A 426,554-nucleotide genomic window follows, 5' to 3' on the forward strand; every position below is an offset into this window, starting at 1 on the left:
ATACAGTGGACCCAATCCAGCTTCCATCACTGATGGATGAAAAAGGAAAAGAAGCAACTAACCACAACTGCTGCCGGCCATGGTTATCTCAGATCTGTTGTTTATATTATTCTATCCTCTACATTCCTAAGGCGTCTTGGATTTAATCACCTCTGGAAAACTGGAAGGAGATTTCTAATTTGTTTTCAAAATACTGTGAAGCAGCATAGGGTTTAGATAAATCAGCCATGGTGTTCGAAAAAAGATAGGGGAGGCAGGAGCAGTTAAAATGGAGGGAGTAACCTTTATCAAGGTAGAAGACTTGGGGCTTCAGCAGGCAGGCATGAGCTTGCTTAGGCTAGTTGCACTTAGGAATAAGCTTGGTTTTAACTTCTCTGATTTGTGTTATGTCTCTTGTGTCCCTTATTCATCTGGTTAGGACCATTTTCACTGTGAACAGGAACCAGCAGTTATGTAGACCTTTGTGGCAGCAAAAGAAAAACCAGCCTTACACTACTTCCTCATTTCACCCAACTGTGAAAAAAATGGGGTGGACAGATACACCTGATTGCAAAGAGTCATGAAAGTGAGTTCAGGGGAAGAATGATTCTGATTCAGTGACCCTGTAAGATTTTGATTGAGTCCTTATTGGCCTATAGGATTATGTTTTTATTCTGACAGATATTTTTCTATCATCTATCTGTCTATCTATCATCTATCTATCTATCTATCTATCTATCATCTATCTATCTAATCTATCCATATATCTATCTATCTCCCTGTCTATCTAGTTATCTGAATATGTGTGCATGTATCAGAGAGAGACATGAAGATTTTGTTACTCGGTAGGTGTGCACAAGCCAGAGCAGAGTCCCATTCCTTGCATCCGCCACAGCACCAACACTGGCACAACCCATGGCACTGAGTTCTGGCCTGGGTGACCCAGCCTCACCAACAGTGGGGAACACGGATGACCAGAGACAGTCTCTTTGGTTCGCTTAGAGCCACACGCCAACACGTTCCTGTCTCCTGATCCCGGCTCTCGGGCTCTTTGCCCTCTGCTGGCCTTCCTCTACATCCTGCCTTTGTAGAAATGGGAAGGGAAATGAAAATGAAAATCTGAGAAAGCCAGGGAAGGGCATGAGGGAATGGAGCAGGAAGGCCTAGGAATGGAGTCTTTTAAAGGGGGAGAAACACTGGGGCAAACCTTTGAGTAACCGGAGGTGAAACAAGCAGGCAGCTGAAATTCACAATAAAAAAGCAGACGTCCTTGGGAGTGAGGTGGGGTGAGGAGAAGCAATAGGGAGGGGGCAAGGTGTGCGGGGCATCAGCAGCAGAGGAAAGGAGGGACCCAAGGAACAAGACGCTCATGGTACCAACTCCTCACAGGCAGGAAACCGCCTCTGATCACTTGAAGAATCCATTGCAGCTGCACACAGGCCTTCCCATATTTTTACTCCTCTTTGCACCCTCAAGGCAAGGCCAGGGCTGAGCCCCAGGAGTCCAGGCAGAATCCAAAGGATTTCCCTTTTAAGTCTGCAGAATGTGGGGACTGTCACGTTGAGGCTGTGTTGTTGTCTCCAGGCCAGCTGACCCGCCCAGACAGCCTGGATGGGGACATGTGCCATTTCAGGCTGCACGGCTTTGACTGAATGGGGCAGCATCCAGTCGGGATCTGACATCATCCCCGCAGCCAGCCAGGGGACTCTCAAGGCTGCCTTGTGCCAAGCTGCTCCATGCTCACACCGCGTTGCAACCCTGCCTGTGAAATTCACAGAAAAGGCTTTTCCCTCTTTCCTTGTGCTGCCAGTCACCTGAACAGTCACCCTCTAAAACTTGTGAAACCACCCACTGGGTGTCAGGAGCAGAAATTCCTAACCCTCCCATTAGGTTTGGCAGGACAGATTTCTGATCAGTCCACTGGAGCTCTAACTCTGTCCTGGCCTATCTGGATCCTGACTAAAAGTGAAGGATCCAACTGAGACGCATGAGCAGGAATGGCATATGGCCTTGGCTCTCACCCCTCAGGAAAGCCCCATGTTGCACAGCGTATCATAGAGATCACTTGAGTAGAGAGAGGAGCTGCCCACCCCTGGGACGAGATAGGAGGACAGGAGAGAAACCTAGGTGAGGACAGTGCTGTGACCCTAACCCTCAGAACCAGCACCACAGAAATAGGTGCTCTACTCAAAATGGCGTCCTGCCTCTGAAGCGTCCTAATTTGTATGGCACCAGCTTCCAATGACACAGACTCTGGGGTTATCTGTTGACTCCCAGACTAACTTGACTTCAGGTCATGGAGGTAGCAGCGTAGGAGAAAATGGAGAAAGGTTTGGAATAGAACATATTCTTCAGAAAAGTACACAAAACGTAAGTGTACCGGTCAGGGAACTTCACAAAAGGAACATATCTGAGTAGCCAGCCCTCAGATTAAGAAAGAGGACAGAGGCCCCCCAAGCCCCTCCTGTCACTACCTCCTCTCAGGTGCCCTGACTTCCAGCACCTGACATGGATGCACATTACCTGGTTTTGAATTTACATGAAAATGGCATTGGCTTGCACTTCATTTGGTTTCTTTGCCTCGATAGTATATTCATGGGATTCGTCCCTATTGTTGAGTGTAGCTGTGGCTCATTCGCTCTCATTGCTGGATAGGGTTTCATTCTGTGAATATACCACCATTTAGATGTCTGTTCTACTTAACACAGACATTGGATTGTTTCTAGTTTGGAGCCATTACAAATGGGCTGCCAGGAATATTCTTGTCCCTGCCAGATGTCTTTTTAGAAGCCTGATGCAGGACTCATCTCTCTCCAGGAAGATTGGCCACTCCAGTGACTCAGTCTTTCTGTTTGGTATCCTTTGGCACTCACTTCCTCTCAAAGGGGATGCATAGCATAGATTTAAAAAAAGAAATCAAATGACTTTGATTTGAGGACACGGCCATGCCTTTGGAGACACTGGCAGAGTTCCTGAGGCGCTTGGGCACTGGTTAGGAGCCACTGTTCTCACTTCCTGCAGCAACCTGGAGATGCTAGTTCCTGCTGCTCTGAGTCATGCTCCAGCGGCTCCCCATCTCCACTACAGATTCGATGGAAAATGTGTCTCTCCTCCCCGCTCTGGGCTTCTCACGAACATGCTGAGTTTTGTTATATGAAAGTGCAGGGGGGATGGCGCAGTCCCCGGCCTGAAACTGCTTTGAAACTTCCTTAGTTTCTTTGATTTATTGTCTTCAACTTGCCAAACCCCCAAAGCCTCCAAGTCCCAACTCTCAAAAATGTGAGAATGTTCATTTCTTTTTTCCTTTTAAATTTTTTTTTAGCATGAAAAGATAATATGAAGGATTCATTTAGACAAGTTATTGAAGAAAGTCTATTTTATGCATCCAGTTTTTTCATATGACAAGTGGGGATAAGAACACATCTATTTTGTACAGTATTTGGAGTAAATAAGAATAGGTTAACATCTTTCACATACTTACCATGTGCCAGACACTTCTAAACACTTCACACATCAAACCAACTTAGTCATCACAACAGTCCTATGAAGTAGGTGCTATTATCGTCCACCATCCCCCTGCCCTTTTTACAGATGAAGGAACTGAGTAATGGAGACATCATACTACCTCCTTGATACCACACAAATAGTAGATTTCAAACCCAGGAAATTCTGGCTCGGAGCCCTAATTTTTAACCACAAAGCTAACATACCTTGCTCTCTAAACTAGCACTGCATGTCGCATAGTAAAAACTAATGACTGCTCCCTAAAATTGGAGAACCACAGGTTTATAATAGACACAAAGGTTCATTGGGCAACCCTTTAATAAGCATGTCTTATGGACCAGGAAGCCCCATGCTAGGTGTGGTTAACGTGCTTCTGGATTTTATTGCCTCGTAGAGGAGAGATACGTTAAATAAATCAAACAAACCATACCTGAATACCTAAACAGTTACCACGGCAGTCAGTGCTCTGAAGATTAAGTCTGGGAGTTACAAGAGCATATAGCAGGGGACCAAATCTGGGCAAGAAGGTCAGGAGGCTCTTCCTGAAAATGGCATGTCAGCTGAGACCTCAAGAATGAGCATGAGTCAGGGAAGATGGTGAGGAGCAGCTCATGCAAGGGCCAGTCAGACAGGTCTGGGTTCAGATTGTGACCTTGATCCTGAGAAGGGTGGGAAATCATTAAAGATTTTACTAAGGGTATAGAATGATCAGGTTTGCATTTCAGAAAGACTATTTTTGGTCACTGTGCAAAGAATGAAGGAGGACAAGAGTGGGAGCAGATGAGCAGCTGTAAAAATCTAGGCTAAGTTCAATCCTGCCAATAGGGCCTATCAAGAGACATAGGTGGGCGTGTTGTAACCACCCAGTGGGTTCACTTTGCCTGCTGCCTAGACAGAGCCCATTTATCAAGACAGGGGAATTGCAGTGGAGAAAGAGTAATTCACACAGAGCTGGCTGTGAGGGAGACTGGAGATTTTTTATTACTCAAATCAGTCTTGCCAAGCATTTGGGGATTGGAGTTTTAAAAGATAATTTGGCGGGTAGGGGCTTGGGAAGTGGGGAGTGCTGATTGGTCAGGTTGGAGATGGAATCACAGGGGGTGGAAGTCAGGTTTTCTTGCTGTCTTCTGTTCCTGGGTGGGATGGCAGAACTGGTTGAGCCAGATTACCAGTCTAGGTGGTGTCAGCTGATCCACCCAGTGCAGGGTCTGCAAACTATCTCAAACACTGATCTTAGGTTGTACAACAGTGATGTTATCCCCAGAAGCAATTTGGGGAGGCTCAGTCTCTTGGAGCCAGAGGCTACATGACCCATAAACTGTAATTTCTAATCTTATAGCTAATTTGTTAGTCCTGCAAAGGTAGACTGGTCCCCAGGCAAGAAGGGGGTCTTTTCCAGAAAGGGCTATTTTCAATTTTGTTTCAGAGTCAAACCATGAACTGAATTCCTTCCCAAAGTTAGTTCAGCCTATGCCCAGGAATGAACAAGGACAGCTTAAAGGTTAGAAGCAAGACGGAGTCAATTAGGTCTGATTTCTTTCACTGTCGTAATTTCCTCAGTTATAATTTTTGCAAAGGCGGTTTCAATGTCAGTGCCTGGAGAGGTCATAGGACAACCAAGTTTGAGAGCTGTGCTCAGATGTTGTATGACAAGAGTCTATTGGAGAATTAATATAGGCAATGCCTGGCCTAAGAATAACTGGCTTATGAAAGCTTCCTACTTTCAAACAGCAACATCTACCATTGCCCTGCCATCCCCAATTTCCAGAGCCTCCAAAGCTGAGTGCCTACCCTCCTTTATTCCACCCCAGCCTCCTGTCTGTTTGCCTTGCCTTGCTGTCATTGTCCCATGTCTAAATTTCTCAATACTCACCCAACAGAGAGCTCCTTTTCCTTTAACACACACCCAGTGCTGTTACCAAAAAGCTAGTGGCATCCTCCAAGCTAGCCCAGGAGTGGTAAGTGGGAGGGATGGAGTAGAACTCAGTGTTTGAACTACTAGCATTGGGGAAAATGTACCCCAGGCGTTCCATGTAGAACCCAGGCTGAAATTTCTAAGAAAACTGTTACACTTTGTAGATTGCTGGTGTTATAACAGAGTTCCAGCACATATGGTTTTAAGAACTAGTCTGGGGATATAGGAAAGAAACTCTCAGTTTTTCCTGCTATGCTTTCACAACACAGAACACTTCTGACACCAGATGTATGAGAGTTTTCCCCACACACCTAGGAATCAACCAATTCTTCAGTAGACACCAGTAGGGTGTCCTAATTCAATTCAGTGTCCACACTATCTACCTAGAGACAGTATCAGATCCCACAAGTTGAGGATTCAGTCCTATGATACTTTCCTCCACTTCAGATGCCAATCAAAAGCCCCAGGTTGTTTCACCTGTACTTCTGACTAATCAGCTATAAATCAGTATGCCCATGACCCCCTCCTCAGGTTCAATTAATTTGCTAGAGTAGCTCACAGAACTCAGGTTACTTACATTTACTAGTTTATTATTAAGGATATTACAAAGGATACCAATGAACACCAGATGAAGAGTTGGATAGGGCAAAATATGGAAGAAGGAGGGCGAAACTTCCATGTCCTCTCTGGGCATGCCATCCAGAAGCTCTCAAACCCAGTCCTTTTGGGTTTTTATGAAAGTTTCATTATATTGGCATGATTGGGTAAGTCATTGGCCATTGATATCAATTTAACCTTCAGCCCCTCTCCCCTTCCTGGAGGTAGGGGGGTGAGGCTGAGAGTCCCAATTCTGTAATTACAACTTGGTCTTTCCTGTGACCAGCCCCCATTCTGAAGCTACCTTGGGCTGCCGGCCACCAGTCAACTCATTAGCATACCAAAAGACACATCATTTTGAAGATTCCAAGGATTTTAGGAGTTGTATGCCAGGAAATGAGGACCAAGGCCAAATATATATTTCACCATATCACAACTGGCTTGCGGACTTAACCACCAAGGAACATGCAGTCTGAGCTCCAAATATCTGGTATGAGCAAACAAACATTTTTAAGTTGGGGAATGGCTGTAGTCATACTACAAGTAAAACAAGTCCTCCTTGTTTACTCTTTTTTTTTTTTTTTTTTTTTTGAGACAGAGTCTCGCTCTGTTGCCCAGGCTGGAGTGCAATGGCACAATCTCAGCTCACTGCAACCTCTGCCTCCCAGGTTCAAGTGATCCTCCTGCCTCAGCCACCACTAGTAGCTGGGATTACAGGCACGTGCCACCATGCACAGCTAATTTTTGTGTTTTTAGTAGAGACAGGGTTTCATCATGTTGGCCAGGCTGGTCTCGAACTCCTGACCTCAGATAATCTGCCTGCCTCAGCCTCCCAAAGTGCTGGGATTACAGGCATGACCTTGTTTATTCTCTCTTGGATTGCTTGCTTTGGGGGTAAATTAGCAGCCATGTCATGAGGATACCCAGGTAACCCATGGAGAGATCCACATGGAGAGAAACGGAGGGCTCCTACTAACAGCCTTTTGAGTGCACTGTCAACTGTGGGTTTATTATTAGGCTAATCATTCTCCAGTATTCATTTCCGTAATTTAGTAAAGCTCACCTTTTCACAGTCTCCTCCAGAGAGGTTGTAAAGCCTTTTCCTCTGCTTGTAGGCTCTCTTCAAGCATTCTAAATGCTTATTTATGTGTCTGTGGCACACCAGGGACAGGAAATAACTTTATTTATTTTTATACATTAAATTAAATATGATTAGAGTTCCCCTCCTTGACAAAGTTGGCTAACAGTTCTATATCATTATTTTTAATGGATCCCACATGGATCCTTCCTTAGGTAGTCCCAGACCTAGGGCTCAGGCAGTTTCAGGAAGACAGCACCGAGCCTTTATCCACGCTGGGTCATTCATGGTCCTCTCAAGGGGGCTGGTTCCCCTGGTGACTCTACACACTCAGTGTCAAGTTCCACCACAAGAATGTCTGCCAAATCTATTTGACTATTGCCTCACGCCCAGATCGCCACAGTTGCCCCTGTCATCTCTACAGTCCTATGCAGGTGTAATGCAAGGTTGCTGCCACTCTAAGAAAACCCACAACGTGTCTCATTTCCCAATCTTCTGGGATTCAACTCACACCAGGGGTCAGGCTTCTTTCTTCAATTCCATTGCCATGTCTTCCAGTCTCATTAAATCTAGATCAGTATTTAGCTCTAAACTCAACTTTTTAAATCATCCAAGCAGGTAACACACATGTGTTAAATAAGTGTGCTATGTTTAATACAGAGGATTTGGTGGGGAGTATGGCAAATTAAAGAGTTTGTGTTCAATATAAAGTGTTTTGTGAGCACATAGGCCTAGTGTGACCATATTTTTTTTAAAAAGTAAGAAAAAAATCTGAATACTTATGTGGAATCTACAATTTAAAAATTTTAGAATTGGGCCAGACATGGTGGCTCAGGCTTGTAATCCCAACACTTTGGGCAGCCAAGACCATAGAATTGCTTGAGGCCAGGAGTTTGAAACCAGCCTGGTCAACATAGCAAGACCCGTCTCTACAGGAGAAAAATAAGAAAATTAATTTAATTTTTTTTTTTTGATGGAGTCTCACTCTGTCACCCAGGCTGGAGTGCAGTGGCCCAATCTTGGCTCACCGCAAGCTCCGCCTCCCAGGTTCACGCCATTCTCCTGCCTCAGCCTCCCCAGTAGCTGGGACTACAGCTGCCCACCGCCACACCCGGCAAATTTTTTGTATATTTTTAGTAGAGACGGGGTTTCACCATGTTAGCCAGGATGGTCTCGATCTCCTGACCTCATGATCCGCCTGCCTTGGCCTCCCAAAGTGCTGGGATTACAGGCATGAGCCACTGCGCCTGGCCAAAAAATAAGAAAATTAGCTGGGCAGAGTGGTGCACGCCTGTGGTCCCAGCTACTTGGGAGGCTGAGGTGAGAGGATTGCTTGAGCCTGGGAGGTCAAGGATGCAGTGAGCAGTGATAACCCCGCTGCACTCAAGCCTTGGCAACAGAGCAAGACCCTCTCAAAATAAAATAAAATAAAATAACTTAAGAAAAAAATAAATTATATGTGTGAAGGGGACCTAGTGTTAGGGTTTTAAAATACGTCCCCAAATTCTTTGATGTTCCTTTCTTTGAGAGATGACATCTAATTACCTATCCTTTCAGTGTGAGTTGGACATAAAAGCAGGATAAGGCAGAAGTGACAGTAAGGGACTTAGAAGACATAGTCACTGAAGGCATTGGGGTTCCCTCCTTTTTTACACTTTCTTGGATTGCTTGCTTTGGGGGGAAATTAGCAGCCATGTCATGAGGATACCCAAGTAATCTATGGAGAGGGCCACATGGAGAGAAACTGAGGCTCCCACTAACAGCCTTTTGAGTGCACTGTCTTGGCAATGGATCCAGCATCCAGCCCAGTCACACTTTTAGACCATGGCAGCCCCTGCCACACTGAATGCAACCTCATCAGAGATCCTCAGCCAAACCACTCAGATAAGCTGTTTCTGAATTCCTGCCCTATAGAAACTATAAGATAATAAACATTTATTTTAAAACCAGCAAGTGTTGGTATAATTTGTTATGTAACAAAAGATAAGTGATATACTCAGCAGCTGAGAGGCTGCTAGTTTACAATTTTGGCTCTAACTTTTCAAACCAAATATCCCAGGTGGGAATATTCACAGGTGGGTGGCTCTCAAAGTTTGACTCTGAAACTGACTAAGGCTGTTAACTGCTGCATCCACCTTCACCACACCACCAACCAAGGGGTCTGCTGTAAAATAGTCACGTATTTTTTCACCACCCTGTATCGTATATGAGATAACAAAAAAGTGAATGTATTAGTGTCCCTTTGTAGACTACAAGCCACAGGAGTTTAACTCACCAACTACGCCATCGACTTGTTTATTTCTTTCCCACATTTGTTAGTGAGTGGAGGTGATGCTGTCTAGGCAAGTTTTCTTTTTAGGTGTCTTTTCTTCATAGATTTTACATTACCATGGGTTAGAAGATAAGCAGCTAATTTGCTTTAGATGGTGACTATACCTAGTGTTGCAAGTCCTTAACGAATGCCAGTTAATACTCTGAAGGCTAGATGTTGAAAAGATGTTATTTTGTTTAAAGGAGAAAAAAAATCAACAGAACTCTTTCACCAAAAAATAATCCTCCTTGGAAACAAATTCAAACAACAGAATGTAAGCTTCATGGGAATCAGACTTTGCTGGGTCACTGCTGTATTCCGGTGTCTGGAAGACACTTGGCATGTGAAATTTGTTCAACAAGCAACTTTGAATGAATGAATATGTGAGTAAATGAGACCAAAGAGAAGAGGCTTCACTTGGAGGAGGAGGATGTTTCTGTCCATGGGGCATTCGCCTTGCCCCACCCCTTCACCCACCTCGCTCTCAAAATATCATCATCAATGAGACACATTTGAGGTAGGCTAAGACTTCTTAAGAAATCTGGTTTGAAATCCAAAGAGTGGGAAGAACACCTTCAGACTAGATAAGAATAGATCTGGCTTCTACCCCCGGTCCTGACCACAAGGCCCTGGAAGTAGGCCTCTGCCACACTTCTTCAGTCCTAATTTCTTCCTCTGCAAAACGAGATCGAAGCTTCCAGCCTTAACACCAGAGGTTTCATGAGTCTGTCCCAAGCTTCCCCTTTTTTTTAACACCCTCCCCGAAGGAGGCGGGTCGCTGCTTGTGAGATGCTTTGAAGCTAAAAAACCCAAGGCCTCAGAGCGATGTGACCAGAGGCGCACAGCTTGGCACATGACCTGATATGACTGATGTTCAAAGCAGCTGTCAGTGAATAGAGGCAGCACGCACAAAGGAGCCAGCCAAAAATAATGAGAGCGGTGAAAAGAAAAAAAAAAGAAAAGAAAAGAAAGAAACACAGCAGGGCAAGGCTCCAGGGTCACTTGTGTTTCCTCTGGTCTAACCTCCTCTCTCTCCTCCACCCAGTCCTCAAACAACCCCCTCCTGCCTCCTCCAGAAGAAAAGTTAAAAGCTTTCTTTTGGAAACAGAGTAGTTTGCTTAGACTGCTGCTGTTTACCTTTGGTAGGACAGCCATTGGCGGTGAGTTCAAACACAGGAAAAGGCCTGTGTTCCAGGAAGAGCTGCAGACGGGCTGAAAGACCGGCCATAATGTTGCTGGATTGCACTATTCCCCACTGGTGTTCAGCCTGGGATCACACCAGGCCCTTGCCTCAACCTCAGGCAACCAGCCTCCAGCTATTTCTTGGACTACTACCTTCCCTTGGGAATATTGCCCCTAAAACAAGATGGTGTGGGATGGAGGGATGAAGAAGTAAGGGAGGGGCAATAAAAAGAGAAAAAGAGGCTTACACTACAAACAAAAACACAATAGCCTTATTTCTAGTCTAGTATGAAAAACATAATTATAACAAGCAGCAAACTTTGGGTTTACATTTGGAGGTTTTGTTATTTATTTGTTTTCAATTATTAACATCATCCTCTATGAACTAAGAGGTCCACATTTGTCAAAACAAGGCCACACATTCCCCAAGGCAGCTACCTCCAGACATCTCTGATCTATTGGTGAAAAGGAAGGGAAAGAATCTACCTCCCTATGTTTCAAAGTGATCCACCCTGAATAGGGTTATGCTAAATTGTGGGAGAAAGGAGGGAAAGCATATGAGGAAATACATGCTGTAAGGATCAAAATCTTCTGGGCCTTCCCCATTCCCCCCAGATTTCTTTCTGCTAATTCCATTTCAAAAACTCCCTTGGCTCCAAGGCACTAGATTCTCTGGTTGGGTCATTCTCAAGATTACCATGAGGATCTCACTTCTCTTTCCCTGATTTTAGAGTTATTTATGTCAAAATCTTTCTGTCTTCCAGAGAGCTCACAGCATCCTGTCTCCTCCAGAAGCTCTTCCCCAGCTGAAATGGAAGTGAAAGACTGGTAGTCTCCTCCTCAACCACCCACCTCCTGGGGCCCTGACTGTGTGGATGAACTCCTCACACCCAGGATTTGTGTCTCCAGTGAAAAGCAGCAATTTATCCTACACTGAAAATTTCCTGAATAAAAACAGTTCATGAAACTCTGGATGTAGTATTTTATTTGGTGTAGAATGAGTCTACAATAAGATCCTTTGTGTTCTCTGGTTTTTAGCAGTTTGACTCTGATGTTCCTGTGTGTGTGTGGGCATGTGTAGGTGTGTGTTTAATCCTCTTCTGCTTGGGGATTGCTCTCCTTCCTAAATTTGTAACTTTATGCCTTTCTCTAAATTTGAATAATTTTCACCTTTTACTTTTTTTCAAATATTTTTTCTGACCAATTTTTTTCTCTTCTCCTTCTCAGACTCCAGTTACATACGTATTAGACCTATTGATATTGTCCACTGTTCCCAGAGGACCTGCCCATTGTTTTTCAATGTCTCTTCTCTCTGTTCTGCACATTGAATAACTTCTATTGAATGATTTTAAAGCTTACTAACTTTTCTGTTATTTCTATTTTACTGTTAAGGCCAATCAGTAAATTTTTTATTTTAGATACTGTAATTTTTAATTCTAGAATTTTTATTTGGTTCTTTTAAGAAAAAAATAGTTTTTAGTTCTTTATTGAGCTTTCTTATCTTTTCATTCATTAGGAATATGTTTTTCTTTATGTCCTTAAGTATAGCTACAATAACCACTTTAAAATCTAGTCTGCCAATTCTATCACCTGTATTATCTTCAAATTGTTCTTTTTTCTCTTCAGAATGGGTCTTTTTTTTTCTTCAAATGTTGAGCAATTTTGGAATGTATTCTGTCTATTATAAATGATATATTGAAGAGACTCTGTATTCTGTTATGCTGTTCTAAAGAATATTGTGCAGCTTTTTCTAGGCAGGCAGGTATCTTGGCTGAATTCAAATTGCAAATTCTGTATGCCCTGAAGTAGGCAGCAGCTCAAATCCAAGTTGTTTTCTTAGCCTCAGCTGAGAGGCCTGAGCTCTGTCCCACAAATGTGAGACATAGGGTTCAACCAGAAATTTCTAGGCAACATTTGGGTGTCCTCTCTTTCTCCCTCTCTCTCTCTCTTTCTCTCTCTTTCTTTCTCTCTGATTATCTCCTTCATGGAATTTCCCTCTTATTTTCAAGAAGCTGTGGCCACCTTGAACTCTGACATTTGGTTCTGCAAGCCAGGAAAACTGTGGGTTTCTATCTGAGTTTCAGTGACCCCCCATGTCGCACCAGCTATAGCCTGCTCTCAGGATAAAAGCTACAAAAAAGAAAAACATAAAACTTAACTCGTGGTATTTCCTTCTTCAAGTATAGACTCTTCTGTAATATCTGCCTGTTTTTATTTGCCCTCAGATATTTTTCTATTTTTCTGAAGTTTTAAATTATTATCTGCAGAAAAGTTGGGTAGGTAGGGGTTTATTACTATAAAAGGGAGTATAACTTTTATTCTTTTGCTTCTTGGACAAATAACTATTCAAATATTTTCTAAGACTTAGTCAATTTTGCTCTTTAGCAAATAGTTTCTGTCTCAGTTTTCTATTTATTTTCTCATGGTTCTATGGGTCAGCAGTTGGGGCTGGGATTGATGGGCAGCTCTTCTGCTGGTCTTGTTTATTGTTACCTAGGTGGTTGCATTCTTCCAGTGGCTTGACTGGGATTATATGGTCGAAGACATTCTCACTCACTGGCAATCGATGCAAGAAGTTGGCTGGGCCTCTCTTCTCATGTCGTCTCTCATTCTCAAGAAGGCTATCCCAGACTTTTTCACATAAATGTCTCAGGGTTCTAGGAGGGTAAGAGTGGATGCTACATAGGCTCTTGAAGCCTGCAATTAAAACATACAGTGTCATTTCCACCACAAAGCAGGTCATAAGGCTATCCAGATATAAGAGAATGAAGATTAGACTGTATTTGTGCATATATAGATAGGAGGAATTTGTGGTCATTTCTTACAATCCAGCACATTAATATAAAAAATGCTATTATGCAACAATAATGGTAACAATCTTATTAAAATTTAACCCCCTTTGTGATCTATCACCATACTCACTGTGAGGCATCCAGATGAAGAAGAGTTGGATGCTTTTCTTCATGCTGTTTTATACCTAGGGAAAATGAGGAATTGAGATGTTAAGTAGATTTACCAAGATTGCAGAGGCAGTGATAGATAGAGCCAGGATATATAATGTTTAGTATATAAGTATGTATGATGGAGAAAAGCGAAAAACAAGAAGAGATTAAGAAATGCAGGAATAGGGTGGGGGAGTTTGCAATTTTAAATAGGATATATAGGAAAGTCTTCATTGAGAAGATGAGGATAGAGAAAAGACCTGAAAGAGGCCAGGGAAGGGGAATACACTTTCATTCAGTGGGATGAATAAGCACACTTGGTGGGATATGATATTATGTATGTATGTTATATATAGATCACTGAATCTTCCATTATATTTTTATGAGTTGGTAAAGCACACATTTATCATACTGAATATCAAACACCTGAAGTAGTCACGACTTAAAATTATATTATAAACAATTTCATATCATACCGGATTGGGTCTTTAAAGGGACTTGATAAATGCTACATAACAATTTTGGTTCTGTAGGATATGTTTTATATATATATATATATATATATATATATATATATATATATATATATATATGTATTCTTGGTATATATAAAGTGCTTTATAGTGACTAACAATTTCATAAACATAAAGTAGAAATAGAAAGCTATGAAAGATATTTTTCCTGCTGATAAATACATAAACTGAAACTTCTACTCACAATAATTGATGATTAGAAAATTTGGACCAATCCTCCCACTAAGGAAACATAAAGAACTGAATGAAATATAAAAAAAACTTCTTAAAAGAATCAAAGTATTAACAATATATTGAGGAATTACAAAAAGAAAATCAAGAAGAGGAGAACCTAGAGAGTAAAACCAACATCTGAATCTGATTTTGCTCTAAGAACATTTGCTAAGCCTAAAGAAATTCATTTTTGGTAAATTCCTGGGGCCAGGAGGCAAAAGGCAAGACCTGTAATCCACCAGAAGTCAGGATTTTAATAAATCATGACCATTTTAAATTGGGATCCCAAAGGATCCAGGTAAGGTAAATCATGAGTAAGCTAATCCCTGCAAAGAATTTTGATTTGGCTTTATGTCATTCGGGTGGTCCAGGAAACTGCAAGCCTTGAACTTGGTTTAAGATAGACCCAGACTGGTAGCACCTCAAGTGTCTGGCAGAGGCAGAGGAAAATCCTCTTTGGAAGAAGATGATGTTACGCTAGGCCTCAAATTATTGTGAAAATTAGTACAAATAATCTTTAAAACACAATGTCCAACACATTGTCAAAAACAACCAGTCATACATGGAAACAGAGTTCACTGAACAACACCAGCAGAAACAACAGACAACACAAATAGACCCATAATGACTGGAAATAATGTCTGTTGGAATTATTAGTCACAAACTATAAAATAACTCTGCTGTGTTTGAAGAAGAAAACAGACAGAATAAACTAAAGGCAATGTTTTAAGATATGATAGCCAAGAATATTAAGGACTAATAGAAGACATCAATCAATAGATTCAAGAAGCCTAATAGAGCTTACACAATATAAATTTAAAGAACAGCACTGCCAGAAACTTTATAGTGAAACCATAGGAAACCAAAGAAACTGAACTGTAAGCCCACCATATACTAAAAGCAGCCATAAAGAAAAGGACATATTATCTTTAAAGAAATAAAATTAAATCGACAGCTGACTTTTAAAAGTTAATAATTGAAGTCAGAAGACAGTAAAATAGTATTGTCAACATGTTCACAGAAAATAATTGCTCACTTAGATTTCTATTCCCAGGAGATATTCTATTTATTAATATATTGTTATATTATATATCCATTTATATTATATATGGTAAAGATAAATACTTTTTTCTAAAAAACTGAGAGTTTGGAAAATTTTAAAGGATTATTTAAGGGATAAGTAAAATGATCCAGATGGAAAATCTGAGATTCAGGAAGTGAAGACCAAAAAACAATAAAAATATATTATAGAATTTTAAAATTACATAGGATTTTAAATTGTGACAAGCGCCAATTAATTGGGATGTAGATAGATGGGATTGAAGTGTTCTAAGCTTTCTGAATTGTATAGGCCAATGATAGAGATTAACATTTATATTATATTTGGATAAGTTAGCAATGAAAGGTTAAAAATAAAATAATAAATAGAAAACAATAATAATTTTTAGGCCAGCCACTAAAAGAATAGTTATTGCAAATCTTCCAAAATAGTAAAGGGGAAGACTAATGATTAAAATATCTTAGTTGATCCCAAAGAAGTCAAGAGATGAGAAAAAGAATCATAGAAGAGGTAGAACATATCAATCATGAAATAAGATGCTAGATTAAAACCCAAATTTATCAGTGATTCCATTAAATGTAAATGAGCTAGCCTTACTATTCCTAATAAATATTTCCTAATAAATGTGCATTAAAGGGCTGTGGGGAATATTGGAGAATGCCCTGAGCTGAGGATAGGAGGCCTGAATTCTAGTCCTTCTTTAGTCATCAGCTAACCATGGAATTCTGAGCAGTTCTCTGGACTTCAGCTCACACAGGAAATTAGGACATTAGGTTGGATAATGGATGAACTTCATTTAGTCCTTTTAGACTTAGAGATTATTCTCATGACCTCTTTGCTTAGGTTCCAGGTCTTAAGACAGCCTCTTGTTGAAGGAAGGGACGCCCTCTGCTGAGATAAAACTGAATTCTCTTAAGCTTCATTTATCTCACTTGGCAAGATATCTTAAGTGACATATGGAAATGTTACACATTAGAGGTGGCAAAGGTGTGATAAATACTTTTTTAAAATGACTATTCATATTGATGCCAGAATCTCCAATATTGATTAACTTGGATTCGCAACTGAAAAATCTTATTCACTGGTCTCTAAAGACAGGTTTGCAGAACTTCCAAAGTTATTTATATTCATCCTCCCCCATAAGCAATCTAGATTGATCAACATTTAGTATACATAATGGCACTGGTACTCTCACTTGGTCCATATATAAGCTGGTCATGGGTCACAAACAGAACTTGAGTTATCCTGAAGGAAAAGTGGGAATTCACACCGTGAAGAGGTTGACTGTTATACTACCGTTCTTTCACTGGTGTTTAGTGTATTGTGACACAATACAGTTTGTATGTTGTCAACTAACAATTTTTTAAAAGACTCCTGCCCTCTAAATTACAAACTAAATAGAATTACAAGTTAAATAGAATAATAAGTTAAATCAAATAATAGTGCAATTAATAATAATGCAGTTAATAATTCTGCAAAGAATAAGAAAATGGCAAAGCAGACATTTTTCCTACTCCTTCAATCATATTACAAAGTAAAAATAATGATAATTGAATCAGATCCACAAAGAAGCCTACACAGAGGCCAAAGTGTATTGAACTCCACCAAGAAGTTTATTTGAAGTATAGATTTAACCCATCAATTAATGGAAACCCCAACTAATACCAGCTCATGAAGAAGAGCCATTGCAATTGGCAGAAAACTTTAACGTATGGTTTATTACATGTTTTCTATCTTTTGAAAAGTTCTTTTGGGTATGTTTCATAATAAACTAATATGATAGCTTATATGTATAATTTATAAACAAACACAGATACACATTTTGGGGATGTATGCTCAAATTTGAGGAAGGGGTACATAAAGAAATCTGGAGACTCCAGACTTAGTTTAAAAAGCAGAGCTCTTGGGTGGACCTTCAGAGTGACATGAATTGTAGGGCTACAGGGGAACTGAGAGGCCTCAGGTCATTGGACAGGAGCGGCTGGGCACTGTGATGTGCTGACTGTGAAGTCAGACAAAGACTCCAGGTTGTCTGTGCTCTATCATTATAGGACCTTGGGCAGATGACATATCCTCTCTGTGTTTTTAAAAATACAGCCCTTAGACAATCTGCATCAGCACTGAGGCATTGACTAAAAATTTAAATTACTACCCTGTGGTCTGATCGTCACTGACCCTCTTCTTGGGCCAGAAAAGGGTATTTCACATTACTGAGCATTTTCTTTGTGTCAAGCCCTTTCTCATATTATTATTTTGTTTGATACACATAACAAATATTCCCATTTGTGAAATATTCCCATTTTATAGATTAGGACAGTGAGCGTGGTGGACAGACCTTAGGGTGACTGCCGGTAATTCCTGCTGTCTGCTGTTCAAGCCCTTTGTAATCCACTCCCTGTATGTGTGGATGAATCTGTGACTTGCTTCTACTCAACAGAATATGGCAAAAGTGATAGGCGATCACTCCCTTGCTTAGATTAGATTATACAACAAAGATGTCGGGCTGTCACCCCATAATTATGTTGTGATAGAAGTTTTAGCAGACTGAAGAAGCAAGACTTTCCTGCTGGCCTTGAAGAAGCAAGTTGCCATCACATCAACTGCATATGTTGAGAGTCACAAAGCAGGGAATTGTGGGAAGTCTCTAGGAAACTTCCAGCCTCAGTCCTGTAACCACAAGGAACTAACTCTTGCTCAACATCCCCCTAGGGTTAGAAGAGGACTCTGAGCTCCAGGAAGGAAGGAGACCTGGTCAATTCTTTGCAGACAATCTTGTGAGGCCCCAAGCAGAGGATCCAGTTAAGCAATGTCTAGATTCCTGACTTGCAGGAATGGTGACATCATAAATCTGTGTTGTTTTGAGCTGGTAAATTTAAAATATTTATTACACAGCAGTAGAAAATGAGTACAGTGGACATGCATGGTGGTTTACACTTGTAATCCCAGCACTTTGGGAAGCCAACACAGAAGGATTGCTTGAGTCCAGGAGTTTGAGACCAGCCTGGGCAACATAGTGAGACCCCTTCTCTACAAAAAAATTTAAAAATTAGCCAGGTGTGGTGGCAGGTGTAATCCCAGCTACTGGGGAGGCTGAGGCAGGAGAATTGTTCGAACCTGGGAGGAAGAGGTTGCAATGAGCCGAGATCACACCACTGCACTCCAGCCTGAGTGACAGAGCAAGGCCCTGTCTCGAAAAAGAAAAAGAAAGAAAAGGAATGCAGCAAGTGATTCGTCTTTTTTGTTTTTTGTTTGTTTTTTGTTTTTTGAGACAGGGTCTCATGCTGTTGTTCAGGCTGGAGTGCAGTGGTGCGATCTTGGCTCACTGCAGCCTCTGCCTTCTAGGTTCAAGCAATTCTCCTGCATCAGCCTCCCAAGTGGGGGCCCACCACCACGCCTGGCTAATTTTTGTATTTTTAATAGAGACAGGGTTTCACCATATTGGCCAGGCTGCTCTCAAACTGCTAACCTCAAGTGATCCTCGCACCTCGGCCTCCCAAAATGCTGAGATTGCAGGCGTGAGCTGCTGCGGCCAGCCCCCAAGTATTATTATGTATCAGAATCATCTTGCTTGAAGGTGGATAGTGTTCTCCAATCTAGACTTATCCATAATAAAGCTGATATTTGTATCTTCATTCTCTATCTTTTGTGGCTATTTCTCAGCTGGTTCCAAACTCAGAGTTGGGGGGAGATATGACTGATTATCAACTCTAACCCCAGCACATCGTAGCATTACCTGCTCTTCTCCACAGGGCACCTTCCCACCCATTGTTCATTTGAGCCTCAAAATAATTTCATAAAATCAAGACAACTTTTTAATTGTTTAATATCCATTTTAATTTTAGACCACTCTATCTAAATGTGAATTTTATTTTTATTTATTTTTGTCCTCCTAAGCATTCAGGATGATTTTTCAGTCTGAGGATTTTTATATTTTTTCAATTAAATTTTTTCTCTGTTATTATATTTTTAGGTAGTTTTTCTGCCCAATTTTTATTATTCATTCCTTCTGGAACTCCCATTGGATGTGTGGTCTGTGTTTCTCTGTCTATTTTTCTTTTACCTGAACTCTTTTATTCTATCTCCTCTTTCTAGGCTAGGTCTAGGCTAAGTTCTGTATGACCCCTCTCAGCGCAATCTTCCAATTCTTTTATTCTGCCTTCAAGTCTGCCCAGTCTCTTGTTTATGCTAAGTATTAAGGTTTACTTTTTGAGTGTGTTTTTTCCTAATTCAGGGAATAAAATTTAATTTTCAACAAGCTTATTTTATATCTTCTTGTTCTTGCCATATAACCTCCCATTTAATATCGAAAGAATGCTATTAATACATCCTTAATCTCTTTAAGAATTCTAAGCATGTTAAGTTTAAAGTTATTTGAAATTTATATGTCATTCCAGTTTCTTTGGGTATGAATTCTCACTCGTCGAATCTCATAATGGATTCGTGTTGCAATAATTTTTTGTGTGTGCTTTGTAGATTTTATTTGAGATTTCATCTTGCATGAAACTTTCCTGAATGCCTGTTCCTTCCCATGGTTGCCTTAGCCTGGCCTTCTAGACCTCACACTTCCAGGATAGTCTTACATGAAAGTTCCAATCATTCAGCTCAAGCAGGTAATGCATTACACCTGTGCCCTGTGCTAGCCTGGTTCTCTTTATTACATGGGCTCCTCTCTACACAAGTAGAATGTTTCTAGCCATAGCTATGTGGTCAAGCAGAAAAATTTCAGTCCCAGTTCCCTGGATGGAGGTGCTGTCCAGCCCCCTGCTTAATTCAAGGAACTTGGTCTCTCATAATAAATAGAGTTCTCTTGACCCTCATTTCCAAAGGAACTTTGACAGCACCTACTCCCTATGAGCCCCATAACTTCAACTTTCCAAACACTTGCTATTTTTTTATTTTTAAAAGAGATGTTCCCTTTTTCTCTAAGACATGTATTTTAAAAATATGTTATATTCCATTTCTATCACCATGCGTTATATGTTTGTATTAGAGAATAAGTGAAGAATTCATGTGATTATTTTGCCATATGGACTCATAATCTTTGGACATTCATGTTAAAGGTTAACCAGCAGAAGCACAGAAAGGTTAGCTGAGCTTTACAGGTGCCACAACAAATTAGTAGTCAAGGTGTTAGTAAAGCCAACTCTCTAGATTGTGGTATTTGGATACAGTGTTCTTTCCATTCTGCCACATGGAACTATGGGATTTTATTTGCTTTATTTGTCTATTTATATAAAGTTATTTGTTTGTTAAGCTACAATAGCCTATGAATACAAACACAATAACATCTCTTTTGTGTTTCAAACTAAATAAGCCCTGTCTCAGTAGCAGAATATGTAGTAGTCCTTGTGAGACCTGTGATGTTTCACTAAATTGTCCAAGAACATCAAGGGTTATTTGGTCCAAAATGTTCGTTCCTCCTATCATGGCCTTGGTTCTTTCCTCCCCAACAGACTTCTTACTCTAGATTACTCCAAGCCATTCAGGATCCGACGACTTTGCCAGTGAGTGGTTCAGCAAAACTATGTGACCCAATTATGGCTAATTAGACATCTAGAAAGATGTCTCCACTTCTAATAAGGGAGATAAGAAAAGGCAACACCACCCCCCCGCCACCTAGTTTTCTCTGGACATTAGATGGACGCTTGGGACTTCCATAGATACACATTGACCTCGCATGAGCCAGATGACAGCAAAGTGGGAAAGTGAGAAGCACTGGGTCTAATGATGCCAGCAAGCCATGGTGTTCGAAACACTGGTGCTCCCCAGCCTCGAACTGCTCTGAGATAATGTGTTTCTTTATTATTAATACCACTTTGAGTTGGGGTTGTTATTCCTTGAAACTAAGACATCCTAATGACACTACCTGTTTCCAAATGGCTCCAGCAGTGACAATGGGATCTTCTAGACCAGCACTGTCCAACAGGAATGCAATGCAAGCCGCAAATATGCACCACATATGTGATTTTTAATTATTTTTAATAACCCCATTAAGATGAAATTAAATCTAATAATATACCATATTTAACCCAATATATGCAAAATACTATTTTGGCAGGTAATCAACATAAAAATTGAGAAATTTTATAATCCTGTTTTACAGTAAGTCCTCAAAATCTAATGTGCATTTTACACTTAGAGCACATGTCTCCATTCAGAATAGCCACATTTTAGGGGCTCAAAAGCCATGTGTGGCTAGTGGCTGCCCATCCAGACAGTGCCCCAGCATGCGTGTTTGGGACTGCAGCTGCCCCTTCTCACTGCTGCATTCAGGGTTGTTAATGGACTGGGTGAGGCCCCCTGTTGGAGTTCCCAAGATAAGCATTTTGGCTCACACTCACCTTGTCCCTTTATTCCTGGGGAGTTGGGGATGTGTTCTGGTCTCAGACACATGATGAGCTGAACCAGCACTCCAAACGGGAACATCCAAGACTGCTAGTGAGCCCTGGTCAGGGGCCACAGCCCCTTCCCCACCTTCCCTTGCTGTGGGTTATCCTGATAGGGCCCTCAAGGCCTTGTCCTGCTGATATACTTCAGTCAAAACCATATTCAACTTCAAAAGAGGAGAGATCTTATCTCTCTCATTTCAGAAGCGTTCTTTACCTCCATCTCTATAAAATGTTTAAGTCTCTATGGGCCAATTCTGCATAAAAAGAGGTACTGCAACAAAAAGTAAAGTTTTTTTTTAAGTCATAAATGTCATTTAAACTTCCAGAGTATTAAGTGCCTGCTCACCTTATGTTTGTATAAGTAAGAGGGGATACTTAGATTACAGGCAGGTAAAGAAGTCAGGAGCAAGTTTTGAAAGGAAACTTTTCTAGCTCAAGTTTCATCTAACCAGCTAACAAAACAAAACAATTTTTTTCCTTTGAGTTAAGGACTTGCAAGAGTGAATAAAAACACACAGTGGGTACCTAGTGAAGTGTAGCTTTATTATTTTTATAATAGCCAAATAACTATTGCTGGCTGCTTCTGGCAGAGTGATCTTGGTAGCAGCAGACAGCACACGTACATCTGTCTTAACGAAATGGCATCATGTGGCAGGCACAGAAGCGATGGCAGGAGAAGATGAAGGGCCTGCTGGAGGAGTGAACACATCCCACATTTCTTTATCCATGATTAGAATCAGGACCGGCACTTGGTACTCAGTAAGCGCCAAGATTTTCTTGGACAAATTCAAGGTCAGAATGAGGGGGATTCCTAGAGAGGGAGGCGGGTTTTCTACGATTAGCATGTGGGGGGCACAGGGAGGAGACTCAAATGATTATTTCAAACACTAAAATGGAGTTTTAACTTTGTATGTACACATACCAATTACAGTAGATAAAAAAATACCATTTATGAACGGTCTGGCTTTATTGACATTAGTTTTTAACTGCAACTACCTTTCTGGCTCTCTTTTCTAGATGGAATGTGTGAAATAGTGATGGACTATGTCTTAGTCTATTCTGTGCTTCTATTGCAGAATACCACAGACTGGGTAATTTATAATAAACAGAAATTGATTGGCTCACAGTTCTGGAGGCAGGGAAGTCAAAGATCAAGGGGCTGGCGTCCAGTGAGGACCTTCTTCCTGTGTCATCCCATGGCAGAAGAGTAAAGAGAGGATGAGAGAGCACAAAGGATCAAACTTACTGTCTCAAGCCCTTTTATAATCAACATTAATCCATTCATGAGGGTGGAGTGCCCATGACCTAAACACCTTCCATGAGGCCCTGCCTCCTAGCGCTATTGCATTGAGGATTAAGTTCCCAACACATGCATTTTAGGGGACACATTCAAACCATAGCAGACTACGACAATGGTTCTCAAATTTTTCTGTATATTGGAATCACCTGAGAGCTTTTTAAAATCCCATCGCCCAGGCTGTGTCCCAAACCAATTAAACCAGAATCTCTGGAGGAAGCACCCTGGCATCAGCATTTTCTCAAACTCCCTAAATGATTGCTATATGAAGTCAGGTTTGAGAACAAGTTGACTATGATCCGTGTTGTCAATTATTAACAAATATTTTAAAACATATTAATATCCAAATAGGTTTACTAAAAATATTGAGGTGAAGTTGATATAATTGGCTATCTGCTCAACAATTTCTTCTCCCTTCCTCTTTTCCAATAGAGTCCCAAGTTTCTTCAGACTCCTCTGAGTGGCCATGTGTTTGAAGAGTGAATTATGATTGGCCTTTCCTTTGTGTTGGGAGTGGAAGGATTAGGGATAACATGTGAGGAAGGGAGGCCATCCCTCTGTGTACTTTCTGAGGCCGGACAATATTCTGGTAGCAGAGGCAGATGGAGAGGGTTGGGAGAGGAAAGTGTTACATTGTTCAGTGTGGGTGGAATGATGCCAAGAGGGCATACTGAGTGGGTTATTTCCAGTCTAATGACATTTTACGCAAGACCAGTTGTAAAGTTGCATGCAGGTTTCCAAGAAGAAAATGCTTTCCCAAAGACCGGCTCTGTTAGCTTTCTCTCTCTCTCTCTCTCTCTCTCTCTCTCTCTGTTTTTTTTTTTCCTTCTCTAATATCCAATATGTCTTTGAGCAGAACTATTTTGAATTCCTGCCACTTGAAGTGGGTTTGGATGCCTCTGCCACCAGGGTGAACTAATGACCAGGCAGTGAAACTCTCTATGCCTAGAGAGGCAGGTTTTCTGGGAAGCTGAGCAGCCACTAGAGAGTCCAGGCCAACATATAGAAGAGGCAGTTTCTGGGTCTGCTTTTGCCTCCAGGGAAATAGTTCTGAAGGACTTCTGCCCTGGAAGCCTGGTTCTGCTTGCCCAGCCCTAGCCTGTGGGAAGATTCTGTCACCATTCTCCTGCGTGTAGGCAAGGAGCCCTGGCAAATGGCCTCTGAGAGGAAATTAACTTGTTTAGATGTAAGACACTCTTTAAAAAATGACACAAAAGGCCGGGCGCGGTGGCTCACGCCTGTAATCCCAGCACTTTGGGAGCCCGAAGCGGGTGAATCATGAGGTCAGGAGATCGAGACCATCCTGGCTAATATGGTGAAACCCCGTCTCTACTAAAAAAATACAAAAAAAAAAAAATAGCCGGGTGTGGTGGCGGGTGCCTGTAGTCCCAGCTACTCGGGAGACTGAGGCAGGAGAATGGCGTGAACCCGGGAGGCAGAGCTTGCAGTGAGCCGAGATCGCGCCACTGCACTCCAGCCTGGGCGACAGAGTGAGACTCCGTCCAAAAAAAAAAAAAAAAAAAAAAAAAAAAGACACAAAAACCATTATAGGGTCACACTTACACACGAATTTTCATAAGTTGTCATATGATTTGCAAGAAAGCCTAAATTATGTCTCCACTCAGGTCTTCTCTCAATTGTGGTCGGAACTGGACATTCCCACGAGGACAGTTTCCACTTCCAGTAATGGCTGAGGAGGTCCTATTGCAAATAATAATGAGAAACTCTGGACCAAGTATTTTAGAACCACCACCTGAAAGTATTGGAGAGTAAGTAAGAGCAGGTAGGTACTAGAAAGGGTTTGAAATCTAGAAGAGACCAGTGACATTAGATGAGTTTCCTATTTTTTTCTTTTGTATTGTTTCACAGCTTTTAGCCTAAAGGCAGACCTGGTCCACACTCTGCAGGACATAGAAACCCATAATCTTATTGCTTAAAGAATTAGGAGACAGAGATCAAGACAATCATACCAGCTAGAAAGTGAGGGGTTCTCGGGTACGGTGGCTTATACCTGTAATCCCAGCACTTTGGGAGGCCAGGGAGGGCAGATCACTTGAGGTCAGGAGTTTGAGATCAGCCTGGCCAATATGATGAAACCCCATCTCTACTAAAAATAGAAAAATTAGCCATGTGTGGTGGTGCACAACTGTAGTCCCAGCTACTTGGGAGCCTGAGGTGGGAGAATCGCTTGCATCTGGGAGGCAGAGGTTGCGGTGAGCCGAGATCCTACCACTGCACTTCAGCCTGGCAGCCTGGGGGACAGGGTGAGACTCAGTCTCCAGAAAAAAAAAAAAAAGAAAGTGAGGGGAGAAATTCCAGAAAGAACAGAGTCAGAGAGGAAGAGTCCCCAAATCTGCTTATAAACCACTCACATTTCTGGCTGACTCTTGAATCATCATGTGTGGGGCAGACTCCAAGCAACCCAATTAAGGCTAAGCACTGAAATTATATTTAAGACTTTGGTTCTGCTTGCTTTAAAAACATCAATATTCTTTGAATGAACATATTAAATTGATGCAAAAGTAATTTAAAGTAATGGCAAAACTGCAATTATGTTTGCACCAACCTAATAACAGAATAGAGAATATCCTTAGTGTATTGCTCACAATGTCAAGGATACAATAAAAAATTGCTAGACATACAAAAAAAGAAAAGAAAAATGTGACTCATATTCAAGAGAAAAAGGCAATCAAGGGAGACCAACCCTGAAATAACACAGATGAATTTAGCAGGCAGGTACTTTAAAGCAGCTACTATAACTGTACTCAAAGACTTAATGGAAAAGATGTTCCCAAAAGGAGAAGCAACCAACTTTAGTAGTCCTATATGTACTAAACATTTATAGACTGGAAAATGTTTGAAGATGTTCAAAGTATACAAGAATTATAGGAAACTTCACAATTCCTATTTATAATCCTATTTGACCTGTTTTTACTTGTACTGAAAAATTTCATTCAAATCAAGGCAAGACAATTTGATCAGCTGATTTGATAAATCCATTTTGAGGGAGACATCAAAATATAAAACAACTGAACTGCATCAAATACAAAAAGGTATTTTTATTGATCAAGTATGTGCAACACATAGCACTGTTCTTCACCATATTCTTCACCTCATCCTTTCTAAAGAGGAGGAAGGGGAGGAAGGGATGTTGATCATTATTCATGCATTCAACTCAGTCTGCTTAACTGAGCTGGGATCTAGCTTTGGCTTTAGCTAGAATTTCCCAAATAAGGATTCTACAGGATGTTCCTGTGTAGGAAGCAAATAAAGAAGCCACAAAGAAAGGATTAGATTATCAAATACTTTTGAGAAATACTGAGTTAAATGGAATTTTTTTTTCCTGTAGGGGCTTTCAGAGCCTTCAACATGGGAATGTGCATTTTGAGTCACCCAGGGTGGCAGGTCAGGTGGCACAAAGCCTGGCAATCACATGTAGAGTAGGGGGTCAAGGCAGGGCAAGGACTCTGAAGTTCCCCAAGAAGGGGATGCTCATTTATTCGATCAGCAAATATTAACTGAGCATCTACTCTGTTCTAACCTAGGCACTTATAAATATGTGGTAGATAAAACTGCTCTCACTGAACTTACTGTTTAGCTAGAGAGATAGTCAAAATCAAGTAAAGAAACAAATAATAACAAAATTCCAAGTAGTATTGAGTGCTACAAAGGAAAGAAACAATAGAGTACAATGGGGTGGGGGTGGGAGCTACCTAGATAGAATGGTTAAAAAAGGCCTCGCAGGAAGTGATACACAAACCTGAGAGCTGATCAACAAGATAGAGGTGGCCTGTGAGGGGATACAGGAAGAGTGTCCCGGGCCGAGAAAGAAACTTGCATGGAGGCCATAAGGCAGGAACGATTTTGTGTGCTTAAGCCTCTGAGAGGGAGCAGGTGTCTGGAGCATAGATGGTCATCCAGAAGATGGTTAAAAGAAAGAAAATGACCATTACAGCAAGCAATAAAATGAGAGCTGAGGCTACTTACAGTATTTCCTCCTTACTTCTCACTTACAGTGTGAAGAAATACACTGCGTTTTCTGCTAGTGGTAATGTAAAATAGCACGACCGCTTCAGAAAATATTTTGGTGTTTTCTTACAAAGGTAAATGTACACCTGTTCTCTGATCCAGCCATTCTATTCCTTGATATTTACCAAAGAGAAATTAAAGCATATGTCCGCACACAAAATTGTTAAAAATGTTCATAGGAGCTTTATTTGTAATGCCTCAAAATTGAAAATAACCCAAATGTCAATTGACAAGTGAATGGTTTAAAAATCGGGGTATATTCATAAAATGAAATAATATTCAACAATAAAAAACAAACTAATACACACATATATAAAAAATGCATTTGCAGAAAACATAATTCTGTACATAGTAAATCCTAAGAAATCTACAAATTAAGAAGTGAATTTAACAAGTTTACATGATAAAAGTCCAAAATCATTTGTATTTACATATATTAAAATGAATAATTGAATAATAAAATTTTAACTTTCAATGTACAATAGCTTCTAAAACATGGAATACTATAATAGCTTCTAAAAACATGGAACACTGAGATAAATTTAACAAAATATGTACATGCCTGTATGGTGAAGTCTAGAAAATACTGCTGAGAAAAAATTTAAAAGACCTAAATAAATGGAATGTTATGCCGTACCCAAATTAGAAGATTCAATATTGTTAAGATGTGAATTATCCCCAAATTGATGTATAGATTCAATGCAATTCCAATCAAACTCCAAGTAGGCTTTTGTATGTGTGTGCAGTAAGAAATTCATGAGCTCATTATATATCTATATGGGAATGCAAAGTACCTAGATGAACCAAAACAACTTTGAAAAAGAAGAACACAGTTGAAGGATTTACACTGCCTTATTTCAAGACTTACTATAAAGCTGAAGAAACTGAGTCTGGTATCAGCAGAACAACAGGCATTTAGATTAATGGAGAGATCAGAAATAGGCCCACACATCAATGGTAAATAGACTTTTTAAAAAAGATGCCATGGCAATTCAATGAGAAAAGGATAACTTTCCAACAAATGGTGTTGAAATAATTGGATATTACTAGGCAAAAAAATGGACCTCAACCCTTACGTCACGTGATACACAAAAATTAACTCAAAATAGATCACACATTTAAATATAAGAAGTTAACCTATAAAACTAGGATAAAACACAAGAGTAAATACTTGCAATCTTGGAGGTGGCGAAGATTTCTTAGAATGCAAAAAAAAAAAAAGTTGTAAAAAAAACTTTGATAAATTAGATTTTTTCAAAATTAAAATTTTATGTTCCCTGAAAAATACCACTAAGAAAATAAAAAGAGAAATCATAGAATGGGAGAAAATATTTGTGATACATATGATGGTTAATACTGAGTGTCAACTTGATTGGATTGAAGGATACAAAGTATTGATCCTGGGTGTGTCTTCAAGGGTGTTGCCAAAGATTAACATTTGAGTCAGTGGGCTGGGAAAGGCAGACTCACGCTTAACCTGGGTGGGCACAATCTAATCAGCTGCCAGCACAGCTAGGATATAAAGTGGGCAGAAAAATGTGAAAGCAGAGACCGACCTAGCTTCCCAGCCTACATCTTTCTCCAATGCTGGGTGCTTTCTGCCCTCAAATATTGGACTCCAAGTTCTTCAGTTTTGGAACTCGGACTGGCTCTCCTTGCTCCTCAGCCTGCAGATGGCCTGTCGTGGGATCCTGTGATCATGTGAGTTAATAATTAATAAACTCCCCTTTATATATATATATATAACTATTCCATTAGTTCTGTCCCTCTAGAGAGCCCTGACTAATAAATACACATATTTAATGAAGAACCAGAATTTACAACTCAATAAGAAATCAGGCAATCAATTAAAAATTGGCAGATTTGAGCAGTCACTTCACAAAAATAGACATACGAATGGCAAATAAGCACATGAAAAGATACTCAGTATGACTGATCGTCAGGGAAATGCAAATTAAAACCACAGTGAGATACAGCTATATGCCCACTAAAATGGCAAAAATGAAGAAGACTGCAAATACTATGTATTGGTAAGAATATAGAGCAACTAAAACTCTGACACATTGCTGGTGGGTACATTTTATTATATGTAGAGTAGAATAAAAGTAAACTTAAAAATGTAAGAGTTAAACCAATGAAGTTTCAAAACAATGGCTATGATTTACAAGGCAGGGATAAAAAGGTCCAAAGATTACAAAGGAGTAATGGGATAATCGCTAGTATTTATGGAGGCACTATGCTAAATCCTTGCTATATAGTCTGGCCCAATCTTAACAAAGAGCCTAGAAGGTAAGTATACTTATCATCTCCGTTTTAGAGCTGAGCAAACTGAAGCTTACAGAGATTAAGTGGCGAAGCTGGGGCAGGCTGACTGCAGTACCTAAGCTCATAAGCATTAAGCGAAAGCACTTTACGGGGCATCTTTAAGGCTGGTCATAAAATTGGGTGAATACAATGCTCAGGAATAGATGGTAAATTTCCTCTGAGCCTAGTTCCAGTTTAATACACAGCACTATAGGTAGTAAGATCTTTATGGAATAAATTGATTTGAAAAGGCTTGGGCTCTGTTCCAGCTCCACAGTACACCAGCCTCATAACCATGTGCAAATCCCTTACCCTTGGTTTCTCAACTGTGAAATGGAGATCTAATCCCTGCCTTTTCTACCTCAAATGTCTACTGTGAGGATGAAATAAACATAACATTTAAAAGTGCTTTGTAAGCTATACAGCCTTAAACAGCTGCAAAATTGTTTGGATAAGCAAGATAGCCATGGTGGAGGTGCCATTCTATGTGCGATTTCCTAGTTTGAATTCTCAATTAAACTTAAAGGACCTGCAGATATTGTATTTATTGTCATACAGTGCAAGAGTGAACCAACTAGTCAGTATGTATTGATTCTTACTATGTGTTCAGTGCTATTTTATGGTAAATACAAAAAGATGCTTCAATTCCTGCCTTCAAGGGCTTACAGTTTAGCTGAAGGAAAAACTAGATTACACACGAAACAATTGGAGTGCAATTTACAGCTGATCATAGACTAGAAGATTCCCTTACGAAGTGTATTCTGGGGGTAATGAAATCCTCTTGGGTACAAACTGTTTTTAGAAAAGTCTGAAGGAAATAACAAAGAGGAAGAGAGCTAGATGAAGTTTCAGAAACTAGAGAGACAAGACAGATAAAAACTAATATGAAGAAAATAATCCTTTGACATGGTCCATAAAGAAATTCAATTACTTAAAACTGAAGTATGCCAGCAGAAGAAATTTGTGGTCAGATGAGAATCTTATACATGTCTGGGAACATGAGATGTGAGCTGAGACCGGTGTCTTCCTGGTCTCCAATGCTCTCATCCCAAGCCTTCCTGGAAATCTGGACATATAGGCTTCCTATGAAAGTGGCCATATCTTTAGCAGATAAAGATGCAACTTCTTTTCAAAAACATAAAATGCATTATCCACAGAAAACCTTGTTTGGAGTTCCATGGGCAAATACTTGTAATTAAGCAGGTAGATTTGAAAATTATTCAGCTTATATTATTGTTTACATCCATCTTTCCTATCCAGTCAGGCACCTAGAAGAAAAGAGAAAATGAAAACAATAATTTTTCGAAAACCAGGAATAATATGAAGAAAAACTACAGCAGACATGCATTTTAAGCTGGTGCTTAACATCAATGGGCAAAGTAAAACTTCTCTAACATAGAGTTTGTAGGAACAAGATAAGCAGTTGAGGAAGAGTCTTTTAATTAGTGGCTTCATTATTTTATTTGAAATCCTGAAAATTCTTAAGCCACCAGCTATTTTCATAAGCAAATGAGAATACCAAAGCATTTAAAAAACCCAACTAGGAAAATTATTTTTAATCATTTGAAATTTTGAGTTTATTGTACCAATATAGCCCACATTCAGTACAAATATTGCAACTGATGCCACATATGGAAAATATAATTTATTCATAAATATGTATAATTTCCGTTTGTTTTTCATTCTCTGACTATAGATCTATTTATACGTTTGTCTTAGTTTGGGCTCTCCTAGAAGCAGAATCAAAGGCAAGGATTAGAATGATAGCAGTTTATTTGGGAGGTAAGAAGTGGGCAAGTGGGATAAGAAAGTGAGACAGGGAAGATGATTAGAAGTGGATTATCAACCCAGCTATGACTATGGCAACTGAAGTGAATTTTCATTGAGGAAGTTCTTGGATCCAGGATAAAACACCTGCCACAGAGTCATCCTCCATGAGAGGTGAAAGAGCCAGGATATTTACATTCCTGTCAATTATTGGCACGAATTTCAAACAACACAGATACAGGGGAATGCAGTTGAGGCTTCAAGGGATTAAATAGGCAACTCCAAAAAGATAGAAGACAAGCTTTCTCTATGGATAGCCCCTCTTTGCTTAGTTTTGCATAAGCAGAAAAAAGGAAAAACCCTCCATTTGAAAGGCATAATTTTAAAACGACATAGAAAAAGAAAATAAGGCACAGAAAAACAAAGGATAAATTACAGCAATAGTTTCTTATCAAATTCAGTTACAATTTAAATCTCTTTATTACCAACTACCACGGAAATGAATGTATTGGGGCTAACCACTGCAGGGGGTTGAATTTCTTGCCCCAAGACAGCCAGCCAATCTTTCCTTTCTCACTTTGCCAACTTTATCTTTCAGGACCTAGTGCCATTCCTTCCATGAAACCTTTCCATGTGTTCTATGGTGGATTCCCTAATTGGACCTCATCTGACATCCATCTATTTGTACTTAGTTGAATCTGATTCACTCATTAACTCAAGATCCTCCTCCATCTCAGTTATATACCAGATATGCTCTAATGCTTTTGTGTCTTTGGTTCTAATTTCTCTCAAATGAGTAAGCTTTCAAAGGGAGGGATCATCTTATTCTTTTATAATAGTCATAGCACCAGCATAGTACCAGGAACAAAATGAAATTAAATGTGGTGAAAGAAGATGGCAGTGTTATGGTTTGATGAGGTCATGTGGAATTAGTGGCTTCAGTGTGTGGGTTACAACTCTGGCTTTGGCTCTATGGCTGCTCTGTATCCTCTTCAAGTTGCCTCATTAGTGAAAAGGGAATTAAATATCTCTTTAGAGAGTTATGATTAGAATCAAATAAAATAATATATGTAAAGTGCCTAGCACATAGCAGGTATTAAGATATATTTATGGCCGGGCGCGGTGGCTCACGCCTGTAATCCCAGCACTTTGGGAGGCCGAGGCGGGCGGATCACGAGGTCAGGAGATCGAGACCATCCTGGCTAACACGGTGAAACCCCGTCTCTACTAAAAATACAAAAAATTAGCCGGGCGTGGTAGCGGGCGCCTGTAGTCCCAGCTACTCGGGAGGCTGAGGCAGGAGAATGGCGTGAACCCGGGAGGCGGAGCTTGCAGTGAGCCGAGATCGCGCCACTGCACTCCAGCCTGGGCGACAGAGCGAGACTCCGTCTCAAAAAAAAAAAAAAAAAAAAGATATATTTATTTTCTTCTTCTTCTTAATAGAAAGCAACATATTTTATATTCTGACAGAAAGTTAATCCTTAGGTCATATTGCAGTCCTGAGTCCACAGTAAACTTGAGACTCTCTTTGACTTGGATTTTGAGTATTCACACAGATATTCCCATTTACATTTGCCCTTCTACTTTGAAACAAAATCCCAACTCTGTGTAAATTGTTTTGAAAGTGAGAAATATTTATCCTAATTAATTGATGTTGGAGGGTAACAGACCTATTCACATCATATAAGGATGTGGGTGCAAATATAAGCAGAATCTGGGTTTGGCTAATCAGAAAAATACTGTCCCTTTGAGCACAGAAGTTAGTGGCAGCCACAAGGCACCAAGTAGAGAGCAGGTCAAGTGGATTCTGCAAAAACCCACATGTAACCCAGTACTCTTCCCTAGTGCAATTCTATATCTAATTCTGCCAGACTCTGCTCTCTACATCTCTGAATCGCTTTGTCTTATCGTGTCTCTCTGGATCTAACTGCCATTCCCTTTGTCTGCCTTGAGGTAGGGACAGCAGACCACCTTCGCCACTATGAGGATCCAACAATTATGTGGACATCTGTGGCAGCAAAAGAAAATCAGCCTTGAATTAATGTCTTCATTTCACAAAATTTTGAAAAATAAAATGGGGTGTGGAGTTACACCTGATAGCAAGGAGCTGCTAAAGTGAGTCAAGGCTAAGAAACATTCTGATTCAGCCTCTAGGTAGGGGTGTGTGTGTGTGTGGGAGTGAGGTGGGGTGAGGAGAAGCAATAGGGAGGGGGTGAGGTGTTGGACACATCAGCAGCAGAGGAAAGGAGGGATCCAAGGAACAAGACGCTCAGGCTACCAACTTCTCACAGGCAGGAAACGGCCTCTGATCGTTGAAGAATCCATCGCAGCCACACACAGGCCTTCCCATATTTTTATTTCTCTTTGCAGCCCCAGGGCAAGGCCAGGGCTGAGCCCCAGGAGTCCAGGCAGAATCCAAGGGATTTCCCTTTTAAGTCTGCAGAATGTGGGGACTGTCACATTGAGGCCATGTTTTCTCCAGGCCAGCTGACCCGCGGGGACATGTGCCATTTCAGGCTGCACGGCTTTGACTGAATGGGGGCAGCATCCAGTTGGGATCTGATATCATCCCCGCAGCCAGCCAGGGGACTGTCAATGCTGCTCTGTGCCAAGCTGCTCCATGCTCACACCGCGTTGCAACCCTGCCTGCGAGATTCACAGAAAAGGCTTTTCCCTCTTTCCCTGAGCTGCCAATCACCTGAACAATCACCTTCTAAAACTTGTGAAACCACCCACTGGGTGTCAGGAGCTGAAACTCCCAACCCTCCCATTAAGCTAGGATGGAAAGATTTCTAATCAGGCCACTGGAGCTCTAGCTCTGTCCTGGCTTATCTGGATCCTGACTGAAAGTGAAGGGAATGGAAGTTTGTGCTGAGCCAACTGAGATGCATGAGCAGGAATGGGATATGGCCTTGGCTCAGACCCAGTAAATAAGTTTCAAATTGTGTGCCATTTCACAGCTTGAATGAGAGCCAGAGCTCTGACAGCTCTAGTGATGAGGTGGGGAGATGGAGGAGGACCATGGCCTGTGATTGATGAGGTAGAAGCAGCAGTAGCAGAACTCTGAATGGGCACAGCAAAATCCTAAACTCTATTCAACATGGCCTTCCACCTCTGAGGTGTCTTTATTCCTACTTCATGTACAGTTATCCAGAGCAACAGGATGATCCTTTCAACCCAGGACTAACTTAACATTGAACGCCATGAGATTTTGTTATTTTAAAAAAATGTTATTGATGTGTAACATATATACATAAAAAGACAAATCATAGTCAGCTCTATTAATTTTTTAAATTGAAAAATGTTTATTGATGCATAATAAATATACATAATTTGGGGGTACATGTGATAATTTAATGCATTCATATAGTTTGCAAAGATTAAATCAGTGTACTTGGAATATCCATCACCTTAAATATTTGCCTTTTCTTTTTGCTGGAATCAGTTGACTTCTTCTCTTCTAGCTATTTTGAAATATACAATAGATATTGTATTTCTTTATAGAAGTGTCTTTAAAAAAAGATATTGTAAAGTCTAATCAAGCTACTGATCTATGTAAAACTAGATCTTATTTATTCTATCAAACATACATTTGTACCCGTTATTCAACTTCTCTTGATCTCTCCCTCCTGCCTACCCTTCCCAGCCTCTGGTAACTACCAATCTACTCTCTTTCTTCATGAGATCCACCTTTTAGCTCCCACGTGACTGAGAATTATATTTGTTTCTGTGCTTGGCTTATTTTACTTAACATAATGACATCCAGTTCCATCCATGTTGCTGCAGATGACAGGATTTCATTCTTTTTCATGGGTGAATACTATTTCATTATGTATATATACCACATTTTCTTTATCCATTAGTCCACTGATGAACACTTAGGTTGATTCCATATTTTGGCTATCATGAATAGTGCTACAATACATATGGGAATGCAGATGTCTTTTTAATACATTGATTTCCTTTCTTTTGGGTATATACCAAGTAGTGAAATTGCTGGATTATATGGTGGTTCCATTTTTAGTTTTTTGAGGAACCTTCATACTGTTCTCCATCGTGGCTGTGCTAATTTACATTCCCACCAACAGTGCACAGGGTTCCCCTTTCTCTGCATCCTCACCAGCATCCATTATTGCCTACCTTTTTGATAATAGCCATTTTAACTGGAGTGAGATATCTCATTGTAGTTTTAATTTGCATTTTTCCAGTGATTAGCGATATTGAGCATTTTTTTGTATATCTCTTGGCCATTTGTATGTCTTCTTTTGAGAAATGTCTGTTCAGATCTTTTGCCCATTTTTAAATTGAATTATTTGTTTCTTTGCTATTGAGTTGTTTGTATCCCTTATGTACTCTGGTTTTTAATTTCTTGTTCCATGGATAGTTTGCCAATATTTTCTCCTACTCTGTGGGTTGTCACATCACTCTTTTGATTGTTTCATTTGCTGTGCAGCAGCTTTATAGCTTGACGTAACCGCATTCATCTATTTTTGCTTTGGCTGTCTGTGGTTTTGAGGTCTTGCACAAGAAAATATTTGTCCAGACCAATGTACCGGAGCATTTTCCCAATGTTTTCTTCTAGTACTTTCAGACTAGTTTCAGGTCTTAGATTTAAGTTTTTAAACCATTTTGATTTGATTTTTATATATGGTGAGAGATAGGGGCCTAGTCTCATTCTTCTGCATGTAGTTATCCTGTTTTCCCAGCACCATTTATTGAAGAGACTGTCTTTTCCCCATTATATGTTCATGGTGCCTTTGTTGAAGATGAACTGGATGTAAATGTATGGATTTATATCTGGGTTCTCTTCTGTTACTTGGTCTATGTGTCTGTTTTTGTACCAGTACCATTCTGATTTGGTTACTATAGCTTTGCATAAATTTTGAAGTCGGAGAGTGTGATGCCTCCAGCTTCGTTTTTTTGCTCAGGATTATTTTGGCTATTTGGGGCCTTTTGTGGTTCTATATTAATTTTAGGAATGTTTTTTCATTTTTGTGAAGAATGTCATTGGTATTTTGATAGGGATTGCATTGAATCTGTAAATTGCCTTGCGTAACATTGTCATTTTAACAAATTAATTCTTTTAATTTATGAGCATGGAATATCTATTATTTTGTATCCTCTTTTGTCTCTTTCATCACTATTTTTTTTTATTCTTTAAGTTCTAGGGTACATGTGCACAACGTGCAGGTTTGTTACATATGTATACGTGCACCATGTTGGTGTGCTGCACCCATTAACTCGTCATTTACATTAGGTATCTCTCCTAATGCTATCCCTCCCCCTTCCCCGAACCCCACAACAGGCCCCAGTGTCTGATGTTCCCCTTCCTGTGTCCAAGTGTTCTCATTGTTCAGTTCCCACCTATGAGTGAGACCATGCAGTGTTTGGTTTTTTGTCCTTACGATAGTTTGCTAAGAATGATGGTTTCCAGCTTCATCCATGTCCCTACAAAGGACATGAACTCATCATTTTTTATGGTTGCATAGTATTCCATGGTGTATATGTGCCACATTTTCTTAATCCAGTCTATCATTGATGGACATTTGGGTTGGTTCCAAGTCTTTAAGTCTTTGCCATTGTGAATAGTGCCGCAATAAACATATGTGTACATGTGTCTTTATAGCAGCTTTCATCACTAATTTATAGTTTTCCTTGTATAGATCTTTCACTTCTTTGTTAGATTGATTTCTAGGTATTTTGTATTCTTTTATTGTAAATGGGGTTGCTCTTTCTCTTTTTTTTTCTTTTGAGACGAGACAGAGTCTTGCTTAGTCCCCCAAGCTGGAGTGTGGTGGCGCTATCTCAGCTCACTGCAAGCTCTGCCTCTTGGATCCATGCCATTCTCTTGCCTCAGCCTCCTGAGCAGCTGGGACTACAGGCACCCACCACCACGCCTGGCTAATATTTTTGGGTTTTTAGTAGAGATGGGGTTTCACCGTGTTAGCCAGGATTGTCTTGATCTCCTGACTTTGTGATCTGCCTGCCTCAGCCTCCCAAAGTGCTGGGATTACAGGTGTGAGCCACTGCACCCAGCCTGGGGTTGCTCTCTTGATTTCTTTTTCAGATTATTTGCTTTCAGTGTGTTATAAATGCCACCAATTTCTGAATGTTGATTTTGTATCCTGAAACTTTACTGGATTCATTTATCAATTCTAACAGTTTTTGTAGAGTCTTTAGGTTTTCCTAAGTATGAGATCATGTAATCTCCAAACAAGGCTAATTTGACTTCTTCATTCCAGTTTGAATGCCCTTTATTTCTTTCTCTTGCCTAATTCCTGTGGCCAGGATTTACAGTATTATATTGAATAAAAGAGGTGAAAGTGGGCATCCTTGACTTGTTCCAGATTTTAAAGGAAGGAAAGGCCTTCCATTTTTCCCCTTTCCATACAATGTTGTTAGCTGTGAGTCTGTCATATATGGCCTTTATTAATTTGTTATATATTCCATCTATACCCAATTTGATGAGGGCTTTTAATACAGGAATGTTGAATTTTATCAAATGTTTTCTGGCATCTATTGAAGTAATCATGTGGCTTTTGTTCTTGGTTCTGTTAATGTGATGTATTATGCTTATTAATTTGCTTATATTGAACCATCCTTGCATCCCTGGGATGAATCCCTCTTGGTCATGGTGAGTGATATTTTTAATGTATGGTTAAATTCAGTTTGATAGTATTTTGTTGAGAATTTTTCCGTCTATGTTCAACACTGATATTGGCCTGTAGTTTTCTTTCTGTGTGTGTGTGTCCCTGCCTGGTTTTGGCATCAGAGTAATTCTGATCTTGTAGGGTGAGTTTGAAAGTATTTCTTCTTTATCAATTTTTTTGAAGAGTTTGAGTAGATTTGACATCAGTTCTTTAAATGCTTGGTAGAATTCAGCAGTGAAGCCAAAGAAAAGTCCTAGACTTTTCTTTGATGGGAGACTTTTAATTATGGCTTTGATCTCATTACCTATTATTTATTTATTGAGGTTTTCTATGTCTTCATGGTTCAATCTTGGTAGGTTGTATGTGATCAGGATTTTATCCATTTCTTCTAAGTTTTCCAATTTGTTAGCATATAGTTGTTCATGATAGTCTCTAGTGATTCTTTGTATTTCTGTGGTTTCCATTGTTATGTCTTCTTTTTCATTTCCGATGTTATCCATTTGGGTCTTCTCTCTTTTTTTCTTGAAAACCAAAGTCTAACCAAAGGTTTGTCAGCTTTGTTTATATTGTCCAAACAACAACTTTCATTTCATTTTTCTTCTGTATTGGTTTTTTTTTTTTTGGTCTTATTTTCATTTATTTCTATTCTCATCTTTATTATTTCTTTCATTCTACTAATTTGGAGTTTGGTTTGTTCTTGCTTTTATAGCTCCTTAAGGTGCATCATTAGATTGTTTATTTGAAGTCTTTCTACTTAATTGATATAAGCATTTATAGCTATAAACTTCCCTCAAAGCACAGCTTTTGCTGTATCCCATAGATTTTGGTATGTTGTATTTCTGTTTTTATTTGCCTCAAGAAATTATTTAATTTCCTTCTTAATTTCTTCATTGACCCATTTGTTGTCCAGGAGCATGTTGTTTAATTTCTATGTGTTTGTGAAGTCTTCAATGTTCCTCTTGTTATTGATTTGTAGTTTTATTCCATTGTGGCCAGAAAGATACTTGATATGATTTCTACCTTTTGGAATTTGTTGAGACTTGTTTTGTAGCGTGAGACATGGTCTATTCTGGAGAATGTTCCCTGTGCTGATGAAAAGAATGTGTATTCCACAGCAGTTGGGTGAAATGTCCAGTAAATGTTAGGCCTATTTGGTCTAGTGTATAGTTTAACTCTGATGTTTCTTTGTTGACTTTCTGTCTCAATGATCTGTCTATTATAGAAAGTGAGGTGTAGAAGTCTTCTACTATTATTGTATTGCAGTCTATCTCTCCCTTTAGTTCTATTTATATTTGTTTTATATACTCAGATGCTCCAGTGTTAGGTGCATAGATAGTTATAATTGTTATATCCTCTTGGTGAATTGACCTCTTTATCATCATATAATGACCTCCTTTGTCTCCTTTTACAGTCTTTAATTTGTAGTTTTTTACCTGATATAACTACTCTTGCTCTTTTTTTGTTTCCAGTTGCATGGAATATCATTTTCCACCCCTTTATTTTCAGTTTATGTGTGTCTTTATAGGTGAAATGGGCTTCTTGTAGGCAGCATATGGTTGGGTCTTGTTTCTTTATCCATTCAACCACTGTGTGCCTTTTAATGGGAGAATTGAGTTCACTTACATTCAGTGTTATTATTAATAAGTAAGGACTTACTACTGCTATTTTGTTGCTTCTTTTCTGGTTGCTTTTTAGCTCCTTTCTTCCTTTCTCACCATCTTCCTTTGTGGTTAAGTAATTGCTTCTGGTAGTATGTTTTAATGTATTGCTTTTTAATTTTAGTGAATCTATTATAGGTTTTTGCATTGTAGTTACTATGAGGCTTACAAAAACCATCTCATAGAAATAAGTTATTTTAAAGAGATGGCAACTGGTCTTAGATCACAAAGAAAAGAACAGATATATATATATGTACATTGAGACAACTCAAGAGATCTTCTTGCCTCAGTCTCCAGAGTAGCTAGGACTACAGGTGTACACCAGGATGCCTGGCTAATTTTTAATTTTTATAGAGATGTGGTTTCATTATGTTGACCAGGCTGGTCTCAAACACCTGGTCTCAAACAATCCTCCTATCTCAGCCTTCCAAAGTGTTGGGATTACAAGCATACACCACTGCACCCAGCCTCAATTTAATATTTTTATGTTACCTGTCTCTTAACACGTTTCTGTAGGTATTATTGTTTTTGATAGGTTGATGGGGGACTTCATACTACTGTTATGAGTGTATTATACACCAAAATTACAGTATTAGACTATTCTGGGTTTGTCTATGTACTTAATTTTACCAGTAGGTTTTGTATTTTTAAATGTTTGTGTTTTCTTTTTAATATTAGTGCTTTTTTCTTTCAGATAAAAGAACTTCCTTTAGTATTTCTCATAAGATGGGTCTGGTGGTGATGAATTCTCTGTTTTTGTTTGCCTGGGAAAGACTATATTTCCTTTATATTTTAAGGATAACTTTGCTGAATACAGTATTCTTAAATGACAGTTTTTTTTTCTTTCAGGATTCCCTCCTGGGCTGTACGGTTTCTGTTGAGAAGTCTGTTGCCAGATGAATTGACACTCCTTTATATGTTATTTACTTGTTTTCTCATGCTGCTTTTAGAATTTTCTATTTGTTCTTGACCTTTGAAAATTTGATTATTATATGCCCTGGGTTAGTCTTACTTGGATCAAATCTGTTTGGTGTTCTTTGACCTTCCTGTACCTGGATATGTATACCTTCCTCAAGTTTTGGGAATTTTTCTGTTATTATATCTCTAAAAAGCTTTCTACCCCTTGCTGTTGCTCAACTTCCTCTTGAACACCAATAGTTCTTAGATTTGACCTTTTGAGTTAATTTTCTATATTTTGTAGGTGACCTTTTATGTCGTTTTTGTTACTAAACATAACGTTTGTGAGATTCATCCATATTGTGCATAGTTGTAGTTTCTTGACATTTGGTCTCATTGTTCTACAATATTCTGTTGTTTAAATATGTGATTTTTCTATCCATTCTACTGAAGAGGACATTTGGGTTGGTTTGGTTTGTGACCATGTGCGTAGTGTTGCTGTGAACATTCTTGCACATGCCAGATCTTATTTTAAAAGTCTGATGCAGGGCTTCCCATCAGTGGTCTAGCCCTCTTTATGAGGAAGATGGTTCACTCCCAAGATTAACATTTTTGGAGTTATGATACCCCATTTTTATTTCATTAGAGCACCTACTCCTCCCAAAATGATGTATAGCATAAATCTTTCTTGATACAAATTAACCTAGTTTAAAGGCATGGCAATGTCATCAGCATCTACTCATCTCTGTGTGACCACAGCACCTTGTCCCGTGCTCTGCACAAAGAAAGCGTTTATAACACTTGCTTAGTTGAATTGTTTAAGAACAAGTCCCCACATCCCCACCACCTCCACAAGTCTTCATCTTCCCCAAGCAAAATACCATAGCTCTCTTAACCATTCTTTACAGCAGTGGTACTCAATTCTTTTGTTCTAGTATTTCCAGGGCAAAATAATTTTTTAAAACTCTACACCCATCCACATTTTTAAGCTGGCATCTTTATCATTCATTTAAATAAATGCAAAGAGTGAAATTTCTACCATCTTATAAATTGTTTAAATATTTTATTTTTAAAAAAACAATGAAACTGCATTGGCTCATACAATTTATAGAAAAGGTCCACCATATAACATAATTGGCAAAGCCGTTGTCATTGTCAAATTAATTAGCAAATCAGGCTTACTTTCATATAGACATGGCTTTCTATTATGTTTTCTAAATCATTTCAAATACACATGTTAGTACACATTCCTCAGCAAACATTACTTCTGAATTCTCATTCTAAGCTACATAGCTGGCTGGCTGGCTGGCTGGATGGATGGATGGATGGAGGCAAAGAAACTCACCATGACTTTGTCACCTGAATGAAACAGTGCCACATCTTTAATATTTCCTCCCAAACCTTCCTTTCCTTTACTTTCCTGTGACTCTCTCTCAGAAGGGATGCATGTCTAAATTCTTTATTTGGTACCCAGAAGTCTTTTACAGCTCAGGGTAATAGTGCTCCACAGGAAGATGCAGGATCGCAGGGAGAGCTGTTTGTCTTCTTTTCCAAACTGGGGCCAGAGAAAAGGGAGGTGGGAAGCTATGCTTGGAGTCAATTTGTCCCATGTTTTCTTTCTAAAAGCATATGGAGGGGAAAATGATTGGTGTTTTAAAGATGTTGGGTCACTTTACTTTCTCATGCTATTAGGCCAAGCTGTGACCCTTAGTTTCATCTCCAGATTATCAGACATAAAAGGCCCACAGGAATCCAGAAGCTAGACAGAGCATAGGTATTCCAATCTCTCAAGAAAATGGGCAGTAAGAGATTTACTAATAGTATGTTTGCTCACCTGGCATTTAGAAAGTTTAAAATTCTCCCTCTTAATTGTTCTATTTTGTTTGTTAATATTGTGTTCAGGTATTTTCTATATCATAGTAGAATCAGCACTATTATCAATTCTTAATTATCTAACAATATTTATTTTGTTCATTACCTGAGGTCGAATTTTAATTCGGGTTGACTTTTCCCTGAAATTTAGCACAACAAACATCTCAGCTCATTTACCCCCTACAGCTCAAATAGTTTAAGCTCATGGAAGGCAAACTAATTTTAAAATAAGCAAGGGACTTGAAAGGCAAGCCTTTGCTGCCAAAAAAAAAAAAAAAAGGAAAGAAAAGAAAAGAACATAATACATTATTAGCCAATTGGTATTTCTCTGACATCTGGTACCCCCTATTCTCCAAAACAGCTGCAAACTTGAAATAGCCCCCAAAGGCCTCTGGGAGTGAGCAGTGGTTCACTTTGGGAAGATCCAACCTTGAAGATTACAGAAGACGTGAGGCAACTGGTTCTTTTTCTAGACAACAGCACACACCTAAGAGAGCAGGACATCTGAAGGCTATAGAAGCCAGTCCACAATAATGTCAAAACCCAGAATCCCAGGAGACCTAGGACAGAAGGAACTGAAAAAGTGATGAAAAATGGCAACCAACTGGCCAAAACAGAGGAGCCAGAGCAAAGCCTAGAAATGTTGATGATTCGGGAAAATATAGACTTCCCAAGAGTGAAGACAGGGGACTTATGGGAACCCGGAAGACTACCAAGGACAAGTAGCCCCAGCCCAAAAAGAAGAGCAAACTGGAGACGCTCAGTGTTAGCTGCCCTGCCCTGAACACTTCAGGATGGCTGAACGCCTACACATGGTGCTAAAGGAATGAAGGAAGGGCCCTCATTCTAGCTAGATTCTTTTGGCTTTTAGGAACAGAGATCTCTGCATATCAGCTCCTTAGTCTTCCCTCAATTGACTTTATCTGCCTCACCACAGTGACTGCTTCCTCACAGCTTTGCTTATTTATAGTCCATCATGGACTCTTCAGCCCTGACTTTATGTCACAGAGGTTTTATTTAGGCTCGGCTTGCAAATCTTTACCTCTTTCCATATTTGGCTTAAATTACTGAGCATCCTATTTGTCCAACTCAACTTTTTAAGCCAGACTGTAGGTCAATCATCATTGGCCAGCTTGTAGACTGGCTACTTTTGAAACAGGTGCCCATTTTTATTCAATCAGTTGGGAGGAGAGTCACATGCTTCAAAGCATAGCTACCCTAGGCCTGCTCATCAGTGGAAATTGTGGCAAACAGATGTTACAAAATGTCTAGGGAGAACTTGAACCACCTAGGAGTATTTAGTTTAAAACTCTCTGTTTGATAAAAGCAGGAAAATCTGATACAACTTCCAATAAACATTTTACCACTTAAAGGAATAACTTTCAATTATGTAAAAAGTTCACTTATTCTCAATACCGTATAACTGAGAGGTTACTAGATATTCCCTTTCAGATGATATAGTAGATTGGTAAATATTTTTTCTTTAACCTGAGGAGTTAAAGTGGTAGTTGTAATGTTACGATCAGTCAGTCTTCTGCTGAGTACTGAGTATAGCTACCTTTTTTTTTTTTTTTTTTTTTTTGAGACAGAGTCTCGCTCTGTCACCCAGGCTGGAGTGCAGTGGCGCGATCTCGGCTCACTGCAAGCTCCGCCTCCCGGGTTCACGCCATTCTCCTGCCTCAGACTCCCGAGTAGCTGGGACTACAGGCGTCTGCCACCACACCTGGCTAATTTTTTTGCATGTTTTTAGTAGAGACGGGGTTTCACTGTGTTAGCCAGGATGGTCTCGATCTCCTGATCTTGTGATCTGCCCGCTGAGCCTCCCAAAGTGCTGGGATTACAGGCGTAGCTACCTTTTTTAACTGGAATGGTTGAGAGTATTCTTACCGATGCTCCTTATTCCATTTAACCCACAACTTCTCACAATTACAGGAAACATGACTCATACATTTCTTGGGCCTTTCATGGAATTAAGCTTTGGCATCATGTGCAAGTACTGACTTTAAAAATTTTCATATCACAGCTAACAAACGTATACATTTGTCCCTGCGTAAAATGGTAAACAGATGGCTCTTCATTCCTACGACAATGATATCATGCTCTTACTAAAAACAGGGCCATAGTCTGAAAGCCAATGAGAATGAAGTTGGTATAAACCATTACAACTGGACTGCCTTTCTCCTGCCCCTCTGCCAAACCACATCCACTTATCCTTCCAAGCCCAGCCAAATCCCACCTTGTCTGTGAAATTCCTGAGATAATAATGATTAAAAGAACAAGGACAGGGAAGGGCAAGATCCTGGGAAATAGCCTGTGTGACTAAGAGAGGTTTCTATAGCCAATAATAAAGAGGGAGTGTAGGGAGAAAGGCGTCAGGGAGGAGGCCTCAGCCAGTAGCTGGAACTGGCCACATGAGCAGCTTCAATGGTAGGGGCAGTCTTGGAAGCTCCAAAGAAGGAAGAAAGGCAAATCTCAGTTCCAGTACACTAAAACTGGTGGACACTGGGGACTGGGCAGAGACAGGAGATACTGGTCTAGAATACAAAATCAGAGTGGGAACAACAGAGGGAAGGATGGAATCCTGGCCAAGGAGCAAGGATGGGTAAATGCAGTGTTCGATGTTTGAAATGGGCTGGGCAGAACTAATGGCAGAGCTTATTTGAGCCTATCTTCCAAGTTTAGCAGAATAGAAGAGCAAAAAATTAAGATATCGACCGATCTCTCTCTTCTCTGAACTCTTGGGAATTCTTAATGCATAGAAACATACAATTTAATACTACCTTATTCTCACCTTGTCTCTTAATCTAATTGGGTTTTTTTTTTTTTTTTTTTTTTTGGATTGCAAGGGCCACAAACCTATTCAAACTAACTCAAGTTAAAAGGGATGTCAAATGGCAAGACTATAGCAAGGTCACAGAGAGATTCAGGAAATGCAAAACAATTAAGATCCAGGAAGGGAGAAAGCCAGGAATCTTGAAGACCAGCCACACTTCATTTCCCTCTCTCTTATGGACTGCCTATTTCTTTGCATAACTATTTCATCTAGATTTCCGCTTTTCTTTACCTGGTCCATCTGTACTTCTGTTTTCTCAAAACCCCAATGGTCCCATCATAGCTACCCAAACCTGACTTCATGACCTCTCATTTGAGCACCCATCACCAATTTGTTGAGTTTCTCTGTTTCCTAAGTGTAAATTCCTTGTTAGGGGAATATAATTGACATGACTTTTCTTTTCCATAAAGACTCCAAGGCGTGGGCAGCTATCTGTGGGTGGGGTGTTCACCTCAAGTGATCTGGGGGATAAGGCAAGTTGAACCCCTTGGTTCTAAACAATGATTTAGGGGAGGAGACCTCTGTGGATTATGAGTAAGGCATATGGGGACACATTTCTAGGACATATTCCCAATAAGTTGTGAGATTCTGGAGGGCTAGAATAGTGACATGTCTCAGGTACATATATAGTAGAAGCTCCCTTATTCAGCCTCCACTTGGCTGACTCTCCAAATTTACTTACGATCTCCATTTCCTCTAGAAAAGTTACTGCTCCATGCCCATGGCATAGAGAAGTCTCTCAGCTAGGAAGTCGCTCTGTGTCTACTTCTTCCCTTGAGTTACGAGCTTGCCAAGGATCAGCCATGTTTGTAGCCCTATGTCCTTACATCAGTAGTGCTTTCACTTAATAGATAAATTTAGAGCACGTGAATTAAAAAACTGTTTCTACAAAAACTGATTTGAATGCTGTGAAAAGACACATAAAATTGAACCACACATACACAAAAACTTCATTCTCAAATTAGGTGTGAGAAAGACAATTCAAATAACATAGGGGGAAATATACGAAAAATCTGTAAGTCATCCACAGTCAGCTTGCATGAAAACTGTCTTTATGTTGTTGAGTCACTTGAAAGAAACCAAAACTGGAAATAATAGATTATTCACTATGGATATGATGTATTCCAGAAAGATCATACGGAACTCTTATCAGCTGATCTAGAACCAAAGCACAGGTCTTAGCTTTCCATGAAAAACTGACAATTGAATTTATATGTATATGTATTTATATGAATTTATATGTTTACATATTAACTTCAGGTATATGTACAATTAAAATGTTTTAGGTAGTAGTTTTTTTATTTGTTTTTTTTTTTGTTTTTTTTTTTTTTGAGATGGAGTCTCACTCTGTCGCCCAGGCTGGAGTGCAATGGCACGATCTCGGCTCACTGCAACCTCTGCCTCTTGGGTTCACGCCATTCTCCTGCCTCAGCCTCCTGAGTAGCTGGGACTACAGGTGCCCACCACCATGCCCGGCTAATTTTTTGTATTTTTAGTAGAGATGGGGTTTCACTGTGTTAGCCAGGATGGTCTGGTAGTAGTCTTTTTTATTATTATTCTCTTTAGTAGCTGCCAGCCATCAGTGCAGTCAGATTAAGCAGGACTTCTGCTGCAATTTTAATCCTTCCTGCCCCTCCCCACTCAGTAACTTGCTTAAGCACCAAATGTATAATAGGCACTAACAAACCCCTATTCCTTGACAACCCCAAAGGAGGTAAGCAGCCGAACAACAACAAACACCCTGTGCCCAAATAAGCTTCATGGCCCAATATTCCTCCACTGAGCCAACTGTTAGTAATAATGAACTCTAGCCAGTTCACTGTTAATTCCAAGAAAGAAAATAATGTGATCTCTTGCTTTGAATTCATTGTCAAAATATTTGGCATGCTTTTAAATATCCCCCTAGACAGTAGGGAACCTGCCCTAAACATTGCCCTACCCCTGGAGATGGGGTAAGCGAAACAACAGAAAAAATGCAGAATAGTGATATTGCATTCTTTGCCCTGCCATCTAGTGTAATGGGTAAGAGCACAGATCCAGGGGCTGAGGCTCCTTGGCATTAACTTGCACAAGACCTTGACAGCTGCTTAATCTTTCTGAGTCTCAGTTTCCTCTTCTGTAAAATGGGTTGTTGTAAGAACTAAATGTAAATGAAGTCATGGATGAATGGCAAGATAAAGTTTTGTTTTCCCCTCACCCCCTTTTTTTCCTCCTCTAACCACCTGCCCATCAAGGAGATGGGGAGGGTGGAAAACACAGTAAAGAGAAGAAACTGTCCCTCTAACAATGCCTGGAGTATCTATAGAGCAGTCAACAATAACAAGAAACAGGTATGTGTTATGTTTGCTGCACTCTGAAGAAGAGGAAGGGCCTAAAACCTCCTCAGCATCTCATTGTAAGGCCCAGAGCAGGAGCGCCTTGAACCTCTTTACCAGAATGCAATCATTCATTCATTCGTGCAGTGAGTGCCATCTAGGTGCCAGGCATTGATTCTGACACAGCAGTGAACAAAATAAAGTCTCTACTCTCATGGAGCTTACATGACATTCTAGCTGAAGAAAAAACTAAAAGGTTACATGTGAAACCTATGCACGATACCTGTTACCTAGTAAGTACTCAATAAACACCAGCTATTTTAATTATTATTGTCATTATTATCAACCTGATTGCAAAATCTAATTCAGGATGGTTAAAATATGTCCCTTGACTAGTAGATAAATAGCTAGTTCCTACCCTAAACCTGGATCCATCTTCCATTAGCTTTCTCAGGAGTCAATCCGGGGATGCCAGTGCCTCTCCAAAGCACACAACTCCTCATTTTAGGGTTTTTTCCTCCCTTACCTTCCTACCTGTTTTCGGAAATCGGCACCATTTCGCAGCTCTCCAGAGGTTAGGAATGGAAGCAGGGGAAGTCAAAGCTGCAATGGTCTATTAAAGTGTGAATAACTGATGCCCCACCTCTCATCCTATTCAAGCAGTAAAAGACAGCCACCCTCTGCAAGGGTCTCCAGCTCTATGCACATGTATGAGCACAAGGAAGGGCCCGTGAGCTCATAGGCACAGCAGGCTAATCTGGGATTGCCTATTTCCTGCCAGCAGGTTTCCCCCTGGGGCCCACCCAGGCCACTCTCTTTAAAACTGGAATCCCCACACACTCATGCTGTTAGCTTGCTCTGTTTTTTAAAAATTACCTTCCAATATGTAATTCACTTATTTATTATGTTTGTTCTTTATTTTCTCTTTCCTCCATGATAATGTCAGTTCTTATGAGGGCAAAGATGTCTGTCAATTAGAACAATGTTTGTAACATATTAGGCACTTGGTAAATATTTGTTGAAGGAATGCATGAAAACCTCAGAGGAAAACGCTTTTTATCAATCCTGGTAGGGCTTTGTGGCACTTAACAAATGCTCCAAAAAGCCCTTCTCCCCGGCTGACGGGGCCGAGGCAGCAACCTGAGAGCAATGCCCCTTCTGCTTTCTGGGATTTGGGCTGTGTTGCCTGTTTGTCTTGTTTCTATTCTTTTAATCGCTCCCTTCCTGGGTTTTATATTGCACGCCCGGTCTTCCAGCGTCATGGTTACTGTAGTAAACAAACTGAAGGTCTGAATGCATCTTTTTCTCCCCCTGTAGCATGAAGAGCAGTTCGCGGTATCCGGTAGATAGGAAGCACAAATAGGTAATGAAACGGGGATTTGAAAGCGCCACCTTCAGTTGTAAGATCTAAGGGTGGACTGCGCGAGCTGAGGCCGGCAGAGCTGCGTGCAGGGCCGCTTTCCTGGGCCTCCTTCGCCTAGACAAGCAGGGCAGGGGTGAGGACAAAGGAGGGAAAAGGAGGGGAGCACGAGCTCTCTCCTTCCCTCCAGCCCCCACGTTAACTGGAAAAGGCAGCGTGTTCTGGGCCTTTCACGGCTAAAGCAGCAATAGGCGACCGACGAGGGAGGCGGGTGGAGAGGTGACTGGGAGCCTACAGTACGGAGCCAGGCGGAGGACAGAGCGAAGGGCGGCGGGGAGGGGCCCAGAGGGGCTGCTTCGGGCAGGGGCGGGCGCCTCCTCCTGGCCGCCCGCCAAGCATGCCCGGATCCCCTTAGCCGCGTCCCAACACATGGGCTTGCTTAACACTCTCTGAGAGAAGGAGGAGCCACCCCGCAGTGCTGTCTGGTCGCTTTTTCCCATTTTTGCTCCAGGATCCAGAGATTTGAGCAGGGGTGGGGTGAGGTGGGGTGGCAGGGTTCCTCCCCTTCCTTAGGCCCAGCCAGAGAGGGGCCCTGTCTCTCTGCTCCTTTCCTCGCCGTCGCCCTCTCTCTGCCAGGCTCTCCTGTTCGTCCTCCAGGGGCCCACGCTAGCCCCTCACCTCCCCTGAAGCCTTTTCTAACCGCTGCGGCCTCCGTGGTCCCCCACGCCTGTGTTCCTGTAGGACGTTTACAGTTCACACGATGTCTCATCTCTCGGTATATGTCTCCCAGGTAAATTGTGAAGCATAAAGAGCCATATGCTTTTTTTGCTTTAAGCAATTTTTTTTTCTGTAGTTTCTGTTGTAAGCAATAATCCTGCCCAGCCACTAATTGTGTGACCTCAGGAAAATCCTTTCTGAGTTTTCTCATATGCAAAATGAAATTTGTAAGGTCTCTTCCAGCTTTTAAATTCAGGGACTTTCCTGAACTAGAGAACTGGAAGTTGGATAGAGCTATTCTAGAACAGTGGTTTGGGGTCTAAATACATTGTTTCTGGGGGCCACGGGTAGGTGGCATCTGTGAGCTGCCCTCAGGAAGAGGGGCCAACAGTGACCCCGGGTTTCTTCTCTCCTGGACACTCACCACCTGCCTCAGTTCTTCTAAAACTGGGTCTCCGAGCCACACACGTATGACCACCCTGCCACTGGCTTAGACATGGGAAAAATCTCTTTTCCTGTAGTTCAATGCTGAAAGGAAGTCATTTTTCAGAGAGACACTTTGCTAGGAAATTATGAAGTACAAAAACACAAAACCGTAGAAGCATCCAATCAGAGCCCACATTCTTGTGAGGAACTTTAGTAAAAGGCAGACGCTAGCAGGCAAATTTTAGGCAACCTTGGGGCTCAGGTCATTTTTCTCAACTGAACCACGAAGACAAAGGAGGCCGCGCCAAAGACAGGCTCGCTGCTGCTACGCTGCGTATGTGGCCCCTTTCCTGGAGCCGGACAGAGAAGGAGCATGGGCTTCGGGATCATTCACGTGTGAATCTGACTCCAGTGTTGCCGTTTTCTGGCTGTCTGGCCTCGGACAAGCTTCTTAACTTCTCTGATTTTTGATTTCTTTTCTATTAAATAGGGATAATATCTTCTATCCCACTGGATTGAATGAATGTTAAATGAGAATGAATGTGTGTCATTCGGAGATATTAATTATAAACACAGAGCTTCTGTTGGTTTAAGCACAACAGCCGTTTATTAAGGGATGCTGAGGACCAGAATCCCTAGGAAGGCTGGGGAATCCAGCTTGGAAGCCATGAAGCCAGAAAGGCTTCTCAAATCCCATCACCAGATTCTCCTGCAGATTCTTCCTGCTGCAGCAGCTGGCATGGGCCTCACAGCTTGCACCACCTGTTCAGGCCTGCAAGGCATCTATTAGGGCTTCTGGCACTGCTGCTTCTGCTAACTGCGCTTTCTCAAGATACCATGTTCATTGCAGCATTGCCTTCCAAATCAAAGTCTTACACAACCTAATAGTTCTGACTGTTATTATTCCTGCAGGTCTGTCTCTGGTCCTGGGAAGGCCCACCCTCTTCAACCCATATTGTTTGATTCATTTGAGACAGCAATCCACCTGTTTTTAAGGCTGATTTTACCCTTGGGTGAAAGTCAGCTTTTTAAGGTCTTGTTCAGGAACAGAATGGTGTGACCTTGGCAGGAAGCACCAGTGTTCCCTGCAACCTCATCTCTTCTCCCCTACCCCTGATACAGCCTCAAGTTCACTAATTTGTCTTGTTTCCCCCTTCCTGCCCCCCGCCCGCCCCCGTGCTAAAGCCTATACTATCTTTAGGCCACCTAATAAATTCCCATTTCTTGCTTGAGTCAAGTTTGAGTTACCTGCTGAGCCACACCACCTGGCTGTTCTTTGATTCAATACACAAATGCCTCCAAGGCCTAGACCAGTGGTTCTCAGCTCTGGCTGTAAGTTAGAATCAAGGAGGAGTGAGGGGCTGGGCCTCAGGGACTCTCATTTAATAGATCTTGAGTGAGTCCAGATGTAGGTATTTTTGGCAGCTCCCTATTTAATTTGACCAGGGAAACTGTCTTCTAAAGTCCCATCACGGTTTTACTTACAGTGCCAGAAGCTTTAAGCAAGGAGTGAACATCAAAAGTACAATATCGAACAAGAGTGGAAGAGGGTAATATTCTCCCACTTTCTGATAACTATCTTTAAATACTAACTTTTGAATTAAGCATTTTGCAAGTAGAGGCTACAAATTAGCCTTTTCGGGTCATTTTAGTTTTTGGGCTTGAAAATCGTATAAATTCCTCCTAGGTCATTTTGTACCTGTTAATATTGAATTTATATAGAAAAGGGGGTTGGGCACAGTGACTCACACCTATAATCTCAGCACTTTGGGAGGCCAAGGTAGGAGAATTGCTTGAGCCCACGAGTTCAAGACCAACTTGGGCAATAACATGAGACTTTGTCTCTACCAAAAAAAAGAATTGTAATAAAATAAATTAGCCAGGGGTGGTGGCGCATGCCTGTAGTACCAACTACTCAGAAGGCTCACTTGAGCCCAGGACTTCCAGGCTGCATTGAGTTACGGTTGCACTACTGCACTCCAGCCTGGTGACAGAGTGACATGGGGCCGCAAAGATAAAGAAATAAATAGAAAAGGGGAGAGAGGAGAAGGGGTCTTTCAGGGAGTGACACAATGCCTCATTGTCCAGTCTCTAAGATAAATGAAGAATGGGAAATTCTAAATTCTGCTTATTTCAAACACGTGGTTCATTCATAACATGAATCATCTGATGATAAAGTGATTGAAGTAAAAATATCAACAGCTGTGAAACTACCAGGATGTTTATTACTCATTCTTGTTTCCACTTCTTGTCAATTTCCCCATCTATTCCCCATTCTGAACTGTCAGTTAAAATGATAAGAGCAGATGGAGGGAAAAAACAGGCCTTCAGTGATGAACTAGGTAAGAAGCTATGAACAATGGGAAAATGGGGAAGTAACATCTAAACATGGCTCCCTTCTGTATATGAATCGGCAACATTGAGAGGTTTTGCTGTGGATGACTATGGGAACAATTGATACTCTACTGCTGCTTCCGCTGTTGAAAACAAGACGACAGACCCCAAACTGCCATTTGGTATGCAACCAGGTAGGAATGCAGCAGCTAAGGAACACAAGGACCCACCAGTAGGGAGCAGTTGTCATTTTTTTCCCCCAATTAACAACTGAATCTCTGCCCTATGGTTGGGAATCACCCACCCCCCTGACAGAAGCTAAGAGCATCAGACACACACTTTGTATGCTGCCTTTGTAGCTAAAGCATGGGCATAGCTACTGACCAGAGTCCACCAAGCACAGACAATCCCCAGACTTAGAATCAAAAGCTCAGTGACCAGAAGTGACGCATGATGGCAGCTATTTTTAGTTGTCAGATGCAGCAGTGGCAGTGGTTCTAGCAGATGGGTCCAGTATCAAGGGCATTGGTGGGGGCAGGCTGCAACATTGGGGATGCAGTGCTGGCAGTGGAGAGGGCATTGCAGGACCAGTTCTATACTATGATGGAGCTGGTTTTAGACCTTGTAGATATATTTGATAAGCTACCCAATATCCTTTGAATAAAATATTTCTTTCTCTCTTTTTTTTTTTGAGACAGAGTTTCTTGTTGCCCAGGCTAGAGTGCAATGGCACAATCTCAGTTCACTGCAACCTCTGTCTTCCTGGTTCAAGCAATTCTTCTGCCTCAGCCTCCCAAGTAGGTGGGATTACAGGCATGCACCACCACGCCTGGCTAATTTTTTTTTTTTTTTTGTATTTTTAGTAGAGACAGGTTTACACCATATTGGTCAGGCTGGTCTTGAACTCCTGACTTCAGGTGATCCACCCACCTGCTGGGATTAGAGGAGTGAGCCACTGTGCCCGGCCTCTTTTCTTCTTAAATTACCCTGGATTATTGCAAGTCACGGAGTGGTCTCTCTACCTCGAGCCTTGCCATTTTTTGCAGGTGTTCTCAATGGAATAGTTAGAGTTCCTGTAACAATATCAATTATAGCATAACATTTCTCTATTCAGAACCCTCAAATGCATCCCATTCCACTCAGATTAAAAGCAATAGACTTTTACAGTGGCCTACAGGGCCCTATGCATCCCCATCCCCATTATCTCTCTGAGCACATAGCCTATCACAGTCCCCTTCACTCAGTCTGCAGCCTTTACTCAATCTGCAGCAGCCACTTAAAGGTATCTGCCTCAAGGACTATTTATGTGCTAAATTTTACCTGGCAAATTCTTCCCCGGAAATCCTCATGACTCACTCCCTCACCTCCTTCAAGCCTTTGCTGAAATATTCCTGTTGTGAAGGCTTCTCTAACAATGCTACATAAAACTGCATCACCCCCTTTCCCTGCTTCCCTGCAACCCTTATCCCCTTTCCCTGCTTTAGTTTCCTCCATAGAACTTATCACCAGCTAACATATGTTATACTCAACTTGTTTATGTCTGTCTTGCTCAGCTCCCATTAGAATGTAAGCTTCAAAAAGGCAGAGATCTTTGTTCACTGCTGCATCTATGGTGCCTGGAATAATGAGTGCCTGACACAGAATAGGTCTTCAATAAATATTTGCTGGATGAATGAGTGACTGAATGAAGAGGATGTCAATGATGGGTGAAAAGTGTAAGTTTCCCCGATAAAGGGAAGATAGTAGGAAGGAGACAGTGACTTTGCAGATTGGCAACTAGAGCTCAGCTGACGAAGCGGCATATCTTCCTGGAAGTCAGTTGGGAGAAAGAAGTTTGAACACAGGAATAGTCACAGACGTCTGAGGATTCTTTGTTTTTGCTTATTAAGGAGTAGGTTGATCTTTGTCAGTTCAATATGGCCAAGAGGAAACCAGCAATCAATATTGGTGGACAGAAATTCTAATTATGGAACAATTGCATAAATTCACTTAGGAAGAGTTGGGCAGTATAATCATGGTACTAGTGAGAGCAGCTACATCTATTGAGTGCTTACCAAATGCCAGGTGCTTTCCAGGCTATACATGGAGTATCCCATTTAATCCTTACAACAAACTCATGAGGTAGGCACTACTATTTTCATCTTATAAGTAAGAAAATGAGAGGCTAAGCAACTTGTCAAAGACCATATACCTGGAAAAATGTCATTTGTTCATTTGGTTATGTTTTGAGATGAGACAAGATCAAAAATTTTAGGTTGATCTCTGTAATCTAAAAATGAGCCTATAGAATTGCAGATAACAAACATGAAGTTGTGGAACATGAACAGGCAGATGAGGTTTGAACATCAGATTTGCAACTCTCTGTCTATATGACTTTAGGCAAGTTACTTATCTCTCTGAGTTTAGATTTATCCTCATTTGTAAAAGGTAAAAAATCATACAGTTCTTGTAGAGTTGTCAACATTAAATATAATCACACATGGAAACAGCTAAATGTCTAACCCAGAGAAGGCACTCAAGAAATAGCATTATTATCACTATTATTATTGTTGTTGTTGTTATTAGTATTATTATTTTTGAAGGAATTCAGAGTCTACTCTCTTGGCTCCATACTTGTGAGTGCCCACACAACCATGCTTCGCAAACAGTGTTTAGAAAGTGCAAACAGTGTTTAGAAAGTGCAAATACCTGAGTTCTACACCCAGAGATTCTAATTTGGAGATGATGGGAAATCTCACTCTCAAATGGAAAACTGGCATTCTCTTAACTCCGAAAAGAACTTCTTACTTTCTAATGTTGTGCTACCTAATGTGTGCTACCTAAAATACTCATATGAAACTAACTCATATGAAACTAACCCCTCCAAAGCAGTGTTGCCTAAGGTTAAGGGAATGCATTCTGGAACCTTGGGCAAGCACTTTGAGCTCTCTGGGCCTCATTGTCTTTATCTGTAAAATTGGGATAACAATAATTCCTACTTCATGCAGATGAGTCAGGGCTTAAAATAAACTTGTAAAATAATTAGAAAGAGCCTGGCATAAATTAGATAATCTAATAAAAATAATAACGACAACAATTATTATTATTTGATTCTATTTTTCATTCTTCGATCTCCTCCTGATGGAAGGATTTTTTTTAAGTGGAGATTATTTTCAGTCCCAAACTTTGCACACAGTATCCCGGCTTGCCTTCACCACTGAAAGAGGCAACACACTGAGCCCACTTCCTCTGGAGCCTGTGCTAAAGAAGGTGGGGCCTGCTGAGCAGTTCCAGACTGGCCTTAAGGAGACTTGACAATGCTTCATATATTCACATACATGTGAATATATGTGAGCTTAGGACATTCTTTTTGATAGCTAAACTTAATCTCACAGATAAAAATTTCATGTATTCTAGTGTGTAGAGAAGAGGATACTAGTGCATCCATCTTCCCAGCTGCTATGAAGATGCAGTAATTCCTTCCACTGGTCACTCTCACCCACCCAATCAGGTCTCCACTCTTGGTGTAGCTGCTTTCCTTAGCAAAGAGGCCTTCTCTGGCTACAAACTCAAAAGCAACCCACTCACCTTGCACCTCTCCTATATTAATCTGCTCTCACATTGCTATAAAGGAATGCCTAAGAGTGGGCAATTTATACAGAAAAAGAGGTGAAATTGGCTTAGGGCTCTGCAGACAGTACAGGAAGCATGATGCTGCCATCTGCTTGGCTTCTGGGGAAGCCTCAGGAAACTTACAATCATGGTGGAAGGTGAAGGAAAAGCAGGCATTATCACATGGCGAGGGCAGGATGTGGGGGGGAAGGAGGTGCCACACGTTTGTAAACCACCAGATTTCATAAGAACTCACTATTATAAGGACAGTACCAAGGGGATGGTGCTAGATCATTCATGAGAAATCCACCCCCATGGTCCAGTCACCTCCCACCAGGCCCCACCTCCAGCACTGGGGATTACAATTCAACCTGAGATTTGGGTGGGAAAACAGATCCAAGCCATAATCACCTCCCCACACCCAGATGGACACATCATTGCTCTGCCATTTCCTCTATCTCAGCCCTTTGTCTACTTTATAGCTCTTATCACAATACATAGTCTGATAATCATTTCACTTATTTTTCTGCTTTCCTGTTTCAAGGCCGTGCCATCTAAACACACACACACACACACACACACACACACACACACCATACACACACACAAATCCTTGTACATGTCAGGAACATGGGGATCCCATTTGTCTTGTTTTCTCCTTGCTCACTAGCGTCTATCTCAGTGCTAGCATTCAACACATAGCAGCTCTGAAGAAATATTGAATAAAGACTGAACTTTTTAGAGTTGTGACTGTAAAAAGGCATTTCCTCTGGACGATTCTATCTGGAAGAAAAAGCAAAGGGATGGATCTGAATAAACAGAAAAGGAACAAAAACACCAGTCACAGCTTCCATAGTTTCCTAGAGTGTGGCCATTGGTGGGGTCCATACCAACACTTTTAAGATCACTAAATGAAGATTTCCTGTCTTAAATGTGAAAACCAGTAGCTACACAAAGGCTGAAAAAGTATTAAAGTCATCACAAGGGATTACGAGTAACATAAATTACAATATGATTTTTTTTTGAGAGAGAGAGAGAAAAGAGAAAAAAAATTTAATGAGACCAGATCTAAAAGCTCTTGATCTTTCCAAGGGGAGAGAGATTAAGTCCTTTCTTCTCTTTACCATTTTTATCAGTTTGATTTTTAAGCTTGAATTATTCCCTCTGCTCCCAAATGAACACTGTCTATGCCCTGTCTGTCCCCACTTCCCACCCTCTTCCCACCTACATGAATGACTATTAGAGCTAGAGGGACTTTGAAAATAATCATGTCCAATCCTTCCTTTTGTTGAAGAAGAAAAAGAAGTCTGGGCCACACTGTGAGAGAGTCTCAGGACTCAGAAGGGGGCCTAGATCTCTTGACTCCCTAGCCAACCCTCCACGCCTCCAGGCTAGATTCAACTCACTTTGATTCATCTCCTTCTGATTTACCAGGGCCTGGTCCACTTTCCAGCCTCCGTGTAATAGTTCAGGAGGCAACTAGTCGATACCCTGTCTGTTTTGAGGCCAGGAACAACCCCGCAGATGTCAGCCAAGAGTGTTCTTTTCTGGCAGCACCAAGTGAGTCTTCCTTTGTCCAGTCAGCAATCCAGCCAGAATATGTTCAACCAGGGAAGTGTCCCATTCTTGAAGACAGTTCCTTCTCTCTTCAGTCAGTCTGTATTCACTCTGTAAGTCTGACATGCATTGGAAATAGGTATGGAGCTAAAGAAAGCCCCACAGTTTACATTCTAATTCTCAGAAAGCCCTGCCTTTCTCTCCCTGGGAATGCCAAAGCCACAAACTTCTCAATCCTCTTTTGCCCTATCCCCACCCGATAAGGAAGGAGCTCCCACAAATGCGTTGATGAGGTACGAAGTAGTGATAAGTCCTGACAGTCCACAGGGGCATTGAGAAAAGACCATGTCCTCATTCACAGCCAGTCTGGGGTGCTGCTCTGAACCCACACTGACCCCCAAAGTGTGGGAGGCAGAGCTGAGTCAGCTATTTCTGTCTTGTCCTCCTTTCTGTCCACCCCACCACAGAAGCTGAGATATGCTTGCAACGTCTTACTCTATGATCCTTTTCTCCCTAGAACCTTCATTCACTCAACGATAAAGCCTGTGAGCAGTTCATTTTTTTCATGTGGTTCCATATATGGCCTAGTCCCATTTTATTCTTGAATTTTTGTTTGTTGGTTTAGGGTTCTTGGCCAGCTGTGGGGGTGATGGCGAGTAGGATCTGATAATTTGAAGATAAAGTGACCCTCTCATTTCAGTCTCGAAAATTATCTTTATCTAAGCTCATTTTCCCTTCATCACTTTGACTCATTCACTCGTGAATACCCATATTTGGGTTGTTTATTGATTTTTATTGTTATTGTTGTTTATGGGTTTTATGGTTTGTTTTGGTTTTTTGGTGAGAGGGTTATTGATTTTAAGATAAGGAGTCCATCTTCATCTCCATCTCTCAAACTATGTGTGCCTGAAGCTTTATTCCCTGCAGTACTCTAGTTTTCAGATACCCTTAGTGATATTATTGTCTTCATGTTCTCTCAATCTGTGAACTAGGTTATTTTCAACTTTTTCCTCTTTTCTCCATTTGGTCACTCCCTCTTCTTAAAAGAGTTTCTCATAAGAACTTAATTTTGGTAATGTCTAGCTTTGTATTTGTTCTAAGTTTTAGAAATTATTGGCATGAATTCCAGACAAGATGGTATTGTGAATTCAAAAATTGAGGCTTTGTTTTGCTTCAAAGTCATTGATTGCCATGACCTATAAAAAAGAAAAAAAAAGAGGCCGGGCGTGATGGTTCACGCCTGTAATCCCAGCACTTTGGGAGACCAAGGCAGGCAGATCACCTGAAGTCAGGAGTTTGAGACCTGCCTAGACAACATGGTGAAACCCCGTCTCTACTAAAAATACAAAAAAGTAGCTGGGCATGGTGGCGGGCGCCTGTAATCCCCGCTACTTGGGAGGCTAAGGCAGGAGAATCACTTGAACCTGGGAGGCAGAGTTGCAGTGAGCTGAGATGGCACCATTATACTCCAGCCTAGCTGACAAGAGTGAAACTCTGTCTCAAAAACAAAAACAAAAAAAAAAAAAAAAGAAAGAAGAAAAAGGAAAATCAAAAGCCATGGCCATGCTAAAACAAGACAAGTATCTCTATGTACTAGAATCAGAAGAGAAACAACAGGTGGAATGTGAAACCATTGAGGTCTGAACCAGAAGTCAACAGAGGTGGCCCAGAGTTCTAGCTTCTGTGAGGTTATGGGAACCAAACTACCCCAGAGGTGGTGGTGGTGGTGGGGGAAAGCTCTTAGTTATCCATCCACAGCCCCTTCTGAAGGGACGGTATGGGGCAACCACATTTTGGACCACATTGCCCTGCCTCTCTCCCTCCAAAACTGATAATTGGACCAAGCCTGGGCACTTCCCCCAAAACATTGAAGCCATACCTGCTGTGAGAGGATCTCGAATGAAAAGTTCTACCAAATAAAAAAGAGCTGGCCCTATAAGATTCTTGTTCCAATGAAATTAAATTGGGAAATGTTGGAGGAAGTAAACAATTTTCAGTGGAAGCTGAAGCTGAAAGATCTTAAGTTTGAGAGGAGGCAAAAGGTTCATGATCAAGCCAAAGCCATGGGAAGCAGAAATTCTAAGATCAAAAACTTATTAGCTTCAGAGAAAAGCTTTAGGCTAGAGGATAAGTAAAGGATAACTTTAGACTGGAGGATAACTGCCTGATAGCTAAAAGAGGAAACCAGACCCAGAGAGAGATTTGGGGTCATCTTAATGTAGAAGAGAAAAAGCAAAACTCTACACCTCCCTCTGCTGAGATCCAGAGGAGTGCTTTGGATGCTGAGGGTCTTCCTGACCTCAGTCTCCATGAGACCCAGCTCCACAGTAATTCCTGCTCTTCTTGGGATGGGTTGTCTGGCTCCTCCTCAGCTACTGTAAAGCTCTGGGCTTGGACCCCTATTTCCTTGGTTTCGTGTATCTCTTTCTAACTGTCTTCCTCCCTTCACTCCAATCACTTGAGGTTCTTGAGTGAGACTGTTCAAGAAAACCTAACTGAAACATATGCTAGCTCATGTAATCCTCTCAATGGCCCTGTGAGGTAGGAGTACTATTTCCATCTTACAAGTGAGGAAACTGAGGCTACAGGACATTACGCAGCAGGATCATGGAACTGAAGGGATGGTTGTTTGCCTGTGTGACCTCACATCTATTTCCCCACCTTCCTCTGCTTTGCTGGCCGAGCAAAGTCTATTTTGTAGGCTCCCTTGCCAACTGGCTTCTGGTTCACCAAGAGGGTCACTGGAGGGAAATTTATGAGTAGAAAGAAGGGAGAAGCCAGGATATTTCTCCCTGTGTATTCTGGGCGGCATCTCTGGCAAGGGTTACACCTTCTTCGTGTCCCAGATCCCATGAGAGGGCCTTTCTTCCATGTTCCAGTCCCCTCCCACCAGGCCACCCCCAACCCCCCAGTCCTAAGAATGGTAGCACTTTCTGGCTTTTGCTAATCTTTGGGTGGCCTCCTGTCTCTTGTTTAGAGTTTTACTTCTTTCAAACCATTTGTGACTCGTTCTCCATGGTAAATCTCACCTATTACCTGGCATGGCTCTGTTTTCCTGAACGGACCTGACTGATGCAACAGTTAACCAGGAGGCAGAGTGAGGATGTGAAGTTCAGTCTGTGTGACTCCAGAACCCACACTCTGAAGACTGCATTATATTGACAGTTAAATCACAAAGAGATTTCTCAACTTTCACTACAAACTAGTGATGTTCCCCCAGAGCAAGCCCATAGCGAGGCCTTCCCATGACATGTTTTCACTGCTCATGGTTAAGAGTTAATTTTTTAGTACCCCAACCCAAAGATCAACATGGGACCAGAAGAGTTCATTTCTAATGGCTGCCCCTTGCACAACAACCCATTGCCCTTTTCTAACTCTGCTTCCTGAACCCCCAGGGCCAATCTAGTAGTACTGGATTTGCTGCCAGGTGAGGAACCAAGTGAGGAATTGCCATAGCACCAAACTGAATGTACACTATTGAGCCAGATTGAAATCTCAAGGTGCTCAATAGGCTTACCACTGCTTGGAAGCAGCAAACAGGAAATTTCAAGTTCTATAGAGTTATTTCAAGTTCTATACAGTTCTATAGAGTTATTTATAATATATAATATAATATACTTATAAATTTCAAGTTCTATAGAGTTATATTATTTAGGAAAACTGCAATAAACCTAGTGCTCTTGGTTTCTTATCCCTCTCCTAGCTTCAACCTTCAGAGATCCTATTTTCTTAGGATAATCCGTCCTATCGACACTCCCAGGTCTCAGTATTTTGTTTGTGTTCTCTCTCTCTCCTATCTCTTTCTCTTTTCCCACTAGATTTCTGGCCATCTGACCTCCAAAGCCAAGTGTCTACCATGCTAAATTGTGTATTAATAGTTCTGTGTTGGTCATTTATCAAGACCTACATCACCTCTGACAAGCCATCATCATGTGTTTTATGCTGTACTTAAGGTCTGGCTTACTGTACTGTATTGAATTTACAGGAACCTAGAAGCAAGTGAATGTTGGATTTTTCAAAAGTAGCTGCTCTGCCAGAGAGAGCAGAATGTTCATATCATCTTCCCTGAAAATCTAAAAAAAAAGTCAAATCAAATCAAGAAAAGAGGCTTCAACTTTATGGTCTTTAAATAAACGCACAATTGCTTCCCTAATTGTGAATGTCTCCTGCACCTGGTCTCAATCCTTTAAACACTAACTTTAGTCCATTCATGGGTAAAGGTGGATAATTTCAGCATCTAATTAACAAGTGTGTGGTGGGAAGTATGTTACACTCTTGAGGTTTGTACTACCCAATATACCATACTACTGACGAGTGACAGTCTGTATTTCACAGACCACAGTTGAACAATCTATACAATCATTTGTAAAAATAACCAAGTCTTGTTACAAAAATGGGTGTTATTTTTGGTATCTCTCTCCTCACTCCCTCCAGCTACCACCTCCCACATCCCAGCTGTCTCCTGATCCTGTGAGGGATTTTGTTTCTCTGAAAAGCTTTAGTAGCTTCTCTATTCTGTCCTTTTCTCTAAAGAAATCTCAATGTTAACAGAAACGAAAATGGACGGCCATATGTCACAAGAGAATGAAATCTTTGCTCCCAATCCCTGTCTTCAGAGCTGACCTAGAAGCCAGCCACTCCACTCAGACGTAAGTATGGACTGTGTGAGTGAGGAAGATTCCTCCCCCACCCCGTGTCCCCCAGCAGGCCCCTGGCTCCTACTCACCATTCAGGTCTCAGCAAAAGAGTGGAATCTTTGAGAAAATATTCTCTACCCCTAGCCTAAGTCACTGTCTTTTGTTACATGTTCTCACAGAACTGCCATCCCTTCCTCAAGAGTAATTAACTCAGTTTGTAGATATATCCTTACCTGTGTCCTCTGGATAATGACTGGCTAACTCTATTAGTCTGTAAGATCCATGAATATATGTGTCCCAAACTATATTTCATGAAAGTGGTGGTGGTAATGGTGGAGTCTTTTAGCAAATAAATTTGGGAAATACTGGATTAAATAAAATTAAGCAATTTTCTTTATCATATGACTTCTTGGAGCCTTTTAAATGCTAATGTGTGTAATGAATCACCAGCATTTCCCAAGCCACACTAATCATGGAACCTTTTCTCATAACAAACATTAACATCTGGAAGAATTATAATTCTTCCAGAATTATATATATATATAATTCCAGAATATAGTTTGAGAAAAGCCAATATAGAATGAATGACAATTTTTGCCTTTACTCCAACATTATAGCAGAGTGGTAATTACCATGAACACACAAATTTCAAATGACCTTGGAAGCTGCAGTAAAAAAAAAAAACTGTGACAAAACTTCAGAGTGAAATAATCACACAGGAAGAGATAGCAGGGTAAGGGTAAGTTTGAGGAAGACACAAAAAAGAAAGAAAGAAAAAAAGGAATGAGAAAGCAAGCTAACTTATCGAGAAGGCAAAGATGGAGTTCCAATTAAAGTAGAATCAATGCCAGGCAACAGAGTAAAAGGAGAATTGGTAAGATTCATCTAGATACTTGATGCTGAGAAGTAAGAATTAATATGGTGCCTGCTGCCGGTCCAAGACAGTGGGGGAAAGATTGATGACTTTGGGTTTTCTGGCTGGTTTTCAGATAGAACTGAACCATGTGATCAACTTGTTTATGATAATGTGAAGTCCAAAATGGCAAATTTCAAGTTTGATAGAGTTGTATTATTTAGGAAAACTGCAATATACCAAATAATAGTTGATTATTTAAAATACTATAAATATATATTTTTTAGATTTTGATAAAATTATTTAAATGTTTTTTAAATGAAGACATATCAGTACCACTGTGAACTATTTTTTTATTTGAGAGGTGAAAATAAATGCGTATTAATATTCAAAGGGGCTGCCTCAGACCTTTTTAAGAAATGGAGATATAGACTTAATAATTGAACATAGAAATAATCATTCCAAGTTTAGTGGCTAATAAAGTGAAGTCTAAGAAATTACTATGCTGTAGATTATCTTCTAGCATTAAGCCAGTGGGCATGGAGTTTCTTTTTAGTTCAACTTCACAACAAGGCATATGATCACATGTGAAAAATGGGAATTCAGAGTGGAAATCTTGTTTTGAAAATCAGCTAACATTTAGTTTTCCACTTCAGCCAATTCGGATCACTATGTTCGTGAGGACTTTAACAGCATCAGGTAAAATTTCCCTTTCTATATAATAATAGCAGAGAGAATGTAGAAGTTAGTTATCAGAGAGTTTGAAGGCTTCCAAATGTTTGCATTATTGCTGAAAACAATCTATAATTTAATGTAGACTAACTCTGGACTGTACATGAACACCAGCAATGAAGAGGAAGGAAACTTTGAAAAATGTTATACACTGGAGGATTGGCTTTACTGTGGCTATCTTTTATGTCAACCCTGAAATCTGTCTTTATTATTAAAAGAAGTTTAATTTCAAAGGATGGCTCCCCTTTAAAATGGTTCTTGGGTGTTGACACTGGATGCAGAAGCAGAACTTACACAGTCTGAACAAACGGGTGGTTAGAAAAGATTGTTTCAAGCCTCTGTGTTCCTAAGATCATGGCTAAATTTCCCAAATTCTGAATTGAGGTGAAAGGTCAGAGAAAGAGTTCATTTGGAATGGGATCTAGAGGTGTCCCTAAGGAAAGAAAGGTTGGCTGGATCTGGTGATTTAGGAGAAATCCAGTCTGCTCTCACCTGCTGCCATCTGCCATCTGCTTCTGCTCCATCTTCCCAGTCTCAGGGGATCCCCTCAGCTCTACCCTCTGGGTCCAGCCACCTCGGCCTCGGTGACCCCAGACCCTCTCTGTCTCCACCACTAACCCCACAGAAAGACTTAGTTTAAGTTTCCTCAAGAGGGGCTGAAAACATAAAGTCTCTTTACTTCCTCTTCCAGAGGGTTGTGTGTGGGCATGCATGTGTACACATGTATATGTGTGCACACATGCGTGTATGCAGTGGATGTGCATTTGAGTTCTTTTGGTGTAGGCTGTCATGTGAAGACTTCTCAGACTTTTAGAAACATGATACTTGCCTCTCTTTCCTGAGGTCAGGATAAAGAGACACTCAGACCTTTAAGGCTTTGTGCTTAATCCCTCGTCCTGCTGCGTGAGGAATAAGAGTTCACTGTGGGTTTGCTCACTGGTCTCTAACTGGACTCTCAGGAGCATCCAAAGCCCAGCCAGAGCCTCAGCCTGCTGCCTGGGCACCAGCCTCATCTGCCTGCTCATGCATGTCTGCTCTTGCTTCCTCTGACTTTTGGACATGTCCAGCTTGCTCCCACATGTGTCTCAGATCTGCTTGCTCTGCACTTGTCCACATGGACTTTTCTGGCTCCAGACTTAGCCTTGCAGCTCTCACAAAGTGTCAGAAAGATCTCTCAGCTCCAGGAGCCACGGCTGCCTTAGGGCATTCTAGTTCCTCCCATGAGGGGGAGATCAGATACCCTTCAAGATATAGCCCCCAGAACAAGAGACGTGTTTTGCCATTCTTCAAGGAAAGGAAATTTCTCTCTCTCTCTCTCTCTCTCTCTCTCTCTTCCTATCATGAAACAAGTGCATGAACAATTTGACTTCAAGCTTTGTGGTCCAGAGCATCCTAGGCACTCAGTATGGTCCCCAAACCATTGCTTTCTAACCCGCTGCAGGCCTTTTGGGAGAAAGTCAACTCTTTTCCTTTTCTTAGGCTCAGTCTGGTTATTCAACCCAGAAAGGGGAAGCTGGGGCTGGGGCCATAGTGTTTGGACTCAGCCTGAAATTCTCCTTCTGTGATGGTTAATATTGAGTGTCAACTTGATTGGAATGAAGGATGCAAAGTATTGTTCCTGGGTGTGTCTGTGAGGGTGTTGCCAAAGGAGATTAACATTTGAGTCAGTGGACTGGGAGAGGCACAGCCACCCTCAATTTGGGAGGGCACCATCTAATCAGCTGCCAGCATGGCTAGAATAAAAGCAGGCAGAAGAAATTGGAAAGAACAGACTTGCTAAGTCTTCCAGCATCCGTCTTTCTCCTGTGCTGGATGCTTCCTGCCCTCAAACATCAGACTCCAAGTTCTTCAGCTTCTGGGACTCTTGGACTTACACCAGTGGTCTGCCAGGGCCCCTCGAGCCTTTGACCACAGACTGAAGGCTGCACTGTCGATTTCCCTACTTTTGAGGTTTTGGTACCCAGAACAATCCACCAATGACTTCCTTGCTCCTCAACTTGCAGACAGCCTATCTTGGGACTTTACCTTGTGATCAAGTGAGTCAATTCTCCTTAATAAACTCCCTCTCATATATACATATATCCTATTAGTTTTGTCCCTCTAGAGAACCTTGACTAACACATCTTCCTCCTTTCTGTCTTTCTCACCCAAACGAGAAGGCTACCACCAGTTGTGATCACAATTGTCCCAGTGGTTTCCAATACTCCTTTCATAGTAATTTTAGACCTTTAGGTTTGACACCTCTTCTTGTAGAACACTCCAATATGGGCAGAGTCCCTTCAGCTCAGCTGACAATCAGTTTACACATACTGTACCCAAGCTGTCACTGAGGAAGAAACTGACATCTCAGCCAGCCCACCTTGAGACCAGAGAGGGGCCTGAGTAGCCTATCTGCCTCAGATACCAGAGATAGAGCAAGAAGCCCCATACTGCACAGACAGCCCTGTGGCATCCTGAAACTCCTTGTTATCTTCAGGGACTGTGTTTAGTTCCAGGTTAATTGAGGGGATTTTTGGTTCAAGGTTCAGTTCAGGAAAATTCTATATCTTTACAACTTATATTCTACTTCATTCAAAATGAGAATGTCTTCATTGATCCCCATGGGAATATGTATTCTTTCAACTCTATAATCATGAATAAGATAAAACCAATGAAAATTTGCCATGGCCTTTTAGGCACCAAATATTAATATTCACATGTTTCAGAAGCGGTGACATGGAGAGAATTTTCTGATCTTTCATCCTAAATGGGTCTGTGGGCACCATGGAAAAGACGGGCAGGCCGCTCTCCACCTGTGTGCACCATCGCTGGCATGTGCTGATGCTGAAGTAGGATCTAACTTGGTTCCCAGGCCCTTACTCAGGCCTTCTTCCCGCTTCTTCAAAACTCCAAACTCTAGGGCATTTTTGGGGTGACTTTGTGAATGAGGCGCAGGCTTCTGGAACATCTGGGCTTCAGGGAAGGTATCTTCTTCCCTCTGTTCTGTTTCCAGAGGATCCCTACTGTGCACAAAAGGAAGAGGCACAGTGAGTTAAATGGATAGACGAGTACTCCAGAGTGAAATTCCTAGAGGTTATCTCATTTTTCCATTTACTATAATCCTCATACTATCTTAATAAGTTTTCCAACATTTCAATTCATTTCATTTATCTTCTTAAGACAGGAAAAAAAGTTTTCAAAAATTACCTCAGGGTCCTTTGCATCAGTGAGATAAATGGAGAGGTCTGTGAGTGGCGCGTACCTTGCAGCAGTCTTTCTCTGGCATCCCATCAGGGCAGGTATGATCTGGTTCATATCAGTAGGATGGCCGTAGGTCTCCTGGAAGACGTTATCAACTAATTTCTGAATAAAGATAAAAGTCAGTGAAAGATGCTAAGGCTCCTTTCTAGTTAAATAATTCATTGAACGAATTATGTTAAAATTTAGTTTCCTCATGTAGAACAAGTGCTGTCAAATACCCCAGGGAGTCGGGACAGTGGGTGAAAAATGAATCTTTAGTGATCAAATTTGGTGATCATCTGCTCACAGAGAGTGCGTCAGCCACCTGGAGGGTTATTCAAAGCAGACCTTAATCATATTTTGGTCATGTTTTGGTCTCTTCCTTATCTATTCCACAAACCCTTTACAAAGAATCCACTCCAGCCCACACCAGAATAGTGGAAGGTTACCACTGCTTCCACTGTGGGCCAAGCTGTCCCTATCATTCTCAATGGACTCTTTAATGGAATCCCTCCTTCTGCTCTTGTCTCCCTACCATCTATTCTCAACATAGTAGCCAGAGTGATCCTGTTAAAATGTGAGTCAGACCATGGAAGTCCTCTGATCAAGACCCTCCAAGAATTCCCCATGCCACCCAACATAAAAGCCAGAAACTTTATGGTCTTCAGGGCCCTTCCTAATCCACTTTCTACCACTCAGCAATCTAACCTCACTCCTTCTACTCTCCCCAGCCACCCTTTCTCCTTGCTTGTTTCCTTACTTCACACAGATTTTTTTTTATGGGTCATCTCAATGAGACCTTCCCTCCCACCTTGATAAATATTGCACCTCTCCAATGTTCTCTGTTCCTCTTCCCTGCTTTATTTTTGAAACAGTTTTTAATAACAATGTGACATATGTATAGTTCGCATATTTATTTTGTTTATTTTGCATTTCCCCTCTAACTTCTGCACTCTCTACTCACTCACACACCCTACAACGTAAGCCCTAGAAAGGCAATCATTTTTGTTGGTTTTCTTCAGTGCCTTCTTCACAGGGCCTAGAACAGTGACTGACACATATTAGGCACTCACTAAATACTTGTTGGACCAAAGTCAATCCATCAGTCATCCATTTGGAAGCCGTCTGCAAGACAGCGAGCAGAGTGGAGCAGAGAAGAGAATATACATAGCGGGGCAGAGGGGAAGCAAGGCAAGGAGAGACTGTAAAGTCCTGAGAGACAGAAAGAGTAGCCATGATCCTCAACTTTCCAGTTCCCAATTCCAATTCCCATTAGGCCTCTGACATGTAATTTGTTTCCTGTCTTTGTATCATCCACATGTGTCCATGATATTTCCTGCTGTATCCTTACAACAACACTGTCTAACTTGAACTGGCTTGAAAAGGAGAATAGGAGACAATATTAGAAAAGGAATGGGTAAGCCAGATGACTTGCAAGCCATTGTAAATACCTGGATTCTTGCTCTGTTTGAAATGAGAGGCCAGGAGAACAGGGTTTTTTGTTTGTTTTTTATCAAGGAATTATGCACTGACTTTCATTTTAAGGAGCTCCCTCTGACTGCTATATGAAGAGAACTGCACTCCTGCCCGAGCAACAGAGCAAGACTGAAGAAGGAAGGAAGGAAGGAAGAAAGAAAGGAAGGAAGGAAGGAAGGGTTCTCCAGAGAAACAGAACTAATAGAAGAAATAACGTAAGAGAAAGAGAGAGAGAGATTTAAAGAATTGCCTCATACAACTGGGGGTGCTGGCAAGTCGAAAATCCCCAGAGCAAGCCAGCAGGCTTGAGATTCTGGTAAGAATTGATGTTGCTGTTTTGAGTTCAAAGGCTGGAAACTCAGGCAGAATTTCTCATTACACCCCGCTCTTCTCATTCTCTCTGAAGCCCCTCCAGTTAAGCTTTTGACCCCATCAGGTCCTCTTCCACAATGGCCATAGTTGAGGCCACCAGTCTTGTGACTTAATACCACATCTATATGCTGAAACTCCTACATTTGTATATGTGATAATCATATGTTGCAAGCTGGAGGTAGAATCCCTTCTTTTCCAGGAAACCTCAATGTTTACTCTTAAGATCTTCAACTCATTGGATGAGGCTCACCTAATAATTTAGATCTTCAACTCATTGGATGAGGCTTACCTACATAATGAAGGGTAATCTGCTTTATTCAGAGTCTACTGATTTAAATGTCTGTCACATCTAAAAAATATTTTCATAGCAACATCTAGACATATTTAACCAAACAACTGGGAACTATAGCCTAGCCAAGTTGACATGAAATTAACCATTACAGGGGCCAGAGTGAAAACAGGGAAGCCAGTAAGGAAACAATTAAGATACTCTAGATGGGCAGGAATGGTAGCATGAACCAGAGTGGTAAATAACAGAGGTGATGAGAATTGGTCAAATTTTAGATATATTTTGAAGGTGAAGCTGATAGAATTTGCTAATAAATTAGATGTGAGAGTGAAGAATCCAGGATGACTCCAAAGCTCTTGGCCTGAACAACTGGAAGAATAGAGTTTCCATCAACTAAAATGGGGAGGCTGCAAGGGGAGCAGTTGAGGGGAGAAGAAAGAAAATTCAGGGAGGGGGTGGAGCCAAGATGGCTGAATAGCAACAGCTCCAGTCTACAGCTCCCAGCATGAGCGACACAGAAGACGGCTGATTTCTGCATTTCCAACTGAGGTACCGGGTTCATCTCACTGGGGAGTGCCGGAAGGTGGGTGCAGGTCAGTGGGTGCAGCGCACCATGCGTGAGCCGAAGCAGGGTGAGCCATCGCCTCACCTGGGAAGAGCAAGGGGTCAGGGAATTCCCTTTCCTAGTCAAAGAAAGGGGTGACAGATGGCACCTGGAAAATTGGGTCACTCCCACCCTAATACTGCGCTTTACCAACGGGCTTAACAAACGGCACACCAGGAGATTATATCCTGCAACTGGCTCAAGGGTCTTACGCCCACGGAGCCTCGCTCATTGCTAGCACAGCAGTCTGAGATCAAACTGCAAGGCAGCAGCGAGGCTGGGGGAGGGGCCCCCGCCATTGCTCAGGCTTGAATAGGTAAACAAAGCAGCCAGGAAGCTCGAACTGGGTGGAGCCCACCACAGCTCAAGGAGGCCTGCCTGCCTCTGTAGGCTCCACTTCTGGGGGCAGGGCGCAGACAAAAGACAGCAATAACCTCTGCAGACTTAAATGTCCCTGTCTGACAGCTTTGAAGAGAGTAGCGGTTTTCCCAGCACGCAACTTGAGATCTGAGAATGGGCAGACTGCCTCCTCAAGTGGGTCCCTGACTCCTGAGTAGCCTAACTGGGAGGCACCCCCCAAGTAGGGGCGGACTGACACCTCACATGGCTGGGTACTCCTCTGAGACAAAACTTCCAGATGAACGATCAGGCAGCAGCATTTGTGGTTCACCAATATCCGCTGTTCTGCAGCCACTGCTGCTGATACCCAGGCAAACAAGGTCTGGAGTGGACCTCCAGCAAACTCCAACAGACCCGCAGCTGAGGGTCCCAACTGTTAGAAGGAAAACTAACAAACAGAAAGGACATCCACACCAAAAACCCATCTGTACATCACCATCATCAAAGACCAAAGGTAGATAAAACCACAAAGATGGGGAAAAAACAGAGCAGAAAAACAAGAAACTCTAAAAATCAGAGCACCTCTCCTCCTCCAAAGGAACACAGCTCCTCACCAGCAACGGAACAAAGCTGGACAGAGAATGACTTTGACGAGTTCAGAGAAGAAGCCTTCAGAAGATCAAACTACTCCGAGCTAAAGGAGGAAGTTCGAACCAAGGGCAAAGAAGTTAAAAACCTTGAAAAAAATTAGACGAATGGCTAACTAGAATAACCAATGCAGATAAGTCCTTAAAGGACCTGATGGAGTTGAAAACCACAGCACGAGAACTACGTCATGAATGCACAAGGCTCAGTAGTCGATGTGATCAACTGGAAGAAAGGGTATCAGCGATGGAAGACGAAATGAAAGAAATGAAGCAAGAAGAGAAGTTTAGAGAAAAAAGAATAAAAAGAAATGAACAAAGCCTCCAAGAAATATGGGACTATGTGAAAAGACCAAATCTACATCTGATTGGTGTATCTGAAAGTGACAGGGAGAATGGAACCAAGTTGGAAAACACTCTGCAGGATATTATCCAGGAGAACTTCCCCAATCTAGCAAGGCAGGCCAACATTCAAATTCAGGAAATACAGAAAACGCCACAAAGATACTCCTCGAGAAGAGCAACTCCAAGACACATAATTATCAGATTCACCAAAGTTGAAATGAAGGAAAAAATGTTAAGGGCAGCCAGAGAGAAAGGTCAGGTTACCCACAAAGGGAAGCCCATAAGACTAACAGCTTGATCTCTCAGCAGAAACTCTACATGAGAGTGGGGGCCAATATTCAACATTCTTAAAGAAAAGAATTTTCAACCCAGAATTTCATATCCAGCCAAACTAAGCTTCATAAGTGAAGGAGAAATAAAATCCTTTACAGACAAGCAAATGCTGCGAGATTTTGTCACCACCAGGCCTGCCCTACAAGAGCTCCTGAAGGAAGCACTAAACATGGAAAGGAACAACCGATACCAGCCACTGCAAAAACATGCCAAATTGTAAAGACCATCAAAGCTAGGAAGAAACTGCATCAACTAACAAGCAAAATAACCGGCTAACATCATAATGACAGGATCAAATTCACACATAACACATAACAATATTAAATGTAAATGGGCTAAGTGCTCCAATTAAAAGACACAGACTGGCAAACTGGATAAAGAGTCAAGACCCATCAGTGTGCTGTATTCAGGAAACCCATCTCACATGCAGAGACACACATAGGCTCAAAATAAAGGGATAGAGGAAGACCTACCAACCAAATGGAAAACAAAAAAAGGCAGGGGTTGCAATCCTAGTCTCAGATAAAACAGACCTTAAACCAACAAAGATCAAAAGAGACAAAGAAGGCCATTACATAATAGTAAAGGGATCAATTCAATAAGAAGAGCTAACTATCCTAAATATATATGCACCAAATACAGGAGCACCCAGATTCATAAAGCAAGTCCTTAGTGACCTACAAAGAGACTCAGACTCCCACACAATAATAATGGGAGACTTTAACACCCCACTGTCAACATTAGACAGATCAAAGAGACAGAAAGTCAACAAGGATATCCAGGAATCAAACTCACCTCTGCACCAAGCGGACCTAATAGACATCTACAGAACTCTCCGCCCCAAATCAACAGAATATACATTCTTTTCAGCACCACACCACACCTATTCCAAAATTGACCACATAGTTGGAAGTAAAGCACTCCTCAGCAAATGTAAAAGAACAGAAATTATAACAAACTGTCTCTCAGACCACAGTGCAATCAAACTAGAATTCAGGATTAAGAAACTCATTCAAAACCACTCAACTACATGGAAACTGAACAACCTGCTCCTGAATGACTACTGGGTACATAACGAAATGAAGGCAGAAATAAAGATGTTCTTTGAAACCAACGAGAACAAAGACACAACATACCAGAATCTCTGGGACACAGTCAAAGCAGTGTGTAGAGGGAAATTTATAGCACTAAATGCCCACAAGAGAAAGCAGGAAAGATCTAAAATTGACACCCTAACATCACAATTAAAAGAACTAGAGAAGCAAGAGCAAACACATTCAAAAGCTAGCAGAAGGCAAGAAATAACTAAGATCAGAGCAGAACTCAAGGAAATAGAGACACAAAAAACCCTTCAAAAAATTAATGAATCCAGGAGCTGGTTTTTTGAAAAGATCAACAAAATTGATAGACCACCAGCAAGACTAATAAAGAAGAAAAGAGAGAAGGATCAAATAGACGCAATAAAAAATGATAAAGGGGATATCACCACCGATCCCACAGAAATACAAACTACCATCAGAGAATACTATAAACACCTCTACGCAAATAAACCAGAAAATCTAGAAGAAGTGGATAAATTCCTTGACACATACACCCTCCCAAGACTAAACCAGGAAGAAGTTGAATCACTGAATAGACCAATAACAGGCTCTGAAATTGAGGCAATAATTAATAGCTTACCAATCAAAAAAAGTCAAGGACCAGATGGATTCACAGCCGAATTCTACCAGAGGTACAAGGAGGAACTGGTACCATTCCTTCTGAAACTATTCCAATCAGTAGAAAAAGAGGGAATCCTCCCTAACTCATTTTATGAGGCCAGCATCATCCTGTTACCAAAGCCTGGCAGAGACACAACAAAAAAAGAGAATTTTAGACTAATATCCTTGATGAACATTGATGCAAAAATCCTCAATAAAATACTGGCAAACCGAATCCAGCAGCACATCAAAAAGCTTATCCACCATGATCAAGTGGGCTTCATCCCTGGGATGCAAGGCTGGTTCAACATATGAAAATCAATAAATGTAATCCAGCATATAAACAGAACCAAAGACAAAAACCAGATGATTATCTCAATAGATGCAGAAAAGGCCTTTGACAAAATTCAACAGCCCTTCATGCTAAAAACTCTCAATAAATTAGGTACTGATGGGACGTACTTCAAAATAATAAGAGCTATCTATGACAAACCCACAGCCAATATCATACTGAATGGACAAAAACTGGAAGCACTCCCTTTGAAAACTGGCACAAGACAAGGATGCCCTCTCTCACCACTCCTATTCAACATAGTGTTGGAAGTTCTGGCCAGGGCAATCAGGCAGGAGAAGGAAATAAAGGGCATTCAATTAGGAAAAGGGGAAGTCAAATTGTCCCTGTTTGCAGATGACATGATTGTATATCTAGAAAACGCCATCATCGCAGCCCAAAATCTCCTTAAGCTGATAAGCAACTTCAGCAAAGTCTCAGGATACAAAATCAATGTACAAAAATCACAAGCATTCTTATACACCAATAACAGACAAACAGAGAGCCAAATCATAAGTGAATTCCCATTCACAATTGCTTCAAAGAGAATAAAATACCTAGGAATCCAACTTACAAGGGATGTGAAGGACCTCTTCAAGGAGAACTACAAACCACTGCTCAGTGAAATAAGAGGATACAAACAAATGGAAGAACATTCCATGCTCATGGATAGGAAGAATCAATATCGTGAAAATGGCCATACTGCCCAAAGTAATTTATAGATTCAATGTCATCCCCATCAAGCTACCAATGACTTTCTTCACAGAATTGGAAAAAATTACTTTAAAGTTCATATGGAGTCAAAAAAGAGCCCGCATCACCAAGTCAATCCTAAGCCAAAAGAACAAAGGTGGAGGCATTATGCTACCTGACTTCAAACTATACTACAAGGCTACAGTAACCAAAACAGCATGGTACTGGTACCAAAACAGAGATATAGACCAATGGAACAGAACAGAGCCCTCAGAAATAATGCCGCATATCTACAACTATCTGATCTTTGATGAACCTGACAAAAACAAGCAATGGGGAAAGGATTCCCTATTTAATAAATGGTGCTGCGAAAACTGGCTAGCCTTATGTAGAAAGCTGAAACTGGATCCCTTCCTTACACCTTATACAAAAATTAATGCAAGATGGATTAAAGACTTACATGTTAGACCTAAAACCATAAAAACCCTAGAAGAAAACCTAGGCAATACCATTCAGGACATAGGCATGGGCAAGGACTTCATGTCTAAAACACCAAAAGCAATGGCAACAAAAGCCAAAATTGACAAATGGGATCTAATTAAACTCAAGAGCTTCTGCACAGCAAAAGAAACCACCATCAGAGTGAACAGTCAACCTACAGAATGGGAGAAAATTTTTGCAACCTACTCATGTGACAAAGGGCTAATATCCAGAATCTGCAATGAACTCAACCAAATTTACAAGAAAAAAACAAACAACCCCATCAAAAAGTGGGCAAAGGATATGAACAGACACTTCTCAAAAGAAGACATTTATGCAGCCAAAAAACACATGAAAAAATGCTCTTCATCACTGGCCATCAGAGAAATGAAAATCAAAACCACAATGAGATACCATCTCATATCAGTTAGAATGGAGATCATTAAAAAGTCAGAAAACAACAGGTGCTGGAGAGGATGTGGAGAAATAGGAACACTTTTACACTGTTGGTGGGACTGTAAACTAGTTCAACCATTGTGGAAGTCAGTGTGGTGATTCCTCAGGGATCTAGAACTAGAAATACCTTTTGACCCAGCCATCCCATTACTGGGTATATACCCAAAGGATTATAAATCATGCTGCTATAAAGACACATGCACACGTATGTTTATTGCGGCACTATTCACAATAGCAAAGACTTGGAACCAACCCAAATGTCCAACAATGATAGACTGGATTAAGAAAATGTGGCACATATACACCATGGAATACTATGCAGCCATAAAAAATGATGAGTTCATGACCTTTGTAGGGACATGGATGAAGCTGGAAACCATCATTCTCAGCAAACTATCGCAAGGACAAAAAACCAAACACTGCATGTTCTCACTCATAGGTGGGAATTGAACAATGAGAACACATGGACACAGGAAGGGGAACATCACACACCAGGGACTGTTGTGGGATGGGGGGAGGGGGAGGAATAGCATTAGGAGATATACCTAATGCTAAATGATGAGTTAATGGGTGCAGCACACCAATGTGGCACATGTATACATATGTAACAAACCTGCATGTTGTGCACCTGTACCCTAAAACTTAAAGTATAATAATAATAAAAAAAAAGAAAAGAAAACTCACGGGTTCTGTTTTGGATCTGTTCCATCTGGAGACTCAACAAACATTCGAGTAAGATGCTGGAAGGGCAATTAGATATATGAGTCTGAAGTTTAAAGGAGGTGTCCAAATTACAGAAATGTAGGTATTTCAACATATAGATGTTGTATGAAGCCACAAGACTGGTGCCCTCAACTATAGCCAATGTTGAGGAGTGATAGGGTCAAAAACTTGATTGGAGAAGCTTCAAGAGAGAATGAGAAAAGAGGGATGGTAATAACGCAGTGCAACTAGGTAGAGGGGGCATTCATATACATACTTTACAGGTGAGGAAATCCAGGCTCAGAGAGTGAGTGTAACTTGCTAAAAGACACACAACTGGTAAGAAACAGAATCGGGCTACAATCCAGGTCGCCACAAATGAGTGTTTCACCCATTTCTCCAGGCCGACTGGACTGGGACTTCTCTGCTGTCCCTTCCTTCCTATACCCCTCTTGGGTTTTATTTTTTGGCAAAGGAGATATGGGGGGAAAGGGGAAAGAAAAACTACAATTGATACTCTAAATGAGATAATATATGTAAAGACCCTTGGAAAACTGTAAAGCCATATAGATGAAGGGAAGTATTACTATTAAGTTTGGTAAGGTTTATTTATAACATTATCACTTCCTGTGATGGCTAATCATTTTAATTTCCCTCAGAATTGACCTTTAAAATGAGGAAAATTGGACTTAAGTTAGACAAACTAATGCTATAATTAAAACATGGTCAAGAAAGATTTCAGGGATCTTCTGGCAAAGAGATTGGGGAAGAAGCCCATCTCTCTGGTTGACTTCCCCTGAAAGCAAAATAAGCCATGAAACAGATGGTGAAAGATACTGTTCATTTTGCCATGAAATAGATTGTGGAAGAAATATTGATCATTCAATGAGGAGCTATCAAAACTGGTTTTCCTTGAAGGCAACTCTGATTTTTTAATAACATGATCTGGATGGGAACACTACCCATCCAGCTAAGGAGCATTCATGGACGAAATCTATGAAAGCTTCAAGAAGAATCTATCTGCCCCATGAGTAAAAGACTGGCCTAATTTGAGGTCATGTGTGACAGAAAGAAAATAGCATTAACCCAAAATGAAAGTCTCTGAGTCAGAGAAACCCGTGTTTCTCACTTTCCCCTAGATTTCTCAGCCAGCCAGAAAAGGAAATAACATGATCCCATCTAAGGACTTTGTATTGAGAAACTAGGTCAATCATCATCTAACTAAGAGCCTCCTATTGAAGTAAATGAAGCGTGTTTAGGAGATTCAGACAGATGTGCTTGTAAGTGGTTATCTAAATGTGACCCCTAGTGTACAACTTGTGTGGCACTCACAGGGGAAAATCTAGGTGATTTGATGGACTGGAGACCACAGAATCATGGAATGCTCAAGCTGGAAAGAACTAGAGAGCATCTAATCCAGTTTTCTAGCTTTACAAATGAGTGGTTACTATCTTTCTATCACTAGGCAAGTGATTAAGTGACTTGCCTAGGGTGAGATAGTGGCAGAGCTGGAATGGAACTAGGTCTCCTAAGCCCCAATCTAGTCATTTCCTATCCATTTGAGAATGTTTTCCATAAAATGCCATTGTCTTTATGTAGTTTGATGTAGGACCTACCTACAGAAGAACGTGGGAATTAAGTGTTGATTTCACATTGGCTAATATGAAGAGGGTATTGACATCATTTATATGATCTGAAGCAGTGCTCATTAGTAATTGAATCTTAAAGTGCTCATGTTAAGAATTGCTAGAAAGATTGAAAACACTTTCCATATTTTCCACATTGCACATCACACATTTAAGTGGCAGATTATGCCACTTCTTCTCAGCCCAAGGTTCCTAGTGATCTTCAAAAGAAAGAAATTATATCATGGAACTAGAACATTCAGTCAGGGTAGAAACCTGCTGGACTGTCTCCCAAGGTTCCCAGCTATGGCCATTTGTGTAGGTAGCTATTATTTTTCATCCATGGTTCCAGTAGTAATAGAGGACATTGTGTCCTCCTGCATACTGGTTCTCCCAACCCAGATGCCCCTCACTGCCATCCAGTGAGTATTCGGGTCACTCACGCTGTAATTTCTTCCAATAGTTTGTTGCATATTCCATTGTTGGATCCATCCCCTTCTGGATCCCCTCAGTCTGTAGAATGACCTTGCCTTCCCCCAACTTTACTGAAAAAAATCAAGGCCATTCAACATGACCTAACAAAGCTTCCCTTTTCTTCACTCTACAATGTCTCTTTATCTTTTGTCCTTTCCAAAAAAGAAATATTCCTTTTCTTTTCAATGTCTAGTCCTTTTGTCCTTGTGAACCCTTCCTGGGACATTGCTTCATCAGTTATCAACATTCTCTTCTTCATTTCCATTTTCTCTTCTCTTTATGACTCCTCCCTTAGCTAGAAAAATGCCCACAAAACTTTTAAAAAAACTTTAAACTCAAACTTTAAAAAAACTTTAAACTTAAACTTTAAAAAAAAGAATCTGTTGGCCAATTCCTCTCAAGTTAAATCCATTTTCACCCTCCCTTTTACTTCCAAATTTGCTGAATGATCGAATTTGCCACCTTCTTTATGCCTTGCAATTTCAATTTTAATCCAAGAGTCTCCTGGAATTATTTTCCTAGAAAATTAAAATAATCAAAATTGAATCATTTGACCCAATGACCTATTCTTAGTTTTCAGACTTTCTTGACCTTTCCATGGAGTTTTGTCCACTCAGAAAATATTTACTAAAGATCTACTTTGGCAAGGCTCTGAACTAAGCCCTGTGGGGAATAAAGATGAGAAATGCCTTGCCAAGAGCTTAAAAACTAGTGGGAGAAACAAACAGAGAGATATACCAAGTGAGTGCTTTTTCCTTACAGCAATTTGGTTATATAAGTCAGCGATATTTTTCACATTATTTGTGTGTGTGTGTGTGTCTAATCATCCCAGTTAGAGTATAAGTTTCTTGAGAAAAAGAACCTGGTCTTCTGTCCCCAGTGTGCCCTGCATAGAGCCTTGGCCTTGGTAAATGTTTGTGATAATCAGCCTCTGAGATGGCCCCAGTGGTTCTTGCCTCCTGGTTTTCATGCCCTTGTGTGGTCTCTTTAAATATTGAATAGGTCTAGTTTATGCAACCAATAAGATTTTGAGGAAATGATGGTCTGTGACTTCTGAAGCTAAGTTACAAAAAAATTACACTTTTGTCTTGTAACTGAGAAAACTTTGCAGCTACATATACAGTCTACCTTTTATGGAAAAACAAATATGACTCGGGGGTAGAACCAAGAACTCAGAGCATGGAGCCAAGCACAATTAAGACTTATGCCGGGAAAGAGTAACACTGACTAGTGAGGCCTCTTGTGAACAGCCCGTGAAGAACTGAGGCAGGACTCCTGCCCGCAGCCATGTGAATGCACCATCTTAGAAGTGGCTTCTCCAGCCCCAGTCAAACCTTTAGATGACTGCAGCCCTGCCAAGATCTTGACTGCAACTAAATGGCCAAGCTAAATTGCTCCTTGATTCCTGACCCATAGACACTGTGTGAGATAATAGATGCTTTTTTTTGTTTTAAGCCACTAAGTTTTGGGGGGTAATTTTTTTATGTAGCAATAGATTACTAATACAGTGTTTAATAAATATTTGTCCAGGAAATAAATCATATCTCAAGAAGGAACATAACCAAATCCCAAGTATGCTTAGTAACTAAACTAAACAAAACAAAAAAACCTTTCAAACATATACTCCTAGGCCCTTGGCAGGGAGAAAAGTTGACTCTCAATCATAATATACCCTCTTTATGGGCCCAAAATACAAAAAGAAAGCAAGGAAAGATGTTGTGATTCACTTCACTGTTGACCAATGTAGACTGTATATTGTTGTCTTCTTCCTTGAATATGCAAGGAATGTCCAAAATGTATGTGGACTGGCAAGAAAAACAGGCAATGTGACCCAGGAGATAATAAGGGAGTTAAGGCTCTTCACTCACTGATTCTCTCTCCTTCCCTCTCTTTTAGGCCTGAATTAATAATCTTTGTTATCACTGCTTCATTTTCCAGGATTACAAGAAAAAACAAAGTATTGTAGGTAAAAACAATACAGCCAAGAAACGTCATCTTATGTTTATACATTTAGAAGCATCCTTTGGAGCAGGAAGAACTTAAATTCTAAATCTCAAGATAGCTAAAACAGATGCACTATTCCAAGGAGCCAGCAAGGAAAATACAATCCTGCTTCTCAAACACATCCCCTGGAATTGGTCGCAAGTTATCTTCAGAGAAGAGAATTGTCACCAGATTAAGAGAGTAAAGGACCCGATGACAAGCACGCCTGCATTGCATTCACAGGGCTGGCTTTCAGTTCTCCAAAAAATTCATGTCATTGCCTAAAAATTACTAATGGAAATTGGTACGCAGACAGATACAATACTGTTGTTGTTTTTGGTTGTGGTTTTACTTCTACTAAAGCCCACAGCACTGCTGAGGAATTATCCTCTGAACTGAAAAGTCCTAAAGTTAGGCTTGTATTTGACTTCAAACAATAAACCCCATGCTGAAAATGGCTTCAGCAGATACAGCTCTTCCCTCCAGTGAGCAGGCAGTGAGGAGCAGGCAACCCAGTCTCCTTCTGACTTCCTGTTTATGTTCCAAGCAGGAAGAAGGGAGAAAGACAAGAATGCAAAAGGCAGAATGGGCATCCAGTCTCATCTGTCCGTTTTAAAAGCTTTCCTAGAAGCTCTACCCAGCAACTCCCACGCCCATCTCATTGACGAGAACTGGGTCACATGACCACTACTCCTGGCGAAGGAGTCTAAGAGGTGAATGTTTTCATCTTCTTACTTCTCCATTAGAGGAAAGCAGGGAGAAAGGAGTTGTGTGTGCCAGTGGGGCCAGTTCACAATGTTTGCCACACTAGGGCTATAAGAGATCTTGGGTAATTCTGCAAATCTGTTTTTCTGCCCCACATAAGATTATTTCCCAAAGATAATGCTCTCCTTTAGAGTATGTGGTGAATGCTGCAATACAGAAAAGGATCTCTTGCCCCTCACCCCTTCACAGCAGAACAAAACAGCAAGACTTTCCTTTTAGAAAGCAGATGCCTTGGGAGCTACTTCACCTGGGGCCAAACGTATCCTCTCAGCAGCAGAGGTGATTATTTTTCTTAATTACTATTGCTTTGCATCTTGTTATGTGAGCTGTCAGCGTCTTAATTTAGCTGATGACTTTCTACAATCATTTTAGATTTATTTGGTACCTAATTTACTTAACATAGCTTTTGCTGTGAAAGTTAATCCGAGGCCCAAAAACTCTTAATAAGCTCAATATTTTACAGTGAACACTACCCTGAGGATTGCTTTATGAAAATGATGACAAGGCGCAGGGTCTGTAGCTTTCAGAATCAATAAGTCACTGACTAATGAATTAGAAAGGTCTTGAACTTCTACTTCAGTGCAGGCTTCATGTACCAGATGCACAAATGAGCATTAGTAAATGGAGCTGGTTCTTAGTAGAAAATTTCCATTAATCCAACACCGAGTGTAGAAGAATCTCTGTAGTCTTGTAAATAGACTTAAGAATAATTATTAAGAATTAAGAATTATTGTGATTAATTAATTAATTAAAATGATACTGGTTTTGCCACCATTTCTTCAGGTATTTCTCTTAAGATGAAACTGTTTTGTTTTTCTGTTTCTACCAGTCCTGACTTTTGATATCAATGGAAATCAGCTTAGCAAAAACAAACAAAACAAAACAAAACAAAACACCCCTTTGAGCTATCTCTCTCCATATACCACTTAGGGGTGAGTTCAAAATGCAGGGACCCCTTCTGTGTATTTTACAATCCAAGACTGAAAATACAAATGAAGAGGAACACAGAGCAATCATAAAACAGGCATACCACTTGACAATGCAGCTAGCTGCCCCACCGACTGGAGCACCTCACGTGTGTGCCTGCTACCTTCACTTCCAAATATCTAAATAGTGCCCTGCAAAAAACTAGAAACTTGGGGAACATTTGTGGAATAAATAAATGCTTTTGATAATGATGGAGAGTAAAAGTGGAGGAAGGAGGAGAACAGGCAGAAAACCCTCACAGGGGAGGCAGTCAGTATGTGCTTGCGGAGAAGGTGGGATTTTTCATTTCTCTCCCTGGGATTAAAAGGAGCAGGAGACAAAATTTGTCTTTACAGGTGGGTGGGAAGACAAATCCAAGCTTCTAGGTTCTAATCCAAAAGCACAGAGGATCTAGTAGGATCTGAAAAACAGACATAGGAGCCCAAGGAAGAAGAGAGAGAGGCTGGGGAGTTGGAAGGAGTTGGGAGGAGTCGAGAGAGGTACACTGTTTCTGGACTCTCAGCCTCAATTCCCTCGCCCCCAAATTAGGAACAAGAAGAGGACTAGCTCTGCCTATTTCAAAGGTGTTTTAAGTATTCAATGAAATGGGAAATGTGAAAGTGTTTTCAAAACTTCCAAACATTCTGTTAATACGATAGGTCCTTTCAAATCTAATTTTGGCCCTGGAACAAGTGAGCAGGTGGTTCTGCTCACCATGATGGTAAACTAGGCACAGAGGCAAGTCACGAAGGGGTTGTGGCCCTGGGATAAAAATGGTCAGGGTGCTTGAAAGCTTTGCCATGAGAGTCTCAGATTGCCTCTGTTTCTTAGAACACTCAACTTCCTGAAATATTTTTTACACTGAATGTTTTTATCACCAACAAGGCTTTATGAGAAATAAGGAGACTGAGACTCCAGAAATTAAGGGGCTTTTGTTGATCATTTTGTTGTTTCTTGTTGCACACACAACTGGTTAACAGCAGAGCTAGGAAGAGAGCTTATTCCTCTTGGCTCCTAGTCCAAAACTCTGCCCATCCTGGAAAACCCTCTAGCATGATTTAAACCTATTAGCGCTTTGTTTCAAGCCCATACAAGTTAATGAGCAAGAACTAGGAAAGATTATATGATTCCCCTGGACTTCTGATACCTTACCTTAGAGCAATTTGCATGAGGAAAGTCACAGACTCCAGGCTTTCTCTAAATTGATTCCCTTTTTGCAAAGCCAAGTCCATCTGTTTTTCTGGGAGGAAAACAGGGGTACTTGTGCTGTAGCCTCCCTGTGGAGTTCTGCACTGGGGGTTCACAAGAGAGCATCACAACAGGCCAGCCTGCCTGGGTTTCATAGTGGAAGAGCTAGACCTGTAGCTAGCTCTTGGTTGTGGAGGTCCCATCTGTTTGAGAGATCATCTGCTTTAAGCTAGATTTCTTTATTTTGAAGCCAGGCAACACATTTATTTAGGTGGTTATGCTAAAGCTATGTGTTATTTTTCTTCCTTCCCTTGCCCGTTTGACCTGCTGTTGACTCTGTCTGATTTTTGTCCCTCTAAGGAGTGAAAGCAATGGCCCATTTTTGTATTTCAATTACAGAAACTATTTTTCTTCCTACTGAAAAGAGAACAGAATGAATATTCAATAAAATAAGCACTCTTGTGAAGTTAACTAATGAAGGTATGTTATCTGATAGAGGTGACTTCCTTCTGTCTTCATAATAAAAATAACTAGAGTTACCAAGGCAAATTGTATTATAAACTTTTTATCAGGGACTTTCACATACATAATTTATGTGCATATACAGTAATGCACTGCATAACAACGTTTCAGTCAACAATGGACTGCACGTATGCTGGTGGGCCCGTAAGATTATAATACCGTACTTTTATTGTACCTTTTCTGTTTAGATACACAAGTACTTACCATATTGTTGCAATTGCCTACAGTATTCAGTACAGTAACATGCTGTACAGGCGTAGCCCAGGAGCTAAAGGCTATACCATATGGCCTAGCTGTGTAGTAGGCTATACCATCTAGGTTTGGGCGAGTACACTCTATGATGTCCACACAATAACAAAGCCACCTAACGATGCATTTCTCAGAATATATCCCCGTCATTAAGCGATGCTTGACTGTACATGTTTGTGAACTTTTATAAACCTTGGAAAAGCAGCCTAAAGGTACACTTCATATTGCTTCTATAGACTATGCCACACAATGAAGCACTTAATTATGCAATATTTTTTCATGTTAATTTTGAAAGTCTTTAGAAGTTGAAGATTACATCTACTAAACTTCTTTATGTCCTCCGCAAGACCTAACACAATCCTAAGCATGTGGAAGGTGTTTAAAAAATATTTTTAACTGGTTGATTTTGAGAAATAAAATACTAATCCTTAGGTATTGACAAATACCTGGAGAGGTAAGGAGGGTCTGGTTGATGAAGAGCTATAAATACCATGTCAATGATGATAATGCCTGCAAGCTAGGAAGTGGCTTCAATGGTCTAGTAGAGGACAAAGGTAGAAGGGGGAAAGAAGTGGAGAGATGATGCTAGCAGAGAGATCTTTTGGAAGCTGTTGGAATGGTCTGAGTGGGAAAATGTCTAAATAATGGCATTGACAGGGGACATGCAGAAGATGACACAGATGCAAGAAATACATAATAAATACCATCAATGGGATCCCATTGGAGTGGGGGAAAAGGGAATCTGCAATAATTCCCAGGTTTCAGGTTTGGACAGTTGCATCATTATCCAAAACAGAAAACACAGCATGATGAAGAGGTTGGAGATGGGAAGAAATAAAGAGTTTCATATTGGACGTTGTCAATTTTGGGACTAGCAGGAAATCTAGATAAAAATGTTTAGTTAGAGGTTAGCAGTGTATGGGCCAGTCTCAAAGAGAGGAGGGAAGTTTGAGCTAGGGATTTAGACTTGGAGGTTGTCAGAGCGTGGATGCTAGTGGAAGGTGTGGGTGTCAGTGAGAACACCGAAGGACAGTATAGAGAAGGATGTTAGGATTTAAGGCAGTCCCATGACAGAACTAGAGAAAGAGCTATAGAGGGGCAGGAGGGAAACCGGGTGATTCCCTGAGGGCTTGTGGAGGCAAGAGCACAAGACTGGTGACTGCAGTCAACAGAACGAAAGGTATAAGGTCTCAAAGAGATGAAAAAGCTGAAAAAAGGGAATTCTCAAAGTGGGCAATTGATGGTCAGGTCTTAGAAAAAACTAATGTCAGATGCATGACAGTGCCCAAGATGTGGCCATGGGGGACACTTGAAGCTGAATCATGAAACTTCAGCTTCAGTGGACGAGGAGATTACTGCTCTCGCATGTAATCTCTCTATGAATTCCAAACATAGATTCTGTTGTTTGGTTTGAAATTGGGCTAGTGGGGCAGGACTTGTTGGAGAGAAAATGAGGCTATTTGGCCAAAATACAAAGCTAGGTCTCTGTAGACAGCAGATGTTGTAAGGTGCAGCTGTAGGCTGCATTGACCCAGCCTTTTGGTAAATGCTCAAATATGGTGCCATTTGCTGATGATAATTGATATTTGAGTGATTGTGAAGAAGATTAAAAGAAAATACTTTACTGGAGCATAGCAATTTTCATCTCCACAGTCAAAGTACAGAGGGCAGGCAGGGTGACGGTCCCAGGGGATTTGCACAGGTCACATCATGCATACGGATGAACACTTGACTATGAGTGCTATGAAGAACAGGTGATTAGTCTGGAAGCGAAAGATAGTAGGGGCCACAAATAAATGGCAAAGTATCTTAATATTGCTGCAGTTTAAAAATAATAACTGACATTTATTTAACCTACATCGGACACTGTGTTCTACAGAAGCTTTATGTGTATTCTCTCATCTAATACCTGAAACACCCTTAAGAGGTAAAATAACAACTAACACATGTATCACTTACTAAGTGCTTACAGCTACCCCATGTGTTAGTGCTATAGTGTTGTTTTGAAGATAAGGAAACAAAGGCACAGAGAGGTTATGGAAGCCCATTCTAAATCAAGCTAGTACACAGTGGAACCTGAAGTGGAACCAAGGCAGCTGGAAGTCAGAGTCCAGCTCTTAAGCACAATGCTTACCATAGGCATTTTACAGGTGAGGAAAACAAGGCACCAAAAAAAATAAGCCTCTGAACCACAGTGACACAGCTAGTAATGTTGAGGCAGGAATTTGAAGCATTGGAAAGCAGTGAGCCATTAGGAGGCAGATTATGGTACATTATAAAAAGGCTTGTCTAGGCCAGGCGTGAGCCACCACAGGCTCACGCCTGTAATCCCAGCACTTTGGGAGGCCAAGGTGGGCCTTATGAAGTCAGGAGTTCAAGACCAACTTGCCCAAGATGGTGAAACCCTGTCTCTACTAAAAATACAAAAATTAGCCAGGCATGATGGCAGGCACCTATAATCCCAGCTACTCGGGAGGCTGAGACAGAGAATTGCTTGAACCCAGGAGGCGGAAGTTGTGGTGAGCTGAGATTGTGCCACTGTACTCCAGCCTGGGTGACAGAGCAAGACTCCATTTCAAAATAAATAAATAAATAAATAAATAATTTAAAAAGGCTTGCCTAAATACCAAAGCTACATAACAGTGAGATAGGCTGTCCAGTGGGGTTCTGAGTCTTCTATGCCCAGATAAAGCCAGGAAATGAGGTGGTATCTTTAATTGGCATCACACGTTATCGTTTCTGAGGTGCTTTATGGGGAGACGCTCTTTTTTGGCTTTACATCTGACGAACTTGCTGGTTCTTCCCAGTCCACTCTGGTCAAGAACTTCAAACTGAAAACAGACCCATTGTTTTGGCATGCCCTCTACTAACTGCTGTCATTGGCACTTGAGTTGGTTTTTGCAAAGGTCCTAGATAATTTTTTCCTATTGAGTAGCATTTGCTGAACCATTACATTATATTTCTGTACTTGTGCTCCTCATTCATTCATGTGCTTATTCAACGAATGTTTACTGAGTATCAGAAATGCCAGGTGCTGTCTAGGTGTTAAGGATGCAGAGAGAAAGAAGGCATAGTTCCTGCCACAGAGGCTGTTCGTGCCCCACTTATATCCCCCTATCCTGAAGGTCCCCAGCATACAGGTTTTTGCAGGCCACAGGCATCCAGCCTCTCTCTGCCTGAGGGTGTTTTCTGGCCATGGCATGCTTAGCCCATGGACAGGAGTGTCCCTCAGCCCACAGGGGCAGGAGCTGTTGGGTAAATGCCCCGGCTTCCCTGCCCTTAAGTGGGACGATGTGAAGTGTGCTCCAGACTATCCAAGACTCCCCAGGAAAGCTAAGCCCCAGTTCTAGAATTCACATCAGGAATATCATTAACGCTCCCTTTATTGACTCTCCTCCATTCCCTTCCTCATTTCCTCACTCCCTCACTGTAATTCTTGAGATCATTTTCTAAACAAACTACTTGCACCCAAATCCTTGTTTCAAGGTCAACTTTTGGGGGAGCCTGCCCTCAGGGACTTCCAGCCTAGTGGCTGGGACATACGAAACCTTGGATTCATTCAAACAAACTACACTGAGAAAATGAGAGGCACCCTCCTTAGAAGGGAGAAACACATCACATGGCCGTCCCTTCCGGTGCCTTTCGGTCAGCTTCTAGCACGGAACAAAGACACCCAGGGGCGCCTGCAGAGCACAGTCAGGTCAGAGTACCAGTGCTGAGAAGTGATGCATCGGCACATGGGGATGAAGGTTCTCAGTGTTCTGCAGGCAACATCATCCATCACTTGTATAGAAGGGAGCAAAAAATACAGGAGAAAAAGAGAAAGCACGTTCAGGTGCCCTGTAAAGATTTTATTTAGCCACCCATTCCTTGTCTTCAATGGGGAGCACATACTCTGAACTCAGCAGGACTCTTTGCCCCTGGATCCCTTCTGCAGCATCTTGGGTTATTGGCTACTAGCCTGGTTGGGGTAAATTTTAAAAATCTGCAGTTCATGCTTGCAAAAGAGCAGCATCAGGGGAAAGGGGTATGAGCATCTGACAGGCAGTCTAAATCCCTTGGAACACAGATTTAAACAGAGTAGGATCACAGGCACAAGCTTCTTTGAGGCCACCTACCTACCGTCCCCTTGTCAGACATGGTTTGTGTCATGAGAACACAGTGTGAGTTGTAGGGTCTGTTCCCCCACTGAATTTTAAGATGAAGCATGTTTAGCAAACCACTGGAAATGCTTCTAGACCAGAGCTTCCATCATAAGCTAATTTGCATGAGGGCTTTTATTGTTATTAGGAGAAGGTTTTGCCCTCTGCTGTCAGGTGAAATGAAAGCAGACGTGAAGTATGCACCCCGGGCTAGGCCCCAGGGATCGGTCATTTCAGCCCTGTAGGGAGGACTTCAGGAAAGGTAGAAGGAGCACTGGTCCTCAAGCACTCTGTGACTCGTGGGGGCCCCAAGCAGCCCCACTTGATTTGGGGCCCATGTGTGAGCAGAGTGACAGGGTTCATGAGGGATGGTGCTCTGCCTTTCCACCTGTAGCACAGCAAGGTACTGAGGTTGGAGGAGATGTAGGGATCTGCAGGCTTGGGGGTCCATGGGAGAGGAGGCCAGCAGCCACACCCACTTGGTGGCTCACTGGACGTGTTCCAGCAGCCAGGCCCCCTCATTTAACTGAGAGCACAGACAACGATGAGGGGACTGGGAAGGAGACCATGAGAAGACACTGGGTGTTCCAATACAATACCCTCAGGATCCCACAAGTAATTGGCAGATATTTTTGATTGGGACAGAGAAAGAATTTTGCCTCCTTTACATGGAGGTGGGAGTGAGGAAGCAGGATTCAAGGAATCAGTGAAATCATCAAAGCTAATGTGACATATGGGAAAATGGGAGTTAAAAATGCAATTTAAAAAAAGGTTGGGAAAACTGGGCAAAACATTCGTTCTGGAGAGGCAGGCACAGTCAAGTTCTGCTTGCCAGCCTCTGGGAAACCACAGGCAGGTACAGGTGGTCTTCAAGGATCTCAAGCTAAAAATCAGATCCTATCCTGGTAGAGTGTACCACCTCTGGCCTTAGGCAATGAACTTCCAGCCAGTGAACCTAATGGTTTCCAAAGGCCAGATGTTCAAAATTTGTCTTTAAACAGGCCCAGCTCATCTTCATGGTTTTAACTGTTATTATAAACTTGTTTCAATTTTGCACCTTGATCCTTAGCCAGATTCTGTGCCTAGGTGCAAAAACAAGTTACACGTCTAGGATCTTTGTGGCTCTGAATAAGGATTGCCAGATTTAGTAGATCCAATACAGGACCTCCAGTTATATTTAATTTCAGATAAGCAATAAATAATTTTTAGTATAAAAATTAACATGCAATATTTGGGACATATTTATAGAAAAACTACTCATTATTTGTCTAAAATTTAAATTTATCTGGGTGCCCTATATTTTATCTGGCAACCTTACCCTGAATAGACATTTCCCAAGAAAGCAGAGCAACAAAACATCTGGCACAAAAGGAAAGTTCTATGATCCTTTTTCCTACTGAGTCAAACTGAAATAACTGACGGATGGATTTGTCTTTCTTAGCATGTGTATTCCCTTTTTACTTCCCAAATGACTGAAGTGGTAAAATAAAAAGCACAAACAATAAAACCATTAAAATGGAAATTTAAAAATCAAGTGAAATAGAAATGGATGGGGACATTTGAATTCCAGAAGCCTAGGCTGATATGGTTTGTTGACCTTGGCATTTGCTTCTGAACTCACTGACACTCTGAAGCCAAAGTAAAACATTATCTGATACAAGAAAGCAGGCAATGAAAGTGTTTTTTTCTGGTCTTTATTCTTAGAGGACTTTATTGTGTGATTCACTATACCAGCGCAGCACATTAGCCAATGTGGTACAAAGGGAGGGCAGGTTCTGGAGCACAGATACCCATGGCACTGGGCCTGAGCCCCACCTACACCATCACTTCACCTTTCTCATCTCATTTCACCATCTGTAATGTGACTTGTAACGTAATGAACACATTACAAATTTAAAATATCGTTACTAGCACTAGGACTGAGAGTATCAGCACCAGCAAATAATAATAATGTGTTCTGTGATGGTTGTATTGAAGACACATAAACATTCTTTAAATGTCTGTTATTATATTAACCCCTGATTTTAAAAGACTAGGATACAATATTAAAATGTGATTCAGTGACAGGCTTTCTTGCAAGGCAGGTCATAAACCCGTCAATCATCCTAGCTAACCACGTGCCTCCTTGGACTTTGTGGGTGAGAAGGAGCACAGGGCTTATTGTGGGGGCTGTCACAGAGCACAGGTATACCAATACATCTTTTCTTTACAACTGCCAATAATTTCCTCAGAGCCTGAAGCCTGAGGATAAATTGTCTTGACCTAAAAGCAAGCCGAAACCAGATGAAAGTATCCCTTCACACCCACGGCAGGGCTACAGGCAGTACTTATCTCAAGGAAATGGCAATGCTTGGCCTCAGTAACAGGAGAAGGAAAGATATGTGTCTGTGGATATCACTGGATTTGCAGACAGGCTAAGGAATGCAAGTGCTTAGTCATGGAGAAATGGCTGCCAGGGAGCTGATAGAATATCAGCGTGACTGTTGCTAGGTTTCTTATCTGTCATCCATGTTTCTATGATTCTCTTTCAAAGGGGAGAGTCAGAGGGTGCCCACCCTGCTCACAGAATCCCTGGAGAAAATATGCTTCATCTTAGAAATAACAATCTGAAAAATGATGATGACAGTGATGATAAAACAGCTAGCATTAGATATTGTGCTGTTTTATATGCCTGCCCTCATTAAATCCTGTGGAAGGTTCTGTTATTACTCCCACTTTACTATGAGAAAATAGATTTGAAAGTGATCCTTTCTTCCAGTAAGTAGCGGGATAAAGACCCCTGGGACTCAGGTGTATTAGTCTGTTCTCATGCTGCTATGAAGAAATACCTGAGACTGGGTAATTTATAAAGAAAACAGGTTTAATTGACTCACAGTTCCACATGACTGGGGAAGCCTCAGGAAACTTACAATCATGGTGGAAGGCACCTCTTCACAAGGTAGCAGGAGAGAGAATGAGTGCCAGTAGGGGAAATGCCATATGCTTATAAAACCATCAGATCTCATGAGAACTCACTCACTTTCATGAGAACAGCATGGGGGAAACCACCCCCATGATTCAGTTACCTCCCATGGGGTCCCTCCCATGACACGTGAGGATTATGGGGATTACAATTCAAGATGAGATTTGGGTGGGAACACAGCCAAACCATATCATCAGGAAAGAAGATTGTTCAGATTTCTGTTCTTATTTGCAAGGCTGGTTTATTTTTGTAGCAGGATGAGCTGTGGACAAAACCCCACAGACACTGAGGTAGTGAAGGAAGTGGCTTTAATCAGCTGGAAGCATCAGCAGACTAACGTCTCAAAATCCAAGCTTCTCGAGTGCACAATTTCTGTCCCTTCACAACACTAAAGATTTTACATGAAAGGGCTGTGATTGATTGAGCAATCTAGGGGGTATGTGACAGAGGCTTCATGTACTGGTAGTCAGAGTGAAACAGAACAGAACAGGAAGTTTCACAATGTCCTTCCATACAATGTCTGGAATCTATGGATAAGATTGGTTGCTAGGTCACGGGTTGAATTTTAACTATCAGGTAAAGTCAGGCAGGCCAAGGCCTGGTTTTGGGTCTGGTTTTGGGTCTGGTGCCTGGTGCCGGGCTGCCTGCTTTTGGTTTCACTTCCTTGTTTCTTCTTAAAACAGGTACTGAGTATAAAACAATATAGAACAATATGGGGGGGTCTCTTTCTCTCTTCTCTCATTTTAACTGATAGAGGTGCAAGATCTGAGGGCCAATTATTCACAAACTTAAATAACTATTAAGTACCTACTATTAGAATAGCATCGAGCTCATCAACACCAGGAATGCAAGGATGGCTGCCACCCACACATGTTTACGATCCAGTTCAGTCTACAAATAAACTGAGGTAGAATATAAATAGAAAAGTACCTACAGAATCTGGGGTCACACTACATCCCTTCTGATGAATGGCCTTTGAGTAGGTGGATTTGCCTATCAAAGGCAGCTAGAGGTATGTGATAGGGGACCTTGCTCCTGATACTTCCCACAAGAGAGGGAGGCTCTAGAGGCCAAGACCAACCCTCAGGACATCAGATATTTGGCTTGGCTGAGAGGTCATTCTGCTGGCTCCTTCGAAGGCATTCCCTGATTCTTCCAGAAGCATGGAGGCCTTCAAACTTTGGGATTCCCAGTTACATCATCCATTGGAGACATTGGCTCTCCTTATTTTCCACAAAAATAATTAGCATCAATTCTTGGACAGAGAACAGAGGAGGAGGTGTGAGGGTAGAGACTGTGACTCACTCTCTGGCCAGGAAGCTTTGCTAACTCACTTTAAAAATTGACAGCCCTGGTCAGTAAGGGTGAGGATGGCTGACTGCAGACGTGGGTGGCATGTCTGTCCTTAGGAAGGCTGTTCCTTAGTTGGAGGTCACAGCCAGGGACCACAACTGAAAGCCTCAGCTCTGAAGGGCAGAGAAGAAGGCCCCCAACAGGGCTTCTGAGCCCAGGTGCCAGATCCAGAGTCAGGGCAACCTGAGGCTTTCTCGGCAGGTACCTCTCCAGTTCTCATGGTTTTCAGAGCCAGTGGCCTGTACAATGGAGATTTCCTCCTTTGCTTTGTGTTCTTCTTGCATTTTTAAACAGCAGTTTCTCAGAACAGATGCTCTCTTCTCTCCTTCCCTATGCCCCTTCTGCACAAACAGCAGATTGCCTGCTTCTGTCATCTTTATAGAGGGAAGGAGAGAAACATGCTAATCATGTTCTTTTTCCGCTTCCTCCTGCTTGCAATTAGCTATGCGAGCCAAGGGCTCTCTCTCCTCTCTTACTCTCTTCCCTGAGGAACAAACCCTCCAAGGAGATTTTCCTGGGCACTTCCCACTAAGCCTGCTTCCCTTAACAGACACCTTGGGTTTTGGCTGTTGTTGTTTTGGATATTTACGTCCTTTGACCTCCTAAGAGCCAGATGTCATGCAGTCACATAACTTCTTGATTTCTAGTTCCCCTGTATATTAAAGACCCAAGAGCATATTGAAATGTATGGAAGCCACCAGCATCAAAATTATTCTCATGCCTCCTTCTCCCAGGGCTGCTGCATCACACAACCACAGGGGCATTAGTCACATAGGGCTGTGTGTCTATCCGATAGTCATGCAACACTGTGCACAGATGTCATGTAAAACAAGCACAACCCCAAGCCATAAAATAAGTTTGTTTTATGACAAAGCACAAGTCATAAAACTTGTGATGAAATGCAACAAAATTCTGTGGCATTTTTTTCTCATGACTGTGTTAATGCTAGTTTTGAAATATCAAACATAAGTTCCCCTCCAACGCTTTTTCGTTTGGTGCAATAAACTCCTGAGTAGCCCACCCATCCAAGTAATCCAGCACTGAGCAAACCCACTAGAAAGCTCCTTTGCAGCTCCCTATTTTGCAGATGCACCATGTAGCAGACAGCTAGAATGGGCCCTTTTAATCCTGAGAAGGAAAAGACTAGAACATTGAGACTTGCCCAAGCATGAGTCACCATAGAACAGTATCTGAGAGAATTTGAAATCAAACAGGCTGGATTCAAACACTTTCCAGACCTTGAGGAGTGGTTCAATGATGCCATGCATAATGATAATGGGGATTCTCTGCCTCCTATAGGTTCTTAATTTATATCGTTTATATATATTCAGACCTATATTTCAGGCTGCTGTGAGGAACAGTGGCCTGGCAGGACTCCTTCTCCTTCCTAGCAAGGTAGAAAGGTAGGGCTATGGCAGGGATCCGTGTCACAGTGGAGAGGCAGCAGTTGGAGTCTAAACAGGAAAATAGAAACTATACAAGTACAAAAGTAGAGAAGATTTAATGCAGGAAATAGATTACACAGATATTTCAGTTTGCATTCCCCAGGAGATCCAGAGAGAAGGATTCGAGTGCAAGTATTTTTGCAGGGAGGTGATGCAAAAATTTATAATAAATGTGCATACATATATATTGCATATTTTATTTTTTTCTTGGAGAACTGGTTGTTAAGCCTTTACCAGCACACATTTGGTGAAATGCATTAATTTAAAGATGATTCTTTCCTACAGGTTATACCATATCAGGACCCTGAAGATGTCATCTGATCCAGCTACCTTTACAATTAGGAAAGTATTGTCTATAGTCTGAGTTATATTGCAACATTTCTTTCCATTCAATTCATCACACGTTTAATGATCATTTACTGTGTATTAGAAAGGTGTCATTAAATCACCGAGTCTTAGAGCTTTAAGAAATCTTTGAGACATTTAAGTTTAAACTTCTCGTTTTCTTAATGGAGATAAAAGTCATATAACATAAAATTCACCATTTAACCATTTTAAAGTGTATTAATACAATTAAGTGGTTTTTAGTCTATTCATAATATTGTCAACCATCACTACTACCTAGCAGCTCCAGAACGTTTTATCACTCCCAAAAGAAACCCTGGGCCCATTTAGCAGGCACTTCCCATTTCTCTCTCCCCCACAGCCCCTGTCAAATGATAATCTATTTTTTGCTATGGATTTGCCTGTTCTAGACATTTCATATACATGGAATCCTGTAAGATGTGGCCTTTTGTGTCTGATTTCTTTCACTTCATTTTCAAGGTTTTCAAGGTTCACCCATGTTGTAACATGTGTTAGTATGTCTCCCTTTTTATGGATGAATACTATTCCATTGTATGGATATACCACTTTTAAAAATTCATTCATCAGTTGATGAACATTGGGTCATTTCCACTTCTTTGGCTACCATGAATAGAATTCATGAACGTTCATGTGTAAGCTTTTGTTTGAACATCTTTCTAGTTCCCTTGGGTGTGGAATTGCTGGATTATGTGATCATTCTGTTTAACTTTTGAGAAACTACCAGACTGTTTCCACAGAGGCTGCACCATTTTACATTCCCTCTAGCATGGTCTGAGGAAAACACCTCACTTTTGAAAGGAGGATTCTAAGGCCCAGGAAGGTTCAGTGACTTGCACAAAGCCATGACAGAACTGGGACCAAAATCCAACCTCCCAGCTTCCACTCTGCTCCTTTGTTAGCCCATGGCCCCACTCAAAGGCCAATGCAACATGTTCTTTCTGTTGTATAACTTAAGGCAGGAAAATAGTTACTGCAGGAAAAAAAATGTAATATTGGTGAAAACAAAAAGGATGAATTTTCCAATACTCTGAGTTCACCAGAAAATTCGATTAATCAGAACGCACCCCCTATCCCCATCTCAATCCCCATCCGTATTGACCCAACTTCACAAATGTCTGTTTACTAAAGCAAATGCTTCCAATAACACACTGGCCTTAGTATAAACACTCAAACAATAAGATCACTGTTTAGGCTGTTTTGAAGGCACTTTTCTAAGAGACAAGCATGGACTCTTTTCCCTTCCTCTTCTTCCTAGCTCTGCTTCAGGCCTCTGTCATTCTTTATGCAGGCTTTTAGGATCGCAGCTTCTCTGGCCTCCCTGGTTCCTGTTTTTCTCACTGCCCATCCCTCATTCCTCTGTCTCCAGCCAATTATCCAAACAAAGATCTTGTAACATCATCCCCCTGCTGTAAATAACATTAGTGATTTCTGAGAGTTCAAACTCTTTAGTGGAGCACTTAAGGCCCTTCCCAACTTAGGCTTTAGCTACCTTTGCAGTGTTTATCTGCATCCCCTCACTCATTTTGTGCTGAAACCAGATCAAAAGAACTGCACATCTCTCAACATGTGCAGCACCTTCATGCTTTCCATTTTTTTTCAAATTATAGTTCATTCAAAAAGCAATACTTAAAGCTTTCTATGTGCCATTCTGAGGATTCAAATCAACATATTTCCTGCCTTCAATAAATAGACTTACAACCACCATTGCAGATAAACCGCCCACTAAGCAAATAATAGAACCTGATCTATAAAGTAATAGATATGCAAAGTGCCGAAATAGACCAAAGTCGGAGATGATTAACTTTCTTTAGGAGTCATTCATGAAAGGCCTCACTGAGGATGTAATGCTAGAGCAGAGCTTTGAAGGATGAAGAGAAGTTCACCAAGTGAACGTGGAGGAAAAGCAGTCCAGGCAGAAGGAACAGCTGCTGAAAAGGTCAGGTGCCCAAACCAGAAAGGCATGTGAGGGAATTCATGGGCAGTTCTGGAGAACCAGAGCAGAAGGAGACAGGCTAGAGAATGGCAGGAGATAGCCCTAGAAAGCTCTATGTGTGCCAGGTGCAAAAGGCTTGTGCGCCAGCTAAGGAGTCTGCACTTTCCCCTGTAAGCAATTAAAAGTTTTAAGCAGAGGAGGGATTGGTTTGTATTGATCTAGATAATTCAGGGAACAATGAAGGGAGGATATTTGAGGAATCCCAAAGAGCAGGGGCAGAGACTCTCATCACAGTTCAGGCCTGACCGAAGGCCATAGGGAGATAGCAGTAAAGCAGGGAAACCTACTGTCCCTTCTTCACCTGGAAAACTATCACCTTCCAGAGTTCCTGTCACCCCAGTGAAGGCAACCACTGTCTCTTCTGTTACCTAACACGTGGTACAAACAGCTACCATAGCATGCCCCTCGTGGAAGGAGTTTTCTTTTAACACATTCCCAACCTTCATCGCAGCTCTGGGAAAGCAGAGGCCAGGATGCTTTATATCTCCAGCGTTCAGTACCCTGTTGCTTTCTAAAGTACTTCTCAAACTTGGATTAAAATGCAGACTTTGGTTCAGTAGGTTTGGGATAGAGGCGAGATTCTGCATTTCTAACAAGCATCCACGTGCATGCCACAGACAACTCTTTGGGTAGCAAGGACTTGGCATAGAGTCAACAAAAACTTGTTTGTTGAGAGCCGTGCTTCTCTCCAGTCAAAGACTTGTTGACTGGACAAGAACTGCTCCTGGGATGCAGGCTTACACAGCACAACCCCGTCCGCTTCCTGGTCCTCACAAAAGGACTCCACATCACGTGGCATTGGGTCCTCAGTTATGGGGAGAGACATTCTGGGGAAAATTCTCCTTAATGAAGCCTCTTATCTTTAATGGAAATGCACACAATTGTTCAGTAAGAATGGCAAGTGAGTCCATATCCTTCCGATGGACGCTGAGTAACCGAGCAAAGAGCCAATCAGCTTTTCACATATTAATGAATGTCCTTGGTAGGCAGAAGGCCCCTGAATAATTGATAAACGGGAATGTTCAATGTTTGCTGCAGTTCTGGCCAACGCTGCTCATTATAGGAGATGATTCACTCAGTTCTATGGAACAAATTGTTCCAAGGTCTAACTCCACTTCCCTTGTTATTTTTTTTAATAAAAAAGCATGCACCTGTGGAATTCATATGCATGCAATTGTGTCCAGAATAGAAATGAAAGAATTAATTTGTGTCCCACAGCCCATAATAGAGCAACCCCAGAGGCCCCTGCCAACGGGCTTAGCTTTGCAAATGACGTTTTTCCTGGAGAGGAGGAAAGATATAGATATATCAAGTCTCTGCTGGCTGCGAAGATTGCAAAAGCAGGATGAATTGCAATGAGACCATCTTCCCAATAATGCTTAATATTGCTAGGTTTGGCAAAGGGACAATTGGTATTCAAATTGTATGCCTATATTTTAGACTGTGCATCTGGGAGCTAATTTAGTGTGTCCAGTTCCTGTTAGCCATGTGTCTCTAAGTACTTAGGGCTGCCTTGTGAATTGGGTCCAGAGAATGGTTTAATTTTGCTCTCAAATCCTGATGGTTTAACAAGCATATGTCAAGCTGCTATGGCTTAGCTATATCCCTTCTGTGTCCCCCAAGTTTGGAAATTTTTGTTTCATTGCCCCAAATTATCGCTGGATGAAAAAAACGTTCATTTGTTTTGTAAAATCAAGTAAAACCAATAATTTCACTAGACACATTCCTGTAGTGGGTTGCACACGTGCAGATTCAGCCCTGAAGAAACCCTTCGTGAGAGGCGGAGAAGGTCCTGGCTCGAGCACAGAGGACTCTTCTTCACACTTTAAGAATGAGAGAGTAGGCGCGGTGGCTCACGCCTGTAATCCCAGCACTTTGGGAGGCCAAGGTGGGTGGATCACCTGAGTTCAGGTGTTCAAGACCAGCCTGACCAATATGGAGAAACCCTGTCTCTACTAAAAATACAAAATTAGCTGGGCATGGTGGCACATGCCTGTAATCCCAGCTATTCAGGAGGCTGAGGCAGGAGAATCACTTGAACCTGGGAGGCGGAAGTTGCAGTGAACCAAGATCGGGGCATTGCACTCCAGCCTGGGCAACAAGAGTGAAACTCCATCTCAAAAAAAAAAAAAAAAAAAGAATGAGAGAGACAGTTGGTCCACTAAAGCCTGATTGTGCTAAGGCCTGACTGTGAGCCCCAGAAAACATCATCCTTCACTTTCTAGTCCCAAGTCCTCCTCCAATTCTCAGATGCTTATAGAACTTGGCCCAGTTCCCAGAGTATAATCTGGATTAGGATGAGACCAAAAGCTGGATCCAGATGTGGCTCTCTTCTGGCTGTCTCTAGCAAGGCCTTGGACAGAACTGGGCTCTGGGCCCTCCATACAAGGGATTAGATTTCCCTGCCAGATTGAAACAAACCAGCCCTTGAGGAATCCCTAGGATCCAGAGTGACCAGCTTTGGTTCAGCTGAGCCACCAGAAAAGAGAGTAGCCTTCTTTATCCCAACTTTCTGACCACTTTCCTAGGACTTAATGGTAAGTGACCCTTTGAAGCTGGAAGAGAGGAAACAGGCTTTAGGATTTTTGTTTAACTACTTTCCTATTCGATTTTCAATAGTTGACTAAAAATGGCAGCTAGAAATGTTGGGGAAAGGCAAAGATCTTTAGTCTCTTCTCTCTTCTTCTTGGTTCCTCCTGTGTCTACTGCCTACTGTTGGAATCTGGCCTGACGGGCAGACTCTGTTACTGCTCTCCGTGATACTCGGAAGGAGCAGTGTCTGGACAGCATTCCTTTGTCTTCTGGTTGATTCTAGAGTAACTAAGGATATTGGTCCAGATTTTCACATCCATCCACTCTTCATTCCCACTTTATTGTTGATTTTAAGCCCAGAGTTGCCTTTAATGCAGGGAGGTGTCCTGTGTGCTACAAAAATGGCATGGACAAGAGAACACATGCTGAGTAAGGACACCAAGCCATACATTGCCGAGGGCCGCTCCTCCACAGTCCCCCTGTGGCTGTGGCAACAGCCAAGACTGCTGCTGCTGCTGCTGCTGTGAAGGAGCCCTTCTTTGGCCAAAGCTAGGGAAGGAATTTCAGGGGAACTTAGAAAAGTAGATCATACATGCCAGCGCTGAAGCAGAACTTAAGATCAGCAAGTCACCACCTGCCTGATTTTGAATCCTACCTATGCTATCTTTCACAAGCAGACATGCAAGCTGTGCTTGAATAGCCTGCATTAGACCGGATACTCTGAAAAACAGATGTCAAGGCAAAATTAAATGTGCAGAGATTTTGGCTGGGCACAATGGCTCACTTCTGTAATCCCAGCACTTTGGAAGGCCGAGGCGGGCGGATCACCTGAGGTCAGGAGTTTGAGACCAGCCTGGCCAACATGGTGAAACCCCGTCTCTACTAAAAATACAAAAATTAGCCAGGCATGGTGGCAGGTGCCTGTAATCCCAGCTACTCAGGAGGCTGAGGCAGGAGAATTACTTGAACCCGGGAGGCAGAAGTTGCAGTGAGCCAAGATCGTGCCACTGCACTCCAGCTTGGGTGACAGAACGAGACTCCATGTCAAAAAAAAAAAAAAAAAAAAAAAAAAAAAAACAAAAAAAAAAACCAAAAAAGGTGCAGAGATTTTATTAGTTGAAGTACCTGAATGAAAGAAATAGGAAGGGGGCCAGGAAAGGCTGGGAGAGCCATCACCAAGATGCAAGTCTGACCTCAGTGAATGATAGAGGCAGGGAAGATTGGGTGGAAGCTTCCTAGATTGCATGCAGGTCAAGACAGTTTCAGCGAAGCCTTTGGGGAGTCCTTGAGCCCAAAGTCAGCTAGCAGAGAGGCCCCATTTCCCTGGAAGTTATCTGCTCTGGTACCTCTGCCACATGGAACACTGGCAGGGAGCAGCCTCCAAGAGGTGGGCCCTCCACACAGAGGCAGCAGTGGTGTGTTTGTCCCTCCCTCTTACCTGTCTCCACAGTCTGCCCAGTGTCAGCCTACCTGCCTCCCAGAACAGGGAGAGAGGATAACAGACCACCTGAATGGAGCCAGACCAGAGTAGAGGCGAGAGGCCAAGCCTGGAAACCAGGACACAGCAGAAACTCACACCTGCCTCCCAGGGGGCCCTTGGGGCAGCCATTTGGCAGCACACAAGCTCCAAGGATCGCAGGAATCTGACCTAGTTGGTTTAAAGGAGAGGGGTGTATGCTGGGTCTATAGCAGTTCATTTAAACCCAAAAGTTAGCTCAGCTTATAATAAAAATCCAGTCAATGCGAGTGCCCAGAAATTCTTCCTTGAAATCCATCCCCAATGTTCACCTAGCCCCAACTGACACATTTAAATAAATGCTGATCAGAATTTAGGGATCAGTATTTTATCCCCAATGGGAACAGAAAATTTGAAATCCCCTCTTGTTCAAGATCCCATTGTTTCCCTCTCTCTTTGTAAAACCAAATATCATATGTTCTCACTTAAAAGTGGGAGCTAAGGTACGAGGACACAAAGGCATAAGAATGATATAATGGAATTTGGGGACTCAGGGAGAAGGTTGTGGGGGCTGAGGGATAAAGGACTACATATTGGGTAGAGTGTACACTGCTTGAGTGATGGGTGCACCAAAATCTCAGAAATCACCACTAAAGAATTTATGCATGTAACCAAAAACTACCTATACCCCAAAAACTATTGAAATAGAAATAAAAATTTAAAAAACAGCAATTCTAGGGCAGTTGGGATGGCTATTTTGGAAAATCTTGGGGCAATGACTAAAAATACCATGAAATTGTAAAGTGTTACAGAAATTCTTAGTGATGGCGCACGGCATCGCAGGGATCGGAGGCTTCAGTTTATCTGGGAAGCTCCTGCATTCAGCCACCAAGGCCTCTGCCTGGATATTGTGGCCTTTATCCCTAGCCTCTGATTTCTAATGTGGTCTTTATGATGAGCCTGGAGCGTTGCCATGGAAAGCACTCACAGCTGCTGAACCAAAGTCAGGCTGTTTTCAGATTTGAGTCTGGCTGCTGGCTGCTGCATACTATCTGTGGCCAGGCTTTCTGAATGATATTCAAAAATTACCAACACACACACACACACACACACACACACGCACGCACGCACACCAAGAAAAAGAAATCAACTGAGGAACAGCTTCCCATGATAGTCTATTATTTTTTTCTACTCATTTTGATAAAATGTGACATTTGAAATTTCAAAATAAATAATCATAAAATCTGCTTTCTTGTGCAGCCTATGTGCAGGGTGGCCAACATAATACATGGAGCAATTAGAAGAAGTAAATAAGAAAGAGGAGTTTGAAAGGAGGAAAACTGTTTTACAGTGCAGGTTCTATTCCAGTAATAGACCAAGGATCAATACAAGGACATAGATAATTGATTTACAGGTAAACACACGACTTTAAAATGGTGTTTTCTGCAACAACATGGATGAATTTTAAAAATATTAAGCTGAGCAAAAGAAATCACAAACAAAAGAGTATCTGCTCTGTAGAACCATTTATATGAAGTTCAAAACTAATTAACAGTGATAAAAGCCAGAATTGTGTTTGTCTATGGCAGGATAAGGGGTGAATTAACCAGAAAAAACCATGACAGAATATTGTGGAGTGATGAAAACCTTCTGTTTCTTGATTTGGGATATAGTTACATGATTTAACACCATCAGTAGTATGCTGAGTCTGTCTCTTACACTCCTGAGGGTAGAATTTTTGTAAGCCGATTGTTAAACCATCGCTAGCTTAAAATCAGCTATGGTGGGAGTATTTAAACCATGCAAACCAACAAATGCTACAAATCAAGTTTGGGTCTTTCTGCAGAGGGCCACTTTACCAGCATACCCTTGAATACATTTGTCCAGCTTCATCAAAGTATACACTTAAGATTTATGAATTTTAATGTGTATAAAATTACCTCAATAAGGCACTGGTAGCAAAGAAGAAAAAAAGGATAAAATAGTGTCTTCAGTTAGTGAACCAGTCTAGTTGTTCATTTGTGACTTTCATGTCCTTATGTGCCGTTTCAAGCCTTCATGAGTTCCATTTTCTAAAATTGAGGCTCACCACGATCGTAGTAAATAGCTGGCTTGACACTGCGTACTCTGTGAGCCGCTGAGCTACATTTGAATTAGGTATAGTGAATTTTAATATAATCTGTGTCCTAATTTTTACCACCTCTCTTAAAATATCCTTACATACGTAAAGTATAGGCCCATCCTTCTTTTTAAAAAAGTTTCATATGTTAAAGTCTTTATATGTCAAACACAGCAAATATTATATTACTGCATATAAACTTAGTTCACCATTCTTTTTAATTGAGTAAATCCCTATCACTTTTATGCTTTATTTTCATTATCTTTTGTTTTATGGGTTTTTTAATACCTGTAAAAAGAGCTATGGCTATGTTGAATTCAAATAACACAAAAGGCTAAAAAGTCTTTCCCTAGACTCTATCCCAAGTCCTACTGTTTAAAGAGAGCAACGGTTGGCTGGGCGCGGTGGCTCACACCTGTAATCCCAGCACTTTGGGAAGCCGAGGTGGGCGGATCACGAGGTCAAGAGATCAAGACCATCCTGGCCAACAGGGTGAAACCCCGTCTCTACTAAAAATACCAAAAAAAATTCCTGGGTGTGGTGGCACGCCCCTATAATCCCAGCTACTCGGGAGGCTGAGGCAGGAGAATCGCTTGAACCCGGGAGGCGGAGGTTGCAGTGAGCTGCTATCGTGCCACTGCACTCCAGTCTGGCAACAGAGCGAGACTCTGTCTTAAAAAAAAAGAGCAATGGTTAAACATTAGGATATAGCTGTCCAATCTTTTTCTACATTTATATTATACACAAATCAAAATACATATACACACATGCTACACTTTTAAAAAACAAAAATAGGATTATGTATAATGTTACACAACTCGGTCTGTTTATTTTATCTTCCATGCTCATCTTTCCATGTCAGTGTAGGTGAGCTCTACCTAAGAAAAGCTTCGTAGGTACCACTACTTATTTAATCAGTCTCCTCCTGCTGAACTCTTAGACTTTTTCTAAACTGTCATCATTACAAAATTCCTACAATGAACACCCTTGTGTTAAGTTGAATCATTTCAAATTGCTGTTTGTGTATATCAAAAAATGGTTGAATAGCAGTAATTTCAAATGGGTCATACTATACATTTGTATTTCTATAGGATACACTTCTTGAAGTGGGATTGGTGCATCAAAGAAGATGTGCATTTTTATTTTGATGACTACTACTACACTACCCACCTCATAGATATGCCAATTTATACTGTGCTCATTCCCCATGCCCTTGACAATAATAAAAGCTTTCAATCTTTTTAATTTTTGCTAGAAGATTATGCCTCCGTGTTTTGCTTTGCTTTCTTTCCTGATGATTGAGGAGGCTGAATATCTTTTCGTATGCATACTGCACCCAGGACACTTAAAACATCATTTGATTCTCCCACAATCCTCCAAACACACTCCTATTTACAAAAAGAAAATCAAACCTCTTTTTGAGAGAATTAAAGAACAGATGCCTATCGTTAAAAGGATTCCTTTTAGGAAGCTGGGACGGATTATTTTTCTGCCTTCAAATTTCTATTCGTTTCTGTTACTGGACACACAAACATGTATTGTTTTTGCCTAGAGCGAACTCCTTTGACCTCACTCTTCTGTTTTCTGAATTTGAATCACTTGGAAAATCCACTGGGCTTTGGATCTGAGAAGCCGACACTGGGCTCTGGGCAAAGCTGTGGGCTTTGCAGCCTGCCAGCAGGGGGCCTCTTCAGCTCTGAGAGGCCTCCTGGCCAGAGCTCCATTTCCTCCCTCCTAAACAAGCTTCTCCCCAGCGCAGAGAGGCAGTTGCTGGCTTCCACTTAGGCAGGATAATTTAGTGAATGAAAGTCGTTTGGCTTCCACCATAGTAATTAGTATGCAAATTACCAGTATATTACCTGCAGAGTCATAAATTACATTGACAGACTTAATATTCACAGATTCAACATTCCAGTGAGGGTAATTTTTCTATTTTTCAATAGTTGTAGACCAGGCCGATCCACCACCTTATTGAACTGTTATGCATTAAATCAACAGTTGAAAAATTAAGCATTTTCCAAAGCATTTTATTATGCATTTATTTCTTTCAGTAGGCAGTCAAGTGGAACATTAAATATGCAGTGTGTCTAAGAGTACTAAATGGCTGGTGAATACATTTAAGCCTAAAACAGTTTTTTTGTAACTTAAAAAAAGAGACACAACACAGGAAAATCTATATCATAATACAATCTATTGAATCTTTGCCAACACCATTAGAACCAAATATTTTCTAGCTCAGGTTCCCGTAAGTAAGAGGAATCATTAATCCCCAATAAGTGGTTCAAGCTAATGCTGCTCACAAATGGAAAATGGCTGGCCCATAGGAAAGGGGTGCAGTGAGTCCACGTAGGGGTGGACAGGGTCAAGTCTCATCATGTCAACATGATCTTTCCTTCTTCTATTCACCCAAGAGACCAACTGAGCCCGTATTCTGTGCCAGGTCAACAAGATGATTCCTGCCTCCAGGGGATTTAAGGACAGTTAGAGTCAAAGTCTCTTAGCTCAGCCCCTGCTGATGGACAGCATGGTGAGCACTAATCATTGAAGAGTCATGGGGAACACCCAGCACCTTTTCTACGTCCAGCCTCAAAAGCCACTGGAAAGTTAGTGAGACTCAATAATTCCTTCCTCCAGTTCCTCTCTGCACATTCCTACAAAATAAAATTACCTTTGCTTTAAGAGTCTAACATTACTATTGAGGCCATTGAAGGACATATTTATTGATGGTTTCAACAAGGAGATCTGAGAAAGGTGACTAGAGATGGTTAGCAGGAATGTACTGAGAGACACCCATTCACAGATGTGCAGATAACGCCAAATTGCAAATAAACCAGGTGGCTGATGTCTGACATTTGGTCCTTAACTTTAGAAAGTACTTAGCATTTAGAATACCATCCTTCAAACCAAACAAAAGAATTATCCTACGGAGATAGAAAAAGGCAGGGGAAGAAAACCACTTTGCTGCCACAGCTTGGGCCTGCAGTGGCTTCTGTGTCCCCACACTGTATTTGAGGATGGGCATCACCACTTCAAATTCTGGGGGAAGAGCCCCTTGGCCCTGGTTTTCTACTCTCTGTAACCAGCTCACACCTTTCTTTGTGGAGCTATGATCGGCTGAGGAAATGAATTGTTTTCAAAGAGTCTTTCTGAAGAGTGAGCCAAATGGAAGTAGGACAAGATATCTCAGTTAATGTGGGGGTCCGGTAAAGAATGTGCAATTCAAGCCTCCTACCCTGTAACATTTCTCAGGGTTGGAGGTTGCATGCTATGAAGGCTGGAAGAAGTCAGAACATAAGGCAGGAGTTGAAAACAAATGTGCATCGTGTACTTCTCCAAAAGCCACAAATATATAATATCATCTACAGGGAGGTTTACTGTAACATTAGCCTGTCTTGTGATCACTCATTCAGTAAGTATTTACTGAGTGCATATTATGTGCTGACACTGTCTTCTATCAAAATTTTTCTCTTAAATGTCAGCATAGAATCTCATACTTTATTTTATAATGCATTTTTAAAACTGCCAGATTATTAGTATGAACTTTAAGAGCAGAAAGTGCTTACTCACCAGAGAATAGGCCTTTTAAAAGTTGATTCATTTTTTAATTGAAAAATAAAAGTTGTACATATTTATCATGTACAACATGATGTTTTAAAATATATATATATTGTGGAATGGCTACATTGAGCTGATTAACATATGCAGTACCTCACACAGTTATCATTTTTGGGGGTAAGAACACTTAATACCTACCCTCTTAGCAATTTTCAAGACTATAATACATTGTTATTAACCATAGTCACCATGTTGTACAATAGATCTCTGGAACTTATTCTTACTATCTGAAACTGAAATTTTGTATCCTTGGAACAACTTCTCCTCAACCCTCTTCCCCCTCCACCACTCCAGCCCTGGTAACTATCATTCTACTCTGCTTCTCAGAATTCAACTTCTTTAGATTCCAAATATAAGTGAGAGCCTGCAGTATTTGTTTTTCTGGGCATGGCTGATCTCGCTTAACCTAACGTCCTGCAGGTTCATCTATGTTGTTGCAAATTACAGGATTTCCTTCTTTACTTAAGGTGGAGTAGTACTCCACTGTGTATATATACCACATTTTCTTTACCCATCCAACTATTGATGTACCTTAGGTTGATTCCATATCTTGCTTACTGTGATACTACTGTGTGAACATGAGAGTGCAGATATCTCTTTGACATACAGGTTTCAATTCCCTTGGCTATATACCCAGAAGTGGGATTGTTGGATCATATGGTGGATCTATTTTTAATTCTTTGAGGAACCTCCACACTGTTTTACATAATGGTTGTACTAATTTACATTCCTACCAACCATGTAGAAGGGTTCCCTTTTCTCCACATCCTCGCCAACACTTACCTTTCATCTTTTTGATAATAGTCATTCTAACAAGTGCCAGGTGATATCTCCTTGTGGTTTTATTTTGTGTTTCCTTGATGATTAGTGATGTTGAGCATTTTTTCGTATACCTGTTAGCCACTGTATGTCTTCTTTTGAGAAATATCTATTCAGATCTATTGCCCACTTTTTAATCAGGTTATTTGTTTTCTTGTTATTGAGTCAAGTTCCTTATGTATTTTGGATTTTAACTCCTGATAGATATATGATTTGTAAATATTTTCTCCTACTATGTAGGTTGTCTCTTCACTCTGCTGACTGTTTGCTGCACAGAAGCCTTTTAGTTTTTTCTTTTTTTCTTTTTCTTTCTTTTTTTTGGAAACAGTCTTGCTCTGTCTCCCAGGCTGGAGTGCAGTGACATGATCTCGGCTCACTGCAACTTCCGCCTCCCGCATTCAAGCGATTCTCCTGCCTCAGCCTCCCCAGTAGCTGAGATTACAGGTGCCTGCCACCATGCCTGGCTCATTTTTTGTATCTTTTTAGTAGAGATGGGGTTTCACCGTGTTAGTCAGGATGGTCTCGATCTCCTGATCCCATGATCCGCCCGCCTCAGCCTGCCGAAGTACTGGAATTACAGGAGTAATTCCAGCTTTTTACTTTTATGTAATCCCATCTTTCTAATTTCACTTTTGTTGCTTGTGCTTTTAGGGTCATATCCAAAAAAGTCCTTGCCCAGACCAACATCACGAAGCTTTTCCCCATGTGTTCTTCAAGTAAGTAGTTTGACAGTTTCAAAAACAGGTTCCCCTTACTCATTCATTGTATAAATAATATTTGAAGAGCTGCTAAATGTGACACATGGTTTTTAGGTGATGAATATGTGAGCAAGACACAAAGAAAACTCATAGTGACCCAGAGCACAAGCCTTGGAGTCAGTTAGCAGGGTTCAAATCTCAGCTATGCCACTATTTGTTGGGTGAACCTAACAAAGTGACTTAATTGTGCTTTATCTCAGTCACATGCCTATTGAATATGAAATGATACAAACCTCAGAGGGCTTCACAAAGATTACATGAGATAATACAAATACATGTAAAAAGAAAAATCTAATTAATATAAAAATCATTGAAGAGCAGTTGATGCAAGAAAGCCTTGATGAACTGAATTCCTAAAGACAAGCCTTTCATAGATAAACAGAAAGCTATGGCAGTTTCTTAGGGGTAAAAGCTAGATAAGAGTGAGGACAGCTGGGGAGAAAGGGCTGCCAAAGGCTAAGGGATTTTACTAGGTCAGAAAAATATTTGAAGAAATAATGCCAAAAACATTTCAAAATTAGATTTTAAGAAATCAATAAAGGCATAAGAAAAACAAATGAAAGGCATAAAAATAAAAAAGAAGAAAAAGTAAAACAGTCTTTGTTTTATTTTTAATTTAATTTATTTTTTGAGACAGAGTCTTGCTCTGTCACCCAGGCTGGAGTGCAGTGGTGTGATCATGGCTCACTGCAACCTCTGCTTCCTGGGCTCAAGCAATCCTCCCACCTCAGCCTCCTAAGTAGCTGGGATCACAGGCGCGTGCCACCATGTCTGGCTAATTTTTGTATTTTTTGTAGAGACAAGGTTGTGCCATGTTGCCCAGGATGGTCTCAAACTCCTAGGCTCAAGTGATCGACCTGCCTCGGCCTCCCAAAGTGCTGGGACTACAGGCATAAGCCACTGCACACAGCAGCAAGTCTTTATTCATGTACAACATGATTATGTACCTAGAATATACCAAGGAATCCTCAAAGAAGAAAAAAAAGGACTATGAGATTTAATAAACAAATTCAGCAAAGCCTCAAAACAAGGTCAATGTTTATGTACATGCACGTGTGTGTGTGTGTGTGTGTGTGTGTGTGTGTATACCCCATGTTTATGGGTTGGAAAACTCTATAGTGTAATATGTCAGTTGTCCCCAAATTGATCTATCTTATTATAAGTTCAATGTACTTCCATTAAAATCCCAAAGACTTTGTTGTAGAAATTTATAAGCTGAAACTAAAAGTTACATGGAAATGTAATGGAACTGGAGTAGACAACACAATCTTGAGGAAAAAATAAAGTTGAAGCATATAAACTACCAGATTTTAAAACTTACCATAAAGCTACAATAATTAACAAAGTATGGTATGAACATAAATATAGACAAATAGGTCGCTTGAATTCAATAGACAATTGAGAAACTCACAAATACTGTTAATTGATTTATGATAAAATGTGCCAATGCAATTTAATGAGGAAAAAGGAAAGACTTTTCAACAACTGATACTAGAAAAGTAGATATCTACACACAAAAAAATGAGCCTTGACACTTTTCTCATGCTATATAAAAGTTATTCAAGATGGAATGCAGGCTCCAATATAAAAGCTAAAACTAGGAAGTTCCTAGAGGAAAACATAAGAGAATGTCTTTTCAGCATCAAACAAGCACAGATTTGTTAGAGAATGCAAAAAAAAAAATCATCAAATAAAAATTGATAAACTTGACTTCTCTTCACCAAAAATTATCAGACCTGGGAGAAAATATTTGCAATATATATTCCACAAGAAATGAAAATGTGAGAAAACATACAAATCAAAAATAAAAAGACAGTCTAATTAAAAAAATAAAAAGTCTTGGATGGACACTTTACAAAAGAGAAAATGAAATGTCCAATAAGCACATAACAAGATGCTCAACCTCATTAGCCAGCAAGAAAATGCAAATTAAAACCACAGTGATATATCACCACACATTAATTGGAATGAAAAAATTTAAAAGACTGACCATACCAATGGTCACTACCCATGGGATTGAAAATGGTACAACCATGTTGAAAAACAGTTTGGGAGTTTCTTACAAAGTTAGACATACACCCGGCTTATGACCCAGTAATTTCACTCCTAGGTATTTACTCAAGAAAAATGAGAATAGATGTCCACAAAAAGACTTGTTTGAGAATGTTTACTGGCACTTTATTATATTGCAAAAAATTTAGAAACAATTCCAACATTCTCCCAATAGAAGAACAAATAAACAAATTGTGATAAATTTATACAATAGAATTCTACTAGCAACAAAAAGGAAAGAACTACTGATATATACAACAATATGGATAAATCTCAAAAACATTATGTTGAACAGAAGGAACTGTACACAAAGCGAGTACATGTGGTAAGAACAGGCAAAACTGATCTAGAGGATAGAATTCAGAGTACAGGAATTGACTAGGAAAGATGGCAGCAATATTCTAGGCCTTGCTTAGGGTGTTGGTGGTTACATACATTTGTCAAAACTCATCGAACTGCATAGTTAAGAACTGTGCATCTTAATGAATATAGTTGTACCTCACTAAAAATTTTAAAACAAAAATGAATGAGTGAGTGAGCAAGCAATGAACTAATAAACAAAATTTCACTGTGGGCTAGAATAGCCAAGCTAGACCTCATGAAGACATTCAACTGTACTGGTGAGACTTGACTGACAGGAAAGAAGTGGATAAGACCATCCTGTATGAGTGGGAAGAAGAGAGAGAGTGATATAACAAAAGGAAAAACCACAAAAACATGCCTCTAATGTTTTCCTCCTTTCCTTTATAAGCAATCAAAAACTACAGAGCATTGAGACAGACATAAAACAAATAGGCTTATACCAACAGTAAGTGTTAATGCCCCTGTGCATAGACTGGCAGCTGAGAGTATTTGGGTTGTTATCACCTCAAGTTCCACCAGCAGCTATGGTCCATGGCTGACCTTAACCAAAGGTGAGAGTGGAGAACTACCCTCTTTCCCAAGAGGAAAGGAGTATCTTTGCTACTTACATTGGCTCCTGAAATTTTTATCTCAGCCAGATGTAACCTGGGGTCATTATCAATGTTTAAACCTTTTTTGTTTTGTTTTGAGATGGGGTCTCACTCTGTCATCTAGCCTGCAGTGCAATAGCTGCAGATCATGGCTCACTGCAGCCTCAAACTCCTGGGCTCAAGTGATTCTCTGCCTCCTGAGCAGCTAGGACTACAGGCACTAGGTACACGCCACTACGCCTGGATAATTTTCTTATTTTTCTTTTGTAGAGACAGGGGCTTGCTGTGTTGCCCAGGCTGGCCTCGAAGTCCCAGCCTCAAGCAGGATCCTCCTGCTTTGGCCTCCCAAAGTGTTGGGATTACAGGTGTGGGCCATTGGGCCCAACTCAATGTTTAAACATTTACTTCATGGAAAAACAAGGTGTCCTTGCACCTCAGACTTCATTTTTTCAGGAGTTCAGGTCTATTGCCTAGTGCGCTGAGAGCTGGCTTCTGGTCTTGCCAGTTCTAAGATGAATTCAGATGTAGATGAGTTCTAAGATGGAGCACAGGGTGCCCTGCCCACTCTCAGCTCAAGGTAAAATTCCACCCTCCCAAGGATGTTCAGATGACAATCACTCAGACCCCAGATGACAATCACTCAGACCACTGGAAGGAAACAATTGTTCAACAGACCAAAAGTGATAGAGGCAAATGGTTGATAATGGTTGGAAATAATAGAAAAAGAAATCTCCTTTTTCTCTATCTTTACAGATAGATCAAGCACACATTTGAACAATTTAAATGAAAGAAATGGAGGATCTATGTTTTATAAAACAAAAATTCACAAAATACTAGGAACAATTTTTCCTTACATTTTGTGGAGACCACAATTTTATCATCTAAGAGTTTCTGTCCCTCGATCTCAGCCTTGCTTACCCTCTATGTCATTGATGGGAGGGACAGAACAGTGAGAGAAATATTTTCACTCTCGCTGCTTGGTCCAGGAGTTGGGTTACAGTCACGTGGCTCTAGAAGTGTGGAACCAGCGGATTTATATTTTTAGAAGCAACTGGCAAGGTATATATGGAAAAGAGGTCAAAAAGGATAGGGGCAAAGATTGGGCAATGTGTAGTCACTTCCTTTTCTAGTGTCATCTTACTTTTCATGTGTTAACCATGTGAGCATTTCTTGTTTCCCTTTAGATACAAGGAAAGAGGGCAGGCAGGAATTAAGTGAGTGGTGTAATCAGCCCAGCAAGTTTCTACCAATGGTTGATAATTCAGCCCTCCTAACTTCAGATCCCTTCTCCTGCCTTGAACCAGGGCCATTTCCTCTTTGATCAAATGCACCTTGTTAGGGTTTATGGAAGCAAACCTTCAGAATTCAAAAGGCGCTTCCCAAAAGTGCCATAGTCATTTACTAGAAATTTTTATGAAAGCAAGACTTTTTTTTGTCATCCAAAGAAAAGATGCTATAATTTCCTCTTTTCTGTCTAACAGTAATTATGGCTGCCTAAGTGAATGAAGATGATTCTTCAGAAATGGAGATGGAGAGAGCCTAAGTGCCCCACTCTTTGCCAGGTGCTTCATTAGAGAGGCCAGGGAAAGTCACAGCAAGGAAGAGCATGTATAGCTTATAACAACAAGCAGCAGGAGGGCAGCCTTGAAAGCCAGGCCACTCATTGCCTTGAGACAAAGCTATTCTAATTCTTCTGTCTTCCCCTTGGCCTCTCAACATCTGAACTTTGCGGACTCAGCTCAGAGAGAAAGAATTACTGCAGGGCAGAGGAGATAGGTACACTCACCACCATAGCTTAGCTGGAACGAGAAAGAAACAGGTCATAATTTTGGGGAAACCAAAGAAATGCCAGCTCTTTTTCCTGCCTTGGAGAAATTGGAAAGGGGACAGAGAAGTGAAAGAAGGCAGAGGGGCAAACAGTAAGACCTTTTCCTGACTACTCCTTCCTGAGGCTTGGCCTGCAGGAATGGGGATGACAGGTACAAGGAGGAGAGCATGAAAGGCAAGGGCATCTTCTTTCAGTTCCCACGTGGGATTCCAGGAGTAGAGGTCAAAACACATGGTCACACAGAAGGAGGCCTGATTGGTACTCAGGAGCTAACCCAGTTCCTGCATGGGATGAATATGGAATTGAAGGTCACTGGGGTGGACAAGCTGACCTCATAGCAAAGGATGAGTGAACCACTAGCCCAGGGCACTGCTGGAGAAGTCACAGAAATCCTAGGACCTGCCTCCTGTGAGATCTGAAAGGAAGTTGAGTCCTTAAGGGGGAGATGGCCCATCCTTCCAGGGAGCATATGCAAGCCAAAATAACAGATCACAAGTACTGGTCAAAAACAGCAACTGTGGAGGCCACTACAGCACCCAGAAACCCGAAAACCAAAGGCACCCAGGTCATTGCTTTAGAGGCCAATCAAGAATAAGCCAATACAAACAGAAAACCAGCATGAAGCTAAGCATCTCATCTTTGCACAATGCCATGAGAGTATATAAGGTCTCTCCCCAAACCCCCATATTGGATGACATCTTAGGGAAGAAGTAACCTTCCTGGAAGATGAAAGCAACCTCCAGAGACTGTTTTTATTCAAATGATGCATTGCCCACAGAGACCATTTAAGTTATTGTATCAGACTCAAGTTTAGTGGTGTAAGGGCGTGATAGAAAAATCAAATTAGCTATTAATATTATTTGTCAAGCCATTAAGTACAGAAAAATTGAAGAAGCTCTATTCTCTCCAATCATCTTATTTGTGCTGTATGTTAAAGTTTATAAATATCCAGTATAGTATGGGGTCTATCTCCTAATGTTTTTGTTTTTCTAGGATATTAGTAATGTGTCCCATGATTTTATCTCATTTTAAAAAATCACATCCGAGGGTGTCTACACACCTTGGAACACCAGTTTTTTTTTTTTGTTTTTTTTTTGAGACGGAGTCTCGCTCTGTCGCCCAGGCTGGAGTGCAGTGGCGGGATCTCGGCTCACTGCAAGCTCCGCCTCCCGGGTTCACGCCATTCTCCTGCCTCAGCCTCCCAAGTAGCTAGGACTACAGGCGCCCGCCACTACGCCCGGCTATTTTTTGTAGTTTTAGTAGAGACGGGGTTTCACCGTTTTAGCCGGGATGGTCTCGATCTCCTGACCTCGTGATCCGCCCGCCTCGGCCTCCCAAAGTGCTGGGATTACAGGCGTGAGCCACCGGGAACACCAGTTTTAAAAGCAGATCCAATACTGAGACATAATGATATAACACTTTACTGATAGAACAAAGGCATTTCAATAGTTTAAAGGGAAATGGAATAAAATGCAGATCATCAAGTGAAAGGCCCTACAGAATCACTTAACTTTCATTTTATTTTTGTCTTCTTTGTAAAATAAAATTGTTACTTAGCCTGGAAAAGTTTCAAAAGATATGGTAATTTCCTAAATATGTTCACATCTCCTTGCCAAGAAAAAAATACCTTTCAAGATACAAAAAGAACCTGTACAATGAAAGCATCCAACCACTGTCACTGATCTTTCAAGAATTTTGAAAAATGGGGAAAACTACAGAAAAAGTGAATATGGTCACATGTAGAACAGATGTTCAAAAAAGAAAGAAGGTTGATGCTGTAAACTAGAAGCTGGTGACCTTGATATCAGTCCTAGACCAGAGTCTAGAATGGAGAGTTGGGGCTGGTCCCTGCTCCCTTAGCACGGGGAATGATGATCAGTTAAAACCAACACAATTTCACTATGTGTTCGTAGTGTTCATTTGTTCAACTTTTGCCACACTGGCCCTTTTGCTCTCTGTGGCAATGGTGCTAGACTCATTAAAAGCATGCTTTAGAAATTTTGCTGTTGAATTTTAGCAAGGGATTTGGCAAGGTGATCTTGCTGATGGAAAAGAAGGAAAAATGTGACTGAGTCACAGTACAATGGGCTTGTAACTTGATCAGAATAGTGACCAAAGCCAAGCATGATGGTTGGTCTGGTGTGGGTTGGAGCTCTCTGTCCTTGGCTTGGTTCTATTTTTTGAGGTAATGACTTGAATAAAAAGAGCAATGGCAGCTGATGAAATCCATGGGCGGCATGAAGCTTTAAGGGAATGGCTAATATATTTGGGGGCAAGATCAGGATCCAACAAGATTCCAGTAGGCTAAAAGGATGAGCAGTTCCAACCCAATTTATATTTCATAGTCCTGCTTTTTGGTGGTGGGCCCTCTGTGTCCGTCTTCCAAGAAAGATCAGCAACAAAAACATCACATCAGTACAGAGGACAAAATAGCACCAAGCTCAAGATTATCTGCTCTGGAGTCAGACCCGTTTAGGCAAGTCTCTACTGGTGGGAGCCTCAGCCTAACCCAGTGTGGAGCTAAGGTTACTTACTACCTCATTGGGTTAATGAGAGGATTAAATGAGATGCAAAAGATTCAAAGCATTTAGCACATTGTTTTGCCTATAATAAGCACTCAACAGATAATAACTATATATAGGTACATACACACACGGTAGCTTAGCAGGAGCATGTGTGAAAAAGACTTGTAGTTTTAATTGACTCCAAGTTCAACATAAGCCAGTGATCTGATGTAGCCTCCAAAAATAACTGATCAGACTTCAGCTGTCTTTAAAGAGCCATGGTAGGCTGAATATGTGTAGTGAAAATTCTTGCCAGATTCCACATGGACAGACCACAATGGGAGCCCCATGCTCTGCTCCCAGTAATTCACCATTAACGCGGACCTCAGTAAACAGAAACCCATCCAGCTAGGATGACCTAAGACAACAAGGGCGCTTAAGACCTTGGCCTATGAAGAACTGGACTTGTTTAGCCTGGAAGGACGAATACTTAGGGCATCATGACAGCTGTTTCACATATTTTTAGGACAGTCACATGAAAGAGGAATTAGTGTTCAATGTGGAGCTAAACTGTTATACAAAATCTTTTTACATAGGAAATGCCAGGGGCTTGGAAATGGCACTGATTAAAAGTATAAACCTTAGTAATGAAACAAGAGGTTTCACTATGCCTTGAAAAAGTCTAGTTTAGCCTTAAGCCATTTTTTTACATTGTTAAGATTAGGAAACCTTCTCTCTGAAAAAGCTGTTTCCAGAGATTTTGATCAGCATTATGATTAGGTACACACCGTCACCATTCCATTTTTAGTGGGAAGAAAATTAAATAAGGGAAAGGCACTTCAGTAATTTTCCCAGGTCTGAGGGGATGACTAGAACCCACCACTCCATTTTTCTCACTCTTCACACCTGTCTGCTCAATTGATGGGCTATGATGCCTCTTATCTCAATTAGCAACCTCCTTGGAGTTGTGAATATGGTGATGGTTTGAGATAACATTCCTCCCCACCATCCTGACTGTTTAAGCTGTATTCCCATCAATACTCTTAAAGATCCAGCTCATTAGAGTAGTGTGATGAAAGCATTTTGGTGGAGAGGTATGCAGCTGGCTGCCATGCGTGGAACCCAGAGCAACACTTAGTGACTTCAGCTTGAGCACCATCTCAGATTCTCATTTTTACATTGCCTTAAGACTCTCGCAGTTTTAAAATAAGCTACATTTTTAAAAGAACCAGAATCAAGTAATTTGTATTCTGGTCACAATATAGGGCTTTGATGGAACAGGCTTAGATTCCTCTCACCTGATCACTGCATCTAAATGAGAAAAAACGGAATCCCATTCACAATGCAAATATTACAGAAAACCAGAAACCATTCTGCCTTATAATCAAAACGAGAAAGCTGTTATTGTAGCTCTGCACCATTTCCAGAGGCTATTAATTCACTGCAAAACCCTGTCCTAAAATGAAAGCCTCGGCAGCATGACATTGTCTCTCCTAAAGAACCACTTTGTCTTAGCAGCGTCGCTTCCAAAGTCATGGATGAAGTTGGCTGACAAGAACTGATTTGGGCACTTTGTTCTGGTCACATACTTTTCTAGAAATAAAATATTAATGTGAGCCAGAGTGAGGCAGAAATTAAGTAATTCAGACAATGACTGCCTGGTGACATTTATTAGAGATAGAAACTATTAGAGTGCTTTTCTGACTTAATAGTATATTTTCTAATCATGATGAACTTCTTGAGGTAAGTCTAACACCATTAACTGTTGATTCTGAATATTTAAAGCATTGTTTGAAGAATCTCCCCAAGGGTTTAAATTTTTTTTTCCTTTCTTCCGTAGGATATTATATGGCAGCAAACTTCAAAGGATCCAACAGCGATTTTCAATTATATGTATTATTAGCTCCATAATCAGCCAGCATATTAAAAAGAGCAAAGGCAGTAACTTTGAGCACTTGGGATTGGCATCAGGTTTCAAAGTTACATTTGGCTCTTGTGCAGGGTAACAGACTTGGTGAAGATTTTTATTCCAGTTCTTTATTATTTTGTTTTGTCTCATTTCAATTCTCTACCAATGGTTTTCAAAGTTTCAGACAGCATTGTTGCCTTCACCCCAAGGTAAAAATCAAACCAAAATGTTTTAGGTGTTTCTTTCTTTTTTTTAATGATTTTTGGGTTCTTATACCACCAGTCTGTTTCTCTTTGTTTTTTCTCTTGGATATTTTTTCTTGAATTTTGGCATTCATTTTAATACATTGAATTATTAGATCATTGCTAGATCATTTCTAAAAGTATATAAAATTACACTGTCATGAATTTTAATGATGCTGATTGCCACTGATATAGCAAAACACAAAAGAGTTCTGATCATTGTAGGGCAATGATACCACCCTGAATTGAGAGTCCTGAGGAAATAGGATCAGTGCATCTGGAGGTTTATTTTTCCTTTTGGGCGGGGGGTGGTTTAAATGATGATTTCTAAGCACCATCTCCAATTTAACTGGAGACAGCACTCTCCATCTCCAATCCTCGCACTTCAGTGTCATAGCTCTGCTATGAGTCAGTTTCCCAAAGAGGGGCTGGAAATTTATTCGGAGTAGAAGAGGATGTTGCTTATACAAACAGTCACATCAATCAAATGCTCTGGAATTCAAAACAACTATAATGACTTGATTCATGGAAGAATGTTATGTGCTTTAAAAACCAAGGCAGCATTGTTAGGTTGGGGGGACAGGGACAGGCACACTAAAAAGAAACAGAGAAGAGGATGGGGCCTGAGATTGGACTAGGGAGGAGAGGTCTGATGCCGGGGCTCCATCCAAAGCAGGGCATGTTCAACTATTGGTATCTACTTCTCTGCAGTTTCCAAGAAGAAAAAGAGCTTCAAGCAACCAGCCTTTTACAGACACTCGTTCACAACCTCCCAGTGATTTACAACCACAGCCAGGGTGGTTATGGCTGGACCAGGCCCAGCAACCACTCTCAAATTTGGCCGTGGGGCAGCAGCCAAATTTCACAGGCTGGTTACAAAATTCATGCAGCATGGTGATCATCCTCAGGCTTAGAGTGAGTTGGGCATATTGAAAAATAGAGCAATGCTTCAGCTTTCATTTGCCACAAGGCAAATGCTCGGAGATGGCCCCAAGGTCAAGAGCCCCTTCCTCCCAGATGGCTGTCTTGACCATGGTTTCACAGGCAACTTTTGCCTTCAATTCTGCAGAACTGTGCTGGGGGCATGTACTACAGATGGCTTGTTGGCTCCCATTTTTCCCCTGTCCCCTTTATAATTTAGAAAGAGGCTTAGCTCCTTATCTAATACTTGGAATGTGATACTCAATGTATATTAACTGCTGAACTGAGAACATTTTTAACATTCTCAATTGTAAGATAGTAGGGGCAAGGCCTTAGTCAGCAAATAGAGGCTAACATATTTTCACCTACTAAAATTGCAAGATATTATGAAGTGTGGTAACAGACAATTCATAGCACTTCATGAGACATACAGGTTACATATCCAAAGTGTACCTCTCCTGCTTTATTGTGTCATTACAGACAACAGTTATATTTACTACAGATATCTACAGGTTGAGTGAGGAAAGCACTGCCAAGTTAAAAATAAAGATGCAGAAACTCACCAAACCCCGTCTCTACTAAAAATACAAAAATTAGCCAGGTATGGTGGCGCATGCCTGTAATCCCAGCTACTCGGGAGGCAGAGGTGGGAGAATTGCTTGAACCTGGGAGGCGGAGGTTGCAGTGAGCCGAGATCACACCACTGCACTCCAGCCTGGGCAACAGAGCAAGACTCCGTCAAAAAAAAAAAAAAGATGCAGAAACTCAGGTTAGCCCAGAGCCAGTGATTTTCCAGTTACAAATCAAAGCCTGGCAGAACTACACAGAGAAACCAATCCCTTCTAGTCCTTTGCTTTCTTATTTCACTGATGTTGATGGAGAGGATCAAGAGCTTGGTTTACCATGAGAGCAAAGGAAGAGTAGTGAAAATTTTACTGGTTCAAGTAATTTAAGACAATACAGAAATGCACTTTGCAAAAAGACCATCAAGAGTTTAGATCAACAAAATAGAGGGTGTTGGGTGTGCCAACAGGCCCCTAGCCTCTGTTTCACCAAAAAACCTCACCATAACCTGCAAAAAGAAGAATCCTTTGAATCCAAGTCTGTCTTAACCAATAAACAGGTCCAATGGCCACACAGCCTCACCTCTCACCACTCCCACCTCTACTGAGATTCAAAAGCTGATAGAAAACTACTTGAAGTCTGTGGATAAAATGAATTTAAAGATATGAGGACTAAGAAAGTGGTGAGTGCTGAATATTTGTGGTTCACTGAGTTCTTTGGAGAAAAAGTGAAATATACCAGTATAAATTTACACTGTTATTACTAATTGTCCAAAATTCAGGTATTCTTCCTAGGAATACAGCTAGCAAGGGAGGTGAAAGAGCTCTACAAGGGGAACTACAAACCACTGCTCAAACAAATCAGAGATGACACAAACAAATGGAAAAACATTCCATGCTCATGGATAGGAAGAATCAATATCATTAAAATGGCCATATTGCCCAAAGCAATTTATAAATTCAATGTTATTCCCATTAAAATACCAGTGACTTTCTTCACAGAACTAGAGAAAACTATTTTAAAATTTGTATGGAACCAAAAAATAGCCCAAATGTCCAAGGCAATCCTAAGTAAAAAGAACAAAGCTGGAAACATCATGCTACCTGACTTCAAACTATACTACAGGGATACAGTAACCAAAACAGCTTGGTACTGGCACAAGAAAGACACATAGACCAGTGGAACAGAATAGAGAACTCAGAAATAAGACTGCACACCTACAGCTATCTGATCTTCGACAAATCTGACAAAAACAAGCAACGGGGAAAGGATTCTCTATTTAATAAATTGTGCTGGGATAACTGGCTGGACATATGCAGAAAATTGAAACTGAACCCCTTCCTTACACCATGCACAAAAATTAACTCAAGATGGATTAAAGACTTAAATGTAAAATTCAAAACTATAAAAACCCTGGAAGACAACCTAGGCAATACTGTTCTGGACACAGTCACGGGCAAAGATTTCATGACAAAGACACCAAAAGCAATCGCAACAAAAGCAAAACTTGACAAGTGGGATCTAATTAAACTAAAGAGCTTCTGCACAGCAAAAGAAACTATCATCAGAGTGAACAGACAACCAACAGAATGGGAGAAAATTTTTGAAAACTATATTTCTGACAAAGGTCTAATATCCAGCAAGTATAAGGAATTTAAACAAATTTACAAGAAAAAAACAAACAACCCCATTAAAAACTGGGCAAAGGACATGAACAGATACTTCTCAAAAGAAGACATACATGCAGCCAACAGGCATATGAAAAAAAGCTCAACATCACTGATCATTAGACAAATGCAAATAAAAACCACAATGAGATGCCATCTCACACCAGTCAGAATGGTTATTATTAAGAAAGTAAAAAAAAATAAATAAATAACAGATGCTGGTGATGTTGTGGAGAAAAAAGAATGCTTATACACTGTTGGTGGGAGTGTAAATTAGTTCAACCATTGTGGAAGACAGTGTGGTGATTCCTCACTGTGGCAATTTATATTCCTTTGGATATACACCCAGCAATCCCATTACTTGGTATATGTCCAAATGAATATTGATCATTCTTTTATAAAGACACATGCACTCGTATGTTCATTGCAGTATTATTCACAATAGCAAGGACTTGAAACCAACCTAAATGCCCATCAATGATAGACTGGATTAAGAAAATGTGGTACTTATATACCATGGAATATTATGCAGCCATAAAATACAATGAGATCATGTCCTTTGCAGGGATATGGTTGAAGCTGGAGGCCATTATCCTTAGCAAACTAATGCAGGAACAGAAAACTAAATACTGCATGTTCTCACTCATAAGTGGGAGCTAAATGATGAGAAAACATGGACACATGGAGGGGAACAACACATACTGGAGCCTATCAGAGGGTGGAGAGTGAGGGGAGGGAGGGGATCAGGAAAAATAACTAATGGGTACTAGGCTTAATAACTGGGTGTTGAAATAATCTGTACAACAAACCCCCATGACACAAGTTTACCTGTGTAACAAACCTGCATTTGTATCCCTGAACTTAAAAGTTAAGAAAAATTCTCACTCACTCACTCTCTCCCTCTCTCTCTTAAAAATGTTCTTAGGAAATATTTCTAAGCATTCACTGGTCTTGAACTTGACAAGAAAACCTGAGGATCCTTTTTTCATGGAAACACACACCTTGTCTTTACATTTGGCCTGTTGTTTAATTTCACCTGCTTTGGCTTCTAAGGTTAGCCATGCAATTTTAGGGCAGTGCCAATGGGAGGGTTATTCAGTACTTTGTCTGTTGCATCTGAAAGCCATACTAAGGGAACTTGGCCTAATACAGTGGTGTTGGAATCCAGTTCTTTCCTTGCAGTAGAGGGGAAAACAATCCTTTTTTTAAGTTGCATACAAAAGCATGTGCAACTAGTTCCACAGGTATTGCAGAATGCAGTTATCTTTCCCCATATAGACACTGTTCCTTTAATCCTAGAGGATTTTCCTGTAAAAATATCTATTTTAAAAAGAAAAAAAAAAAGGAAGATTTCTTTCTCCCTAAGAATCTCACCCCAAACCAAATCAAAACAAAACATTAAAGAGTTCTTAAATTAAACATTTTTTCAAGATCAGATAAGGGTCTTCCAGGCCAGAGAGATGCAATGGAAAATATTTTGGACCATAATTGGACTTTCTAGGAATGAAAAAAGCAATGTTGAGTTCCCAATGTTTACCTTTGACATTCTTCTCTTATAGCAGACTTTTGACTTGGAACCTTGTCACAGGTCCACCTGTCACTGCCCGAAGAATAATGTAGCCCCATCCCAGGACAGAGTCTAACCAAGGCATAATTTCTACAGTTGTAAACTTCCTGTCCACAGGCGAGTGCAGATTGGCTAATGCATCCACCCTGCCATGAACATCATAAATATCACAAGCAATCTCTCTTTCTTAACATGGTTCCCTCCAATTTACCCCATTAGCAAACAAAACTGAAAGTTAAAATGGAAAGCTTGAACATCAACAATATGTCAGCCTGGTATTCACTTACACATATTCACATGCATGCACTTGAGCAAGATGTGTCCAATTCTGGAAAAATTGTGCTTTATAGTTTGCAAAAAACTTTCATGCCCATCCTTACAACTGTGAAGTGTATGGGGCCAAGAGAAGGAGTGCTGGTGGAAGAGGCAGCTATAATTACCTGTATTATCTTCTTAGGTGAACCTAAGGCTTGCATAAGTAAAAGTGATTTTTTCCCATGGTGTCTGAGCTAATAAATGATACAGTGAGGAGTATAACTTGGGTTGTCAGATCCTTAGTCCAGTTACCTTAAACCCTACCACTCATTTTGCCTCCGTCTCTAATTTTGACTTTTTCTGCAGCCTATAATCCTGCTGGAGTTTTCCCCTTATAGAAATAATTGAGCAGACAGATTTGAAAAAGCCCAGGGATTATGCTCCTAGAATTTGAGAGAACTCGCACACACACACACACACACACACACACACACACACACACACCCCACCATGAAACAGAAAAGATTTTCTCCTTGTGCCTAACTCCATGGTAAGTCATAGAATTCTCTCTTCTCTCCAAATTTAGGTTAGCTGTGCCTCCTGTGGGTCACAAGCTCCCTTTTCTTCCTCCAAGATAAAAATTGAAGCAACTCTGCTGTATGCTGAAGAGCTTAAGGAAGGAATCTCTTAGCCACCAAATGGAAATGAAAGCTCCAACCCAACTCTAGTATGTTAATATATATCCAGTCCCCAGAAGTTCTTCAACCCATATGCTGAATTTCCTATATATAGGGCAGCATGACTCTTCCATACAAGGAATTTTTAGGATGAAGAGAATATTTAGGTACAAGAACACAACCACCTCTGAAAGAGTTAAGTTTGTTCCAAAAGCAGAGAACACCATGCTGGTCATGCAGTGGTGTGTCTGGCAGCAGCAAGCTCTTGCGTGAATTTCTGAGTGTGAGACTTAGCCGAGAGCTAGTTCTAACTCCTTCTTCAGTTTCAAATGCTACACATAGAAATAAGACTGTGGGAGCTATGCCCCCACTTCCCCTTCACCACCTGTTTCTTGATGCAGTGGCTTATTTTCAGAGCCTTCCCTGCCAGTAGGGCTCTCTGCATGGACTCCCTCTGTGGCAGAAGGCAGGGGCATTTTTCACACTGTGTTTTTCAAGCTGGCACTCCCAAGAGAAGATGAAAAATTGATTAGCTTTCCTAAGTATAGCTGGAAATGAGTGATGCCAAGGGGCCACAGTGTGGCACCTGCCGGCAAGTGACACTTTGCTGTGAGAATCTTTTGACCTGGTTATCATGACAGCCCCAGAAACCCAACTCCAATGTCAGTGCATCCCAAGTCAATGGCTTGAGAGCTTCTATGGGGCTCATTTGTCACATTCACCTCTTAGCTGACTTCCTTCTTAATAAGGAAAAGCAAGCCAGCATTGCTGTGCTGCCATGTGCGTTGGAAGGCAGTGGGAGCTGCAGAAGTCCCCTTAGGAGCTCCGTACTTGCCTATCATATAGAAGAACCACATTGAAAATTGAGTGTATAATTCATATTTAATGTATAAAATAATTTGACATTTATAAAAGCTGTTCACATTTCTAAGCACTTCTACAATCATTGTGCAATAACTAGAATAAGTTTGATAAAGTTACAAAATCAGACTCCCATCCCAGAGTTCTCTCCAAATTATACGTCACAATTTCTACCTAATCTCCTCACAGTCATGTTAGAACTGACCTGATTGTTAGAGGCTAGCGTGGCTTTTATTGTTGTTGTTACGTTTTTTTCATACTTGTTAACCTATAGTTAAAAATGTAGCAACCCGATAGTCAGACAACATCATTCAATTATAACTTCCCGTGCACCATAACAGTCTTTGAATTCAGTTGTGTGTGGCCCTCAGCACAGATGATTTGGTTGTCCAAAAACATTAGAACATTAGAACCTGAGAAATGCTATTGATTATGGTACCAGTTTATGATGTTTTGACCATGATTTAGGATATAGCTAGTTTTATGCAGAGTTATTTAGATTTTATAATTGAATATTTTACTTCTCTGTTAGGGAGAAAAATTCACAGCATATTAAGCTAATTACAAGGCAAATACAAATACCCTGACACTTAGGGTAGAGAATTCATGCAGGAAATGCACCATCAGTGAAGTTACGGGAAGGAAGGTGCACCCGATCGTGCTGCTGTAGACATGGGGTGGCCTGAAGACAGGACCCTCAGGAAGCAGGCAGAGAGGACTTTATTTTTTCCTACCTGAAGTACTTGCATATGTGGTAGAATTTCCTCTAAATTTACTATGCAGCATCATTTTCTCTATATTCCATTTATTCTGCCAAATCACTTATTCTTTGTATGGCTTTGTTTTGAAAGGCAGCTCCCAATTTCCAAAACAGTATGTACACACGAAGCAATATTCACAAACAGCCACAACCAGCTTTCCTCCATATTGGTTCTCACCTCCCAAGTTCATCCAGGAGAATTGCTGATAATAATCAAAGAAAAGGAGTTTTGTAGAATCTTCCATCTCAGGATGGAGAGAAAGGAAGATGCGTATTACAGATCAGGGTCCCAGGAAGCAGACTCTGAGGTGGAGATTGGGGTGCAATACATTTACGTGGGAGTGAGAAAGGCAGGACTGGGCAAAGGGATCAGCTGGGCTGTGATGCAGCCACAACAAAGGCCTCAGCCAAGCCCACAGTTGAGCTCTGGAGCTTGACTGGCCTTGCAGAGTTGTCCTCAGTTGGAGCAAAGGGGCCAGGGTTTTATATTGTGAATACCGCCGTATCAAGCAGTCATGGGATACAGGCTGCCTCAGGAAATTGAAACGTAGCCTTGGCTTAGGCACCCTCTTGAGTTTAGGCAGACCCTGGTACAGGGGCTCAGCTGTGAGCTATGGACAATCAACACTCCCAGCAGCTGCAGGAACAAGTGCTTCAGTCCTGAAGGGGCGGTGAGCAGCAGTGACTACTGGGAGCTGATTCCATTCGCCCTCTTTGGTCAAAGTCTCCCCCTTCTGCCTAGTTGGAAGTCCCCCTTGCTCTGTTGCTTAGCTAGGAATGTGACCAAGTAAAGTTGGGTTAGAAAATATTCTTTCTCTTTTTAAACTATGCAAGAATTTCTTAAGAGGACCACTTTAAAGGGCAGATGAGTTTTGCTTATGCAAAATATAACTTGACTTACCAAATGCAACTGCGTAAAGAGAACATTCCCAGAGACACCTCCATAACACAAGGCTGAATGCACACTTCCACGTACATGGACCGTGCACTTTGCATGATGGTTTTCTACAGAGGACTTTAGCTTCCAGTGAGATCAAAGCTCGCCCTTCTTCAGAGCAACTCATGGCCTGGCTCTTGAGCAGCTCTGGGATGGAAAATTACCATGCTCGACTGAACACAATATTCAGATTGATATACTTGAAAAGTCACCTTTTTAAAAAAGTAGTGTTGAAAAATCACACATTTTCTACCATAAGAAGTGAAAGCACATATACCTTTTAAAAAACTTCACAGGCTGAACATGGCTTTGGGGTCACAAACTCAGTTTCTAAACCTGGCTGTGCTATCTATGAGTTCTGTGTCCTCAAAACCAATCCCTTATCCTCTCTGGGTTCCAGTTTCCTTGCCTTGTTAGATGAATTGTAAAGATTGGGGGAATAGACGTGGAAATGGTATGTAAATTGTAACACACAATTAAAATGTCTCATTACACAATGTTAGCACTGGGAAGAAGCTTAGCAATCATCTTGGCAAGTCCTTCAGTGCCCAAATTATCAACAGAGTCCCATGGAGGTCAGAGGTCTTGCATATCTGGTCAGCGGCAGAGCGGGGCCAGCATCCAGCCCTCCTGACTCCCCAGCTAGTACTTTTCCACAACACAGTAAGTCTGCTTCTTATCCCTCCTCCCCACCTAGTTTCTCCTGCTGCAACATAAGGAGACTGTGTGTGCTGCTCACACCCATAGAACCATTGAGAGGATTACAAAATGGCATCATGTTTGCCAAAACTTGGAGCCTATAATCTGGAAGCAAGACAGTCTTCAGATCTGAAGAACTATTGTGCAAAAATTGTTACCAAAGTCATCATGCTGAAATGCATCTTAGGTCACAGTAAAGAGGAGAAAAGGAGTTCATCTTGTGTCAGTAATAGAATCTCTGAGCACGCACACCTATTTGTGTATGTGTAGGTAGTCACAGAGAGGGAGGCAGGGAAAGGAGTGAAACGGAGAGAGAAAGAGAACCTTTTGAAAAATCAACTTACTGTACCATATATTTTATATTATTTCCTGTCCTACTTATTTAATAAGTCTAAATTGAGACTTTTATAATTCCCTTGCATCGTGGATAAGCTCTCAGCATCTTGAAGTCCTGCAGGGCCTGCAATTTTTCTGCCTCTCTGTAGGTACTCATTTCCAAAATTTCATTACCATCCCACATGTGAGTCATCCACTCCCATGCATTTCATTTAAAACATCCAGCACAATCTGGGGGACAGAAGGAACAAGCTCAGAGAAGGCCAAGTTTATGCCTTTGGTATGTGGCGGAGTTGTCAAAGTAAAATAGGAGAGGAGGCCCAGCAGGGCTCCCTCCCAGGCAGCCAGCAGAAACTGTCAGCCTCTGATTCAGCACCCACCTCCCCTCCTCCTTTTCCCAGTAGCATGCCCTTTTCTTTTGCTGTATGCTTCATATGTGGGCAGTCTGGGGGCAATACAGTTGGTAAGAGAAAACAAAGATGAGAAAAACTCCTCTAGCAGAGAAATAAAAACTTAAGCTGAATAGTACTGAGAAACAATAACACAGGCTACTACTCATGGACGAGCGCCTCTGATCAGGAATCAGGAGACCCAGGTCTAGCCTTGGCTTTGCCATCAACTGCTCATGTGATCTGGCAAGTTATTTAGCCTCCTAGGGACCTCAGTGTCCTCAATTATCAAATGAGGTTGGGCATATTTGTCCACATCGTCTGAGGAATTCAAATAGAACTCAATTTTCAGAGCCAACTCAATTAGTGGTTGTACAAAAAGCATCAACATCCGCAGTTCCCCCTCTCCTTTCTACAGAAAGACTGGTAGCATGCCACCCAAAAATACACACAGTGCTACCATTAAAAGGCATGAGTGGGAAGGGAATGTAATGAATGATTTCTGTAAATCGCACTCACACCAGCCTTATCTTCTCTCTGAATGTGAATTTATGATTCCTGGCTGGCCTAATGTGATATACATCCACAGAGCAACTGCTTGCCTGTTGAATATCCAATTGAATGACTGGACTCTCCCAGAGAGCACTGACCACAGGACAGCAGGTTTGCTTGCCAATAAAAATGATGCAGTATGAGGGGACACAGGAAGAAGCACCAGTTAGGAGAAGCATTACAATTAGTACCAATCAGGAACCCAGCAGGAAGCAGAAGTGTGCTCATACGAGGATGATCTAAGGAGAGACTGTTTACAATAGTGCAGGCAGGGCATAGGGAAACTGTAAGGGAAGGTGCAGAATCCCAGGGATAGGAACAGTGGAGCTACCACCATCCCTAGAGCTGAAGGAAGGAGGGGAAAATATAGTGACTGGAATTCAAAATGAGAGAGTAGTGAAGAGAAGTATAATGGAAAATAAGTTGTGTTTTGTCCAGAGAAACAGCCAGCCTGAGGTTCCTCATAGGGAGGAAAGCAGGGAATCCCTACCCCAATCTTCATCTCCTCATCTCTGTAATCCTCTACTGGGACCCCTCCCTTGGCCATGACCAAATGGAGCCCATTTTTTGTGGTCCAAGCAGTCATCCTTCTGGCCAGAGAGCAGGGTAGAAAGAGAAATTCTGGAAGAACAAGATAAGATATATCCCACTCTATAAAAAGAGAAGCTGCCCAGGATGCAAGGCACCGAGATTTGAGTATTATCATCTTCTCCCTCCCTTTCTTTCCAATCTAAAATAAAATAAAATAAAAATATTATTTAAATAATAATAAAAACATGCTAAAAATAAAAACTTGCTGGATAAAATCAATCAAGAAAACGTTCCTGGAAGTAGATTTTAAACTACATGTTTAGAAAGAAGGGGACATGGCTAGGGGATTGTTGGTAAGGGATTACTGATGTTGCTGTCATCTTCCACATAGGGTTTTTTGTATTCAAAGGCTGGTGTCCAAAAGCAGGTGAGGCCAAAAGGAAAAGACAAGGTAGCCTACATGTCAGGGAGCTGCTATTCCTGTGCCCAGGATCATGGCTATATGGAGGCAATTTGTTGATTTGGGAAACAGAAGATGGGCAAATCCTGTTTCACCACCTGTGAGATCAAACATTTTCTGGAAGTAATGGCTCTGGACTTGCACAGGCCTAGCTGTCTCAGAGTCCTGGCTCTGCCACTTAATAGCTGTGTGACCTCAGGTCAAATTCCATAAGCCTTAGCTTTATTTGACAACTGGGGACACAATATTTTCCCCACCTCCCCCCACAACTCCACCAGTATTGTGGTGAAGATTAAAGAAATAATTTTCCCAACTATTTAATCTTTGACAAACCTGACAAAAACAAGAAATGGGGAAAGGATTCCCTATTTAATAAATGGTGCTGGGAAAACTGGCTAGTCATATGTAGAAAGCTGAAACTGGATCCCTTCCTTACACCTTATACAAAAATTAATTCAAGATGGATTAAAGACTTAAATGTTAGACCTAAAACCATAAAAACCCTAGAGGAAAACCTAGGCAATACCATTCAGGACATAGGCATGGACAAGGACTTCGTGTCTAAAACACCAAAAGCAATGGCAACAAAAGCCAAAATTGACAAATGGGATCTAATTAAAATAAAGAGCTTCTGCACAGCAAAAGAAATTGCCATCAGAGGCAACCTACAGAATGGGAGAAAATTTTTGCAATCTGCTAATCTGACAAAGGGCTAATATCCAGAATCTATAAAGAATACAAACAAATTTACAAGAAATAAACAAACAACCCCATCAAAAAGTGGGCAAAGGATATGAACAGACACTTCTCAAAAGAAGACATTTATGCAGCCAACAGACACATGAAAAAATGCTCTTCATCACTGGCCATCAGAGAAATGAAAATCAAAACCACAATGAGATACCATCTCACACCAGTTAGAATGGTGATCATTAAAAAGTCAGGAAACAACAGGTGCTGGAGAGGATGTAGAGAAATAGGAACGCTTTTACACTGTTGGTGGGACTGTAAATTAGTTCAACCATTGTGGAAGTCAGTGTGGTGATTCCTCAGGGATCTAGAACTAGAAATACCTTTTGACCCAGCCATCCCATTACTGGGTATATACCCATAGGATTATAAATCATGCTGCTATAAAGACACATGCACACATATGTTTATTGCAGCACTGTTCACAACAGCAAAGACTTGGAACCAACCCAAATGTCCAACAATGATAGACTGGATTAAGAAAATGTGGCACATATGCACCATGGAATACTATGCAGCCGTAAAAAAGGATGAGTTCATGTCCTTTGTAGGGACATGGATGAAGCTGGAAACCATAATTCTCAGCAAACTACCACAAGGACAAAAAACCAAACACCGCATGTTCTCACTCATAGGTGGGAATTGAACAATGAGACCACATGGACACAGGAAGGGGAACATCAGACACCAGGGCCTGCTGTGGGGTGGGGGGAGTGGGGAGGGATAGCATTAGGAGATATACCTAATGCTAAATGATGAGTTAATGGGTGCAGCACACCAGCATGGCACATGTATACATATGTAACAAACCTGCACGTTGTGCACATGTACCCTAAAACTTAAAGTATAATAAAAAAAAATTTCCTGTATGAATAAAAGGTATTTCATTGCAAGTAATAACATCTGATTCTGGCTAGCTTGGGGGGCAGGGGAAGAGAAGGAAGGGAAGGAAAGGATAAGGGAGAAAGGAGAGGGGAGGGAAAGGAAAGAGAGGGAGGGAGGGAGAAAGGGAAGAAAGAAGGGAGGAAGGGAGGAAGGAAGAGAGGGAGGGAGAGAAGGAGAGAGGGAGGGGGAAGGGAAATTATTGAAACACTGGGGTATCAATGTTTAAGAAAGATCTTAAGAAAGAGAGTGATGGAAGTGTTCTTATTGCATATAGACCTCAGTGCAGTTCTTAATGATTTTAAGCTTGGCAAATCTGAGAGAGCAGGATTTAGAACAACTCTGGATCCTGGCAGCAGCAGTTGTGCCCCTCTTTCTGGAACACACGGGCATGTGTGGCTTGGCTTCAGTGTTTACAGTCTCTAGCCTCTTCATTCCAAAGGCAAACTCCAGGGAGGGAGAATGTCATTGGCTCAGTTTGCATCAGGTCAATCAACCATGGTCAGGATGGGGAGTGGCCCCAGTGGTCATGTAGTGGACATGGCTGTTGCAAGTCCACCTTTGTGTATCTAGAGAGCAGTTCTGGGGGTGAGGAAATGGGGATGAGCCATGCAGCCCCACTACCCATAGAAAAGTCATAGCTCACAGAGCCCAACACAGAAGTCCTCTTGAGGATTGGCTATTACTATTTCAACAGTTGTGGCAGAGGTAACATTTACAATTTAAGTTTCTTTGCCTTGAAGGTCTTTGACAAACCATCAGCTACAACTGTTAAATTTTTTTTGTTTATTCTATTGCTCTCATTAAAATGATTATAACTCCATAAAGACAGGGACCATTGGATTTCCGTCTCTATTTAATACTTTGTAAATATCCTCATTATTTAATGCTTTGTAAACAGTGGGTGCTCAATAAATGTGGCCTATTCACTAAAACTCACTAATTTGTATTGAAACCAGAGCTACTGTCAGCAAAATGTGCCCCCATTTGCCTTTCCTCAAAACCTAGGACATAAAATCAGCATTTGTTCAACAAGCTGGAAGTTTATAATACACAAAGAGAATTCTTCCAACATGTCAACTTGAAGAAAAATAATTAATTTATCATATTCAGCCCCACCCAACATTTTAAAAATTGTTGAAAGTGGCTTAGAATAAATGTATGTCTGCTGCCAATTCTGATAAAGTTCTGGGAGCTGCCTGGCACTAGGTAGAAAGTTTTATGAGAAAGAGGCTGACATAGAGAAAATGCCACCATCAACTATTAATATCTGGGATGGACACAGGATTGAAGAGAGGTGGCGTATATAATACATAGTTGGTATTCCTGAACCATATTCAGAAATTGAAAGAAATATAAAGAATCAGAATTTACATGGATAAAACTAAGACCAGTTGGAAGTGGGAATGAGATACGTTATCATAGATGCTTTCTCAATTGAGAGATGATTTAGGGATTAATTTAAGATAGATTATGTTAGAGGAAGATGGATTTATATGAATATTGCCTTACTATTACATGTTAGCAACATCATTGTGATTATTTAAACAATAATAGGACAATAGGTGACTGTTAAGATTGCAGCTAAGCAATTTGCAGCTACCCATCCTTTAAAGCAGCAGTCCCCAACCTTTTTGGCACCAGGGACCGGTTTCGTGGAAGACAATTTTTCCACGGATGGAAGGGGAGGGGATGGTTTCGGGATGAAACTGTTCCTCCTCAGATCATCAGGCATTAAATTCTCACAAGGAGGGAACAACCTGGATCCCCCACATGAGCAGTTCACAATAGGGTTCACCCTCCTATGAGAATCTAACGCCGCTGCTGATCTGACAGGAAGCGGAGCTCAGGCGGTAATGCTTGTTCGCCCACTGCTCACTGCCCACCGCCTGCTGTGCGGCCTGGTTCCTAAAAAGCCACAGACCTATTAATAGTCTATGGCCCAGGGGTTCAGGACCCCTGCTTTAAAGTCATGAGTTTCCACATCTAGCACATAGGTGATGATCGTGTATGGTTACATTGTACATAAATTATGCCTAGGTTACACAGAGCAGAAAATTCAAAGGAAAGGAGCTTAAGCAAGATAGAGGTTTACTGTATTTTTTCTCCCACAGAAGTAACAAGATAGACAATGCAAGGCTGGCATGGAACTCCACAGTCCTCAGGAATGCTCTTCGTCTTCTGTCTTTGTGCTCCACCTTCCTTAGCCAAAGGCTTCTATCCTCAAAGCTACCTCATCGTCCAAGACAACTTCTGGAACTCCAACCATCGTGTCTACATTCTAATGAGGAAGAATAAGGAAGGAGAAAATGGCAAATGGATGTGTTTTCCAGCTGAATCAAACCCACTTTAAGTAGTTTTTCCAGAAGTCCCACTCAATGACCTTTTTTTTTTTTTTTTGGAGTTTCGCTCTTGTTGCCCAGGCTGGAGTGCAGTGGCGCAATTTTGGCTCACTGCAACCTCTGCCTCCTGGGTTCAAGTGATTCTCCTGTCTCAGCCTCCTGAGTAGCTGGGATTACAATAGGCATGCGCCACCACACCCAGCTAATTTTGTATTAGTAGAGACAGGGTTTCACCATGTTGGCGAGATTGGTCTTGAACTCATGACCTCAGGTGATCCGCCCACCTCGGCCTCTCAAAGTGCTGGGATTACAGGCGTGAGCCACCACAGCTGGCCGAACATGTCCTTTTTGAAAATTAAACCCAATATAACACTTCTAAAGGAGTCTTTTTAAAACCTAGGGCCTTAGATTTTTCTATTCCTCTTTTCTGGTTATAATTATCAGGGTTTTTTTTCCCCCTGGAGCACCACAAAGCTGCAAAGGACAGGAGTGTTTAGGATAGAACGTACTGGTTGTCTACCCAATCCAGAAGTCATGCAAAGCTGAGTGCAAACAATTCAGAAATATTAGAAGCCTGAATTGTTCTACTTAAGTTTGATGCCCCCATGGCCAAAGCACTGACTCTTGGCACTTTTGATTATCTGAACAACTCAAAATCCACTTGATTTTATTTTGTTAACAATTATTTGGCTAGTATTTCCTTTCCAATGATTGCTTTACAGATGTTTTACAAAGTTTTTGAAGTAGAAACAAATTTGGTTTATGTAGCGGAACATAACATCAGCCAACTGATTTAACTATGGGGCAGAAATTCAGATGGGAATGTTTAAAAGAAATTTCCATTGCCAATTAGTTTTTGAAAACAAATACAATTCAAAATGGTAAATATAAAGAGACACATAGTAAGCTTTGAAAGGATATTTTAGGACCAGCAATATGCAACTTAGTTCTTTTGTTTATTACCACTCCCTCCCCTGCCCCCTACCAAAAATCTTGCTATTAAAATATTTCAAAAATATTTTATTTTCTATTTATTTCCTAAATTAAATTATAACCTAAGGATTCATGTTATTAAAAAGTTACTAATAATTGAAAAAAGATCTAATATTGGAAATAGTAAAATATACTAGCCAAATAAAATAATAAAGGCAAGTAGAAAGCACATAAAATTCCCAGAATAGAATAATCTGTTTGCTTCTTAATGTTCCTAATTCAGTGATTCATAACCCATTTCTAGAATAGTGCTTGTATTTTCCATGAATTCATTACCAATTCATTTTGCATTGCTTTTAGTTTCTTTAGGACTGATGGATCATATGTTCAAATGTAATGTTAAAAGAAAAACCTGGCTAGGCACGGTGGCTCATGCCTGTAATTCCAGCACTTTGGGAGGCCAAGGCGGGCGGATCATGAGGTCAGGAGTTTGAGACCAGCCTGGTCAATATGGTAAAACCCTGTCTCTACTAAAAATACAAAAATTAGCCAGGCATGGTGGCATGCACCTGTAGTCCCAGCTACTTGAGAGGCTGAGGCAGAAGAATAGCTTGAACCCAGGAGGCAAAGGTTGCAGTGAGCTGATATCATGCCACTGCACTGCAGTCTGGGTGACAGAGCAAGATTCTGTCTCATAAAAAAAAAAAAGAAAGAAAAAGAAAAACCTTAAACAAACTAAATTTAACAGACCTTAATTCAGCAAAAAATGATGAATCAGGTAGCCTCCAAATAAGAACAGGTTCAGAGAGGCTCCAATGCTAACACATGGTCAAAGAAGATTTATGGACAGAAAAAAAGTGATGTACAGAAAACAGAGATGAGATACTGAAACAGCCACAGCTGGGTTGGTTACAACTAGGTGTTTGTCATATTTGAACATGGTTCAAACAGTTGGCCACCTTTGATTGGCCTAAACCTGGTAAAAGGTTATGGTCTATTTACACATCCAGGTAGGTTATAGTTCACTATGTACAGAGAAACCTTTACTGAATATAAAATATGTAAGGAGGCAGCTTTAGGCTAAACTGAATTTAACAGTTGCGATTCCTGGCTTCTGCCTTTGCAATTTAAGATGGCCATTATTTAGCCTCGTTTCCTCCAAAGAATCCTTGAAGACTTGAAAATATCATTTTCTCTACCTCATTAATTTTCTATTGAGCAAAGTATCATTCTAAATATACTGAGACTTCTGGGCACTTTTTTTGTCTAAGCATTGCCAGTTAGGCCTTGCCTTCCATTTGCCAATTCAGTTTCCAGGACACAAAAATTCAGGCAGACGTGGTCTGAGATGCCATTTTTAACATTCGTCACATCATGCAATCCATGCATTTTAGAGCTTGAGGGAAACTGAGAGGTTTGAAGATCCATTTGGTATTCTGAGATCTCTGGTCTGACTGTCTTTGAGGTTTCTCTAGGTTTCATTGAATACTTAATCCTTTCCATGGCCTGGACCATATCATCTCATAAACTTTTCAAATGAATAATCCCTGATCTACCTGATGTGACATTTCACTTCACCTTTTGATAGGTGGATTTACAAGAAAGAAATAGACACCATTTGAGAAAATTTTGTCAAAATTTCCCAGCACATTTTTAAGCACTTCAAGGATTTAGTTCAAATGTGACCAAATATCAAATACCTTTTTTTTTTCATAAAATCCTAGAAGCATTCAAAACTATATTGCTATATGAAAGAACTAGCTCCAACATTCATCCAGGGAACCAAACCTATACCATCGTAACTCCTAGGATGATAGAAAATGACATTTAAATCAACATAACTCTAAAGAACTTCTGCTCTCTTACTGCTTATGGACTTATTTTCAAAACATAGTTGTAAGCTATAAACCACTGTGAGCTCCCGCTGAAGGCACAGATACAATTTTCAGCAAATATATCACTTAGACTGAAAGCCAACTTTGTCACAATAGTGCTATTCTAATTCAAACCACAAATCCTTCTCTAAAATAAAATGCTCTCTCTCTTACCTGCAGGAAAAGAAAGTGCATTCTGAGAAGGTTTAAAAGCCATTGGTTTCTAAGCCTCTGCCAGCTCTATCCAAATACCTACCACAAACCCCAGCCCCTCCATGAGGGCCCTACCATCTCTGCTGCTGAGAGGCCCAACCTCATGGACACCAATCCAGAGATACCATACCACACAGCCCTCATAATCCAGTATAAAAGAAGAAAACTATCGTTGTGCATTCTTAGTTACCTACCTAACTTTTGTTCCATGAGATTTTATCTTGATTCTGTATGTAGCACAGAGCACATAGAGATACTGGATTTGTTTTACTTTCTTCATATCAGGTTCTGTGTTCCTTGCCAAGGACAGCAGTTCAAACTATTAAAGGACCTGAAGTGTTACTTTATGAAGTTTCTCACATGGAAGAATATTTAATAAAGTATTTGAATTCTCTCATTCTTTAATATGGGCAAATCAAAGCAAATTGATAAACATCCACAAATAACCACTGACTAGCTTACAACTACTTTGCCCTCCATAATTCTCTCGTTGAACTAAATATAACTGACAGGAGGAACAGGGCTCTTATTTAGTGGAAATGGCTGTTGCTTACAGATTATTTCAATAATCGGAGTGACCCAAGAGCAGAAGAATATTACACGCATGTTTCCCTGGAAGAATTTTGTTTCTTCGTTTTTTTACCAAGGAGTCTAGATGACTGTGTCTAATACCTGGTAAGGAACTCAGGTTCTGGGGTTTAAATACATAAATTCAGATTTCAGCTCCACCACTTCCATGAAGGATATTTCTCTTCTCTGACCTCAATTTTCTGATTGGTGAACTAGGTGCCATCATGATAATAATAGACCTCGTGTGGCTGCGGTTAGGATGAGATGAGAGAAGATGGCCCTGTGGGCAGGGGAGATAGGCAGAGACCTCCCTTCTTTGGCTTCTTCTTTTCAGGTTCTGGCCCCTGAGTGACTTTCTTTTTCCTAATGTTCTCTTAATTGAGGGACTAATTGCAAACATCACAGAGCAGAGAATTGCTTTGTCATAGCAGCATTTCTTCCATGTGTAGCCAGCGGGTCATACAGTGAGCTCATGTGATTTGGCGAGTCTCGCTTATTTCATTCGCAGCTTGAAAGTTCCTTTTCAAATGTGGATTTGCACACGGGCTAAGGTTTGCACTAAGGGAGGCCTTCCAAGGCTCCATTTTGGAGTCTTACCTACGTTCATATTTCTACCTCAAGGCCGTTTATCATATTTATTCCCAGACACCCAATAATTCTGGTTATCATTATTAAGGACCTACCATGTGCCAGACACTCTTCTTGTCCTTGCCTCACAAAATATTATGAGATATGTATTTTTTGTCTTCTTCGTTAAACTATTCTTTTTAACTTATGAGAGAACTAAAACTCAGGAACTTAAGTAATTTGCCCAAGACCACACAGCTAGGAATGGGCAAAGCTGGGCTCAAAGTTGGTTCTAAGTGCAAAGACCATACCTTTTCCATTATGCCAGAGAAGGCAGATAGATTTGAAGTTGCAGCCAATCTGATCAATTAGTGACAGGTGAGTGCTCGGCTAAGCACATTGAGGCTGGGCCTAGGCTCCAGGGAGAGAGTGCCGTTAACAACAATGAGTAACTTCGCCTTGAGCATTGGTTGGGGGAAGGACAAGGGCAATCAAGCTGCCTCCTCCATATCATGCAACCCTTATCCACCGAGTTTCTACTCACCGAGAGGAAGGGGTTAATTTGCCTCCTTGGAACACTTCTTTATACCTTCTAGTGCTTTTCTGTACCTTTTCATCAAAAGAAAGCATCCCCTTTTTTTATTATACTTTAAGTTCTAGGGTACATGTGCACAACGTGCAGGTTTGTTACATATGTATACATGTGCCATGTTGGTGTGCTGCACCCATTAACTCGTCCCCTTTTTAAAGCTTTCTGCTCCCACAGGATAGTCTTTTGTGCAGTTCTCTTTGCTCAGTGCTGATTTTTCTCCTCCTGAGCTGCAGGGAGACCAGAGCAGCTTGATTTCACATATCTCCTCTCAACCAGGGTAACTTCCCTTTCCTTGACCATTTTGTTGTCTAGTTTTTTTTACTTTGGAGCTTAGGTCAGTATTTGGTAACTTCATTTATAGCCTGGACAAATTGCTTAATCTCTCTGACTGTATTTTCCTAACCTATCTTCTTAAGAGAGAGAGAAAGAAGAGAAAGAGAGAGTATGGGTACAGGAGGTAGACAGAGTCTCAGCCATACCTGTACATCAGAGTCATCTGAGCAGCTTTATAACCATGCCCATGCCTAGGCCCCAGTCCAGATCAATTGAGTCAATCAGTCACTGGAGCTGGAGCCTCAGGGATCAGCTTATCAAAAGCTCCCACATGATTCTAACATGCATCCATATAGGGTGGAGAATCACTGGACTACCATTAAATATTAACATGTAAGTCGTTGATTAATATCATCTATTAAATTACCTAGCTGGCTTTGAATTCACTTTTGTGCCTCATATAAGGGTTAACTAGCCCCTTCAAACACTTACCTGCAAGTTTTTAAAAACACAGCTTTGAGACAGCTTTTTAGCTATGTTGGCTTTTTTCATGCAACTATTACATAGTTCTATTTGTGGATTTATTAATTTTCTTGCTTTTACAATGTGTAGTGTTCTGATTTGGCTTATAATTTACTGTATTTGCTATATCAAGTGTCTCTCCAAGTGTGGTCTGTGGACCATCTGCATCAGAACCACCTAATGTGATTCTTTAAGAAAAATGAAAGTTCTCAGACTCACCCATGGCCTACTAGATCTGATTTTCTGGAGGTGGTGCCAGGGAGTCCATGTTTTTAACACGCACCTGCTGCAATTTGTAAGCATGTTAAAGCATAAAGACGACTTGCTGTATTTAGACTGATTTGCATGACATTTGCCATAGCACACACTAGACATGCATTAGAGTTTAGTGAACAATATCTGATCATTGCCTTTGTAAAACATACAAAATACTGACTGTTGCATTTGCAGATAGACCTTACTTTCCTTTTTTACACAGCTTATTTTTACACTTTTATTTAATGGGTAAGAGAAAAACTCTACTTGAGGATAGCTGCTGAGTTTGTGGTTTTGTTTGGTTTTCGGGTACCTCTTTCTTTTTCATCATCTCTGCTGAATCTATAGTCCTTGAGGTCAGGATCAACGGGCTGTTCTCTGCTGAGCTTCTTAGTAAACAGGCTTAACCTAGACGACATTTTCCCTGCTGCATACACCAATTATCTAGGTGTTGGGTGCATAGATAATGTGGCCCTGAAGTCTAGATATAAAAACGGAGGTCTCAATTTGATGTTCCACTCTCTACTGATGTACTCACAGCTTAGCCCTGGTCCCTGGATTCTTTGGTGCTTATTTTTCTTAGAAAAAGCAGCTGGTACCTGGTTAATAAAGCCCAGTCATCTTTAATAGAACAATGGATAAAAAAACTTTTGAATATCTGATATCAAAGCCTCATTTAATATACAAAGCAACCTCTTATTACATTAGTACTTGAGTGACTTGTTTTGGCAAATCTAGAAATCTATTTTGCTGCTTTCTAACAAATAGATTTTGCTACAAAAGCATTCAGGAAATAAATGGGAATTCATCTGTGACTGACTGAAATGATGGCAAGGCTTAACTTTCATAAACCATGTTCCTTGCAAGCAGGAAAGTTTTCCTCCTTGAGCTTTATGACTTTTTTCTAAAATAGGGAGGGTTCGTAACGATGTCAAAGGCTGCCTTTCTCTAGAAGACATCTAGCCATCTCCAAGTACTCCATGAGGTCATATTTTCCTGTACCTAGTGATTCCTAGGATGATTTTGAGTCATTTTTATATTCTTGAACAAAAAAAATGATAATTTTTGAGAGGATTCTCACTTCTCCTTATGTGAAGCAATGAGGCTACATCTTTAACATTGTGATCCATGTATGCTTCCAAACACATTGCTGCTGGCCAGTACATTCCCCAATTCAGAGGCCCCTTGGTTTCAGCTCATGTGCACTCAAGACAAATAGAATCTGGTTTAGGACAAAATGAGCTCATTCTCCTGGACAGAGGGAAAACCCGGCTGGCCAATTCTGGTCCTAATCTCACCCTTATAAGTTTCTGGTTCTTCAGCACAACCATGAAAGCTTGATCTACTGTAGAGTTCAAGTGTCAACTCTGCAATATTATAAATATAATGATGAGTAATGATAATTTCATAAAGTCATCCTTGCTAGAAAAAGCTGACCATCATCTGTCATATAAACAACAGCAAACATTTTATGGTGCTATATATCAGGCATTTTGAAAGTGTATCATTGCATTATTTCATTTTATCTCGACAGCAAGTCCTAGAGGTAGTGCTCTGTATTGTCCCATTTTACAGAAGAAGAAATTGAGGCACACAGGGTATGCCACAGGTAGTCACAGTCAGAAGAGCAGTTTTACCAAGTCTGTCTGACTCCAGAGCCTATCCTCTTACCACTTAGGTTAGGCTGCTTTTATAATAATAAAATAATAACATCGTAACAACTAACACTTATTGAGTACCGGTTATGTGCCAAACAACTTGGACATACTTTACATGTAACAGTTCAACTCATCAGATGACTATTATTGTCACCACTTTGCAGATGAGGAAACTGAGGCTGAGAGAGGTTAAGTACCTTGCCCAAAGTCTCCCAACTAGGGGTGGCAGAACCAAGTCATAGGGTGGGCCTCTTTAATCTTTCAGTGTCCCATCTCCCAGGCTTTGGTGCTGACTTATGGCTGGAGAATGGCTGTCAAGAATAACAGAGTTGCAGAGACTCTGTGGCAGTGGCACAGAGCAAAGCCAGAGGGCCAGTGATGTCCAGACATCTCTCCTGAGCACATAGGAGCAGGGCTGTGACCTGGGTGAGCTCAGTGGACATGGGAGAGGAGCAAGGCTGATTGCCCCAAAGCTACAGGGAAGGGATCTGAGGAATCAGCAAAGGGCCAAATGTAGGGTCAACACAACAAAGATTGTGTAGACAATGGACAGACCCAAAGAGGCTGGGCAGAGAAGAACAACTGGATCCAACTCCAAAGAACTTCAATCAGGGCAAAAAGACAGAATGGACAGGCATGGGAAGACAGCCATAGGTGAGACTCTAGGGCCTGAGAGAATAGAAGCAGAATTCCCGTGTGATTTGGAGACAAGCTGGTCAGAAACCCAGTGAGATGAGGGGGAGGGAGGAACCCTAGCCACTGACCTCATCAGACTCCTGATTAACTGGGTTAACTGATCCCCAACTAAATAAAAATCACAATCATGCTGAACTTTATTTTTAATTATTGCCCCATAGAGACAGATGAAGAAGTCTATGGTCCTCCACCACAGAGCTTGCTAACATTCCCATTTGCCATTTACCCAATTTACTCTGTACCAGCCATCCACTGAATTCACTGAAGGTTTTTGTTGGAGAGCGTCTTGACTCTGGTTATCGTCTTCAATAAAACATGTCTCACTTTGTTCTCTATCAGTCTATCTCCCTGGACACCCACATAATCATCCTTTTGTAAACAAAGCAGGCTTTGAAGCCTCTAGGAGTCCTGCTAGGCTGAGAGAGATGAGAATGAGCTGCAGGCTTCCTGGTGTGAACTGGAGCCTGGAAATATTTTATAACCTGTATTGTTTTTCCTGATTATGAAAGTAGCAAGTGTTCATTGTAGAAAATACACCAAAGCCTCAAGAAAAAATGCTATTACCCAACAGAGATAAGAAACATAACATCTGGTTTAGAGCATTTTGGCATAGATAGATAGGTTGATTGATTGATTTTAAATTTATGGCATTAAATTATGTGCAGTTTTATTTCCTGTTTTTTTACTTGACATAGATCAAAAGTGTTTTTCCCATGTCAAATCAATATTCACTGTAAGATTTTTCATGACTACATATTCACCAATCCTATTGAATATGTTAGACTTGCATTTCAGGGTTTCATATTTGCCTTTATATCAGGCTGCTGCGTTTGTTCTGCAGCTACATACTCAAACCCTGCCTTCTCCATGGCCTCTCTGTGCTTTCTGAAATTTAACTCACAGGTGCCAGAAGACCCTGTTAAATAAGCACTGGAAAATAGTTATTCTGGGTTTTGTCTTGAGTTCTGCCAATTCCCTAAGCAGCTACAGCCAGTTCCCTCCTCTCTGTGTGTCATCTCCCGCATCTGTCAGGTTACACAGTCATGTCTAATTTAAAGCCAAGCAATTTGGTAAAGGAGAAGACTCTCCCTGGCCAGCCTCATCACTGAACTGCAGAGGCTGGCTGGGAGCCCAGAAGAGCTGGTGTTTCTTGCAGAAAAACCATCATGATTACCTGTGCCAGGCATGGAGCTAAGCATAATATACATCTTTTTTTTTTTTTTCAATCCTCCCAACATCCCAGTGAGGTAAGAACTATTATTATTCACATGTGGTGGAACAAGAAACTGAGGCTTGGGGAGATTAAATAACTTCACAGAGGCCTAGAAAAGTAACAGGATGGCTGAGCCAAACCCAGCCTGAGCTCATAGCCACTACTGATGAGTCCTGGAGATCACTGTCACTTTTTCTAGGGTGAAGTGCTTTTCCCAAAAGACTCAGAGCTCCATGGCCCTGTCTTGTGAGGGACCATTTGACCAGATGCTTTTCAAAGATGACACATCTGCACATTTCAGAACCCAGTGGAAGTCTGTTCATGAAGCAAGTTTTTTTAATGTTCAAATCAAGTAGGAAGGACTGAAAACAGGTGTGTGATGCATGAAAGAAAAATGGCTCTTCAGACAAAACTCTGGAAAATTGAGACAACTCTAAGATCTGATTTTAAAAAGAATCCCAGAGCCTGACATTTCCAATGGCTCTGGTCTTCATTCTCTTTCCTGAGTGTTTGAATCATAAAAGCGTGTAGCTCTTTCATCTCTCCCTCGTCCTGCTCCTCCCCTGCACAGACAAATGGTATTTTGAGTTTTGTTCCCACCCCAGAGTACAGATCTATTTTTGTGAATCCAGGCTCCTTCTTCCAAAGCCCCTCACTGTCCCATTCTCCACTGTGTCAGTCCCTCTTTCCTGCCCCCACACACCCGAGGGCCCGTGACGAGCCCTCAGAATAGAGAGAACCTCATCCTTCCCCTCCTCCCAGCCTCCCACAATGACTCACACATTGCACAGGGCAAGCAAGGCAGGAGAGGCCTCGTCACAAAACAAGCCAGTTGTCATGCTTTGTTCTGAGTCTACACAGCCACCACCACCGTTGAAGCTAAGCCTTTGCCAGACCTGGTACTATCTCTGCTCAGCATCCAAACGATACCCACAGTGCTCTGTAAGAGGAAGAAAATGAGGAAGAGATGGTGGGCAGCTTTGGTCTGCCAGGACTAAAGACGTACCATCCAATTCAGCAGCCACTAGCCCCACGTGTTTATTGGGCACCTGAAATGTGGTCAGTCCAAACTGAGATGTGCTGTGTTGTAAAATGCACAGCACATTTCAAAGGTTTTTATATGGGGAACAATGTGAAATGGCTCAGTCACAATGTATGTATGTATTACAGATGACGGACAGCTTTTTCTAGCAAGGATGACTTCATGAAATTATTATGACTTGTCATTGCCTTTATAATATTCCAGAGTTGACATTTGAATTCTAAAGTAAATCATGCTTTCATGTTTATGCTGAAGAATCATAACTGTGTGAGAGTGGGATTCGAAATGGAATATGTATTTATTTATTTATTTAAGTTCCAGGATACATGTGCAGAATGTGCAGATTTGTTACGTAGGTTTACATGTGCCATGGTGGTTTGCTGCACCTATTGACTTGTCCTGTAGGTTCCCTCCCCTCACCCCCTCACCCCCCAGCAGGCCCCAGTGTGTGATGTTCCCCTCCCTGTGTCCATGTGTCCTCATTGTATAACTCCCATTTATGAGTGAGAACATGTGGTGTTTGGTTTTCTGTTCCTGTGTTAGTTTGCTGAGGATGATGTCTTCTAGCTACATCCATGTAGACCTGGAATTTTTAAATTGAGTATGTGCTGAAATGATAATGTGTTGAGCATATTGGGTTAAATAAAATATGTTATTAAAATCAAGTTCACCTCTTTCTTTTTACTTTTATAATCTGGCTACTAGAAAATTTTAAGTTGCATATGTGGCTCACAGTACATCTTTATTATGTTTCTATCATGCTGCACTGAAGTTAGCATTTCTGCTGGCCAAGTAGGTGAGATAGGATGCAAGCTTGCTGCCCCTACTTCTGCAGCTGTAAAAGCAATCAGACCTCCTCTGAACCCAGCTCCTAGCTCAGCAGGTCAGTCCATAGGTACATCTGGATGTGTTTGAAAGGATCCCATCCTAGTATATAGCCATTCCAGGGCATTGGCCTTTTTCAGGCTTCTTAAAAATCCAGTCCCTCCCTACACTATTTCTACTTTCAGAAACTCATTATCCTTCCTGAAAGACAAATCACTTTCATCTGTTCCACACTAGCCCTGGGTCCTTAATTGCATTCTCTATCCCTTCTTCTTCCCAAATCAAAAATTCTCTTAGGGAAAGATATGCAGGGGTAAAGAGTCTTGTGTGGGGTACCCAAGCTGTCATATAACGTTCCTCAAAGAGGAACACCACACAAGCATCCTTTGGCCAAGTCCCATTGTCTTCTGGTAAACAGGAAGAGAGAGAGGAAAATATGGCTGCGTGTTTTTCTCTATGGCCATATTTCGCAGATCTTCAAAGAAGCCTGCCTCCAGGGCACACTGCTTCAAGGGCTTCAGCAGCAGCTTGAGAAATCTAATGATCACTGACGCAGTGTACCATGACGCAGTGTGCTCAGGCACTGGCAACATCAGCATTCTCAGAGATGCAAATTCATGGGCCCCTCCGCAGATTTTCTGAATTACAATCTTTAAGAATGATCCCCAAGAACCTATGTCTAACAAGATCCCGAGGTGACTCATGCACATTCAAGTTTCAGCCACGCTGCTAGAATTGACATCTACTGTTTTCGCCTGCTCAGCCTCCATAGCCACTACTCTTCTTCCAACAATGCTCCCTGATTTGTCTCAGGAACCCAGCCCTCCTCCCAGTCTCAGGGTGTTAGGGCTGGGGTGGGAGTACTAACATGTTCCCTTAATTCCACCATGGACGTGAGACCCAGCCGTGGCCAAGCAGAGCATGACATCACTGCAGCCATACTGATTGATTCATGATTTGTGTCTTGTGACACAAATCAGGCCAATCACAGCAAATAAGACATAATTCCAGGGCTTTGGTCAGTACAGTTGGAAGAAGCAGGCATGATCTTTTATACCGAGGTTGCTGAGAAAATGGGATATAAGCCTGAAACTGCTGTCAGCTGCCTTGTCACCATGAGGGAAGAGCCCACTTGAGAATGAACCCTATAGAAGGCATTTCTAAGAGATGGCAGGAGAGAGACATTAGAGAGAGGACAGAAATCTGGATGCAGCCTAAGCCCAGCTCTTCTCAGGGCTGGAATGTGCCATTCACCTCAAAGTCATTCTGGTTTGTTTATTTACTAAAAAGTTTTCTGGCAGATGGCCAGATAGTGCCTTCATGATGACACATTTAAATTTTCACAAAGGTGCCATTTGGGCTGCTGGTAGTCCAGGCTCAACTCTCCAAACTTTTCACTTCCTGTGTGAATAAATTCTCTTTTTGGCTTAAGCCAGTTTGAGTTACCCATCACTTAAAACTAAGAGAGACTTGATCCTTCTATATGTACTACACAAGCGTCTTGGGGATGGGGAGATAGGAAGATATATGATACTCAAGGAGCGGGTTGACTAGCCATCTCCTAAGGCACTGAACAAGACTAACATTTTCTGAGTTGGGCAAACTAAGGCTACCTCAGAGCTCCCCTAGAACCTAGGATTATCTGTATTTGTTTGGTTCTTCTAAGCACACCCTGAGACGAGAATTGGGTGCAATCCATTTATTTGGGAGATGATCTTAAAAAGCACCATGAAGGAGTGGAGAAGTGGGACAAGGATGGGAGGAAGGTCAACAAAAGAAGCAATACTGCAGGGGCGTGGCTGTGACAACGGAACTCTCTAGTGCTGGGCCTTTGAGAGACGGCAGAGCACACCTTGGGCTTGCTCAGCATGGGGGCAGGGACATGTTTATGCAGACGCTGCTGAAAACTGCTGCAGAAGACCCCTGGGTGAGTGAAGGGGATATGTGCAAGGCACCAACAGCATCTACTATGACTTCCCTGTAAAGTCTTGTATGGATAAAGACACATTTGGAAGTCACTGGTCTGGATGATGTTTAAGGTCTCCTCCAGCCCTGTCTGATGTCCAGTACCTCACAGGCTCCCTCCTGGATATGCCTCTGCAGAAAAGGCACACGCAGCAGGTGCTGCTGCAGAGGAGAGCATCATCATCTGAGCCAGGCAGGCAGCCCCTTCACACTCCTGTCCTTCGATGGAGAAGATCTCTGATGCAGGCAGATCAGAGCTCTGACCTGAGCTCTAAATGCCCTTAGAAACTGCAGGGTGAATCGGCAGCTAGCTTGTTCATAACCCTTTGCGTGATTGTTCATCCTAGTGCCCAGTCCTCAAAATACAGCCTTGAATAACATCAATGGGCTAATTGTGCAGCTTCAGGGTCTCACTTTATAAACAATATGAATCCCAGGGTCTCATGTGTTACTGAGTTGGCTCCCCAGGAGTCTCTCACCAGAGTTGGGATGTTTTGGAAGGAGGTGCTTCATAGTCAGTCCTCTGTGTGTGTGTGTGTCCCTCGTCTTAGAGCTTTGAACGAATAAGAGACTCTCAGCCTCAGTTTCTGTACCTGAAAACATGTAACTGTAGCTGACACTTGGGACTGTCGTGAAGATTAAAGATAATATATGGAACACTTTTGGAACATAGAAGACACTCAGGGATGAGCAATGGCTGAACAATTGCAGGGTCTGGGCTCTGTAACTTGGATAAAAAGGAGACAGGATATTTGCTCAACTCCAGAGACTAACTAAATGGAACCTGAGAATCTAGATTCTCTCTGTGAAGGGGGGCATTTTTTGAGAACTTAATTAATCACAAGGAGATTACAGAAAGAGACATCTCCTACATTGGCCAAAGCTATTTTCTACCTCCTGCATCCACTTGTTATTACCTGCCTGCATGGTATATGTCCTCATGATGTCATATTCCTTGATTAAAACTTGTGTTTATCACACTTGAGACAACTAGTAGGAGACGATATTAGTAACTTGACCCTTCAGGGAGGCCCTGCAGGGCAGAAGGAAGAAACTTTGGAGTCACACTGCTGGATCTGCTCTTTTTCACACTGTGTGGCCTGGAGCAAGTCATTTCACATTCCTGGCTTGATTAAAACTATAAAATGACCAGCTTGAACCAGATGATCTCCAGGGCCCCTTGCAGCTCTAACAGGATGCTAAGTGCAGACCTCTAAGGAGGGGCCGGTCTGCATTCCCAATGCTGCAGCCACAAGAAACTCTCACTGTGATCCAGAGTGCACAGGCTCTGGGAGGCACACATCTGGGACCAGCCATACCCTGTTCCCTTCCAGGCCTGTTTTCCACTTAGTTCATAGTGGAGCTGCCAGCCAGAAAAGTACTTAGTGCAGAGTGGGACAAATGACACCAAGGCCTCTCTTTTGGGCTTTCTGCACATAAATATTGTGCCCTGACTTGATTTCTACTGCCTTCTGCCCTCCCCTTTCTCCCTGGACCCAGCCACAGTCCGGCACTTGTCGCTGAAAGCCTTAGAAGAGATAGTCCCTCCCAGAGACACAAGGCATCCCTCCCTGTGCTGAGGGCCACCCTGCATCCCCCAGGACCAGGCCACTTTACAGGACATGGAGACCTCCCTATAAGGTTCATGGGGACCTTCGAGCAGCACTCCTCCTCTCTCCCCACAGAGGGAGGGGTACATATGGCTTCTGTGTAAAGGACATCTGCCATGCAGCCAGCCCTAAATAGCAAGGCTGCAGCAACTCACGCTTTCATACAGCTTCCCCTGAGAGCCCAGATGGTACAGGATTGGGCCCTGGTGACAGGCTGAGGCTTGCTTTCCACAGCTAAGGAGACAGGCTAGCTGAAGGTTGAGAAAAATCTTTCAAGGCTCTTGCCTCCTGTCTGGGCCTCTGGAGCAGAGCTGGGAGTCACTGGTCATTATGGCTTGGATTTAGGGCTTCCTATCTAGACTCCATCCTTTGTAAAAACAAATTCTGAATAATGCTCCAGCTGAATGCAGAACCTAAAGCAAGGGTGCAACAGGGATGTCAGATTGAAAAGATCAAGAGGGAGTTGGATATGGTGTCTCCAGATTCTTTTCTAGCCCCACTAAGATTGAGAGCTGTTGGACTCTTTGGGCTGAGCAATTGTCTTTGAAACTGCCTGCTAGGGCTGTGAGGTTTCGCTCCTCCTTTGTTGGGTTGTTACACTATCTTTATGGCTTCTTATGGAGTCCTCTGTGAGCATCTTGGAGTTTTCCATTTATTTATTTGTTTGCCATTTTCCTCCTCTTTTCCCTCTACGATGGCCACTGAACATAGAAAACGATGGTCTATTTACTCGAAAGAATGGAAAGCAGGATCTCGGAGAGACATTTGCACATCCATGTTTACAGCAGCATTAGTCATAATAGCTAGAAGGTGGGAGCTGCCCAAGTGTCCATCAGCAAATGAGTGGATAACCAAATGTGGCATATACAGACATACAATATATTACTCAGCCCTTAAAAGGAAGAGAATTCTGACATGTGCTACAACAAGGATGAAACTTGAAGGCATTATGCTAAGTGAAATCAGCCAGTCACACAAAGACAAATACTGAACCATTCCACTTCTGTGAAGTATGTGTCAAATTCATAGAAACAGAAAGTAGAATGGTGGTCACCACGGACTGGCGAATGGAGAACTGTTATTTAATAGGTACAGAGTTCACGTTTTTGCAAGATGAAAAAGTTCTGCAGATCATTTAGACAGCAATGTGAATGTACTTAACACTTCTGAACTTAAGAATGGTTACGATGGTAAATTTTGTTCTGTGTATTTTACCGCAATTAAAAATTAAAATAAGAAACCAGGGTGGCAGGAGATGAGCTACATGAGAAAGCACGGCAAGGCCACGGTGCAGCAGAGGTACTCGACACTCCAGTGTGTCTCTGGCTGAGCCCTTGCAGAGACGGCAGATGCCTCAGCTCCATAGCCTGTGGCCGCATTCAATGACCAGCAGAAGAATTCGGCCTGTTCACCCCTTAGCTTCCTTCTGGGTCACTGAAGACTCCTCTGCATAAGACACCTGAACCCACACCCAAAGGAACCATTGTCAGCACTCAGATAGGAATGCTCAGTGGTGTGTTACGTACTGAATGAAAGGGATTGGAAACAGCCCTGGCTTCCACTCTGACTAGGCCATACCCACAAGGAATGCCACCACCAAGGAAGCAGTGGATAGAAGCTCATCCTGACATTCAAGGTCATGATCATTGGAAAATGGTTTCTTTTTCTTTTTTTCCTTTTCTTTTTTATTTTTTTCATTTTTAAATTCCCTCCCTCCCTCCCCTCCAAGAAATAGCACAGCAGTAGCATTGTTCAAAAGGGTTGCTGAAGGTACAAGCCCTTAAGGAAGTCCACTGACTCTGAACTTTGGCTCTGTCTTTTATTAATTGTTTTGTTATGAATAAATTATTTAACCTTTCTATCATTCGTCTTTGAAACAGAAATAATGATAGAGGTGCTTGTTTAGGTTTTGGGAGAATTAAATGAGATTCTGTTTAGAAGCTCTTATCCCAGAGCCTGCACAGAGTACTTGATAAATAGGGACTGTTACTATTTCCTCCACCTAGCCAAATCCTACTCATGTTCTAAGAACCAGCTCAAGCCCCTTCTGCCTCATAGTCTCTAAGAGCCCACCACGAATCAGCAGCCCACCATGAATCAACAGCTTAGTACGAACTCTCCCATCACACAAGCCATTTGCATGCTTCAGCCCTGTGGCAACTCATCAGGGATCAGGCCTCATCAGACCCCTCCACACTGCAAAGGAGAAAGGTTAAGAGCTGTCACTCTTACAACTCCCAACTGTATAAGAATCACAAATGATGGCTCATGGGTTGCACTTAGTAACTGACAACCTAAGAACTCAAAACATGGCCTTGTTCATTCTTGCAGTTGGGACTAACCTTATTTGTATTCTGTGATTTGAAAGGTGCCAGAAAAGACTGCCACTCCACATCTCTGCACACTGTTGCAGCGGGCCTTCAGCGCCAGTCACTTGGTTTCATCTATCTCCCTGCTGCCTCTTCTTTTAAGTGTAAAACTTTCCTCCAAGGGATCTCGCACTCACCTGACCTAAGTGAGTTTTTTGATTTTCTGAGATCATCTTTTAAATTGTGAATTTACTATAAATTTACAGTTTGGGGCAAGGATTCAGAAAGCAAGGGATTCCAGAGAAAGCTGACCTACTTTACAATGAATCCATCTGTGCACTCTGCCTATTTGAACACTCATTTGGTGAACATTTCTTGAACATCCACCATGTGCCAGGCACTGTTTGCCCCAGCGGGGATGGCTCAGCTTGACAACCCTCTTCAAGCCTTTGAAAAGAAGATTATTCAGAATTTCCAATGCCCCTTTGGTATCTGGTGTATTGAGTATCTCTGCCTGGTGATATGGGGAATATAAAGCAATTCAGTTGAGCAACTTTAGTTCAAAGGCTGTGATTTATTATCCCTTATTCTGAGAACCTCATATGTTGCCTGGCATATGATAGCTTGGTAGGATGGATGAGCAGATAGATGGATGCATAGAGGGAGGCATGAATGGGTGCATGGATGCATGGATGGATGGATGAAAGCATGGATGCATGGATGAATGCATGGATGGATGGATGGATGGATGGATGGATGGATAGATGGATGGATGGAAGGATGAATGGATGGATGTTGTGGATAACATGAGTCTTAGTTTGGGTTACCCAGAAGCTGATCCTGAGACAAGGATTTGAGTGAAAGTCATTTATTTGAGATGTGAGATGGGTATGGGAAGGAAGCAAATAAATTATGTGTCATCAAGCAGGTTACCACTATGGGTGAGCAGGGCTCAATCCCACCAGGGATTTCTGGAGACTTTATAGAACATGGCTTAGAGTCATCCCACCCAAGGTGCAAGGAAGTGGGGTTTTGAACCTCTAAGTTTCATCTAGCATTGGCTAAGGACTACTCCAAGGAGCATTAACTCCCAGCTTGGAAGACTTTTGACTAAGAGGAAACCTTCAGGCAGAGAGGGGCAGTGCTTGCAATAGGACAGCTGAAGAGACATGGATGGAACACTAACAGTGTCTGGTACAACAGTCTCAGAATCAGCGTCAGCGCTCATTTCACTCACTCTACCTTCAGTGTGCAGGTTCCTTTCCTAAAAATAGAGGACAGTCACTCACTCAGTCTCTGAGGGGGCACTCTGAGGAATCTCCATCCCTTCCTCGTGTTCTCTCCCCAATGCCCCAACTGCAGTGAGAAACTTGTAAAGTGCCCTAACTCTGGGAGGATAATTGTGTCCCTCTGTCAGCTCTGTTAGGGTGATAAGCCTGTTTCTCAGCACCCTTGGTGTATTGCCTGGCTTAGCATCAAAACACTGACCTGGACACATCATACAATCTTGACGGGGTGTTAGGGAGGAACACTTACTCCCCAGTCTTCATGGCTTCATGTCTATTGAGGGGTGTCCATCAGAGTAGTGCTCCTGGCCTGACTAACCTGGTTGATGAACATGGAAGAATAATCTGCTGTGAACATTTGAGTCCTTCCCTCCTCTCTCTTGTTCCCTGGAGCCTACTAGCGTGTAGGTAGCACACATTACCTGCTCCTCCAAGGTGGGGAGGCCTGTGGTTTTCCAGCACAGCTGGGAGCTGGGTAAACAGGTCTGCCTACATCTGGGTAGAATATTAGAATTACTGAACCACCTAGGCCACATTCCTTACATAGCATTGGCAATAACAAATGTGATATATCTATCTGCATGCAACTGATCTAGATCTATCTCTCAGTGGATTCCAATCTGAGCGGCATTATTGACCTTCCTAAAACTCCAACAGGGACCTTATCCTAGTATCTGCGGCCATTAGAATGCAATATAGCATTCAGTGTGCTACACCAAAAATGGCTCCAAGATCCAGAAAAAAAGGGAAATGTTACATATTGTTCCCTCTTTTTGAATATTCACAATGCTCATTAGTGTATTAAAGGCTCTCAGAAACCCATCAGTTATAAATAAACAAACAAAAATCTTGCCAACCTTTTTAAATAAGTAATGTATTTGACCTTGAAACTCTTTTTTTTTTCAATAGCCTCTATAACATTTCAGGAGGCAAGCTTCCACAGAAAATACTTTAGAAAAGTTTGCATATGCTGTTCCTTCTCCCGGAACGCCCTCTCCTGCTCTCCTCCATGGATCTCTCATGTTCAGCTTGCTGGATACACCAAGAATGCAAGGCCCTGACAACTCTTTACTTGGGCCATTTCCCAAGATTGCATTTGCAGTGAGCAGCCTTGAGGGATGAGGTCATGTCTCCCTCCAGGACAAGAGGAGGCTCACTATAAAAGAGGTGTGATTCCTACAGCACTACTAGAGTCCAACATCACCTTACCCCAGGTTCCAAGGACCTTGTTCGAAGGTAAGACTCATGCCTAGTACCACACTATTATACCAGTTTTCATTCCAGGTTCACTCTCATTGGGATGATCTGTATCATTCAGAGAGATACTCCACTGCAAAAATATGAGACATGGCTTGGAGAAAGGAACTGCCCCTGCAGGACGCACCCAGAGAGGTAAATGCTCACAGCTGTCTTGTGGTGAAGCCAACAACAAAGTGACAGCAAAGCCACAGACAGACAGAGTTTCTCTCCTATTCTCCTTTTTGTTGTGTAGTGAGTGCTGTGGTGGGCCCTTTTGTTTCCTTCCACTGGGCCCCCCAGTACCTCTTCAAGACTGAAACAATCATTTGGCCAGCTGCTGGGAGTATTAGAAGCTCCCAGCTCCCAGCTGAGTCCTTCTACAGGAATTGCCCTTCTCTGAATCACAGGCTCCTGAGTAGAGGGAGGTGGACCCATATCCAAAGACTGGTCAATGGCCAGCCCTTTTGCTGCCAAGTGGCACAACCCTGAAGAGTCTCTCCGACTCCCAAGCTCCTACGGAATCAGCACCCACAAGGCAGTTCACCTCTTCCCTCTGCCCAGTCCCGCCGCCTTCGCTCCTGTAAGCTGCCTGCACACTGGTCTCCATCGCAGAGTCTGGTTCCTAGGGAACCCAACCTCACACACACTCTGGGAGTTTCGTTCTCTTCTACCAGAGTGAGGCAATGAAAATCAGCACAAAGAATTCTGGCCAGTACTGTGGGTGAGGAATCCATTTCAGGAGGAGCCACCAGAGCGCAAGCACCAGGTCACAGCAACAGAGTCCAAGGGATCCACAGGCCAGAGAGTGTAAACGCTTGTAACTGCTGACCAAAGGCTCAAGTATGTGGTCTAGTGTTATCACTTGTTACCTCTGAGGAGTACAGAGTTGTGGTTCTCAACCTTGGCTGCAAAATAGAATAACCAACGGTGTTGCTAAAATTAGTGATGCCTGGGCCTCATCTCAAACCAACTGAATCTGAGCCTCCTGAGCCTGAGCCTGGCCATCAGTATTTGGTAATCACTTGATTTCTCTGGGCCTTGCTTCTCTCATCTGTTAAAGAGGCAATAGTAGTTAGCTCCCTACAGGGCTGACGGGCAGGTGCTACCTGGTTATCATTCCGTTAAGTACCTGGTGACTTATCAGGCATTCAATACTGAATATCTTCCCCACCTTCCTACTTAACTGCATGGTTAGAAAAATGCAGATGTTCTAAATAAGGATGCCAAAGCACAAATATTGCATGTTATTGGTTGTCTTCAAATCAAGAGGCATCTATTTTACCATCCCTTAAGACAAAGGTCTTCCTAGACATTGGCCAAGATCGTGGACAGATTCAATGTGCCCTTGGGCATATTTACATAAAGTTTCTTGAAATATACCTTCTTTTTGACACATAGTCATATGAAAACTGTACAAGTTTTCTTTTTAAACAGTAAAATAATTTGTTCAAAGCCACTTACCTATTTTGCAACAGGATAGCTTGCTTTTAAGACTGTTTGACTTCATATCCCATCACTGCTTCTTAGCTGTGTGACTTTGGGCAGACCATTTAAACACCCTTTGCCTCAGTTTCCCCACCTACAAAATGGCAATAATAATAACACCTACCTCATAGGAGTGTTGAGCTGATTAAATGATATTTTGCTTGTTAAGTATTTATCAGAGAGGCTGGCAAAGAGTAAGTACTCAGTGAATGCCAGCTATTTTTATAATTTCTTGGAGTGAGTGAAAATATGTGCCAGGTGAATTTTAAAATTTTAATTCCATTAGCATTATTAAAAATACAACCATATTAGGGTTGCAGATTGAATAAAACCACATGGATTTCTCATAAAGGTTTTGAGAATTTGTGAGCACTCTACTAATAAAAAAAGATGAATTGGGCATATCATCTTAAGCCCAGAAAAAGCTGAAATAAAACACTTAATTGTGTGAATTTTATTCCATGGTGTCAAACCTTAGAGAAACCGGGATTTAAAGGTATTTCAAATTTACCTCTTTTACAGTAAGCATATGAGGAAAAGGCTAGTTTCATCAGCTTCCCTTGGTAGGTATTGAGAAAGATTAATGAATGTCTTGAGTTTGAACATTAAGTTCTTATGTGTTAGATTTCTATAGCCTTCACTTCTTGATGTTTAGGGAAAAACAATTAAATATGTCTCCGCATTTTGCTCCATACATATTAGATAAATCAACTGGAAATTGTATTCAGCTACTAGTAACAGAGACTTAAATATTGGCTTAAATAAAGCAAGGATTTTTTCCCCTTATAAAATAAGAGCAGTGCAGGTATGATGACTCCAAAGCACCATCAGGCACCTAGGCTCTTTCCAGCTCCAGGCTTCACCATCCCTAGGCTGTGGCCCTTGTCCTCAGGCTTATAGGATGACTGCTGGAGCTCAAGCTCTCACTTGAGTGTTCTAGGAACAGACAAGGGAGACACAAGGAAAGGCAGTGGGACCTGCTGACTGAGTCATCCTCCTTTAAAAAGCTTTCCCTGTAAGCCCCACTCAGTGACTTCCAGTTACATATTACTCTGCCCACCCACCGCCCTCATCCCATGACACATACACACCTCTGCAAAGAAGGCTGGGAAAAATAATGTTTCAGTGGACAGCTTGCCAAATCCTAGAATACAGGGATTCCGTACTAAAAAGGAAAGGAAGGATTATACTGGTTAGAGACCTAAAATTTTTGCAACCGTAAGTTCTTAATAAATTGTTGTTTACAAAAAAGAAGAAAAAAAGGAGGAGGAGGAAGAAAAGAAACGACCTGCTAATTTATTCATTATTGTGTCCCTAGGACCTAGCTCAGTACCTGGCACACAGTAAGAGCTGAGTAAATATTTATTTAATGATTGAACTAAAGAATGAGGTATGGATATAGAATAAAGGATTGATTTTACAGGCTCACATGAAAACCAGTCTCTTGAATCCAGATACTTAGCCTTTAAAGAATTATTCTAGCAACAATACAGGGTACTGTAATTATCCTCATTTGATACATGAGGCTAAAAGGGCTTAATAACATGCCCAGGGTGAGACATCCTCTTCCCACTGCCCTCCACAGACCCAGGCCAGCATAGCCAATGCCTCTGCCTTGATGAGCATGAGGGAATGGTCCTAGATGGATTATCTAATGTCCTTCCTTTTTTACAGATGAGAAAACTAGATGCCCACAGAAGTTAAGAATCTTGTCCAAAGTCACGTAGCTCAGAGAAGAAAGTGATTATTAGAATCAGGTATATCAACCCCCAGTCTGTGCTGCATGGGCCCCGAGTTCCCATTGGCACCAACCTCTCAAGAAATTGGTGTGATTGCCTGGAAACAGACTTTGATGAAATAACTGTGAGCTGCTCAAGATATTTTCCACCTTCCCTGGCCAACATATTCTACTCCCTTGGAAGCCACCCCAGCATTCATTGTTGAGGGTAGAGTGTCAGGTTGCAGGCTGCAGATTTTAGTAGCATTGGAGAGAGAGGCAGCATTAATTAAAAAGCAGAGGGAAAAGCCATCACCAAAATTGCCACCCACTCCAGGACAGTTGCCTCTAGGAGCAAACGCCTTAGCACCAGCCCTGGGATGGAAGTTGTGAGCAATAGTAGAGTGACTGACCATCCTGGTTTGCCCAAGACTGTCCTGGCTTTAGCACGGAAAAGTCCTGCATCCCAAGAAACCACTCAGAACCTGTCAAACAGGGCCAGTTGGTACCTCCAACATATTTCTGTTGTTGCTCTTGGGTTATACATTCAGAGACTTTCAATGGAACTTTGGAAAAGTGGGGAACAGCAAGGAACCACAAGAGGCAGGTCCAGCATGTTGGGTCCAACCCAGCACAGAGGCATTTGTTGAGTACCAAATTGATGAGAGGCAGAGAGCCAGGTCCTCCCTGGACATGGAGCCATCATTGCTAGTGTTTTCTGGGCACTCACCCAGTGCTGAGTGGAAGGGCTTCATGTGGATGAGTTCGTTGATCCTCACAACACCCCTAGAAGGCAGATCCTATTGTTCTCCCATTCACAGAAAGGAATCTGAAGCACGAGGAGGTGAAGGAATGCGCCCAAAGTTAAAAGCTGTCAGGCAGCAGAGGTCGGGTGCAGACTGGCCGACTCCAGGGTCTGCGTGCTCCCTTCTCATTGCACTGCCCCATACAGGAAGAGAAACATCACCTCTTCACTCAAGAAGTGTACAACATGGGAGACAGGGTGAGGTAAGTGCGCAGATCCCTTATGGAGTAATATCAATGCCACCGTGGCTGACATTCCCTGAGCAGTTGCTGTGGGCCAGGCCTCTGCTCAGCTTCTACGTAAAGTGTCCATTCTCATCCTCATTATGATGAGTGTGGTACTATTAGCATCTCCATTGTATGACAATCGGACTGTGGCTAAAAGAGGTGAAGCATTTTACCCAGCATCTCACAAGTGGTGAAGCTGGGATTCAAATCAAGAAGTCTAATCCCATGGCAGGGCAGAACTGTACCTTGCTTAGGAGCTCTGGGTGTTCTCCCAGGCAGGTTAGGTGAGGGCCAGGTGAGAGCTACTAACAGACTGCCCTAGAGATTTAGCCATTTCTGCCTTTTTGTTCATTTGCACTAAGTGTCATTCTCTAGTCTCAAGCCTTGGGCTGTGTTCTGCTAGCAGCCCCCGAGCTGGTGGTGGCCACCATCATTTTGCAAGCCAGTGAACCAAAAACCACTCCGAGAGCTCCACAACGCAACACAGAAGGCTGAATCCTGGGACAGACGCCACAGCACAGTGCTGTTTTGGAAGGCAGCTTTCTGCTCCCAGCCCCAGCCTACCTTTCCATTGCTGCTGTTTTCTTCCTGCTCCAGAGAAGGGCGAAAGCACATTATCTACCTACATAGAGGAACTATGGAAGCCCTGCCAGGCCCTGTCTCATCCCAGAGCTTGAAGACTTGGGTTATGATCACTGCAGAACCAAAAGGCATTATTAATATGGATGTATTCCAGAAGTGACCAGTTTAAAAATCATTCAAGAGAGCATATGCATGAGACCATGCGCTGCTGTTATGCCTGCAAAGCCCTCTTTGGTAACAACAGCTCTGAGAGCTCTGACCTCCCACCTAAGAACCAGTGGCCACAGAAAACCTTTCTGCAAGAATCCCTGCTCCTTTTCCAGCTTGTCTGGAGTGAGAGAGTAGCTGAGGCTCCTGGACAGCAAGTTGCCTCTAAGAGGGGCCACTGCATCCTGTCATAAAGAATGGATTAGGCTGGGAGGCCGGGTGCGGTGGCTCATGCCTGTAATCCCAGCACTTTGGAGGCTGAGGCGGGTGGATCACAAGGTCAGGAGATCGAGACCATCCTGGCTAACATGGTGAAACCCTGTCTCTACTAAAAATACAAAAAATTAGCCGGGCGTGGTGGCGGGTGCCTATAGTCCCAGCTATCCCAGCTACTCGGGAGACTGAGGCAGGAGAATGGCATGAACCCTGGAGGTGGAGCTTGCAGTGAGCCCAGATCGCGCCACTGCACTCCAGCTTGGGCGACAGAGCAAGACTCCATCTCAAAAAAAAAAAAAAAAAAAAAGAATGGACTAGGCTGGGGGGATAAGCTGGCTCTTTAGTAAACAGAATGAACCCTGCTGCTTCTCCCACAACCAAAGGGAAAAGTGAGCCCCAAAACAGAGCGGAACGTTACTTCTCTAAGCAAAAGACAAAGGCACCCTCCTGGGTGAGTATCAAAATATTTAAATCTGCTAAGACCACGAAGGGCCCTGACCTAGTGTGTATTGCAATGAGTTGGAGAATCTGGTAGAGAGTTAGTAATAACTGCACCAATCAGGCTGAGAACACTGAAGCTATATGATGGTGATTATTAAAAACAATAATTATTGTTTGCCACATACTGGACACTGATGTAATTTATTTATAGGTGCATCTAATATTTGTGACAGCCCTATGAGGTATCCCAGCTAGAAAGTGGCAGAGCTGGGATTTAAATCCAGGAGACAAAAGAAAAACTGTGTGAGTCCCAAATAGGTGAGGTAGCAGAGGGCAGCACCACAGACTTCTCAGAGAAGGCATCCTGTCCCTGAGTCTCTAGGGTCGAGGGGCTTTGGGTGGAACTCGGCCTGTTGCAGAACACGGGTTTGATTTTCTTTTCTTTCGACAAAGCTGCCTTCTGGGCACAGGGTGCCTACAGGCCCAAACAACTGCTCAGGGAAGAGAATTCCCCAGGTTTCTAGCTGGGATCTAAAGAAAAAAAGTGTGCCATGTCTGGCGCAAAAGCACCTGACATCAGGTTACCTCTAAACACATTATGTCGCCCTCCTTCATGAACAGGATCAAAAAATTCTCTTTTATCCCCCAAATCAAAGGTTTTCTCCATCTCTACAAAGGGGCCTGAGTCCCCTGCCTGGGCTGAGTGTGACGAGTCCTCACTCTGTGGGCCTCAAAAGGATTACACTTTTGTTTGTGTCTCCTGTAACCTTGTGCCTTCTCCTCACGGGCCACCTCCCAAGTCAGGCCCAAGAGCAATGCACTCCCGAGTGGACGAGGCACTTCAGACACCAGCTTGCTGTTTCCTGCAGTGGTCAGCCTGATTTACATCCACTGCTGAGTAAGAGGTTCATTTGGCCAGACGCAGTGGCTCACGCCTGTAATCCCAGCACTTTGGAAGGCCGAGGTGGGTGGATCACCTGAGGTCAGGAGTTCAAGACCAGCCTGGACAACACAGCAAAACCCCGCCTCTACTAAAAATACAAAAATTAGCTGGGCATGGTGGTGGGCGCCTGTAATCCCAGCTACTCAAGAGGCTGAGGCAGGAGAATTGCTTGAGCCTGGGAAACAGAGATTGCAGTGAGCCGAGATTGTGCCACTGCACTACAGCCTGGCCAACAGAACAGGACTCTGTCTCAAAATAACAAAGCAAAACAAAAAAGAGATTAATTTTCCTGAAGAAAGAACCCCAAAACCAGAAGCAGTGTTCATGACATAACTCTAAATTTGGAAACCAGGTTACAAAAGAGGATGTAAGCTATGATTGCATTGTGGGAGAAAAGAACAATAATAATAACAAGAGCTAGTGTTTGCTGAGTGCTTACTATGTGCCAGGCACTGGGCTACAGACCTTCATTAATCCTCAGAGAGACACAATGAGGTACGTATGGAATGGGGTAGGTAGGAGCACACAGAGACTTAAAAAGATTACATAAATCACCTACAGTGTTAGTGGAGCCAGGAATTAAACCCAGCCTGCCTCATGGCCAAGATTCTCCTCGATCAAACTCTAGCCAGGCCCTTTGGAGCACTCTTCTTGACTATGTCTTAACCTCGGCCTATGAAGATCTGAACGAAACACTAACATAGTTTCCAACAGTGCAAGGCTGCATCCCTAGGATGACCCTAGTGTCCTTAAAGTACCTGTGAGAAAACTCAAGGTTGCCAATTGAATTGACTGTTTATTCCAGCCAGTTCCTGAAGATGGGGCCCCTGTCTCCTAACCTCTGCGGGAGGGTAGGAGCCTAGCTCGATATGCGACAGTTAGCAATCCCAGATGGGTTTCACATGGACAAACCCTCTCCCCATCATCCTGCTTTTTGTAATTTTACATTTCCTTGACTCTACTGAGCAACCTCCCCACTCCCACCGACACTCCCTCATTCTCTCTTGAAACGCCATGGGTACCTCTGTGCAAATTAAAATTGAGTGCAGTACACTCGGGACCCTTTTCCCCATTGCAATCGTATATTACTGATAAAATCTGTACTTACCACTTTAACTAGGATTGGCTTTGTCTTTGACACTGACCACACCCTGTTCACAATACCATTCTACTATCCAGCCTCCAGATACACCAAGGTATGTATGTTACCGGGAGTGTGGAAGGGAGCTTCAGGTTACCAGATCCCAAATGCTAGGGTCATTTTTTTTTTATGTTTCTGTGTTTCCCAAATTTACATACTAAGCATGCATTATTTTTGCATTTAGGAGGGAAATGTTACCAAAAATAAAAAGTGGAAATAATATTTTTCATAAGAAAAAATACAAGACCCCCAAAGCAATTGATTACTGCAGCTTACAACCAGATAAATAGACCCTGGCTTCCCACCACCTACCAAGATCATTACGCAGCTATATGAAGTCTTTCCTTTCTTCCCGTTCCTGAGTGTCCTCCTTCTCACCACCAGAATGGCTTCCTGCCATTCCCCCACCCCTCACAAGCAGCATCCCCAATCTGACTGGAGAAGCAAGCCCATCTTTGCCTCCTTTCAACAAGATCTCAGCCAAGTCCTCCAGGACATGGATGGCTGAAAAGGCAGTAGCCAGAGCCAGAGTCAACAGATTTTCCAGGTGGCCATTTTTTGCCAAGGGTTCTGCTAGACACTGGACCAAAATACTAGAAAATAACATAGCCAAAAAATGCTAAAACCTCATTATCTTTAGCCCTGAAGAAACCCAAGACAGCTGCCTTCTGAGCTATAAAGAATAAGCAATCCTTAAATTCCTACACTGTTCTTAGCATTATCAATCAACTCTGTGCTCTGTTCTGTAAGAGATAAACAGGGTGAAACAGTGTGTCTATGTGTATGTGTGTGTGTATATATGTGTATATATATTTGTATATGTGTGTGTGTGTGTGTGTGTGTGTGTGTGTGTGTGTGTGTGTGTGTATAGTGTTTGGAATCTAACTGGAAATGCTAGACAAGCATCAGGTAAGTAGAAAGAAGCACACCTCTTTTAGCACTGCCCATGTAGTCCTGATATTAATTCATTATGATGCTAACTTGTTCACTTAATGTATAACTCTCACAGCCAAGGAGTCACTGCAGTGAAAAGCATGTTCTTTCATGTTCTCAGTTTTGGGAAACAATTGTCCATTGGTCTCTCATGTTTCTACATGTCTTATAAGCAAGGCGCTGACTTCCCTTGTTCTAGACTATCTTTGCAAGGATGTTTGTATAACAAAAAGTCTTGGAAGATAGAGTGGTTCCCAGAGCACTTTTCTTTCCTGAGCAAAAAGCAGGCTTGCTCACTGTCTATTATAAAAGATTTGGGTTTCCTGTGCTCACGGTTCCTCTCTGTAATGCAATCCAGTGCCTGCACAGGTGTCATCTGGCCCTATTAGCATCATACTATGAGAATTAGGGGTTAGAGAACCCACTCAAAATTGCTAGTACTCTAGCTGCCGCTATTGCTGTGAGGAATACTATTATTTCTCCAGGAGTCTCATGTCTTCTACCAGCATCCATGAAACTATGGGAGGCTAATTTGTTAGCTTGCAAGGAAGGTCAAATTTCAGATCCCTCACAGTTTGTGACACTTAACCAGTGAGTTCTAATATGATCTAGTCTACTTTTCTCCATTTAAGAAGCACTGTCTATTCCATTTACTCAGCAAAGCTCCCTTCTTGCCAGTATTTTCTTTCTTTTCTGATAATAATTTTGATGAATAATGCCTGAAAAAGGTATACAAGTAACTATGTTTGATCTGCCAAAAATAAGAAAAACATCCTACTGGCTGCAAATCACAAGAATAACGGGGGCTCAAAGTCGCATTCACAAAAATGGCTAGGAAATCAAGAGTACAAATCAACAGGAAATATAGGATTCTTTGGTGCTAAAAAACAAAAAACAAAAAGAAAAAGGAAACATTAAAACACCACCCATTAGAACCCAGCCAGGGAGGCTTAATCAACAGCTGCAGAAAGAGCTGAAGAGAATGGAACCACCATGCCATACCACTGAACATTCATCCTCTCTGGAGATGTGCCAGGAGGACCAAATAGCACCGATTTCACTCAGAGCTTCTATCCCCAGAACTGCATTTTCTAAATAAGATACACCTTATTACATCATATAGCACAGATTATAAGTATACCATAGAAATTTGTAAACAGGAGTCCATTCCTGATTCTAGCTCTTCAATAGGATAAAGGAGCATGTATAAATATGGCCATATTCGGGTGGATCATGAGGTCAGGAGATCGAGACCATCCTGGCTAACAAGGTGAAACCCCGTCTCTACTAAAAATACAAAAAATTAGCCGGGCGCGGTGGCGGGCGCCTGTAGTCCCAGCTACTCGGGAGGCTGAGGCAGGAGAATGGCGTGAACCCGGGAAGCGGAGCTTGCAGTGAGCCGAGATTGCGCCACTGCAGTCCGCAGTCCGGCCTGGGCGACAGAGTGAGACTCCGTCTCAAAAAAAAAAAAAAAAAAAAAAATGGCCATATTGAGAATTTTTCCTAAAATACAGCTGGAGAAAAAAAGTTATTATAAGGTTTAGTTAAAGACATTTTGCACAATTATTTCCCTTAATTTTGTTTTCAGCTATGGGAAGGCATGACCATGCCATAAATAAGCTCTGAAAATAGAGCATTCAAGGAAAGAGTTTAGTAATTAAAATGCATGAGGTGGCTGACAAGATGGCCAAATAGGAACAGCTCTGGTCTGCAGCTCCCAGCGAGATCAACGCAAAAGGCCAGCGATTCCTGCATTTCCAACTGAGGTAGCCGGCTCATGTCATCGGGACTAGTTAGACAGTGGGTGCAGCCCACGGAGGGCAAGCTGAAGCAGGGTGGGCTGTCTCATGACCATCGTGTTACCCAATACTAGAAAGAGTGGGTAAGGGTGCTAGAGGCTTGGGAAGGGAAAGTAGGGTGCCAGCAGAAATAAGATGGGAAAGCTGGGTGCAGCAGCTCATGCCTGTAATCCAAACACTTTGGAAGGTGGAGGTGGGAAGATCACTTGAGCCCAGGAGTTTGAGACCAGCCTGGGCAACAAGGCAAAAACCCCATCTCTACAAAAAATACCAAAAGTAGCCAGGCATGGTGGCATGCACCTGTAGTCCCAGCTACTCAGGAGGCTGAGGTGGGAGGATCACCTGAGCCTGGGAGGTCAAGGCTGTGGTGAGTGATCCTGCCACTGCACTCCAGCCTGGGTGATAGAGTGAGACCCTGTCTCAAAAGGAGGGAGGGAGGGAGGGAGGGAAAGAAAGGAGGGAGGGAGGAAGGGAGGGAGGGAGGGAGGGAGGGAGGAAGGAAGGAACGAAGGAAGGAAGGAAGGAAGGAAGGAAGGAAAGATTTGGTAAGGAACAGACTGGAGGACTCTTGCAGATATTCAGGCAGTTAGAGCAGCTGGTGAAGAAAACTTGCCTTATCTTAGTATCTGCCATATTATTACTAAACTAATATACTTTTCTTTGTATTAACTCACCAGCATTGCCACCTTCTTTAGCCTTGTCCTGAGAAATAATATTGGTTTCGATATCAGTGTTTTCAAATACACATTACAAAAAATGTATCATTACTGACATTTTAAAAGATGTCTATGTATGAATACAATCTTTGCAGAACCACCAGCAGTGAAAGCCCCATCCTTAGGAAATCATCCCTTTACTCTGTGAGCTTCTAGAGGGCAGAGATGATGTTCTCTACCTTGGCAGTTCCTTGTGATGTCCATTCTTCCTAGGATTGAGAAAATGTAAAGAAAAACCTGTTTTCCACATCAAGATGCACCGCTTGTCCACCTTCTAAGCGTGGCATAGCTCATCAGAGATTGAGAATCAGGAACAATTTGATCTCTAGATTATGCACAGACCTGGTTGCCACTGTAAAATGCAAATATGCTGCAAATTAAAAATTAATGCAATCTCCCTCAAGGATAAAATGACAATTAGTGCTCTACCCTTTATTTATTTTCTTTAAAAGCTCAGCCTTTAAGGAAGGGCATTCAAATTAACAGTGTATATAAGATTCCAAAGTGTATAAATTCAAGACATTTAAAGGAAGTTTTCTTGAAATGAAAGATGAGCAAATGTATTCTTTTTTGCAGATTTAAGTTCTGTTGTTGCTACAAAAGAATGTGTTCAGATGAATTTCAAATATGTCTTTATCAGTGATTATTCCTCCCCCAACATTTCTTAATAAGAGTCTCTAACCAAGCTGCCTATAAATGCAATAGTAAATTCATATCCCAGGGTTCCAGGAACATAATGCAATCATAGTTTGCAAACGCAAATTTAAAAAGACACTAGACTCAGTAAATAAAGATTTATGAGATACTTGGAAACCATGTATTGCACAAAAGAGGTGAAATGAAATCCTCTATAGCATTTTAAGCATCTAGCTCATAATGAGATATGTAAATGTTGCAAATCAGAGAATGTATAATGTTTTCATAGCAATAGGAAAGCTCAGTCCTGTTTATTATACATGTGGTTCAATTTGTTGTTTGAGTGCTGCACTCATGCCTGTCTCCATTTTGCAGGACATCAAATGGAAGCATAAATTGATGTTTTGTTTTGTTTTTTTCTGGTTCAATGTTTTCATCATCTCAACTGAGGAAAAATCCACAGGGAAAATGTGTACACTCTAGGCAGAGCAGAAGTCTGGTATTTTCATCAAAGTGCTAGATTCCTTCTGTTTGTATAGCCAAAAGAAAAAGAAAGTATCTCTGTGTACTATGTACTATAGACTCATTGGAGTGCAAAACCCAGAAGATCATGCTTTGTCTTCTTTGAAAGGATTTTGTTATGCTTTGCAATATGTATGTGTGGGTGAGCATGGTTTCAGAAAGCAAAATATCCCACCAGGGCCGATCTAGACCAATTGCTTAGAGAACAATGTAAATGCATGTAACATTCAACTTTTTACATTATTCTCCTTAGAATCATCATTACTACCTCAAGGACATTGGTGATTTCTTTGAAATACGCTTACCCTGAATCCTTCAGTGTATGTATGCCGAAACAAAAAAAAATTCTCATGTCTAGGGTTTCATTTGCCATTTCTCTCATGTCTTTCAGGAAAAGTCCTAACAAGTAGATTCTATCAGACCTTCAAAAATAGCTAACTCAACGTGGATAGACAATTCAGAGAAATTAAAGTTAAAACTAAAATTGTTATTTGTGTAATTATTTGTGTAGCAGAATAACTTGACTGAGAAATTACCCCAGGCTGTCTTTTCTCAGCAGTGGGCCCAAGAAGAAAGTCTGATTGGTGTTAAGCCCTCCCCTCACAAGGTGGTGAGAGGTTTCCTTTTCCCCAGGGCAGAACACAGAGACTTTAGATTTAGTCCACCATGTGTTAAATTCTACATCTCAAAACATGTAGAACTAGATCATCTGAAAAGGGAGCAACTGAAGGAGCAGGTGACAAAGAATAGAGGTGTGGTCAGTCCCAGGCGGGTCGGGGACAGATGCCTCATCCCACACAGCCTTTCCCAGATGGCACCATCTCCATTGGGGAGCCTACATGGCATTATGTCATGGGCATGATGCACTCTGGCCTTGTGGACCTCAATCAAGACATTATTGATGGGAGGAATAAGTTCAAGCGATGTATTGTACATCGTGGTGACTACAGTTAATAACAGTACATTGAATATTTGAAAATTGCTAACAGAGTAGATTTTAAGTATTCTCAGCACAAAAAGTGAAAGTATGCAAGGCAATGCATAAGTTAAATTGCTTGACTTAGGCATTCCACAATGTTTATATATATCAAAGCATCATGTTGTTCACCACAGACATTTACAATTTTTACCTGTCAATTTAAATAAATATATAAAACACTATTGGCCAAGCATATGAGAAAGAGATCTAGGCTAACTTGATCAGACTGTGACGGTCAGGGACCTTTTGGTGACTGTTAGGATTCTTCTAATGTTAGAAACTGTCAACAGGATCCTCTGTGAACTGGAGAAGGAAGGACTACCAGCTCAAATTATCAAGCTTGAGCTTTTAATATTTTATTCCTACCAGGGCTACAGCTCTTGCTACATCACTCCTAACCAAGAGATATCTTAAATACCACTAATATCACCTACCCAAAAATTATTTCTAACATCTCTTTTATTACTTAACCAACTTCAAGGTGTTGGTTCAGATTAACTTGTTTGTACTTACATCACACTCCTCGAACTGAAGTATTTCCAAGTGAATTACCATAAATCAATATAGCATGTGGCTCCAAGAGAGTGGGTGCCTGGAGCAGCAGAGTCTCTGACCTCCCAGTGGACACTGGAGGCTTGGACTGAGATCATTGCACAGCCAGTTGATGGCCTAAAGACCAGAGGCCTTTTCTCAAGTTTCCTGTATTTCTTAATTCCTTGGAGTTCATAAACTCCTGGATTTTGCAAACCCCAGGGAAGGGAAACAGGCTACCCAGAAACATATTTGTATCCCTTAGACTAAATAATTATCTGTGCAAGCTAAACTTAATTTGATTTTTTTAAAAAATGATGTGTCATTTCTTGTGCCAATATGTTATGACACAGATCTGCACATGTTATATTTGTTTAGTATCTGTCTCCCTCACTAGATTGTCAGCTTTTTAAAGACTAGGACCATATTTGTTTTGTTCACCACTGCATTCCACACCATATTGTAAATGGTCAATAAATATTTATTTGTGGAAAGAAGGGAATGAGGGAGAAAGTAGGCAAGCAGAAATCAGGGGAAGGAGAGAGAGTGAAAGGAAGAAAGGGAGAGGATTAAAACAGCAGTCCCCAAACCAAGCCTTCCCTTCTAATGTCACTATCGACTCTGAGGATTCAAACCCCAGGGTTCTACATAGGCTTTCTCCAAGATATCAGTCTCAGTGATATCTCCAAGGTGAGACAAGACTCTACTTGAGTAGAGTAGCTACACAAGAGTCCTATAAAACACTCAAGCTAAAATAAAATCTGTGTTTAAAAGTACTTAGGGCAAATTGTGTTCTAAACCATAAATCAAAAGCTGACAGCTGCAGGTGCCAGTTTCATGAAAGAATCTGTGCTCTTCAGCAAATGTCCAGGCTAGAAGAGGGCTCCAAGATCTCATGGGGGTGATGCAGTTCCTCATAAATGAAAAAACTGAGGTGCAGGCAAGTTAGTAAGTTTCAGCTGGTACAGCCAGGATGACAAGTGACAACTTTTGTTAAGTATAGTCATCCTACTCTACTATCAAGCATTGAATTTATTCCTTTTATTTTACTATATGTTTATACCCTACAACCCAGTTCTCTTCACCCTTCCCTCTCCCCAGCACCCACCCTTCCTAGTCTGATATCTATCTTTCCACTCTCTACCTGCATGTGATCACATTTTTTAGCTCCCACATGTAACCAGGAACGTGTGAGATTTATCTTTTTGTGCCTGGCTTATCTCACTTAACATAATAACCTCAAGTTCCATCCATGTTGCTGCAAAAATTACAGGATTTCATTCTTTTTTGTGGCTGGAAAGTATTCTATTGTGTATTTATACTACTTTTTTTTTTTCACTTTAAGTTCTGGGATACAAGTGCAGAACGTGCAGGTTTGTTACATAGGTATATGTGTGCCATGGTGGTTTGCTGAACCTATCAACCCATCATCTAGGTTTTAAGCCCTGCATGCATTAGCTATTTGGCCTAATGCTCTTCCTTCCCCCACCCAACCCCGCAACTGGCCCCAGTGTGCTGTTCTCCTTCCTGTGTCCATGTTTTCTCATTGTTCAACTCCCACATATGAGTGAGAACATGTGGTGTTTGGTTTTCTGTTCCCGTGTTGGTTTGCTGAGGATGATGGCTTCCAGCTTCATTCATGTCCCTGCAAAGGACATGATCTCATTCCTTTTTATGGCTGCATAGTATTCCATGGTATATATGTACCACATTTTCTTTACCCAGTCCATCATCGATGGGCGTATGGGTTGGTTCCATGTTTTTGCTATTGTAAATAGTGCTGCATTAAACATATGTGTGCATGTGTCTTTATAGTAGAATGATTTATATTTCTTTGGGTATGTACCTAGTAATGGGATTGCTGGGTCAAATGGTATTTCTGGTTCTAGATCCTTGAGGAATCGCCACATTGTCTTCCACAAAGGTTGAACCAATTTACATTCCAATCAACAGTGTAAAAGTGTTCCCATTTTCCCACAGCCTCTCCAGCATCTATTGTTTCTTGACTTTGTATTAATCACCATTCTGACTGGTATGAGATGGTATCTCATTGTGGTTTTGATTTGCATTTCTCTAATGATCAGTGATGTTTAGCTTTTTTTCATATATCTGTTGGCTGCATAAATGTCTTCTTTTGAGAAGTGTCTGTTCATATCCTTTGCCCACTTTTTGATAGTGTTGCTTTTTTCTTGTAAACATGTTTAAGTTCCTCGTAGATTCTGGATAGTAGACCTTTGTCAGATGGGTAGATTGCAAAAATTTTCTCCCATTCTGTAGGTTGCCTGTTCACTCTGATAATAGTTTCTTTTGCTGTGCAGAAGCTCTTGAGTTTAATTAGATATCATTTGTCAATTTTGGCTTTTGTTGCAATTGTTTTTGGCGTTTTCGTTATGAAGTCTTTGCCCATGCTTATGTCCTGAATGGTATTACCCGGTTTTCTTCTAGGGTTTTTGTGGTTTTGTGTTTTACGTCTAAGTCTTTAATCCATCTTGAGTTATTTTTTGTATAAGATGTGAGAAAGGGGTCCAGTTTCGGTTTTCTGCATATGGCTAGCCAGTTTTCCAAGCACCATTTATTAATAGGGAATCCTTTCCTCATTGATCGTTTTTCTCAGGTTTGTCGAAGATCAGATGGTTGTAAATCTGTGGTGTTATTTCTGAGGTCTCTGTTCTGTTCCATTGGTCTTATGTGTGTTTTGGTACCAGTACCATGCTTTTTTGGTTACTGTAGCCTTGTAGTATAGTTTGAAGTCAGGTAGCATAATCCCTCCAGCTTTGTTCTTTTTCTTAGGTTTGTCTTGGCTACATGGGCTCTTTTTTGGTTCCATATGAAATTTAAAGTAGTTTTTTTTAATTCTGTGAAGAATATCAATGGTAGTTTGATGGGAATAGCATTGAATCTATAAATTACTTTGGGCAGTATGGGCATTTTCATGATATTGATTCTTCCTATCCATGAAGGTGGAATTTTTTTTCCATTTGTTTGTGTCTTCTCTTATTTCCTTGAGCAGTGGTTTGTAATTCTCTTTGAAGAGGTCCTTCACATCCCTTGTTAGCTGTATTTCTAGGTATATTATTCTCTTTGTAGCAATTGTGAATGGGAGTTTATTCATGATTTGGCTCTCTGCTTGTCTATTGTTGATGTATAGGAATGCTTGTGATTTTTGCACATTGATTTTGTATCCTGAGACTTTGCTGAAGTTGCTTATCAGCTTAAGGAGTTTTTGGACTGAGATGATGGAGTTTTCTAAATACAGAATCATGTCGTTTGCAAACAGAGACAATTCGACTTCCTCTCTTCCTATTGGAATATGCTTTATTTCTTTCTCTTGCCTGATTGCCCTCGCCAGAACTTCCAGTACTATATTGAATAGGAGTGGTGAGAGAGAGCATCCTTGTCTTGTGCCAGTTTTCAAAGGGGATGCTTCCAGCTTTTGCCCATTCAGTATATGCCACTTTTTCTTTATCTATTGATTCATTGATAAACATTTAGGTTGATCACACATCTTTGCTATTGTGATTAGTGCTGCAATAAACACGTGAGTGCAGGTAGGTCTTCCTTTGATATATTGATTTCTTTTCCTTTGGGTAGCTATCCAATAGTAGGATTGCTAGATTGAATGGCTATTCTATTTTTAGGTGTTTTTTTTTTATCTTCATATTGTTTTCTATAGTGGCTGTACTAGCTTACATTCCCACCAACGGTGTAGAAGAGTTCCCTCATCTTTGCATCCTCACCAACATCTGTTATTTTTTGTCTTTTTTTTTTTTTTTTTTGAGACAGAGTCTCGCTCTGTCACCCAGGCTGGAGTGCAGTGGGGCAATCTTGGCTCACTGCAAGCTCTGCCTCCCGGGTTCACACCATTCTCCTGCTTCAGCCTCCCGAGTAGCTGGGACTACAGGTGCCCATCATCATGCCTGGCTAATTTTTTATATATTTTTTAGTAGAGACATGGTTTCACCATGTTGGCCAGGATGGTCTTTATCTCCTGACCTCGTGATCCACCCGCCTCCCCCTCTCAAAGTGCTGGGATTACAGGCATGAGTCACCATGCCTGGCCTATTTTTTGTATTTTTTGTAATAGCCATTCTGACTGGTAGAAGGTGATATCTCATTGTGGTTTTGATTTGCATTTCTCTTTTTTATTGTATTTTGAGAGGGAATCTCACTCTGTCGCCTGGACTGGAGTGCAGTGGCATGATCTCGGCTCACTGCAGCCTCCGCCTCCTGGGTTCGAGCAATTCTCCTGCCTCTGCCTCCCAAGTAGCTGGGATTACAGGTACCTGCCACCATGCCTGGCTAATTTTTGTATTTTAGTAGAGACAGGGTTTCACCATGTTGGCCAGGCTGGTCTTGAACTCCTGACCTCAAGTGATCTGCCTGTCTCGGCCTCCCAAAGTGCTGGGATTACAGGTGTGAACAACCACACCTAGACTGCATTTCTTTAATTAGAGATGTTGAGCATTTTTTCATAGAACTGTTGGCCATTTGAACATCTCCTTTTGAGAAATGTCTATTCATGTCCTTTGCCCACTTCTTAATGGGATTTTTTTCCCTGTTGAGTTGTTTGAGTTCCTTGCATATTCTGGATATTAGCACCCAGTCAGATGAATAGTTTACAATATTTTATCCCATTCAACAGGTTGTCTGTTCACTCTGTTGATTGTTTCCTTTGCCATTTGTCTATTTTTGTTTTTGTTGACTGTGTTTTTGAGGTCTTAGTTATAAATTCTTGTCTAAACCAATGTCCAGGAGAGTTTTCCCTATGTTTTGTTCTATCATTTTTATAGTTTGAGGTCTTACATTTAAGTCTTTAATCCACTTTGAGTGGATTTTTCGATACAGTGAGAGACAGGGATCTGGTTTCAGTCTTCTCTACATGGCTATCCAGTTTTCCCAGCACTATTTGTTGAAGAGGGTATCCTTTCACCAATTTACCCTCTTGTTGGCTTTGTCAAAGGTCAGTTGGCTGTAAATATATGGGTTTATTCCTGGGTTCTCTATTCTGTTCTATGAACCTATGTGTCTATTTTTATCTCAATACCATGCTGTTTTGGTTAGTATAGACTTGCAATATATTTTGAAATCAGATAATGTGATGCCTCCAGCTTTGTTCTTTTTCCTCAGGATTGCTTTTGTTATTGGAGTTCCTTTTGGCTTCCATATGGATTTTTGGATTGTTTTTTCTAATTATGTGAAAAATGGTGTTGACCTTTTTATAGGGATTGCACTGAATATGTGTATTGCTATAGGCAATATAGTCATTTTAACAATATTAATTCTTCCAATCCATCATCATGGAATGTTTTCTATTTGTTTGTGTCATCTTCTATTTCTTTAATCAATGTTTTGTAGTTTTCCTTGCAGAGATTTTTCATCTCCTTGGTTAAATTTATTCCTAGGTATTTGTTAGTAGCTGCTATAAATGAGATTGGTGTCCTGATTTTCTTTCCAAACTATATCATTATTGGTATACAGAAATGCTACCAATTTTTGTACATTGATTTTGTATCCTGCAACTTTACTGAATTTATTTATCAAATCTAAGAGTTTATTGATGGAGTCTTTGGGTCTTTCTAGATATAAGATCATATCATCAGCAAAGAGGGACAATTGGACTGCCTCTTTTCCAAATTGGATGCCTTTTATTTATTTCTCTTGCCTGGTTGTTCTGGCTAGGAGTGGTGAAAGTGCACATCCCAGTCTTGTTCCAGTCCTTAGAAAAAAAGGCTTTTAAGTTTTTCCCATTCAATATGTTGTTAGCTGTGGGTCTGTCATACATGCCTTTATTATTTTTAGGTATGTTCCTTCTCTGCCTCGTTTGGTGAGAGTTTTTATGAAGAAAGGATGTTGAATTTTATCAAATGTTTTTTCTGCATCTGTTGAGATAACCATAGGGTTTTTGTCCTTCATTCTTTTGATGTGATATGCATGTTTTTTTATTTGTAGGCATTAAACATCCTTGCATTCTGATATAAATCCTACTTGTTTGTGATTTATTATCCTTTTATTGTGCTATTGGATTTGGTTTACTAGTATTTTTATTGGGAATTTTTGTGTCTATGTTCATCAGGGAAATAAGCTTGTTGTTTTGTTTTGTTTGTTTTTGGTTGTGCCCTTGTCTGGTTTTGATATTAGGGTGATGTTTGCCTTGTAGAATGAGTTAGGGAAAATTCCCCCCTTTTATTTTTTGGAATAGTTTCAGGAAGATTAGTATTATTTCTTCTTTGTGTGTTTGGTAGACTTTGGCTGTGAATCCATCTGGTCCTGGGCTTTTCTTTTTTGGGAAACTTTTTATTACTAATTGAATCTCGTACTTACTATCTGTCTGTTCAGGTCATCTATTTCTTCCTCATTCCATCTTGGGAAGTTTCATGTTTCCAGAAATTTATCCACTTATTCCAGATTTTCCAGTTTGTCAGCATATTGTTGTTCATAATAGTCTCTGATAACTTTGGTATTTCTGTTGTATCAGTTATAATGTCTTCTTTTTCATTTTTAATTTTGTTTATTTGGTTCTTTTTTCTTTTCTTGGTCAGTTTAGCTGGAAGTTTATCAGTTTTGTTTATCTTCTTTTTTTTTTTGAGACAGAGTCTTGCTCTGTCACTCAGGCTAGAGGGCAGTGGCACCATCTCGGCTCACTGCAAGCTCCGCCTCCTGGGTTCATACCATTCTCCTGCCTCAGCCTCCCAAGTAGCTGGCACTACAGGCACCCGCCACCACGCCCAGCTAATTTTTTGTATTTTTAGTTGAGACAGGGTTCACTGTATTAGCCAGGTTGGTCTCAATCTCCTGACCTCGTGATCCGCCCACCTCAGCCTCCCAAAGTGCTGGGATTACAGACATGAGCCACTGTGTTTATCTTTTCAAATAACCAACTTTTCATGTCATTGATGCTTTGTAGTGTTTTGTTAGTCTATTTCATTTAGCTCTGCTCTGATCTTTATTATCCCTTTTCTTCTGCTAATTTGGGGTTTGATTTGTTCTTATTTTCCTAATTCCTTGAGGTACATTGTTAGATCGTTCATTTGTAATCTTTCCACTCTTTTAATGTAGGCATTTGTTGCTATAAACTTCCCTCTTAGCATTGCTTTTTTTATATCCCACAGGTTCTGGTAAATTGTATTTCCATTTTCATTTGTTTCAAGAAATGCTTTTATTTCCATCTTGATTGCTGCATTGATCCAATGGTCATTAGGGACATGTTGTTTAATTTCCATGTAATTATATAGTTTCCAAAGTTCCTCCTGGTATTGATTTCTATTTTTACTCCATCGTGGTCTAAAAGGATACATGATATGACTTCAAGTTTTAAAAATATTTTTAGATTTATTTTGCATCTTTACATATAGTCTAGCCTGGAGAATGTTCTATGTGTTGATTAAAAGAATGTATATTCTGCAGTTGTTGGATAGAATGTTCTGTAAATGTTAGGTTCATTTGGTCTAAAGTACAGTTCAAATCCAATGTTTTTTAATCTAGATTTTCTGTCTAGATGATCTGCCTAATGCTGAGAGTGGGGTGGTGAAGTCCCCCACTATTATTGTATTACAGTCTGTCTCTCTCTTTAGATCTAGTAATATTTGCTTTATGAATCTGGGTGCTCTAGTGTTGAGCACATATATATTTAGAATTGTGAAATCCTCTTGGTGGATTGATGCCTTTATTATTATGTAATGACTTTCTTTGCCTTTCTTTTTTTACTGTTGTTGATTTAAAGTGTGTTTTATCTGATATACATATAGCTACTCCTGCTTACTTTTGGTTTTTATTGCATGGTATATATTTTTCCGTCCCTTAACTTTCAGTCTTTATGTATTTACTGGTAAGATGACTTTCTTGTAAGCAGCATGCAGTTGGAAACACGGCTTTTAAAATTTATTCAGCCATTCTATGTTTTAAGTGGATAATTCTTGGGCTTCCAAGTGGCTTACTTACTTAGATGCTGATAGTGGCAGTGGTGAACTAGGAGAGTGGGTGGATTCTTGGTCCCCTGGGCAGCTAGTGTGGGATGGGCAATGACAGTAGCATTGGCAGGACAATTCTCTGTGTTCCAAGCAGTGTGTGTTGATATTGGCAGTGGCTGAAATAAGCTGGGTGGGCCAGTCTCCAGGCCTACAGGTGGCACTTGCGGGTAGGTGCCAACTAAGATGGCAGTGGTTGAGAGTTTAGGCCCAACCTCAGGCCCCCAGGAGGAGTGCCCTGATGCCCTATGTGGTGGGTTAGGTTGGGCAATTCCAGGACCCCAGGCCATGTGCTCTGCTGCAGGGGTGTAGGAGGGAAGTCAGGTTGGGTGGGCTTATATTCAGGCCCTGCAAGGGTAAAAGTTGGCAGCAGCCATGGTAGGCAAGGGTGGGGCATCCCTTGGACTCCTGGCAGAGTGCTTGGCTGAGGGGTGGTAGCAGCAGTGCTGAGGCTCTGCCACTGGAGAGGGTGCAGCCATACTCAGCGTCCAAGCCTGCGCCAGCAAGTAGAAAATGCATAGCCCTCTCATGTCCCAGTCCTGGTGGGGCTTGTCCTCCAGCCCTGGTAGCAGTAGCCTGGACCTAGTAATGTCCCCAACCAGGCTGCAGGACACCCCCACCCAGCTGGTGACCAAATCCCAGTGGCAACTCAAGCACCACTTGCCTTCTGGTCTTCATCTCAGCAGTGCTCACTTCCCAGCATTAGCAGCTGCACCCCACACCTCATTCATTTCTTGATCCCAACTGCAGGAGTGCTCCCAGCTCGCTCCCTAGTCCCAGCAACCACAGCCTGGGTTTCCATAACACCTCAGTCCCAGTGCCACTGTGCTCCAGGACAGTCTACAGTCTGTCAAAGCATGGGTTCGACAGTGGGGCCTTGCTATAGCTTCTTATGTCTTTGAAAAGGTATGGGACCCAGCACGAGCTCCCTCCCTGGTGTCATTTCATCCCATGGTCTCCTGGCAACTCCCCCATGTTGGTTTCAGGGGTTAGGAGGGTTGAGAGGTAATTTTGTGGCCAGCATTGCATGATTCATAGTGAGGACATGGGGCACTAGAAGGCTTTCACTCACTCTTTCCTCACATGAAGAACTTACTCACGGCTCTCAGCAAATCCTGGCCAGGGGTGCTGCCTCTCCACCTTTTCCTTCTCTACTTCTGGTGTTTCCTGTCACTTCTCTGTTGAATTCCAGTGTCTTCTCTTGGATAATATATTTGAAGTGGAACTGTTTATACACTATTTTGGTTCTTTTAAGTGGAAGGGGTGGGCATGAAATGCTTCTAGTCAGTCATCTTGAAGCCCACCCCTCAGGCACAGAGAATATTTAGGCCAATGAAACTATTCCATATAATGCTATAACAGTGGATATGTGTCATTAAACATTTGTCAAAACCTATATAATGTACATAAAAAGTTAATCTTAAACTATGGATTTTGGTTTATAATGAAGTATCAGTTTTGGTTCATTGATTGTAACAACCGGACCACACTGGTGTTGGATGTGCATGGTGGGGAGGCTGGAATGTGTGTAGCAAGAGTTTATGTGGGAACTCTATGTACTTTACATTCAGTTTTGCTGTGGACCTAAAACTGCTCTAAAAAATAAAGTCTATTAACTATATTTAAAGGAACATCATGGAAAAAAAAGCTTAATGGATGAATTAAACAGCAGATTAGAAATAGAAAGAATTAATGAATCAGAAAAAAGTTATACACAATGCAGCATAAAGAGACAAAAACTACACACACATACATACTTATACACACACTTCATATATAGCAATGAAGTTAAGAGGTACAGAGAAAAGAATGAGAAGGACCAACATACGTCTACTCAGAGCTTCAGAAACAGCAGAGATTACAAAAAGAATAAAGGAGGCCTGGAGCAGTGGCTCATGCCTGTTAATCCTAGCACTTTGGGAGGCCAAGGCAGGTGGATCACCTGAGGTAAGGAGTTCAAGACCAAACTGGCCAACATGGGAAAACCTCGTCTCTACTAAAAATACAAAAATTAGCTGGGCATGGTGGCACATGCCTGTAATCCCAGCTACTCCAGGGGCTAAGGCAGGAGAATCGCTTGAACCCAGGAGGTGGAGGTTACAGTGAGCTATGGGCGAAAGAGCAAGACCTCATCTCAAAAAAAAAAAAAAAGAAAGAAAGAATAAAGGAATGACAACACTTGAAGAGATTGTATAAATAATATTCCAGAATATTCCATGCATTTTTTAATCAAGAAGCACAATGAATTCCACACAGAATAAATAAATATAAAGACACACCTACACACATCATAGTAAGATAGAAGAATACTTAGAATACAGAGTCTATCTTAAGAGCAGCTGGAAACTATACAAATTACCTACAAAGAAGAGACAAATAGACTGACAGCTGACTTCAAAATCAACAGTGGAGGCCACATAAATAATTTCTTAAATGTGCTCAGTGAAAATAAATAATCATGAACCTCAAATTTTATACTCCAAAAACCTGCCATTCAAGAATGAATAAAAATATTTCAGAAGAACAAAACCTGAGATTCCCAGTAAAGAATTTCTAAAGGGTGTACACCAAGAGAAAGAAAAATTATTTTAGAAGAAAATCTGCAACACAAGAAATGACAATCATACCCAGTAGTCCCCCATTATCTACAGTTTTAGTTACCAGTGATCAACTGCAATCTGAAAATAGGTTAGTACAGACGATAAGATATTTTGAGAGAGAGAGAAAGAGAGTTTGACACGTATCCACCATTATTACAGTATCATATGGCACAGTTTCATTGCCCTAAAACTTCCCTGTACCTGGGGAGTGGGCTTCAAGATGACTGACCAGAAGCATTTTATGCCCACCCCTTCCACTTAGAAGAACCAAAATAGTGTATAAACAGTCACATTTCAAATACATTATCCAGAGAGGACACTGGAATTCAAAGGAGAAGTGACAGGAAACAGCAAAAGTGGAGAAGAAGGCAGAGAGGCATGGTGCCTGGCTGGGATTTGCCACATTCATAGAACTTTTATCACAGTACATTGTTACAATTGTTCTATTTTATTATCAGTTATTGTTGTTAATCTCTTACTGTGCCTAATTTATAAATTAGAATTTATTATACATATATGCGTATAGGAGAAAAACACAGTACTGTATGTATGTAGGGTTCAGTATACTGCTGTATAAACTCGGATGATCTTTCAGGAAGTCAATTCAGCTTACACATTCTACCACTCTGCCAAGCCCATTCCAAACACACATTATAGATATTACTTTTCAACCATGACTCTCTTTTCAGCTTAGAGCAGAGCTTCAGAATCTTTCTCAACACAACACTCAAGATAGTTAAAGCTAATTGCTCAAAATTAAACAAATCAATTTGCCACAGTGGGATAAAAATACAAAAAGAGTCTTAGCCAAAATTCTCCAGGATATAGAGTATGAGGCAAACATTTTTGCTCCAGTGCTTTTTTGGAGGTGCAATCCTAAGGAAACATGAATGAAGGAAGCAGAAATGTGAGGCAGGGAAGGAGGGAGAGCAAATTCATCATGATGCATTAAGTATCACAATGTTGCACAAACAAAACATCTCTAAAGAGGTGCCCATACCACTGCTTGTCAGAACAGTCCACTGGATGAAGGCAAGATGAATCCTTTTTCTGCTGGTCCCTTCCATCTTTTGTTTCTCACTGTCAAAGTCCCCCCACAGGGCAATAGCCCTCTCTCTCCCTCCTTCTCTGGGTTGTGTTGCCTGGCCTCTCCAAGCAGCCACTGGGAATGCTATGGCCTCTGTGGGTCCCATCCAGAGACACTCACGGTGTGTCTTGTTGGAGGTGGTGCCAATGGCAGGGGCAGGGGTGGTCACCAGGGCTACCTAGGGCAGCTCCATCAGACAAGCAAGGAGAAGCAGGACCAAACAACTTTGGGCTGTTGCATAAACCAGGTTTGGTACAAGTATGATCCCATTTTTACAAAACGTTTAAAAGGCTATGTATAACATAGATATTCACATGTATATATTTGCATGGTTAAGTCTGAAGGGCTATACCCAAAAATGTCTATAGGGGTTACATCTAAGTGATTTTTTTCTTTGTCTTGCTTGTCTATGCCTCTTAGGCTTGCTATAATAAATTCGTATTTCCTGTATAAAATAAAGAAGCAAGGCCAGGCGCGGTGACTCACACCTGTAATCCCAGCACTTTGGGAGGCCGAGGCTGGTGAATCACCTGAGGTCGGGAGTTTGAGACCAGCCTGACCAACATGGAGAAACCCCGTCTCTACTAAAAGAAAAATACAAAAAGTTAGCCGGGCATGGTGGCACATGCCTGTAATCCCAGCTACTCAGGAGGCTGACACAGGAGAATCGCTTGAACCTGGGAGGCGGAGGTTGTGATGAGCCGAGATCACGCCATTGCACACTAGCCTGGGCAACAAGAGCGAAACTCCATCTCAAAAATTAAATAAAAATAAAATAAAATAAAGAAGCAAAGATACACGCTGGTAATTAAAAATCATATTTTAAAGTATAATATTATCTAATAAATCACAATAAAATTTAAAAAGTGATACTCATAAACAAAATTATAAAGTAAAAATGACCTGCAAAAAAATTTAGTAGCATATGACAAAAAGTATATACGCCCAAGTAAGTCTCAAATGATAAATAACAAATAGAAAAATGGATAAACGGAATAAATAGGAAATGCATCCAAAATGTATATGTATGAAAAATTATTGCAATTAGAACCATGAAAGATGATTTTTTAGCCATAAAATTGACAAATATTTTTAAACAATACTGTGTTGACAAGGGTTCAGGGGAAAGCTCTTCATGCACCAATGGTAGACACATCAACTGTACATCCCAACTAAAGGACAGTTTGGAATACTGTCCTTAGAGCTGAATTGTTCCTCCCTCCTCCAGATTCATGTTTTGAAGTCCTAACCATCAAAATGACTATATTTGGAGATAGGGACTTTAAGTAGGTAATTAAGGTTACACGAGGTCATAAGGGTGAGTCCCTAATCCGATGGGACTGGTGTTCTTATAAGAAGAGAAAGAGAGGCCAGAGACCTCTCTCTCTCTGATGCACACACAGGAGAAGGGCCATGGGAGGACATAGTGGTAGCCTGCAAGTCAGGAAGAGAGCTCTTACCAGACACCAAACACTGCTGGAACCTTGCTGCCTCCAGAACAGTGAGAAAATTAATTTCTATTGTTGAAACCACAGTCTGTGGTATTTTGCTATGATGGTCCAAGCAGACTAATACACATAGCAAAATATTTTTAAATGTGTATGCCTAAATTTAGCCCAGCAATTTAATTTCTGGGAATTTAGCCTAAGGAAATAACAGATAATTTTCTGCAAAATTTAGCACTGTTTCCATTAGTGAAATTTGACAGTGAAGCTGCTCATACCAGAGTATAATGTATATAATAAAATTGAAATCATGGGGTAGAAAACATTAGTGAAAAATTTAATGATATATTTTTAAGTGAAAAAAGCAGATTACAAAATAATGTCATATGACCCCATATATACATGGTGCAGTAGTCAAGCACATGGGCTTTGAGGTGCCCCGGGGGTACAGCCCAATTCATACACACTAGATGGATGACTCTGGGCAAGTTCCCGATTGCCTAGTGCCTCAGCCTCTCCATCTATAAAAGGGGAATGCAAAGGTCTACCACCTATTGCTATGAAGATTCAGATAATGAGGCCATTATAATTAAGGGCTACTACAGATAGTGGCAGCCGAGTGGGTACTTTGGACTCAAAGAGTCAGAGGGCTTCAGACCTGGGTCCAGCCTGCCTCCACTAAGTATATGACCTCTGGCAAGTCACTCCACCTCTCCTGGCTTTAGGTTCTTCATCTTTAGAATGAGGACTCTGACTGGCTGATCTCTGAGGATCCTTGTGGCTCTAACCTCAAAGGATGAGACTCTGTGTCCCATTAATAATGGGAGCCATCATAGCTGTAAGCAACATAAAGAAGAGAACATCATCAGCTGCATATCGCAGCCCTACTCCTCTGGAAGTAAGCAGGGGTTCCCAGCCTTGCATGTAAGAGCAGAGTTTCACAGTAAACAATTCCGCCATTCCCCACGTGAGAGTGGCAGTAGTTTTCATAATCACTGGTTACAAAAATACATCATGGCAAAAAGCTATGTAGCATTGCTCTTAAATTAGTTTTTATTTTAATTAAGCCCAATAGCAACCTCATTTACTTGAAAAATCATAACACATATATGAGAGATGCTTCATTTATCTCAGCCACAGGCCACGCTTGGTGCCCTTATCTTCTTGCAGGCCCTTCATGACCACGCGAAGACCCACTGTTTGAGAACCACTCAGATAGGGACAATTTGGAAACAACTAACAAAAAGGAAGTCTCCTCAAGACCTCCCCGGGAAAGTAGGGGAGGAAGATCTTTCTTTCTCTGCCTGTCTCCAGTTTGAAACTGAGCCAAGGTGTGCAGTGTGCTTGTAGTCTCTGGGAATACTTCTGGTTAGAGTGCCAAACAGGGTCTAGACACCTCTGTAGCCCCTGGGTTTCCATGGGAACTGTGTGAGTTGAGCACTGTGCTGGAAGCAAAATGCACTCCCTCAGCAGAGCTGGAAGCATAAGAAGGTGATAGATTGGATTGTCTCCTCTTTAGATAACCTTCATCATCCAAGAAAGATATTAGCACCATCCCTGGAACTGAAATCTTATTGTTCATTATGATTGCTGAGTGTGCAAAGCTACAAATTGCTACAGAAAACACTGGAACCCATGATTGAAGCACATGGTTTCCAGTCACTAAATGTCTCTTAGTCTAAGTTCCCTCATCTAAAACATTGAAAGTGAAAAGAATGCTAAATTCAATGTGTTGTTAATAAGATAATTAGAAGCTCCTGATAAACTACAAAGCATGATGGAAAGGTTAATTATTATTATTACTAGTAGTATCATGGAATCTTTTCAAGTTAAAAAATACTTGTTTCTCTGTCTCTGCAGAAATCTGGCAACCCAGATAGAAAATCTTTTAATAGCATACAAGAATGACCAGTTTAATACCCAGCAAAACCCACGCATGTTTATTCATCTGTCAAAGGTGCCCTCTGTGCATAAGAATGATCTATAGAAGCCCAAAGGTTGATTATAAAATCTCAAGTGTCTGCTTGCCTCGAGTCATTTTAGATGAGCTATTCAAAATGCATCCTAGTAATCAGTTTGCTGTGATAGACTGGAATAACAAGGAGGAGGGCTTGATTTCCTCTGCTGGAGAGGAAGCACATCCATTGTTGCCTCCCTATCCGTGGGTTACATATCTAGCTCTTTGTGCTTAATAATATGACTCAAGACTTGAAATTTGTGTTCAAATGTATATGCTAGGAAAGAACATGTTACTTTATAAGAAACTGAAAAACTCACAGACAGAAATGAAATCAAACAGCTCACTTGGTATCCAGTATTTCCTAGAATTTGAGGGCCTCTTTATATTTTTTGGAAGGTATAATTCTTTCACATTGCATATGTGCCAGTAAGTTCTTAAAAGTGGGATCTTACTAAATACATTATCGAATATTTACTTTGGTCTTATCTGCTCTGTCATGCTGAGGAAACACTTCCAGTCCAAATTATTAATTAATATCCAATTAAAATCCCAATGCATCTTGTTAACTAGAGTTTAGGAGCACTGGGCATATCCTGGTGATCAGAAGACATCAAGATGCAGAGAATTCAGACCTAGACTGACAATGTGTAAGCAGTGTCTCTCCTCTTTTGTCAACTTGAGGATGTCTGTGTCACTTCTCTGATCCTCCATTTCCTTGTCTGTAAAATGAGTAAAAAATGCTTCCTAACAGAATAAAATGAGAAAATTGGGATAAAGTTGTAAATGTTAAATAAATGTTAATGATTGTTGCTGCTATTATTGGAAAGCTATTAGAGTAAGAACTGTTTGTCCAATTATTCTCAGTGGCCCAAATGCAATGATTGATAGCTGTCATTGTTATTTCCCTTACCACCTCAGTACAGTACGAACCCCCCCAAGGAAAAACATGTGTATATGCTGAAATATTTACAGATGAAATGATGTGATGCCTGGGATTTGTTTCAAAAATAAAAAAGCAAGTTGTAAAATAATACAAGCTATATGCTTCCTTGGAGATAGATATAGATATGGAAATGAAAATGGAAACAGATGCGGATACAGACACAGGCTGAGCAGCAGAGACATAGATGTAGATATAATGCCTAATACTACTAAAGTGATTATATCTGAGAGTAATAAAAAGAGAGCTTTCTTTCCCCTAAAATTTAGATGATTGCCTAAATTCATATCCTCAGAAATCTCCCAGCCAGCCTACCAAGTGATGCTCGTTGTGTTCCTTTATAGTGCCTAACACAATTCTATAAGTATATTTTCTTTTGTTGGCTTCCTTGTTTATTGGCCGCCTCATCCATGAGACTCTACATGTCAGGACACAGAGACTATGGCTGTTTTGTTTATCATTGTGTAGCCAGAGCCTAGCTTAGAGTCTGGCACATACATATATATTAAATGAATGAATGAATGAATGAATGAATGAACAAATGAACAAGGATCCATGCAGGAAAGCAAACGTCTCCACCCAGATAAGTGCATCAGGCTGTAAAGCTGAGGGCATGGGTTGAGTCAGTAGGCATCAAAGGACTGGCATAACAATAAATATCTGCCTGCTATATTGGAAATGAAAGGTGAAGCATTATTGAATGATCTCTGCTTAAATTCAAAGAAACTCCTCCAGGCAATACTTACTTAAGAATCCAGATCTTTAAAATCAAACCCCCTCCTGCAGATGGGGAAACTAAAACCAGAGAAATCACACAGTTGGTAGGTGGCAGAGCTGGAAGCCCAGGTCCTTGTCTGTCAGCCTAGCACTCTCTCAACTGGCCCTCACTGACCCCATTGTAACAGCAATATATCCCAGGCACTCACAGACTGATTGCTCCAGAGGTTCTTCTTGGCTTTTGTTGGCACTGGAGCCTGAAAGTAAATGAATAGACTTGCTTTTCCTATGGCCTTTTTATAGGTTGTTTATCACATAAAATACAGATTTATACCTAGTTTGACACCAACATTCCTTTTATTGCAGAACTATCTCAAATCCCAAACCAATATGAAACTCACTTTCTTCCTCTGACTTCCACAAAAACTTGCCCAGTGTCCCTCAGAGCCAGGTTTGCAGTTCATTGTCAACTTCGTTGGTGTTTTATAGTTATATTTAATTACATGTGATACACGTATTAAATGCATGTAATAGTAATTACATGTATTGAATGCTTACTGTATGCCAGGCACTATTCTACATGTGTCACATGTTGTGACCAATGTTCAAAACAACCCTATGGAAAAGTGATATTACGCCCATTTAAAACATGTGAACTGGGACACAGGTTTCAATAACTCACCTAATTAGCAAGCGGAGGAACTGGGATTGGACCCAAGCAGTCCAGAAACCACACTGATAACTAAAAGTGGTTGTGTTGTCATTTTGTTGTTGTTAAATAAGATAGGTGTTTATTTCTGTGTTGAACACTAGCACAGACGTACCTGGTCCAGGGCTGTGGGGGAGACTCCACCTTCCTCAACATGTCCCTCTTATCTCTAATCCAAGACTGTGGCTCTGCTAACCGCCGCTTCCCAGTCAGTGGGAAGGTGGAAAGAGGAATACTGGAGCAAACCGCTTCCCTTTCTCTTTCTTTAGCAACTTTTCATCTTGAAAAATTTCAACTCTATAGAAAAAAAAGGAAAGACAAAAAAATGGAACCAAGAGCTTTTCACCCAGATTGATTAATTGTGGACATTTTGCTACATTTACGCTATCTCTCCCAGCCCATTAGAAACATTATAAATGAAAATAGTTCACTTGATGAGGTAAAATATTGAGGATAACTTTTTTATTCCCTTTATGGTCAGAATGTTTGTCCCGCAAACACACAGCACACAAGAAAAAACTTTTTTAAAAACATAAACACATGAAAGCCACAACACAAATGTGGCCAGCCTAGTTTCTCCATACAACATAGAGATAGAGTAAACAGAGAGGCAACTGGGATAGAAACAGAATGAACTTTGGAGGCTGGATGCAAGCCGCAGCTCCACTACTTTCTGAGCTTTGTGATAATTGGGCAAATTACTTAGCCTCCCTGAGCTTCCATTTCCTCCTGGGTAAAATGTATAGGAATTATTAAAGATCTGTATTTCCAATGATTCTAATTTAGTAGGTCCAAGGAATCTGCCAAAAATCTGCCTTTTTAACAAGTTCAATGTAGGTGGTTCACAGAACACATTCTGAGAAACATTGAGTAGGAAGGAAGTTAGCTAAGGAATTTCTAAAATGGGGGAAAGAGACCTCAAGCCCTTTACAATGTCTCTTCGGCTCTTCCTTCCCCCACTATACCCGCTTCCCCTTCCCCTTCCCTTATCTTCTCCCGCCTTGGAGGCACCACAGTTTTACCTCTCTGGCTCCAGTTTGGTCTTCTCCAAGTGAAGTCCTCCTATATCATCTTCTTTACCCTACATCCCACCCCTAATTCATCCAAGTTTTCCCACCGGTCTCTAACATAAAGCTCATGCTTCAGACAGCCCTGTCTGCACCTACAACACCTCCCACTTGCCCTTACTCTCTGCCTCCTGTTCAGAGCCCATCTCGGGTCCTCCTCTTCCAAGAAACCCTCCCTCATTATTCCCACCACCCTGAGATCCCCACTCCTTAAACGGTTTAGCATTTAACTCTACTTTGCATTATTCTCCTGGCCCCCTTGTTTTATTCTGAGCACCTCTAAATAAGCTCTGAGCCCCTTGAGGAGCAGTGATCTCTCTTTCCTCATATTCTCTGTGACACTTAGCATACTACTAGACACATAGTAGGCACCAACTCAACCTAAACTGACTGGCCGATTACTTAACTGACTTATTGAGGACGTCTAGATGAGATCACAGAAAGCAGCTCTGAAAGGGTGAGAACAAGTGTGGAGCTTATAGGTTGATGAACCCACTTAGGGGCTCTTGAGTAGCGTTGACCAATCTTTGAGGCTGTTTTAAATAATGAGCTGTTAGTTAAGTGGCAAGATAAAAGTAGAGTTCACAATAAAATCTAAAATGAATGAAAAGCAATGGGGAAACAGCTGCTGTCTCATGCTCTGTTGTCTCTTTGATGAGTTTCAATTAAAAATAGCCTTAATACATAAAATTCCCTGGCGAGTTCCCTTTATTGTCCCTTTAATATGTTACTAAGGAGTTATTGGTATCATTTCATGGCTCCAGCACAAATGCCTCTAGGATTTATTGCTAGGTTCACATCTCTGCTCTTTTATAGATTTCTTCCAAGAAGGGCTTGAATACAGGGCTCCCATTATACGTCCCTTGTGGTAGTTTGGCTACAGCAAGCTGCATCAGCAAATGGCAATAAAGCTCACCAAGGCAACAACGATTACTCACCAGCAGAGTTTGATTTAGAGCAGAATGTTTCTAGAAAGATTCTGATGTAACCCTTTTACTTCCATCTCCCAAGAACATAGAAATGGAAAAATCAATTACAGCTCTCGGGTTTCATATGTTGCTGAGTTTTGCCATAGCAGGAGGCAGGATGGTAAAAAATACACACACACACACACACCCGCACACACACTTCTCTTTAGACAAAGCCATTTTGCAAATAACTAAAAAACAGAGTGCTTCCAAAAAAGGTGGTATGTTTAATTAAGACAAATTACAAAGAAGTACTATTAGAAAGACCTTATTTTTATTTTATTTAAGGGCTTAAAAAAGCTTAAATCACAAACTCTTAGTTATGTCAACAGGCTGTCAATAAAAATCAGTAGGCTGGGGTCACTAGAGTCACTAGCGCACTCATCAGTCCTGGGTCTTTAACCAGTGGTCATTGTCAAAGCTCATTAGCTCGCTCTATATCCAGAGTGGAGACACCATCTATCAGTTACTGTTACTTCGTGACAAACCATACGAAAGAGAGCTTTAAATCCACCTGTGCTTTAAGCCTGGGAAAGAGAGGATAAATGTCCTCGGATATCAGCTCCAACAGAGAAAGTGTCTGCAGAAGGCAACAGGATGATTGTGTATGGGTTGGGCTGGGTGGCTGTTTTGTTTAAATTAACCAATGATTGCTGACTTCATTCTACAGACCTGACTTGCCCTTTCTGGATGTTTCCTAATCTCACTCTCCATAGAAGACCGAAAAATGAGTGTTGTGAAATTAGCACACGTTTAGTGACATTATAATTAGATAACTTTCCCCCTCGAAAGTCCAACTCCTGAATCACTAAACAGATGTGATGTCTGTTCAATGTTTATCTGACTGTAAAAGCAGAGAACAGAAACAATACACTCCTAATTATGCAATAGGGCATGACTCCCCTGACACACAGCCATCAGACACTGCCTTTCTTCATTTTAATACCCTCGGGTATTACAATTCAATAACTTCAGGTATTATTGCCCTTTCTTCTTTTTACAAAAATTAACAGATCATTTGAGCAAACATTTTATTCCCACCTTAGCCAACTTGTACTTATCTAAATGACTGCCATTCAGAATTGTATGATGGACCCCCTCCACCTACCAGATGCTCGGCAAAAGTCTTAGTTCATTAGATTGTCTAATGACCAACAGCAGTGCTTCCCAAACTTTATTGCATTTTCAGATCACCCGAGGATCCTGTTAAATTGTAGCTTCTGATTCAGGAAGTCTGCCGTGGAGCCTGAGAGTCTCCAGCTCTAACAAGCTCCCAGGTGATGCTGATGCTGCTGATCTGAGATGCACACATTGAGCACAGATAACCTTGATAATCTTCTCTAAAATTTCCAACAGAAAATAGAAACACAGTTACGTAATTGCATCTGATTTGTTTCCTGAAAGATAACAATGATTATTTTTAAAGAGAGTGGATTTTAAACATGAATTTTAAAACACAGTAGTAATCTCCCTAAATGTTATCTCCATGGATAGACATCTTTTTAGATCTCAGAGAGGTCCTTTGAGGCCAATGAGTATTGACTTCAGGAAGTGATCCAAGGCAGAACACACACAGATTCATTTAAAGCAAAGCTTAAAGCCAATAGTTATCCACAGCTGCACTATTGATGACTGCTTGGCTCTTCCTTTGCAGTAAATGTACATAAACAAATCGAAATATGCTCTCTTTATTTTTGAAAACCTCTTCCTGAGAATAGGATTCAAGTTCATGTTCTCACCTATAGCATCTGCTGTGCAAAGTTTATTTAAGTGTGACGTACTTAAATAAGATTTCTGAAATTACTAAAATTAACTCCCTTAGAAATTTATTAGCCTAATATAGATTCAACTATGGACATAAATGTCAAAGATTCACAATATTCTAGTTCACATTTCATGATTTTATGATCCTGTACTTAATAGCAACTTTCTTCTGAGGAGCTCATAACACCTCATATTCATTCTCCCAATAAACTTTTCTGAGTTTGTTAAGACAATGGGTCACATTATAAATTTCTGGATTTGCAAGGTTAATATCTAAAGGCAATATAATTTTTCTATAATTCGGGTAAGTAGATACTAAATAGAACATCTAGGTTGAATATGATTCTCTTATTGAGTATAATTAAGCTTTCCAAAAGAGTGGTTAACACCATTAGACTCACAGATACTAGCATAATTTCCTATACACACAAGGAACATTGTAATAAAACAGCTGAATATATTCATTCCACAGATAACTAACATCTGGAATAATAATAATAATAACTATTGTTTATAATAAATCATGGACTATTCTAAACATTTTACATATAAGTTGTTATTCTTTAAAACAACTTTATATGATAGATGTTATTATTACACCCATTTCACAGATAAAGTGAAATGCTGAGAGGCTGAATAATCAACCCAAAGTTATAAAACTAGTAAGTACTAAAGCCAGAATCCAACCAAACCCAGGCAGCCTAACTTTTGTGCTCAAGCTCTACCATATGCCAGACACCATCCTAGGCAATGATGATGAAAATTAAAGGTGCTTATGGGAACGGCAATGTGTTGTATTCACAGCATCTCCACTGATGCACAACTCACTTCTCCCTATCATTAGTCATTATGTCCTTCTTTTCAGCTGAGCTCAAATTTGGCCTGACAGCCTTTCTCAACCCAGAGTTCCAAGGCAGCCATTATCAACTACAGATGGTACATGAATCAAAATTTATTTGCCATGCCTGATTGTGTGCACAGAGCACAATCATTTCCTAATCTTTAAATACTTGTATTTCAAATGCTTATTCGCAAGTTGGTATAGGTTGCACCAGGGAATTTTCACATCAAAATTCTTTACAAATGCCCTATACAGGCTTTAATATTTCTTTAGCCTAAGAATTTGGGAAGGACACTTACCTGCCTGAAATCCTATATTATTTTTTAAATCTACTATCTATAGGAAAAATTAAAATTAGAATCCTATATCCTAAAAATGGGAATGATAGACACTGGGGACTACTAGAGAGGAGGAGATAGAAAGTGGGGAAAGGGCTGAAAAACTACCTGTTGAGTACTGTGCTTACCACCTGGGTAATGATTTCAGTTTATCCAAACCTCAGCATTACACAATATACCTTTGTAACAAACCCGCACATGTACTCTGCTCTAAAATAGAAGTAGAAAAAGAAAAAAAAATTGAATCCTATGTCCTACAATATAAATACATTCAGATTTTTAAATTTTTGTTTAAAAAAACATACTGGAAAAAATATGAGATTACATTTTTACAATCTTGAGGGGAACAAACATTTCTCAAGCATGATGAAAGTCCACAAACAACATAGAAAGACAGATTTAACTACACAAAATTGCAAAACTTCTTTACAACCAGGATACTACAAGGAAAGTTAAAAAACAAATGACATCATTTCTGGATAGCTGAGATAATGGTGGCTACCTAAATCTGAATATCTCCACACATCCTCCCAAAAACAACATAGGTCAAAAAGAAGAAAAAAGATACATACACAAATTCCACACCTTCATCAAAACCAGTAACACTACAAACTTTAAATTATCTGTAATTAACAAAAAAAATGTATGTACAGACACACTATACTAAATCTTCCACTACAAACCTTAGCAGAGATTGATCAGGGGAAAGAGGATCTCCAGAAAATCTGGGAGGAAGAGAGAAGAGGGGATTAAGCTAAAATAGCTCCCAGAAAGAGAAAGCCCATCTTCAATGTCAAAATACTGAAAGAGAGTTTTTGTGGATAAGAATACAGACAACAAGGAAGAAACTGAAAAGTAACATGAGATTCAGGGAGGCAGTTCTGGAAAGGCTGGGGAAGAAAAAGATAAAGGAAAAGTTTTGGTGATCTTTGGAGACTGCGTAGAGAATGCAAAAAGAAACAAGAGGGAAAGATTTAGGAACCTGCAAGACAAAAGAATACAAAAATAATCAAAGGACACACAAAATTATTAGGGCTAAATAATTCTTTATTATGGGGGGGGTGTCTATCTTGTGCATTTGTAGGATATTTGGCAATATCCCTGGCCTCTACCTACTAGATGTCATTAGCACCCCACCCCTAGATATGACAACCAAAAATGTCTCCAGACATTGTCAAATTCCCCTGAGGGGCATAGTCACATCCCATTGAGAACCACTGACCTAGAGCAATGATTTGTGAATTTCTGATTGGTTTGTTTGTTGTTTGAAGTCTCTTCTTTAGATGTTTTGCCTTTTTGTAGTAAACTTTTAAGGGGAAAAAAATAATGAAAATTAAGGAAGGAAAAGACATTTCACTCCTTCGTTCATTTATTTCAAATTCAGTAAGAATTTGTTGAATGTATTGAAAGGTAACAGACATTGTGTAAAAGATGAATAAGTAAGGCAAGCACAACCCGAACTTTTATACTTTTCATATGACTTATTTAATTTAATATTATCATGGATTGATTAACATCTACATTTCTAAGAATTGCTACCACAATTATTTTTAATCTAGGATCTTAACACACAAGCAAAACACTATATATGTCGTTTTGCTACAAATGTTTAGAAAACTCACTGTGGATAACTATTTTTGGTGCTATCATTGAAATTCTCTTTGTACAGTATTGTTAGATATTGCTATGATAATGTTGTGTAACATATAACCATAAAATCTCAGTGGCATACCACGATAGGCATTTATTTAATTTGCACATCGCTGTGTGGGCCAGGGCCCAGCTGATCTAGCCTGGGCTCAGTTTGGGTGGCTCTGTTCCTTGTGCCCCTCACCCTCTTCCACCTATGGGCAGTTGAGAGGAGGCATATTCTTTCATGGTAATGGCAGAGGCACAAGAGAAACAGAATCACAAAAGAATTGGACTCAGAACTGTTATGCTGTTGCTTCTGTTCTATTCTCTTCAGCCAGCACAATATCACAGGGCAGAGAAAATATCCTCCACTCACAGGAGTGAAGGGAACTGTAAATTCACATAGCAAAGGACAGAGACACAGCAAGGGTTGAAGGATTAGGGCCAATGTTACCATTTACCACAGCAAGAAAAAAACCTTAATTTTGTTTTCCTATTTCAAAGTTAAGATTTCCAGGCTGGGCACAGTGGCTCACTCCTGTAATCCCAGCATTTTGGAAGGCCAAAGCAGTCAGATCGCTTGAACCCGGGAGTTCGAGACCAGCCTGAGCAACATGGTGAAACCCCATCTCTACAAAAATAGAAAAATTAGCCAGGTGTAGTGGTGCACGCCTGTAGTCCCAGCTACTTGGGAAACTGAGGTAGGAGGATTGCTTAAGCCCAGGAGGTTGAGACTGCAGTGAGCCTTGAGCGTGCCACTGAATTCCAGCCTGGGTGACAAAGCATTACCCTGTATGAAAAAAAGAAAAAAGAAAAAAAAAGATTTCTGAACACAGACTCTTAATTAATCCAATAGCAGAGTAACAGTTTTCAACAATGAAAAAAATGAAGTCATCAACTTCAGAGGGATTATGATTTCAGTATGCTTTTTTTAGAACAGCAGCAATACCAAATTTATTTTTTTACAGCAGTTCATTTCTAAAGACCAACATTTCAATGATAAATGCCAGCAAGTGACTTTTACTATCATCTATACTACACCTTTTAAAGGAATTTTAAGCAAGAAACTTTTTAGATGTCATTATTTGTATTCTTTATTTGTTCTTAAAAAGAATTTTTCTGAAACATAACACTTCTTAAAATCAAATATGAATCCCTCAGATTTAGATTTCCACATTCTTTATACTCCAGGGGAAAAAAATAATTGGATTGTGCTTTCTCATTCGTGACCATTTAAATATTCAGTTTCTTAGGTTACATTTTAGTGTGTTTTTATGTTTTATTCAGGACACAATGTTCCAGCAAATATCACAAACCCAAATCAATGGCTTATACCGACATTAAATATGTCATTAACATGCTTGTTTCCAGGAAAGTTCAATGAGAAGACGTCAACAAACCTGCAGAGAAAGGCTTACTGCATTCAAAATAAATGATAGAAGAGGCACCAGAAATAACTTAAAACATTTAGGATGATCAAGAGGAGAAAAAGAAATGTGAAAATATCTAGCTGTCTTGGCAGACAAAGATTATCCCGATTTCCATATACACAGAGCTAGCAACAAAACAAAGTGTATGTCATTTTCCACAGCAATCACGCTGTTCCTTTCATCTCTGGGACTTAGATGTTCACAATGTAATGTGACTAACACCTTAGGTCCCTGGTCTCTAATGTCCGTGTCACCACAAGCCACAGCAGGATCCCACAGTGCAGCATTTCCAGAAAACAGCACTGAAAGATCAGCAACTCAGATAGAGGCACCAAAAAGAAGATACCATATGTCAGGTTATAGAAGTTTTTCATCTCTTTTTCATTCATTCACTTACTGAACAGAGAACGTTTACTAGTCATGCCTTTGAAAGGTAACACATGTCCCACTGGCTGGGATTGACCTTGAAAATGAAGAGGGAGAGAAGGCTGGGGCTAGCCCAACGATGTTGAGCAAGTGAGAACTTCTTAGTATTCAGAAATAAGGGGGGATGGCATCTGCTGAGGTGGCCTGTAAACTTTAGTCTGTAGAAAGGTTTGGCAATACACCTTTGGCCTACGGTGCTTTAAAGAAAGTTTCAGATTAGAGGAGGATGTGCTGGTGGCAGGGGGTCATGAACACTGACAGCAGAGAGAGGGGCCTGAAGAACTTGAAGAACAGACCAAAATCCCAGGTATAAACTCAATCACTTATACTCATCTGAGTTCATTTTTGAGGCTGTCTCATAATAATTCATATTCACAATGATGACCCAGAGTCACTCAGAAGGTATTGAATTGTGTTCAATTCACTCTTTTTAAAAATGCAAAATAAGTAAAATTCTTTTTTAAAAGATTTTAATGAAAAGTTGTTACATATTTTTAAGAGCTGTATTGAGGCATAATTAATGAACAATATAATCCATATATGTAAAGTGTACATTATTGGAGGTTTTGATATATGAATATATCTGTAAAACCATCCCAAAAATTATGAAAATGAGCATACTTATTACCTCCAAAAGATTATTCACACCCCTTTGTAATGCCTTTTTCCTGCATATCTCCGCCCCATGAACAATCTCTGGGCAACTATTGATCTGCTGTCACTGTAGATTAGTTTTCATTTTCTATAATTTTGCATAAATGGAATCATACACTATCTAATCTTTTTGTTTGGCTTCTTCCAGTCAATGTGATTGTTTTGAAATCCATCCATATTGCTGTGTGTATCAATAGTTCATTTTTTTCAAATTGCTGAATAGAATTCCATTATGTGAGCATACTATAACTTGTTTACCCTTTTACCTGTTGATGGATATATTATAATTGTTTCCAGCTTGGGGCTATTAAAAATAAAGTTCTTGAAAACATTTATGTATAACTCTTGGTATGGAGATATGCTCGTTTCTCTTGGATTAATACCTTAGAAAGGAATGACTGGATTAGACAGTAGGTATATGTTTAACATTTTCAGAAATTATTTTTAGAAATTGTTTTCCAAACTGACTGTAGTATTTTCCATTTCTTCCAGCAGTAGATGAGAGTTCCAGTTACTCCACATCTATACCAACACATGGTAGAGAGTCAGTCATTTTCATTTTAGATATTCTAACAAGTCTGTAGTGGTATCTGAATGTAGTTTTAATTTGTATTTTCCTAGTAACGAATGAGGTTCAGCATATTTTCATGTGCTTATTTCCCATACATATATATTTTTTGGTAAAACTACTATCCAAATGTGTTGTCCATTTTTTAATTGCGTTGTTTGTTTTCTTATTATTAGTCTTTGAAAGTTCTTTATATATTATTTGTACATGTCCTTTATCAGATATATGATCTGCAAATATTTCCTCCCCATCTGTGGCTTGTCTTTTTATTCTCTTTTTTTTCTGTCTTTTTTTAAATTTTTTTTATTATACTTTAAGTTCTAGGGTACATGTGCACAACATGTTTGTCACATATGTATACATGCGCCATGTTGGTGTTCTGCACCCATTAACTCATCATTTAGCATTAGGTATCTCTCTAATGCTATCCCTCCCCCATCCCCCCACCACATGACAGGCCCCGGTGTGTGATGTTCCCCTTCCTGTGTCCAAGTGTTCTCATTTTTCAATTCCCAACTATGAGTGAGAACATGTGGTGTTTGTTTTTTTGTCCTTGTGATAGTTTGCTGAGAATTATGGTTTCCAGCTTCATCCATGTCCCTACAAAGGACATGAACTCATCATTTTTTATGGCTGCATGGTATTCCATGGTGTATATGTGCCACAATTTCTTAATCCAGTCTATCATTGATGGACATTTGGGTTGGTTCCAAGTCTTTGCTATTGTGAATAGTGCTGCAATAAACATACATGTGCATGTGTCTTTATAGCAGCATGATTTATAATCCTTTGGGTATGTACCCAGTGATGGGATGGCTGGGTCAAATGGTATTTCTAGTTCTAGATCCTTGAGGAATCGCCACACTGTCTTCCACAATGGTTGAACTAGTTTACAGTCCCACCAACAGTGTAAAAGCGTTCCTGTTTCTCCACATCCTCTCCAGCACCTGTTGTTTCCTGACTTTTTAATGATCACCATCTAACTGGTGTGAGATGGTATCTCATTGTGGTTTTGATTTGCATTTCTCTGATGGCCAGTGATGATGAATATTTTTTCATGTGTCTGTTGGCTGCATAAATGTCTTCTTTTGAGAAGTGTCTGTTCATATCCTTTGCCCACTTTTTGATGGGGTTGTTTGTTTATTTCTTGTAAATTTGTTTGAGTTCTTTGTAGATTCTGGATATTAGCCCTTTGTCAGATGAGTAGATTGCAAAAATTTTCTCCCCTTCTGTAGGTTGCCTCTGATGGCAGTTTCTTTTGCTGTGCAGAAGCTCTTTAGTTTAATGAGATCCCATTTGTCAATTTTGGCTTCTGTTGCCATTGCTTTTGGTGTTTTAGACATGAAGTCCTTTCCCATGCCTATGTCCTGAATGGTATTGCCTAGGTTTTCTTCTAGGGTTTTTATGGTTTTAGGTCTAAGATTTAAGTATTTAATCCATCTTGAATTAATTTTTGTATAAGGTGTAAGGTAGGGATCCAGTTTCAGCTTTCTATGTATGGCTAGCCAGTTTTCCCAGCACCATTTATTAAATAGGGAATCCTTTCCCCATTTCTTGTTTTTCTCTGGTTTGTCTAAGATCAGATGGTTGTAGATCTGTGGTATTATTCCTGAGGGCTCTGTTCTGTTCCATTGGTCTATATCTCTGTTTTGGTACTAGTATCATGCTGTTTTGGTTACTATAGCCTTGTAGTATAGTTTGAAGTCAGGTAGCGTGATGCCTCCAGCTTTGTTCTTTTGGCTTAGGATTGTCTTGGAAATGCGGGTGCTTTTTTGGTTCCATATGAACTTTAAATTAGTTTTTTCCAATTCTGTGAAGAAAGTCATTGGTAGCTTGATGGGGATGGCATTGAATCTATAAATTACCTTGGGCAGTATGGCCATTTTCACGATATTGATTCTTCCTATCCATGAGCATGGAATGTTCTTCCATTTGTTTGTGTCTTCTTTTATTTCGTTGAGCAGTGGTTTGTAGTTCTCCTTGAAGAGGTCCTTCACGTCCCTTGTAAGTTGGATTCCTAGGTATTTTATTCTCTTTGAAGCAATAGTGAATGGGAGTTCACTCATGATTTGGCTCTCTGTTTGTCTGTTATTGGTGTATAAGAATGCTTGTGATTTTTGCACATTGACTTTGTATCCTGAGACTTTGCTGAAGTTGCTTATCAGCTTAAGGAGATTTTGGGCTGAGACAATGGGGTTTTCTAAATATACAATGATGTCATCTGCAAACAGGGACAATTTGACTTCCTCTTTTCCTAATTGAATACCCTTTATTTCTTTCTCCTGCCTGATTGCCCTGGCCAGAACTTCCAACACTATGTTGAATAGGAGTGGTGAGAGAGGGCTTCCCTGTCTTGTGCCAGTTAAGGATCTTTTGAAAAGAAGAAGTTCTTAGTTTTAGTGAAGTTCAGTTTAATTTGTTTTTTTATATATCATGTTTTTGGTGTTTCATGAAGAAATATTTGCCTAATTTTGCTAGGTGCAGTGGCTCACGCCTGTAATCCTAGCTGTTTGGGAGGCCAAGGCAGGCGGATTGCTTGAGCTCAGGAGTTCAAGACCAACCTGGGCAAAATGAGGAAATCTTGTCTCTACTAAAAATACAAAAAATTAGCTGGACATGATGGTGTGCTCCTGTAATCCCAGCTACTTGGAGGGCTGAGGCAAGAGAATCTCTTGAACCTGGGAGATGGAGGTTGCAGTAAGCCAAGATCACACCACTGCACTCTAGTCTGGGTGACAGACTGAGACCTGTCTCAAAAAAAAGGGAAGGGAAAGGAAGGGAAGGGAGGGGAGGGGACGTGAGGGGAGGGACGGGGAGGGAAGGGGAGGGAAGGGAAGGGCCTAATTTAAGGCCAGAAAGAGTTTTCTCCCCATGTTTTCTTAATCACCAAATCAATCTGGTTCAACTTTTATGTAACAAAGCTGAGTTGTTTTTCAGTTGCCACAGACCGCCCCCAGGCTGAAGGTCATGTAACCTGAGCATACCCAGATGAACCAAGCATGCAGCGATGAGCAGAACATAAGTGCTTGGACCAAGAAACAGGGGCCAAATTAAGATGCAGAAGGCAAATGGCAGGATCAAGGATTCAATCAGATCAAGCCCTGGTGTCACCCCATTGTAGAAGCCAGTCAAATTAGACCTCCCAGCATCACCTCATTGCAAGATCCAATCACATCATGCCTCATTATCCTCTGACTATAAAATCTGCCCTGAACCCCAGCTCCAGATTTGAGTCAGGCACTGATCTCTTTGCTCAACAGCCTTGCCACAAACTTTTCTCTGTACAAAAACCTAGCGCTTCAGTGTTTGGCTTTCAATTGTGTACTGGCAAATGGACCCAGTTCAGTTCAGTGACAGTAAGAGTTTTTAGTTTCAGGTTTTACATTTAGGTCCGTGATCCCTTTTGAGTTAATTTTTGTGTATAATATCAGGGGTTCTTTCATATCCCATTGTAACACCACCATTTTTTGAAATGAGTATCTTTCCTCCTTGAATTGTCTCTGCTATTTAGTCAAAATCAGGTTGACCCCATATGTGTAGTTCTATTTCTGGACTCTATATTCTGTTCTGCTGATCTATTTGTCTATTTTTATGCCAGTACCATACTGACCTTGATTACTATAAGACTAAAATCTTATAAGGTAGTGTTAGCCTTCTACTTTCTCCTTTCTAAAGTTCTTTGGCTGTTTGCATTTTCATATAACTTTTAGAATCAGCTTATCAATTTCTACATAAAATTTTCTGGAATTTAGATTGATAGATTGCATTGAATCTATCAATCAATTTGGAGACAATTGAAATTTCTAAAATACTGAGTCTCTGATCCATGAAGACATTATCTCTCTCTGTTTGTTTAGGTCTTCTTTAATCCCTCTCACCAATATTTTATAGTTTTCAGCGCACAGGTCTTGCACATCTTTTGTCAGATTTATCCCTAAATATTTCATGATTTTCATGATTTTAATTCTATTATAAATAATATTATTTTAAAATTTTAATTCCACATTATTTGTTGCTAGTAAATATAAATGCAATTTTAATTGTATATTGATCTTGTATCCTGCAAACTTGCTAACTTACTTATTCATTCTAGTGACTTTTTTGTAGAGTCCATAAAATTGTCCACATAGATGATCTATGAATAAAAACTAATTTACTACTTCTGTTCTAATCTAGACGCTTTTTATTTTTTTTCTTGCTTTACTGAATGGACTACAACCTCCAGTTCAATAGAAGTATGATAACAGATAACCTTGTTTTGTTTCTATCTCAGGAAGAAAGCATTTTAAGTATGATGTTAGTTTTGTTTTTCATAAATGTCCTTAATCAAAATGAGGATGTTTCTCTTCTATTCCTAGTTTGCTAAGATTATTTTTTTAATCAGGAATGGTTATTAGACTTTGTCAAATGCTCTTTCTGCATCTTTTGAGATGATCATATGATTATTATTTTTAAATTTGTTTTAATATGGTGAATTATTTTCATTAATTTTCAAATGTTAAACCAATCTTGCATTCCTGGGATAAACCTCTCTTGGTAATGATACATATTCTTTTTATATATTGTAGGGTTTGATTTTCTATATTTCATGAAGAATATTGGTTTTGTCAAGAGTTGAACTGAGTTGGAGAGTGCTTAGCTTCTGGATGTCAGAGTAGCCATTAAGACAAACCAAGATGAAAATAACATTGAAGCCTTGAATCCAAGCTTGTCCAATCCATGGCCCACAGGCTGTGTGTGGCCCAGGATGGCTTTGAATATGGCCCAACAAAACTTGTAAACTTTCTTAAAACATGATGACATTTTCTTGCTTTTTTTTTTTTTTAGCTCATCAGCTGTCATTAGTGTCAGTGTATTTTATGTGTGGTCCAAGACAATTCTTCTTCCAATGTGGCCCAGGGAAGCCAAAAGATTAGACACCCCTAACTGAATCACTTACTGCAATAGTATAAGCCAGAGGCCAAACAGGAGAAAGTGCTGGTTCCCTCAATGTCCCCTTTTTGCCCTATAGAATGACATCCAGTTGGGGTCAGATGTCTCAGCATAGACTGAGGGACATTGTCTCACGGTCAAGGGCTCGCCATATAAAAGGCTCCTACCATTCTATGGGACCCAGAGGGTGGGGAGGGAGGGTAAAGGGGAAGGACCAGAGTAGAAAAGTACTGAGTACTGAGTCAGAGTGGAGAAAAGTGTCTTCAAATCCTCCCCAACTCCACTTTCCAATGAGGAGGGAGGTCTTGGCAGCGATGTCCCAACCAAAGGCCTCTCCAAGTGGCTAGCCAAGGGGCCTGAGTCCTGGACTGCAACTCCCTTCAGAAACTTCAGTGCAAGTCTGGTGTTGGCAGGGCAGCTTTCCCCATGAGACCTGCTAGATAAAACCTTTGTAATTACCTTGGTCAGGCCTAAAAGATCATACATAGAATTTTGGCCAGAGCCAGGCTCCAGATTTGTGATTTTTTTTTCCTTGTAATGTTTTTGTCAGGTTTTGGTATCAATGCAATTCTAGTTTCATGAAATGAGCTGGAAAGTACTTTCTCCTTTCCAATTTTCTGGAAGAGTTTGTGAAAATTCGTATTGTTTCTTTCTTAAATGTTTGGTAGGATTTACCATTGAAGTTATCTGGTACTGAATTTTTCTTTGCGGGATGTTTTTCACTACAAACTCAAACTTTGTAGATATAGGGATATTTAGGTTATCTATTTCTTCTTGAATGAGCTTTAGTAATTTGTATCTTTCAAGGAATTTGTCCATTTCATCTATATTGTTGAATTTATTGGCAAGAAGTTGTTCATGGTATTCCCTTATTATCCTTTTAATATCCCTGTAATCTGTAGTGACGCCACCTCTCAATCCTAATCAGTCTGGCTAGAGGTTTATCCATTTTATTGACCTTTCAATAAGCTTTTGGTTTCATTAACTTTTTTCTATTATTTTTGTCTTCTGTGTCATTCAATGGTGCTCTGATAATTATTGTTTCCTTATTCTGCCTATCTGTATTTTATTTGCTCTTCTTTTACAGCTTTCTTAAGGTGGAAGCTAAGGTCATTGATTTGAGAACTTTTTTCTGTTCTAACACAGTTATATAGCACTGTATTTTTTTCTCTAAGTCCTGCTTAAGCTGTATGCCACAAATTTTGATATGTTATATTTTCATTTCCTTCAGTTCAAAATACTTTCTAATTTCTCTATTAATTTCTTCTTGGACTCACAGTGTATTTAGAAATGTTTCTTTATCTTCCAAATGTTTGGGGATTTTACAGATATCTTTCAGTTGCTTTCTAATTTCAGTCACTTGTGGTCAAAGAGCATAATGTGTGTGACTTGAATTATTTTAAACGTATTGAGATTTGTTATGTGGTCTAAAATATGCCCTGCCTTGGTGAATGTTCTGTGTACACTTGAAAGAATGTGTATTTTGCTGTCATGAAGTGGAATGTTCTAGAAATATCAAAAAGGTCAAGTTGGTTGATAGTATTAGTTAAGTCTTCTATATTCTTACTGAATTTTAGTCTACTTATTCTAGCAATTTTTGAGATATGACTGTTGAACCTGTCAATTATAGTTTCTGCTGATATGCCTTCAAGTTTCCTAGTCTTTTCTTCTGTAATGTCTAATCTGCCACTAACACAATTTAGTGTGCTTTTGGTCTTATTGTTGCTTTAATCTCTAGAAGTTCAATTTGGGTCTTTTAAAAATATCTTTCATATCTCTACTTAACATGTTCAACCTTTCCTTTAGCTTCTTGAACAGATATAGTTATTGCTGTTTTAATGTCTTTGTCTAGCATTTCTAACATTTGTGTCAGTTTGGGGTCAGTTTCTACTGACAGATTTTTTTTTTCTTTTTACCTAATTGCAGGTTGTATTTCATATTTATCACAATCTGGGACATGGTTAAGTTACTTGGAAACTTCAAGTCTTGCTTTCAGGCTTTGTCAGGCAGGACCAGAGTAGCATTTAGGATACAGCTAATTTTGCTGTGCTACTGAGAGAAAATACTTCTTAATATTTCACTGGATACCCTGTGAATTATGACATTTTCCACCACCGCTGGTGGGAGCAGGCACTATTCCCTGTGCCATGTGAGCCCGAGAGGTTGCTCCCTCTAATCATTCTGAGTGGTTATTCCCAGAGCCCAGTTGGGTTTTACATATGCATGAGCTGATCAGTACTCAGCTGAATGCTTGAGGGGACCCTATGCATGTCTCTTGAGTTCTCTGTGCATCTCTCTTTCTCTGGTACTCTGTCCTTGAACTCTAACCACTTGGCTTAACTTACCTGGACTTCCAGCTCCAGCCCCTAGACTCAGGGAGGTTGCCAAGCTCTGTTCTGGATTTTCTCCCTGTCCCACAGCCTAGACACTGTCTCAAGACAGTAAGCTGGGGCAACTGTAGGGTTCGCCTTGCTTGTTTACCGTCTCTCAAAGGTCACTGTTGTGCCGATCTGATGTCCAATATCCTGAGAACCATTGTTTCATATACTTTGTCCTATTTTTTACTTATTTCAGGCAAGAGAGCAAATCTAATCATTATTACTTCATCATGACCAGAAGCAAAGGTCCAAAATTTGTCAAATATTTTAATGTCAGCAAAATAGTTTGTTTTTTTAGTATAAATGTATTTTTAAAATCTACACTGCACTCAAGTCTACTTATTTTTCAATTTTGGCAGATAAAACCAGGTTTTCATATAAGCTGTTGTTCATCATGAGACTGTCCAGCTGTAAATACTAGGAAATAATGGACTCTGAACTAAGAGTTGTATAGGTCTAGATACACATTTTCAAGGAGCAATAACAAGAGATCAATAAACAATTAACTTTTTTGAGGAGTCGACATTTTAGATGTTACCAAACTGTTGAACTTTGAATGTCTTCACTAGAGTGGCATCTAACAAAAACTAAGGAAACCTCTGCATGTGGGCACACACCCCTTTAGGGAGCCTTTCTTGGCTTAATTCATTGACTCAGTACAATTTATTGAGCTCCTATTGTCACAGGGTCCTTAGGGTGTCGCTTCACCAACTGGAAATCTCTGTGGCCAGCAGTGCCTCTACTTGGGTTTTGCTTGTGCCCGCTGGCTCATTCTGCCCACTCAGTCCAGCACCTGCACTCAGCTTGCGCTACTGGCCCAGATCCCATACCTGCCAAGGGGGAGCCAGCTGCAGAGCAGTGAGAGGTGTGTGAGTGAGTGAGTGCAGGGTCTGGCCACTGTGTACAGCCAGGTGTACCAGCTATAGCAGGGCAGGCAGCTCTAGCTGCCAGCACAGGTGCTGGCTCCATGTAAAGCTACAGCTGGACCAGACATACTGCAAGCAGCTTCCGCTGTGGGCACCAGCATCTGGACATGGAGAACGCAATGGTGCCAGAAAACTCAAAGACACCAGGAACTGCAGAGCCCCAAAGAGGGTGTTACAGCATGCCACGGCCCTGGCTTGGGGAGCTCCAAGTTCTAGGCTCCCAGAAAGGTGGCAGCTCTTCTCTCCTTCTCATCACCTGCAAGGTGGTGAATAGGGAGCATGTTTCAGCCCTGTTTGTGTTACAGCTCTTTCAATCTCACCTTTCAGTGGGTCCCAAGTTCTTGTCCCTCATCCAAGAAGAATGAGGTATACAGATAACTGGAGGGTGAGCAAGGCAGCGAGAACTTTACTGAGTAACAGAACAGCTTGCGGGAGACCTGAAGTGAGTGGCTCCTTTCTGCAGACAGGTTGTCCAGCTCTCAACGGAGAGGAGACCTGCAGTGGGTAGGTCCTTTCAGCAGGCAGGTAATCCCAATGAGTGTGCAAGTCTGACTGAGTCTGGGATTTTTATGGGCTCAGAAGGGAGGAAGTGCATATTGAATGGACCATAGGTGGCCATGGGCAGGCCTGGAAAATGCACCATAAGTTCTCGTCCTGGGTCACGGACCCCACCTGGAACTGGCAGCCTGGCCCCAAGGCTGCAGGTCATCCCTGGCTCGAAGGTGGATCTTCACCAGGGACCCACCCCTTCCCTCCTAGAAATCTGTCTGCCTCCTGCAACTATCAACATGCTCTCCATGGTGCCCAGACTGCTTGCACCAAGGGGCACCTACAGGCCTGCACCAAACTGCCCTCAGCAGCCCCCAGCCTCCCTCCCTGAGCTCACTGGTGCCCAAAGTTTCAGAGGGGGCTGAGGCAGTGTGAGGGCTGGTTGCAACAATGCCTGGGCTTGGCTTCAACTTTGCTCTGAAATTGGAGCGGGCACCAGGAGCAGGGAGAGGCCAGGGAGCAGGAGTGGGCACTTCTGAGCCTGTGGAGAAGGAGAGCTTCCTGGGCTCCCTAGAGTGCAGGGATGCCTGGATCTGGAGCCATGGCTGGGCAGCTGCAGCCCTGCCCAGGATCACAGGGCTCCCATCCCACCAACTCAGTAGGGGGCAAGGCTGCTGCCTGTTCCCAGGCCCTGCCAGCTCCATGGAGTGTACAGCCCCAACTATGCCTCCCCTGCTGCAGTTGGCATTCCCACAGCAGCTGCTCCAGATGGGCCACTGCCACCATCACTACTTACGTGTCAGTGACTATTCAAGGTCCTAGAGATAGAGCAGGAAATAAGACAAGGATCTCAATCTTCATGGAACTTTATTTTACCCACAATAAGAAAACATTCAACAGCTCTGTTAAGGAAAAATAGATCAGAGTAAAAGAGTAAAGAACGTCTGTAGATAATATTTTAAATGGAGCTATCATGGACAGCCTCTATAAGAAGGTTACATTGGATTTAAGAGAAATGAGAAAGGAAGCCATGCAAAATTCAGCGAAGAGTATTCGGCGAAAGGAAATAGAAAGTACAAATACCCTGTGGCAGAAATGAGTTGGGTTTATTTTAACATTCTTTTTTAATAAAAATGTAAATTCTTTCCAATGAGTACAAGCCAAGGTTTAATTTAATATTCTGATAGAAATATAATCTAAAATCAACAGTAACTACACTACTTAATGTTGTTTACCTACATGCATTCATTCATATTTTCATTCATATCATAAACTACATATTAAGCACCCTGCTGTGTATGGAAATGCAAAGATGTGTTGCCCCAAAAAAATCCTCACATTCGGTGGCAGTGAGCTGAGATCGCAGCTTTGCATTCCAGCCTGGGCAACAAGAGAGAAACTCTATCTCAAAAACAAAAACAAAAACAAAAAAAACCCTCACATCCACAACTTAGTAGGAGAGGTTTTAAGACATGTATAATAAGCAATGATTGTAACAGTGGGGATAATGGGTCTTCCAGTTTAAGACCCCAAAGGAAATATTAATTCTGACAGGTCAGACTGTCTTGCTCACATCTGAATGGCCCCCTGGGCCCTATGTAGGTGAAAGGTAAGAAAGTGTGCTTAGGCATGAAAGAGATGAGGGGGCAACATGATTTGTGTAAAGTTGAGAAGTAGCAGTTGAAAGAGAAGAGCAATTTTTCACAGATCAAAGAGCATGCCCTTCTGCCCTGCCCCTCTGTGTTCATGCCCAAGTTCTTAGGAAGAAGAGATACATAAAAAGGTAAAAAGGTATTTACTGCTGACATCTCTTTAAGAAACCAGAGCATCAGGCTGTGATTCTTGGAGAAGTAGTTTACACTGGGTCCTCCTTCACTGAAGTGACTACTGCCACTTTAACAGGGAATAGAAATGGGGAGAGAGATGAAGCAGCCAGAGCCACCATGAACAGAGACCCAGACCCACATCCACCAAGGCCAAGAGTCAGAGCAGACCCAATGTGCCACACACGGGAAAGGAGGAAAGGCTGTTGTTGCCAGGAGGGCTGTGCTTATTAGCACACAGGAACATCCCTGGGGACTCCCTAAATGAGTACCTGAATATGTCCTAATGCAAATACGTGACTCTGGAACTATATATCCGGTGGTTATGATCTTAGACCAGCTGCTCACTAGCTGTATTATCTCAGGAAATTATTAAACTTCTCTGAACCTTTTTATATATATATATATATTTTAAGTAGGGGTAACAATAACACTGTGAGGTGTTAGGATTTTTGTGAGGTTTAAAGAGCATGTGGTAAATGCTTAAACAATAATAGCTAATTTTAAATGCAATTACCATTATTAATGTTATTATTATGAAGGAATTTTAGGAGATCTGGAATTCCCAAAAGTTGGTGAATAGCAATAAAAGAAATACTGCTTAGAAAATGTTATTAGGATCCAATTCTACCCTGAAGCTGTTATGCCCTGGGAAGCATGGGGTAACATTAAAACTAAGTACGTGGCTTTGGACAATTTATTTAAGCTCCTTCAGCCTCAGTTTCTTCATCTGCACAACAGAGTCTTAGTGACATTTGCCCTTGTCCCTCACAGGGTTGTTACCAGGTTCTTTCCAACAATGGGCATGGAAGGAGCTTTGCAAAGAGCTGTTCCATATCACTGATGCCCAGCTGTCATTACTGTCACCAGCTCTGCCGTATGCAGCTCTGGGGTCTCAGAAATCTCATTTTGGGGCTATTTTTAGGTCTATAAGATGCAGCTGCTCAGAGTCAATTGCTATACTAGTAGAATATTCTATGAACCACCTGTTAAGGCTGCCCCATGCAGAAGCCCTGGGACTAATCATCCCCTAGCTCCTGACTCGTGCAGCTCAAGAGACCAAAGGTAAATGTCTTTTTCCCACTGTTTCACTGTATTTACTTCCTGTTGCCTGACTACCTGCCTCCAGCATCAGTAATAGCCTCTGAGCCCTTGAGTATATTTATTTTCCATCTGCTCCCTCCCTTCTTGCAATAACAGTAATACACCCCTAAAGATCCAGGTCCTGGAAATTATGGCCCAGAAAAGCATTCAAAACAGTGGAAGTATAATTTTTTCCCTCAAATTCTCACACACTGAATAATGTAGTGATAACGCTCAGAACACAGCAAAGCACAATTTAAACCGGTGGGCTCCCTTGTCTTGTATGTACGATGGTACATACATATGAGAGGTGACCATTGTCCATGTTTCTTCTGGTCCAGAGGTAAGAAATAATCTGAGACTCCCTTAAGAAGTATGTACCTCCCAATAACTGCCCCTAATGGGATGCACCAACTGCAGTGGGCACATGAAAGCATTTTCACTTCCTTCTCAGCCCATCTCTACAGATCTCCATGAAGCAGACTCCTCTCATCAAGCTTCAGCCCAAAGATATCTCTAGAGAGAGAGAAATGAAAATGCCTAAATACACTCTGAGGCTTGGAATGAAAGAGGCAATACTGATTCTAAGAAGGAATTTAAATCCAGCTAAGAGATAAAAAGATGTGGACCTTAAATAAAATTAAAATTTAGAGTTTATAAGAGAAGAGAAATTTGAAGAAGAATAAAAAATGCAAAAAGGGAGAATGTGAAACATTAGAGATTTGAAATATGGGAGGAGGCATGACAAGCCAAAAGAAATTTATGTTTATATAGTTTGAAGGAAACACTAAAAGTAATGGTGCAATTATCTGGGGGTAGAAAAAAAATACAAGAAGGAAAAAACAGGATGATAGCATTCATGGCCAGAGGTGCTGAGAACAGTAGAATTTGGAATGGAATATAGATGGACAGGGAGGGCAGATTCATAAGAAGTTCTTTTCAATCATTCATGATATTGAAAGAAACATGAGACAACCATTCCCCAAGAAAGGACAGGCTTAACTTTCAAGAGGAGGGATTTAGGATAGACATTAGAAAATAGCCTGGGTATAAGCATTGTGGGGAAAATGTGGAAATCCCATCTTTGAAGATATTAAGAAATAAGGGTAACTACTATCTTTTAGTAGTGGCTTAAGGGCAAACCTGGATACCTCGGATACCTGAGCTTTCACAAATGCATCCATCCATACGCAGCTATGATTCTGTGTTGAATTTTCTCGAATCCAATTCCCTCTTCACCACAGTATAATACACAGAGATTTTCTTAGAAGTCTTTGTTATTTACTGGGCTTACCTGTCCTGAATCAGCATCTTTAATGTATTGCATCTCCCTGATCAGTATCCCGAGATCCCCTTAAAAATGTTTTACTTAGCTTTTCAGGGGCATGATTCTGTCATTTCTCTAGTCAGCACTGTCTGGCACATAGATAGTACTTGATAAACTGTCCCTGGACTATTTTCCATTCTGAGAAGTGAAGAAAACCACTACAATAAAATAAAGCAAGGGTCAAGGAAGCCTCACCAATGTCAAAGAAAAACAGATTGTTTTCTGTCTCTTCCACAGAAAGCCGGTTGATAAGAGTCCTTGAGTTTCACCCATGTGACGGTTTTTATGTGTCAGTTTGACTGGGCTAAAGGATGCCCAGAAGACTGGTGAGACATTAGTTCTGGGTGTGTCTGTGAGGGTGTTTCCAAAAGAGATTAATGTTTGAATCCATGGGCTGAATAAAGAAGATCCACCCTCACCAATGCATGTAGGCACCATCCAATCTGTTGAGGGCCCAAATTGAACAAAAAGGAGGAGGAAGGGTGAATTCACTCCCTCTGTTTGAGCTGAACATCCATCTTCTCCTGTCCTTGGACATCAAAGCTCCTGATTCTAGGCTCTTCAGAGCTCAGAGCTTACACTAGCAGCTCCCTCCCTACCCACTTTCCCCTCTTCATCCCCTGCCCCCAATTCTCAGACCCTTGGACTCCCACTGGGAGTTATACCATCTGCTCCCCTAGTTCTCAGGCCTTTGGATCTGTACTAAGTTACAACACCAGCTCTCCTGGTTCTCCAGCTTGCAGACACCAGCTTACAGAACTTCCCAGCCTCCAAAATGGCATGAGCCAATTCCTATAACAAATCTCTCTTTTCCTTCCCCCCATCTCTCTCTATAGATAGATATATACAAATTTATAAAATAAATTTGTTCTCTGCCAATATTTAGAAGGGAGAACTGACATATTAGGGTACTGATTGTCTGACTCAGATTCAACTTTATTCCACTCTTGAACACTCCAATCTGGAGTGCCTAAAGTCACCCAGAGAAGATTCTTTGGGTCCTAGAAGGTGAGTGAGTGCTACTCAATAAAGATTGACACAGAGCTCCAGACCTCAGACCAGGCAGCACCCTGGTTTTCCAAATGCCAGTCAATCACATGTCATCTCCAAGATTTTGTCATATCTGCATATCATCCATTCATATCACCATTAATTACTTAATATTCGCCTCTACATTGTCTGTAAGTAAATCATCCTGGGTTTTTGTTTATACTTGTCCTAAGTCATAACATGTGAGAAATTATAACTTGAGGATGTGATGTTCACTTATACCTTAAATTAATAATACAACTTTAAAAATAAAAATATGTATGAATGAGCCACCTACTATTTCCCCAGTGATAGGAAACCCCAGTGATTCTGCCCAGGGTTACATTTCAAGTTACAGTCCAGCCATTCTCAATCTTTTTTTCTTTCCACCGAGACATACATAGATGGCATTGCCATGGCCAGCACAATCCCATGTGAGTGTCTGAACTTCTGGGCAACTTCTTGCGGAAAACCTGGAGCCCTACCCTATTTTTTTCTTATTCGAGGAAGTATATCAGAATACAAGTGAGTGAACATAATTATAGGGATAACCATGAAACCACTAATTTGTGGAAAATAATATCTTTCTCACATTGCTGCTGAGAGGCCAAAATGAAACAATGAAGCATTTAGCAGGGCGCTTAGCACATAGTAGGCACTCAATAATTTGTTCCTCTTTGTTTACATGAATTACTCAACAACTTCAGTGATTTTTGCTCAGTTAAAAAAAAATTGATGTGATCTCATTACCAAAGGTTACTGTGTCTGCAGACCATGGCCATTCCTTACACCAGCAGGAGCTGCTCCAAGAAGAAGGTGGTCATCTCCCCTAAGGAACACTTTCTCCTGGTCTCCAGGAAATTATTTTTCTATTAATTCAGGGCATCATGAGTCCATATTTATTTTTTATTTACTTCACAGCTAAGAAAATTGAGATCCGCATAATATCTTTTCCTTCCAGAACCTTATCTTATTACTCTAAGTAGAAGAATTACCTTGGTTCTAACAGGCTAGTGGATTCTATAGAAATCAACTATTTCGGAAAAATATGAGTTTATGTTGGCTACTTAGGAAAGATAAAAGAGTTATCCCGTTTTCCATAAGAAATAGGAAATAGAAATAAAAGAAATAAGAATAAGAAATAGGAAAAGGTAAATATACTGACAGGGATAACCATGAAACCACTAATTTAAGGGAAAAAATACCTTCCTCACATTGCTGATGAGGGCCAAAATGAAACAATGAAGCATTTAGCAAGGTGTAATATATGAAATAGGAAAATAAATAGGAAAAATACATGTTTATTGAAAAAATATTCTTTAAAAGGCACTGTGATAAGAGCAGTGGAGGAATACAAAAACATTCTTTTTATCAAGTCACTTACAGTCTAGTAGAAAAGACAAAACATGTATAATATGAAGCAAAATTAGGTAAATGTCATAACATTTAGCTTCTAACATTTTGTCATGAAAATACTTCCAGAGCTTTAGGTTGCTCATTCCTGTTCCCGGGTTTCTGAACCCATTTGGAATCTTTATTGACTACTCCAAAGTATGTATGGTTAAGTAATATTGGACCAGTTAAATTTTGTCATGGCACAAGACATCTTCAGACATAAAGCCGACACATCTCACATCTCATTGCTTCCTGTGGCAGATCTAACACCTGAGGATGTCTGAGGGTCTGGATGCACAGCAGACCCAGCTCAGCCATGGAGTCACTTCACCATGGAGGGGACTAACAATTACAAAAGGTGGAGGTTGCTTGCATGCTAGAGAATCAGTAATAACCTCAACTCTTGATTAAGTATTTTAAAAACTTCTGTAGTAAGAGCTATTCCACAAAAATATTTTTACAGTATTATAAACATTGCTAAATATAGCTCTCTTAAGTCATGTGACATCTTTTCTCTAAGTTTGCTCCTGATATTGTTATATTGGGTTTTAACTTCAGGAGCATTTTGTGAAATACTTACATCATAGGTGAGAAAGTAGACAAACAGCCAAGGGGAAAAAAGAAAACTTTGAACCGAGCCCAAGAGAAAACGTTTAAATATTTGAATATAGTGGTATTCAAGGTTCCTTCTGAAGGGGTGGAGGAGAGTGAAATAAAATAAGGTGACTTCTAGAGACAATACCTATGTCCTTTGGGAGTAGCTCAGTGTATCAGAAAACACAGGCTCCAAAGATGGGCAGAATGAACTTCCAATTCCAGTCCTATCACTGACTTATGATCTTGAGCACATTCCTTCACCTCTATCTGTGATCCTTTCTTCCCTCACTGGAGCACAGCGCTCATAAAACCTACTTCATGGAGCTATTACGAGGATTAAATGAGATTACACATATAAAGCACCTGCACAACAGCATTCACAAATACTTGTTCCCTGCAGTTCCCTGCAATGTGAAAGACTGAGATGTGGCCTGCCAACTGCTCTGGGAGGGCCCTATTCATTCATTCAGAATTACTTTTTGAACACCAGTAGGTATAAGTAATTGTGCTAGCACTAGGAATATAATAATGACTAAGACCCTCAGGAGCTCCCATTTCCTATCATTCTAGGAATTTTAGGCCCTGTCTTCCATTAGAGAATTTCCTAAAGATGGAGAAAGCACTGATAGAGAATGGGTATGCACAAAGACATGCAGCTTAAACTTCAGTGGCAGATCCAGAATTTGAGCTCCTCTCCATAATCTGTTTTTACCTCTCAGTGCATTAAAATCCTACTTAAGTGAAGAGAGAAAAGGTAGAGAAATGCAAGTGTTAAGTGAGTGATTTAGGTTGTTAGGAGTACGATCTGTAGTGGAGGTGAGGAGCCAGAGGAAAGGCCCACGCAGAAAAAAGAAGCCAATTTTGACTACTTCCACAGTCCTTTTTATAATAGTTTTTTCTCTTTTTGTTGAAATTGCAGTTGATTTGGATGGCAAGATGGTAGAACAAATCATGAAGTGACAGGTAGGAGAAGAAGAGCATTTTGGAAAAGAAATAGTTCATGAGTCTCTGAGACATGTAAGTCAGTATTTCCCTAAGTACTGGGGTGCACATCAAAGATTCTTACACGAATGAAGGACCTGCAGAACCCCAAAGAGACTCTCTAACAAATACTACTAAGTCCCCTGAAAACCACCAACTGCACTAAGGCTGCAGAGTTAGGTATGTGCTTTGATTCCAGCAGTACAATGCAGTGTAAAGAAACCTAGATCTGCTAATTTTGTATTTTTTGTAGAGACGGGGTTTCTCCATGTCGATCAGGTTGGTCTCGAACTCCTGACCTCAGGTGATCCCCCGCCCCACCTTGGCTTCCCAAAGTGCTAGGATTACAAGCGTGAGCCGAGAGTGGTGGCCCATGCCTGTAATCCCATCTACTCAGGAGGCTGAGGCAGGAGAATCACTTGAACCCAGGAAGCAGAGGTTGCGGTGAGCTGAGATCACACCATTGCACTCCAGCCTGGGCAACAAGAGCGAAACCCCGTCTCAAAAAAACAAAAACAAAAACAAAAAAACCTAGTTCTAGGCTCAGTTTAACATATTTCTGGGGTATGCATCTTTGAAGTAAGTAGCTTAATTTCTCTGAATTTCACCTGTAAAGCAGTAGGGCTAGCCTGCTCATATCAAAGGATTAGTAAGGAAATGGAAGGAAACTGTGTTTTAAAAATTCTTTGTTTTGTATGGCCTTGACTTCTTCAAGGTGATGAGATTCTCAATAGTGAAGATAAAATGCCCAGAAGCCAAGAGATTTCTTGAACCAGCTCTGTTGGAAGCACCATTCAGAGAAGAACCACAGTGTTATTTTAGAGTCCTCAATTATATCATAACTTGCCTTATCTGTATAGCTGGAAAAAAATAAGCACGTCTAAGGTGTTCTATTGGCCCAAGACTCTTGGTTACAATATTCTGTGGATCCTAGACAGATCCATGTAAGCAGATGTCCCCTAAACCCTTTCTTGTGAAAAAATAATACATTTTTATACAAGAGAGAGGAGATGGGGCCTCATCAGGGAAACTGACAAGGCCTACTCCAGGATATAGTATTATTCTTTCAGTTGATCAACTCTTGACATTTTGGAAGGCAGAAAGTACTCTGCAGATGTTAATCATAAATGATGATTTCGGGAAACAATAGACCAGAGAGATTATGTCCCCAGATGGCAGCCTCCAGCACACTCTGAAATGAATTGCCTCACTCAGTCTAGCATTCCTCTAAGAGGTCTCTAGCAGCACAGCCTTGCCCAGAGAGACTAGAGAGACTGGGAAACCAAGAGAAAGACTGTACTACATTGAAATAAAACTTATTTAAAATAAAACTCAGCAACAAGAACATTGGGAACTAGCCTTGGTATGAATGTCTTCAGACTGAGCTCCTTAGAGAATTCTTTTCTTTCATCCGGCCCTGGAGGGACAGTGGATCTAGGTCTTTAGATATCACCAAATTCAATACTGGATTTTGTTATTTGAGTATAACCAAGGCAGGACTTTATTATATCACTTAGACTGGAAAATATTCCTGTGCACTTAAAGAAAACACTTGGCAGCCCCTGGTTTCTAGTTGGCTATTTTGCAATGGACATAATTTTCTTATTATGCTTATTAGCCTCTAATTTTATGATGTGTAATATATTCATCTTTCTGGTTTCTTTATGTGTAAGCCAGCTTAAAAGGGCATTGCAGGACAACTGAAGAAGATACACGCTTTTAAAACCGTATTAGGATATTCTCTTAGTGTAGGCTCCCTTCCTTAAATCCTTTCTTCCCAATTTAGAATCAATCATCCTTTCCCCCTAGATAAAGGTGTCGCTTTCCTTCCGACTCATCTAGAATGTAAACCTACATGACGGCTCTCAGAATCTTCTCTTTTGCTGAGAAAAGAAATGATTCCCCCTTTATACAGACCACAGCCTCAGGAATTCTACTGAACATAAAATGAGAAAAGCATACTCCTGAAGTTGCTTAAAATCAGATTTTTCATCCTAAATCCTGAAATCATATCTTCTCCATTGCCCCCAGTGCACTATTTTGGTTCATGAATCTTTCTTTTTTCTTTTTCCCTTGTAGTCTCGAGCATGAAGTTTTGGCCAGGGCACTGGAGACAGAGTTAGAAGATCTGGGTTCAAGTCATGATTCTGACACTTATTTGTTGGCAACAGCTAATTTACAGCTGTGAGGCGGAAGTACTCCCTGCTTGCCTGGACGCCTGTGGAGATGAACGAGACACAATGGTTACGTGCAGGGTGTCTGAGAGTAAGGAGCATGGGGCCTGCAACCAAGGTGCTTGGCTCTGAATCCTGGCTCTGCTACTAGCTATGTGATCTGAGGCCCGCTTAGTTTCCTCACCTGGGAACAGGAGATGCTAATGATAGTACCTGTATAATAGGGTTGTTGTGAGAACCGACTGATACCTGGAAAGTATGTAGAACAGTGCCTGACACATCATCGGTGCTCAGTACATGTTAGCATTTTATTAGAGGCTTCTTTCTTTTTGGTCTAAGTAGTAAATCAATCATCACACCTCACCAATTCTTTCAGAGATGATTCCTCCTTTTCATTCCCATTACCTCCAGTCCAGGCCTCTATTTTGCCCCTCCCAAGCCACTGAGCAATAGCATTGCTGGACTCTCTAACCTCATTTCTTCTATTCCCTCCTGCACCTGGCTCCAAATCGATCATCTCAAAACATCACTTTAAGCCAATTACATTCATGCTTCCAATTCTTGGTGATTCTCAAATACCTATAGAAGAATTGTAATACCTTAGACTACAATTGAGACATTATAAACTGAGCCCACCATACCTTTTTTTTTTTTTTCTGGGAATGAGTCTCGCTCTGTCGCCCAGGCTGGGGTGCAGTAGCGCAATCTCGACTCACTGCAAGCTCCGCCTCCCGGGTTCACGCCATTCTCCCGCCTCAGACTCCTTAGTAGCTGGGGACTACAGGCGCGCGCCACCACGCCCAACTAATTGTGTGGTTTTTGTTTGTTTGTTTGTTTGTATTTTTAGTAGAGACGGAGTTTCACCCTGTTAGCCAGGATGGTCTCTATCTCCTGACCTCGTGATCCATCCGCCTCGGCCTCCCAAAGTGCTGGGATTACAGGCATGAGCCACCGCGCCCAGCCCGACCATACCTTTTGAACCATCTCTCTCTCACACGTAATCTCTCTACTCTTAGCAAAATAATTTCCCCTTAGTTCTTGAATGTAGCTTGTGATTTCATGCCTCACTGTTTTTATTTATTCTTTTCTTCCTGCTTAGAACATCCTCCCTTTCCGGGCAGTGAATGGGAGGGAGTGTAGTATAGTGATTAAGAGCCCCAGCTTAGATGTCTGACAGGCCTCGTTTACCTTCTGGCTCCATAACTTGGCAGGCATGTGATCTTGGGCAACTTCAATGCCAATTCCGTGTGCTGAACAAGGACACTCTTAGCATAGTAAGAGAAAAATCCACTTACAGTGATAAAAGTATTGATTCAGAGGGCTTTAATTGCTTTTTAGTTCATTATGTTTTACTACAATAAGTGAATGAGAACCCAAAACAAAATTAGAATTTTCTTCTCTCTGTTGTCCTAGTACATTTTCCGTTTTCTACTAAAGATCTTCGGACTTCTCAGGAAACTCATCCAGGATTTGACAACCTTCAACTTAATCTCAAGGCTAATTCCTTTATTATGACATTCTTACTCTGCACAAAGCTACTCTAATCCCTCTCTCTCTCTCTCTCTCTCTCTCTCTCTCTCTCTCTCTCTCTCGTCACCTGAGAACAATGACCCAGCTTTCAGATTAGCAGGACACAAGTGACTTGGGTGTGGGAGATCTCTGCACTGGTGAGGTCAGGAACATTAGCCTTAGGAATGCAGTGAAAGACAGGGAAGTCAAAGAGAAATTACCTAGGCCAGAAAATTGTCAACAAGTCAGGAAAGGGGAGCATGGAACATTGTTTGTTGTTTTATTTCCAAACATAGAAATATAAGACAGGCAAAAGCTAAACTGGTCTCCCCAGCAAAGAGGACACCAGCCTGGCTCCTCCCTCCTCAGCCTTTCTCAGTTCTTCTAGATCTCTTTCTTGTCAAACACTGAAGGAACTTTTCAGATTGTTTCAATCTATAATGCACAGAAACAAGTTTACATCAAAGTCTACTTCTCTTCATGTCTCAGTGCTAGGAGTCTCATGATCAGAGAACATGTGTCGCCCTCTGAGGCCATTTTTCCACTCATCTGCCCTCCCATCTGCTCACCTCCTATCCTTCTTCTTTTCCCTCCCTCTTAACCCTTTCCTCTGTGTTTGAGAAAAAAATTAAAAAGCTCCCCAACACTTTCAAATATTTTGCTCTGTCTTAGCTCATTGGTTCTCCTGGCCCCTGCAGAATCTGATTTAGTTAGCCTGGGTCTAGCCCTGGCGTGGATGTTCTGTTGTTTTGGTTTTGTTTGTTTAACATCCCTAGGTGTTTCCAGGGTGTACCCAGTCTAAAGAACTATTGCCTTAACTGGTACCTAGATTATCTCCTGGCAAACATGCTTCCTGCGCCTCTCTCTGGAGATTCCACATCCTCCCATACCAGAGTACTGCCAGACAAGATGGGACCGTCAATCTCAGGCCCCACATTGCCTCTTCCAGACCGTGGGTCTCCCATCCGCATGCACAAAGGAAAACATTTCCTGAAAGTACTTTATTTGCGTGCCCCACACACCTTCTCCCCACCACCACCAACCTTATCTGCCTGAATAACATCTGTGTCCTTCAAAATGCAACTAAAACAGTAACTCCCCCTCTTAGAAGACTGCCCTGAGAGGCCAAGTGATCTACAAACCACTGTCTCTCGCTCTCTCCTTGCTTACGCCCTATGGATGCCTGGCATAGCCTTTATCTCTCTGTTTATAATAATCAGCTATTTCCATGTCTGCCTACCTCAATAAACTGTGAGTTCTTTAAGAGTGGGAATTATATCTTCTTCATCTCTGTATCTGCACAGTGTAACTCATGCAGTGCCTGGCACATGGTTGGCATCAGATAAATACTTGTGAAAAAGAGCAAGCAGGAGAGAAGAGATGGAGAAGGGAATGTGAGAAGAAGAGAAGTAAGAAAGAAAAGAATAAATATCTTGCTGTAATCCCAGTAGTTTGGGCAGCCAAGGCAGGTGGATCACTTGAGGTCAGGAGTTCAAGACCAGCCTGGCCAACATAGTGAAACCCCAATTCTACTAAAAACACAAAAATTAGCCGGGCGTGGTGGCAGTTGCCTGTAATCCCAGCTACTCGGGAGGCTGAAGCAGGAGAATTGCTTGAACCATGGAGGCAGAGGTTGCAGTGAGCCGAGATTGCACCACTGCACTCCAGCCTGGGTGGCAGAGCAAGACTCCGTCTCAAATAAAAAAAAAAAGAAGAAGAAGAAATACCTCACCTCTACTGTCATCATCCTGCCTTCCAAGGGTAAAATGTTTTACTAAGCATATTTTTGGAACTATAATGTAGAGACACAGCACAGAAAGTAAAAATCCAAGGCAACTCTCTCTATTTTTTAGAAGAAAAATAAGCAAGTGACAAGAAAACCCATATATATAGAAAGTATTTTTTAGAATATATTTCTGGTCACCTACTAAGGACAGTATTTTTCATCTCTCACTACTTTACCATCAGTGACCCAGATCTTCTATGACAATCCCATTCTGTTGATGGTGGCTGTGGTGGGCAAAATAAATCCCCACCCCCACCCCCACTGCCAAAAACATCCATGTCTCAAACCCTGGAACCTATGAATATGTTCCATTGCATGGCAAAAGGGACTTTGCAGATGTGATTAAACTAAAGACCTTAAGATAGGGAGATTATCCTGGAGATTATCAGGGTGGGCCCAATGTGATCACAAGGGTCCTTCTAAGTAAAAGAGGGAGGCAGGAGAGTCAGGGTCAGGATGATGCAATGTGTGAAAGACTCCACCTGCCACTGCTGGCTTGGAAGACGGAGGAAAAGCTCAAGAACGCAAGTGGCCTCTAGAAGCTGGAAAAGGCAAGAAAGCAGAATCTCCGCTGGAGCCTCCAGAAAGGAAAGCAACCCTGACCACATCTTGATTTTAGCCCAGTGAGAGGCCAGAATTGTAAGACAGTAGATCTGTGTTGTTTCAAGCTGCTAGATTTGTGGTGATTTGTTAAAGCAATAGAAAACTAATACTGTGGGTATAAAAATGTTCCTAGAGTACACTCATACCTGTCAGTGCATGCTTCTGCTTTGAGTTAATGTCACCTCTGCCACAGTTATATTATTGTGAGATAATCACGGGTAGTCTTGTTGATGACCTTGAATCATTACAAGATCCTGAGTCATCAATGAAAGAAAAAGCCGCTATAACTCCAATCCTTTACCTACTCAATCATGGAAAGGAGGATACAATATAGTCCATGTCCTATATAGACATAATATGATGGAGCACAAAACAAGAGCCTGGAAAAATGCATGAAACAGTTCTTGACTTTGGACTCCAGCCTGCCTTTTGAATAGGTTGGAGACCGAGGACCTCTGGTATACTAGTCATCAGTCCTTTCAATCTATTGTGTCTCCTGCTGAAGGACACCAGGCTTCATTCTAAAGCTGGGATCTTGGGATGGAGGCAGAGAGGAAGGGGAGAAGAGACAGAGGTTCTTACACTGTCCATTCTCAGGGTGTGAGAGATGCAAAGTAAACAGACTTGCTGCACTGCCTGGATTAATCATATTGTGGGCATCTCCTGCAGGCCATTATGCAAAAAGGTGTTTATCCTTTGTCCCAGTCTGTCTGGAGGAGGAGGAAGTGAGAAGGAAAAAAAAAAAACAGCCTATCAGTGGTGAACTCATACATATTTTAGAATAATTCATTGAATTTTAGAAGGAAATTTGAGTTAACCCTAAGTTAGCCATAACTTTTACAGAACCAGTATTCCTCATTTTCTGGACTTTCTGGTCATTCAGTATCTTAGCGGACAGCTTATTGTTTGGGCTTTAAAAATGCTTTTCTTTTAGCTACTGTAATACTTTGCATCCTTCCTTCTCCTCACTGAAGCACAGAACCAATTGAGAGAGTCAAAGGAGCCAGAAAGGTGGAGAAGAAAACATCAGCTTTATTACTGGTAAGCTATTTGGAGAACAGTCTTTAGGTGTGGAGCAACAATAAGCTTCTAATATAGCACCAAATCATTAAGCAGAAGGACCTACTCAGTCACGAGCAGCTGGCAAATAGTGACCCTTTCCCAGTGACAGAGCTCCCCACAGTCATATCCCAGGGAGAATCCTGAAGGGGCTGAGACCCGCGTGGCTGTCCGGTCTTCACCTCCCCATCAGTAAGTCATTTGTTCCAGGGAAGAGTAAGTGATGCAGGAAGAGAGGCCAGGATCGTTAGGCTTGTGGAAGCTCTTTAACATTGATATATTGAAGAAGAGGGAATCAATGTTCTCCACCTGATAGTTACTTCTAAATGGCAGCAAATAAAACTATGCTATAATTAAGCTAACTAAGTAATTATATATAGAGAAATTTGAAAGCAAAATTAGCAAGAGCTGACTAAAGATCCATCACTCCCAAGCACCCCTGGAAGCAGCAGCCTCCCTCTTAGTGTAATGAACAGTCTGAGGTGTGTTACTTACGATATGGTATGGCTATTTTCAAACGATGTCTGTTGTCTTTAGAATTCAGAGCTTTTTCAAAGTATCCCTATAGTAACATTATTCTTACCTCATTTCAGATTTACTTTCTTGAGTGGGAGAGAAAGGGGAGAAACTACAGATAACATTCCAGAAATTACACATAAGCCAGTCTACCTTGTCTGTGAAGAAGCTCCTAGTGAAGGACATTTAGTGACAGCATTAAGAGTTGTGGCAATTGTGAATAATTGAAATGTTCATACACTGTTTTTTGTTTTTATTTCTGAGACAGGGTCTCACTGTATTGCCCAGGCTGGAGTGCAGTGGCACAATCACAGCTCACCACAGCCTTGACTTCCCGGGCTCGGGTGATGCTCCCTTCTCAGCCTCTCAAGTAGCTGGGACTACAGGTGTACACCACCACTCTCCACTAATTTTCATATATTTTGTAGAGATGTGGTTTTGCTATGGTGCCCAGGCTGGCCTTGAAATCCTGGGCTCAAGCAATCCACCCCACTTAGCCTCTCAAGGTGCTGGGATTACAGGTGTGAACCATGGCACCAAGCCTATTATTTTTATAGTTACTTGTATGTCTTTTTCTTTTACTTAAGGATAAATTTGATTAAGAAAGCAAGTGAAATATGTTTTAAAAGCACATCTTCGAGTGACCTTACAAACATCTTTTGGTTAATAACAGAACTATAATATCAAGTAGATGATCAGTAGCTGCACCACTAGAAAGATGGCGGAGCAAGAGCAAAGAAAAATCCCTTTGGTTCCAGAAAATCTCCTGAAAAAGAGGAAGGCTTATCAAGCCCTCAACGCCACCCAGTCAAAGCAGGCACTTTTGGCAAAGAAGGAGCAGAAGAAAGGAAAAGGGCTCAGGTTTAAGCGACTGGAATCATTCCTACATGATTCCTGGCGGCAGAAACGTGACGTTTCAGAAGACTAGAAGTGAAACCTCAAGCCTTGGAATTGCCAGATAAATATTCCTTGGCCTTTGTTGTACGCATCTAAAGGATTGATGGCGTGAGTTTACTGGTGCAAAGAATCATTGCAAGACTTCGCCTGAAGAAAATTTTTAGTGGTGTCTTTGTAAAAGTCACCCCCCAGAATCTAAAAATGCTGTGTATAGTGGAACCTTATGTGACCTGGGGATTTCCAAATCTGAAGTCTGTCCGAGAACTCATTTTGAAACGTGGACAAGCCAAGGTCAAGAATAAGACCATCCCTCTGACAGACAACACAGTGATTGAGGAGCACCTGGGGAAGTTTGGCATCATTTGCTTGGAAGACCTCATTCATGAAATTGCCTTCCCAGGGAAGCATTTACAGGAGATCTCGTGGTTCTTGCGCCCTTTCCACCTCTCAGTGGCCTGTCATGCTACCAAAAATAGAGTGGGCTTCCTCAAGGAGATGGGCACACCTGGCTATTGGGGTGAACGCATCAATCAGCTCATCCGCCAGCTGAACTAGACCCACGTGCCAAACTGTGGTAAATTTTTATCAATGAAGTGGAAGCATGTGTTTTGCTGTTTTAGGAATTTTTATCAAGTATCTTCAGAGAAGATTATTTCCTGCTTTATCTTCAAAAACTGGAAAGGAAGTGTCAAAGAAAAGACATTAGCTGGCCGGGCGTGGTGGCTCATGCTTGTAATCCCAACACTTTGGGAAGCTGAGGTGGGTGGATCACCTGAGGTTGGGAGTTCGAGACCAGCCTGACCAACATGGAGAAATGCCGTCTCTATTAAAAATACAAAAATTGACCGGGCATGGTGGTGCATGCCTGTAATCCCAGCTACTCGGGAGGCTGGGGCAGGAGAATCACTCAAACCTGGAAGGCGGAAGTTGCAGTGAGCCGAGATCACGCCATTGCAGTCCAGCCTGGGCAAGGAGCAAAACTCCATCTCAAAAAAAGAAAGGAAAAGACAGTAGCTTATGTTCATGGCAAGCACCTCTCATCACAGTCCAGTTCCAAGGAAAAATTCCGGCGTTTTCTACATTGGGTGCTGCATTGTCTGAAATCAGCACATTCCATGGAAGAAGGAGTCCCGCTTTGTTGCATCTATCCTAGGGTTTAATGTTGGTAAATGAGTCACTCTAGCATTTGTACAAGGCTCCCTAAGACTCCTGCAGCAGTAGACCAAGCCCAAGGACATAACTGAATCTGGAGAGTCCTGGGGCCCTGTTTTGAAAAATACTTGAAATACACATAGGAAGAAAGGCATAAAAATAAATGTTCACTTGTCTCTGCAAAAAAAAAAAACAAAAAACAAAAAACAAAAAATCAATATCAAGTAAATGCAGACCATGCAATGAAATCTGTGAAATTTGCAAGAATAATATTAATGTCATTATAAAAGGTTAAAAAATACAGTCCACATGTCACAATTTTAACAATAAAATAGGGGAGTTTTTGTTTTATTCTTCGGTTGTACATACTCATTCCTGCAGAGCATGAGTCTAGACAAAAACTTAAGCATTTTTAAAGTAATGGTCACAATTCTTAAAACCAGATTAGCCATACTTTTTTAAATAAAATAATCATTTTGAGACTTTAGTGGCTTATTTAATTATTCATTTGCTCATAAAATGAAATTATGAATGCTTTTATGAACAAAGTGGCCCTGAGAAAAGGCCTATGGCAACTTTCCTTCCCTTTCACTAACCCTCCCAGTTTGATGGGATTTTGCAAATCTGACGATACTGTATATTATGCTTGCAAATTGCTAAGAAACAAGTTGAAAGAATGAGTACTCCTCTTTTCTGCCCTGAAATCAGCCTCAATCCTCCTTCTTAGGAAAGCTTTAAGTTGGTCAAGAACAAGATTTGCCCTTAACAACAAATCAGTGCTATTGCTGGGTGATTCTGACATAGGTAAAGCAACCTCCAATCAGAGAGAAGCCTCTGAAGTCTGACTGTGACATGTCTCTATAAAGATGAGCACTCCCAGCAGGGAGGTTCCAAGATGGCTGAATAGGAACAGCTCCAGTCTGCAGCTCCCAGCATGAGCGATGCAGAAGACGTGTGTTTTCTGCATTTCCAACTGAGGTACTCGGTTCATCTCACTGGGGCTTGTCAGATAGTGGGTGCAGCACACAGAGCAGAGTGGGGCATCGCCTCACCCAGGAAGCACAAGGGGTCCCGGAATTCCCTTTCCTAGCAAAGGGAAGCCGTGACTGATGGTACCTGGAAAATCAGAACACTCCCACCCTAATACTGCGCTTTTCCAACAGCCTTAGCAAATGGCACACGAGGAGATTATATCCTGTGCCTGGCTCAGAGGATCCTACACCCACGGAGCCTCGCTCACTGCTAGCACAGCAATCTGAGATCAAACTGCAAGGTGGCAGCAAGGCTGGGGGAGGAGCATCCGCCATTGCTGAGGCTTGAGTAGGTAAACAAAGTGGCCTGGAAGCTCGAACTGGGTGGAGCCCACAACAGCTCAAGGAGGCCTGCCTGCCTATGTAGACTCCCCCTCTGGGGGCAGGGCATAGTCGAACAAAAGGCAGCAGAAACTTCTGCAGACTTAAACATCCCTGTCTGACACCTTTGAAGAGAATAGTGGTTCTCCCAGCACAGAGTTTGAGATCTGAGAATGGACAGACTGCCTCCTCAAGTGGGTCCCTGACCCCCGAGTAGCCTAACTGGGAGACACCTCCCAGTAGGGGCTGACTGACACCTCATACAGCTGGTTGCCCCTCTGAGACGAAGCTTCCAGAGGAAGGATCAGGCAGCAACATCTGCCGTTCTGCAATATTTGCTGTTCTGCAGCCTCCGCTGGTGATACCCAGGCAAACAGGGTCTGGAGTGGACCTCCAGCAAACTCTAACAGACCTGCAGCTGAGGGTCCTGACTGTTAGAAGGAAAACTAACAAACAGAAAGGACATCCGCACCAAAACCCCATCTGTCCATCACCATCATCAAAGACCAAAGATAGATAAAACCACAAAGATGGGGAGAAATCAGAGCAGAAAAGCTGAAAATTCTAAAAATCAGAGCACCTCTTCTCCTCCAAAGGAATGCAGCTCCTCACCAGCAATGGAACAAAGCTGGACAGAGAATGACTTTGACAAGCTGAGAGAAGGCTTCAGACGATCGGTAATAACAAACTTCTCCAAGCTAAAGGAGCATGTTCTAACCCATCACAAAGAAGCTAAAAACCTTGAAAAAAGATGAGAAGAATGGCTAACTACAATCAACAGTGTAGAGAAGTCCTTAAATGACCTGATGGAGCTGAAAACCATGGCACGAGAACTATGTGATGCATGCACAATCTTCAGTAGCCGGTTCAATCAACTGGAAGAAAGGATATCAGTGATTGAAAATCAAATGAATGAAATGAAGTGAGAATGGAAGTTTAGAGAAAAAAGAATAAAAAGAAATGGACAAAGCCTCCAAGAATTATGGGACTATGTGAAAAGACCAAATCTACATCTGATTGGTGTACCTGAAAGTGATGGGGAGAATGGAACCAAGTTGGAAAACACTCTGCAGGATATTATCCAGGAGAACTTCCCCAACCTAGCAAGTCAGGCCAACATTCAAATTCAGGAAATACAGAGAATGCCACAAAGATACTCCTTGAGAAGAGCAACTCCAAGACACATAATTGTCAGATTCACCAAAGTTGAAATGAAGGAAAAAAATGTTAAGGGCAGCCAGAGAGAAAGGTTGGGCTACCCACAAAGGGAAGCCCAACAGACTAACAGCAGATCTCTCAGCAGAAACTCTACAAGTCAGAAGAGAGTGGGAGCCAATATTCAACATTGTTAAAGAAAAGAATTTTCAACCCAGAATTTCATATCCAGCCAAACTAAGCTTCCTAAATGAAGGAGAAATAAAATCCTTTACAGACAAACAAATGCTGAGAGGTTTTGTCACCACCAGGCCTGCCTTACAAGAGCTCCTGAAGGAAGCACTAAACATGGAAAGGAACAACCAGTACCAGCCACTGCAAAACATGCCAAATTGTAAAGACCATCAAGGCTAGGAAGAAACTGCATCAACTATCGAGCAAAATAACCAGCTAACATCATAATGACAGGATCAAATTCACACATAACAATATTAACCTTAAATGTAAATGGGCTAAATGCTCCAATTAAAAGACACAGACTGGCAAATTGGATAAAGAGTCAAGACCCATCAGTGTGCTGTATTCAGGAGACCCATCTCACATGCAGAGACACACATAGACTCAAAATAAAGGAATGGAGGAAGATCTACCAAGCAAATGGAAAACAAAAAAAGCAGGGGTTGCAATCTTGTCTCTGATAAAACAGACTTTAAACCAACAAAGATGAAAAGAGACAAGGCCATTACTAATCGTAAAGGGATCAATTCAACAAGAAGAGCTAACTGTCCTAAATATATATGTACCCAATACAGGAGCACTCAGGTTCATAAAGCAAGTCCTTGGACACCTACAAACAGACTTAGACTCCCAAACAATAATAATGGGAGACTTTAACACCCCATTGTCAACATTAGACAGAGAAACGAGACAGAAAGTTAACAAGGATTTCCAGGAATTGAATTCAGCTCTGCACCAAGTGGACCTAATAGACATCTACAGAACTCTCCACCCCAAATCAACAGAATGTACATTTTTCTCAGCACCACATCACACTTATTCCAAAATTGACCACATAGTTGGAAGTAAAGCACTCCTCAGCAAATGTAAAAGAACAGAAATTACAACAAACTGTCTCTCAGACCACAGTGCAATCAAACTAGAACTCACGATTAAGAAACTCACTCAAAACCGCCCAACTACATGGAAACTGAACAACCTGCTCCTGAATGACTACTGGGTACATAAAGAAATGAAGGCAGAAATAAAGATGTTCTTTGAAACCAATGAGAACAAAGACACAACATACCAGAATCTCTGGGACACATTCAAAGCAGTGTGTAGAGGGAAATTTATAGCACTAAATGCCCACAAGAGAAAGCAGGAAAGATCTAAAATTGACACCCTAACATCACAATTAAAAGAACTAGAGAAGTAAGAGCAAACACATTCAAAAGCTAGCAGAAGGCAAGAAATAACTAAGATCAGAGCAGAACTGAAGGAGATAGAGACATAAAAAACCCTTCAAAAAATCCATGAATCCAGGAGCTGGTTTTTTTTAAAGATCAACAAAATTGATAGACTGCTAGCAAGACTAATAAAGAAGAAAAGATAGGAGAATCAAATAGGTGCAATAAAAAATGATAAAGGGGATATCACCACCCATCCCACAGAAATACAAACTACCATCAGAGAATATTATAAACACCTCTATGCAAATAAACTAGAAAATCTAGAAGAAATGGATAAATTCCTTGACACATACATCCTCCCAAGACTAAACAAGGAAGAAGTTGAATGCCTGAATAGACCAATAACAGGCTCTGAAATTGAGGCAATAATTAATGGCCTACCAATCAAAAAAAGTCCAGGACCAGACAGATTCACAGCCAAATTCTACCAGAGGTACAAAGAGGAGCTGGTACCATTCATTCTGAAACTATTCCAATCAATAGAAAAAGAGGGAATCCTCCCTAACTCATTTTATGAGGCCAACATCATCCTGTTACCAAAGCCTGGCAGAGACACAACAAAAAAGAATTTTAGACCAATATCCCTGATGAACATCGATGCAAAAATCCTCAATAAGATACTGGCAAACTGAATCCAGCAACACATCAAAAATCTTATCCACCACGATCGGGTTGGCTTCATCCCTGGGGTGCAAGGCTGGTTCAACATATGCAAATCAATAAATGTAATCCAGCATATAAACAGAACCAAAGACAAAAACCACATGATTATCTCAATAGATGCAGAAAAAGCCTTTGACAAAATTCAACAGCCCTTCATGCTAAAAACTCTCAATAAATTAGGTATTGATGGGACGTACCTCAAAATAATAAGAGCTATTTATGACAAACCCACAGCCAATATCATACTGAATGGGCAAAAACTGGAAGCATTCCCTTTGAAAACTGGCACAAGACAGGGATGCCCTCTCTCACCATTCCTATTCAACATAGTGTTGGAAGTTCCGGCCAGGGCAATCGGGCAGGAGAAAGAAATAAAGGGTATTCAATTAGGAAAAGAGGAAGTCAAATTGTCCCTGTTTGCAGATGACATCATTGTATATTTAGAAAACCCCATCGTCTCAGCCCAAAATCTCCTTAAGCTGATAAGCAACTTCAGCAAAGTCTCAGGATACAAAATCAATGTGCAAAAATCACAAGCATTCTTATACACCAATAACAGACAAACAGAGAGCCAAATCATGAGTGAACTCCCATTCACTATTGCTTCAAAGAGAATAAAATACCTAGGAATCCAACTTACAAGGGATGGGAAGGACCTCTTCAAGGAGAACTACAAACCACTGCTCAACGAAATAGAAGACACAAACAAATGGAAGAACATTCCACGCTCATGGATAGGAAGAATCAATATCGTGAAAATGGCCATACTGCCCAAGGTAATTTATAAATTCAATGCCATTCCCATCAAACTACCAATGACTTTCTTCACAGAATTGGAAAAAAAACTAATTTAAAGTTCATATGGAACCAGAAAAGAGCCCACATTGCCAAGACAATCCTAAGCCAAAAGAACAAAGCTGGAGGCATCACGCTATCTGACTTCAAACGATGCTACAAGGATACAGTAACTAAAACAGCATGGTACTGGTACCAAAACAGATATAGACCAATGGAACAGAATAGAGTCCTCAGAAATAATACCACAGATCTACAACCATCTGATCTTTGACAAACCTGACAAAAACAAGAAATGGGGAAAAGAGTCCCTATGTAATAAATGGTGCTGGGAAAACTGGCTAGCCATATGTAGAAAGCTGAAACTGGATCCCTACCTTACACCTTATACAAAAATTAATTCACGATGGATTAAAGACTTAAATGTTAGACCAAAAGCCATAAAAACCCTAGAAGAAAACCTAGGCAATACCATTCAGGACATAGGCATGGGAAAGGACTTCATGACTAAAACACCGAAAGCCATGGCAACAAAAGACAAAATTGACAAATGGGATCTCATTAAAATAAAGAGCTTCTGCACAGCAACAGAAACTACCATCAGAGTGAACAGGCAACCCACAGAATGGGAGAAAAGTTTTGCAATCTACGAATCTGACAAAGGGCTAATATCCAGAATCTACAAAGAACTTAAACAAATTTACAAGAAAAAAATCAAACAACCCCATCAAAAAGTGGGCAAAGGATATGAACAGATACTTCTCAAAAGAAGACATTTATGCAGCCAACAGACACATGAAAAAATATTCATCATCACTGGCCATCAGAGAAATGCAAATCAAAACCACAATGAGATACCATCTCACACCAGTTAGAATGGTGATCATTAAAAAGTCAGGAAACAACAGGTGCTGGAGAGGATGTGGAGAAATAGGAACGCTTTTACACTGCTGGTGGGACTGTAAACTAGTTCAACCACTGTGGAAGACAGTGTGGCGATTCCTCAAGAATCTAGAACTAGAAATACCTTTTGACCCAGCCATCCCATTACTGGGCATATACCCATAGGATTATAAATCATGCTGCTATAAAGACACATGCACATGTATGTTTATTGTGGCACTATTCACAATAGCAAAGACTTGGAACCAACCCAAATGTCCATCAATGATAGACTGGATTAAGAAATTGTGGCACATATACACCATGGAATACTATGTAGCCATAAAAAATGATGAGTTCATGTCCTTTGTAGGGACATGGATGAAGCTGGAAACCATCATTCTGAGCAAACTATCGCAAGGATAGAAAACCAAACACCACATGTTCTCACTCACAGTTCGGAATTGAACAATGAGAACAGTTGGACACAGGGTGGGGAACATCACACACCGGGGCCTGTCGTGGGGTGGGGGGACGGGGGAGGGATAGCATTAGGAGATATACCTAATGAAAATGATGAATTAATGGGTGCAGCACACCAACATGGCACATGTATACATATGTAACAAACCTGCACGTTGTGCACATGTACCCTAGAACTTAGAGTATAATAATAATAATAATAATAATAAAGATGAGCACTCCCACCTATTCTTGGGCCCTTCTCCTCTCCATTCATAACTGATCAGAGGAACAACATCCACAATGGCTAGGTCCAGCACCAAAAAGTATAAGTACTCCAAAAGACATCAAACCCCAACCTCCAGAAAGAAAGCAAAGAAAGCATATTCCAGCATTGATTTTGGCCATGGAAATTACTCATTCTTTGTAAACAAGGTCCTAAAGGAAGTGGTGCCCTGTAGAGGCATATCATCTCGCACTTTAGACCTCATGAACGCTCTGATTAACTTCTTATTTCAACACATTGCCATAAAAGCTTACAGGCTGATGTATTCTAGAAATCGCTGTACTCTCCCCCTGAAGATATCCTGAAGGCAGTGTATTTGCTGTTGCCTCAGAAAACAGCTAACTATGCAGCGGCTTTTGGAAGTGAAGTGGTCCACAGATATGTCCACTCCTAAACTGCATGTGCCAGCTTCATTGATCAAACTTATCATCCAAATGATCACCTCAACATTGAATTCATTCTTTTTTATTTATTTTTTCTTCCAACTTTTATTTTAGGATCAGGGTGTACATGTGCAGGTTTGTTACATGGATAAGTTGCATGTCACTGGGGTTTGGTGTACGAATGATTTCATCACTCACATAGTGAGCATAATACCCAGTAGGTAGCTTTTTATCCTCACCCTCCTCCCACCCTTCACCCTCAAGCGAGTCTTGGTGTCTATTGTTCCTGCCTTTGTGTCCATGTATACTCAATGTTTAACACCCACTTATGAGAACATGCAGTATTTGGTTTTCTGTTTCTGCATTAATTCACTTAGGATAATGGCCTCTAGCTGCATCATGTTGCTGCAAAGAACATGATTTCACTCTTTTATGGCTGCATAGCATTCCATGGTGTATATGTACCACATTTTCTTTATCCAGTCCACTGTTGATGGACATCTAGGTTGATTACATGTCTTTGCTATTGTGAAACGTGCTGCAATAAGCATGCACATGCATGTGTCTTTATGATAGAATAATTCATATTCCTCTGAGCATATATCCAGTAATGGGATTGCTGGGTCTAGTGGTAATTCTGTTTTAAGTTCTTTGAGAAATCACCAAACTGTTTTCCACAGTGGCTGAACTAATTTGCATTCCCACCAGGAGTGTATGAGTATTCTCTTTTCTTCACAACCTTGCCAACATCTATTATTTTTTGACTTTTTAATAATAGCCATTCTGACTGGCGTGAGATAGTATCTCATTGTAGTTTTGATTTGCATTTCTCTAATGATGAATGATCTTGAGCATTTATTCATATGCCTGTTGGTTACCTGTATGTCTTCTTTTGAGAAGCGTCTGTTTATGTTCTTTGCCCATTTTTTAATGAGGTGGTTTCTTTTTTGCTTGTTTAAGCTCCTTATAGATTCTGGATATTAAACCTTTTGTCAGATGTTTAGTTTGCAAAAATGTTCTCCCCTTCTGTAGACTATCGGTTTACCCTGTTGATAGTTTCTTTTGCTGTGTCCCAGCTCTTTAGTTTAATTAGGTCTCATTTATCAATTTCTTTGTTTTGTTGCATTTGTTTTTACAGCGTTTGTCATGAAATCTTTGCCGAGGTCTATGTCCAGAATAAATAGTATTTCCTAGGTTCTCCCCACTAGGGTCTTTATAGTTTTGGGTTCTATGTTTAAGTCTTTAACCCGTCTCAAGTTGATTTCTGTATATGGTGAAAGGTATGGGTCCAGTTTCAGTCTTTTGCATATGGCTAGCCAGTTATTCCAGCATCATTTATTGATAAGGGAATCCTTTCCCCATTGCTTATTATTGACTTTGTCAAAGATCAGATGATTGTAGGTGTGTGGCTTTATTTCCGGGTTGTTTAACATGCTTCATTGGTCTATGTGTCTGTTTTTATACCAGTAGCATGCTGTTTCAGTTACTGTAGCCTTGTAGTACAGTTGAAGTCAGATTGCCTCCAGCTTTGTTCTTTTTGCTTAGGATTGCTTTGACTATTAGGGTTCATTTTTGGTTCCATATGAATTTTAGAACGGTTTTTTTTTTCTATCAAGAATGTCATTGGTAGTTTGATAGGAATAGCATTGAGTGTATAAATTGCTTTGGGCAGTTATGGCTATTTTAACAATATTGATTCTTCCTATCCATTAGCATGGAATATTTTTCTATTTGCTTGTGTCGTCTCTGATTTCTTTCGGCAGTATTTTACTGTAATTCTTGTTGTAGAGATCTTTCGCCTCCCTGGTTAGCTGTATTTCTATGCATTTTATTCTTTTTGTGGTGATTATGAATAGGATTGCATTCTTGATTCAGCTCTCAGCTTGGACATTATTGGTATATAGAAATGCTACTGATTTTTGTACATTGATTTTGTATCCTGAAACTTTATTAAAGTTATCAGTTCTAGGAGCTTTTGTGCAGAGGCTATGGGGTTTCCTAGGTATAGAATCATATCATCCATGAAGAGAGATAGTTTGACTTCCTGTCCTCCTATTTAGATGCCTTTTATTCCCTTCTCTTGCCTAATTGCTTTGGCTAGGACTTCCAGTACTATGTTGAATAGGAGTAGTGAGAGTGAACATCTGTCTCTTCCATTTCTCAAGGGAAATGCTTCCAGCTTTTGCCCATTCACTATGATGTTGGCTATGGGTTTGTCATATATGGCCCTAATTATTTTGAGGCATGTTCCTTTGATGCCTAGTTTGTTGAAGGTTTTTAACATGAACAGGTGTTGAATTTTATCAAAAGCCTTTTCTGCATCTATTGAGATGATTATGTGGCTTTTGTTTTTAGTTCGTTTATGTGATGAATTGCATTAATTGATTTGCATATATTGAATCTACCTTGCCTCCTAGGGATAAAGCCTACTTGATCAAGGTGGATTAGCTTTTTGAAGTGCTGCTGAATTCGATTTGCTAGTATTTTGTTGAGGATTTTTGCATCTATGTTCATCAGGGATATTGGCCTAAAGTTTTCTTCTTCATTGAGTTTCTGCCAAGTTTTGCTATCAGAATGATGCTGGCCTCACTGAATGAGTTAAGGAAGAGTCCTTCCTCCTCAATTTTTTGAAATACTTTCAGTAGAATTGATACCAGCTCTTTTTTTTTTTTTTTTTTTGTGGTAGGGCCTCACTCTGTTGCCCAGGGTGGAGTGCAGTGGTGTGATCACAGCTCACTGCAGCCTTGATCTCCTGGGCTCAAGCGATCCTCCCACCTCAGCCCCCCAAGTAGCTGGAACTATAGGCATGCACCACCACATCTAGTGAATTTTGTACTTTTTGTAGAGACAGGGTCTCGCCATGTTTTCCAGGTCAGTCTTGAACCCCTGTCCTCAGATAATCCACCCACCTCAGCCTCCCAAAGTGCTAGGATGACAGGCATGAGCCGCTGTGCCTGGCCTACCAGGTCTTCTTTATATATCTGGTAGAATTTGGCTATGAATCCATCTGGTCCAAGGGCATTTTTCTGGTTGGTAGGTTTTTTATTAATGACTTAATTTTGGAACTCATTATTGGTCTATTCAGTTATTAAATTTCTTCTTGGTTCAATCTTGGAAGGCTGTAGACTTCCAGGATGTTACCATTTCTTCTAGGTTTTCTCATTTGTGTACATAGAGGTGCTCATAGTAGTCTCTGAGGGGTTTTCTTTTGTATTTCTGTGGGTTCAGTGGTAATGTCACCTTTGTCACTTCTAATGCTGTTTATTTGGATCTTCCTTTTTATTACTATCTTATTTATTCTTAAAAAAACCCACTTTTGGTTTCATTAATCTTTTGCATGGATTTTTGCATCTGAATTTTGTTCAGTTCAGCTCGAATTTGGGTTATTTCTTTTCTTCTGCTAGGTTTGGAGTTGGTTTGCTCTTAATTTTTCTAGCTCCTCTAGGTGGGATGTTAGGTTGTTAGAGATTTTTCTGATTTTTTGACATAGGTATTTGGCACTATAAACTTTCCTCAACACTGCTTTAGCTATATCCTGGAGATTTTGGTGTGTTGTATTTTTATTTTCATTAGTTTCAAAGAATTTCTTGATTCCTGCCTTTATCCAAAAGTCATTCGGGAGCAGATTGCTTAATTTCCATGTAATTGTATGGTTTTGAGAGATCTTCTTGGTATTGATGTCTATTTTTACTGCTCCATGGTCTGAGTGTGTGGTTGGCATGATTTCAGGTTTTTTTAATTTGTTGAGAATTGCCTTATGGCTGAGTCTGTGGTCAATCTCACAGTATGTGCCATGTGCAGATGAAAAGAATGTATATTCTGTTGTTTGGTGCAGTGTTCTATAGATGTCTGTTAGGTCCATTTGGTCAAGTGTCAAGTTTGGGTCCCAAATATCTGTTAGTTTTCTGCCTTGATGATCTATTTCTTGGTATTTTCCTGTTTCTCTTATCTCCAGAGATGAATACTTTCTTGCTATTTTGCCTTTTAGCTAGTTGGCCATTTAGGTTTACCTGACACCTGATTCCCACCCAGACTTCTGTCAAAACCTTGTTTTTCCTATGAATATGTAAAGCTCATTATATAAATTCGATGTCTATTGTACCATAAGTTTTTGTTAACTATGCACAGGATGATTTTATTCAGCTAAATATGACTATCAGATCATAATGACTTTGAATTTATTGAGACATATTAAGACAAACATCCTAATAAGTATACTAGCAGTGAAAAATTTCCATCAAAAAGTATTTCATAGAGCAAATTTCATTCAACCAATTTAGTTCCTGAATGAATTCTTGAAAGAGCATATTAACTATTAAAACTATTTGTTTTCCTTCTTATTTCCAGATTTTCCACTGCGCAGTTCACGTCTATGTAAATTTTCTTGAAGAAAATTTCTTAAAGATTTGGTTCATTAAGGTTAATTGTTCCACATTTAGAACACTCATGAACCTACCACCAAATTCATGAACTTAAGAACCTCACAAAGGTCTCTGAAGCTCTTTCCCAATCCCATCTGCCTCTTCACTATCTTGAGTTTTGTTTCTTTCCCATTTTTAATTTGTACTGTTGCTACCTATATGTGTGTCTCTAAAGAATAGGTTTAATTTTGCTTATGTTATAACATAGGGATACTACATGTGTTCTTCTGTGCCTGGACTTTTCTTTTAACACTATGTGTCCAAGATTTGTACCTATTAATATATGTGGCTCTAGTTCATTCTTTTTACTCCTATGCTATAAGATTCTATAGTATAAACATACTGCAATTTATTTACCCATGCTCTAGTAATAGAGGTTTAGCTTGTTTTCAGTTTTTTTACTATTATGAACAATGATGCTATAATCATGAGAGTTGTAATAATAGCTAAAAATATAGCATTTGGATTGTGCCCAGCACAATGTATGTATGTTAACTTATTATGTATGTATATTAACTTATTTAACCCCCATGACAACCTTGTAAGGATAAAATAATTGTTCTCACCCCACATGTCAGGAAAACGGGGCACAGAGAACTACGCAATTTATCCGAGGTCACACAGCTGTGTAAGGAGCAGAGCTGGGATTTGATCAGGTTAAAAGAGACTCTGTGGACCCTCTGCTACATGCTGTGAGTGTTATTATAAATGTCTTCTGGTACACATGTCCAATAATTTTTTAGGAAAACTATCTAAGCATGGAATTGCTGGATCACTAATATGCCCATATTCAACTTTATTAAATATTGCCAGGCTGTCTTCTGTTGTATCAATTTACATTTGTAATAGATGAAAGTAATTTAGGTTCTTCTGGTTACAAGGAACACATAAATTCCCTCAACAAAAAGTGGTTTATTATATGTATACTGTGGGATTGGAACTGAGCCTATTCTAGGGAATAACCACCCCCTCGTCTCTCACTTAGGACCCACTCTGTTCCTCCTGGGGTGGCTTACTTCTACATGCTTCCTTATCAGAGTTTCAGGAAATAAACCCAATGTGCTTCACTCATTCTATCTGAGTCAGGCCCAGAGAGGGGTTGCTGGCACTCTAAAGATTGGCTTACCTTTATCTCATGCCCACATCTACCTATTAACTGTGGCTTGGTGACAAAAGGGCTTCATGATCTTCCAGAGGTCAGCAAATTATAGCCTTTTACTTCAGGGCCCCACTAGCTAAGAAGAGTTTTTATATTTTTATAGGGATGTTTAAAAAAATTTTTTAAAGACTATTCAACAGGCCTAATGTGGTCCACAAAGCCTAGGATGTTTAATTACTATCTGGCTTTTTACAGAAAAAGTTAGCCAACTCTTGGTCTGTACAATGCTGCTATTTTTGCAGAATCTATAGTAATTCAGGTTTTCTAAGGCTTTTTTAGTTCAGTTCAGTTCACAGATATGAAAAGTTCATAGCTGGCTTTTCAAATCACTGGAATGAGAGGAATGAATACAAATGGCACTCAACAATTGGGGCAATGGTCTAATCATTCACAGAAAATATTTATTACAAATTGAAGTGTTAACATTAAGTAAAGGGAACTAGGAATTTTTCCATATGTTATTATCTCTGTTTTGTGTATGTTTTATAGCATTTTAAAAAAAATAACATTTCAAAATAAGATCAAGATTCTTGGGAAAAAAATTCTAGAAATGCCTTTAAGACTGATTTTATAAATGCATGTGTATAAAAATATAAAATATTTTTATATAAAATGGTAAAATATAAAATTTACATAAAATTTAGCATTTTAACCAATTTTAAGAGTATAGTTCAGTGGCATTAAATGTATTCATATTGTACAACTATCACCATCATCCATCTCTAGAACCCTTTCATCTTCCCAAAATGAAACCATACCCATTAAACAAAATATCTCCACTCCTCCTCCCCCGAGGCTCCGGCAACCGCCATTCTACTTTTTGTCTCTATGAATCTGACAATTGTAGATACCTCATATAAGTAGAATCAGACAGTACTTGTCCTCTAGTGACCGACTTATTTCACCTAACATAATGTCTATAAGGCTTATCTATATTGTAATATGCATCAGAATTCCCTTTCTTTTTAATGCTGAATAATATTTGATTATATGTAGACACAATATTTGTATTATCCATTCATCCACTGATAGACACTTGGATTGCTCCCACCTTTTGGCTATTGTGAATAATACTGTTATGAACATGAGTGTATAAATGTCCATTTGAGGCCCTGTTTTCAATTCTTTTGGGTATATACTCAAAAGTGAAATTCCTGGATCATAAGGTAATTTTATTTTTAACTTTTTGAGGAACCACTATACAGTTTTTTACCAAGGTCATAACATTTTACATTCTCAGCATCACTACACAAGGGTTCCAGTTTCTCCACATTCTTGCCAACCCTTATTTACTGATTTTTTAAAATAATACCTATTCTAATAGGTGAAAAGGGGTATCTCCTTGTGTTTTTTATTTGCATTTCTCTAGTGATTAGTGATGTTGAGCATCTTTTCATGTGCTTTTTGGCCATTTATATAGTTTCTTTAGAAAATGTCTACTCAAGTCCTTTGCCCATTTTTAAAATTGGATTGTATGGTTTTTTTGTTGTTGAGTTGGAGTTCTTCACATATTCTTGATATTTCTCCCTTCTCAGATATCTCAGGTATATCTTTCTTTTTTTTCTTTTTTTTTTTTTTTTTTTTCTGATACAGGGCCTGGCCATGTTGCCCAGGCTGGTCTCAAACTCCTGGTTTCAAGTGATCCTCCCACCTCAGCCTCCCAAAGTACTGGGATTACAGGCATGAGCCACTGCACCTGGCCACTGATACACAAAGCTTTTGATTTTGATGAAGTACAATTTGTCTACTTTGTCTTTTGTTGCCTGTGCCTTTGGTGTCATATGCCAGTTTATTTTCGTGTTGCTCCTTTATGAGAAACATTTTCTATAACAATATTAACATTTTTAAAAATATTTTGGAGTCAATTCATAAAATTAACATAGCTTCTAAAATTTATGTTAGTCTCATACTAGCTAACACCCTAATTTTGACCCTTTCTGAAGGATCAAATACATATTTTTTACATCAATAGGCCATTTTACCCCACTATTTTTTTAATCTTGGACCCAAGTAAGCTCAGACACTTAAATGGCAAAGACAAAGTAGCACAGACTGGTTGTAGTTATCTAATATACATTTATTCCTTCTCAGAAATAGAACCCACAATTTTCAGCTGAGCACATGGCCACCCAGGACAAAGACTGCATTCCCAAGACTTCCTTTTTGAGCTAGATGTGGCCCTGTGACCAAGTTCTGATAAATGGGAATGCATATGCAACTTACAGGGAGTGTCCTTAAATAGCAGCAGAGTGTTTTCCTTTTCCTGCTGGCTGGACTGATGATGTGAAGGCTGGAAAGGAACAGCTCTCTTAAACTAGGAGTTGAACCTGTGTATTAAGGATGGCAGAGCAGCATGCTGGAGAGAGCCTTGGTCTCTGATGATTGAACTGCCATTCTAGCTCAGGACTGCTTCTGTTTACATAAGATAAATAAGCTTTTAACTTGTTTAAGCCATTGTTATTTTGAGTTTCTATCATTCACAGTCAAACCTAATTCTAATATAGACATCCAGAAGACTATGGACTGCTACACAATGTGGTTAGTTTTATTAAATAAAACATATTAATCTAGAAATGGAGGAAGATGAACGTCTTATATATTTGCCAGACAATGTTGCTAGAAAATGAAATCTTGTGCCACTTAGCAGCCTTTTCTCAGGGAGATGGCAGGAGCTTGCTTGTTTTTAGTCTATTGCACACATGATATGATTATGAAACATTGTGTAAAATGCAAAAATATGTGAGAGATTCAAAGAAGATAGGAAACAGAATTTTCCCCTATGTCAACAACATGAACAATATGTGGATTTTGTCATAATTTGAAGCTAGTGGCACATGGTATCATAGAAGATGCCACACACCAACAAGAAAGAACAATGCTGACTTTTCAAAACAAATCACCCAAACAATAAAGTTCTATCAAATTTACAGATTATTCTTCTCTAACTTAAGAAACCTTGCTTTGGAAATAAATAATATACTATCTTATATAATATATATGCTATAATTTACTATAATTGTTTAAAGACTTGCTATGCACACTGCTAGCTTGTTCTTGTATGAGCTAAATGTGTCAGAAAGTACTGGGGAATAGGAAAGTATCACCAAGTAAAATAACACCTTACATATGGTGCTTATAGTTCATTTATGCATTCACAAAGTATTGAATGCCTTCTTTGCACTAGATGCTGAGAAAACAAAGACTAGTTCCATCCCTTTGAAAGTTTAGGATCTTATGAAACAGCAAACTGAAAAGAAAATAAATTACTGGGAACGGCTGACATGCATTGAGCGTCTGACTCTCATGTAGGCATAATTCTAAGGACTCCATGTTTGTCACCTCAATATAAAACCCAAAGCAACCACATGAGACAGATACTGTTATCACTTCACAGACAGGGAAACTGAGGAATGAAAAAAGCTAAAAAACTTGCAGAGGTCACACAGGTAGTCATTTTAAAAAACTGATTTATGGCCGGGCGCGGTGGCTCACACCTGTAATCCCAACACTTTGGGAGGCCGAGGCAGGCTGATCACCTGAGGTCAGGAGTTTGAGAGCAGCATGTGAACATGGGGAAACCCTGTCTCCACTAAAAATACAAAAATTAGCCGGGCATGGTGGCACAGGCCTGTAATCCCAGCTACTTGGGAGGCTGGGGCAGGAGAATCGCTTGAACCCAGGAGACAGAGGTGGCAGTGAGCCGAGATCACGCCACTGCACTCCAGCCTGGGTGAGAGAGCAACACTCTGTCAAAAAAAAAAAATTAAAAAGGGCGACTTACACTCACATACTGTGGCTTCAGAGCCCGCAACACAATGCAATACTGCATCTCATATGGAAGGAATCATGTAGAAGATGCTGTGGAACATGAGAGAAACATCCAACCCACACCAGAAAGCCATTTTAGAGGGGATGATGCCTGACCTAGGTCTTGAAGGATGAGTAGAAAATTCATGTAAGGCAGAAGCAACAATAACTGCTAATGCATAGGGCAATAAATAGCATAAACTTAAGGTAATTGCAGTTTAAGTGGCTGCAAATAAGCACAGAAGGGAGGTTGGTGAAAATGAGATTAGAGAGGTAGGCAAATATCTGTCAGCTAACTTATCGCTTGAATTTGATCCCAGTACCTATGAGAAGATTTATAGAAGGACTTAAAGGAGGAGAAATGTGATTTCATTTATATTTAGATTATTCTCACAGTAGTAACATGGAGGATGAATTAAAGCAAGGTGAGTCCAGTGTGCATACTATTGGAATTATCCAGGAAAGTCTTGATGAGGGCCTGAACCAAGCCAATGGCAGTGGAGATGAGGAGAAAGAGATAAATTTGAAAGGAATTTTGGAGGCAGAATCCACAGGAGATACATGCAATGTGTGCAATAACAGAGAAACCGCCGATTAGGGATTCCCAGAGCTCTGGCCCAAGAGACTGGATGGATCCAAGACATTAAGCACAGTTTACTTAGCAGTTCCATGTAAAATATCTAGACGGTATGCAAGGAAGTTGTAAATGGTGCCACATAAGAAGTATTACAAGAGCGTTCAAAGTACAGAGAATCTGGCAAAAGTCAAATGACCTTGGGCAGGTGACTAGCACTTGCTTAAAGCTTAGCTAGAAGAGGACAGCTTGAATTTTTAATACTCCAGATCATTTTTTAATCACAGCTCTGTGCTATGCCACACATCATGTGTTAACAGATTTTTCTCACCTCTGACAGCTGATTATTTCAGAAGACATTTGGCAGTATGGGGAATAACTAGCAGACTATGTAAATATACGGGAAGAAAATAGCAACCTATAAATATAAGTCAGGTTGGAAGGTTATTCAGCTGCATCCAAAATAAAGAATCTAGAATATAATTTGGGTTATTTGCAAAAGGAAAGAGTGACCACTGATTGATTCTAGCCTGAGTTTGGAAACAACAGAGATATTCCTAGAAGGAAAGAAAGCACATGTTGCTTTGAAATTGATCTTTAACTGTTTATTATTGAGGATGATGATTCTTCCAAAAAGCCTCTTTTTAAAACTAAAGAGCTTTTGATTGCTCAACAAATGAGAAAACTATTAGATGGAAAATCATCAAGGATATAGAATATTTGAAAAATATAATTAACCAACAGTACCCAATTGACATATAAAACATTCCACCCAAAAAAAACGGAATAGACACTTTTTTCCAGTGCCCATGGAACATTCATTCACCAAGGTAGACCATCTCCTGGGCCATAAAACCTCAACAAATGTTTTAAAATTAAAATCATACAGAGTGTTTTTCTAATCACAACAGAAACAAACCAGGAATCAGTAATAAGATAAAATTTTCTTAAAATACTTAGAAATTAAACAACACACTTTTAAATGACCCATGGGTCAAAGATGGAGTTCAAACAAAAATTTTTAAACACATAAAACTTCAATGCAATTAAAATTACAACATATCAAAATATGTGGGATGCAGTTAAAGCAATGCTGAGAAACTTACAGCACTTACATTTCTAATGCTTACATTAGAAAAGAGGAAAGATCTCAAATTAATAAACTAAGTTCCCACCTCAAGAAATTAGAAAAACAAGATCAAAGCAAACTCAAACCCAGCAGAAAAAAGGAAATAATAAGAGCAGAAATCAATGAAATAAAAAATAGGAAAATGATAGAGAAAGTCAACGAAATAAGAGGGTGGATTTAAAAAAATCAATAAAATTGATAATCCTCTAGCGATACTGGTAAAAAATAAAAAGAGAAGACAAAAGTTATCAATAGCAGGAATGAAATAAGATATCACTACAGATCCTGCAGCCAGTAAAAGGATGATAAGGAAATACTACATGTATTAGTCCATTTTCACAGTGCTATAAAGAACTGCCTGAGACTGGGTAATTTATAAAGGAAAGAGGTTTAATTGACTCACAGTTCAACATGGCTAGGGAGGCCTCATGAACTTACAGTTGTGGTGGAAGGTGAAGGGGAAGCAAGGCACCTTCTTCACAAGGCATCAGGAAGGAGAAATGCCAAGAGAAGGGAGAAGAGCCCCTTATAAAAACCATCAGAACTCATGAGAACTCACTCACTATCACAATAACATCATGGAGGAAACCATCCCCATGATTCAATTACTTCTACCTGGTCTCTCCCTTGACACATGGGGGTTATGAGGATTATGGGGATTACAATTCAAGATGAGGTTTGGGTGGGGACTACAAAGCCTAACCATATCACTACATAACAACCTCACGTTCATGTAGTCAACAACTTTGAAGAAATAGACCAATCAATTCCTTAAAAATAACAAACTACCAATACTCTGCCTAGATTACATTGATAACCAAATTACCCCTATAGCCATTAAATCAAATTTATAATTTAAAAGCTTCTGAATAAGAAATCTTGGACTCCCAATTTCTGGTCCAACATATAAGAAACTTTGACGTGGTCACTCTGCCCTAATCACAAGTAAAAAGCTGAATAACCTGAAAAATCAACAGCTCCTCTTAGGTCCATAAGAGAAGAGAGCTTGTAGGGCAAATTGCTGCCCCCCAAATTGGGAAGCAGGTAAATACAGAGAATCATAATTTACCAAAGCAGGAGCTCTTGAGCAGAAACCTATGTGGAACTGGTGACAGGGTGGGAGAATCTGAACTGTAATTGACAAATTGCTGGAGGCTCAGTGTGGACAAGTCTGGAAGATAAAAACTCCAGGGATACCCAGTCAAGGGGAATGGGGAAGATGGCACATTTTTGTGAGAGTAAATATCAGAGAAACATCCCTTAATGATTCCAGTAAAAGGAAAGAAAATGAGTAATTGTGAATGCTCCAGAGCATTCTGTTCTTCTTAACAAAGCCTGCCCTCAGAAGAAACAAATCACAGCCTAACCTGCTGGGGTTTTATCAGAGCCTAGCTGACCTGGGGGAAAGGAAATATCCAACCAGCTGGTTCAAGCCTTCTTAGTAACACAAGAAAAATACCCAACTCAAGCCTCCTCTAGCCATCCTGTCCCACCTAAAGGGGAAAAACTGAGAACCACTCCCTAAGTTTACAGTCCAGAGGCATGGGCTCACTAAAAGACTGAGACCTAACCACAGGGCTATGGAAGACTTCCCTCACCCCACATCTTACTACCACATTACGAAAGGCTTATTTACAAAGTTCTCTTTACCCAGTACACCATGTCAGGCTATCAAAAAAAAATTACATAGAAAGAAAAAAATGATTGCTATTTACAGATGGCTGATAAAGACCACAAATCTGTGACTAGCATCTTTTTATCATTTTTTTTTTTTTTTTGAGACAGGCTCTCACTCCATCTCACTGTGTCGCCCAGACTGGAGTGCCGTGTCACGATCTCGGCTCACTGCAACCTCCGCCTCCCAGGCTCAAGCAATTCTCTTGTCTCAGCCTCCAGAGTAGCTGGGATTACAGGCCCAGGCTCAAGCAATTCTCTTGTCTCAGCCTCCAGAGTAGCTGGGATTACAGGAGCACGCACTACTACTCAGCTAATTTTTGTATTTTTAATAGAGACAGGGTTTCACCATGTTGGCATGCCTGATCTTGAACTCCTGACCTCAAATGATACATCTGCCTCGGCCTCCCAAAGTGCTGGGATTACAGGCGTGAGCCACGGTGGCCAGCTTCAGCCTCAGTTTTAATGATGAAAGACTGAACACTGAATATTTTCCTCAGAAGATTGAGAACCAGATAAGAATGTTCACTTTTATTATTTCCTCTAAACATTGTTCTGGTGATGCCAGGAAAATTATGCAAGAAAAAAAAGACCTTCAGTTTGAAAAGTGAAAAATAAGTTATCTTTATTTCAGATGACATCAAAAAAGAAAAAACTACAAGGTATACTAAAAGGTGAAAAACATAATGTGAAAAAACAGAGTTAAGTATCAGAACCAGACCCAGATATAGCAGGGATGTTGGAATTACCAAATTGGGAATTTAAAACAACTATGATTAAGATGATAAGGGCTTTAATGTGTAAAGTAAACACTATGCATACAGATGGGCAATGTAAGCAGAGAGGTGAAATTCTAAGTAGAAACCCAAAAGAAATGCTAGAAATCGAAAACACAGAACTACAGAATAATGAGCTTATTGGCACATTGGACATGGCTGAGGAAGGAATCTCTGAACTTGAGGATATCTCAACAGAAACTGCTAAGACTGAAAAACAAAGAGAAAAAAAGACTGAAAACCCCCCAGAATATTCAAGAACTGTGGGACAACTATATAAAAGGTATAACACACATACAATGACAATACAAGAAAGAGACAAAAGGAAGGGAAGAAAAATATCTGAAATGATAATAACTGGGAACCTTACCAAATTAATGTCAGATGCCAAACCACAGATCTAGGAAGCTCAGAGAACACCAAGCAGGATAAATGTCAAAAAACTATGCCTCAGCATATTCAAACTACAGAAAACTAAAGATAAACCAAAAATCAGGAAAAAAGCCACAGGGGAAAAAAACACCTAACTTACAGAGAAGCAAAGATAAGAATTACATCCAGCTTCTCAGAAACCATGCAAGCTGGAAAAGAATGGAGTGAAACATTCAAAGTGTTGAGATAAAAAGAAAAAAAGCCAACCTAAAATTCTGCAAAATTATATTTCAAAACTGAAGGAGAAATAAAGACTTTCTCAGACAAATAAAAATGGATGGAATGGATTGCCAATAGATTTGCCTTGCAAGAAATGTTGTAAGTTCTTTAGAGAGAAGGGAAAATATATAAGTCAGAAACTCATATCTACATAAAGGAAGAACAAGAAAGAATGAATAAGTGAAGGTAAAATTAAAAGTTTTATTTGTTCTTATTTTAATTAATCCCACAGAGAAGAGTTTGTTCAAAAAAATAATAACAACAATGTACAATAGTTCCCATTTATCTGCAGTTCCGGTTTCTTTGGTTTCATTTACCTATGGTCAACCAAGGTCGAAAATATTACAGGGAGGCTAGGCGCGGTGGCTCACACCTGTAATCCCAGCATTTTGGGAGACCAAGACAGGTGGATTGCTTGAGGCCAGGAGTTTGAGGCCAGTCTGGCCAACGTGGCAAAACCTATCTCTACTAAAAACGCAAAAATTAGCTGGGCCTGGTGGCGCATGCCTGTAATCCCAGCTAAACTCGGGAGGCTGAGGCAGGAAAATCACTTGAACCCGGGAGGCGGAGGTTGCAGTGAGCCGAGATGGCGCCACCGCACTCCAGCCTGGGCAACAGAGTGAGAGACACTGTCTCAAAAAATAATTACAATACAATACAATACAATACAATACAATACAATACAATACAATACAATACAATACAATACAATACAATACCAGTACCAAATGGAAAATTCTAGAAATAAACAATTCGTAAGTTTTGAATTGTCCGCCGTTCTGAGCAATGTGATGAACTCATGCCATCCTGCCTGGGGCGTGAATCATCCCTTCATCCAGCGTATCTATGCTGTATACTAGCGGTCCCCAACTTTTTTGGCACCAGAGACCAGATTTGTGGAAGACAATTTTTCCACGGACGGCAGGGTGGTGAGGGGATGCTTTCTGGATGGAACTGTTCCACCTCAGAGCATCAGGCATTAGATTCTCATAAGGAACACTCAATCTAGATCCCTCGCATACCGGTTCACAATAGGATTAGAGCTCCTATGAGAATCTAATGCCGCTGCTGATCTGACAGGAGGTGGAGCTCAGGCGGTAATGCTTGCCGGGTGCTCACCTCCTGCTCTGCGGCCCGTTCCTAACAAGCTACAAACAGGTCCAGGTCCGCGACCGACGGGGGTGGGGGACCTCTGCTGTGTACCCTAACCACATGTCAGTCACTTAGCAGCCATTTTGGTAATCAAATCAGCTGCCTCAGTATCGCAGTCCTTGTGCTGGGCCCCAAAGCACAAGAGTAGTGATGGTGGCAGTTTGAATAGGCCAAAGGGAAGCCTTAAAGTGCTCCCTTTAAATGAAAAGGTGAGTTTTTTTACTTAATAGGGAAAGGGGAAAAAACCAAATGCTGAGGTTGCTAAATTCTACAATAAGAATGAATTTCAATCCATGAACTGTGCAGAAAGAAAAACAAATGCATGCTAGTTTTGCTGTCAGACCTCAGACTGCAAAAGTTACAGTCACAGTGCATGATAAGTGCTTTGTTAAGATGAAAAAGGCATTAAATTTGTGGGTGGAAGATGTGAACAGAAGTGTGTTCCACTTGATGCCAATCAGTGTCAGTACTATCTTTGATTTCAGGCATCAACTAGGGGTCTTGGAAGGTATCCACTGAAGATAAGGGGGGACTACTGTATTTGATTATGTATCCTTCTGTGTTAGTGAAATGAATGCAAGCAGTGATACACAGAGGATGGCAGGGAGGAATTGTGATTATTTTTTAATTATAAGGTACTTGCACTAATTGTGAAGCAGTATAGTGTTATTTGAACGTGGATTAGTTGTGAATATATATTGCAAACTCTAGGGCAGCCACTGAAAAAAAGGTAAAAAAAAAAAATACAACTGATATGTGAAGAAAGGAGAAAAAAGGAATCATAAAATATTCAATCAAAACCACAAAAGATAGAAAAAGAGTGGAAGACAAAAAGGGAATAAGAAAAAGGAGGAACAAATAGCAGTAATAAATATGCTAGATATTAATCCAAATATATTACTAATCACTTTAAATGTCAGTGGTGTAAGTGTACCAATGAAAAGACAGATTATCCAAATTGATCAAAAAACCACCCAACTCTACATTGTCTGCAAGAAACCCACTTTAAATATAAAGACACACATAGATTAAAAGTTAATGAATAAAGAAAGATATACTATGCTAACACTAACCAAAACAAAGCAGGACTAGCTATATTAATGTTAGAGCAAACTTCAGAGCAAGGAAATTTCTCAGGGATAGAGAGGAGCATTATTACATAATGATAAAAGGCCTAATTCTCCAAGAACACATAACAACCTGTCACCTGACAAGCACACATCAAAATAAAGTAGGCAAAAACTAATAGAACTGCAAAGAGAAAGAGATGAATCCACTACTGTAGTTAGAGGCTTCAATATCCCTCTGTCAGAAATGGACAGATCCATTAGGCAGAAAATCAATAAGGACATAGTTGAACTCAGTGACCCATCAATCAACTGGATATAATTGACAAAAACCTGCACACAGATGTTTATAGTAGCTTTATTCACAGTTACCAAAACTTGGAAAAAAACAAGATGTCCTTCAGTAGATGAATAGATAAAGTGTGGTATATCCAAACAATAGAATATTATTCAGCACTAAAAAGAAATGACTGTCAAGCCATAAAAAGACATAGAGGAAACCTAAATGCTTATTATTAAGTGAAAGAAGCCAACCTGAAAAAGCTACGTGCTGTGCGTAGCTATGTGCTGTGCTGTGTGTCACATACTACAGTATATGACATTCTGGAAAAAGCGAAACTACAGAGACAGTGAAAAGATGAGTGGTTGCCAGGGGAGAGAGGAATGAATAGGCTGAGGATTCGCAGGGCAGTGAAACAACTCTGTGCAGTACTATAATGGCGCATACATGTCATTATACATTTGTGTAAATCCATGGAAGGTATAACACCAAGAGTAGAGCCTAATGTAAACCACAGACTTTGGGTGATAATAATGTGTTAATGTGGGTTCATCAGTTGTAACAAATGCACCACTCTGGTGAAGGAAGTAGATAATGGGGAAGGGTACCCATGCGTGGGGACAAGAGAGCATGTGGAAAATATCTGTACCTTCTGCTCGATTTTGCTGTGAACCTAAAACTGCTCTAAAAAATAAAGTCTATTAAAAGAAAGGAAGGAAGAGAAAGACGAAGGAAGGGAGGAGGGAGGGAAGGAAAGAGGGAAGGAGAAGCCGATCAATTGTCAGATGGTTTCACTGTAGAATTCTACCAAAAATTTAACACCAATTTTACACAATCTCTTCCAGAAAACAGAAAACTACAGACTAGCATCTTTCATGAACTCAGCCACAAAATCCTCTAAGATATTAGGAAATCAAACCCCACAATGTGTAAAAAGAATTATACACCATGACCAAGAAGGATTTAGTCCAGCTATGCAAGAGCTTTTGATATGCAAGAAGTAGAGTTTTTGTTTTTGTTTTTTTGAAACAGGATCTCACCCTGTCACCAGGCTGGAGTGCAGTGGTGTGATCATGGCTCACTGAAGCACCGTGTCCGATTAATTTTTAATTTTTTTAGAGATGGGGGGTCTTGCTATGTTGTCAAGGTGGTCTCGAATTCCTGGGCTCAAGTGATCCTCCCTCCTCAGTCTCTCAGAGTGCTGGTATTACAGGCATGAGCCACCCTGCTAGCCTAAGAAGTAGAGATTTTGATAAGGCATTACAGAAGCCTCACTCTTTGTTCTAGGAAAGCCTACCAGAAAGGGTCTTTGGGTATGCAAGTCACAGGCCATAATGAAAAAAGAAATAGTTAAGAGAGTACCTCTCAAGGAAAAAAGAATGCTCAAGCTGAGATAAGAAAATGTTATCTATGTTATAGGACGAGCTGATTTTCTGCAAACACCATTTCCTTTGGAGGCATGTTTCCTTTTGGATTGTGGTTTTAGACTAACTGTGCCTAAACGCTACTATTGGTCCTTGCGCATTTTTGGTGGATAGTTAATCAAAGATATAAAGGACCTGTTTTCATGAAACACCTTGCGATGGTCTGGGCATAAGTGGTGCAGCTTCAGGGCCCTGGCAATGACGTAGGACCCAAAAGTTAGAGAAAGGGCTGATTTCCCTGTGAGAAATCAGCTGCACTGGATCCAGCATCCCTTTGGCTCCTAGGGGATTTGTAGCTTCAGGGAAAAAAGTATATTCCAGAAAAAATAAATGGAGGCTGCAGACATGGACTCAGGGAAGCTGGAACATGAGAGAGAACACAGCAGTCCCATGTGATGATTGCTCCTAACAGGCTGGACTGTGGGCATGCATGAAGCCAGGGGCCCTTTGAAGAATCACAGAACTTTCTGTGGGAATTTTGCCAGAAGTGTGAGCTACAGGAACTTTGAGTTACTAAAGTTAAAACTGCAAAAACTTAAGATTTTACCCCATCCCCGTGAGTCCTTCCAATGGGCATCTCGTTTTTTCCCTTCTCACTACCACTGGTGGCCTCTCCAGCAGAGGAGGAAGAAAAATCACTTACCATTAAATTAATCTCTGCAGAGATGCATGCTGATCTCCCATCAGGTCAGCCTTTGAGAATGTTATTATCAAACAAAATACCTCTCATCCCTGTCTGATAAGATTTGCATTTGGATTACTCCACAGTTAAAAGGCTTTCAAGAAAAATAACAGATATAATTTAATGTGGTAGCCAGCCTCCAGATGGCTCCCTAATGACTCTTGCCTCCTGGTGCTCATTACCTTCCTTGTATAGTTCCCTCCTACAGTGTATCAGGGTTGGTCTGTGCAACCAACAGAATCCAATGGAAGTGACAATGTGCGACTATCAAGGCTATGTCATTTAAAACATTCTACCCCCTCCTTGTTTTCTCTTTGATCATTCATGCTGGGGAAACCAGCTACCATGTCATGAGAATACCAAAACAGCCCCATGGAGATATCCAAGTGGTGAGGAACTGAGGCCTCCTCCAACTGCCAGCATCAACTTGGCTAACCCTATGAGTGAGCCCGTTTGGAAATGGATCTTCCCGCCCCAGTAAAGCCTTTTGAAGACTACAGCCCTGATCAACATCATAACTGCCAAGTGATGGATTAGCAAATCTCATGGCAGACCCTGAGCCAGAACTATGCAGCTAAGCTATTCCTGAGTTAATGACCCTCAGAAACTTTGTGAAAAATAAATTACTGTTCTTGTTGCAAGTTTTAGGATGATTTGCTAAGCAGCAATATTTAACCTATATACCTAATTTATATCTACATGAATAAGACAACAAAGTAATCCTCCCAAATGAAGAAAAAGACTTCCCCCACAACACATTTTATCTTCTACCTTTAGTCAACTAAAGCAAATTTCTGGCACTTTTCAAATTGAGTCACATTTTTGTCTCCACTTAGAGACAACTGTGTTCAAAAATATAAAGTCTGGGTCCAAAACACCCACTATAGTACCATACAGGCAGCTAGCTAGGCTGCAAGGACTGCTAAATTAATTTAACAAAGCAGAACAAAAATTAGTCTAAATAGTATCTATGGGTAAACAACATCATTATACTCAATTATCTGACTCAGAAGAATAGCCAAAAAATCTGACAGTAATTTGATTTTAAAAGAGAACTATGATAAAATGCTATTATTAAAGAAAAACTAAGTGGTATATTTTCTAAAGCAAAATATCCACAGAAACAAACACATTCAAAATATTTTATTGAAACTCCAAGGAAAATGCTGGCCTTCACATAAGGTGAAGAGCTTAAATAAATCTCAGAGGACTAACTGCAATGTTAGAGGCAAATTAGGATGTGATAAGTAGTGCAAAAAGAAATCACCAGAACCCGAGATAACTACCCAAGTTTTGGAGGATCTCAAAGATGAGATCATGTGTTGTCATCATGTGTGGTTTTGTATTGTACGCTTCATGTGTCTGTCTCTTAACCTAAATTGTAGCTTTTAGAAAGTACGGACTCAGTACCTAGCTGAATTTACTGCTCATAGTAAGTGCTCTAGTCTGAGTTCTCTAGAAAAAAAAAAAAATGAGTGTGAGGCCAGGCTTATGGACAAGTGTAATCCCAGGGCAGCAAGAGAAAAGGAAAAGAAAATTGAAGCAGCAGAATATGGGAAGCAAATGTAAGGTAATGCATTGATCACACTGGCTACTATTCCAAAACAAGCATTGCTTGACTCCCACTTGGCCATGCAGGACCTGTCTGGGCAGGCTATATGGAAAAATCATAACTCAGAACAGTCCACTACAGGGAGAAGTAGGGAGAGAATTTTTCTGCTAGCTCCATCCTGATTCCTATTTCCCCCTAATCAAAATTTGCTCTATGAAGAGTGGATTCCTCTGAACACCCAGGCGGTGGCCACTTCGGCAGCCACTAGCAGCTAGTCTTCTATGTAGAACTTCATAGAAATCTAGTAATGGTAAGATAGGCCAGAGATTCTGAGTGTTAGCCTCAGGTAAGAGAAATGCATGGGCCCACGTAGAGCTCTTCACCACAGTAGCTATGGCAAAGCCATAAAAACACAAGGCTTTAGAAGTCAAGTAAGACTGAAAGACTGCATTTGATATAGCCATTGTTGGTAGATATCTGTGGCTAGACCCTTCTTGTAGTCTGAACGACAAACAGGAAAATAACAGGTACCCAGTATAGCTTCAAATTTCAGTTTTATCCAACTTAATACATAAATCTAGCTTATCTAGTCAGCTTCAGCCAGCTTTTACCCCATACCAGCAGGGCATCATTGTCTTCGAGATACAGCTGAGAGACAAAAAAATGTATTGTCATATTGTCAGTCTTCTATCAAAATTGATCTTTCTAGGAACAACCATCAGGTTTTGGTCAAATTGCTCTTCTCAAATCTTCCCAATGTTTCAGGCTGGTTTCAGAATCCAAAAAATCCAGCCATATCCTGAGTAGCAGCCCAGGTTGATTCATTTTATGCAAATTTTTAGTACATGAATTGGAAATACTAGTAAAGGTATATTTTGTGCATAAAATTTGAAATAATTCAAATTCCCTATTTTTTAAAAGAAATTGCATAAGTTTGAAGCTTGTAAATGGTATTTATATTATTGCCATTTATTGGATCTACTTTAAATGGTAAACAAGCAAACCTACTGTCATTTTTCAGAATGAGTCATGAATTATGTGAGATACTTTAAAACATATACTCACAATGCATCTTCCTGGAATTTTGCTAGTGTTAATATCATTTTACAGATGAAGAAACTGAGTCATACGGTTGAATTTTGGGTCTCAAAGCCAAAGTGTTCAAACTCCAAGTCTTTTCCATTATGTTACATCCATGGTTCCATTCCTATCAACTTGGTGTTATGATCACATGTAATAAGCAAACTTGATCTTCACACATCACATTAATAAAAACATTGGCTGAGCCTGCAATATTCTACCCAATTTGTTCCTTTAAGTTGATTTTAAGCTAGTAATAGATATTCTTTTTATAGTATGGGTCAACTACACATCCATTTATCTACTCTAAATGTCAGCAAGACATTTATCTCCAAGTTCACCATTTATCTCCAAGAAAGTAATAATGGCAATAACCATAAGAATACTAATATTTTTCACTTTTTGAGTACCTGGTACTGCCTTGGAGTCTTCACATATATTATTTCATTTAATTCTCATAACAGCCATGTAAGGCTGTACTATCATCATTTTCATTTTATAGATAGGAAAGCTGAGGCTCAGAGACATTAAATAATTTGGCCCAAATCACATAGCTAGCAAGACTATACTTAGTTCTGGACTCAGATTTTTTACCATTGGCCCAAAGTACGTTATGTTTGCATAGTACATTATATTTGCAAAGTACGTTAGAACTAAAAACAAAAATGTTTGTACATGTGCATTAACTCATTTAATATTTATCACAACTCATTTTATCATTATCACAGCTCATTTTACAGATATGGAAACAGAGGGTCAAGGAGTTTAGATGTCTTTTCCAAGTCAAAAGATATATTTTCTTATAGCTAATGAATGTCAGAGATGGGAGTCAAAGCTCTAGACTCCTTGGTCAGGGTTCTTTGTATGCACTGTTTCTCATTAGAGACTATCAAATGCTTGGTTGAAATCAAGACTATCTGTATTCAACTCATTATTTGCTAATCTATCATCCTAGAAACATCATCTAAAAATTAGTATCCACAAATCCTATTAAATAAAATATCACTTACAACAGTTATGTTCACAAGTTCCTGCCCTCTGAATTAATGAGCAACTTCTACCTTCATGGTTGTAACTGTAGATTTATGCTGCGGCCCCAGGCAAATTTCAGAGAAAAGAGCGATATCTGAGAAAATGATAAGATCCTTACAGTAATACTGAAAACAGGAGTATGGCAATAAGGGTCCTCAAAATAGCTGACGTCTTCAAGGGAAACTAACAAGAGTGTTAGAGAAGGGAAGATAGGACCAGGAGGCTAGAGATGAACAAAAACAAAACACCACATAGTGAAGGCACCTTGACACACTGATAGAAATACAAAGAAAGTTCTCTTGAAAAGTTTCTGATACTTTATTAAAATAATGGTTTATTTAGTAGGATTGGGTTTGGCCATATATAACAGAAAGACCCGAAGTAACAGTGGAAATAAGATGAAAGTTTATACCTCTTTCACATAACAGAAGGCCAGAAATTGGTAGTTCAATGCTAGTGTTAAGGCTTCGTGGTGTTAGAGGCCCAGGATCTTTCTACATTATTGTTTGCCATTTATGGCTTCTATTCCTGATGTCACCTCATGTTCCAGAATAGCTGCTGGAGCTCCAGGCATTAGGTATACATTCCAGGCAATGGGAAAAAAGAAGGGGGAAAGAAGGGTCTACTCTCTCCTTTTAAAAGAGATTTTCCCAAAATAACTCACAACACTTGCATTTTTATCTTTTTGAGCAGATAATCCACCCACACCTAGTTGCAAGGAAGGCTTAAGTCCATTATTTGGGTGTATTGCCGCCATATAAATGCAAGATTCTGTTCGTAAGGAGGAGAGAGAATGGATATTTGAATGTCCAACCACCAGGCTCTGCCACAAATGGGTAAAGGGTAAATATAACAATAATGAGATATAATAATTTACTTGAGATACCTCCTCAAAGACATCCACATCAGGATATTCCAATACCATAAGTAGGTATCATAATACATTTTAGATTTATAAAATTTTTAATGTAAAATCAATTTAGGAACTTTTGTAGTAAGAATAATGGGAATAGATTGGCTGTGAAGCAAAAAATGAGAAAGCTAAGTTTTGTATACCAAAATCATAATATTCCTCTAATCTGGTGGTTGGCTTTTGTCCTCAGGCTGTGTAGCTGGACACACATGATAAGAAACCTTTTACATTTACTGTCATCTTCATTCCCAAATTGTTACACTACAGATTTCTTAAATTGAACTTGTAGCAGCCTGCTTTTCTACTTAACTATATTCATATTTCAAGCAAGCACAGCTCAAATTTCAAGGGAAAACTATCAAAAGTGACATTTAACTCCTATACATTCAAAATACTGCATAGAAACTAACCATTCACCTCTTTCTAAAATCATATGGAAATATGTGATTAAAGCGAAGGAAATTTTGAAAAATTAAGACATATGATGCATTCCTATGCAAAAATAATTGTTTTTCTAAATAAATATAACTTTTTTTTTTTTTTTGCAGAGATCCAGGGGTCTCACTATGTTGCCCAGGCTGGTCTTGAAATCCTGGCCTCAAGTGATCCTCCGGGCTTAAATGATAATAAAATAACTAACTTAATGATAACAAACAATTAACACTTATTAAATGATGATTATGTACCAAGAGGAGAGCTGAGTACTTTATTTATTCAATCATAAACTGTAACAGCTTCAGTGTATTGTCTTAAAATTTTATGCCTTAGGCTCTGTCTTTCATTTATCCTTTTCACAAACATTTGTCAAACACTTACTAAGGTGCCTAGCCCTATACTAAAAGATAAGGATGCAGATATAAAGGAAAGAGACTATTCTAAGAAAGCTCATAGTACTTAAAAAAAAAAACTGGAAAAGGGGAAAAATAAAATGAGTATATTCTAAATCCTGCATGTACTGGCTCTGGACTAGACCATCTTGGTTTAAAATCTGGCTCTATGAGTGTCCCTCTGTAGGACTTGAAGCAAATCACATAATTTCTCTAGGTTTCAGTGTCCTCTGCTGAAAAATAGAGATTACCAAATTACTGAATGAGATAATCCATGTAAAGCACTTAACTTAGTGTTTGGCACAATGTAAGTACTCAATAAGAGTCTGTTGTAATTATTATTTGCTTGTGTAAATGATAGCATCCGGGGACTAAAGGAACACTAGAAAAGACACTGAACTCAGACATGAAGCTGAGGAGACGTTAGAAGGAATGATAGCTAAGTGGAGTATTGAAGGATGTGCAAGTCAGCTATTCCCCCCAAGTTCTCCTGCTTTCCAAAGGCAACCTTCTCTTCAATGCCCAAATGACAATAGCCTGACCTACATCCCTGTAAAAGCAGAAAGTCACATCTTTCATTTGGTTACTTTCTCAAGTATAGCAGTGAAAACCTGAGGAATGATGGCAAGTTCTGCAAATTCTTGGGATCCCCCAGACAGATGCTGTTTCTGGATTATTGGGCTACTCCATGCACAGCATCTCCGCTCAGACCTAACCCCTGCCCTAGACTCTTTCTGCCTCCCCAGCATCATGTAGACCCCAAGCATGGACATAGATCCTTTCATTAATGCCCCCAAGGCACATCTAGGAAGGGGCTATCCCTTTAAATAAGGCTTCACTAAAAGATTTGAAAGAATAGAATACCCCTAGAAGGCAACCTATAGCATGACTAAAGGTGGTTACTTTGAAAGCCACAGACCAAACACAAGTTGACTCTCTCTACCCGACTCCCACAGGTATTTTTTCTAATAGGAGTGGGAGTCAGCTGCACCCCCATCCACAGAAATCTTCAGACACTTCCATATACCAGAGGACAATCTCAATTCCCTCTTTGCTCCCAAGAAACAAGGATTGATTGCCTTCACTCCATTGTCCAAGACCCTTTTCTTTTTCACCTCAGGATGGCAGGAATATGAGAACCCAGTTCCTTCAGGTTGAGGCTGCCCTCATCTCAAAGACACACCCGGGACAATCACTAGAGTGAGTCGTTAAACATTTTTCCAAATCAGGGCTGTTCCTTCTTAAATAGCTTCTGTGTAGGACACCAATGGTCCAGTTCATCTAGCTTCAAGCCGCTCTATATCCTTATCACAGAATTCTATTTGCCTTGAGGGGAAAGGAAGTCCAGACCTGCATGATCTTCCTGCCATGGTTCCCAACCTTGAAACGATGCTGCTTGAACAAAAAGACATGTAATTCCACTAACACAATAATTTTCATGTAAAGGATAGTCTAAATCCAGATTTAGGATTTTTTTTCATTAACTTGCTAATACACTACATTTATATTATTAAACAAACACTTAATATCTTACTCTAAAACTTTTGCATTTGAGATTATTACTTTACATCTTGGGCTTCCCCCAGAAAAATGGATAGGTGTTTGCTCTACAAATACATTACTAAAATAATTCACTCAAGTTGTCCACACTAAAACAAAGGGAAGTTTCACCCCAAAGACAAATGCTTACCTGTTAAGTGTCTCATTTTCTGAGTTCTGCTCTCAACTAGATTATGTGTTAGGATTCTTGCTGCTTTTCCACAAGTGTATGCTTCAGTAGTTTAGAATGGAAATAGCCCAGAGCATTTTAAAAGCAGTATGGAACTGTCTTGATAAAAGGCATTTTAGCATTCTACCATTGAACACAACAATATCCCTTGGCCAGGAACTCTTTGAGGAATGTTAGACATATAAAGTAAAGCCCTGTGGTGGTTAATTTTAGGTGCCAACCTGACCGGATTAAGGAATATCTAGAGAACTGGTAATGGATCATTTCTTGGTGTGTCTGTGAGGGTGATTCTGGAGGAGACTGGTGTGTGAGTCAGTAGACTGACCAGTGAAGATCTGCCCTCAATGTGAGCTGGCACCACCCAATTGGCTGGGGATCCAGATAGAACAAAAATAAATTTCCTCTCTTCTAGAGCTGAGATACATTCTTCTCCTGTCCTTGGATATCAGAACTCCAGGCTCTCTGGCTTTTAAACTTCAGGGCTTATACCAGTGGCCCCCCAGGTTCTCAGGCCTTCAGCTTCAGACTGAGAGTTAAACAGCAGCCTCCCTGGTTCTGAGGGCTTCGGACTTAGACTGAGACATGCTACAGGTATCCTGGGGTCTCTAGCTTGCAGATGGCCTGTTGTGGGGCTTCTCAGCCTCCATAATCATGTAAGCCAATTCCCCTACTAAATCCCCTCTCATATGGCTGTATCTAAATCTATCTATTGATTTATCTTGCTTTCTTTCTATCTACTTAAGAACTCTTGACAAATGCAAAGTCCCTGTCTAGAGACCAAGGAAAACCACTTTTTGGATAGTCAATAACTAGTTGGCATTCAAATACATACCCCAAAAGATGTTCATTAACATTACTCAAGTAATGATTTAAAACTCAGTGACTCATTATCTTCCCAGTATTATGCTACAAGTGTTTGAGATCAATATAAAGTACCCACACTAAAAACAGATCACTTTCTTCAAAGACTCAAAAGTGTTACAATTTATCAAGACACAGCTTGACAAAAGAGTCACGGGTAAGAACAGAAGTTTGTACAGCAGAAGTGTGTGAACTTTCAAGGATAAATTATAAATGGCATTGCAGATTCCACATTAGTCTTTTGTAATCCAAAGATCCAGACACCATGTTGAGAGGACACTCAAGCAGCCTCATGGAGTGGCCCATGTGGCCAGAAATTGAGACTCTTAGCCAACAGCCAGAACCAACTTACCAGCCATATGAGTGAGATACCTTGAAATTGAATGTTCCACCCTCAGTCATGTGTCCAGATGATGTAGCCACAGCTGACATCTGACTGCAAACTCATAAGAGACCCTTGAGCCAGAACACCCAATCAAATTACTCCAAAATTCCTCACCAATAGTAACTGTTAGAGAGAATAAATGACTGTCGTAGTTTCAAAAAAAACAAAAAAAAAGAACAGAACAGAGGTTTGAAAAGAGGAAGTTTCTTGTTCAAGTAGGTAAGTAGCTTGTTCTACTTACTAGCTTTGTGATCTTTAGCCAATATATTTAGCTTCACTGTGCCTCTTTTTTCTCATCTGTAAAATAGGGCCAGGGGTACACACATCACTAGGTTAATGAAGATAGTGTTTGTCAAGGATCAGCAACAAAGCCTGGTACACAGTAGGCAGTCAACAATTACTATATCATATTGATTCTAAAATGCACACTTATTTTCACATTTTAACATCTCTGAAATTGAAATGGATCTTATATTGTGTTATGGTTTAATGACAGTTTTTTTCTCTTTCTTAATGTTCATAAAATAACAGTACATCTTATAGTCCATGGCATCTTAAGTTGATGAAATGCAGTAATTTCTTCTCTCTCTTACTACTGTATCCAAGAATGTATTTTACTTCCTCACAAACCTGACAAGTAACACAAAAAATAAAAGGAGCACTATAACAAGGGGTGCCTTACAACCATTTAGAATAATCGAGAACTATTTTTTCCCATTTCACCTGACTATTTCACTTTTAGAGCTGTGATAAGAGCAACTGAGATTTTTGTGAAATAACAGGATTGTTTAAAAGGGCTCTTTTTGCCTTTTTCACAGACGGGCCTTATTTAAATTAAAAAAAAAAAACTAACTAATTTCAACCAGGCGCGGTGGCTTACGCCTGTAATCCCAGCACTTTGGGAGGCTGAGGTGGGTGGATCACCTGAGGTCAGGAGTTCAAGACCAGACTGGTCAACATGGTGAAACTCCGTCTCTACTAAGAATACTGGCATGCACCTGTAGTCCCAGCTATTCAGGAAGCTGAAGCATGAGAACTGGAGTTGCAGTAAGCCAAGATCACGCCATTGCACTCCAACCTGGGCAACAAGAGTGAAACTCCATCTCAAAAAAAGCAAAAAGCAAAAAACCTAATTTCTAACTCTATGTGTCAGGGTTCTCCAGAGAAACGGAACTAGAGAGGAGATAGATATATAGATAGAGAGAGAAAGAGATTTATTATTAGGAATTGGCTTACATTATGATGGAGGCTAAAAAGTACCGTGATCCACCATCTGCAATCTGGAGGCCCAGGAAAGTTGATAGTGTAGCTCCAGTTAGAGCCTGAAGGCCTGAGAACCAGGGTGTAAATCCTCATCCAAAGGCTGGAGAAGGTGAGATGCAATGTCCCAGCCCAAGCAGGTGGGCAGCAAGAAAAAAGGTGAATTCTTCCTTCCTCCTTCTCTTGTTCTCTTCACGCCTTCAACAGATTGGATGATGCCCACCCATATTGGAGAGAGCCATCTACTTTAATGAGTCCACGAATTTGAATGCTAATCTCATCCAGAAACATCTAGAAAGACACAACAGAAATCATATTTAGTCTAGGCACCCTGTGGCCAGTCAAGTGGACACACACAATTAATCATCTTACTCTAGATAACATAATTCTATGAGAGAAAATAAATTATCCTTATTTTAAAATGTTCCATTTATCCTATACTTGTTGGTTCTGCCAAATCATCTAGTATTTTTAGGCATGTTAAGTTATTTTGGCCCAAGTCCTGGTTTTAGAAATGATTCATATGATTCACCTGTAATCCTAGCATTTTGGGAGGCCAAGGTGCAAGGATTGTTTGAGCCCAGGAGTTCAAGACCAGCCTGCAACATAGCAAGGCCCGATCTCTTAAAAATACATATATATATATATATATATATATATATATATATATCCATCACCTTCCATAGTTACCTGGCCAGGGGCAATGGCTCACACCTGTATTCCCAGCGCTTTGGGAAGCCGAGGTGGGCAGATCACTTGAGGTCAGGAGTTCAAGAACAACATGGTGAAAACTTGTTTCTATAAAACTACAAAAATTAGCTGGGTGTAGTGGCACGTGCCTGTAATCACAACTACTCTGGAGGCTGAGACAGGAGAATCGCTTGAATCCAGGAGGCAGAGGTTGCAGTGAGCCAAGATCACGCCACTGCACTCCAGCGTGGGCAACAGAACAAGACTTCATCACACAAAAAAGAAAAATAAATGATTCATATGAGAACAGCCATGAATGAATGCTCACAAACACACCTAGGTCACCTGTCCCCTTCTTCCTGGGATGCCCTTTCTCTTTGTCTCCCTGTCTAGCTTTTGCCTCTCAATCTATTCTCTTTGCCTCTCTATCTATCTCTTTGGCTGTCTATCTACCAAGAGCCAGCTACTGAAACAAGACACTATAGAACCTTAGAAACATTTCCTGATATGCCCAATTCAAAGTCAACTTCTTCTCAACTACTTCATTACTATATGAATAAAATAAGAGAACCCAAGGAATCACAAATGAACATGTATACTGACTAAGAAATTAGACCTTCCCTGAAACTTGATCAGTCTTGCCTTGTCACCATTCCTAGAAAACAATGAGTTCTTGATAAGTGTTGAATGAATCTTTACCTTGCTTCTCACTATCATTCTAGTTTTTCTAATATCTCCCAGGTATTTATAGCATTTTCCTTTGTTTACTTGAGCAAGCAACAGCAGACTCTTCAATCTCCAGGTCATATTTACTCTTGCTGTGCCCATCAGAAGCCCAATGCCTACCTCCATCCTCCTTTTCCCTCCTCACCCCCAGACTCTACAACTTCAGGTTGTGAAAGATACCTAGTTTGCTAATGACCCTGACCAACTTTATATATCTTCTTGACACACTATAATAACTATAAAAAATAGAATACTAAACCAAAAATTTAATTTTAAAAAAACTATGGGAGAGAGAGAGAGAATAGAGTAGGGGCAGAGGCAAAAGTTACACTACTCTGAATATATTTCATTTTGTATATTTGACTTTGAGGACACATAAATATTTTACATAATTATAAAACAAAATTAAATTTAAAAATTAAATTCTATAAAACAAAAACAAAATTTTAAAAATAGATCACACAAATTATTTCCAATGACTTTATAACACAATAATTTGGTTGTTTAATCCTAGTAAGATTAAACCTAAAGACAAAAAGTACTATATAAATAACAATAAATTGGGCCAGTGCAGTGACTCACACCTGTAATCCCAGGGCTCTAGAAGCCTGAGGTAGGAGGGTCATTTACGCCCAGGAGTTCAAGACTAGCCTGGGCAACATAGTGAGGCCCTGCCTGTACAAATAATTTTTAAATTAGCTGGGTGTAAAGGAGTGCTCCTGTAGTCCCAGCTATTCTGGGCTCAAGATTACAGTAATCATGCCATTGCATTCCAGCCTGGGTGTCAAAGTGAGACCTTGTTCTCTAAAAATAAAATAAAATAATTATAAATTGTCTGCAGTAAACACATTGTTGGTATAGTGTTGATACAGTTATTTTTGGGGGTTATGTTCTGTGGGACAAAGCAAATGAATAATTATGTTGGTGTCCTTGAGAAGCAACCAGTTTCTTCATGGAGAAAGAAGATACAGATGACATAAGATTGATAATGTTAAACAAAAACCCTGTGATCCTGAGTTTGAATTAGAAGTATCAGTATGAATTCATCATTTATTTTATTTTTTAAAATTCCTGGCTCTGTCTACTGGAAACACCTATAAACTTGACTGTAGTTTGAAAACATCATTTCCACTAAAAAACACAGGATACATTGGAGAAATAGCTGTTTCCAAACCTGGGACAGAAAATGTGCCAAATGAAGCTGGAATATCAGACTATACCAAAAAGCAAGGAAACTATAAAAGACTAGTGTGAGCCTGTCAAAGGACTCAAGAGCCAAGCAATTCTCTCACTGGCCAAAGATGAGACAATGTGGGCATTAGTAGGGATTAAAACACATCAAATAAATTTAAACTCATGAATTCATAATTATTCTTTTAAAAACTCATTGGTCACATATGGAGGATGCTGGAGAAGCAATTCACTATTTTGAAAACTGATAAATAAAGAGAAAGAATCAAGCATAAGCATAAGTCTTTTTTTTATGCATACTATACTTCAGACCATAATAACCATATTTTATACAGAGAGGTTTATCTTTATAGAAATAGCCCAGCTAATAAATAATGATACAATTTAAATATAATCCTTTTGTAAACCCTCATGAAATAATGGATCTGAAAAAATCCATTATTGTGTGTGGCTGCTAACATCACAAAAAAGTAACATTATTGTGTCTGGATAGAAGTACACAAGACCACCTATGAAGTAGCCACACACCAAATAATCAAAGAGAAATCTCTTAAGCCTACAAAAATACAAGGAACAAGTTACAGAAATACAAAGAACAGCAGAATGTGTTAAGCAATCACCTAGAGGTGTGTCTTTGCCCATTCAGGCTGCTCTAAAAAATATACAATAAACTGAATGGCTTATAAAAAACAGAAATTTATTTCTCAAATTCTGGAGGCTAAGAACTCCAAGATCAAGGCTTTGATGTCTAGCAAGGGCCCACTTATAGTTCATGGACAACCATATTTTTACCATGTCCCCACATGGTGGAAGGCACACAAGGTCTCTCTTGGATCTCTTTGATGAAGGGCACTAATGCCATTCATGAGGGCTCCACCCTCATGACCTAATTACCTCCCAAAAACCTCATCTCCTAATACCATTCCCTTAGAGACTGGAATTTCAGCATATGAGTTTTGCAGGGACACAAACATTCAGACCACAGCAGGATGCAAGAAGCAGAATCCATACCATGATTCATTCTACAGGACAAAATGAGCCAGTTTCTTCAACAAAGAAATTACAAAGGAAAAAAGAGGAGATGGGGCAAATATATATATATATATATATATATATACACACACACACACATACATCTGGGTTTGTTTGTGTTTTTTTTTTTTTTGAGACAGGGTTTTCTTTTTTGTTTTTTGATTTGTTTTTTGTTTTTCAGACAGAGTTTTACTCCTGTCACCCAAGCTGGATTGCAGTGGTGCAATCTCAGCTCACTGCAACCTCCACCTCACAGGCTCAAGCAATCCTCCTGTCTTAGCCTGCCAAGTTGCTGGGACCACAGGCACACGCCACCGTGCCCAACTAATTTTTTTTATGTACTTTTTTGTAGAGACAGGGTTTCTCTATTTTGCCTAGGCTAGTCTCGAACTTCTGAGCTCAAGTGATCTGGCCACCTCAACCTCCCAAAGTGCCAGGATTACAGGCATTAGCCATGGCACCCAGCCAACAATTATATATTAAAAGAGACTTAAGAAGCATACCAACTAATAGCAGTATGCAGTGTGTGTTTAGATCATGGTTCAAACAAACTCTGAAAAAAAATTGAGTTAATTAGAGAAATTTAACTAATAACTATTTTATAGTATTAAGAATCATTCATTTTTTAGGTGAAATAATAGTACTTAATCTTTTAAAGATATTATTAAAATATTTGCTGATAAAATGATAGGATGTTCAGGATTTGTTTCAAAATAACCCAGGACTGAGGGAAGGGAATGGAGACGTAGATAAAATTCAGTCAAGAAATCACTGAAGCTGAATTAACGGGTACCTAAAGCGGGGTTCATTATACTATCTATTCACTCTACTTTTGAATATGTTTGAAATTTTCCATAACAAAAAGTTTTCAAAACTTGTTTTAAAACATGTTTCCATTAAATTTTTTACAGTATCATTGTAAAAAAAAAAAAAAACAGTACAATATATCTCACACCTACAGTGAATGAATCATGTAGAATATTCAAGAAGTGCTAAAGATAACATGCTGGCATGTAAGTAAACTTGTCAAGTTTCCTCAAGGTGGTCAGATACTGTTTGCTCCAACACACCGATCTTCATGTAACACCACTTCTGGAAGATTCTCAGTCACCTATAATACTGAATATGTTGTTGAACATCTCGGAAACAATTGTACTCAATCCCCTGGGTCCCCTGGCAATGCTAAGGCTTTTCCTGAGCATCTGTGGCTCTGTGTCTGGGCCCCTGATTTTAGACTTACTGGTGCCAGTAAGTCTCAATGACTGAGGTCCCTCACATTTGAGGCTACAAAAATTTCTTGTACAAAGAAGATAAACACCCCTGGCTCCTCTTGTGCAGTATTCTGCTCATCTTTCAAGGTCTTAAGTACACAAAAAGATTATATTTAACTGACTAAGGCTGCTGGACCTGGACATGGGACCAGGATGGCAGCAGGGAGAGTGACAGCAGCCGCAAGAGCAGCAGTGGCTGCAGCCAAGGGAGAAAGAAGGGATTCTGCGTGTAGGCATCACTGGGACCCATAGAGGGAGACGGGCTTGGCCATCAGTCCCTGGAGCCTAACCTTGTGGTGTCTGTACAAATATTAATTCTGGCCTGAGGCCAAGATAGGAACTGCCAGGACACAGGCAGTAAACTCTCAGTAGATTATTACAAAATAAAACTGCACACACGGACATTGCGAGAAAGCATATCAGGGAGTCATTAAAATTCTCTAAAGAGTTTAGAATCTTACATTTTGAAAATAGCCTCAACATTACAAAGCTGCTTAGAAAGAGAAATAGGCTTGGGAATGGAAAAGAAATTTAAAGATCGTGGCTTAAAAATATAAAACAAATTTAAAGATGGTGGCATTTGATAGAAAAATACACTAGTTTCATATGAAGCTTCAAATGAGCAAACTATTAATGAGTAAAACAATTTCACATTTATTTATTTATTTTTGAGACAGGCTTTTGCTGTGTTGCCCAGGCTGGAGAGCAGTGGCTAGTCACAGACATGATCATGGCACACTATAGCTTTGAACTCCTGGACTTAAGGGATTCTGCCTTCAACTCCTGGATTCAAGGGATCCTTCTGCCTCAGGCTCCGAAGGAGCTAGGACTGCAGGTAGGTGCCATCATGGCAGCTGAGACCATGTTTAAATTAGTTTTTTCCTTATAATTGAAGATACATTGGTAGACTGCATAAACCATCATTTTGAATTTTATACAAATCAAGAAGCCACATTTAATTTCTTGTACAGCCTCTACAAGTTATAGGAAATGTCAAAGGAAACATTAAGAAACCACTGTATAAATTTACATTTAAAATTAAATTTAGTCTTATACAAAATTAATTTGTATAAAGAATTAAATATTTTTAGAAAAATTGCTCCAAGAGAATCATCAGCTCTACATATGCTAAAATTTTTATTTCAAAACAATTTATCAGGCTGACCTGAGAGTAGTGAGTTATCTCAATTGATTATTCAGTCAGTTACAGATCAAACTCTTTGTTCTACTCTTTCCGCCTTCTCACTACTATACTTAACTAGTCTTAAAATATAGTAGCAATAATAATTTATCAGAAATGTATCCCAAATGTAACAGGCTACAAAATACTCTTAACAGCTCCAATAACAATTGCATCAGCAGTAAGATCCTCGTCAAAATTTAAAATTATCAAAAATTATTTGCAATCTGACATTTTCCAAGAGAAACTAATGTCACTTTCAATTGCATCAATTGAAAATAAAATTTCTAAAAGTTTAAATTTTGATGATCCATTAAATGAGTTTGTGGAAAAGCAAGCCTGAAAAATCTTAACATTAATCAAGATATGACATTAATAAAGTAGTATTATATATTGTATTGTATAATATTATAATGCCAGAAAATTTTTTGTACTTTTTAAGTTAATTGTTGCTCATATATCACTATTACCTCTATAGCATTTTATAAATAATACAAATTTTAAAGGAAAATCTTTATTTATAACACTTTTAATGACACTTTTTTCCTGCTCTTTAAATGAGGGCTCTGCATTTTCATTTTAAAGCAATTTTTGAACTCTTACATGAGAGAATAGAACAGTTATAACTCTTATAAATGTTAAACTAATTCTTGCAATCCCAGCATTATAGAAGTTTCTAATTGGGCAGGGTAGTGGCGGAGGGCCAGGAGGGGAACCTTTAAAGATCAGTAATTCCATTATATAGATAGCAAAACTAAGGCACCAACCTGTAATTGTTTCAAGGTCACACGTGATTCAGAGACAGACTTGGGACTAAATCTCAAGACTCTCAATTCTACCTGGTATAAATTCTACCACCTATTCTTGCTCATTCTGTCAATGTTCTAGGAAATTACAAAGACTGAAGCTGTTTTAAAAATAATTTATTATTGGGTGTTGTAAAAGCTGAGAATCCAAACAGGATTGCCAAACAACCTAGATATCTACAGCATCATGCCTTCATCACCAAAAGAAATAAGGCATGTTCAAAGGAGCTGGAGCAATGGGAAGAAACACAGATATTGGCCAAGCCACCTCCAGAAGCAGAGAGGGAAGAAATATTCTTCCTTTCTCCCTTCCAGCCTTTCATCTTTCACCACATATTCCCATTAGCAGAAATGAGCTGGAAGCCAGCTGACAGAAGAGCCTGGCAAACTCCATCGGCAGGAGTCAGCCTTCCGTGACAGAACAGAGAAAGGGTGAGGAATGAATCGAAGGCAACCAGCAAATGACTGACACATGGAATAAGCCAGGGATAGCCTCAGGTGTGAGTGCTACCTGAAAATCTAAAAAGTGCTGGTAGCCAGATATTAAGATAATGAAAGCCCTTGGCACAGTGCATGGCATATGGTGAGTAGCAGTTACAAAATCACATCATCATTACTATTACTCTTAGTAGTATTAAACAGGAAGAGGTTAAAAAAATGATAAAAGAATCAGGGGAATTGGTCAGAAGATGATGAGACGAGCACTCAACATCAAAAATATTGACAAGACAAAGCTGAATGCGTTGCTTCCTATAATCAGGGAGGGCTATGCCAGTCAGGCACAGCAGACAGCCTTATATCAGATTTTTCTTTAGGGGAAGCATGAAGTGCTAGGAATTGACAGACTTTCAGGGGTATGAGTGGTTGGACATCATCTGCGGCAGCTCAGTTACTCAGGTGAGACTGCTGCTGATTAGCTGGCACTGAGAGGGGTGTTTATTGGAGTGAATCTTTCCCCGTGAGCTGACTCAAGCGAGAGGGGCTCACTGATGCAGGTTATTCTTGACCAACTGAATGGGTTTAAAACTGGTTCTTGTGGCTATTTTGTTTCCATTGCTACAGAAAAAAAAAAAAGTCTTTTTCTATGTTTGTAGGAACCTCTTTATTTTTAGTCCCTCCTACTGGTGCTTGTTCAATCAAAGCTGCAGGAGAAAACTTCAAGTGTTGTGCAGCTCTTTACCACTGTTGGCGATTTTCCTTGAAGGTGAAGTTTCATCTGTGGATATTTGATTTTCAGTTTTACGTGTCTATCAAAATAATTGTATTCTGGTTTTTCTCTTTGAATCATTTGTTGAATCATTTGTCAGGATGGTGGCTGCACACAAGCATTTAAGATTCTGGAACATAGACATTGAACACCAGTGAGATAAGTATAACTGGAAAGGCCCGGGAGATATTTCAGAACCATGACCCCAAATTTCCCAGACCTGATCACAAAAATAAGTCTCAAAGATTTTCCAAGTTTATTTTAGATAGCCAGGTTGCCTTTTCTTTTAGCTTTGAGGTAGATTATTCCAATTCACTGGAAGTGTTTAGGTATAATACACAATGTTAGCAATGGTAAAGAATCTTCCCTGGTTGGCCAAAATAAAATCCAAGACAATTCTATTATTTATAACTACTTGGTTTAAGGAATTTAAACTGGTTTGTTGTGTTTGCTGTGCCTCACAGTTTGGGACGTAGTATTTACTATGTCAACCAAAGTAATTTTTTTATGAAAGCTTCTAGTAGCTTCACTCCTGTGGATAGGATCATTATTCTCAGAATTCTCTCTCCATAAAGGGTTTTATGTACTCTTTGAAATGATACATAATTCATTCGGGATGTTGGGGAATTTAGTTGGGGAGCTAAATTGTATCAATTATCTTTTGCTCTATAACAAATGATTCCAAATTTAGAAGCTTGAAAACAAGAAAATTATGTCATATAGTTCCTGAGGGTTTATAAGTTTTGGAGCATCTTATCTGAGTGGTTCTGGATTAGTGTCTCCTACAAAGTTGCAGCCAGGATGTCAGCTAAGGCTGCAGTTCTCTGAAGGCTGAAATAGAGTATAGGATCCACGTACTTCCGAGAAGGCTCACTCACCTGGCTGTGGACTTGAGGCCTCAGTTTCTCATGGGCTGTTGGCAAGATTTCTCAATTCCTTGCCACATGGGCCTTTCCACAGAGCTGCTGCCAACATGGCAGCTAACTTTCCCTAGAGTGAATTGTATGATAGAGAATAAGGCAGAAAATACACTGTCTTTTATTACCTAACATTGGAAGTGACATACCATCACTGTTGCCATAGAGGTCACATATATCAACCTCAGCACAGTGTGGGAGAGGTACAGTGTACAAGTGCATGGACACCAAGAAGCGAAAATCATTAGGTATTATCTTGGAGACTGACTACCATAGAAATTACACTGTTGGAATGGCCTAACTAATAATTCAACAGAACAATTAATCTTGGTCCTACATTGGCACTAAAGAGTCTCATTGTTTTATAGAAAAAAATTAACAAAAAGATATACAAGAGATAATTCAACATTGATGGAACTCCAGATATACTGTTTCTGAGTACTGTTGACAAATAGTTGTTGTCTGTATTTTGTAATTTCCCTGGTGCAAGGACATTTTATTTCATTTATATATTGCATGCAGAGTATTGTTTGTTTGGCTTTTTCTGTTTGTTGTTGTTGTTGTTGTTTTCCTCCTCATTATGCTTCTTGGACAAAGAGTATTGCTATTGGAAAGTCAGAGTAACATACCTTAACATCATTTATTTAAATGGCTGAGCTAAAAATAGCTTGGAATAGCTGAATTATAGAGTTATGATGATAATTATCTAGATCAAGGATCAGCAAACTTTCTCTGTAAAAAACTGGATATTAAATATTTTTGGCTTTGTGAGCCATATATTGTTTTTTGGTCACAACTCAGCTCTGCTGTTGTAGCACAAGAGCAGCCATAGGCAACATGTTAAAAAAATGGCTGTGGCTGTGTTCCAAAAAAATTTTATTTACAAAAACAGGTGGCAGGCCAGATTAGGTCTGTAAGCCATAGTTTGTCAACTCTGGTCTAGACATAGTAACTCATTGTCACTAGTAAAGTGAATATGATAAGCTAAGTCAGAAGTAGAATACTTTAAGGCAATAAAGGAGAATAGTATTACCACAAACATAATATATAAGAATATGCAATAGAGAGTGTAATATATAGAAGAATCTTCTTCCAATGATCTTGAGCCAAAATTATCTACTCCATGTAATCATTAGCTTATTCTGAGGCTCTTGGGTTAGCAGTCAACTTCTGTGAACCATCTGCTGAAGGCTCTGGAGAACCTCAATTTAACATATCTAGCAGATGTAACTTTTCAGTTTGGTCAAGGACCTTTTCGTTTTTTCAGAGGATTTAGAGTGATAAGGATAATAAAGTTTATGACTAATGGAAAAAGACTTACATAGCTTTTATGTAAGCATTCTATAAATAAGCATTCTAATTAAATATGTCTGTATTAGATAATTGGAATATTCTAAGTTAGTAACACAAAATCTAATTGTGCTTTTATTTTGTTGCTTTGTTTTGTTTTTATTTTGTTTTCTGCTATAGTAAGGGCTGTGGATTTTTGATAGGCAAATACTTCAACTTACCCAGAAAATAACTGTACCTATTAGTACACATTAATAAACACAATTGTATAAATTATATAAATCTATTTGGGGATGCTAAAACTATTACTTAGAGCAGGGGTCCACAACCCCTGGCACCGGTTCATGGCCTGTTAAGAACTGGGCCACACAGAGGTGAGTGGTGGGCAAGCAAGCGAAGCTTCATCTGTGTTTCCAGCTGTCCTCTATCGCTCACATTACCACCTGAGCTCTGCCTCCTGTCAGATCAGCGGTGGCATTAGATTCTCACAGAAGTGTGAATCTTATTGTGAACTGCACATGCAAGAAATCTAGGTGGCTTACTCCTTGTGAGGATTATCTGCCACTGTTTCCCATCACCTCCAGATAAGACCTTCTAGTTGCAGGAAAACAAGCTCAGGGCTCCCGCTAATTCAACATTATGGTGAGTTGTATAATTACTTCATTATATATTACAATGTAATAATAACAGAAATAAAGTGCACAATAAATGTAATGTGCTTGAATCATCCCAAAACCATACTGAGCTTAATTTAGTATAGATAATGCATGAACTGGACATATCCTCTGCTATACTACAGAAGTTTTCTAGTCAGTGTTTAATACTATGGCAAATTTATCCCTACTGTGATGGGGTGTTTAATGGAGAATTTTGGCAATTGTCAATTTGAGGTTTCATCGCATACTTCAAGATCTGGTTTTGCCAGATCTTAGTCTTATGGAGCTTATAATGAGATAACTTCCCATGTTTCTTTTAAGCAGTTTGGCAACCAGGCCAGGCACGATGGCTCATGCCTGTAATCCCAGCACTTTGGGAGGCTGAGGCAGGTGGACCACCTGAGGTCAGGAGTTCGAGACCAGCCTGGCCAACATGGTGAAACCCCGTCTCTACTAAAAGTACAAAAATTAGCCGGGCATGGTGGCACATGCCTGTAATCCCAGCTACTCAGGAGGCTGACACAGGAGAATCACTTGAACATGGGAGGCAGAGGTTGTAATGAGTCGAGATCATGCCACTGCACTCCAGCCTGGATGACAGAATGAGACTCCATCTCAAAAAAAAAAAAAAAAAGAATTTTGGCATCCAAATTTTGTATATATCTCTTATGGAATTGATGGACTTATTATTATTTTGTTGTTATTTACATGAGATCTTTGTATAAGAACTCCAGTCAGTCTGTTTAGTGTGCTATTCTGTTAAAATATTTCAATAGTACTTCTAACGTATTTCAATAGTATCCACAGTATAGTATACTAGCTTCAATAGTACCTCTTTTACTGTGTCCCTACCTCTGTTACAGCAATTATTTTAGATATAGTAAAGACATCAAGTAATTAATATATTTGTTATATTTAAAGAGTACTTGAGTAAGATTTTAAAACCTCTTTTTTGTGTCACAGTTTAAATAAGTGAATTATTTTAAAAGCATTACCAGCTGTTGGTTTATATACTTATTCTTTTATTTTAGTAATTTTAAGTACCCTAGAGAAGACCACAGTTTAGTCACTGGTTCAATTTGAAAAATTTGATAAGGTAGTAAATTTTACAAGAGAGTGAGCTACTTATTTAAAACAGGCATAGTTTTTTTAAATTGTAGTAAAAAACACATAACCTGTAATTTATCATCTTAACCATTAAGCATACAGTTTAATAGTGTTAAGTATGTTCACATGTTGTGAAACAGATCTCCAGACTTTCTATCTTGCAAATCTGAAACCCTATACCCTGCCATGGTTTAAATGTCCCCTCAAAAAATTCATTTTGAAACTTACTCCCCAATGTGGCAACTTTGAGAGGTGAGGCCTTTAAGAGGTAATTGGATCATGAGGGTTTAGCCATAATGAACAGATTAATCCATTCATGAATTAATAGATTAAATGGTTAATGGATTCATGGGTTATCATGGGAGTCGGACTGGTGGATTTATAAGACAAGGACTAGAAATCTGAGCTAACATGTTCAGCCCCCTCATCATGTGATGCCTTGAACTGCCTTGGGACTCTTCAAAGAGGCCCCACCAGCAAGAAGGCTCTCACCAGCTATCGCCCCTCAACTTGAGACTCCTTAGCCTCCATAATTGTATGAAACAAATTCTTTTTCTTTTAAATTATGCATTTTCAAATATTCTGTTACAAGCAACAGAAAACAAGCTAATACAGAAAACTGGTACAGAGAAGTGGGGTGTTGCTGATAACAAATACCTGAAAATGTGGAAGTGGCTTTGGAACTGGGTAATGGAAAAAGTTTGGAAGAATTTGTAGAAACAAGCTAGAAAAAGCCTAGATTTTGAGGGCTTAGCAGACAAGAAGACTAAAGAAAGTTTGCAACTCCTTAGTTATTGCCTAAGTGGTTGTGATTAGGATGCTGATAGAAATATGAACAGTACAGTGACATCAGCAAGATTGTGGAGTAGAAGATTCCCCAGTATCAGTTCCACAACAAAAATACAACTGGAAAATATTCAAAGGCAAGAATATCACCCTGAATTCTCCAGAACTTGGGGGAGAAATGGAGACCTCCCCTGCATCCACAGAATTGAGAGAAGTCACAACTGGTAAAAGAAATGTTCATTTCAGACTGTGCCATTGCCTTTCCCAAGCCAGCAAAATACCACTCATAGAGAATTTCTTTAAACTCATGGTTTCTGTGGTGAGTGGAGGGAATTGGAGGTGCATGTTCTATCTCTCCATTGATCTTCAAATCTTTATGGAAGCCTACTCCTCTCCTGTCCCACAGGAATCATCAGGAGTTCCAGGAGGGCTAAACCACCTGCAGTGAATTGGGGACAAAAAGCAGGGCATTAATCACGATGACTGGAAAGTAGATCTTGAGAGCTTCTCTGCACTCCAATAAGTGGAGATCCCAAGTTGAAGAGACTGATTAGCACCATAGCACTGCAAGGGTCACAACCCACAGGAAAGCCCAAATCCTTGGCTGGATGTTCCACAAAGCCCAGGTGCTTGTGTGGAGCATTCCCTTCCCAGAAACAACTAAAAGGTCAAAATTAAGTTACAGTGCCAACTTAAGTCTTCCTCAGAATGGGAAATATTTGCAGGGCAGCAATATATTTCTGGGGCAACATCTAAGTTCCAGTGATCACTGTAAGTTTTCCACAGACTCAAAAACAATATGAGGGCAACAATTTAGTTATGGAGAAGCATTTAAATTCCAGTGTTCAATATGAGTCTTCCCACAGGCCAGGAAACAACAATAGGGCAACAAGTTAGTTCCACTGCAGTGTGTCAGTTCAGTTCACCATAAGTCCTCCCCAAAATGAGAAGCAACAACAGAACAGCATTTAAGTTCTGAGAGTAAGTAGTAAATGTCTAACACTACCAATGAATATCTGCAAACACTGGAAGAGGTGGCAGTCTCCTCAAATTCTCAGGCATCAATGTAAAGACACAAAGATTGTGAAAACTCAGAGAAATATGACATGACCAAGAGAAACCAACAAAGCTACAGCAATGAACCCAGAAGAATTGAATATCCATGAAATGTCTGAGAGAGAATTCAAAATAATCCTGTTAAACAAGTTCAGAGATCACAAGCAAATATGGATAGAAAACTAAATGAAATTTGGAAAACTATCCAGGAACAAAATAAGAAATTTGACAAAGAAATGAAAACAATTTTTAAAATAATAGAAAACCTACAAATAAAGAATACAATAACTGAACTGAAAAACTCATTAGAAAGCTTCAAGAGCAGACTTGATCAAACAGAGGAAAGAATTAATGAGCCTGAAGACAAAACATATGAAATTACCCAATCAAGGGAGAAAACAAAAGAATTAAAAAGAATGAGGAAGGCCTATGAGAATTGCGGGACACCATTAAATGAACTGACCTCTGCATAATAGGAATTCCTGAAGGAAACAAGAGAGAAAAGAGCTTAGAAAGCATACTTAAGGAAACAATGAAGAAGGATGACAGCATCCAGGTACAAGCAGCTCAGAAGTTATCAACCAAACTCAGTCCAAAGAGGAATTCTTCAAGACACATCATACTCAAATTAGCAAAAATCAAAGACAAAAAAGGATACTCAATACAGCAAAAGGAAAGAAAAAAATATCACATTTGATGGAGCTCCAATATGATATGCAATGGATTTCTCAGCAGAAACCCTGTAGGCCAAGAGAGATAAGGATGCTATATTCAAAGTGCTGAAGGAAAATAAACTTCCAGCCATGCATATTGTACCTAGAAAAGCTATCCTTCAAACACAAAAGAGAGATAAAGACTTTCCCAGGCAAATAAAAGCTGAGGAAATCATCAACACCAGACCTGCCTTACAAGAAATACTGAAGGGAGTTCTTCAATCTGAAAGAAATGGATGCTAATGTGTAACATGAAAACATCTAAATATATTAAACTTACTGGTAAAAGAAAGAAAACAGACAAATTTAGAATAGTTTAATGCTGTAATTGAGATAAAGAAACCACTAATGGCTTAAGTAAGAAGACTAAAAGACAAAACTATTTTATAAAAATAATGACAACAATTGGTTAAGAAATAAGCAATGTAAAAAGATGTAAACTGAAAAATCAAAAATCAAAAAGAAGGGTGCTAAATTGTAGAGTTTGTTTTGTTACTTTCTTTACTTTGCAATCAAAGTCAAGTCAATATCAGTTTGAGATAACCTGTTATAACTATAAGAGGATTCTGTAAGCTTTATAGTAACCAGAAAGTAACAATATATAATTGAGACACTTAAAATAAATAGCATGGAATCAACATGTATCACTAGAGAAAATTGCTTAACCAGAAAGAAGACAGTAAGAGAGGGAAGGTGGAGGGAAGGACCCACAAAGCAATCAGAAAACAAGTAACAAAATGGCAGTAATAAATCCTTACCTATCAATAATACCTTTGAATGTAAATGTATTAAATTCTCCAAATAAAAGACATAGAGTGGCTAAATGGGTTCAGATTTTTTAAAAGACCCAATTATATGCTGTCTTTAAGAAACCCACTTCACCTATAAAGACATGCACAGACTGAAAGTGGCAGAATTAAAACAGATATTCCATGCAACTGGAAACCAAAAAAGAGCAGGAGTAGCTATACTTACAGTAGAGAAAATAGACTTTAAGTCAAGAACGGTTTAAAAAAAAAGGAAAAGAAGGATATTATATAATGATAAAAGGGTCAATACAGCAAGAGGATACAACAAATACATATACACTCAACACCAAAACACCCAAACATTTAAAACAAATATTAATTGACCTAAAGGGAGAGATTATAATACCATGTATTATTACATTGCAGTAATAGTAAGGGACTTCAGCACCCCACTTTCAGCAATGGACAGATTGTGAAGACAGAAAATCAGCAAAGAAACATGAGAGTTCAACTGTACTCTAGACCAAATGAACCTAACAGATATTTGCAGAACATTCCATTTAACAGCTGCAGAATACACATATTTTTCCACAACACATGGAATGTTTCCACAAAACATTCTCCAGGAGAGACAATATATCTTAATAATTTTTTAAAAATCAAAATAATAACAATGTATTTTTTTCTGGAATAAACCTGGAAATCAATAATGGAAAGAATGTTGAAAACTGTACAAATTAATGGAAATAAAACAACATGCTCCTGAAAAATGGTGGGACTGATGAAGAAATTTAAAAGAAAACTTAAAATTCCTCAAGACAAATTAAAATGGAAACACAAAGTACCAAAACCTATGGGATATGGCAAAAGTAGTGCAAAGAGAGAAGGGTATAGCATTAAATATCTACATCAAAAAAGTAGAAAGACTTCAAATAAACAACTTAATGATGCATCTCAAGGAACTAGAAAAGCAAGAACAAACCAAACCCAAAATCAGCAGAAGAAAAGAAATAATAAAGATCAGGGCAGAAATAAATGAAACTGAGACAAAAAAAGAAGATTAACAAAATAAAAAGTAGATTTTTAAAAAAAGATAAGCAAAATTGACAAATCTTTAGCTAGACTAAGAAAAAGAGAGAATACCCAAATAAATGAAATCAGAGTTGAAAAAGGAGACATTATAACTGATACCACAGAAACATAAAGAATCATTAGAGGTTATTCTGAACAAATATGCCAACAAATTGGAAAGTCTAGAAGATATGGATAAAACTCCTGTACACATACAATCTACCAAGACTGAACCACAAAGAAGTAGAAAATCAGAACTGATCAATAACAAGTAACAAGATTGAAGCAGTAAAAAAAGTCTCCCATCAAAGCCCAGAACCTGATGGCTTCACTGCTAAATTCTACCAAGCATTTAAAGAAGAAATAACACCAATTCTACTCAAACTATCCCAAAAAGTTGAAGAGGAGGGAATACTTTTAAACTCATTCTATGAGGTCAACATTACCCTGATACCAAAATCAGACGAGGACACACACACAAAAGAAAACTACAGGCAAATATCCCTGATGAACATAGATGCAAAATTTCTCAGCAAAATACTAGTAAACTGAATTCAGCAACACATTAAAAACCTCATTCATTGTGATCAAGTGGGATTCATCCCAGGAATGCAAGGATGGTTCAACATATGCAAATCAATAAACAGATACATCACATTAGCAGAATTAAGAACAAAAACCATGCGATAGTTGCAATAAATGCTAAAAAATCATTCAACAATATTCAACATGCCTTTATGATAAAATCTCTCAAAAAACTAGATATAGAACTGACATACCTCAAAACAATAAAAGACATATATAACAAATCCACAGCTAACATCATACTAAATGGAGAAAAATTGAAAGTCTTTCCTCTAATATCTGGACTAAGACAAGGATGCCCACTTTCATCATATTTATTCAATATAGTACTGGAAGTCCTAGCCAGGGCAATTAGGCAAGAGAACAAAATAAAGGGCATCCAAATTGGAAAGGAGAAAATCAAATTATCCTTGCTCACAGATAACATGATCCTATATTTAGAAAAAGATGCCACCAAAAAAATTGTTAGAGCTGGTCAATAAATTCAGTAAAGTTGCAGAATACAAAATCAACATACAAAAATCAGCAGCATTTCTATACACTAACAACCAACAATCTGAAAAACTAACCAATAAAGCAATCCCATTTACTATGGTTATGAAAAAAAGAAACTAGGAATAAATGTAACCAAAGAAGTGAAAGATCTCTATGATGAAATCGATTAAACACTTGAACTAAGAAATGGAAGAGGGCTCAAACAAATGGAAAGATATGCTATGCTCATGGACTGGAGGAACTAATGTTTTTAAAATGTCCATACTATCCAAAGTGATCTACAAATTCAATGCAACTCCTCTCAAAGTACCAATGATATCCTTCACAGAAATAGAAAAAAAAATCCTAAAGTTTGCATAGAACCACAGAAGACCATGATTAGCCAAGGCGATCTTGAACAAAAGGAACAATGCTGGAGACATCACACTACCTGATTTCAAATTATACTAAAGAGCTGCTATAGTAACCTAAACAGCATGGTACTGGCATAAAAACAGACATATAGACCAATAAAACAGAATAGAACCCAGAAATAAATTCACACATTTATAGCCAACTATTTTTTGACAAAGGTGCCAAGAATATACATTGGGTAAAGGACAGTTTCTTCAATAAATGGTGCCAGGAAAACTGGATATACTCATGCAGAAGAGTAAAACCAGACCCCTATCTCTCAACATATACAAAAATCAAATGAAAATAGATTAAAGACTTAAATGTAAGACCTAAAAATCCTGAAGCTGCTAGAAGAAAAAAATTGGAGAATGCTTTAGGACATTGGTCTGGGCAAAGATTTTTTGGGTGAGACCTCAAAAGCAACAGAAGCAAAAATGGACAAATGGGATTACAGCAAACTAAAAAGCTTCTGTGCAGCAAAGGAAATGATCAGTAGACTGAAGAGACTGTTGAATGGGATAAAATATTTGCAAACTATCCATCTGACAAGGGATTAATAAAAAGAATATACAAGGACTCAACAGCAAAAAAAAAAAAAATCTGATTTTAAAATGGGCAAATGATATGAGTAGACCTTTCTCAGAAGACACACAAATTGCCAACAGGTATATGAAAAATGTTCAATATCACTAATCATCAGGGCGATGCCAATCAAAAACACAATGTAATATCATCTCACCTCAGTTAAAATGGCTATTATTGAAAAGACAAAAAATAACAAATGCTTGTGGAATGTGGAGAAAGGGGAATGCTTGTACATTGTTGGTGAGAATGTAAATTAGTGTAGGCACTGTGAAAAACAGTATGGAGGTTTCACAAATAACTAAAAATAGATCTGTCATATAATCCAGCAATCACACTGCTGGGTATATAGCTAAAAGAAAGAAAATCAGTATACAGAAGAGATATCTGCACTCCATATTTATTGCAGCACTATTCACAATAGCCAACATATATAATCAATCTAAGTGTCCAAAAATGAATGGATAAGGAAAATGTAGCATATATACACAATGGAATATTGTTCAGCCATGAAAAAAATGAAATTCTGTCATTCTCAGCAACAAGGATGGAACTGGAGGACATTATGTTATGTGACGTAAGCCAGGCACAGAAACACAAATATCACATGTTCTCACTCAAATGTGGTAGGTAAAAAAGTTGGTCTCTTGGTCAGAGTAGAATGATGATTACCAGAGGCTGAGAAGAGTAGGGGAGAATTGGGGGTGAAAAGAGGTTGGTTAATAGGTACAAAAATACAGCTAACAGAAGGAATAATTTCCAGTGTTTGATAACATAGTAGAGTGACTATAGTTAACCATAATTTATCGTATATTTCAAAATAGCTAGAAAAGATTTGAAATGTTCCCAACACAGAAAAATGATAAATGTTTGAAGTGATGGATATCCTACTCTGATTTAATCATTGTATGAATGTATCAAATATTAAATGGACCACACAAATCTTTACAATTATTATGCATCAATAAAAATTTTTTAAGAAAAAAATATGGATAATAAAGGCCGTTCTGATGAGGTTTCAGATGGAACTGAGGACAAAGGTATTGGAAACTGGAGTAAAGGCTATCCTTGTTACTAATTGGCAAAGAACGTGGCTGAACGGTGCCCATGCCTGAGAACTTTGTGGAAGGCCAAAATTGAGAGTAATGAACTAGGGTATATAGCAGAAGAAATTTCTAAGCAAAATATAGAAGGAGCCGATGGTTAATTTTAGCTGCTTATGCTGAGATTTTGGAGAAAAACAATAATTTAAAGACAGAATTTATAACTAAAATGAAAGCATAATGGAAAGATTTGGAAAACCCTCAGCCTAGGAAAGTAAAGAGTGAAAAAGCATGTTCAGGAGAGGAAACCAAGGGTATAATACGCCTACAAACCATTTGCTAAAGAGATTAGCACAGATAGAAGGGAGTCAGGTGCTATTCCTCAAGACAGTGGAAAAAAAGACAATGGAAGGCATTTCAGGGACCTTCAATGCTACCACTCCCATCATAGGCTCAAGGGCACAGGAGGGCAGAATATTTCAGGGGACAGACCCAGAGTGCTATTTGCATCCCAGCACAGCACTTCTAAGCCTCAGGTATGGCTTATGCTGCAGCTCAGGAAAGTACAAGTCATAAACCTTGGTGGCATCCACATGGTGCTAATTCTGCAGGCTTACAGAAAGCAAGAGCTGTGGAGGCTTGGCAGCCCCTAACTGGACTTAAAAAGATATTCCTATTGTTAAAAGCCTGGGGGCCTAGGCAGAGACTAATTACAGGGGCAGAACCACTGCAGAGAAGTCTCACTAGACCAATGCCAAGCAGAAATACAGGATTGTAGCTGCTGCAGAGAGCCCCCATCAAGGCAATTCCTAGTGGAGCTATGGAAGTGAGGCCATCACAGAGAGTCCCACTACAGTAATATCTAGTCAAGGGAGCTCGGCCACTGCAAAGTCCCCACCAGGGCAATGCCTAGTGGCATTGTGGAAGTGAGGTCACTGCAGAGAGTTCCCAAGAGGGCAAGGCCTTCTGAAGCCATGGTAGTGGGACTGCCACTGAGACCCCAGAACTGTAGAGCTGCCAGCATGCAATGCCAGCTTGGGAGAGCTGGGTGTACTGAGCCCAGCCAAGTCAAAAGGACAGAGCTTCCCAGTGCCCTGGGGGCCCAACCCTTCCACCAGTGTGCAGAGGATGCCCAACAGGGAGTCAAAGGAGATTATTTTGAAGTCTCCGGACCCAATATTTGCTCTCTTGAGTTTCATACTTGCTTGGGCCCTGTTACCCCTTTCTTCTTACCTATTCCTCTCTTTTTGAATGAGAATGTGTACCCCATGCTTGTCCCACCATTATATTTTAAAAGCAAATAACATTTTTATTTCACAGGCTCACAGATGAGACTTTAGACTTTGGATTTTTGAGTTAGTGCTGGAATGAGGAAAGACTTTAGGGCTATAAGGATATAATAAATGTATTTGTACGTGAGAAGGACATGAGTTTTGAGGAGCCAGGGACAGAATGCTTTGATTTGAATGCCCCCTCCAAAACCCATGTTGAAATTTAATCCCAAATGTGACAGTATTGAGAGGTGGGACCTTTAAGAAGTGACTGGATAATGAGGGCTCTGCCCTCATTAATGGATTAATTGATCAATGAATAAAATGGACAGACTTCGAATAATTGTCCTTCTGTTTCTTAGCCAGTATGGAACATTGAGTCTTTAAATTACTATTGTACTTGCAACAGCTACAGGTATCCTTATCCATAGGCTTCTAATTTTTAGAGAATAGAGGTTTTTTTGGTTGTTTTTTAACTGAAGAGCCAAACACTATATTGAGTTTTAGCTTATTTACTTTCTAAGGCTCTGGAAATGTCTGACACATATTGAATACTTTCTAAATTGGCAATTTTACATTTCAACTTAATTTTCATTATTAAATTCTCTATTTCGGGATGGATCCAATTTACAATAAGAGAAGATACAGTTCTCTACTTCAGCTATAGTTTTATGGTAGCTTCTTGAGTATTTCGTGAAGTCTATTTTTCATCTTTGCTTTGTTTATAATTTGAACCTTTTAAATTTTTCTATCAAAATGTTTTCTTAAGTTTCCTTATTGTAGTTAATTTTAAATTTTTATTGCTGTTTTAAGACAATGTTTAAAAATTTTACATAATTGGTTGACAAATCTTTCCTATCTTTCTGCTTACTAAGCATTTTCTGTAACTAAGAGGCTAACACTTAGCTGAACTAGTTGGTACAGATCTGTGGTAGAAGAAACCAAGTATGTAATAAAATTTTGACTTCCATAACAATGATCTACCAATATTCTGAAAATTTAGCATAATCCTTTATCATGGCCCTTAACTTGTCTGTAGACCAGAATTTGTAATTCATCCTTATGGCCTAGAAATTTTATGACTTAATTATTATTGCCCTGACAAAAGAGTAGCTCATTTAGAAGGTCAGGTGAAGCTGAGTAGAAAAAGAGAAAAATGCAAAGAGGATAGGTCTCAAAAGTTTACAAAGTCTTTGAGAGAGACTCTCTTGGAGTTAGAATTATTTTTCAAGGCTTTGGAATATCAATTAGAGGAGACTATTGACTATTTGGTATTTTGTCTCCTAACTTTTTAGCATTTCTCTTAAAGGTATTAATTTAAAGATTTGGACATGTCAAAACATGACATTGTTATTCCAAGACAATTTTTCTTTTTGCCGTTTTTCAATAAAAATGAAAAGTTAAAATTATGGTGCTTCTTAAAGGAAATAGAAGTTATTTCAGGAGAAGGATGAGGCATTCACATGGACAAACCCATAACACACAAGAGAAAGAAGCCACTACAGTCAGTTTACATTGTGAGGTTTTGAAGGGTGTTAGGTTTCCCCAACCAAGAAGAAACTGTACAAGAGCCACACAGTCAACAACCTGACAATTCTTGACTCCGTAGAAGGGACAAAAAAAAAGTAAGCTTCTTTTCCAAATTAACAAGAAAAAGGGTACCCTCATAAAGGATTTATAGGAGTCCCTAGACAATGTTTGACTAACCCTTTTTTCACCAAGTGATTGCTGGTCTAATGGACCTCCAGCCATTAGTTCTTAAGGCCACCTTCATTGTTTTGGAAACTTATCTGGCCTATACTCCCACATGTTCTCTATGAAACACTCCTTTATACACTCAATAGAAACAGACAATCCAGGATAAAACAAAACACATGAAACAAGACTTTGTACATACAGACAAACAAAATCAAAATTAAAGCAAGGAGCAAAAGAATAAGCATGTTAATAGTAAAAAATATATATATATCAAATGGCATACCTCCAAAACAAAAGGTCTAGTTGTTGTCTTATACAAAGTCCTAAGTCTAATTGTTTATTGTATGGTTTATATTAATAACCAAAAAAGGCCTAATTGCTTTTTGCAATGACCTAGGCCTAAACAAAGACCTATTTGGCCACAAATTCTGGAATAACAAAATAAATTCAGCACCAAGACTCAATGAAACTAGCTAGAGATCACATTGTTGTTGAGATTAACTAACTTGGCAACATATCTGAAGGGTAAGTAGAATTTTGGTACAAGGTGTCCAATGAGTGCATCTGTTGGCCTAATGGTCCTCTAGAAGGTTGCCAAATGAGGGGCTTTACAACAATCTTGGTAGAACCTCCATAATTGTCAAAAGACCACCATTCAATATCTAACATACAAAGACAAAGTTAACTTATTGCTTGTTACAGTAAGAGATGTGGGTCAGGCACAGCCTTTTCAAGCAGAACAAATGGCTGATCTTATATAGTGTTTCAAGAAAGCATAGCATTCAGGAATTTGTTGACTCTCAGAAACATAAGTAGGTTGACATCATCTGTAGAAGTGTGATTACTCAGGTGAGACTATTACTGATTGGGTAGCACTCAGAGACATGCTTGTTGGAGTGAGTTTGTCCCTGATTGGCTGACCTTCAGAAGTGAGATTGACAGAGTAGTTGGATTGCAAAATTGTGTTTACTGAGGTGAATTGTTTGATAAAACAGATTTAAAACAAGTTATAGTGGCTACTTGTTATCATGACTTCAGAATTATCAATCTTTTCCTATGTTTGTAACAACCTTCTTTATTCTCAAGTTCAACAATATGATCAAGGAAGAAAGAAAAAGCAATAGAAATATTGGAGGCTATTCATGGCTCAGCATGGTGGAGCTCTGTCAAAAATGGTACACCTTACCACTCAGGAACAGGTGTCAGCCTTCCAGTCAGATGGAAAATGTTTGGTATGAGTGAGATTCCTGTGGGTAGGTTGTACTTTGTATGGATGAACCAGTAGAAGAAGGAAGAGATTCTTCTGAAAGAGTTATAGTTGAAATCAATACATATTTAGGCAATTTCAAAACTTCATTCCCTATTAAGACTATCACTTATTGTATACAATATTCCTTTTAGAAAACATATTTGTAAACCATATATGTAACTTTGTTAACAGAATATTCTGTATTCTGCTTTTATGTTCCCTTACTTGTTTTTCTTCTTTATTTGATGATTATGGCAGGGTTCTCCTCAAAGAACTTCGTATTCAATATGGTAAGCCACTTCTAGTGGTAATTTATTAAATCGTCTTCATTTCCAAGGTAACTGGTTAAAATGTTATTTGTGACCACAGACATAGAACTTCATCATAGAACTAAGCATTAGAGACAGTAACTCCAAGTTTATTTTTGGAAAAGAAGAGGAAGAAAAAGATAGTATCAGTATGATTAACAGCTTGATCTCTGGATTCAGACAGTTCCTGGCTCCTCCACTTATGAGCTGTGTGACCTAGGGCAAGCGACTAAACTTCTCTAAGCTTCTGTGTTCTCATCTGTAAAATGATGATAATAAATAATATCTACTTTATATGGCTATTGAGAGGATTAAAAGCAATAAATTACGTAAAGAGCTTAGCATAGTTCCTGGCACATGGTATACAACTAATAAATGTGATATACCACTTTTGTAACTAATTTTTTTAAGTATGAAAAGACTTTATGCTAAAATACATAATATGCCTTTCTTTCCTTGTTTCAATTTGTTTCTGCATAAATAAAAATTATTTTTAATATTTTGAAAACATTTACAACACAAAAAATCTTAGCGCTTCACAGCCCTTTATGATAAAAAAAGGTTGATAATTGTGTTAATATATTTATGATAAGAAACAGCTTTACTTGGATAAGGTAACAAGGATGGACCTGTGAGGTCAAAGAAATGTATGAGTTCATTAAGTGTGGCTTAAGTATCCAGGGAAGGTGGTTATTTATACTCCTAAAGAGTTCATACTCCAGCAACTCTCAGTACATCTAATGACATAATATATGGAGACACGGACCGCTGTGGGAGAAAATGATGAAGTGTCCATTTGGGACAGGGCCTCCTTATTCTCATGAATTGCTCAAATATGTGGGGACATAGGACTGCAAAAGGACAAGTAATACTTTTATGAAGTCTGTGACCCATACCATTCATTGCACCCTGGGAAAAGGAAAGAAAAGTTCTGAACAATTCTGTTGAGCAATTACCTATTGAATGAATATGCCATAATATATTTAACCATTCTCCTACTGTGGAACATGTAGTTTTCCCCCATATTTTTTCCTTTTACCTCATAAATGATGATGCCACAAGCATCATCTTTGTATATAGAGCTCTTTTCCTCCACTGAAGCAGCATGCTGCAATGATAGTGAGGCCACACCCTGGAGCCATACTCTCTAGCCTCAAATCCCAGCTCTGCCATTAACCAACCATGTGATCTTAAGCAATTTGTTTAATCTTTGTTTCCCTCAGTTTCCTCATGTGTAAAATGGAGATAATAAAATTCCCAGTTCATATGGCTGCTATGAAGATTAAATCAGTTAACATATGAAAGGCACTTAGAAAAGTGTCTGGCATTAATTCAGCATGTAGGATTCAGCATCTAGGTGGTACCTAGAGATGCTCCTTGACACTTACTATGGGGTTACATCCTGATAAATCCATCATAAATTAGAAATCTCCATGGTTGAAAGTGTGTAACTGCGAGTTTCCACTTGTTTCTGTTGCCCAGAATGAATTTTTATTTTTATACTTTATGAATTTTCTAATTCATTACCTTATTGTTTTTAAAGTGAATTTATTTAATTGCTACTGAAGGTGTTTCGTAAGTTAAGTGACTATTTCCTCTTATTTGAATGCTGTTAGTGCCCTTTTGTTTTTAGGGGTTTGGTGTTAGGCTTTAGTTTTTGTTTTGTTTTGTTTTGTTTTTTGTTGTTGTTTTCTTATTTGTTTGTTTTGAGACAGAGTCTCGCTCTGCTGCCCAGTCTGGAGTGCATTGGCACAATCTCAGCTCACTGAAACCTCCACCTCCTGGGTTCAAGCGATCCATGCCTCAGCCTCCTGAGTAGCTGGGACTACAGGCACTCACCACCACACCTGGCTAATTTTTTTTGTATTTTTAGTAAATACAGGGTCTTTCCATGTTGGCCAGGCTGGTCTCGAACTCCTGGCCTCAAGTGATCCTCCTGCCTTGGCCTCCCAAAGTGCTGGGATTACAGGCATAAGTAAACATGCCCGGCCAGGCTTTAGTTTTGACTAAAGACTGACATATTCAAAATTTCGTTACTTCATCTGTCATATTTAGTACAAGTAATTCTCTCAGTCTCTTGTTTTCTTTTTAAGCTCCTTTTATTGTTTTTCACATTATAGATATTTTAAATGTTTGTATAGTTATGTGTGTCCATCTTCTATTTTTTCATTTCTGATTGCTCTCCTCTTATCTTCTTATTTTGTTACAATTTGGTTTGTTAATATTTAACTTCCTGTAGTTTTCTCCTAAAGGGCAGAGACTCTGTTAATCATCATTGTATCTATATGCCTAGCCCAGTCCCAGCATGTAATGAACTACCAATAAATATTTGTGGAATGAATGAGTAAGTGAAGGAACAACTGAATTGGCCCCAGCAGTCCACAGACCACACCCACTTGAGATTACATAATAAGGTCACTTTTTCTTTAATAGCCAACTTATAAAAACTATGAACTTGCATTCCATAGGCTACAAAAAAACTATTCTTCCGGAGGATTTCCTTCCCATGGATCTGTTAAATGTTCCACTAAATCAGTACTACATTTGTCACCGCTATTAGAGTCCAGCAAGTCACTTCTGCCATCAGATAACCAGCTTCTCTAGAATACTACTCGCCCTATGAGTTATTCTCCAAGCATAGACTCTGATCCCTCCCTTAATTATCTAAAGCACAGGTAACACATGAATAAAACAATTAACAAAAATGTACTGCAAACTTGGGTATGAAAGAAGTACAATGCAGGCTGGGCACAGTGGCTCATGCCTATAATCCCAGCATTTTGGGAGGCCAAGGCAGGTGGATCACATGAGGCCAGGAGTTGAAGACCAGCCTGGCCAACATGGCAAAACTCTGTCTCTACTAAAAATACAAAAATCAGCTAGACATGTCAGTGCACACCTGTAGTCCCAGCTACTTGGAAGGTTGAGGCACAAGAATCGCTTGAACCTGGGAGGTGGAGACTGCAGTGAGCCGAAATCGCACCACTGCACGCCAGCCTGGGTGACAGAGTGAAACTCTCAATGCAGTATAGATTCCAACAACTACTGGAAGGAGTTACTTTGGGAACACAATGTGGCAATGGCCAGCTCACCCCACCAACAGAAAATCGCCAGGCATCTCCACACACTGAAACACTGGCCCTAAGAACCGCTGTGGTGGGAGTATGTGTGTGTGTGCAGAGAGGAGAAAGAGATGTAGAGACAGACGAAGAGATTCAGAGAGATATCTTTCCTCTTCAAATCCATGCCCTGCTTCTTTTGGCTGTTGCGAAGATTAAATGAGTTAAATTAAATAATTGACAGTGGGAGCACCCACTAATGCAGAGTACGGTCTGGCTCCTATGGCCAGACAGGCAATGATAAAGGTCAGCAGTACATTTTACAAGTCTGAGTTATTCTGTCTTAAATACCACTATGTGAAAGGCACCAGTGCTCCAAATCCAGGTGGTATTATACCAATCCTAGTCCCCTGATTCCCTTTCACAATTTTTATCTCCATAATAAAGAGCTGAGATCTACACAACACTCTTGGCATGGTCCAGTGAGACAATCTCCTGTTACCAATTACTTAGACAAAACTCTCTCTCTCTCTCTCTCTCTGACTCTCTCTTCCAAAATAAATAAACAAACAGTACTTTGCAAGGACAATTCAGCCAAAATCCAATTCTAAGGCTACATATTTTCCCCCTCTGATTTTGAAAGGATATACACAAGCCACTAAACCCAATTTATACTTCTAAACGAAACTTGTCAGCTTACTAGAAACTTCAATCTCCTCAAAAAGCAACAAGTGAGTACTTGCTCTAGATGTGTGTAATTCAAAAGGCCTATTCTGGTAATTCTCCCAAAACAAAGAAAGCCTGCTCCAAAGATGAATCAATGACTCCATCTTTATTAAAAAAAATATCTGGCAACTTTTAAATGATTTAATGCCAGGTTTCCAAAAAAGTAAAGTCCTGATGTGCAGCCTCTTGCAGAATGAATAAAGTAGTGTGAGGTGAAGGTCCAAGTTAAAGTTTTTGCATATTAATATCTGGTTGTCTTAGTCCATTTTCTGTTGCTATAGAAAAATACCACAAACTGGGTAATTTATAAAGAAAAGAAATTTGGCTGGACACAGTGGCTCATGCTGTAATCCCAGCACTTTGGGAGGCGAAGGTTGGGAGGATCACTTGAGCCCAGGAATTTGAGACCAGCCTGGGCAACATAGTGAGACCCCACCTCTACCATAAAGAAAAATTAGCCAGGTAGTCCTAGCTCCTTGGGAGGCTGATGTGGGAGGATCACTTGAGCCCAGGAGTTGAGGCTGCAGTGAGCCATGATCGTGCCACTGCACTTCAGCCTGGGTGACAGAGTGACCCTGTCTCAAAAAAAAAAAAACCAAAAAAAAGTGTATTTCTTACATTTCTGGAAGATATGAAGTCCAAGGTTGAGAGGCCAGCATCTGTCAAGGGCCTTCTTTCTGTGTTATCCCATGGTAGAGGGCAGAAAGATAAGAGAGCATGTTAGCAAGCAAGAGATCAAACTTGAAGCCTCAACTCCTTTTTATTCAGCAGTAATCCATTCATGAGGGTGGAAAATAAACATCTCCCATTAGGTCTTATCTCCCAACATTACTGCATTGAGGATTAAGTTTCCAACCCATGCTGTTTGTTGTTGTTGTTGTTGTTGTTGTTTTTAGAGTCAGCGTCTCACTGTCACCCAGGCTGGAGTGCAGTGGCTCACTGAACCCTTAAGCTCTAGGCTCAAGCAATCCTCCTGCCTCAGCCTCCCAAACAGCTGGGATGACAGGTATGAGCTACCATGCCCTGTTGGTTTTCTTACTAGTTCTTAAATCATGGTTCTTTTCTTAATTACTTCATTACTTGCATAAGCTGACTTCATCATATCTTTAACATCTATGTAAACTAGGCTATCTATCTGTTCAATTACCTCTTCATTTTTTAAACTCATTCCATATCATTTCCACTCATTTCTTTTAAAATCCTAGTATCTAACAAGAATAGTTCTTCCTTATAATTTTTCTTCTCTTAGAGTACTATATGAAAATTCTGCCCATTTATTTTGGAAAACAGTTTTGGAATCATTTTATTGAGTTCTATAAAGTATTCTTTGGTTTTTAATAGGAATATGGTAAATCTATACATTAATTTGGGAAATATTTTCTTTACTATTCATAGTCATACTATGTCTTTGCTTTCATTTGGGTTTTTAAAAATTATTTCATTTAAGTTTTTACATTTTTGTGAACCCCAAAAATCTGAGACAGGTCTCAGTTAACTTAGAAAGTTTATTTTGCCAAGGCTGAGGACACATGCCCGTGACACAGCCTCAGGAGGTCCTGATGACATGTGCCCAAGGTGGTCAGAGTACAGTTTGGTTTTATACATTTTAGGAAGACATGAGACATCAATCAACATAGGTAAGATGAACATTGGTTCCATCTAGAAAAGGCAGGACAACTCGAAGCACGGAGGAAGCTTCCAGGTCATAGGTAGATAAGAGAAAAATGTTTGCATTCTTTTGAGTTTCTGATTAGTCTCTCCAAAGGAGGCAATCAGATATGCATTTATCTCAGTGAGCAGAGGGGGTGACTTTGAATAAAAATGGGAGGCCGGTTTGCCCTAAGCAGTTTCCAGCTTGGCTTTTCCCTTTAGCTTAGTGATTTGAGGGTCCCAAGATTATTTTCCTTTCACAGTTTATAGCTTTCAACATTCCACATTAATTTCCATATATTTTATCATTTGCTGACATTGTGAATAAGATCTCCTTTCAATTAACTTTTCTAGTTGGCTATTCCTGATATTTAGGGAAGATACAGGTGTTTGCAGATTTATCTTGTATTTGCCCGTTTCACTGAATGTTTTTGATTTTGCTAATAGTTTTGTTGCAAGTGGGGATGGCTTAATTTGGGTCTTCTATTTCTTCAAATAACTTTGTTTCCTCTTTTCCCAATATTTAATTCTCATTGCTTTTGGAGGACCTACCATGATTAAAAGAATTTTCAGCATTAAATTGGAAAATAATGATAACAAACAGCCTTTTGCTTTGTTTACTTTTTTTTTTTTTTCCTTTTTTGAGACAGGGTCTTGCTGTGTTGCCCAAGCTGGAATGCAGAGGCACGATCACAGCTCATTGCAGCCTTGACCTCCTGGGCTCAAGTGATCCTCCCACATCAGCCTCCCAAGTAGCTGGGACTATAGGTATGCATCACCACGCCCAGCTAGTTTTTTAATTTTTTGCAGACACAGGGGTCTCACTGTGTTGCCCAGGCTGGTCTCAAACTCCTGGCCTTAAGTGATCCTCCCGCCTTTGCCTCACAACGTGCTGGGATTACAAGCGTGAGTCACTGTACCCAGCTGCTTTGTTCATTTTTTAAAGGAAAATGTTTCTAGATTTGTTCTACCCTTTATAAAACTTTAAACTCTTAGTTTTTCCTTTTTTGATGTAATAAAATAGCAAAACTATATTCTAACTTAACGTATTTTAAAACTGGATTTTTGAATTTTATCAAATGTTGTTAGAGGCTTTTATTGACATATGGCTTTATTATTGAAGTTACTGATCTGTGATTTTTGAGTTTCCTTTTCATTGAATCATTCACTGATTTAGAGAGAGAATTTCCCTGATTCCCCAATCTTGAGTAGCCTCCCCTCTCACTCTTTATCACATCCTTCATTTTGCTCTGTTCATGGCAGTTATTATTGTTATTTTGAATTAACTTGTTTGTTTACATCAGGGGTCCCCCACTCCCTGGCCGAAGACTGGTACTGGTTCGTGGCCTGTTAGGAACTGGGCTGCACAGCAGGAGGCAAGCAAGCATTACTGCCTGAGCTCTGCCTACTGTCAGATCAGCAGCGGCATCAGATTCTCATAGAAGCACGAATCCTATTGTGAATTGCATATGTGAGGGATCTAGGTTGCATACTCTTTGTAAGAATCTAAGGCCTGATGATCTGAGGTGGAACAATTTCATCCCAAAACCATGAGGGATCTAGGTTGCACACTCTTTATAAGAATCAAATGCCTGATAATCTGAGGTGGAACAGTTTCATCCCAAAACCACCCTCCTACCCACCTCACCCATACACTCCCACACCCCCAATACCCCCACACCCCCCTACACAGCCCCCACTCCAGTCCCTGGAAAAACTGTCCTCCACAAAATCGGTCCCTAGTGCCAAAAAGGTTGGGGGCCACTGGTTTACATGTTATTGTCCGTCTTCTATGCATGGCACCCTTACTGGTAATGCTTGCTTTGAAATCTTTATTGGTCAGATCATCTTTGCAATATTAAATTGTGATACACCCTGATCTAGCATTACAGTACTATCCTGGAGCTAATAGAATCCAAAGCTGCTTCCTAAATCCTGGCTTTTCCTGCAGATTTCTTTGCAAGTCATCTCTGTGCAGAAGTGGCCTTTCACTCAGCACAGAGTACTACATAGAATTCACGTTCCTCAGTTTCTGAGCTAACGTTCTGACCTCCTCTAAGTCTTGCTGCTAATGGACACTGGGAGACCTGGGATTTATGTATACTTCGATTCAAAGATTGTACATATAAGAACCCATAATTGTTATATATTTTTGGCAAAAGATAAAGTATTTCTAAACAAATAATGAGATCAAGATAGTAGCACTAGATAAAAAATAACACCTGGATTCCAGCCCAGATGTTTTCACTATTTACCATGTGATCTTGGCCAAGTTAGTTATCCTCTTAGAGTTCTCTTCTGTAAAATGAGGTTACTGCATTAGATTTGTCGATGCCTCCAGCTGCAATTTAAAATGAATAACCTATTAGAGAAATATATAAAATTAATATTAATAAACTACTCATATCTAAATTGTTAAAGTAAACCTTTAGGTACTGCTATCTTATCAAAATATGATGATGGGATAGTGGAATTTTTGTATCCAAACATCAAGTCATTTCTTCCAATTAAATCTCACAAATCATATGATTTGGAGTAGTACCTCTGCAATGGAAAACTCTGGGGTAGTCTCTCTAGCTTCTCTGCTTGTTCTAGGAACTGCTCCTCCCTCTCTTTTTCATCCTCCCATCATAGTGCAGCTATAATGTGACCCTTCCTCCTGGCCACAGCTAATCATCTGTGTGATCCAGGTGTGGATACCTCACCTAATCAGAGCCAGTGAGTCCCATCCTCAGGAATTTGGGTCTTGGATAGGAAAAAATATGGAAAGCAAGTTGGTCTCTCATTCTTGAAGCCATAAAGTGAAAACCTTGGTGTGCTAGGCAGATATGTTCCCATGGAAAAGATGGTCTACAGAAAAAAGAAGCAAGCAGAGAATCTAATATTGCTGGTCCCTAGGCTAGCTGGCTTCTTATCTGTAGAGCAGTTTGTTCAACTCGTCTCAGTATACTTTATATAAGTTCTTCCTTTTGCCTAAGCTGGTCAGAGTCTTGTTTGGTGCCTTCTCCCCCGAAAAAAAAATAAATAAATAAAAATAAATAAATCTAAAAGAATGCAACTTCTAATAAGATGAAATCTCTCATCTTCAGGTAATCTTCCCAGCAGGTATGATTACTTTTCCCATAGCCCTGTTCATCTCTGTGACTTCTATGAGAGTGCCTTGAGTTATCTGCTCACATTACTCCTTCCTTTTAAATTGAAATTTTCCCATTAGCTTAACTAGTATAAGATGTACTTTCTCTAGCAAAAATTGATCTGTGTGGCTTAGAGATATTTTCACCTTGAATCTGTCACTTCTGAGCCCTTCTCCTTCAGATTCCATTGCACAGAGTAGTACAGTTGTCTGTTAAAGAAGATTTTACAGGATCTTAGACACTATGTAAACTATATATAGATTTTTGTTGCACCTGTAAGATGGGCCTTAATTTCAGCTTCTCAGATCTTGAAGTGAGAGAAAAAATAAAAGATGTGTGATAATTTGAGAGAAATAATCTTTTAGATTAAAACAACTTAAGATATACTAGAATCATGGTAAATCCTTGACATAGCAATGTGATGGCCTCCTACTTCCTCAGCAGTCAAATTCCAGTATTATATCCACAAGAATTACAAAGTAATTATGCACTCCATATATCAGAACACACTTCTGAGGAAAGAATACAAATTATTTGAGCAAAAAGTCATAAATATGACTAACCAGCATAGAGAAAAGAGTTAATGAGGAAGTGGGAAAGGTGTTAAGGGACAGAAATTAATAGCTTATCCACAACTATTGTTGAAATTTTCCTTTGTTTTGATTTTTGTAGATGTCTTATCAACTTATATATTCTTCATAATAAAATGCCTAATGATTTTTCTTTGTAATTTATGCAAATATGTATGCCTTCAGAAAAAATCCACTTCCCAGATTAGAAAGCCTTCCTTCTGTTTAGTCCTAAGGGACCGTGAGATATGTTTTTCCCCACGGGCAACACAAGCCCTGTGAAATGGAGGCAGAGCTTTCATGCTTTAAAATTCATTTCTCTAACTGTACAATCATTACCAGTATGGGCAAAGCAAATCCAAATTACCACTTACACTTCAGGCCAACTAGAAAAGAGACAGTTCTCATTTTAGAATTCTTTAAATCTTCCCTGACAGGAGTGCTAGAAAAGCATAACATACGGAATCACAAATTGGTCTTTTGACAAACTGCCAATCTATTGACTCTTAAAGGAAGAAAAACAGTGAATACTAAGGACAAAACAGAGGTAATAGCTGAGAAGTGCAGTTGAAATTGAACTAAAAATGCAGAGGAAGAGAAAAAGAAGCCAGTCCAGCATAGGTATGACTTCAGACCCCAAGGGAAAACTTCATAAGGAAATCTTTCGTTACTTTAAAAGTTTGGAAGTCATCTTCATAGCAGAAAGGCTCCATGGTTTGGTGGAAAGCATTGATGCTTGGATATTATGACTCCAGAATTTCTGGTACAGAAATTAAAAATTATAAACAGACTTTCCTATTGCCCTTATTTGGTTTCTATCTCCAGGGATAATTTAAGAGATATGTATATAGGAATCTTGACTTTTTAATCTGTAAATTTTGCTATAACAATCTAGGTTTGAGAACATACACTTTTCTGGATAGAATGTCTCTTTTTATGAAAGCTGTGAATTCATGTATAAATTAATTTTGTGCAGAATTTTCATGACATACAAAACATGAAAAATGATATGGCAGATTATTTGGACCAATTACATGTTATTCCACATGTAATTATAATAAAATTATAAGTGACTTCTAAATTATTAATGAAATTGAAACTAAATGTTTAAAATATTTAATTCTAGTTGTAAACCTGCTAACTCAAAATTACATATAGTCACACACGGAACTACTTTTTTTCTTACAATCAAAATTAAAAATGAAACCATGTTTAGAATATCATTTAATGGCTCTAAAAAGTAGTATCAGGCTGGGCACTGTGGGTTATACCTGTAATCTCAACATTTTTGGAAGTGAGAGGATCATTTGAGCCCAGGAACTCTAGACCAGTCTGGGCAATAAAGTGGGACACTCTCCACAACCTTCCACCACAGTCCCTACAAAAATGAAAAAAAAAGAATGTTTTTAATTAGCCAGACATGGTGATGTGTGCCTGTAGTCCCAGCTACTTGAGAAGCTGAGGCAGAAGGATCGCTTGAATCCAGAAGTTTGAGGCTACAGTGAGCTATGATTGTGCCACTGCACTCCAGTCTGGGCAACAGAGAAAACCCTGTCTCTCAAAAAAAAAACAAACAAACCAGGAATAGAAACCAGGTCTTGCTCTGTTGCCCAGGCTGGAGTGCAGTAGCACAATCTTGGCTCACTGCAGCCTTGGCCTGCCTGGCTCAGGTGATCCTCCAACTCAGCCTCCTGAGTAGCTGGGACCACAGTCGCACTACCAAGTTGGGCTAATTTTTTGTACGTTTTTTTCTGTAGGGGTAGGGTTCACTATGTTGCCCAGGCTGGTCTCACTCCGGAGCTCACGCCATCCACTGGCCTTGGCTTCCCAAAGTGCTAGGATTACAGGCATGAGCCATGGCGCCCAGCCTATCTGGTCTCTTAAAAAATAAAATGAATTTAGGCTGGGCACGGTGGCTTACACCTGTAATCCCAGCACTTTGGGAGGCTGAGGGGGGTGGATCACCTGAGGTCGGGAGTTCAAGACCAGCCTGACCAACATACAGAAACCCTGTCTCTACTAAAAATACAAAATTAGCCAGGCGTGATGGCACATGCCTATAATCCCAGCTACTCGGGAGGCTGAGGCAGGAGAATCCGGGAGGCAGAGGTTGCAGTGAGCCGAGATTGCGCCATTGCACTCCAGCCTGGGCAACAAGAGCGAAACTCCGTCTCAAAAAAAAAAAAAAAATTAAAAAGTATTTTTAGAGTAGTATCAAATATTTTGGTTTAAGCTACTACATATATTTTTGTCACTTCTCTCTTCTGAAAGCACCTAAAACTGAGAGTAAATGTCTTCCATTTTTTCTAAATTTTGGAAATGGAACTCTTCTATTTTTTCCAAATTCTGCTCTTAGAAGAGCAGAGAAACCTGAAATCAAAGTTCCTAATACCATACTGAAGTACGCTGATTCTCTCCATAAAGCTCGAGAAGGGCTCAGGAATTGGAGGTACAGAAAAGGCAGAGATGCAGGGTGGGACTGACAGAGGGAGAACCAGTTGAAAAGAGCACTGGAGCCCTACCTTATGAAGCCAGCTAACTACTCTTGTCTCACCCTTCGGGAAGGAGGAGGTTTATTTTCTATGGCATTTGAACCAGTGAGGCCCCAGATTTGAGGGCTCCAGGAACACAGAGAGCAGGGATGAGGCACCAGCCAGAAAATAAGGGACTAATTAGTCATAATCAACCTTCCACTTCTAGCCCTATAACTCCTTCCAGGTGCCACGACACAAGGAATCATTCTTATTCCTCCCAATCAAGACATCAGAGGAGCCTTCTATGGAGACCCAGAAAGTCCCTCAACACAAAAGCTGTCTTAATGTCCCACATCCCTCAAGAGATGCCCACCTGTCTACAAGTTCCTCATTACAACACAGCTTCCAAACAGCTTTTCGGTGCCTTACTCTTAAATATTTCTGAATGGAGAACCGAGCCTCACCAGATACTTAAAGAAAGCCTCCAAAATCAAAGGCATAAACAAAAATGATCAGAAGAAAAAGAACTTGGCGGGGGGGTGGGTGAAGAATGCAGGCAATAGAAGAAAACTGATTTTTAACCCGGATTAGTATCATGCAAGATATAAGAGAAGACTAACTCAGTCTTTTACCCCCATGCCTTTCAACAAAAGATCTAAAATTGAGATACCTTTAGATAGCATTCTCATTAAGTTTTGCCATTATTTGCCACTAGTTTTGCTTTGTTGGGATTAAACAATATGCCCAACTCATCTTTATTTAATGTTTTCACTCAAAACATTTATCAATACTGAGACATTTCTAAAGAAAAAAGTTTGCATTCCTCCATTTTGGCTATACTGTTAATAATGTTAGTAGAATTGGCATTATTTTCAATTCACCTAGAACAAATTATTATTCACCCCAAGGAATAAAAATAATCATAGTTGGCATTTAGTTGAGTGCTTACTTTGAGCTAGGCACTGTGACAAGTCCATTACATGCACAGGCTCATTTAATCCTCTCAACAACCTTAGAAGATAGGTACTATTTTTATTCTTATCAGACAGATGAGGAAACCAAGGCTTCCAAAGGCCAATTGATGTCTCCATGATGGCAAAGCCAAGATTTGAGCCTAGATACACCTGGCATTAATGCTTTGCCTTTAACTCTTGTGCTCACTACTTCTTAAAGAAGAAAAAAGAAAATCAGAGTTGCATTGTGAAGATGCAAAAGGAAGGAGATTAAATGGTAAATTGGTAATATGTGTCACTTGAGGTTGAAGAAGTCAGGAGAGAGAAGGCTGGAGGGACATAATGTACAGGGAATGGCCTTTGCTAGGGGAACCATGGATTGGCTCTTTTTCCCTTAAAATTCTCTAGAGACTTATCCGGTTGTTGTTTGTATCAATTGTTTGTCTGTTTTTTATTTCTGAGTAATATTCCTTGGTTATGGAAGTACCACACTTTCTTTCTTCATTCATTGAAAAACATCTGGGTTGTTTCCAGTTTTTAGATATTACAAATAAAACTGCTATAAACACTCATGTACAGGTTTTCTGTGAAAATAAGCTTTCATTTCTTTGATAACTCTTCTAACAATGGCTAGGTCAAAGGGTAATCACATGTTTCGTTTTTTTCCCAACAGCAATGTATAAGTGATTCAGTTTCTCTGAGTTCTTGCCAGATATTGTGCTGTCACTTATTTTTTAAATTCCAGACATTCAGATAGGTGTGTAGTGATGTCTTATTGTGGCTTAATTTGCATTTCTCTAATGGCTAATGATGTTGACTGATTTTTGAATATTGGATTAGACTTGCATCCATTAAAAAAAATCACTTTTTCATGGTATGTAATTTTTTTTATATATTGTTGAATTCTGTTTGCTAACATCTTGTTAAGAATTTTTGAGTTCATGTTCATTAAATATTGGCCTGAAGATTTCCTTTTTATGTTGTCTTTGTATGGTTTTGATAACAGGGTGAGAGTAGCTACATAAAATGAATTGGGAAATGCTCCCTCCTCTCTTTTTTTTCTGGAAAAGATATGTAATTGATGTTAATTCTTTAAATGTTTGGTAGAATTGTCCAGTGAAACCACCTGGGCCTTGATATTTATTTCCAAGAAGTTTTAAAATTATAAATTCAATTCTCTTAATAGTTACATTTATATAATAGTTATATAATTCAAATTATCTATTTCATTTTGGGCAAACTATAGTCATTCGTGCTTTTTAAGGAATTGATCCATTTCATCTAAGTTGTCAGATTTTTGCGTGCAGAATTGTTTTTACTATTCCCTTATCATCTTTTTTATATCTGCAGGGTTTGTAGTGATATCCTCTGTTTCATTCTTGAGTTTGGTAATTCATGTCTCCTCTCTTCTTTCTTGTTCATAAGAAAAAGAGATGGACGTTTGTTGATTTTAATTTTTTTCCAAAGAAGCTTTTTGTTTCATTGATTTTTCTCTATTCTGTTTTTAACTTCATTAATTTCTGTTTCTACCTTTATTAATTCTGTTTCTTCACTTGCTTTTGGTTTTTCTTTCTTTTTCTAGGTTCTTGGGGTGGGAAGGGGGAAATAATGGCATTCTCAGATGAAAGGAAACTAAGAGATTTTGTCACTAGCAGACTTCTTTTAAAAGAATGACTAAAAAAAATCTAAACAGAAAGTACATTACAAAAGAAGCAATTTAGGAACTTTGATAACTAAGAAAAAATACTTTACTCAAAAATATGCCTAAATACAACAAGCTTCCTTCTCTTGAGTTTTCTTTTCTTTTTTTTTTCTTTTTCTTTTTTTTTTTTTTTTTTGAGATGGAGTCTTGCTCTTGTCACCCAGGCTAGAGTGCAATGTCATGATCTTGGCTCACTGCAACCTCCACCTCCCAGGTTCAAGCAATTCTGCTGCCTCAGCCTCCTGACTAGCTGGGATTACAGGCACCCGCCACCACGCCCGACTAATTTTTGTATTTTTAGTAGAGACAGGGTTCGCCATGTTGGCCAGGCTGGTCTTGAACTCCTGACCTCGTGATCCTCCCGCCTCAGCCTCCCAAAGTGCTGGGATTACAGGCATGAGCCACCACGCCTGGCCCTTGAGTTTTCTAAATTACGTTTGATGGCTGAAAAATCACATTATCTGATGTGATTCTAAATGTATTTAGAGGAAACATTTAAGACAATTATAAAAAGGAGACAGTAAAGAGATATAAGAGTAAATTACATTTATTGTCTTAGATTATTGATTTGAGACTTTTCATCATTTCTAATAAATGCACTTAAATTTAACCTAACATATGCTATAACTTTCCCTTATAGCCCTGTTTTAGCTGTGTCATAAAATTTTATATGTTATATTTTCATTTTGATTCAGTTCAATATATTTTTAAATTTCCCTTCAGAATTATCTGGCCCATAGGTTATTTGGAAGTGTGTTGTTTAGTTTACAAATGTTTGGAGAACATTTTGCAGTTACTGATTTCTAGTTTGATTTTGTTATGGTAAAAAAACACTATATAATTTCAATTCTTTGAAATTTATTGAGCTTTGTTTTATAACAAGGATATGGTCTATCTTGACATTTGTTCTATAAACACTTGAAAAGAATGTTAAGTCTGCTGTTGTTGGGTAGAGTATTTTATAAATGTTGATTAAATCCTTTTGGCTGGTGGTATTGTTGAGTTCTTATGTATTCTTGCTGATTTTTCATCTAGTTGTTCTATAAACTATTAAGAGGTGCTGAAGTCTCTAACTATAATTGTGGATTTGCCTATCTCTCCTATTAGTACTATCAGTTCACCTAGTGATACAGAAGTGGGCAAGGAAGTGCTGGGAAGGGAAGGGCAGGTCCCTGGCAAGGGCTTAGTTGCTGGCCCTGTCCCTGTGGACCTAGGTGAGGACAGGCACTCCTGACTCCATACCCAAATGTTGCATTTCCCAAGACCACCCTGGCCCACCACACCCCCATCTTGTGCCTATAAAAACTCTCGAGATTCGAGCAGGGAGGCACACAAGCAGCTGGACGGCAAGAGGAATGCGAGGGAGCACACTGGCAGAAGAGCACATGACAGGCACCAGCATGCCATCGACCAGCAGAACAAGGCAGAGTTTGGCCGTGGCAATCAATGGAGACCCTGGGCTGCCGAGCACCCCAACTTCAAGAGAAAACTATCTCCCTTCTGGCTCCCCCATCTGCTGAGAGCTACTTCCCACTCAATAAAACCTTCCACACATTCTCCAAGCCCGTGTGTGATCTGATTCTTCTGGTACACCAAGGCAAGAACCCTGGGATACAGAAAGCCCTCTGTCTTTGCGATAAGGCAGGAGCCTAATTGAGCTAATACAAGCCACCTATGGATGGCTAAACTAAAAAAGCACCCTGTAACACATGCCCACTGGGGGTTCAGCTATAAACATTCACCCCTAGACACTGCCATGGGGTCGGAGGCCCACAGCTTGCCCATTTGTATGCTCCTCTAGAGGTTTGATCAGCAGGGAATGAAGAAGCAAGCCACACCCACATTGCATGACCTGAGAGGGGGACAACGGAACTTTTCCTGTTTCACTAGTTTGCAGCTGTTATTTGGTGCAGACACATTTACAATTGCTGTGTCTTTTTGGTGGACTGACCCTATATTATTACATAATATCTCTCCTTGACTCTGGTACTTTTCTTTGCTCTGAAGTATGCTTTATGTGATATCAATATAGCCACTCCTACTTTCTTTTGGTTAATTATTACATCATATATCTTTTTTCATTCTTTTATTTTCAACTTGCCTATTATTATACTTGAAGTGAGTTTCTTGTAGAAAGCATATACGCAGTTCATATTTTCTAATCCATTCTGCCAGTCAAAATACAATGTTGTAGATATTTATGTTTTGTTATTTTGTTTGTTTGTTTTTACTATACTTTACGTTCTGGGATACATGTGCAGAATGTGCAGGTTTGTTACATAGGTATACACATGCCATGGTGGTTTGCTGCACCCATCAACCCATCATCTACATTAGGTATTTCTCCTAATGCTATCCCTCCCCCAGCCCCCCACCCCCAGACAGACCCCAGTGTGTGATGTTCCCCTCCCTGTGTCCATGTGTTCTCATTGTTCGACTCCCACTTATGAGTGAGAACATGCAGTGTTTGGTTTTCTGTTCCTGTGTTAGTTTGCTGAGAATGATAGTTTCCAGCTTCATCCATGTCCCTGCAAAGGACATGAACTCATCCTTTTTAATGGCTGCATAGTATTACATGGTGTATAGGTGCCATATTTTCTTTATCCAGTCTATCATTGATGGGCATTTGAATCAGCTCCAAGTCTTTGCTATCATGAATAGTGCTGCAATAAACATACGTGAGCATGTGTCTTTACAGTAGAATGATTTATATCCTTTGGGTATATGCCCAGTAATGGGATTGCTAGGTCAAATGGTATTTCTGGTTCTACATCCTTGAGGAATTGCCACACTGTCTTCCACAATGGTTGAACTAATTTACACTCCCACCAACAGCGTAAAAGTGTTCCTTTTTCTCCACATCCTCTCCAGCATCTGTTGTTTCCTAACTTTTTAATAATCACCATTCTAACTGGCATGAGATGCTATCTCACTGTGGTTTTGATTTGCATTTCTCTAATGATCAGTGATGATGAGCTTTTTTTCATATGCTTGTTAGCTGCATAAATGTCTTCTTTTGAGAAGTGTCTGTTCATATACTTTGCCCACTTTTTGATGGGGTTGTTTGATTTTTTTCTTGTAAATTTGTTTAAGTTCTTTGTAGATTCTGGATATTACCCTTTGTCAGATGGATTGCAAAAATTTTTTCCCATTCTGTAGGCTGCCTGTTCACTCTGATGATAGTTTCTTTTGCTGTGCAGAAGCTCGTTAGTTTAATTAGATCCCATCTGGCAATTTTGGCTTTTGTTGCCATGGCTTTTGGTGTTTTAGTCATGAAGTCTTCTCCCATACCTATGTCCTAAATAGTATTGCCTAGGTTTTCTTCCAGAGTTTTTACGGTTTTTGGTCTTACATTTAAGTCTTTAATCCATCTTCAGTTAATTTTTGTATAAGGTGTAAGGAAGGGGTCCAGTTTCAGTTTTCTACATATGGCTAGCCAGTTTTCCCAACACCATTTATGAAATAGGGAATCCTTTCCCCATTGCTTGTTTTTGTCAGGTTTGTCAAAGATCAGATGGTTGTAGATATGTGGCATTATTTCTGAGGCCTCTGTTCTGTTCCATTGGCCTATATATCTATTTTGGTACCAGTACCATGCAGTTTTGGTTACTGTGGCCTTGTAGTATAGTTTGAAGTCAGGTAGCATGATGCCTCTAGCTTTGCTCTTTTTGCTTGGGATTGTCTTGGCTATACAGGCTCCTTTTTGGTTCCATATGAAATTTAAAGTAGTTTTTTCTAATTCTGTGAATAAAGTCAACGGTAGCTTGATGGGGACAGCATTGAATCTATAAATCACTTTGGGCAGTACGGCCATTTCTACAATATTGATTCTTCCCATCCATGAGCCTGAAACACTCCATTTGTGTCCTCTCCTATCTCCATTGAGCAGTGGCCTGCAGCTCTCCTCGAAAAGGTCCTTCACATCCCCTGTAAATTGTATTCCTAGATATTCTATTCTCCTTGTAGCAATTGTGAATGGGCGTTCACTCACGAATTGGCTCACTGTTTGTCTATTATTGGTGTATAGGAATGCCTGCAATTCTTGCACATTGATTTTGTATCCCAAGACTTTGCCGAAATTGCTCACCAGCCTAAGGAGATCTCGGGTTGAGACAATGGGGTTTTCCAAATACACAATCATGTCATCTGCAAACAGAGACAATTTGACTTCCTCTCTTCCTGTCTGAACACCCCCCATTTCTTTCTCCTACCTGATTGCCCTGGGCAGAACTTCCAATACTATGTTGAGTAGGAGTGGTGAGAGAGAGCACCCCTGTCTTGTGCTGGTTTTCAAAGCCCCTGACCATTCAGCATGACATTGGCTGTGGGTTTGTCATAAACAGCACCCTTTATTTTGAGATACATATGATCAATACCTAGTTTATTGAGAGTTTCCTGCATGAAGGGGTGCCAAACTCCATCAAAGGCCCTCTCCGCATCCACTAAGACGATCATGTGGCCTTTGTCACTGGCTCTGCCCATGTGATGGACCACGTTCATCGATCTGCTTATGTTGAACCAGCCTTGCACCCCAGGGATGAAGCTGACCCAATCATGGTGGATAAGCTTCTTGATGTGCTGCTGAACTCGGCCCACCAGCATTTTACTGAAGATTTTCAAATCAATGTTCACCAGAGACACTGGCCCAAAATTTCCTTTTTCTGTTGTGTCTCTGCTAGGTCTTGGCACCAGGACGATTCTAGCCTCATAAAATGAGCTAGGGAGGAGTCCCTCTTTTTCCATTGTTCGGAACAGTTTCAGAAGGAATGGTACCAGCTCCTCTCTGCATCCCTGGTAGAATTTGGCTGTGAATCTGTCTGGTCCTGGGCTTTCCTTGGTTGGCAGGCTATTAATTACGACCTCAATTTCAGAACTTGTCATTGATCTATTCAGGGATTCAACCTCCTCCCAGTTTAGTCCTCGGAGGGTGCATGCATCCAGGAATGTATCCACCTCTTCCAGACTTTCCAGTTTATTTGCACAGAGGTGTTTATAGTATTCTCTGACGGTAGTTCGTATCTCTGTGAGATCAATGGTGACATCCCCTCCATCATTCTCTATTGTGTCCATTTGATTCTTCTCTCCTGTGTTCCCTATTAATCCAGCTAGCGGTCCATCTATTTTGTTAGTCTTTTCAAAAAACCAGCTCCTGGATTCACTGACTTTTTGAAGGGTTTTTCGTGTTTTTATCTCCCTCACTTCCGCTCTGATCCTAGTTATTTCTTGTCTTCAGCTAGCTTTTGAATCTGCCTGCCCCCGCTTCTCTAACTTTTTTAATTGTGATGTTAGAGTGTTGATTTTAGACCTTTCCCACTTTCTTCTGTGGGCATTTGGTGCTATAAATTTCCCTCTAAACACTGCTTCAGCTGCATTCCAGAGATTCTGGTACATTGTGTCTTTGTTCTCATTGGTCTCCAAGAACTTATTTCTGCCTTAATTTCATTATTTATCCAGTAGTCATTCAGGAGCAGGTTGTTCAGTTTCCGTGTAGTTGTGTGATTTTGAGTGAGTTTCTTAATCCTGAGTTCTAATATGATTGCACTGTGGTCTGAGAGACTGTTTGTCATGATTTCTGTTCTTTTGCATTTGCTGAGGAGTGTTTTACTTCCAATTACGTGGTCGATTTTAGAATAAGTGTGATGTGGTGCTGAGAAGAATGTATATTCTGTTGATTTGGGGTGAAGAGTTCTGTAGATGTCTATTAGCTCTGCTTGGTCCACAGCTGAGTTCAAGTCCTGAATATCCTTGTTAATTTTCTGTCTTGTTGATCTGTGTAACATTGACAGTGGGATGTTAAAGTCTCCCACTATTATTGTGTGGGAGTCTAAGCCTCTTTGGAGGTCTCTAAGAATTTGCTTTATGAATCTGGGTGCTCCTGTATTGGGTGCATATATATTTAGGATAGTTAGCTCTTCTTGTTGCATTGATCCCCAGACTATGTGTGTCTTTGCACGTGAGATGGGTCTCCTCAATACAGCACACCAATGGGTCTTGACTCTTTATCCAATTTGCCAGTCTGCGTCTTTTAATTGGGGCAGTTAGCCCGTTTACATTTAAGGTTAATATTGTTATGTGTGAATTTGATCCTGTCATTATGATGCTAGCTGTTTATTTTGCCTGTAAGTTGATGCAGTTTCTTCATAGTGTTGATAGTCTTTACAATTTGGTATGTTTTTGCAGTGGCTGGTACCAGTTGTTCCTTTCCATATTTAGTGCTTCTTTCAGGAGTTCTTGTAAGGTAGGCCTGGTGGTGACAAAATCTCTCAGCATTTGCTTGTCTGTAAAGGATTTTATTTCTCCTTTGCTTATGAAGCTTAGTTTGGCTGGATATGAAATTCTGGGTTGAAAATTCTTTTCTTTAAGAATGTTGAATATTAGTCTCCAGTCTCTTCTGGCTTGTAGGGTTTCTGCAGAGAGGTCCACTGTTAGTCTGATGGGCTTCCCTTTGGGGGTAACCTGACCTTTCTCTCTGGCTGCCCTTAACATTTTTACCTTCATTTCAACCTTAGTGAATCCGACAATTAAGTGTCTTGGGGTTGCTCTTCTTGAGGAGTATCTTCATGGTGTTCTCTGTTCTCTGTATTTCCTGAATTTGAATGTTGGCCTGTCTTGCTAGGCTGGGGAAGTTCTCCTGGATAATATCCTGAAGAGTGTTTTCCAGCTTGGTTCCATTCTCCCTGTCACTTCCAGGTACACCAATCAAATGTAGGTTTGGTCTTTTCACATAGTCCCACATTTCTTGGAGGCTTTGTTCATTACTTTTCATTTTTTTTTCTCTAATCTTGTCTTCACACTTTATTTCATTAAGTTGATCTTCAATCTTTGATAGCCTTTCTTCTGCTTGATTGATTCGGCTATTGATACTTGTGTACGCTTCACGAAGTTCTCATGCTGTGTTTTTCAGCTCCATCAGGTAATTTATGTTCTTCTCTAAACTGGTTATTCTAGTTAGCAATTCGTCTAACCTTTTTTCAAGGTTCTTAGCTTCCTTGCATTGGATTAGAACATGCTCCTTTAGCTCAGAGGAGTTTGTTATTACCCACCCTCTGAAGCCTACTTCTGTTCAATTTGTCAAATTCATTCTGTGTCCAGTTTTGTTCCCTTGCTGGCAAGGAGGTGTGATCCTTTGGAAGAGAAGAAGCATTCTGATTTTTGGAATTTTCAGGCTTTTGCGCTGGTTTTTCCTCACCTTTGTGGATTTATCTACCTTTGGTCTTTGATGTTGGTGACCTTCAGATGGGGTTTTTGTGTGGACCTCCTTTTTCTTGATGTTGATGCTATTTCTTTCTGTTTGTTACAGTCAGGCCCCTCTGCTGCAGGTTTGCTGGAGTTTGCTGGAAGTCCACTCCAGATTCTGTGTGCCTGGGTATCACCAGCAGAGACTGCAGAACAGCAAAGATTGCTGCCTTTTCCTTCCTCTGGAAGCTTCATCCCAGAGGGGCACCTGCCATATGCCAGCCAGAGCTCTCCTGCATGAGGTGTCTGTTGACCCCTGCTGGGAGATGTCCCCCAGTCAAGAGGCAGGAGGGTCAGGAACCCACTTGAGGAGGCAGTCTGTCCCGTAGCAGAGCTCAAGCACTGTGCTGAAAGATCCACTCCTCTCTTCAGAGCTGGCAGGCAGGAAGGTTTAAGTCTGCTAAAGCTGCACCCACAGCCGCCCCTTCCCCCAGGTGCTCTGTCCCAGGGAGATGGGAGTTTTATCTATAAGCCCCTGACTGGGGCTACTGCCTTTCTTTCATAGATGCCCTGCCCAGAGAGGAGGAATCTAGAGAGACAGTCTGGCTACAGCGGCTTTGCCAAGCTTTGGTAGGCTCCACTGAGTTCGAACCTCCCCGGAGGCTTTGTTTACACTGTGAGGGGAAAACCGTGTACTCAAGCCTCAGTAATGGCAGATACTCCTCCCCCCAGCAAGCTTGAGCATCCCAGGTCAACTTCAGACTGCTGTGCTGGCAGCAAAGTTTCAAGCCAGTGGGTATTAGCTTTCTGGGTTCTGTGGGGGTGGGATCCACTGAGCTGGACCACTTGACTCCCTGGCTTCAGCCCCCTTTCCAGGGGAGTGCACGCTTCTGTCTTGCTGGCGTTCCAGGCGCCACTGAGGTATGAAAAAAAACTCCTGCAGCTAGCTCTGTGTCTGCCCAAATGGCTGCCCAGTTTTATGCATGAAACCCAGGGCCCTGGTGGAGTAGAGACCCAAGGGAATCTCCTGGTCTGCAGGTTGCAAAGACTGTGGGAAAAGCATAGTATCTGGGCCAGAATGCACCATTCCTCATGGCACAGTCCCTCACGGCTTCCCTTGACTAGGGGAGGGAGTTCCCCGACCCGCTGTGCTTCCCGGGTGAGGTAACACCCCACCCTGCTTCGACTCGCCCTCCGTGGGCTGAACCCACTATCTAACCAGTCCCAATGAGATGAGCCAAGTACCTCAGGTGGAAATGCAGAAATCACTCACCCTTCTGCATTGATCTCACTGGGAGCTGCAGACTGGAGCTGTTCCTATTCAGCCATCTTGCCACCCACCTCCAACAATCCTTTATTCCATTTATGTTGAATGTAATTACAGATATGTTAGAGCTTAAGTCAGTTATTTTGTATTTTGTTTTCTGTCTATTCTCTCTGTTGTTCATTTCTCTGTTTTCTTTTCCTTATCTTCTTGTGGGTTACTTCCGGTGGGTTACTTTTTAGAATTCCATATTAATTTTTGTTTTTGAGTGTATCTATTTCTTTTTCACTAGTTGCTTTAGGTATTAAAAGTATACATATTTTTATAACTTAAATTTTTTCATATATTTGCTATGGTTTAAATGTGTCCCTTCCAAAATTCAGGCGTTGCCAATGTGACGGTATTAGGTAGTAAAGTCTTTAAGAGGTAATTAAGTCATGAAAGTTCTTCCTCATTAATGTTATTAAGGCCCTTATGAAAGAGGCTTCATGCAACAAGATGGTCCTCAGCAGATACCAGATGCCAATGCCTTGATCTAGGACTTCCCAGTTTCCAGAACTGTGAGAAAATAAATTTCAGTTTATTCTAAATTACTCAGTCTCAGGTACTGTGATATAACAGCATAAGCAGACTAAGTCAATATCGATATCAAACCTATCCTAGTGTACTTGTGGTGTAATTTTGCCAGTTCAAGTGAAGTGTAGAAACCTTATTTCCCTTTATAGCTCCTTACCTTTTTCCTTTTATAATATGATTGCTCAAGTATTCTCTCTACCAAATCAGATGTTAAAATTTCTGCTTTAACCTTCAAATATAATTTAGAAAACTCAAGAGGAGAAGGGAAGCCTATTATATTTACTCATATTTTTACTTAGTGTTTTCTTGGTTCTTAATGTTCCAATATTCTTTCTTTCATAATTTCCTTTCTGTAGCCATGCTTTTAGAAAAAAAACTGCTAGTGACAAAATCTCTTAGTTTCCCTTCATCTGAGAATGTCATGATTTCCCCTCCATTCCTAAAGGATATTTTTGCTGGATATTGGATTTGGGTTGACAATTTTTTCCTCTCAACACTTGAAAGATGTTGTGTCACTTCCTTATGGAGTCCATGGTTTCTGATGTAAGATCCACTGTCATTCAAATTGCTTTTCCCTTACAAGTAAGGTGTCATTTCTTGCTCTCTGCTTTTAACAATTTTTTCTATGTTCTTAGTTTTCAAAAGTTGAATGATATATCCTGGCATGACTCTCTTTGAGTTTATCCTATTAGGTTTCATTTGTCTTTTTTTTAGTAACAGCTTTATTGAGATATAATTTTTAACCATAAAACTCACCCTTTTAAAGTTTATAATTCAGTGGTTTTTAGATTCACAACATTATGTAACCTCCACTATCTAACTTTAGAACACTTTAATCACCTAGAAAAGAAACCCTATACTTATTAGTAATCACTATTTCCCTCCTTGACCCTTGGAAACCACTAATATGCTTTGTCTCTATATATCTGCTTATTTTAGACTTTCACATAATCATGTAACATGTGGCTTTTGTAACTGGCTTCTTTCACTTAAAGAAAGCATAATGCTTTCAAGGTTGATTCATACTGTAGCATGTATTAGCACTTTATTCCTTTTTAGTATCAATTAATAGTCCATTGTATATATATACTATATTTTGTTTATTCATTAATCAATTGATGGACATTTGAGTTGTTCCACTTTTTGGACATTACAAATAATTACAAATAATCCTGCTTTTTGTACCACTTTTTGTGTAGACATATGTTTTCATTTTTATTTGGAGTAGAATTCCTGAGTCATAGGGTAACTCTATATTTAATTGTTTGAGGAACTGCCACAGTGTTTTCCAGAGCAGCTATAGCATTTTACATTCCCACCAGCAATGTACAGGGGTTCCAATTCCTCCATATCCTCCCCAATACTTGTTATCTGTACTTCATATTATAGATACTCTAATGAGTGTGAAGTGGTATCTCCTTGTTTTGATTTGCATTTCCCTAATAGCTAATGATCTTGAGCTTCTTCTCATAAGCCTATTGGTCATTTGTATATCTTATTTGAAGAAATGTCTATACAGATCCTTTCTCCATTTTTAATTAGGTTGTTTTTTATTATTGAGGTGTAAGAGTTTTTTATCTATACTAAATATAAATCTCTTATTGGATATGTAATTTGCAAATATTTTCTCCCATTCTGTGTGCTGTCTTTTCATTTTCTTTCTTGGTGGTGCCATTTGAAGCATGAAAGTTTGAAATTTTGATGAAATCCAACCTGTTTACTTTTTCTTTTATTGCTTGCGTTTTTGGTGTCATATGTAGGAGGTCTTTTCCTAACTCCAGGTCACAAAAATTTAATTCCATGTTTACTTCTGATAATTTTATAGTTTTAGTGCTTATATTTTGTTCTATGATCCATTTTAAGTTAATTTTTGTATACAGTGTGAAGCAGACGTCCAATTTTGTTCTTTTACATGTGGATACCCTGTTGTTTCAGCACTATTTGTTAAAAAATAACTACCTTCTTCCCATTTAACTGTTTTGGCTCCTTTGTTGAAAATTCACTCAGCTTCTTGAATCTGTAGGTTTATCTCTTTCACCAAATTTCAGAAGTTTTCAGACATTATTTATTTGAGTATTTTTAGCCTCACCCTTTTTCTTTTCTCCCTCTAGGACTCTGATTTCATGAATGTTACATCTTTTGTTGTAGTCACTTAGTTCCATGAGACTCTGTTCTTTTTAGTCTATTTTATCTCTTTTTTAGAGTGGATAATTTCTGTTGTTCTGTCTTCAAGTTCCTTGATTCATTCCTTTGTCTCCTTCGTTCTGTTACTCAATTCATTTAGTTTTTTATTTTGATTATTGTATTTCTCAGTTCTAAAATTTCCATTTGGTTTTTCTTTATGTCTTCTGCTTATTTAATGAGACTTTCTATTTTTTTCATTTGTTTCAAGTGTTTTTGTAGTTGCTCACTGAAGCATTTTTATGATGTCTGCTTTAACATCTTTGTCAGATAATTCTAACATCTTTGTCTTCTTGGTTTTGTCATTTATTAATGGTCTTTTTTCATACAGTTTGAGATCTTCCTAGTTCATGATATAATGAGTGATTTTCATAAAACCTGGACGTATGGGATATTTATGAGGTTTTGAATCTTATGAAAATCTCTTTTAGCTGGCTTTTTCTAACATGGTACTGGCAGGGGAAGTGGGTATGGGGAACAGGCACCACCTCATTGTTGCCAAGTTGGAGGAGACATCCAAGTTCCTCATTTGGCCTCCACTGACACCCAGGATGGGAGACTCCTTGTTACTGGCTTGTGATGATGAAAGTACTGGTTCTTTATTTGACCTTCTCTGACACCACCCTGGGAAGGAGGGCTTAGGGCACCTCTAAATAATTATTTAAATATTTTTCCATAATGCTAACCTGAAGATGTTTCAGTGTAAGGCAATTCTTTAAACTACCTAATAGTCTGGTGAGGGTGGGGATCTAGGCTATCCACTAGGACTTTGCTGACATGAGTAGGATGGGGTCACAATTCTGTCTGTAGTTTTGCCTAGAGTATGCAATTATTGTCAAAAAGTTTTCTGTCTGCCATACTCCTTTTCTGGCCCTTCAGCTGGAGCAGTGTTTTGATGGGGCCTTTTTAGTCTGTGCCATTGGTGTTTCTAGGTTGCTGATGTGTAAAGTTTCAAGTCTCTAAAGACTCTAAAGCAAAAAGAAAACACAGGCAATTAACCATCATGTTGTTCCTTGGGTTCCAAGGTCTCTAGTTGATCTGTCTTCTTTCCACCATTTGGAGACCTTTATGTTTGTTTTATACATAATGTTCAGAAGTTTTAATTATACTTAGTGGGAGGAATAGGGACAAGCATATCTATTCCAACTTCCCAAAAGTGGAAATCTAAGTAGACCTTTTTATAAGCAGAATCATATTATAATCACTAGGACATATTAATACTTAAAGGAGATTTGAAGTTAATTTTTCCCAGTTAATAACTCCCTAATTTATATTTTTAAGAATTCAAACTTTATATATTGGGTTTACTTTAAATGAGAAATGCCTGTAGATTATTTACACATTTCTGAATATTGACTACAATTGTCCTCTTCAATATTTTAATTAAATTCTTCCAAATAATTACTGAAACTTTTTTTCATAATGTCAACCTGAAGATGTTTCAGTGTAAGGCAATTCTTTAAACTACCTAATGTGAAATAATTGTCTTCCAGAAGTATAAATGGTGACAATATTTTAGAAGATCCTATTCTATTTTATTTGTTTATTTTTATTTTTTCATTTATTTTTGAGACGAAGTCTTCCTCTGTCACCCAGGCTGGAGTGCAAATGAATGGCCTGATCTTGGCTCACCGCAACCTCTGCCTCCCAGGTTCAAGCAATTCTCCTGCCTCAGCCTGCTGAGTAGCTAGAATTACAGGTGCCCGCCACCATGCCCAGCTAATTTTTGTATTTTTAGTAGAGACGAGGTTTCACCATGTTGGCCAGGCTGGCCTCAAACTCCTGACCTCAGGTAATCCGCCCATCTCGGCCTCCCAAAGTGCTGGGATTACAGGCGTGAGCCACTGCGCCCAGGCTTATTCTATTTTAGAAGCTTGCCTGTATATAAAAAATTACTTATCTTACTAGGTTTCCATATACTCACCAACAATTGCCTATTAAAGACATTTATTTAACAATTTTTGAATTTCCAGACTTACTTTTTCAATAATATTCCTCCTTCTCAAACATCTTTGATTTATATTAATGTCTAGTAATACTTTCATTCATTGCCCTCTAACAACCTGCCCTGCACTCTGCTAATGAGTTCTTTATGTAACTTATCTTACTTAATCTTGTTTCAGACAAAAGAAAGTGAAGCTCAGAAAGACTGAGCCAAAAGCATTCATAAATGGTAAAGCCAGCATCTGCATATAGGTCCTCTGCCTGCAAGCTCCACACTTGTTTTAACAATGCTACACCTGACAAAATAAGCATCTTGTCATTCCTAGGTGAAAGCTTATAGGTATGTTTTCTCCCTCAGATGCTATTTTGTAACTTCTAACATGTTTTTATTTTTATCTTGGTAAATTTTTCACCTAAGAAAATAAAATTAATACAGAAATTTTAAATATATCTATGTTTTAAAGGTAAAAACAAAGTTTATAAATTTTAACTTCATTTTTGTCATTTAAAAATTATTAATAATTCTTCAAAGTTTTACCACATGAGCATATTTAGGTATAAAGAGAAAATACTACTGGATAGCTGCTATTATATGTGCAAACTGTCAAAGAAAAATAAAATAAGCCATGTTAATAAATCCTTGTTAATAAGATTTACTGTTTAAAACATGTTTTTTTAATTTGACCTAGAAGAGACAAAAAGGCTACATGTGTAAGAATCTCTATTCAACAGAACTATTTTATATTAGTATTTTCATTCACTTTAATTTTTACAAAAGAATACATATTTAATTTGCTTAATCTCAATTTTACAACATCTGATAATCAACATTTTTTTCTTTCAAAATGTTTTGGCCAATAAATCCTCTTATGCTAAATAATATGTTACTTTTTCTTCAATTCATTTCAGCTATTTCCAAACTATTAATCAAGTGAACTCCTACTAATTGCTTAGTCAGTAGTATTTACATCTGTCATTATTTGCTAATCTTTTGGATTTTAGAAATATTTGTGTTTTTTCCTTTAGCAAAGTAGAATGCAAATACTACACATCTTCTGATTTGTATAGATCCTAGTCCACGATGTAACTTTTCAAATGCAGAAATAAGCCATTTGTTATTTGGATAAATATACTTTTTCTGGGTATATTTTCCTGCAGATAAACTACCATTCAGAAAAGTTTATATTACATTTTTTTCTTGGTAATCTACTCCTATTTGGGGGGGGGGGCTCTTTTTGATATACACTACTGTATCCAATTACTATCAAATTAATATTATAACATGTTGAAATCATGAATATTTTAGTTATCTATATTTTCCCTTGCTAAGTTCAATTTCCCAATGATTAAAAAATGGTACTTTTAGTCTCAAATTTTAAGTTAAATAAACTAGTTGTTCCTGCAAAATGACTGTAATTCAAATGAAAATTGTTAACACGTTTAGAAGAACAAATAAATTACCTTAGTAAAAATTTAGACATTTTCTAGTATTATGTACTGTAATTTTACCTAAACTATGACAGGAAGGCAACAACTGTCACACATTTTCAAAATATATACAGCACTTCCAGTAAGATAGTCGGAACTGCTGGTATTTCTACTCACACTGATCATGTGAGGAATATTATCACGGGCATCATCACCTTAGAAAATAAAAATCAGCTAGCTATGCAAATTTTAAGTATTTTTATACAGTAAATTTTACATATAAGAATAATCTGAGGGAAGGAAACTGATATTTATCTCATTACCCTTGTTGCAGTTGGGTATAAAAACGTCCACCACTCCCATTTTGAATCATTTGCCGTACAGAAAATACAGGACATTTTAATTTCTCATGATGGCAGGTTAGGGAGAGAAAGGCTTGTTATTTCTAAGAGCAAGAAACTACAGTTTTATAGGATTGAACACCTGGAGGCGTAAACATTTTATAAATCACTGAATTCTAATTACATAGTAGTTTATACGCCAGATACAACATACGTCAAAAGCCTATCTTGTTCTAAGCGGGCAGCCATCCACCGGCGTCTACCTACCGAAGCCATTTCTGCTTTTTACCAGCGACGCTGGAACAGTGTTATTGTGGGATATGTTCAGTGTTGAACAGGCTCCCAGGGCACGGCTGTTACTTTGGAGGTTATGCTGGGGTACAGAAGTTAGGCTGGGGCAGGGCCATCCACCTAGGAGGGCCCAGCACAGTCTGGGCAACCACACCGGCGGGCCGTTTTGCTCACAGCCCCACCGCGCCGGGCAGCGTCTGCAGCTGCTGCGTGCGAGACCCAGAGGCTCCGGTCAGCGCGCCGGCCGCAGGGAGTGCGAGCACTTGTGAGCCCCGCGCCGGGCCGGTGAAGTCTGGTGCTGCCGAGCCCGCTTAGAAAGCACGGCCGCGCGCTGTCGGACGCAGGCCCACAGGCCCAGCCGACCCAGGCAGCAATTTTCCTAGCCCCGCCGCCGTTGCCAAGGCGACCGCCGCCGAATGTTCCCGCCGCGGGCTCCGCCCCCCGGCCAATCGGACCGGCGCTCGGTGAAGCCCAGATTCTCTTTGTTCCGCAGCCATTTCAGGCCCCGGACAGGAGGCAGTGCCGCTTCGGCCGAAGGCCCGAGCGCCCGAGGCGTCTGGGATGGTGTGGGACCGGGTAGGTGGCGTGAGGGTGCGCGGCCCCGAACTGCAGGGGCGGGAACGGAGGCTGGGAGCGCCGAGCTGCCTGACGCGCCTACGGGAGAGACGCCGGGCTCGCCCGCTCTCTCGGCGCCTGCCCGGCCGTTTGAAGCCGAGAGGCAGCGGCGGCGCGGTTCTAACCCCAACAGCTGCCCGCCCAGGCGCCCTGCGGGACCCGGGTAGGGAGCAGGCGACGGCGGCTCCTCAAGCGTCCGAGGATCCCGTTAGGGGCGGCAGGAGCCCGTTACAAGGGGCGGGAAGGGAAGGGTCTTACATTCAGGGGAGCGTTTGCCTCGCCTGTTAAGCTGTGGCGTTTGAGGGCCCTTGAGTGCTGCAGTCGGCTGCCCCGGGACGGCTGCCTTTCACTGGTTCTGGGCGCTGGCCGGCGCTGCCCGAGATGGGCCAGTCTTTGTCCCGCCCTGGGCCCCTCTGCCCGGGTCTCCTGCGTCCGCACACAGCGCCCATCGTCCTTACATGCAGCTTGCCGTTCTCTTCCTCCCGGCGGTTCTTTCTCCTTGGGGCCTCTTGGCCTCACGACATGTTTACATAATGTTTGTGACTGTACGAGTTTTGCGTGGGCTTGTGGGTTTTGCCCTTCTACCTCCACTCCCATGCGTACAAGCAACAGGGAACAGCTGCTGAGGAGCAGATTGGCCACCACAATCAAGCTATTTTCGGAATGACTTTCTTTAAAAATGATCGCGTGTTGCTTACTGATTTTAAAAATCAACTGGATTTTGCAAGGATTGCTTAGAGTTTAAGTCTGTTATCTTAATCGCTAATCAGGATGGTCTATCAGTAGATGTAAATGTAGAAATTTGAAATTGGAGGCTATCTACAAATTGATTTTGACAGCTGTATTAAGAAGCTTAATAACTGTCCTTTGAAACAGTAATGACTTAAATGATGAATGTGTAAGTGGTACTTTTTTTACCCTAAAGAAAAGATACTTTTAAAATTGCAAGATGTATGGTGTAATAGGTGTTTGGAAATGAAGGTTGTAAAATGGCTGTCCTGACGTACTACTCACTTTTAGAATAACAAAAGTTCCTGCAGCTTTTTAAGTTTCCCTGTTATATCAAAGCTTTCATGTTAGAGTGGTGAAGAAGCTATGTTTAGTGGAAAAGGGGAAAGTTCCGTTTTTTGGGAAAGGATCTGTTTTCCACTTTCACCTTACCTGGCACCGTAGTTGTTCCTAGAGAAGGCTGTGCCAGGATGAAAATTAGCAACCACAAAAGGGAAACAATAGTTTGTAGGTGCAGATATCTTTTTTAGTCTCTAGCTATGCAGTGCATAAATTTATACTAGCTTGGCAGTACGATTTTTACTTCATGCAATTTAACGTGAGCCTAATGAAGTACTAGTGTTCTGTTTTCTTTTTCCTAAAAGGGGCCGCCACCCTTGATGTGGCTGCATCTTTCTCCTAGTCAGGAATTATTAAATTCCTCCCACTGAAATATCTATAAAAATCTTGTTTGCACTTCTACCTCAACTCTCAGTGGCTTTATTACCATTATATAATGTGAGCAGAATAAGATTTTTGTAAAAATACATGATTCTAGTTGTAAGCTTTTCCAATATCAACATTTCTTATTGTATTCATTGTTTTTATGACTGTAGTTTTGCTTATTTATAATTTTAAAGCCATTCCATGAACTCAGTTTTTCTAAATGTTGTAAATGAGCTACTACATTGAAATGTAAACATCTGTATTTAGAAGAATTTCTTGAATTTTAACCATGTTGGATTCTGCAAATGTTTTTTTAAGAAAAGAAACCTGGTTATAAAGTGACGTCAAACCAAGTGACATAGGTAATGAAATAAATGAATTTATCAAATATAAACTGCAGAGAGGAGCACAGCAGTAAGTGGGGGAGTTCTTTTTATTGGCCAGGGTATAAATTGTGATATTTTTTCCTGAGATTGATATTTGAATACATATTGGTGCTAAAAAGATATCTTCCCCCCTCAAAACAGTTTGGTTTACCAGCAAAAGGATGAGAAAGCTGAGAGAATCAAAGAAACTGATGAGGTTTTCAAAAACAATGGCGAACAATGCCATCCTCAAAGAGGAAGGATCAGAAACAGTGAAATTCCCCTGGAGGTTGAGGATTTTTCTTAGTTGACCCTATTCAGCCATTGCCATGGTAAATCTGTTGAGTGTTGGCAGGTGAAGGAGTCTTCTGGGTTGTACAAGGGATGAGCTTCACAATGGAAGACAGATGTTTGCAAGAGTGGTGCCTTAATCCGTATTGTGTTGCTGTAAAAGAATACCTGAGACTGGGTCATTTATAAAGAGAAGAGGTTTATTATTTAGCTCACGGTTCTGCAGGCTGGGAAGTATAAGAAGCAAGGCGCCGCCATCTGGTCAGCTTGTTGTGCTGCATCATAACCTGCTAGAGAAGGTCAAAGGGGAAGCCACCCCAGGCAAAGAGGGGGAAATCTGAGGGAAGGGCCTGGCTTTCTAACAACTCACCCTCAGGGAACTAAATCATGTCCACCAGATCATGATCAGATTTCAACATGAATTTTGATGGAGACAGACACACCATATTCAAACCACAGCAAGTGGTAACTGATTTGTAGTTGTATGCGTGGATGTTAGTTAGGAGAGGTTTTCAAAAGCAAGTTTGATTGGGTTGCTTTGAAGGGTCCTTTGAAGTACTGTAAGTTGCTGTAGTAAGTAGGAATATTAGAGTTCTAGAGTCTGAATGGTCAAATGAGATATTGAAATGGGAAATAGGGAGGTGGATTTGTCCTGGAATTTTCTGGAGTAGATAGAATACATATAGGAATAGTGGCTACATCTTAATCCAAAAAGACACTCCATGCCAGAGCGAATATTACAACTCAGTACTGAAAAAAAGCTGATAACCGTGAGACCATAAAGTTGGGATTGATATATGCCTTTTTAATGGTTAAATTTTTAAAACAAAGCAAAACTTTTCAATGTAGTGTAGAGAACAGGCGCTTTGGAGCCACACTATTTGGATTCAGATTTTGGCACCTTCTGTAATTATCTGTGTGACCTTGGGCAAGTTATTTAATCTCACTTTTTCATCTTATGTTATGAGGATTAAATGAGTTAATACACTAAGCTCTTAAAACTGGGCCTGACATGTATTAACTTTTCTATAAATAATAACTGCTGTTATCATCAATGTCATTATCACTGTTAATTATTTCAGAAAACTATAGAAAACCATAAAATAAAAATTACAAATATCAGTACTACGTAGTAACTACTGTAAGCCCTTTTGCGCATTTCCTTCCAATGTTTTTTTCTGAGTTTATTGGATTTTTTTCACAGTTGAGACTTTACTATGTGAGTAATTTTGTATTCTCACCATAAGCATTTTCTTATGCTACTTAATTATTTTGTCACCATATTTAATGTTTGCATGTTTGTGTGGATTTCTCATTATTAAACAGTTTCTAATTTTTTTGCAGTTATAAGAAACACTGCAATGAACATCCTCATACAAAAATCAATTTCTGCATTCTGGATTATTTAGAGTCCCCAAAGCAAAAATACTGAGTCAAAGTAAACATCCAAAGCTCATGGTCCATACTGCAAATTGCTTTTACTTAAGGGAATTTAATAATGAACTTATTAATATAATAAATTGAGACTACACAGTATTGTTCCTGTTGCTTTGGGATTGGAGGAATAGAGAGTGGATTAACGTTTTCCTTGTAATGTACTAGACATCATTTGTAGGCATTTAACATACATTGTCACTTTCATGTACATTTTTCTCATTTATTATGTTGGCTCTGTGTTATACATGGAAGTTACTTCTATTTTACTGATGAGAAAACAAAGTGTAAATAGGTAAGTACTTTGTCCAAGGGCTCAGAGCGTTCGAGCCTGAATCTGAATCTAGATCTGCTTGACTGCAAAGCTCATCATGCTGTTTTATTTGTATACTTTTATATCATATACATATTCAGAATTTTATACTATAACTAACTATAGATCACAGACCACATTTTTAAGATAGCTAAACTGAGCTGGGAATAATGAATGGGTAAGTTGCAAAGTTAAACAAGACAGGGCTTAACTTTCCACATTTTAGAAAAAGAAAATCTTTACCTGGATGAGATATAATTGGTAACAACTATATAAAACCGGGTTCTAAAGTGAATGCACCAAATATCTGTGGGTGCAATTCTTAATGATCTTAACACAAATAGGTGAGAGAAAACCAAAGAAATCTCAAATTTGATTAAATTTGGGGAATAAGAGAAATGAAAAGGCCCGTAAGTGCTAAAATTGAAATATACGTTTAGTAAAACTCCTGGTAAAGTAAATGAAGGTTTTACTGGGGAAACAAGCAAAAAAATATGTGTTTCACATAAGGAGAATAGAACTGCCTACAAGGTGTAGGAAGTTAAATTTATACTGAAAATTAGAGAAAAATTCATATTTGAGTTGCATTTTATAGATGACTCCGAAGCCATTAGTAAAATAATTTATTAGTGGAGCCCCTTTATCCTAGATGCATATGTTTCTACCACAAATGAAAAAGTTAATGCTAGGAAGGATAAGATTCCACCACTTTTGTTTTTACTAAGAAAGGAATTAAGGAAGAGAAGTATTTCAGCAAATCATGAATATACTAAATAAATGCAAATAAATTATTAGGAATAGGTGGTATCCAACAAGATTTTAAAGATAAGAATATAAAAGTACAGAACTATTGATTATTATGCTACCATTTGAAATTGTGTTTTTGAAAAATATTTAATGAAATTAAATATATATTTTGACTGGAGCATAGCAGAACTAGGAAATGATGAGAGAGCTAGCAAACCATGAAGGACTTTTGTGCCATTTATTAGTGCTGGGATTATCTCTTGTCGAGAGATTTACATACTAGTGGAGAAAGAGATATGTAAATAAACAAGTTCAATAAGTGTATTTACAGCTTTTGTGATATAAATCTGTAAAAACACCAAGAAAGGCCAGTAATAGATTCGTTGAATAGATTAGGGGGAATGTCTGGAGCATTTTGGGAACTAGGAACAGCATTTCAGTGAGTGTGTCAGTAAACATAAAGATCTGCTGTGTTCTTGGAACTCTTAAGCGGTTCAGGGGCCCTGAAAGGTATATAGCAGGGGTCCACAAACTTTCTGTAAAGGGCCAGGTAGCAAATATTTTCTGCTTTGTGGGCCATACCATCTCTACCACTGTAGTGCAAAAACAGTTATGAAACCAATGGTATGGCCAGATTTGACTAAGGTCTTAATTAGACAAACTCTAATATATAGTAGAGAGGGATGTTGAAGAGAGAGAACCTACTGAGCCTTATGTCACCCTATCATGAGCCATTGAAAGATATGAAACGAATCTAGAAGATTGATTTGTATGAATCATTAAGAGCAGAATAAAATAGATTTTTAAAGCACTCTACATCGATTTAAAAGGGAAAACAACTCAGTTTTTTAAGTGGGCAAGTTCCACAGAAGAGGAAATATGGCTAGCAGGTAAACATGGAATAATGATTTACCTCACCAGCAGAAAAATGCAAAGTAAAGCAGTGACTTTTTTTTTTTTCTCATTATACTGGCCAAAGAGAAAAAAGTTTTGTTAGTATGTATTGAGAAGGTTGTAGGGATAACATTGAATATATCGGTACGGCTATTTTAAAGTAAAAATATCTTTGACCCAGCAGTTTCCATTTCTTAGAGAAACACGTGAGTATATCAGGAGTCATGTGTGCTAGGATTAGTCCTTGTTAGTAACCACAGAAACTCCAGACTTCCTGTTCACATTTTGTCTCTGGCATTCCATTCATAAAAAGTTCTACACTTTTTTTTTTTTTTTTTTTGGAGATGGAGTCTCGCTCTGTTGCCCAGGCTGGAGTGCAGTGGCATGATTTCGGCTCACTGCAACCTCTGCCTCCTGGGTTCAAGCAATTCTCCTGCCTCAGCCTCCCGAGTAGCTGGTACTACAGGCACACATCGCCATGCCCAGCTGATTTTTTGTATTTTAGTAGAGATGGGGTTTCACTGTGCTGTGCAGGCGTGTCTCCAACTTCTGACCTCAGGCAATCCGCCCACCTTGGCTTCCCAAAGTGCTGGGATTACAGGTGTGAGCCACTGCGCCCGGCCTGGCCTGGGTCTACACTTTTTTTTTTTTTTTTTTTTTTTTGGAGACACAGTCTAGCTCTCTTGTCCAGGCTGGAGTGGGGTCTATGCTTTTTCTTAAACCTCTTCTCAACTTTTCATACCCTTCTACTGTACTTTGTGAAATTAACTATCCATCATCTGCAAAATCCAGTCTGAACCATTCTTAGATGTTGCTTTCACTTTCTTGCTGTAATGGAAACCGGACTCTCTTCCACTGTGCAGTTGTGGCTGTTTTTGTTTGTTTGCTCCGTAACTTTCCTCCCACTGTTTCTAGAGGTGGGAAAGATATCTGTCATGAGTCTTCTTACTTCTTTCAGACTATGCTTCCTCCTTTCTCCCTATAATCTTCAGTTTTGAATTATGTCATAAAGGCCCACTGTCCCACTCTCCAGTCTTTATATTGAAATTGATAAGAATGTACATAACTGATCCACCCAAACCCTGGCCTCTCACTTCCTAGACCTCTCTTCCAGTGCTCTTCCCATCTATGCTATATCAGCCACTCATTCCACAGTGATACCCTCGTGCACTGTCAATAACTGCAGTCCCTCCATAGTTGCCATTTCATGTGTTCTGCTCTGTTACCGCTTCTTCCTATTTTTGCAGCTCACTCCTAGTGCCTCAGCCCTAACCATCTTCTGACCCCAATGGAATCTCCAACCCATTGATCCTATTACTGCTCCCCTGCCCCTTACCCTCTTGATGTTTTCACTCCCTTTTATGTGGAATTTACTCATCTAAATTTCATGATTAATCAGTTTAATTACTTCTTTGGATCCCTTTCCTTGCTCTTTGCTTGTTTGGCAAAACCAGAGCTCTAGTTAAAACAAACTCTGGGGTTTTTTTTGCACTTGCCCCTATGTAACTGAGCATGGCCAGAAAAAAAACCACACAACCACACATGGCCACAAACCTTAAGTGGGTCTGTAATGCTGCCTGATGGTTGTACTGTATTTTCCTAGTCTGCTTACTCTTCCACTCCTCTAAATGACTATTTCATATCTTATTTTCCCCAAACCTTCTATATCTCTTTTCCCATCCTCACCTTCAGCTCATGACCTTGCTTCCCACTTTGCTGAGAAAATTGAAGTAATCAGAACTTCCATAGATTGCCACCACTCCACATACCTCTGGCACTCTATTTATGAAAGGGTCTGCGCAGCATCTGCTCAGTACATGGCTGTCTTCCTGCCTGTTACCTTAGATTAACTGTTCATATTCTTGTCTGCCTTTGTACTAGGCCCCATTCTCTCTCATCTGCTCAAGGACTTTGCTTCAGGTTCTCTTCTTCCACATCATCAATTTTGTTCTTTTTATTGAATCATTTCTATCAGCAAACAGATATGCTATTATTTCTCCCCTCTTAGGAAAAAATCTTGTCCCACTTCACCACATTACCCCAATTTTTTGTTTCCTTTGGGAGCAGTATTTCTCAAAATAGTTGTCTGTACTTGCTATTGCCAAGTTCTCTCCTCTAGTACTCTGTTAAACCCACTCTAGTGAGGTCTTTGTCTGCACCACTCCCACAGAAACAGCTCCTCTGGTTCTTCAGTAGCCCCCATATTGTTAAATGCCCTGTGTTATTGATTCTCATCCTATGTGACCTGTCAGCAGCATTTGACACAGCTGTTTGCTTCCCTTAGCCTTGAAACCATTTCTTCTTTGCCTTCGAGGACGTCACACGTTCCTGGTTATCTGCTGTCTCAGTGCTGGTCCTTGTAATTCTCCTTTTCCTTTATTTTCACTGACCTCTTAATGTTGGAGAGCCCCAAGTCTTAATTGTTTGTTTATTTGTTTCTATCTATGCTCACTTTATTGGTAATCTCATTTAGTCTCATGGCTTGAAATACCATGTAAATATCAACAATACCCAAATTTAGATCTTTAGCCCCCTCCTCAATTCCAGTCTTACATGTGCAACTACCTATTCAACATCTCCCCTAAATGTTTAATAATAGACATCAAAGTCAGCATATCCAAAACTAAACTCCTAAACTTTCTCCCCAATGCCTGCTTTACCCACAGACTCTCCCATTTCTGTCAGTGGCAACTCCGTCCTCCTGTAGCTCAGACCAAAATCTTGGCCTTATTTTTTTACTTCACTTTTTCTTTTACTCTTCAGATCTGTTCTTTCAGGACAATCTGTTTTCTGTATCGTCAAAATACATCGAAAATCCTATCATGCCTCACTGCTTCCTCCACTGCCACCACCCTTGTCCAAGCCACTACCATCACATCTTGTTGGATTACTGAAATAGGTTACTACCTGGTCTGCCCCTTCTGCCCTATCCCCTTCCAACAGTATTTTCTCAATACAGTAGCCAGAATAAACCTTTCGCAAATTAAGACAGTCCCTGTCACTTCTCCTGCAATGGCTCCTGTTACGATCTGAATGTATGTGTCCTCCCAAACTGTTGAAATCCTAACTCCCAAGGTATTAGGAAATGGGAGTGGAGTCCTCATGAATAGGATTGGTGCCCTTAAAAAGTCCTAGAGGCCAGGTGCGGTGGCTTATGTCCGTAATCCCAGCACTTTGGGAGGCTGAGGTGGGCGGATCATGAGGTCAGGAGATCGAGACCATCCTGGCTAAAACCGTGAAACCCTGTCTCTACTAAAAATACAAAAAATTAGCCGGGCGTGGTGGCACGTGCCTGTAGTCCCAGCTACTCGGGAGGCTGAGGCAGGAGAATCGCTTGAACCCAGGAGGCGGAAGTTGCAGTGAGCTGAGGTCACGCCACTGCACTCCAGCCTGGGTGACAGGGTGAGACTCTGTCTCAAAACAAAACAAAACTCTAGAGAGATCCCTTGCCCTTTGTCTCTTGAGGACACAGCAAGAAGTCTGTGAGCTAGAAAGCAGCCCTCACCAGATACTGAATATGCCTTGCTCTTGGACTTCCCATCCTACAGAATGGTAAGCAATCAATTTCTGTCATTTATAAGCTATCTCATTTATGGTATTTTGTTATAGCAACCCGAATGGACTAAGACATTCCCTTTCATTCACTCAGAGAAAAGCTGGTCCTGTGAGGCTCTACATGATCTGCCCAATCCACTCCACTTTCTCCTTACCTTCCTGACCTCATTTACTGTTACCACTGTTCTCCCCTTACTCACTGGCCTGCTTGCTATGTCTGTCCTGTTCCTACTTTAGGACTCTTGCTGGCTCCACTCTCTGAAATGTACTTCTTCCACATATCTGCTTGGCTCAATGGACTTACCTCCCAGTCTTTGCTCAGATCTTACCATCTATGAATACCCTGTTTAATACTATATTCTATCCTGCCCTTCCCCACCCACTCTTATCCTGGACTCCTTTTTATTTTTTGCATAGCACATACAACCTTCTAACATACTATATTAGGGGTCAGCAAGCCACAGCTCCATGAGCTTCTGCCCTGTTTTTGTACATCCTATAAGCAAAAGAATGGTTTTTACATTTTTAAACGGTTATGAAACAAAGCAAAAAATACGTGACATATATATGTGGCCTGCAAAGCCTAAAATATTTACTCTCTGTCCCTTTTCAAAAAAAGTTTACACTATGTATTTTATTCTGTTTATTGTCCTCCTCCTCCTGCAAGAATACAAGCTCCAAGAGGGCAAGATCTTTGTTTTATTTTTTGCTGTATCTGCAAGATACAGATACAGAGCCTAGAATGTAGTAGACACTTAGTAAGTATTTGTTAAATGAATTGTTCGTGATGGTGCAAAATGGTAATTATGTTAAATGTTCACCAATAGACCTATATATCACAATGAGTAACAAAATCTGTATAATGACTAGGAAAGTTAAGGCGTATTTTGAAGTTTGTTACAGAACAGGCCTAAAACACTTTTTGTTTCTACAGATACCTGTGTATTTAATTCCATAGAGAAGAACGCTACAAGGATACATAACCAAATGCATACTAAAGTACTTCTGGGGAGGGGACCGAGATTAAGAGAGATAGTTGAAAGGAGCTTGAATTTCATATGTATTGTTTGCTTTTCTTTTTTTTAGCAATGAGAAACAGTCACATGTTAATGTTTTACATTAAGTTTTTTTAATGAAGAGATGAGAAAAAACAAATACATATTAAGAAAATAAAGCAGTGAGAGGAAATGGAGAGTAAAGGGTAGGGTAGAGAGAAAAGGAAGAGGACATTGCCTTTCTTAAATGTCGTATTTGGCCAGCAGTCAATCTGAAAGAGGGGAAGGAGTGAGCAATGTGAATATGGGGGAAAGAGCATGCAAAAGTAAAGGCCCTTAGGTGGGAACAAACTTAGCATGATCTGGGCACTGTAAGAAAACCAGTGTGATGAACATAGTGAAAAAGGGGACAGAGACTACTAGGTGATAAGTTCAGAGAGATGGGCAGGCACCCATGTTAGGTACAGCTTTGCAGGCTGTGATGAGGATATAAGATCTGTGTGATAGGAAACCACTGGAAGATTTTGATGGGGGGAATACATGATTTAATTACAGATTTAATAATTACAGATCATTTTTGCTGCTTTGTCTCAGACAATGGGTTATAAGGGAACAAAAGAGGAGGCAAGCAAATCTGCCTAAACCATGGACTAGGGTAGACAGCAGAGGGGGTGAGAAGTGGTCAATTCAGAGTATATTTTGATGGTGTATTTTAAGAGTCTTGGCTGATGGTTAGGATTTGGGATATGAAGGAAATCAAGGGAAATAAGGATCATTGCTTCTGATCTCCATAATTGGCCTGAACAACTGAGTGAAAACTAGTAGTATTTAGTGGTATTAGGCAACTGGAGGAGGAGATTGGAATGGGTTGGAGAAGGGAATCAAGAGTTTTGTTTCAAGCCTGGGCAGCATAGGGAGACCCTGTCTCCACAAAAAAATTTTTTTTTTAAATTAGCTGGGCATGGTGGCATGTGCCTATAGTCCCAGCTACTCAGGATGCTGAGGTGAGAGGATTACTTGAGGCTGGGAGGTCAAGGTTGCAGTGATCTGTGGTCATGCCACTGCACTCCAGGCTGGGCAACAGAGGGAGATCCTGCCAAAAAAAAAAAAAAAGAGTTTTCTTTCAACCAGCAAAGTTTGAGATGCCCATTTGACAAACAAGCAGATATGTCTTGTCAGACGTTGGATACTTGAATCTGGAATTCAGGGTGCTTTTAATGTTGCAGACTGATGAGATTATATAGATAGTGAATAGAAGGGGGTCTAGGATATTGAGGGGAGCCAGCGAAGGAGACAAAGAGCAGCCAGTGAGATACGAGGAGAACCAGTGAGATGTGGTGCCATAAGAGGTGAAACAGTGGTCACCTGCATTGAGCACTGTGAAGAAATTAAGATGAGGCCAAGAAGAAGTTGTTGGGTTTGGCACCATGGAAATCTCTCAGTGGAGTGGAGTACAATGGGAGACAGTGACTATTTACAACTTTCAAGATGTTTCTGTGAATGGTGGGTAGTGGAGAAATTTAGTTGTGGGGGATGAACGGAGTCTAAGCTGGTTTTTAAAGATATTATTTTAAATTAATTTTGAACTATAGAAAAGTAGTACAAATAATTCAGAAAACTCCCATATTTACTTTACATGGATTCACCAATTTTTAACATTTTGCTACATTTGTTTGCTTCTCTCGCTGTCTCTACACACACATACACACACAAATTTTTGGGGGGTCATTTGAGAGTAGGCTGCATACATCTGTGCCTCTTTAGCCCTTAATACTTTAATGTGCATATCCTGAGAGCCAGGATATTATCTTATGAAACTGCATACGTGAGCAAATTCAGGATATTTAGTTTTTTACAGCCCACATTACAATTTTGCCAGTTGTCCCAGTAACATCTTTTGTAGCATTTTTTTTCTACCAGTACCTGATCTGGTGTCTAGGATTTTATGCTATATTTAGTTGTCATGTCTTTTTAGATGGAGAGGTATTTGCAATGATCGTTATATCAGAAGGATAATTTAAAAATTTCTAGATGTGTATTATAACTCTTCATAATGGTAGATCAGTTTAATATGTCATCCTGATAAACATTAGGACAGAAGGAAGAGCAAGAAAAGTAAAGATACTTTATATGTAAATTTATCAGACTTTGGCATAAATAAATGATGTGTTTTCAGAGTTATTGGTACTCATTGTTTAGAAAGGTAAAACAACTTGGATTCTTTTGTGATAGGGTTGAGTTGGCAGTATTATATGGACATGGTTTAAGAGTTTTTCAAAAAGAGTTTGTTTCAGCTCATAAAATCCTGCATGTCAAACCTTTATTAGAAAATATTGTGAGACTTAATTTAGGAAAAGAGCATTAAAGAGTGAAACATTGGAACCACAAGTGCTTCAGAATAGGCATTAGAATGCTCCATTGGATTTTTGGTTCAGTGATGAACACAGTTTTCTGTTACACAGTTTTGAGGGTTAGTGAGTAAAGACTTCCGTTGGATAGAAGCACAAGTTATGATGAAAATTTGTCTCCAACATTTTCAACCAAAGATTGTTCCTGCTATTGAATATGACTTCTGCAAGAAGTCACCTAAGGCTGGCACAGTACTGTGCTCTTTCACAGGAGCCCAAGTATTTGCTGAAAGATTCAAGTGACATGTAGCTTTCAATCAGGTAACTTAGACCCAGAACTACCGTTGAACAATCGAGTTGAATACAAGTTTCCCTCAAGGATAGGAGTGGCTTGGAGAATTTCAGTAGCAAGTATAAGAAGTAATGCCAGCTTTTGTATGTGAAGTATGACTATTCCTTGTTTATAGGTGTCTAAATGTTTTACTTCTAGAAGCTGAAAGGAACATGGTCTTTAGTTACTTTATAGGTGAGGAACTAAACCAAATGAGAGTATGTGATTGGTGTAGGATTTCCCAGCTGGCTGTTCTTATGCAGAGAATTGAGACAAGAGCCCCAGATTCCTGATGCCCCTTCTTTTTTTCTGATGTTATTTTGGCTCTTCTTGGCACTGAAGACTTAAACACCCTTAGAGGAAGGCAGTTAGTCCTAAAGCCCCATGCAGTTACCCTGGGCTGTTAGCTCTAGACAGGTTGTGGCTGTGAGTTTAAGTGTCTGTGTCATCCTTCCCTTGGCCTGATACCCCTGCCCAAGTAGGAAACAATAAAACCATAAAGGGATTGTGAAGGTAGGAGATTTTCCTGGAGTCTGATTTTAGCATAGATAATAAGCTCTGAATCAAGAGAGTGGTATAGTAGTTTAATATTTAATGTAGGAATTTGATGGAGAAGCTTAAGAGTGAGTAGAGAAATAAAAGGATGAGACATAAAAAGGATAAGGTGCTAATAAAAATTCTAGCTTTGTTTTAACCTTACATCCTAATGGGCTAGAGACTTTTGTTAGGTACGTGGCAGGCAATTTTTATTTGTAAAGCAGAATATACACACACTCACTGGAGTGTGATTCCCGTAGAGTTTAAATTGCTCAGCAGCTAGGGCAAAATTGTCATTTTAGATAAAATTATTGTATTCTGATTCTGGGAAATACAAACTCCTGAACATCTCAAATGTTTTTGGGCAAGTTCATCAAATGCCTACCCACATATCGAATTATTGAATTTAATAACAATTTAAATTAATAGGTTAAGAAATCTTAGGAATTTCTGAGTTCATCCTCTCATTTCAGATGTTTTATTATTATATTGGTAGTTTCCAGCTGTGAGATCCTGCACATACAAGCACTTAAGAAATGTTTGCTTTTGATTTAATAGCTGGCATTCCTTCCTTCTGGAAGATGCACAGTATGCTTATAATAATGTATGACCAAGAGTTAACTGAAGATTATGTATTTTATTAACTGTAAATAATATGGATCAGTTACTACATGAAATTATTTTTTAAATTGAGGTATCGTTTCATGTGACTCAAGACAAAGATTTTCTTTTTGTGTCTCTCAACCCTCCTCCAGGATTTAGGACAAGTTTATAATAAATGAATTTATGTTTTTTTCTAAGAATCAGTTTGCCATAATGGAAATAGTATGTGTTTTTGAAATAGTAATTAGACTCTTAGGTCTACCACTTGTAAGTGTATAGTCATGAATGGTATCTACCTTAAAGACTAAACAGGCACGCAGAATTATGCCATTAGCTCGTTAGTCAAGATATTTGTAAGCATTCATGTTCTTTCCATCCCTTCTTACTTACCACATTAGTTTTCTTCGGCAGAAAAATGTATTAAGAAGACTCTTATTGATGATTCTAACATAAGTACTTTAGATTTATTTATTTTTGCAGTAGAGATTTTATTATGAATTAGTTTTTTACTTAACATATTTTAGTTATGATTATTGAGACAGTCTGTAGAACTTATTTCTGCAGAAGTCTCAAGAACCATTGTAGAAGAATATAGGCCCTCTTTTCTAAGCTAAAATTCATTTTCATTTGCTTTTGGCTTTTACATATTTAGTAGGGTTTTTTTCTTAGTTCTTCTAGTTCAACATATTGTTTGAGCTATATATATTGTTTTTTCTTATATTTCCAGAATTTTGTATCAGCATTTGAAAAATTAGGAAATTAGTGAAAGATCCTTGTATTATTATGTCTGATATAAAATAAAATTTGGGGATTTGTTCTTCTAAATTTTGTACTATTACTGTTTCTGTATTTTTTACTTAGTATTTTGTAGCATTTAAATGTCAACATGAATTTCATATTATTAACATATTAAAAATTATTTTGTATACACAAGGTATCAGAACAGTAATCACAAGTATAGAATATGTAATAACTCCTGTTATCTAAGTAAAACTTCTGTTCTCTAATATTCAAGAAAGCCTTTCTCTGAAACTAAGTCTCTTGGATTATTAAACAATTTTTCTGGTATAATGCTTGAGCTTTGCAAAAGTTGAATCCATTTTTTTTATAACTATGAAGATTTTTTGTTTTCAGTGTTTTCTTCATAGTATGCCTACTTATTTTAATAGCTTAATCTGGGAAAAAGTTGCTCTAAGTACATTAATTGTCTAGGTAACTAAAACGTAACCGTTCAAGTACCGTAACTTAAGTATTTTATCTTTTTTTCTCACTTTTTAAGCATAAATACTTTTCACGTCATTACAGAAATTAACCTTCTTTTTTTGATTGTTGCATAATAGCCCCATCAGTTGAAGGTTATATTATTTGCCATATATTTACTATTGATACTAGAAATAACCCTGGGATAAAATCTTTGAGTATAATACTCTCTTTTGTGTATTTAGGATTCTTAGGATATAGGCTCAGAAGTGTAATCATGAGGACAAAGTGTATGAAAATGTATATGGCTCAATATAGATTGTTGAGTTATTTCTTATAGGTCATACTAGTTTTACACTACCATCAGTAATTTGTTAAAAGTTGAATCATCATCTCCTCAGCAGCATAGGATATTATCATTCCAAAATTATCTTTGCTAATTGGACTAAAACCATTACTTTATTATTACATTTATTTGATTACTAGTAAGGTTCAGCATTTTCTCATGTTTGTTTAATGTTGTATTTCCTCCTGTGAATTTTCTTTCATGTGCTACTATTCGTTCTATATTAGCTTCCCAGAAAAGTTACTAATATATTGCTTTCTTGTTGGAATATTTTAGGAGCTCTCTTTTATGCTTGTTCATACAAAGCAGATATTCATCTGCTATATTTGTCAACAGTGGTACCTCCTGGAAATGCCTAAGAGATGTTGTAGGTCCTTTGAGATATGGAGTGTCTGAGTCTTGAGAACCAAGTACTACCTGAAAGCTAGCATCATAGTGAGAGTAAATTGCCACTGTCCCTACATCTTCTCCTGTTGTAAAGTGTTAGTAAAATGAATATTGTGAGGTGTTTTTTCCCTTGATGGCATCAGTGGCAGTGATTGTCAGTGCTCAGAAACAAAATAGTGTAATTTGGAAAAGATAGGGGAAGAGAGGAGAGGAGAGGGATAGAAGTAGATGGGGAATGAATTCTGTTGTCCGTAAAGAGGTGTACACCTGAATTGGCAGATGACTTTATTCTGGGTTTTCTCTACTCTTCCCACTCAGTTTACTCTCCACCCATCTGGGTATATTCATTAGACTTCCTACCTTTCAGAGACTTGCATGTCAGCTCTCAGATTTACATTGGTGTTCAAATCAAAGGAAATTAATTCCCATGGCAGTCATCAGCCTTCATTGTACCAACCCTGCAATTCCTAGAGAACTCCCTGCTGCTGAAAACTGCCTTCTTCCTGATGGCTTTCTATTTCTAATCCATGAATGACTTAAAATAAACCTCCCCTTTTCTCTTAGACAATCCGAATTTGAGTTATTCCCCCTCTTGAAAATAAAAGAGCTTAATCAGGATAGCAATATTAGATAAAAATTCAAATATATACCACATGATTATATATATTACATAATTATATAATGTTATGTATTATGACAAACTAGTCCCAAGATGTTTTTGCTTTAAGTGGAAGAATTTGAATGTTTTAGGGAGTTCGTCCACCTCTACCTCCCTAAGTGCTGGTATTACAGGCATGAGCCACTGCACACAGCCCCTCTTAATCTGTAATGTTGGTTTCTGGGTCTTGATTTCCCCATTTTTAAAATAAGAGGATTGGATAGATGTTGTCTAGTACTCATTACATTCTGAAGCTTAGATGCTATGATTGCCATTCTCTAATTACAGTTAAAGTTAATAAATTTTTATTTTGTGGGCTGAGGGGAATGAATGGACATGATATTCAATTGGCCAACAACTTAATATCTCTATTTGTAAGACTAAAATAAGCTTTTTAACCTAAGATTCAGTTTTAAGGGTCCATGCTTATAAACTGAACACTTTCTTAATGTGTACAGATTAACATTATCTTTTGTGTCCAGTGTCATTTCAGATTTCCTTCCCATCTCACATTTCATTCTGTTTTTTATACTCATGAATTTTTATACGTCTCATTAATCCTGGTTGAGCCTCAGTGTTTCTTTATCACAGTAACAGAAAAATAATGTGAACACTTACAGAATATATGCTGCTGTTTTTTGTACTAAACTTTTAGTTGTACGGTAGTCTATCATATGACATTAGTTCCTACTGATTTTTTCCCACTTTTGGACCATCTCTATAGAATTTTCTTGTCCTATCCCTTTGCATAATATGAGGTGCACCCTCCATTAACTACACTCATGCATTTCAGTCAACGATGGACTACATATACCATGGTGGTCCCATAAGATTATGATAGAGAGCTGAAAAGCTTCTATTGCGTCTTGATGCTGTAATGCAATGCATTACTCACTCATATGTCTGCGGTGGCCCTGGTGTAAATAAACCTGCACTGCCAGTTATATAAAAATATAGCACATATGATTATGCACAATACATAATACTTGATAATGATAGTAAATAACTATTATTGGTTCATGTATTTACTATATTATTGTTATTTTTAGTGTACTTCTACTTATTTTTTAAAAAGTCCACTGTAAAACCACCTCAGCCAGGTCCTTCAGGAGGTATTCTAGAAGAAGGCATTGTTATCATGGGAGATGACAGCTCCATGCTTGTTATTGCTGCTGAAGACCTTCCAGTGGGACAGGATACAGAGGTGGAAGACAGTGGCATTGATGACACTGACCCTGTGCAGGCCTAGGCCAATGTGTGTGTTCGTGTCTTCATTTTTAACAAAAAAGTTTAAAAAGTAAAACAAAAATTAATATAAAAAAGTGTGTAGAATACAGCTATAAGGAGAAAATATTTTTGTATAGCTGTACAGTGTGTTTGTGTTATAAGCTAAGTATTAAAAGAGTCAAAACTTTTAAAATCTAAAGTTCATAAAATAAAAAGTTACAGTAACAGCTGAGGTTAATTTATTATTGAAGAAAGAAATTGTTGTTTAAGTACAGTAGTGTACAGTATTGTCCTAGGCCTTTGCATTCACTCACCGCTTACTCTCTGACTCACCCAGGGCAACTTCTAGTCCTATAAGCTCCATTCATGTTAAGTCCCTTATATTGATAAACCATTTTTTTATTTTTCATGCTTTTTATACTTTATTTTTTATTTTTATGCCTTTTATCTTTTTATGCTTTTTTACCATACCTTTTGTATGTTTACATATGTGTAGATACACAAGTACTTACCATTGTGTTACCATTGCCTGCAGTATTCAGTACAGCAACATGCTATACAGGTTTGTGGCCTAGGAGCCACAAGCTATACCATATAGCCTAGGTGTGTAGTAGGCTATACCATCTAAGTTCATGTAAGCACACTCTATGATGTTACAACAACAAGGAAATTGCCTAACAATGCATTTCTTAGACCGTATCCCTGTCCTTAACTGACACATGACTAAGTTTTTGCCCGTATACAATTTTTGTACTGATTTAATTCATGTCTGCTTTAATGTCCACCACTTGGTTTCCATTTTTTTCTTTGTTCTTATTCTTCCAATATTTCTGTTTTGATTTTTCTACTTTAGAATATCACCTGCCTTTGTCTGTTGCTGTTGCAAAATACCTTAGACTGGGTAATTTACAAAATAATAAAAATGTATTTCTCATAGTAGTACACAGCCTGGGAAGTCCAGCCAATTTGATATCTAGTGAAGGCTTGCCCTCTGCTTCATAAATGGAGCCTTCTTGCTGCATCCCCACATGGACGAAGGGATGTGCCCTCACATGGTGGAAGGGGAGCAGAAAGGCCAAACTGGCTCCCTTAAGCCATTTGATAAGGGTATTAATCCCATTAATGAGGACAGAACTCTCATGACGTAATCACTTCCTAAAGACTCCACCTGTTAATATTGTTGCATTGAGGGTTAAGTTTCAAGATGAATTTTGGTAGGACACATTCAAATCATAGCATTCTGCCCCTGGCCCCCCAAAATTTATGTGCTTCTGTCAAAATACATTTATTCTATCCCAAGAGCCCCAGAAGTCTTAACTCGTTCCAGCATTAATTCAAAAGTCTGAAGCCGAGAATCTCATCTAAATCAGATATGAGTGAGGCCCAAAGTATGATTCATCTTGAGGCAAATTGCTCTCCAGCTATGAGCCTGCAAAACCAAGTAAGCCCAAGACCCACGAAGGCAAACAAGATTAAATCTTAAGGCTCCAGAATAATCTTCTTTGACTTTTATGTATTGCCTTCCAGATACAGTTGGGTAGGGGTTGGGCCCCCAAGTCTCCAGGTCACCCTGTCCCCATGGCTTTGCTGGGCACAGCCTATGCTGCAGCTCTCATGAGTTAGTCTACTGCCTGTGGTTCTCCCAAGCTGGAATTGCACTCCAGTGGCTCTTTCAGTCTAAGGGGATCCACTCCAACAGCTCCATTAGTTATTGCCCTTGTGTAGGCTCTCTGCTGTATCCCCGCTACCACAGCTCCACTAGGCGTGCCCTAGTGGGGCCTCTGCGGTGGCCCCACCCTGTGATGGTGCTCTGCCTGAGCCCCAGGGTTTTTCAGGGTGTTCTTTCAAATCTAGGTGAGGTAACAGTGCTCCCCACAGCTTATGCATTCTGTGCACCTGCAGAGTTAGCACCATGTAGACACCACCAAGGTTTACCACCTGTGCTTTCTGGAGGGGTGGTCTGAGCTGCACCTGGGTGTGGCTGTGCCACAGCTAGGGTAGCCAGGGAATGCTGCACTATAATGTGGGTAGCAGAGCTTTGAAATCATTCTGTTCCCAAGGCACTGACATTCTGGGCTTATAATAGGCAAGATAGTCCCAACCATCTCTGAAATGCCTTTTGGTTCATTTGTTCATTGTCTTGATGAATAGCACCTAGCTTCCTTCTGTCCATACTAATCTCCTTATCAAACAGTCAGGTTCAGAATTTTTCAAATCTTTAAGTTCTGCCTTCCTTTTAGTTACAAATTCCATCTTTAATTTGTTTCTCTCTTCCTGCATCTTACTATAAGCAGTCAAGAGAAGCCATGCCACACCTTGAACACTTTGCCAAATATCCTATTTCATCACTCTTAAGTCCTGCCTTCCACACAATGCTAGGACATGAACACAATTCAGCAAAGTTCTTTGCCCCTTTGCAACAAGAATGGCCTTTCCTCTAGTTTCCAATAACATATTCCTCGTTTCTGTCTCAGAGACCTCATCAGAATGGCCTTTACTGTCTGTATTTCTACCAGTACAGAGAGGACCACTTAAGAAATCTCTTAAGAGGATTGAGGCATGTCATGCAGCTCTCCTCTTCTGAGCCCTTACCAGAATAGCCCTTTACCATCCAACCTTTACCCATTACCCAATTGCAAAGCCACTTCCACATTTTTAGGTATTTCTTATAGTAGCACCCCACTTCTTGGTGCCAATTTCTGTCTTAGTCCATTCCTGTGCTATAACAAAATATTTTAGATTGGGTAATTTGTAAGTAGTATAATATATTTCTCACACTTCTGGAAGCTGGGAAGTTCAAGTTCAAGGCACCAGTGAATTAGGTGTGCTATGAAATCTGGCTTTCTGCTTTGTAAGTGAAACCTTACAGCATCCTCACATGGAGGAAGGAACAAACACTATTTTCTCACATGGCTGAAGGGGAGCAGCAGGGCCAAATAGATGCCCTCAAGCCCTTTTATAAGGGCATTAATTCCATTCACGAGGGCAGAGCCTTCATGACAATGGCAGTCCAAAGTGCCTTCCAAAGTCCCCACCTCTTAATACTATCGCATTTGGAATTAAGTTTCAACATGAATTTTGGAGGGATACAAACATTCAAACCATAGCATCACTTCATTTAAATGACAAGTTAAACAGTCCATTTTGATACATATTCTTTGATTGTACAAAAATAATCTAAGAAATCTTCATCCTATTGTTATCTGATGGTACGAACTGCCATCAGTAAACCTGGGTCTCAATGACAATTTTAGTTGGGAGTGTAGTGTGCAGGGAACAAACATTAAGTACTGACTATTGTGGTACTTTACGTTCTCAGTTAATCTTCTCATCAACGCCATTTCACAGATGACTAAACTGTGGCTTAGAAGATTGGACAATTTTCCTAAAAAAGACAGCGTCAATAATTAACAGAACTGGGATTTGAGCCAATGAGTGTATGACTCCAGAACCCATGCTTCCTCTACTCCATCAGGAACTAAACTTGTAAAAATTGATTCCCTTTCAAAAGTTTTTTCTGCTATGTCTCTTTTCATAACTGAGATCTGACTAATATATGCCCCTGTTGTGTGTGAGATTTCTATGAAGAAATGTATGGTTAGGTAAAACCTAATGCTAATCAGCCTACTAACCACTTAACTTTTTTTTAACCTTTCTATTTTGCTATCTAAACTGCTCTGATCCTTTTCTCATTCAGCCCTTACCAATAAATACAGTGCTGTGTTCCTTTTTCTGCATACACTTGAAAATGTGAAATACTGAATCCATACATTATACTTAATAAAGGATAGCTTTGGACATAAATAAGACATTCCTGGATCCTTCTCACTTCAGAACTTCAGGAGCAATCGAACGGCAATAAAACAGTATACTTGCAGTTATCAAAATGAGCTATAATGGTTATCCCAGTGTGCTAATTTTTTTTTAATTATCAGCTTGGCTTATCAACTGTTTAGGTATGTCTCACTTTATTAATTTGTAAAGTGGATTCTAAAATATTGAATCATACCTTTTATTAACTTAACAATTTCAGATGTGTTTCACAGGAAAATATTTGGCTATTTGCATCATAGCCTTTTTTTACCAGCTCCTTAAATTCAGTAAGTATAGCTATAATTAGTAACTTTCCTGGTGCTCATATTTTGTCATTCAGTGCCATTATTTTACCTAGAGTACTACAGCTTGTCTCCATCTTTTATGCATGTCATCATATAAATCAGCAAATGTATAATCAGCGTAGAGCAGTGTTACTTGAAGACAAGCTACTCTTTTAATTGATGGTACTTACATATTTAATGAACTATGAATTAAAGGAATAGTTTGGAGTAGTAGAAACATTCGACCAGAAATAGACATTCATTCCAACCCAATTCTTAACATTTACTAGCTGAGCAATTTTTGGCAAGTGACTTAATATCACTGAGACAGTTTCCTTAACTCACAGGGTAGTTTTGAAAATTAAATGAGGTAAAATATGAAAGTACTTTGAAACTTTTTAAGCACTGTGTTTACTTAAAACCACTTGGCAGTGATAAGTCAATGTTCTGAAAGGAAATTTATAATCATGTTATAATACGTAAGGCTTTTAAAAAGCTTTTTTTCTTAAATCTGTGTCACAGAAATGAAAACTATTGGACTAGGGTTAACAATAGGCAGTGACAGTAGTCCATTGAACTACTTAAAAACTAACTCTCCAGTTGAATGTAGCAGTGGGACAATCCCTAGTAAAGCACATTAATAAATCCTATGATACTAAGAGAATCGGACCTAATTATTTTGATTAATTGGTTTTTAATGTGTAGGCTTATTAGAAGAGTTTACTTTTATGAATGACTTAATATTGCCATTTGAAGAAAGATCTAGTTACTCATAAGTTGATTTGATATACAAATGTAAATCATATTTTGCCAGTTAAGGATCATAATTTTCTAGTGTGTGTTGTTATTATTTACTGGAGATAAACTTCCCCCAAAACTTACTTTTCCCAAGTTCTCATTTCTGTCTTACAACTTAAGTGGAACTTCTTACCCATTTTCTGTCACTGTTAAATTACAAAGTAAATAAACATTGTACTTACTAGTCCTTACTAAGAAGTACAAATTATTATGTAACTTTAAATAGTATGTTCTTATGTTTTGGTTTTCATTAAAGACTTTTTTAGTGATTAGTAATGTTTCCCATATTAATCGGTGCAGTCTGTATTCTGTTGTCTTTTTCTGTTTTCTGTTATTTCTAATACAGCTAGAACACCGCTGCTTATTAGAGTAAGAAATAATGGAAATTGCCAGGAGCAGATATATTAATTTAATATAATGGTTCTCAACTGGCTATAAGTTCCCAGTAATTATAATGTGTAGTTAGGGTTGAGAACCACTGATTTAAGTTGCTTAAACATACATGGAGAGTGAGACCAACCGTTAAATCTGTTTTAGAACTCAACAAGGAGTTGATGTTTTGAGGGTGACAATGAGATAACTAAAAGTTAAATATCTGGGAGGTGTTACTCCTATCAGCCTTTTGTTTTCATTAAAAATGAAAAATTTGTGCTCTGAAAAGCAAGGTGCAGTTATCATATCTGAAGTGATTGACCTGAAGTAGACATTCATCAAGAGAGCCGTTGAATTATTGGTGATGCATGGAATAGAAAGGGAAAGAGTTGTATAACGCAGACCGCTCATAGTCTGCCCACTGTTAAGTTCTCTAAGGGTTAGTCACATGTTCGTGGGGTGGCAGAATGAGAATAATATGGCAGAGTAGTAGTTCAGTGCATGGGCTCTGGAGTTGGGTGCATCTGGGCTTGAGTCCTCGCTTTGTTCATTACTGTGTGATCTTGGACACATTGCTTAAGTTCTCTTAAGCCTGTTCCTCTTCTGTAAAATGGAGATAATTATAGTACATATTCATGGAATTAAATGAGATCATGTATTTAAAGAATTTAACATAATAACTGGCACATGGAAGGACCCATTAATGATAACAGGGTTGCTGTTATTAGTAGGCATGGTTCAGACTTTGGAATCACACAGGTTTGGTTTTGAATGCCTAATCTGCCACATACTAGCTGGGCAAGCTACTTAACCTCTCTGAACCTCGGTTAATATAAAATGGAGTTAACATCTACCTCATAGTGCTGTTGTGAATATTAAATGGGCTAAAGTATAGGAAGTGTCTGGTTATAGATTGGGTCAAATTTTGAGATCAAGCTTTCCTTCTTATCACTCAATTTGATACCACACTCTTTTTTTTAATGTTGATTTGTAAACTTTAACTAGCATTTAGTAAGCATGTCTAGTCATCTTCAAAGTTCTTCCAGAAAAGACACTCTAAGCATACATTTATTCAAACTTTCCTTAGTACCTATTTTCCATTTTCTGTGTTCTGTTAATCTCTAAACTCCTAGATGACAATAACTTTGTAATGCCAGAAAGTTAAAATTTTAACGTCTTAGCCTATTTTCAAGTGGTGAACTAGATGATTTACCCATCAGTCTCAATCGAGGATGATTTAAACCCCATGTGCCTAGCACTGTGTAACATGAGTTATGGTCCCTGTCCTTCTAATCTAGTTGAGCTCATTTCCGTAACTAATATGAGCTCAACAGTTAGTTTTGCATTTTTTTCTCTTCCTTCTTGATCCATAACCTCTGGTTTTAGACTCTCTCTCTTTTTTTTTTTTTTTTTGGAGACCGAATTTCCCTCTTGTTGCCCAGGCTGGAGTGCAATGGCACAATCTTGGCTCACTGCAAGCTCCACCTCCTTGGTTCAAGAGATTCTCCTGCCTCAGCCTCCCTAGTAGGGATTACAGGCGCCCGCTACCACACCCAGCTAATGTTTTGTATTTTTAGTAGAGATGGGGTTTCACCATGTTGGCCAGGCTGGTCTCGAACTCCTGACCTCAGGCGATCCACCCGCCTCAGCCTCCCAAAGTGCTGGAATACAGGCGTGAGCCACCGCGCCCGGCTCATTATAGACTTTTTTTTCCACCTCCCAGGTTCAAGCAATTCTCATGCCTCAGCCTCCTAAGTAGCTGAGATTACAGGGGCATGCCACCACGCCTGGCTAATTTTTGTATTTTTTTAGTAGAGACGGGGTTTCACCAGGTCTCGAACTCATGACCTTGTGATCCGCCCGCCTCGGCTTCCCAAAGTGCTGGGATTACAGGAATGAGCCACCGCGCCCAGCCTATAGACTTTCTTAAAGGACTTTCTAGTTCCACTGATAGCTATAATTTAACAAGTTTGTCAACGTTTTGATTCATCATTAGGTGCCTGTAAACTTTTCCTTCTTTCCCTTCATACCTGAACTTTGGTTCAATTTCTCATGAAAGTTTTATTAAATAATTGTATTCTTTAAATAGCATGCTCTTTTTAGATCATTGGATAGCTCTGATTTTTTTTCTCCTTGCTCATCATAGCATTTTTCTGTAAAAAAAAAAAACAGTATAAGAGAGATTTTCTGTGGAAGTCTACATATCTGATTCACATTCAGCAAATGATTCAGCAAATTTCTTAAGCTGTTTTGATTTATCTGCTTGTCAAATAAAAATAATACTTGCTACCTACTTACAACAGAGGGGTGTTGTGAAGATTATATTTAGAATGTTTTTAACTCATTTACTCAATGCTATGAGAATACCTCATTTTTATTATATTGTCATACTATATACATACTACTGGTTTTTTAGATCTATTATGACTTTTATGATGGTGAAGTGTGATTTTACTTTTCTCTTTTACCTCACCACAAAGGTATCAAAATATATGTTCTTTCGTATGCACATGGTTGTATTTATGAGTAGTTTCCCAGTTTATGGAGATTGATGTTTCTTTTGGAAAGGCAGTATATCAGGGGCTTCCAGACTGGACACTGGAGCCAGATTAGTTGGGTTTGAATCATGGCTTTGGCATTTACTAGCTGACCAACCTTAGGCAAGTAACTTCTCTGTGCCTCAATGTACTTATTTGTAAAATGTAATTAATAGAGCAGCATCATAGAGTTGTGAAGTGCTTAGAACACTGCTTGGCACTCAAAAATATTAGCTATCACTATTACTAACAAAATAGTGCATGTGTTTAAGTCTTCAATATTTAAGTACCAGAGTTTTTGGTAGCATCTTGGCTCTCTGTGAAACAGGACTGCCCTTCCCCTAACAAACTGGAATTCCATTTTATATGCAGATTGGACAGTTAGGTCTTCCTATGGCTCCTCCTGCCCTCATTGCAAACTGATGGGTTTTAAAAATCATTTTTATTGAAATATGACACATTCTAAAAATTAACCTAATATTAAAGCTATAGAACAAAAGATGAACCTCTCCTTCCCCATGTCTAGGAGGATTAATTCTTTTCCAGACTTTGATCATGTTTTTTATCAATTTAAACCCCTTTCACAAGCTTTGTATTATCCTTAAGATAGTCCAAGCTTCTTAACATCATCTATGAGGTCCTCCTAGCCTCACTTTTGCTTTTTGATAATTCCTGTTAGATTTCTGATAAAGAGTCACTTCCTCAAGGAAGTCCTTTCTTGACCTCCTAACTGGGTTAGCATAATGTTTTCACAGCCCTTAGTCATTTACCATAGTCATTCTCCACTGAGGCAGTGCTGCTCTCTGGAGGTGTCCTAGTGACTGGGAGGTGCTCTTGTCATTTACTGGGCAGGGCTGAGAGTGCTAGATGTTCACCATGAAGAATTGTCCTAGCTTTGTATGACTTGTAAATGTCTTGTTAGATAGTCACAAAGGTGTAAGAAATCTGTTTATAGATATCAGAGCCAAGAGCCTAACTCAATTTTACATATACATGTGGAACTTTTTGCAGAGTTTTAATATATGTTGAATTTTCTAGGAATAAAAACTATGGCCAGGCAGGGTGGCTCACGCCTGTAATCCCAGCACTTTAGGAGGCTGAGGCGGGCAGATCACTTGAGGTCAGGAGTTCCAGACCAGCCTGGACAACATGGTGAAACCCTGTCTCTGCTAAAAATTCAAAAATTAACCGAGCGTGCTAGCACACACCTGTAATCCCAGCTACTCGGGAGGCTGAGGCAGGAGAATTGTTTGAACCTGAGAGGCGGACGTTGCAGTGAGCCGAGATCGCACCACTGCACTCCAGCCTGGGTGACAGAGCAAGATTCCGTCTCAAAAAAAAAAAAAACAAACCCAAAAAACAAAAAACTACTATGTTATTGAAGGACAATTGTACCTTGTTTTGTTTGGATCTCTACCAAGAGTTGTTTACCATTTTGGGAAATGACGTCACTAATAGCAACATTTCTCACATTCATAGTGATTCAGCATATAGATAGAAACATCTAACTTTGAATTTAGTTGAAATTAGATGGAAAAAATTTTAATTGAACCAGATGGGGGGAAAATGCATCTCTGTCTCCTGGTGGAATGTATTTGCTTTTCTCTCTTTTCCTATTGTACTTTACCATATACTTTATTCATTGACAGGTCATCTGCCTCTCTCACCAAATGAGAACTTAGTGAGGATAAAAACAAACTATATTTTACTTATCTTTGAATCTCCAAAATTCACTGAGCACATGGTAGTTCTACTTAATAGTTACTCAGTTGAATTAATAGCAACAACAATAGCGTTTATTCAACAAGTATTTGTTGAATCGGACTCTGCCAGGCAAAGAGAGTGAAAAGACACTGTCCCTGCTCTCAAGGAACTTGTGATCTATTGCCAGGACAGACCTAGAAATAATTATAATACAATATGACAGTTTCTAGAATGGAAATAGCTATAAACCATAGATCTGTAATGAAAAATACACTTAAGTCTTGTGAGGAGATCTTGGAATAATGACACAGAAGAGAAATAGTATCCAGTATCAATCATAGTGCCAAGAAAGACTCTCAATAAATATTTGGAAAATCAGTGAATGAGGGTAGCTCTAAAGAGTGAGAAGGAGTTTGCCAATTGGTCAGGTTTAAGGAGGGCATTCCCAGCAGGAAATCCCTATGCAAAGGCTCAGAGGTAGGAGAGGTGCAGGAAAAGATGATGGAGCATAAAGTTGGAAGTTGAGTCATAGATAAAATTGTCTTTGAAGGTGATGAACCAGATGATGAAGAGACTTCTTCCATGAAAAGAAGTTAGATTTTATCTTGCAGATGCTAGAAAGCCATTCATTTAACTATAAAACTACTATTTTTCAAATTACACATATTGTGTGCCAGGGACCTATGATCTGCATACAGAGTTAGTATATTCCCATTTTAGGGTTGGGAAACTAAGACTTAGATTAATTAACTTGCCCAGGTTTTCACTGCTACTAAGTGGAAGAACTAGAATTCAAACGTGGTCAGTTGAGTCCATATCTCCAGTCTGCTTTTTAAACTATATTTTACAGACTATCCAACAAGGAAGAAGCTATATATTTTTACTTTCTCTTCAGCCAGTCTGGCTTCTTTACTTCACATGATTCTCAACTGTAGCAAATTCAAAATTTTTATGTAAATTTAAGTTAAAAACTTACTCATGAGTAAGCTCTAGTCTTCTGAAAGTCCAAAATGGTATCACAGTAACTCACCACTTGCAGGCTACTTTTTATTCTGGGGCTGTCTTCTATCTTGTTTTTCAAATAACTGTATTTTGGCTTGTTGAAATGCCTTTTTTTTTTTTTGGTCACCATTGAATGTCATGGGCCAATCAGGCATAAGTTGTAAAGTTAATATTAGTGTAGTATGGAGTATCATCTAAGGGAGCGAAATTTGAAGTACTACTTCCTTTTTTTGAGACATTTAGAAAGCTGAGCCTTCAACATGCAAAAAGAATACTCCAGGTAATATTTAAATTTTATAAGAAAATCCAATATTGATCTTGATATTCTATTTAATTAATATAAATGTAGTTTACTATTTAAATAAATGATTTCTACCTCATATAATAATCCTGATGTGCTTGGTTAGCTTGAAGTACTTCAGATGTTATCTAATTAACCCTGCAATGTCTGGCTACCCCAGGGTATAAGATTCTTCCTTATTTTAATGGCTTTTAAAATATGGTAAGTTTTGGAGATGGATGCCACTGAACTGTATACTTAAAATGATAAATGTTATGTATGTAGATTTTATCACACTTTTTAAAAAGATGTGATAGAAAAGTTCAAAGTGGCTTAAGATCTCTTATCAAGCAGTTATCTGAATCAAATATTCTTGAGAGCCCTTTGTTACAGATAATTTGAGTAAGGTGTGGGGAAACACCTATTCTGTCATCATAGGCTGATCAAATTAAATGTCCTTAATACTAAGCTGTTTGAAAAGAAAACCCTAGTTGACGACAGAAATAAAGAAGGAAGCATGCTATTGGCCTGATATTATGGTACAGCCATCCTCAGGATGGATGTGATAATGAAGATGCCTTTCAGACTTGACTGCTATTGGTCCCTTGCTTTAGTTTCTTGTTTAAAAGGGCAGCTAGGGGGTTGAGTGGGCTATCTGAATGTCACCTCAGCAGGTAGGGTATGCCTGGTAGCAGCTCCAACTCTAATATTACTAAGGCTCAGACTTTAAGTTCCCCATCCCCACTGGTATCAGGGGAAATTAAATTGGCATTGTTTAGCTTCATGAAAATTAAAAGAATGTGCTGGTGGAGATAAAGGAAACATTCATATTGTTGGCGTGTGTGAATTGCGTAACTTTTTGGAAAGTAATTTGGTAATAACTGTTTAAAGTTTTTAAATTCACATACTTTTTGGCCTAATAACCCCACCAGGTTGCCACTATTATGTAGGGACATTGGTACAAGAATTTTTTTGCTGTGTTGTTGGTAGTGGCAAAAAAGTAGAAGCAATCTGGAAGCCAATCAGGAGATGGTTGAACAAATTATGCTCTATCCATTCTCAAGACCAATGTGCATCTATTAAAAGGTGAGTTAAATTGGTATGTATTGGCCCGGAATTATGGCCATGTCATATTAATGTGTAAAAAACGTTGTAGAGTTAGTATTAGTGTAGTATGGAGGATGATCTTAAAAAAAGAGGAAAAATATATGTGAGATTAGAATGTAGAAAGATTCACATAAAACTGTTAAAACGGGTTCTCTAGGGAGCCTGGAGATAGGATTGAATTAACTTGTCTTATACAACCATGTTGTTTGATTTATTATAATATTTGTAGTTTTTTAAAAGTTTCTGAAGTTAAGAGAGGGAAGGGGAGAAATCTATAGTGATAGAAATTATACTGGGGATTACTTTAGGAAGGGTTGATGGCTGGGATTGGACACAAAAGAAACCTCTTCATACTCAGCGATCTCTATCTTGAGCTGGGTGTTGGTTACACAGATGGGTTCACTTTGTAAAAATCCATCTATGGATCATATGCTTATCATTTGTACAATGTTGTGTCTATATTGTATCAAATAAAAGTGTATAAAAATGACAGTGGTACAATGGAATACTATTCACTTTTTATTGAAATATTTTCAATAAATATTTAATGATATACGAAGTCAGGCAAGAAACAGGACAATCCCATTATTATAAAATATAATGTGCATAAAAACACATAGAATGAAGACTAGAATAAAAGCACTACAGTATTAATACATTTTATGTCCAGATGGTGGTGATTTTGTTTTGAGTTTTTTTTTGTTTAAGAACAGTTTATTAGATTGGGCCATTTACGAAGTCATTAGAACTTGGTGAGCAAAGTCAGATTACAGGCTATTAAGCAGAAAAATAAGAGTGAAAGAGAGAGGAAAAGGCATTTTTAAAAAGAAAGAAAAAGCTAACTAGAGAGGTGGAAAGGTAGTAGTTTTTTTAAGCCCCTACTAGCAAGGGACTTTTCATGTTAAAAATCCTCTCCTTTATCAAACTGTTTGGTTTTTACAAATAAGTCATGCTTGATACTTACATTTTGTTGTTTTTGTTTAAGCATTTAGTTTTAGTGAAAAATGTCATTAATAGCTTCAGTTGACTGTAGCAGATGCAACTCATAGTAGCTTTAAAAACCTATATTCGTGTCTCAGTCTTCACTGATTAAGTGTGGTTGTTTGCTCAGATCTTTTTTAGCTTTAGTTGCCACATGGAGGCAAATAATACCTCACTAGGTTGTAATGAAAATCAAATGAGAAAATGTAGTATGTGAAAATACTTTAATGGAATTAAACACTACCCAGTTGTAAAATTACATCATTTTTATTGTGTTTCCTTCGACCCAAAGTCCTTACTTTTGGAATGTAGTTATTTCATAATGGAATTTATTTCCCTTAATAGGAGTTCAAAAGTTGAAGTTTATGCAGAAATGCAATTTTTTTTAAGTCAAGTTCTGCAAATGTTGCATATAATGGTTTTCGAGGTCTGGGTTGCGACTGCATCAATATTTTAGACTTTTTAGTGCCTTATATATCAAATTGAAATGTAAACATTTTTATTGCTTCTAATTATTGCTGAACTGTCAGGGAAATTAACAACCTTTTTACCCTATTTCAATCATTTTTCGTTAATTCACCATGTGTATGTAAAATAATATACCCAAAACAGATCTCTTCAGGTGTTTCGCAGGGGTTTTGATAAGGACTTGACTTTTTATTAGCCCTTAAGTCAGTAGTAATCTGGACGGAATTAGAGATGGGTTGGGTTGGAGAAAACTGCGTGGCACTAGGACCCAGGGGGCTCCCGTGAGCGGATCTTGGGGCCAGATTGCAAATTCGCGGTGACTCAGTCTGGTCGGCTCCTTGCGCTCGGCGGCCGCGGCGGCAGCAGCAGCAGACGCTGGCGGCCGGGCTGCCAGGAGCAGTTCCGCCGGGTTTCACTGTCCGTGACTTCCTTCGGGGCACCTCAGGCAGGTCCGCGGCGTTTGGGGAGCGCTGGGGTTGTGGTGGCGGGGAGAACGGGTCAGCTGCGCGCGGGAAGCCTCTGGGCCTGTGCACCGGGAGTAACAGTTGCTCCGTCTCTTCCTGTGTCTGGCTTTATTTGCAGCAAACCAAGATGGAGTATGAGTGGAAACCTGACGAGCAAGGGCTTCAGCAAATCCTGCAGCTGTTGAAGGAGTCCCAGTCCCCAGACACCACCATCCAGAGAACCGTGCAACAAGTATCCTTTCCGAGGCCTGGCCGCCACCCGCGCAGCTCGCCCCGCGCTGCGGCCCAGCCCCCGGCGGCCGGGGGCTCCCGTCGCCTCCGCCTCTGCCCCTCCCCCATCCTCCGAGACCGGCCTCCTCCCTGGGTCCGGGCGCGGGGGAAGCCGCCGCTGCCCCTGCCGGGCGACTCGCGCACGCGGCCCTGGTGCCTGGGCCGGGGGCGCCGCCGCGTGGGGCTCACGCCGCCAAGGCCACCGGCTTCCGGCGCGCAGGAGGCGGGGGCCCCCGGCCGCCGCCCGGGATCGCGACATGTGCGCGGGCCGGGCCGCCACGTCCCCGCCCGCCGCTGACCTGCCGCGGGGGTAGGGAGCGGGCGGGCGGGAGCGGCCCGGGCCCACACAATGCGCCCCGTGGGTGGGGGTGGCAGGCCGAGCGGGAGGCCGGGTGGAGGGCGCTCTGTGCGCGGCGGAGCTCGCCGCCTGACTGGCCAGAAATGGGTGGAGCTGGCGCGGGGTTTGAACTGCAGCTGTGTGGGTCTTGGGGGTTTTTCCACGTCCTTGCCCTAAAAAGGCTGGGGACCTACAGGTGGGGGAAAGGGGTCTCTGTGCCTCACCCTGGGGTTACTGGTGTTAACACCTGTTGCGAACTCCTTGTCACCCAAGTGAGATTTTCTTTTTAAAGCTTTGGCTCAAGGCTGACTGCACAATTATGTAGGTCTTTACCGAGTGTGCTGGTGTAGTGATCCTGTTGCTACGGTTTTAGAGACAGGAAAGGTTAAGAGAACCAAAACTCTACCACGTATGCTTTCTGTAGTGCCCTAAACCGTGCTCAAATGGAGAGCTCTTACTGGATGCAGTAAAGGAAACATTCACTCTATATCATGAATAACCTTTTAACCCCCGTTTTAAGCCTAAAGAAGTTAGTTAAGTCTACTATTTTTTGCAGAAAAGCCTCTTGATTTTTATTGTCAAAAAGCAGCAAAATTACTTAATATGGAGTTTGGTAAGTAAGCTCTTCGTGTTTGAGTTTATTTACATTTAAAACATCTGTAAAGATGAAGTTATTTACCCCGAGGGTTTCGCAGAAATACTGCATTGCCGTAATTTAAAACCTTCAATAGATGACAAAATTAGTACTTACCTTCTTGGTTAATGTAGTACTTCCCATTTAAAAGTGGAAGGGATAATGATTTAGATCTGCTTGGATTTTTTAAAGCCATTTTGTTTGGATACTTCTAGTACTGAGGAAAGAACACTTTTGGAATGTATTGCCGTTTGTATCTTGTAAACAGTGCTATGGCTCAGTCTTAATTTGTGTTGTCATAGTTCTAGGGATGATAGAAGTTGATAGTTGATTAATTGCAGGTATTATATGATACAGTTACTAGTTTCTTAAATTAGCTAAGCCCAATCCTGCATTGTAGTTATTCTGTGGCACCATATATCATAATTTCTTGTTTTAGTCTACATTTATTAGGTACCTCATAAATGCTTAGTACCGTGCTTGGGCAAGTAGTCAATTTACAGTTTATTCTGTGTGCCTGGAACTTAGTATGTCCTCTGAGAAAGAACAACTTTCTGTTGCTGTGAGAGGAAAACTACTTTAGCTAAGAATACATACTGCTGTTTCAGAGTGCCTTATTTTGTTTCTCCTAAGAAGATAATATATTTAATTATTATTTTGTATAGGCTTTTGAGTACTTTTTGAAAGACCGCTATAATAGGATAAAGAGATGTAGCTTAAGTTGTAAAAAGGTAAACTTTATCAGGAAATAGTTTTGAAAAATTCATTGGCATATCAGCTTGTTGTTAATCTGGGCCATTCACTAAAACAAGAATTACTGTCTTGGTTGGAGAAAGTAGTTACACCTTGCAGTTTTACTAGAGACTATGTTGTTGGTTCGTTTACTTTCTGACCCATAAACATTGAGGGTATTCAAATATGTAATAAATAGCTAATAAAGTGTTACTGGAGTTTGATTCATGGATTTAATCAGAAATTTAGATTTGTTGGGTGACAAAACATTTTAATCTTTCTGTGTAGTAAAACACAATTGGGAAGCATGTTAGTTAGGGGTTGGGAGTCAGGGCTTGAAGAAAGATGTAATAGAGCATTTTGTCACAGCTGCCTCCCGACAGCGATGAAATACCTGCAAATTGGTATCACTAAAAATGTTGCATCTTGGGGATGAGGGGAAGAATTGTACAGCTGTAGTGCAATAATCTCATAATGCTGACTTTATAATAAGATATATAGCCTTGTGCATAAATGGCACTTTATCTTTTTGGATTCTAAAGAACAAATGAGTCTGAGAAGTATCTTTTTTTTAAAAGTTATTCTATAAAGTTAATTTCTCTAAATGATCTTCAACTCTGAAAGACTTGTTTTCATTTGGAATGCTTTTATTTTTGTCATTTTATGCTTAAATACCTTTCTATTTAGAATGGTTTAAAGTTGAAATCCAAGAATTTTTTTGAATATTTTTTGCTATATTGAGCATGCTGAAGCTGGAACTTTCTTATGTTGTATTGCATGTAATTGATACATTTCAGCCATAAAGCACCTAAGAGGTTTAGCAAGCACTAGCGTGTTTTTGAAATAGATGTTGATAGATTTAGTAAGATATCCTTATTCTTAGTTTAAAAAAAAAACGCAGGACTGAAAATACCACCAAAGAGATCCTTGATTTTTAGATTTAAAATGCTTAATTTCTTCCTGAGATTACACAGAGAAGTTTCCTTAACTACTGTTTGTTCTAGAAACTGGAACAACTTAATCAGTATCCAGACTTTAACAACTACTTGATTTTTGTTCTTACAAAATTAAAATCTGAAGGTAAGTAGGATTTGTATTGATAACTATTTAAAGTTTCTTTAAGACCTGTTTAAATGTACTGAGAATTATTCATTTCAAAGGATTTCATTTTGTAGTAACCTTGTGCTTTATAGATGTGGGATAAACAGTCTTAGTTAATACCACTCAGTATTTACATGTTTAATAAGAATTCCTTTTTTTTAATGTATATACAGACAGAGTCTCACTCTATCACCCAGGCTGGAGTGCAGTGGTGCGATCTTGGCTCACTACAATATCTGCCTCCCGGGTTCAAGCAATGCTCATGCCAAACCTCCCTAGTAGCCGGGATTACAGGCATGCGCCATCACATCCAGCTAATTTTTTTGTATTTTTAGTAGAGACAGAGTTTTGCCTTGTTGGCCAGGCTAACCTTGAACTCCTGGCCTCTGGGGATTCGCCTGCCGCAGTCTCCCAAAGTGCTCGGATTGCAGGTGTGAGCCACTGTGCCCAGCCAGCATTCATTTTTAATAGGGTGTTTGTATAATAAGTTACTTAATTCTTTGCAGATGAAAAACTTGTTGCAAAGTCTACTTTAATGTTTTGCTTTCATGCATATAGATGGATATAACAAAGGTTGTAATACAAAGATTGAATGTAGGTTTTAATAACTGAATATGTGTGTTTTTTGTAGAAAAAAATTGAAAGGTCATATAATCAAAATGAAAAATTATTTATCCCATCTTCCAGAGATGATTATTGTTGATCTCTTCAATTATATCCTTCTCTGCTCTTATATGGTCACATACTATTTTAAAATTATTTAGCAAAAAGTGGGATCATTCTATTGATAAGTAGACTTTTGTAACTTTTTAAAAAACTTCTAAAAGTCTACATGAAACTTTTTCATGACTCTTAATTTTAAATTTAAATGATTTCTATGACAGTTTAAAGCCTGAGTAGTCTGATTTTTAAATAACATGGTCATTTGATTATTTCTAATAATATGTAACGCATCCCACTAGACATTATTTCATAAATATTTATGGAGCGCCATCTCTGCCATGCAATTTACAGGCTCAGGAGAGAAAGGTGAACAAAACAGACAAAAATCACTGCCCTCAAGGAGCTTACGTTGTAGTGAGAGTTGTTTCTCATAGCATTATTTGGGTATTCCCTCCCTGAAACATTGTGGACACATAGAAGTCAATTAAATATTTATTGCGCAACTGATTGGCCTCTAAATGAAAGCGCTGTACCCTATTCAGTGATTAGTGTTTTAGAAGCCATGGTGCAATTAATAAAATCACTGCACTTGGAATTGGGAAATAACAAGGTTTAGACAACCAGACCATCTGTAAAGTTTCAGCTCCAAATTCTGACAGGTTAATAGTGTTATTGTGTAGTAAAAACTCACTGATTTGTATTCAGATTTTCATAATTCTTGCACGGTGATTTCTTTTGAATTATTTTCAGTTGATTTTGTAGTTAATTTGGGGGATTTTAATTTGTGAATGAAGGACACAATAGAAAATTTAGAACTCTTAAGTCTAGGTTTTAAGAAACTAAGAATTATTTCAACAATTAATATTCCTAGTTTGATATTTGCGATACATTGCTTCTTAATATAGAAATTTTTCTGACAGTTTGTGATCAACCTGTTTGTTTCTTATACTAAGATATTTATAAATGGATTTTTTAAATCTAATTGTTTTATTTGAAATTTTTAAATTTATTTTCACTAAGCTGTCCACTCTCATGTTCTTATCCTACATTCCAAATATTAGGATTGTTACAATATTATACTCTTGAGTACAGCTTTCTTGGGATATAAGGATACTTCCTTCAGGCCAGGCAAGGTGGCTCTTTCTTGGGATATAAGGATACCTCAGGCCAGGCAAGGTGGCTCACGCCTGTAATCCCAGCACTTTGAGAGGCCAAAGCAGGAAGATTGCTTCAGGCAAGGAGTTCAAGATCAGCAACATAGTGAATGGTGAAACTCCATCTCTGTAAAAATTAGCTGGCATAGTGGCACACACCTGTGGTCCCGCTACTCAGGAGGCTGAGGTGGGAGGATCACCTGAGCTCAGGAGGTCAAGGCTACAGTGAGCTGTGATCGTGCCACTGCACTCCAGTGTACTTAAGTGCTTCAGAAGTACTTAAAAAAACACAAACACACAACTTGTTAAGTAGTGGCAAGAGGGTTTGGAAGTCATTGCTTCCACAAAGACATTAATTACAAAACCATAAAATGTTGGAAAGGATTTTATTCAGATTTTCTTGACCCTAAAATGTGTTTCTTATGTTCATTATGCAGTTTCTCTGAGGATGCAGTAGTTTTACGTTGGTGTAACACTTGATATTTCTTCTTGTGTTTATGCATTTTTTTTTTTCCCTGGGAAGATTGGGACACAAGTTTGCTGCATGTAGTTTTCCATTTTAAAAAAATCTTTGCATCATGGCTGTTCATATTAAAGCAGCAATACAAGTAACATCTTAAATGAAAATGCTTATGTAGTAATCTTATCACTGAATTGTAGAGTAAAATTTTTGATCTGTAAGAGATCTCAGATCAGCTGCTCTAATTATCTCACTTTACAAATGAACAAATTGAGGGTACACTGAAGTAGTCTTAATTTTTGTAAAACAAAGGAAATCGTTAGTCGTTGAATTTTTTAAATGGATTTTAAGAGAGTATATACTTTTAATATTGAATTGTTTCACCTCATGTTGTGGTTTATTAAAATTCTTCATCTTGTAACCTTTATGGTAAAAACAATATACTATATTTCTCGTAAACAAAGTCATGCCATTTAAAATAATTATATGGCTGAATTATTAACAGGTAATTTAAGGCAAGTTTATTGCTTAAAGAAGTTAAATATCTGGCTTCATTTATTTCATGGCAGTTTTTAACTTTTAAGAGAATTTAAAGGTATTTTTGTTTGTTTTGTTTTGGTTTGAGACGGAGTCTCGCAATGGGTTGTAATTGAAAATGGAAAGTAGTTTTTAAATGATGACATACAAGGTTTTATAGTGCTGTGATGACCTGAATGAAGTTTGTGTGCAGAGAAACTGCTCTTTTTGCCTCTACATGTTGCTTCACTCTTGAAGATTTCAGTGCCATTCAGAGTTTGGGAACATCATACTAACTAGAACAAGCTTGGGATATATTATTTTTTAATAAGACGGGTAAAACAATGGTTTTACAATAACATTCTGTTCAACATGCCAGCTCTTCATCTTATAGCCCTTTGAGTGGGGGTAATACTGAAGAATGATTCAAAGTCCTTAGTTTCTTCACTTGTGCAATGGGGTGAATAATACCTGCCTCATGAAGTTGTAAGGATTAAGTGCAGTGCCACTTGGAAAGCACTTAGCAATGTTTAATAAATCATAAGCATTTCGAAGATGTTAACTATTGCTAATATTGTTGGTGTTGATGCCAACTGGTAAAGCCGTCAGTTATGTTCTACTAGTATTAAGTAGCTTTTTGAAAATTTGTAAATACTATCTATGGATTAAACTTATTTTAAGAAAACTCTTTTTAAATGTTTTTGGAGGTATTTTTTTGCTTTTAAGTTCAGAGGCAAATGAAAAACATGATATAAATTAACAGCAATTATATTTGTTACATGAAGGTCTTATATATTCTTTGTCCACTTAATTTTTCAATATTATATTTTTTTGACACTGGAGGAAAATGATTTCAAAAAATTTTTTTTTTGTTTTTGAGACAGTCTCACTCTGTCGCCTGGGCTGGAGTGTAGTGGCATGATCTTGGCTTCTCTGCTTGCAGCCTCTGCCTTCTGAGTTCAAGTGATTCTCCTGCCTCCGCCTCCCAAGCAGCTTGGATTAAAGGCACACACCACCATGCCTGGCTAATTTGGGGGTTTTTAGTAGATACGGGGTTTCACCATGTAGGCCGGTCTGGTCTCGAACTCCTGGCCTTCCAAAGTGCTGGGATTACAGGCATGAACCACCACGCCCAGCCTTAAAAAAAAAAACCAGCAACAAAATTTTAATAGGATATGTTTAAGACTAGTACTTCCAGCTCTATAATGATGTGTATATCAGGAAACAATAAAGCTTGAGCACAGTGGCCATATATATAAACGAAATTAACTCTTAAATCAGTGGTTCTCAACCACTGGCAATTTTAACCCCCAGAAAACATTTGACATTATCTGGAAACATTTTTGGTTAACACAACTTGGAGGGGTGCTGCTGGCATCTGTGGCTGATGATGCTACTTAACATCTTAAAATGCACAGGACAGCACCCTCCAACAAATAATTGTCAGTATGTCAAGGTTGAAAAACCCTGAGCTATAAATGATAGAGCTAATCTTTTGTTAATCAGTTATAATTATTTTAACTGGTTATAGCAAGTTTGAATGTCAATCAACTTTTGAATATAAATGTTTTTAAAACTTATCGGCACATTTTGAAATTAAGACTACTTCAAAACTCATTACTATTACTATTTTATTACAGATGAACCCACAAGATCATTGAGTGGTCTTATCTTGAAGAATAATGTGAAAGCACACTTTCAGAACTTCCCAAATGGTGTAACAGACTTTATTAAAAGTGAATGTTTAAATAATATTGGTGACTCCTCTCCTCTGATTAGAGCCACTGTTGGTAAGTTATATTACAACAGTTTTGCTTACTTTGTTTGTAACTGGGTCATTTTTAGAGATGACAGATTATTTCCTTAGGAATTTTTGTCTGTTTCATGTTAAATTGTGTTGGGGAAACTTTCATTGCCTTTAAATGCTTTTGAAATGGTGTAATCATGGTAAAAGCGCTCTCATCCAGTGAAACTAGTGACCCTGGATAAGAGGAGAGCCTGATCAAACTTAGCCTAATCAGAGTTGGTTAAAATGGGGCATCAACAAGTGATATTAATTTGCGGACACTACTTTTTCTTGAGCATGCAGATTAGAGTTCTGTTTGTTTTTTTGTTTTTTTTTGAAGCAGTCTCTGTTGCCCAGGCTGGGGTACAGTGGCACAATCTTGACTCACTGCAACCTCTGCCTCCTGGATTCAAGCGATTCTCCTGCCTCAGCCTCCCGAGTAGCTGTGATTACAGGCACCCGCCACCATGCCTGGCTAATTTTTGTACTTTTTAGTAGAGACAGGGTTTTACCATGTTGGCCAGGCTGGTCTATAACTCCTGACCTCAGGTGATCCGCCTGCCTCAGCCTCCCAAAGTGCTGAGATTACAGGCCTGAGCCATGGCGCCTGGCTTGGAGTTCCTATTTTCTGCCTAGCATGATGCATAATTTCTTGTTTCACTTTTACATGTGAAGAAATACTTTTTAATTGCTTATGAAAAACCTAAGTGTATATAGGATTCTAGATTTTTACTATTTTCTCCCTTGTTTTTAAATATAAGCCTTGTCAGTAATTCAGCAGCAACTTTTTAGTCTTTTCAGAGCGTTCAGCTTATTTTCAGGGGCAGTACAACTTTCTGTTAGCTTATGTAATACTGAATTAACATGCTTAATTATAGTAACTCGTATAAATCTATTTGGAAACACACACAACTGGCTATTGGTTAACACAATTTGCCAACCAATGGAAGCAGTAATAAATAGCCATACTGAAGAGGAGCGTACTAATGGGCAGCCTTTAGTATACCATGGGCTTAAGCAGCTAACTTCTACAAGGACCTGGAAAGCTTCTGTTAATCTACCCAGGCTGGTTAAATGAAAGTCCGTTAAATGAGTCAGATGCTTTCATTAAGAGTTCCTGACTGGGCACGATGGCTCACGCTGTAATCCCAGCACTTTGGGAGGCTGAGGCGGATGGATCACCTGAGGTCAGGAGTTCGAGACCAGCCTGACATGGTAAAACCCTGTCTCTACTAAAAATACAAAAAAATTAGCCAGGTGTGGTGGCGTGTGCTTGTAATCCCAGCTACTTGGGAGCCTGAGGCAGGAAAATTGCTTGAACCCGGGAGGTGCAGGTTGCAGTAAGCTGAGATCACGCCATTGCACTGCAGCCTGGGTGACGAGCGAAAATCTGTCTCAAAAAAAAAAAAAGAGTTCCTGTTTTGTCTTGTGGGTTTGAAAAATATTTATCTCTTACTTACAAAGCATTGGCTCTATGACCTCCCTGCAGATATTCTTGTATTAAACAGTGCCATCATTGACACTGATTTTACATTTGATGGGTAGAGGACATTTGTGGTTTGAGAAAAAGAACTCCCTAGATTACTCTAATGTACTCTTACGTACCTTAAGGCTTTACCTACTCTTGACACTGTTAAAAAGAATGGTGAGCGTGTGCCAGCCTTTTCCATTTCGGATCCAGGAGAGAAATCTCCATACGTAAGTGGAATGGAATTTAGAAGGAAGGTGGGTTTCCTCTGAGTGTTGGCAACTCAGCTGAAAGGAAAGGAGAGGATATAGAAACGAGTTATGAGATTGTTTCTTCCTAAACTGTATTTCATTATAAACCTATCTTTAAGTGCCATTTGGTTCAAACTACAATACTCTGTGTCTTTAAATTTGAAAGGTTAGAAGTAATAATACTAGGGAGAGAAGAATTGGTTTTATCTCCTAATGAGTACTTTCACCTTCCATAAGGTTTTTGAACATGTTTAGGAGCTGACTTTATCTTTGGAATTATTTAAGCACTTAGGTATCATCTGACTTATTTTAAAACAGAGATTGGTGAAATTGACTTATGTAGGCATTTTTATTTCTTGCTGTGTATTAGTAGAATACGAAAGGTCTTTCATTTTAGTTTATGTTAAGTAGATACTTAAGTATTCTAATTGTGAGGGACCACTGCAGTTTTCAGTATAGAAACAGCTTTTATTTAGTTGCTTTACTACAGATGAAGGAGCTTCAAACATAACTGCAGTGTATTTTCAAATGACATGATGTCTAGGATTTGATAAAAAAGCAATTAGGAATGTGAAGGTGGTTGTGGGTAGAAGTATGGATGAAACAAGATTGACCATGTATTAATGACTGCTGAAGCTAGTTAATGGATACATTTAGTTCATTATATTTTTCTATTTTTATATATGTATGTGAAATTTTCTATTTTAAAAAGTCTGTAATATTAACTAGATAAAACAGCTATGAGCTTGAAATAAGTTAGCTAAAAATGAGTTCGTTTTTGTCCCTCCTGCCTTCACACCCACCTCCACCCCACTTTTTGATATGTATTAGTGAAGGTGGTGGAAAGTATGATTGACAGATTCTTCCCAAAGAGGGGAGAAATTATTTTGGGGGCACAGCATTAAGACTAAAGTATTGGCCAGGTGCGGTGGCTCATGCCTGTAATCCCAGCACTTTGGGAGGCCAAGGTGGGCGGATCACGAGGTCAGGAGATCGAAACCATCCTGGCTAACATGGTGAAACCCCGTCTCTACTAAAAATACAAAAAATTATCCGGGTGTGGTGGTGGGCACCTGTAGTCCCAGCTACTCTGGAGGCTGAGGCAGGAGAATGGCATGAACCCGGGAGGCGGAGCTTGCAGTGAGCCAGGATCGCGCCATTGCACTCCAGCCTGGATGACAGAGTGAGACTCCGTCTCAAAAAAAAAAAAGACTCTAAAGTATTTTATAGTTTTGTTGTTGTTTTGTTTGTTTTGCTTCAGGAAAATTGATGAGTTATTTAAACACATTGGTGCTTTCCAACAAATCTGGGAAGGTTTTTTTTTTTTTTTTAATCACCCAAATTGCCTAATCTTAGTTTACATGAGAAAAAGATTTAAAACACTTCTAGGAACATATTTTTAAGTGAAATAATTTTTTGGAGTTTCTGAAAATCATCTCTAAGAATTGGCAACAGACTCTTCATCACTTACTAACCTTCACAGAAAATTCTTGGTATATGTATAGTAGTGCAAGTACTCTGACTCTACATTATCAGTTGATGTAGGACTCTGTTCCTCTAGACCAGAGTTTTCCAACCTCAGCACTTGACATTTTGGACTGGATAATTCTTTGTTGTTGGGCTATTTTGTCTGTGCACTACAGGATGTTAATCAGCACACCTGACCTCTACCCACTGGATACCAGCAGCAGCCACATACCCTGCTGTAGCAACCAAAAATGTCTCTAGACCATGCCACGTGTTGGGGTCAGGGAGTGCCTGACTGAGCTCCTTGAGGGAAAGGACCATGTGTTATTTTTGTATTTCTTAGCATCTACTAATAATATATACAATATTTAAATATTTTAATTAAAAGATTACTGATTATAAAAATAGACTAGCAGCTTTGGCTTTTAAAATTTTTATTAACCTTAACAATACATGTTGGGAATCTTATCAAGGAAGTCTATTTGGAAGGGACCACATCTGAATGACTGTGGGGTAATTCATCAGATGAAGTAAAGATGTTTCTCTTGTTTAGAGAGTATACAGTTTGTTTGTAATTTTATTATTTCAATGAATATTCTCTTGTGTATGTTTGTACAATTACAGGAAGATTTCTATAGGATTAATTTGTGTATTTGGCATTATTGGGTCAAAGTGTGTTTAAACATTTTTAAGATTTTAATAGGTGTTGCCAAGCACACTGATTTCATTCCCGTATTTGTTATAAATACTGAGAAATATTAAGTTATGCTTGGTTTCTTTTAGACAGATCCAGATCTTGCTCATTCCCTTATTTCTTTTATATTTTAACTTTAGGAAAGACTAATTTGCAGGAACGATCAGATCTTGCTGCTTTTGGATCTTAATGGAAGGCTATTTTATTGTAAGGGCTATATCTTGAAAATGCTATCAGTACATTAATTCTTACTATACAATTTAATTTTTTTGTGTGTGGAGAATAAATTTGCCGGGAGCTTTACTTTCTAGATTCTTTTTTAGTTCTTTATCATTGAGAGCAACCTTCTCAGAACTAAAGGTAGAAAATTTATACACATGGTGATATTTGCTGTTCAGTGATAGTCATTGAGTGTTTACTAGATGCCAGGCATTTTCTATATATCCAATTGAATTTTCAAAATAACCCTATGAAGAGTTTTCTTTTTTCATTTTTGTACACTCATATTTTGCAGCTTAGAATGCATATAATTTGCCTATTGTCAGAGCTTATACTCTTCTGGCACTAAAAGATCCATAATCACTAAGCATATTATATCACTAATATGTTTACTAAGGCAGAAAAAAATATTAACACGAAACCTTTCTGTTGTCCTTGTGTTTGTGTTAACACAAAACTTTCCTTACATTTGTGTGTATTTGCATAATTCATTGACTATCACAACTCTACTGCATAACACAGTTGAGATAATCCATTCAGTCAGAACAACATGATCAGTGAGCATGGGCCACCCAGCCTCGAAGATCGCCTTTCTGGCGACTCATTCTTGATCCAGTAAGTGGGAACTGTTGTAGGAGTATGTAGCCTGCCTACATGAGGGAGAGTGTTGTAAGCAGTGAAACATACAGGATTATTCTCAAGTGATACTCATCTGCTTAAGTTTTTCCTACCATGGTCCTTGGCTCTGGTTCCAGATTAAGTCAGGGAGCTATTTTTAGCTTCTTAATGTGTCTTTTATTTGAACCTAACAGACTCATAAGTTTATCACCCAGTGTTAAGTGCTGCTAACGTTTTGGCATATTTTCTTTCTACTCTTTTGTATGGATAAATTAGAATTTTTTTTTTTTTTTGAGACAGAATTTCGTTCTTGTTGCCCAGACTGGAGTGCAGTGGCGTGATCTCGGCTCACTGCAACCTCCGCCTCCCGGGTTCAAGCGATTCTCCTGCCTCAGCCTCCTGAGTAGCTGAGATTACAGGCATGCACCACATGCCCGGCTAGTTATGTATTTTTAGTAGAGATGGGGTTTCTCCATGTTGGTCAGGCTGGTCTTGAACTCCCAACCTCATGTGATCCACCCACCTCGGCCTCCCAAAGTGCTGGGATTACAGGTGTGAGCCACCGTGCCCAGCCATTAGAATTAATTTTAATTGGTGGAGCTATTCTTGGTATTATGGCAGAAAAAGAAGTTGCATTCTTATACTTGGTAAATTTAACTCAAAAAACCTTAGAGGGTGAAATGTTGAAAAACACTATTAGAAACAGATCTGGTTTATGTGAGGTTTTTTTTCCACAAGGTACGGAATGGTGATATGGGTGTTGGTGGTGAGTGTTACTAATTTTTTGAGACAGGGTCTCACTCTGCCCAGGCATGAGTGTGGTCTCATAGTCATGGCTCACTGCAGCCTCGACCTCCTTGACTCAGGTGATCCTCTCACTTCAGCCTCCTGAATAGCTGGGATCACAGGCGCATACCATCACGCCCAGCTGATTTTCTTGTATTTTTAGTAGTGAGAGGGTTTCATCATGTTGCCCAGGCTGGTCTGGAATTCCTGGGCTCAAGAGATCTGCCCGCCTCGGCCTCCCAGAATGCTGGGATTACAGCATGAGCCACCATGCCTGGCCAAATGTTATTATTTACATAAAATGTGTTTGTGCACACAGTTGCTCACATGGCAATGCCTGACATAATGCTGTTGGATTTCCTAAAGAAGTGTGTTTTTGTTCAAGGTATTTTGATCACAACTATAGCCTCCAAGGGAGAATTGCAGAATTGGCCTGACCTCTTACCAAAACTCTGTAGCCTGTTGGATTCTGAAGATTATAATACCTGTGAGGTAAGGATATTTGTTTCATACATAATTGGGTGTTTTCTGTTTTTCTTGTCATGTTGTGTATTAGCAGCTTTTGGGAAAAATAGTTCCTCTGAAACATACAGCTTCTCAAAACTTAGAAACCTAAAGTTACCTTTGTGTTATATTACATTTGTAAATCATTTATTTTTCTATAAAAACTGTTACATTATAAACCTCTTTTACTGTATTTCACACAAGGACGTATCTTGCTTTTCTGTTCTAAAATTATTCTTGGATGTATATGTATGTAATATACAGTTTTTGTCAAGCCTAATCAGTTAAAGATAGAATGAAATTTACCAAATTCCTGGACCATGAGTACTTTTTTAGCTTCTCTAAATTGTTTTTATGCCTCTTATATGAGATATCTAAGGGATGCTGAACTTGTGTTTTTTGTTTTTGTTTTTGTTTTTTGAGACAGGGTCTCACTCTGTTTCCCAGGCTGGAGTGCAGTGGCACCATCATAGCTCACCTCAACCTCCTGGGCTCAAACAATCCTCCTACGTCAGCCTCCCAAAGTAGTGGGGACTACAGGCATGTACTACCATGCTAGACTAATTTTTTCTTTTTTTTTTTGGTAGAGATGGGGTCGCGCTGTTGTTCAGGCTGACCCTGAACTCCTGAGCTCAAGAAATCTTCCAGCCTCAGCCTCCCAAAGTGCTGGGATTACAGGCATGAGCCACTGCACTTCACTAAACTTGTCTTCGTTTTTTTTGTTTGTTTGTTTGTTTCAAACAGGGTCTCGCTCTGTTGCCCAGGCTGAAGTGCAGTGGTGCAATCTCAGCTCACTGCAACCTCTGCCTCCCAGAATCAAGTGATTCTCCCACCTCAGCCTCCCGAGTAGCTGCGATTACAGGCATGAGCCACCACGCCCGCCTAATTTTTTTGTATTTTTAGTAGAGACAGAGTTTCACCATGTTGGACAGGCTGGTCTTGAACTCCTGGACTCAAATGATCCACCTGTCTCAACCTCCCAAAGTGTTAGGATTACAGGTGTGAGCCACTGCGCCGGACCATTGTCTTCGTTGTAATCATACATTAACTCTGACCTGTGGGTTTTTGTGTGTGTGTGTGTGTGTGTGTGTGTGTGTGTGGTTTTTTTTGTTGTTTTTTTGGGGTTTTTTTGCCACTGATTAGATCACTAGCATCCTTTTTGTTTGGGGAGAGAGGATGATTTCTCATGGTTAGTGGATACAGTAAGTATCTCTTTAATTAGCAGGCTTCCAATTTGGGTAGAAATCTATTTTTTGTGGAAACCATATTTGGTGTTTTGACTCTGTAAAGCATCGACTCCTATACCTCTCAAAGAGCGGAGGTTGAAGGCAGGGCAGGCACAGGAATAACCTGTCAACAACAAAAAAACCCCACAGGAATAACCTAACCTAAAAGGGAAAAAAGAAACTATCCGCCATGGTGGCTCACACCTGTAATCCCAAGGCCTAGGTGGGTGGATTGCATGAGTTCAAGACCAGCCTGGGCAATATGGTAAAACCCTATTAGAAGAAATTGGCCAGGTGTGATGTGTGCCTGTGGTCCCAGCTACTCAGGAGGCTGTGGTGGCTCACACCTGTAATCCCAGCACTTTGGGAGACTGAGGCAGGTGGATCATTTGAGGTCAGGAGTTTGAGAGACCAGCCTGGCCAACATGGTAAAACCCCATCTCTACTGAAATACAAAAATTAGCCAGGCATGGTGTCGAATGCCTGTAATCTCAGCTACTCTGGAGGCTGAGGCAGGAGAATTGCTTGAACCCAGGAGGCGAAGATTGCAGTGGACTGAGATTGCACCACTGCACTCCAGCCATCTCAAAAAAAAAAAAAAAAAGGCTTTGGAAATACACTGATAAGATTACAGATTACAGAAAAGCTAAATAATAAGTCATCATGTGACAGTTGATTGCATTTAAATAGTGCTTTGGTGTGATGGTAATAACATAAAAGAAGATCAAAATTTTAAGCAAGTGCTTTCCAAGAATAAAAAATTTAAGCTGCAGTAATTGTGAAATTGTTGAGCTAGTGTACTACATAGAAGTCATACTGTAAATAAACAATATTCCCATCCATCTGAACTAAAGATAGTGGTTTTCCAGATGTTGGTATGGAGTGATAGCTAAATGTTTGTTCTTATTTGAAATTTTTAATTGCCACATGGGTAACAAGTTCACATTTAATTTGATGTAATAGGCTTTCAGAAGTAAAGCTTTTTTAAAAAAAAAACCTTAACAATTGAATATGACTATTTTAGCATGTTAATTAAAATTCCTGATATTTAATGCATATTAAATTGAAGTTTGAAATTTAATATATTGATTAAATTTTAGACTTAAAAATATTTTCAGATTTAATATTTTTAAGATATTATAAAATCTAAAAGGATGTTGGGTAGTTTCCTTAAAGGATTTTACCTTCTGTTGGACACTTTAAAACTGTACTATGGAGAATAAGCATCAAGTTGCCGCTGATGGAATTATATAGTATAAACAGTAAAGTAGGTGGGTGGGTAACTAGTAGGTTACATGTTATGTACAAAGTCTCTGGATTATCCCCTTTAGTATTAAAATGATTATAGGAAAATGGTTGCCAATTTGCACTGCCTGCCCTTGCAACAGATTTTGTCACCAGTTACCCAGTGAATACTTTTATATGTAAGTAACTTTTTTTTTCTATATGTAAGTAACTTTTTTTTCCTTTTTTTGAGACAGAGTTTTGCTTTGTCACCCAGGCTGGAGTGCAGTGGTGCCATCTCGGCCCACTGCACCCTCTGCCTCCCAGGTTCAAGTGATTCTCATGCCTCAGCCTCCAGAGTAGCTGGGATTACAGGCATGCACCACCACGCCCAGCTAATTTTTTTGTTTTTAGTAGAGACAGGGTTTCACCATGTTGGCTAGGCTGGTCTTGAACTCCTGACCTCAGGTAATCCACCCGCGTCGGCCTCCCAAAGTGCTGGGATTACAGGCTTGAGCCACCACACCTGGCCTAAGTAACTTTTTAATGGTATTAATGACCTCTCTGTGCTTCAAAAAGAAAAGTATTACAGTGGTTAACTACTCTTCTATGTAAATGTAGAGTTTTATATTTAATTTAAACAAACTGATATTTAATTCCTGCCAACCAAAATATCCTCCACTTCTAAGTCATTTAATGCTAAAACTAAAATATACCCTTGTATTTTAACTGAGATTTTTACATACTCGATGATATAATAATTTGTTTTAAAATTGAATATTAGAGCGGGCATGGTGGCCCATGCCTGTAATCCCAGCACTTTGGGAGGCTGAGGCAGGCGGACCAGCTGAGGTCAGGAGTTTGAGACCAGCCTGGCCAACACAGTGAAACCCCATCTCTACAAAAAATACAAAACTTAGCCGGGCACAATGGCAGGCACCTGTAATCCCAGCTACTCGGGAGGCTGAGGCAGGAGAGTCACTTGAACCCGGGAGGCAGAAGTTGCAGTGACCCGAGATGGTGCCACTGCCAGCCTGGGCGACACACCAAGACTCCGTCTCAAAAAAAAAAAAATTGAAGGATTAAATTTATGGATTTTAGAAGGCATTTTATGTGGGCTGAGAACATTAGTCCATACAAATTAATCAGCATTCTTCAGTTTGTTTTCAAATGGCTTCATTTTTAACAAATTCTGATAATTTAAATGTGTCTCTTACAGGGAGCATTTGGTGCCCTTCAGAAGATTTGTGAAGATTCTGCTGAGATTTTAGACAGTGATGTTTTAGATCGTCCTCTCAACATCATGATTCCCAAATTTTTACAGTTCTTCAAGCATAGTAGTCCAAAAATAAGGTACTTATATTGCCAGTACTAATTGATTAACTGTGATATAAACCTGACCATTATCTTAGTTTTCATTACCTAATATTTTTGACATTAGCAAAAGATCAAAAGATATTGGATGTTCCAGAGAGGTGAACTTATGTAATTGAAATTGACTACTTCAGTAACAAAACCTGTGAAATGTTGACTCTTTGTGAGGAAATTTTTGTTAAACATGATAAAAGTTTTGTGCCTTTTACAGTGGTTAATTATATTCATGATAGTTAACAGGCATCTTCTAACTTCCTTTATTTAAGGCCAGGATTAGTTGTGGGTTTTTTGTTTTTGTTTTTGTTTTTTTAGCTTTGATTTTAGAATCGGGATACATGTGCAGGTTTGTTACAAAGGCGTATTGCGTGGATGCTGGGGGTTTAGAGTACAAATGAATCCATCACCTAGGTGGTAACCATAGTACCCATTAGCTAGTTTGGCCCTCTCCCTCCCTCTTCTTATATTCCCCAGTGGCTGTTGTTCCCATCTTTATGTCGAGGTGTACCATATGTTTAGCTCCCACTTATAAGTGAGAACATGCAGGTATTTGGTTTTCCATTATTACAACATTATAATAATGTTGTTATTTCTGGCATAGTTAACTGGATAGGAGTTCACGTTTCCAGGAAGTTTCCCCCTTTTAACATTTTAACTAAGATAATGAAAATGTGGCAATATACATACTTCACTTTTTGTGACTGATTCTCAGTAATAAAAAAACAGCTGGGCCTGGTGGCTCATACCTGTAATCCTAACACTTTGGGAGGCCCAGGTGGGTGGATCGCTTGAGCTCAGGAGTTCAAGACTAGCCTGGGCAACGTGATGAGACCCCATCTGTACAAAAAATATAAAAATTAGCTGGGCATGGTGTCACACACCTGTGGTCCGAGCTACTTGAAGGGTCAAGGTGGGAGGATTGCTTAAGCCCAGAAGAAGGAGGTTGCAGTGGACTGAGATTGTACCACTGCACTCCAGCCTGGGCGACAGAATGAGACCTTGTCTCAAAAAAGAAAAACAGAAAAAATTCAAAAATCATATTTCTGGTAATCGATACACCATTGCTGGATATTAAATATTAATAAATATTTTTTCACGATTTTTATTTTGTAGATGGTCATTTGATTAAAATGTTAGGTAAAGTAGAGCAATTCAGAAATATTTCACCTAAAATCACAGCGCTTTGGGAGGCTGAGGCAGGAGGATTGCTTGAGGCCAGGAGTTAGAGACCAGCCTACGCAACATAGCAAGACCCTTTCTCTACAAAAAATAAGTTTAAAAAATTAGCTGAGTGTAGTGGTGTATGTGCCTATAGTCCTAGCTACTCTGGAGGCTCAAGCAGGAGAATCAGTTGAACCCAGGAATTCAAGGCTGCAGTGAGCCACTGTGCTCTAGCCTGAGTGATGGAATAAGACCCTGCCTGAAAAAAAAAAATTCCTTTCCATGAATGTTGATTAATACCCATTTGAGATTCTGTTGTACATACTTTTAGCATTTTTCTCTTTAATGTATATTTGGGTAATAACTATCTACTGTAAATATATACTAAATGTATCATCCATCTTTAATATGATATTCTACATTATTTAATACCTTATTAATGTAGTTTAACTGACATTTACTATGTACTCTTAAGCGTTCTCTCTCAACGTAACTGTTGGACTTCAAGAATATAAAATTAGAGTATAGGAAACTATATTGCCTAGTTCTATAGGCAGTGACTAAGCAATTTAAAAATAAGAACCATTTTATCAGACTTGAGGTACTCAGAATTGAATTATTCTTAGTTGATGACATTCTCATCATGGCCTACTCGTATTTAGCCTTTAGTTATATATTATTTTTAATAACATAAGCAATCAGATCCACCACCTGAAACAAAATGAAGACCTTGACAACAGTCTACATCTAAGTCACAATTTCATACTTCCCTTACATTTCTTGATAGATAATTTTATTGCATGCATATGCAAAGGGTGAGATATATCTTAGTTTTTAGCATTGTAAGAACTGCACAGTACTGAATGTAGACATAGGCAACTTTAATGTTATGTTGCATTCATCTGTACTGAATCACTATAGCTCATTTTGACTCCTCTGTAATATTCCATTGCATGACAATTAGCATATTTTTTAAGTGTTGCCAATCAAATAGATATTTGGTGTTTCATTATGGTCTTGATAATACTTTGCTATCATTAATGATGTTGAAGATCTTGTATGTTTATTGCCTTTATCTTGTTGTTGTCTCTTCCTTTTTTCTACTAGGTTATTTGTACTCCATTGATTTACAGGAATTCTCATCCTTTATCAGTTATGTGTGTAGAGAATATCTTAATCCTTTTTTGTCTTTACTAAGAGTTTAAAATGTTAAGGGCTTTTTGACATTTAAGAGCTTAATATGGCCGGGCGCGGTGGCTCACGCCTGTAATCCCAGCACTTTGGGAGGCCGAGGCAGGCGGATCACGAGGTCAGGAGATCGAGACCATCCTTGCTAACATGGTGAAACCCCGCCTCTGCTAAAAATACAAAAAATTAGCCGGGCATGGTGGCGGGCACCTGTAGTCCCAGCAACTCGGGAGGCTGAGGCAGGAGAATGGCATGAACCTGGGAGACGGAGCTTGCAGTGAGCTGAGATTGTGCCACTGCACTCCAGCCTGGATGACAGAGCAAGACTCCGTCTCAAAAAAAAAAAAAAAAAAAAAAAAAAAACACAAAATAATATATCAGGCATTTGTGGGTGTGTTATGGGGTAGATAAACATTCTGTCTTTTCCATTTATGTAACTTTTTCTTGCTGTCACATTTATTTTATAGTCCCTTCTCCCCATCAGTTTAAAATGTCACCTCTGTTATATGCTTAGTTATATGCGTGCATAGGTGTATTAATGGGCCCTCTATTTTATTCTATTGCTGTTTCATGACTAAAGCTTCAAATTGAATTCTGATATATCTTAGAGCAAAAATTGGAGTGTTTGAGGCTTTTTTCTTTTTTTAACAAGTTGCAGTTACTTAAAGTTTAGGCTGGGCGCGGTGGATCACCTGAAGTCAGGGGTTCAAGACTAGCCTGGCCAACATGGTGAAACCCTGTCTCTACTAAAGATACAAAAAATTAGCTGGACGTGGTGGCGGGTGCTTGTAATCCTAGCTACTCGGGAGGCTGAGGCATGAGAATCACTTGAACCCGGGAGGCGGAGGTTGCAGTGAGCCGAGATCGTGCCATTGCAACTCCAGCATGGGCAACAAGAGCAAAACTCCATCTCAAAATAAAAAAAGTTTATAACATATTGCAATGAATTTCTACACAGCAAGGAAAGAGTTGTACAAACAGCTCAAACTATATTAAGATAATTTTTCCGTATTTTTATTGTGTTCTGGCTTATCTCAACTTGAAAAAAATTTTGGGTAACGTTACTCCTATTTATAAGGTAAATTTATATTATGTCCCAGAATGGAATGAAAATAAGGCCTACAGTTTTACAACATATAAAATTGGCAGAACTTTTAAAATAATAAATGGCAGGGCGTAGTGGCTCACACCTGTAATCCCAGCACTTTGGGAGGCTGAGGCGAGTGGATCACCTGAGGTCAGGAGTTTGAGACCAGCCCGGCCAACATGGCAAAATCCTACCTCCATTAAAAATACAAAAGTTAGCCTGGCATGGTGGCATGCACCTGTAATCCCAGTTACTTGGGAGGCTGAGGCACGAGAATCACTTGAACCCAGGAGGCGGAGGTTGTGGTGAGCTGACATTGCGCCACTGCACTCCCTCCTGGGTGACAGAGTGAGACTCCATCTCAAAAAAATAAATAAAGACAGTTTTACCTTATAAAAATATGAGTTGAAGAAAGGCTAAAAATCAGAATTTGACCTGGAATATGCAGACTTTCAGGATGAGAAATTAGAATTGAAAATATACATGATTTAACAGAATTACTCTGAGCTTACTAAATACCTCAGATGCTTCTGGGGGAATATTTTCTTATAATCTATAAGGAAGAGATCATATTGGAGAAAAATTCATTCTTCACAAACAAATGCCATTTATATAGTATCAGACAGATCTAATTAACAAATTGATATTGATTATGAATATGTGACATGAGTAATTATTCTGCCTTTGTTATTGCCTTTGATCACCAGAAATCAATACAAGGAAGTTTTATTTTTATATACACAGATATCCATAGCATTCCAAGTTTATCATCTGTATTTCTGGCCTAGATCTGATTCCTTTTATTGGGAAATGATATTTAGAGCTTTCAGTAGGACAGTAGGAATGCCTTTTCTCTTCCTTATAAATTCTACAGTTGTCAAGTTTTATGAAAAGCCTTGTTGGAATTTACGTTGGAATAACATTAAATCTGTGGATCAATTTAGAAGAAATAGTCATTTTCACAATACTAATTGCTTTTTTTTTTTTTTTTTTTGAGACGGAGTTTCACTCTTGTCTCCCACACTAGAGTGCAATGGCATTATCCCTGCTCACTGCAACCTCCACCTCCCAGGTTCAAGCGATTCTCCTGCCTCAGCCTCCCAAGTATAGCTGGAATTACAGGCGCATGCCATCACTCCCAGCTAATTTTTTATTTTTGGTGGAGATGGGGTTTCACCATGTTGGCCAGCCTGGTCTCCAACTCCTGACCTCAGGTGATCCGCCCACCGTAGCCTCCCAGAGTGCTGGGATTACAGGCGTGAGCCACCGTGCCCAGCCAATTGCTTGTTTTTAATGAAGTTTTCTACTTTTCTTTTTAGAGGCCTTGAACATATTACATATTAAATGTATTCCCAGGCACTTACTTGGTCTTATGATACTATTGTAAATGGTAGCATTTAAGTTACACTTTCTAGTTTTTTCCTTCATTGCTGATGTATAGAAACTATATTAAACTTCCAAAGAAAGCACGTCACACTGTTTCTTTTAATTTAAAATGTAAGTCCTAACTGTTCCCAAGTTTCTAAAAATGGTTTGGGGAGGCTAGTAGTAGGTGCCTCTGGAGGTTGGGGATAGGAGAGATTTCTGCCTTTAAATTTTGCCTTACATGCACACAAAAAAAATGCAAGTTAAAAGATTTCTGTTCTTGATTTAAAGGCCCTTTAAAAGACTTTATTGTATTTTTTTTCCATTTGTTTACTATGCCAAGTACTTAACATATATATTAGCTCATGTAGTTTAATCCCCCCAACAAATGAATGAATTGTAGGTTGCTGTTGTTTTTGAGACAGAGTTGGTTTTTTTTGAGACTGAGTCTCTCTCCATCGCCCAGGCTAGAGTACAGTGGCGCGATCTCGGCTCACTGCAACCTCCGCTGCCCGGGTTCAAGCGATTCTCCTGCCTCCTGCCTCAGCCTCCCGAATAGCTGGGATTACAGGCATGCACCACCAGGCCCGGCTAATTTTTGTATTTTTAGTAGAGGCAGGGTTTCACCATGTTGGCCAGGCTGGTCTAGAACTCCTGACCTCAAGTGATCCGCCCGCCTCGGCCTCCCAAAGTGCTAGGATTACAGGCGTGAGTCACTGCGCCCAGCCAGTAGTAGTTTTATAGAATGAGAAAAACACACTTTAAAGCATAGGTAGCTTACCCTGTGTTGAACATTTAAGGGGTTGAGCTCCCCATAGTATGCTTTTTTCACTTAATGTTATCTTGGTAAATGTTTATGTGCTTTGCTGTAACTGCAGAACCAAAAATCAACTGTTTTTGGCACAGTGGTTAAGACAAAGAAAGGTTTTCATGGGGTTATATTTCAGAAGAGGAGACAGGACAGATAATGAATAAGTAATATGATTTCATACAGTCATGAGTACAATGGAAAAATAATGAGATCAGGGATAGACAGTGATTCAGAGATACTTTATGTAAATGGCTGTCTGTAAAGGAAACGTTTGTGCAAAGACTGAACAAAGTAAGGAAGTGAGTCTATGAAAGATGGTGAAGGATGTTTAAGACAGAACAGCAAGTGAGAAGTCTCTGGAATTAGGAATCAGCCTTTTAGAGTGACAAAAGAAAGAAACTTTGGGTTGTAGCAGCATAATGGGAATTGAAGTTAGGGGGTAAGGGAGGAGCCACAGTATAAAGGAATGTCTAGGCAAGTAGTCAGCAAACTATGTCCCATGGAGCCAAATTTAGCCCATGACCTGCAAGGTAAGGATGATTTTTAAATTTAAGAGGTTGTAATTAAGAGGGAAAAAAATGACAACAAAGGTCTTCATGTGGCCCATAAAGCTTAAAATATTTACTGTTTGACCTTTTGTAGAAAAAGTAGATTAAGTTTTATTGCAGCAATCTGAATGAGAGTATAGTGTGGTCTGTGTGTGTCAAACAGGCTGTAGTGGGGTTTGGCACAATGGAAGTCAGGAAACCAAGTACAGCCTATTTCATTAACCCTGGTAAGAGATCAGAGATCATGGCTTGGTTGAGAGAAATGAAAGCAGTGAGAAATGATTAGATTAAGAGTAAATTTTTAAAGTTGGTGTCAATAAGAACTGCTGAGCAATTGAATTGCATATGCCAGAACACATGGACTATTCTCCATTTTTAGTTTCAAAAGGAATGTTTACCTATCATTTTTAAATCTGTAGGCATCTAAAAAAAAAAATTTTGCCCCTCCCCAACCTCCACTCTTTATGGGTATGCACTATTAAAAATTTGCACATGTCCTTTCTAACATTTTTCAGTTGCTTAGAAATACATATTGCTCTGCAGCTTGCGTTTTGCACTTAGTATATCATTCAAATTCTTTCCTTGTTGATACAGAAGTTTGACGTATTCTTTTTAGTGGGTATATTGATAGACATATCATAATATTTTTATGGAGGAATGTTTTTACCAATTTTCTATAGATAGAACAAAGTTACAATGAGCATATGTTAAATTTTAAACTTTGTTTCTAGGTCTCACGCTGTTGCATGTGTCAATCAGTTTATCATCAGTAGGACTCAAGCTCTAATGTTGCACATTGATTCTTTTATTGAGGTAAGACTTGTTCTTGTCTCCCTCCCAACCCCCCAGCTTTTTTTTTTTGAGAAGGTTAGGTGATGCTAACTGCATGTAGTTTTGCTTTAAAACAAGAATCATTTATAATTCTAAACTCAATATTTAATTAAATTATTTCTGATAGTATTAAAACTGGATATGGGATAGACTAACTTTTGTTAGCTGAGAAGGCACTTTTACTAATTTTTCTACTTGTATCATTCTACAAACACTGATTTTGGTGGCGGGGTATGTTTAGTATCTTGACTACTTTAAAAATTTTTCCTTCAATATACTGTTCAAATTGCATATGGAAACCAAGTCCCTCAGCTCATGCAGTTTTTGAAATGTGAAAAATTGGTGAGGTTAGATTAAGTTCATTTGGTAGAATCTGAAGGCACAGACTACAAGGACAGTATTTTCCATTGGTTTCCATTGTAAAATTAGAGGCATCAGGAAAAATAGACTCTTTAGGCATTTTGAACTTTCTGATAAAAGTGGAAAGAAAAGAGCATAATTTTCTGGCCAGGAACCATAAGCACCACAATTTCTTCTCAAAATCTCTGCTACTTGATAACAATTAAAAGGATTGTTAAAGTTCCTTAAGCACCTTCACTTTTATTTTCATGAAATGGAATTTTAAAAGTCCCTTAGAAGTCAGACTGCTGATACTACTGTTGGGAAATTATAAGGAAGAGTAGGGGGGGTTACGTTACTTTTTTTCTCGTCACTTAAATTGACCAGCTTCTTTCTGAGCATCTTTTACCAATAAACTAAGAGTAGTAGCCATAAAGATCCTTTAGCCATTTACAAGTTAAAACCAAAATGTGTCTTAAATAGTTTTACTGACTACTACCTACTATGGAACAGATACTGTGTTTGATACTAGGGATACTTAAATTTTATGCCTGCAAGGTGTTTTCTTTCAGTCTAGTCTAGAGGTAGTATAATGTAGTGGATAATACTAGAGGTCTGGAGTAGACTATTGGTGTTCAAATCCAGCGTCTCAGTTTAGTAGCTTTTAACCTTAGATGCTTTATTTAACTGATGTTTTCTTTATATCATCTGTAAAATGAGTCAATAATTGACCTACCTTGTTGGATTGTTATAAACCTAGTTGATATAAGTAAATTGGAACAATGGCTGCCACAGAGTAAGCAGGCACTTCATGTTAGCTATTAAAGTATTAATAGTAGTATTTCTGTTGCAATTATCCTGGTGTTTTCTTTTAGTATTACTCTTTCACAGTTTAATAAAGGGGACAATGATAGACATACCAGCACCTTATAAGGAAATATAATCTAAAATAAATGAAATTGAATTATCTCTGAAAATAAAAATTTCATAGGACGGTACTCAGCAAGTGAGGCAGAAACATTTTCTAACATTTTAAAATATTTTGCTTTACTATTAAATATGTTAATATTTGTTTACTACTTGATAGTCCTACAGGATTTAGCCAATTCTCTACCCTACAAAAACAGTAAACCTCTGGAGGAAGTGCCTCTAACATATAGTAGGCCCTCAATAGCAATTTGCCAAGTGAATAAGTAAACTGATTTTCTTCACTTGCCATTGTTTTCATGGTATCATGTCTGCTAAGTCTAACATATTGATGAAAAGTTTATTGGTTACCAGTACATGGCTATAATGTATAACCTTGGCAAAGCTGGGTATTCATTGACAGTAGTAACAAAAGTGACAAATGCAAGATGATGGCATTGGGTATCCCCACCCCCAACCCAGTTGCTGTTCTCTAGAGTAAATTAATGAAATCTTTTAATAAAATTTAATGGAGGATGTACTGTTAATGGCAATGCCTGCTGGGAAAATAGTGCTCTTTTGTATGTAAAATACAATTAAAACAGGAACTACGTAGTTTTGAGAGTGTCAAATGTGGAAGCAGGACTTGGGGAAATCAACATTTTAAAAATGCTGCAATAGTACTTCACACAGTGTCCCATTTGATCGTTGAATTTCTCCTCTTTCTTATAATGAGATTTTAGGTTCATTTTGTAGAGGATTTCTGTGATTTCCTGGAAAAAGACAGTGGGACACATTGGATGTTACTTAACTTTTTAAATGCTTGTTTTACTGCTTTTAATACATGTATGTGTAAATAAAGTAAGACTTTATGTGTGACATGAGGAAGGCTTCATTGTGTTTTCCTCTCACATCCCCACTCTGAGAGATGTCTTTTTCTTCTAGTGGAAGCTTGTTGGTGTAGGGAAATGAGTGTGTGAACTCTGATTCCATGAAAGCCAGATTCAGATCTTCTGCTGGTTATCAAGTTACTTAACTTCTATTAATTTATTTCCTTATTTGTAAAATTGAATAATAACGTCTTAGAGTTTTGAAGATAAAATAGTCTGTTGTCCATTCAGACATTGCTTTTTACTTGCAGACGTAGGGAACAGCATAATATTTATTACTAATTTTATGGAACAACATCAGTTTAGGGTTAAGTTAGAAAATCAGTGTATACTAATATTTGTCGATTATTGAATCTGTATCACCTTTTTATAAATCTTGAATCTATTACCACCTCTCACCTTAAAAATCAGGGTTGGTAGGGAATAGTCTTTTGTCTCTGCTTCTGGGTGAGCAAACAAATGCTCCTATGTCCTAATGACATGGTTTCTTAAAAACTAAAAATTTCCTCAAAGTACAGCTGATTGTACTCTATCAGAAAAGAATAGCTCTTCATCTTTTATCAAAATCATAATCTTTGTCAGTTATTCCACATTTAATTCTTGTAATCTAATATTGTAGGCCAATTCAGTCAGTTTTTGGTACCTTTGTAGGGTTTCTTTAAATGTCACCAACTTGCAGATTACTTATTACTTGTGTGTAAGCCTTTCTAAAACTAGAAAAAATTATTTCTTGTGCAACAGAATCTCTTTGCATTAGCTGGTGATGAAGAACCAGAGGTACGGAAAAATGTGTGCCGAGCACTTGTGATGTTGCTCGAAGTTCGAATGGATCGCCTGCTTCCTCACATGCATAATATAGTTGAGGTAACACTGGCAATTTAAAGGCTCTTTCATCATCTTTCCCCTAAGAGAAATACTAGATAGAAAATACAACATACCGGATGGGAAGGGGACTATAAAATAGTTATAATTGTCTTAAAATTATAAGTTATCTTTGTGGGGAGTTTTGTATTTCTGGGTATAGTTGTACATACTGTATAACTTTGGAAGTGTTTTAAGTAGTATGTTATCTAGAGCCTCCTTTTCACTTCCAAAGTTCCATATGGTGGAGAGAAGAGAGGATCTTTTTTAAAGGTTGCAGTCTAAGATCTGTTAAAAGGCTAGCATTCGTGGTATGCAGCAACTCCTGTTCTAAAACTTTACACATGGCTGCATGAGGTAGGCCTGTTTTTTCTTTGAAAAGTCAGGCGGGACTGATTGAAAGTTTAGTGTTAACTAAAGTGAAGAAATTTTATCAGTTGCTTGGTCACAGCTGGGGAGCCTAATTTATAATGTTACAGTTCTTTCTTCCACAATACTCAGTAGCAAAAGAGTAGGACATGATGTATCATGTAATAGGGGTTGGCCTATGACACTGTTGTGTGGGCATATTTTGTTAGGTGAGATGTTTCAGTCCGTAAGAGGATGTGTACAGTCTATTAGTTGGCACTTCTACCCTCAGGTACGTTGTGAAAATCACGTGAGTGAATTTGGCTTGGTGTGTTCCAGAGGACATGAGAAATCTATTTTGTTGAGAATTACAAATTATATTCGCACTAAGAGATGTCACTACTACTTCCCAAATGAAAAATTATCTTTATAATTTCAGTATGTATATGTCACTTTAAATACGTGAAAGTCTATATACAAGAGACAGCTTGAGTAGTTGTAGAGTCTTCATTTTAAGAAATATATAATGAGTTCTTAATTTTTATGTTTCTAAGAAGGCTTAATATTTGATTAACATTCACATTTCAAAAATCTCAGTAGTATCATAAAAAAACTACACAGAAACAATACATTCACTGAACACTTTTCATTGAGTAGCAGTTTAAATCAGTGTTTCTTAAATTTAACTGTATTTTATAGTCACCTAGGAAACTTTAAAAATTCAAATTCTGGCCGGGTGCGGTGGCTCACACCTGTAATCCCAACACTTTGGGAGGCCGAGGTGGGCAGATCACGAGGTCAGGAGATCGAGACCATCCTGGCTAACACGGTGAAACCCTGTCTCTACTAAAAATACAAAAAAATTAGCCGGGTGTGGTGGCAGGCGCCTGTAGTCCCATCTATTCGGGAGGCTGAGGCAGGAGAATGGCATGAACCCAGGAGGCAGAGCTTGCAGTGAGCCGAGTTCACGCCACTGCATTCCAGCCTGGGCGACAGAGTGAGACTGCATCTCAAAAAAAAAAAAAAAAAAAAAAATTGCCTAGGTTGAAAACCATAAGGTCAAAAGCTTGCTTGATAATAGGACTGAATTGATACTAATGGTGTGATTTTTAAACTGACTAATATTAAGGATATTGTGTTTCCAGTACATGCTACAGAGGACTCAAGATCAAGATGAAAATGTGGCTTTAGAAGCCTGTGAATTTTGGCTAACTTTAGCTGAACAGCCAATATGCAAAGATGTACTCGTAAGGCATCTTCCTAAGTAAGTGTTCCCTCTTATAAATGCTGCCTTGTTCTTTAATTTCTTAAGTGATTCTTCATTTTCATATTTTTATAAAATTCATTCTTTTGCCATCAGGGAGTGAGATTCTAAAGAAGCCAGACTTAATTTTATTGTTGGTAAAGAGATTTTTCAAAAAGCAATTGCCTATTTTAAAAAAAATTATGTGAGTATGGTTTGTTCTAAATTATAATTGATTTCGGATAATTTACAGCACAGTATTTTTGTGGGGTTTTTTTGTTTTTTGTTTTGTTTTGTTTTTAAAAAACAATCCTTGTTATTTAACCACAGACTCTATTGTGAAGTTTTGTTTTTTTTCCAAAAAATAATTTCCCACTAGTTGTGATGCAACAGAATTTAGTTAACTTAATGTTAAGCCCATTTTTCTAAAAGTAAAGTAATATAAGCTCGTGGGAAAAAACTAAATTGCAGAAAATTTTATATTTTCCGCATTTTCACCACCCTGAGTAATCACTGGTAGTATTTTTTATGTCATCTTTTAATGTTCTTTTCTGTGAAAGTACCGTATACTAAATAGCATGTATTCAGGGGGTTTGAGAAGGAATTTGATTTAATAATATATAATACATTAACATGACATCTTGCCTATAGTTAGTGCTTAAAATTTTAAATATACTATTTAATGGTTTGTTCTTTTCAGTTATTGTATGCTGTGTGCTTTCCTCCATGTCATTAGTCTTTAAAACTTCAGTGGAGGTATGCTATTCCATCATGGTATACATAACCATATTTACATAAATGACGATTATATATGTGTACGCTATAGAGAGAGAGAGAGAGACTGTTCTCTGCCATTGAATATTTAGGTTGTTTTGGCTTTTTTTCCCCTCATAAATAATCCTGGAGTGAATATCTTTCTTTGTCAATAAAAGGTTGTTTCTTTTTGTTATAATTACTAGGAGTGATTTTTTTCCTCAAAGTATATGAGCATTTTAATGTTTTTTCACAATATTCCAAATAGTTCTCTAGGAAATTTATAGAACCGTATACCCCACTGTGTGTCTATTCTGTCACAACTTTGCCAGCCATGAATTTTAATTTCTCAAATCTTAGCCATCTGGATAAGCAAAAAAAAAAAAAGTTTTTAATATGTCTTCATAGTAAAGGGTTTTTTTTTTTCCCCAGATGTTTATGGTACTTGAATGTTCCTATTTTCATATGGTCAACTGAGTTTTTTCTTTCCATCAAGAAAGCAACGATTCCAGTCAGTGTATTTGGACGGTAAGGTTAAGCAAGGTGCGTCGTATCTTGCTTAACCTTGCCCTCGAAATACACTGACTGGATTTTTTTCTCTTTAGGAAATCTATTAATTGTTCTTCCTTTTCTCTTTACTTTGTAATGCCACTTTAATGATACGTTTGAGTTTCTGTGGGGTCATATAATTTTAAATGTCATAGATACTAATTTTTATAAAAACTGCAGAGATTTTCTTTTTTTCTTCAAGAGCAGAAATCCGCTTTTATTTATTGACTTTTCGTTAGTTTAAATCCTTGAGGGGTACAGCATCACTCAGATTTTGTGTCCAATGGTCTCAGCAGGAAGATTGCTTTGAAATTTGGCACGAACCATGCCACTGTTTCCATGGGCCCAGATTACTCTGGCTTTGTTTAGTTTGCCGCCAGGAGTCTCTGTGTTGTTCTTTGTTTTATGTACATAAGCACATCTCTTGCCCAAAGAGAATTCTGTTTCACCTCATGCGTCAACATCTTCAATTTTAACAAGAGCTGTGTGTTTCCTTTGGTTCTGGAGACCCTGCTTTTAGCCAGCAGAAAAGGCCTTGGGCCACAGCCTTCCAGACATACTTCCTTTTAGAAGTCCTATTCCCAGCAGGCTGCAGTTATTTGCCCCCAAATTTCAGCAGCAGCTGCTTCACTCCAGAGATTTTATTAATGAAAACCTAGGCTATAACATAAACCTATGCTATAACAAACCTATGCTAATGAAAACCTAGGCTATAACATTAGAGATGATGTTAAAAATATGGAATTATAACTAGGTACTCTAACTCTATTACTGCACTAATATAATCCAAATATTCGTAAACCAAGCAGGAAATTAAAAGATTAGCACCACCCATTTTGCTGTGCTAATTAGTGCCAACATTAAACAACTCAAGCCAGTCATGACTGAGTTTTACTTATGTCTTCCCTACTACTGTGAGAGGCGGTCTCACTGTATTGCCCAAGCTGGTCTTGATCCTCTTGCCTCAAGCAATTCATACTGCTTGGCCTCCCAAAACTTTGGGATTACAGCCATGGGCCACGGTACCCAGTGGGAGCCACTTTTATATATAAAACGCAGCTGTTTTTATTGTTTTAGATAATGTATTGACAGGATAGCAGAATATCAACATCAATCTGATGCTGAGATTAAAAAGCACAGTGAAATAACTTGTTTTTCCTATTTATTAACCACACTTGCCTAGTATAATACGAGCAAAAAGTGTTTGCATAGGAATTAAAATTGTGTGTGTTACAAGATCACTCATAAATATAAACTCATTTAGAAAGCACCATTGTAGGCTGGGCACAGTGACTCATGCCTGTAACCTCAGCACTTTGGGAGCCTGAGGCAGGCAGATCGCTTGAGCTCAGGAGTTCAAGACCAGCCTGGACAACATGGTGAAACCCGTCTCTACCAAAAATACAAAAATTAGCTGGGCGTGGCAGCACATGCCTGTAATTCCAGCTACTTGTGTGGCTGAGGCAGGAGAGTCACTTGAACCCAGGAGGCAGAGACTGCAGTGAGCTATGAGCCGAAATGGCACCACTGCACTCCAGCCTAGGCAACAGAGTGAGACCCTTTCTCAGAAAAAAAAAGCACCAGTGTAACAAGGAGGATATTAAGTTCTATTATCATTCTGGGCTATATAGTCTCCCTTTTTTTATTTTTTTAACTAGTACTATTTTTATTATTGAACATTAATGTATTTTGTGATCTGGTATAGCAGCTCTTGATTTCTCTCGTTTTTACAAAATTGTTTTGGCTTTTTCCCACCTTTATTCTTGTACATTAATGTCTTATAGGGCTGTTGTGTGGATTTTCCATGTGAAACAACCCAATGCTCAGCCCATATTTAAGTATTCAGTAAACGTTTATTGTCTATGTTATTACTTTATGTGATGTTGCATTAAAAAACTCATTTTTGACTGGGTGCAGTGGCTTATGCCTGTAATCCCAGCACTTTGGGAGTCCAAGGCGGGTGTATCACCTGAGGTCTAGAGTTCAAGACCAGCTTGGCCAACATGGTGAAACCCCATCTCTACTAAAAATATAAAAAATTAGCCAGGCATGGTGGCGTATGCTTGTAGTCCCAGCTACTTGGGTGGCTGAGGCAGGAGAATAGCTTGAACCCGGGAAGTGGAGATTGCAGTGAGCCAAGATCGTGCCATTGCACTCCAGCCTGGGTGACAAGAGCAAGACTCCATCTCAAAAAAAAAAAAAAAAAACCTCATTTTTAATGGCTACATGGGGGCTTCAGGAGAAATCTTCACAATTAGACCTGCTCAAAAATAAGAGTTTGCCTAGCATGATTAGACTTGGGCAGGCACATGCCAAATTGCCACATGGTCACGGTTAATTTCCATGTCTTATTTTCTGACCTCATTTTTTCTTATTTGCCCAGCTTTACCAGCCAGTCCTTTATTTCTTGCAAACCTTACTAGGCCCATCTGCCACCCCATTCCAAGGCCCTTGACCTCTTTGTGTTCTAATCTGATTCTTTTTTTTATTATTATTATTTTGAGATGGAGTCGCACTCTGTTTCCCAGGCTGGAGTGCAGTGGCGCGATCTCAGCTCACTACAAGCTCCACCACCCGGGTTCAAGTGATTCTCCTGCCTCAGCCTCCTGAGTAGCTGGGACTACAGGCGTGTGCCACCACGTCCAGCTAATTTTTGTATTTTTAGTAGAGACTGGATTTCACTATGTTGGCCGGGCTGGTCTCGAACTCCTGACCTCGTGATCCGCTCGCCTCGACCTAATCTGATTCTTTTTATTCTCTGTTTATCTGACAAACATCAGAGCCACGAATAAACCATACTAACCCAAAACTTCTATCTACCCTGCTCTAGACTAATTGAACTCTGAAGTCTTTTCTTTAACCAGGTTGTTGAATGCCTTTGGGGAAATTTACACTCCCCTAGGGGGATTGTTGGCTATAGAAATCTGTGGTCTTCAACCGCAAGTGGTCTCTTCACAATCTGCTAATTCATGTTCCAGATCAGCTTTTATCTTTTATTCACCAAGAGCAACTGTTTGAAACCTTTATTACTCTTTTGATATTCTCTTAATTCACTTTGAGCACTTAGGCTCGTAAAGAAAGCAGGTGACCCTTTATCTTGCCCCAAAACTTACAGATAGTAATTTCATATGAGCTGTTCTCTCCTAACCAATTTTCTCCTTAAGGTCTGTATAGTATAAATTTTTCTTATACCCAGAGACCCTCACCGTACCAGATAAATATTCACTCTTAGCTTCTCCTTGTTGCCTCATTTTCCATAACTTTATAACTTGCTGCAGTTTTTTGTCTTCAAAAAACAAAAAAACTCAAACTTTTTTTGAGTGGGACTTACTGTCTTCACTTCTTTAACCCACATCTTGTTAACTCTTCATTATCTTAACATTCTGATGTCTGTCCTCACCATTTCCTTGAAATTGTTGATAAAGATCATCAGTGATTAACTGTTAGTGATCCAGATACACCTGGTTCTCCTGCAAAATACCTGTATCTTACAAAATATAGCTCTATGTATTGTAAGTCTTACCTAGTTAAATTATGCTAGCTCTAATGTTTAATTACTACTAATCTTTCTATTTTAGAATTTAGAAGGACTTTGAGCATGAAAGTTTGGCTGGCCCACATTTCTTAAACCTATCCAGGGGATTTTATATTTGACTGCTTCCTTTTCTCTATTAGCGTTTCTTCAGTTAATGAGAGCAGACATATATCACTGAATAAGTTCAAAGACAATATTACCATTGATTATCTCATTGGTTTTATTAGTACATGTAAGGTTAAGACTTATTAATTATTCTCTTGAGATCTTAAGGTCTTTGTTTCATGAATTTCTTTCTTTATAGGTTGATTCCTGTGTTAGTGAATGGCATGAAGTACTCAGACATAGATATTATCCTACTTAAGGTAAGGAAGCTTTTTTGATGAATAGGGAACAAGATTTTTATATTGACTTAGTACATCTTTGGATTTGGCCAATAAAACATTCATTGAGAATAGATCTCCTGTAAATAGACTTCCTATTATCCATAATAGGATAGAAGCATAAGTTTAAGTAATGATAAATTCTTGCTTAATTTGGTACTAGATGGTGACATTGGTAGGGTTATTATTAATTTCCCCTTAATTACTTGGAGTTATTTTAAAAACATTCTTATATATGCTGCTCTGAATTTGATTCAGGTAACTTAGATTATACCAGCCAGTGGAGGCCATGTAGTTGGCTGAAAGGGCCGTATAACCTAACAGGTGTGTTAGGTCAGTCTATTCGCCCCTCCATAAGGAATATGTTCTGTACATGGGCGTGGTTCTTAATCACTCTGGAAGTATATTTCAGAATTCTGTGCATGACCCCATCTCTGGATATTCTGTTTCTCTTACTCATGTACATACTATTAGCCTATAATGAATGCCACCAAAAATTTCTCTTAAAAAAACAACAGGGTGATGTTGAAGAAGACGAAACGATTCCTGATAGTGAACAGGATATACGGCCACGTTTTCACCGATCGAGGACGGTGGCTCAGCAGCATGATGAAGATGGAATTGAAGAGGAAGATGATGATGATGATGAAATTGATGATGATGATACAATTTCTGACTGGAATCTAAGTAAGTCAGAAAGGGAAAAGCACAGTTGCCTACTTTGATGATAACTTTATTGGGGTATAATTCATCTACTGTACAGTTTACTACCCATTAAAGTATACATTTCATTGGTTTTTAGTATATTCAGAGAGCTGTTCAACCATTACCACAATCAGTTGTAGACTATGTTTTCATCACCCATACCCTTTAGCAGTAACTCCCTATTGTTCACTGGCTCTGGGCAACTACTAGTCAATATTCTGTCTCTGGGTTTGCCTATTCTAGACATTTCATGTAAATGGAGTCATACAATGCATTGTCCTTTGTGACCATCTTCTTTAACTTAGCATAAAGTTTTCACGGTTCATTTTGTAGCATTCACTTGTATTGTGAAATAATATTTCATTGTAATATGCCACATATTCTCCATTCATTGGTTGGTGGACATTTGTGTTTCTCTTTTTGTAGCTGTTGAGTTGTGATGCTATAAATACTCATGTATAATTTTTGTGTGTAGACTTTTTTTGTTTGTTTGTTTGTTTTTTTGTTTTGAGGCAGGGTCTCTGTCACCCAGGCTAGCATGATTATGCAGTGGCGCAGTCATGGCCCACCGCAGCCTTGACCTCCCTGGGCTCTGGTGATCCTCCCACCTCAGCTCCCCAAGTAGCTGGGACTACAGGTGCTCACCAATACACCTGGATGAATTTTTGTTTTTTTTTTTTTGGTAGAGACAGTTTTGCCATGTTGCCCAGGCTGGTCTTGAACTGTTGGGCTCAAGCGATCCACCCGCCTTGCCCTCCCAAAGTGCTAGGATTACAGGCGTAAGCCACTGTGTCTGGCCCAATGTGTATTCAGTTCTCTTGGGTAAACACTCAGGAGAAGGATTGTTGGGGTCATATGGTAACTGTATGTTTAACCTTTTGAGAAATAACCAGGATGTTTTCCAAAGTGACTGCACCATTCTGCTTTCCTAGCAGCATTGTCTGGAGGGTTCCAGTTTCTTCACATGCTCACTTGCTTTATTATCTCTTTATTATTATAGTCATTCTAGTGGACGTGAAGTGGTATTTTGTGGTTTTGGTTTGCATTTTCCTGGTGGACCTGCTCTTATTTTATCATTATTATATTCTTAAACTACCATTTCTCAAAAGGCTGTTTGTTTTAATACTGTAAGAACATTGCCACAAGCTTTTTTGGTTTTTCTAACATGAGTGTTTTCTGTCTGGTAATTTGCATGAAAATTGGCTATCATAGGTAATTCTAAAATAATATAAGTTGCTTTATTATATTCAAATTTATTATAAGTTGCTTTGTTATAGTCAAAATTTATGAAATATGCTTCTTAAAATATGTTAATTTCCAACCTTAGCTGCAAATCATATCACCTGTGGAGCTAGCATTCTGGCCCACGCTTCCTAATTGGGGATGAACCTAAACACCTGTGTTCTGATTTTGCTTGCTTGTTTGCTGGATTTTAAACCTCTACTGCTCTAGTTCAGGGTTTCTCAGCCTTGGCACTATTGGCATTTTGGGCCACATAATTCTTTTTTTTTTTCTACATGTGAATGCCACATCATGCATGTAATTCTTTGTTGCGGAGGCTGTCCTGCACGTTGTGGGATGTTAAGCAGCATCCCTGGCCTCTACCCAAAGATGCCAGCAGCACAAACACAGTTGTGACAACCGTTATCTCCTGGGGGAACAAAATCAACCCCAGTTTAGAGCCACTACTCTAGTTCAAAGTGTTGGGATTTCTAATAACTATGATTAAAGCAGTTAAGAACAGACATTATCAGTCTGGGCTGTGTTCTTCATTTGGTTAGATAATGCTAATTTCTCTGTTGCCTCTTCAGTTTCCTGTAACTAACATTCTATTTAGAGTGCCTAATGTGCCAGGCACTAGGCCAAGGACTTTGCATGCATATCAAAGTCTGTTTAATCATAAGTAAGAATAAAGTCATATTTAACATTTCCAACAACCTTGAATAGGCAAGAAAACTGCAGAAAGAGAGATATACCCAAGGTTAGCATAGCTAGTACTGATAGCACATCTAGTACTGGGACCCAAGTCTCACTTGTTAAGACAACACATGGTGTTTACTACTATTACAAATTACTTCCCAGTGTATCCCTACTTTCAGATTAGGGGAGCAGGATGGCTCAAGATCATTACACAGAAAACTCTACAAAATAATATACATACATGGATGGGGGAACACTTCCTCTTCACATCCCATTCTTTGTATCCTTCCAAAAGCTTTTCTGTGCGTGCTTGGGAAAACATACAGGCATCTTTTTTAGAGGAGAAGCCAGTTTTCTAAAAGTGAAATCAGATTATATGTACTCTGCTGCTTTCTTTCTGTGTATCGTATGCCTCATTCTTCCTCAGTACATACAGATTTAGATTTCCTTTTGTTGCATGTCAGTGTACTGTTTAGTTGTATGGCTCTACCATGTGGTATAACTAAGATCCTTATTGATGGGTAAGGTGTTAATTTCTGGCCAATGTAATGGTTTTGTTTTGGTTTGGTTTGGTTTTTTTTTTTTTTTTTGAGGATTTTATTATTGTCTAGTAGTTTGTGATTAGCCATTTACTATGCCTAGTTCACGTTGGAAATTTCTGATATTTTCTTAGTCCATTTTGTACTACTATAACAGGATACCTGAAGTTCAGAATGGAGGGGCTGCATCTGGTGAGAACCTCCTTGCAACATCATCTGATGACAGAAGGACACACTTAAGAGCTCAATTCACGCTTATAATAAGCCAACTCTCTTGATAACTAACCCACTCCTACAGTAACGACATTAACCCATTTATGAGGGCAGAACCCTTAAGACCTAATCATCTCTTGATAGGCCCCACCTCCCATCTTCGTTGCTTTAGGGATTAGGTTTCTAATACATGAACTTCAGGAACACGTTCCTACCCATAACAGTTAAATGATATTTTTGTTGTTCTTTTTGATTTTGTTGCTCTTGTCTAAATTATTATTATAATAAAATCTGGGTTGATTTATAGTCCCATAGTTAATTCTTTGTAAAGAGTATTTTCTAGCATGCGTTATGTTTCATGTGCCAGTGACTTTTCTTCCAGTTTTTGTGTCTAAAGTCCAGCTAAGTAATTGTCTGTTTAATTCTAGATGATATACTGCTGGAAATGTTAAGTAGAGTTAATAATGTATGTTTTTTGCGTGATTGTAACAGTGATTGTAATCATGATTGTAATATGAGTGTATCATATTGAATGGTTATGTTAGAAGCACTGAATTGAGTGGCACAGTATTTGTTTTACTGTATAGACAGAATTCTAGTATGACAGTTATGTACAGAATACAATGTGTTCACAATTAATTTGCCAAGTAAGTTCTTGTCATAAAAAATATTCATCTTAATAGAAAATGTTTTTGGCTGGGCATGGTGGCTCACACCTGTAATCCCAGCACTTTGGGAGGCTGAGGAGGGTGGATCACGAGGTCAGGAGTTTGAGACCATCCTGGCCAACATGGTGAAACCCCGTCTCTCCTAAAAATCAGCTGTGCGTACTGGCACACACCTGTAATCCCAGCTACTCAGGGGGCTAAAGCGGGAGAATCACTTGAACCTGGGAGGCAGAGGTTGCAGTGAGCCAAGATCGCACCACTGCACTCCAGCCTGAGCGACAGAACAAGACTCCATCTCAAAAAAAAAAAAAAAAAAAAAAACCACAAAATGTTTTCACGTGACAAACTACCTCCTATTCAATTGAATTCTTATTTTAAAACTCCGTATTAGAGATACGAATAAAATGTTACATATACAATAAATAATATATAAGTAATAAGAGGTTAATGTAATATTTTTGAATTAAATATTTCCTTAGGAAAATGTTCTGCTGCTGCCCTGGATGTTCTTGCAAATGTGTATCGTGATGAACTGCTGCCACATATTTTGCCCCTTTTGAAAGAATTACTTTTTCATCATGAATGGGTTGTTAAAGAATCAGGCATTTTGGTTTTAGGAGCAATTGCTGAAGGTAAGCCTAAGTCCAGTTTGAATTATGTAAGTTGGCTTCTTACTACTATTAGGTACTAATAAGGCTAGGCTACTTTAAGGAATTTCTATTTTGAACCAGATAACTAGTATTAAACAGCCATAGGCCGTCTTCTAACCCCAGCTAGATATTTTGCAAAATGTTTTTGTTATAATAAAGGTAACAGAGGCCAGGCATGGTGGCTCACGCCTATAATCTCAGCACTTTGGGAGGCTTAGGCGGGTGGATTACCTGAGATGGTTTCAAGACCAGCCTGGTTAACATGGCGAAACCACGTCTGCTAAAAATACAAAAATTAGCTGGGCGTGGTGGCATGTGCCTGTAGTCCCAGCTACTTGGAAGGCTGAGGCAGGAGAATTGCTTGGACCTGGGAAGTGGTAGTTGCAGTGAGCTGAATTCGTGCGATTGCACTCCAGCCTGGGTGACAGAGCAAGACTCCATCTCAATAAAAAATAAAAACAAAAAAATTAAGGGAACAGAATGAAAGGCTCTGATGTCTGAAGCATCCCCATTGCTTTAAAAAAAAATCCTTGATTCTTTAGGTAAGTATAGGAAACACAATAAGGCAAGACTCTCTTCATTCTCTATGAAGGGTTATTATTGATTTTGTCCTGGCAGTAAACATCTATTAGAAGAAATTGAAACACTGTAAGATGCTTGGGAGCAGGTAGCTCTAACTTCAGGGTTTTAAAAATAATTTTGGTATAGGTTATTGTAGTATGTGTATAGCAGTAGAAATATTCTGAATTTTTTCATAGATACGTGTTTTATTTTCATAATCAACCAAAATAATGTTAACTAAATTTTAGCATTTTGAAAGATTTATTTTTTTTCTAGGTTGCATGCAGGGCATGATTCCATACTTGCCTGAGCTTATTCCTCACCTTATTCAGTGCCTCTCTGATAAAAAGGCTCTTGTGCGTTCCATAACATGCTGGACTCTTAGCCGCTATGCACACTGGGTGGTCAGCCAGCCGCCAGACACGTACCTGAAGCCATTAATGACAGAATTGCTAAAGCGCATCCTGGACAGCAACAAGAGAGTACAAGAAGCTGCCTGCAGGTGGGACAGATTCATAACACAGTGTTCTTTGTGGCAGTGAAAAACTTAATTTTCAACCTTCTGATGGAGTGTTGGTGTTAAACCTATAATGAAGTGTTTCGTAATTGAAAATTTTCCAGTTATATCAGAAAGCTTAGTTTTCTTTTTTCTTCTTGGTGAAGTGTTTTGCAGGATCTGTAGCTTTTGGGTTTGCATATTAGCGTATTTTATACATTTTGTTTGGCCAGGAGAATTTTGTCATGTGGGTTTTACCTGATGATTTTGTAGATCTAAATGTGACAACATCGATCTTAGCTGTTTCTTCTTTGGCTCATTTTTCCCACTCAGTGGTTATTATAACAGAACTATCTTACACCCTAATTCCCTCAGACATCTGAACTAGTGATGGCAGGACTCCTACTCTTGAAGGAATAACAACGTTTGAGCAGATTGACATCCTTAGACTACAGGTCAACCACCATAACTCAGAAAGTCCCACAGGGACCTGTGGTCTGTCACTTACCAGTTAAAGGTCTTTGAGTGCTTAGTAGTTCTGCTCTAGTAGCCATTCTATTGGTTGGTTTGGTGGCTGTCTCTTTATATCAAGCCAGCAGTTGCTTTTATTACTACAAATATTCCAGTTTCCTGCAATATACCTTTATATTTTAAAAGGGCCTTCTGCTTATGTTTATAGTTCTTAATTTTTCGAGTAGGTTTGCTTTTACCATTGACCTTGATAGTAGGAAAAAATAACTGTTGAACAAAAAAAAGGAAAATTTTATTTTATTTTTTTTAGATGGAGTCTTGCTCTGTCGCCCAGGCTGGAGTGCAGTGGTGTGATCTTGGCTTACTGTAACCTCCGCCTCTCGGGTTCAAGCAATTCTCCTGCCTCTGCCTCCTGAGTAGCTGGGACTACAGGTGTGCGACACCATGCCCAGCTAATTTTTGTATTTTTAGTAGAGATGGGGTTTTGTCATGTTGGCCAGGCTGGTCTTGAACTCCTGACCTCAAGTGATCCACCCATCTTGGCCTCCCAAAGTGCTGGGATTGCAGGCGTGAGCCACCGCGCCTGGCAGGGATAGTAAATTTGAGTTTGACCTTAATCCATCTGAAGCAGTCATATCTGGAAGATATTAAGGGAGGGAGGATATAGATTATGTTTGAGATCCTATAATTTATTCATTCAGTACCTCGGTTTTTTTTTTTAGCTATTAATTGTTAAGCATATACTAAATGCTGAGTTTACATAAAGTCCCTGCCATCTTGAGACTTACAGGTTAGTAGGAAATACAAAGCAGCAACATAATTATCATTTATGGCAAGTGCTATGGAAGAAATCGGTAAATAATTCACAGTGCTGATGACCAGGGCTTTCATTAACAGATGGCTTAGACCATTTTAGGAAATTCCTGATTGGGTAAAACAGAACATAAACATTTTAGCAATTAAGAGTTAGATATATCTTACAGTCAATAAGTATTCTTTTTTTTTTTTTTTAAACAGTGCCTTTGCTACCCTAGAAGAGGAGGCTTGTACAGAACTTGTTCCTTACCTTGCTTATATACTTGATACCCTGGTCTTTGCATTTAGTAAATACCAGCATAAGAACCTGCTCATTCTTTACGATGCCATAGGAACATTAGCAGATTCAGTAGGACATCATTTAAACAAACCAGTAAGTATCTGTTAAGAACTATTAGGGAAAATAATGTGTAGCATAGTTACAATTAATAGATTAGCATATATTTGGAAATTAAGATGTTTTGGGAGATGTGAATAGTTAGCGTTAGCTACTTTAAGAGTATAGATCTTACAAAGGCAGCAAGTATATCCCCTTTCATGTGGTATTCTTAAAGTAAATACATACTTGGTGTGGAAACTACAGCAGCATTTCACATGAATGCTCTGATACTTTTTAGAATGACTAAAGCAAAGGGATAAAAAAGTTTTTATAATCTGGATATCTGCTTTTACTTAATTCCTAATGTTTTTGAATCTACCACTTCATAAACACTGTAGCTTTAGAGTACCATATCTAGACATCTTTGTTTTTTCAGCAGGTACGGGGAGTATACTGTATAAAACAAATAGAAATTGGGGTAGTAGGTTTAAAAATGCTAAATAGTAATGCAAAAGTGCCTTGTTTCCAGTAGTGTTAGTAGAAGAGGAGGATGGATTTGTCTAATGAGGATTTAAGTGATAGTAGAATTTTAATATAGCTCCACATACCCTGCTGAATAGACTTCTATATGATTGCTATATCCAAAGTCTTAAGAAATTGTTTTATTTTTAAGTTACACTTAAGATTTGGTACAGGGCAGTTTATAGGTTTGCTTTGCTGTTGGTTGTTTGGTTTGGCTTTTGTGGGGGTTTGTTTTCTGAATGTCTTTAGAGTCTGTGCCCCTGTTTACATGATCACTATGTTTAGTCGTTTTATGGATCATTCTTTAGTTTGACACTTAAATGATTTTAAGTTTGTTTTTCTACAAAAGCATCTGTGTAAGTTTACCTGTTGATTTAAAAATGTACTATATAGTAACAGCCATATTACACGTTACAGTTCCATGACTAAAAGGAATTTTTTTGTGTGTGACAAGGTCTCACTCTGTCACCTAGGCTAGAGTGCAGTGGTGTGATCACAGCTCATTGCAACCTCCACCTCCCGGGCTCAAGCGATCCTCCCATTTCAGCCTCCCCTGTAGCTGAGACCACAGGCGTGTACCACCATTCCTGGCCAACTTTTTGTAGAGATAGTTTTGCCATGTTGCCCAGGCTGGCCCAAACTCCTGGGTTCAAGTGATCTGCCTGCCTCAGCCTCTCAAAGTGCTGGAATTACAGGTGTGAGCCACCATGCCCAGCCCCAGAACTAAAAATATTCTGTAACTTAAAGAGAAAAACTTAGGTCTGGGCACAGTGGCTCACACCTGTAATCCCAGCACTTTGGGAGGCTGAGGTGGGCAGATCAAAAGGTCAGGAGATCGACACCATCCTGGCTAACACGGTGAAACCCTGTCTCTTTAAAACTACAAAAAATTAGCCGGGTGTGGTGGGGGGTGCCTGTAGTCCCAGCTACTCGGGAGGCTGAGGCAGGAGAATGGCGTGGACCTGGGAGGCGGAGCTTGCAGTGAGCTGAGATCACGCCGCTGCACTCTAGCCTGGACGACAGAGCAAGACTCCGTCTCAAAAAAAAGAGAAAAACTTAGATCTTCCTTGATTGTGACTTTTTTAAGTAATAGATTTTGATTAGCTGTGTGTTTATTGATAGACTCTTTTTTTCAACAAGGATAAAAGATCAGTAGATCACTAGTTCTAGATCTAAAACTAGAACACGGTCATGTAAGTATAAAGGTAGGCAACAGAAAGGAAAACTTTAAAAGGGACTGTGCAGAGTGAAGAATGACTCTTAAAATGCCTTTTGTAATGATTTTACACAATTGCTCAAAATGGATTTTAATTTTCAAAGACTCAAAATGGTCTTGTTGACATGTGATAGTGGAATTTTATATGTTTTTCATCATTGTAAATAGGAATATATTCAGATGCTAATGCCTCCACTGATCCAGAAATGGAACATGTTAAAGGATGAAGATAAAGATCTCTTCCCTTTACTTGAGGTATGCAGGGCTAGTAATATTTAATCTGTTGCCAAGAACACATGTTCAAATCCAAAATGGGTATATATGATAAGAAAAGTGTTAATAAATTTATATTCTGAAGTAGACGGAGGAAATTATATGATACATACTGTTCTCTAACCTGCTTTACTTAATTGATAATAAATTAGAGTTTTAAGTTCTCTTATGTTATCTACTCTCTATATAGAGTAGATAGCATACTACTCTATATAGTATAGAGTAGATAACATACTGGGAGGATATATATACCGGGATATATATATATATCTTTTCACTCATACATATATGTTGAGTAGTGGGATTTGGTGCCAGTAAGGAGGTACTTATTTTCAAATTTGAAAATGTTTCCATGTGTACTTAACTACTTTTTTTTTTAACACCCCTTTCATTGCAAACTTTTATATGATGTTCTCGTAACTGAACACACTGTGAAATGTAGTCACTTAAACTTAGTTGAATTGACATTGATAGAACCAGTTCAGGCCTTTTCATTCTTGCTCCCTGTTATTTCAAGGTTCACCATCTTCTACCGTGGATTGTTCTTAGCCAAAGAAGTTAAATTTTCTATGACCAAGAGCAATTCTGGGCCCAGCAAAACAAGAAGAATCATTATGGTTCATTTTTTGTATGCAGTCGTCCCTCAGTATCTGCAGGGGATTGTTTCCAGGACTCCCCTTGGATACAGAAATCCAGCGATGCTCAAGTCCCTTATATAAAATGATGTGGTATTTGCATATGGCCTATGCACCTCCTCCCAATATACTTTAAATCATTTTAATTGTTTTTCTAAATACTTTTGATTCAAGATTGGTTGAATCCATAGATACAGAGGGCCAACTGTATATATATTACTTTCCGGCAGGATCTCAGAATGTGCCCAGTAAAGTCCATTCACAACATTGACCAGGATGGGAGCATGAAATGAATCTCTTCAATTTGAGGGAAAAATATGAACACATAATACTCAATCTGTCCTTTAAAGATAATGTTTCTTGTAGAAACGCTTCCTCTGAGTAAACCTGACCTGATTGGCTGGCAAACTAACAACAATGAATGGCTTCCAAAAGAGAGGGTTGGGGTGGGGGGAGGGGAACCTGCTACTGTAGAAACTAGTAGAGCAAGCTCATAAATGATCAGGATCCTGTTGAGCGCAGTTTCAAGCATTCATCATAATCTTCAGTATACCCAGAAAGTTTAGCATGTGTACTTTATTCTTCCTAGTGCCTATCTTCAGTTGCCACAGCACTGCAGTCTGGATTCCTTCCGTACTGTGAACCTGTGTATCAGCGTTGTGTAAACCTAGTACAGAAGACTCTTGCACAAGCCATGGTAATTTTTTTAAAATGTCTTCCTCTTCTTGACATGGTGGACATTTTTCTAAAGATAGGTATAATGTATACAGACTTTTTAAGTAGTTAATTAAAACCAAACTTACAAAAAACATTGTGTCTAATTTCAGCTAAACAATGCTCAACCAGATCAATATGAAGCTCCAGATAAAGATTTTATGATAGTGGCTCTTGATTTACTGAGTGGCCTGGCTGAAGGACTTGGAGGCAACATTGAACAGCTGGTAGCCCGAAGTAACATCCTGACACTAATGTATCAGTGCATGCAGGTGAGACTTGAAAGGTGAAAATGAATTGAAGCCTGTTTCTCTGTGTCACATTGGGGTTAATTTCTTCTTATTTCTTGTAGGATAAAATGCCAGAAGTTCGACAGAGTTCTTTTGCCCTGTTAGGTGACCTCACAAAAGCTTGCTTTCAGCATGTTAAGCCTTGTATAGGTATGAATATTTTCTACTGCTATGAATATGGTTTTTTAAAGTTAACATTTACATCAGCTTTGTTTTTTTATTATTAAACTGAAATTGCATGGAATCCCAACATTTATAAATGTACACTTTATTGGTTAAAGTAAACTTGCTGTGATTGAAACAGGCAAGATGGCAGGAACCCCTAATATTTCCTTGAGCTTGCCATCATCTCAGCTTTTTAGGTACTCCTGTGACTGGAGGAAAGCTTAGTAATATACTTTAGAGTAAAGGACATGCCCACCAGGGAAGCCTTGGTACCATGGACTAGTTAATAGATTCTTTTTTGAGTAGCCACCTTTTTGGTAGAGGTACACAGAAATAGTAATAATCAGGTTTTCTTCTCTAGCAAACCAGCATACTTTTTCAGATATTGCAGAAAACTTCCAACAAATGTCACTTTAACTGAGACTGGGCCTGGGGGCTCACACCTGTAATGCCAGCACTTTGGGAAGCCAAGGCAGGCAGATCACTTGAGGTCAGGAGTGCGAGATTCGAGACTAGCATAGCATTTGTCTTGGCCTTCTGTGACAATGATAAGAAATTCCTTGAATGTTGTACCCGGAATTGTTCTTAAACCTATGGGTTATAAATGAGTTATGGGATTTTTTTCCCCCTTTTCTGCATCTCAGCATGTTGGGTAACAATTATTTTAATACAGCCGGGCACGGCGGCTCAGACCTGTAATGCCAGCACTTTGGAAGGCCAAGGCGGGCAGGTCACGAAGTCAGGAGATCAAGACCATCCTGGCTAACACGGTGAAACCCCGCTTCTACTAAAAATACAAAAACTTAGCCAGGCGTGGTGGCTTGTGCCTGTAGTTCTAGCTACTTGGGAAACTGAGGCAGGAAAATCGCTTGAACCCGGGAGGCAGAGTCTGCAGTGAGCTGATACTGTACCACTACACTCCAGCCTGGGCAACAGAGCAAGACTCCGTCTCAAAAAAAATTATTTTAATACTTCATTTAAACCTTAATTTAAAATATTAATTGAATGTTTTGTCATCTGATATAATTGTGCTTTTGGATAACCATTTCTCAAAAAACTAACATAATTAACATTAATTATGATATATTAAGAACCATCAAGTTTAAACCTAACAGTGTAATGAATTCTTATGGGAAGCTTATCATTCTCATATTTACCACCTAATTTAGTTTTTTAGTTGAAACTTATATGAAAGGATTTAATTTTTTTATTATAAAGTGTTTAAGACGTACAAAAGTAGAAAAAATGTAACAAACCTCCTATCACCCAGCTTCAACTGTCCAGTCCTGTTTCCTATATACTGTTGTCAGTGGTGAGACACATAGATCTCAGATATTTTGGAGCAAATCTCAAACACAGCATTTGAAGTCTTAATATTTTAGTACATACTATACTATCTCTTCTTACAATTGTTTTTTGTTAAAGAAACCATGTTTTTTATTCTAAAGAGTTTCCTTTACTGTGGATTTTACTGATTGCATCTTTGTTGTCTTTAACATGTTCCTCTGTCCGTTGTATTTACTGTAAATTGTTTGGATACAGAGACTGAGGTTTAATGAGATTTACGTTGTTTTGTTTTTAAGACTTTATAGATGGTATTGTGTACTTAGTGTACATAGTGTCTAGTTGTCCCTCCTTTTTTTTTTTTTAATGTTACCAATCTTGATGATTGTCTCAATTAGTGGTTCTCAACTAGGGGCAATTTTGCCATTCGGGGAACATTTGCCAGTGTCTGGAGACATTTTGTTTGATGCTGGAGAGGTGCCATTGATGTCTAGTGGGTAGAAGCAAAGGATGTTGCTAAACATCTTATAATACAGGAGACAGCTCCCCTTCCCCCCAACAAAAAAATGATCTGGCCCAAACTGTCAATATTGCTGAGATCAAGAAACCCTGGCTTACATCTCCTGATTTATTAGGAGTTTAAAAAATTATGATATTCTAATTCTTCATTTAATAATGAAGATACTTATATAGGGAGACATTTCCCATATCAATAAATTACTATCCTGAGGTAAAATCATATAGCAGAGGCAAGATAAATACTTGATTCTTTTTTTTATTTACCAATTTTCAAAATAATGAATTGATTCCTATCATCCTCCAAAGGTATCTTTGATGTTTCAGAGTTTTGTTTTTGTTTGATTGTTTTTAGTGCTAGTGTGACTTCATGATGTTCAAGCTGTTGTACTGCTTGCAGTGAGAACTTAAGTTGGCTCCCGAGTCCTTTCATTATGACAAGATAGTCCACTTATTTTGCACATTTCCTGCCTTTGCCTGTAATGTGACGTTTTCTGAGAGTCCATTTTTTTTTAGTGGAAAATGTTATTCAGAGACCACAATCAGAGCACAAGAGTGAAAATTGCTTTAAAAGCCAAAATCATTGATTTTTTTTTTTTAGTCTAATTACAAGAGATTACTCTGACCAACTCTTTTTAGTGGTATGTAAAATATACCCAAACTTGTATTTCCTGTTCCACATTATTTGAAAGTTCATTGGCCAGATACTGTTTTCTTCAGTTTCTTAAGATAAACATTACCAACTCCTTTAAAAAATATTTTTAAATACAGTTGCCTAGTTTATTTCCACCAATTTTAAAATTGATGTTGCAGTAATTTTTTTAATGGTGAAACTTGTTATTTCTTGCTTAGATTTCTGTTTCCACCTAGTAGATTTCCTTTAAAGTACAATATACTGCTATTGAAAAGTTTACTACATAGTTTAAATTTTTTTTCTAGCTGATTTCATGCCAATATTGGGAACCAACCTAAATCCAGAATTCATTTCAGTCTGCAACAATGCCACATGGGCAATTGGAGAAATCTCCATTCAAATGGGTAAGATGTTTTTCCCTATTTAAAAGCATAAGGCCTGGCGCGGTGGCTCACGCCTGTAATCCCAGCACTTCGGGAGGCTGAGGCGGGCAGATCACCTGAGGTCAGGAGTTTGAGACCAGCCTGGTTGACATGGTGAAACCCCGTCTCTACTAAAAATACAAAAATTAGCTGGCGTGGTAGCGGGTGCCTATAATCCCAACTATTTGGGAGGCTGAGTCAGGAGAATCACTTGAACCTGGGAGGCAGAGGTTTCAGTGAGCTGAGATTGCACCACTGCACTCCAGCCTGGTGACGGAGCGAAACTTTGTCTCAAAATAAATAAATAAAATATAAATTTTTAGGTGCCTTGATATTTTTGTAATTGCTTTAATTTTAATTATTTGTATTTCTATATTTATATGACATGTCAGAGTTAATACGGGAAGCAAAATATTTCACATTGATATTTTAACGTTCAATTTTTTCTTTTTTGTTTTTTTCTTTTTGGGATGATCTCTAGGTATAGAGATGCAGCCTTATATTCCTATGGTGTTGCACCAGCTTGTAGAAATCATTAACAGACCCAACACACCAAAGACGTTGTTAGAGAATACAGGTACCATATGACTGAACTGTTTCAGTGAAGAGAAAATTTGTTGCCTTTTAATTTTAATATGCGTAGAGAAACCAAAGCAAAACTAGCTTTTAAAATCGAGCTTATTTTGTATTTAATTGCTATTTCGGATTTTCAGTAATGAAATAGACTGTTGCAGCTACATTCTATAACCAGTTTTCAGTGGTTATATATTCAGTGGTATAACCAGAAAAACACTTTTTTCCCCTATTCCAGTGTTTTAATACTTCCTGCAATGGATCCCAGCAAAGATAACTATTGAACCACCTGAATTTTGCTTTTAAATTAATTCGGAGAGTAACTGGGAGCTGGGAAGTAATTTTTTTTTTTAATCTGTCCAAATGTAGTCAAAAAGATTCAGTGGCAAATTGGTTAACAGTGGCATTTGTAGTTTGTATTTCATCATATAATTTTCTTCGAATTGGGAATTTAGGCAGTATGTTATGGGATTTTTTTTTTAATTTATTTTTTTTTTTTTAGGAAGCTTGTTTCTCTTTTGCATTTATAGAGAGCATGTTTATATTAAAGAGTACCTTCCATACTATAGAACACATTTGTGGGTGGATTCGGTCCTTTTCTTTCTACCCTCCCTGATTGCTGCTAACAATCCAGAAAGACAGAAATTTTGTTTTCATTCAGGCACATTCCTTTCTTTACATACTAAGATGATTCCCATAATTTATTTATAATTCAATGAGTATTCTACCAAAATACTAGACAAAGATTAAAATAAGGTTTTCCAAATAAGAAAGTTACTTTTCAAAGGCATTTTTATTTGGTATTTTTAAATTATAGAAAGTTCATTTTATTCTAATGCTATTAAAATTGATAATGTTTATTGGTATGGAAGGAAATCTTTTAATTATGAAGCAGTTATCTGGCTGTTTGGCTGTATGGGTACTGTTTATTTCACAAAGTGAATTAGATTTTCTTGCTGAAAAGTACAAAAATCTATGTATAGGATGGGTTATGAAATCTTGTTAGGATTTTATCTTTTCAGAATGCAGTACCTATACATGACATTCAGATTTGAAAGACTTGCCATTATAAAATTATTGTGGAACCTAAAGAAACTTCTATTTATTTTTAAATGTGAATGCTTAACTGCAAATAAATGTTGAGTGTAATGTATATGAAAGTTTCTTGTGGGATATCAGCTGGTGAATTTGTTACATAGTTTGTTTAACAAATTGGCTTTATTTATAAGATTATATTTTAAGTATGATTATATCCTACATAAATAAGTCATAATGCCCTAAAGTTGATGGATTAAATTGATATTATTGAGAAACACACTTGGGATTCATTAGATTACCTCTTATCACAAGTGGCTGCATAAAGTATTGTTTTCTTTATTTCTTACCCAAAAAAGTGGGGTTTTTTAATTATTAAAATCATTGTCAATGGCTAATATCTAGATTTTAGCAGCTTTTAATTACCATTATCTCAATATTTCATAAAGCCAATTCCTTAGTCTGCCGTTAATTTGCTTTTTTCCGATTAGTATATCCTGCACTGAACTTTTTCAATGGACCATCATCTGCTTTATCGCATGTTTCATTGGATTGTTCATACTTGCCTGTTTAATGAGAATGTTGCATAGTTTGTGTCTTTTGAACATAGGTTTTCTTTCTCTTGCTTCATATGAATCTGCTGGATTTTAGTATTATCTGTGTAGTTTGCTTCAAGTAATCCTTAAACATTTTTCTTTACCCCCCACCCTTTTTTTATGAAAGGTTAACCTGTAAGTTTTTGAGAGAACACCATTAAAGCACTTCATGGTTTGTTTTCTGTTTGTATTTTTTCCTGTTGTGTATGAATGTATTTACATGTACGTACCTTTGAATTGCAGAATGCAGTTCCGAGTTGCACTTATTTTAGCTCTTTGTAAGTTTAAAGACTTCCTCAATTTTTATGGTGAATATATGTTTGCCCACTTCAAAATTGTAAAAAAAAATAGTGTGTAATTAGTATAATGTATTATCTATTTTGTGCTATACCTTTAATAGCAGAAACAGAATATTTATTTTTTCCTGTGGTCCACATATCATATGTCATTGCAGTGGACTGTAAATTTCCTTTATTAGAATTTTATTTCAAACATGGCTTAAAGTTAGTGGACTGTTACCTGAGTTATCAGAGGTTTGACAACATGAGATTTGACATTGTAGCATAGCAATATTCTAATCCATTCATTCAGTGAGTACCATGAGACTTAAAATCTGACAGTTGATTTTGATGTAAGGTAACAAATTTCCACTGGTTGGTTTGGCAAATGTTAATCAAAGAAAAAATTTTTGAAACTACCAAAAATTTGGTTTAAATTCCCTAGATAATTTCCAAGGAATGGAAATCACTTTCACCTGTATTAGTTTGAGATGCTTGAGAAATATAATCACATTTACTGATATTTTCTCATGAAAAAAACTATAGATTTTATTATTAAATTCTGAAATTTTGGCTGGCTTTTGAATGAAGGTTCTCTAAATTTGTCCATTTAACTGCTCATCTTATTAACAGAATGATACCTTGACACTCGATTGAGCGAGAAAAGCAATTTCATCATGGTTTTTGGTGTTCTCTCAATCTTTAGATTTTTTTAATTCCTTTTGTTTTTCTTTTTCCAAGAGTATGCCATATATGTTGCTGCCCCTTATTTTAGGGGGTGGTAATAAACAGCACTGGTGAAATCTTATGTTTATTATCATACACAAATTCTGTTGGTTTCTGTTTCTGAGTTATTTGTTGTTTTTTCTTTATTTTTTCTCCTTCCCCCTCATTTGCTCATGTCTTGGTTGGCGTTTGGTGGTGTATAACCGTGATTGCGTTACCTTAGCAATAACAATTGGTCGTCTTGGTTACGTTTGTCCTCAAGAGGTGGCCCCCATGCTACAGCAGTTTATAAGACCCTGGTGTGTATTATTCAATCTTTTTTTTTAATTCATTTTTCTTCACTCTTTCTTTCTCTATCTCACTTTTAGATATATTTTCAGTTGGTTACAAAAATCACAATCCTTTATCATTGCCAACCATGTGACTAATCTTGTCCTATCAGGTTTGTGAGGTTTTTCAATAGCATCGTCATGTATATTTATTTTATGTTGTGGCTAACGACTAATTGATGCATGGGATAAGATTGTCACATGCTTGCTGTGTTAAAAAAGCTTGATTATACATAAAAAGCATTTAAATATCCACCAGAAAAATAAAGATGCATGCAAATTCTATAAATTTAGGTTTTTGCATTACGTTTCTTTTTTAGAATTAATTTGGAAACTTGGATTGCATTAAGAAATACATGTTTAAATTTGTTATGTATAAAAATATTATTTGCTTGTTAATGTAAAAGTTAAACATCTACACCATAAGCTATATAGTAATAGTTTATATTGTGGCACTATATCCTATGTTTTGCTTCTTTCAATTGATAATCTTTCAATTCAAATCATTTTAGTAGTGTTTAATGGAATACAAGTCATGAGTACAATTTTAAAAGTTAATTTGGTAATTTGTTCTTCTTGGCTCAGGCTCATTAATAGTTTAAATGGGAGATTCAAATTAGTTATCTACTTTATAAATGCAATTTATTAAGAAAATGTGGATTTCACTGTTTCTACTGTATTGAGATAAGATGGGCCCAACAAACAGGAAGTATGAGTAAACGAAACTAAAGCTTTCCGAAAAACTCTTTTAATATAATCATTATCTATACTGTGGTGCTTATTCCATTAAATACTGTCCATTAGTATTGTCATTGAATCTGCTTGTTACTTAAATGCTAAACTCAATTCTGTAATTCAATAGGTGCACCTCTCTGAGAAACATAAGAGACAATGAGGAAAAGGATTCAGCATTCCGTGGAATTTGTACCATGATCAGTGTGAATCCCAGTGGCGTAATCCAAGTAAGATGTTCACAAAGATTTGTTTTTAATGTCTAATTAATAAAATTTTAAAGGAAGAAACATTCTAATACTTTAATTATAAAAAGTTAACTATTTTCAAAGGTATCAAAATACAGTTAAACCTTTAAAATGTATATTTCTTAATATCTTGAAATTGTAATGCCTTTTTTTTTTCCTAAATTTTTTTTGTCATGAAATGAGATAGTAACAGCAGATTGGGACAACAAGGTTATATTCTTGTCTTGAATCAGGCCATGGCTTCTTTCATCCAAATTTCAGACCTCATTTATTTACTTTGTCCCTGCCTCCCATCCCTGGATATCAGTTTGTGGATATCTACAGTTAATAGAGTGACCAAATAGTAGGAATACTGTCTCTCTATTCTGAATAAAATACTTTGAATCAGATTTAGAAATAATGAATAAAATACAAATCAGCCATTGAAATTGCTCTAATTTTGAGAGCTTATGATTTATTCATCTTTGTTTTCCAAGTTCAAGTTATATGTAGACATTTTAATTATTCGGCAGTAGTATTGAACATGAGTCCAGTTAAGCATCTGGATCCAACTGCCAATTTTCTAGACACACAAAACAAAAACATGTTGAATTACACCATGTATATTCAGTGAACAAAATGCTAACTGTGGGACTCTAGGTTAAATACCTGGATTCTTCAGCAGACACGTTTAAGGAAAAGAAAGCGTGGAAGGAATCCTGTAGACAAGAGACCCAAGATACATCAAATCAATTGAAAAACGTAGTTGAGGCCGAGGCAGGCAGATCACGAGGTCAGGAGTTCGAGACCAGCCTGGTCAACATGGTGAAACCCCATCTCTACTTCAGATAAAAAATTAGCCAGGCTTGGTGGCAGGTGCCTGTAATCCCAGCTCTCGGGAGGTTGAGGCAGGAGAATTGCTTGAACCCGGGAGGCAGAGGTTGCAATGAGCCGAGATCGCGCTATGGCACTCCAGTCTGGGGGACAAGAGCGAGACTTCATCTGGAAAAAAAAAAAATGTAGTTGAGGGAGGGAAGCAAAGAACTAAATTTTGGTTTCCAGGAATGCACACAAGAGTTATAAAACTGCCCCAAAAAAATGCTTTTATAGCAATAACTTTCTCACATTTCTTAATTTTCAAGAAAATTGAAACTTTCCACTCCGAGAGGGGTGTTTTGAACATTTTTAAATTGTGACCTTTTGATGTTTCCTAGCTCGTATTGTGGTTTTTCTTAACTCGGTTTTAGAAACGTTAATTCTGTTTTATAAAATTCAAATTGATACAGGTGATAGACGTTGAAAACCTACAAGTTAGAATTAGAAAATAACTTCTGACTGATTTCACACTCATAAAATATTCATAACTTACTGTTAGAACAAGCCAGTGCCATCTTGAGAGGTTTCTAGTTACAAAATAAGCTTTTGACATTTTCTGGGTTTTTGTTTTTTTTTTTAATACTTAAGAACTTTGTGTGATCTCAAATGTGTGCTAGAGGTATCTGATATGACATGTACCATCTTTTTCAAAAGTATCTTCCGACCAAGATTTTATTGTTTCTTTGTTTTTGAATTAATGTTTTAAGATGATAAAAGTAGCACATGTATGATCATAAAATTGTTACCAACTTAAGAGTTGGTAGAAATTTCTGTTTTATAACTTTTATTCACATACCTTATTTTGGATATGGTTAAAATAAAATGTCATAGGTTTATTTACATTTAAATTTTTTAATCACAAATTCTGGGTATCTGTGCATTTAAATTTTTAACATCAGATTTGGTATTTGGAAGACATAATTTGAATAAATTGTGTTAAGCAAATCTTTTTTGCTTAAATAAACATACACACACTGTAGTATTACCAAATTTTTTGAAATTAGTGAAGTTTTCTGAATATAATAGTAAAATTTATAGTTGACATGTCAGAAAATCAGCAATATGTTGAATGCTGTTTGTTGAACTGTTAGTGTTTCAGTATGATAGGCAAGATTGAGAATATTTTAATGAAATGCTTAAAGCATATTATTATCTTGTTCTTATAGTCAGAATAGCCTGATTATCTTTTAAGTAATTGTCCAAAAGTTGGGTTTTTTGTTCTTGTTTGGATTGGGTATTTGTAATTACATAATTAGTTTTTCTTCAATTTTTTGGTTGTTTCAACTAAGTTATGTCTGAAAATGGACCTTGAAATTACTAATTTCTCTATTTCAAATCAAGGTCATTTAATATATATTTAGCTAGCTTTAATTTCTTTCTAGGCCAGTCAAAACTGTAAGATCATTGGTTTTATGTTTTTCTTTAATCCGGTAAATGAAAGAGTATTTTTATGGGTGTCGATTTGGTGCTTTCAGTTCATTTCTGATGCTGAACATTTATTGCACAGGGGGTTATTTTGTTGTGTGATGCAGGACATTAAAGTCCAGTATAAACTGAATGAGTTGAGGTTCCTTGACTGTGGGCTAATAGGGACAGCCATTAAGGTAATCTCTTCTAATTCCTTATGATCATAGTTAATTTTTAAATGTTTCCTTTTTTAAGCTAGATTCTATTGTGACATAAACTCTGAGGTTTACATATATCTTTTGCTGAGTTTGACAAATACAATATCAACCTAAGATGTATTTCTTGCTTGTTACAGGATTTTATATTTTTTTGTGATGCCGTTGCATCATGGATTAACCCAAAAGATGATCTCAGAGACATGTTCTGTAAGGTAACTAATAAGTCTTTATAATGCATCATCTTGAGACTGTTAATATCCTAGTGGAAAACTTTAAATTATGTTTACATTTTTTGTGAAAGTTAGGCTCTTCAAGTCAGTATTGATAGTTTACATATATAACCTTTATTCTTGGTAACAAAGTTGGCTTGATCTTTTCTTAAAATACAGCAGTGACTCTTATCTGTAGAGGATGCACTTTGAAAGTATTTTCCCAAGTGTACCACTAGTTTAGGTGGTCCCATTATTCCATTTAAGGAAAATAGTATATGTTTTTCAAGATGGAAATGGAGACTTGGAGTATAATCTGAAAAAGAGTAAATCTAAATGGCTGCCACAGGAGTAAGCCCATGTCATTATTTGCTTTGTTAATACCCTCTTTTGATTAACTCGTCAGTACTCAACCACAGTAAAAAATAAAATGCAGTTACACATTTGAATCACCCAAGATTAAAGTTAGTGAACTATAGTTTGTCGTGAACTCAAAGCTTGTGTATTTGCAGTTTGAAAAAATACGACATAAAAATTGTATTGCTTGGATGACTTCTCTACTTTATCTTTTCGTTAGTATGGTATCAGAGATTGCTTAGAGTATATCTGTTACTGGAACACTTGCCAAAGTCTAAACTTCTCAAAGCAGAGTTTAAGCATATGCTATGAGGTACTTTTAGGCAAGGCACGTGTATTAGTCCATATTCACGCTGCTGATAAAGATATGCCCAAGGGCCGGGCTCAGTGGCTCACACTTGTAATCCCAGCACTTTGGGAGGCCGAGGCAGGTGGATCACCTGAGGTCAGGAGTTCAAGACCAGCCTGGCCAACATGGTGAAACGCCATCTCTACTAAAAATACAAAAAATTAGCTAGGGGTGGTGGCGGATGCCTGTAATCCCAGCTACTCAGGAGGCTGAGGCAGGAGAATCGCTTGAACCCAGGAAGTGGAGGTTGCAGTGAGCCAAGATCATGCCGTTGCACTCCAGCATGAGCAATAAGAGTGAAACTCTGTCCCCGCCACACACACAAAAAGATATGCCCAAGACTGGGTAATTTACAAAAGAAAGAGGTTTAATTCGACTCACAGTTCCATGTGGTTGGGGAGGCCTCACTGTCATGGTGGAAGGTGAAAGACAAGTCTTAAATCGCAGCAGGCAAGAAAGAGAATGAGAATCAAGTGAAACGGGTTTCCCCTTATCAAACCGTCAGATCTCATGAGACTTATTCACTACCACCAGAAGAGTATAGGAAAAACTACCCCTATGATTCAGTTATCTCCCACTGGGTCCCTCCCACAACACGTGGGAATTATGGGAGTACAATTCAAGATGAGATTTGGGTGGGGACACAGAGCCAGACCATATTAGCAGGGAATGGTGTAGAATCCTACGAAGTTTGAGAATTGCTACTTTAAAATGGATAAAATTTATAAAAAAATCAGCTGTGTTGGATTTCAGAAGCTATGCTGATCTGAATTTTTCTCTTGTTATTGATAAATTAATGGTTTTTCACTCTTACAGATCCTTCATGGATTTAAAAATCAAGTTGGCGATGAAAATTGGAGGCGTTTCTCTGACCAGTTTCCTCTTCCCTTAAAAGAGCGTCTTGCAGCTTTTTATGGTGTTTAATCTAATACACTTAAGCTGCAGTCCCAAAATTAGGGGTAAGTTATAAGAAGTTTGGAAATTTTCAGGATGAAGAAAATTTTGTTAGGGCTGTCATTTCAAACTACTAAATAGAATAAAAAGCTATTTGTTTTCTATAGAGGTTGAATAAAACATAGCCTCATATCATTCTATCTTGGGCTTTAAATTTAAAATTACTTAAGTGGGCCAGGTGTGGTGGCTCATGTCTGTAATCCCAGCACTTGGGGAGGCCAAGGTGGGCAGGTCATTTGAGGTCAGGAGTTTGAAACCAGCCTGGCCAACATGGTGAAAACCCATCTCTACTAAAAATACAAAAATTAGCCACGTGTGGTGGGACGTGCTTTTGTAGTCCCTGCTACTCAGGAGGCTGAGGTGGGAATATTGTTTGAACCTGGGAGATGGGGGTTGCAGTGAGCCAAGATCTTGCCAGTGCACTCCAGCCTAGGGGACAGAGCAAGACTCCATCTCAAATAAATAGAAAATAAAATTACTCAAGTGAAGGCTAAAGAAATTTTCTTAATAGAACCAACAAGCCCAGAAAAACGATTAGCTCCAGTTTGAATCGTAGGTATAAAGAAATCCACGTTGGTACACTGGTTGGATTTCTCAACATTGCTTCAACTATTCCTTTTTTCTTTCTTTTTTCCTGCAAGAAGACATCGGCACTCATAGTGATGGGGTAAAATTGATTTCATTTTGGAGCATGAATTTATAGTCTCTGCTGTAACAAGGACTTTTCATTTCACGTGCTTTGAAAGAAAACTCAGTTGGGTTTTGGCCCACTGTTTTTGTTTTTCACTGTATGTTTCACTGAGTACCTACCATGTGCCCATCACTTTTTTTTTTCTTTTTTTTTTTTTTTTTTTTTTTTTTTTTTTTTTTTTTGAGACAGAGACTCTTTCGCCCAGGCTGGAGTGCAGTGGCGCAATCTGAGTTCACTGTAATCTCCGCCTCTTGGGTTCAAGCAATTCTCCTGCCCGAGCCTCCCAAGTAGCTGGCATTACAGGCACATGCCACCATGCCTGGCTAATTTTTGTATTTTTAGTAGAGATGGGGTTTCACCATGTTGGCCGGGCTGGTCTCGAACTCCTGACCTTGTGATGCACCCACCTCGGCCTCCCAAAGTGCTGGGATTTACAGGCGTAAGCCACTGAGCCCAGTGCCTAGGACTATATTTTAAAATAAGCAATGAAAGATTCTGTTTTAATTTGGGATGGACTATATTCATTTGGACTCTTGCTCCTTGAGCTCTTCTGTACTTAAATGGGACTAGCAGTTCTCATCTCTGAGCTTCGGTTTTGTCATTGAGTTATGTTGAGGATTAAATACTATACTGTATGTGATGCCAGAACTTAGTATGTTGCCTGGCACACTAAGTTGACTCAGTAAAGGTTAGGAACTGGGCCAGTACAATAAATATCAGGGTTTTGACATTCATCTTTAGATTTTCAACATGAATTAAGACATATCTGACTGGAAGCCAGAAGATGTGCTGAATGAGCATGTACAGAAGATGTACACCAAGTTGAATTACACTTTAGATTGAATTGGAGGAGTTTTTTTGGCTTGCTTGCTTGCTTGTTTACTCCAAGCTAAAATTTAAATCTGGAAAGATTTCACCATCCAAGCTGTCTAACCTAGAAGGTAGTAGAAATGGACTCAAAGCTTCCAGAATGTGTCAGAGCCCTTCATATGTGTTGTCCTACTTCAGTCTTGAGTCCTCAAGAGCTGTTTTCCAAAATGGCTTTGGCATTTTGGAAAAGTGCTGGATTCACCTTATGTTAAATTATGAGAATGCAAAAGATGAGAATGACTTGTAGCTTCAAAGCTTCAATGAGCTACTAACAAGTCTTGAGCACTTTCAGATTTATTACCTCTGTGGTCTCATCACCAATCATGAATTAACTGTTCTAAGACAAGGTATGAAATAGTTCTCGGTTTTGTAATTAGAGCTAAAAGTAGATCAGTATCTTTTATTCCTGCCTTTTTGTACTCCTCTTCCTTTTCTTCAGAGGCAGGAGAAAAGGGATTGCTTATATTTCTACACAGATGGATTAACTGCCCTCTGTGAATTCACATGAACGTTCATAAATGGCCAAAACTTGGCATGATTGGGTAGTAGAGTTCTGTTTGTAAAAGGACCACTATCAGGTAACAGTTTAAATCTCCCAGTAATCTTACCTTATTTCTTAATATCCTTTTTATCATTAAAACTGTTTAGCATAGAAAAAAGTTCCTACCAGAAAAACCAAGTGACTGGAAGATAGTGGAAATGACCAAGTGAAATAGGATCAGAATGGGAACTAATTAGGAACATCAAGAAGGCAAGTGTAGGCAGGGTGTGATGGCCCACATCTATAATCCTAGCATTTTGGGAGGCTGAGGTGGGAGCATTGCTTGAGCCCAGGAGTTTGAGACCTGCCTGGGCAACATGATGAGATCTCCATCTCTATGAAAAAAATTAAAAAGAAAAAAATGAGCTGGGCATGGTGGTATGTACCTATGGTCCCAGCTACTCAGGAGACTGGGCAGGAGGATTGCTTGAGCCCAGGAGGTTGGGGCTTCAGTGAGCCATATTCACACCACTGCGTTCCAGCCTGGGTGACAGAGCAAGGTGCTATCTCCAAAATAAATAAATAAATGTTAAATTTGCTTTTTTCTCTCTCTCTTTTTTTATGTAGAATTTGTTTGTTGATACTTACTGAATGTAGTGACCCTGCTGTGGTAATGAACACTTCTAGTGCCTTCTAGGCTTAAAATACCAGACAACCCCAAATAACAAATGCTCTTTTGTGTTTTGATAGGTTGGATTTCTGTTTGCTTAATATTGGGAATACTGGGGGAAAAAAAGATGGTGTTTTCATTCTAAGGATTGTCCTAAAGAAAGTGCTACTTTATTTTTAAGAAAGTAAGGCCACTTGTTATATAAGAAATAACAAGTTCCCATTGGGTCCCATTTTGCAAAAGGGGATAAAGAATTAGACTGATAGCATCATACGAGGCATATTTCACTATACAAAGTGTTGTACACCTGTCTATACAACTCTCCTACCCAGCTTGACCTCACTTTTCATACCTGATGCAGCAAACAATTCAGTGCCATAGGAGAAGGAAGCAGCATGGTTATAAGTGACTAACACGATATTAGGCAATTTGTCCAAATTTCTCATTTTCTTTATAGGTAAAGATAGCATTCTTATTTGATTAATTTTTTGTTCCACTGGCTTTGAAAGACAAACGATTGTTAAAGATAAAATTGTTTTTGTTCTTTTTCTTATAGGTCCTTCAGTCTTGGAGACTATAAGGGAGCCTCTGCACCCAGGGAAAATGTTACCCTTTACAGGGGGGAAGGGTAAACCAGTAGGGAATACAGTACAATCCCAACCCTACTGGGAGGGGCGGGAGGGAGGTGTTGCCGTCACTGTATTAAGTCGATGTTGGGAAACGTTTTAACATCTGGAGCCTTTGTGGGTGGAAATATGTCTCCAGTTACAACTCCGCAGTGGATGTGAAGAAGCAAAAAAAAAAAAATCTATTCAGTCTACTCACAAAACAGTACATTGTGGAATATTATGGGGAATTGTACCAAAACAAGAACCATATAAATGATGCCTAGGGACAAGAAAGAGGAACAATTCTATAGCGCACAATAAAGGAAACCTAAGAATGGGAGTTACAAATAGTAAAGAAGCTTTTTTTTTTTTTTTAATTTAAAGTTTTTTTATGTAAGTTTTCCCACATGATGGGGCCTTGTTTTGCATGTTGATGAAGAACTACACAAAGAAAACTAATATAGTTAAAAGTCAGCTTGCCTTCCCGTAGTAGAAGCAGGTTCTTGGAAGTTACAATTTAAGGTACCCCAAAAAAGTTGGAAATAAAACAAAACAAACATAAACAATGAAGCACCCTGTGAAATGCCAAATGAGTCACTCCTTTTACCTTTTTTGGGGTGGGCAGGGAGGGAGGAATAAATGGGGTTGGGCATATCAAACTAAAGATGACATCTTAATTTTGCATTGAACATTAATGTAGCGGATATAATTTGATGATTATACTTCATTAGATTTAATTTCTAGGCCAAGATGTTACTTTTTAAAGTGCAGTTTAAGGTTCAGGCATGCATTCTGGCTCATAGTGGTTGAAAGTAATTTAAATTAGTGGGAAAGTAGCATGCTTGCATCACATAGAGTGAGATTGGTATTCATTTACCTATGTTGCGCCAGTTTGTGTTGCAGTTTACCAATTCAATATAGCCCTGCATTTAAAGTTCCTTTTTAAGATTTGTGGATTTTATTTTTATTAAGAACATAGATATATAAAGTACTGTAGTTTACAGGTAGGCCTTGAAATATCTTTTTTAGGATCTGTTAGGAATAAGATTGATATTGTATTGTGTGTAACCTGCACAATGTGGAAAGCTGATATACCTGTGCAAAATCTTTGCCTCTGTGCTGTCAGTGTGATGTGCTTTCTGCATGGTTATATACTACTAGTGATTTTATCAAAACTTCTAAAATTTAAATTACGTGGTAAAAGATCTGTAAAAGGCTGCATAAATGTTAGTTGGCACATAAAGACAATTGTAGAAGTTGAAAAATGATTGCTATATTTCAATGTTTATTCCCACTCAACATACTGCCTTCTAAGCTTCCCTTTTTTTGTTCAAAGCATGATCTTAAAGATATGTTTAAGTTAATGGATGTAATGCAGGGTTCCTACACTGTATTTTGGCGCATGTTGGTGGCCCTCTGTGCCCTAGATATATGCACACAGGGTGCAAGTTAAAAGCTACAGAGTGAAAGTTGGTTTGGATCCTCTTCATTTCATTTGTTTAGCTTTTCTGTTATTTTTCTCTACTTACATGTATTCCTGTGAATAAATCCTTGTTAAGTTAACCCTTTACTTTTCCTTCCATGTGTATTTTCTTATATACTGTGAATGTGAAAACCTAACTGGTACACTTGATCTTGTGTTCATATGAAAGTGCAAGTCTTTATTAATTTGGATTGCCTGAACAGTGTATCCCATGATGATGAAGGAAAATGGAGAGATTTTTCTTTTTAACTCTGCTGGTCAGAGATGAAGCCACGCCTTTCCATTTTTCAATGCTGCATATTTAATCTGCAACAAAAATGTTAAGCCATAACAGCCTTTTTATATTTTAGTTTGTCACCTTTGCATTGCAGAATAAATACTGAATAACCATTTTTATAAGCAGTTGCTCCTCTTTGCATGGTTCTATTCTCTAAAAGTGTTGAATGATACAGCCATTGCACTGAAGTTTGAGCTGTGTGCGTGTGAATTTATACTGTTTCAAAAATTTCAAATGCATGGTAGCATGTAGAAAGGTTTTTGTTACTATGTGTGTGTGTGTGTTTTGTTTTGTTTTGTTCTGTTTTTTAACGTTCTTTCACCTTTCCTCTACTTTGGCTTTGCAAATTTCAGTCTGTAGAGCCTGAAATTAAATTATTTTATAGTGCCTGATATTTTTAATATTATAAGTTGGATTCAAAGGGTATACAGCATTTTGTTTTCTAGTACCATTGCTTCACTGGGAGCTCAAAATTTGCCTCCCTGTTAGTCTTTAATAACTGAGTAGAGTAGCTTTTTTATTCTTAGATTATAGTGATATTCTGTAGTGCTTCAAATACTTAGAATTCTAATATGAGAGATAGTTTAATATTCTGGAATAGAGAGTATTTTAAATTGAAATGACCAAATTCGATTTAAAACAAACACATAACAATCTTCAGTAAAGTTATTTGAACCTGTGGTTGACAATTCTGTATTGACTAAAGGCAATATTGTCACCTGTCTCATTAAAAATTAGTTTCCAGTTAGGCAGATGAATAACACTATTAAAAATGCACCCAGTTTTGTAGTCACTTGACTTTTTTTTTTTATTTAAATGAAATTTAATTTGAAAATAGAAAATAAAATTAGGTAAATATGACTGGCAACCTGAATTTGAGTTGGGATTCTTTGTGTATTTTTCCCCCTTGAGGTTATTGTTTCTTCCTAATTTATATTTCAGATACATAGTGTAGAACAGGAATTTGCAGAAGCCATTTAAGTTATCTTTTGAGGTAAGCTCTGATTTAGCATTTATTCTGATAAAATCTAATACATCATGGGATATATATAAAGCAACTTAATTCTTGTGGTGTAGTCTTAATAGTTTTGAATGTTGACTGAATGTCTATAAAATTGTGAGTTTGTCTTTGTTACATTCCAGTGTTTCTGCCTCTTGGCATGCTTAAAGCACGGCTTACTTCATCTGCTCCTTACACACTAAAATGCTGTTAGTGTGCTCAACTACAGAAATAGCCGCTGCTAAGTGATGTAGATTTTCTACTTGAATATTTTTATGTTGTAGGAACCTCAGGAGGTCAGTGTTTACTGTTTTATATATGCCTTCTTTTTCCTGTTTGAGCTTCTCTCTTTGAAGGATTCTAACAGAACAAAGCTGCTGATCAACCTAAGTTGGAAACAGAAAGTGTAATTAATATAACTTAAATGCATGTTTGGCAGTTCCATGTTACAGTCCATTAGCGAGTGAACTTAGTGCCACAGGTATTCATTTATTCAGGAAAGAATTTTGCTTTTTGTATTGTCTAATCTCTTCAATGACTTCATACTGTGTAAAAAAAAATCACTTTTTAATATTTTTTGGTTGGTTATTTCCCAAATAATCAACATGTAAATAATCTTTTAAGAGCCAGTTCTGATGCTTTACATTATTGCTACTTGATTTTGTTATGCAAGTTAGATTTCAGAAGAATAGATTTTAAAACACTTAACCAAGCCATTACATCTTAAAAACAAAACAAGTAGCATACATTTTGTAATTAACATTGATAAACACTGTGATTTTTTTGGTTAAGACTTTTTCATTGATCTGAATTGCTTAAATTGCATATATTGTAAAATAGGATCAGATGTATATTTTAAACTAATTTCAATGGATTTTCCTCTTGAAATGCTTTGTCTACTCAGTTATAAAATATTCAGATACAAGTTTTATCTCAGGTGAATACTCTTGTATTGTTTTTGCTTTGGTGACATGCTTATAAAGGGTCATCCTAGTTACATTCTTTGTTTTTTAAGTGTATTTCATTGAGAATCTTTCCATTTAGTCTGATTTTTTTCCTAATATTCTAGCAGGCTGGGGTGGTATAAAGCCCTCCTGACAAGCCTTTTGCCTACAGGTTTACCTGAAAATGAGCTACATATGGTCGTCATTTTCTTCAAACTCTCAAAATAGGAAAGTGGAAATTTTTCTCCCCTATATAAAATTATTCTGCCTAGCAGAAATGCCAGAAATAAATTAATTGCATCTTAGTCTAAATTTAAGTCCTTTGCCATGAGGAAAAAGTGGTTTTTTGCTTCATATGGTAAATCTATATTATTCATATTGAATGTATTAACAGATAATGGTGCAAAAGCATTCTTCCCAGGGGAAGAGTGTATCATGCATAACTGCAATTTAAGTCCTTCCTTTGATAATACTTCAAAACATACACAGCTTTGCTTACTGAATTATTTTTGCAAATAATACAAGGAGGGGAAACTAACTTGCTACTAGTGTTGTTAATGAAGTATAGGCCTTGGAACATTTAAGAAAACTGGTCTTCAGATAGTTAAGGGCTTGGGATAATTTAAGTGAAAAGTGAGATCAGTAATGAGCTGTGTTGTTAACAATATTATCTGGTAATAATACCATGCAATATAGCGTTGTATACCAACTTAGTGCATTTTATACTGTATTAAATATGGAGATACTTCTAATGCCTCTCTAAAATTAAATTTTACATAAAAGTTAGTTTTATTCACCTTTAGGCTTTCCAAGTGAATTGTGACTAATTTTTTCAATCTTACATAGATCTTTCACCCATTAGCATTACTTACGTAGATAATTCTTTATGCCTAGTTATTATACATATTAATTTTTAAGGTATACATTTAAATTACACAATTGTTCATTGTGGTTTGTATCCCAGAATGTGTTGTGTTTTTTAAAAGATGCATAATAGCTGAATGTATGCATGACTTTGAAAGAAGTTAAAATGGTGATTTTTTTTCACCTCTTGTACATTTTAAAACCAGGCCAAATCTATTTGCCAAGCAGTGTATCACTAATAAGAAAAGCAGTTTTTCCTTTTATTGCAGTTTTTGTTTATCTGCCATAGAATTTCCTTATACTGTGGCTTGGTATTATTCAAGATTAGCTATTTCGCTGGTATTACATCTTTTTAAAAGCCTATTATAACATGGTTAGCCTATAAGGCAGTGTTGGTCCCCTTCTAATATTGGCCTCATAAAGGGGTTCCACTGTACTTTCCGCATATTACTGTGTTGTTGTTTTCCTTTGTGGATATATAAGCAAATTGAGCTTGGGTGATTTTTATGGAGACAATAATTAGACAATACTGTATAATTAGTTTTACTTAATAGATTATCATCTTGTGAGAAGAGATGTTTAAACGTGGTAAATCACTTCATATTACAAAACAGTTTTACACTTAATATGTTAACATTGGGTGCAATAATTTAGTAGCATTAGCTTTAGTTACAAATATAACTGGATCTTTCTGCTGACAACTTAGGTTGTATGAGTTATGCTTAAAAGCTTTAAATCTGATGTTTCCTGTACCTGCCACACTATGTTAGAATGTGTCCTTCAAACATATCCTCCTGCAACTTCTCAAACTGTACTAAATTGATATTTCTTGAAGTCTAACTCTGTGCTAACAGATCTCCATTTTAAATAGAATACGGTTTTAATTTTTGATAAGCTGCTGAATTTTAAAGAGAGTTTTTTGGGGCCACCAAATATTTTGGATCATGCAGAGAATATATATTGTACTGTAGTAATTTTGTATTTACATTTGTATGATGTGACATAATAGATGTGAATGTTAATCACTGCTTGACTATGTTAATAAAGTTGTTTAACTATAGATGTTGCACTCTGATTTTTAATGAAAGGAAATGAGTTTTCTTTTTCCCTCTTACCCCATTTTGGATCTAGATAAGCCTTATGTTTTTTGGGATTTTTTTCCTTGTTTTTAGTTTGAGGTTTTGTTTTGTTTTTTCCTTAGCTTACACATTAGTACACTTTTGTTGTTGAACATCATTTATTTCTTAAAACAAGTGTTTTCTTATTTGTATAGTATAGTAAAAACCTGTTTTTCCACATTTTAACTTAACTCCTTGATGTGTTTTAAACAGTTGATTATAGGTTCTGCTGTTTGAGGATAGGGGACATACTATTCTGTAAAAGGAATTAAAGGCGAAATTGTGAATATAAAAAGTTGATGTAAGGAGAGATTGCATGAGTGTGTATGAATGTATGTCCTATTAAGGCTTCCTCTTTATCCTTCAAACAGTTAAGATTTGTAATTTGGGGAATTAACATTTATAAGAGTAATTTTTTCTTCAGGTTGTAAGGCATTAATATAGTTGCATGTTACTAATTAAATGTATTAACACATTTCAGGGAGTATGTGTGCATAACTGTCATGGTTTTTTTTGTTTTTTGTCTTGTTTTTGAGATGGAGTCTTGCTCTGTTGCCCAGGCTGGAGTGCAGTGGCACAGTCTTGTCTCACTGCAACCTCTGCCTCCCGGGTTCAAACGACTCTCCTGCCTCAGCTTCCCAAGTAGTTGGGATTAAGGCATGTGCCGTCACACCCGGCTAACTTTTATATTTTCAGTAAAGATGGGGGTTCACCATGTTGGCCAGGCTAGTCTCGAACTCCTGGCCTCAGGTGATCCACCTGTCTCGGCCTCTCAAAGTGTTGGGATTACAGCTGTGAGCCACCATGCCTGGCCTTGTCATACAGCCTTTTGAGATTTAGAACAGGAAAGAGCCTAAAATTAAATCAGTACAATTCCAAAACTTTTAAGAGAGGTGAGGCTTGGGTTTCTTTTTCTTTGTTACCTGGCCAAGAAAATATTTGAGAAGAGAGAGTTCTCTTGTGTTAACAAGAAAATAAAATTGAAACTTGGACATCATGTTCTAAAACACAGCCTCAAGAGTTTAATATTCCAGAATTTTAGGACTTAGGTTGTGGGGAAAAGATAATTAAAGTCATCCTAATTCTTGTTCAAGATTAGGAACCAAAAGTCTTTTCTAAGTCGTCAATATTTTAGTGATACTAAAGCCCTATCCATTTTATGCAAATGATCTTTTTCTTCTCAGTTCAGGTGATGAAACCATCGTAATGATAAATGAGTAAGGCTGGCTTAACAATTCTTGGACTGGCGGGCATTCTTGTAATGAGTTCATAATCAGTATGACTCCACAATTTCACGTGATTCTTTAAGAATGATTGGAAAAGTGGCAGCAGGAACTACAGAGCTAACTTGAATTTCCTTTGTGTTCTATACAGTTGAATATGGAATTACCAAAGCTCTGTCATTTTAAAAATTCTTTATTTCTGAGTTGTTAATTTGATGTAAAAGTGTAAGAACCCCCGAAACATCTCCATTATTCAGATAGACACAAATAATGTACACATCACAATTAGTATATATTTTTTTTAATTGAGAGGACTCTGGCTCTGTCTCCCAGTCTTCAGTGGCACGATATCTGCTCCCTGCAACTTCCGCCTCCTAGGTTCAAGCAATTCTCCCATCTCAGCCTCCCAAGTAGCTGGGATTACAGGCGCACGCCACCAGGCCTGGCTAATTTTTTTTTTTTTTTTTTTTTTTTTTTTTTTTTAGGAGAGAGTTTGGCCGTGTTGGCCAGGCTGGTCTCGAACTCCTGACCTCGAGTGAACACCTCGAGTGGTACGCCCACCTTTGCCTCCCAAATTGCTGGGATTACAGTTGTGAGCCACCGCCCCTGGCGACAATTTGTAAATTTAACGCAATTTCTAAACCATTGGCAAGAACAATACAGAGAAGAGTTGTTATACTGAGACCCTTTAGGTTTTTGTACCAGTCAATTCTTACATGCATGTTATGGCAGTCTCACTCTGATGATTTAAATCTTAAGTATTCTTTTCAAGCTTTGTGTTACTTCTTGAAGAACTTGAAACAATTTTAAGAAAGACAAGTGAACAGTTAAATGAATTGTAATACAACTACCTAGTGATAACTGCTGTTAATATCCTGTGCACATATATAAATATATGGTGAATTTGTGTTTTTAGTTATATCCAGAATTGTTTGTTAATATACATGGACATACCTACATATTATTCTATAAGCAATTTATGCAACTGTCTTACTGTTGTTGGACATTCAGAAGTTTTTTCTAATTTTTCACTCTTAGAAATAAAGTTTTAGTGAGAGTCGCAATGCTTAAATGTTTGCAAACATCTGTAGCGATTTCTTAGTGAAACTAGCAGGTCAAAGGTAGTTGGTCTAGTCAGATTACCTTTCAGTTAAATTGTACTCATTTTCATATCCAGCACCAACTCCAGTGGATTCTGTCATGTGTGCTGTAAGTTGTGATTTAATAGCATGATTTTCTAACTTTAGGAAATTTTATATACAAAATCTAGGTTTTTATATTACATATTTAACAGTTATTTGAGTCTTATATTGCAGGCAGTGTTCCGTGATCTCATGGAGCTTAACATTCTCTTTTAGGAAGACAGTAGTGTGTTAATGGTGGCAAGTGCCCATAAGGAAAGAAGGAGATGGAAGGTGATGATAGAGTGGGGGAGGTTGCTTTTTCAAATGGAGTAAGCAGGTAGGTCTGAGAGGGTGTTGTCATATGAGCAAAAAGCTGAAGAAATGATGGATGTCTGAGGAAGAATACTTCAGGTAAAGGGAACAATAAGGACAGATGTCCCAAGAACCATAATGCGTTTGTGTAAAACAAATGAGAGGGTTCTAATTTGAGCACCCAGAGTAAGGGAGAAGAGTAGATTAGATCTAAGAGATAACTGGAAGGCCAGATGGTATAGTTGTTATATCTGAATGAAGTAAAGGGTCATTGTAGGGTTTTGGGTTAGAAAAGTGATGTAATTGAGAATAGACTATAGCACAAGAGTCGAAGCAAGTAGACCCTTTTGGGGATGCTACTATGAACAGGGAAGAGTTATCAGTGGCTTGAATCAGGGTGGTAGTGGGGAAGGTGAAAAGTGGCTGGATATCTGGATATGTTTTAAGGAGGAATCAACATTTGTCAACATACTGAATTTGGGTTGTGGAGAGAAGAATCACAGATGGCTCTTAAGACTTTTGGTCTGACTTGAGCAGCTGGAAGGGTGCAGTTTACCTTAACCAGAGTAGGGAAGATCTGGCATTTGGTTGGAGACATCCATGAGAAGTAGAGTAGGCAGTTGGAGTTCAGGGAGATAACCTGGCTGAAGATGGAAAGCTGGAAGTTGGTGTATAAATACTGTTTCAAATCATTGGACAAGAACATCATCTGAGGACTGGAACAATTAAAGATGGTAGGGACTAACCCTGTAGCACTCAACATTAAAGTCTGAGAGCTGACTAAAAATCAAAGGAGCGTAGTATTGTGATGTATATTGTCTGCAGTGAGAATTACATTTATAGCATGAAGGTCATTATTTTGGCAGATTTCTGTATGGCTATGGGAGACGTAGAATGAGGGCCATCTCCTTCCTCTCTTCTAGGGTTCTACAAAGCTTGGGCTTCTGTTTTCCTCAAGGCCAAGTTCAGTGGCTTTGTTTCTTTAAAACTGAGTTGTTCAAAAAATTTGGAAGCTTATGAAGAGTGAATAAACAGGCCAAAGTGGCCAGATTACAACCCTGAATATTACCAGCTTGTAGTGTCTACATTCAAAATAAAACACCATCCCCAAAAAAAGATGAGCAACAAGTTTTTGTAATTAGATGAGATTATTTTAGAGTTCATATGAAAAAGTAAGATAAGGCAGAAAAATTGTTAAAACAATAATTAGTGTGGGACAATGCCAGTTTGACATTCTTTTAAATTGTGGCTTCAGGAATTAAAACTGATGCATGAATAGGCAGCTTAGAAGAACTAAGTTTAGATCTAAACATCTAAATACACTAGTATATTTGGAAACTATTTTATGGCACTTCAAAGTATAATTTTTAAAAGGCCAGGTGTGGTGGCTCATGCCTATAATCTCAGCACCTTGGGAGGCCAAGGCAGGTGGATCTTGAGCTCAGGAGTTCGAGACTAGCCTGAGCAACATGGTGAAACCCAATCTCTACAAAAAGTACAAAAATTACCTGGGCGTTGTGGCACTTTGGTTGGACAAGTTGGGAGGACTGCTTAAGCCCAGGAGTTCAAGACCAGCCTGGGCAACTTAGGGAGATGCCCATCTCTACAAAAAATAAAATTAGCCGAGCATAGTATCGCACACTTGGGGTCCTAGCTACTTTTGGGAGGCTGGTTCGCGAGGATCACTTGAGCCTAGGAGTTGAAGATTGCACTGAGCTATGATCATGCCACTGCACTCCAGACTGGGCAGCAGAATGATACCCTGTCTCAAAAACAACAGCAACAAAAGTCTGCATGACAGTAAAGCTTGGGAAAAACTTGACAGACTCCTTTCACAGAAAATGGTAATGTTCTAATCTATAAAGCACTACAAGTCAGGATGGCCCAATAGAAAAGTAGGCAATGGGTATGTATAGTTCATTAGTTTGAATTTAAGATTTAAAGATAGTCACTCCAATCAACTGAAATTTAAAAGGTCACACACACATTAAAGGTGAAAGAGGTTTGAGGACATACTCTTATCTAGGGAATACAAAAACAGACATTCACACATCGCTAGTGGGAGTAAATTAGTACAACATGAAGGGAACTTACAAATTACTAATATATTTAAAATACATTTATGTGTGTGTGTGTGTGTGTATAGTTTGACCTATAAATCATCCCCTAAGTAACCTGCATGATAGCCCATAAACAAATGGAAAGGTGCTAAATATCTTCACATTCACTGAATTGGCAAAAATTGAAAACTCAGTCTCTATCAATTGTTAGGATGAATGATGGAGGAATAGGAATTTACAGTGATGATTTAGTCCAACTACTTTGGAAACCAATTTGCCATTACCCAGTAAAGTTGAACACTTGCGTAGGCTAAAACCTATGCCTACCCCTAGACCTATGTTCTACCCCCAAGGTGTATGTACAGTGTATATATGCCTTAGAATAACTTGACATATGTGCCAGGAAACAATGTATATCAGCATTGTAATAGCAAAAAAAAAGGAATAACCCAAATGCCCGAAAGAATGGGCAAATTTTTAAAATAGAGCTTGGCCAAAAAAGCCAGTCTCAATTCTGTAACTAAAGAGAAGCCATTTATATCGAAGTTTAAAAACAAAAAATACATAGTGATGCATGTATACATGTATAATACAAAATTAAGATGGTTACATCTTTGAAGCAGAGCTGAGAATACAATCATGAACATCTGTGTACCTGGGTGGTGGGCACATGGATATTCTTTAAATGGTACATACTCATTTCACACATAACTTCGTTGCACCAGAGAAGACCTATTTGCTTACTATGCAATGGCAGCATATCTTTATTTTTATTTTATTTTATTTTTTTTTAGCAAGTTTGCCTTTTACAATAGAACTAGGACTGGGAAAAAAGGCAGTTTTTTGTTTTTTGTGTGTGTTTTTGTTTTTTGAGATGGAGTTTTGCTCTTGTCGCCCAGGCTGGAGTGCAGTGGCACAATCTTGGCTCACTGCAACCTCCGCCTCCTCGGTTCAAGCGATTCTCCTGCCTCAGCCTCCTGAGTAGCTGGAATTACAGGTGCCCGCCACCATGCCCAGCTAATTTTTTTTTTTTAATAGTAGAGACAGTGTTTCACCACGTTGGCCAGGCTAGTCTCGAACTCCTGACCTCAGGTGATTGACCCGCCTCGGTCTCCCAAAGTGCTGGGATTACAGGCATGAGCCACCATGCCCATCCTAAAAAGGCAAATTTATAACAACACTTATTATATGATGTGTTAACTCAAGATCATTTCTAATCCAGTATTCTTGGGAACTAAAGAGTATAAGAGCTTTTGTTGTTAAACTCAAGTATTCAATATTTTCTACAAGGACAGATAATACATTAGATTGATGCAAAAGTAATTGACGTTCTTACCATTGAAATTTTGTCATCTTTACTGACAAAATTCCTTAAGTACTTTCACTTTTTCACTTTGAAGGCACATATTCCCAACTAGGAAAGTATATCTGAGATGCTCTCTTCTTAACACTTCCTTACAGTTTAAAAGTTAGCACTTGTTGGAAGGCCCACTCTTTATATGTGAAAAGAAAGGAATTGAAGGTTACTAAATCTTTCCCATGTATGCTAGGATTTTACAAGCATTTCTGTTTTTGTTAAACCTCATCGTTTATTTGTCCTTTGTAGGCATGCACATTTTCCTTAAGATTCTTAGAATGAGTTTTATTTTTCTTGAGATTCTCTTAGGACTCTAAGCTGAAGCTATACCCAGTGATGTATAAATCAAAATATTTCCATTAGAGGGAGCCGTTTACCTAGATTAACCCTGGAATGTTAGTATCAGAACAGTATTTTGTAGGAATGTAAGGCATATACATATAATAAGCATATTTCCACCCCTTAAGGTCACTTACTTCAACATGCATTTTTACATGAAAATAATCTTGAAAACATTTTTTAGAGCAGTTTTAAAATTTCAATGCCATTCTCACCTTGGAATGCAGGAAACCTTCAAGATATTTCCTTAAGTCCAAGTACAGTGTTTATGATATAGACAGGACATTTCAAACGTTAATGTACATGTGTGTCTCCTGAGAATCTTGTTAAAATGCATCTCTTGATTCATTAAGTCTGGATTGGTCCTGAGATTGTGCGTTTCTCACAGGCTCCCAGGTGATGCCTCATTGTTTGTTTATGGACCTCACTCACTTTGAGTTAGCAAGGACCCAGAGAGTTCTTGGGAAATTGAAGTTCCCTTTTAACAACAATAACAAAATAGCATGTACACTTCACAAGATGTCAGAGGCTTTGTGTATTTTGTTTGCTTAAGTATCTCCAGTGCCCTGAACAATTCCTGAAACAGAGTAAATGCTCAGTAAATATTTGTTGAATGAATGAGGACATGTCTAATTGTTTTATGTATATTAACTCATTTAATCTTGACAGCCTCTGAGGTAAGTTCTATTATTCCTGGCTCACAGAGAAGCAAATAAGTCATATGTAGTGAAACCAGGATTTGAACCCAAATAATTGATCAGTGTGACTCAAGAGCCCATGCTTTAACAAAAATACTCTACTGTCACTGCCACCCGTTTTTAGGTAAGTTGTTACCAACACAGAGCTCAAGTATCAGACTGATACAGGTCATTATTGTCCAAAGGCCTGATATATCTGTTTATGGTTGCTTGTTTCTGTCTGATTGTGAGGTTTGCTATGCCACAACATAGAGTCCTGATGATGGTAGTCAAGACTGCACACTGTTGGTGTGCGGAGCATTTCCCCACTCTGATTGGGCTCACACATCGGGAGTGGGAAAGAAACAAGAGAGACATTCAGTCACTCAGGGTTAATGAAGGAACAAGGGGCCCACTAGTCCTTAACCCATTATCTAATGTGGTTAAGTCTTATAGTTTCATCAGCCAAAGGAATGAATTGTCATAATCCCAAATTAAAGATGATTAATAAAGACAGGAGCTCCTCAAGTGTTTGTTGGCAACCAGCCAAATGGAGTTATTTAATATCTATTTTTCAGGGTTTCTGCTGCACCAGAGATCAGTACTAAGCTATCTTCTGTGACTTTCTGATAGGAATTGCCATTCCAGTTAATCTTCATATTATCAGAAGAAAGTTTTATTTGGCGTTGTTACTTTTTCTAATCTTCCAAAGCCACCAATTTAATCTTACTTGCAAATCTGGCCAAAAAAAAATAGACGACTATTTCAAATTTTTCTATCTACCAGAAGTTTGCACATAAATGGTGGGATGTGTGGTATTAATAAATACATTTACTGTTCAATTAATCCGTTTTCTGTCCACAGCAAATTTGTTTTGCGGCTGAAAGTTAAATTCCTGTAGTTTTGTATTTAATATTGAATAATAATGTCCCAATTAAAAAAAATTTTTTTGTTGATTTTGCAATTTGGAAGGAGAAGTGCCAAGCAAAAGGGGGAAAAGAACCTTATAAAACCATCAGATCTCATGACAACTATCACAAGAACAGCATAAGAATAACCACCCCCATGATTAAATTACCTCACACTGGGTCCCTCCCACGACACATGAGGATTATGGAAACTACAGTTCAAGATGAGATTTCAGTGGGGACACAGCCTAATCATATTACCATTTGTAGTAAATTCTATTTTTGCTTGCCTAATTTTTTTTTTAATTCTGCTTTCTTTCTTGAAAGATCTTTTCACTGGGCAGATAATTCTAGGTTGATATTTTTTTTCTTTTAGCACATTGAAGATATCATTCCACTGTCTTGAGCCTTAAATTGTTGTTGTTGACAAGTAAGTCCTCAGTCTAATTACCTTATTTTATTTTATTTTATTTTATTTTATTTTATTTTATTTTATTTTTGAGACTGAGTTTCACTCTTGTTGCCCAGGCTAGAGTGCAATGGCACGATCTTGGCTTACCGCAACCTCCGCCTCCCGGGTTCAAGCGATTCTCTTGCCTCAGCCTCCTGAGTAGCTGGGATTACAGGCATGTGCCACCACGCCCGGCTAAGTTTTTTGTATTTTTAGTAGAGACGGGATTTCTCCATGTTGGTCAGGCTGGTCTCGAACTCCTGACCTCAGGTGATCTGCCTGCCTCGGCCTCCCAAAGTGCTGGGATTATAGGTGTGAGCCACCATGCCCAGAGAATTACCATTTTTTTTTTCATTTTTTTGATAGGTCATCTGCTTTTCTCTTTGTTTCTAAGATCTTAAAATAGTGTGGAAATCCTTCTAATTTATCCTGTTTGTGGAAATATTTCTAATTTATCCTGCTTGGGAGACATTGGTCTTGCTAGGTATGCAGATTAATACCTATTAATAACTTTTACCAGTTCACTTCTAAAACATTGAATATTTTCTTGTCTACTTGTGGAATATCATAAAATGTTTGTTAGACCTCACTCTGTTGTCTTTTAATAACTTTTAGATACATAGATAGATAGATAGATAGATAGATAGATAGATAGATAGATAGATAGATAGAGTCTTGCTCTGTCACCCAGGCTGGAGTGCAGTGGTGCGATCTTGGCTCAGTGCAACCTTCACCTCCTGGGTTCAAGCGATTCTCCTGTCTCAGCCTCCCGAGTGGCTGGGATTACAGGCGCCTACCACCACACCCTGCTAATTTTTTTGTATTTTTAGTAGAGATAGGGTTTCGCCACGTTGGCCAGGCTAGTCTTGAACTCCTGACCTCCAGTGATCCACCCACCTCGGCCTCCCAAAGTGCTGGGATTAGAGGCATGAGCCACCGGGCCTGGCCACTTTTTAATATTTTTATCTCTTTCTCACTGTCTTCAGATATCTAATCTTCCAGTTCACTAATTCTGTCTTCGGTTCTATTTAATCCTCCACTTAATTTTTCCATTGAATTTTTAATTTTATTTATTGTATTGAACTAAAAGTTCTAGTTAATGCTTTTTCAAATCTGGTTACTTTATATAGTCTCTTATTTTCTTGCTTATTATTTTCAATGTCTTTTTTGTGTGTAAACATATTAAACATAATTTTTTTTTCTTTTTAGAGACAGGGTCTCACCCTGTTGCCTGAGCTGGAGTGTGGTGGTATGATTATAGCTCACTGCAGCCTCAAACTCCTGGGCTCAAGAGAGCCTCCTGAGTAGCTAGGACTGCAGGCACATGCCATCATGCCTGGGTAAGTTTTTTATTTTAGTTTGAGACAGGATCGCACCATGTTGCCCAAGCTGGTCTTGAACTCCTGGCCTCAAGTGATCCTCCCACCTTGGCCTCCCAAAGTGCTGGGATTACAGGCATGAGCCACTGCCCCCAGCCAACATAGTTGTTTATACTCTGTGTCTGATAATTTCAATATCTGAATTCTTTGTATGTGTGATTCTCTCTTATTTATGGCACCTGATTTCCTTGTGTTTTGTGATTTTTAAATTTGCTTATTTCATGTTTCTTAGAACTTTATTTGTGGAAGTTCTTGAGGCATGAGTTGAAATTATTGTTGTCCAGAGAAAATTTATGTTTGCCTCTGCTACTTACTTGGCATACAAGTAATGCAGGGCCACTCTGAAATACATTTTCTGCTTGAGAGTTGGTTGATTTTTTTTAAGTACCATGAACTCAGGCTACACATTCATGTAAGTCCTGCTTTGTGGTTATGATTTTTTAGCAGAGATTATCTCCATCTAGTGTGAAGGTCAAATTAGCAAATTTCCTTTCTATCCCCTTCTGTGTGTAGGTTTATTTTGTGCTCAACTTTACCTTGATAATATTGCCTTTAGGGGCCCAATTTATGATAAAGGTGATATTTTAAATCAATAGCAAAATGATGAAAAATTTAATTAACTGTTGTGTTATAACTAGAAACAAAGTTAGATTCCTATGTTATGACTCCATCTAAACTATATTCTAAATAGGTTAAAGATTTAAAGGTAAGCTGGGTGCAGTGGCTCACACCTGTAATCCCAGCACTTTGGGAGGCTGAGGTGGGCGGATCACTTGAGGTTAGGAGTTCGAGACCAGCCTGGCAAACATGGTGAAATCCCATCTCTACTAAAATACAAAAAAAAATTAGCCAGGTGTGGTGGCGCATGCTTGTAAATTCCAGCTACTTGGGAGGCTGATACAGGAGAATCGCTTGAATCCAAGGTGGAGGTTGCAGTGAGCCAAGATTGTGCCACTGCACTCCAGCCTGGGCAACAGAGTGAGACTTCATCTCAAAAAAAAAAAAAAAAAGATTTAAAAATAAATGAAATAAAGGAAGATTGTGAGAGGTGACAACGTGCTAGCAGCCCTCCCTCACTCTCGGCGCCTCCTCGGCCTCTGCCTCCACTCTGGCCGTGCTTGAGGAGCCCTTCAGCCCGCCACTGCACTGTGGGAGCCCCTCTCTGGGCTGCCTGAGGCCGGAGCCGGCTCCCTCTGCTTGTGGGGAGGTGTGGAGGGAGAGGCATGGGCGGGAACTAGGGCTGTGTGTGGCACTCGCGGGCCAGTGCGAGTTCTGGGTGGGCACAGGGTCCACGGGCCTCACACTCAGAGTGGCCAGCCAGCACTGCTGGCCCTGGGCAGTGAGGGGCTTAGTACCCGGGCCAGCAGATGTGGAGGGTGCGCTGGGTCCCCCAGCACTGCTGGCCGGCCTGCGCTGTGCTCGAATTCTCACCGGGCCTCAGCCACCTCCCCGTGGGGCAGGGCTCAGGACCTGCAGCCCACCATGCCGGAGCCTCCCCACCCCCAGTGGGCTCCCACGTGGCCTGAGCCTCCTCGACGGGTGCCGCCCCCTGCTCCGCGGCGCCCAGTCCCATTGACTGCCCAAGGGCTGAGTGTGGGTGCGCCGTGTGGGATTGATGGGCAGCTCTGCCCACGGCCCCGGCGTGGGATCCACTAGGCCAAGCCAGCTGGGCTCCTGAGTCCTGTGGGGACTTGGAGAACTTTTATGTCTAACTGGAGGATTGTATACGCACCCATCAGTACTCTGTGTGTAGCTCAGGGTTTGTGGATGCACCAATCAGCACTCTGTATCTAGCTAATCTGGTGGGGACTTGGTGAACTTTTATGTCTAGCTAGAGGATTGTAAATGCATCAATCAGCACTCTGTGTCTAGCTCAGGGATTGTATATGCACCAATCAGCACTCTGTCAAAATGGAGCAATCAGCTCTCTGTAAAACGGACCAATCAGCTCTCTCTGTAAAATGGACCAATCAGCAGGATGTGGGTGGGGCCAGATAAAGGAATAAAAGCAGACTGCCCAAGCCAGCAGTGGCAACCTGCTCAGGTCCCCTTCCACGCTGTGGAAACTTTGTTCTTTCGCTCTTCGCAATAAATCTTGCTGCTGCTCATTCTTTGAGTCCGCACTGCCTTTAAGGGCTGTAACACCGTGAGGGTCTGCAGCTTCACTCCTGAAGGCAGCAAGACCATGAACCCACCAGAAGGAACGAACAACTCCAGATGCACTGTCTTTAAGAGCTGTAACACTCACCGCAAAGGTCTGCAGCTTCACTCCTGAATCAGCGAGACCACGAACCCACCAGAAGGAAGAAACTCTGGACACATCTGAACATCTGAAGGAACAAACTCCGGACACACCATCTTTAAGAACTATAACACTCACCACAAGCGTCTGCAGCTTCATTCTTGAAGTCAGCGAGACCAATTTCAGACACATTTTGGTGACCCAGATGGGACTATCACCTATCGCCAAGTGGTGAGACTATTGCCTATCGCTGAGCAGTGAGACTGTTGCCTATTGCCAAGCAGTGAGACTATTGCCTATCACCAAGCAGTGAGAACCATTGGACCCCTTTTGCTTGCTATTCTGTCCTATTTTTCCTTAGAATTCGGGGGCTAAATACTGGGCACCTGTCGGCCAGTTAAAAGTGACTAGTGCGGCCGCCAGACTAAAGACACAGGTGTCAGGCTTTCTGGGAGAGGGCTAACAACCCCCAACTCTTCAGAGTTGGGAGCATTGGTTTGCCTGGAACCAGCTTCTCCTTTTCCTGTACTTCTGGGCTGAGCCAAGGGTTGACAGAGAGGAAAGCCATTCAGCTCCAGGGTCCCGAAAACAAGTTGATTGACCCTGCAGCCATGAGCAGAACTCTCAAAGTCATGTCGCCCAAGCGAGACTCGCCCATCTATTCTATCTACCCTGACCCTTGCCCCCTGGGTCCTAATGCCTGCCAAACAAACCTCCTCTCGCCTCTCTTCTCCGAGGCTAGTCCCACTTCTAAACATCACTCCCTGTCTCTGGTGCTTTTCTAGTTTCTCCTATAAGAATGACTGCTAGTATAAACTCTAGGACTCTGTTCCCTTCTTTAGGCACCTAGGCTCACCAATCAGAAAGACATAATTTTTGCCCAAAGCCCCATCATAGTGGGGACTACCTGGAATTGTAGGATCCCTCCTCAGACTAGCAGGCCTAACAAAAGCTATTCCTGAAGCTAGGATATGGGGAGCCTCAGAAATTGTGTCCTTTCTATTCATATAAGTGAGGACAAAAGGTGTCACTCTTCCAACCCTGGAGAATCTCTTCCCTCCCTCAGGGTATGGCCCTCCATTTCATTTTTGGGGCATAACATCTTTATAGGACATGGGTAAGGTCCCAATACTAATAGGAGAATGCTTAGGACTCTAACAGGTTTTTGAGAATGTGTCGGTAAGGGGCCACTAAATCCGATTTTTCTGGGTCCTCCTTGTGGACTAGGAGGACAGGCAAGGGTGCAGGTTTTCGAGAATGCATCAATAAGGGCCACTAAATCCGACCTTCCTCAGTCCTCCTTGTGGCCTGGGAGGAAAACTAGCATTTCTGCTGCTACATTGGTGAGTGCAACTATTCCGATCAGCAGAGTCCAGGGACTTTTGCGGGTTCTTGGGCAGGGGTTGTTTCTGCTGCTGCGTTGGTGAGTGCAACTGTTCTGATCAGCAGGGTCCAGGGACTGTTGTGGGTTCTTGGGCAGGGGGAGAAACAAAACAAACCAAAACCGTGGGTGGTTTTGTCTTTCAGATAGGAAACAGGCATCAACAGGCTCACCCTTGAAATGCATCCTAAGCCATTGGGACCAATTTGACCCACAAACCCTGAAAAAGAGGTGGCTCATTTTTTTCTGCACTATGGCTTGGCCCCAATATTCTCTCTCTGATGGGGAAAAATGGCCACCTGAGGGAAGTATAAATTATAATACTATTCTGCAGCTTGACCTTTTCTGTAAGAGAGAAGGCAAATCGAGTGAAATACCTTATGTCCAAGCTTTCTTTTCATTGAAAGAGAATACACAACTATGCAAAGCTTGCAATTTACATCCCACAGGAGGACCTCTCAGCTTACCCCCATATCCTAGCATCCCTATAGCTACCCTTCCTATTAATGATAATCTTCTTCTAATCTTCCCTGCCCAGAAGGAAATAAGCAAAGAAATCTCCAAAGGACCACAAAAACCCCCAGGCTATCGGTTATGTCCCCTTCAAGCTGTAGGGGGAGGGGAATTTGGCCCAACCCGGGTACATGTCCCCTTCTCCCTGTCTGATTTAAAGCAGATCAAAGCAGACTGGGGAAGTTTTCAGATGATCCTGATAGGTACATAGATGTCCTACAGGGTCTAGGGCAAACCTTTGATCTCACTTGGAGAGATGTCATGCTACTGTTAGATCAAACCCTGGCCTTTAATGAAAAGAATGCAGCTTTAGCTGCAGCCCGAGAGTTTAAAGATACTTGGTATCTTAGTCAAGTGAATGATAGAATGACAGCCGAAGAAAGGGATAAATTCCCTTCTGGTCAGCAAGCTGTCCCCAGTATGGATCCCCACTGGGACCTTGACTCAGATTATGGGGACTGGAGTCATAAATATCTGTTGACCTGTGTTCTTGAAGGACTAAGGAGAATTAGGAAAAAGCCCATGAATTATTCAATGATGTCCACCATAACTCAAGGAAAGGAAGAAAATCCTGCCTTCCTTGAGCAGCTATGGGAGGCCTTAAGGAAATATATTCCCCTGTCACCCAAATCACTCGAGGGTCAATTGATTCTAAAAGATAAGTTTATTACCCAGTCAGCTGCAGATATCAGGGGAAAGCTCCAAAAGCAATCCCTGGTCCCTGAACAAAATTTGGAGGCATTACTAAACCTGGCAACCTCAGTGTTCTATAATAGGGACCAAGAGGAACAAGCCCAAAAGGAAAAGCAAGATCAGAAAAAGGCTGCAGCCTTAGTCTTGGCCCCCACACAAGCAAGCCTTGGTGGTTCAGAGAGGACAGAGGGTGGAGCAGGCCAATCACCCAGTAGGACTTGTTACCAGTGTGGTTTGCAAGGACACTTTTAAAAAGATTGTCCAGTGAGAAACAAGCCGCCCCCTCGTCCATGTCTGCTATGCCAAGGCAATCACTGGAAGGTGCACTGCCCCAGAGGACAAAGGTTCTCTGGGTCAGAAGCCCCCAACCAGATGATCCAGCAACAGGATTGAGGGTGCCTGGGGCAAGTGCCAGCTCATGTCATCACCCTCACTGAGCCCCGGGTACATTTAACCATTGACGGCCAGGAAATTGACTTCCTCCTGGACACTGGCGCGGCCTTCTCAGTGCTAATCTCCTGTCCTGGACGACTGTCCTCAAGGTCCATTACCATCCGAGGAATCCTGGGACAGCCTGTAACCAGGTATTTCTCCCATCTCCTCAGTTGTAATCGGGACACTTTGCTCTTTTCACATGCCTTTCTTGTTATGCCTGAAAGTCCCACACCCTTATTAGGGAGGGATATATTAGCCAAAGCTGGAGCTATTATCTACATGAATATGGGGAACAAGTTACCCATTTGTTGTCCCCTACTTGAGGAGGGAATCAACCCTGAAGTCTGGGTATTGGAAGGACAATTTGGAAGGGCAAAAAATGCCTGCCCAGTCCAAATCAGGCTAGAAGACCCCACCACTTTTCCTTATTAAAGGCAATATCCCTTAAGGCCTGAAGCTCATAAAGGATTACAGGATATTGTTAAACATTTAAAAGCTCAAGGTTTAGCAAGGAAATGCAGCAGTCCCTGCAACACCCTAATTCTAGGAGTACAAAAACCGAATGTTCAGTGGAGACTAGTGCAAGATCTTAGACTCATCAATGAGGTAGTAATTCCTTTATATCCAGTTGTACCCAACTCCTATACCCTCCTCTCTCAAATACCAGAGGAAGCAGAATGGTTCACAGTGCTGGACCTCAAGGTTGCCTTCTTCTGTATTCCCCTGCACTTTGACTCCCAGTTTCTCTTTGCCTTTGAGGATCCCACAGACCACACATCCCAACTTACGTGGACAGTCTTGCCCCAAGGGTTCAGGGATAGCCCTCTCCTGTTTGGTCAGGCACTGGCCAAAGATCTAGGCCACTTCTCAAGTCCAGGCCCTCTGTTCCTTCAGTATGTGGATGATTTGCTTTTGGCTACCAGTTCAGAAGCCTCATGCCAGCAGGCTACTCTAGATCTCTTGAACTTTCTAGCTAATCAAGGGTACAAGGTATCTAGGTCGAAGGCCCAGCTTTGCCTACAGCAGGTCAAATATCTAGGCCCAGAGGGACCAAGGCCCTCAGCAAGGAATGAATACAGCCTATACTGGCTTATCCTTGCCCGAAGACATTAAAACAGTTGTGGGGCTTCCTTGGAATCACCGGCTTTTGCTGACTATGGATCCCCTGATACAGTGAGAAAGCCAGGCCCCTCTATACTCTAATCAAGGAAACCCAGAGGACAAATACACATCTAGTAGAATGGGAACCAGAGGCAGAAACAGCCTTCAAAACCTAACAGCAGGCCCTAGTACAAGCTCCAGCCTTAAGCCTTCCCACAGGACAAAACTTATCTTTATACGTCACAGAGAGAGCAGAGATAGCTCTTGGAGTCCTTACCCAGACTCGTGGGAAAACCCCACACCAGTGGCATACCTAAGTAAGGAAACTGATGTAGTAGCGAAAGGCTGGCCTCACTGTTTACGGGTAGTTGCGGCGGTGGCTGTCTTAGTGTCAGAGGCTATCAAAATAATAAAAGGAAAGGATCTCACTGTCTGGACTACTCATGATGTAAATGGCATACTAGGTGCCAAAGGAAGTTTACGGCTATCAGACAACTGCCTACTTAGATACCAGGTGCTACTCCTTGAGGGACTGGTGCTTCAAAAATGTACATGCATGGCCCTCAACCCTGCCACTTTTCTCCCAAAAGATGGGGATCCAATCGAGCATGGCTGCCAACAAATTATAGTCCAGACTTATGCTGCCCGAGATGATCTCTTAGAAGTCTCCTTAGCTAATCCTGACTTTAACCTATATACCAATGGAAGTTCATTTGTGGAGAATGGGATACGAAGGGCCGGTTATGCCATAGTTAGTGATGTAACCATACTTGAAAGTAAGCCTCTTCCCCCAGGGACCAGTGCCCAGTTACCAGAACTAGTGGCATTTACCCGAGCTTTAGAACTGGGAAAGGGAAAAAGAATAAATGTGTATACAGATAGCAAGTATGCTTATCTAATCCTACATGCCCATGCTGCAATATGGAAAGAAAGGGAATTCCTAACCTCTGGGGGAACCCCTATTAAATACCACAAGGAAATTATAGAGTTATTGCACACAGTGCAAAAACCCAAGGAGGTGACAGTCTTACATTGCCAAAGCCACCAGAAAGGTGAAGGAGAAAAGGCAGGAGGAAACTGTCAGGCAGAAGCTGAGGCCAAAATTGCTGCCAGGCAGAACCTCCCACTAGAAATACCTACGGAAGGACCCTCGGTATGGAACAACCCCCTCCAAGAGATTAAGCCCCAGTATTCCCCAACTGAAGCAGAGTGGTGACTTTCATGGGGGCATAGTTTTCTCCCCTCAGGGTGGTTGGCGACAGAAGAAGGAAAGGTACTTATACCCGAAGCCAGCCAGTGGAAAATACTTAAAACCCTCCACCAAACTTTTCATATGGGTATTGAAAACACTCATCAAATGGCCAAATCCCTATTAACAGGGCCAAATCTCCTCCAAACCATCCAACAAGTAGTCAAAGCCTGTGAGATGTGCCAAAGGAATAATCCCTTGGTCCATCATAAGGCCCCTTTGGGGGAGCAAAGAATAGGTCACTATCCTGGAGAGGACTGGCAGTTAGACTTCACCCATATGCCTAAGTCAAAGGGATTTCAATACTTGTTGGTCTGTGTTGATACCTTTACAAATTGGATAGAAGCTTTCCCCTGCAAGACAGAGAAGGCTCAGGAAGTGACTAAAGTCCTAATTCATGAAATAATTCCTAGATTTGGGCTTCCCCAAAGCTTACAGAGTGACAATGGTCCAGCTTTTAAAGCCACGATAACTCAGGGAATTTCCAGGGTGCTAGGGATACAATATCACCTTCACTGCTCCTGGAGGCCACAATCCTCAGGAAAGGTCGAGAAGGCAAATGAAACACTCAAGAGGCACTTAAGGAAACTAACACAAGAAACTCATCGCCCATGGCCTACTCTTTTGCCCATGGCCCTGTTGGGAATCTGAAATTCTCCCCACAAAATAGGGCTCAGTCCATATGAAATGCGGTATGGACGACCTTTTCTCACAAATGACCTCCTACTTGATCAGGAAATGGCCAACTTGATCAAAGATATAGCTTCTTTGGCAAAATATCAACAAAACCTTAAAAACCTACCTGCAGGATGTCACAGAGAAAAGGGAACAGAGTTGTTTCAACTAGGAGATCTAGTGTTGGTCAAATCTCTCCCCTCTACCTCCCCATCTATGGACTCTTTGTGGGAAGGACCACACTTGCTAATCCTCTCTACTCACTGCACTTAAGGTGGCAGGAGTGGAATCTTGGATTCACCACACCCAAGTTAAACTTTGAACACCCCCTGAGGAACCTGCAGGACTATCAGCTTAGGAGTCCCAAGATCAGCCAGACCAGCCTCGATACACCTGCGAACCATTGGAGGATTTGCATCTCCTATTTTAGAAGGAAACATCCCAGACTAAAAAGGCTCCTACCACTGATCCTGAGGAAAAACCCCTTCCTCCTTAAAAAAGATAAGTGAAAACAGCTTTAACCATACTCTTTGCGATAGGACTATATACTGTAGCTCCTGCCTGGACAAAAATCCTAATCACATCAACCTTCTTTCTATCTTCCTTCCTTTTGACAGCAGTTTACTCCTACTTTTAACTCAGACTTGATAAAATGATCTCTTCTTCCAGAGCACCCCCTTTATCTTCCTATTTGCTCATTGCCTATGTATCCCTCCTGCTTCCTTGGATACCTCATACAATCACCCCTCCCCTTCCACTAGCTCCTAATTACCTCTAAAAGACTATCAATTTAACCCACTGTCTGTTAAACCAGTCCAATCCTTCCCTGGCAAATGACTGTTGGCTTTGTATCTCTCTATCAACCTCTGCTTATGTTGCCACTCCCATTCCCGCAAAAAACTGGGTCTTTCTTTACCAATTTAACCTACCACCCTTGTTATGAAGGAAAAGACTCTTTCTGACTTCTAAAAATACAATCATTAGCCAACTTCTCCATCCCTGATAGGACCAAGAATACCCTAACAGGACGTGCAATCCAACTTTTACGTTCTTACATTTCCAACCTCACCTATTACACAAGCAATGAAAAGCCCATACATGGCCTGGTAACTATGAATACCATCTTAACTTTCCAAGCCCCTTTATGCATCCAACGCAACCTGTTATCAGGCCTGCCCCTGGGGCACCTACTAACGCATCAGTGTAATTACACCCTACAACTTCAAGCCCCAGCTGATCATAGTAACTTCCGAGTCACCCAGACAGCTCCATTCAGATGGCTTGTCCACTTCTCAGGGCCCCCAAAAATCATCACCTCCTCCCTGCTTAATGAACAGTCCAAGTTTGGTAATGGCAAACATACTCCCTGCATGACCATTCACCCCTGGACCCCCCATAGCAGCTCCCCCACCACTAGTGAATGCCTTCTAATCCCCTATTTCAATCACTGTCTCGAATGGTTCCTAGTGGATACAAAACGTTTTTTTCTCCAATGGGAAAATAGAACACAGGGAGCCACTCAGTTTGCTCCCAACACCCCTTTCCAGCCACTCACTGGAGCTACCTTGGCAAGTACTCTAGGAGTATGGGAAAATGAAAACAACAAATACACACACCTTTTTAACATACACAACCAGTTCTGTCTACCCAGCAAGGTATATTCTTCTTATGTGGAACATCAACCTATATTTGCCTCCCCACTAACTGGACAGGACCTGCACCTTAGTCTTTCTAAGTCCCAACATTAACATTGCCCCAGGAAACCAGACCTTATCAGTATCCCTCAAAGCTCAAGTCCATCAGCACAGAGCCATACAACTAATACCCCTACTTATAGGGTTAGGAATGGCTACTGCTACAGGAACCGAAATAGCCAGTTTATCTATTTCATTACCCTACTACCTACCACACACTCTCAAAGGCTTTCTCAGATAGTTTGCAAGAAATAACGAAATCTATGCTTACTC

The 426,554-nt window shown here is 39.6% G+C and overlaps 1 protein-coding gene, 2 long non-coding RNA genes, 1 other non-coding gene and 3 pseudogenes across 32 annotated transcripts, besides 13 other annotated features; 5 read left to right on the top strand and 2 right to left on the bottom strand.

Moving 5' to 3' along the window:
* Nucleotides 16,044-16,338: a silencer, noted in NCBI's record as "tiled region #3669; HepG2 Repressive DNase matched - State 13:Ctcf". NCBI's record gives its function as "represses a minimal TATA promoter and a strong SV40 promoter by Sharpr-MPRA in HepG2 cells {active_cell/tissue: HepG2}" and the evidence as "EXISTENCE:reporter gene assay evidence [ECO:0000049][PMID:27701403]".
* Nucleotides 48,660-48,709: a silencer, noted in NCBI's record as "silent region_16082". NCBI's record gives its function as "represses an Ori minimal core promoter by ATAC-STARR-seq in GM12878 lymphoblastoid cells {active_cell/tissue: GM12878}" and the evidence as "EXISTENCE:reporter gene assay evidence [ECO:0000049][PMID:35858748]".
* Nucleotides 49,099-63,765, top strand: LOC102503427 (uncharacterized). Its single transcript, NR_105008.1, has 4 exons — nucleotides 49,099-49,475; nucleotides 61,862-61,959; nucleotides 63,457-63,499; nucleotides 63,618-63,765. It is a non-coding gene; the product is annotated as an uncharacterized LOC102503427 (long non-coding RNA).
* Nucleotides 63,137-308,570, bottom strand: TNPO1-DT (TNPO1 divergent transcript). 20 transcript variants are annotated; one of them, NR_186513.1, is made up of 13 exons: nucleotides 308,175-308,570; nucleotides 286,421-286,506; nucleotides 254,632-254,946; nucleotides 253,637-253,692; nucleotides 253,383-253,518; nucleotides 185,573-185,804; nucleotides 182,545-182,726; nucleotides 181,930-181,977; nucleotides 162,519-162,691; nucleotides 153,704-153,777; nucleotides 152,589-152,706; nucleotides 66,719-66,874; nucleotides 63,137-66,531 (listed from the first exon to the last, which is right to left on the bottom strand). It is a non-coding gene; the product is annotated as a TNPO1 divergent transcript (long non-coding RNA). The 20 variants fall into 20 exon arrangements; NR_186510.1 differs by lacking the exons at nucleotides 162,519-162,691; nucleotides 253,383-253,518 and adding exons at nucleotides 188,630-188,713; nucleotides 278,360-278,476 and having other exon boundaries at nucleotides 63,137-66,534; NR_105007.2 differs by lacking the exon at nucleotides 162,519-162,691 and having other exon boundaries at nucleotides 66,774-66,874.
* Nucleotides 90,351-90,450: an enhancer, noted in NCBI's record as "active region_22652". NCBI's record gives its function as "activates an Ori minimal core promoter by ATAC-STARR-seq in GM12878 lymphoblastoid cells {active_cell/tissue: GM12878}" and the evidence as "EXISTENCE:reporter gene assay evidence [ECO:0000049][PMID:35858748]".
* Nucleotides 126,504-127,004: an enhancer, noted in NCBI's record as "OCT4-NANOG-H3K27ac-H3K4me1 hESC enhancer chr5:71930309-71930809 (GRCh37/hg19 assembly coordinates)". NCBI's record gives its function as "activates a minimal SCP1, AML or CMV promoter by ChIP-STARR-seq in naive H9 embryonic stem cells {active_cell/tissue: H9 hESC(naive)}" and the evidence as "EXISTENCE:reporter gene assay evidence [ECO:0000049][PMID:30033119]".
* Nucleotides 200,826-201,327: an enhancer, noted in NCBI's record as "H3K4me1 hESC enhancer chr5:72004631-72005132 (GRCh37/hg19 assembly coordinates)". NCBI's record gives its function as "activates a minimal SCP1, AML or CMV promoter by ChIP-STARR-seq in naive H9 embryonic stem cells {active_cell/tissue: H9 hESC(naive)}" and the evidence as "EXISTENCE:reporter gene assay evidence [ECO:0000049][PMID:30033119]".
* Nucleotides 201,328-201,827: an enhancer, noted in NCBI's record as "H3K4me1 hESC enhancer chr5:72005133-72005632 (GRCh37/hg19 assembly coordinates)". NCBI's record gives its function as "activates a minimal SCP1, AML or CMV promoter by ChIP-STARR-seq in naive H9 embryonic stem cells {active_cell/tissue: H9 hESC(naive)}" and the evidence as "EXISTENCE:reporter gene assay evidence [ECO:0000049][PMID:30033119]".
* On the top strand, nucleotides 217,439-218,176 carry RPL7P22 (ribosomal protein L7 pseudogene 22; annotated as a pseudogene).
* On the top strand, nucleotides 225,855-226,231 carry H2BL1P (H2B.L histone variant 1, pseudogene; annotated as a pseudogene).
* Nucleotides 308,250-308,329: an enhancer, noted in NCBI's record as "active region_22653". NCBI's record gives its function as "activates an Ori minimal core promoter by ATAC-STARR-seq in GM12878 lymphoblastoid cells {active_cell/tissue: GM12878}" and the evidence as "EXISTENCE:reporter gene assay evidence [ECO:0000049][PMID:35858748]".
* Nucleotides 308,590-308,689: a silencer, noted in NCBI's record as "silent region_16083". NCBI's record gives its function as "represses an Ori minimal core promoter by ATAC-STARR-seq in GM12878 lymphoblastoid cells {active_cell/tissue: GM12878}" and the evidence as "EXISTENCE:reporter gene assay evidence [ECO:0000049][PMID:35858748]".
* TNPO1 (transportin 1) lies at nucleotides 308,683-406,410 on the top strand. Of its 10 annotated transcripts, none has more exons than NM_001364292.3 (25): nucleotides 308,683-308,976; nucleotides 340,407-340,520; nucleotides 343,266-343,341; nucleotides 347,796-347,945; nucleotides 353,830-353,936; nucleotides 357,618-357,751; nucleotides 364,661-364,742; nucleotides 367,637-367,759; nucleotides 369,250-369,368; nucleotides 374,489-374,549; nucleotides 375,086-375,254; nucleotides 379,092-379,244; nucleotides 380,100-380,325; nucleotides 381,808-381,979; nucleotides 383,832-383,918; nucleotides 385,161-385,268; nucleotides 385,399-385,557; nucleotides 385,638-385,725; nucleotides 388,480-388,578; nucleotides 389,078-389,173; nucleotides 392,028-392,103; nucleotides 392,996-393,095; nucleotides 395,731-395,805; nucleotides 397,325-397,467; nucleotides 400,731-406,410. In NM_001364292.3, the coding sequence occupies exons 2-24, from the start codon at nucleotides 340,416-340,418 to the stop codon at nucleotides 397,430-397,432; spliced, it is 2,673 nt and encodes an 890-aa protein (NP_001351221.1). In that variant the 5' UTR covers nucleotides 308,683-308,976; nucleotides 340,407-340,415; the 3' UTR covers nucleotides 397,433-397,467; nucleotides 400,731-406,410. The 10 variants fall into 10 exon arrangements, with proteins under 10 accessions (NP_001351221.1, NP_002261.3, XP_005248558.1 ...); NM_002270.4 differs by having other exon boundaries at nucleotides 308,683-308,774; NM_153188.4 differs by lacking the exon at nucleotides 308,683-308,976 and adding an exon at nucleotides 340,161-340,273.
* Nucleotides 308,730-308,949: a silencer, noted in NCBI's record as "silent region_16084". NCBI's record gives its function as "represses an Ori minimal core promoter by ATAC-STARR-seq in GM12878 lymphoblastoid cells {active_cell/tissue: GM12878}" and the evidence as "EXISTENCE:reporter gene assay evidence [ECO:0000049][PMID:35858748]".
* Nucleotides 309,410-309,459: an enhancer, noted in NCBI's record as "active region_22654". NCBI's record gives its function as "activates an Ori minimal core promoter by ATAC-STARR-seq in GM12878 lymphoblastoid cells {active_cell/tissue: GM12878}" and the evidence as "EXISTENCE:reporter gene assay evidence [ECO:0000049][PMID:35858748]".
* Nucleotides 339,991-340,230: an enhancer, noted in NCBI's record as "active region_22655". NCBI's record gives its function as "activates an Ori minimal core promoter by ATAC-STARR-seq in GM12878 lymphoblastoid cells {active_cell/tissue: GM12878}" and the evidence as "EXISTENCE:reporter gene assay evidence [ECO:0000049][PMID:35858748]".
* Nucleotides 340,581-340,920: a silencer, noted in NCBI's record as "silent region_16085". NCBI's record gives its function as "represses an Ori minimal core promoter by ATAC-STARR-seq in GM12878 lymphoblastoid cells {active_cell/tissue: GM12878}" and the evidence as "EXISTENCE:reporter gene assay evidence [ECO:0000049][PMID:35858748]".
* Nucleotides 341,031-341,210: an enhancer, noted in NCBI's record as "active region_22656". NCBI's record gives its function as "activates an Ori minimal core promoter by ATAC-STARR-seq in GM12878 lymphoblastoid cells {active_cell/tissue: GM12878}" and the evidence as "EXISTENCE:reporter gene assay evidence [ECO:0000049][PMID:35858748]".
* Nucleotides 370,613-370,685, top strand: MIR4804 (microRNA 4804). Its single transcript, NR_039968.1, has one exon. It is a non-coding gene; the product is annotated as a microRNA 4804 (primary transcript).
* On the bottom strand, nucleotides 370,846-371,282 carry RPL35AP13 (ribosomal protein L35a pseudogene 13; annotated as a pseudogene).
* Nucleotides 406,411-426,554: the final 20,144 nt, after the last annotated feature.

This window comes from Homo sapiens, chromosome 5 (assembly GCF_000001405.40).
Source record: "Homo sapiens chromosome 5, GRCh38.p14 Primary Assembly".
NCBI lineage: Eukaryota > Metazoa > Chordata > Mammalia > Primates > Hominidae > Homo > Homo sapiens.

Coding starts and splice junctions, on each gene's coding strand:
- TNPO1 (NM_002270.4), top strand. Junction 364,743..367,636: donor ACATTGATTCTTTTATTGAG/GTAAGACTTGTT, acceptor CTTGTGCAACAG/AATCTCTTTGCATTAGCTGG. Junction 380,326..381,807: donor GTACAAGAAGCTGCCTGCAG/GTGGGACAGATT, acceptor TTTTTTAAACAG/TGCCTTTGCTACCCTAGAAG.